Below are 448,511 nucleotides of genomic sequence, written 5' to 3'. Positions count from 1 at the left end.
TACTTTTCATGTATAGGCTCCACTAACTCAACTCTAAGATTCTTTTCGGTACGCTGTAGTCAACTATAAAAAAAAATTGCAGTCACGTGCCGCCGCGCTCCCATAGAAAAGACTAAACGGGCGCGGTTCGCGGGGCGCGGGGCGCTGGGTCGTGGAGTTTATGATGTTGTTGTACTACATTTTTGTCTACTGAGATACCTACATAATTAATAATTTTCATAAATTTAGGTGTTGTAGTAAATTTTAGATAGTGATATAATCAATATTTTAATCTCGTACTTAGGAAACTTAGCAAGCTTCGTTGCCTAAACACGGTACTCGGCTGAAAAGCTCTCTATTATATCATGATCGCAAAAACTATTTGAACATTTAGTCTGCATTTCATAAAAACGTCAATGCCAAGTCTGTGCAAGCTTAGCGTGGTCAAAGTCCAGTATGCGGTGCTTACGTTGTCAACACAAGAATAAGGCCTAAGCAATTGGAATAACACCCCTTTTCTCTTCCGTATCGAGTGGGTTGCGTTCGCAAATGTTTGCATATATATTTGCTCAGCATAATGGGGTCAAGCGTAAATAACGTCAGTTACAATAGACAAAGTTAAATTGAATAGAATCCTGTACTTTACAGGATCGTAATGTTAATTCAGAACGAGAGAGCTAATGCAAATTCTTCATGTGTATATGCACCTAAGTATGTATTATGCCGAATATGTTTACCTTAATATAAAGTGATATTTTCCACATAGTGCTATCAAACCCCTATAAAAACCCCCCTTCTCCTTCGCATTGCACGTAAATGTTGTAGTTATACGATGCTTTGGTTCTCTTATTTTGTAGAATATTTATGAAAGAAATATCAACTGAACTTTAATAATATTCATTTTGACCGGTGTCATTTAAACTTTATTTCAAAGAGCCTTTATTAAAAATTAAAAAAAGGTATCAAAGGAGGCTATGCTATAACGTGTCTATGTCTATAGATAGAAGAAATATTAACGGTTTTGTCAGACAATGTCAATGTGCTAATATACAATACGCCTGTCAACATAATAAAATGTAAGTACTCGTAATATTTCATTTTATCAAGAGTAACTTCTTAAGTTTTTCTTTTCCGCGAGTATAACGAATAAGTATAACTTTTCTAGCCTTATCCAATACTGAACTAGCAAGACAATTTACAGTGTTTGTGAATTTCCTAATTCACCCCAAGCCGGCAGCAGCGTGGCGACTTAGTACTTGGAATTCGTCCATTGCAACCTTTAAGAAATGAATATCAACAAGCATCCGAGACCAGTCAGGACACAGCGACAGCGATTGAAGGTCAGTTTTGTGTCATAATTTATAGGGATCATTAGGGACGTCGTGTTTTCTCTTGGATATACGAGTATATGCATTGTCACTGCCAAGTTAGTGCAAACTTAGCGTGGTTGAAGAGGCTTGTACCGTATTTACTGTGGTTAGGTTCAGTCGCGGACTTAATTGTGGAGCCATTTAAGGTTTACTTTACATTGGACAGTTCATACCGTTAGTGGCTAAATCTGACTGTACTAGTACTAGACGACGGTTTACAAAACTCGTCTATTACAATAGGTAACGAACAATATATTACGAATTGTGGCTTCAGACTTTAACACGCTGGCTTAATAGAACTAGATTTTTAGATTAAGCTATTATAAGATAACACACATTTTCTAGTTAAATGCCTTCCACACAAACTTATGTCAGTTTACCGCATATAACGGCTAGCTTTGCTCGCATTTATTAGACCGATGTCACTTATTTACACGATCAATGAGCGTATAATTCACAACGCATTTTCTAGACATTGAACATGTGTTATAAGAAAAATAATAAATGCCAGTTACATAAAGAAGCATTTGTTAACAAGTTGACGAGATGTCATGTCACTGTCATGTCTTGGATGAAACAGACAGACCAATGAATATGACTCATCTTTTTATTGTTTTTTAAAAGAAACATTGCCTATCGGATGGTATAAGAAACTGCAAGTTAGAATTTTCCCACGTTATGGTGGCGTTTATAAGCTGTAGAATAAATTTATGAGGTGATTCAAGTACTGTATGTACCATATTAATTTTAAAAGGGAAATCACTCAGGCTGAGTTTAGGTTTATTTTAGGAAAATGCACTCAAAATCAGGAGTAGTCATTCCAATTCTGTAATTAGTTGCCAAAACTCAGCGCTCGTTTAGCTTTAAGCTCATTTTGTGAAAAAAGCGGCCAAGTGCGAGTCGGACTCGCCCATGAAGGGTTCCGTACCATTTATGAAGTATTAAAAAAAAACTACTTACTAGATCTTATTTAAACCAATTTTCGGTAAAAGTTTGCATGGTAATGTATATCTTTTTTTTTTTTTTAGTTTTATCATTCTGTTATTTTAAAAGTTACAGTCTCGCGCAAACTATTCAGTTTAGAAAAAAATTATATTAGAAACCTCAATATCATTTTTAAAAGACCTGGGTTTGATGAAAATTTTTTTTTTTCTTAAATTACGACTTGTAAAAAAAACTACTAACTAGATCTCGTTCAAACCAATTTTCAGTGGAAGTTTGCATGGCATCATATATTTTTTTTAGGTTTATCATTCTCTTATTTTAGAAGTTACAGGGGCGGAGGGGACACACATTTTACCACTTTGGAAGTGTCTCTCGCGCAAACTATTCAGTTTAGAAAAAAATATATATTAGAAACCTATCCATTGATACCCCACACGTATGGGTTTGATGAATAATTTTTTTTGAGTTTCAGTTTTAAGTATGGGGAACCCCCAAAATTTATTGTTTTTTTTTCTATTTTTGTGTGAAAATCTTAATGCGGTTATTAGAATACATCTACTTACCAAGTTTGAACAGTATAGTTCATATACTCGTAGTTTCGGAAAAAAGTGGCTGTGACATAAACGGACATGACGAATCTATAAGGGTTCCGTTTTTTGCCATTTGGCTACGGAACCCTAAAAAATCAGTGGGTCATAACTTTCGTTTGACCTTATTATACAGTTTTTTACCGAAACACTAAAGAGATGGGACCGTAGAACAGCAGATTGCTTCGTGATTGCAACAGTTTCTAAAACCAGAAATTAATTTCTCTTTTCATGCCCCGGCCCTAAGCGTGAGGCAAGGAAGCAATACATTTTCGCGCGGTGATCACATCATTCCTGTGGTCCTAATGCAAAATGTAACTTGAACTCTGAGTCGTATGAGATCACGTCCAAAGCGAAGGCCTTAGTGTTTCGGTCTATTGTTAAATGGGATAATTTGGTTCCGTGCCAGGGGTCCGACCCTCAGTTATTGGCATGTCAATGGTAGTGATTGACTTTGGTGGATAAACTGCAGTTTATAGGAACGTAATGGTATGCCATAAATAGTACTTGTCTTAACTTATCCTAATGATACGGTCACGTCTGAAAATATCGATACGGACAGTGCCAAAAACATGTATACACTAACTTAACATATGGGCAATAAGTGTATACATATTTTTGGCACGTTTTTCGTATCGATATTTTCAGACGCGACTGTACCTATATTGTTGTGAAGATAGATGTTCACATTTTTACCAAGGTGATGGTGCCCGTTATCGCTTTCAATTCAGCCACCACGCATATCTCACCAAGCTAAAAGAATATTTGGCCAGGAGAAGGAAACAGTGCAATTCTGTGAATGCCACGCTGTCTCCAGACAAAGAATAAAGTATATACTTTGCTGTGGCGCATGTAGAATTCGAATTAATACCAATAAGCATTATCGTTCTTATATTAAATTGGTGGTACGAGTACAGGGAGGGGACAAATTCACAAAATATGTCATTAAGTCGAAGTGTATCCACGTGGATACAAGGACGTCCTTGTTAGGGATTACAGGTCAAGAATGTCGCTTATGCTGAAAGGTAATTGAAGTGTGCAATAGGGAAGCTATCACGTATAATATGAACTTTTCACGAGTGCGAAAGAGGCAGACGACAAATTAACTAACTAATAAACCTTGAATAGGAAAAGCTAATACATTTAGGAAATACGATGGGTGGTTATATCTTGGAATAATTACATAAGCAAGTAATGTAATTTACACAATTACATATTAATTCTAAATTCAATACTCCTTCCGATTTTCATCGCGTTTTTGATTTTTGTCAGGCTATCTTGTACATTCTACAACTCGAACTGTGTTAAGGGCCCGCAAACAGATAAGATAATTATAGCGCATGAAAGATATTGCGTACTAGTTGTTCAAATATAATTATGTTACAGAGAATATGTTAATTGCCCCATGGCAAAGTTGGTGAATTATAAAATATCAACAGAAAAGGCATCTAGCGTGACGTTATTTAACTTATTTTGAATATTAAACGTTGTCATACCTATAAATTGACATCAATAAAAATGGTCTAAGAAAATAAGATGAAATGGATAAGGAATATCTACCCTAATATGCTATTTATTCATGATAAGAAATAAATGTTAGATAATGTATTAGCTGGCATTCCCAGAGTAGTCGTGGCAGAGGCAGACCGAGGAAGAGATGGCGGGACTACTTGGATACGTTGTAGCGGGATTGGCGGGATCTAGCTCAGCACAGGGAGGATTGGAAAGCGAGAGGGGAAGACTTTGCCCAGCAGTGGGACACACAAATAAGCTTCTTCTTCTTCTTTTCGTGTCGAGGTTCCTTTTTTTTATACGATGGAAGCCCAATAGGCAGCGGTGTTGACAGTCCCGGCTGTCGCGTCCCTCAGATCCAGCTACGAGCAGTGATGCGGGCATACGGGGCACGCCAGTAGATGTGCCATGGTTTGCGTTAAATAAGCTAATAAAAAATAAAAAACTGTACTAGGTTGCCTTATTAAAAAAGTTGATCCAGTCATCATCATAAAAATCTGTTAATTTAGGCAACCATCGACTGCATCAACTTTTTTATAAGGCAACCTATTACAGAGACTATTAGATTATTTATAAAATAAGCTGTCATTTGATATATATTATCATACGATAAAATAACAATAAAAAAAAAGATTATTTTATGTCCGTACGCAATTTTACTAGACAACCTACTTGCAATGTGTCAATGTGAATATTGTCTATAATTTATTTCTTATCACAAATCAATAATATATGAGGGTAGATATTCCTTATATAATGTATCTTAGACCATGCATATTGCTGTCTGCAAAATAAAATTTCATCTTGTTAAGTTAGTTATAAATGACTAAGGCTTCACAAAGTGGCGCGAGTCAGACGCTCATTGTCTGTGTTTTACGATTAGACATTACAGAGGAGAAAAGGACGACTTCATGTTTGTTTAATCCATTAGAAGATTCGAAGGTTATTTGCGAATATCATTAATATCGGTAAAGAACTCTGAAGTTGAGAGCAATTTACCAACTTTACCGTGGCAGGTATTCGTAGGTAGTCCAATCATTGACGTAAAGTTAGCAGCAGAAAAAGCTTCGCAAATAACATGTCGAAATTGATCTTCTTGCTTAATGTCAACAGTGACCACATTATAGTAGAAGTATAGTAAAACACTTTATTGTACAAAGGCAAACTTATCTCTTTCAGGGATCTCTTAAAGTTAACCTTTGAGCAATTGAGGAAGAATTGGAGAACGGTAGACATCAAAACTAAACAGCATAAAAAGAAAATATTTAATTTCCTAAAAGATAGGTACACCTAATATGTAAACAGTCATATATTGTAGTTATAATATATAATACATATATACAATAGTCTAGTAGTCATATAGTCTGTCTTGAACAGGTGTGAGGTTTAAAACTTTGTAGATCGCGTTTGAATGCGGCCGCCAAACCAATCAATTTTTTTTCAGTGTCGTCTTTCCCCAGTACAGCACCCACACCCCCTCCCTCTCCCTCTCTCTGGACCACATACTCGAATCGTCGGCAGCCAGCGTATTTCAGATCATCTTTACTCCTTGTCGCTTCGTAAAGATGTAGGCTCGTTCTGCATTTTCTATCGCATGTATCACGAAGAATCCTCCGAGGAATTGTTCGGATTAATCGCTGCTACTTCTTTCCATCATCACTCTTCGCAACAATAGAGACTGGCCTGCTTCGGAAAGCTAAACTGTGGAATGAACTGTCGCCTGCGGTATTTGACGGGTAAAGGCCGGCAACGCATATTTACAATACAACCCCTCTGGTGTTGCGGGTATCTATGGGCAACGGTAATCGCTTACCATCAGGTGATTCGTCTGCTCTTTTGCCTCCTATTTCATAAAAAAAACGTGCCTTACAATAGTTACAATGATGACAAAAGACAACATACAAAAGTCCTCATTTGTCAATTCAGGCACATTATGAATGTCATAAACACCACCAACACCGACACTATACTGGCGCAAGAGATGCTATACAACATTGCATGTAAAATTAGAAGTGATGATCAATAAAAAAAATACGCTTATATCTACTACTGCAAATGTAATATTGATACAGCCTTTTTTATAGAATAAAAAATGTATACTATTGTATTTACTTTGATCGGACTATTACTGTTATATTGGAATTTAATAAATTTAGTGAACATCCAGTCCACAAATACTTTATTTCTTCAGTAAGAACATGGTGATGGCCAAAGTTTAATATCATAAGGATTCTTACATAATATTTTGTACGTCGCCAAGACAGTTCGGAAAAGGGTTTGTCTTGGACTAGACCTGACTGAAATGATAAAAATAATATATGTATTGATAATTATAGGACTTATTATGAAATAATACTTAATTTGACTTGAATATATCAGTAGGACGTCCGCTTAGTTAATGTAGGTACATATAATATAGATAAGTTCCATGATAAAATAATACACCCTGAGACTATTTCAAAAGGAGACCCGAGGAATGAAAGAGGCCCAAATTAATCTAACCCCAGCGCGGACTCGTTGGTATTTTATTATTCTTGGAGTTTCTTTGACGGCTGCATTAAAATTTATTCGAAAAGGCGAAATGAAAAAAACCGGGTCAAGACTTAATTCCGCAGGAGCTTGGATTTTAGCATTGTGATTTAACTGTATTTATTTCATATGTTTATTAAAAAACCATTTTTTATACTACGTCGGTGGCAAACAAGCATACGATCCGCCCGAAGGTAAGCAGTCTCCGTTGCCTATAGACGCCTGCAACTCCAGAGGTGTTACATGGGCGTTGCCGACCCTAGCACCCCGCACCCTCGTTGAGTTGGTAACCTTACTCACCGGCAGGAACACAACACTACGAGTCTAGTGTTATTTAGTTCCAGTTTTCTGTAAGGTGGTGATACTTCCCCAGTTAGGCTCTGCTCTACATCTGGAATGACATCCGCTGAGCCTTGCCCTACCACACAAAGCAACTGACATTCACGGTGCCCATACCTCTCATACTTTTGGACGTAGTTTAAGGACATACCCTAATTCAAAAAACTTTAAGATTGAACTTGATGATTATTATCTAACACGAGTCACTTGTTAACTTATTATAGGTCTACCCTTTTTACTGATATATTGAAGTAATTGGTAAGATTTTTTTTTTATGGTCAGCTACGGATTGGTTGAAGGCTTGACTGCATAAAACTGATTTGGATTATGTTGAACCAAGTAGGTATGATAGATCCACATGATGCACTCAAGCCAATTCGAACGTAGGTACACTGATATCAGAAATATGTTTGAATCATCACTCGGGGTCTTTCTGAACGATGAAATCACAATTAAGGAGCTTTACAGGAGATTCTAGTGTGGGCATTGTTCGTAGAACCAATCGCCCATGGGGCCGAATGTAGCGACGGAAAGTTCGGAAAAAGCAGTGTGAGAATGGGGAAGAGCTCCAAAAAGGATATGGTAAGGAACTGTAGGGTTAAGTTTGATGAGTGCATGACTAATAGTTGTGGGTAGGCCTCGGGCAGACACACCCTAGTTGACGGAAATCGCTTTTGTGTCTATGTGTGTAAAACATGATAATATCTGTATAATCATCAATATGTGTGTAAGTAGGTACTATAAGGCTTTTCCCTCTTAATTGCCTCGGACGATACCGCCTAGACGTTGCTGATGTACATAGTTATACGTAAGATGAAAAACTGACAGTTTTTAATTGAAAATAGAAAGCAGTAGCCATAATGATCCATTCATGAAGATTATTCAAAACTATCCCATCATTTGTAACGGAGAACAAAAGCCGATTTATTATGAATAACACACAATGGATGTGTGAACACGAATAATGTTCAATAACAACATGAATATATAACTTTTATGTTCATGTGAATAAATGATCGAGTATAACTATTAATTACAGTAAATCAATTTGAGGTACTAAAGTTATACATAATAGTATTGATAACTTGCAACGGATGCCAACCGACTTTTGTTAATTTTACATAACTATTATCTTTTAAATAATATGGTTTCTGTTTTTCCTCCCTTGCTATGTGAATTTCTCACTCAGTATACATATGTTTTCACTAGTTAATATCTTTTGTCAAGGGCTCTAAATAGTGGTTACACCACACGCATACGTATTGTATCATACATTCATAATATGATGCCTTATTGAGGACCGAAAGGTTTCTTAATTCAATTCATGTATAAGCTCAGGTAGTGTTATTATTAGCAATTAGCATATTTACATTTCAGAGGGCGCTAGACGGGTTGATAATTAATTATAATGAAAAGTGAAAACTTGACCTCACGGAAAATTACTTTTTTACATTCTCTAGCATTGGGTTCCGTGAGAAATTGACGTAATTAAATATAACACACGAATATTCTTGCATTATCGGATCGGATCGGACCGAATCTGATCGCTAGAATTTATGAAATAAAAAAGTTCATTAATAGCGCTGTCTGTCTGTACGAATAGCGCTTATTTGAGACTTAGTATACCTACACATTTATATATTTAGACTTCCATGCTACCTAAATTAGTTTTCAATGCTGCCACAAAAACAATTTCTCGAGATCGAAAACACTTCTGTTCTTCACTACTCTCGTGCAATTAATCCTTTCCACATAACATTAATCGTTTTTATTAGGGTAACGGCGGCTATTAACGCGGGTATCAAAATCGACGTCTAACACCGCGGTGTTTACAAATACTCATTTTGCAAGCAAACAGATCTATTCCCTAAGAAATAAAGCATACACAAAACAAGCTCATTCATTGGTCTATCGTGCCCATTAGTGTGCATTTGTGTGAGTGTAACAAAAAACTCGCGATTCGTCAGTTTGTGCGACGGCGGCGCAAGAACCGGTTGTTCCATACAGACGCGTGACACCACAGGTAAGTGCACTCCAATCTTACTTAGTGTTTTACGTAATAGTTATGGCAAATAAACTAGTGCAATGCCTTTTAAGAGGTTGTGTATTGTTTTCTACACGATTTTGAATTACTTTTAACTTAGTTTTTGACCGGGAAATACGTTTAAAATTGAAAATAAAATACAGCGGCGATAGGCGCCAATTATTTCTGTGGTAAATAATTCCGTGGTATGCCACGGTAATAAAAAAAGTGGTAGTTTTGTTATTTACTCTTTAGTTTTGGTACAAATTATCAATTTTATAATTTCTTTTATTTATTCCAATCTTGATCTATTCACGCTATTAAAGAGCTATTTCCGTGGTAGGGAAAGTATTCAACTAACCCTTAATTTTTGACAAAAACTTCAGCACCGATTTCCTTGTTTCTATGGGAACCCTTAATCTGTCAACTTTTTTTTATTTTGAGTTAAAACCAAAAATTTACTTGCTAGTTATGTGATTTTGTCTTTACAAGAAGCTTGTAATATACGTGTTTGATTTGATTTGAAAAACCATCTGTGTTTTATTCTTTTTATGGGTCGGAATTAGGTTTAATTAAACTCCAAATTAAGCCTATTACCGATGGTATGATCAGATTACCCTCGGTAATAGAATGTATAGAAATCTATTACCGACCCAGAGAAATATCGAATGGGTCGGTAATAGGCTCTTAAAGAGTTATCTATTACCGAGTGACTATTTGGTATTGTATTGAAATATCGCATTTAGGGTACCGCAAGTACAGATTTCGTTGATAAAATTTAGACTTCAGTTATCATTATCAGATTTAAATTCTTCTGTTTTCTGATTCAGTTATTACTCTGACAAGGAAGGGTACCCAACTGCCGGACAGTTCCGATTAAATTTTTTTTTATATAATTTTATTTATACAGTAGTCCAAAATCTCAGACATGATTTTTTTAGCTATAAGAATCAGCAATAAGAAAAGTACTGTGATTTGTTAATTATAAACGGGTAAATTATAACACATAATATGTGAGAGACTTTATTTAACTTAATTACCTTATCAAAAATATTAGAATTAAAAATTTTCATGTTTTTACATATAGTCGAAATTTTATGAGGTGGACGTTTACCATTTCACTGTGGTAAACTTTCACTCAGGTAGTAAACGTCCAGCTTATAAAATTTTGACTATAATTTACGCTGTGCCTTATGAGAAAATGTTACTTTCTTGTTTTTTTTGTGCAGCTAATTGTCAGTAAGACACATTCTTATCAATCTTTATAGCATTTAAAAATTACTTTATTTAATAACAGGCAGGCCTATTTGTCATATACGTCCTTAGTAAAACTTTACTAACAATAATTTTTGTTGTTTTACATGTAAAACATTCAACTTATAACTTGTTATACAGGTACTCGTGGGTACTTGGTAAGTTAACTATTTAATAGTATTTGATTGTGCCAAAGTGTAATTATAATCTCTTCGAATATATCTCTTATTTTAAAACATACTCCTATAGTTTTATTTTTTATTTTTGTGTGATTATTAAACTTAATGACACAAAAATAATATACAGAACCCACGTCGTTATTATTGTTTTAACCCTCGGTATTAGGTTTCGAATTTTGAGTTTGGTTTCTATTAACGAGTGCAGAAAAATCATGCCAATTGTACCCTCGGTAATGAAAGCTCAATTCGCGATAATAGAATCACAGCCTGGCCCTTGCCACGGTAATAGAAGATTTGGTCATTTTGGCTTCAAAAAATATTTTAATACATATAATAACCCAAAATGAATCCAAAAACGTGTGAAACGGAAAGTTCATTAAATGCTCTGATGAAAAAAAAATTTTCCTGGCTGTTAGACAGCATTGATACCCTTAATTTTAGGATCTCTTTTGAAAAGTTCCTTAACTACCACGGTAATAGGTGCCTTTACCCTACAATGGACAACCCTGGCGTGCCTCTTATTAGTGTGAATACGATGGAATGAACCTAACACTACAAACAAACTTGAATTATACAAGCAAAAAACACAATTACGTAAATTATCAACCATATTGCTATTGTAATACGAGTCAATGCGACTGGATATTAGTTTTGTGAATGCATCAGATATTTGTCCGAATGGCCTATATTCGGTAAGGGTGGTGAAAAGGCTGAAATTTTCCCTCTACTAAATAATTAATTTATCTGTAGCAAGGGGAAATACGCCGTATTTTGCTTTTTGCAATTTATTGTGCTAGTTACAAATTCTATTTTCGTTTGAATTATATATTGATGAAGTTAGTTTTGTAAACAAGTGTCTGTTCATGATTTGCGATTTGCAGTTAATGCTATGAACAAATTTCAATTCATAGACGTTGGGCAAGGTAAAGCTTATTTAGCCTGTTTATATTCTTCTAGACTTGTGCTCGTATTTATGACTTTTATTTATTTATTAAAAAACTGATCGGTGATTGGCTCTAGTCACACCTGATGGAAAGTGAAGACAGGGCCTAAGATGGAGCTAACTGGTTCAGTAGTAGCCTATTCACTCTTGCTTTAAAGAGACCTAGGTCATATTTATCAGGGATACAGATGGCGGGAGCGCATTCCATGCTTTAGCCGTCCGTACCAAAAAAGAGGAGGCAAACCGTTTCGTGCGAACAAATGGAACGTTTATTACGAACGGGTGCATTCGCACCCCACGCCTGGATGTCCGATGATAGAAAGGGGAAGGTGGGATCAGGTCGTGCAGTTCCTGTGCGCACTCCCCGAAATGTATCCAATAGAACACCGATAGGGCTAGCGACTCGACGGCGATGCTCAAGGCTCTGTAATTTTGAATACGGGTCATCGCCAAAGAGTCTATGAGCCCGGCGCTCTATCGAATCCAGGGCAGCCAGCTGATATTTGGCGGAACCGTCCCATAGGTGGCAGCAGTATTCCATGCACGAGCGGACCTGTGCTCGGTATAGGGAGAGAAGCTGATTCGGCGTGAAATACCGCTTCACCTTAAATAGGAGACCAAGTTTTTTAGCAGCAATTTTAGCCCTGGTCTCAATAGTCAACCCGAAGTTTAAGTTCGATTTTAAACTTAGACCAAGAAGATCTAAAGTGTTATTCACGGGAAGGGACACATTTCGGAAAGTAGGAGCCAAGGTGAACTGACTCCATTTTGCGGTAAAAAGACACGCCTGTGTTTTGGTGGCGTTGAATCCGACCAAGTTGGCTTCGCCCCATTCGGCCACGGCGTCCAAGGACAAATTCAAACGTTCCACCATGGTCTCCCTGAGGGTCTTGGTGTCATCTTCACTGACCCTCGCGTCAGAGAGGTATCTCCCCGTAACCGTGCTGTCATCTGCGTACCCAAAGATGCTTGAGCAGATCGTTGATGTGCAGCAGAAACAGGGTTGCGGAGAGGACTGAGCCCTGAGGTACCCCGGCATTAATAGCCAAAAGATCAGACGAGCACCCGTCTAGGACAACTCGATTTGATCGGTCCCTTAGGAAATCAGTGATCCAGAAGTACAGGCCAGATGAGATCCCATACGCGGAGAGCTTGCTTATTAGGCTGTCGTGCCAGACTCTGTCAAAGGCCTTGGAAATATTGAGGGAACGGCGATAGCCTCACCCTGTCTCTCGATGGCCTCGCGCCATAGGTGGGTGGCATAAATCAAAAGGTCCCCAGTTGACCGGTTTCGGCGAAAGCCGTATTGCCGATCACTGAGGAGATCGTTACCTTCGAGATATTTTTTTTTTAACGCAGGGGTAAATGCATTTATTCATCTCACCCCCGGGCCGGGGAAGCCCATTGGGGGGTGGTATGTGGGACTCGCTCCTCCCGTAACACCCTCTGTTAGCCAGAGGAAGGGAGGAGAATACCCACTGACACCTTAGGGAGAGACGATACAGGCGTGTTAGTACTGGAGACAACTCAGGCGCACACGTTTTCAACACAATCGCTGGAACTTCGCCCGGACCACTTGTAGCCGGCTAACTAAAGCGGTAATAACTAAATGAAAACAGGTTCTTATTAAGTAAGAAATTAGAAAGATTTTTAAATAACAATACAACGTTTAAGCTTTAATAACATTAGATAAATGTAATTTTATTTGTGCGATTCGCCTTCAAATTGTCGAGAAAATTTCACCCGAAGAAAATAAAAGACGAACGAAAAAGGGCATACCGGCCAGTGCGCGCGGTGACTGCACCATGCAGGTTTGCCATGTTCACGTCCAAACAGCGTAGTGCTTTCAATACCTCCTTTTGATGAATTTTTACTTCGGGCATTGAAGCACCAGAGGTAGGTAAAGAGGTAGGCTTAGCGGCGCCAGCATCCAGACGAGAATTTTCAGCAAATAGAGAGGCAAACAAGTTTGCCTTAACTTGTTTTATATTAAGTAGTAAGTATTTACCATCAACATCGCAAAAAGTTGTATAAAATCTTGAAGTAGGTATACATATCGCAAACATCGTCAAAAGTACCAACTATTGACGTGCTTGTTTGCTTATTTGCATGGAATCTGTACTTAAGATGTAAGCGTACTTGCCCTGGGCTCCTACCCAGAACCCACTACTCGCTCCTGCGAGCAGTCTAGAATTGATTTATGTTTAAAAACTATTGAACTTTCACATGCTGTCAAAAACAATGGGGTCATAACATGCTAGTACATCATCACTAACGTCTGACGTCCAACTGGCTGGGCAGAAGCCTCTCATAAACCCAAGGGATTATTGGAAACATATCCGACGCGAGCCCACTACGGATTAGGAACTTACAAAGTTGATATTTTTACAGTTGTATGCAAGTTACGTCAAGATGTTTTCCTCTACTAAAACACTCTTAGTATGAAAGTATACCTAACATAAATCAGTGATCATACAATAAAATAAGGATTCCTTTTGTACCTTTTTGGTAGGGAACCCTAATTATGCCAGGCAAAAATCTGGTGCGGGGGCGATTGACCCGGAACCGATTCTCCCGATACCATTTAGCAAGGTACGCTCAATGCTGTTGGCACGTACAGGGAAACTACACACAGAACACTGGTTGAACCAGACTGGATGCAGACAGTCCAAACAAGCGGACGCTCGCATTAACGGAAAGCTTGTAACGTAAGAGGGCTCTTACAACTAAGGAAGCTCTGATTGAGTATGGTAACTAGTGTCATAACAGGTCATGGACTATTTATATCAGGTGTTATAGACAGTCTCCTATATATACCGAGGATGCATGGAGACAGAAGAGACAGCCTCTCACGTGGTGCTGGAATGCAGCGGAGTGGCCCCATACAGGACAAAACATCTCGAATCCCGGAGAGACCTCCCCGAAGTCCTATTCAACATCAAAGGCTTGATAGGATTCCTCGAAGAGTGGCTGGCAGGAGTAGCCTACCCCCCTATCACGCAAAATAGTCGCAAGTCGTCAAGTTGCGGAAAATCGCCCGAAATACAATACAATAGCTATTTCAAATGTTTTGCTTGGTAATTGATTTCTTATCGACATATTCTATTTCACTTATTCATATTTAGGTACCTATGTCAATCTAAATATCTAAAAATCTATTCTATTTCGCATCAGCTTAGCCGTAAATCCCAGGATTCAAATTGTATAAATTTATTGTTTCATTTCGATATGAATTAGGTACCCACGTAACTTAATCAAATAAAATTAAAACAATTTCAGCACAAAAGGGAGGTTAATTTAATCAAAATGTCGCACCTTTGTTGTATAAAGGAACAAAAGTCCAATTAATAAAAAACATATACTTAAACCACCCTACTACACATTGGTAGCAAATATGAAGTATTTTCTTTGACAGCATGAAATCTAGTTTTCTGAAGTATTTAAAATTGAACCTCATATTCCTGAATTTAAAGTTCCTAATACTATCAAACAAACAGCAATGATAGGAGGTTCTGAAATTAAATTGTCAAAATAAAAGTGAAACTCCGTCACTGTCAGTACGTTCATGTGTTGCGTGAGTTAGAATGAGATGGCATGCCTGTGGTGACATAGTAATTGAGACATTACCACGGTTCGGGCACAAATTGGTGAGTGTAGCGTAAAAACACTGCATGAGGTCGTTGAACTGCGTGGGGTGGCGTTATGAAAATTACTTTTGAGTAGGTGTTACACTAATTGTCTTTTGTTACTTCTTTAAAAAAAAGATTATTTAATACATAACCTTGAGTCTACATGCAGCTCTTAGAGCTGTAATTGAGGCTCTCTAAGACACCCAACATATTAAACCACTTAGGGAGACTCATATCAAGTTTTTTCTATCATTGAGATTCCTAAAACTGATGATTGACACTATAGTTAGTTGTTCTCTTAAAACGTTTGCCGACCCTTAAACTTAATCTATTGAGTTATTTTACGACCAATTTACCGCTAATTACGGTAAATTGTTGTCACATGTCTCAAGACGATTTTTTGCTACAAAGCGAGAAATAGATTTAGCGAGCTACGGCGTAGCGCTACGAGATGGGCTAAACCGCGAGTGATCGTCTGCGTTGCTTGATATATTTTACACACACACAATACAAATCCTCTTTATTGCACTACCTTAAATTAATTACACATACGATCTATATCGTTGTCATAATATCGCTGTTTGTTAGTATTCATGTTCGGCGAGAGGGAAAACAATGAGGGTGTGCATTCTGTGCATTTTGTTATGCGTGTAATATGCATGCAGCATGTAATTCCGCGTGCACTGACTTTGACACTCATTAGAAGTTAACAGTGTATGCAATTAACGGTATCTTGCCTGGAACTGTTTTTTTATTATTTATAGGCCTGAGCGATATCAAAAAAAATGGAAGTAAATTCAATATGAAGGAAAAAGAATAAATAAATAAATATTATAGGACATTATTACACAAATTGTATAAGTCCCACAGTAAGCTCAATAAGGCTTGTGTTGAGGGTACTTAGACAACGATATATATAATATATAAATATTTATAAATACTTAAATACATAGAAAACACCCATGACTCAGGAACAAATATCCATGCTCATCACACGAATACATGCCCTTACCAGGATTTGAACCCGGGACCATCAGCTTCGTAGGCAGGGTAACTACCCACTAGGCCAGACCGGTCGTCAAGAATAGGTACTAGGTAACCCTTTTGGGAAAATATGGTTTTGTTTTATGCTTACTGACATTATGCAAGATACATGAGTTCAGCAATCTTATTTTATATCTTAATTACTTTATGATAAGCTTTAATAGCTCAAACATATTTTATGTTTGGCGACAACATATCCAAACATGCACCCATACTTACATATACCATGCGCCATAGATGAGGAATCTTCCTTGAGATCTTAATTGAGAACTATCATGCTCCCAACAGCTGACATGCAATGGGGTCAGTCCGTGTGAAACCTTATAGCTGAAACAGCTGTTAAGTTCGAGTACAACACATATGCACTTCTGAATTTCTATACTACAAGGGTCATACATAAAATACTGGCCATTAATTACTTATAACATACTCTATTTCTAAGTTTACCAAAATAGTTAAAAATAATCTTTATAATCCCGCAACTTGGTTTTCTTTTCATAAAGTCAAGACATCTTCAAAAAAATTGTTGTAGGTGATACATGCATTGATTACACTGTACTTAGTAATAACATAATGTACAATTAGCTGTAGGTATAAATTTACGTCTCATCACCCGAAGATTCTGCAGCAGGCTGTACCTACATAGATAAAACCAAAAAGTAATGATTATTTCGTATTATGAAATAAAATACTTTATGTAAGTAAACACCAAGTCAGCCATACTGTTGTCGATTAGCCCTTCAAGAAACCAAAACCTCACCTTCATCTATCAATATTCCTAAGAAAACTTGAAGAACAACGATGTCAGTTACAGGGATCTATTGCCTTCTAAAAATCCGTTTGTAGTGTTTAACACAGCTTGACATATAAACAGCTTATCCACTGATAAAAACGTCTATCAAATTCGCGTTCGTAGTTTGCTAGTAACTATTAGGGATGTACCGACTAGTCGGGAAAACCGGCCTCAATTATAGTCCGTGATTAATCGGCGACTATCTTGGATACAACACCGTACGTCAACTCCATACTTAAAGAACTCAAGGTGAGAGACAGGCTCTCAGCTCTGGTCAGAGCGCGTATCCTCAGATACTTCGGACATGTGACGCGACGTGGAGAGCAGGCCATGGAGAGACTTGTTGTTCAGGAACGGGTCAATGGCTGTTGGTCAAAAGGACGTTCCCCAATGCGTTGGACCTGATGAGAACCCTTACCAACACCCCACTCAACACATGTGCCAGAGAAGCATCTGCTCTCTGATCTGGCGTAGAATCGTTTGTCGTTCAACGTGACCACGACTGCTTTGCCAAAAGTAATTCGACGGAGAATATGTAGGCGATTAGTCGGCAATATAGGTCTTATACTTTATAATTGACAGAAAAAAGAAATAAACAGACAATATTATCAGAATTAAATTAAATTAATATCAGACAATATTTTATGTCTATTTTACTCAATTACCTACTACGAAAACAAATAATTAGGGTGCTTACGAAAACTTTTGTTCATATTATTGACTGTGCAAGCGCGAAGCGCCTCCGTTTCAGTAGGGTAGAATCGTTTTCGTATGACCGGGTTCAGCAAGAAAATTAGGTTGTAAAGTTAATTTTATTATGTCCACCAGAAAAAAGTATAACCTTAACTAAATACAAAAAAAATATTTAGGTATCCTTTTGAAGAGTGAACTTCTAAACTCTTCTGCTGAATTAGATACCCACTGGTTCAGTAGTTGGGGCGGCATTCAAATGATCCATGAGTATGTAGTAGATGCCCACCTACAGTCATCTACAATAATATCTGACGAGAGGGACCATAAATATACCTGGCTATTTGCACAGTCATGTGCAAACTCATTAGAGCGTGTTGTTTATTTTTGCGAGCTTTTTGTTTAAGATATTATTGCGACTGTCTAGGTTGATCCACGAAAGCTAGCGTGATGAAATTAATAAGTGGCTGAAAATATGTGTAGGTATTAATATAGTACTATAAATGAATATTTTATACAGTTCAAAAAAACTCGAATATAAGGCCTAATAGTGACTAGAGACGCTCAAACTAGAAAAGATTTGGTTTAGTTCATTTTATTAATTTAATTTATTATTTGGTGATTATTGATTAAACGCAGATTATTTGGTGACTGGTTGTGGTTAAAAAGTGGGTGAAAGTTTGTATTGGGATTAAACTTTTTTGAGTTGTGAACTTGAAACTTTGTAAAAAGCATGTTATTATAATACAAGAAAAGTGATTTAGAATTTTTGAAAATTCATCCCCTAAACGCCTTAAAAAGAGCTTGAAAGTATGTATTAGGTTTGAACATTTGGGACTTGAAATATTGTAAAAAGGCGTGTTATTAGAATACAAGAAAACTAATGTCAGCGTTAATGGGGATACAAGGGGTTGATAGTTTGTATCGGGTACAAATATTTTGAAACTTCGTAGCCACTCACTTGCTTTTGGTAACTGTGCTTACTAGCTGTCACCCTTATTTTATTATAATAATAGAGGTCACTGAAAAATATGAAGCAAGTGAGTGGTTAAGAAGGCATAATTAACTTCGTAGAAACATTTGTAATTTAGTGTTTATATTACCTATAGCTAGCGTGGGGACTATAGCCCGAGCCCTCTTGCACATGAGAGGAGGCCTGTGCCCAGCAGTCCTACGAAGTCGCGGGTAATAGCTAGTCTTATATATTTCTTTCTATTTTCAGAACAGATACGAGACCAGCTTTTCTTTTGTTTGCCGTCTAGCAAAAGTTTATAAATGCATTGAAGTTTGAAACTCATTATTTATTTGGACAATGTGTCTTCTCTGTGGTTAACGGTCTGTAAGGCTTCTGTTGACCCTATTGTAAGTCAGCCGAAGGGAGCGTAATAGTTTTCAGTGAATTCTTTAGCGAAAGATTTATTTTTAAGCTTCTGGACAAAGGCCTTCCTCGAGGATCTGCAGAACAACCGGCCGCTCCTATTGAATGTTCGGTCCGATAATTCTCAAGTAGACCAATTTTTTCAAGCAGTTTAAAGTTTGCCACATGAAATACTGCAATACGATTAAAAACTGGGTGGGTGGGTAATGCCTGTAGAATAACGAACAATACAATTTGGCTTCTTAATTAAATTTGCCAACACTCCACTCATTTTTAATTTTCAAAAGTGATTTCTCTGTTTATTGTAGCTGTGAGTATAGAGCCGTAAGGCTTCGTACAGTCGTCTTCATATATATCGGAGCGGCCGAGGTACTCAAGAATATCTGAACACGCAATCTAGCGCCTTGACAATAGAGACGTGTTCAGATATTTGTGAGCAACTTGGACGCTCCGATATATCTGATGGCGACTGTACATCATGAGCCCAGAAATTGGAACATACATCTTGCTGTCAACATGATGATTTCGTTCGTACTTGTATATGTGTTGGCACGAACGAGACGCACGGGAGAACGATAACTAGATGATATCATTTAGACATCAAAATGTAAGATTAAATACGTCTCCTTGACCCTATTATTAGTCAGCTGAAGGGAGCGTGATAGTTTTCAATGAGGATCGCGGAAGATTCCTTTATAAGCCTCCTATTGATGTTAGATTGGAAGTGTGTTTTGCTCTCAACGGGCCTAACCAACGGACAATCTTTTATAGAAAATGACAGACAACACTTAAATTATGTTTGGGAATGATCACGGAACTATTCCTTGTGTCTGTAATCCTGATACGTTAAAAAAAAACGATTGACGTTTTCAATATACATACGATGTTTCATTTTGTGTTTCTTGTTGTCATTTTGGCTGTACCTCCAGAGACCCCGGTTAACCTGGAGGAGTATGCGAACTTAATATGACATTACTCGTAGTTCATCTCGCGTGCATTCATTTTTGCCAATAGAAACACATCCTCCTACATCTATGTATTTGACGAAGTTTCTGATTTTTTTGAGCTCTTCCCATACAGACGTAGTGTTTGATATAGCAGTAGTGTGTTTTTTGTAAAAATCTATGAAGGTGTAATAATATATGTAATCTCCTTGGACGTTTTGACCTTTGGACATAGTGCCCTGGAAGGGACGCGGATAGTCCGGCGGTTCCTCTCTCTGCGGCCCTGACCACCGGCAGCTTGGGCCCTGCCCCGCTGCTGGCGGCACCCTAGGTTAGGTTTTTTATACTGTGTTTATATCTTTTGTATTGTTTTGTAAGTGTTTTTATATTTTACTTTTATATACATATTGTAAAAAGCCTTTTCTGAGAGAAAAAGATAAATAAAGGAGATAATAATATGTAATCATATGTTATATTATGTATCATATGTTGTTATTACACCTTCATAGATTCTTCATATTTAAATGACTCGTATATCAATGATCATATATCTATGATAATCTAAGTGTGTGGCCTTAGAGTAAGATCAATTTATGTACCATCGTCCTTTGTCACAGTGTGAATAATATGATATCTAGCGGTTTTTATATTGATTTTTGCTGTGTACAAAGTACGAAATGGTGCAACAATCAAATTTCTTGACTGTTCAGTACGCAGTATTTCTTTCTGATTAACGACGAAGTGCGGACGCGCAATCTTTCATTAACTACAATCAGATCGCTATACTGGCGTCGTACTGATTCGTCACTATTAAGTCAGAAAGGGCTAGTTGTAGCAGGTGCGCTCTCTAGGCCCGAAAAGCTCCCATGACCCACTTTGTTTCCTTGGGCATGCCTAAAGATATACAAGAAATAGAAATCCCATGTACCTAATGCACGTAAATACTACAGGCGTTTGACGGATGGCGTTATCCATGTAATAATATTAGGTAAACATCACATGTCAAAGAGACAGACACTGTCATTGTGACGCTGTCCGAACGAACCAACAATTAATTATGTGATGACCATATAATTATGCAATGACACTGATACCTCAGTGTTTTATGAGATGGACAATATTTAAAACATACTAATACCCCAGATATAATATTAATAACTGACTTGTTTCTCTTTAATAAACTTGTTAATCGATTTAATAGTTCTTATTCATTTCCCCTTATTATCAAAAATTTGCTTTAGTTAAACAAACCAGAAAATACTTTACTCGATGAAATCTTGTTATGTCTTTGGGCGCGGTCCTGTATGTAAATATTAAAGTAAAACTAATTCAAATTATAAAATATGTTCAAAAATATTTTTCCAATTTGGTGAAACATGGCATGGCATGGTGACGTCAGTGTGTTGAGTGGTCTAGATACATGTCTGAGGGGATGCCAAAAGCAAAAGTATCTAAGTAATCAATCTCTTTTTTTAGTTCCTATGGGAACGATGCCCTTTGCTGAAAATAATGGTCCATTCATTAGTTTTGCAGCCCGTTAAGCATTGCAGAGGCGTAGTGTTTTTAATCTAATACTGCTTTGCTATTTTCAAAAATATATTTTTTTCAAAGCCATTCCAGTGCAACATTAACCTACCACTAGTTAACATCCGTATTTCGTCGTTCTCGCTAATTTTCGCAACTCATTGAAAGCACTACTGCCAATCACGTCTCTAGCATTTAGACTCAGTGTTGTGTGGACGAAGGACACCAGGCACATCCGCGAAGTGGAAAATCCGAGGTCTAAGTTGGACGACTCAAGGTAACGGTTCTGAGCTTACTTCTAGCTGGCGACAAGGACAGCCAGAATCACCACCAGCGGTCTTCAACGGCGACCAACGATTCAGCCCCACAACTCCCGGACTGAAAGGTAACTTCGCCCTACACTATTTCACATTTTAGTTTTAATTTAATATTCTAATCTTAATATCTCACAACTTTCTTGCTCAACCGGCCCCTAAATTTCATTCCCTATAGCCCCCCTTTTTCGAATTACAGTCCACTCTCTCGCTATTGAACATTTTGGTTACTACGCTATTGATTATTTTATTAAATGCTTCAATATTCACACTTATCTGTACTAAGTACTCTTTTGTTCTTTAGCACAATACCGCTATTGCAATAACCTCGCAGCGGCAATTAAAACTCCAATCATTTCCTCAGCTCGAGAAGACGTTACTTAGTATTACCGTATATGCGTAGTGACGAAAGCGTTTTCCACACTTGGTTGGCTACGGTGCGAACGATTTTCTTCACCACGCTGTGTCAGTTCAGTTGCAAGCGGACTGTGGATGTGAGCGCACGCCTCGCGGTCGCTCGATCCGGACGAGATCGCAAAACATAAACAAACTAAAAGATGAATCAAAAACTGAACGCAGCTAAACAATAACGTGATCCCGGATATTTTTTTTTTTAACTATTGTGTCATTTGTTTTCGTTTGTGATTAGTGTCTGTGACTTAGGACTAGTGGCAAATGTTACCGGTCGTTGACTTCCAGTTTTTCAGGTAGGCAGTTGCATTAAAAATGCCGGTTATGTTTTCCTTATGTGTACGAGTATAAGATTCATTAAAATAGTTTGTATTTGAGGTTTCCGGCAGGCGGGTATTTGGTTGAAATATGATTCTGTACATGCAACAGGTTGTTGCGGAATTCGTATTAAAACTGTTTAGATTTTTTGTCATTTTCAAAGGACGATTGAAATTATTCTTCGATTGTATAAATCTTAATAAATTTCCCGAGAAAGTGTTTACTGAATATTAAAAATACAGCGAAATGAAAGCTTACGGCAAAACCTTTTTCTACGAAATTTAAGAAAACACAGCTTAAAATAAATTTTAGATTATTTGCCTACAAATTTACGTGGAAGTTTTCAGCGCTAGGAGGCAGTTTCAGTTTGCTTCTGGCAGAGCGATAATGATGTTGATGAAACAATACCCTCAGTTTTCTACGAATGAATCGCAGCCCTTTTTCATGGAATAATTTCCCGCTGCCGGATCCTTTCTGTATGCGTACATACTATACCCAATAATATATATACACCTAGGTATCCTACCTACATATAGGTAGGTATAGGTATACCACCTATTGGGAGACTGATCTGTCCAATGTCCATGCATAGGTATACTCGTATTATATAAATAAATAAATATAAATATTATGGGGACATTCTTACACAAATTGACTAAGTCCTACGGTAAACTCAAGAAGGCTTCTTTTGTGGGTACTCAGACAACGATATATATAATATACAAAAACTTAAATACATAGAAAACACAAAATATACACACAAATACATGCCCTTACCGGGATTCGAACCCAGGACCATCGGCTTCATAGGTCCCACTAGGCCAGACCGGTCGTCAAAACTATATAACATATAAAATAATGAGTCCTGTAGGGCTAAGATGGTAGCTCTTTATCATTTGTCACCATGCCTGTCACGTTCTAACGAGTATGTAAGCGCGAAAGTGATGGGCATAGTGACAAGTGATAAAAATGGAACCGCTGACTGATTGACCGAAGGATATACTTATAATAAACGCAGAACCAAAACTATTGTAACTAGTAGCAGGATTTTTTCACGAGACTTGACATCGAACACGTTACCAAACACTGAAAAAGACTTACAAAATCTCTCAGGAAAAGAGAAGGAACAAAAGGGGTTAAACGTTTGTATGAGGAAAAGTTTTTAAAGCCAGTCTTGAAACTTCTCAGAAGGCCTTTTGTAAATTTGTTTCGTTATTTTCGCCTTCCCAATATTACAGGCTTCGTGTATTTGTGTACAAGAAAAAAGTTAGCGTTTAAACAAAAACCTTGGAGGTAGAAACAGCTATACAGTGTGTACCGAAAACATATATTTTTAGGAAGAGTCTGTAATCTATCCGTACTTATAGGTATTATGAATGCGAAAGTGACTCTGTCTGTCTGCCTGTTACCTCTTCACGCTTAGACCGCTGAACCGATTTAGATGAAATTTGGTATGGAGCTAGATTGAAGCCCGAGGAAGGACGTAGAATGGTTTTTATCAATCATCGACAACGACCGGTCTGGCCTAGTAGTGGGTAGTGACCATGCCTATGAAGCGGATGATCCCGGGGTTCAAATCCTGGTAAGGGCATTTATTTGTGTGATGAGCACGAATATTTGTCAATTTGTGTAATAATGTCCTATAATATTTATTTATTTTATCATCATCATCCGACATAGATAAAGTCTCGGGCAGAAACTAGTGTGGCAAGTGTATAGATAAATATTGAGTTTCTTCGCAGCGCTTTGGTTACTGGTGGTTTGGTGGTTTGGTTTTAAGGATATTGAAAAACAACACCAAGAGTGGTCTAAACAGTATTTTTTATACCACGACAGTGGCAAAGAAGCATACGGCCCGCGTGATGGTAAGCAGTCACTCCAGCCTATGGACGCCTGCAACTCCAGAAGTGATACTTAATCTGCAGCCGATTTGATATTAGTTTAAAGAATATACAAAGTTTATTTATCAACAACATCAACGTCAAACATATTCCTACCATAAGCATCCGATCAAAACGTAATTCAGTCAGCTGACTGAATCCTTATCTCACCGAACCGGTGACAAATAATTCGTTGACCAACTTATATAATGTACATACAAGCAAAACTAAACTCTACGCCTCGGAGTTAAGAATATTGTGTATTGTATAAATAAGTTGGTGGTGTGCAGACAGGCATTGGGACCACGCATTATCTCCGCTGAGTATTGATTGACTGTCATAATAATCTTGCTATAAATAATGACTAATGGTTTGTCAATAAAATTCATAGGTAGAAATAAAATTCCTGTCAACGAAATTCTTGTAGGCACATTGAACATTAACGGTAAGTATATTGAAAAACATTGGTATATTGACAAACCTTTAATGAAGTAAATATAATAAATAACTATGTACAGTCAGCGTCAAATACTTAGTAGCAGTCAAAGTGGCCAAATAGTTCGGTACACCGAACTATTTTTTTTTCTATGTTCAATTGAGATAAGTTCCACTATTATGAATTGAAACATGCAATGAAATCGTGAAAAAGCATTTATTATTTGGTCATATAAATGCGAAAGAATATAAATATTTTTCAGGTTCCCGGAAATTATAGCCAGCTTGGTATACGAAAATAAACCTGAGCTTGATTTGCAGTTGATTCGACATAACTATCAGAAGAGTACAGTTGAAAATACCACCTGTACCTATTCGGGTGAAAACTAAGTACATATATCAAATCAAAAATCATTGTCAATACCAATAAAAAAAAAAGATGTTTAAATTGTACCTACGTAAGAAATACATAATAATTAGCATTGATGTAGACATAAGTATAACGGACGCTTCTTACGAAAATGTCGGTCATGGAATTCATTATCTACTACGATAAGGGAAAGTGGCAAGAATCTTTATGAATAAACCTTTGCATTGTATTACGTCTTAGTCAATATACATAACAGTTATCGACTTTACCATTGTAATAATTACCATTTTGACGACCAGTTTGGCCTAGTGGGTAGTGACCCTGCCTACGAAGCCGATGGTCCCGGGTTCAAATCCTGGTAAGGGCATTTATTCGTGTGATGAGCATGGATATTTGTTCCTGAGTCATGGGTGTTTTCTATGTATTTAAGTATTTATAAATATTTATATATTATATATATCGTTGTCTAAGTACCCTCAACACAAGCCTTATTGAGCTTACTGTGGGACTTAGTCAATTTGTGTAATAATGTCCTATAATATATAAAAAAAAAAAAAAAAAAAAAAAAACCGCTCTGACAATGACAGACGTCTCGTTAAAATTTTATTGCTAAAAATATATTTTTATACGTTTTTATTGTTAACCAATTGTGTATTTTACCAACAAGCGGATAATTCACCTACGCATTATGTGGAACCATGAAAAAAATGTGTCTGAAACATGTGGGACGCAAATTAATACGCACGCCACTGACGTGTCATTTGCATGACATAACGCAACACAATATATATACGGTAAATAACGTATAAAACAATGATAACGAGGAGTCGAGCACGTGCAGCGGATTCGAAAAACGCACGACCACCACCCCCGCCCGCCTCGTCCAGTTCCTCGTCCACATCGTCGTCAGGCGACGAGTTTGCAACGGCGCCTGACACAGACGGGTCCAGTGACGAGAGCGGGCCGCCGCCGCCGCCGCCACGACCACCTGCGCGACGAGGGCGGCCACCGCTGCCGGCACGCTTGGGGCCTGCGGGACATCCTGCCCCGCCCACGGCTCCCGCTGCCGGTGGTATAGTGCGTCGCATGAGATGGTCTCCGTCCATTAATGAGAATGTCATGCGCGCCTATTATGGGGCTACAGAGGGGGGAACACAATTATCTGCGTATCGTTCAAGAATACTGCCTCTGTTTCAGGCTCTTGAACCTACCATCACCGTGTCGGAGCAACGACTATCGGATCAGGTGCGCGTCATTCAACGGTTAAAGCGGTTGGACGACGCGACACGTGACCGGCTTCGCCTGGAGGCTCTCTCTGCTCGCGCGGCCTCCACCTCTGTGCGGGATCTGCCCGCCACGACGCCGGATCCGGTGCCCGCACCCGACCTGGCACCGGGGGCGCCGCGGGTCGATTTCAGTACCGACGAGGGGGATTTTGCGAGTCAGAGCATGAGCACCCCTGCTAATGAGCAACTGAGGAGGACTTTGGATGAGGCAATTAAGCAGTATCGCTCCACAACTCACTCTAGGCCACGATTACCACGTCTGCCTATGAATAGACGCAACCTAGCGCTAGTGGGAGCCCTGAACGCTTTACTAGAGCCACACATACGGACTAGTAAAGATTTAGATGATACGCACTCGATCATGTACTGCGGAGCCATCGCGGCGTGCCGTGTTGCTCGAGTCAAGTTTCCGGACGCTGAACGTGCACCTAGGACCGTCGGAGGTGTGCCTGCATGGCAAGCGCGGATCGAGCGACGTATCACCTCGTTTAGGACTCTCATTGCAAAGCTGACCTGCTTCAGGGGGGGCAACAACCGCCCCCGAGTAATGCGCTTTGTGAACCAGGCGTTCGCGGGGACGGATATCAGGCCCCGCGACTACATGGCCAATGTCACAGAGCGCATCGACTTTCTAAAGCAGAAAGTCTATGCATGGGCAAACCGTATTCGCCGCTACAGAGAGCGTGTGGACCGATTCCAGCAGAATCGTCTTTTTCAAAGTGACCAAAGGAAGGTATACAGAAGGTGGGAGGAAACCGACCCTCATGTGTCCGACGTGCGGCTGCCGGATGCTACTGCCATGACTGATTTCTGGCGTAGCATCTGGTCGGTGCCCGTTGAACACACGGAGGGCGAGTGGATAAACGTTGTCGAGCGTGAGTGCGAGAATATCGAACCTATGGGGGCTATCACCATCAGCCCCGATGACGTAAGTTGTGCCATCCGTACGGTCCAGAACTGGAAAAGTCCTGGACCGGACGGATTGCACAACTTCTGGCTAAAATGGTTTCGGTGCTCGCACTCACGGTTGGCAACGCAGTTCCAACAAGCCCTCGAGCTTGGTTCCCTCCCTCCTTCCCTAACAACTGGAGTAACTTTCCTGCTCTACAAGTCCGGTAGTACCACGGAAGCGAAGAACTACAGACCCATCACGTGCTTGCCTACACTTTACAAGCTCCTTACATCCATTTTGAGAGCAAAAATTAACGCGCATATTGTCGCTAATAACATTTTGGCCACTGCTCAAAATGGATGTAGGGTTGGGTCCCGTGGTACTAAAGAGCTCCTCCTCATAGACATGACCATTTGCCAACAAGTCCGGCGGAACAGGAGGGCCCTCTCGGCCGCTTGGATTGACTACAAGAAGGCCTATGATTCGGTGCCTCACTCATGGCTGGGGAGGGTCTTAGAGCTGTATAAAGTTGATACAGCTTTAAGAGCCTTCCTAAGCGCGTGTATGAGGCAGTGGACCACAGTCCTTCGTCAACCAGGAGGCGGGGATGACCACCCTGGCCCGCAGGATTTTATAAGGATTGAGCGAGGAATATTCCAGGGTGATAGTCTGAGTCCCCTGTGGTTCTGCCTAGCTCTGAATCCCCTCAGCACCCTGCTGAAGGATTCGGGACTAGGTTGCCGGCTTCGGAGAGAGGGTGAAGTCGTTTCTCACCTTCTGTACATGGATGACCTCAAATTATTTGCACCAAATAGCCAAGACTTGTTGGAGCTACTGAAAACCACCGAAGTCTTCAGTAGTGCCATCAACATGGAGTTTGGTGTCGATAAATGTGCAGTTATGCATGTACAGCGGGGGAAGGTTGTAAATTCAACAAATTTACAACTTTCTGAGGCAATGGCTTTCAGATCTATCTCTGAATCAGAAACCTACAAATACCTTGGTATGTCACAGTCGTTGGGTATTGAGGATGAGGGTATTAGACAGTCGGTGAAGGAACGCTTTTTCAGTCGGCTCACAAAAGTCCTTAACAGTCTTTTGTCAGGAGGCAACAAAGTGCGAGCCTTCAACGCCTGGGTAATGCCCCTGCTCACATACTCCTTTGGCATACTAAGGTGGACTCAAGCCCAGCTGGACGCCCTGGATCGGAGGGTCCGACTACTGCTAACCACACACCGTATGCTACACCCACGCTCGTCAGTTATGAGATTGTACATCCCACGGAAGTGTGGAGGTCGAGGCTTCCTAAACGCCAAAGATCTCCACAACCGCGAGGTGTGCAATCTCAGGAATTATTTCCTTAACAACGAGTGTGGGATGCATCGTGATGTGGTGGCAGTAGACAGGAACCTCACGCCGCTCTCCTTGGCAAACGAGAACTGGCGCAAACCTGTGGTACTAAGTACTGCGGATCGCAAGGCGGCATGGGAGAGTAAGGTGCTACACGGGCGGTTCTACAAGGCCCTCACGGGACCCGACGTGGACCTGCTCGCGTCGGTGAACTGGTTACGATTCGGGGACCTCTTCGGAGAAACCGAGGGTTTTGCCTGTGCAATTGCGGACGAAGTGATGATGACGAACAACTATCGGAAATATATCCTGAAGGACGGTACGGTCGACATTTGTCGGGCATGCCGCCGTCCCGGAGAGTCACTCAGGCATATAATTTCCGGTTGTTCTCATCTTGCTAACGGCGAGTACTTGCACAGACATAATCTCGTAGCCAGGATTATTCACCAGCAACTTGCTCTTCTATATGGCCTTGTGGACCGCGAAGTACCGTACTACAAGTACTCACCTGCGCCAGTTCTCGAAAATGGTCGTGCCACGCTCTATTGGGATCGATCTATTATCACTGACAGGACTATTGTAGCCAATAAACCTGACATCGTGATAATAGATCGATCGCAACGCCGGGCCGTGCTCGTCGACATCACCATCCCCCATGACGAGAATCTCGTGAAAGCCGAGAAGGACAAATCCAGTAAGTACCTAGACTTGGCTCACGAGATAACCGCCATGTGGGATGTTGATTCGACGATCATTGTCCCGATAGTCGTTTCAGCGAACGGTCTCATAGCGAAGAGTCTCGAACAACACCTTGAGAGACTCTCGCTAGGTGGTTGGATCAAGGGTCAGATACAGAAGGCGGTGATCTTGAGCACGGCGCGGATAGTGCGGCGGTTCCTCTCTCTGCGGCCCTGACCACCGGCAGCTTGGGCCCTGCCCCGCTGCTGGCGGCACCCTAGGTTAGGTTTTTTTATAATGTGTTTATATTTTTTGTATTGTTTTGTAAGTGTTTTTATATTTTACTTTTATATCCATATTATAAAAAATCCTAATCTAAGACATTAAATGAATAAAGAGAATAATAATAATGTATACACTCATATCGTATGTGGAAGAGATGTTACGATTTTTTTCCGACAGTCGGCTGCCGAGTATTCAGCCCTACTGCCGAAAGTGTGGTCGAATATACGGTATTCGGCCAAAATAATTATCCATGGCATCTCAAACTTGTAGTTACTAATTAATTATTGTATATAATAAAGATAATTCTCAAAATGTAGTGACCCCAGATGTTTTGATTGGATACAACTTTTCCTTTTGTCGGTTGTGGTATCACGTATGACCTCAATGGTGCTAAGCGACAGTGAAGCCAAAAATGGGAGTCCTATTGTCTTTGAATACCTATGCCGTTTGAATGAATCGAAGGTCAATTCGTCTTTACACCTACATAATGTTTTTCATTTGAATCTAAAACATGACATCATTTAAAAATAAATATCTTCGGAGCATAGACAGATAGTACTTATACTTCAAGAGTGAAGGGAGAAGCGGCTTGGTCTTATAGAATTCGTATCTACGAGACTAGACATGATAAGTAGTGGTCATTTTCAAATTAAATCATTCTTTTCACAAAAAAACTTGACTGATAATCTTACGCGCTGAAATGGCTAAAATTGAAAAAAAAAAACAATGTGCGTAATATATTTGTATTGTTGAGTGTATGAGATGAAGCCTAACTACCTTATTATTTAGAAATGTAGACTATGAACTCAAACACATATGGTAGTAGTAGTAGTAGTAAAACTCTTTATCGTACACAAATGAAAACAAAACAGGAAATAAAATACTCATCATGGTTTCTTTATTTTGATGATCTTAACTCAAACTCAATTTTGTTCATACTCAGTTTTCTCAGTAGTGTTAGCTACAATTCTTATGCAGTAACAACTATACGGTTACCAAGCACAGTGTGTACTCAATAAAGTAGCTCACTTGAAAACTCTGTAAACACCCCTGGTCAATATCTGGGTCACAGGGTGGGATCTTCTAATTCACAAAACATTCTCTCTTCATCCTTTCCAATATAACTTGATACCTGCATCCCAAAGAACCATTCGTAAATGGGTTTTGGACTTGTATTGGTTTATCTGTGGCTGTTGACTATGCTTGGTGTGTGAGCAATCCTTATATCATATTTCCTCGATCCTTTCCCGCATTCCTGAAATATTCTTTACTTTGCACTTATTGCTAACGATATCTTGCATCTATACGTTGTTAAATTGTATACGTGACACGTGTATCGCTTTTTTTACTTATAAGAAAGGTATACTTACGTGAATTAATAAGTATACAATTTTGTTGACCAAAGTAAATTTTGTATAGTCTAATTGGTCAGTCAAGTAATTGTATCTAAAACCATGTTCAATCCGCTTTATTAACGAGATCATATTTTATCATGTGTATGTGTATGTAATAGAGTTATAATACTATTTAGGTACTTACCTATATAAAAAAAAAGTGTAGGAAAAATGCTTTTGTATGCCCGGCTGTTCCCTTCTACAGATCGCACTTCTCAACTGAGTCTCGTAAAATTTTGTAAGCAGGTTCGATAATTACAATATTTTTGTTGATTTTGTTAAAAATAATAATATTTAATTGGAGGATAGGACTTGCAAGGTCCCTTCTACCGCCCACTACTTTCAGTATTTCCTCTGCCTCTTTACGAGATGAAAGATCATCAGTAACGAATGCATCATACATTACAATGTATCTAACGCGTGTCGGAGAGTGTTTGTTATTGTTATGGTACCAGTTGTGTAATCGTGCCGAATCTCGCGCAGGTGGCAATTATCATTGTCATCATCATTACACGATGTATGTTTAATTGCAGTTTCTTTTTCTTTTGATCGTTTACTTTGTTCGCTACGATAAGAGCGAGATCGTCGGTTCATTTTGTTAAAGTCTTCCATAACCCTTTGCCCTAGCGACCGTAGGTTTGACGATATATTTTTCCCCACTTCTATTCCAGAGGAAACTATCGCTTCTTCATACAAACGTAGTCCCCATTTTCAATTCGACATAATAACATTACTTATACAAAATATTTTTACATAATTTAATGAATATTAACTACAGCTACGTATGGTCCTAACTTTGTATGTTTACAAGAAAAAAGTCAAACGATTGTTAAAATATTATCCATAATCTCAATATCCTGAAGGGGAAATGAGGATTATGTTTGAACGTTAGAGCGATCATCCACTTTCCTCTTAAGTTTGGAAAATATCTTACTCAACTTTGTCGATAACCTTGTTTCTTCTGCGGATCACCTCATCTCTAGCTTGATCTCACAAAAAACACAAAGTTCACAAGCGGCTTTTTCCGTAATATCAACCTATATCTATTGTTGTTACAAGAAGGATACAGTATTGCTAAGTAGAACACGGGAGCTGGTAGTTCCGGCTCACACTGTACTGTGCTCTCACACTTCACTGTATTCATGTGAGAAATTTAATCCGGATAATCGTAGGACCCTCACTTTATAATATAATGTATCGGTTGGGTCGGTTGACTAAATTATGCGGTTTATTATATTTGCGAAATTTATAGTAGCTCAAGAAAATTAATCCGAATAAAGGCAATCAGGGGAAATAATTCGCGTAGTTTTTATAAATTGGTACAATTATACCCTGTGGTGTCCAGATGAACGTACTAAAAGCCCTCGAGTGTGGGGGTTCTGCTGACCACCCCTACCATACCAATTCATTTCATTTATTCAGTCGCAATTTATATTGTATATGAATATAAATTATAATTATTAAACTTCATGTCATGCAACTATAATAATAATTATTTACCAGACTTAATTAATATTAACAAATATGGGTGATCAGAATAATAATTTAATGTCAAATGGCACAATACAATACAAAAATATAAGAGAAGACATTACAAACTAAATTAATATAGGTGTAGTTAATAACGATTATTATCAATAAAGTCCTGTGCAGAATAATAGGACTTCCTTAAAAGAAACGCTTTAAGTCTTGCATTAAAAATACGACAGTCTACTATAGATTTCCAAAACTACACGAATTATTTCTCCTGATTTTGTAAAGTTTCTTGAGCTTGAGGGTTTTTATATGCATGTATGTTCTAAGACCTCGGGTCTTCTGATTTAATTTATAAATTATGAATATTAGTTACTTTACTATTATTAAACTATAACTCTGTATCTTTAGGCATTTAAATAAAAGTAAACAAAATCTACCCTCAAATGGCATTTTAAGCCAGTTGAGGATAGATGAAAACATTACATGATCAAATAATGTAGGTTATAGTCAGGTCGTTCAGTGACAGATCCCGGTGGTTTTGTATTTGGTTGGTTAACCAATAAATCTTATAACTACCCGAAAATGTACAAATTGTTTACTTTTATATAAATACCTAAAGATTCAGAGTTATAGTGCCAATCGATTTTAGCCGCCGATGCAGTTGTCACAATGCATCTCTTTCTGATAAACCCTTCATAAAATGGGACAGATATAGTATCTTTATGGTTCAAAAATATTGAAAAAAAAACGTGGATTAATATACAGTGCAATTACACAAAAAATATTTTTTGAGTTCTATCAAACATAAGTCTAAACATAAATGTACTCTCTGCTCTCTCATTCATGTGCAAAATTTGATTTGAACACAGTTTTGCATTTGCAATTGCATTTTCTAATTAAACTGTTGAATAAAAGAGAATAGAGCAATCAGACTCACAAACAGAAAGTTGGCGTACAAAATTAATCTTCTATTCTTCTATAGCGGAGAAGCAAAGTATATCTTAAAATACTTGCTTCTCCTCTAGGTATGTTTGCTATGGTTTGATACGAATCCAGTAGAAAAAAAAAATACCCATCCGTTAAATATAACATGAGCAAAATAAAATAGGACTATATGTATTTGACAAAGGCGCGCCTTAGGAACGCATTTCCCCTTAATATAAAATATGCCCCAAATAAATTTGCGTTTAAGAAATCGATACGGTCATTCTTTGCTAGTAGTATGTAGGATTCCTAGTTTGTATTATTTAGTTTATATATATATATATATATATATATATATATATATATATATATATATATACTGTATGTATTATTTGTCTTACATTTATATGTATTTTGTTGATTATGTTATGTATGTTGAATCTTAGATAACCTTTTGTGTTATTTTGTTAATAGTACCTAGTAGTAGCTAATAGCACCGCCCACAATATCTCTGCTCTACCTTAAGGTTGACCGGTAAAGAATGTCTTTTGTACGATAAGTTTTCTTTTGTGCGATTATGTTTAAATAAATAAATATATAACAAGTAAAAAGCAGGTAAAAAAATTACAAATTAATACATAAGAATGGTCTGTAAATCTTTATCCGTGATTTTATAATAGGTATAAATGGACGGTTTCACGGTATCCGATTTTAGCATAAGTTAATGTTTACTTATTCATATTGTTCATAGCCTGGCTGTAATATTGGATATCGAGGGCAATTTATTATGATTGTCAATAGAGAACTAGGTATCTTATTCACTTGGATCTGCTACAGAAAAGCAATAGGCTCTTATTATTTCGATTGATAGTTACCTACAATTGGAACTGGAGCGTTTCTAGGACCAATACAGACAATCAGACAATTGTTAGAATTGTATGGTACCAGATAATAGAAAATAATTTTTAAATAAATATTCCTTTATAGCATAGCTCAAGGTATGAAATACTATTATAAAAATTGTATCAACAAAAACTCTTGGAAAATATGGGTTATACCGTACAGTATTGTTATAAAAAAATAGTACAATCTCTCCGGCGGGGAATCGAACCCCGGTCTCCCGCGTGACAGGCGGGGATACTTACCACTATACTACCGAAGATGCTGATGTTACAGCAAAAAATATTACTTATTCTCTAACAAAGTGATAAAAATCACACAACTTTGTAGGTAATTAACAAATTATCAATGATAAATCTGCAAGTTTATTATGGCCACGCTTATTTCGTCCATACCTAACCATAAGTGATGACACTTATCGTTATCAGCGCGGCACCACAGCACGCTTGCAAATGGAAAAATATGTTGTCAATAAAATTCATTATCGCACCGAAAAGTATTTATTTGTAATTAATGTTTCATGTCACATCACAAAAATGTAAGAAAACTGTTACAAAATTTTTTTCTTCAGCGAATCAGATAAGAGCTAGCGTATGTTATTGGTCGCAGTATAAAAAGGTCGTGTTCAATCGGCGGATAAAAGAAGTCAATCAGCCGTGGTTAATAGCGAGTCGCAACGTGCGTGGTCGATGATGTCGGCGTGACACAATACCGTATTTTTTATATACTTTCTTAACAAAATCCTCGCTTTTGGTTGGCAGTAAGCCTTAGCTAAACGAATTTGCAAAACTCAGTATATCACTTCAAGCCAGTATGCCTCTTATCTATTCCCGAAATTTCCTTAAGTCCAATCCAAGTTTCTTATGGAAGCATTGGACACTGGACAACCACATGTTTGATACAAGCCAAGTCTACTAAGAAATACATGATACCTAGTTGTTATGTCAATCCGTCGACTAACGCGGGCGTACAGTGGCGGCACGTTTGCGCCGGAAATTGCCGGAACGAGTGCCATAGGAAGCCCCCGAGTCACGTTCAGATGACGTCCCGAGTCAACCGAACTATATAGACCGAGATTCTGCGACAGTATCTCGAAAATAACCATATTATTTAAAAATAATTGGAGGCAATTAAACTCCGGTCTCCCACATGACAGGCTGATACTTACCACTATACTACTGAAACTACTTACTAACAAAGCGATAAAAATGCAGGATTTTGTAACTAATAATTTATTATAGATGTCTAATATTTCATAGCTCTCTATTTAATCTTATGTCTAACTGGCTAACAGCTTACCTAACTTAAGAACACAGAAGCATTGAGTAACCACATCTTTGATACAAACTGAAACTTACTATGAAATCATATCTTAATAACAAGTGCCATAGGAAGCCCCGGGTCACGTTCAGATCAAACGAAAGATTAGAATGAAACGGCCCGAATCAAAGGAACTAAATAAACCGGGATACTGCGACAACATCGTCCTATGCCAATGGCCCTGTGAGCTTTGTAGACTTCACAGAACCCCAATAGCTTTGCCATTTTGAAAAAATGGAACCTGAATTGACTAAAACTATAGCTGAGACCTGTAAAAGAAAACAGCCGTACATACGAAAGCACTTTTGCCCGGCCTGAAACGGAGACACTTCGCTTATAATTAAGTTCCATATAAATATGCTACTGGAAATATCTTGCAGCTAGATCTCGCACTATCGGCTGGTGACAAAGCCAGCATAAATAAACTGTGGAGTATGTCAACAGATTCGATGCTAACAATTTTTGATCGCTTGGCGATACGGAAAATAATATGCGTATTTATGTTTTATAATGATAGAGCCATATGTATAAAAGAAATGTTATCGTCGTTATCGATTTTAAAGTTTTCTAGTGTAAGTACTATTCTTAGAAGTTTTACGTAACATCTGATAGTACCAATCTGAAGTAACTAAATTTTTGTCTTACAAGTGCCATATGTGCATGGGGCTGGACCACTGTTAAGCTCACAGTTTCCGTGATTTTTCCAAGTCCACTTTCTTTTTCGTATAGGTGTTTTATTGTTATTGTATATTTTAATTTTGAAACTGTATATTTTAATTTTTTCAACAATCTAGTTATTTCTTTTTTGTTCTTTTTGTAATATTTTTATCTTTATTTTTTTTCTAGTTAATTGTACACATAACAATTTCTTAATTTCTAAAAAGTGTTTACGCGGAACAATCTTCATTTCATTATATACTCGTTGTAACACGAGGAACCCGAAAGATTTTACCCACGCACTTCTGAGGCCAAAACAAGGAAAAAATATTATATGAATTTAAGTAAATTTCACAAAAAAAATAAGAATTGTTTTTCTTTTCTATTTTTTCAATGTTTTGTACATAAAAAATAATTTTATGGTAAAAATTGCACTCAAAAAGAAATTTTAACGTTTTTTTTTTGTAAAACCTAGTTTTTGCAGTGTTACTGGTCACTTGTGACATCTATCAATACTAGTTATTTGTACAACAAGAGAGCAAAGTTTGATATTTCTTCGAGTGCTTGTTTTGAGTCCCGTGCAAGCGAAAGATTCTATAATACTCGCTACGCTCGTGAATCTAATTTAGAATCTTGAGCGCAGTAAGGGACTCAAAAGCGCACGAGATGTAAATAACTTTGATCTCGTGTAGTACACAAAAATTTTCACGTCAGTCAGCCATCAAAAAATACAACCTGAAAAAATATAATGCAGACGGACGGATCACTATTTCACTCATGTTTTCTGAAGGTATTCTAACAATTAACTTTAATTACCGCAATAAAACAAAACGAAAGAAATTTCAATAAAATAATACGAAAATAATGAATTAACGAACATCAATTGACAGTTCAATCGACAATTTTTTTTTTGTAAAAAAAAACTTTGTAGGATCCGGTCCGAATTGCGGATACTACTATTTGTCAACTATAGTAGAGATCGTTAAAAGTAGATAAGTAGAATTATTTACTACGTAACAATTGCGTAAATTTGTATAAGTTCATTGTTTTGATTGTATAATAAATTACGTAAAATATGGTGTTTTTATTAAATTTTAAACTTTTATTTCATTAATTAATTATTACGAATGAAGACTCGTAGGGTGTTTTGGAACGATGCGGTCTGACTTATTTCGGGGGTCTATTATAAACCGTCAATATACCGTTGAATTACGTATGCACTTTTTTTGTCTCTTTCTTTTTGCTAATGACGTGAAAGGGATAAAGACAATAGAATCCAAATATTTCGAACTTGTATTAGGCCCCGCACGTTGAAATGACATTCGAATCTAAAGGTCACTTGAATGTTATTTTGTCTCACTCGGTGAGCAAAATGCGATTTTGCTCACTGTTTTTAAGCAGGAAATTACCCTTTTTCGAGCTGCTGACGTGAAAAGATATTTAGACTACGCCCCATAATGGCATCATTGCCATCAAAAACGCGATTTGCACTAAGTTACAATAAGATGTTTTATTTTTATTGGTATTAACTATGAACCTAGGCGAAATCCAGAAAAGTTTATACTTTTACATTTTAGTCTTTAAATGTGATCAGTACCCCTAGTGTAAATATTTTCGACAGCGAAACGTTACGTACGCGTTTGCGTTAAGTGTCATTTTGTATGAGATTTTTGACTTTCCAAAACGTCCCGCTTGGCGCGCTGTTCAAAAACCCATACAAAATGAGACTTAACGCACACGCGTACGTCACGTTTCGCTATACACTAAATTTACACTAGGGGCACAGAAATACACTGTTAAAATCTTTCGGGTTCCTTGTGTTACACCGTGTACAAGTCGTAGTAGTATTAATACCTAGTTAGTTATATACTGGATTCTATAAGTATCTATCCTACCAACTACACAATCTAATCATGCAATCATTTGTATTCAATTTATATTCCCAATGGGGGTTGAAAACGTGATAAGTTATTCTTAAAATAGAATTTAATTTATTCAGAAATAGAAACAAGTGACACGAGTTGATATTCAAGATGAAGAATACGTAGAATTGATCAAACGCAATGCTCTTCGCCGTGATAGGTATTTGTACGGATATAAGTAGCAATATTCCGTGCATTTTTCGTTTACATACTAATTATATTAGAATAATTAACATAGTTGGCGTATGATTTCCTAAATAATCAAGTGAAAAAACCAAGTTGTATGTAAATGTTTAATATGAACCAGATATTAGTAGCGACCAAGGCATTTACAGTGTACACGTCTCATATTTGTCCCTGTGGAGCAAAACAGTGGTAATCTTGCTATTTCTGCTTATTCTTATTACCCTTTTGTGGCACATTTCCAAAACCTTTGTATTGCAATCACGTTTGCGTCCCGGCGTCATTTAGTATCACATCACGTTTACCTTTTACTTTACCATTTAAATATTTAGCTCTTTAATTAATTTTGTGATTTCAACCATTAAATGATAGAAGTTACTTTTATGTATTATAAGTACTGTGAAGTAGTTACTTTGATGTATTAATATTACTGATCTCTGGATGATATACAAAAATGTCATGTGTAAAATAACTTAGTGAGTTATTCAAATAGATATTATATACATTTCGTTTAACGTTCACCATTTTCAGCAATTTTTACCTTTTACAGCTAAAATACTTAAAACTTGTGATTTTAGGGTTATGATTCTGAATGTCAAAAAAATATTTTGAATTGAATTGAATTATTTATTTTTGATATTATACCCATACCTACATGTAAGATTAGTTACAATTTTTCTTTAAGGCGATGTTAGTATCAACAGTATCATTATTTCATACATTTTAAATAAAGAAATTATATTAACCAATAAATAAATTGTTAATCACCTAATCCAATAAATAAATAAATATTTATATCATAATTAAAATCAAATTGAAATTAACATCAAAAAATCTCAGCAGCAGCAGCATGTCATAATTGGATGTATTTATATCACCGATATGAAATTCGTGAGAAAAAAATACCCCTGGCACGTTCCGTCTAATTTGGGCCTTCAAGGTGCCCATTAGATATTTTATTCGTGATTTTGCGGTTAGTCCCACGGGCAATTTCGTTTAGTATGATCATCTTAATTTTGACATTCAGGATCAAGACATTCATGACCCCAAAATCACCCAGTGTAAATGTCGCGTTCTTCACATTCGCATGACCAGGATGCGAATGACCGAATGCGAATACGAATGTTAGAGAATATGGAGTTGTTATTATCATTCCTAGGTAGAAAAAAATCTGTTGGTACATAAAACATGTGTCACCTTAGAACGGGATGTTATAAAGTGTTGAGAACAGCATTTTTGCAGGGCCGAACAGGATACTGGTCCAACGGCATTAGATACAGTCACGTCTGAAAATATTGATACGATAACATACTTTATGCGATGCGCAATAACATACTTTAAGATAGTGTGTACATTTATGTGTGTACAATTTCCTATGGACCATAAAATATTAATTTATATACTATGTAACTTTATTATACTAACAAATATTTATTTTTTTGTTCTTAATTTTTGACACTTTGTCCGTGTCGATATTTAATACCTGACCTCGATTTTACGTAGAATTAACATTCTACGTAAAATCGAGGTAGGTATTAGTAGAAATTTGACTCTTTATAAAATTTCGAAGACTTTTATGCGTATTAGGTAAAACAATATACAGACAGCAATAGAACGTTTATCAATAATTAAACGAAATATTCGTCTCGTCTTCAATAGTTCGTTTGCCAACGCATCCCGACTCCACCTGTACCTGACGGCTTCAAATTTAATAAGTTAGCAAAACTAGGGCACGGCTCCGTCTTCGTACTGTAGGCGAACGTGCATACGGAACCCTAATTTAAGTCAAATCAATGGTTGAGTTGAATGTTATAACTTTGATAATTTCATACTTGGCTTAGTATGAAGTAGTTGAAACTTAGTATACACTCATGTCAAATTATACCCATGTTACGATTGTTATGAGTAGTCAAACTATCGTAATACATTTTCTTACTTTACTTTTTAGTCACTATTGCCTTTTAACGAAGTAGCTAGTAGCGTAAGTCATAATGCAGTAGAAAATAAAATATTTCGATTGATAGATATAAATCGGCTTTTCATAATTATTCGGAACTGATACGGGACAATGGGGTAGGAACGGCGTTACGAGGGGAGGGCGGGGTGCAAATATGTATTCACATAGTAAAGAGGACCTCTAATGAGGAAACAAGATGCTTATATAAGTATTCTGCATGTGCAGCGGGATCTAATATACAGGACAAAAACGGGACGGGACGCTATACTTAAATACGGTGACAGTCTCGTATATACGGGATGTATGGCAACCCTACATATAAATATATATTAAAGTTACCTACGTTTTTATTAATTGCCACTACATTCGTCTAGTGTGTGTTCCAAGTGGTCCAACGGACAAGGCATTATGAAGGCAGTGTACCTAGCGATGTTAACCTACCCGTAAACAAAAATAAGACTTCATTCAGAACATTCCGATGCTGACTGTACAAGTGTAAAAATATGGGTGCATATAACTTACTCAAAAATATATCCCATTGCTCCTAATTGGCCGACATAAGAGCTATGGGACATATTTTTAATAAGATGTGTGTACCCGTATTTTTACCGACTCGACCGACCGTACTATAAAACTGAAATTTCCCCAGACTTTCAAATCCAATACCCTAGACGAATGAAATTAATAATATCTTTTGTATTGACCCCTCATTATCGAGAACGTTCAAGCGGAATGGATCAATCCACAATCTATCTGAGCCTTTGGACCGTGAGTTTTCTTTCAGTATTTAATCACGTCGGATTTATTTCCATTCAACTTTTTTATTCATCTTGGACTATTGCCTGACATTTTTTATTGTTAAAGAATGTTATAAGATTTAATTGATTTTAATAAGAACTACGAGTATCAGATATACGGAATGGAAAAAATTAATAGGCCCTATAGGGAAAATGCCTTAAAATCTTAATTAACTAATTTTATTTAAATGTTTTTTTTAAAAGCAACACTGATCAAATCTGAGGAACAAATTGACCCGACTAAAAATTCCAAAAACTTAACCTTCGCTATTTTATTCCGCTAGTCGATAAAGTTAATGTTAATATTTCTCCAAAAAACATCAGGACTTACACTCGTTTGTCGTACAAAATATACATAAAATCGTATATTTAGTACACATTTAGACACACAAATAAATATTTATATCAAACAAATGAGATATGAACCTGTGTGATTGTGCAGCCATCTTATTTTTCACTTGATGGTCTCATCGGAAGATCAGCGCTGGAAGTCGCCAGTAACATGCTGAGATGAGGCCATTTCGCGACACTTTCTTCTCACTATGTTCTGTTTTATCTATGTTTTAACTGTTTGTGTTTACGAAAAATAAAATTCTCTATTCTTAAATTTTCAAAAAACAATGTGTAACGGCGCCGCCGGACAATCAACAAGCCAATAGGCATTAACTTTTCCCTTTTAATTATTTCTTTACTTGGTTGTTGTATTCAATTAAATTATTAATCAATGTTTATGCAACCTCAATTTGGCGCAGTTTGATAGGTTTTCCTCGTTGGATGAAAATGGAAGCTTTATATTAGGCTGGAAGTGTTGATAATAGTTCGGCCTTTCAGTTATTTTCTGAAACCGTTTTTAAGTTTCAGCGAAAGCGAACGCAGCCAATCGTTGCTTCATTATTGTAACAATAGACGTAACCTTTGAACCAGTGCCGGGTAGTTGCAGAAATAAAAGTTGTTACCTGATTTTATTTTTATATTGGGAAAGATATACATTTATAGTTCGTGTCATCCACGATGACGCTCAGATTTGTCAAATTTAACCTTTAATAACATGACATTAGAAGTCAAGGCACGCGTCGTCGTGAATGACACGATCTATATGTATAAAGAATTAAACATAAACATAATTTAAAGGATGGTTTTTACTGGACTGGTAACTAATAATATTTCATGTATATTTTTGTAATAGGTGGCAAAAATTCGAAAATACCTTATTGTTAATTACGGGCAGCTTGCTATAATTTTCAAGAAAATTAATAATTAACTTGAAAATGATGTAATTTATCAGTGTTTTTACATCTTTGACACTTGATCAAAAGGGGACGGTAATAGTTTTGAGTGCATGTATAATTGTATATTTGTAGTTGTAGGTATGTATATAATTTTCTTTGTATGCTGCAAAGTCCAAACGCAACTTTGTGATACATCTTAATGTGAGGTATAGTGTTTCATGTTAAACGTGGAAGACGGGAGTAATTTATTAATAATTCATCACCTAATTATGCATATTATTTATAAAATCCATAAGGTTATGTTAAAATTATTTTGTTTTTATATATCAACCACTAATTGTAAAAACGCTCTTATTTTGTTCTAGTGTCTCACGTTGTTGCTGCGAATAAGTAGGTTATGTTTTCCCACACGGCTCGCCGCTGGGGCAGTAATTCAATTTGCCGACACATTGTAGCAAGCCTAGTACCTACAGTTGAAACTTCGGTGAGACGAACCTCGTTAAGACGAGCTCATTTATACGAAATAAACTACGCTATTCTTTTAACCCTTTTCCAGGCATAGTACGATTTATCGACCACATACGCGCCATTAAAATTTCAACTTTAGCATTCCGATTTAAGGTTCAAATTAGATTACACTTTCAGGAAATGTTTGTTATTTGACTTCAAATGAATCATCAAAGCTGGATTAATTGGAATATATTTGGATTTTTTGGGAAAACCTTGTTGAATGGCGCGGCCTGGAAAAGGGTTAAAGTTTCTAAACCACCGCAGCCGTGACTATTCGCCCTCGAAAAGCCAAAAGATACTAATTTTACCTACACGGTGTTTCTTTAAATAGTTTCTTTTTTTTTTAAAACTCTTTCTTTAATTTTTACCTAGAAGTGTACCTAATGTCCTGAGAAGTATATTTTTATGTACAAACAATAATAACAGTTCAAAATATGTCCGAACTGGGGACATCTCTCTCGGAATTAGATTTGTTTTTGGAAGATTACTCGACTTGTTTCAAGGGTGTTTCATCGAGAACTATTCGCGTTAGGTGACATACGTAGGCTTTAAAAACGCTCCTCGTTATGGAGCGAACATGTCGTGCCATTTTCGACTTCAAAGTACGTGAGTAACCTAATTCAAATATTCCACATGTCTGAGTCTCACGGAAGTTTTGTAATTAATACTCAAAATTATTTTTGTAAAGTAAATAAGTCAAATATAAAACAAAAACCTCACACGTATCAAAACCTCTAAAAGACGAAGTCTATATCATAAACTTAATAGCACTTCTTCCGATGTCCAGGTTCTACCAATTATCTAGGTTCTACTAATTTTCTAAAATATTTGGGTTTGGTTTCATTGCACTTTACTCGTAATTTCGTTTTACCCAATCTCAAAACGCAATAATGTCAAAGTGCCTGAAACTCAGAATGCAAATTTTTTGCTTGCAGAAAGGCATTTGACAGATCATACTTTTTAAAATTGAATATTTTGGGATTATGAAATTCAGGACTAATAAAGACAATGGTATTATAATATTTAGGTGCAATGAAACCAAAGCTATATTCGAACCACCACACAAAACTCACAGGTGTGTTTACCTATCACAGTCCATGTATTATGACATCGAAACGAACTGTACCCCTAGTGTAATTATTTTCGACAGCGAAACGTGACGTACGCGTTTGCGTTAAGTGTCATCTTGTATGAGATTTTTGACTTTCCAAAACGTCCCGCTTGGCGCGCTGTTCAAAAACCCATACAAAATGAGACTTAACGCAAACGCGTACGTCACGTTTCGCTATCGACTAAATTTACACTAGGGGTACTGATGTACGGACAGCGGAGACAGTAATAAGAAATCCAAGCGCCATTTTGTTAATAATTTGTCCCGATCAATTGTGTCCCATGAGTATTATTGGGCAAAGATTCATTCCAAGTGGAGAAAACATACCTAGTTATTATGAGATTTGAACCCGTGACCTCTGAATTCGGAAGTTCGACGATCGAATACCAATACCACTCGTACACCACGGCTTCAGACCCTAGGCTTCGGGGTATGACTCATGACAGTAATCGGAAACTCGCTGACTCGGAAAACTATCTTGAATGTATACTTGTGCTCCCCCTTATGTAATTACCTTATTAATACGTTGTCTTTCAATTTATCCCCTGTCACACAGCCGTAAAAACACACCTTATCCAAAATCGTACCGCATCCGATAGTACTTCACTTTAGAGGTCCTCAGGACCCTCTGAATAGGCGGGACGTGCTTTATCTACTTGCCTAATTACTTGATTGCGGCAAAAAATTGCAGCTATATTATTATTTAAGGGCAATTTACTTGGCGCAGAAGTCGAGTACTTTGACAATTTATGGGATGACGTAGTCTCTTTGAGAAACGTTTTTATGGTTCATTCACCCTTGCTTTTTTTACTAAGTAATTTGTCGAGTTGAGCGTATGATAATTCTCGGGAGAATACATTGTTGAGTTCTACAGGGTGTAAAAAAATAATAGTAGGGTCCGTTTAAGGGCATGTTAGTATCGTGTTCTGATAGAAAAAAGTAGAAAAAAAATTGACGCGAAAAAAAAAAACTTTTTCTATGGAGTAGGTTGGAATTTGGCTATACAAAAGCGGAAAATTTTTAGCGTTAGAAATAAATCTTCTACTTTTACATAATCAGAACACGATAACTATATAATATGCCCACGAATCCCACTATTTTTGTTACACCTTATATGTATAAGAAAATCATTCCTTGATAATGATCAATATTAAAATAGACATCGCACATATCGCTATTTGTTTCGAAGTTTGTCAATTTATGAGTGACATGTCTTAAGAGGGAAAAATAGCTTTTCTAATGTAACGAAATAACTGTAATTTTTCTATGAAATTCCATTTCGGGAGAAAACGGTTTCCACTAACTAAATCTTAAGAAATCACTTTAATTTTGATGTCGATCGCTTCAGCATAATATATTATAGGTTTTATTGTGTTGCAAATTTTGAAAAAAGGAAAACCTATAAACCTAGTTATATTGTGTCAATAACATACTCAAAAATCATGAAGAATGGAAAAGATTTAGAAGATACTTCCCTCTTTAAAAAATCTAAAGTCAAGCTTCAATAAATCCACAAGGCCCTGAATAACACGCCTATCATTACTTGGGTCTAATAATATATCTGTTTCAATAATATTATTAATGTAGGATACCGATTATATTGCCCACCTTTCCTTCTTATTTATTTTTATATCAGACGTGTTCTGAATACGGCATTAAGGTAAACTAATATACTTGATTATTTATTGTGCTACGAACATTGACTTTAATATTAGATTCACCTTCAGGCAAGGAAAAATATTATAGGGATACCAATATTTTTATGAATTTGATAGAAAAAATAATTATTAGTTATTATTCGTACTAAAATAAAAGTAAAAGTACTAAGATTGTGACCTAATAAAGTGATATAACCCTTTAACGGACAAGACTGAAAAAATCCTCAATTTAAACCTAATCGACAATTTAAGGGCTCCTCTACACGATGGCCCAGCGTAGGCCAGTCCAAGGGACGCAGCTATGCGGTGAAATGAGATAGCAATATCACTTGCTCCCTCTAACGCATAAATGCGTCCCTAGGACTGGCCTACGCTGGGCCATCATGTAGAGGAGCCATAATAGTCCTGAAACTTCTGTACAAGAAAAAAAAACAAAAGAGCTGGTGTTATAGGGTGGTTTTATTGAGACTGTTACAAATACTCCAGCGGTGGCAGCATGGTTCCATTTTTATCGCCTGTCACCATGGCTGTCACTTTCGCACTTACATACGAGTACCTACTTGTTAGAACGTGACAGGCATGGTGACAAATGATAAAGAGCCGACCATCTTAGGCCTACTGCTTTTACACTGTTATTGCATCTGTGTAATCTTTACAGATTTCCTATTATAAAGAAAATTACAGGCACGGTGAGCTGCGTAATTGCATGGAGAAGTTAGAATTCATTGATAACATCATCATGCACTTTTAGGGTGAAGGTACAGTCACGTCTGAAAATATCGATACGAAAAATGTGCCAAAAATATGTATACATTACCTTAATATATGGGCAATTAAGTCGTGTATAGATATTTTTGGCACTTTTTTGTGTCGATATTTTCAGACGTGACCCTACCTACAAAAAAAAACCTGCAGATAACAATAATAAGGTCTGATTGTTCTGTAGAACATATGTACATTTTAACAATGTAATAAAAACATTAAAAGTAGAAAAATTCACTGTCTTGGGGGGGACTCGGACTTAGCCATCCAGTGGTCGTGAGTTTGAGTGAGACAGTGAATTTTCCACTTTTTTTTTTCTATGCTTAATAGGATCGTTCACAGACGTTTCTGCTTGAGACAACATTAATGTCATAAATTTTCCTACTAGAAACGCGTTTTTGAATTGATTCCCTTCTTATCTGCATTATTGAAAAAATATGCATGTAATAGAAAGATTACGTTATATTTATAGTTAGTTAATTGAATTCAACTATCCGGAAAGTAAACGATTTCTACGAAAATCCTATTACGTGCAACATTACGTACCTGATAAATTAGGTTTATACGGACCGCCGCTTACGTTATTTATGTTGCTTCCCAATAGCAATAACTCACATTGGATTATACTCAACAATCGTACAAATTTCAAGTGTGTCAAACATCTATGATCGTAAAGCAAAGTTTAGCAAGTATCGGAAATACGAACATCTAAGTTACGCTTCGCCGACTTACGTCGTATTAGTATCTACCAACTTGAATTTTTCCTTTCAAATCATATATTTGAATCTGGATTCAGAATTTATTTTATCTGCATTTACGGTGATCCAAAAGTATAAAATTATAAATATGTTTTTCAGAAGGTTTATCAAGATGAATAATAATTATGCCAATCAAATTTAAGAGCAATGGAACTTATTAGAGGTCTATAACTTGGTTTATTATAAACGAAACAATTTGGCAGTACTAAAATGTGTGAAAAATAAGAACTCATCCATAATTCTTATTAAATTCCCGAAGTACCTTTATTGATTAAATAAATATAATAAGTAAAGAGACTTCGGAAGAAAAAAGCCACAATAATATATTATACAGGATGATTCAGGAGACGTGAGCAGGATCAAGCCTGCATATTCGGTAAATTATCAGCAACTGTTTCGTACCAGTATTTGTGAGATTAACGTTAATTTAATTTTTACTGTTAAAAAAAGAGTTTTATTTTATTTACGATATTTATGGTCACCCTCTTTGTTTTATCCATAAGAAGTGACAAATTGAATGTCATCGGAGTCTGGTTACTTTTATAAAATCGTATCTCACTCAAGTGTGACATTTTATTTTCTTCATAATCAAAGTGCTGTCATAACGGTTAAAGAGGTTTTATCTTTGTTAATTAAGTGTTGTAGGGTGTCCATGATTGTAGATAATCAAATTTGTCCTTAAGAAAAAGTTAAATAACAGATAAAAAGCGTGATTGTTTTACTTAAATATGATGGTGAACGATTCATTAACATTTACTGATTGTGTAGGCTTAGTCCAGCTCACGTCTCATGAATCACCCTGTATATTAAATTGATAATAAATCCCTCCTCTTATAAATCCCTGTAAAATTTTGTATCTTTCTAACACATAATCAAAATGACGGATATATCAACGTTTTGTTAGATTCGACAAACGTGTATGAAAATATTAAATAAATTAAGCGCACATAAGCGCTAAATCAGATAGGGCTGTAATATACCTAATCCAGCAACAAAAAACAGCCAGAATACGTTTCTCGTTGTTTTTACAATTTACACAAAGAATATAAATAAAGTCCTGCTTTAAAATTCTGGATCGCTGCCGAGTTATCCTAGATGCCTAAGATGGTCACGCTCTCATAGTCTGACATAATGTCAGTAACTTTCCAAGTTAAGAACTGTTGTATAAAATATAAGAGCGACCGTAACGCATGACACAATGAACGATAAAAGTGCAACCATCATAGCGTACAGGAAGTAAGTCTAGCTTTCTCGGCTTCAGCAAACACATTAATACTCCTTATACTTATTTATCGTCTAGTGCGCATTTTTTAAATTACAACTATTTATTTAATAAACAGATAAACAGACGCTTTCCAAATATATTTTCGTACATTGACCCGCCTGTTGCTATATTTATTGCATGCGCATGTTTATATTGCTGTCAAGCTCGTAGTGACATTGGTAACCGGTATCATGGGCGGGACAGCAATACATCAAATAGTTATATTATAACTATGCGCGTGCAATAGAGATAGCAACAAGCAGGTTAATGTACGAAAATCTATCTGGAAAGCGTCTCTGCTTTATAAGTGATAAAGTTTTTAAATTAAGTGTTTTGAGCCCGCACTTACTTAACTAGTAGTAATGTTAGTGGTAAGTACTTATCTTATCAAAATACGCAAGTAAAATTTTCAATAATGCATTATTGCTACTGCCATGCTATAAATATGTTATGAGATAATGTCCTCCCACCCACAAAGTAGGAATTTCCTTTATATTCTTGAACGTCACAATCATAAGTACACTATTTGCGTAAGGCATCGTAAAAATGTTTCTTCTGTATTGTAACCCCAAGGCCTACAGTATCATAAAACCACTAAGTAACCAACATACATATGTGTTGTGAAAGACAGCTGAAGAAACCTACAGTTCGAGCAAAATGCCGTAATGTACTACACATAATACTCAATTATTTTTTGTCAAATATATTTTATGTTAATGCATAATACAACTTTGTAGGTTCAAACCTCGGTTGCAGAAGAAATCGTTATAGAAAAAAAAAATGCAAAGAGAGGACTAAAAATTGGGTCAGGATCCGCATTATATATATATACACATGTCAATTCGAACGTACACAGAAGAGGTCCGCGCCGCAACCCATAACACCGTCGGCGGCGCGCGCCCCACTGCAGCGCACGCTATGTACACGACCCACGTTCCTATACAAAATTTCGTGGGCTTGCCCACGGTTTGTATTAAAACATGGGCCGTGGATGTAGCGTGCGCAGCAGTGGGGCGCCGGCCTTATAATACGCGGCACGGCGCCGGCGTGAAGGTCATTGTTTTAGAGAAATAAAATAATATAGATTTTTCTCAAAATATACGTACAATTATTGTTTTTATTTTCGCAATAATAGGCTGCAAGATACTGATTTGAACGCGCTTGAGAGCCGGCGGTATATTTTCGTACAACATCGATAGCCTAGGCAAACAACGTGACCAAGAACGCGCTTCACGCGCGGCACCGGACACTGAAATTTTCATGTTTAGTTTAAAATTTTGATATTGACGTGACTTTTTTGACGATCCAGCGGCGTAGGCAACGCGCCGGGGCTAGTCGGCGGCGGCGCGCGGGTGTAGTACGGACCTACAATTGTTTATGTAATATCAGAATGAAGTAATTTAGCTATCGTGCGTCTCGCTCGCGGCTATACATGTACGGACAAGTACGGGCGAAGAGCACAATATCTGAATAACATAATTTCGATGTCATTATGATGTCAGTGTACGTTAGATTTGGCCCGACAGGCAAGATATTAACACTTTGCCAGCCGTTTAAAAAAAATAATTACAAGCAGATTAATATGTTACCTATGCTAAAATATAAAAGGAAAATCCATCCATTTTCTTTTGATATTACTTTAACAATGTTGCGGGTGATACTTTCATTTTTAGTGCCAATGTGTTAGACATTATGACAGTATAAAGCTTGTTGAACTACTCATGGGTGCCTTTGTCATAAAATAAAGTTGTATAAAGCTTTACATAAAAGGAGTCACATGTGTATAGTGTTCTAAAAGGGTTCATAGGAGTGGGTTACAATGCATAACACTATATACCTACATAGGTTTTTTCTTCCTCGCGTTTTCCCGGCATTTTGCCACGGCTCATGGGAGCCTGGGGTCCGTTTGACAACGAATCCCAAGATTTGGCGTAGGCACTAGTTTTTACGAAACCGTCTGCCATCTGATCTTCCAACCCAGAGGGTAAACTAGGCCTTGTAGGGATTAGTCCGGTTTCCTCACGATGTTTTCCTTCACCGAAAAGCGACTGGTAAATATCAAATGATATTTCGTACATAAGTTCCTAGTGAGTTTTTACTAGTACGAGCCCGGGTTTGAACCCGCGACCTCCGGATTGCAAGTCGCACGCCCCTACCGCTGGGCCACCAGCGCTTCCATTAGCTTCCATATAGGTACAGACATTATGTAACAGATCACTTTCATTTTGTACTTTTAACGGTCTCGTTGGGCACTTGGGCATGTGTGAAATAATAATTTTCACGACACTTGCTCGAAAACGATCTTATTTCATGCAGGTGTACTAAAGAACAAAGGCCTATATTGTTCCCGTGGGAGTTTTTGGTTAAATTCTGTCACTAATTCATACGAACCATGTCGGTTTACTTTTAAAATACTGATGTTTCTAATTTAATATTTTTGTCTATGTTTAAAAAGATTTAATTTCATTAACTTAATAGCCGTTAAAATATTTTTACACAATTTTCAACGTGGCTGAATGCCAAATAAGTCTGTGCCTTCGATACCTAACCTGTCAAAAAATTACAATGTGACGGACGAATGTTTGAAATTCCACACTATTTAAGAATTGTTTCGTTTAGAATTTAGTTTTTTCTTGATGAGTGTGATGAATAACATTGTGTATAACTCCGGGGATAAGAATATTGCAAATTCGGATCTTTAATTCCCTTGTGTCCAATATTTCACGGCAATCCTTGTTGCACAATGTACTTATTGTTTTTGAAGGAGACAAAGCTGTTGTAGTTAACCGCTCGTGCTAATTCAAGGCACATCTTTTCATTATTACGGTCACAGAGTTAAATTGTTGACCCCAGGGACACGTCCCCCACTTCCAAGAAAAAAACCTTTCAATGGCTTAGCCGTTCATCGAATAGCCCCAACGATTGGCTTTCCCTTTGAATAGTGTTAAAATTGTAACAAAATCATTATTTATAATATGCATTCCATACCAGTGCTGCCATCTGTTAGTGCTAAGTAAAAACTTGTTACTCGATAACGGTGTATTTCGGATGAAATAAAATTAGTCTGCTTGCAACTGTCAACACGAGTTTTATTAGGTTATGTGTCCCAGTGCATTTTTTCACTAAAAGTAACGTAAAAGCGATCAGATTAGTCCAGAATTATTGTTCAGTTGTGCAGTGTTAATTTTGTTAAAATATGGCTTCAAATTTTATCGCGAATGTGCCAAAGTTGAAGGGCCGTGAAAACTACGATGAGTGGGCGTTTGAGGCTGAGAACTTGCTTGTCTTGGAAGGAATGACTGATGTCATTCTAAGCAAAAAAGCGGACGAGGAGAATAAACCGACTACGGCAGCGGCGGCTGCGGCGGCTGAGACGTTGGATGCAAAAGCCAGAGCGAAGCTAGTTTTAACAATAGACCCGACCTTATACGTCCATATTAAAAGTACGAAGACCACAAAGGAATTATGGGACAAGTTAAGATCAATGTTTGATGATCGAGGTTTTTCCAGAAAAATTACCCTTCTTCGTAATTTAATATCAATTAGGCTGGAGAATTGTGATTCAATGACGTCATACGTAACTCAGGTTGTTGAAACATCCCAGCGGTTGAGAGGTACGGGATTTGACATAAACGAACAATGGATTGGATCGTTACTGTTGGCAGGATTGCCGGACAAGTTTTCGCCAATGATAATGGCGATCGAGCACTCGGGAATTCCTATTGACGCAGATGTTATTAAGTCGAAACTGCTCGATATGGAATCGAGTGAACCGCAGTCTAGCGGAGCGTTTGCCGTAAAAGGTTTTCAGAAGCAGAAACCTGGCAACACTAAAAATGAGTCTATGGCTAGAAATGTCAATGTCAAGTCGTCGAACAAGAAAAATATAACCTGTTACTCATGTCATCAGCCGGGCCACTACAGAAATCAATGTAAAATGATCGACAAAACTGAAAAACGAAAGCAATCAAACGCATTTAGTGCAGTATTTTTGAGTGCAAAATTCAGCGCGTCAGATTTCTACGTGGATTCGGGAGCGAGTTGTAATATGAGTCCGAATAAAGAATGGTTGACAAATGTGTCAAACAATCCTCGAGTTAATGAGATCGTGGTTGCCGACAAAACCGTAATACCAGTCGAATGCAGTGGTGATTTGTGCATCACCACAGAAGCTGAGGGTTTTGAATACGAGATTCCAGTCAAGGACGTATTGTATATACCGTGTTTGGCAACAAATTTATTGTCAGTGAGCGAGCTCTTGCGCAAGGGCAATACAGTTTCATTCGAGAAAAACGGATGTCGCATCTTCAACAAAGATAATGTGTTGGTGGCTACAGCGGACTTAGTCGAAGGTGTATATAAGCTGAATGTTCTTAAATCGAACAGCTGTTTTTTGTCTTCGATGACGGCAAGAATTTGGCATCGCAGATATGGTCATATTAATAGTGACGACCTTAAAAAAATGAATGAAGGTGCAGTTACAGGAATGTCAGTGAACAACAAGATAAATATTACCAAAGAAAACTGTGTGGTATGCTGTGAGGCTAAGCAAGCTCGGCTACCATTTTCTCACATTGGTACCAGAAGCACAGAGGTTCTTCAGAGGGTACATATAGACCTATGTGGGCCTATGGAAGCAAAATCTATAGGAGGCTCAAAATACTTTATGCTTTTAGTAGATGACTATAGTAGGATGACTTTTGTTTATTTCTTGAAAACAAAAGATGAAGCTTTTGAACACTTCAAGCAGTTTAAATTGTTGGTTGAAAACCAAACTTCAAAGAAAATTCTGTCCATAAGGACAGACAATGGATTAGAGTTTTGTAATAAAATCTTTGAAAAATATTTACAAGACTCGGGCATAGTATATCAGAAGAGCAACCCATATACAAGTGAACAGAATGGTCTTGTTGAACGACAGAATCGTTCGATCGCAGAGAAGGCTAAAAGTTTGGTGTTTGATGCAGATTTAGACAAAAAGTTTTGGGCAGAGGCCGTTCATACATCTGTGTATTTGAAAAACAGGTCTATAGCATCAGGTTTGAATAACAAAACACCATATGAGATGTGGACGGGGCAGAAGCCAGATGTAAGTAACCTACGTATATTCGGAAGTAAAGTTATGGTTCATGTACCTAAAGAGCGTCGTCTAAAGTGGGACAAGAAAGCAAAGCAGTGTATACTTGTTGGCTATGCTGATAATGTCAAAGGCTATAGAGTGTATGATCCTAACAGCAACAATATTAGTTATAACAATATAAGTTAGCTGGTAGCAGTGTCTCACGGGTGTCGTCGATCCGAGATTTAGGGATTACTCTGGATGCTAAACTCTCCTTTGTTGAACACATAGATAATATTGTGGCGAGAGAATATAAAAAATTAGGTATGATTTTGCGTTTAAGTAAACCATTCAAAAGTACATTCACGTTAAAAATTTTGTATTACTCTTTCGTCCGTAGTATTTTGGAGTTTGGCAGTGTTGTTTGGAGCCCACATTTTGGCATTCATAAGTCACGACTTGAAAGGATTCAGAAAATTTTTTGTAAGTCCCTTGATTACAGAACCGGCCGCTATAACTGTGATTATTTTTCGTCAGCAGCTAGATATAGTCTCCCTCCATTGGAAAAAAGAAGAGCATATCTAGATGTTTTATTTTTATTTAAAATTATTAGAAATCATATAGATTCTAACCTTTTATTAGATAGCGTTTCCTTCAAAATCTCTCGATTCCACTCACGTTCTAAACCCACATTTTCTATTTCCTCCTGTGGCACACAGTATGCTAAAAACTCTTTCTTTAGGCGCACTTGTTATTTGTATAATGAATCTCTTAACGATATAGATATTTTTGTTCATAGTTTGTCCGTGTTCAAGAACAAAGTTCGGCAAATCTTGTTTTTTAGAAATTGATCAATTTGGTTCCAGTCATATTTTTCATACTTTTGTATGTTTTTTTTTTTACCTTACTTGCATGTAGTACACAACTAAACCGGTAATTTATAATTGCGTAATTTACATTTCTATGTAATAGTTTCTTAGTAATGTAGGAAACTTTAGGCCTATTTTTAGTTCATTTATTTTAAATATATTTGTAAAAGGCTGTTTGTTTTCTAAATAAATTAAAAAAAAAAAAAAAATATATAATTACAAGTAGGGATGTAATTATAATTGAAGAAGGAATTGAGAAGGAGAACAGCGTGCAGATTGATATTTCAGGTCCTGAAAAGAAGGTGGATTCTGTAGAAGAAGAAGTTCAAACTGAAAAGGAGCATTTTGTCCAGACCCAAAATCATGGTGGACAAGAACTGAATTCCTCAGTTGAATCTGATGAGGCAGAGTTTTTTGAGGTTCCAGATGACCATGAGCCTAACGCCAGAGAGGGAAGCGTTTCAGTGACTGAAGAAGCACCAGTTTAAACTACATCCAGTGCCACACCTACCAAAAGAATAATAAAGAAACCAGAGAGATATGGATTCACAAATATGTGTGTGAAATCAAGTCAAAGCTCAATTGAAGGAGGTATTAGTCTCCAGGAAGCTCTGAATGGCCCTGAATCTTCATTTTGGAAGGAGGCTATGAGGGAAGAATTAAATTCTTTTGAAGAGAACAGTGCGTGGGAATTAGTGGACTATCCTGAGAATGGCACAGTGGTTCAGTGTAAGTGGGTGTTCAAAAAGAAAATAGATTTAGAAAATAAAGTGAGATACCGTGCGCGTTTAGTTGCAAAGGGCTTCACCCAAAAGGAAGGTGTCGACTTCCATGAGACATTTTCTCCAGTGCTTAGATACTCCACATTAAGACTCTTATTTGCTCTTGCTGTAAAACTTGATTTAGATGTAAGTCACTTGGATGTAACTACTGCTTTTTTAAATGGGTTTTTGGATGAGACAGTGTACATGAATCGGCCTGTTACTCCTGACTGCAGTGATAAAATGAATAATAAAGTTTTAAAATTGAAAAGGGCTATCTATGGGCTCAAGCAGTCGTCTAGGGCTTGGTATCAAAGAGTAGAGGAGTACTTGCATAGTCTTGGCTATAAGAAATCTAAATTTGAGCCATGTTTGTTCACTAAGTTTGAAGGTGATACTAAAATTATCATAGCTCTGTTTGTTGATGATTTTTTTGTTTTCTCCAACAGTAAATCAGCTACTAATCAATTAGTACAGGAGCTAAGTGTTAATTTTAAGATCAAAAACTTAGGTCAATTAAAACAATGTTTAGGCATGAGGGTCAAGGTCCAAAATGGTATGATAACAGTAGATCAGGAACAGTATGTAACTGAATTGCTTCACAGATTTAATATGATTGACAGTAAGTTAGCAGAAACTCCTATGGAAGTTAATCTACAATGTGAAAAATCAGGAAATGTATGTAAAGATAAGAAATATCCTTATCAACAATTGTTAGGTAGTTTAATGTATCTGTCAGTTTTGACCCGACCTGATATTTCATATAGTGTGAGTTATTTAAGCCAATTTAATAATTGTCACAGTGAAAATCATTGGAAACATGCTAAAAGGATTTTAAAATACTTACACAAAACAAAAAATTATGGTCTTGTGTATAAAAAGGACAATTCATCTCTCGAATGTTTTGTAGATGCTGACTGGGGGTCAGATGTCAATGACCGACGGTCATATTCTGGGTTTTGTTTTACATTGTCAAATAGTGTAATATCCTATGAATGCAGAAAACAAAGAACTGTGTCACTTTCTAGTACTGAATCAGAATTTGTAGCCATGTCAGAAGCATGTAAAGAAGCTATCTACTTAAAAAATCTTATTACTGAAATATTAGGTAGCTGTGATACTATTGTTTTATATAACGACAATCAGAGTGCACAAAAATTGGCTATAAATCCCATGTTTCATAGGCGGTCAAAACATATTGACATTCGCTGTCATTTTGTCCGAGAGGCTGTGGCAAATAAGTTTGTTAAAATTAAGTATATGCCAACAGCTGAAATGCCAGCAGATGTTTTAACAAAAAGTTTGTGTTCTGTTAAACACCATAAATTTGTTAAATTATTAGGCGTTACAGCTGTATAATAAATATAAGTTTGTTTTTTGATTTTGTTAGGTGGTGGTGTTAAAATTGTAACAAAATCATTATTTATAATATGCATTCCATACCAGTGCTGCCATCTGTTAGTGCTAAGTAAAAACTTTTTACTCGATAACGGTGTATTTCGGATGAAATAAAATTAGTCTGCTTGCAACTGTCAACACGAGTTTTATTAAATAGCTTACCCGTTCATTTGACTTAGCACTAGGAAGGGGTTTCCCTTTCAGAGATACCACTAAATGAAAGGGTACCCCCTTCTTAATTCAAAAAATGACGCCTGTGCCGTCAACGCGCTAGACACCCCATCCTTCTCTTTAATCATAAATAAGCAATATTGATTATATTTTTACCAAGAAAAAAATTGGAAATGGCATAAGCGTTATAATTTATAATCGATACCCCTTAAAGGGGTTAGCGCTTAGGCACGGGTATCAGCCTACTCGTATTATGAAGCTCTTAAAAAGCCAAATGAAAGGGTTTTAGTTAGCAACGGCTTTGGTAAGCAAAGCCTTACGAAATACCCCTTCAAAAACCCTCGAAGGGGATACCGGACCTGGTTGACCCATCTACGGTTCAAGCTAATTAAGTCGTCAGTACTAACTATGATGTATATCTCTAATGATATTTCTAATGTAAAGTAAACCTTAAATGGAACAACAATTAAAGTCCGTGATTGTACAAGTTGTTTGTGTTATAGGTCTTCACGATTGTAAATAGACACCTCTTTAGCATTGATATTTAATAATCACTTGTTACATTGTAATTTCAATTGATCGCACCGATAAATGCCAATCAGCACCATATTGGAAGTAGCACGACCCGACCACAAAAATGCTGGAAAAAGGATAGAAGAACTTTTCTTATACCCGTATATTATTATGTAGTTTTTTAGTCATGATATATTTTAGTTCCCGTCCGTATCCACTTACAGAGCACTTTGTACCAATTAATACTGTCACATTACCATTTGAACAACCAAAAAACATGTGAAATAAACACTCAAACGAAGCCGCAAGCTACAAGAGATAAGATATATATCAGCTAGTGTGGAGGTCTATATTGTCATTTTATGTTAAATAACTCGAGCAAGAAACATAAGAACACAAGGTAAAGTAATAATGACGTACGGCCTCAGATCACTTGACTCATTAGATGGAACATATAAGGTTAGGTGATCGACATTGTCACTCATTGGCAGTGTCTGAGAATGCAACCGGTCATTTATATACGACTACCTTCATCTCTTTCACAATTACAATAATCGCATGAGAAAAGGTATCGCAATGTATAGATGAGCGTCTCTTTTAAAAAGTGACACTTTCAGTAATTTTATGTTTTTTCATAAATTTTGTGTTATTACTACTCAGAATCACGAGCTCTTTCGACCCTAATGGGATAAAAAAGATGTCCCAGAGTTTTTCCTATGTGTTACCATTTCCCCATATACTTTGTATGGCGGTAACAAAAAGGAAAGTTTGAAAAATGTATGGAAATTTTGGGAAACTTTTTTCTCCTATAAGGATGAAAGGGCTCGCGATTCTGACTAGAAATAACACAAAAGTGGCAAAAAAGGTCACATAAAAAAATTACAGAAAAAAGGAACGCTCAGATACCTAGTATACACCGGTCGCCAGTCGAGTCGCCGCAATGTCACAGCCAATCGTTTACTTTCGAAGCTTATTCTAAGGGCAATCCTAGTAATTATTAGAGCACCTATGGGTGGTGTCTGGTGACCACGGGTCTTCGCTTATGCTTCACAATGCGGACTCTATTGGAAGTAGTCTCTACGTATCTACTGTAGAACGTTACATAAAAAAGTTGATAGACTGAGGCAATTACGTTTGAACTTGGATAAGAAACTTACAGTTTCATGGGAAACTAGAACACGATTTAATTCGCTCGTATTGCAGTAGGAAATGAACTAACTTCGTCTTTTAACGGCCCTTTGACGTGGTTTCAAATTGAAAGATGATTAAGTAACTTCTATTCTGTATGATATTGAGAAAGCAGCAAAAACTTTGTTTTCATAGTTTTTACTTGACAAGATCTCCCAGTGAAGATTATTAATTTATTTAACTTATATTTGTAAACACATTTATTTGTATGATGAACACAGATATTTGTTCCAAGTCATGGGTGTTTTCTATGTATATAAGTCTGTATTTAGCTATATATGTATGTACTTATATCGTCGCCTGGTATCCAATGTACAAGCTTTGCGTAGTTTGGGGCTAGATCGGTCTGTGTCCCCAAATATATACTCTTATTTATTTATTAACGTATTATATACGTACTTTTACAGTACATATGGCGTTACTTTACCGCACTAGTGCGATAGTTAGCACATTACGTAACTATGTCAAAAATTTCAAGAGCCTGTACTGTAAAACATTGTAGGATACATGTGCGAATAGGTAATTCGTAACATAAAAATCTAAGTGATTTGTTAAGATTCAGTAGAAGAAGTACCGTTATTTCGCTAGGATCGTAAAGCTAGTCTTCCCTCTTAAGCTACACGTTCGAAAATACTATGAGTAGTTTAAGATTATCTATTTTAATAACGCAGAATAAACGCCCAATTTCCTTCTAACATACTACAAAAATTTAATCAAACTCTTCACTAAAAACACCCAAAATTTCATCTACGTTAACAAACTGCACTCATTTAATCAACGTACACATTTTTTCACTAAACAAAATTACGATACATTACGAGCGTTCCATTAGCATCAGAACGCAAAAAGAACCCATGGGGCCTAATAGATGGCTGCCGGTCTCATGAAATTTAGATGAGCACACTGTGGACCAATCACTAGGAGCCGATATTCTACGGCATGATCCTGGCCTGTTCTTATTGGTCGCCGAGTACGGGCGAGAGATTTTGGAAGAACCATTGTGATGTGACCAAAAGTTGCAACTAGGGTAAAATCTGGATAGATGCCCGTTTTTTTATTTTATTTACCATGAATTTTAATGAAAGCCATTATTGGAAAGGTATACAAATGTTATACATATTTTATCTTGAGAATTTTTGTCATTACCTTTTTTTACAATTTTGGAGATATATCTGATGGATGGCCATGAAATTGCTGAGACAGATATCTATTCTACGGGCATAAATAAGCATCTGGCTATGACGTAAATAGATGTTCTCTGCTATGTGGAATACAATTATTTACTATATTAATTAGTCTTTTATATTGATATCGATAACATTATTTTTCTATTTATTATTAATTGTTGTTTTGAAAAATGTGATCTTTGATTCCACAAGATTTGTTCATTTCAAAGTTGCGCCAGTCCGGTAAGCGACAAGAATAACAGTACTGAGCTCCGTAATAGATTCTGCTCGGATATTCATACTTATGACAGTTGAATGCATCAATAATTTTGAAGATGCCATGGAAAAGGGTTTTGCAAATTTAATATTTTCATCTCGAATACTTTAAGAAACAAACGTAGTACTGCATAAGTAGGTCCTGCATAGTTTAAGAGGACCTAGAAATAGGTTGACAAATTGTTCTTGATTGTTGCTTTTATTCGACAGTGGCGTGTTCTGTTATCCTTTTATAGGTAGCAGTATGTAAAAGTACGCGGGCGCAGTAGCGGAAAGTGCCGATATTTTGTAACATAATAAATATAAGAGCCTTCAGTAGAGAGTACCATTTTGTACCATTTGACGTTGAAACTCTAGGTCCATGGGGTCCCAGCGCGCTCAAGTTTTTTGCAGAAATTGCGAAACGTCTTGTTGATGTAACTGGTGACCGAAGAGCTGGCGGCTTCCTCGCACAACGTATCAGTATTGCGATACAACGAAGAAATACCGCCAGCATCCTTGGTACAATGCCTCGAGGGCCTATTTTAGATATAAGTTAGTTATAGTAAATAATTAAATTGTAAATAATTAAATAATATTGTTTTTTTTTAAATAAATAAAATTAAATACATATTACTTGGTAGGTACCTATGCTTAGATTTAATTAATTTAGGCGATCATTTATAAAAACGCATAAGTAACAATTAATTAATCAAAACTGCAAACAACTGCAGCAATTTGACCGCAATGATGGTTACTTAATTAAAATGCATCTCACGCTATCGAAAATCCGCCCACAAACTAAATAACATCTGGGCTGGTTGAAATTCATGAAATTATAGTCGGTTAGAATTGGTTCGTCGAAAACACGCGCGGTTTTCGCGCGTTGATTTCCGCCAAATGTGGTTGACCGAGTTATAAGGCAATTATACCTATTTGAAGTATCGATTTTTGTGTTGAAATGTTTATCTGCACAAAACTAATATCAGGCAAAGCTATGTAGATATTTGCTGGTATGCGAACTAAGAGCGCTTGGATATATTTAAGACAATGAAATGAGACTGAAAATAATTACTGTTATTTTTCTATATAACAGTAAAACAAACGTACTATGTAGTTATTTCGATATAGAGTTTCGTGTTACCTCATTTCCACAAGACACACAAATTGAGTATGATTCACTTGCCGACGAGTTTATTCTTCAGAATTTTTAGTCCGCTGCATTTCCAACAAGCGTTGGTTCCTCAAAAACTCTTACGTCTTCATACGATTATTTAACTTTCACATGTGACGTGCTAAATTCTTTTGTTTTCCCCTATAAAGGTTATCTCGGACGATAGGGCTAGTTTGTACGGAAAATGTATTGTTTCTTGCAATCTCGTGACAATATTTGTGTAGCCGTGAGAGTTTCCACGTCCTTGCGACATCAATTCAATTGTTTGTTCCATTAATACGGTTCTAGGAATGTTAGACTTATTTTCCAATAGAAAAAGGAGTTGCATTATCAAGCATTTACTGATTTGTTCACATACTTAAAAATACTATTGACACAGAAATTAAGGTAGAAGTACTAGTGCTCAACACTGCACTAGTCACCGACATGGGCACTTTATTTCATGGAAATATAGGTTAAATTTGAACAACGAAGATTTTTCTGTAATCGAAAATAATCCTTGTCACTTTGACATAAAGTGCACATGTCGAGTACTAGTGCAGCGTCGAGCACTAGTACTTCTACCTTACTATTTATATTTTTTTATGAGATGGAGTACCTTTAGGGTCCCTATTATATTTTAGAATTAGAGAGTGATGACTTTAATAAACCTTGTTAAAGAACTATTACTTAAATAAAACAAATGTTCTTTATTCAGTTATCAACTATCAACCCATTACATTAAAAATGTTAATTACGTTTCGTTGATAAAGAGTACTTATCGAGACGATTCTAATAAACCCAAACTCGATCAGGTTGCGTTCTATTATAACTTAGTTCCTATGGTGCCTTTTGGCGTCCATCATCAAATCAACTCGATGCCATCATCATATTGTTACCTGTCTTTCATTAATTACACCAAATTTAAGCCTAATCAAACGTCAGAAAAGTTTTAATTGAACTTTCAAGATTTGAACCACACATACAAACCAACACGACAGCGGCAACTTTAAAGCTTGTAAAAAATATGTCAAACTGAAAGTATATTACAAGTTAGGTATTTATTATGAATATAAAGCAATGTTACAGCATATGTTAACCTAGCCTAATCTACAGCAATGTAGTTTTTTTAAGCAGCTGTATGTCATGTTGGCGGCAGACCGCAGACGAATGACGCCGGTTGCGTAGGCAATCAATTGTGGCCAGCCCCGCTAATAATTCACATCACCGCACAAATGCGTTTTATAGCATGCTATTGGCCTATATTACTGCCTAATAAAGGCAGGTTTGATATTGTTCAAGACTTGTGGCGACATTAATTCTTTTTTTTGGAAATTAGATAGGCTACTTGTTTTCTAGATTATACCTACATATGAATAAAATATTATAACTACTTAAAATAAATAAATACTTCAGGGACAATCTAACACATATCGACTTAGCCCCAAACTAAGCAAAGCTTGTATTAGATATGTACTTGGCGTAGATATACATACTTATATAGATAAATACATACTTAGATACCCACTATAACATCAATTACTCAGGAAGAAATATTCGTGATGAACACACAAATAAATGCCCTTACCAGGATTCGAACTAGGGACCTCCTGCTTCGTAGGGCAGGGGTGATCCTGCCCTACTGTCGTATGTGCCCTAGTGATACCGACTAGGCTTGTTCTTGATCCAAATGTCGGCCAATAGTAATATTTCTTTAAATGAGAGGAATTCATGTAGCCAAACGTAAGGCAAAGAAATGTAACACACAATTTTTAAGTTATAAATATAATACCTTCTATTCTCAGGTTTTGAAATTGTCCCAATTTCTATATAATAAAGGCATTGAGTTAAAATACAGATGCCTTGAAGACATTATCCAAATATAAATAGACAATTTTCCTTTTAAGTGCTGGCGGGCTAGTCTGTAAAGATAGAACTAAATTAAAATGCTTTTTATAATTATCTTATTTTGTAACAATTCATTGAACTGAGATGGCGGTGTAAAATTAAATAAAACACAGTTATAGTAAAATACGTATTTTTACTATAATATTTATAACCAAAAGCTAACATGTTTAAATTTAAACCGTAACTTCATGCAATACGATTTAATATACATTGCCTGATATTTTTGTGCTACGCCACTGTTACAGATTACTTATCCACTAAATGCAGCATATCAAAACGACTCGGAAAGCATCAGGCTTAATTTACTAATAAATAATAAGAATGCGTTTCGTTTACGTTAATGTATATAACATGTGAGTTTGTAAAAATACTAACAAAACCCAGTTCCAGAGTTACAAACTTTTCGTTAATGCATACAACATGTGAGCTTGTAAGAATACTAACAAAACTCGGTTCCGGAGTTACAAACATGATGATATTAATAGTAGAGAAACTTGCCTAGGACGACTTGTACCTTTAAAAGAAAAGCGAAAATATATAGGTGTGTAAAATATTTATATTTTGGCATTCCCGAATATGTATCGTGAAAGACCTATTATTTTGATTTTGGCTTTTTTTTTTAAACATGGTTCAAGTCTCCCACCTGGGCAAGTCTCCCGGACTCTCCTTAGGTATAAAATGAATGGCACCATTCCCGAAGTACTACGTACCATACGTACATACCCTTTTAGAACCACTGTGGCCATAGATTGCCTTTTACAGACCCCGCATAATATAATCGACAGTAACGATTATTTTGCCGATTTTCTTTTCATATTATATACATAGGTACGTCGTGTTTCATACGTACTACGTATATTATATGAGAAGAAACTCGGCAAAATAATCGTTACTGTCGATTATATTATGCGGGGTCTGTAAGAGGCAATCTATGGCCACAGTGGTTCTAAAAGCGCGCGTAGCGGCAAATTGCGTAGGTATGCGCCGGCGACGCGCAAATGTCACGCACGATGACATCGATTTCATTTTCATTTGCCTAGAGAACCATTTTCATTTCACGGTTTCGGCCTGTTCTGCCAACGAAGGAAAGGCGCCGGTATATTAGTTTAGGACATCGTTGACTATTTATTGTGTTTGTGCACACGTATTAATATTCTCATTTACCATTAAACCGAATCGGTTGATTAAACCGATTTAAGTACTCGCTATTTTCTGTTAAGGGTCTGTAATGTACGTTTAATAACAATCAGATACAAAAAATATTTACAAATAATATAATTAAAAATTACTATCAAAAATTACATTTTCACAGATGTATGTATGGCTCGCCTCCATCACTTTACAGAATCTGAGGCATTCATTTCTCCAGCCGCCCATCGCCACGCAAACTGTGTGAGGGCACGGAGCAGCTGGGAGCTCAGGCACGGTACAGTGAGTCCCACTCGCAGAGCCAACAGATCGCGTCGCTGGGTACATGCAGTCGCACAATTCGACTCACCAATTCTGGACAGTGCTATTCACCGCGCAGGGTCCGACACGCAAACATCAATACCTTAGTTCATCGAGCGTCTCGCGCGGACAACGCCGGCCACGACCATCTTCGGGACCGCCGCACCACAACACCAGACCTCCGGAGAGGTGAGCTCGGGACTTGCCCCGATCCCTCCTACACCAGTAGCAGCATAACACTCATCGGACACAGCCTCACCAGCACGCCGCACACGCCAGCTAAGCTACCAGTCACCTTCACCGCGACCCCGTAACCTGGCCCCGCTCAAACGGTATCACCAGGCTAGGGGTCGTGGGGTTGGGTAACGACCGGTAGCGAAGAGCTGGCCCACACCAGCCACACACACCGTCCCCCAAATGACGGCCAATTGACCTCCCCACCGGTCGGTGGGGAGCGACCTGCGACAGCCGCCGCAGCTGAAAGGCGGAAGCGGCCCCTCATACCCTCCTAACGGGGGGTATCGAACGACGTCCAATCCAACATCAATAAGCTAAGGTTACGTCTCACCTCCAAAGAGTTGTAACCAATGCCCCCAGGAGATACATTGTCGGATAAAGAAACGGGTAAAATCCGAACATTTTCTTGTATAAAACCTTAAAAAGGCTTTTTGTATCTTTTCAAGAAGCAAATTAGGTAGATTCCAAACAATCGATGATGTCTCAAGTATCATATCCATAATAAATACAGATCAAATTCGTTACCTGTTATTACAATTAAACTCTATGAGATAGAGTTTTTAAAAGTAAGTTCGGTTTTGCAAGCCATATCAGAGCTCACGCTCGTAATTAGCCAGGGTCGCCGTTGCCGATTACGGCATGGATGGCTATATATATATATATATTATAATTAGAATACGCCTTGTGTTCGCTGTTATATGTATGTTCAATCATATTTTATTAAAATTAGATTGAGTAGGAATAACAGGGTAAAATAAAGTAAATTAAGAACTAAACAAATTAAACTAAAACTACCTAAAAAATAAAAGTCTACAAATAGAAAATTGGCCCCAGGTCTGTGCCGTTCGGTAGGGTGCCCAGAAGGCAGGCGGCGTTGCCGCGCTCAACGGCAACGCCAATGCGTTGGGCGAGATATGCTTCAGCCTTCCGGTCACCCGTTGCGTCAATTTTCAATCATAGTAATATGTCAGTAGTGTCATTTCCGTATTTGTGAAAAGTAGCTGTTGTAACAGTAACAGATATTGTCAATATCGACACGGGAAGCGTGTTTTTGAAGCGTTTATTTATTCTAATAGTGATGATGGCTTGATACAATTAGTGGAAGATCTAATAGGAACAATATATGTGACCGCAGCCGGCAAAACCCCACACTACCCCACTTTGTCGCTTGCCATAAGGACGAGATTTACTTGTATCTTTATACTAATAACTTGACAAGGCGTCCTTATGGCAAGCGACAAATTGGAATTTTTTGCCGGCCGCGGTCACATATGTACGCTTTTCACGGAAACTGGTGTAGATAATTATATGTACTATTAAATGATATGAATATGAATAAAAACATTTTCTTGGAGACAGATTTTGTAATTTTGTGTCGGAATTCTCTACTTAGTCTACGTCTACACTGCATATCTGAAGAACTTAATTATGTAGGACGCAGCCAAAAACAAATGACAGGACAGGTGTGGTGACTTTGTAGGTGTGTTGACTGTATTTGGTCACCACTTAATGATTTGTCTAAATTACAGAGCTGCATTGTTAGCAGCACGGCACGGCACGATGCCATCTGAATAAAACCTGGACATTACCTTTTTGAAGTGAAAACTTCTTTAGCAGCGCTGTGCACTTTTTGTGACGGGAAAAAAATGTTAAACTCGCGTCAGGACGTCAGGTGTCACATGACCGTCAGATTGAAAATTCGTAAGACGGACACGTGAGATAATGGTGACGTGCAAATTGAATGTCATTGAAGCCTAGTTACTTTTGAAAAATCGTATCTCATTCAAGTGTGACATTTTATTTTCTTCATAATCAAAGTGCTGTCATAACGGTTAAAGAGGTTTAATCTTTGTTAATTGTGTTGTATTGTATATTTGTGTTGTTGGGTGTCCATGATTGTAGATACTCAAATTTTTCCTTACCAAAAAGTTAAATAACAGAAAAGAAGCGTGATTGTTTTACTTAATATGAAGGTGAACGATTCATTAACATTTACTGATTGTGTAGGCTGTAGTCCTGCTCATGTCTCATGAATTACTCTGTATATGTTATATATAACTTAACACTAAAATTCGCATTTCAAAATATCTTCCACACTCAAATTTATTTACGTAGGTATAATAGAATTCTCTTTTTTTATAAAACTGCTACTCAATTTCTCCAAAATATCAAAAATGCACAACGTTAATATTCAAGTTTTCACTTCTGCCGGCACGATGGTGGCAAACAAGCATACGGTCCGCCTGATGGTAAGCAGTCACCGCAACCTATCGACGCCTGCAACTCCAGAGGTGTTACATGCGCGTTGCTGATCCTTTACCTTAAGTAGAATTCTTATGTAGGTAGGTATAGGACTGTTTTCCATCACCATTAATGCCCCGTAAATATCAAATGACATTTTCTTAAGTTCAAAAAATGTGGTGTAATTAATTAGGGTAACTTATACGAGGCACAGTTCTGTAGTACAGTGGAACCCGTTTATTATGACTGTCAATTTTTGACCAACCGGTTATTATGACGTAATTGCAGGGCATATCGCTTACTATGACCTATTAACCCTATTTTCATGGAATTATGATCACACATCTTTGCTGGTTTTCGTGACCCTACCTAACATATTTCCCTGCGAAGAGTTAGATTGGTGCGTGGCACATTCGTAGTTTTAGTTTTGATTCTCAGTGACAGTTGATATTATACAAAAGGATAATAAAACTCATTTTTCGCAAATGAATTTGGGATTAATTGGGAACACGTAACCAAAGTCGAAAGCTGATCAACTATGCTTTGTATGACATCCGCCTAGTAGTATGACATATTTGTCACTTCCTTTCGATGCCATTATAAGCGGATTCTGCTGTAGTAGATAGTCGATAGTAGCCGAATATTAAGACGAGCGACTATCGAGCTGAAAATCTTAAGTTTAACCAAATACTCAAAAGCTGGTAAAAGCAACCGTTACTTTTTTATCTCGCTGTACAAATACATCATAAAATTCATAAACCATTACATAGCCCAGTCTCTCGGTAAGAACTCACTCATTCTCTCTCAAACTTTGTTCACAATATTATCTTTATCGTAATCTTGTGCAGTCAAATAAAAAATCCAATCTATTTGTTTATAAACTTTTATCGTAAACAAGAAAATTGACATTCTTCTGACCTTGTCGTTACTTAACTTTCAGCTTTTATAGTCACAATTTGTGGCTTTCCATCAGAGAAGGGTTCTTATGCTTCTAGCGCAATGAGGACGTTTCCATCTGAAATTCCAATAGAAATACTGATAAAAAAGTCCTTATTCCAATAAAGCATAAGAACCCTTCTTTGATGGGAAGCCACATTTGTACTAAGCCTTCGTAACGTCTGAAAATAAAATGCAGTTAAATATTCTACGACTCCAAATTTTAATGCCAAGTTAACTTGATTAGCGAGCTTCAAAAATTTGAATTTTATTCGGAACGTGCGAACAAATTCATTTAAGAGGCCAATTTGAAAGCGTTTTTTGCAGTAATCAATGACGGGCGCTGAAAAAGTTAATCCAATCAATGCAATTTATTTTCTGTATAATATTTTTTGTCATTTGCATGCTCGTCACGCAGTCTGTTCCGATGTGAAATGTTCCGGCATTTAAGTCACTTAAAGTAGCATGCTTCTATATACACTCCCGGCATTTTTGAATGGAATTAGAATATAATAGAATAATTTTATTCGTAAACACAAACAAGACAAAAAAACATAACAAAATCAAAGTGATTTGTTAAGATTTAGTTGGTGGAAACCGTTTTCTCCCGAAATGGAATTTCATAGAAAAATTATCGTTATTTCGTTAGATTCGATAAGCTATTCTTCCCTCTTAAGATCTTAGTGTCCTCTTAAAACATAGAAAGTATAAAATGCCCTGAAATGGCCTTATCTCAGCATGTCCGATGAAATCATCGAGAAGAATCACGGAAGGTAACAGACAATAAGAAGAAAGACAAAATGACAGATTGAACAAATGGTTCAATAGGAAAAAGTTACACACCAAGAAGATACAACATAACGACTAAATTAAATAGGGATTATTTATATAAATCAAACATCGTACACATACTGTATCGATCCGATCGAACCATACTTTGGTTGAACATTACAGCTGCATACGCAACAACCGCCAACGGCAGCTACACGAACTAAAAGGCAATGACAGACTAGACCAATACCGAGCATTCATTAAATCAATTTTATAAGATTTATTTATTATCAAAACAGCATCAGAGGAAGGCGAATACTAACATAATAATACTCAAATGAGAATGGCGTAATAGGAATGGTGAACTATTGCAATGCAGGAGGAAAAAACTTATATGCTTTTGGAAACAAGCTTAAAGTTCAATAGAAAATTATGATTTTTTTAAGCGATGGCTTTTATACTACTCATTTTAAAATTTAAAAACAAAATGATAATAATAATAGAACATTTTCAAAGTAAATTACTCAAATTTTGGCTATGATAATTGCCAATTCAACATTTTGTAAGACAGTTAAAAAGGTATAATTATCTAACTTATCCTATTTTTTTTTTCTTTTTGACAATATTTTAGGATGTTTTGATGATAAGCGTGTATTTTTAATTTTTTGGGGTTGTCTAATGTAAGTTTTAGGTTACAAATATACAACAAAGATAGAAACATCATATATTAAAGAAAACAACGCTTTCAACAACGTTTCCATACTTTTGGCCTGGGGTGTATACCTGTTGAATTTATTACCTCATTTACTTACCTTGTTTCAATTACATCTCCGCTTTGTTGTTGCCGCTATTTCCAAAACATTTTATTTTTAGAATCATTTACTTTTCTGAGTAAAATTTGAGGGCGCTAAATAGATTCAACACGGAAATCAGTCACTCTAGGGACACTAAGATATAAATCTTAAGAGGGAAGAATAGCTTATCGAATCTAACGAAATAACGGTAACTTTTCTATGAAATTCCATTTCGGGAGAAAACGGTTTCCACCAACTAAATCTTAACAAATCACTTTGATTTTGATGTCGATAGGTTTCGCTTAAAAAAAAAATGTTTTGCAAATTTTGAAATAAACGGAAAGCATATAAACCTAGTTTTTCATTGTGTAAATAACATACAAAAAATCATGGAGAATAGAAAAGATTTAGAAGTGAAAAAACGTTTTCTCTTTTTGTATGGACTATCACGTGGTATAAGTACTTCCCTCTTAATGGAACGGCGAAATTATCAAGAAGGCATCCTATGTTCGACATGTACATTCAAATAGCATGGGTCTGGCTCGCCATAACTAGAAAAGAAATATAAGTGCATAAAAAGGTATCAAAATACTCAAGATGGAGGTAAATGTATGGAGGATGATACACAATACGCTCGCAATGCAGTTAAAACACCAAGGCCGATTGTAATGTAGTTTACAAGGTAATGAACGGAAGATAATAAAAACTTGCGCATTAAAAATTAATGCAGCGGTAAATATTTCATGTAGGTAAATAACAAACAAACAACAAAAAACAAAGCAATCAACTAGTCCTTATTGTTGAATTTAAGTGAATCTTATGCAATATTCACATAGCAAGAGCGATAGAGATGAATATTTTTTGTTTTTACTTGGTAAGTTGTGCTTCATGAAACTCGATTTTCATTCAGTATTATCCACTACTGGCATCTGTCCCTGACTTCTGTGCGGCTACCACCAGTTTTGACATTGACATATTCGCTCACATCTACGTAACTCATTATACATCTCGCTTGCACTAATGTCAGTCCGAGCGAGATGCATAGAAAGAAAGTAGACGTGAGCGAATATGTCAATGTTAAAACTGGTGGTAGCCATACTGATGATGATGATGATAACAATTTTACGTCCTTCCTCGCCCGGGCTTCAAACTGTCTGCATACCAAATTTCATCCAAATCAATTCATTAGTGGACATTTTTCCATACATACGTTCTCGACATTTTTCTCTCTGAATTTTGGTCCTTGCCTAGATTAATATATTTTATAAGAGTTCAATATTACTAGTACCTGTGTGTGTAGTTTTGCTTTTTTTGATATTCTTGTTATTATAAGAACAAGGTTATTTTGAAAAGCACTAAAAGGGTGAATAAATGCGCCGTAAACAGAAGCCTAGCATACAAAATCGGCAACAATAAACGCAAAAATCAAAACGTTATTCTGTTCCTAAAATTTCGTTACGATTGGTTAAGTTTCGGAGGAGGAAAATGTCGAGAAAGAAACCTTGGTTTCTGAATTTTTTTGTCTAAGCTGCAGTTCTCCTTATCGCACTAATTTTAGAAGCCGCTCGCTCCCGTCATCGTCAGCGTGACGGAGATATCCCGGTAAAAAGTAATCCCGGCACACGAGAGGTTAAGTGTGAATAGGGAACAGACAAACAGATAGTAACCTACAATATTAGTAGCGATTAGTCATATAATGGCAAGGTTTTCACTGCGTATTGATGTAGTCTGTTTGGCTGCCCGAGTTCTCGTCATTAGTGTCAGACGGCGCGGCGTGCAGTTAAATTCGTCGTATTTTTCGGACGAATCTTTTAACACTTCATACATCTCTCAGCCCATTAATACAAAAAGTTCCACTGAGCTGCGTCACTGTTACCACGGGTAGAATAGCTAACACCGTTTATTTTAGAAATCACGCCTTTCATATTTGCTCAATAATATAACGCCAAAAAAAACTTTAGTTACCCCAAAGTTCCGTCTGTAAAAGCTTAGCTTAAAAGCTCGTACCTAAATCTGCAGTCAAAAATCCGTTGCGAATCGAAGTGGCTGAAGTATGATAATGCATTCAATGGAGTACCTATGGAGTTTTTCGAAAACAAAACAAAGGTACAAACATACATAGACACCACCAGTTTTAGAGCTTATTTTTGTACCCACGTACATTTATCACGCACATAACTGAATACGAAAGGGCGTCAAGCGTGGAATTGTCACGCGTGCCCCAATTTTAAGAAGGACATATATGCCAATATTTTGCAATCCAGTTACGTCATTTTATCCTACCTAATATGGCAGAATGTTCGTGACATTCCAATCGCTTACGGAGCTCAGGCGAGATATTGCCTAAGGCGAGTGCTGTTTTCGGTTTTGTATCTACTTGTTGAGGTCCTCCAGCTCACGTTACGTTAGTTCGCCGTAGAACTCAATTCTCCCGTCCTCGCTTAATCAATGGGAATAGAGACATCGTCACATCGTATCATAGGTATATAATATACCGTCATTAAAATTGGCACTTTGCGTACCACCGCGCTCGGCCGCGCGCACCGTGCGTAATTGAACCGTTTTTAGGGTTCTGTGAACCATTTTTTCGCACTTATACCCTGTGGGAAATGAGGGATAAAAAGGCTAATGAAAACGGAAAAAGAATCCTTGGGTTCACGGATTTCCAGTGGGAGCGAAGTTAAGCACGTTTATTTATTTGTGAATACTGGATAAAGGCTTATTTTGAATCGCACCTATGAAGACTGGCTAGTTTTTATTTCTTTTCGAGAACAATATAAGAGAAATCCACTTGATTTATCTATTATTTTCTTATTTAGTAGGTCGAAATTATTGCACGTGTCTTGTGCAAAAATCTAATTTTATCGAATATTAATGAATAATTATCATTATAAAAATTGTTTTACTTGTTCCAGGTAACTACTATTGGAACGGAATGGCGATGTTTTTTTTGAATAAGTCACAAAAGTAACTTTATTGACTGTGCGCACTTGGGTGGCGCCCGCCTAGCAGCTATGATACACATTTGTTTGAAGAAACGTCACTTTTGTCACAAACATTTTCCATCCATATTTGACGTATCTTAAAGTTCGAATTGGGTCGTTAGTATATAAAAATGATGACAAACGTGATTTTATCTTACCGTAGCCACTGCAGAACTATGCGCACTGAATCAGAATGGTCAGGTATGAAATGAACTCGAATTTTCTTCACAATAAAACGAACGTAACTTTATAAGAAACGGAACCATACTATATGTTGTCTGTTCGTACTTAACCGTTTTGTTGCTGCATGAGGTTTTCGCTCGGTTAGTCGCCTAACAACACAAAGCAATATTTTGTTTATTACATGGACATATCGCTAATTGGATGCGTGTACGAACATGTTTTGTAATAGGTTCGCAGTGTGAAATTGTCGTTCAGGTTTCCAGAAACAAAATACTTTTATAAAAATATAAGATTAGAAAATGAGTCTGTTATGTACTCTTTAAACTTTACATAGATTCGTAACATAATTCATATTATTTTATGCATATATTATCATGAAAAGTGGTATTAATTCAGAGTGAGTATTTTCATTTCCAGATAATTTGCTATATAAGAGTGACGACTAATTCTGTCCTCGGACAACAATCAACTCGGAATGAAAATTTTAAGTTTGTTTGAAAATTAGTCGAATAAAGAATAAGTGGAATACATTTTCCGTTTTATACTATAATGTTTTTTCATACACAGAATAACAATAAGCCTTTCGTTTACCATTTAATATAGGCCGTATTATTGGTATTGTACCTGTAAAATGTTGTAAAAATATTCAAGACCTAAAATAATATTAGTCCTTTAACTCATAAATTAGAAAAGCTATGCTTGAGCGACATCGATAGAAACTTCTCGAATTGAAACTCGAGTCTAGTCTAGGTAGTGCATAAAACCCCCCAGGGTATCAGATCATTAACCTCGGAGTTTGGGTTAGCCCGGATTACCTAACATAAAACAATAAAGTTGCTTTTATAGAGCTCTGCTACCGCTCCGTCGAATAACGTTCTATGAACAGCTGTTATTTCTCAATGCTTCACTCACTGGTTTAGATGCACCAGTATGATTATTAAATATTTATTTTAAGTATGACCTCTGGGCTCTGGCTATTTTTATGAATATAGATCTCATTGGGGCTCTTAATAGATCCCTACATCCCCTCCGTCCTAAAAAAAAAAACTCGAAAATCTTCAGAAGAAATATAAGAGATTTTCATTTTTAGAATGGAAAATTATGTCATCTAAACAATGTGAAAAGTCTCCACATTTGTAATAGATATGGCTCTTATTTGGTGGCGAGACGTATTGGAATCTTTCTTGAAAGTACTCATAAGTGAATGGAATAGCCCAAAAGACGTAAAGCTACGCTTACATATTTTCAGCCTAAGCACTACTACATAAGGCAGAAGTAATTTAGGTCTTGCTGAGTAATCGATATGGCCCTGTAACACTTCCTTAGACTTTGTTTGCAGTACAAGAGGATTCATAGTTATAAATTAGATCGTTACTCAATTTTCCTACTCCTCTACTGTTATCTGTCATTTATGCATTCATTAACACGAATATAAGAACATATATAAAAGATTTCAAGAAAAGTCTATATTGTCTATTCCTCATAAAAGCTCTTGTGCTTTTATAAGCTATAATGTTACTGCGATTAATGGCTACCAACCTAACAAAACCAAAACGAATACAGTTTTAAACTAAGTGCATTGATGCCAACTTACAAAATATTCATTTGGTTGCATAGTAAAAATAATTACTTCATAAGTCAGAAACACGCATGTGACACCCGTAATATAGCAACACCCATAGACTACGAAGACCGCTTAGCGTTGCTTGTTAGTCTCCGTAGGCTACGGTGGCCAAAATTGAGAAAAAACTGTCCAAAAAATTAATTTAGCAAGTAGCAAGTACCAGGGCCTCATGAGTTACGAGGAGGTGTCGCCGACCGGCCGGCCGCGGCCCGGGGCGGGCCGGGCGCGTAACAAGGTATGCTCGCGCGTCTTGGCTATATACTTTTGTTGTAATTTGTTTACCTAAATTAATTAAGATTTATTTTTGTTGACTCGTAGGAAAAATATTGTATGCAACGTTGTATAAGTTGGTCAAAAAATTCTCGTGGCGTATTCCTTTACAATGTTCGCCTACGCCTTCGGCTCCGGCTCACATTGTAACTCACGCCACTCGCCTTTTTTGACCCTTCTTATACAACTGTTGCATAAAATACTATTATAACACAAACATAAAACAAGAGTGCTAATAAAATTATTTAAATATTAAAATGTTATGATTGATTGTAGAATAATTTGTATAATACGAGTAGTATGCATCAGTACATTAGTAGGTATTTTTGCATTGTTTCAATTGATTACTTAACTTAATAGTGGATGATGCCAATTATATGTATATTACATGTAATATTACAATAATATTATATTTTAAGCTAACATGGTCATTTACATTACGAGTACAAATAATATTGAAAACAAACAAATACTTCTAAACAAATACTTATACATACAGGGTAATTTCAGTAATACTTATATTTAATATTAGGTACATAAATACAATGTTTATTCTGCATTGAAAACGAATATAATAACCGTTTCGTCTGCAAGACGTGCCAAAGAAACATACTGTCGTTTATAAATAGGTAGAAGGATAAAATAAAAACTAGTAGAGAAATTCTAACATTCCTATTTCGCAGAAAATCCGAATAAGTCAAGGGAAAATTGGCTTACAATAGCAATACAAATAGGTACACATAAATGGTCCAATACACGTGTGTCATATTTCACCTCTTTACAAATCTATTGCCTACTACTTTTCTTTTCTAAACTAAACTACTACTTTTTTTTATTAAAGCTAAATGCCTATAAACTATTGAATAGTATTTTATACAATCGTGATATAATGGAGAGAAGCTTGATTATATCACTATTGTATACAATTCTTTTTTTATAAGGCATCCAAAATAATACTTTTTTAGTATAAAACCTAAATAATAAATGAAAATTGGTAAGTATCAAAGTAGACAAAAATGTAGTACAAGACCCTCGTTTTTTTACTCGTCGACTGTTACGGTTGAATTAAGATTTCGTGTACCAAACTGTTATTGGGTACTTTTCAGGTATGGGCTCCCAACTGAACTATAATATTCATTTCGAAACGGTGTAGTCAACTATAATGAAATTGACCAATCACAGCTCGCCTCGGTGAAGAGGACGAAACAAAACGATAGCTCAAATTAATTAATTATTTTAGGTTATATAGTAGAAACAATTGCTTCATAAGTCATAAACACACATAGACTACGAAAACAGCTTAGCGTTGCTTGTTAGCGGTGTCAAAATCAAGAAAAAAACTGTCTAAACATTTAATTTAGCAGGCGCGAGTACCAGGGCCTCATGTAAGGTGTCGTTGCACAACCCGCCGGGTCCCGCCGGCCGGGGCGCGTACGAGTATGAAGGTATCGCGGCTGCTCGTGTATCTTAAATAGCTGTATACTTTTGGTTCGTTTACCTATATGAATCTATCTATTACTTCAAAGTATTATTTTTGTTGACTCGGAGAAAAAGTATTGTATACAATAGTGATATAATCAAGCTTTTCAATCTCGTACCTTACTTAGGCAAGTCAACAAGCTTCGTTGCCTAAACCGGGTACTCGACTGAAAAGCTCTTTATTATATCACGATTGTATAAAATACTCGTACTATTATAGTATTTTATGCAACAGTTGTATAAGAAGGGTCAAAAAAGGCGAGTGGCGTGAGTTACAATGTGAGCCGGAGCCGAAGGCGTAGGCGAACATTGTAAAGGAATACGCCACGAGAATTTTTTGACCTACTTATACAACGTTGCATCCAATATTTTTCCTACGAGTCAACAAAAATAAATCTTAATTTAGGTAAACAAATTACAGCAAAAGTATACATATAGCCAAGACGCGCGAGCATACCTTGTTACGCGCCCGGCCCGCCCCGGGCCGCGGCCGGCCGGTCGGCGACACCTCGTAACTCATGAGGCCCTGGTACTTGCTACTTGCTAAATTAATTTTTTGGACAGTTTTTTCTCAATTTTGGCCACCGTAGCCTATGGAGACTAACAAGCAACGCTAAGCGGTCTTCGTAGTCTATGGGTGTTGCTATATTACGGGTGTCACATGCGTGTTTCTGACTTATGAAGTAATTATTTTTACTATGCAACCAAATGAATATTTTGTAAGTTGGCATCAATGCACTTAGTTCGTTTTGGTTTTGTTAGGTTGGTAGCCATTAATCGCAGTAACGTTATAGCGTATAAAAGCACAAGAGCTTTTATGAGGAATAGACAATATAGACTTTTCTTGAAATCTTTTATGGATGTTCTTATATTCGTGTTAATGAATGCATAAATGACAGATAACAGTAGAGGAGTAGGAAAATAATAATATTCTATGGGAGCGAGGCGGCACGTGATTGGTATTATTTAATAGTTGACTACAGCGTATTGAAATGAATCTTATAGTTGAGCTGGGAGCCCATACATGAATAGTACGCAATTATAATTTGGTATACGAAATCTTAATTCAACTATTACAGTCGACGAGTGGAAAAATATGTTAATACCATTTCCGAATCTAGAGCAGCCATAATAGCATTGCTACTTGCTCTGTAGGTATGTATGTAGTGTTGTGTTCTTGCTTCCACCGTCGTAAAACAAACATAAGGGAACAATGATATTACGAGTATGTAACTATAGACAGGTTATACTCGTACATAAGGAGCATAAAAAATACGTCCATGTTTATTTCTATACCTACGAAGAAACCTGTTATTTTTGATTCATTTTCGCATTCTACTCATCTTTCTCTTTGGGTGAGCGGGAGCTTGTTAGCACGTGCACATCTCTCGCTTGCCTAGATGCAAATAAAGGCAACTTGTACAATTTGTCACAAGGTAAGCGCTTCAATTTTAGGACGCCTATAACCGCGTATTATCTTGAGATCTTGAGTTACAATAAATCATTGTGAGGGAATGAATACTGAAAACAAAGGGACCTTAATTTCTGAAAAGTTTTAGTACATTCACTCTTTATTAATATAATATTATTTAGTGCAATATTCAATAGATAAGGTCAAGGCTTATTAGACTTGGCAAATGTCTTAAAGGTATGTTAGATAAGTATACTTACAAACTACTACGGTGCCAAAAGATTGATTTCGGGCGATATTACGGGTGGAACTTGGAACCAATAATGTTGGTTTACCGCACTCGGTAAACTCGAGCCCTAAACGTGACAGTTACATAAACTTGGATTTGCGGATCTTGTGCTACTTGCTAGTGGTTTAAAAGTAGGTACATTGTGTATCAACGGCGGTAAACAAGAATAGATTTTAAGCCCAAAGCCGAGGGCGAGGGCTAAATTAACAAGAGTTCGTAATTCTTGTAAGTACCCCCCGTGGCACACACAATGTTTTTCATCCCACTTGTGAGAAAAAAACAAAATTTTAAACGAAATAATTCTTATATATGGTGACATTTTATGATTATCGAACCTACATATATATGTCGAAGCTCTGCATTATTTGACGACAGCAATAATACCTAATTAAATCAAATCATTTCAATTTAACCTTTGGTATGCTTAGGAGTAGATCTGCTCTATACATATTCAACCGAACAACTTAAACATGAAGATGTCATGGTTGCTAAATAAATGGCAAATTTTTGACAGGTGCATACGAAAGGTTAATTATCTTAGGTGTGTCGTCTAATGTGAAGGAATTTACATAAAGCATGCGCTAACGTGGCGGAACACAATAGGGAATATCACGTATGACTCTGCATAGGGGGCGCCAGTGGCACAAACAGTAAACAAACCGCTTAAATGCTGATTGATGCATGTCATACTTATCCGTAACAAACAATCGGTGAAAACTTGTCCATAACTATTTATGGCATAGTACCTATATATACGTTACTCTATATGGTTTACAGTGTGTGCTAGTGCTGCTCTCTGGCAGCAGAACATTGTGAACAGTAATTCTCCCTATTCAATAAATTCAACCTTAATTTATGTAAAAATACCATGCAAATAGAGATTTTTCAAACAACTTCACACTATTGTCAACTTCACCGATAATCAGCGATTGTTTTTAGTTTCAGCAATCAAAATGATCTGTAGGGCTAAGATGGTCGGCTCTTTATCATTTGTCACCATGCCTATCACGTTCTTACAAGTATGTACATAAGTGCGAAAGTGACGCATGATATGACAGGTGATAAACATGGAACCATGCTGCCACTGCTAGTGTCTCGATTTACCTAATTACATACATAATATTATATTATATAGATTAGACCTTAGGTATCTGGGTAAATTAAAAGCAATAAAAACCTCGTTAAATAATTCTTGATATAGCAACAATTGAACTAAGTCAAGCTAATATTGCCCTTGTAATAACATCTTAAATACTAGTATTATTTGTTAGTCTTGATTATTTCTCGGCGTAAGCCAATTAATCAAGGCATTTCACCTTAATTCCATAGACATTGAAACTTGCAAATACATCAAATTATTATTAAGCAGCTAAATACTTAGGTATAAAACTGCTCAAACATAATTTACAAGTTAATTAAGTAATCGTGTTATACAACTATTTCGGCTAAAATACGGGTGATTGACTTTACATGTCGGGCGGGACATGAGCGTCATCGTGGGGGGTTCTCCGTCACAGGTCACGCCAATACCAATACATGTCCGGAGAAGGAGGCCAATTCAAAGTTGCATTTTGATGTCAAAATGCTATCTAAATGATACGGCTCGAGTTCCGATCGAAATAACGTGAATCATCCTTAAACAACAATATTGAATAACTGGTACTTGTTCTAGAGGCCATGAAACTATTATTGGAGTTACGTTTCATGACTACCGAAGAAGTTACTTAGCGAAGTACGTATGCTCAAGATTATGAAGTGGGTATTGAATAACATTGTCAAGTGGCTGCGGTACTTATAATAAGCCTTACTTATATACTTAAGGCAAACAATTTATATAGCCAGTTACAAAAATAACTTCAAAGCGGTTGCCACTGTTGCCAGCAATTAGATTCTTTCAATTCATTAATTGGCAATAGATAATGTTAACATGACTTACTTCAAATTAGGTCCGGAAATAATACATATCAGGTGCGATGAGTGAAAATGATATGTAAAGGAATTTCATACAGCCTTACACACCTAGGCCTGTAAGGCAACGTTCTTTTGTTTTTAAACGTCAAATTATGGCGCATCTTGGCATTCAACCATAAAAGCCTATAAGCAAAATCCATTCCTTTTTTTTCTCTTTTTTGTGTTTATTTAATATTATTTCAGGGTCTCCTAAAGGGGATCGAAAATTTGATTATTTTTGCGCTACGACGCACGGTTTAGGAGATACAGCCTTATATTATTATTTTTCAGTCATGCAGAAATTTTTTTAGGGTTGTATCTCCTAAACCGTGCGTCGTAGCGCAAAAATAATCAAATTTTTGTTCCCCTTCCATACCTCACGCACTGAATAATCTATCACATTAGGACATGAAACAATCATCATCCTATTTTTTATTATTATTTCATTGCAAGGTTGAGAAAAGCACTATACAAATCTCGGCGAGAAACGAAGTTGCCGACCGCGTATTCCTTTCGGACCTCGCTCAGCCGTCTATATTTACTTGGCCTGCAACCCTTCGTTTCCCGTCTTCTATAGTAATGTACTATTGTTTAAACAAAGCTGATTTACAAGCATATAAGCATATAGGTAGTCTGAATCTGAATACAAGTGCTTTATCACTTATGACGGACAAAAAAAACAATGTAGTGTAGTTGCATCATTCTTCCCTTCACACCAATTTACTTCCAATGCATAATTTTTACTAATCAACATCGAGTAAATCGAAGTTACAAACCTGACATTGATTAAGAAACTCAACAGAAAAATTAGGTATACTTTAACTACATATATCTCCGTATGAAATTTAGATATTCCTTTTCCCAAGAATCCCCAAGAGATAATAATGACAAAAATGGCTATGTAGTTCAAGGTAGTTAGGACATTTCTCTCCAAGGATTTCGAAAGGGCAGATACTCTGAAGTTCTCAAGGGCAAGAAGTCAACATACTTGGGACATTTATCACTTTTGCGCTGGACACCTTTTGGGACGACGATTTATGTCAATCCATAAATCAGTGGAATTGGAGATTAAAGGTAACGACTAAATAGGATGGAGGAGATCGAACGCCCCTGTCAAGGTTCTCGAAAAAAGTTAAGGTAGAGAAGATTGTTGGCATTGTCTGAGCCCTTAATGTAACTTGTACAATTGCGGCATGCATGCTATTAGAAACGAAATGAGTCAGTTGTCAAATTAAAAAATCGAATAGTTGTACCAAACTATGGTCCAAAATAAATTCTTATTATTTGAATTTTGTGATACTAAAGAAACATATTTTTCTCCAATATGCTCGGAAATGTTCACTTTAAAGAAAAATAGTACGGGAAGTTTTTGTTTATGGTCAAACTCAAATTAAAAAAATCAAACCATTATTGTCGCGAGTGTGCGGACGGGAAGTTCATTACTGTATTGGTTTTTAGTTTTATTTAAATATGTATCTACTAAGATAAAAGCAAACAGCCATTATTATAGCCGCGGGCCTATCATTTTAAGCTATAGGATAGACTGAGATAGTAAAATAAGCAACTTTAAATGTCTCGTTCTTACAAGACCGTCGTGATCGTGCGAATACTGATTAATAAAATCAAAGATTACAAATATTTACATCAGTAGAAAAAAGGGGCAAATTAAATAAATGTAGGTGCGAAGGGTTATCGATCCATTGAAATTTTGAATATCGCGCCTTTTTGTACTGACAAAGTTTTTTGACAGACTATAATTATATTGAATGAACAAATATTGGAATGGAATATTAGAATAAGTTGTACCTTTAACTTTTAAAGCTAATTAAATAGGGAAATTGTTTTTGACGTTTTTGATGTGAAGGTTCGATTTGAGTGAATGCTTAAATAATAATTATATTGAATGAACGAATATTGAATGGTACTGAATGGCAAAATAAGTTGTGCCTTTAAGTTTTTTTTTAATAATTAAAGAGGGAAATTGTTTTTGACGTTTCTGGTGTGAAGGTTTGATTTGATGATTATTTTATCTTATTTCCTTGCATATTTGGAAAAAAGCACTATACAGGACGTCAAGACTATGGACATAACCTAGAAGTTCCTAACTTTTCAGTCAAACATCGAATGTAAAATAATCTGTTTCGGACTTTGCCTAGTCGATTCATACTCAGAAAATCCGCCCGATCGTAAAGGTCCTGTGTAATGTTTTGACACCATTAGTCAAATTAAACCAATAGATACTTGTAGGCAGAATAGGTTCGTTAAGAAGGGCAAACTGTCCAGAATTAGCAGCCCCGCATAGCGCATAGCGGGGCTCCGTCGACACAATAAACATTAAAATTAAAAAATGTCGTTTTATTATACCTAATCTAAACAAACTAATACCTAATCTAAACAAACTAAGACATTCTAAAACTCGAATTGAACTTTGACTGGTCAAACCATGAAATTGAGGTTTGATATAGGCCTGACCAAATTAATCTCTCCTATGATTGACAAAAATGATTGAGTCAAAGGTTAAAACACTTAAACTTATTTGGGCTTTGACTAAGCTACTCTTAGACCTGAGGATTGACTAATCAAACCTAGGAGCGCCGGAGATACGATAAATAAATAAATAAATATATACATATACATGATCAATTTTAAAGTTACTCGCCAAACTGCTTATGCGGTTTGTTGGCAAGACAGCGCAATATATATATATTATAGAACACTATTACACAAATTGACTAAGTCCCACATTAAGCTCAATAAGGCTTGTGTTGAGGGTACTTAGACAACGATGTGTATAATATATAAATATTTATCTTATACCTTTAAACGAGCAATTGTTGTATATATATTTATATATATATATATATTTCTGTGATCTCGGAAACGGCTCTAACGATTTCGCTGAAATTTGGTATATGGGGGTTTTTGGGGGTATACAATCTATCTAGATTATTCTTATGTTTGGGAAAACGCGTGTTTTCGAGTTTTCATGCGTTTTTCTTTCGACGCAGAATATGGTCGCTAATTTCGTGTTGCCGGCCACTGTCCGTCTGGTCCAGCGGGTTAAGACGCGGACTGCTAAACGAGTGTTACGGGTTCGAATCTCGCCCGGTGACTAACTTTTGTTTTTTTTTATATGTTCAAGTTTACATATAATTTTTTAATTTTTATTGTTTTAGACAAGTTTAATTAAGTAAAAAACTTACCTATGTAATAAGAGAAATTGACAATAGATGGCGTTACTCTGTGACAAGTGCTGTAAGGTTAAAATCGATTGTGAATAATAATAATTGTTAGTTCACATTTTCCTTTTTAAGTTTATGTAGATTATCACCTCACCACCATATAATAATACATAGTTATAACCGAGCAAAGCTCGGTCGCCCAGGTACTAAATACTTAAATACATATAAAACACCCATGACTCAGGAACAAATATCCATGCTCATCACACGAATAAATGCCCTTACCAGGATTTGAACCCGGGACCATCGGCTTCATAGGCAGGGTCACTAGCCACTAGGCCAGACCGGTCGTCAAATGTACGATGTTTGACTATTCATTACATATACGTTGCAAGTCTTCCTGTTTTGTTCGTCCATACCATACCACAGCCTTAGTTACGTCATATATAAGTAGGTAACGAGTCCATCTATTTCCGTCTTCCCGTCAGTTATCGGGTTTTGATACATGATGTGTGGCTTTATCTTAATTAACGCGACTAACACCTGATACATTATACTCCTATGTGTTTGTAAATTGTAAGTAGGACGTTGCCAAACAAGCATAATATAATAAGTAGGTCTATGTTACAAATACAAATCTTTATTTATAACGCCAAAGTTACAAGTCACAAAATCAAAAGGTTTAACAATAATAATAGGTACAATAGTAAACCAAATTATTCATACAGATTATTATTCAATGCGATTACTACACTAAACATACATCTGTTATAAGGCTGAGCATACTAACATTTTCTGGAACTAAAGTATAAAAACATATTTTAAAGGTTCTGATAGCCAAGCATACGGAACACATCGAAGGACATTTATTAAATTTTTTCATTGATCTTTGAGCTTGTGTTTTCCACAGATCCAATAAAATAGAGCAAATACAGTAAACCAACACCGGCCATTCATCTTGCGGAGATATAAATCAGGTTTCTCATGAATTCGACCCTAGGATTTAGAGGCCGATTCTCTTTTAATAATAGGATATGGATTTTTATGTTATTTTGATACGGTCTTGACTGTGAGCACCAATCAGCGCTAACGGCTCAAGCTCCTCCTTTTAAGGCCGAGTAAGTTCGTGTTCGTAAGTCGTAACCGTGAGCGATATGGAAGTGCGTGCTCGGGAGTGCGGATGTCATGTCAACTTTGGCGCATAATTTGTTACAATTGTTTCAAGTGCAGTTTAGACCTATGTTCGTGATTTTTTCGACCGAAAGTCAAAAACTCAGGATCCGAATCGATACAGCCCCTCAAAAAAGGCCTCAATAATGCCAATTAAATTCATGGCCGCCATATTGTGATCCAAAAAAGCGCTACGACTTTTTAACAACTCCGTTTCCTGAACCTACTGCACGTTAATTCTTGATTGCATTCCGTTGGTGCTGAAGAGATTCGTCTCATAAGGCATTTTGCGAGCTTATTTCTGCGCTTGAGATGCTTGCTGGTAATACGATTCAAGGTCATATGAAAATGAGATGAAAACCGTATCAAATTATTGGAACAGAATCAGTCACTTATTCTGCTTCTGCCCTACAAGGATAAGACTACGTTTTTACACACTTAACAGTGAATTATATTTACCGGTTGAATGATATTTTAAAAAAGAAATTATCACCGCTAAACAAAAAAACTTGTTAGTACCTAAAGTTAGTGCCCCAACGTACCCACGTCGCTATTTATGTGAGGAAAATAAACCACTTTTTTCTCGTGGCTATTTCATACCTATTTATTTTCATTTAATCCATTGTTATCATGTTAATCAATAGGTACATAAAGGTCTTACATTTCGGTCTTAGTAGGTACATGTACATGATACCCCTTTTTAGGGTTCCGTAGCCAAATGGCATAAAACGGAACCCTTATAGTTTCGCCATGTCCGTCTGTCTGTCTGTCTGTCTGTCTGTCTGTCCGAGGCTTTGCTCCGTGGTCGTTAGTGCTAGAAAGCTGAAATTTGGCATGGATATATAAATCAATAAAGCCAACAAAGTCGTACAATAAAATCTAAAAATGTAATTTTTTTTAGGGTACCTTCCCTACACGTAAAGTGGGGGTGACATTTTTTTTTCGCTTCAACCCTAGAGTGTGGGATATCGTTGGAAAGGTCTTTCAAAACTAATAGGGGTTTTCAGAAATCATTTTTTGATAAAGTGAATATATCCGGAGATAATCGCTCCGAAAGAAAAAAAAAAGTGTCCCCCCCCCCCCTCTAACTTTTAGAAATAGAAATAGAAATAGAAATAGAATTTGTTTTATTCATAAACACACAAACAGAAATAGACAGACATAAAAGAGAACATAGTGAGAGTAAAGTGTCACGAAATGGCCTCATCTCAGCATGTTGCTGGCGACTTCCAGCGCTGATCTTCCGATGAGACCATCGAGTGCGAAGTAATCACGGAAGGTAACAGAAAAAAGGAAAGAAACATAAAATAAACATGACGAACATACTTAACACTAAATAAAATTGCACGGACGAAACGAACGTCCAGTCTGTACCGGTCCGGTCGGATCGTATCGTGGTGCGGCATTAAGCGTGCGCAACTAACCACCATAGGTCCAAAAAATATGAAAAAAATCGTGGAAGTAGAGCTTAAGAAAGACATTAAATGAAAACTATAGCGGACATGATCAGTTTAGCTGTTTTTGGGTTATCGCAAAAAGTTTTCCCTTCATAGTAAAAAGACTTACTTTAATTAGGTACTGATTATGCAAATTTCCCTATTTGTTTAACTCATCCCTTGGTTAACAATTTACTATACTTTAAGCTCCAGTTTAGCTTATTGTGACGGAAAAGTAACTACGGAACCCTACACTGAGCGTGGCCCGACATGCTCTTGGCCGGTTATTATTTATTAGACGAATTTGTGCATTGATTTTATTTTTATTAATCGAAATTATGCAGATTTTATTTTATTTTAAAAAGCTACATTTGTTTTTAGGACGTTTTGCCACATGAAAACTTATCGCTAATAATTAAATAACCATTTGGTCGAGACAGTGCCCATGGTTTATTCGCCGCTCACCGTTTATCTAATATTTGTACAAGATATAGACATTCTAATAAGAGAAATTAATTCATAAGATACAAGGACATGTACAAGGTTACGAAAATTCCTTTCATCCCTTTTCAGGTTACCATACATGGTTGAACTTGGAACGAATTTATATTAAGTAGGTATAGACCGTGTCATACACGAAGACGCGTGCCTTGGTTCGTATTGTCATGCTATTAAAGGATATATTTGTCAAATTCGCCAAATGTCAAATGACACGATCTATAGTAGCCTACGCATACTGCCTTTAAATACTGTCGCTTTACAAATTTGAACTTAAAAGCCAAGCAATAAGATAGTTGTTAGAAGCAAGGTATATTTAGTCACTTATGGTGTTCACTAGATGATACACATGAGCGTAAGCTCATCGCGCATTGGAAGATGGCGTACAATACCGTCACATAATGATTTTAGTACTTATTTCTTGATTGTTACACATACCTACACCTACAAGGCATTTTGTTACAAAAAGTATGTACGTTACTCATTAGTTTTACACAGTATATCGAGCATGACCGCACAATTCAGTAACATTTACGACCTGTGCACATGCGCACGGAAAGTCAAAATGTCTAATATGAAAAAATATTTCTAGGATAAACATGTGTTAATTGTAGATTTGTCCTGTAGTTTGCGTTTATTTAGTAATGGTTTGTGGTAATCCCGAGTCTTATAGTATTTTTCACATCGCTTGGATACGGTGACTGCTGTCATATATTTACATACTATAACCTGAAAAAGCAAAATATTTATTGTGATGACAGCTGCCACCAAACCTAAGCTATGTAAAAAATATAGTATATGCTTTATAATGAGAGATTAGTCTGAGTAGATTTTTTTATTTTATTTATTTATTTATTTATTTATTTATTTATTTATTTATTTATTTATTTATTTATTTATTTATTTATTGAAAACACGTTTACATGACATTACAGTTTGTAACTAATGCGCCATGAAAATTAAGTACATTTACAGAATTATTATACATTTATAGATAGATGATAGTCTGATGGAGGTAATCTATGGTATAAAAGGTCGAAAGTTGAAGTACCTGCTGAGTCATATGCCGGCAGTCGATCACACTCGTTTTCACTCGTAAGTGGATGAGGAGGAAATTGTATGGAAAACGTAGCCAATCACCACTTGGTCTGGCTCGGTGAAGCTTATACAAGTACATAGGCTCCGTGTCCCTTCGGCCTTGGCTGACCTGGATTAGTGTGAAATTCAAGTTCCGAGTAGGGGCTCATTTCAGGTGAGCGTCAAGATGGCGGGTGGGCCGCGGCGAATTTCTACGAAACATTTATGAACATATTGTACCTTCTGTGTAACTCAGTGTACCTTTAATAGAAACCAGTTTACCTCTCCCTAGAACGAGATATTTAAAAAAAAGGTCCACCCGCCATCATGACGTCAGCTTGGTGGACCTCATTGTGATCATAGCTCGTTTTAGGGATAAGTACAATATTTTTTTATTAAAGGTTTACTACCTACTAGACCATCCGTGGCAGCCTCACAGTCCGTGACGTAGCGAAGAAGCTCCAAGAATGTCGCCTCCGGTGGTTCGGCCACGTTTGTCGCAGGCCAGCTGACTACGTAGGGAACATATGCCTTCACCTAGCTCTTGACGGGCCCCGACCCCACGGCAGACGAAACAAGCGATTGGTCGATGTCGTGAAAGCGGATATGAGCGTAAACGGGCTCACACGATAGGACGTCCAGGATCGTGCAAAGTTCAGGAATGGAAGTAGAAAAGCGGACCCTGCAAAGGCCGGGATAGAGCTAGGTAGAAGAAGAAAGGTTTACAGAGGTACACTGAAGGTATAATCCGAGATTTCATTGGTCCACTCGCCATCCTGACGTCAGTCTTTATGCACCCCAGTATTAACGTTTTGTTCAAAACTCAAGGACAAATAATTCATGTTTTTTTTTTAAAAATCTGGATTTAAGTACAATAGATGTATACGAGTAGCATAGAGGAAAGGGGACGAACGTTTATCCATACATACTTAGTCCCCGTTTTCTGCCCTGGATGTTAACAAAATAGAAAGTATTTTTACACGACTTTTATATTAACAGCTATGTCCATACTTTTTTCGATTTTTTATTATTATTATGAGAGGAGCTAAAAAACCATACAAATTTTGGAAGTTTCTAGGAAGGAAGGGTCATAGCTATGAATAATATACATCAAAATGTGTAATTATATTTTCTGTATTTCATGTTAGATTCTCCTAAGTAAGTATTTTAATCAGAATGGTATATATAATAATATCCTTATTCTGACTTATGCCCAGCATTACCTATATATCAGCGGTTCCTAACCTGAGGGTAATTAGGGGTAAAATTGTAGGGGTAAAACTGGTATTTTACGGAGGTAGTAAGCTCAATTAAAGATAACACAAATTAAACCTGAAATAAAGAATATGGATCATTATTGGGAGGAGGGGTAAAATTGGGTTCCCTAGTTATTCATAGGGGTGGCAGAACTGAAAAGGTTAAGAACCACTGCTATATATTCATCCTGCAAAATTTGGTTTGCTAAAGGGTTGAAACAACATGTCGAACGGTAACAGGTAATATTCAGATGTTTACCTGTCTTATTTTCTCGACAATATTTACAACGTAATGATCGGTATTGCAGATATCGCTCGCATGGAACTTTAATTAATCTCGTTTCTATTGAATAATCATAGTGTCTTAATCTATTCTACCGCATAATACAATTCACGTTTCCACGTCAGCCCCAACAACGGACGTTCTGACCTTATTTAACTCTTACTTAACTATTGTTAACTAAGCCCTTATAACCTACACGATAATTGTTCAAGCATGTTGTTCTATTTTCAACCTTTCTCAAAGTTAGTAAAGTAGAAAATTGTACAGCGAGATGTGGCACGTAGGATGGTTTTATTCAAAGTGCACACTGACATAAGTCAATTTTGCGTCTGGGCAAAATTAATTAGTGCCCAGCGGTTCATTATGGATGATGACCGCGTATGAAAATTGTTGAAGAGAATGGCGGAGTACTGTGGTGCAATAGTGGTCTGCCTGTTAATATCGAACTTAAATTTGTACTATAGATGCTTGTCAATGGAGAATAGGCAAAGAGGATCATATCATAATATATGTAATAATAGAATAATAAACTTTATTCCTTCTCTCTTTTGGGATTTCTCATATAATAAGAATACTTTTACTGACAAAATTAGTTTTAGACTATAAAATTAAATTATCTATTCCAAGCCGTTACCGTAAAGACTTTGTATACTTTAAACAGATTAAAAGATATGTAATATTTACTGATATTGAAATACAAGTGCTAATATTGCATACATATTGTAAGACAAGTGTCCAAATCCTCTTTGACAATACACGTATGCAGTATTTTGTTACACATGAACGCACAAACTTTTATTTAAAAGATATAAAGATAAAAAATATGTTTATTGCACAAGAAAGGACACAGAAAAAGTATGCAGCGGTTGTTTTTAAGAGTTGGTGTATAACTAGATTGACAACAGAGTTTCCAGGAGTCCCCGCACTAGGCTAGGCCTGTATCGCGGGAGACCAGAAGTACATATAAATGTCATGCAAGTCAACGAAAAACTAAAATATATTTTTATATATTAAATATGACATACAGGTTTATACCTACCTATTAAGTTGATACATGCAATTTTCAGTATTAAACTATTTATCTATTGCTTCATTATTTATAACTTCGGTTCTATACTAATATTTTAGTCTAAGTAGTTCTTTTTATGATATGATTTGACAAATAAATCAGTTTTGTCCATAATACCGAAAATACACCGTAACCTCGTTATCTTTGACCTAATTGATACATAAGTAAGTGCGTGAAAAATAATGATACACGAGTTTTCTCTTTTAATATCATCTAGTTTTTTTTTTGTGAAAAAGATAAAGTTTTCTCAAAAACCTCTAACTTTGTGGCTAACTACGTAGCCATGGTCCCTACCCCCGCCGGCCCAACCAACGGGCGCCAGTCATAAACTCGACGACCGACAAAGTTAAGTGACCTTTTATTAACCTTATTGCAACGAGATAAGGTCTACGTAAGGAGAACTTAATTCGCCAATTTTTTTCCTTTATACTTTAAACGGGCTTAATACCGTCAAAATGCAAAGACGTCTAAATTAAAAAATAAAATGGCATTTACCGCCAAATTTGTTAACGAGGCGTCTGTGAAAAAAATAAAATTGGCAATTCTCTTTATTGACATTACCTTTTATTTGAGTATTAATTGTGCGAGATGGCATTCTTGGATTAAATCATACAGTCTCTGGGCCCCACGTAAATTTTCACCACAAAGTAACATCGCACCATTTTACAATATTCTCGAATTAATCATCACAGGCCTTTGCGTCTATTGCAGACGATTTAAGCATTGCTGTTTAGACAACGGGTTTGGTGACTGTGGAGGCCGATGCGTGAGCGGCACGACCTCCCACATTTTTGGCAGAAAAAGCTCATGCCACCTGAGGTTCCAGTCCCGATTTGCTTTCTGCGACACCTTCTGCTATCTAACGTAGTAAACCAGGCTTGGTCGCATAGCTTTCTCCCCTCCACAACACGCTTGCGCCATCCATCACGGTCTTCAGCTAAAGTTTCCCAGGCATGGTGGTCGATTTCAAATGCTGACATGTCTCGCTTAACACAGTCTTTAAAGCGCAGCATCGGTCTTCCAACGTTCCTTTTAGCATACGCAACTGCACCAAGCAAGACACGTCGAGGTATTCTAGAGGATTCCATCCGGTGCACATGCCCCAGCCACCGCAAGCGTCTCTGTTTGAGAAGAGCGGCAAGACTGGGCAGCTGCGCTTTTTCTAGAACCCTCTGATTTGTCACTTTGTCCTGCCAAGTTATGCCTAAAATGTTGCGTAGACAGCGCATGTGAAAAGTGTTGAGCCGTCGCTCCTGTTTTGCATACGTCGTCCAGGTTTCTGCTCCGTACAAGAGTATACTTAGAACGCAAGTCTGGTATACTATCATCTTGGTTCTAACAGTGAGGTGTTTGTTACACCATACCCTTGAACGTAGCCTCCCGAACATGGTCGCTGCTTTGCCAATACGAATATCGATCTCTGCATCAAGCGAGAGATTGTTTGACACAGTCGACCCAAGGTAGCAAAACTTATTGACGACTTCCAGAGCGGTGCCATCCACCAGTATTCTGGGTGTTTCCGCACTGCCCTGCACTAATACGACTGTCTTTTTGGCATTGATGGACATGGAGAACAAAGTGCATGCCCGGGAAAACCTGTCCATGATGTTTTGTAAATCAGCTGCAGAGTTTGCCACAAAAGCCGCATCGTCAGCAAACAAGAGACTGTCGACGAAGAAGTCCTCGCGGTGTTTTGCTGATTTGAGGAGAGAGATGTTGTATAACTTCCCGTCGTTTCTTGTATGCAAGTGCACCCCCTGTTGGTTATTACTAAAAGCAGCCTTTAAAAGTAGTGAGAAGAAAATACCAAACAGTGTGGGTGCCAAAACGCAGCCTTGGCGTACACCCCTCCTCATTTCAAATTGCTGGGATATTTTGCTGTCATAAACCACAGTGCCTTTCATGTCATCATGAAAGGATTTGACTAGATGGAAAAGTTTAGGTGGACATCCAATATTCTCAAGTGCCCTATATAGTCCCTCTCTGCTGACAGTGTCAAAAGCCTTATTGAGATCTACGAAGGCGACAAACAGAGGTGTGTTCTGCTCTCTACACTTTTCCTGTAGCTGACGAAGTGAGAAAACCATATCTACAGTGGAACGCTGAGGTCGAATTAATAACCATATTATTTTTATCGACTTACGGTCCGATTCGAACTTTAAGATACGTCAAATATTGGGTCTAGATACGATAAGGATCGGATATAACAGTGTCAAAAGTAAAAAAAAAATTGCATATTTTATTCCGGAAATGGTATAAGTGGTTATAAGTGGTAATTTGGTCAAAGATAATAAAATCAACTTATATTATTACAAAACTCAGACATTCTTTAACATAACTAAAATAAAGGTTACTTACATTTTATTTTAATGTTTTTGAATAGAAAATGAAATAATTTAGATTAGAACATACCTGGCTAACCCGGCTAGAATCTAGTTCGCATGAGTAAAGTAGCCTACTTAAACTCTGCAACTAATTTCAACGTACTAAACTATCACTCTCCTGCAACTTGGTCTGTCAATATGCTGTTAATAGTTATGTTGAACATGTTGTATAAATATAGAAACATGTCATATCAAAGTGCCGAAATACTTTTTAATGACTAAAAAGTTGTCCCTTTTCAAATTGTAATCTGGGGGCACGAAGACCGGCAAAGCGAAGCGCAAGGGCACTACGTACCTTTTCTCGAAGCACTTCGTCGTTTTTTTGAACCCTCATAACTTGGGTTTGGATTATGTGGACTTATTAATCATAAAAAATTTCAATTGCATAGCTCTCATACTTTAGATTTTATTCATAGGTATATAAAAAACCCCGATTTCGTCACTGACTCACTCACTCACTGATGATCTTCAATACCTAGGGTACTTTCTGAAGTCCTAGGAAGCTGAAATTTCGTATTATTTTATTTCGTAAACATTAACTATTCATTATTATACAATACGTTGTGGGCATGGATTCGTGGTCTTAATACTAAAGACTACTGTTTCTTAAACCATGAATGCTATTTGTCATCTATTGACCCTTCTCTATTACAGTTGCATAATCTTGCTTGTCTTTTTCAGGTATTATAAATAACTTAGTCACAATTTACCCTTAGATACCTCAAAATGATTTACAAAGCGTTTTAATTATAACATTAAGTAATACTGATAATAAACAAACAAACAGGCGTATTCATAATTATTACTAACAATTGCAAATAGGAAGCAACGTCGTCTCGCTCATTAATTATTTCCGCCAGCTACGAGTCTAAAACATTTTATTCAAAATTAAATTGCAATTTCGTTACCACGTTTACTGTTTCAACGTGTTTCACTAAAACAAACAATTTCGACAATCGAGAATAATTAGGTGATGAAAATGGTTTGAACTTTGATGTGGTGTGTATAAACAAACAGTTTATATAGTAAAGATCCCATCCTATGTAAATTTTCACTTTCATCTATATTTAAACACAGAAACTTGGTATCGTAACATTCCTAAAGTTTAACACCTCATTCTTCTTCTTCTTTCGTGTCGAGGTTCCCCTAAACAGTGGATGCCCAGAAAGCAGTAGTGCTGACGGCCCTGACCGTCGCGTCCCACCTCAACACCTCATTACTAATAATTGACAACCTTTTCGTTAACTCAATTCAGAACCCCTAGTGTAAATTTATTCGACAGCGTTGGATGGGATTTAGAAACAGCGCGCCAAGCGGGACGTTTTGGAAACTCAAAATCCCATACAAAATTAGACTTAACGCAAACGCGTACGTCACGTCACGCTATCGAATAAATTTACACTAGGGGTACAGATTGATGGAGCTGTGTCGGTATACCGATGAATCTTTAGTAAAAGTCCAAAATATGATTTGTAGCATTTATTATCCCGCACGAAGTATTAATATATACTTTTTCTTTCAAACTAAACTCACATAACTACTTAAACTTATAATCTCGTAAAGTACAAGTAATAACATCACTACAACAACAACAATAACTGAAATGTGATTACCAAAAACTTGTTGAATATCATGGCAATTTTATTCTCATGCTACACCCAAGGGAAATCATTCAGAATGGAATACCCACGTCTACAAACTTACAAAATTGACATGTTAGTGAAGGTATTTCAGAACTAAATGTGTTATTGCAGAAGTTTATGTTATGGTTGGTGATTTACAAACAATTCTGGAGAGAAGAGAGCTCTAGAGAATAATAACGTTATAAGATAACAAGAGAAAGCTGCATTGTTTACTATCTATACTAGTAATTTTACATAGGGCACCAACCGACGACCGGTCTGGCCAAGTGGGTAGTGACCCGCCTATGAAGCCGATGGTCCCGGGTTCGAATCCCGGTAAGGGCATTTATTTGTGTGATGAACACAGATATTTGTTTCTTATTCATGGGTATCGTCGCCTAGTAACCCATAGTACAAGCTTTGCTTAGTTTGGGGCTAGGTCGATTTGTGTAAGATTGACCCCCAAATAAATATTCATATTTATTTATTTAACCAAACCATTTCGTAATAAACAGTAAATGTTGGTTGTATGGTTATTTTGAAATTCGCAGAACCAAGGTCGATGGCACATCTCAGAAAATAACCAAGAACTGTATTTAACTTTAAAAAATATGTTAGGTATTAATAATATATGTTTTTACTCACAGCGCACCTCATTTACACTAATATAATACCGTATATTTAAAAAAAAAAAAAACGAAAATCACCTCGTCGTAGGTTTCAGCGTAATGAAATGATTTTATAAAATATATTTTTAACGTAGCCACAAAATGCAAGTTTTTTTTATAGTTTTGCGAGCGGCAATGTATTGCGTACATAGTCATCAATTGTGACAGTTGTGACGTTGCGTCAGTAAGTGCGACCTTTTGAATAACAAGTTACTGTCATAAATTGTTTTTTCATCCACACTTTTATTGCTGACTTCTTCTCATTTGCACGTCTATGAAGTACTCCTCGAGCCCTTTCTATATTGAAACTAAATTCGATGTGTTTGTGTTTTTCTATCGAGGAGTTCCGTTAGCTGCCTTCCGACTGCGTCATTAGATCAGCTCCATGCCAGCATATTATTGCATTGTCATTTAAATTACCTGCTCTAAATTTCAACTCAATCAGACACAAATAAATGTATTAGCAGTAAAGCTAATTGAAAGTGTGTAAAAACTAAATAACGAGCTAATGATACATTGCGTGCAGAATTACTTTATAAGGAAAAATAAAACTTGTAAATTTTCAGTGAAATGTGTGAAAGTTAATTCATCTGGACCTATATTTAGTATTCTAAGAATATATGGTCGTATTAAAATACACGCTGTATAAGTAAGTGCGCGAGGCAAAGGTGAGTGATGTTAAAATGAGATTGTAATTAATATATGTTGATTGGAATTTTGAATCACCAAGTTTTAATTCGGAAATGATACCTTCATTCAAAAGTTGGGAATAATTATAACTATACATATATTAAAATAATGTAACTCTATATTACTATAAGTACTTATAAATCGTGTATTTCAAGATTTGCAGTGTGCTATACATGCGTGTGCTTCTTATTTTAATTCGAACGGCTCCTTTCTAATTTATTTTAAGGCCTAAGCAATGTTTTTTAGAACAGGATCAAACATTTTATCTACCATCTTAGACCGTAAAAGAACAGCGAGAAAGTTTATCCCCACTTTTACAACTTAACCCTAACAAATACACCGCAAGTAAATCATTCAACATTACGAGTATAGACATAAATCAAAGCCTACATAGGCAGGGTACAGACTTAGTAAAAAAATAAATGCAAAATATATGTCTACAGGTTACTTACTCACTAGATGGAGTAAAAAGGACGCTCGCTCTCACCACAATTACCGCACATTACCCGTAAATCTCATACCAGTAAAGTAGTAGCGCGTCCACACATTTTATTTTCTTAGTTTTAGTGTTTTGCTGACATTCTTTAAATTAAGAACATTTTCACATTGTCCGATCTGATATCAGATGTCGGATGATTCTTGAAAAAAAAGAAGCTCTAATACACATACAATCGAGTGAGTATTAATTTAAGAATGACGACATGACATATTATTGTGGTTGCTTTGAATCTATATGTACAAATATAAATTATTTAAGACCTGTAAGTATATGCAATTGTATGTATAGGATAGGATACAACTAAGATATGCGGCTTGCAACTTAGTACTTTAGAAATACAGGAGGTCTAAGTATGGCGACCGCGAATCTTCGTAGTTATGCAGTAGGTATGTATACCTATTTTATATGATGTAGGAAGCAAACGAGCAGATAAATCGCCTGACAGTAAGCGATGACCGTCGCCCATGGACACCCGCAATACCAAAGGTGGGGTAAGTGCGTTACCGGCCTCAGATGGGAGTAAGTAGTTGGTACGCTCTTTTTTCGAAGGTTGGAGGTCGTATTGGTCCGGAAATACCGCAGACGTTCACAGTTTATTCCAACATATATCAAATTAATTTTAAAGCATTTACTGCACATCTCAGGGAAATAAATAAGCCTGTGGCACGGGAGGCCTTGGTATTTTTTCTTAGTATATGACATTTATTTCAGTTAATAATTTATATAGCTGTTTCTACTCGAAATAAAAACAAACTAAAATATTTTCTAAAAATAATTAAATTTGTTCTAATACAGAAGTAATTAGAAAAAAGAAAAAAAGTAATAAGTAAGCACTTACACTAAGTACAAGCTCTATATTAATAGTAAAACCAGATATTTTACACAATACGCACTCTACGGGATGTAGTCCCAGCATGTTACTTACTGCGGTAGGTAGGATGTAGGCACATTCATCTTCGTCTCGAGACAGACAGGCCTATGAGTCTTAAAACGATACAAAGACATTATAAAATCGTCTATTATAAAAGCATATTGCCTGACATGATAAATACATCATATCTTGAACTTGTTAATCTTTATTGAACGCGTTAACTTACCTAATAAAACAGGTTTGTTTTTCAGGTAAGTAAACCAACGGCCCGATTCTAAAAATGAGATACGATAACGATAAGTTCTGGTTCAGATAAGTTCTCATTTAGATATCTTTTGTATGTCGTATAATTGACAGAAGCAGCTCGCTTCGGGCAACCAATGTCACTTTGCCGTTAGAAATATCGTAGATAGATCTTATTGTGATCACAGCGGAATCTAAATAAACGTCAATTTTGACATATCGTTTAGTTATCGATCTTTCCAAGATCTTAAACGTGTCTTAATAATTCTTCAAATCAGGCTACAAGTCGTGACCAGCCCGGTTAGGGATGCGTTCATAAAGTTAACGTTTTAGGTAAATACTAACTTCATGCAACACATGTTATTTATTATTCTGTTAACTTCCCCGTAAAAACTCTTTTACCTGCTAAATGTTCTCTTTTTTATGTCAATTGTATAATTCGCTAAATAATACCGATACCTCTCCAATTAGCTGGCCAACTGCGGGTTTAAATCCAGCAAGTTGTACCCGCACCTTTTTCATTACTTACACAAACAAATGATTGCACATTGTTGAGATAAATACTTACCTACTCTTTGTACCTAAGATCAACTACTTACCTACCTAATATTTATACCTATGTAATGCTGTAAAAACGAATGAAATAAACGTATTTGCATTAGTAAGTAAATTCAAGCCACGACTAGAACCTACGAGTGAACATAAATCGCTTATAAACCTAAGACCTATTTAACGGGTCTACAACTCATGAATCAAGGTAATCTTAGGATGCATTTGTAGCATTACTAACACCGATGACTTAAAGTCTGAGCATATCGGCTACGTACTACTCGTACTACGTAGTGTGTGTAGACAATTATGAGTAGTCATGCACGAGTGCGTGCGCTAAAACGTTGGACCCGTGTACGCTGTACGCACACGTTCCGCAAGCTGTGTGACGTGTCTTATAAGGATCTGTATATTACAACGCGGAATCTGTATATTGCATCCGGTGTGCACAGGCCTCTCAGGTCCCTGCAATACAAGTGGCAGCTTGCGACGTAGTACTTTACAAGTTTAAGAGTGCCAATGTGCGGAAACAGCGAATTTTCTTATTCATTATAGAAAGTAATAACAAGGAGGTAAAAAACTGTTCAAAAAAGGTCCTATAAATCAAAAAAAAGAAAGGAAGATTATAAAACCAAAGTAATATTTAACAGTCGCAGGCGCAGTCGCAGTCGCTTTTTAGCGATAAAGCCAACTGTTGTTACCTGATTCTATTTTCCTTTAAAATTTATTTGTAGTTTTACATGTATGTTAAATGTATACTTGTTGGTGCAATAATAATTATTTACGATACAAGTGCAGGAAATAGGAAATTTGGAACGAGTGGTGATAAATTAAAATACGACCGAAGGGAGTGTTTTAAATTGACACGAGTTGCGAATTACCTATTCGCACGTGTATCGTACAACGATTTACAGTACATATGGCTCTTTAAAGTTTCGACATATGCACGGAAAGTGCTCATTCCCGCACGCGTGCGTGAAAGTAGCACCATATGTACTGTAAAGAATATTTACTTACTTACTTAACATGATTTTCTTACACAGGTTAATAGAAAAGGTGTGACATTTTATGAGTATAAGGGTCCCATAAGAAAGTTAGGCTTTAAAGCTCTTGTTAAGAATATACAATCGTTCAAACATATCAACTTTATTATTATATATTTAAGTTTTAGTAAATAAATTCATACATTTCTTCTTTGTAAAAATAAAATCTTTCACACCATAAGAAAATTAATTGGCATATATATCATTCAAAGTCAAAAACAGAATTCAAAATCAATACGGCGATCAGCGGCCAGCAACACATGAAGGTAGCACCAAGGAGGCGCTAACAGCTCTAATAGCCCTTAACTTTGGGTATGTCCACAAGAGAGTGTACCTACCCAAGGAGTATTCATATCTAAAATATTATATTAATACGAATTCAATATCATAGCATCGCGAAGGCAAAAAAACCGTCCGTGTGATCGCAAGGCCAGACCAGACTTCTAACACGAAATATTATTGTCCATCGGAATATAAAAATCATAACTAATAATGAATTAAAATTAATAAATACCTAATGAATTCACAACAAGATGTGAGATAATAAGCAATTTCACTGCAGTATTTTCAAAACTATACGCCATAGATTGGATTCACACAATGTTCCGATTTCAGACCTTGCACTTCCTGATCATGACACTTTTTTCAGCTTTATAAGCTGACCTTTACCGAAGCTAACAATTTTTTTTTGGCTTCGGTAAAGTAGCTCGTCCCTAAAACTACAGAAACTATCGACCCGAGTCGCACTTAGCCGATTTTTTAATCTTTTCCCACAGACCATGACTAGCTACGCCATAAAGCTAATATCTTGTCAAGTGTCGCCCGCTAGACAATTCCAAAAGAGCGTAAGTCGCTATGAATTTCGTAGCAAGTTAAGTCATTGTTGAAGCAAGCAAAGGTCGTTGACCGGTCTCGAGTCAGATGTCAGCGCGTCCCGGCGCTGAAGCACTGCACCCTTTCGACACTGCGGTATTGGATAGTGAAGCGAGCTGTGTTTATCGATAATGCATTTCGTACTGCATCCTTATTTGTCGATGACAATAGCTCTACTGCTTAACTAAGGCAGTTGATAAAGGACTTACTTCAGCCTATTTCAGTTTGTTAGGTCGAAGGTTTGGCTGCGTGCGACTGAATTGTAGCGTTGTGTGTTTTTCACACAAAATTTAGTTATCTACCTACTACATAACATAATGTTTTACAATGAATTTACAGTCATTTTTGATTACTGACAGCTTAACGATTTGTCGAAATTGACTCAAATAGTCATCAATTTAAAAGTAAAGTAACCTAAACTTCAAAAGATGCTAAAACTGTTAAAATTGTGTGGGGTAGGTAAGCAATTATCCTATAGGGATTCTTTTACTCAAAAAATTAACTTGAGTACAACACGACATGATATTGATAAATATTGGAGACAATCGTACACAAATCGATCTAGCCCCAAACCAAGCCAAGCTTGTACTATGGGTACTAGGCGACGATATACATGCATATATAGATAAATACATACTTATATATAAAAAAAACATCCATAAATCAGGAAAAAATGTCTGTGTTTATGGTTTATGGTTTAAGAATTTATTTCTCCAAACGAATATTACAATTCACTTACTTTATTACACTTATCATACAAGTAAATGCCCTTACCGGGACTCAGACCCGGGACCATCGGCTTCATAGGTAGGGTCACCCACTAAACCAGACCGGTCGTTAAATAATTGATTATATCACTATAAGTTTCCCTTAACCATCAATATCTATACTTAACATTAAAGGAACGAAAACCTCTCTAAGCTAAAATGCCGCTATTAAACAAATGAAGGTGAATTAATACTTTACAACAGGCCGAACGCAACCTATAAAAAGCATTTAGCTGGGATTATCGTGGCCTAATGCTCATTATCGATATCGATAAAATCAAAGTCTTCCCTAAAAGGCCGCCTTGTTTCATCTCGCGCTATAAATGACCAGATTGTGGCTGAATGGCTACTTTGTACTGTTGATATTGCCTACTTTATGGATTATACAGACGCAGCAAAACCACTTGGCACAATATAAGTATACGCGGTTCTTTGGCTCCTTAATTATCGGCTTTATTAAGTATTTTGATTATGAGTTTTTAAAAATCATGAGAGGCATTTTTTCTAATATTGGTTTGTACTAAGTAGGAACATGCTGTACATTTATTTTAAAAACAATGGACACAGGAAGGGGCTTGCACAGAAATCTGTAAAAGCGGGCGAGATATCGCATCCTCGGGAAAAATATTTAATGATGTTAACATTTTATTTATTTTGGGAGTTGCTATTCTATTGAAGTATTGCGATTATTGCAATCAGTTTCTCAAAGACAGCTCGTAACTGAGATCGTTCGTTTATCCCAATGTATTGTCAACTAGCAACGCTATCCGGCTTTGCACGGGTTACACAAACAAATTATACACCTTCCACGAGATTCCTCTATTGATTGGTGAAAATCGCGGCGTGGGACTTTGTTTTATAAGGTGTAGTGATGATTACCAAGATATTTTAAACATCTACCTATTTTTTACTATTAAAGCACGTTGGTATTCGTCTAGTCTCTCAGGTAGGTGTATGTATGTTGCGTTAACTTCAATAGTTTAATTTTTTTATTCGTTATTTGTAGAATCGTATAATTTCGCCTTTTGATGAATGATAATTTTGCCACCTTCTCCATCCATTAGATTATTAACATTTTTCTTTCTTCAACGTCACATTTAAAATGCTTATATAGCATATTTAAGGGCCCAAGAGTCAAACACTGCTCATGATTGCTAGAACTGTGACTATATAGGACGCGGAAGGATATTAAACATTCCACTCGTTAAGTGGACGTATCTTGTTTTTGCGCTGTTTAAAGGCAGTTTCAAGCCAGTTATGGTGCTGATAACTACGCCTTAATCTATTAAAATGCTGGATCTTGACATAAATTGATGGCATTATCAATTCAGGTCAGGTTGCTCTAATAATTCTATTCTCGGGGTGGTCTGTGGTCAATGGCATAAACTAATGTTAAGTTGTAAAGGCGTGGGTGTAATCTAAATATTGATTATACATGTTTAATTTATCCACTTAGCGGTGTTCTACTTATATTGTTATCATAGATTTTAAAGTCATTTACATAATCGGTTAAAATACCTACTAAGTACAAACAAAACTCGTCGAAACAACCAAATAAAATTCAGATAAGTAATGAAAGTAATGCCTAATTCAAAATATAATCATAAACCATTTATTTGCTTGAAAAGGGTACAGTTATAGATGTTCACATTTGTTGTTGTCCTCCTTATTCAGCTGTCCACAAACAGCATGCAAACATACAATTTTATAAGCAAGAATATTAAAAATATGCCTACTTATATATTATTACACTTACTACTAATAAAAAAGTCCATGCCTATATGAACAAGCCTACAAGAATGTCCACGTGCACACAATTAAAATATATAAGTCAGATTATATTTTCATAATTAATATAAAATCATACAGATAGCTAAATAAATAGGCACTATTAATATTACAAATTATTGTTCGATTATATTTATATTAAATTGGTTTACCTAATGAGTCAATAAAACAAATAGATTTAATTGTCAATATATGTAGTGGTTCCCTAATTTCATTACTTTAATTGTCTAAGAATTATTTTACAGAGTAAAACGTTTCTTGTATGAGCCATTTGTGTAGGGCCTTTTTATATTTATGGTAAGGCATTTGCTTTATATCTTCTAGTATTTGATTGTAAATTTTAATGCACATTACATCATATATTTTTCCCCATATGGCAAATTTTTGTGACTTTCTTGTTTCTTGTTTCTAGATAAGAAGACATTAAGGATTTTCCTAATATTTGTTAGTTTTTCTTGGTTCCCTGATTTATTCAGTCATTTATTCCATTAAAATAATTAATTACAGCTACTTATTAACCTGTGGTATGCTTAGGAGCAGATCTGCTCCATACATATTCAACCAAAATCAACTTAAACATGAAGATGTCATGGTTGCTAAATAAATTAGCAAATTTTTGAAAGGCGCATACGAAAGGTTAAATACCTATTTTTGCTAACTATAGTATAAGTACAAAGATAGATTTTGTTCAGTTCATAGAACTTCCAAGAGACAGATTTTGCTTTTCAGTGTCTTTGAAATGTTAACGACCCAATAAGCAATCTCAAATGGCACTTGAACTGGATTTCAGTAGAATTAGGCTTCATAAAGTGACCTTCCTATTCTAATTCCGTTACTAGTTAAGCCTCCGCTGGGAGAGCGCGGACATTTCCCATTTCCTGAGAGACGTCGTAAGATCGAATGACAAAGACATTTTAATAACTGACTGTCGATATCCATGTATTGTCATATTTGTCATGATTATGGATAGCGCCACAGCTTAGAACTCACTTCTTCCTAATGTGACGCCAACCTCAAAGTCAATAAGAAACTACATTTTAAATAGAAAGTCTTTATTATTTACCTGTGTCTCTCGAATCCTGATTTTCCTCACCACAGTGGAAACAAGTTTCATCTTATTGCAAAAAGCAATTCCGGATGCAGTTTTCTAGCAGCGAATTGACCTCAGCCGCCGAGTTGCCGTTATTTAGATGAGGTTATGTAAATATTGGATCTTGAAGTTTGCTGTATTGTTTTATTGTTATGGGTTTTATGATGAAGTTCGTGGGTCGATTGAGCGCAAATTTTAAAATGGATTTATTTGTATTGGAGCGTTCCTGGATGCCTAATTAAATTATGCTAGTATTACGGAATCGATCAGGGTAAAAAAAGTTAATTTCAATTTGATTCATGAAATGAAGTAACCACAATAGTGTAATTGTTAGTCTTGTTATTTTAAATGCCACTGAATTCCTTTTTCAGAATCGTACGTATTAATAATCAAAAGTCCAGATTTACCCACTTTGTAAGGCATTCACACCGACTCAGTTTTCACATATACTAAAAAAAACTGCTAATAATTTAACAGACAAATTCACTGTGCATATCAGTGCTCCAATTTTCAGCATTCCCAGGCTGACCTACTACGTGGTACTCCAGGGATTTCACACCAAGCTTCCATCTCACGCCAGCTTGGCTTGAATTAAAGTCAAGCCTTGCTCGAGTTCTTATTCATTAAGTGGGATTTGTAACCGAGCAAATGCTCTACTAAAATTTATCATACATTTGATATCTTGAATGCGAAGATACACCTAGAAAGTTTGCTACCACATATCCCTTCAGAATACAGACAGTATTACAAGACAGTAATAATTTTGTATAGTGTCTAATGCCACTGAGCACTATGTGCACTATCATATCGACGGTTTTTTCTCCTACCGCGCCGCACTGCTTCTCGTTCGACTTCGTAAGACACCGTGTAACAGTGCACGATGAGATCTGGTTAGAAAACATTCCAAATATTCGAAATCTTGATTACCAAAAATCAAAATTTAATACTAATTTTAAAGATTTTATTATATTTTGGAGTTTCTTCAACGTTTTGAATCTAAGAACCACTTATCCGAAGGTGCATTTGCATTTTACAAAAATATCCAGCACAGTTTTAATATTCCTGGCTGACCTGGTGGACCACTACTGAAAGATTGCAAAGCTTTCATCACTGTCAACTTTTGTTAGCATTAAGTTCATAAGTCTACCTACTTATTTATTAAGTGCTACCACATGCAAATGTTCCACCCCTAAAATGCGCTACTAAAATTCATCAGACCACTTAATCAAGAGGCAAACAGTGTTTCACTGATATATACCAAGGGATTTGTGTGCTAGTTTCAATTAAACGACGGGTTTCGCTTACATTGAGTGTGACAATATAATAAATCTTCCTCCTTGACTTACTTACTTTAAGTGCTACTATGCGTAATAGAACGCGGTGCTTATATTCTTTTTGTCGCTGGAAATCCACAACAAGAAAATAAGATGCGGTACATTAGTAATCAAGTGGAGATGAAACGAATGATAGAAAATGAAGATTGGCTTGGCTTAATTGCTACTTTTAGTGATCAAGTGTGGAGATCGGACATAAAAATTGAGATTGGCAGGGCAATGTTTCTAGGATGAACTGTGGACGCTCAGCGAGACTAACTCTCGAATGTAGATTCCTTATGTCAACTGCAAACAGATTTCAATGGACAGACAAGAGCGAAGATGGAGAGAAAGTCTTATTTCCTACGATAAACGCAATAGAGCTAGACTAGGCTGTTATAAATAAAATACATGTTTACGTAGATAACGTTTAAATCTTAGTAGTTATATGACATGATGACCTATTTGGTGGAGGAACACATGGTGAACGGGACGTTTACCTACCTGGGGATATTATACCAATCGAAACACTCCCAGGCAGATCCGCCTACAAAATATTATGTACACTTAATTTCCATAAAAATCCATTACAAAACAGGTTTTTTCTTAATGTCCTTTCTCACAAATTGTATCACTAAAAAATATTTGTATTTTCTCACTCACACACTGCGACAACAGTGTTCCAATTCGAACGCGCCCAGGCTGAGTCGGTGCGATATACCTCAGGGATTTCTGTAATCCGAACCTCCATCACACGGCTTTTGCTTACATTAAGTAAGCTAACTTTACGCCTGCCTTGTTTATTATTAAGCTTCACTGGGTATTCTCCGAGTGGAATATTTACCAATAATGGAAGGTCATTCTAATATGTACCTAATACCTATGTGCTGCTCTAGTGCCCCAATTCACTAATTTAATTATTTAATTTGTTCCTGCGCCAACCCGCTCTGGCGTAATTGAAGTGCCTAACTAGTTTTGTAATTCTGTGTTTTTTGCGCTTTTGATTCCGATTAAAACTTTGCCACAATAATAATATAATAATACGTGTTGGATCTATATCCCCATGCAAGCCTATCAAAAGACCGGGATTTATAGACCCGTGAAATCCAAGGAGATATAATAATAATATTACTGTACATTTTTCAACAATTCATTTACCTAAGGACCTACTGCAATGTACCAATTGAACATTGCTTGGGCCGAGGTAGTGCAATATACTCGCCTTGGAATTGAATAAAGTTCCAAATCTCATCAGCTGCCTGAGTTCTGTTTACATTAAGAGAGTTAACTTCACACATACCATCTTTTGTATATTATTTAATTTTACACTCCTGTCAATTTTTGATACTGTTCCAGTTGGAACTTCTGCTTCCATTACTTATTGACTTTCTATTTAATTAAGTTAAGCTCTAATGGTCTTCTCTAAGAATCTACGAATCTAGTTTTAGAGTTTGCCTAGCCAATAATTACACTTACATTTTTACTGGCTTACTCACAAATCATCTTGCTTTATCAGGTTTGAAAAATCGAATAAGAAATAGACAAGTCACTCGTCGCTCCTGTTCCCTCATAGTGAAAAATGTATCTACAGGAAATAAGTTCCCAATCATTTTATATTCGAGCTGTGCGTTACGAGATTATCAAGAACAGGGCCTAAGGCTGACCTGGTACGGTGTACCTGAGAGATTTGTGACACCCACGATTGTTATTACATTTGTCAAGTCCAACTGAACTAGAAGACCTACATCTTGAACAAGTATGCGTATTCGGAGATCTATATGTACTGGTATTATCATTGTTTTTACAAGCTTTTATTTACTTTCACTCTTTCCTCAAGATGTCTTCCTTCAACGAAGAGCGTTGGACCAGTAAATACTACGTTAGCTTAGCAACCATGCATATAAAAATATATGCAGGGGCGCTAAGCTAATACTATTGTTGACTGTACCTAAAAATTTAAAAGTTCCGGAAAACTTATTAGTACGAGCCAGGGTTAGAGCCCGCGACCTCCGGGTTAAGGGCCAGTTTCACCAACCACATTTTGCCCACAGATCAATGTTACTTGGAAGAAACTCATTCTACTACGTTTTATATATATTTATAGGTAAATTAAATAGGTACCTAAGCACACAAGTTTTAAAAATAGTTCGCCTTTCCCACTTCGAGTGTATAGGCGCACACAGAGCGCTACGCATTGCCCAATCGACTTGAGGATGTTTAGTCAAGCCGCCGATTGATTGCGTCCCAAGACGTTTACAAACGTCCACTAGGATCCACTTGGTTCTAGTGTCCTTGAGATCCAAGCAGTTCCCGTGGTACAACGAGAACATCGCGTCAAGCGCGCAAGTTAAGTAAGGGTGGTTTTACTTAACTTCATACATGATACAAAAAGATTGATGATGATTTGATACAAAGTGTATCAAAAATACTGGGGATACGTTTAAATAATTTTTGACGCGAAAAAATAATATTTTTTCAATGGGCCAGGTCGCCTAAGTCGGCCAACCCTCCAGACAAAAGCCAAACATATTTCGCGTAATAAAAAATGTTCTACTTTTTCCTAATCAGAACACGATACCGAATATGCCCTTAAACGGATACCCACTATTTTTGTTACACCTAATATAGTCCTAATTTTTTTTATACCACGACGGTGGCAAACAAGCATACGGCCCCCCTGATGGTAAGCAGTCACCGCAGCCCATGGACGCCTGCAACTCCAGAGGTGTTACAAGCGCGTTGCCGACCCTTTAAAAATTTGTACACTCCTTTTTTGAAGAACCTCATACTGTAGACCCTCGGGAAAACCTCGGCAGGCAGCTCATTCCACAACCGGAGCGTGCGCGGGAGGAAGTTCCTCTTAAACCGCACAGTGCGCGACCATTTAGGTTCTGGGTGTGAGGATGAACACCCTGCCGACGGCAGGCGGTGCGGTGATAGAAAGTAGCCGTGGGCAATTATCAAACAATTCTTTAGAGCACAGCCCATTGTACAAGCGGTAGAACACACATAAGGAGGCAAAGTCTCTCCTTAGACCTAAAGGTTCAATACCGCTTGTGAGTTTGGGATCGTCGACGATTCGTACAGAGACTCTTGAGACTCAAATGAAAACATGATAAGTATATGTACCCACGTGGTATTTTACATTTATTTTATCGTCTTCAGATTGCCTGAGATACTTATTTCAGAATCTTATTTGACCATTTTGCTTGAAATCGTCACATGAAATATTAACTGGTTCGTCTTATAAGTTTCACACTATGCAAACGATGGGAATAACGATCCATAGTATAAATATCTTCGCTTCCAAGTTTAGTCAACTCTAGATCTTATTGCAATGGCATAAGATTGTAAGTAAATAGATATAGTGGCAAGGATCATGGATTTTGTGGCTTCAGTCCGGGATAAAAATAAGCCATAATCTCGTAGAAATAATTATAACAACAAGTTGAATTATATGTAAGTTTATTTCTGTAATAAACATGATGTAATGTTGTATGAGAAATATTTTCGCACCCCCAATAATTGAATTTGCATCCAAACGGATAAACAACATTTAACCGTACTTATTGAATTAATGTCTTTATTACTCGTACAATAATAGCGGGATCATTTCCACTATGTCGCAGTTTTTACAGTAAATGTTCGCATAATATAAAATATTTATTGCATGTATCATGAAACAAAATGGTACCTAAGTGGTTTGCATACCTTTTCACTAATTATAACTTTTACTTTTTGCTAATGACAGTATTATGTAAATTTATGCGAATAAATTTGTAGGTAAGTTTTAAATACCTACTATAATTTTATGGAAACTGAGCTTTTAGGAGTTGTATAAGTAGGTATCGTATCGTATGTAATTAGGACTGTAATGTTGTTTAAACTATTGTGTTAAATATTTCGGCAAATACAAAGGTTTCCTGTAGTTTAATATTATAACAAAACAATATTTGTGTTACAATATCGTAAGTAGGTACTTTAATTGATCCTGCACATATAAGTACTTAGTCTTTCTTCTTAGCCAGGTGCTTGACTGGTAAATAAGTAAAATAACTTTCCTTCGATGTAAGTATCCTTCATCCAACTTACTACCATAAAGATAACTTCGCAAAACGTCATCGCGTTCAAATATATTTTGTCATTAGTATCGTTTTATATTCGTACTTAATCTGCCACTCACATCAGACTCTTTTAATACACCAAGATCTTCTTTTCTAGTAGTTACTGGTTAATTTGCATTACTAAAATATACCATCAAACCGACACATTTGCAGACTCGTAGCATCCACTTTAAATCCCGTTTTCCCTACTGTGTCAGTTCAGCGACAGATATGTCCAGCCCACTGCCATTTCGAATGACTAATCCGTTAAGCTACGTAGAACACATTGGCTCTCTGCGCAATCACGTCATTCCTAATTCTATCCCGTGGTACACCGAAGCTTGTCGTGTCTTTAGATGGACATTCTATTCGTGTCGTCGGTCTCGTAAGATTCGTAAGATCAAGGGGCCTGCCGCGAACATCGAGCCTACGTTATCTACCTCTCTATCACACTTGCAAATTCAAGCGATAGAGAGGCAGATATACAAACGAACGAAGTGGTCCGCGGTAGGCCCTCAGCTCATTCTCATTATACGCTCAGTACCGTTACTTACCAAATGTGTACCACCTGGTACTCAGAACATTATTTACAAAATCAAAAACCATTATAGCATAACTGTTTAAGTGTTTATTTCATATTAAAAAATAGGTAAATAAACGAAATATAAAATTCAAATTAAATTTAATACGCATTTTTTTCCAAGAATAACTTCCAACGTGTTTCGTAAACACTCCCGTCTTATTTGATATATCCCTGTTAATGCAAAAGTATCAACATCAACATTAATTTCACAAAAAATCACAGAGGAAATCTCGTGCCTTACAGAAATTGTTGTATTTTCGAGTGGAGACTCATGTTATTATGACGTTATAATAAATCCATGCCAAGCTTCGGCCATGTCTAGTCTAATGAGATTCCTTCCACTTTTATTCTCAAAACACTTAGCACTTAGATAGAGCATATTGATAATAAACGTGTTTTGATTCTTAAGTCAACGCCTGAAAATCCGTCTTGGCTTTTTGTAAAGCCCAGCTATCATTTTACTAAAAGCAACTACCGAACAACATCATCCCTCTTCGAGCAAAATTTAGACATTGGCGAAATCGTCATAAATTTGATGGAAGCCATTTTTTAAAAGAAGATGAAAAGTCGGGACAGAGGAAACGTCAAAAAAGTTATTTTATAAAGACATGAATGTTATATTTGACGTTTCCTATCAATGATGTTGCAATGTCGCGCCGCAGTACTGCTGCAGTAATGCTGCCGACTGCATTCCTACGGCAAATGTCAAAATCAATATTGATGTCCAGAATGTTTATATTATGTACTACTAAATAATAGCAACCACCTAATTTTAGTTGTATCTTTTGTCCTGGTAACAGTAACCTGATGGACGGTAAGCTCAGCAAGGCTTGTCCCAAGCAGCACATTAGTGAATTTTGCAGCTTATCTTATAGCTTTATGTTCTAAATGAGTGGTTTAACAGTGTTTGATAAAACTTATGCCTTTGAACACAACTCAAAATTGTATATGAGTTCATCCTGTCACTTGTAGTTGCTTAGGAACGCTTATTGTTTCTACTTTATTACTTATGGTTGGGTAAAGTCGATTTTGCTACTTAAAGTTGCATGCAGGTTTTAATTGTCACTGAATAAGAAGCAATAGTGCTATATAAGGCCCTAAAGTCACTTATAAGCAACTTCTACATATAAGTGGGAACATACCCTTATTTGGAACTTTTAATTCCAAATGACTAGTATAATAGAGTAGTATATCACCAATAGTGGCTAAAGAGATAATTTTACGGCCCTTTTGGAACCTAAAGTGATTGCAACTTTAAGGGCTAGAAATACTCTTATTGCCACTCCAACGCATAATTAAGTCTCAATAGGAGGTTCTTGAAAACCAAAAGCAGTTATTTTCACTTATTTCAAACCACTAACGATCTAACAGTTCCAAAATTAGGTCATATACATAATATCCTATCAAAAATATTTTCATGAAAATGTTGCCAAGACGAAACCATAAGGCTCGCACTGTCAAAATGTTATCAGATTTCTCGTAGAGACAAGCTTCTAACTCTACAAGCCCTAACTTCAGAAACTCTACAACAAGAGTCAAAATATGTGGCATGGCCGTTTCGCTACTGTCACATGGGCGTAAGGTGCAAAATTTATTCACTAAGTATACTTGTAGTAACGAAACGGCCAAGCCACATATTTTGACTAAGGTGTAGAGTTTGTGAAGTAAGCGCTTGTAGAGTTAGAAGCTTGGCTCTACAAGAAATCTGATAACTTTTTGACAGTGCCCTTATGGTTTCGTCTAGGCAACATTTTCCATGAAAATGTTTTTGATAGGATTTCACTTCCTTTTGTAAGTGTCTTCTTTGTGTATTGTCATAAGCATGACAATCTTCCATCCCCTAATATAAATGGTAAAGTAAGTAGAGTAAATACACTTTATTGGACCACAGAAGAAAAAATCAGTAACAGATTTACAATGTAAATAAAGGTAGCAATAGGCGTTCTTATCGCTGTGAGCGATCTCTTCCAGACAACCTTAGGGTAGCAGGATATAAAGAACAAAAAGCTTTAGTGACAGGTAGTGCAGGAATACATTACAGGAATAAGAAGATTACACATTACAATGAAATACATACCAATGGGTACAACCAAATAGTCAAATATTTATCAGATACATATATAATGGTTGGGGGAAATTTACTATTAAAAATCCCGAAATACGTATCTGGGGGCATCTTTTATACAATCTTCTTTTTTTACTGATCCCCCCTACAAACATTCCTCTATTCCCCCTAATGCCCTTTTCCTTCCCTTTTCACCTTTACGGGTGATTTTGGGGTTGATAACTATTCTATATCCTTCCCTATAGGAAAAACTATCTACACACTAAATTTCATCTAAATCGGTTCAGCGGTTATTGATTCCCCATACAAAATTCCACCCCCCTTTTCACCCCCTTAAGGGCTATATCTTTCCAATTTTTTTTATTTCTTTTGTTGTTTGTATACTAATACTATGCTACATACCAAATTTTTGCTTCCTAGGACTTCAGGAAGTACCCCAAGGGTTTTGGTGATCATCAGTGAGTGAGTGAAGTGAGTCAGTGACGAAAACGGGGTTTTTCCGATACGAACAAAATCTTAAGTATGAGAGCTATGCATCTGAATTTTTTTATGCTTATAAGTCCACTATTGACATTATATCCCGAGAATTTTGTTTATCTGGTATAATCCAAACCCAAGTTATGAGGGTTCAAAAAAACGACGAAGCGCTTTTAGAAACATGCGCTTCGCTTTGCTCGTCTTGGCGGGGGCACTACCCTGCCCCCAGATTTATTTTTCCTATTGCGGCGCCTCCTCTGTCAATAGCATTCACTGCTTTGCCACTCGCAAGATACAAATAAGTGATTTTCAGACCTGATAGTTCTAAATAGAGAACAAATAAGTGAAAATAAACACTGTAAAATATTTTTTGTTCCGCCATGTTTACAAATGGAGTCCTTGAAAATGAATTATTTTAAACAGAATTTTATCACACTGACGCATAATCACAGACCTTTGATAGTTGTGACGATGTTACTTTAACATTGTACGTAACCTACAATCATTAGGTCAGGTTTTTAACAGTTTTATTTCTTATCAGTATCAATTCCTCATTTGATTTAGCACTCTCCTTTTAAATATTCCTGGATCAAATCAAAGGCGCATCGAAATTTACAAAGAAACCATATTATAGTTTCACAGTAAAAAATCATTCCCAAGGATTTTGTGCTTATTTCAATTCCTGTATAACGTGAAGTTTTCATCATTTTACCAAACAGATATGTACATCCAAAATTAAAATGGCAGATCACATTCACTTTTAAAAAACACAACTTATTGTCTTAATTGTTGCCACGCCACTCAAAGGAAATTGGGCGTCTCATTTATCACTCCTTGACCGAACTGAAATTGTAATACATTCATTCGTTCAATATAAATCGTTCACTGCGCATAACTGTCACCCATAGTTCTAATTGCCACTTAAGGTAATCGAGAGATCTCTTATGGATTCAATTTAGAACCAAAAATAGGCTGCAATTTTTCTCCTTTTTGGTCTATATTGGGTCTATATGGGTTCTTTCCACCTATATAGAACTTAGTCATGGCTATATATTTCACTTAAGTATCTAAATAGATATGATATACGAGCTATTTCCCACCCCGTGTGCTACTTGGGGTATTATGGGTACTGTTTAAAAACACTTAAAACATAGAAAACATCTATGATAAGCACACAAACAAAAAAAAAACACATTACAATTTATTCTATTAAAACCTTAAGATTAAATAAAAAATACAATCATTAAAATACTTAAGGACTAACAAATAAACTTAACTATAAATAAAACTAAACCTAAACTAACCTCTAAAAAACTAGTCAAACAGCCCACCCCGCATCGCTCCCAACGCAAAGGTGCCCATCACGCTTGCTGCGTTTCCGCGTTGAACCGCGATGGACAACCTTTGCGCTAGGAATGACCCGGAGCGGGGGTCGAGACCCCTTACCTGCAAGCGCCGCCCCAGTTCCCCAAGAAAAGATTTCGCCTCCGCGTCACCAGCACCCTGACGTCTCCACGGCAAGGGGAACGAACAAATAGCTTGCCAGCCCCGAGTACTTGTTCCTCTTTAGGGACGCCGCCTGCTCAGCACACAAATAAATAAACTTAACGAGATTCAAACCCTTGACCTCCAACTTCGTAGACAGAGACACTATCGACTCGGATTAGGTAATTAGTATCTGTAAAAAGAAATAAAGTTTTATAGTAAATTCTTGTTTAAGTTTTAACATAGCCGTTGGGTTGAAGTAAAACAGTTGAATGTAGCAGAGTGGTGCGACTCTCTATTCTACTTTACAAACATAAGAACTGTTGTTTGGTATCTGTGAGTCTTCACAAGGTTAAATAATTTTTAATAACTAGCTTGAGATGATGTTTGTCTGATGTGGTTATTCGAAAATTCTTGTAAGGAGGTCTATTCAGTTCTTGTTACGAAACGAATGAATATAAAGTTCAAATTGCCCTCTATTAGGCCTACTTGAATCAAAAAAAGTGAGTTCGAGTTTAAATTTCATAATCCATAGTCTATTGGAGGTTGTCTATGTTCATATTAGATTACGTTGAGTAGCTTGTCTGAAACAATGAGGAATTTGCGAGTTGTAACATTGTTGACAGCTTCAGGACATTAGGTGATTTGAAACTCCTTACAAATATTTTAGAAAGTTTGTAATTAGGTACGATGATTTATAACAGGAATTCTCAATTTTGTTGTCGTCTACAGTTTATAAACTTATTATTTATATTGTATCTAATCAACTTTGCGCGACAGTAGAAGAGTACCTTGCCGTGTTGCCTGAATAAAATTTTAAATAAATAAATAAATATATAATAGGTATGCATTTTAAATATGGGTGAGTCATACTAAACATAACCGCGCGTCCCTGACAGACTGACAGTGTATGCTAGTTTTAAGATATTGATTTGTCCACCACTAGTTGCCTCGTTGCCTGAAGTTAAAAAAAATTCGTCGTTCGTTTAAAATAAGTTCGTCATATTGGTTGATATTAGGTATAACGATTAAAAAATAAGCTATGGTCCGTAAAATGACTGTATTACAGCGGTTGGTCGGTTAGTTTCAGCGCACGACAAATTTATCAAATAGTTTTGTGTATCTTCAGAGAATTTTCTGACTTAATAAGGACAATAAAATTAAATTTTCACGCTCATCTGAGCTCGCTTTGCTTGGAAATGTTAAATTTTCCTTTAGTGTAAATTTAATTTAATTTGTACTGGATTGTTGGTATTTCAAATTTGAATATAAGCTAAATTAACTTATACTACCTCTTTTGATTCAAAATAAATAAATATATCGTAATTCCATGACCGAGTAAAGGCAAAAACTGACAGACAAACAGACTTGACTAATTTATAGAGTAAACAACGGAATCCTAAAAATGACTCGTTGTATGTTCTAAAAAGTCCTCGTCTGTTTATAAATCACCAGTACCTTTAATATTTTGGTCCTTTCATGAATATAATATATATTTCGCAGTATGAATTTTTTTATGCTTATAAGTCCACTATTGACATTATATCCCGAGAATTTTGTTTATCTGGTATAATCCAAACCCAAGTTATGAGGGTTCAAAAAAACGACGAAGCGCTTTTAGAAACATGCGCTTCGCTTTGCTCGTCTTGGCGGGGGCACTACCCTGCCCCCAGATTTATTTTTCCTATTGCGGCGCCTCCTCTGTCAATAGCATTCACTGCTTTGCCACTCGCAAGATACAAATAAGTGATTTTCAGACCTGATAGTTCTAAATAGAGAACAAATAAGTGAAAATAAACACTGTAAAATATTTTTTGTTCCGCCATGTTTACAAATGGAGTCCTTGAAAATGAATTATTTTAAACAGAATTTTATCACACTGACGCATAATCACAGACCTTTGATAGTTGTGACGATGTTACTTTAACATTGTACGTAACCTACAATCATTAGGTCAGGTTTTTAACAGTTTGTCTGATGTGGTTATTCGAAAATTCTTGTAAGGAGGTCTATTCAGTTCTTGTTACGAAACGAATGAATATAAAGTTCAAATTGCCCTCTATTAGGCCTACTTGAATCAAAAAAAGTGAGTTCGAGTTTAAATTTCATAATCCATAGTCTATTGGAGGTTGTCTATGTTCATATTAGATTACGTTGAGTAGCTTGTCTGAAACAATGAGGAATTTGCGAGTTGTAACATTGTTGACAGCTTCAGGACATTAGGTGATTTGAAACTCCTTACAAATATTTTAGAAAGTTTGTAATTAGGTACGATGATTTATAACAGGAATTCTCAATTTTGTTGTCGGCTACAGTTTATAAACTTATTATTTATATTGTATCTAATCAACTTTGCGCGACAGTAGAAGAGTACCTTGCCGTGTTGCCTGAATAAAATTTTAAATAAATAAATAAATATATAATAGGTATGCATTTTAAATATGGGTGAGTCATACTAAACATAACCGCGCGTCCCTGACAGACTGACAGTGTATGCTAGTTTTAAGATATTGATTTGTCCACCACTAGTTGCCTCGTTGCCTGAAGTTAAAAAAAATTCGTCGTTCGTTTAAAATAAGTTCGTCATATTGGTTGATATTAGGTATAACGATTAAAAAATAAGCTATGGTCCGTAAAATGACTGTATTACAGCGGTTGGTCGGTTAGTTTCAGCGCACGACAAATTTATCAAATAGTTTTGTGTATCTTCAGAGAATTTTCTGACTTAATAAGGACAATAAAATTAAATTTTCACGCTCATCTGAGCTCGCTTTGCTTGGAAATGTTAAATTTTCCTTTAGTGTAAATTTAATTTAATTTGTACTGGATTGTTGGTATTTCAAATTTGAATATAAGCTAAATTAACTTATACTACCTCTTTTGATTCAAAATAAATAAATATATCGTAATTCCATGACCGAGTAAAGGCAAAAACTGACAGACAAACAGACTTGACTAATTTATAGAGTAAACAACGGAATCCTAAAAATGACTCGTTGTATGTTCTAAAAAGTCCTCGTCTGTTTATAAATCACCAGTACCTTTAATATTTTGGTCCTTTCATGAATATAATATATATTTCGCAGTATGAACTTCAATAGTACAGTCGGATCACCTTTCATATAGAACTGCGTCGAAACTTTTAATAATGAAAATGCACTATTTACTGTAGGCAAATACCCCAAATATTACCTTCCATTAGTAGATTATTTTCAGAGCTTTGAAAGCAGAAAATGTTGCGAGTTGGGGTACCGATACCTATCGGTGAAAGGTTTTAGGGTTCCGTATCCAAAGTTAAAGCGAGACCCTATTACTAAGATTCCGCTGTCCATCCGTCTGTCAGTATGTATGGAACTCACGGTGGGCGAATCCGACTCGCGCTTGTGCGGTTTGTTTCATTGATTTTTGTACATTCGATGGCTGTAAACCAAATATTGTCAAAAACCATACAATTCTGTTAAATCGAATGTTGATGTGATTTTAATTGGACTTTAAATTACAAATTTATACAAAATGGCCATAATTACGAGTAACAAAATGATTTCTTATCGAGTCAATGAAGAAGATTTTATAAGCACAGTTTCAAATGTGTCTCTGTTTTTATTTAAATTAGAAATCCGTTGGACACTAACATTATTATATTTTGATATCAAGTCGCTTGTTAGCTGAGCATAGGCGGAGAGAATCATACCGTCTTTTTCTGTGTTATAGTAGAACATGTATTTTTTTATTCTAGTACCTATTACTAACAATACTTGTTTACCAGAAAATATGTACTTAAGTGTCACGGTAGTATCACATAAGTAACCGTGAGAATATGTTCTCGGACTGCATGATGCTAACGTATGCTGTTCATCACTTTAAAATCGGAACCATACACGTGGAGCCTACGAAGGTTCTCGTAGACAAATATTAGTACATCCCACACAGCTACCCAACTTTAAACGGGTAAAGTATAGAAATATGCCTACGAAAATAACAAAGATCGAATTGAAAGGTGCTTAGCTTCCTCCTTTCATTGTCAAAAGGATCAACTTGTATATTGCATAATTAATTAATTCCCAAAACAAATTGAAATTAAAATTTTCTAAAAGTATAAACACTCCATTTTCTTGCACAACTTTTTAATGAAAAAATAAAGCTTCTTTTTGTTTTATGCATTGCCGAGCCTTATGATTGCTTGGCAATGTTACAGAATTTAGATTTATGCGTGTTATGTCTACTAAGTAATACTTATACTTATATAATAAGTATTGTTTATTGTTGTTAGCAATAAAAAGACAATAATAAGTATACACCCCTTCCTACGCACAGGTCAAGTTGAAGAAAGAATAATCCAACAAAAATATTTTTTAATGATACAAGAGGCAAACGAGCAGACGGATCACCTGATGGTAACGACGCCTGCAACACCGGGGTTGTAAGTGCGTTGCCGGAATTTAAGATGGGAGTACGCTCATTTCTTGAAGAAATTGGTGTAACCATATTAATAACTAGACACATAGTAAATACTCATTTAAATGTGTCGATGCATCATAATAATGCGTTTTCAAGTTGTCTTTACTTTTCTGTATACTGTGACTAATGCCTAGAAGAATCGAGAAGGGTGCGAAGGGTCCAAGTGGTACATGGACAAACAAAATGCTTTTAAGAATATACTCGAATTAACATAAAATTCCCAAACCACTTTAGTATGTGACTAGTGACTGCTCGTGGCTTTGTCCGTGTAAAATAAGTACAATATGTGTAAATCTTATTTTTTTGTAATATATATACTTCTGTATGTAAATTAAGTTCTACAATATATATAGTACAATATACCTATAAACTTTACTTCAAACGTGATCCAAACAAACGTTCAATACAATGCTGTTTTTTAACTACCGGCCATATTTTGCGGAAACTTTTAATACGGGACCGGGTTAAAATTCTTTTCATTGTCTTAACCACTCTGTCACACTTGTATTTATTTTTTCTATCAAATAAAAAAAAACGAGTAAAATTGTGTCTTTTTAGCTGTAGCTGTAGTTATGAGAAAATTAAAAGCTCAATTTCATCAATTTCATCATGCAAAAAGCTCCACTCCGTCACATTTTTGAGGATAAAAAACAAGACAATGAAAAAATTTGACCCGATCAACCCAAAAATACGCAAAAAAATTTGGAACTGCTGTAAAAAAATATCATCTGACAAGCCAAAATGAATGAAACAGCAATTGTGTCTGTGGTTTCGGGGTAGGTCCCTTAGTAGAATCTCTCTCATATCTCGCAAAATATTTCCAATAATTAAAAAAAACATCGTGTATATTAGTAGGATGGTAAAAATATGAACTCACAGCCAAGAACAGGGCTCGGGAAACTTTTGAATAAAAGAGTCAGCCACAGTACCTAGCTAGACCATAAACACAGTGGATACTCTGGCAGGCAAACTTTGTCAGTAGAAAACCTACCATGCTTCTTCCTAGCGTTGTCCCGGCATTCTTGCCACGGCTCATGGGAGTACGCTGGGGTCCGCTTGGCAACTAATCCCGAGCATTGGCGTAGGCACTAGTTTTTGTGAAAGCGACTGCCATCTGACCTTTCAACCCAGAGGATAAACTAGGCCTTATTGGGATTAACCCGGTTTCCTCACGATGTTTTCCTTCACCGAAAAGCGACTGGTGAATATCAAATGATATTTCGTACATAAGTTCCGAAAAACTCATTGGTACGAGCCGGGGTTTGAACCCGCGGCCTCCGGATTGCAAGTCGCACACTCTTACCGCTAGGCCACCAGTGTTTGTCCGCTTGACAAATAATCTCAAGAATTGACGTAGGCACAAGTTTTTACGAAAACTACTGCCATCTGACCATCCTACCCAGAGGTTAAACTAGGCCTTATTGTAATTAGTCCGGTTTCAAATGATATTTCGTACATACGTTCCGAAAAACTAATTGGTACGTACTATTAGTTCAAACCCTGGCTGGGTTTGAACTCGCAACCTCCTAATTGAAAGTCGCACGCTTTTTACCGCTAAGCCACAAGCGCTCAGAGTAGAAAACCTACCATGATGTAGAAAGAAGACCGGTACCTATACATAGTAAACGTTAAATCTTATGTACGAGTAGGTATATAATAGTTAGCTTTTGTTAACATGAATAAAAATACAATATTATCATATGAAATTTAGTTCATAAATTCATCTACCGCTCATAAAAAGTTTATAAAAACTACTTAAATTTTGAATTACGAGTTAACAATATTTTAATAACCGCTTTCTGAGACACGAGTGTAATAAAAAACTTAATATTGGTAATCTTGCATAACGAGTATAACCTACATGTTTTGCTTTATTCACTTTTCATAACATTTCTTAATAATAGTGAATGTAATAGTACTAATTAATTTTACTCTGTTCACAGGTAAGCTCAAGAAATTTATATTTCCATGAAGACTTCTTTCCTTCTAAGGTAAATTGTAAGTATAATTAACTAGATTAAAATACGTTTTTATCATCTGATATTATAACTGACCAACTTCTGATGTTATTTTCAATAAATCGTATTTCATTGCAAGAAGCAATAAATCTTACGTAGTTATAAATAAAGTATAATTCTGCATACTCGTTGATTGTTTCCATGTGTAATAAACGTCATAGCAAGTTAATTAAAACTGAATTACATAACAGTACTGCGTACATCAGTCTCTTTATGTACGTCATTTTATTACATAAAATATGGAAACTAGTGTTACTCTACGTTGCGTTAACGGTAGGAGAGTCCAACGATAAATTAAAAATAAATTTTAGCATATTCTATTTAAACGAAAACTAAATGAAACACATTTTCATACTAGTGATATAACTGATATATCATTTTAATTAAACTAAGTATTTAAGTTTTAGCGCTAAGAGCGTGCGTTTTGCAATCCGGAGGTCGTGGGTTTCTAACCTCGGCTCGTACCAATGAGTTTTTTGAAACTTATGTACGATATATTATAGGTATTTGATATTTATCAGTCACTTTTCGGTGAAGGAAAATATCCTGAGGAAGCCGGACTAATCCCAATAAGGCCTAGTTTCCCCTCTGGGTTGGCAGTCGCTTTCGTAAAAACGCGCTCTTGGGATTAGTGTCCAAGCGGACCCCAGGCTCCCATGAGCCGTGGCAATAAGCACTAGCAAGGAAGAAGAAGAAGAAGAAGAAGATTTAAGCATTTTTTCTTAGTCAGTACTGTTTCTGTACCGGTCAAATGATTGGCTGGGACAAAATACCCCTCTCTCCCTTATTCAAACAGAAAATTTCCCAAGTTATTTTTTACCAGGTAAAGGAATAAGCGACTAGAAAATACAAATTGCAAGAAAGCCATGTTTTAAAAGCTAAAATAATCACGAAATAGGTAATTTACTCTATCTCAAATAGTATTTCAAACGCTTGGGCACCCGTTACGTGCCCAAACATAGATGGTACATAGATGGCATCGCGCCGGGCCTGCGCATGACAGTTTAATTTTGTTCCAATAGGTTGGCTATTCCTGGCGCCATATTAGCCAGGTGCTGCCGACCGTGAGGCTATTTTAAGGACACCTCCAAACCCTTTTAGAGTTTGAAGGCTTTTGCGGTTGATTTCCTTATTAATTTTTTCTTAGTATAATCTATTTCTATTTTAGGAATTTTCGTATCCTTATCCTCAAGAGACTGCGTACAAAGTTTTGTACATATTCCATCATATATTGTCTTAGGTCTAGTACCTGTAAATAGTTGTAAGTATGAAAATAAATAAATATTTTGAAATTGACTGACAACTGAGAGTTCCTAATTCAAATACAAAATAACTGCTTCTGGGTCTCACGAGGCTATTCCTAACATAATCAACCCTTTATTGTTTCGTTCTTTAATTACCTTTTTTTTTTTTAATTTGACTGTTACGAGTAAACATGTACCTACTTTGTATAAAACACTTTATTTCAGTAACTTAAACCACTATGGGCTACATTGTTTTTGTAATTTGATACCAGCATTAAAATATTTGGCGTGCTCGCTAGAGATGGTGCTCCTGTTGAGGATTCTCAAAACGGATCGAAACATGTCGAGCAATATTCGAGTAAAATTGCTCGAGTAACCCGATAGAATAATTTTAGCATAGGTACCCAACTACTCAATAACTACCTTATATTCCTGCATTAAAATCTAATATTATAAAATGCAATTAGACGAATTTTTTTAGTGACTACATAAACATAAATAAAACCTTCCTATTTCGGCTTAAATTATGTATACTAATACAACTCTGTACCTACTGCGCAACTGATTACTTGATTAGACACAACAATTCCTATTATTTAGTTACACAGATTGTATCGTGTCGTTACCGTTAATTCGATAACATTGGAAAGCGATATCATCGCCATATAGGTACAGATCGACCTTCGACAATGGCTCATTTCTTCTAGAACGTGGGAACTCTTCAACAAATCAAACAAAGACGGGAATGTACAACCGGTGTTTTCTTAAAACGTTACTGCTACTGTTACCACAGTTTTAGAAACGTATTAATGCGTTAATAAGGTTCTTAGCTTAATTACATTATGGTTTATTTTTGCTTATCTTCACGGACGGAGTTGGATGTGTTGTGCAATTGTCTTGTATTAAAATTTAATGTGAATGTAATAAGTAACGTGTGCAATAATATTGCGCTAGAAGGTTAATTATAGCGTGAAAATTGCGAGTATTTAGAAGACGACGCGTTTCACGGGTAGTAGGTAAATATATAAGTCAAAAAGCTGACGGTATAATGTAATATTGTCGCTCTATTATTAAAACTTACTTTTCTTAACTACTTACTTACAGTGAATTTCCGTTAACTGCTTACTTATTATTATTATTAGTAACTACGAAAATATATAATAAATGAAGTTACTCCTACAATTTCTGTCCTAGTACACAATTTATCGAGGTTAGGTAGGTACCTATGTTTGTCCATTTTCTTATGTCGCCTCCTGCCGCTAGACCGCCTTTTAGAGAGCTATATTATGTACGGAATTTAGGACATAGCGAAATAATGTCTCTTGGACAATAGCCAAAGATATTTGAGCTTATAGCGATGTCATATTATCTTCCATTTTTAGGGTTCCGTAGTCAACTAGGAACCCTTATAGTTTCGCCATGTCGGTCTGTCTGTCTGTCCAAGGCTTTGCTCCGTGGTCGTTAGTGCTAGAAAGCTGAAATTCGGCATGGATAAATGTAACAATAAAGCCGACAAAGTCGTACAAAAAAATCTAAAAATTAAATTTTTTTGAGGGTACCTCCCCTACACGTAAAGTGGGGGTGTTTTTTTTTTGCTTCAACCCTACAGTGTGAGGTATCGTTGGAAAGGTCTTTGAAAACTAATAGGGGTCTTCAACAAACATTTTTTGATAAAGTGAATATATTCGGAGATAATCGCTCCGAAAGAAAAAGAAACCCCCCCCCCCCTCTAACTTTTGAACCGTAGGTCCAAAAAATATGAAAAAAATCGTGGAAGTAGAGCTTAAGAATGACATTAAATGAAAACTATAGCGGATATGATCAGTTTAGCTGTTTTTAAGTTATCGCAAAAAGTTTCCCCTTCATAGTAAAAAGACTTACTTTAATTAGGTACTGATTATGCAAAATTGCCTATTTGTTTAACTCGCGTGAAAGGTACCGTTTCATCCCTTGGTTAACAATTTACTATACTTTAAGCTCCAGTTTAGCTTATTATGACGGAAGAGTAACTACGGAACCCTACACTGAGCGTGGCCCGACATGCTCTTGGCCGGTTTTTTCTGAAGCTTCAGTTTATATCACTTATTTCACATTATATGACCCACATAGTTCAAGCTTTTAATAGCCCATAGTTTTGTAGGAAATTATTACCCGAAATATCTCAACTGTTTATAAAACATTAATATGATCCAAGTTCGCCTGTTTAAAACTTTTCTAACATTAGGATGCACGTAATTGAGCTTTATTTATGATCGTAAATTCGAAACCATGTCCAAATCCTGTTTATTTACGGCCCTTTTACGACCACAGACAAAACGAAAACAGTGTAATGTTTATGTTCACACGTCACCGACAAACCCGTGGAGACTTTCTAACAAAATATTCAGTGCGCTTGCGCATAGAATATTCATTATAGGAATGAATGGGCTTGGACTATGTTTTAGGTTAGATATACGTGGTCTCCATATTTAGGAGCGTAACAATACAATTGTATTTTTTGTTTTAAGTATCACTCGTAGCGGCCTTGAGGACCAATTTATTATATGTTAGTACGTATTTACGGCCCGTTTCGAACTTTAACATACGTCAAATATTAGATCTAGATACGATATGTATTGGATATATCGATATGTCAGTGTAAAAAGTGACGTTTCTTCAAACAGTAACGTATCTTAAAGGTCGATTATTAAAATTATTGTTGATACCTACTAGATTAGGTTACTACAGTATTTTTATTTGACTATAATAACGTGGGATTTGATAATCACTATAAGTTCGAAGATATAAGATATTTATTTATAATAGGTACTTGCTTACACCTCTATAAAAATGTATTTAAGTAATTTCTAGAATAGGTATACGAAAAGAGGGTCTCCACTTACTCTAAACTTAAAGTAAACTACTTACCTATTATTTAGTCAAGCAAAAGGACCTAAATTACGTTATATTTGATTTAATTGTTTGAAAGGGGTTGTATCAACTGAACAATACGCTGATAGGGCAGAACAAAAGAATATAGTGACTATTTTAGTTCTGTACATTATAATAATAGATGCTTCAAGTTAATCTTAAAATAGAAAGCAAAAGGATAAGCCACAGTAAACAACCAACAGAAATACTAAAATATAAATGGCAAAAAAAAAAACATTTTTGGTAAAAGCTTTTATCGCTGTGTCCTTTTCTTTCCACAGGCACCTAATACTAATCGAGACAATTATAAAAACCCCACACACAACTAGGTTGCGTTATTTTATCACAGAGTTCCTATGGCCACCTTCTGTCTCCCGACTTACATAATTATGTATGCAAAATTTTCAGCTCAATCGGAAACCGGGAAGTGGGTCAAATTTAGCTGACAAAATTTTACCCACACAATCATACATACATACTAACTGGGCAAGTTAAATAAAAGCTTGTAATTAAATTAAAGACTAGTCTGACCAATGGTAGATCTTATCAACCACGTTGTAATACGTTCTACCATTGGGTAAGTTACTGTGACGAGGATGTTATTTAGATAATTCTTAAAAGAAATACTTCTTTTTATATTGCCTCTATTGTAATACTATAATAAAATATATTAATACATTAAAATGGTAATTCCGACCCCTATATAAACTCAAGTATGCGAAATAAATCATAAACAAGGTCTAGGCCCGTTTTATTGTCATAGGATTCTCTGATATTGGGTAGCCGCATAATATTGGCCATGTAATAATAGGATGTTGGATAAAATTGTCACTTTTCCCATATTATTGTGACATAGGCGTGATATTGGAATCTTTTATGAGATAATATGGGACGTCGAAGTGAAAAAAGTTATAAAGGAAATATTTCTAATAAAATATAGCTCCTTGCAGTTTGATTTATAAACGATTTGGGGGAACCAATAATTGCAAAGTAACAATGTAACAAAAGCAATATAGTAGATTGTTAACAAAGGAATGAAAGACACTCATGACTCATACTCATTTGACGACCGGTCTGGCCTAGTGGGTAGTGACTAGTGACCCTGCCTATTAAGCCGATGGTCCCGGGTTCAAATCCTGGTAATGCCATTTTTTCGTGTGATGTGCAGGGATATTTGTACCTGAGTCATGGGTGTTTTCTATGTATTTAAGTATTTATAAATATTTACATATTATATATATCGTTGTCTAAGTACCCTCAACACAAGCCTTATTGAGCTTACTGTGGGACTTAGTCGATTTGTGTAATAATGTCCTATAATATTTAAATATTTATTTTACTTATTACTCATTTCTGTCGAGGTAGTCTGGCACTCGAACGCAGTGAGAACATCAATAGTCCGAGACAGAAATGGCGGCCTACCGCGAAAATCGAAATTCGCAAAATGCGGGGATCTTTCTCTTTTACTCTCATCAAGACTTAATTAGAGTGACAGAGAAAAATTGCCCGCAATTGACGAACTTCGCGGTTATAGCCATGGTGCCTTTCACCAGAGTTAAACATTCTAATTTTAATTTCGAATAGGTACGAGGAATGTAAAATACATGTTTATTTAAAAAAAAACATGACTAATTATAAAATTTTATATTAATTCTCGAGGGTACTTTCAATTAAAAATTTCGGTGAAAGTATCGTGATTTATGGAATGGGGAGTTCAATATTTAAATGGAAATTATATTACAGATCTATTTAATATGTAATTTAAATTTCTGACCGTAATATAAAATAAAAATGCTCTAGTGCAGAAACGTATCATTTTCTGCACAATTTTTAGAACAACAACAACCCACTTTCAGAGCAGGGGAAATTAAAATATTATGTACTTACATAAAACGAAATAATAACAAAAAATTGGATTTGCTTAGTAGCAACATTGAAATGATTTTACCTCTGGAAATTTCGTTTAATATGTTATGATCATTCAAGTTAAAATTCGAATTAGTTATATTTATCAAATAAACCGACAGAATTTTTATCAACCTACTAAAATTACATAGCATAAGTTTACTTTAATAAATCCTTCTCTTAAAATTCTATCTCTGAAGGGCCAATTGCGGCCGGTCTGAAGGACTCTAGAGAAATTGCGGGATCTTTTCCACCGCCACATCAATGGACACTTACGCTCACCGTATTCAGTCCCGCGAAGTAGAGGTAGGGCAGGGTGAACATGGGTAATTACGTAAAAATAAAATTTTCTAGGAAAACAAGTACTTAATTTCCTAAAGTTTAATTTATTTTAACACGTTCACTGTCCCAATCTGAATTTTTAGTCCTAGGTACGGCTTTGTAATAGAAAATGATCGTGACTCATACACGGGGCTAGGACAGTGTTTTGTTAAATTGTAATTTATCAAAGAAATAAATCAGGCTTTAAATATTCAAAAAGCTATTTGTTAGCATTTAAAAAATATATTTTGTACCTATTTACTTGCTAAAATGAACTAAGGTTGTTTTTTTTCATAATGACTTACATTACATCCAACCATTTTAAGAGGAAAAATTAGTGGTCATTTTTCCGTACAAACGTCTCGATATTTTCCCCTCTGGATTTTGGCACCAGATGTTTTTTTTATATATTTATAAGCTCAATATTACAATTACCTTCAAACTTCAAAATTTTATTTGCTAAAAATGCACGTACATAATAGATGTTACTGTCAGACATAATCAATATTGGTATCAGCGCATTCAGCCAGAAGGCATGCAAATCATATCATATAGAACATATTTCCAAAATATTTAGAAATATTAACTTAAAACTAATAATAGATGTTATTATTTAACTTAAAACTAAATTTAAAACATGTCAAAACGAAAATACGGCTATCTCTGGTTATTTCTGGTAGATTTAAAAAAGCTAGCAAGAAAAACACTATCGAAATACATTAAATGTCAAAAAGAAATAATTTATTTTAAAGATGAAATTGTTAAATATGTCAATTAATTGAGTATAAGAACTAGGTTTCTTCAAAAAGCGCGATAAACAGCCAATAAAAGGCGCCGTAAACAGACGCGTACCATACAAAATCAGCAACAATAAACGCAAAAATCAAAACGGTCAGACACAGACAATTTCGTTCTCATTCCGTATCTAAAATTTCGTTTTGATTGGTAAAGTTATGGAGGAGGAAAATATCCAAAACGAAACCTCGATTTATGACCAAGATATTTACGCAGGGTTTTGCGCCTAAGCTGCAGTTGTCCTTATTCGCACAAATTTTAGGAGCAGTCTCCATCAGCGCGACGTAGATATTTAACTAAAATTCTCAAATCTCAGAAGGGGCTCAACTGGTACGTATTTCCTCTTAACATTTTAGACTTCACCTACTCGTCACCAGGCGCTACAAGACTTTTTCAAACGGATGATACTCATCAAATCTAACCCCATACTACTTTAAGGCATTTAAGTGATTGAAAAGTTCCACAACCTAAAGTAGTTTCACAACATTTATACAAATCACGTAACTGCCCGAGTTTACCCTTCATGTTACTTGAATATGGAGCGCGGTGCAGATTTTTGGGTCTGTATACATTTTATATGCGTAGAAACCCTGCTTTTGGGGCTTGGAGAGGTTTGCCCTTTGAACGGTGGCATGTGGTTTTACAAAGCTTACCTAGCTTCTCATATTTTATCCAAAGTGTATATCGTGCCGGTTTAATATGTTATGTTTCATTCCCTGTAATGTCCTTTTACATACATACATAATTGCATATGTACCTACAGCAAATATTCTTCAAAAAGTTCTAGGTACTGATCAGACGAAAAACCTATTTACCAACAATCGATTAAATTTAATATCAGCTGATTTGTAATGTAACTGGTAACGAATAATGCTGGCTCATATTTGTTTTATTTAGATAAATATGCTAGCCTCTACCCGAGATTTCGTTCGCGTAGTAGGTATATAAAGGAAGGTAAAACATCCACATTAACGGACAAATACGAAACACTTAATGAAATTATTCAAAATGGAGTGCAAACGAAATTTCTAAAGAATGCGATTGAATATAAACTATTCGATTTGACCTCAACCTTCACAACTTACGTCGACAATGCATACAATTGAATAAACGTCCATCCTGCCGAGTACTTCCAGTCTATCCCTAGTTGATCAGTCTTTCTGATTTGTGAAATAATGTTCACTGTTTTTTTCGTTTATTATTAAATTTTTCCTAAGTATAATTAATTAACTTATATAAAGACCCAATTTTTTTTTGAATACTACGTCGGTGGCAAACAAGCATACGGCCCGCCTGATGGTAAGCAGTTTCCGTAGCCTATGTATGCCTGCAAATCCAGAGCTACATGCGCGTTGCCGACCCTAACCCCCCATCCTCGTTGAGCTCTGGCAACCTTACTCACCGGCAAGAACACAACACTATGAGTAGGGTCTAGTGTTATTTGGCTGCGGTTTTCTGTAAGGTGGAGGTACTTCCCCAGTTGGGCTCTGCTCTAGATTTGGAATGACATCCGCTGTGCTGTGCCCTGTGGCTGTGCCCTACCACATAAAGCGAAATGACATTCACAATGCCCATACCTCTCTTTTGGATGGACGTACCCGGGTCCTAATAAAACGTGAAATATCGAAACTTAAGGAAACTCCAATAAACTTCAATTACCCTCCTCAAAACTAACAATAGTCACATCCAGCCCTCACTATATGCTAATTAAGAGGAAAAGGGACGGCCGTACAAACGTAATCCCCATTTTTCTCTCTGGATATTGACATAATAGAAAACATTTTTACATAGTTAATTTGTATGTAAAAATGTTTTCTATTATGTCAATAGCCAGAGAGAAAAATGGGGATTACGTTTGTATGAAGAAACGTTATGCCCCTACGTTTGAGTTATTTCGATTTTTTTATTATTGTAAAAACTAGGAGCGAAAAACAGATATCATAAAAAAAATTAAATGCTCCTAACTCTTATGATAATAAAAAAAACCGGCCAAGAGCATGTCGGGCCACGCTCAGTGTAGGGTTCCGTATTTACTCTTCGGTCACAATAAGCTAAACTGGAGCTTAAAGTATAGTAAATTGTTAACCAAGGGATAAAACGGTACCTTTCACGCGAGTTAAACAAATAGGTAAATTTGCATAATCAGTACCTAATTAAAGTAAGTCTTTGTACTATGAAGGGGAAACTTTTTGCGATAACTCAAAAACAGCTAAACTGATCATGTTCGCTATAGTTTTCATTTAATGTCTTTCTTAAGCTCTACTTCCACGATTTTTTTCATATTTTTTGGACCTATGGTTCAAATTTGTCATAAAATATAAGTACAACCATCTACCCAACTCCTTAAAAAATATTGAAAAGGTGCCGATGTTTAATGAACATTTAAAAACATTTTACTCAATAAATGTTATTACAATGTACATGATATTTTAACAATAGTAAATATGATTGCTGTGCCCTTGCAGGGTGTCACATGTAAACTCACCTACTTATGAGCTCCACCTAGTACTCGTAATGCGTATGTGATATGCAATAAACATATTGAATTTTGAATAAAGTCTAAATATTGCTGACATGTTTCAATGAAGAGTTCCGGATCGGCATTAATAACGGCTTCTGATCTAAAATGCCAATTTTGTAACCTCGAAATCAAATTGTAAGTTTTGGACAGATCCCGAAGTTGTCAGCTCAGATATCTACTTCAGGCGAATTTCGAGACTAATCGAAAAGAGATTAAAAGCCTAAGTAAATCTCTGATGTTCGTTCTTCTCTGAGACTTTTCACTTCTGAGGGCTCCATAAATAGACTGATTGCGGATTTATTTTGTATGGTCACGTCTTCGTGTGCGAAATGTCAGCTGCTAAAGAAATAAGTAATACTTTTTGTTGTTGAACTAAGCAACACAAGAATCTAGACGGAAATGTTGTAAACTCTCGTAAAATTTTATTAAAAACACGTATTTTAGGTCCTGTTCAATTTAATTAAGTTTAAATAACAATTGTTCAAAAATAACACTCTTTTACAGTCATGGTAATCTCAAGTAGAGGCGTTTGAATATAGAGTTGGACGTAATTGAATTTGGAAACCTAGTTAACCTAATTTGCAAATTCATAAATTCTGCGATCGTCTGGACAATTTAAAGGTCAAATTTTCTAAATGCGAACTTCCTAATGTAATTTAAGTAGAAACACATACAGTGAATTTGAATGTAAAATAAATTAATCCGCTTAGTTAAATTTAACATTCCTTGTTCGTGTGTATAAATTTCGATTTGTTTTTTTTTTACATTTTTTATTAAACTAAATATTTTTCCTCAGTTTGTTGTTAGTGTTGTTACCTATGAACCTTATGATTAGGCTTCAGAGTTTTAATCGCACGGTAAGACGTTACCGAGCTATGGAGTCGACATTATCAATAAAATTCGACTCATTTTACAAACTCCTCAATATTCTTGTCCAATATGAGTTGAATTTTATTGCTAATGTCGACTTCCGTGCGATAAAAACTCCGATGGTTATGATTTAAAAAAAGCTCTAGCTATGCAACATACGGTACAAATTTTAATAAAAAAAAGTGTACGGACGATACAAGTAAGTAGGTAATTGAAAACATGAAATACGCGAAGCGGGAAAGACGACGACCAAAATTATGCTAACATCGTTTCCATTACGCACGTCTTCAAATCACGAATGTCTAGATGTGAATACGAAATCATCAATAAACATTCTGTTCTCAGTGAGAATTTCTGATGACGTTGACATTCAGGATTGACATATTTTGGTTTAAGAAGGAAGAATAGCTTTGCGATCCTAACGAAATTCCATTTCAGGATTTTGATGTCGATCGCTTCAGCAATTTTTTTTTGGTGTTGCAAATCAAAATCAAAAATCAAAAAATCAAAATATTCTTTATTCAAATAGGCCTAGCAACAAGCACTTTTAAATCGTCAAATTTTACAAATATCATCTTAATCTAAATATCAGAGCAATTTATTGATGCAGTTATTATTGTTCTAAAAAAAACATTGAACTATTATAGATATGGTAAACTTAATAATAAGAATTTCATAAAAAGATCGTCATACATCAAAATTGTATAAAAATACTAGTCTAGAACCTTTCTAGAATAAAATCTAAATGTCAAAAAATACGGTATATATATACATTGAATTATCAATTTCATCATTAATAACATAACAATAAATAATTCATTCTTTACAATCACACTTAATCCCACGGTGTTTCATCATTCATGTAGTCTTGTGTGCTATAATAGGCTTTAGAGATAAGCTTACGTTTTACATAATTTTTAAATTTACTAACAGACAATTCAGTTATAATATTAGGAAGTTTATTGTAAAATCTTACACAATTACCCATGAATGATTTCTTAATTTTATGGAGCCTAGTGAAGGGCACTGCGAGCTTATGCTTATTTCTAGTATTAATATTATGTATTTCACAGTTTTTCTTAAAACTGGCAATGTTTTTATGTACATACAGAATATTCTCATAAATATATTGACAGTGCACTGTCATTATGTTAATGTCCTTAAACTTATCTCTAAGTGTGTCTCTATGGTACATTTTATATATTCCACGAATAGCCCTCTTCTGCAGAACAAAAATGGTATTTATCTCTGAAGCACTACCCCATAGTAAAATACCATATGACATAATGCTATGAAAGTAACTAAAGTAAACTAATCGAGCTGTTTTCACGTCTGTTAACTGACGGATCTTGCTCACTGCAAAAGCTGCAGAACTCAGTCTATTCGAGAGATTAGCAATATGGGGACCCCATTGTAGTTTAGAATCTAAAGTTATACCAAGAAAAACTGTGCTATCTACTAGTTCCAATTCCTCATCCTTGACAATGACACCTGTTTGCTCATTCCTTATGTGACTTGTAACAAACTTAATACACTTAGTCTTTTTCTCATTTAACAATAAATTATTAACATTAAACCAATTTACTACTTTAGAAATAGCATTGTTTACATCACTGCAAGCTTGTTGCTGTCGTTTGACTTTGAAAATAAGTGAAGTATCGTCTGCAAACAATACTATGTCATGGTGGGTCTTTACTAGGTAAGGCAGGTCATTAATGTAGATAAGGAACAGGAACGGCCCCAATATTGATCCCTGCGGTACACCCATAGAGACCAATGACCCCGGTGATCGCTGTCCACTCACATCAACCCTTTGTATTCTACCGTGTAAGTAAGACTTTATTAAATTCAGTGCCGAGCCTCTTACTCCATAATAGTGCAGTTTTCTGATCAATGTTTCATGACAGACGCAATCGAAAATTTTGAAAAATAAATGAAAACCTATAAACCTAATTTTTTATTGTGTCAATAACATACTAAGAAAAACATGGAGAATGGAAAATATTTAGAAGTGAAAAAACATTTTCTCTTTTCGTATGGACGAGCACGTGGTATACTTCCCTCTTAATAGAATAAAAAGTTCCGGAGACACACAGTTTCTAGGTAATAGTGGTAATACGGGAATATTTAATATCAGCTGTTTAAAAAAAAAGTGAATCGACAGAAAAACACAATTATTGAACCTACCCCCAAGAGATTCGGGTAACAAATGTTAGGTACCTGTAGATGAGAACCATGCAGCTGGACGTAAGAAAGCATTTTTGTCCAAGCTGAAACGGAGATGCCTCGCGCTCGCTTGATCAATTTATTTTCATGTAAAGATTACAAATATTCCTCAGTTATCGTTTGTTGCTTGCCACCGAGATCCTATGTTGCCAAGATAGCCTAAAAAGCAGATCAAATCAAAGAACGTTTAAAATAGTGATATCGGGAAGTATATACCTCTTATCCATTCATGAACTGACAACTAGAGCCGGATCCATTCTTAAATTGACATCCAGAGCTCGATCCATTCTTAAATTGACAACCAGAGCCCGATTCGGACTTAATAATTTGTTACGATTTTGATACGACATTAAATATCGTTTTGGTGATTGACGTGTATCTCATGCACGACTTTCACTTCACTTCGCACGCTCCAGTCCAGCGTGAGCGATCTTCTAGATCGAATCAAAATAAGATCAAACTAGTAACAAGTTGATAAATCTAAATCACGCTCCCTGCTCGTTAGTCAAAAACTTTATTCGTTAGGAACCTGAACGTAACTACGCGTAGTCTACTTTTCTTAAGCGCAGATTCACAGCGTGCGACGTAGCTTACGACGCCTTATTTTGCATAATCTGGTACTACCTCTATTTTATCATGGCGCTAGTAAAGTATGTGTACGCTAGTAAAAACGTAATGTGTGAGTCTCAATACCGTAAGCGGTTAGAGCTAAGTTTAGTAATTTTACTGCAAGAGCAATATTAATATAAGACTAAATCTGTGATACTTACACAAAATGAATAGAACAACAACTTGGTATTTAAACACCAGTCCATCAAAAGTGTATCATTTGACATTGGAGAAGAATAGAGATAGTTTACCAATTATTATTTCTGGGTTCCTAGCGTAGGTACTTTGTCATGTCACAAGGACTATTACCTAATATGAATACCATAAAAGATTATATAATATTTTCTTTGTGACAGTCATAAAGTGGCCCTATCCAAATTTATTCACTATCCACAGTAACAAACCCTGTAACATGAGCTTCGAAGTATCTATCCAATTACTCAAAGATAGTTTTCCACATCATTACACTTGAAGGTCTCACTTTAGTCCTTTAGTCTAGTACATACGTAGAGGGGATCTAACTGGTATCTAACTATAAATAAATAAATAAATATTATAGGACATTATTACACAAATTGACTAAATCCCACAGTAAGCTCAATAAGGCTTGTGTTGAGGGTACTTAGACAACGATATATATAATATAATAAATATTTATAAACACTTAAATACATAGAAAACACCCATGACTCAGGAACAAATATCCATGCTCATCACACGAATAAATGCCCTTACCAGGATTTGAACCCGGGACCATCGGCTTCGTAGGCAGGGTCACTACCCACTAGGCCAAACTGGTCGTCAACTATACTCTGTATCTTTAGGTATTTAAATAAATATAAACAAAATCTACCCTCAAATGGGTCCTTAAGCCAGTTGAGGGTAGATGAAAACATTGCATTATAATGCAGGTTAAAGTCAGGTCGTTCAGCGACAGATCCAGGCGGAGTATTTGGTTGGTTAACCAATAAATGTTAGAAATACCCGAAATTTTATAAATTATTTGTTTACTTTTATTTTAATACCTAAAGATACAGAGTATAGTGTCGATAAAAGCTCGATATTTGAGACTATTATTTATTATTTTGACTCAAATAAATTGCATTATACCATACTAAGTATTTACACTAGTAACTAAAAAGCGCTGTCGGTAGATGACATCGTAAGCAGAAGAAAAATAAGAAGCAGTAACCTTCTTCAGTTTTCTATAGAGACTCAATCCTTTTTAGAGAAGATTAAAACAGTTACAATCTATGCACAATGTATGTCCATAACGCCTTGGCTTGTATAAAACAGATAGACACATAAAAACTCGTGTTCCATCTACTATATACCCTAGATGTAGCTAAATACAAAATGCCTTGCCCTTAGTATATTGGCCATGGCTGGAAGGGCAAGTAACCTGTTCCGAGCGTATAAACTTAATTTTAAGGGAGCCCTTAAGGAAAGGTCGGCGTAAGTACTTAAACCCATTCCTACTGAACAAATTAACAAAGGTACAGTCGTTAAATATAACCTTGACCTTTATTTCATAGAAATCTAATAATAAATATGGTTACACTATAATTTTCGTCAGCATAGATTATTTTCTACAGAAGTTATTGAATACCTAGGTATTATTTTATTTTGCATCTTTGAATTTATTCTGTTTTCTCCCAATGAATTAAAAAAAATGCCATAAGATGTAAAATACGCAATTTGTGCAATAAAAATGAACAAATAAATAAATATCGTTCCGATAAAAGACTGGGCTACGAACTTACTTAAAACTTTTTTGTTTACCCTACGACAACATTACCTGTAACGTTTTCAGCTAGGCTATCACTCAGTGGCGATGTTAGCATACGGCAGACATAACCAGCCTAGTCTCACAATTATCAATAAAAAGTGCGATTTGATGAAGTGTAGACCAGAATGGAACTCCTCAACGACACGTATTCACGTATGGCGATTTGTCTTCTAAGTTGGTAAATAGTGTAGTAAATCTAGCAAGTTGTTGTATGGAGACCCATGCAATAATTTCTCAGTCCATGAAATTTTGCTTGGTTATTGTATAGTATGAGCCGAAACTAACATATAAATATCAAAAAAAAAAAAAAACCTAAGTTAGGTATTTATACGTAAAAATATAAATCTGTTTATATGTTTAACCGAGTAATTCCTCTGTCCAAAATTATTTTACCAAATAAGTTATTTGTATCAGTATGTAATACTAGAAAAAAATCAAAAATTTTTGTCAAACATGAGATTTTTTTTTTAATGATAATTCCTTTTTTGACGCTCATTTTCATCGGAAAATTGCTCTGTCATTTTTTTCTTCTTATATGATCTTAGAATATAATTTGGCGTAGTGGGTAAGAATATCCAAAAAAAATACATACCCAAATGTATGTATTTTACAACTATTAAAAACTGAGAGTGGAAAATTTCTCAGCCTGTATTCTTTTAAATATATACTAAATATATACGTATACACTTAAATTCAAAATATCCAAAAGAAATATCATTCAGAACACCGAAATTTTTGAAGCGAAGATAAATCCATCCCGCGGTTACGCAATAATGTACCGTCTTCCTTTAGCAGTTAAGTGCAGATTAGTGTCCTTGTGCTACTAGTACGACCCGACCGCGTGACCCGCAGTCCACACTTAAGAAGGGAGTTGTCGTTGTCACTGATGTGTAAGTCTTTACACTACATTTAGTGATTTTTGCGTTTTCTTTGTACCGAATAATATATACTTACGCAGTTTTATATAACATTGATTAGAATAATATCACGCTAAAGACGTTAATAACAACCGACGTCAAAAACAACTAGGTTCTAGAATTTTTGCCACGTAATAAAGATTACCTACTTATTGTATGCTTATCGTTAATAAATTGCGATATCTTAAAACTTAACCATCGAGATCTTTAAAACTACTGAACCAGTTTTGATGAAACTTGTACTATAAGCTGAAAGATACTTCATCATCATTATCGTCAGCCTGTTGCAGTCCACTGCTGGACATAGGCCTCCCCCAGATGCGCCACAAAGCACGTTTTCCCGTTTTCTGCATCCAGTCCCTGCCAGCTACCTTCTTTAGACGCCCACATAGACTGACTGAGTTTAAAGGTCCCTTTTTTTCAGTTTTTCTTAAATAACTCGCAAACGGTGGCCCATAGTAAAAAATGTTCTTTAACGTAAATAATATACATATATAAAATTGCCGAATCGAAAGATTCAGTGCACTTTTTCGCTAGGATCAACATTTAAGAAATATTAAAGCGGGAAAGTTAATTAAAATCAATTTTATGGTCCATTTTACTATATTTTCGTGAATAACCCGTAAATAGCAAAAACCTTATTAAACGTAAATAATTTACACATTTTTTTTACAAAAAAGATTCAGTAAACTTTTTGAGAGTATCAATATTTAAAAAGATATTAAAGGGGGAAAGTCAATTAAAATCAATTCTAAGGTTCCTTTTCTTTCGTTTTTCGTAAATAATTTGTAAAGTATGATCCATAGCAAAAAATCTCTCATACATAAATATTAACCATAATTTTTACTACAAGAAAGATATATGAAACTTTTCGCTAGGATCAACATTTAAAAAGATACTAAAGCGGGAATATTAATACTAATCAATTTTAAAGTCACTTCTTAATTTTTCGTAAATAACTCTTAAACGGCAGCTCATAACAAAACAGGTTCTTAACATAAATAATTAACATAATATTTCCTACAAAAAACATACAGACCACTTTTCTCCAGGATCAATATTTAAAACAATATTAAAGGGGGAAAGTAAATCACAAACAATTTACAAGTCCCTAATTTTTTTGTTTTTCGTAAATAACTCGTAAACAGTGGCCCAATGCAAAAAGTTCTTTATACATTAATAATAGAAATGTAATTTTACACAACAAAAGTTCCGTAATTTTTTTCGCTAGGATCAATATTTAATGAGATATTAAAATTCATTATAATCAGTTTCCAGGTCCTTTTTAGGGTTCCGTACCCAAAGGCTAAAACGGGACCCTATTAATAATACTCCGCTGTCCGTCCGTCCGTCTGTCACCAGGCTGTATCTCATGAACCGTGATATACAGTTGAAATTTTCAAAGATGATGTACTTCTATTGCCGCTATAACAACAAATACTAAAAAGTACGGAACCCTCGGTGGGCGAGTCTGACTCGCACTTGTTGGGTTTTTTTTAGTCAGAGGGGCAAAGTTACTTACAATGAATCCTCAGATCTCTTTTTTAGTTTTTCGTAAATAATGTGTAAAGTATTATGACCTATAGCAAAATATATATATAAACAATTATAATAAAATTTTCTACAAAAGACATGCGGAACATTTTTCCCTAAGATCAATATTTATTAAGGTTTTAAAGCGAGAAACACAAATAATGTGCAGAATTGATTAAAATTAACTTTCGCGGTTTAATATCTCAATAATATTGATCCTAAAGAAAAAGAATAGAAATCTTTTTTCTAGAAAATTTTATGTTAAGTATTTATGTTTGAACGTGTTTTGCTACGGGCTACCGTTTACGAGTTACTTACGAAAACTAAAAAGGGTTTTTAAAATTGATTATTATTAACATTCCCGCTTTAGTATCTTTTTAAATATTCATCCTAGCTAAAAGTGTGCTACATATTTCTTACAGAAAATTTTATGTTACTTATTTATGTATGAGACATTTTTTTGCTATGGGTAATACTTTAGAAATTATTTACGAAAACTAAAGAAAAGGAACCTTAGAATTGGTTTTATTAACTATCCCTCTTTAATATATTTTTAAATATTGATCCTTTCACAAAGGGTATTGAATCTTTTTTGTAGAAAGTTTTATGTAGATCATTTACATTTTACAGCGTTTTTTGCTAATTGCCACCGTTTACGAAAATATAGAAAAATGGACCATAAAATTGATTTTATTTAACTTTCCCGCCTAATCTTTAAATAACAAAGTGGACTGAATTTTTCTTGTTCGAAATTTTATTTAGATGATTTGCGTGAAAGAACATTTTTTGATATGGGCCATCGTTTAAGAGTTATTTAAGATAAACTAAAAAAGGGCTATTTAGAGCTAGCAGCCGCGTCGATGCAATTGTCTCACGTGCGCTCCGAGCGATATCATTGTCGCTGGTTACGTTTAGAATTATAGTTTGGCATGCTATGACAGAAATATTTATATTTATATGTATTTCTGTTGCCGCTATAACAACAAATACTAAAAAGTACGGAACCCTCAGTGGGCGAGTCCGACTCGCACTTGTCCGGTTTTTTAGTCAAAGAGGAGCAAAGTTACTTACAATGAATCCTCAGGTCTCTTTTTTTAGTTTTTCGTAAATAATTTGTAAAGTATGACCTATAGCAAAAAATATAAATGTGTATATAAACAATTATAATATTTTTTTTACAAAAGACATGCGGAACACTTTTCCCTAAGATCAATATTTATTAAGCTTTTAAAGCGAGAAACACAAATAATGTGCAGAATTGATTAAAATTAACTTTCGCCGTTTAATATCTCAATAATATTGATCCTAAAGAAAAAGTGTAATAAATCTTTTTTCCAGAAAATTTTATGTTAAGTATTTATGTTTAACATTCTTATTGCACTGGAGCACCGTTTAATAGTTATTTACGAACAACTAAAAAAAGTACCTATGAATTGATTTACCCCCTCTAATATCTTCTTAAATATTGATCCTAGAGAAAAGTGATCGAATTATTTTTTGTAGGAAATATTATGTGCATTCTTTATGTATAAGAACGTGTTTTTCTACGGGCTACCGTTTACGAGTTACTTATGAAAACTAAAAAGGGTTTTTAAAATTGATTATTATTAACATTCCCGCTTTAGTATCTTTTTAAATATTCATCCTAGCGAAAAGTGTGCTAGATATTTCTTATAGAAAATTTTATGTATAAGACATTTTTTTTTTTGCTATGGGTCATACTTTACAAATTATTTACGAAAATAAAGAAAATGAACCTTAGAATTGGTTTTATTAACTTTCCCTATTTAATATCTTTTTAAATATTGATCCTTTCACAAAGGGTACTGAATCTTTTTTGTAGAAGTTTTGTGTAGATTATTTACATTTTACAGCGTTTTTTGCTAATTGCCACCGTTTACGAAAATATAGAAAAATGTACCAGAAAATTGATTTTAATTAATTTTCCCGCTTTAATATCTTTCTAAATATTGATCCTAGTAAAAAGTGTACTGAATTTTTCTTGTAGGAAATGTTACATAGATGATTTGCGTGATAGATCATTTTTTGATATGGGCCACCGTTCACGAGTTATTTAAGATAAACTAAAAAAGGGACATTTAAACCCTCCCTCCCCCGTACACAATAGCGCCACCCCCCTCTATCAGTACTTTCAGTATGTTATGTAAGGTACCTTTATCTACAACTATGCCAAAATTCGCTTATACACGAATTATTTCCCCGTTTTTTCCTTCGTTTGATGGCCTAATACGTACGACTCGAATTGAATAAATTGAATTTAAGAATATAAATATTTAAATTAGACACATCGCATAACCTACCTACTTCATTTGTAGGTACGGTAGAGACTATACTTACGGTAGGTACTACACAGATAGGCAGGCATTAGGCAGGTCAAAAAAGAAACAAGTAGAAATATTTTTAACAACAGTAACCTATGCACCTAGGCGATACGCGAATGAATAGAGAAGTAGCAAGCTGCCACCGCCAGGCAGGCGCGGCGCGCGCGCTTGCGGCGGCCGGTACCGCTCCCGCACCCCGCTTGTACACCCCGCTCCCTACACACTGCTCCCGATATGTTAAGTTTTTAATACGCTCGTTATTTTTTTGGATGTTTTTATAGTTGGATGGAAATAAAACTGTGATCTTAATTCAATAAATAAAATGGATAGAGAAATTTTTCACAGCGAGTAAAAAGGCAATTTCTGAAAATAGTATAGTTACATGGATTTTTTTTAGATTTTCATTTTGTAGCTATAAAACGGCAATAAAATGGCATTCCAGTGAAAAAATTAGACGGAGTAATTTTCCGGTCCAAGACACGTCCAAAAATTATATTTTATTAATATTGGTATTTCTACTGGGATATTTTTTTGGATATTTCATATATTGTTATAATACGTTACATGAATATGTCTGGTGAAGAAAGTTTGAACGGAGCATTTTTCCGTAAAAAGATATTAACGATTTAATACTTTAGGTATTTACTTAAATCCTATTATTATTATTCTTTGGAAATTAAGACAATACTTTTTATTTATTGATACTTTATCATACTGTAAAGTTTTTTCTGGCAGAGGAATTACTGCGGGGTCCACTACCTTTATTTCCTACACTAAAAGCAAATATGTGTTCTCTTTCATTGAGCGTGTATCAATACCAAAATAACACTTAAGTTTATAAATTTGTTGTTCCGCCAACATGGATCTCACGTTATATGTACTGGACTTTCATTTTTCCACTAATCAAATATAATTTGCAAGTAGTGTATAAAATTAATTATTTAAATTACATACTCATGTTAATGCCATATAAATATGTATTTTGAATTCAGATAAAAATAGCCGGCCAAGAGCAAGTCTGGCCATGCTCAGTGTAGTGTTCCGTATTTACCCTTCCGTCATAATTGGCTAAACGGAAGGTATTACTAATACTCGTTTTAGTATAGTATAGTATTTAGATTGTTAACCAAGGGATAAAATGGTGCCGTTCATCCGAGTTAAACACTCTACTTTTCATATCGAATGCGAGGGAACCAAATAGGTCAGGGCAAATTTGCATAATCAGTAATTAAAGTAATACTTGGGAAACTACGGAACCCTACACTGAGCAAGGCTCAACATACTCTTGGCCAATTTTTTATTATTAAAAAGAAGTGCAAAGGCAATTATAAGTTAAAAATCAAGTAATGTCTGCAAATTACATAAATAATAATAAGTTAAATAATAATGCAGACATATCTGCTTGATTTTCAACTTTCATTTGCCTTTGCACTACTAACAAACCTAAATTGCTCGTCTCTCCGGGGTATGAATATATATGGCTGTAACAAATGTAACAATCCGTTTCACGTCTCTCTACAAAGAAGCTAAGTAAAAATTAAACAACATCAAACTGCGCTCACGTATAAGATAATCAAAGCTCGCTTCAGGTAGATTTAAAAGAGATTTGATGTCTCCCGCAGTCTTAGAGGTGACTTTCAATCTAGGTTTAAGAAAATTCGATCTAAAATTGTATCAATGAACACATAAATATTAAAAAGTTCCTTTTGTGTGAGATGCCACACAAGTGCTGGAACATTTATTTTTCAAATACAACATAACACATTGTGATGCAAACATGAAACCTTTTCTTGTAGTTCGTTCGAGTTGGAGGGTGATACAGTTATACCTATTGATGTTTTTTTTCTGTGTGGATGAATATACATTTCAAATAAATAGGAATTGGTTTAATAACTCTATGTAATAGAAAGTGTATTACCGTTTATGTTTAGTTCAACGCTAAAGACAAAGCTAATCTGGCCCTACTATTTCTTCTACAGTATGTAAAGTGCTTAACTGTTTCCAAATAGGAAAACCGAAAGGGATAGATGCGGCAATGATATACGTATGACACATGAAGTATTCACTATTACCTACTTGTATCAAGCACAGTTCTTTCATACATCTTATCATCTATGAACCCAACTTTAAGGAATAATTACTTTGACCTGTATCAAATGAAAGAGTAGCTGAACCCACCTGTATATATAACTTGCACGTAAAATCAATTCTGGCTATCTTTATTTACTTTCTGGGTGATTCCCTTGCATAGGTAATTAAGCTTATTATTACGTATACCAAGGAATTATCCTGAATGAAGAGTATTTGCGTGCCGTAATCCAAGGTCATATGTGTTTTCCTCAAATGTTTCCAACCTTATTGTTTTGTAAGGTTTTTTGGCTCAACCTTGCCAAAGGTACGCATGCCATCTAGGACGCGCTTTAAGATCAAAGAGCCTCAACTTACCCGCGTGGAATCGCGGGCGGTCCCAGTGGTTACACGAGCGCCAGGGACCATTCAAGGTATCGAGCAAACCTGTGTAGTGTGACCTTGAGAACCATCAGAATCATAATCATATAATCACAATAAAACCGGCTAAGAAGATTCTGAAGAGACCACGACAAATACGAAATTTAAGCAGGAAAGCTTATTAACAGTGAAAAAATGTTTGAAACATGTAAAATCGCGTACTTACTAAGCGGGAATTCGTATTAAGCAGGTTTACTGTGTTTATGATGACTCCAACGCACTATGATACCTACCTACTCAAAATATTTTGGATCCAATACCTAGTGAACACCTAAACATGGATCTAAAAATTCTAAAAACTTGATTCTAAAAATTCATGAAAAGTCTGAGATCAGTCTGCCATACGGTCCGTAAGGCAAAGTTGCCCGTTATCATTGTTAATAACAGAGGGTTTACTGCGAAAATCGAAAATTTAAATTGAATATGCAAGACCGATAAAAAGGCAGCTAACTAAATTTTGATTTTTATTTTTCGCAGTAGGCCCTTAGGACAGCCTTCGCAGTCATTCCAGTGAATTAGTTTCAGCGGCAATCATAATGCTTGCATATGCAGTGCCCACCTATGTTATTTCGAGTATTAACTGCCCAAGCTTATCCTATCCCTCAACCCAAAACACTTATTGCTATTAAACTTAGACATACCAATACCAACGGGTATGTCATTATGAAAATATGTGACCTTTAGATATAAAAAAAATGCATTAATAACTCCTGCGCACGTATAAATGCAATTAACAATAACGTATATTGAAAACGAAAGCATACTAAAGATAGTAAAACCAATAATGTTACAGGTAAAAAGCCCTTTTTCTACTTTCAATTATTACTTCTATTCTATTGTATTAGTACGTACTAAGTAATTTATTAAGACAGACTTAACAATTTATATAGGTATGTATATAAAACAGGTTACAGAAAATTAAAATAAAAGAGTACTTGAAAAGCTAAACTATGTTAGAAATTCCGTTTCAGTGGAAGTAAACGTTAGAACAAAGAAACCACACCTGCGAATGTGCTTTGCCAGAAATAAAAGCTGTTTCTGCGACATAATGTGAGGAACCAACGAATTCCGTTGGGTTTAAATACAAAGCGACATACATGGAATTCTGCGAATTAGGTAAGTTTATCCCCTAGTAAAAATGTTGATGTGCTTGCGCCAACACTTTGAACGATAAGATGAGTTCTTTGGTTGACCGCTGTAACATGACCTCCAGATCTATGAACAACTATGCAAAATCTAATAGAAAGTAAGCTATTAACTACCAAACAGAATAAAATATTTTATCAAATTACTACAACAAATGGCCACAAAAGTTACGATGGTCACAAACAGTAGGTACGAGTACTTCTGCCTTAAAGTATTGCGATTAAAAATATCGTTAAAATGTATGTCAATTAATTACGGCCGTAAACTAACACTATCTTGTTCTGATAACCTACCTCTGTCTAGACTCCCATAACATTGAATACCTGTCTATAAAGTTTTATACCTGCAAGATTAAAACTTATTTTAAGTAGGTTATAACAAAGTAACTAGACTTTGCACGAAGAATCTAGGGATAATACACGAAGAAGTTCCCCTAACTTATTTATCGGATAAACTTCTTCGCAAAAGTGAAAAGGCGGCGGTTAACTTCTCGCACTGAATTTTTCATGATCACGCTCCGGAATTTTCGAGTGTTACTTAAGAGTTCATGTTAATCGAGCAAGTTTTAATTGGACTGGAATCGGTCAGTTTTCAGAGCTCGTTGGAAAACTATCAGGTGGTTATTATTATAAACACACACAACAGAATATTTTCTGTGCAGCGGATAGTTGAACTGAAAATGTGGTATTTTTAAGCTGAATACTTCTAAGCAGAATTTTTAAAGGAACTACTTATACACTACAGCACAGTACAGTCAGCATCAAAAGTAGCGGATGAAACAACGCGCCAAAAGTATCTGATATTCCGGATAACTTTTCCAAATATAGATAAATTTCTAAAATTCGCGCTCAAAAGTATATCTTTTACAGTCTTAGTTGTTCTGTATTAAAGACATCACTTTTTGTTTAGCTGTTACGGAATGGTAGAGATACTTATGAAACGTTATTTGATCCGCTACTTTTGATGCTGACTGTACCTAGTCCGACTTGTAATTTGTAATCTGAAAGTCCCAAACGGAGGAAAGCGTGAAACTTGGCACGTTTATAACTTATGTACATAAAAAAAATCGGCCAATTGCGAGTCGGACTCGCACAAGAAGGGTTCTGTACCATTATCTATAAAACGGTCACCCATCCAAGTACTGACCCCGCCCGACGTTGCTTAACTTCGATGATTGGATGAGAACCTCGAGATTGGAAAGAAATATTTATTTTATTCTGTTTTTAGTATTTGTTGTTATAGCGGTAACAGAAATACATAATCTGTAGAAATTTCAACTGGCTAACTACTAACGGGACCCCGTTTGACCCTTTGGGTACGGAAACCTAAAAATGGCAATGGTGGGAAAAAAAATCCTATTTTTTCGTCATATTTTTCAGTATTCAATTGTTATTATAATAACGGTTGAAACTGCAAAATTAAAGAATACTTTACATAATTATATAAACCTAAAAGTTTAAGTTTACTTATAGTAGTTGTTTTAATACTTATATAAGTAGTATGTGTGTTTGTGTTTAATAGTCTCCATATTTAGCTCCTTGCACTACCTGTTGACTTTTGTATGAGTTCTAAATTTCCTGCTACCTAAAGGTTGTCTGGAAGAGATCGCTTTTTAGCGATAAGACTTTTTAGATATATATTTTCCTTTAAAATTCATTTGTAGTTTTACATGTATGTAAAATGTATAATTGTTGGTGCAATAAAGAATATTTACTTACTTACTTACTTATATATAGTTTTATAATATTCGTTTAATAATTATCCTCAATATAACTTATCTTATACCTGTTTAAGATGAAATGGATTCAACCCGTAAAGGGTAAAACTGTTGATACTCCTTGTACAGTCGCCATCAGATATATCGGAGTGGCCAACGTGCTCACAAATATCTGAACACGCCTTTATTGTCAAGGCGTAAGAGTGCATTTGTGATAACATCGGCTGCTTTGATATATCTGATGGCGACTAAACTTACACAGTTTAAACAATAAATATTTCTGATTCATATTCTGATTATATACCGATAGCAAGATGGATGAAAACAGGCAATATCTTTTATCCACCTATATAGAGATTGACACGAAAAGATTGTGAAGCCCTGCAGGCGTATTAGGCCGGCGCCCCACTGCTGCGCACGCTACATCCACGGCCCACGTTTTAATACAAACCGTGGGCAAGCCCACGAAATTTTGTATAGGAACGTGGGTCGTGTACATAGCGTGCGCTGCAGTGGGGCGCCGGCCTTATTATGGATAGCTTTATCCACGTGACAAAATAACCGTCACTTTTTAACACAGCGCGATTGAAAGTGACGGACAAAGTTTTATCACGCTGTCACGTAGATAAGGACGACCATCATACCTGTACTGATCCAGATATTAATTAAATACATTTTTCGCAAAGACTCAATTTAGAACCAGCGATATATAAGATAAATATTTTCTCATTCTTTTACGCCAAAAGAAAAAAAAAGGAGCGTACAAAGTAGGTAATTTAACGTTCAAGCACAATCGAGGCGTGACTCGGGCTAAGCAATAACCCTCATACAAATCGATCCTGCGCTAATAAATAACCCAGATGTTGATAACGAACCCCAAGACAAATGAATCGGTAATTCAATATAGTACTCGTAAGATGGATTCGGTATGTGCACAGCGCAGAAAACAGCGGGGCCGGAACAACAATTCCTCAAAATTCAATCTTCTTCTTCTTCACGTGCCATCTCCGTCCAGGAGGTTGGCTACCATATGTCTATATGTCTCTCTATGTTCAGTCATGCGAATTAGTCCATCTATGCTCTTCACTTTTAACCAGTCTCTTATATTTTTAGTCCATGATGTGCGCCTTGTGCCAATTCAATCGGTCGGTCGGTAATTGATCGGTTACCTATTGCCAATATAAATAGGAAGATACGGTTTCTCGTATCTCAACAACCGGGCTAGCACACGATTGGCGAGACAGTATTACCCGTCCCTCTAACGTAGAAAAAGACAGGTAGTCTATCTCGCCGCGAGATACTGTCGCGCCAATCATGTGCTAGGCCTAGTGTTACGATAATCGTTTTTCTGGGCGAGGAACTCGAAACGTCTACGTACATAATAAGTACCTACCTATATTTTGTCAATCAAATTAGTAATACCTGCTATTTTACATGTAATTTTAGTAAATTGCGGGCATTTTTCTCTGTCACTCTAATTACGTCTTAGTGAGAGTAAAAGAGAAAGATCCCCGCAATTTGCGAATTTCGGTTTTCGCGGTAGGCCCCCAGACGCCGTCCGTGGACTACTGCCAGCCACCAGCGATCGACAACATCTGAATGTTATTTTCGGCATTTTATGATGTCACGGCGCGCTATCCATCGGGAGTTGTATATAAGCAGACCGTAGCCTAAGTAGGAATGCACGCGAGCAATCAGCCGCAGCTTTACCCCTCGCCCTCAAGATAATTAACGGTTTGATTAATTTGCATAATTTCTTCAATGTAGTATTTCATTGTTTTGTTTTTTCCTTGAAGGAACAAAAGGCACAGCTGTTCTAAGCTTAGTAATGCGTTGCGTTTTAATGCTGTTGATATAATCTTTGCGCTTTAACAGTTGCCAGAAACTGTTTGTCTTGTTAATAAACGTGTAATTGAATGCGTCCTTGGAATAAAATGCAGGAATACATCTACAGAGCTTTCTTCCGGGTTATCAATCATTATTACCATCCGTCTTATTTCTGGAAATGAAAAGGTTTTCATTAGTTCAAACATTGCTCGATTGTACTGTATGAATACATTTTTGAAACAAATTCCGAAATATAGCATGACTCGGTGCTCACACGCAATTTGTAAAACAAAAAAATAGTCGATTGTATTTTTTTAGGGCGAGGATGAATTTATACTAACATTACACATTTTAGAGATTGTTCACACCTAGTAGTAAGTAGGTAGGTAGATACCCACTTTTTTGTCAAAGATATCCTGTTGTGAAAGCTGTTTTGAAAGCCAATTTTTAAGAATATTAATAGAAGCATAATATTTGGTATACTTTAGGCTTCCGACGTTTTATGGCAGAGCTTACAGTTTTAAGTTAATCTCGCGAGCCACAAAGCCACTAGTATTTCATTTAGTTTCTAAGTGTGATAAATTCTGTAATGAGTTTGAGTTTGAAATTAACGATTTATAACTATAAAATTTTCTTTTTTATGCTTACGAGGACACTGTTTTAAAGGTACATTTTTCCCTCCTTTTTTGGATAGGATGAAGCCTTTTTTGCAGACACATTCATTTTTTATACAGATTAGTGAAATACAAGGTCTGGGATTAGGATCAGCACAAGTTGCCCGACATTGAGCTGCCTGCGCACACTCCACTCTCTCCGCATTTGGGTCACTACACTGGTTATTAGCTGAAAAATAATCTTTAATTGAAAATATGTAGGCCATACAAATATAAAAATATAATTAAACGGTTAAACCCGAAGAGAAGAAGAAATATTGTAGCGCGAATTTTAACTTCAATATGTGTGTCTTATTTTATTTTAATAACTTTTTGTTAATACTGATTGCATTAACACCTTGAGATGCGAGGTAAGATCTCTTTAAAAGCTGGATCATGGCTGGATCGATAATAACACAAAAAAGGATATTTTAAAACTTAGGATATAAGAAACGATAAGAACGTATGGATATCATAACAATCACTGGTTATATGGCCTATGCTCCCAAAATTATGTTACTACTAGTTGTAGTACCATTAAAGTAAAATATTATTAAGAGTTCAATATGTACCAGATTTAATTTTTTAGACTATGATTTGAATAGTCAAACCATAGTTATATCTTTAAATACCCTATTATAGCTTGGAAGTACGGCTGGCTAGACAAACCATCGCAGTCCGGAGATTACTCCGAGCTAAAAGCACATTAGCTGTATTGATTGACCCGTAACTAAACTAATGCCTGAGTGTCGACAAATCAACATCACAGGTGACGTCAAATATATGTTTCACTTGATGAAAACGGAATAAGATGTCGAAATCATACATGTGGCATCCAAAAATTTTAAAGGTAAAGGAGGAGGAGTGGGTTTAATCTGATGTTATTTTATGCAGCCAGGTTTATTGATTTTATGTAGGTACATATTTACTTATTTTATAGAATGACTTACATTTCCATGTCATGACCAGACACCAAGGTAAAAGGTAAGATGGCTGTAAGCTGTAAGACATGAATGACATTTTAATGCATTAAACCCTGTAAAAAGTATTAAAACTACAAAAAAGTTTTGCAAATGTAGTGTTTATTTGTTTTGGCTAGTGTACTGTTTTTAGTTGTTGGTAAGTATATGCAAATTGAGGACTACTGAAACTCCAACGATATTAGCTACGGATTTAACGATTTTGGCATTTAGTTAGATTACCTACTGTTATTGGATTATTAGTCATTAGAGCCTTAAGAGCTTAATATGAAATACGTCGAATTTGATGTTAATATGCTTAATTTGATTTGTATTTACGCATATTTACGTATTTACTCTTAAGGGTCCCCGTACGGTAAGGGTAAGCAAGCTTGGTTCTCCATACAAACGTAGTTACGCTCTCATTTTAAAACGACTAGCTAGATTACTCTGAAACTTTGTACTTACTGTAATTAGTTTATGTAGCTTCATACAAAACTTGTTTTTGATCTATTTCGTTTATTTTATAAGCTGGAGCTATATAAACTAATTACAGGACAAGATATATCGAATGTCATTCTATGTGCAAAATTTCATTGTATGTGTAAAATGAGAACGAAACTCCGTTTGTATGGGAAGGTGAAATTCCACCGGGCTTGCCGGAGACGTTTAAGTATTTACTTATTACAATTGTTAAAATATATATTTACGACGTTGTGGTTAAATTTGAAATAGACTTCTTGAAGATTTGCGCTTCAAAGTATAAGCTTATAATTGCGTATAAAATTGAATTATGCATTTACTTACATGATTTTACACAGAAAAGGTTCTAGACTAATTCCTCTAGCGTTTTTGTTATCAAGTGTGGTATATTTTATCTTATTTTATTCAAATATTTGCAGTTCAAGTTATGGTTCCAATTTTTGGGCGGTCAATTTTTGGGCAAGGGCTTGTTTCTTCAAATGCTTGTACAAAATCGATTAGAAAAGGTAGACGCATAATTTATGTTTTAAACTGATAGCTGGCTAGGCCTTGATTTTTTGACCAAAAGATGAACAAAGATTTCTTTTATTTAACCCAGTTATTTCAAGGTTTATTTTAGTATGGGCTGTTCAACTAAAAATCTTATCCCTAAAAGATGAACTATGATAATTTACTAGTTCATGTTTTGGACTCAATTCCAATACATGAATTTCGCGTTAATTTTGATAGTTCATTTGTTCAAAAAATTAACAAAGTAATTTGTTTGTTCATGTTTTGGGTAGCATTTTCAACACAGAACAATTTTAATTGTAAAAATAGTGAATTTTATATCTTTAATCGGTAGATTAATTACTTTTTTATATTATTTACAAATACAAATTTAAAAAGTGTAGAAGTTAATTTATTTAGTCGTTTTAATTTATTTGAGGATCATATTTTCTTCTTAGAGCAAAATTCCACCTAGGGCATTTTTTTTCTCTCTCTGGCACAAATAATTTAAATTGCGATTTTATAGAACATTTTTTTCGCTACCCATTATAATTGCTCAGTGGTCAGAATTTAACAAAAGGGGCAAAGTTACACTCTATCTATATTAGTTCATCTATTGGCATCATGTCGTTCAATATTAGGGTACTTGATTTTGGTTTTATACTGGTTCATCTTTTGGGGTCAAAACGTTCAGAGATACGAGTAGGGCACCGTATTCATCTTTTGGGCATTTTGTTTCATAACATAATTATTTTTTATAAAAATACCGAATTACAATATGAGCATTTGGAATAATTAATTCTAATCTAGATTATAAATATGCTGAAACATATTAAAAAAATAAAGTTGTTAAAAATAAGTTACAACATATGTAAAAAAAAAAACTAAAGTTGGGGTAGTCGCTTAACTGGTCATCTTTTGGTGATTTCACCCTAATCTTAATCCATCATTTATCCATCATTGTAATTTCAAAAGGAGTGTCAAAATATCTTCAAGTTGGTTTTGAGACCGGCCTAGCATGCACTCGGTGCCATATACTAGGTCGACCTTCACAAGAGGTAGTAATTGGGATGTTTAGGTCACCAGGGATAGGCCAGGGACCTACGATAAGAGGACTTCGACCAGCTCCCACACACTGGTGTAACACGAAGAAATGGACACCCCCATTTTAGACTCCCAAAAACGGTATATATGGGAAGAAGTTTAAAAATGTTGAAAGCGTGATGTAGAACATCTACCTGTGTCTATTTGTCTAGTTTAAGCACAATAGATCGAAGGGTCCTCTATTGTGCCCGTTTTTAGGGTTCGTTACCCGATAGGCGCTGTTAAGAACTACGCCTTCCTTCCTTGCTATAAGCTTTCCCGCTACACGGAACGTCTGTCTCGCCTATAAAAAAGGCTTTAAATAAGTAATATGTAGTACTTATTTTGTAAGTAATGTATAGGTATTATTCATCGTTATCGTAAAGTTCTAATCAGGCTGTAACTTAAACATTAAAGTACTATAAACTGCGAAATGTCCTATCTTACTAATATTATTGATATAAACACCAAAACGTGTGAGATAGGCTCGTATAAATGTTTGTTATATTTTCTTACAAAAAACAGCTCAAAAGACCTTCATCAAATATCGTACCCAGAATATTGTACCCAGTTTGGATTATTATTCCTGAAAAGAATGGATACATGAGTTGGAAGTTCATATGGTAGTTCATATGGTATTAATTAGTTCTATGCGGACGAAGTCTCGGTCAAATAGTTAGTAGGATAAAACCTACTAGGATGAAGAAGAATGCATAACCTGGACACAGTTCCGAACCAACGTCTCAATTCTCCAAGAACTTATTAAACAGCGACTTTTTTCCATCATCGAGTGTCGTATTCTCACTTTCTTTGGAAATATTACACGTCGAAACTATACATCTAAGGAGCGACTTGTAGTTCAAGGAAAAGTCGAAGGCTCAAGGCGCGGTAGGTCACTAATGCGTAGATCAGACCTAGTCAAAAATGCACTCAATGGATCACTCCACGAATGTACAGTTCGTGAAGAATGGCGACGGATTATGTGGCAAGCCACCGGCACTGATATTATGACCATGACCACTCTGACAAGTGTGATGACAAAGAAGAAGGATAAAACCGGAGTTTTACAATTCCATAATATTTACATACCTTCGCGCCTATTTTGAAACAATTGTATTTTTTTTATAAGGTAGCCATATTAACCCGAGTTGCCCCAACGCTTAGTTTCGAACTCCAACTATATCTACATTCATTGTTTTTGAGAAAAGTAATATGAAATAATTTTTCAAAATTATGTGATGGTACAGAACCCTCGTAATGTGAGTCCGACTCCTACCTGGCCAAGGTTTTTTATAGTTTTGTATTGTTGCTGCGTTGGGCTTGAAAGCGTTTGCCGAAAAATGAATGATTTGAGAGTGCGGGTCATTACTATTCATTCTTGCAGGGAAGAAACATCAATTTAGGTACCTTTTATGTTGGTGGTGAGATGGCCAAGCCGTAGTTTGGAAAAACATTGGTAATTATGAGTCTGTTCAATACATAAGTAAGTAGATAAGTATAATAATATCGGGCAGACCGACCTTTGCTCGGAAAACATATTGAAACTCAAAAATGCGTGTTTTCCTAGAGATAAGACATAGCTAGGTCGATTTTTCGCCCCCGAAAACTCCCATATAGCAAATTTCATCGAAATCGTTGGAGCATATATTTCGGGGATCTCGGAAACGGCCGTTTCCGAGATCCCCGAAATATATACCTATATATATATATATATATATATATATATATATATACAAGAATTGCTCATTTACAGGTATAAGATATTTATTTGTCTACATTATTCTTCGAATCAAACAATTATGTTCAACAAATGAAAGTATCACCTGTTTAGGTATTTGAAAAATCCATTATATATTTGCTGACATTATTTAGTACAGGCAGTAACGCCAGTAACAGTATAGATAATAGATATCAGTTTTAGTTTAGGATGCTCAAAGAGTTACAACTATTGATTAAAATCTTATTTTTTGGGTAGGTATCTTGAAGAGCCGCATATTATCTTCTTCTAAAAAACTGTAATTTGCCTCTGCATTAGACAAAGTGGCCATGGGCTATATGTAACATTTGGATACGAAACACAAAACAAAGAAATAAACAGCCCGTCATAAATACAGGTTGCCTGATTAAATATTTCACGCCACCTTCCTTATCTGACGCTGTTGTTATCACAGCCTTTTGTATTTTATTCTACGCAATTTCCCCGGTTACTTAATATACTGAGAGAAAAGATTTTCCCGTGTTTCTTAATGTTGTGTTGAATAAATATTAAAGCTACGTGATTTACGCTACAGGTCATTTATGGTGCAAAAGCGGTATTATATTATTTTTACTCGGCTGTTTATGACTGAGTCATAATTTTAGCACAGTGGGATGTTGGGGCGTATGTTCAGTCGTGGTGTATATTTAACCGACTGCTATAGAGAAGGAAGTTATATACGACAGAATTATTTACAGTTTTTCAAACGTTTTAATTGTTTACGACTTAAAATAATCAATCTCTCTGCTTTGCCTTAAGCTTGAATTGTGAAGAATGCCTTATGGCGTTACGTCCGACTTTCGTTCTGTTAGGTTTTCTTTTGGGCAATAAAGGAATAAATATAACGTTGCAAACTTAATACATTTCAAACTACAAAACTTAGCTGAAAAAGGCAATGAGAATTTGCTTTTGTTGCTTACAATTAATCATACATTTTACAATTTTTTATATTCGCATACATAGTGTATCTAAAAAATTAATCTTCATATGCGATTTGGATGTCTTTATGGTCCAGTCACTAAACTTTCGTTCATACTGTACACACTTGCTGTAACTTCTCTTCAATCTTGCTCATATAATAGTTCAACCGGCCCTTAATTCAACTTTAAACAGAAAGTGAACCTTGTTGTGAAATATTACCCCATAACGGTGTTATTGCAGAGGGATAAGAAATAAAAGTCGTTTATGGCCCGAGCGTCGTCCAGGACGTGTACAAGTAACCGATATAACTGACCATTTGTAGGTCTTATCTCGTTGCAATATGGTTTAGTAATGATCATTTTACTGTTAAGACGTTATTATTACCAAAGCGAGCGAGTCTCGGTCTTATGTGCCATAGTAACGTGATCTCGTGATATGTTAGAAATAAAATAGGTGTAATCACAGACCACTTTATACCAGTTCTTCTGAGCGATCGAAACAACTATAGTACTATTCTTGTAGATTACTCGCCTCATCAAGTAAACCAAATTAAATCTGACCTTTATGTTTGTAATAACTATGAGTTTTCAGAGATCTTATTTATTCTGGAATAAATATATCTGAAGCTTGCGCTCGGATAAAGTTGTGAAATAGTTTAAGCTATATTGCGCTGAAATTTTTATGTTGACATAGGACGTAGGGGTAAAATTTACAGTGTAAGGCTGAAAAAGACTGTAATGAAAGGGCAATAATTTAGCGTATTTTTTTTACTCTATATAGTTTTCTTAAGCATGCCGCTATACCTACATATATTTCCGTAAACCTAAAGAAAGATAATGAATATCCAAAACATGTTTATATATGTCTGCGGTGGCAACATGGTTCCAATTTTTTATCACTTGTCACGATACCCGTCACTTTCGCGCTTACATACTTGGTAGAACGTGACAGCCATGGTGACAAATGATAAAGAGCCGACCTTCTTAGCCCTACTGATAATACATATTTAATAGGCTGATAAAAGTTCAATAGAACTCGATCCTCACCTGTCTTAGCACTATTATTTATTAAGTAGTTGAATAAAAGTTCGATTTGTTTTTTATTAGGTACTCTTTTGGTAGATAATCCTTGATAGAAAAAAACCGACTACACAAAACATTTTTGAAATGCCATTAATTTTTTTTTACAATAATAGTGCATCTCGTAATAATTACAATTAGCCGAAAAATGTTTATCGCGGAAGAGTTCCACTCTGGTCTTTATGAGCAGTCTCATTTCAGTCGGTTAAAAATAGCTAGCTAGGTATTTAATAACTTTTAACAATAAAACTAAAACCGTGCTTGGTTTTCGCTCTTTACCTGTTATTCTTCTTCAAGTTTAATTTATTTAGGTAAGTAACTCTGTAGAAGCCAAAAAGGGCAATAAATTGGTATCCAAAAAATGAAGACTCAGATAATAATATTGTGATTTTATTAAAACATTATATATAACTCAAGTTAGCTGGACGTTTTTTGGTTATTTTTAGACGTAAGACCGTTTACCTTTTCTAATAATAAATAGATAGTCGTTTCAGCGAACGGGCTCACAGCGAAGGGTCTCGACCAACATCTTGGGAGAATCTCGCTAGGTGGTTGGATTAAAGGTCAGATGCAGAAGGCGGTGATCTTGGACACGGCACGGATAGTCCGGCGGTTCCTCTCTCTCCGGCCCTAACCACCGGCAGCTTGGCCCCTGCCCCGCTGCTAGCTGGCGGCCTAACCTAGGGTGTTAGGTTTTTTATAATATTTTGTATTGTTTTTGTATGATTTTTGTATTTTAGTTTTATAACCATATAATAAAATGCCTAACCCGAGATGAGAAATAAATAAATAAAAATAAATAAATAAGCATTAGTACGCAATATTTTATTATTTAAATTCTATTTATATTTCAATTCATTGACAGGGTAAGGAGTAAAAAAAATGTGAGTTGAGGCTTCGTAGATAACTCAGTTACCCGAACGCCGGCGGCGGCGAGGCAAATTGAAAATTTCAACTCGCCCATAATTGGAGGTAATTTTGTACAAGGGTCAAAAGTATATTCCGATTCGTTTTCTAACGATTCACGCTATGTACCTACCTTCTTTGTGTTCTGAATAGGATGAGCGACGTAAAATAAAAAAATTACCTAGCTGAATGCTATACATATCTAAAAATAAATTACATTGATGTTTACATTTATGAACCTGCAGGTCTTTTTTATCTTTATTAAAGAGCTTTATCGCTTAGCGATAATGTCGCTCCATATAATCAGCATGAAATCACACTCAGTTACGATTACTAAGGCCCATATTTACTAGCTTGAACAGTGATCTGGCCTTGTACGACAATGGAACAGCCAGGGCACTATTACAGCCACCGACATTGTGAAAAGGTCCTGTTTTTATATATTTTGTAAGTTTTATCTATTTTTTTATGTGTGACTGTATGTGTTATGGACAACAAAAAAAAATGTTATTAGGCGGTTATCATTATCCTGCGACTGCATGCGGCACCAGTGTGAAAACCACCTTAGCTTATATCTCTTCTCTAGCAAACTCATCCTAATCGATAGAATGTCATATGCTCCTCGCTGTTAGTTTTCAACTGTTATTAGGTTATTAGGTACCATAACACGATCAACACGTTACGAAATAGTTATTTTCCTGAAAAAACTACTAGATTTAAAAATGAAAAGTTAGACATAAGTTGATAATGTACTTTCAACTCGTAGTACAATACAGTAAGTGCCCCAACGTCGAAAAGTGGATACTTATGTTAGAGCACCCCCTGTACCATTTATAAAGTTGGTTAAAGTTTTATACGCACACCAGAACTGCTAGCATGAATTGTTCTCGCGCGCGAGTACTTGAAGTCGCGCTAGGCTAGATGGAGTCGCGCGCGAGAACGCAAGTAACGCAACTCATGCTAGCCGGTCAGGCGGCCCGTTTTGCAAGTTGCAATCCATGGATATATTCTGAATGAAATCTATCTTTTGTTTCTTTATGATGACAGTCTCATTCTGATCTAAAATGACAGTTTGATTGCCATCCATCAAAACCAGACATATCATGTAATAAAAAAAATAACCGGCCAAGAGCATGTCGGGCCACGCTCAGTGTAGGGTTCCGTAGTTACTCTTCCGACACATTAAGCTAAACTGGAGCTTAAAGTATAGTAAATTGTTAACCAAGGGATGAAACGGTACCTTTCACCCGAGTTAAACAAATAGGCAAATTTGCATAATCAGTACCTAATTAAAGTAAGTCTTTTTACTATGAAGGGAAAACTTTTTGCGATAACTCAAAAACAGCTAAACTGATCATATCCGCTATAGTTTTCATTTAATGTATTTCTTAAGCTCTACTTCCACGATTTTTTTCATATTTTTTGGACCTATGGTTCAAAAGTTAGAGGGGGGGGGACACATTTTTTTATTCTTTCGGAGCGATTATCTCCGAATATATTCACTTTATCAAAAAATGTTTCTTGAAAACCCCTATTAGTTTTGAAAGACCTTTCCAACGATACCCCACACTCTAGGGTTGAAGCGAAAAAAATAATTCACCCCCACTTTACGTGTAGGGGAGGTACCCTAAAAAAAAAAAAAATTTTTAGATTTTATTGTACGACTTTGTCGGCTTTATTGATTTATATATCCATGCCAAATTTCAGCTTTCTAGCACTAACGACCACGGAGCAAAGCCTCGGACAGACAGACAGACAGACAGACAGACAGACAGACAGACAGACAGACAGACAGACAGACAGACAGACAGACAGACAGACGGACATGGCGAAACTATAAGGGTTCCGTTTTATGCCATTTGGCTACGGAACCCTAAAAAGGGATTAGTTGCCGAGCGGACCCCAGGCTCCTGTCAGCCGTGACAAAAAGCCGGAAATACGCAAATAAGGTTATGATATAACTTAATATCAAAGGTGGGACAATACAAAAAATAAACTGCATACCGACCATCATCAATGTGAACTATATACCTATGCTTTTAACCTTCATTAAACACTACTAAAAGTTATCAAGACTAAGTACCTTGGGTGGTCCGTAAAAACGTACTTAAATGTTGGTCTGGTCAACGCCAAATACTTAGTTGTCGGATAAAATGCAGTTTAGTAGCCACGGGCTGTAAATACTCTAAATGGAGTTTGCTTGTAGTTTACAACTCCCGCGGTGGCTGTGACATTATCGATGTACGGATACGGCACTACAAAATATAGGACACTGTTTTCCTAGTACAGACAGCATCAAATAGATAGCGACAACCAAAAGTGGCCAAAATAGCCACACACCATAAGAGCTGTAATGATGTTATTTGGTCACTTTGGTCGCTTTGTATTTGGCGACTTAGGTACACCTAGGTGCATACATAATTGCATGGATACCTTAGGAATGAATTTAGGTATTTATTATTGCGTCCATTGACATGCTTACGTTACGTTAGGAGAATATCGGCAAAGTTGTCAACGTCATCAACTCATTTAGCCATTAGCCAAAAGACATTGGTTTTCTGAATATAGTTAAGATTTTTTTATACTATGTCGGTCGCAAATATGCATTCGGCCCGCCCGATGGTAAGCAGTCTCCGTAGCCTATGTACCTACGCCTGCAACTCCAGAGGAGTTACATGCGCGTTGCCGACCCTAGCACTCCGCACCCTCGATGTGACATAATAAGCCTTCTTCTACGATCCCTTCAATACTAACCTTGCTGCCACATTAGTATCGAAAACATCATCATAAACAACAGAATAAAGACATGTAAATGTCTGAATACATTGTAAAAAAGTTTGTAATATCGATTTAATAGACATGTCTCGATTATTGTTATGACTTTGCAAAAAAAAAAGTACTTAAATTTATGCCTGCATATTCAGTTAACCTAGCTAAATCTGATGCATTGTACAATTTATTCTCACAAATGCTGATTGAAATTAATGGAGCTGAATATAACTCACTCAGGCAACGAATGAAAACATTAACTATTGAATGACGTCGTATGTGAATGAACTTATCGATCCATTACGAAGCTATGAAACAGGCTATGGATACTATCAGCTATGAAACTATGCGACAAAAAATATCTGCCCAGTTTGGAATGACGAGATCGGACCGATCGAATATGGTTTCAGACCTTTTGCTTTTAGATTAGATCTCTAAACGCTTCATCTTATCGATAGAATTTTAAATGAATACTGCCGGCTCTTTATAGGGAAATGGAACATAAATAGTCATAAAATAGTCAGCTACAGGAGTATCTAAGATCTCTTAAAAGTTAATTCTATGTTGAGTGCAGGAAATGAAGTGGCTTTTGCGGTATTCAATTCAGTAGCGCATTGATAACGAAATGTACCTATTATTTAACGGTTTTTGTATTTTATAACGTCAAGATCGTATAATGTTTTTGATAAGAACAAGATTGGGTTGTGCACAACAGTATGCGACCGCAACACAATTATAGGTCTACCTAATATTTCAGGTTGGTAAAGAAAATGTGCAGTGATTTTCTAGTAGAAAGTAACTAAGTAAAGGGACTAAATCTAATTTATTCATTACATTTTTTTACTTACTCAATATAAAATCTAAATTTTGACAAACAATAGGCGTCACGCGACATAAATCACTGCTGTTTTCTTTTATTTAAATGCTCCTAGCGCAATGATAACACATGCGATATATTTCACTGCCGCTTTCTTTTATATAAGTATGTGGCAAAAGTACTAACAGTTTTCATAACCTTATCAATGAAGTAAAGGATTTACAAATGTTTCAATCGCTGAAGGATACGTTGGCATGCATGGCATTAGAAAACACTATCATCTGATCAGCCAAATTGATGAAACAACCAATTGTTTTTTCACGATTTCGTGGTTGGTCCCATAGTAAAATTTGCTTAGTATGACCTAATGTTATTCACAAAAGATGACTAAGATTTGAAAAAACAACGAGTATATAAATAGTATCTACATACATTTAACACAAACTAGATCTTTTCAACTTGTTTTCGCTAACAATGACAGACGAAAAAAAAATTAATAACTGTTTTGCTAATTAGTCAAAAAATATGAATGATTGTTACTGATTGTTCATTGTTGCGTGTTTCTAATTCACGGTCGGTCGGTATCGATGATTAAAAATGAAAATCGGACGCACCGGCGCGAGGCCGTACGGATCGGGTCACCCACACAGTGCTACCGATAGCACGTACTTATAATAATATACGTGTGATACATGAACTTTCGACTAGGGTATATTATTAACTTTGTAATCAATCAGTCATAGTGGCAATTTTTTGCGTTAAATGTCCTAAGGGACAATCTCAATATCACGGGCGTTTCGAACGCTTAATCTATTTGGACATATTTCGACAATGTGTCTTTTGATTTTTTTATGATATTTCTGGTTGTTTGACAGTAAAAATTAAAACTAACAACAAAACTGTGCCCAAGAAATTAGGCAGACAAAAATCCTTTGATATTGACCCAAAAGCGCCTCAATACGGGGATGTGATATCGGAACAAAAAATAATGTATTGTAATGTAATAAATATCTTTATGCCATTCTCAACGTTGTTACCACTTCAGTTTATAAGTATCTAATCGATTTATTTAGTTATGTGTGTACATCTTTGCTGGATTTTTTTATGTTAAAGCAATTTCGTGACATGAATGCAGAATCAATGTAGATACATTGGCATTGATTCTGCACTTACCTATATCTCAACACATTAGACCTTCCCTTACGACACCCATGGGAAAGCGTGACGTCACCCGGCTGAGAGGTTGAGAGGCCCTTTTGTCAAATCCCATTAATCTTCCTAAGTCTTTCGAGTCACTCGGATTCTTATTTTCTTAAAAAACACGTGCCATTTTTGCTTTTCTGTAAGTCGCTAATCTCGAATAAAATATGTTAACGTCGACCTTTGACTTCCTTCAGTAGCCGGCAGTTAATCCTGTCAATTTAGTACATTTTGGTACGATGTAAAGAAATTATAAAAGGACAGATTTCGAGATTGAGTATAAATCCAACAAGTAGGTATAGAACGTGTCATTCACGAAAACACGTGCCTTGACTCGTAATGTCATATTTGTATTCGTATTGCCATAGGTTAGATTTGACAAATCTGCGCGTCATCGTGGATGACACGAACTATATTAATTGTTTACATAGATAATGGTGGACTTTATATGGATTCCGTATCAAGAATACCAAAATTCAAATATTATAGGATAGGAAGATAGTAAGTATATAGGATATATAGGATAAACAATACAGGAACTAATAACTACCCACATAAAAACACACAATAATATCTAGTCTAGCATAGATTGCACACTTTCATTCCTAAAATAAAGTTTAAACTGTTAAAAGGGCACATTTTCTAAAATAGCGAACAAATTGGCGCAGAAATAACTCTTCTATTGTTTCAGTCAATTCCAAAGTTTTTTTAACCGAACTAAGTGAAACTAAGTTTCGAAACCTTAAGTTTGAATGGTTTCTGTGATTACTTGAACGTATTTTTACTTAAATTGTTATTTTAAGCTTTCTCGTCGCAAAACTCCATTTTACGGAGAATTCCAAATCTGTAATATAGAACTTCAAGTTAAAAAGTTTTGTACATTAGACCTTAATTTTAAAAAGTTTACTTGGTTTGGATGGAGTTTTTAGTTTTAAGTGTAAAAGAATAGTATATTGTGCAACAAGGGGGGTTAGTGAAATTTTGGATACGAACCCTCGTAATAATTAAATTTTAATTCCCGACAGCCGCAGGCTGGAGAGAATTAAAGACCCGAGTTTGCAATATTCTTACCCCCGGAGTTACACACAATGTTATTTTTCATCACATTTGCGAAGAAAAAACTAAATTTTAAGCGAAATAATTCTTAAATACGGTGACATATCAAATATTCGTCCGCCATTTTGTAATTTCTTGGCAGGTGAGGCATCGAAGGCACAGACCTATTCGGCATTCAGCCCCGATTGCATATTATGTAAAAATATTTTAAACGGCTGTTAAATTAATCAAACTATTTTTTTTTAACATAAACAAAAATATTAAATTATAAACGTCATGTATTTTAAAAGTAAAACTCAATTATGCTACTTGGTTTGTATGAATAAGTGACATAATTTTTTTCACAATCCATAACTCCCGCGGGAACTAGGCCTTTGTTCTTCAGCACACCTGCATGAAATAAGATCTTTTTCGAGCAAGTGTGATGAAAACGATTTATAAAAAGCTTAAAACATTATGTATTTTTTACTTAAAGTTGTAAAGTAAACATTGAATAATCATAAATATAACTTCTTAACATATACATTCTTAGCTTCTACCAGTTACATTTTATTGTATTATACGGGTAATATTTACAAACTAACCAGTAAAAATACTTACACTATTCATTGGAATTCTTTAGACATTTCAACATCACGCATTACGGGTCGATTAGGGTATAAGTTGAGAATGAATAAGACACAGACATATTAAACATACATGGAACATGTCGTGCGATTTTCGACTACGTGAGTGAAAATAAACCGAATCACTTCAAAAGTAGTACTTAGCGCTGGTGGCCTAGCGGTAAGAGCGTGCAACTTGCAATCCGAAGGTCGCGGGTTCAAACCCCGGCTCGTACCAATGAGTTTTTAGAACTTATGTACGAAATATGATTTGATATTTACCAGTCACTTTTCGGTGAAGGAAAACATCGTGAGGAAACCGGACTAATCCCAATAAGGCCTAGTTTACCCTCTGGGTTGGAAGGTCAGGTGGCAGTCGCTTTCGTAAAAACTAGTGCCCACGCCAGTTCTCGGGATTAGTTGCCAAGCGGACCCCAGGCTCCCATGAGCCGTGGCAAAATGCCGGGACAACGCGAGGAAGAAGCAAAACTTCTAAGTACTACTTACTTATTAAGATAAGTAAAGATATTTATTTATATATATTTTATAGTATGATTAGTATGTAATAATATATAGGTAATTACTTTAGGTATAGTTTTTAATTACTCTTTTAGGCATAGGTTAACTGGAAGAGATCCCTCTTAGGGATAAGTTCGCCTTTGTACTACCCAATTATTTTCTATCTGATGTAATCAATATTTATTTTTCTTGTACAATAAAGTATTTACTTACTTACTAATTTTACTTTCAAAAAATATAATACCTACCCAAAAAACAAAATAAATCGCATTTTATAATAATTTGTTATGCGATACTTATACATATAAAAGAAAAAAAATACACGTGGCGCAAGTTATATAATAATAGAATACTTCGCCTCGAATATTGTTTTGCGTGAACCGATTTCAATGCACCAGAAATATATAGGTAATAAGCACGAGTATATTGGAAATGTAAACATGTAATCGTGTAAGGGAGGTGAGTCAAAATAAGTTAGCTCAGAGGTACTACAAAAATGCGACTAAAAGCTATCAATTACGTACTATTGGTAAACGATCTGGATCATAGTAAAGGTGTTAATGGCAATTCGATTGAAAAGGACATCGATATTTGGTAAAACGCCAAGTTTCTAAGGACGATGATTGGTGTCAACATTTTATTTCGCTTCTAAAACGGAAAGGAATGCGATCTAGAATGCTTGAAACTAGATTTTACTTGGATGTTTTTGTATGTAATTTATTTATTTACCTTATTTGTTAACACAGCACTTTGAAAAGATACCACCAAAATTACTTCTAATACGAGAAGGTACACATTATTTAATTTCCAAGTATGATAAGTAGCTCATTAAAAGTAATACCTATTAAAATCGATATAACACCACACATAGCATCCATTTAGACAAAGACACGAGTTGCGTCATTATCAATAAAGAATCGTAATTCACTGGACCGCTGCTTCTACCCACCATACCTTAAAAATTAAATGTGTTTGTTGTGATTCGGTCTGTTAATAATTTATAACATTTTTCCTTGTAGATATTCAAATGTATTAGATTAATTTGCAAGGTGTTATAAAAAAACAAACATATTTATTTTAATTTCAAGTTTGCATCCTGTTACTTCGATAATTTTAAAAGATCCTTTAACCAACGGGCTGCATCGCGCTATTGAAATGTTTTAATACGCCAAAACAGATAGAACCTCACAAATATCGCAGTCGGTGTCCAGTTCTCCTCGGGAAGTCACCTAGTGACCTGAGATGTGAAAAATGATTGCTAACCTTTCCGAAATTTAACTGTGCCTTTCGAGCGCGGTTCCAAATTCAATGAGCTGCTGAAAGGCAGATTTCGTGGGCCTGAGGGAGAAGTGAGCGCCGTACTTTCTCCCTCACTCCTGTGGTCGATGTTCAGTCTACTGTTCTCGCCCTCACCGAAGGAGAGCTAATTTGACACCCTTTTTTTAATACATTTTAAAAAAGTTTATATTTAGAGAGTTTATTATAAAGGTTTTTAAAATGTTAGAGAAAACAGGTTAAACCTACAGTTTTGCAGGAAACTAATTTACAAGCACTTACCGAACTAATATATGTGTACCTTTTTTCGGGAATTGTATTAATTAGATATTTATAGTAGGTTTAACGAAACAAACTCGAAAATAAGTTGGACAGCAAAACATTATTATTGGAGTATTCCTTCAATCATTTAGTTTATTGAAACGTTCAATGAAATTCTATTAAGACCTTTATAATAGTAGAATATCGTTCACGTTGACAGGTAAATTAAATTTTTATTCTTTCCTTCAGGTAACGTCATAGCGCCTATTACGTTCTGCACGCTCCAGCTGCTCTGCGTCATTGCTATTAAATTGCATCAAGGCGTTAATTAATCTTGTCGCGTACACGTTTCCCTGTGCTCTAAACTTTAAACCGAAATGCATGTATACCTAAGATTTCTCTAGCATAACTTGACAATTTCAAAATGTAGTTCTGTCATGATATAGATTGGAACAAGTTCGTGCGCGTTGGTTTAAGAGTTTTCATTTAAGGGCACGCTTGCAAGTAAAACTTTTTCTCATTGATTTGAAAACTTTGCGATACGATAGTAAATTATTCTGGGAAAACCTGGGTTTTATTATGATTTAACGGGTTAGCTCAGGATTTAGTTTACTCTGTGCAGGTATTATAAATATATTTAACCTAAGATCACGTTTACACATCAACAAACTAAGGGAACACGTATTTCATCTACACTATTGCAACTATGTTATATAGAAGTTACAATGCATTTTTCCTAAAATTAATTCATGTAAATACTAAGATATATTTAAAACGTGATGATATCTTTAAGCAAGTTCATGATTTATCGCAAGTAAGTTGAAGTTTACTTCCAAATGTCAAATTATTAGGTAGGTACATACAAACTACAAATAGATCAGCCATCTTCTTAATACATAACACATATGTACAAAATATTATTTTCATTAAGACAACGTACGCAACGTATTATACCAACGATCAAACACGCAAAGCCAAACCGCGATAATACTAAACAAGCAAGCAAGCCTTAGCCACCTGCGCCACACAAACTTTCTGATTTATCCTACAAACTCCGAGATATTTATATTGTAATACAACCACAGTCGAGCTTGTTAATGTCCGTGTCCTCGTGGTTCGTGCAAAAAGTTAAATGTACTCGAAGCATCGTCTATAGAACGAAGTTGCCTGGCTTTCCTGAGCCCAAGATTGTGGAAATCAATCGCACTGTCGTTTTGAATTTTTCGAAGTATACAATTATAAGATCTAATGGCCGGTGTTTTTTTTTAGTTAATTCTGTTGATGTTGATAAAACATTTATATTGCAAAAAAAGATGCTTAAAAACTGTTTTTAGAATGTACATGGATGAATCGCTACGTGACGTGTTTAGGGAGAAGCCCTTTTTGACACTTACCGGCATTTATATATTAGAATTAAGCCTATTTGCAAAAAACCACCCTGAATATTTCACAAAGCGTTCATGAAAAGAAAATATCAGATCACAATATAAGTACAATATGGTACTTCCGAGAACTAGCACCTTAACATATAAAAAAGTACGTTCATATCTGCTATTAATGTCTTCAATCATCTGCCTAACGGAATAAAAATCCTCGAAGGAAATATGTACTTTTAAAAATGCTTAAAAACTTTTTAAGAAACATAGTCTTCTATAACTTACAAGAATTTTATAACTATGTAAACCTAAATGTATATTAAAATATAGTTTAAGATAAAATATTAAAACCTAGTTTAAGATAAAAATAATTGTATGCCCGAAAAAGGTAAAACTGTTGATACTCATCAAAAAATGTACACAATAAATATTTCTGATTTCTGATTTAGATTACAATTTATACCATGTCTTCATATCAATTATTAGTTTTGTGCTAAACTCCCATTCATGTATAATGTTCAATGAGAAGTACCTGTGTGTACAATGAGCTACAGTAATTTTCAAGGTAAAATTGTTACAAGCTGGCATGCGTATAACTTTAGTCATTAATTACATACGCAGATATTAAACTTACTGTGCATGTATCATAACATTAAGCCTCTGCTCGTTTCAATCTTGCGGTAAGCGTATCCAACTCGCATGAGCTATAAATATCAGGTAGGTAATGTGTGCGTTTGAGCGATCCAACAAAGTGTAGAATTTTATTTAGGCTTTAACTTAGAAAACCGTTCTAAATAGGAAAAAAATCGAACAGTTTCTGAAATTAAGATGTCTTATTAGTGTATATCAATCAAAAACCTTTTCCTTGCTCTGATTGGCCGGGATCAATTTGATGCATCATTTTTATTTGGTAAAGTTTGGTATGCCGATTTGATGGCACTAGATTTCTAGGGAGGATTTCGAATATGAACTATGCTTAAAAAGGAGTCAAAATTTCTACGTCAGTGGTGTTGAGTGCTAAGCACATCCCTTTCTCATCAAGTAGCAACATGCCCTCCGATGTACGCTCCATACTTCCAAGTACTTCACGCCCTAGCCAATAAGATATGCAACTGATAAATGCTCAGTCTACACTTCCAGCGTAGAAACGGACTCCCTCAACCAAAAACAACCCAATTCGTATATATGGATAGAAATTTAAAAATTCCGAAAGTGCGATGCAGGAATCATAGAGAAAAAATAACTATTTCTATGACGTCAAGGGACCCAGGTAGTCGGACAAAAAAAGTGCAGTTTGGGTGATGTTTAGAAAAACCGTGATGCACAAATGTATTTGTGCGCGCGCGCTACCCTTACAAATACGACAGATCTTTTCTAAGCTGCGTTAAATTTTTGAACATTCATAAAAAAATTAGGTGTAATATTCGTTTTACGTATATATGCTTAGCGAAAAAGTTGCTTGACATATTTTATGGGTAATTTGTGGTATTTAAACAAACAACATGAAACGACAAACAATTTAAACTTCTAACTCTAAGTCTAACTCTAGTCAAATGCTACACTGTTTTGAATTGAGATTTATAAACAATGGGAAAACAATTTCATTAGCCCCAAACTAGCCAAAATGGCATAATGAAAATTGTCTCTAACTGAAACAATGGAAACTATTCTATAGCAATCCATTTTAGAGATGTTGAGATCAAAAGGTTTTAAAGTTCATGATTCGCTTTATACCAAAGTTCCCCGAGTTGATTAATTGCTCATTCATCAAATTTGCTAATTATTATGATCGCGAAATCAGTTCAAAGAGGTTGCTTATAATGTATGACATAATTATAGAAACGCGCCATAAATTTCCTATGCCACATAAACTCACTTTTTATTGTTTTGTATCAAGGTTCAGTGCTATCCCAAGTTAAATAAACTATGGTATCTGACAAGTCAAGATCAATATTTTTTCATCATAAGTATGTCTATATATGTAACGTAGGTATTAAATTAATAATACTAGTTCGACGTAAGCTACAATAATTATTTCAATTTGTAATTTTTTTAGAACGTAAAAATTATGCAAGTGCGTTTTACTTTTCATACAATTCGTACACACATTAACTTAGCCATTATATTGTTTCAGGTCATTCACCAAAGGAAGAACTCTCCAGTTTTATAAGTGTATTTAAAATAGAAAAATATTGCTCAGTGTGGTGCGTACTCAATTAAAAGTGCAAATGTGCCTGTGCCAGTGCCAAAGGGAAAAGTTGTTGTCATGTGACGATCTAAAATGTTGAAGATACAAATGCTAGATTCCATCGTCAGTAATGAGGCCGATGAAAACCAAGAGCCGCAGCAAAACGGGTAAGTACACGGCGTAAGCGTCTTTTGGTTTTTAAATTTTTTTTGATGATAAACGAGCGGACTAATCGCCTGATGGTGGATTAATTACCGTCGCCTTTGGACAGCTGCTATACCAGAGGTGTTGCAAGTGCGTTGCAGTACAATCTTTTCGTCAAGGCTTAAAGCGTATCAGCTGTACGAGGCAGGAATTTTCTGGAGAAACGCACCGGGTCAGGAACCAAATATATATTTGATTGGAAGTAGGTTGTCACGCGTAATTTTCACCCCTGACCATATAAATTCATCACATCTGAGATCCGATTATTCTTAAATCGTCAATTTTTCCGCGAATGTTGTTCCAGTGTCATAATAGTTCGTATATACGTTATTCAGAAATTCACTAATCAGCGTTTAGGACATTCAAGATTGCCAAGGGCTAGAGACACGCTGTATGTTATCGCAATGTACCTAACAAGCTAATACGACACGCAAGTATATATAATTTCAAGTTAATTAATGCCACTCAAAAAGTTCACCACAAGCTTTCAATGCAACCTGAGATATCATAATTAAAGTTGATTTTGAGATAATAATCTACACCGCATAATTATCGCTATCAAGGCAGTTAAAAGTGTAGCGGCTATTACGAGTGAAGTCGGTTGAGATAGTTTAATGGCTGGTTAGCAATTAATTTGCGAGTTCTGTTCAAATGTTGCCTCATTTCGGGCTAATGGCTACGCGAATTTCAACTGTTTTAATGTTAGTCAGACACTGAAAATAATGTTTAACTGCTTTGTCATACTAACTTAATGGCCTTTAATCGTACAGTGGATCGAAAATGGGCTCTGCATAAGCTAAGGGTTTTGGTTTCTGCCCATTAAAGCCTGTATTGGAATCATGGCAGAGTCATCAATTAAAATTTCAACTAACCTCATAAAAATGTGAATCAAATATAACTTTGCTGTAAATCAAAGCGGAGTGTTGGACTAAAATGAATACTGTATAATCAATGCATGTTGTCTCTCTTTCTACACCTGTCAACTGTGGGTCAGGTACACCAGGAAATCGTACGGCAGCGGCACCATCCGTGCGCAGTATAATAATATATTCCGGACACTGATGGGGCTGCCGCGTTCCTGCAGTGCCTCCACCGTGTTCGCGGAAGCCAGAATCCCTGACTTCTTCACAGTGGTACGCGCGCGCATTGCTTCTTTCTGGGAGGGGATGCGCCGCTCGCATAACACCATCCTCATGTCGGTGTACCGCAAGTACCGCAACATGCATGTAAATGGGAACAAAAAATAGTAATAATTTATTATTTTACTTGTTTTACTTTTATTTTAGTTTTAACCAATTCTCTTTAGTGTGATATGGGTGTAGTAAGTGATGCCTGAAAATAAAACTTTATTTATTTTATTTTATTCTTATTTATTAATTGTACACTTAGATACTTACATTCGGGGGGCAGTATTCGCATAACGTTATGATATCCTTGTGGCCTCAATATGTAGCATAGCATAAACAAAGGAATACTAAAGGCAAGTAAAACAGTGTAAAATATTGTATAGGCAATGTTTACAGCTAAAGTCGGTACCTATAGCTCTGTAGTGTACAACCCCTATTATGAGGTAACTAAGTTGTCAAGCGCTGACATTTGACAGTCGAGTTACCACAGATAATTTATGGCGTCGTACAACAATATTGGAAAGACGAGTATTTCTATTTTATGTTACTCCTAACTTGCATTTAAGATTTAGGATTTTTTAACATATATTACGAGCTTTCGATCCGTATACGAGAAAAAAAGTGTCCTCAAAATTTAATTAATTTTTGTTTGTCTGTTTTATTATCAGAATACTATATTCTCTTGTTTCTTACGGTCATAGAAGGTTGATGTTGGTACCTATTGAAAACATAAAAGTTGGGGGTACAGTCAGCAACAAAAGTAGCTGATCAAACTACGCGTCAAAAGTGTTCTGTAGCTTATCAAATAGAGACGACTCGATATGTAGAATAATTAGACTATAGAAAATAATATTGTACGATAACTAGAAATTTATCTTTATTTAGAAATAATAGTTTCTTACGCTACTATTACCCTAGCGTATGGGAAGATGGTCAAAATGCAGGTACTAGTGTAGTAACGTATGAGTATATATATATTATTAGGGCTCCTCTACACGATGGCCCAGCGTAGGCCATTCTAAGAGACGCAGCTATGCGGTGGAATGAGATAGCAATATCACTTGCTCCCTCTAACGCATAAATGCGTCCCTTGGACTGGCCAACGCTGGGCCATCGTGTATTGTATTGTATTGTATTGTATATCTTTATTTGCTAAAAAATGTAGAGGAGCCATTACATGTAACTGGCCATCAGATGGTTACTTAATGAAGTTAATAAAACAGAAGCAAGTCATTCTTCTGTTCCTTTTATCATATCCATTAAACATAAATAAAACCTGGGTAATTTTAATCACAAAATCGTTTCAATAAGTATTAATACAAAAGTAGACAAGGCTAAGGCCGAACACAGTTTGATAAAAACGTTAGCCGTCGACAAATACAAAGACATAAGAAACCATTAAAGAAATATATTGGCCATTAAACAAAGAAGGTCCGTGGTCCAAAATAGGTAATTAAGTTCCTCGGGGCGCTTAAATATCACTTAGGGAGACATCAGTGGAAGAGAACACACGGAGCAAAAATATCTACGACCGGAGAAGCCTGAAATTTAATGTTTAGGCATGAGACATAGGTTGGTACACATCTTATTCAGTCTTAGTTTGATCTGATCTATTCGTTCACCATCTTCCTGATACTGTTCCAACTTTTTTGTCCTTAGAGATCACAATCCCAATCTTAATCCCATGAATTAGCGCAGGCACTAGTTTTTATAAAAAAAAAAATTATTTGACCTGAATTCTTTATAGAGAGGATATTGGGATTACTTCGGTTTCCTCACGGTGTAATTTTTGTAAAATAGATTCTAAGAGACTCAAACTAGCTTCAAACGCACCACTTCTGTTTTGGAAATCGCACACATTACAGCAAAGCTTGGTAAACCGTGACTAAAGACAAGAACCGCATGCAGTTCTTTCGAGGTGTAATCCCGGTTCTTCTAGTACCTACTCTAAAATTTAATATGAAGATTGAAGTTACACTGAACACATAAAATTTATATCAATGGTTTTAACACTCACAATGCTTACGAAATGTCTACTGCAGTAGACTCTTCTTCTGATGTGTCTGTTGTCTACCAAATTTTGCACCTGTCTCTCAGAATTTTTTTCTTATGGCGTTATTCATAAACGCCTTTTAAGTCTATAATCGTTTGTCCTTATCCGTTATTATATCATTTGTGTTAGTTAGAAAGGGGCAGAATTTAACAAAGTGTTGGAAAATTGTATGAATAGGGGGTTTTTATTTAATTTATGCCTCTGACTGCTAACATGCTGATATGCTATAATGCTAGCATCTCCGCTTGATTCCATACAGCATGCAAACGTAACCTGAATTCACCTACATTGTATTTCCTATCCTATCGATTGCCCGCAAAATAACAGACGCCACGTCGCCATTGCCGTACCTATAACTTTTTATGGACTACCATTTGTACTATGTATAAGTTTTTATAGAAGTTTAGCAATGTCAGTCGGGCTGAAATAGTCTTGTTTACCAAAATCTTGTCCTTTTTTCTATTAGAAAGTTTGTTGGGGTCGGTCTGTTCATTTTGTTAGGATATTGTTGGAATTGTAGTTATCTTAATCAGATGCTTATTTACTTGTGTCTGTATTTATTTACCTACACACCTAATTTCTAGTGTCAAAAAGTGGCATATGCTCATGTCATAATGTCATATCACGCGTGAGATACGCAATAAAAACACACCTACTAAAATCGGGTTCCACTCAACAAATCTCAACCCAGACACACACATAACTCTCGGTCTGTCCAACCACATAATCGGCGTTAGCATATATTGCTTCCTGGCCTTCCACACATCACAAGACACCGGCACAGGAATAGTAAAACCAAACCGAAAAACACAGCGTCACACTCTACAACCGTGTAAGAGAACACACCATAAGTAGTAAGTACTATTATTTAATCTATGATTTTAGTGATTTCAATTCGTCAGCATGACGTGTGATATTTATTAACACTTTTGCTGCGGCAATTAGTCACACACTTGCAAATCGAGCCTAGCCTAGTCCGCCTAATCGACCCAATGATGGACGAACGTATTTAATATAACTTTTTATGTGAATAAATACAGTAATAGGCATATCCTCTACCCGCACACAAACCAAAACCCAAGAAATATGGAGACACTTTCTGGCTTTATTTGGAAACAACGTAGGTGCAATAACAATGACAACATAAATTAAAAATTAAATAAATAAATATTATAGGACAATACTCGTATTACACAAATTGACTAAGTCCCACAGTAAGCACAATAAGGCTTGTTTTGTGAGTACTCAGACAACGATATATATAATATATAAATATTTATAAAGACTTAAATACATGGAAAAAACACAAGAATAAATGCCCTTTACCAGGATTTGAATCCGGGACCATCGGCTTCATAGGCAGGGTCGCTTCCCACTAGGCCAGACAAGTTGTCAAAACACACGGATAGAGTAGAATTAAAACTAAACTGTAATAGATCTTAAAAAAAAACTTATAATTAAAAAATGCTCGCCAAGTCGCCTTAACGCGTTATGGTTCCCAAAAGGTTGGCAGCGGCTAGCTGGCGGAAGATGGCTGGCTCTTTGGATAACCAGGCTTATGCTCTGGCCGAGGTAGCTGCCAGTCCTGAACCTGAAGTCAATGCAATTTTGATTTGTATTAAGTAAAATTCGAAATATAATGCAATAGAAGCCTTTTCTTAGGCCTCTGGGTGTCTTAAGGATATAAATATCTAACTCTGTTTTGTTCCATTATTCCTGTGACACCTGCTACCGTTCCTATTTTACACCTGGATCGTACGTCTCCATATAATGTAAATATATTATATGTATATGCTTATATTATATGTATATGCTGACTTAAAATATTTCCGCAGTTAAATCTAGACATTATCTATTTATTTTTCTCTGTATCTATTGTAGTTAATAAATAGTTGTTAAATGTAGTACCTACCGAGGGCCTCGAGTTAGATTTACTTTATCAAAAAACACTTTTATTATTATGAAATCTTTTGACGATCAAAAGTGACGTTATAGTTTGATGAAACGTCATTTTTGACACTAAGATATCCGATCCATATCGTATCTAGACCTAATATTTGACGTATAAAGTGCTAATCGGGCTGCATATTTGACCGTATTTACGTTACTCAAAAGATTTCATATCGTATCTAGACCTAATATTTGACGTATCTTAAAGTTCGGATCGGGCCGATGGAATTGCTTGTGATCGTAAAATGAATGAAATGACTTACGACGACGACGCTCCCGCCGAGACGACGCCGCCGGCAAAACAAATGCGAAAAACCGTCCACGGTGCGTAGCCAACGTGCCAATTGTTAACGCTCCGTAGCAAACGAAACGCAACTGTCACTGTTGCACTAATATGGAAGAGTGATAGAGAGAGATTACTACGCTACGTTACGGAGCGTTAACGATTGGCACGTTGGCTACGCATCCAGGGGACCATTCCGTTTGCTTACTAACAAATTTATAGGTCAAACCAGTCCAAGGGCGCTCTAATGTTACGAATATTTTGAATAGATTTCCAAGTAACGTTATTTATCTAGAACTGGCTAAGCGCGTGTTGAGCCACGCATAATAAAGGCTAGGCACGGTAAGAGTAAGATTTCGCGGCTACAGGCCCACATATTTTTTTTTTACCTTAGGAACAATCATGCCAAATGGCATCGCCTGACACAAAAGTGCATACTCATTGCAGTTACTTAACCTACGAATACAAGTTCGAAAAAAATATAAATTTTCAAAGGCTTTATCTCGGAAACTATTACTTCTATAGAGACGATTAATAATTGGGTATTGTAGCAAATTTAGTCTACTTTAAAAACGGCCTGAGAAGGTACTATCAAAAACTAGTCCTTTAAGGTTATAATCACCCAAATAAAATATAAAAACGTAATATTCGTGGTTTTCTTGATTTTTGACAAAGTTGCGTTCGGCGCTCGAGGTCAAGACTTGGATTATTCATTGACTTCATTGTGCCAACATCATAAACAAGTCTGCAGAAAATCACAACTACCGGATTCGACGCAAACGAACCTCGTATTTTCAGGCGACAAAGTTACTGGATTATTGTTCGAAGTTTCAGGCTTCTTCAACTTTTTTTTGAACAAAATTTGACCTACTTTGAATAAAAGTGATATAAAAAATAAAAAATATTTAGATTTTATGTAATAATTTTTTTCTTATGATATAAAAACAGATAAACAAGTTATATGCAATTGATTTTTTTTTTTAATACGAAAAGGTAAGCATTTGACCACAATTTCATCTGATGGAAAGTGCCGATGCAGTCTAGGATGAAACATGCTTACCTAAAAGATGTCTATTTGATGTTTTATAACTTGTTTAAGAGTAGTGATCCAGGGGACAGAGCGGTCCCACACTTTCGTATGAAGATATAAGGGTTCGTCCACTGGGTCATCCAATTTTTTTAATAAAAATTTGACGTAATTTTATTTCTGCCGGATATGGCATATACCTATATTAAGGATTTTGTTTCATTATGACCATGTTAAAAATTACAAAAGTTTAACTAATAATGATTAAGGGCAATTCTTGCAAAAGACAAGAAAAAGTTGATTCACCCATAACTTTAATTACCATAATCCTAGTCATGAAGCATTTGACTCGCGCATGGGCTCGGGGAGCGATTGGATTAATAATTCTAGGGCTGATATTTCCATTTCCTACCATGTCCTGGCGAGCCTTGGTCTCAGGCCGCTAGTTAAAATTCATATGTATTTATGGATTTATGGATTGTTGTTTTTAAGGTCAAGTTCTTAATGGTTTTCCCAAAGCCAAGTTTGTTGATCGCGATCGGAATTACGGCCACTAGTACGAGAACATCGAAGTGAATAGTTAATCATTCTGGTGCATAAAACGAAGTTTCATTACCCAAGTCATTTTATACATAATCAGAAGTATATACCTACCCAGTCAGTCCGACTTAGTTCAGTTGGATTCACTAAACCGATTTAAATATAAATGATATTTACTTTAAAAAATGTATTTACTCTTGTGTACACTCGTTCCGGTTTAACAGTAAACTCAATACTGTTCCGGGAATGTATTCGGATCCGGACGGACGGATGCGTTAATGAAAACACTGTGTTATTTTGCAATTGGTTAGTGTACAAATGGACGAAGGAACGGACATGGAAATGTTCTGGAAAATTGGTAAAACAAACATGCAACGTACAGGTCATTTTCCGAAAGCTGGCGCGGATTTTCTATAAAAATGTTGACAGTTCAGTACCTACTAATCTCGCGCCAGCTCTTTTGAATTTATCTAAGATACCATGAAATTGTATTTTATACAATCGTGATATAATAGAGACCTTTTCAGTCGAGTACCCGGTTTAGGCGACAGCTTGCTGATTTGCCTAAGAAAGTATACACTATTGTATACAATACTTTTTCTACGAGTCATATAAAATATATATTTTTACTATGAAACCTAAATAATTAATGGAAATTGGTAAGTATCTCAGAAGACCCCGCGCCCCGCGCTCGTTTAGACTTTTCTATGGGAGCGCGGCGGCACGTGACTGGTAATTTTTTTTATAGTTGACTACAGCATATCGAAATGTAAGCAATGAAAACTAAGCAATTATAGATTGGTATACGAAATCTTAATTCAACCATTACAGTCGACGATGAGTAGAAAAATAGATCTTTCAAGCGATAACAAAGGCTTTATTACCTTGTAATATAATAGCAGTTAGCAAAGTATGTATACTCGTTGTTAATTAACGAGTTGTTACTAACTTATTTCTATCTTGTCACGACACTTCAAATAATGAATTAAAATAGGATACTGGCATATTTTGGGTATAGGCGAGATAGAATTCAGCTGTCTCCTTTGTTTGAAATGCATATGTGTACGTATACCAAAAGCTTATGCTCAGCAGTTGGATGGCAGTATATATATATGTATGGCTTATGAATATGAATAGCGGTAGTTAGCTAGTTATTTTGCTCATAACATACTTAAGAGTAAACTCCTCAGCAACCACATTTTTATACATGCATAGTTATAAGATTAATTTCCGTAGATATGTTACTGTTTATCCATAGAACATGAGCTTACGTGACGTTTGACGTGACCTAGGCTTAAGTAATGACCCGATTCGAACAATGCTTATAGACGTCACAGCGATACGATACCAATCTGTCAGTGTCAACCGTGAGGTTTTTGGTTTACACTGACAGATCGGTATTGTATCGCTGAGACATTTTATAACCATTGTTCGAATTGGGCCGTAAATATATTTTGTCCAAAATACCCTTACTAACGTGTCAACGACAAGCCCTTTCAGAGATATTCTTAAGATATTAATGCAAATGTATCGACACCTATAATTTTCCCCCGTCATCCGTGACAAAGGTATAACCTGTCAAAGGCATCGTCTCGTTACAACGTCACTTTATCCCCGAAGGCCGTAAGAAAATATTGTGTAGAAGAAAATGTACCTTTAAAACGACTAGAGTAAAACGAACTCTGTTGCGTTTTCTAGTTGATTCTTTGGGAACGAGCGAATTCTTTTCTAGGACTACCTAATGTAACTTATTGTTCTCAAGTTTTGTATCAACTATGATGTGTAATCCTACACACCTACAACTAACTTATCTACACCCTGCACTAGTACTTTGTTTACATATGCTCCTAACTACTTATTCGATTTTTTTTGACGTGACGCACGAAGATTTACTCAAATATTTTTATATGTGTATGTAGCGGGTACTAGTGGCTATCCATGCATATTTTGGTGGTGTACCTCCGCGAAAAGTAAAAAAATAAAATGTTATTTTACACAATGAAGTATAAGTACATGACGAGGGTTAAAAATATGTATTTTGAAGCCTATTTTATTATTGTCAAATATAATTTTGTTTCGTTAATCTAACTTGAACAGTTTACAAAATATGCCACTTTCAATGATACGCTGATTATTTTACATTATCTTGAATAACTCGAAAACAAAAGAAGATCGAGGACTGATATTAAGCATAGAGTGTTCTTAGGACTTGCCAGTACACCACCTGAAAGAATGACCAAATCCGTCGTTGGGGGCACCTCTAGTTCGCTTAGCCTGCTAGACCCTTTAACCAATTCTCTTTACTTCAAAAAATTTTCAAAATATTATCAACATGCTCATTTTCAGGTTTTTGCTTAATAATTCTAAAACGTATTTAAAAAATCACTCATAATTCAACACCCATATGCTTTGTAAGCGTTTGGATGAAAACCCAGTGTCCAAGGCCGGATTTAGGGGAGGGCAACCGGGGCTACAGCGCCGGGACCTCCACAAAAGAGGGGCCGCCCACAATAGAGACTACGGAAAATTTAATATTTTATTTGGAAAATAATTTGGGGCCCACGGGGCCTCCACTCCTTTATTGCCCGAGGCCTCCAGAAATCTAAATCCGGCATTGCCAGTGTCGAAAGATTCCATCGATTTCCGTACATAGTTGCCAGTTGTAGCAGGTGGGACGCGGAGGTCTTGTCAAAGTGGGTGCGTGTAACGACCTAACTTTGAGTATTTGATACTGATATGTGGGCTAGTTATCTGCGTAGCCTTGTTATTAGGCTGAAAGTGTAGTTTACCTTTTAAATAGAAACTTGCAATATGTGTTCACTTAAGTAGATGCTGGTTTAAAGAAATTCAAAACATGTTGCTAGTTATTAGAATCAATGATGGTACCATCAAGCATGGTAAACAAGATGCCTTTTTTTCGATAGCGTAATAACGGCAACTAGAAAAAGGAGTTCCTTATTATCGTCTCATTGAGTTAATTGAGACTATAAAAACTACTTACTTATTCATATGCAGGAGCATGTAAATCCAAATTATCTTGAACTTTCTCTGGCGGTGCCGCTCCTTACCTGCCTTCTTAATTATTCTTAATTCTGTGGTAATAAAAGTCGGATTCAAGGATTAAAAATAGAAAATTTTGAGCTTTATTTTTTCCTGTTGTTAAATTCCTATGCATCACGAGATTTTGAACAAATCAAAATACCTTCATAAATTTTGGAGTTTTAATTAAAAGTTCAGAAAGGGGACGCTATTTTTGTTTCCAATTAAAAGTATAGATTTCGTTCGTTATTAATTTTGTTTTTCAAAAGTTTGAGCAGAATATCTTCTTTTTAAGTAAGAAGGTATTCTGCTCAAACTCGCAATCTTCCTATAAAGTTTGTACCCACGCAAGGACATCATTTTCGGTAACTCTGCATGTCCAATAAGAGAATTAAAATTTCTTACAACAATTTTACTTTTTCGTTTAAGTTTAACAATCTAAAAATACGGTTGCGTCGAACATTAAATTATAAAAGCCTGATGATTTTTTTAATTTATTTCATTCATACGTACTTATTCGATAATTTTAGATAATATATGCAAGAATCTTCCAAACTTACCACAAGTAAATTTATAGGCAATTTTTTGCACTAAGTATACGAGCCGATTTTTTTCTATTTTAGTTTCTAAACATTTTTAGTAGTGCAAAGTTTTTTGTATGATAACGAAATTTTAGTCTGCAATCAGTAGACAATGAAATCGACCAAAATATTTTTACACAGTACACAGGGCCACAAAATAAACTAAGTTATATATGGTGGATATGATGGATAGAATGTCCTAATCCTAATGTACCCAGCTATTATTTATTAATATAAATAGTATGAACGGACAGTAAAATAACCGGAGTGAAAACCCATTTTAATATGTAATGAATACAGCTCGATGTTCAAATAAACTTCTTAATCTTATGTATTTACCCTTATTTTAGGGCCAATTCACGGTTCTAAAAATAAACAAACAGCCAAAACGGTAGTGTTTACCTAGGACCGATCGACCGAGCCTAGATTTTATTCCAAATTCTTCACGATTTGAGGCTTATACGTAGGCCTAAGGCGCCATTTCCAAAATCAATTGGACGGGAAGAGTGTGCTGAGAAGTATTTTTAGGACAGGTTTGTACCTTCGCTAAGAGAATTCAATCACGGCTCTCTTATAGCTCGCTAAGAGGGCCTACCGCGAAACCGAAATTCGCAAATTGCGGTAATCTTTCTTTTTTACTCCAATGAAGGCGTAACAAGAGTAACACAGAAAGACGCCCGAAATTTGCGAATGTCGATTTTCGCGGTTATAACCCAGATTCTAAATGACCTCGTCCGTCAAAAGGTTTATACATAGTTCCACATGTATGATTTAATAGAATGCGGCTTAAATGCAAAAAGTCAACCTGCCACCAAACGAAAGTAGCCACAAAACATAATTAGAATGTCATGGACTATACTTTACCGAACAACCGAACTATCTTAATTGTAACTGCAGCAATTTAGGAGCTTTTGATTATAGAGATGGCTCTCACCCCAGCGACACTACTCCGAAACCACGAAATTCGACGCTGGAAAGTTTGAGCGCTATCAAATCCCCGATTTAGGTATGTAATTCATTTTGCTTACTGATTATATTGATAAAGTCTAACCAGTTCGAGCCTGACCCCTGATTACGTATGGTTTCCACGTATGTTAGATCATGTTTATGCTGGCACACTCTCGCTGTCAAGTACCTACAAGTGTTGCGAATAGACAATTCAAAATTAATCCTCTGGTTCCTGGGATTAAACAACGCGTCCCGCTTATGTACCTAAACCGGGGATAATTACTAAAAGTATAGTGTTTACTATTATTAGTATAGTGTATAAAATATAATAGCACCTATTGATAATAATCAATTATTAAGAATTTTATGATTACCATTCTAGTAAAAATACAGTGTAAAAAGTATTTTTCATAAAAACATAAGTTATATATATATATATATCTATCGATATACCCTTCGGAAACTTTTAGATATCGGTAACAGTTGTTGTATTGTTACAGTATGCAGGATTATCTAACGAAAATTTAATATTTGACAGATATAAAAAAAAATTGTTACTTGTTTACAATCACAATAAAATGAAAATTTTTAGATGAACCATGAATAAAAAGTGGTTGTAATGCCATCTGTCGTAATTGTACAGAACCGGTTTGATTATGAACGGATTGAGTTCAATAATAATCTAGTCAGTAACTAGATGGCGTATCAATCGACATCAGTTTAATTTATTACATATTAAATTATTATTATATTGTCCAAAATACAAAAAAAAAGCGGCCAAGTGCGAGTCGGACTCGCGCATGAAGGGTTCCGTACAATTTAAGACGTATTAAAAAAAATCTTCTTACTAGATCTTGTTCAACATTTTACCACTTTGGATACACATTTTACCACTTTGGAAGTGTCTCTCGCGCAAACTATTCAGTTTAGAAAAAAATGATATTAGGAACCTAACTATCATTTTTGAAGACCTATCCATACATACCTTACACGTATATGTTTGATGAAAAAATTTTTTTTTAAATTTTATGACGTATTAAAAAAAAAACTACTCACTAGATCTCGTTCAAAACAATTTTCGGTGGAAGTTTGCATGGTAATGTATATCATATATTTTTTTTAGATTTTTCATTCTGTTATTTTAGAAGTTACAGGGGGGGGGACACACTTTTTTTCACTTTGGAAGGTTCTCTCGCGCAAACTATTCAGTTTAGAAAAAAATGATATTAGAAACATTAATATCATTTTTGAAGACCTATCCATAGATACCCCACACGTATGGGTATGATGAAAAATTTTTTTTTTTTTAATTTCATGACGTATTAAAAAAAAACTACTTACTAGATCTCGTTCAAACCAATTTTCGGTGGAAGTTTACATAGCAATGTATATCATATATTTTTTTTAGATTTTTCATTCTGTTATTTTAGAAGTTACGGGGGGGGGGGACACACTTTTTTTCACTTTGGAAGGTTCTCTCGCGCAAACTATTCAGTTTAGAAAAAAATGATATTAGAAACATTAATATCATTTTTGAAGACCTATCCATAGATACCCCACACGTATGGGTATGATGAAAAAAATTTTTTTTTTTTAATTTCATGACGTATTAAAAAAAAACTACTTACTAGATCTCGTTCAAACCAATTTTCGGTGGAAGTTTACATGGCAATGTATATCATATATTTTTTTTAGATTTTTCATTCTGTTATTTTAGAAGTTACGGGGGGGGGGACACACATTTTACCACTTTGGAAGTGTCTCTCGCGCAAACTATTCATTTTAGAAAAAAATGATATTAGAAACCTCAATATCATTTTTGAAGACCTATCCATAGATACCCCACACGTATGGGTTTGATGAAAAAAGATTTTTTGAGTTTCAGTTCTAAGTATGGGGAACCCCCAAAATTTATTGTTTTTTTTATATTTTTGTGTAAACATCCTAATGCGGTTCATAGAATACATCTACTTACCAAGTTTGAACAGTACAGCTCTTATAGTTTCGGAAAAAAGTGGCTGTGACAGAATCGGACAGACAGACGGACATGACGAATCTATAAGGGTTCCGTTTTTTGCCATTTGGCTACGGAACCCTAAAAACTGGTTAAAACTTTTATTTTTTTCGAATGGCTTTAGACGCATAAAACCACAAACGCGAATCACCAACTCTACGCAAAAAACCACTTAAGCGAAACACCAACTACGCACAACACTAACTACGCATAACGCCAACATGAAATTACGCAAAACACAAATCACGCTAAATACCATGTATGCGGAATACCACCTATCACAGTACGCGAAATGCCAACTAACACGATACGCGAAATACCAACTAGATGCATGTCCGCCTTGCCGTCTGTAGACTACAGTTTCAAAATAAGTCGGCCGTTTTGGAAACCATACCCAAGTAGCATTTAAGTGTCGGTAAAATCAATATACCAGCCAATTTAGAACTTAGGGTGGTTTAAGGGACTTATAAGAGTGTCAGAGAAAACTAACCTGAGCTCAAGCTGTATAAAATCATTATAAAGGAATCTGCGTACGCATGGGGTGTTATATCAGAAAATAAAAAATCTACTATAAAACTTTAAGTGTTGTGTGACACTTCGACCTAATTCTATCGTTAAAGCTGTATACAGGCTGTATTGTAGTATCAATTGGCACTTGTTGCTGTAAAAAAGTATCTGTAAACTCCGTTATAAAACTTTAAGTGTTGTGTGACGCTACTAGCTTATTCTATCATTTAAGCTGTATAGAGGCTGTAGTGTAGGATCACCTGGCACTTGTTGCTGTATAAAAGTATTTGTCAACTCCGATTTAAAACTAATTCTTATGGCGTAATTTTACACTATTATAAGTATAATGGTGTTATAACTTCTGTCTGTAAGGTTATTATAGAACTAAAATACTAAATCAGTTGCTGTTTTGCATGTACGTGTATGTATGAAAAGAAGGCACTTTCTATATACAATTGGTACAACGTATTTACAATACAGACCATTAAGCTCTTAAGGTTTTTTTATTTATAATACGGATCTCTAACGGGAATTATAACTTATGTACAGAAAGCCGAAATACAGTCAAATGTATAAAAATATTCTATTACAAAGCTGATTTAAATCCAAAAGCTGTAGAAGTGACTCCATTAATTACATAGTACAGCTACTAAGATTATGATGCTCTCCAACTATCCTATAGGCTGTTTAAATACTGTCGCCATTTTACTATGAATAAAAACATATTTGAAAATATAATTAAAGATAAACTTGCAAATATTTAACAAAAACTTGTCATATTATGATAACCAGCTAAAATAAATTGACTTTAACCTTAGAATTAACATTAAAAGAAAAAAAAAACCTTAACCTTAAAAACAAAAACTAAACTTATGTACCACTTTTAGATATTTTTGTTATGTTTTTCTTGATTATTAAGCAGGGGCGTGAATATTTTGCCAGAAAAGATACACATGTTCACAATAAATAATAATCGGCACTTACCAATAGTAATATAACTGCTCTCAAGATCCTGTATCTTAACTGCACTTTATTACTTTCCACTTATATTTGTCATTTGTCGCCATTACAAATATAACGAATGAACAGAAGACATTTTTAGACTTGAATATTTTTTATTCTATTGTAATTCTTCTTAAAAACCTATTTAAAACTGATATTCTTAAATCATATTTATAAGAGATAATCTGTAGTGCTAAGGTTTCCATTTACACCGAATTACAGCTATTATACAGCTTATCTATTGCTTGTACAGCTACTGTACAGCTACTGTACAGCTCTAATAACGCGAAAAGCTGTATAATTGGGACCCTTTTTTAACTTATAAGGGCTGTATAAGCGCTTATACAGCTGTAGTACAGCCTAAATGTACAGCTTATAGTATTCAAATAAACTGATATACAGCTCTTATACAGCTAACAATGCTACTTGGGTAGGTTCTAAATCTTATGTATTAAAACTATTTACACATCTTTTTGAAAGGTTTGTTTATATACTGACATATCTTCCTTGCAATCAAATCATAGACATTAGTTTTAATTATCTAGACAAGTAGGTCCTTATAAAATGAAACCTCTTTAGATAACGAATGGCTGTTGTTGATGAAAGGTATTATACTTCGATTGTAAATATTATATTTTACAAGTTCCAGTTGGTATTTCGCGTTTGTGGTATTGTAAGTGTTTGGTATATTGCGTAATAAATAAAATCGCCAAACACCACAACACGTCAGGTTGGTATTTCGCGTTTGTGGTATTATGCGTAGTTGGCGTTTTGCGTAATATTTTTTAGAAGTCCGCAAAATACCAAAAAACCTGGGATTCGTCTTTCGCGTTTGTGGTTTTGTGCGTCTAAAGGGACGAGTTATTATTGAATGTGATTGTCATTAATAATGTCAAGTGTATTCCTTTTTAGGGTTCCGTACCCAATGGATCAAACGGGACCCTATTCCGTCCGTCCGTCCGTCCGTCCGTCTGTCACCAGGCTGTATCTCATGAACCGTGATAGTTAGCAAGTTGAAATTTCTACATTTTATGTATTTCTGTTGCCGCTATAACAACAAATACTTAAAAACCGAATAAAATAAATATTTAAGGGGGCTCCCATACAACAAATATATTTAAATAATGGTACGGAACCCTTTGTGCGCGAGTCCAACTCGCACTTGGCCGATTTTTATAATATGTAAAATATCGCGTTTCGTGTCATTATACCCTATCAATCTTATGTCTTAGGGTTTTTTACGATAATAGGAACAAAAGAAAATACTCTTTTTTAATAAATTAGTAAAGAATATGAACGTCATAACATAACATTGTTAACGTTCCACATCACAGGTATGCACACCTCATTAAGTTGCAGTGAAATATTTGAACACGTGTCTTATTTTCTAAGAAAGTAATAAAATAATCGTCGGGGATAGTGCAATACCGCGCAACTAACAAAGTCGTAAGAGTTCGAAATTCAAACAATGTACAAGGTAATTGGACCTTAATGCATTTATTAGTTACGCGGTATTGCACTATCCCCTTACATTAAATGTCTTTGGAACATAAAAACATCAATTTTGTACGTAAGTACGTATTACCTTACAACTTACATACTCGTACTAGCAGTCGTATGTACAGTCAGCATCAAAAGTAACGCATTAGACTTCGCGTCAAAAGTATCTAATTGTTCGACATGTAGATGTATCTACATGTCGAATAACTAGACTGTAACAATAGTGAATAACATTCAAGCATGCTAGATGTTCAAAATTATCTATCCTTTTGATTCTGTTCCTTGATGCTTCGCTTTTTGTACTTTTTACTTCTTTTTGTGCATGAAACTTTAAAATAAATATGTTCTGACTATTTAGATTATTTTGATCACAACCACGTAGCTGCTGTTTCTGACTGTACCTATTAATGGTTCGTTTTCAGTCTCACATGTAGGTAAGTAGTATAAAGGTTGTACTGTACTGCACCCCGTCAAAAATCCTTCGTACTGTTTGCTTAAAATAATAAACACGATAGAAACAATAAACAAGCTAATGAATACATAAAGCGATAATTTGTAACAGCCGAGTATTTTTATAATTAATAATTATGTAAATAAAGTAGAACTGATTTAATAAAGTAGGGCCCACCTTGTCATAATGCAGCAACAAACAGCAACACCATCTGCACGTGAAAGTCGCAAAGTTAAACAAACATAGAAATAAAGTAATTTCGCCCTCGCCGCAAAAAAACCCACATCTGGAACGGCACGTGGCAATCAAAGAGCTTCCTTCCGGTGCAATCCCCTCGCAAAACCCTTCGCTCAAAACAATTCTACACACTCTTTAAAAGGACCTTAGTTTAATGGACATACGTGTGAATTTTGCATAACGAAGTACAAAGGGCCTACTGCGAATACCGAAGACGCAAACAGCGGGCTTCTTTCTCTGTCGCTCTAATAAACGGCTTAATTGGATTAAAAGAGAAAGATGCCCGCAATTTGCGAACTTGGTGTTCGCAGTAGGCCCTTTGATATCGACTACGGACGAAGACAGTAATGCGACCGCATTCCGATTTGCCCTTAGGTGTAAGTTTTTGCCAGTCATTTATCAGTTTTATTCTGAATGCAGTAAAGTTGATTTTTGTATATATGTTGTCAGAAAAATTTGATCATGAAATTGGGACGGAGGTTATAAATGTTATAGAGTCACCTAAGTGACGTTTTTATTGGTTTCTTATGGCGATGGAGTGTAGGGGTTTTTACTCGTTAGTGGCCCGTAAAAGCTGGGACACTGGCATCTGGGCTTAAACAAACTTGTATAGTGTGATCTGATACAGCGAGCTGCAAAATTACATCACACATTATGAATGGAATTCATTCATTGCATTGATAGCCATTGTAACATCATACCTACATATACGTAAATAAACATTAACACGGAGCCCAATTCTGAAATAACGATTTTGATCATATTTTGATACGACTTTAAAGACCGCTCACGCTGATTGGACATGATCGAATCGGCCGATTGGAACTTTAATATACGTCAAAAAACTAGCACTAGATACGATATGGATCGGCTATGTCAGTGTCTAAAGTGAAGTTTCCTTTGAAGAAACGTCACTTTTGAAACCGCATATCCGATCCATATCGTATTTAGAGCTAATTTTGAGGATATTTAAGTTCATATTGGGCCGATAGTCATGTAGGTTTATCAGGTAATCCAAATAGATCCATAATCTATGCCAATTCTAATAAATATAGTAGAGAAAGTTTTTTCATCTATTTTCACGAGAATATTATAAATATTTTTTTTTTCAATTAGCTTTATTAGCAGTTCCTTAATATTTCAGGATGTTCAAACGGCTATTTGCTTCTAATTTTCTGTAGGCTTCGAAGCAATTTGTTAATTAAGTAGGTAAGGGGAGTAAGGGCTAACTTCTAACTAAAATACTTGTTTCCCAAGAAGTGTTTGCAATACGGGCACGCCTTAACAAAATTCGTCTTACAAGAATATTAAACGAAAGAATAGCAAAGAATACTAATTCGTAAATGGAGTAAAGGCAGTGTCGATTAGATTTACATTATTTTATTTCTCAATAATATTAATTTAAAAGAAATGTCACTCGAAAGCTCTTCGTCTGAAAAAGAAATTGGTATTTGAATGACGATCTATCAATGTCAAATACATTGATAAATAGGAATAATAAGTAAGGTTAATCGTAAAAACTGTACATCAGTTTTGCGACACAACATTTTTTTTTAGTTTATACGTCACCTGTTCTGGTGTAGAATACGGTAGATTCCTGCGAAACCACCGAAATACCACTTCCTTCGGCCAGATGTCCGTGCTCGCGATGGTTTCTAGCAGTGGCCGCGGTATGCGCAACACGAGAGAGTTGAAGTGCACATAATGGCAGGCACCAACCAGTAAGTACCAACAGGCTAGTCACAGAATAATAGTACTTCCGCACAGAAAGGAAACTTCCTACAAAACCGAAGTTTGACAGCCGAATTCAGGGCCGAATCATGTTGTACCTTTCTAATGTATAGAAGTATCTCTTTCGGCTATTTAGGGTTATCAAAATTCATGTAATTAGCTTATCTATGGTGTTACTAGGTTTGGGGTAAGATGAGTGTATCTAGTACGCAGTTACGCACTAACATACCAAGCAGGATTCACGGCTGGTCGGTTTCCAATTTAATAAGGCGCAGGAAGCGGCGGGTTGTCGGAGGCGTTGTTAGGCTACGCAGTCGCGTGTGGCTTATTGTTCCTTTTTTAAAAATACTGGCTTATAAAAATAGTGTGAAGTAAACCAGTCGGGTGATGTCTTTTTGAATTTTGAAGTGTCTATGAGCATAGTTTCGAAGCTACGGCTCACGCCATTTAAACATATAGGTATTGCAGGTCGTCGACTTGTCATAGTTGGTTAAAAATGGCTACTTGCTACCAACAGACGACACGTCACTCAAGTGATTACTAATAGCACTGCAATGACCAAACTCTTTCAAACGCAAAACCTTGAAGAAATCTTAATATTTAGATTTTAGGTTTAGTAGGTCGATGGTTGAACTGTAATTATTCCAGCATAAATTACATTTTATAATAATCATCATTATATCATCCTACATAAATTACACTTAGCATATTATACTCAATCACGCACATTCTTAAGTACATAATTTTTATTATAATCATTATTCACAATTAATTATGCTTACTCCTTCCTACACATGGAGTTAGAGTTTTTTAAAAATCAGGCAAATATTCAACCACTCAACATTATATTATTCAAGATTTTTATTCGATATCCAACGTACGGAATCGTAACCGCGTAAACCCACTATACAATTATTAAAAAAATATCGGAAATATCGAAACATAGCCACTCCACAATAGAACTGATAACAATGGGTCCCGTCCGAGGATTTATCGTGGTGGCAAAAACCTACGCGCCAAATATTTTTTATTGCCGTGATACCAATAACTCCCCTTTATAACTGGTATGTTTCTTATTGTACCGGAAATTCAACAACAAAACACGACCACGCGACGAATAAATTAATGAATATAATTTTTTTAAATACGGAATCCTAAAGCTATGACTAGTGTCTTACATTGGCCGACCTAGATCGTGGTTTTATATAAACGCACCTGAGATTCGTAATTAGGTAGTTAACTTCTATTGAAGTTGAACTCTAAATTAATAACAACAAGACTAAAACTTCTAATACAGTTTAACAATATAATAAGTTAACAGTTTTTAACCTAACCTTTCCATAAAAAAAATAAAGCAATGGTTTATTATTTTTCACTTTTAAGTATATCTAAGTTCAAAAATTACAAGAGTTTGCTATTTGTAAAATTAACATAAATTAATTCACACGGGTGGTAGGGTATAGGTTTAAATTTTAATACGCCAAGTCGGCGCAATGTGGAACACATCGGCCTATAGGATAGTACGTGTGCCTGCAAATCAAATAGAGCTTTGTTTCAGTGCCCTTTTATTTATAGCTGGAGTATTACCATCATTGACATAGACCTATAACTCATCAGATACGATGTGCTTTTAATTACATATAAAAGGTCGCCTTGCTTTAAGTATATTTTTTAACAACCGGATGATAATAAAAAATGTTTGATATATTTGAGCTATCCCATGTGAACATTACTAGCTTATGAACTGAAGTTTAAATTAAATATAGTTTTATGAATGAGAGTTACCTAGTTTCCTATATCTTCATGCTTCTACATATTTTACTTTAGTTTTTTTTTTAATTTATTTAGAAATCAAACAGCCTTTTACAAATATATCCAAAGTAAACGAACTAAAAATAGGCCTAAAGTCTCCTACGTTACTATGAAAACTATTACATAGAAATGTAAATTACGCAATTATAAATTACCGGTTTAGTTGTGTACTACTTGCAAGTAAGGTAAGAAAACATACAAAACTATGAAAAATATTACTGGAACCAAATTGATCAATTTCTAGAAAAAAAAAATTGCCGAACTTTGTTCTTGAACACGGACAAACTATATGAACAAAAATATCTATATCGTTAAGAGATTCATTATACAAATAACAAGTGCACCTAAAGAAAGAGTTTTTAGCATACTGTGTGCCACAAGAGGAAATAGAAAATGTGGGTTTAGAACGTGAGTGGAACCGAGAGATTTTGAAGGAAACGCTATCTAATAAAAGGTTAGAATCTATGTGATTTCTAATAATTTTAAATAAAAATAAAACATCTAGATATGCTCTTCTTTTCTCCAACGGAGGGAGACTATGTCTAGCTGCTGACGAAAAATAATCACAGTTATAGCGGCCGGTTCTGTAATTGAATAATAATAAAATGTAATAAAAAAAAATTCTGAATCCTTACAAGTCGTGACTTATGTATGAATGCCAAAATGTGGCAAACACATTGGTGTGTGTTTTACAGCAAAGTATCTGAAGCATAATATTCAGGGCCCGTACTTTTCATGCCGTTGACGCAAAAATGACGTAATTTAACATACAGGGAGTTACTACAAATTTAGATAACTTACTTATTGATGGGTATCATAATAAATACTTGTTACGTGAAGTTACCAAAAGAGGTTGACAAATGATTAATTAGTACGAAAATACTAATTGGAATCATACTATATGTAGCGTGACGTCATTTTTCTGTCAACGGCATGAAATGTACGGGATCTGATAATAGTTATTTGTGCAACAAGAGAGGAAAGTTGGTTTTTCTTGCGAGTGTTGATTTTGAGTCCCGAGTAAGCGAAAGACTATAATTGAATCACGAGCGAATCGAGTGATTCTAAGTTAGAATCTAGAGCGTACCGCGGGACTCAAAAACACGAGATGTAAAATAACTTTACTCTTGTGTGACACATACAACTTTTCACCTCAGTAGTGAGAACATATTAAAGGTTAAAAAAATTCAACATCACATTCTTGTATTTATGGCCTTCACTAAATTAAAAAGCTACTTTGTCTCACTCCCTGGAGTGACGAAAGTAGGCTTGTTTGACCTGCTGAGGGAAAAAATAATTTTATGTACTCATACTACTATAATATAAGTCATATTTTCTTTAATATTGACTTCAAATGAAATACAGACTAAAATATATCTACTTAAACATGAAACTAATTAAAACCTCTAAATGTATCTGATCTTAAATTTAATCATAAACTAAATATGTATACTGACTACCGGGCTGCCCCCGATGCAAAGGTGCCTATCACGCTCGCTGTGTTGTCACGTTGGATTGCGATGGATAGCTTTTGCATCAGGAAAAACCCAGAGAGGGGCCTCTTTCTAGCAGGCGACGACCTAGATCCCGGAGAAAGGACTTTAGTCATATTGAAAACACACTTTTATAGTAAGTAGGTAACTGTATAATAGAATAAAGTTTGTTCTTAATCACGTTAATGATGGATACGCAAATAAATTACTGTAAGTTAATTACGATTAATGTTAGCAAAACTAAGTTTTGTAAGTTGCTAACACAAGTAATAAATCACGCCGTAGTTCGGTGTTGTTGAATTTTGTTTGAATTTACAACAACAAGTGCTTAGCCTACCCAAATCAGCAACTACATAATTATATTGCCCCTTGAAAACTACAAACAACAAGGCATTAATTTAATTCGTGTAAATTCGAATTTAAGTAAATTACTAATACCTATGGTTAGATTATGAAGAGAAGAGTTATTTATTTATTTATAAAAAGAACTCAAACAACTACGAAAGATACATTAAACTTTTTAGATAATAATACAGAGCCAATTATAGGTACTCGCAAATAGAAACTGGATATACAATTACATAGTAGGGCCTACGCTAGCTGACGCGGACGCCCGCCGCGTGCGCACGCACGCGGGTGCTATTTGTAGGTAAAATCCGTCGCACGCGTCCGCTTCAGTTAGCGTTGCTAATACTATTTTTCGTTAACCCGCTCGTCCGCTCCGTGCACCCGTGTCAGCTAGCGTAGGCCCGTACACCTAGATTCCAAAGCCCATGTGATAAAGAAGTTGACTACCCTATTCTATGCCACATTATAATGTGACACAATCTTACTCAAGCGTTTTATATTATTGATTATTTGAGCGAAAACCTTAAATGAATATAGATTTTAAAGTACGAGCATTATCGATTTTCTAATACGGTATAAGAAAATATGAATGTGCTAATTACTTTTTATTCAACTGATTACATTAGTAGAACAGTATTATATTTCTAGATATTTTTCAAAAAAACATAAATTTAAGTTTAAGGAATATTGACAAAAGTATAATAGGATTTTTTGACATACTCAAATGAAACCAATACAATATTTAAAGTGAGATAAATTTCCTGCCATTCTTAGCTCTACTTTTACGCCCATAAAATGCATATTTGCACAAGTTTGCCTATACGCGGACCACTATTTGCACATTTTATCCTGTAGTGTGTTTTGCGGTTCATAATAAACACTAGTTAAATTTACGGTTCACTAATGTTTAACCAAAACAATGTTGGCAAATTTTCATTTTACAAAAAACGTTTCACCAAAGTATTATTTGGCAAATATGTTATTCCGCAAATGTATCATTTTACAAAAAGTCACTTGACAAATAATCATTTAGTAAATAATACATTATTACAATATGTCAAAATACAAAGTATCAATTTTATATTTTTCATGTCACCTAGTAATATGTTTAGCAAATTTATACATTCACCAAACTTTGAGGGAATAATTCTGCATGGTTGCAATTTTCATTTGGGCCAGATTATTTTGAGGTAAGTTACTTAGTTGCAAGACAAGCAAGCAATCGTTGCTTACATTTTTCGCGTAGTTAAAAAAAAAAAAAACCTCGAAGCCTAAGGCGGGAGCAAAGCTCCCGCCTTAGGCTTCTAACCTAACCTATCCGAGTCGGATTGCCCCGACAGGTCTGGATCGCTTACAGTTTATTAGTACAGAAACACATGTCAAATAATACATTATAGCAAACATTTTTTGACCAATGATAGATTTATTTGTTAACTTTGTTGTTAAATAATCATTTGTCAAAAAGATCTGTTATGAAATGAAATTTTATTAGTTGATTATTTGGTAATAAGAATAATTTGTCAAAAATATTGTTGTAAAAAAATGATTTGCTAAAATATAATTTTGCCAGTAGTTGGTTGCCAAGTGTCAATTTGCTAAACATCTTTTGGCCAAACGACAGGACACCTAAATTTACACACCCTTTGTTTGCTGACGTTTTTGCAACATCACAAAGTGGTAACAAGAAGCTTCTTTTATAAACTGCTAATTCATTCGGACAGGTTTATTGTAACAGCAAAGTAAAAAAAATGGATCGTATTATTAATAAAGTTGATCCTGATCATAAAAAGAAAAATGTACTGTTTATTTTTAACAACACTGTTTCAAAAGTAATACGCATTGTTGATCTAATAGGACACAAACAGAAAAACGGGACACAAATGCAGCGACAGACGGCCAGATTCTAACTTGAAGATATGTCAAACATTTTTTTTATACCACATCGGTGGCAAACAAGCATTCGGCCCGCCTGAATTGCTGAAGATACGATGTGGATTCGATATGTCAGTGTCAAAACTGTCAAAAGTGACGTTTCTTCATTAAAAAACCGTCACTTTTGACACTGACATATCCAATCCATATCGTATCTTTAGCAAATGTTTGACGTAACTTAAAGTTCGAATCGGGCCGAGAGGCAATATGAGAAAGAACAACCAACGTAGCCAGCATGAAAATCGTTAATTCTCCGTAGCGTAGTCATCTCTCTCTCTATCACTCTTCCATATTAGTGCGACAGTGACAGTTGCGTGTTGTTCGCTACGGAGCGTTAACTATTGGCATGTTGGTTCGCGGGCTAGGGGGCTTGGCCAAGATGGCTGTCATTAATAGAAAACGCCAATCGAAACTATGGAAATTAGACACGTGCAGACTGTTCATAACATCAGGGGCCCTACCGCGAAAATCTAAATTCGCAAATTGCGGGGATCTTTCTCTTTTACTCTCATTAAGACGTAATTAGAGTGACAGAGAAAATGCCCGCAATTGACGAACTTCGATTATCGCGGTTATAGCCCTGTCGTCCTGATAAATATTTACTTTTCGTTTGGCGCTTGTCAATATACGATTGTCATCTTGGCTAGGTTCCTATCTTGTCACATGTATGAGTAAACACGTAAGTCTGTTAGCAAAAATATTATTCATGTAAGGATCTACGACAGCGACAAACACTGAAATTAATGTTCAAAAAACTATTTTTTGGAAACAAAAGCCGCATACTAGTATATTCGTAAATATATAGTATGCGGCTCACGAGTTCCGATTTGCGGCCACCTTATACCATTACCTCGGCTGCCTTAATATTGTCAAACTGACATATTAGCTAACTCCTGCGTAAATTACTTTCTATACATCTCGCTCGCACCAATATGCCAGTACGAGCGAGTTGCATAAAAAGTAAGCTACCCTCACGCTATCAAATATGTCAGTGCCAAATCTTATATCTACATTCGGGTATTACGGGCCGATTTAATATATGTATATATAGGACACGATGGCGACGAAAATACAAAATTGAATGTAAAATTGTGCACAAACGGATTGGAATATGTTCGGGTACGCAATAGCAATTAGCCTGGGATGTTAGGCAAGATTGCACGCTAGGCTAATCCGCGGTCAATAAATTAATCCCAAGACTTTAAGTGAACATAAACAGTTACGATGTAATCTTTACTTTGTAACTACAATAATGTTTTTATTTCCATAAGGTGTTTTTTCGTTTTTCGCTTTAGCTTATATTCTCTTAGAGCCTCGTAACTGTATAGAGACTTGGACCTCTCATTTAAAAAGAAAAATTTCATTAAAGAGTTTTCGTAGACGCACGACTGGAGTGGCTAATTTTTGCTTCAAGTAATATACGGCTACTTCTGTTATGTCACACGATTAGATAAAAAATGCAAATTCAACTCACGACAATGTTGCTGCTCTCACCACAACATTAAATTTGCAATTGCCTTTTTTCATAAGTGCCACCATTCAGTTTTTCTTGTTTATTCAAACAATATGCTCATCATACTACATGAGAATGAATAAATGAACAGTAACAAATCTGTAGAAGTACGATATGGTGCTCAACGCATTGAATATTTATTTTAGGCTTTTAGGTGTTTGGCTGTTGTGATGTTTTCAGTCAAAAGGAATCACAATGAGGATTCCGGATATGGTAAATTTCTATCTAATTGAATTTTTATGCCTGTTGCGCCATTTTCACAATACAGCCAACGCAAGATAAATTACATCTTGCTTTATACATAAAGCACTACTAGTAATATAATAGCATTTATCTTGCTTTATAGTATATAAGTAAATGAAAACACGAATAGTTATTTGAGCATAATATAAGGTTTGAATTGCCAGTTTAACTATGCGAGACGAGGTGGAGTTCTTACATTCGGCTATAAAATATCTATTTAATCATGCATTTTATCTCTGATCGAATAAAAACTTTCAACCCTGCACGCGTGGCTGAAAAAATAAAGATATCTAGAATGTTATTATAAGTGCAACATAGCCGTGCATATACCACTTCTTCTTATAAATACGGACGCAAAAAAATTAAATGGCCTGTGAAAATTCAGCATTATCGTAAATAAACTGATCGCATTGTGTCACACAATGAGATCGGAAGAGTCAACAATGACGAACATTTTGAAATCACACCCTTTGCCCTCTGAACTAAATGTAATAAATTTTATAGCAAGCAGACGCGTGGCGTTCCAGTGTTTTTGAAATGGACCGTGTCAAAGTTTTTAAATGGATTCCAGGAAGTGAGTATGGAAAAAATGCCATTTAAGGGTAGTGTGTTAGTATAATAGTTGATCATGTTTAAATGATAAGGGTGTGACAATAAAACAATCAAGAAGGTAACTATGCAAATGTTGAGATATTTTACTGTACCTCGAAATCGACTTTGAAAATGGTTATTTACACTATATCTCTAAAGTTTCTATGATTAGATCCTTTGGGCCGCATTCTCACAAGTTCTTGTAAGTTAATAGTGGCATATAAAAACGGTTTCCCCCAATGAGTGTGAGAGTCCTTGTATTGTCGAGAAGAGAGAAATGGTACAAATATATTAACATATCATTTAAAAATAACTTACTTATGTATCTAATGTATAACGAAACACCAATAAAAACTGCATAAATTAAAACTAGTTCTTATGTATAGTAAAAAAATTGCTCCGCTATTGTCGTTCAGAGTAATGAAAAAATAACAATTTCGAAAAATTTCACAAAGTTTGCACTGTTTTTGGAGCGTCCATTATACTCTTATACATATATAGAACTTTTATCTTTTTAATTATGACTCATGCAGTTTTTATTTCAATGTATTTAAAAGTAAAGAATCAGACGGTTTAAAATGTAACCTGTTTTGTTAGTTTTAACTTGTTATAATAAAACAAGCTGCAGGCAAATTTACAATAACCATGTCCTTCATAATTTAGGGTTATTTTTTCTCACAATCTAAACAAAAGTTAACTGACTCTTTGTTTGAGAGTCCATTTATTTTTCTTTTAACTGCTGCCGTTAGTGGTTTTCATACAATTAGTAAAGTCGATTGTTAACTGCTCATAATGAACAGGTCGCTAATTGGTGAAGTCAAAGAAATGGTGTGATTCTTATGCAAATAGGTAGTTTTAGGTGAACGTAACGTTGATGCAATTTGCTTCTAGGGGTTTTGTTGATGTAAAATAATGTTAGATTAACTATGACAATACAAGGTAGGTATATTTTTATAGTTCTACTAACTCATTTAATTATATTATACTAATCAGATTATTTCGCTTTTTCTTTTTAAATTTACGTTACCACACTTATCTTATTTTATAGATTAAAGACTTTAAAGATGTAGGCCTATGAAGCGTTGGCTGGACGTCGTGATAGCGGAATGGAAGAAAACAATCTCACACCTGAGGATGCTGAAGATCGGGCAAAGTGGAGAAGATTAAGTAGGAAAGCGGACCCTGGCACTAGACCGGGAAAACGCTAGGTTGAAGAAGAAGAAGATTTTAAAGACCTCACAAAAATCTTTTGCAACTATGGCAGTTTGTTTAAAAAAAAATCTTCTTATACTATTATCAAGGGATAATAGTATAAGAAGATAATAATATAAGAAGATAATAGTATAGAGGGAAGGCCCTGAATTAAAAAAGTACTAGCACTTTGCAATTTGTTAGCGAATTAAACATAACCATTTATTGCTGTAGACAGCCGGCAAAACGACATGCAAATTTTCATTTTTTTTAATGGACATGTAAATTTACAAACATTTTTTAATAAGAAGATGCGCAGGGACATATTGTTATGCCAAATGACAAAAATCCGAGTGACAATACGTCACACCCCCCGATTCAGTTTGTTAATGATGTAACTGCAAAATGATGATGAAAATAAATAATAAATCGCTCATATATTCTATATTTGCATATGAATTCTCTAAGACGAGGGGACAAAGAAATTTTGTGATAATGTAATATTTTTGACTACAAACAAATGCCAATAGTGATATTCCAGAAATTCTATACAAACAGGAAACGATAACAAACATTGAATAACAGCTTACACACCATACCATCCATAAAGTTACTTAAGTAAAAAAAAATGCAAAATTAAATGTCTGTAACGAAAACAGTTTTTCAACGAAGTATTTTTTTCGATATAATGGGTTTTATCTTGACAAATTCTACACCAGACCTGATATAAAAATAAGGGGTTAAATTACTTTAGATTTGTCTAATGTTTCGTAGATTAAAAACTGGCCGAGTTCTGAAATATCGAGTGCATAATGCAACACAGCGACCGAAAGCGCTTTTACTAAATAATAAATTACTTTCCCGCCAGTGGAAATATCGGCTATCTGTAAATTAATTAAATCTCATTTACGTCATAGCGGTCAACGCGATTGCTGATTATTGTGGCTTGATTGATTATATTCCAATCATTTATCCAATAAATGCAGTTACGAGTACGTAATATCTACGTATCTACAAATTGTAGGTAAATCGGTAAATGCAAGCTTGGGGCTTTAGTTAAATATTTTTGTCCGCTGTTTGTATTTTATAGGCTATTCAAAACAGGTTTAATTATTAAATGAATGTGGTTTTGCGAGGTAAAATAATGTTATTCTTATAATGAAATATCGTGAGAAACATGTATATGCATGTTTCATTATTGTTTTATATATCCATCATCTGTGAGTTCTGCGAGTTAAAAAGGTGCGTTCAAATTCTACAAACTAACTACTACTACTACTACTAACTAAGTGAGTCACTGTCTGCCGGAAATAAAATATTCCATACCATATAGATATTCTACATTTTAGTTTCCATCAACTCTCAATAGTCCTTACACCCTGGCGGAGCGTCCCATGACACGGGCAAGGACTGCATCAGCTCGCCGTACCCCTTAGGGCCTCGACGTGCTGGCTTCGGCTCCGCGCACGCCTCCCAAAGGTCCGGAACACCATGCAAGACCTGGAGATTAGTAATTTGATTTGCTGTTTTACTCAACAGTTATTTATTATATTTCGTCGTTGTGTCGAAATGTGTCAGTTATTCGTACTGCTGAGACCACGGAGAAAACCGAAATTCGCAAATTGCGAGGATCTTTCTGTTTTACTCTCACTAAGACGCAATTAGAGTGACAAAGAAAAATGCCCGCAATCAAACATCGATTTTTGGCGGTTATAGCCCACTCTTCTGACCGTGGGTGAACCCTAAATCCATGCAATAAGGTTCCCGACCTGTCAGTTAACCCGAACGATGGCACTACTGTCAGTCTTTTAAAAAAGATACCTTTCGTTATAAGGGGGCACGCGCTTATTGTCACCGTATGATAGATTGCTGTCATATTCAAAGTATTGCCTATAGTTATGTAAATTTTTCTACGTTTGTGATGAATGTCTGTGCGACTCGTCATGTGTTAATGTCAACAAAAAAAGTCTAAGGGGGCCGTGGCGCTTGTATTGTCAGTTAGTGTTTTGTCCGTTTAGTATTGCGACTTTTTTGATAAAATACTCTTTTTGACATAATCTCGCAATTTGAAAATTCCGCAAAATTAAAATATTAATAAGTAGGGACCCGCGCCCGGCTTCGCACGGGTATGGAATCTTAACTAATTAGGTATACCTTCCTTAAAATACACTCTATTGATTTTGTTTTTCTTAGATTTAAATTGACATAGATAGTCCGCTTTATAAAGGTCAGTTTCCTGCAATTTTAATGTCAGTAATACCTATTTCTTAATCAAAGATAGATTAAAAACCTTCGCCTTTAAGGAGCGCAGCCATTAAAACGAAATACGGTTCCAAATTTACTATTTAACTTTATGCCCTAGCCCTCATAATAATAGGCTTCAGATTCTATGGTAATAAACGTCGAAGTGGATTCGGTACATTTTATCTTTTATTAACACCGCGTGTAAATTCTTCGCACCAATTAATTTGCGTATCCACAACAACGTTGAAATTCAAAAAGCCACAATTTACACAAGGGCCTATGTGTTGTTAATTATTATTGCACATGTGGCCTTTTAGTATTAAGTTAGCAAATGAACCCGTAAATCTTCACTTATCACATCGCAGCGTATTCAAAATATTGTCGCCATATTTCTCCGCCCAAACGTTACACGCCCGGGCGCTATCGACGTAGTTGACGGTCGTATTCAAATCCATTTCGACTTTAAAACGAACATGTCTTCTCTGTCCATCGTCCATAATTCATAAAAGTGTGAGTGAGAAAGGTAACGGTAACAACCTTGCTGGAACTTGAATAGGCCGATGCATTTTGACGCTTTATCAACTTTTTAATAAAGGAAGGGTTGGTACACAATACACGAATCACGTTACATTTATTTTTTGACAGCATTGTCTGGTATTTGGTCTTTTTCAAACGCAGTGGGCCGGCGTTCGAACTGACACCATTCATGTCATGATTGATGTGACTAATTAATTTTGTCGTACGCGTGTTCCGAACTACTTGAATTTGAAATTAAAAAACTATGTTTTTGTAAAGGATTGCGTCAACAATGGATTGCTTTTTTAAAATTTCGATGCGCATACGTTTCGATTTTGATGCAAAATGTTCTGGATGATGTCCATTGTTGTTTACGTCGATTGCATTTCGAACAGCATCTGCCTTCATCTGTGTTCGAGTAGATGCGCATTAGATTACTAGTTTATTAGGGATTTTGTTAAATATGTATTTTAGTCAAGTAACGAATGGTGTTAATTTATATTTGGTAAAGAAATGTTAATATTAATATATATATATATATATATATTTGTGTATGTTACGTATTTAGTCCGTCAAAAGTGTTAAGAGCCTTTTTTACACATTATGATAGTTTAATAAAATATTACTAGTACGATATTGTGTAATTACCTAAAAAAATAGAATTTGAAATAGAGGTGGATTGTCAAAGAAAACTTTGTAACCGCAGTAAATTTACTGCCATCTTGGCGCTAATTTTTGATATTTAACACATATAGGTAAGGATCAAAGTCAAATGGCGTTCTAAAAGTTTTAATCATGTGTCGAAAGACGGCAGTAAATTTACAGTGGCTACAAAGTTTTCTTTGACAGTCCACCTCTATTTCAAATTCTCTTTGCTAAAATGAAAGCTACAAAAATCAAGGTGCTAAAACAACGCATTAGTAACCTTCCTCGTCGCTAAAGTCAAGTCAGTAGGGCGTCGGAATGAGGGTCATCTTTTTAGGGCGTTCCAGACGACGACACAATATGTCACCATTTGTGCTACTTCTTATGGAAAAAAAATACTCGCAACGTTCAAGATGCCACTGCTGAAATGGTTCCTGTATTTTTATAGATTAAACATTAGACATACAAATTTTATTGTTTTTTACGAGTTGACCTGTGATTGCGTAGCTGAATATAAAAATAAAATAAATACTCGGGGACAATCTTCTTGTACTATGGGTACTAGGGGACGATATACATACGTATATACACAGAAAACCACCTATGACTCAGGAACACAGATAAAGACAGGTTCATCACACAAATAAATTCCCTTACCGGAATTCGAAACCGGGATCATCGGCTTCATAGGCACTAGGGCAGACCGGTCGTAATAACTATGTATTTTAAATGTTAAATTCAATTTGATGATCATTTCATCGTGCTCAATCTCACTGAATCAAAATAATTCCCTGTTTCATTCTAAGTACACAATAATTGGTACGCTATATTAAAAGTAATAGATATAAAAATCAATTAAATCAGTCTATCTTCCAGAAAATAATCATTATCCTTATGAAAAAACTTCGTGACATTCCGCTAAAGCGCCAGTCGAGATAGAAAGTTGAAATGAATGATTGCAAAAGTTCGGAGATGCACTTGTCTTCAGGTTCGCTGTCATGAGAGAAAACTCGCATTTGTGAAAAAAAGTAAAAACAAATTTAATGTGTTGAAACAAGACACAACAAGAAGGGTTAAAATGTCTATCCGAACCGCAATATAACTAAGGAAAAAATAATTATATTAGTTATTTAATTTATGTTGGTTTTTTTTAAGTACCTAGGTCACACTGCTGTTTAAATTATAAACTGAAATATAAACGAAAGAAAAACTGATCAAGGCCTTCAATGCACAGGAGGCATTATACTCGTATACTATTTGAAAAATTGAAAATATGTCTTCCTTGATTTTAAATATTTATAGATTTTGTATCTCCAAATTACATCATCCTAATTAAATATTTAATCAGAAAACATGATCCTTTACACTCCTACTGTAATTTCAATCCACCTCTCTCTGCAAAAGTGATCGTGCGTTTTCATTCATATAAAGTGACTTATTAGCATTTTAGCTCTGATCGTTGTTACCGGCGCTTACGCGAATATCAGACAGTCAAATTCTCTCTAGAACCAATGTAACATGACTTCAATTTGTATTAAAAATCTTTGTAATCGAAGAAAGCTTTTACAGTGGTCCGTTGGGAAGTTGAAGTATCGCCGGCTTGGATACAGGAATTACATTGCATTTACATAAAAGCACTTTCGGGATCATAATATATGTAATGTACCTACATTTTATGGTGATATAATGACCTTGTGACAATCCCTACTAATGCTCTTAATTCGTTGTTGAGAATATTAACTTCATTTTGGGTGGTTTCATAATTATTATGCAAAATTTGGCTACTAAAGTTATTATTTAAAATGTTATATTTTATTTATTTTTATTAAGAAATGTAAAAAATACTTTAAAATATATAGTGTGTATATTTGATATAGCCACATTTGATAGTGCTATAAAACGATTCTGGAACATTTTTTTATTTAATCTTAACAACCAGAGCATAATTAATTTTAGATTTTTTTCGATGTATTTCGTACATTATGGTCACTTGTGACAGTTGTGACCTCGCGTCAATCGCGTCATTAAATGCGACGTTTTGAGTTAAAACAAAGTAGTGATACATTGCTTGCTGAATTATTTTATATGAGAAAATAAAAGACGTCCATTTTTTATAAAACCTATGAAAGTGTGTTCATTAAAGCCTAAACTAACTGCCTTTTGATAATGTGGTCGTATAACTTTACTGATACAACGTTGACGCGGGCACTGATTCTGTCAATTTACTTGATAATTGCGTTGCCGTCATTGCCGCAGTGCTGCCGCGATTAAAACGTTCAGTTCAATCCGTCACTTTTATCAAGTAGATTGACATTGGCAATATTGGCATCGCACGCGTCAACGTTGCACTGCAGAAGTAACGCCACAGCAGTAGGTACCTAATGCTGCTGCAGGAGTAATCCGGACGTCACCTGAACTTGATATTCGAATGTCAACTGCAGCTGCATTAAGAAAAAACATGATTAGTGGTCATTTTTCCATACAAACCTTCTCGACGTATTCCTCTCTTAACGGCCATAGTAACTAGGGCCATAGTAAATATTTTTTTATTCAAAATCGGCACCAATAAACGCAAAAATCAATCGATCAGACGCATATAATTTCTTTCTCATTCCGTTTCCAAAACTTTGTTACGATTTGTTAAGTTTTGGAGGATGAAAATGACGAGAACGAAACCTAGATTTCTGAGATTATTACGCGGGATTTTTCACCTAAACTGCAGTTGTCTTTATCGCACTCATTTTAAGAGCCGCCCCGTCAGCGTGACGGAGATATTTACCTAAAATTCTCAAATCTGACAAGAGGCTCAGCTGGCCCATCGTTATTGCTGCCGCTGTACCTATTTGCTAAATGCCGTGAAGTTAAGTGATATAATGAGTAACGTTCGCCGCCGCATTACTGCCACGATTATGACGTTCAATCTGTCATTAATTTTATAAAAGAGATTGACCAATACAGCGTTCGAACCAAGACCACAGAAGTAATACAGTAATACACCTACATCAGTTGCCATTTAAATTTCACCTTTATTCTACTTGCCCGGTACAAAATAGAAATACATGGAAGTCAAGTTTTTTATTTCGAAATTTACTTTAACTCATATGTTTTTATTTCCTTCTTTTGGCCTCAGAAGTGCGTGGTTAAAATCTTGCGGTTTCCTCATGTTACACTGTGTATAGTATCGTACTAATTATATCAAATAAATAGCATAACTTTCGTAGTATTGTACACGCAGACGTACAGAGGGCGAGCGACGCGTGACTTACACGGTTCGTTATGCTTTGCCTCTGATTTAATTAACGCCAACGACTTTTTCAATATTCTTAATTGTTTCCGACGGAAGAAGAAGACATGCGTTAATTACTTCTTGAGAATTTCGGACAAGTTTTATCTTATGCAATAAAATTATGTCACTTGTTATAATTAGTACAACACGTGCGAGTCGTATCCAATCCATTTCATATTAAGTTAAAAGTTTATACTCGCTGCTTTTTTACTGGTCAAAGTTTCTTAGGCAGAAAGTTGTCAAAGCTTTCTTATGATGATATGATTACGCAGGAACCTGCGAGCAACCAATGGCAATACAATTAGACTTTCGTGCTACGCAAAAAGCGCTTGTCCAAAAGTTGCCATACGTAAGCAGATGGTCGACACTCAAGAATCTCATTCTGCTTCCGCCCTTCTTCGTCATCTTTCAAGAAAGAGAAGAATACGTCGACTCCGTATTGAACAACATTCAAACGAAGCGATCAGCGAGAGAAAGGAGCACTACCTCAACAACGCTCAACAGTCTTCGTATAACCTGTCTCTCCTCATTTCCAAAATTGGCTTGAGGCTGCATAGCATAGGGTCGATTGTAATCATCCCCTCCCGTCCCAGAGCGTGTCACTCCTCACAAATTGTGTCCCCTGGTATGCCGGCTAGTCCGGAGCAAGCATGTACTTGGCCAGGTGGCACCGTCTTGTCTTGTCTTGTAAATGAAAACTATAGCGAACCTGATCGGTCCAGTCGTTTTTGAGTTATTGCAAAAAATCTTCACTTCTTAGTAAAAAGACGTACAAAGCGGGCAAAGCGCCGCAAAGGTACTTATGCTTCTAATGGACATTATACTTACTACTTACTACTAGCCCCAGATTGGCCTATTTTGACAGAGTAGTAACTACGAAAAGTACGAAACCCTACACTGAGCATGGCCCGACATGATCTTGGCCGCTTTTTTGTATAAATAGTTCGAAGGTATTCTTGTCTCCTATAGGTACATGTACTTTGTTCCTGTCAAAATCGATTTATAACTACCGTTAGCTTCGGAACTAATACTTACATATTACAGAGGATTCTTAAGTCGCCCTATTATTATGTTCCTAATGAAAAAACGTTTCTTCTCGCCTCATTTATCTTAAGAAACAAGGGTTGGACCTTGACTTTATTAGTAGTTAGTCGTTATTTATGGCTTTTTACTAATTTACTTTATTGGTTATTTGGGCGTTATGGTATTCTGCGTTCTGAGTGGGATGCACACATGTCTAAAATTATTTGCTTCAGTCGGCAAAGAAATTAGTTTCTTTAAGCGGAACTAAGTTTCAGTTATGGTGTGATAAATTACATTTTTTTTATACTATGCCGGTGGCAAACAAGCATACGGCCCGCCTGATGGTAAGCAGTCTCCGTAGCCTATGTACGCCTGCAACTCCTGAGGAGTTACATGCTCCTTGCCGACCCTAACCCCCTCCCTCCCCTCGTTGAGCTCTGGCAACCTTACTCACCGGCAGGAACACAACACTATGAGTAGGGTCTAGTGTTATTTGGCTGCGGTTTTCTGTAAGGTGGAGGTACTTCCCCAGTTGGGCTCTGCTCTAGATCTAGAATGACATCCGCTGTGCTGTGCCCTACCACACAAAGCGAGATGACATTCACAATGCCCATACCTCTCTTGTGGACGTAGTTTAAGGACGTACCCGGGTCCCAAATTCTCTATTAAAGTTTTGACTTGTCTGGAAGGTTATAAGTTCAACTAGTTAACGTTAAAACGTGTTTTATTGAAGAGGTTTACTAACCACAGTCACACAATTGACAAGTGGCTTTGCAATCTAGTAACAAACTCAATCAGTTTCCACCAAACCTATGTTTTCTTGAGACAATATTGTAAAACTAAATCATGTGACCGTAAAGCTGTCGTATCGTTAGTATTTTCATTAAATAATTACATTAATTACGATAATGGACTAAGTAATAATTTCACATTAATCTATTATTATCTCATATTATCTACCTCTTTACCCTTACATCGTATGTTGTTTGTATTTATTCATTTATATGAAGTTCTTACTTACTTACTGTTTTGCGAGAGGTAACCCGAAGTGGACCAAAGACCGCCATGCTTCTCTGTCCAAAGCCGTTTCTGTCCAGTCAACGGCATCGAGTTCGCTAAGGTCTTTTTGCACTTCGTCTCTCGAGCGGTACCGGTAAGGTGTCCAGACGGACGGACGGACGTGACGAAGATCGTGTAGTCTGGAGGGCGTACTCTGGAGTTCCAATTGGCAGAAGATTTATATGAAGTATGAAATAAAATACATATAAATAATTAATTGTAAAGTCACAATTTAATATTGATATTCGCTGTAAAAAAATATATAAATTTAAACTTGTTACATAGCTGGATAAGCGTCTAGGCATTAGGTTTTCAAGTTTGACAAGAAATCGTATAATTATAACTCCATGATACGATTCATCCGGTCAATCCGGTCATTCGTTCATTCAGTGAACTAGTTTGCGGCAACTTAGATTACGTTTTGATATTTATTTGCATTCAGTGCAAGGAAGCAGCTGGTATTAATTGCGTCAAACTGGTACAGAACGACGTAAGTCAATACGTATTAGTAATTTATGTTGTTCTTTATGTCTGTTCATGTATAAATGATTGTGAAGGCGTTATTGAACTCAATATAGATGGAGCGATAATTATTACAAAGAATAGTGAAATTAAAATACCTCTCAACACGAATTTCAACACTCACTTCAACCATATTATTAAGTGCTGCGTAGAGTGGTGTCAAATCCATAACACTTAAACAGGCTGGTTAAGCTTTAAAATCTTTAAATGAATGGGACATTATTATTATCTCTATTTTAAAATTATGAATGGACAGTTCAAAATCAATTAACACCATTAATGTCAGCAAGCTTTTAAATATAGTATTGATTAGTAAAAATAATCCATTAGGTAAGTCTATTTCCTCTATCGCGTTATCTACTCTGTTAAAAGAACTGGACATTTATGTCGATATCAATTAGAACAGAGAACCATTTATTGATAAGGGACTCGTTAATAGTGATTAGATAAATTATCCTGCTGGGCACCATCTGTTCTCAAGGGGTGTCGATTTTGTTAGTTCTGTTATAGATATGACCCATAACTAACAGTGCACAAAAATAAAACTAAAATAACAAACATTGCCTCGTAATAAACTATCTTTAAGTTTTGCTGTATAAGGTTCATAATGTAAATTGCGTTTTTTGCGATACCGGTTTACAGCTGGTTGCAAACGCATAAACTACAAAAGTTTGTTTTTATAAGCGTAAAAAAAGGTTAAACACAATAGAGTTTGCGATTGAAGTGGGGCACTCGTGTTACAGATCCACGTTTAGTTTGTGGGCTCGTGACTTATATCCCTTTGTAATAAAAAAAACATTAGGTAGGATAATAAAGATGATTTGGTTTAATTCTTACGTACATATTTCTGTACTGGTTTACTTCCATAGAACATTATTTTTATTACCTCCGTTTTTTATTTCACACTCATCTTCATGTGCTAACTCCAGGCACGTTCTAGGGATTTGATATCGATAAATAAGACTCGTTACCTAAATACTTAAACACGTGCTTATTGAAAATCCTCTATTAAGTACCTAGAAATTAATATGTAGGTAAATTAAACTTTTTTTTTCAATAACTTTTAAAACGCATGGATTTTATTATTTTTCAAACAGGAAGGACACGCTGCCATATTTTATTTCAATACAATTTTGTGAGATAGAGCGTTTTTAGATTATAAATTATATGAAAATGACACCTATCACCGCACTCATCGAGTTTGTTATATATTCGGGCAATATGCTAGTCTAAGGCAGTGTCTTACGTGAGCGAAAAGAGTGGCCGCCGCGCCGCGCCGCGTCGCATTCGCGAGTCATCGCTCACGTAAGCCGCTGCGTTATTTCGCAACCTGTGTCTATAAAACAACGTACTCCCGCAAATATTAATGTCAAAAGTGCCTTGTTGAGACCATATTGAACGAATTTAACTAAACTGAAGTCCAATATCATTAAGCAAACAATGAAGTCTGTTCGGAAAGAGAAGAGTCGTAGAATGTATTGGTTGCCATACATTCCGCGACTCTTCTCCTTCCACACAGACTCTAAACAAATGTGACAGCTTTTGTTGGCATTTGACATCTATAACCTAAGAAATTTATGGAGGTTTTTAACTAACATATATTTTAACAAATAAAATATTTAAGTAGTTACTTATATAAATTGTTGATAATCATCATTATTGTCGTCAAACAGTGCGTGAGTAAGAAGTATTGAAAGTAAATTGGTTTCTTTACATTATTTGCAATTTCTATTGGACCCCACTTTAGATGTTAAACTTATTCTCGATACAGTAGGCTTAAAACAACTTTCCTACTGTATTTCTGCTTCTATTGCACCACGATTGTCGTTTTATTGCCAAAATTATGGCTCATTTTATGACTTGCACTCGCCATTTTAGGACATCATTTTTATTGCCGACTATGGCTTAACGATTTCAGTTTTTTTTGACATGCGTCAATAACTTCTAGCTTTAGGCAGTTAATTTGGAGAACGTTATAAAATTATAAAGATGGTTTATTTGATGTTTTGTAATATGGACTTGTTATTGTGCGCATGAAACGATCATAAAATATTTTGAGGATAAAATAGTGGCACTTATTACTATTAGTTGTTGTTGTTGTAGATGTTCTTTTTTACTGATAGTCTTTCGATCCTCTACGTTGTATTTACATACATTAATAATTAAGATAATTAGTATTTTTCTTACGGTATACTACCCATATTAAGTAAATGCCCAACAATACATTTGTCCTAAAATATATGTAACTTGCTTTTCACCAGCAGAAACTTAAATAATCACCCGCGTGGGGCATTCCAGTACAAACTCTACAAACCTTTATAAGGTACGATTCCCACCGACCGGGAGGAGTCGGTACATTTGCTCCAGCCGGTCAGTGGGAATCGTAAATAAATAAGCCTTTATTTTATCCATTTGGGCAATAATTTTGGAAATAAGAAGTTATTATTTTTCCAACTTTTATATTTTTATTCGGTATATTACCTGGATAAGATCGGATGGAGGATAAGATCGTATCATCACTAGTAATACAATGTGTGACGCTATTCCACCCCGCCCCTCTTGACATATTGTACTAACCGCTCAGTCGTGTCTGTCGTGTCGTGTTTAACGAACGTTTAAAAAAAGTGTGAAAAAGTTGAAATTTAATGGAAAACCGGATTTTACTTGCATTAGAGTTCGAATTAGCAATTAGTCCGATCTTAGTCCAAACAGGTTTTTCGGTTTAGTGTCTTGAAAAAAATTTACTTAATTCAAGTTTGAGTGAAGATTACTCCTAAACTATGTATTTTATTAAAGGGTATCAAGTGACTTATAATAATAAATATTTATTTCTTCTTTATTATTTGCAAACATTCGGAGGTAAAAGTTAGTGAGAAATACTTAAGTAATATTTTTTTATGACGCCCTTCCAACTCGCCGAAAATTAGTCCGGTCTTAGCCGGGTTACCCGGGTATACCTTAGTAATTATATCAAAAAATAACTTCTGTTTAAGTTTTCCAATAATTATCTGGTGCTCGTATTTTGTGCATGGTGTGAAATAATATATTTTAAATACAGGAAACATCCCTATTCTGGGGATCAGATTGATGAACGAACCCTGGGCTCAGAAAGTAAGTCGTAGCAAAAACATCGAGTCAGTACTATATAGTATATAGGAAAGTGATGATAATAGGGATTTCATGAACATACTTATTCTTTTCTTTTGAATTCGTGTTTGGCCTTTAAAAATGTAATTAACTAAAACATGTATCAATTTAGTTTGTTTACTCCTTTGTTTGTTTTTTACATTAAATTTGTCTAACATCATCCCACTCTGCACTCGCCAATTTTAATATTAATATATCTCATTTGAAATTTCCCAAGTCAATATAAATTTGCATATTTATTAGGCTGTCAATCATACGTGCCGGCGGGCTCCTTGCGAGAATTAGGTCTACGGTCTAAGTGACGTTCACGTTGTTATCGCCAACGTAATTATCGACGTGAACGTAAACAAAGTTGTGCGTGACCTGATTCAAAGTTTGCTCGATTGCTGGATAATGAAGGGTTATATTTAAATGTTTTCATGTACATTAGCAGTTTACTGCTGTATGTAATTCCTTTTTCTTAACTTAACTCCAAACATATTTTTATAATTAAACTTAACGTGATATGATGTTTAGGGTTAAGTAAGACTTCGCCAATGTTTAAAGGTACTACAGAAAATACAATCATCCGTGAAACTTGACTTTGATCAAAACTAGGTACTGATAAAATTGATCCCATGAGGTACATTTAATTTAATCGCGATATGGGGGCATTGACCTTAGGAACATACATCTTTTTGACACATTAACTTAATATTATTTAACGGAAATTATACTTTATATATTAACAACATAAGGGTGAATTTCGTAAATATTCATTTTTTTGGTTGAATGGGCAGTTACCCCATTTAATTGCAGCACCCTACGATGTCCTTCACAATGTTTTTATGGTTGGTTGCTTCGATTATGTAAATTTTTATACGCACATCTTAAATTAATACATCTAAATTATTAAGTATTCAATGACCACGAGGACTTTAAGTCCATTCCATAAGTACTATATTCAATTGAGTTTCGAATCGATAATGTTTGATTAAGCCCCTGAAATGCGTTAAATCGCAACAAAGAAACATAGTAAGTTAGTAACCATTAGTGAATTTAGGCGTTTTAATAAAAGAATAAGATTTTTTTGCATTAGAACTGACCCATTATTGTATAAATTAAACATTCGTCGCAGAACGGATATCCGATTTCGAATTAATGTGGATACAAAAAATACAGAAAGATAAATGAAACCCATGTAATGCTAGTGTGCCGCATCACGTATACAGAGAAAGGCGGCTAATGAATTACTAGCTCGCCGGAAAAAAACGGGTAAGTATTTATTTTATAGGAAACGAATTTATACAGTGTTTTGTTGAATGTAAGTTCCTTTTTTGGCGTCTTTTTTAATTATAAAATATAATAATTATTAATAACAATACGTGGAGCGCAGGAAGCGAGAAGATGCCTTTGGCCAAGCAGTGAAACACTAAAATAGGCTAATAAAAACAACCACTGTGTTCTAATTAAGTATCATCATAGTTAAAGCACAAAATGACAAATTAGGATATTTGTCATTTTGTGATTTATATCTATATCTATGATAATTCAATCAAAATCAACAATATCTCGCAATATGCCAATATGGTCGTTCTTATTAATAGCCAATTATGATTGAGTGTATTCTGGTTTCTGCTACAAACCTTCTCTTTCTCATATTTTAGTCCTTTTTAGGGTTCCGTAGTCAACTAGGAACCCTTATAGTTTCACCATGTCCGTCTGTCTGTCTGTCTGTCTGTCTGTCCGAGGCTTTGCTCCGTGGTCGTTAGTGCTAGAAAGCTGAAATTTGGCATGGATATATAAATTAATATAGCCGACAAAGTCGTAGAATAAAATCTAAAATATTTTTACAGTACATATGGGGCTACTTTATAGCACTAGTGCGAGAAGTAGCATATTACGTTACTGTGTCGAACATTTAAAGGGCCATATGTACCTACTGTAAAACGTTGTACGATACATGTGCGAATAGGTAATTCGCAACTCGTGTCGATTTAAAACACTCCCTTCGGTCGTGTTTTAATTTATCGCCACTCGTTTCGAATTTCCTATTTTTCGCACTTGTATCGTAATGTACTATTTTAGGGTACCTCCCCTACACGTAAAGTGGGAGTGAATTTTTTTTCTTCAACCCTACAGTGTGGGACTTCGCTACAGTGTGGGACATCGTTTGAAAGGTCTTTCAAAACTAAGAGGGGGCTTCAACAAACATTTTTTGATAAAGTGAATGTATTCGGAGATAATCGCTCCGAAAGAAAAAAAAATGTCCCCCCCCCCTCTAACTTTTGAATCATAGGTCAAAAAAATATGAAAAAACTTGTGGAAGTAGAGCTTAAGAAAGACATTAAATGAAAACTATAGCAGACATGGTCAGTTTAGCTGTTTTTGAGTTATCGCAAAAAAAACCCTTTCATAGTAAAAAGACGTACTATCCACAGTTCATCCTTTGGTTAATAATCTACTATACTTTAAGCTCCAGTTTAGCATATTGTGACGGAAGAGTAACTCCGGAACCCTACTCTGAGCATGGCCCGATATGCTCTTGGCCGATTTTTTAACACTGGCTTTACATTTATTAGTAACACTAACTAATTGTTATTTAAACCAAAAGCTCTCGATATTAAGGATTAATAGAGATACTATTTTTTATTAACTAACAGCGACTTATGACAAATCCGAAAACAGATGTAACATAGTTCTAAGGCAGTGGTAATAAGAATAAAAACAGAATATATTACGAACTACCATATCGTTCTTTGGTTCTAACGGTGTTTTATTCAAATGAGGCAGTGCAAATCAACATTGCATTTATTACTTACGCTGTTTCTAGTTATTCCTTTAAAGTTTATTGTAAATTCGTGTAATCCCCTTTTGGTGCATTGTAATGCAACACTGTAAAGCTACGTCACAATGAAAGGGGTGAATTTGAATTTTAATTCCAAATTTGAATGAAGGGCCCTCAAAATTAGAAGTAACGGTGGTCAGCGTAACTTGACACTTCACTGTTCATCTATGAAACTATACTTTACTCTGTGATTTAGAAACATGTTCTATTCAATATAGTCTGTAAATAGCCACCGTTATTTTACACATGAGTAGATAATGTAGGTATTTTGAGTCCAGGTCCGCGGAAATCAGAAGATTTATATATCGTGAAGTAATGCTGATGTAATGAATATTTTTCTATAAAGACATATTTTTAATTAATTACAGGGAAACATATTGACGCTTTTAATTGCGTATAAATCAGTAAATAAATAATATTAAAGGACAATTTTACACAGCTCTACCTAGTCCCACAGAAAGTTCAATAAGGATAATAGGTATATAGTTTTAAACATAAAAAAAACTCCCATAACTCGGGGACATAATTATATTTGTGATAACCGGGTCGAAATAATCCTTTACATTATCTTGTTTCGGACCACTCTGTCACGCTTGTATTTGTTTTTTTCTATCAAATACATAAAAAAACCGGCCAAGAGCATGTCGGGCCACGCTCAGTGTAGGGTTCCGTAGTTACTCTTCCGTCACAATAAGCTAAACTGGAGCTTAAAGTATAGTAAATTGTTAACCAAGGGATGAAACGGTACCTTTCACGCGAGTTAAACAAATAGGCAAATTTGCATAATCAGTACCTAATTAAAGTAAGTCTTTTTACTATGAGGGGGAAACTTTTTACGATAACTCAAAAACAGCTAAACTGATCATGTCCGCTATACTTTTCATTTAATGTCTTTCTTAAGCTCTACTTCCACGATTTTTTTCATGTGGGGGGGGGGGGGGTCAAAAGTTATTCACTTTATCAAAAAATGTTTTTTGAATACCCCTATTAGTTTTGAAAGACCTTTCCAACGATACCCTACACAGTAGGGTTTAAGCAAAAAAAAAATCACCCCCACTTTACGTGTAGGGGAGGTACCCTCAAATTTTTTTTATTGATTTATATATCCATGCCGAATTTCAGCTTTCTAGCACTAACGACCACGGAGCAAAGCCTCGGACAGACAGACAGACAGACAGACGGACATGGCGAAACTATAAGGGTTCCTAGTTGACTACGGAACCCTAAAAACGAGAGGTATTGCATGTTTTTCTAGATGTAAATTATAATTTATATAAGAAATATTATAGTATTTTATGCAACAGTTGTATAAGAAGGGTCAAAAAAGGCGAGTGGCGTGAGTTACAATATGAGCCGGAGCCGAAGGCGTAGGCGAACTTTGTAAAGGAATACGCCACGAGAATTTTTTGACCTACTTATACAACGTTGCATACAATATTTTTCCTACGAGTCAACAAAAATAAATCTTAAGTTAGGTAAACAAATTACAGCAAAAGTATATAGCCAAGACGCGCGAGCATACCTTGTTACGCGCCCGGCCCGCCACGGGCCGCGGCCGGCCGGTCAGCGACACCTCCTCGTAATTCATGAGGCCCTGGTACTTGCTACTTGCTAAATTAATTTTTTAGACAGTTTTTTTCTCATGTTTGGCCACCGTAGCCTACGGAGATTAACAAGCAACGCTAAGCGGTCTTCGTAGTCTATGGGTGTTGCTATATTACGGGTGTCACATGCGTGATTCTGACTTATGAAGTAATTAATTTTACTATGCAACCAAATGAATATTTTGTAAGTTGGCAGCAATGCACTCAGTTTAAAACTGTATTCGTTTTGGTTTTGTTATGTTGGTAGCCATTAATCGCAGTAACGTTATAGCTTATAAAAGCACAAGAGCTTTTATGAGGAATAGACAATATAGACTTTTCTTGAAATCTTTTATGTATGTTCTTATATTCGTGTTAATTAATACATAAATGACAGATAACAATAGAGGAGTAGGAAAAAAAAAAATCACCTCATACTTTTGTACGCTAGCCACACTCCGTCACATTTTTTGGGGACAAAAAACAAGACAACGAAAATAAATGCCCTTATCAGGATTCGAACCCGGGACCTACTGCTTCGTAGGCAGTAGGTAGGTATGTAGTATCAGTAAAACTTGAGTACACAGATGATTAGTACAATCAATTTGTTGCTGACTGTACCTAAAAAAAATGCTAAAGGGATGTTTAGATAGGTATTATTGTTTAGTCAGCATCCACGAAACAAATGAGACTTAACGTAAACGCGTGCGTCACGTCACGAAATCAAATAAATTTACACTCGGGGCTCTGTTCCCTGAGCAACTGTTTTGGCGAAAGTTTCCTCTTCGCTCTCTATTAAAGTATATAATGCAAAAGTAAAACATTTTTAAAATTAGCTTCAAAGCCAAGAAAACCTGTAAAGCTTCCGCATTAACCCTGAGTGCATTCAACAAGTGACCTTGAAATAAACTCCCCCTGACATTCAATTTTTCTGACCCAGTTAAACCTCGCAGCAGGAAAACCCATTTAAGAGTCAACTGTTAAGCTTAATGCAAATATGTTGGGGCAAGGTGAGCGAAATACGGAATTGCAGGAAAGCGTTTTGCACGATTTGAAAATATTATATTCCTCTCTTGTACTTTAACTTCAGAAGATTATTTTTGTGAGGCACCTACTTTCGTCTAAAATCTTTCGATTTCCTTGGGCAGAAGCTTGTAAAGATACAGCATATATACTATACAAATACTCATTCTGGTTCCGCGCGAGTATAATAGAAACTTATAAGGCAAAAAAACTCAATTTTTGAAAGAATAGGATTATATTCCCATTTATATTTACTCGTAATTCTTTTTTCAGAATTAAATTACCAATCAAATTAAACCCCATTCAAACCTACATCCTAGTTTCTCTCATAAGTAACAACAAGCGCCACGACACCTTTTTATGACCATTTTAAAGAAGTGACATACTTAACTAACAGGTCATTTAGAAGGAATGTGTCACATTAAAGCAGCGGACAAAGAGTTAAAAGAGCCATTGTAAAATCGCCCTGAATGCTCTTTTCATCTTCTTTTGTCGCTAAGATCGTCAGGAATTTAAAGGTTCAATTAGAATTCAAAGTTTCGATGCTTTCTTTTGACAAATTTTATTGACAACTGTATGTATATAGTTCAACTACCACTTTTCCTATGGATTACAAAAAGGGTAAATTTGAGTCATTAAATAGTTGGAGTTCTTTTGGCTGTAAAAAAACCGTCCTTTATTGTAGTTTGCAAAGTGTAGGTAAGTCCTACTTTATTTTAAGAACTTGCCAGAGCAGAACACATTGAGATATGCAATTTAAACGCGTAAGATAAATTTAACATTTTTCAAGTCAAAGAAAATCCTCGATCAAATGCAAAGATTGTGATTTCTATTGGCGTTTGAATCCGTTTCTTTCAGATTCATTTCCGATACCTATTGATTTTGTCCAACGCTTTAGAACCTCTTTATACAAGTATTTTGATTTATAACTTATAATGGTAGGTATTGAATACGGTTCATAGTAATCTGAATGACATGATATTGTTTTAAGTTATCTTAACATCATTAGATGCAGATGTGGAATGACTTAAATCGACCGGGATATGGACCGAGATTACATTTTGTATTTTTTTCTAGCTCCCGATATCGATATTTCGACGCAGTTACCGTGAATCATTCAAAATTACACCCACCGTTGGCCGTCAGCAAATCGTGGATCTCTTGGCGGAACTCGCGGATATGTGGTGGCGATGACGTCACCGAAATATTTTTATCGCTTATTTTACACGAAACGTTTGCTACATTTACCGTAAAAACAACAAAACATATTCATTTTATACTTAAAACTAATTAAAAGAACTGAACTGTACGTCAAATGGCGGTAAATGAAAACTTTTTTCACGCATGTAGTTTTTTAAATTCAGAAACAAACTAGAGTCGGGGGCCTATTTCCGTATCATTCGATACAAACTAACATGCGAGATATGTCAAAATTGTATGCAATTGACATATCATTTCAAACAAAAAGGCATCTCGACTGATATTAGAATAGAGGTCAAATCGAACTGCTTTTTTTCTTCGGAGATGTCCCAAATTTGAATGCATAACCAAATCGATTTTGATGTAGTTATGAAGCTATAACAACATTATCACAGATAAGATTTTTTTGTAACGAAACAGTTTATCGTAATGTTGCCCATTATTTACAGATTTTGAAGGCATCATAGAGGGTTTATGATATGTGTGTAGAAAAAAAATATGTACCTACTTTACGCAGTTTCTATACCTGTAGAAATTTGTAAGTGGCTTGCTGTTTCTATTTCGCAACCTATTTTGTTACTCTAGCTGTAAAGTTTTCCTAAGAAACAAAATAAAATAAAATACTGGAAAACGAAAATGATTTTGTTGCTACCATCAGTACCATCATTGAATTTATTTATTATTTAAGCAAATCACAAAAAAGTGCCCTAATCAACGGTAAAACGTGTAATGAAATCTAAATATTAGTGATCAATATTCAAATTCAAACCACAATGCTGACAATAAGATTCTTTCACAGGGGATGAAGAAAGGTCGTCGCCCTTTGGAGAATAAGGGTGCATGGTCCGTTGTTTTCGTATTGTACTCTTTGTTGCTATTGTTAAACACTTGTCTTCGCCTCACCTTGCGTTGTGAGACGTTAGAAGATACAGGGTGTCGATGAACGTTTAAATGATAATTATGGTAAATTTGGTGGAATAGATACATTGATAGAATACTCTTTATTGACACATCTCAGTAAAAGATACAAGAAAAGAAAAGAAACAATTGATAAAATTTAGAGGCAGACAACAGGCGGTCTTCTCGCAAGAATATTGAAATATTACCTTTTTATGTGACAAAAAGTACAGAACAGAAGTACAGAACAGATAGATAGAATTTGAAATAAGAATATAATATGTCGTATGTTAATAAATAAATACAATAATCAATTTTTAGTTAACCTTGTCTTCCCACCGCGGTACCCACCGCGATAATTACTCATAAAATAAAACTAAACGAATTATACTCGTATCGCGTATAATGTATTTAAAATGCATCCCGACGTCTCGAATACTTAAATGTTTAGTTACTGGATTGAATTAATATTTAGTCGTGAAAGCACTTGGATGGCAAACAAGTACACAGTCTGCCTGTAAGTAAGCGGCTATCGTAGTCTAGGTACATATGTTTTTCTTGAAAAGTTTTTCATTATTTAATTTATTTATGTAGTCGGATATTTTGTACAAATGATGAAACGAGATCCCACATATTGCTTGTAATTTTTATGTGACGCATAATACATTTTGCATAAAATAACACGAACGCATGTCTGACACCCTGTAGGTACATCATTTAATACTGTCCATCCAAACCTGCATCGAGATTAACTAGAGTAATATAATAAAGAGTTAACTGTGTGAATAACAGCATCCCTTTATTCTCCATTGTGGCCTGGGAACATCTAAGACTGGGTCACTATGTGAGATAAAGACCTATTGTCCATATTGTCCGAGATTCAACCCGCTATGAGAAGCGTATAAATGACAAACATTATGTGTTTATGTTACTTTGAGAAAGAATATCTTCAGTACTTTGTTTAAAATATTCATGGTTTATTGAGCACACTCTGATCTAATAGGATCATGGATTAATCTTTAAATTGAACCGTTTTTTCCACTGTAATTGATACTTTACATAAACAATCCTACAATATTCGTTTCTTATTTTAACATTTTAATCTAGATTACAATTTAGGTTAATCCTGTTTTCTAGCCCATCAAAAACATAAATGTGAAATGAAAGCCATGTTCAATATTAAGTGCGTCGTTGTTGAGTTCGCCGGCAAAAGAATTAGGATCTATATGGGTGCCAAGTTCGATTCTAGTTCACTTGGGATGTAAATAAAGTTCAGGATATGACTTGGCTAGTTTTTACGTACAGGCTATATTATATTTGTCTGTCACTTTTCTAAACTTTATATTACTTTAATTAAGTACATCCCAAATGAACTAGAACTTGGTACCCATATATAATCTGTCTATATAATCTCTAAACAGTCAGGAAATTTGGTACGTATATAAATTAAAGGCCCCTCTTTCATGCCCACACCATTGGACATTTGGGGACCTCGATGAATCGCAGTCATCTTGGAAAATGTGTACCATCCAGAGTTTTACTCAAAATCTGCGTTCTCTACGAAAATATCGTGTAAAGCAACCATCAAGCTTATTAAATTCTATACAAAATAGTCCTAGACATCCTTGCGAAAAAAAAAAACATCTTGCTATTAAAATTACTTGTTGAACCCAGATTTAGTGCCCTATTAGGGGATATTCTCTTAAGAGTTTCCTATTAAAACGCGAATTTCTCCTGGATGGTACACATTTTCCAAGATGGCTGCGATTCCTCGATGTCTTTAAATGTCAAATGGTGTTGGCATGAAAAAGGGGCCTTTAATTTATATACATGCCAAATTTCATGACTGTTCCAGAGATTTCGAGGTTGGTTGTGTTATATAACAATTACCTGCCTGCCAAAAACAAGTTTCAGTATTTCAATCAAATACAGAAACTTGTCTTCATTGAGTTCTTTGTAATCAAAGCTTTTGTGATAAGTCTTTGTTTTCAAGGCACGTGTAATAAAAAGTACATTGACTTGAGAAATTTTACTCTTTGCAGGAATTGAAACCCACTCAAAGAATTTTAGAACAGGTACTTCGGAAAATTGGCCATTCATTCGCAATTGTATAGGGTATGCTGTATGAAAGAAAAAGGAAAGGGAGGTACAAATTCCCTGGAAATATTGTAATGTATGTGTAAAAGTCAATTTAGTTTTTAGTACCAAAACAGTGTTCATTAAAGTGTTCCATATAAAGATTTGTACTTCGTAGGTTGGTAGTAGAAATGAAAGTGAATAAAATACTTTCGGACACACGCGGCAAAACTGGCCAAGTAAACAAATTAAATATGACATTTTTTTAATAAATAAAATATTTTTCATTTTACAATCCTTCATAAAACTTCCTAACGTTATACCAATCATCTCAAAAAGATTAACGAGAAAGCAGTATATCAAAGAGTTGTTTCCTAACAAAACTAAAATTTAATTAGTAATGTGAAACAACATTACAAGGTATTTACACTAAAATTACCAATATTTTAATGAAATTGACGTGTGTTCAACCTAAATTTACATTGATGATTAATTAAGGCATGTACTTAATAAAATCATTCGAGAAATCGAAATTTAAGTTATGGAAAGAATTTAATTTAAACACGATAAAAACGATCAGCTCTGAAGAACGCTTTGTTGACACCGGCAACCAGTGAAATAAAACGCCGTCTTTGAGACATGAACTTGCGACTTTTTCAAAGCTTTAATGATATGTACCGAAATAAATTTATAGAATTAAGTAGTTTTAAATACATATTAGGCTCAATCTGTCATATTTGTCGAGTCGACTATGTTGCAACAATTAGTGCTAGCCATTTATCTAACACACACCTCCACAGTTTCGTCGATCTAAATGCCTGCTGACCTGTGTAACTCTGGGGAAAAAGAAAACGAAAATATACTAGTTATTATTAGTTAACCGAGTTCACTCACCGCGTATTCATTTCTTAATTCTCATTCTTAATAATAACTCTATTAATTTCTTTCACTGTAAAATGATGCGCAGACGATTCTCATTTTGGGCAAAACGTTATTCCTTTAGCCTTACTCGGGCGGGTCAGGCCGAAACAAGAAGACGCGTTGGTTAAGCACAGCGAAATTAGCGAAAAAATCAATCAGGTAAACGAGAAATCGCAATTTCCAAGCCTACGAGCTTGTGATCATCTGCGCCGTGCTTTAAAATTGATTAAATCCTTATTTATAATATTAGAAATCAGCCTATAAAAAAAGGTCATATATACAATAACCTGCATTTTTCTCGGGCGTAATAAAATGTGTTCATACTCATTTTTGACACAAACGTTTTCTTGGTCATAAACATAAAATCCTATACTCTATAGAAAAGCGTGAGCATCGACTTGAAGCTATTATCAATAGGTTTACCTTACGGCTCAGCCATAACTTCAAATTAAGTAAGTCGACACAAGCATAGTGCTGTCACGATAACCATAAGCATTCGTTACCTTTCCCAGGGGGGAACCAAATGAGCCCATTTTGGCGATAGGTACTAAATTAAATACTGTTCCATTCGTGCAATATTGTTATCAGTAAGAAACGTCAAATAAAATCACAATATTGATATTTTTCGCTTTACTGTAATCGTGTACCTAAAAACATATTACAAATGTAGTCTAATATAGTATCTTTGGTTTCAAAAATAGTACATATTTAAATGTTTGAAAGCCGCACAAAACCCAATTACTGAGATATACAACTGAAATAGCTCATGCATTAAAAACAAATTTCAAAGAGTTTTAAAATAGCATCAGAACAAAACATTAATGTTTTTACAGCGCTAATACCTTGTGATAACTCAATTGATGAATACCCTAATTGCCTACCAGAATTTTACATTTGTAAAAATTATATGCCAAAGCATTTTTTCAAATCCATTCAACCAATAAAACTCGAGCTGAGAGAGATCGAAGCGATTACAGATCTAATCCGCAATCAAGTCAAGTATCAACTTGACTGTATAAATTTATTCAATTTAAAATACAATTTCGTATTCAAAAACTTCCACTGCAAATGAAATCAAGCTTTCCGAAATGACAAATGGCCGGTGCAAATATTTGGTCAAGCAGGTCAGACTTGATGACGCTCTCATCGGAAAGGTTAATCCTAAACAGGATTGAAAAAAAACTAGTTACTGAGCTAACAATTGGGTTGGTGAGATGACAGCGAATCGCGAAAACCGGTCAGAGAATTTCTAATGGCATCTTGAAAACAATGTTTAATATTAGAATCTAATAACCTGTAAATCTTGTTTTTATTCTTGCTTAAAATATTCCTTTCTCATTACAGGTAAGGTCCCAGCCGAATTCCCAGACCGTTTAGAGGAACATACCTATCATTAAACGGGCAAGTATAACGGCGTAATCGTTAGAGAGATTTCCCAACTGAAAACCCTCTAAACGGTCACTTGAACAATTATTTCTTTGTACGGTTCAAAATGTTAGAAGTTTCATGTGTAGTTAATTATAGGTCAAACTGGACTGTAGGACTGTGACCCTTTTTATCACTCAAAATTATAAGGTCATATGTATATTTAAGCTTCACACGCGCTTACTACTTTACTCCTTTGAGCGTGAATTCTGTGGATAAGTAAGGCCTTTTGTAATGAAACAGCCAAAGTTGTTTAAGTAATATAATACAGAGGACTTCGCCCTTTCTCCGTAGGGAAAGAAACTACGTGTTTTGAAAGTATTTTTATGTTAAACGTGCGTAGAATATTTTTTGTCTTTGACAAAATATTTTATACAGATGACATTTATTTGACTTAAATACAATAAAATGCTTATTTTTGGTAAAATTGGTGGATAACGCCTTTTCTGCTATGTGTTTGTTCTATGTACATATGTTACCGTCGTAATTTCGTTACTGGGATATATTTGAAAATGAAAAGACGTCTAATACAGACCTCTGAAAAGAAATAAGTACATCTCTAATGAAATCTGCATGGTGGGATGTAACAGCAAAATATGTATGGTCCAACGACTTGGTCATGACTGTAGGGAACCGTTGAATGTGGGCAACGCCGACCGGTCGTTGTGAAAAACCTTCAGAGAGGAATACTTGGATTTATAGACATATTTCGGCTGAAATGATGTTAGTGAATGTTTTATATGAAACAGCATTGAACTCGTTCTGAACCCATGAACTAGTTCAATTCAAAATGAGGTTGTGTTTTGACTTTGACCTAAGTACATATGATTATCATTTACCGAATATTACCGCAGGTAGCAGTGTTTAGAGTTTGTCCCGAACTAACTTATTTCAGAAGACGGTTTTTAATTGACATCCGACTTTGTAACTGTCAATAAATATGAATTGGAAACCATTGCCACTATGTTAGTATTTCAAACTAGGGGTCCTTTTGAAGTGTTCATTGACAGTCTTCCGGAGCAGGTGCTTAATTCAACAAGCTTATGAACACATCCAAGTCCAATATAGTGGGATCTAAAATAACGCACAGTTAGCATGAGAATAGGGTCCAGATTGAAGTTACAATGAAACTAGTACAAGATGTCTTGAGAAGGTCTGTGCGAGGTTTGAATCTGGAATCAGCACGTAGCTGCATGTCTGATAACGTGTGACTCAGAGATGCGTACACGCATAGCAATGTGCAGATTGTGCACTTGTGCAGCTACAGTGACATAAAGTGCCTATGTCGAGTACTAGTGCAGCGTCGAGCACTAGTACTTTTACCTTACATAACTTAAATCACTTGAACGTATTCGCTGCAAGCCAACTTAATCTATTCTTATTCTTATAGATTCGAATCTGCCAAAATAGACGCAAATCACAATTTATTAAACATTATATGCATTTTATTAAACTGCTAAACGTTCGTACTTAGCATTAGGAACTCGTTTATTTAATAAATTTATTAAATTAACTTCTTCAATAGAATAAAATATCGTCTGACATCCAAATGTATCAGTAAGATGTCAAAACAAGATTGCAGGTCCAACATTAATCCTATTGCTTACAGAAATTCGACTCTCAGGCAAACCAGGATAATAAAAACCTATACTATCCGAAATCGCAATTTCGTGATTTGGTGATCATTACGAACCTAATAGCGGATCAAAAGATTAGCCAAATTTTGAGATCTAGTTTTTGATGGAAAATATGATCTAAAGCTAGATCAAAGTGCTGATTTACCATTAACAAGTCCGCTAAGCACTTAACATTGAATAGGAATAGGTGGCGGAACATCGTACGGGAGAAAAAGACACGGATTCCCGAGGCAACTGGGACAGTCCATATCAAAAGGGTCTTTATGGCAGTCCGCGCTTACGTCACGTCACGTAGTATTGGCGCGCCGCTAATAATCGCCATAAGGTCCCGAATATCTTGAAAACATTAAGTTTGAAATTTTGAACGGTGAACAACAGCTATTTTGGAACTCTTGGATTGTAAATCCTTGGATGTGTTAGTTTATATATTGTTATTATTTATTTATTTATTTTGTAAGTATGGTTTGCTTTTTTTTTTATTCATTCAATATATTTCTTTCTCTGCACCAATTCTAGGTAACTCTGTTTGGCCATATGGTTGACTGGTAGAGAAAGCAAATAAACAAATTATCCTCCAACCGAAATTTCTACGATCAATAATTCTCACTATGTTTTCCGACTTCCCTACTGGCGGTCGTAAGAAAAAATGTTCGCTGGTTCATCAAGACGTTCATTTGCGATACTGTGGGAATATCAATCCAGCAGCCACTTCTAAAACACAGGTGTCTGCGTACCAGCACAGTGACCCCGTTGTATCACCGCGGGACGTCGCCACCCCTAGCGATTGCCGATAATCACGCCATCTCGGTCCCAATTAGGAGGCTGGCTGATCTTGATAACGCTAGGGCTGCCATCGATGTAATAAATACGATGTTGCGTTAGCTTTTGTTCGGCGAGGTGTAAGTAATAAGGTGTGATGGCGTAATAACGGTTGTTTTAGATTTAAAGGGGCACGGTATTGGGTTATGTATTATATGCAGGTTAAATCTCACCGTTACGTATAAATAGAAGTGATTGATATTTGGGTCATAATCTTATTAAAGTGCAATTTTTTGGCTTTCCTTTTTTAATACGTATGGACATGGGAGCATTAATTTAGATACATGTGTGTTACGTTGATTTTGATTTGTTTAGAACTTAAGTGAGCCTTTAATACCGCTATATGTCAAAGCTCAGTTCAGTTGCTACAACACCAAGAACGGCAAGAATTCGTCGTTAAATGAAGACATTAGAATGTATGCCTGAAATTCATATAAATAAATGATGATAATTAAACACAACGTCAAGAGTACACGCTGCGCCATTTAACCTAAAGCACATTTCATGGACGAACGATGACGATTCTTCAACATTAGGCCAAGAATACCGCTGTAATTTATGCTTCTACGTTCAAAGGCGAAATTATCTTTGAAACTTCAAGGCAAAAACGACTGTACGGTCCTTATGGTAAAGGCCAAAATGGAAGGGTAGATTGTAGTCAAAACAGCAGAAGTGATTGCGGCCGGTATACTGTGATGCATTTGTTTCGTTCGGTCGGAGTGATAAGGGGGCATTAGTATGCGTCGCGAAACTGAGTGAGGAGGCGTGTAGTGCTCAGGTAAGTTGCTCGTGAATTCCCATTGCTTGGGCGAGTTGCTTAGGAAAGCTAGTGTAATGTGAGTTAGAGATCTGTAACAACTATGCATGATTCCAATACACTACAAACTGGCTTGCGCGCGCACTGTTTGGAATAAAATCCTTGCTAGGGTCGCTGCAAAAATAAGGAAATATTGGGGACGGTGATAGAACAAACGTAGAATATTTAGGAAAGGCGGAACAAATATGGTTTACTTTTTATTTAATAAAATTATGAGTACTATAATAGTATTGTACAGTTGTATATGACAGGTCAACAAAGAAGAGCGGCATTGGTAAAAATTCGAGCCAGAGAAGAAGTTAAAAAATAAGGCGCCACTAGTATTTTTGTTTTAGTTACATAATACTTTTCCTACGACTATGTACCTATTTAGTTTTAAATAAGTAAGAATTTTCAGTCACCTAATCGAGTGCCGTGGATATCTGGTCTGGTGTATCAAAAATGTTTATAATTTACTGGTACCAGTGATAATACCTACATTTTTTTTCTTGTTAGTAGCGCAAGAGGTTTTTTCTTAAATAAAAAAATCACTGATGATTTCACTGGTTTGTTACGAGTATTGAAGTTAGTAGTAATTTATTTTGTAGTAAAGTTGTGTTTACATGCAATATCGTAATGGCGATTTTACAACACTAGTACTTACCTACTTTTATGTTTGAGGAATATAATGTATCCTTAACTTCAAGCCTATTATGATTATTTATGTCCTTATATCAGTTTTCAGAGAAGTATAATAGACAAAAGCATAGGAGTAGGAAAAGAGTAAATATTGTATTGTATTTGTCCTATTTTGTGTGTTACTCTCATCCCTGATGTACAGTGAGCTAAGAAAATGCATGGAGAAATAATGAATGAATTTATTGATAAAGTCGCCATGCACTTTTACGGCTGATGGTAGAATTGTTGATGTTTGTAGTTTTGGTGGCACGTAGCTATAATTTAGAACTTATATTTTACACAATTTAATATTTTACTTTAGTTCTGCGTGATTAAGTGCTTATCGAAATACATGAAGAATAACATACTTCTCAACCGCTGGCGCGTCAGTCAGCATTAATCTCATTTGTCTGTCATTGTTCGGTTTGTGGTCCACGTTGATCGTTGACGCACATTGTTGTGACATGTTGGTAAACGAATTTAAACAAAGTAGACTTGATCTACGCAACGCAAAGTTTTTGTCGTAGTCCTTACTAGTAGAATTTTCAAGCAACAGAATAGGTAAATTAAGTAGTCGATTATATTAAGTTACCTAAGTATCTATCTTTTTGATAGCTAACCATTTGGCCTGAGTACCGCGTAATTATTTATAGCAGGTATGTATTTTGGTAGTAACACACACTAATATCAAGGTTGAAATTAGCCGTAGAAGAACCAGCGCGTGTACCTATAAATACTTGAGGCAGAAATCTAGCAAATCCTAAAAGCATACTCGTACCTTGGTAGCAAAGTGGGTATAGCTCCATGGGATCTTAAATCTATTGCGTTGTTCCGTCAGCAACAGTAGTAGCTGAGGAAATGATTTATTTCTGTTGTCAAAAAAATAAAGTCTTGCCAAGATAATTTTGAACAAACACTCCCACTTTCGTGTCATCCACGATGACGCGCAGTTTTGTCAAATCTAACCTTTAATAACATGACATTACGAGTCATTGGCACGCGCCTTCGTGAATGCCACGATCTATACTGTGCTGACTGTAACCGTGTGTCGTCTGGTATGTAAGCTCCTTAAAGTATATCAGCCCGCGTAGCCAACGTGCCTATCGTTCACGCTCCGAGGCGAACGAAACGCAACTGTCACAGTCACACTAATGTGGAAGAGTGATAGAGAGAGACGACTACGCTACGCTGCGGAGCGTTAACGATTGTAACGTTGGCTACACGGCCAGTATCCAAAATTCAAAACTTATTACCTAATACTTTTGTTTCAATGGTAGTGGGTATTCACAGTCGTTGTGGCTGAAATCGATCAGGAAAACATCATCCAAGTTCTCGTTAACAATGCAAATGTAAAGTAAAACTCATTTGTTTTATAAATAAGAGACCGTACGTTATTCAAATGGGATCTCGTATGAAATGAACTCGTATTTCATCGCATGACGGACCTGCGAATGCTTTCGATGCTATTGCTCTCGTCGCACGAATGCAGTCCGCATGACGCCAATAAACCTATTGGAGTTCAGTGATACAATGTTTTATTTGTTCAGGGTTGTAAGAAAACCGTGTGTCTTTATCATGTCAGGATGTGATGTTATAATCCTGATTAAATCAAGGGATCTCTTCGAACATAATACTCAATTTATAACAGGCGAGGCGTGTAAATTGAGTATTTTTATAGTGACTATTTTTGCTTTTGGATACCATCATTTGATAAAGTGGAACTCCCGGGAGTCCTGAGGAAGGCTATCAAATGATGGCATGTTATTGTTTTGAGATAATGTTTTATTTTAAATGATTAGCTATCTTAGTTCCATTATGCCATCAAACAAATTTTGGATAAAATTATTCGTTATTAAGTTTCCCATACTTACTTGGTTATCACGCTGATGTGAATTCGCACGTTGCTCCAGTGTTTGAGCGTGATAATGCTATATTAGGTGTGTATATAGCTATATCCCGCTCGCACACCGGAGTGGTTTGGGAACTGCATCCAATGTGAAAACCACCGTAAAATTTCATCATTTTGAAAGTTAACTGACCATTTTGTAAACCTTATTTCATACAAATCAGCGATTAATCCCCGGGCCAAGGATATCTATCTCACCAAGTAGTTCAGATGCATCCTTCTTGACCCAGTTCGTAGGTAATAGTGTTCCGTTCTGGGAGGCGCAAATGTTACGACGTTCCAGTCGCAGTCATGTTCCAGTATGCTAAAGATACAGGGTTAGATTCCCTCACTGAGACCTTAACCGACTTTTCCATAGGTAAAGTACCTGTTTGTTTAACACAAACAAGATTATAAACAGAATTCAAGCACCGATTGCTCGATTTACACTTAACAGATATTTCTCTTGTTTGCGTGAGCTAATTATGAATATGATTTACATTTCAGACAGGAATCGTCGTCTGAAATATGAGGTATATAATCTACTTTAGTTGTTTACACTTTACGAATCGCTAATGTTTTACTGTTATATTTAATTTAATTTAATTAATGAGGTTTCGCGACAAAGTTTTAATAAAAATTTTGGTAAGTTCAGTTATTGTCCAGTGTTCAGGATTATTTGAGCTTATCATTTTCGCCCAGACTCGCTCTCTTCAGTTGTCGACAGGTAAAATAATGTGTGACGTTCCAAGAAAAAGGTACCTTATACCAATTACTAAGGTCCGACCGAGAACGCTTTTTTTGTCTCGGCCGAGACCGAGACCGAGACCGAGATTCAATTGGATTCTCGGCCGAGACCGAGACCGAGACCGAGAATTTATAAAATAGAAAAAAGACGAATTTTGCACTAAAAATGTTTTATAATTGAAATTCAACGATTTATCGGAAAAAAGTTATCATAATCAATCTGTAGCGCTATTAAATAGTATTTTTAGGGTTCCGTAGCCAAAATGGCAAAATGTAACCCTTCTAGTTCCGTCATGTCCTTATGTCTGTCGGTCTGTTCGTACGTCACAGCCATTGTAGGAACGTAGGTGTACATGTATTATGTAAGTCGCTTCTTAGTTTCGAAAAAAAAATCAAATATATACTCCATATAAATGTAACTAAAAGTTTTAAAAAATCATGTGGCTCATCATTAGATAGGTATTTAAAAATACATAAAGGTTGCTAATAACGTTTTTTTGATTAAGTAAATACTTTTGGAAATAATCGCTCCAAAAAATTTTAAAAAAAATTGTGTGATCCCCTCTAACTTTTGAACTGGGAGAGCAAAACCATTTAAAAATATCTAAATAATAAAGCTTAATAGGCAAATATTTATTCAAGAAAATTATTTTGAATATGGTCGGTTAAGACATTTAAGAGTTATAAAAAAACTGATCTGCTTATTAAAACGACGAAAGTGCCACTTAAGACTTTTTTGTAATTGTATGAAGGTACGGAACCTTCCATTATGCGTGGTCCGACACACACTTGGCCGGTTTTTTTCAGTACGGATGTGGACGAAGAGAGGTACAATAACAATAATCAAAATAAAGAGTTCTATATAGTAAACCAAAATATCCGCCACAGGTGTCGTTTTGTACTTATTTATATACTGCTTTGCGTTTTCCCGTTAACATAAATATATTTAGTATCAAAATATCCAGTGTCATCTTCTACTCACAACAAGTTAATCTAAGTTACATCCCGATAACAATATACACTTATTTATTCATCAATAACAATAACCACAAAACGAAAAGACCCAAATGAACTAGTCATTACTTGCAATCGCGCCTATCGGATCCCAACACTTAGTATTTGATAAGTAATTGGCTTAAAATGTGGGTACGACACCAATCAAAAGCACAAAAAACGTCACACCAACCGGGCGATGCAACCAACGGGTGGCTAAGAAACGGGCGCTCGTGCGGGGAAAATTCAAATTCACCAATGATAACTCATTGCCTATTCTCGGTCTCGGCAAGAATCTCGGCCCATTTTGGCCGAGAGCCGAGACCGAGATCTCGGCTCGATTTTTGGCCGAGAATGCCGAGACCGAGACCGAGACCGAGATCTCGGTCGGACCTTACCAATTACCCGTGGAACGACACATAGGTATATGAGAATCTGACCTAACTTTTAGGACCCCATACCTACTTACAAAGTATAACATTTATGTCCCAAAACTATTACTGCTTGCTTTAAATTAAACATAATAACCATCATTATATATTGGGTAGCCCTAAGATCAATTAAGTACCTAATTACAATTAGAATAAATACGTAATCTGAAGGGGTTTATATTAAATTGCATTAGTGTTTTTTCACAGTTATTCAAATCAGGACTTACGATGTAACCATCTGACAATACACATTGATAACAAAAGCTCACGACGACGTTCACTCAGACCTCTCACTAAAATTCCGTTTTATATTTTAGTAGGTAGGTAACTGTTATTCAAATAATTCATATAGATAAGTAGCAATGTGCAATCATTGGACTGATAATATTATGGGTTTAGGCCCGGACGCTCCATACGTGCCAGGATCTATAGAAACGGAAAAGGGATGGGGCAAATTAGTACCCAGGGTGCCTAGGGCTGTGCTTATTGCTAAGTATGTCGCGTCCGGATTGCGGTTTTGAACTGTGGACGGTTCGGTTATTAAGTATCTACCTACCGAAGTACCTACCTGCCCATGTCCCAGTGCTAAATACACATTTAAATTTTGCCTAGGTACTCACTTAGGTACGTAACAAAAGGCGTCGCAAGCCGTAGAAGCAGCCCCCCCCCCCCCCCCCTCCTCTCCCCCTGGACACAAAAAATTAGGTACATACAATGTATGCCCCTCCCCTCCGCTAGGCCTTCTGTGATAACAACTTGCAGCACTGCAGCGCAGGGCAACCTGGTCCATCGATTGGCGACGCTCTTGGTAATACCTACCCACAATAGCACCACCCCATCTCGTCCCGTGGGTGTCGTAAAAGGCGACTAAGGGAAAACCGACGGACGGGCAGCAGCGTCCGTCGAGTACCTTTATTTATCTCTACTGCGGTCCCTCCAACCACAACCAATTTCATCAATTTAAAAATCTCAACCATCTCTCCACCACCATCTTAAACCCCTATCTTAAACACAATTAAACATAACTGTCAACAACTCAAATCAATCCCTCTTCTATAAATTAAACCCCCTATCTTAAAAATCAACCTCAACCTCACAAAACTCAACCTGGGCCCATGGCCGCCCGTACTCAATGCGGGGACCATGGGTCCATCAAAGCTCACACACATAAACAACGCCGGGTCTCAAAAACTGAGCATCACCATTGTTTGACTGATGGTGATGCCGGACCCGGCATCGCATAAAACATGAATATCATTCGCATATGTCACCTCGGGCACAGGGTCGCCCGTATCAATAGCGACCCTGTGTCTACAACTGACACTAAAAACCTTTAAAAAAAAAAAATAATAATACCTAGGTACCCACATTCTTCATAGACTGCACAAGTGTAAGTACTCTAAGTACATACCCACCTATTATACAGGATACCTACATGTAGGTTTGTAAAGCGTAACATACCTAATTATGTATACTGCCCTGCTAAGCCGAAAGGCGGTAAGTCTGAGATACGCCTTTTTGCTTTTTTATACCATTCGATAGATATGAAAATTTTGCGTCTAATGGTATAAGCCAAATAGGGCTATCTTACTTGAAACATTAAATAAAACCACTAACAAAAAATTTCATATCTCAATTTTTCCTTAAATTACTAAGAGATTCGGCGGCATGACGAATTTATGAAGCCAAATAGTCGTATCTCTTGACATGGGCTAGAAATGCTTAGAAATGGTCTACAGCATTTACTAAAGAATTTCGTAAGCAACAAGCGCTAAGTCCATCATTTGAACTCGTTCTAACTGTCGAATATTAAGTATATACATATTTTATTGTATATGTAATGAAAACAGTATACCGACTTAACCCTTAAATACTCATAGGTACTCACTCACACCATGAGCATGATCGTGATATACAGAGTGTAACAGAAATATTAGGGATCCGTTTAAGACGAAAGTGGAGGACCCGTACGAAATCGCCTTTTCATACGAGCGTAGTCCTCATTTTCCTCTCTGGATATTAACATTATTGAACATTTTCGACACAATTTGATGTGTATTAACCGCAACTATGCCCCTTCGTTTGTTTTTTTTGGGGCTTTCGGTAGGGGCGTAGGTATGGTTAATATATATCAAATTATGTAAAAATATTTACCACAATGTCAATATCCAGACGGGAAAATGGGGACTACGTTTGTATGGAGATACGGCCGTCCTCTTTCCTCTTAAGGGCATATTCGGTATCGTACTGTGATTAGGAAATTATATAAAACAGTATAGTTGGAATTGAAATGTGCCACCTCCAACTAATAAAACAGTCCCAGCGGGGATTCATCATACAAAAAAAACAAAATATTTTAAAATTGCTATCTAGTTAGTTAGTCTGCTAATAGGCTGTTTTTTAGGCGGGGACTGCCAACATTTGAATAATTTTTTCATAGAAAGCGAAATAATTTTTGAAGTTTTTTTTTGCACTTTGCTACTATAACTAATAAAATTGTTAAAAAATAACTTGATTTTTTATTTTTTACCAATTATCAAGGTATTTATATCGAATAATATGTATATATTTAATGTATGGAGCGGTCTATGACTAAATTAAGGCTTAAAGCAGTATCTTAATGTTTAAGTTCCTCTTTTTTAATCAAAATAGCCGCATCGCACAAAACTCACTATACGTGTTATAGTGAATTTAATGTAAAATCTGGATACCTATGTAAATAATTTCTATGAACAAAATTATGCATATATTTACTTATACGTTTAAACATCTTTAAGAAAGTTTGTTTTTGATGGTGAAAATATAATTTACAAAATCTTGATTTTCTCAAAATTTACTCGGATTGGGATACCGCCTTTCGGCGTAGCAGGGCGTAGTATATAGGAATCATAGGAATAAAGTCCTTTTGTGCGGCAATCAATAGGGTTGTGTCCATCTACAAATCTTAGGGCAGAATTGTATCCCAATAAATTCTTTTGGATTATAAAAACAGTTAAACTACTTTTAGGCGACTGTAATGACCATATTTTTGTAAATATTGTATTTAAAATATCTTTTTGCACACGTCACGTGACCAAACTCGAAACGTCATTGAAGATTCTGATGACGTCACAACTCTCGGATTGACACTGTTGACAGCTAGGCGATAAACAAAAAATGACAAATGTCAGTTGACAGTTTGTATCTTCTACGTATGTATGTAGTTATGTGTCAAACCGTAAACTGTGACGTCACACAATTTTGAAAGAGCGTTTTGGGCGCAAAAGCATCTGTCAAAATATATTTTGTTAATTTAACATATTTAAAGCCGTTTTTAAATTGATTCTGATTTTAAGTTATTTAAATGTAAGGTTGGTATATACTAACTACTGGACAAAGTTATTTAATAACGAAGCTATTGTAAAATATGTACTTAATTCTACAACGATGATACAAGTAAATAAGGTAGGCAGGTAATATACTTTAACAAACGTTGGTACCTACGTAACTATGATTCGATATACCTATGTTTAACATTGATAAGTTCACTCACCCCGCCTTGTCAATACAATTATTTACAAAGCCTACAGCTACAATCAATTCAATTATCATTATCGCATTCAAATGAATTCATTATGCGATCCCTTGTCAGTTTTTGATTTGGACGCGCGTTGCATCTTCGCGAGACGCGAGCGCAACCGGCGGGACACGGCTCGAATCGACCAATCAGAGCCCCAGTAACGTTTCAACCGTCGTCGAGTGCGCATGTGTTGGTCGCGGACTCGCGATGTTCGAACATCGTACGCGCGGACATTCCGAATTTGAATTACGAATCGATTAGTGACAATGTGAATGCTTGTGGGATTGTTGTTTATCATCTCTGTATGGTGATAACGGATTTTTGATAAATGACGTTTGTGTTGCCTGTATAAACTCGAATTATTTGGATTTCACTACCATGGTGATTGTTGGCGTTTTCAACAGGTATTGTTTGTTTGTATATTTGCATGTGATTTTTGTTTATTTATGTAATGCACCTATGTATTGCCTAATTTAATATGATATCCAATCGAAATATGTACAACAATAACCTAAACTCGCTAAATATAATGAACAATCATGTTTTGTGTTTTGATAGTTAACGTCTTCTGCGTTATTCTTTGCATTTATCATATTTTAGGGATACAGGAACCTAAAATAGGTAGCTGAATTCATTAAATTTACTGCATATGTTTATAACACTATTAACGTAAAACACGCAATAATTGGCACCCTGTAAACCTATACTCTGCTTTGATTAAAGGATGAACGTGTAGGTACCCAATCATTATTGGTTACCACAGAAGTGGTTACATACATGTGAATCATGCAATAAAAGCCTACAAAAATAGTGATTTTGGGCAAGTCCCTGAACCGATTTTGGCGAAATGATGAAATCGGTTCACTTCGAATTATGATGCCAGTTTGTCATTTCAATACCTAGGCTTAGACAACTTGACGATTTGCAGGTTGGTACCTAACCTATAATAACAACAGTTTATTAGTCATTACATAGAAATCATAAAATAATTATGTGCCTAAGCTATGCCTACGCGCTGTATGTGAGGCAAGATTTTCTCGAAACATCTCAAACATTTGACAACAAAATATAGGTCCTTACGTGAATCTATCACAGCATAATGACTATTTATTTTATGTTCAAGTATTGTACCTAGGGTTGTCACTTGAAAAAATGCAATATCCTGACAAAAGTCCGGACCCTAAAAATCCTGACATTTCCTAGACGATAATTTCTGCAAAACTTAGTCTTTCCTTTTCCTGTTAGTTGAGGCATCTAAATCCCTAAGGTATCCTCTCGTCTTTCGTCAAGTAGTTCCCCGCAATCCTGACAGAAAACCGAAAATCCTGATATGTCAGAGAAAATCCTGACGAATGGCAACCCTGAAGTGTACCAGGTACCAGAATCAGAATTCTTATGTTAAGTGTAGAGTCCGCTTAAAAGATTATCTAATAAGATATAACGCATTCTGTACCAGCCCATCGGTGTAATCGTTCCGTCTGATCAGTCCCTGTGGATAACTATGTAATGTGTTACGATTCTGCCCACATAATATAGGTGGCTAATAAGGCAACATTGCCTCGTCATCTACCTATATAACTATATATATAAATGACCTGTGCCAGAAGATGTTAGGTTTCTAGATTGTAAACGTTCAATTTAATTTTCAGCTTTAATAAAGCTGTATCAATCGATGACATTACTATGACATTGAAAACTTAGTCGAAAACTCCTACCTAAATAATTGATAATGATAATGATGAATTTTGCTAGATGCTTATTTATAGCAGTATTATGAGAACTTCGCAACTAATTTCTGGCAGTTAATTAAGTATGTACCTATAATACTTTTTATTAATTTAATAACAAACCTTCCTATTCCTTCATACATACACGAAACCCAAAAGTCTTAATTTTCTTCATAAAGGTCACAAGGGCACTTTTACCCGGCAAGTGACTTTATTTATTAACAACAAAAATAAGTCATCAACAATTATAAACCTATACAATTAGTTATATCAAACCATATATTCTTTAGTACAAAAAAAAACAGACAAATACCTTGGTACCTAGGTACATATAAATCTAAAATCTTTAGAAGTATAACGTGTAACAGCTACCTATCCTTATAATAATGACCGCGGCTGGTAAATCGTTCCACTATGTTCCTTACCATAAGGACGCCTTGTCAGCTTATTCGTATAAAGATACAAGCAAATATCGCCCTTATGGCAAGCGACAAAGTAGGACGTTTTGGCGGTCACCGTCACAAATGTCACAATAGACATGCATAGGGTCTCCAAGACTCGAAATCCTACATAGTTAAAAGATTAACGAATTAATTAATTTTCTAAATAAATAGACTATAAACTAATATCCACTGCACCTGCTGTTTTTTGCAGTAAAAAATGTGGGTGTCCCAATAAATTAATTAGGATGCGCCTAATTAGACACTTTTCTTAATTTCTTACCATGTGACAGTTTTACGGCGAAGTAGTTAAATTAATTTGTTTTCAGATCCTCTGCAACGGCTTTCTCTCAGTGTTAGTTTCTATTGTTTCAAAAGTAGGTGCCTACCCAACTTTTTTTTTTAAAACCGTTAATTTTTAGTTAGCATACATTCTCACTTCAGTTGTTTTTTCTTATGTGTTACATTAAACTTATACGTATATATACCTACCTACAAATATTAATATTCAGCACACCAACGGCAACAAAAAAAAATTGCTTTTATAGTAAATTTGTGACCTTGTTTTAAGTAGGTAACTAGCATCCATAGGTTCAACGTTCAACACTATAGTATCGTGATCATGCAACAGGAGAAAGTTAACGACAATGCAAGTTGCCTTTGCAAATTTCATCAGAATCAAAATAAGTACATACGTATTGAAAGTAATCGATAGATTCCTTGCCCCTTTCTTCCCGGTTCCCATGACTAATCATAATCAACGACTTCCTTCCCACCAATTTGACACGGTAGCTCAGTAACCAACATTTCGTACCACCTGTCAATACGTTCGTGACGAGCACCCATCACTTTCTTCCGTTAAGCAATCGGCATATCGCCGTCACACTTTGCCGCGTACGATGTACGATACTGTTTCGTTTTTTCTGTCCCTTTTTTCATCCGCTAACTCTTCCTCTTTGGAGTAATTTAGAAATGAATAAATCATTATCAAGGTAATTAAATGGTAATTACGTATTTACACTAGCATTAGGGTTGTTATTTGCTCAGCAACTTTTGTTTCCGATTACGCGCGCGAAATGGAAACCGACTGATCTTTGAATATGCATGTGCACGCATGACGCTCTGCAGCTGCGAACTTCCAAAGAGGTGTTGCACACGGTCCGAAAACAGGAACCGAATCGCAAAAACATCAAACAAATGTAGATGGAACGTAAACTGTAGCTTTTTCTCATTTCTACAAACCCATTTTGCACAGGCACGTGCCAAAACTTACTTCGTTTTTTCTGTTGCGTTTTTTGTAGATAAATAAAATTCTAAAATTCCTGTTAGGAATGCATTTATCTCATTCATAATCGCATTGCAGCAAGGCAAATACAGTAAGCAATTAGATGATCCGATGTTTCTTTTTTATTACTGAGACTTCGCTGTCCGTCCGTCCGTCTGTCACCAGGCTGTATCTCATGAACCGTGATAGCTAGACTATAACAACAAATACTAAAAACAGAATAAAATAAATATTTAAGGGGGGCTACCATACAACAAACATATTTTTTTGCCGTTTTTATAAATAATGCTACAGAACCCTTCGTGCGCGAGTCCGACTCGCACTTGCCCGGTTTTTACAGTATATGCGCTGGTAATACCGTAGGTATTAGGAACGAAACACCTGTTTTTCAAATATTAAGCATTTATTCAGCAAATAAGGTATATATTATTTCATATACCAATAAAGTATATATTATTTCATCGATTCCATATTTTTACATCTGTATAGTATATACTGTCTCTAAATGTCAAATTACACAAAAAAACTGTGATAAAAAAATTAAACCAACAAGTTTAGGATTAGGAATTTTGTGTTTAAAACCTCACTACCATCTCCAGTATGAGCTCGAGGCCTGTCTACCTATAACCGCACCGTTGCTTCTAATGCCTCTTGCATCAAATACCGAGCTAATCTAACTCTACTCGCTTGACTAGGCTAACGCTGCCCCCTGGCTGCCCACAAACCGAACTAATGCCTCAAGACGCAAACATGAACTCATTCGGCCGACACAGACTGTTTAGATAGCCCGACACCGTTCCCAACCTTATCAAAATTTCAAGTACCTCAGCTCATTAAATGATAAATATACAATCAGAGAATGATTGATTGCTCGTTCTGGGTCAATTTCAATTACCTATTTAATTTCATATTGCGCTATCTAGTTCCGTTCCGTTCGTATTTAGTAGGTCGTGTAACTCTATATCTGAGGAAATTTAGAAATTGTGGTTAATATATAGAGGGATATCCTGGCAAATGGAACGAAATTGCTCCTAATTCAGACTCATTCATTACCGTTTCAGCTAGACTTTCAATGGCGTTACTTAATCGCTATTTAAATTCAACTCCCGCAGCCGATAATCTCTATTGGGTAATTTGCAATTGCTAAATTGATTGTGCTCGTACTAATGTATGAAGGCAATTTATGAGACAACGGTTATACGGGTTAATTTTACACCTTGTCTAGCATAATACCTACAACCTATCTTTACTTATGGGCCTTATGGCTCATATTTTGTAGTAAGAAGATACGGTCTTCTATTGTTCGATACTGTCCCAGTGGTTGGCATATTTAACTTTAATTCCAAAATAAAAAGGCCAAACAGAACCTCATTTATTTTATTCCATTTTTTTTTAAATATTTGATACGGTGTCAAATATTGGGACTTTTACCTTACCTATGTTATTTCGAGAACTTATTATTTTAAATGGTTACGCAGTTAAATTAATATAATCTAGGGAGGCTGCTTGTATGGTTAATAACTGTTACGTGATTCAAAGTTCTCTGTAAACGGGTAGAACGCTGCACTTATTAATTACGCGAGTGTAACATCAAAAGAATCCTTTAATTACCAATTATATGTTAAGCACGTTTAGACTGAAATTTACCATAATATTGTTGTTGAAAGTTAACTATAAATTTTAATATAATATAGGATGATACATTTAGTAGGTAAACTTTATCCAATTAGAGCTTGAGTTTGAGACGTACATACATTCTTACAGGTACTCATAATTATAATGGATTTTTCAATATTAAATTATCAAAATATCCTTTTGATGTTTACTCACTGCAAATCTTTCGTGCCTGTCCAATATGCCTTACGAAATTACACATGTATTCTTACATAATTAACTACACGATTCTACTTAAATAGTGCATCTGCCGACATATTTTTGGGAGCTTCCGTCAATCTACTACTGTTTGGCATTATACATCTACCAGGGATTTTATTTTTATTATTACAAATTGTGCTGTGCAGCATAAATGCACGAATACGTCAGATACTTTCTAAAAGATCTAACGAAAATTTATTGTCGATATATTATTATTTTATGTTCCTCTTTCTTAAAAGTATCAAATCCATGTAAGTAGTGTAAACCCTCTGATGATTATAGTCCAGATCTGACGAGGATATTAATTTGCACATATGTACTTGATCTTATTAAAGCAGGTGTGTAAAATATGCATGCGAAATTACGTATATTGTACACTCAGCTTAACACATAAGGAGTGCCGCCTCGTCTACATGTTTCCTCTGAATCATAAAGAGGAAACCAATGTTCCTAGACGTAATTTGGCGTGAAGCAAAAAACGCTTTGCATTGCATTAAAATACCACCGATTAATGGAAGAGAAACGGTTCTCAATCGTTAATTTATTCTGATTAATTATATTCGCAATACCTAGCTATGCTAAGTATTGTAAATTTATTGGAAGACTCATTAATGTTACTAGGGTAAACTTAGCTATTCCCGACATATGTCCAAATACTAAATTACTAACGTCTTATTATTATATGACCATCTCGTACTTAGTGCTAATTAATAGGTGTGTTACCCTACTCTATGAATTCCATAGTTAAGCTGACATGACAGGTTAAAAACAAATAAAGATATAATTCAAATCCTCTCAATTAAAACAAAAAATACGGACGCGAGTTTCCCATGATTAAAGCATTAACATTAACAAGGTTTGCTTACGGTATTCAGAACTTAGGCTATTTATCAAATTTTAATCTCAAAAGATTTAGTTGTGAAGAACAGAAACACAAAAATATATCGAACAAAAGATAATACGTAGGTACATATTTTTTTAAACAGGATTTGGGAAACTAGAAATGCTAATGTAATTATGTAGTAACTATTTCAATTATTCACTTGTAACAATTGGTGCTATCATGTGAATATTTCTTGGTTTGAATGGATAGGAGTTGGATAACAATGACAGTGCCGATCATAGTACCTAGTGTACCTACCTACTACTGGGGGCCTAGGCAAGAAGACAATCGTGGACAGAAAACGGCAATCGAACTTAAATAATGAATGGAAATATATACGTGATGACTGATAACCAGAGGGCCTTCCCGAGCCACGTTCGACGTGTTGCCTCTCTGTAGTACTAGTAAATTCGTACGTCAGTGTGACAGGGAGGCAACACATTGAACGTGGTTCGCGGTAGGCACTCTGGGCCCGTACATTTCACGCCATTGACGGAAAAATAACGTTACGTTATATAGAGTAATTAGAGTAAGATTCCAATTAGTATTCATTAATCATTTGTGTAAGTATACTATCATAGTAGTCTCGACTTGTGTCTATTTCCATATCAACTCTTTACAATCCTGCACCAAACTAACTGTTTCTGTTTAGCCCAATGGTTGACTGGTAGAGAATGCCTCAAGGCGTTAAGTCCTCCATTTGTACTCTTTTTGTAAATTTGTGCAATAAAGTTTAAACAAACAAACAAACAAACAATGCCTCAAGGGCCTATTTTAGATATAAGCTAGTTTATTAAATAATTACATATTTTTGATTTTTAACAGTGTATTTTACGGTGATTTTACGTAACAAGTATTTTTCTATGCGTAGGTAATTTATCTTCTAGAATTGTAGTGTTGTAAACAAACTACCCGTATTTAAAACCTCACTTTAATTTTATTGACAAAATCTTTGTTCATCGATATCTCAGAGCTACCTGCAGAAAGAAATGAATGCAGTCTAACTTTTCTAGCCTTCTTGGGTTAGTATAAACAAAAACGTCAAAGTAGCCGACCTACCTGGAAAGGGGGCAGCGAAAGTGAACTTACCCTACAAGTTCTCTCGTGGCGTGCTACGGTGAACGTTATTCAAATGGGCTATTGAACGAGTGGACTTCATCATTGGGCTATTCTTCACAGCCTAATTGCTGTGCAGATTGTGTTTAATGCTCGATGTAAAGAAACCGACTGCCATTCCATGTAAACGCAGATTGGTGGGAAAATCTTTTGCTCCGTCATCATATTACGGCCGGCGATAGTAGTTGATGTCCAATCTAAGTCGTATTTGATCTTTGGAACGATCAATAAAAGTATTTCAATATTGCTGGTGAAGACAGGCACCTAATGGCAACGACGGACGTAGCTCCATTACTGAACCTGGTTTTACCCTATTCGTTTGTCCAATTACGCTGCACCTAAACGAAGTAATGGGTTTAGAACTTCATAAATCCAAAAGCGCCGTCCATCCGCAATGAATCACCACGTCTTCGCCCACAGGCGTATTTACCTCTCAAACTGCTCTTGATTTACAAGGCCAGTTGCCATTCAACTATTAACCTTTTTATCTTCGTAACAAGGTGCACGCGCACGCACAGGTAATCTGCAGGATCGTATTTACTTCGAGGTCGTTCACTGCACCCACTTAAAAGACTTTGATTCATGATGTCTTGATAGAGAGACAATATTTGTCGCTTGCATGGAGTTCATTATTATCACAAATCGATTATTCAAATTTACTTTTTATGTAAACATCTGAGCAAAGGATTTGGCGAACAAAGCAATTTCTTTCGTCATTTCATTTGACATTATACCGTCATAATAACCATATTGTTTGCCACTCTTGCAGATTGAATAAACATTGAATGATTCAATAATCGCTATCGCTGCACGTACAATTAAACTCTTGAAAGTATACTTTCTGCACGATTGATCCGCCGTACTGCACAATAATATTTTCCGTCGTCGCACACTCTAGGTATACTTTTGTTAATCATTCACGTAGAAATCGGGGCCAATTAGGTCACATGCTTAATGAGTGAAGTCTTATTCATAAGCATCCACGGGGACTCACACCTCGAACAAGAAAGTCACCTCTGTTCTACTTTGCGAATTGTCTCCAATTAGAAATAACATGGCCTTGAATCGCTTTGAGAGGCCACAATAACAACTCCAGGCGTCTTTCCCCAAAGTTATTTCAAATACTATATTCCATGGAAAACCCTGGAGCAATTTCGCTAACAGTGTACCCCAATTATGTTAAAAATGCGTTCTCAGAAATGCGCTCGTTATAGGCGCCTCTACCTCTGGCTACCGACTTTAAGATTGATAACTAATTCGAAATTAATGGAGGTTCCTCCAAATTTCTCCGCTCGTCTCGTTTTATTTTCAATAGTGCAGTACGCAAATTAAAGAGAAATGGATGGACGCAATTATTTTCCTTTTAAAAATTTGTTCGCTTTTATTAGAATTTCACCTGCGACAATTGTGCAATTTGTCGCAACCTACCACAAAGCGGTTCGATACTTACCTACTACTATAACCGCAGAACATTATGGTGACGGAGTTTGACTGTTCTCGCTTATCCACTTTCATCCGCATACGTAATGAGGGACATTTACGCCGCCAGAGGTACCGAGAGCCGTCGCAACACAGTCGATACAGCTGCAATGCAGTTGCCAATTTAACTCAGTGCAGCACATCCTTCTTTACGCTCGGTTGAAATCTTGGCATGACAGGCATTGTCCTAACTGAAGCAACAGACCTGACAACGCAACAGACATAAAAAGATAGCTGGCACTGTGATGTATGGCTGGTGGTCACTGATACTGTTCGTACATATTTTAGAGGGGCAATGTCAGGGGGTTTAGTGGTCGGTAATGTCAGGATGTATCTATTGAAAGACGAAACGTTTTTGTAACGCTTTGTTGTATGTATTGTACCATTTCAAAATGTGACCGTACGTGGATGGCTCGGAGTGTCGTTTACTAGTAGAGTTCATATCTTAAATTACCTACCTAAACAAGTTGATTTAATAAAGTTGATAATAGTTAACTAACTTGGTATATTTTTATGGCGCATGACGTACCTATCTAATAAAAAGATACGTGGTGAAAGCAGCACATCTTTACTGAAGTAAAAAGTCTGATTGTCTAATTGGTCGTTAGCTAAACACTAATTAGATTGAATCTATTGCGTGATACTGGAGATAATGGCCGGGCCGTCAAGTCATTAATGATTTGGAAATCAAAATCAAGTATAAAATTTTAATGCCTGGTAATGAGCTAATGAGGACTAAAATCAGGCTGTTGCTAATATTATTGAAATCAATGACCTCAGATATGTATACGTTATGTACCAATTTTGGAAACTAAACTGAAAACGTTGTTTAACTGTTCATTTGTGAGATATAACACCACATGTATACCTACTGGAATATTATACCCGCACGCCGCGTCGTGTCGTGCCGTCAACTGCTCCAGTTGGTGTATCAGCGACTCCACATCGCGATTACGCTGCTGCTGCAAAACTGAGAAATGCACCTTTGGGTGCCTGAACACACTGACCTATCACACATAGACAGTTAGTCCTCATAAGGCTAATCTGCCAAAAGTGAAGCCGAAACACGATCGATGTGTGCGTGCGACGCTCGTGTCTTACGCTCAGCGACACACACATATATACAAAAACGGGTTGCCAGAGTTCATTTATTCCCCTTAAAGTAGATGGATTTTAACCACATCCTTATACTTGGCTATCAATCATTTGGGAGTGTGTATGTAGATATTAAATTTATAGCAAAAGCTTTCAAGGTTTCTTTTAAGGATTTTGCATTTCTGTACTTTGTGAAATAATGTTTAAATAAAAAACGTTTATTTTTTTATTTTACAAATGTGCACAAATAATAGCTGGTAGAATTGACTTTGGAATAATGATTTTAAATGATAAATATTTAATGACGATCATTTGGATTCGATTTGGTTTGATTTTATTTGATATCTTACATTTAATATTTTCTTCGGGTTGGTATGGTGAAAAGTTTTGTGTTTCACTTGGGGCAAAATTTGTTTAACTCTCGTAACTTGAAACCCTCGCAACGCTCAAGATTCCATTTTTAGAAATTTTGGGATCTTTATCTACTTAGCTCGATAATATTGCTAATTAGCACGAGCGGTTAAACAACAACTTTCCCTCTTGTAAAACAAATAACTATTTATCGTCAGTACTAGTAATTGTACCTGCCGGCCTAGCCAAGGTTGCAATCGCTATTGCTTCGACAACGAAACGCTTTGTGTCTCTCTATCAGTCTTCCATATAAGTGCGACAGTGACAGTTGCGTTTCGTTTTTACAGACCTTAACTGTAACACCTGTGTTCCACAAATAAAAATTACTTTACTTGCTCATCAAAATGGCGAGAGCATATTCGACTATGTTTAGTCGGTTTCCATATTGCATCGTTCCTATTTAATCTAATTTTTTCCATCCATCTCGCAGACAGTAGCGGATCAGTCGGAAATCTAAAACGAATATCACACAAAATAAAAATATGAATTTAAACTGTAATTTTATAAAAGACAAAACATAATTTGAAATAAAAGAATGAAAAACTAAAAAAGAATATTTTCTATAGTCATACAAGGAACTTAAAGTAAGCATATTAATTTTATCAATGTAATCGTCATGCCTCATTTGGAGGAAAAAAGATTCATATCACCTGGCAACATTTATAAGTAATGGCGGCTGACGAAAATTTGGATTTTTGTATTTACAATTACGTAAAAATATCACATTAAACTGGATACTTACGCGTGAAATGTTATATCAGGCGGTTTGTTTTTATTCACTGATGTGTTTTGACACCAATTCACCGCACAAACAACCATCTTTCTTGTATTTTTTAATTTATAACCGGGAGGTGTACACAAACCAACTCGACCTTGAGTACTGCGAGGGCCGTTCGGATACGATGACACGAGGGCGACATAATGTCGCCCTCGAAATGGCTTCACTAGGGATGTACAGACTAGGCATCTAGGCTAGTTATAAATCTATGCCTGAACATGTTTCTCGTGATGAGAAGCCACCCCGCGCCGAGAAAGGATTCACACAGGCGTCGAAGGAGAGGAGGCCGCGCAAGGCGCCTCGCAAGAGCCAGTGTGGCACGGCAGAGCCGGATATTGCTTCTGGCCTGAGGGTTGCCACACCGAACACGGCGCTATATGTTTCGCGCCTGCATGTTTCCGCCACGGCAGAAGATGTCGTGGAATATGTCCGCAATAAGATTCGTTACGAGCTGAAAGTATTCCAGCTGCGATCGCGGCATTACGTGCACTTCAGCTCGTTTGTGGTGCGCGTCCCGCGGCCGCTGCTGGAAACCATCGCGAGCGCAGACTTCTGGCCGAAAGGTGTGATATTTCGGCGGTTTCGTGGGAATCTGCCGAATCCCGCACCAGAACAGGCGGCGCAACCGAAAACTGCGTCGTCAAAATGATATTTATATTTTAAGATTTTTATTATTGTATGTATGTTAGTCTGTAAGGTATGTATATATGGGCCATAGTTGCCTGAAAATAAATGATATTTAATTTAATTTAATTAAGAAACGATTGCACCATAATATTTAATTGCCGACACTGAGAAATTGTGAAAAATAGTTCAGGTACAGAGTAACATCTGTGCCTATACTCGTATTATAGCGGACATATTAAATACATTTTGTGTTATTCATAAACTTTCTACCAGAAGACAACGCCATTTTTGTCCGAGAGATCTAAGTTCACATATTTGACAGTTGTGTATAGAAGTTTGTAATCGATTTTACAGCCGATTTTAATGTTAATTAAAAATTTTTTTCACATTGTAATTAATTTTATTGTCATTTTGTTTTAGTGAATGTGTCGTCGTGTGTATTATATAATCGATTTTTATTAACTTACTGAAATGTCAGATTAATCTAAATGACAGACGACCAGAACACTTAAAAAAAAGAAAAGACATAATATGTAACTGCTTGTGTGATCAATTATTATCGTCAAATATTCAATAATTAAGATGTAAAAAAATTAAACATATGTTAAGATATGTTTCAGAAAAGTGAAATATTGTTTTTAAGTACTTGACAAACCCTTATATTCTTACGGGATTTTATTTATAATTTCCATGGGTCATGCGGGTTTACGTTCTGCTGTTACGGCCCTTGTCATGTGTGAACTTAGATCTCTCAGACAATACAAAAAATAGAACGATTAAGAATGTTTTTTTAGCAGCTCTTGGTGCTGATGCGTGTATATCGCAGCACTTGTGTTTATATTTAGAATGATTTACATAAGCATATCCCCGGCTCAATCTGTATACTCTGGTGTAGTAAACAGCACGCGTCTATTATTTACACTTGACAGCTGCATGCTCACTTAGTTTCACCTTAAGAACAGGTAGTAAATTTTCCACATCATTTAACACATCCAATATATCCATGCGCTAACTAGAATAGATTTATTTTACTTGATAGGCTATATTTACACATGATTATATATATTTTATATGACTCCTTACCACGCAAACTCATAAATACAAATTTCTAAAAGACGTTGCACGGAAAATTACAGCTACGCAATCATTTTGTTTGCAACTTGCTAAGTAACAAATTGTTAGAGGCTTGTTAGATAAAAGTAAAATTTTCAACGTATATCAACTAATCACACCGATGACTATGCAAAAATCAATACACTTCATCATAATTCCGTTCCGAAATGTCAATTTTTCAACAACCACCAATTTAGACACCATTGTGCAACCAATATGAACGTAATCCGAAACTGTCATCATTAGGCGATGAAAAATCGATTTTAAGCCGATCGATCTCAGCATGAATACGCAGAATTGCCCCTAAAACTAGAATCAATCGGAATTGCCTTAACAATGGCACATTCTACTGTCTCCATTGTGTATGCCATCTGTCATTGGGGTTCGATCGTACTCGATAATCGCATTTAGGCCTGACGGCGGTCGGTTGTACTAATATCGGATGGAAGGGACTGATCGCAATTGGCAATCATCTAAATCCCTTGCATTAACTCCTTTCAAACCGACTTGTTCGTTAAATAAGCGTCTTGGTGTCAAAACAAGGTAGGTAAATTAAGCACACTGTTTGCTTATTGTCTTGGATTTGATATTTCGTATACATTTCCATTTCCCCAGACACTGTTTGCTTGAAACGTAAAGATTTGAATACCGTTTATATCAATACAAACTTACACCGGCAACCCGTTTCGAGTAAACAATATTGGTGTGGGTGGGTACCTAATTAATTAATTACAAAGAAATATTTTAGAAAGAAATTTCTTTTAATCATAAAAACATGGCCTAAAACCCATTGTGTTGTTACCGCTGTTTGAATACTGCTTTATATTTTTACGATTTACATTCAACTCCATTCAACTACATCCAAGCTCATAGTTACAACGATAAGAATTAATAATAAAAACTATAAGTAAACTAAAACTAAAATAATACTAAGTTAAATCTAAAAATAAAATAAAAATAAATCTAAAAATGGCCGCTGCGGCATAGTACCGTAAACGCTGGCAGCATTTCCTCGCTAGATTGTCAGACTGATGCGTTGAGCGAGGAAGCTGCCAGCTCTTCGATCTCATGGGGCGTCTCTGAGTCTCTTCAACAGATCTTTAAAAATACTGAGAGCGCCAGGGCCCCATGGACCAAGGGTCTCGACACCGAATAGAACAAAATTATACTCGGTGCCGAGACCCCTGTATTTTCCTACCTTGGCTTTCTCCGCCGCCTCTGCCGCTGTCGCTGCTCTCACGGAGCTTCGGGGGAGATGTGATGGGGCCAGTGTGTCTACACACGTTGCATCCCAAACCAGCACCCGTCCCATATTCCACGGAACCAGGGACATCCTATCCGGTCTCATGCCGTCAGTTCTGGATATGCCGGTCGGCTCTAAAAGAACGGCGGATGAGGTCATTGAGGGCAGCATGTCTCGCGTTTCGTTGGTAGGAAAGTTTATGGTGCCCTAGGCGGTCAACCTGACTTCCGCAGGGGCAGCGATGGAGGGCGCAGACCGGGACCCAGAGACGGAGGCAAACTGAAATATGAAGTGTGTCGGGATTTAAAAACGTGCCTACATTTGGGGAGGGGTACGCATGGAGCCAGTATCCGGCTTCCCTGGTTCCTGCAGATAGGAGTCTGACTCGTCCCTCAGTGTCGGATTGGTTTAGTAAGGAAGATCAATTTACATGCAATGCCATCCCAGCACCTTTTCTTGTGTTTGGATACATTTTGACCGGGGCAAGTAACTGATCAAGAATTTTTGGCGTCAGTCAAGCCCGCAGCCTCACAGTTTGTTAGTAGATTTTTTTCCTATGAGACTGGATAAGCTATGGCTGACAACAAAAATGCTGGTAACGCCACATGGGAAATTTTGAGAATCCCTAACCTTGCCGCATGGGAAGGGATCCTTGGGTCCAAGACTGCTTGCTTAGCTGAATATTGACGTCGGATTCTAGATTACTTTTAATTAAATAGTCTATCTGTGACAGAAGATTTCGATTTTTCGAAAGGGGACAGCAGCGAAGCACATAAGTTAATTTAGGGAAAAATAGGCATATTGAGTCATATTGGAGAATAAAATTAGTTGATTCGTAAAGAGCGTTTCTGTAGCACCCCGAAATTGAAAATACTTTGTTCCTATTTTTATCCGGTCCAATAATAGAAAGATTATTTATTGACCAAGTAATAAAATCATTGTTGGGGTCCGCAATGTATTCAATTTATTTTGTTAGAAATCTGTCTCTTGTCAGTCAATGTCGTTGTTGGATGCTTGTTAACTTGGATTTGCGAACGATTTGCAATAGATTTAAATATATTTTGGTATAGACAAACCAATACCTAACTGGCTGTTCAATCTGTATTTCGTCTTAAAATGCTTAGCATCGCTGTATTACTAAAATTTCGTAATTTTAATTTAATTTAGTATATTTTTACTGAACCGTTTTAAACTAGATAATCTTTTCAAAAGCTGCGTTTTTGCCTATCCAGTTTTTTGTTATCTAAACCCTAAGTTTTGATCTAAATTACGGTGTTAGTTGATACCATTGACCACACAAATATGAATAATACCAGTTATCACGTGCATTAAATATATTCGAGGGCTATGCTTTTGACAATACTTAACGCATTTTTTTTATGCAGGGGGTATTGATTCGTGTGATTTCATTGTTATGAATTATGAATATTAAATGGCTTAGCCGCTAGTAATATGAATGTGTATTGTTAGATTAGGCGAGGGCAGGGTGTGTCCGGTCATCTGAACTCGATAGCTTGTTAGTCGAATGATTTCCTACACAGAGTAAATTGCCCATCATATTTTTGACCACTTTGGCAAGTGATTCATTAGGTACTGGTAGGTTTGTTATCCTGATCGTTGAACAATTAATTAGTGCTGGAAGTATTTTATTTATTTAGTAATGTTAGATGAAATACAACGTAGCTTGAAATCTTATGTAGGTAGTCCGGTTCTACTACCGGGTAGAAATCGATATCAAAGTTATCGTTCTCTCATAATAAATGAACAGTAAATGTAAAACAGTAAAATGTCGTGACTACCAATAAATCGAACAAAACGAGTTCTTTCAGACTTTATGCTACGGTCATTTAAAAAGACATTCGTTAACAATCAACAAGACATAATGGGCCCTATAAAAAGCCTTTATATTGATAAGATGAATTCGTAACTGTACTTGACGCTGATTTAGAAATCGGATAAATCGAAATTCCTTCGTCTTACGGTATATTCTGTTCGATAATCGGATTGCGATAAACCTCTGTAAAAAATCGGGAGCTACACTGGCTTGACTCGATTCGACTCGGGTCGTAAGTACTTACAGAAACATAGGGGAATACCCCGGTTAGACGTTCGATTAAACGTCAATCCCTCAATAAGTAGATATGCGTGCAGAAATTAGATCTTGATATATCTCTTCGTGCTCTGCAAATCAGGAGTTCTTAAACTATCATGACTAATCCGTTTGCTGCTAATACCGCCCTGGAAGGAAAAAATATAACAATATAATATTTTTTATAGATTTCTTTATCCTAAAACATTTAAAAGTGGTCATAATGTTCACCATAATTAACTTTTATTAGGCAAAATATCCGATAGTAAATTAAACTTAAATTTACTTATCGCGATACTTGGTCGCGCAATGTAAATTGATGGAACGCGATTTATCGTGGTTTAATATAAATTGATAACTCAATCAATTGAAATCCATGATTGCTTATTTACATTTTATAAGGTACCTAAGTTAGTAGAGTTTATGACATAATCGTTCCAAACAAAGTACTTAGATTGTTTGTATTTTGGTCAATTCTGCTTTTCCTTCCCTGTTCGTGTTATCCACGATTACGCTCAGATTTGTGAAATCTAACCTTTAATAACATGACAATAAGATTCAAGGCACGCGTCTTTGTGTCTTACGTACTTACTCCGATTTTGGTACTAATTATTATTCCTGTTGTAAAATGAAAGAACATCATTATAATGCATATCATTGCTATTATCATTTAAGTAGTAATAAAAATACAGTCAGAAACGGTTATTTTGGAATACTTTACCAATACCAGCCTGTAGAATATTTGTAAATTACATGACTGTGTGGTCCATTGGAACCGTCAACTCTAGCGTGACCGCATATAAATATTGTACCGCTTAATTCGTAAGCGGGCACCTTTTCATGTGGAACCCTAATTCTGTTTAACGATTGTTTTGTAAAAATCGGAAGCGTATTTGCGGTCATTGAATTAGTATTCGAATGAACATGTTCAAGTAGATTTGTATTGTGTGATTTGTGTGGTTTATATACGCTTCATCGGATTGTTTTGTGCAGTAATCGAATAAAAATTCGTTCTTTATGAAGTTTGGTTAGAGCACGGCTAAATAATAGATGCCCGTTTATTAAAAAGATACCATAATCATAAACATCGTTGCGAGGGGCTGTTATTTAAGCTACCACTGACAAAAAAAGACCGGGTAAAATGTATCAATGGACTTTCTAGAGAATATGTCTGTATCATGATATTTGGTGTAAAAATAGATATAAAATAGAGAGAAACGTGAAAGCTAAACAGTTAAAATTTATACGTTTTGCGCAACAAAATTTGTTACAAAAACGCAAACAAAATTTGTTCAGGACTAAAACTCTATTTGTCACTAAATATGTAATTGCGTAATGCTGTTATCTTATCAAAACGGAAAGGTCAGCACGAATCGCGGTGTCAAGCTTCCGAGTAATAAATAATAACCAGACCAAAGTAACTTGAGCCCTTCCAAGTACACAGGTAGGTACAGTCGCCATCAGATATATCGGAGCGGCCAAGGTGTCCAAATATTTCTGAGCAAGACTAAATTTCTATAAATTCTGCACTCTCCAAATGCCATTTATATCGCAACTACTGCAATGCCATAAACATCTGAGCATGCTGTTTTTCAATAATTTCTTTGCATACGTCCAGTCAAAAATATCTGATCGAACAAAATACCAAACGTATCTAAGCAACAAAGGCGTTCACAAATATCTGTTCATTTGAGAAGAATATACTGTATATTATATGCCTTACGTCGTATAATTGTTAGATTTATGTTTTTAGATTTTTATACGTTTAGTAATGAATAAACTTAAAAACTGCTGTGCCGATTTCAAAAACTCTTTCACCATTGGAAAGCTACGATCCGTGCGACGCCGGGACGGGCCGCTAGTACAGTCGCCATCAGATACATCTGAGCTATCAGGGTGCTCATAAATATCTGAACATGGACTCTAACGCTTTGGAAATAGAGACGTGTTCAGATATTTATGAGTACTTCTAAAAAAAGCTCACATATATCTAATGGCGACTGTACTATATATACTAATATTAGAAAGAAGAAAGATTTGTTTGTTTGTATTGAATAGGCTCCGAAAATACTGGACTAACTGTAGCAAGAATACTTGCCATACCTTACCAGGGTGCCATGTGATTCTATTTTTTATATTTGTAACTACTGTATGTACCATGGTTTGCAATAAATGTTTCTATTTCTATTTCAATTTGAAAAATTCTTTCACCGTTGGTAAGCTACACTCTTTGCGAGTATCATAGGCTATACATATTAGGGCTTTTTCACTTTCAGGGTCACCCAATTAGCTTAGCTGTCAAAAAAAGTTAAATCGGTGGTCAGTGTTGTGACGACAATTAAGCTTTAAATTTAAACTTAAACTACTTTTTTGTGCTTAATTCATAAACATTATGCGTTATTGTACTATAAATTCGTGAATAAAGTTGACCCTCATAAAGATTTCATGCTTAATTGTCGTCACACACCTGACCACCGATTTAACTTTTATTTGACAATTAAGTTGTGTGCACCTAAAATTGAAACTAATTAGAGAAATATTAGGGATCCGTACTAAAAATTGCCGTGAACCCTGCGAAGCGGGACGGGCTGCTCGTAAATAATATTTGCATTGTATGTATTCGTTTGGTTATTTTTTTATCACTCGAATGCAGTGGACAGGCATCTTTATAAGGTAGTTAGTATTTAAGTAAGAGTGGTTTCGCACTAAATTCGATACCGCTCTACATTTTGAAACTCCTAAGCCAAGGGTTAAGGGTTGGTCAAGACCAACTAACATTGGAATAAAACTATCAATTAATTTATTGTATTAATTTTATTTATTATAATTTCTAAGTACCGAGTACTAAAACTTAATGTATACATACTCGTATTTTATTAAAATTGTCTTCAGTATTTAGTGTAACCACCATCAACATTCCTCACCGCCCTCAGCCGGTGTTGCATGGAGCCCACAAGTTTCCCACAGTAATCGAGGCCCCTGAAAGACTCCCACACAGCGAGTGCATGTCGTCTTAATTGTTCTTTCGTCCTACACTGGTCAGTATCCCACTCCTGGACCATTTTCCCCCACAAATTCTCTATTGGGTTGAGATCTGGACTTTTCGCGGGCATTTTGATTCGTGTAAGTGTCTCTCTGTGTTCATGAAGCCATGCTTGCACTAGCCGAGAGTTGTGAACAGAGCTATTGTCTTGCATAAATGTCACACGACGGTTCGGATAACATATGTCTACACTGGGCAGGAATGAATCTTCGAGTATTTCCACATAATCCTTGGCATTCATCCGCCCAGTTATTTCGACAAGCTCTCCGGGTCCTTCCTTCGACATCCAACCCCAGAAGCCAATAGTTATCCGTCCGCTACGTCTATCAGGTACTACATGTCGTGCATGGTATCGAGTATTATCTGGCCTCCATAGTGTTAACCTGCCATTGTCAGACGAACAAAACACCTTTTCGTCCATAAAAAGGACATCATCGAAGTTTTTATTACGATTGGAGACTGCAAACTGCAGCCTTTCATCCATATGTCTTTGGGTAAGAGCTGGCTTCCGCGCAGGCACTCTGTTTTGTAAACCTCCTTCTTTGAGCCGTCTTCGTATTGTACTACTTGAGACATTGAATTCACCAGAAAACTGGGTGGTATTAATGAAACGTTCGTTCCGGGCCTTTTCTAATATTTAGTCACCGTAGTCTAAGTATACACAGAAAAATATTTTGATCTGTGATCAGTGATTAAAAACACATTTTTCTAACTTTATGTAAAGTAATTTAATGTCCCGGCCCTCAGTAAAATCACGCCACTTTTTCTTTATTATTTTACCTTGGTTTGGTTTAACTTGCCTCCCTCGACCTCTCCTTCACCCCAATCAGCTATTTCACATCCTAATTTTCTAAATTGGCTTCCTAAATCGGAAATGCGAAATAGTGGCTTAAGGGACTGTAGACCGGAGAGCAGGCAGCAGCACACTTCGTGGAACAAAAGCCATCTGACTGCGATTGCCAACCCGCCTGCCAAACGCGGCGATTATGCCATTTCCCTCCATAAAACTGCATGGAGGAGGCCTGTATCCATCAGTTCACGTTATTTGGCTCATGATGATGATGATAACTTTGTAGTATTTAATATTGAACCCATTTATTCGTAAATCATTTATTAATTATTTATTATTCATTAAATAATACTCGTAGTTTATCTAAACCGTTCAATACATTTCGATTATGACAAGTTTGACAACGATTGGCGGAATCACGCATATTTATCAAGTATCAATCAAAACTACTTTGCCACGCTCATAACACCCTTATGTCCACTCGATAACGAAGTGAAAACGCATAATTTCGATTTCCAAACTCTGAACAAATTTTGTATTTATAGGTGTCAAAAATTTCATTTATTGTTCTAATATTTAACCTTAACACAAAGGCTAAAGGCATGTTTTGCTTTAATGCGCAGATCTTTGTGAACGTTCTTATTGAGTTATTGCTTAGATACAATTGACATTTTACATGATCAGATATTTTTGACTGGAAGTATGCTAAGAATTTATTGAAAAAATACATGCTCAAATTTTTTTTCCATTCCAACAGTTCAGATGAATATGGCATTTGCAGTGTGCAGAATTTATTGAAATTTAGTATTGCTCAGATATATTTGGGCACCTTGGATGCATAGAAATATCTGATGGCGACTGTACTAACTGGCATATTAAGGGATAGGTCTAGATAAAATGGGAAAATAGCACAGTACATTCTACAATGTCGCGGTACATGAATGATTCCTTGTTTCTGTGCAGATTATAGTTTTTAATGTAATTTCAATGTCGTTATGTTAAATAATTCTATGTTATTATTTAATATTTACAGTGTGCTCTTGAAACAGGCACAACTCCGATAATATTATTAAACTATTACGCTAACTTAATTTAACTTGCTCTATTATTACCCCGTAACTTGACGAAGAAGGTTTTAAGCGTCAACTTTTATATCATCTTTAATTATTCGACCGTTAAAATTAATTAATGTAATATGAAATTACCACGACATTTAAGATGTTTGACATTGCCTGAGACCACTTGAAGTAACAGTATTTTCTTAACAGTTGCAATGTCCATTCCAGTTATTTTTATGTTTCAATTTCAGATAACAGGTTAAAAAATTAACCTCTCGATTCTACTCATATATACTGTTACAGAAACGATATTGTACATGGAATTTAGGTTTTATATTGAGCACATGGAATAAGTACCCGTTTCTTATTCAGAATTTTAAAACGACTATATCGGTATTAATGCAGGTTAATGTCTTTATTTGCCTCCAATACTTTGCTATTAACGAACAAAAACACAGGCGTGATAACTTTTTAATTTCCATGTCTCATAAGATCTTATACATTTGGATTGGTAGTAACAGTTAAATAAATATGTATTTGCTTGAACTTTGTGACTTTATTTTATTACACTTGATAACTTTGGAAAGTTTAAAAGACATCTTTGCGATAGCTTCATAAGCACTAAAAGTGGGCTTAACGACGTAAAAAATATTATTATAAAAATACTCTCCCATAGAAAATATCAAGGTCAGACAGCCAAAATGTATAAAAAAGCCAATTTAATTTTCGCGATTTCGGGGTAGGTCCCAAAGTAAAAGTTGCTCAGCATGACCTAAATAAACAGCCTGTGTTTGCATCAATTCTTTATCAATGTACAGCGAGCTGCAAAACAGCATGGAGAAATTATGAATGAATTCATTGAAAAAAATCGCCATGCACTTTTACGGCTGATGATGATGATTATAAACCTAACAACAGTCACTTAAGTAAAAACACAATTTTGAAGACAGTAAGTAAATCCGAGATAATATAGAAAGTTATAAATAACAGTTACTTGTTGCATTCACTTGGGAAAATGAGATTCTATGCTAGAATTACCTTATGTCCCACATACCATCTACCGTACACATTCTACATCCTGTTCTTGGCTAGTCTTGCGTTGAAAACAGTCATACCACCTAAGAAATTTAAGGATTTCGATTTTTTTTTACTAAGCATGGTTGCATAATGCGATCCTGTATTAAAACATGCTACCATGATTAGTGAGGAGATAGAACTTTTTGATTCAGCAGACTATAATGCGTAGTTAGCAACGTATCCGTCAAGACTCACCGGCCAGCCCACCTGACCGTTTGACCCGGCTAATCTCAGTGCTGGTACCGGAGACGTGGGCTCGGGAACGGGAATGTTGGCATGTACGGCTACAGACGGATAAAGACAGGAGTTTCGTTAAAAAAAATGTTGATATGAAATATGTAGGTGCTTATACAAAGTAGAACGTATTAGAGTCATTGCGTTCGGAAAATTCTGCATGCATTATCAGAACCAAACCTGCATGCATTTAATGGTAAGTAAATGGTAGTATTGGTTTTGTATTTGTATTATCAAAGGCGGATAGTCAGAAAGATAAAATTTCTAAGTGTGCGTAAGTAGCACTCTATCTACTATGTTAAATTATAAATTGGCTTTATAGATTAACCCTTGACTAAAGCCCTACTCCAATAAAATTGGCCCTTTACAATCATTTGGGAAGTGATTGAACAAGAATTATTGAAATGATTTTATTCAGCAATCTGAAATAGCGCTAATGTTCAATAAAACTATTAGATTAATTATATACAATACTACCTACACCAGTTGAACCTACTATTTCGTCTACAACTAAATTGATGCAAAGCAACCAAGTTTTACATACAAAATGAAACGCTGCCTGCTACCCGTCTAGTGTGTAGGCTCTTACAGTCGAAAGCCTTAAAGCAGAAATACAAACAAACGAGTAATTATAACCATAACTAATTTCTATACAAACAGATTGCTCTTACTTGAAAATTAATTTCAACTTGAGACGGAAGAAATAATTCAAGGTGTACTCAGACAAGAAGCGTTATTGTTCATTGCATTGAACAATTAAATTTGCAATAGCTTTTTTAATTGACAATATTTACAACCTAGTTTAATAAGCTGTAAATGTTATTTACAGCTGACAAATAATAGCGAATACAGCCAAAAGAAAACTAAAATATAAAGCAACGGGCTTATTCTGTCTAAACCTGATGTGAGTCAGAGTTTTATATCTTTTATTTTAACGTTCCTCGCTTTTTATATGCACTTACTTACTCTAATTTTATAAATTATAAAAAATCTGTCGTCCATATCACATTTTTGTGTTAGAATGGTGTTATCCCTTACTGATTAATTTGAATTCTTTACAATATCATTCCCTATATTTGGAATCACCTAGTTTACCTTTATCGAAGGAGACAACACTTCTCAGAAGATAAAGATAACGCTTTTACACCAATCACACACACATTTCACATCAATCATTAAAGAGAAAATTAAATAACAAATAACGCAACATCTAGTCACCATTAAAAGGGGACGTAAAACCAGGAAATTGGACAGAACAAAAGATATTGTGCACCGCGGCAATCTTGCGACGAAAGATATGGCCATCCGCGAGTTTTAACATTCTCACTCTCAATTACTCTTATTCAAAACTCTTACTCAAATATTGCTCGTCTCGTACCTCGGCTCTACAATACTAAAAGTGTACTGCTGTGGTATAGTGTTAGCTCCCTCTTAACACTATCCAATCTTGTAGCATCTTACTCGACTACTTTACGACCTAACATATCGTTTTACGACTTTTATGAGTTGATCTTGTCCTGGCTTTGCTTACATAGTATGAGATAAGGGCACAATGCGGTGCAGCGTGGGTGTCACCGATGCCAGACGGATAGAACCGGGGGAAACCTTGACTGTTCACATAGTCGTATAACAGTTGTAATAGGGTGGAATTGATTGGATGTTTGTGTGCGTTCATTAATTTACGGCAAAATTTTATGGTGCGCTTTATTAGAGGCGATTTCTATATGTCTAGCTATAAAATACATAACTTATCTACGCTGTTGTTTTTATCTGAGTGTTGACCAGGTCCAGAATTTGTAGGGATACTTTTAGAATAATATATGAGAGCCTACAAAACTATGTGCCTGCCTACAACAAGTATGCGGTAATTATCATATTTTAGGAATGTTCCAAAGTTGTACGGTCTTAGTGATTTATTAAATGTATTAGGAATCAACTTCCAATTGGCTCTAATTCTGGTTTCAAAAACGTTCGAAGAACGGTGTAACTTCACAAAGATTTATCTTTTATGTTCATTAGAATGTATTGTAATTTCCAGGAGAATATTGTGATTATCGAATACGCTTCCTCGATTCCTTCCGTATTGTGAGGATGAGCGTTTCAAATTCCAATACTTAAAGAACGATTGTCATTGAAAGCAGCCAGGTTTTGGCACGTCGAGTATTCCTCTTGCCTCCAAAACGAGCACAATAGCAATAGATACAACTCATATTATGGTCGCGAACTCGTATGTTACACTCGCTTCGTTCAAATATAAACTTTTTTTCCTTAGGTTAGAGATCGAATCAGTGATTTCGTTGAACAAATACGAGCTCGCTAAGGTTACCATTAAGAAAGATTCGTGCAACTTTGTATGCAATGAATTTCCTGGCTATGTCAAAGAGGTCAATTCGAGGCGCGAAAATCAAAGGTACTTATGAGCGCATCATTCCGTCTCCTTCGACCGATTCTGCAACATTGTACAGCGAAAAGGACGACGAAATTGTTTCTATATTTCTATAGACCTCTGGATGTTATCATTTTGACAGTTAGTTACTCGTAGTAAGACATGCGCGATTTATTGTTATGTTATGGGAATAGCGACACGCTCTGCGCCATCATGTTTCGTTTTAAAACGTGTACAACTCAAAATCTTGTACCACACTTTCCCTCTTAATTGAAAATGGAATGGAAAGAGATTCAGGCAACTCGAAAAAGACGTACAAAAGAAAATAATTAATTATTTAAAAAAAAACGTGATTTGATTAAGACGATGATGATGATAAAAATTATCCTATGTCGATTGACAAATTATCGAGAAGGCTCGAGGTCTAAACTATCTGCATACCAAATTTTAATGATATACACCGCATATTAAGTGTCGCTCATATTAAGGTTCAGAGAGCGGAGTTTTTTTTTAAATCGTTTACAGGTAATAATACGGTTACCAAAAATATAATTAGCAATCTTGAGGATTTTTCTTTAGGGACATTCGAATCCAAATTATTTGACTTTGGCTCGATTTAAAACAATAGGTCTAAAACGTGACACGCGCATCGTAAACTCACTTTAAAAATGTGTGACATACATTTTTAAAGTGCGTTTTGGATGCACAAAGTCTTAAATTATGAAAATTGCTTCCCAAAAAATGCGTAATATTATTTTTTTAAAGAACTCAGCGATTACTTTTTCTTTTTTTTTAAACTTACTACAAATTAAAATTCAAAAACATAATATCCACGGTCCCGAGCACGCACATCCATCTCGCTCACGTGTACGCTCAGTGAGGGTGAGAGAAGAACACGAATCTACGGGTCCATTAAACAGCATAGCTAAATGCTTAAATATCTATTATATTAGTGTTGGTATTTGAACTACCTAATGGTTTGTAATAAATAATAGGTGTCGCCACTGAATTCATTACAGCTTAATTTAGATTCGGTTTGAATATTCTGGATTCTCGGGCCTTCCTAAAAGCTTTCAGTTTAATGGCAGTGCTGTTAGTAATTTACCTAAATGCTTCATGTAAAGGCTCCTCTACATGATGGCCCAGCGCTGGACCAGCAGCGAGATGGCCATGCGATGTTTATTGCTCCTCTGCACGATGGCCCAGCGCTGGACCAGCGAGATGGCCATGGCGATGGACAGGGAGTACAGTCTTGCAACATAATCATTGATCTCGGTATTTGCATGATTCAAGAGATCCAACATTGCAAGATCTCGGTATTTTGCGAGATCTCGCAAATGTACATATGCCTACTAAACTTATTTTGAATATTCTATTGAAACTGAGTTAAGTATTGTTCCAGGGACGAAATAATGCATATTACATATAACATGGTTGATATGTGGCACTAGACTTGAAATTCCGTCAGGATTGACGCATTAATGCTGCGCGCTGTCCATGAAATCCCTAACATCTTGCGCCGACACCACATCTCAAATGCGTCAATTTTACTGCGAGTAGTCGCCTCCAGGTTTTCTAACCATACAGAAATATAGAAAAGGGTGCGCATTAGCACCGTTTGGGTTGCTTTGGGTGTTTCCTCTGTTTCGCCATATCTTCTTTTGCTGCTTTATCGCGGCTTTTGCGAGCTGAACTCTTCTAATCACCTCCCGGTCACAGTCGTCGTCTGCGGTATTCACAATCAGCGATCCGAGGTAAATGAAGTCTGGTACCGTATCCCGATCTGATAGTTTTTCAGTTCAGTTTAATGGGCCTGTCCTTTGCAGAAATATAAGCTTGGTCTTGGAGGTATAATTAAGGAGAAAAGTTAAGATTAAGTTCTAAATTTACCTTCAAACTGACATATTCGTTAACGTCTGCGTAACTTCTTCTTTTCTTCTTCAGTCGGTCCCTCAATGCTGAGGATCGTGACATGTCCTTCTGTTGAAGACAACCACCCAACCACCACACGCACACCAGCACATAACCACCTAATAACTGCCGTATATTTATGAATACCGATTTTCGTATTTTTTAGTTAGCCCGCTCATCGTTTTGGTGTATTCAAGTGGCCACTAAATGCCGATAAGCTCAATTGGTCACATTTTTCTATTTGTTGACTCATTTAATGTTCATATACGTGATGGCTTTCCTTTTGCACATTTCTATAATTTATCTTTAATTTAATATAATTTAGTGCCTGTGCGCTCATATCCATATTATTATAATCTTTTCATTATTAATGTTTTATCTCGTGCAAGTGAATTGTAAAAATTCTTAATGAGATTAAATGATTTTAAACCTTAAACCTATCTTTAAGCGTAAGCGTCCTTCTAGATCTGTATCTTCTTCCTCGCGTTATCCTGATATTTTTGCCACGGCTCATGGGATCCTGGGCTCCGATTGAGAACTAATACCAAGAATTGGCGTAGGCACTAGTTGTTACGAAAGCTACTACCAAACTAGGCCTTATCGGGATTAGTCTGGTTTTCTCACGATGTTTTCCTTCAGTGAAAAGCGAATGGTACGAGTAAGTATCATTCTAAATCTGTATACAGTCCAAACGCAATGACAACTGCTCACAGGGCGTGTGCACAAATCACGCGAGATTTTTTCGGCTATTTTTTGATCCCCCCTCCCACTTGGTGATATTTGGTGAGGTTCTTGCCCCCCCCCCCCCTCACACATAACCTCACGTGTATTTTTTTTCTGTACTGGCATTCGACCTTATTTTAAGATAAATAGTATTGTATAGAGTAAATCTTGTTTAGACTGGCTATCTTGAAGTGCCAAGTGAAGATTTATCGGTTTAAAGAAATTTATTTTCTCATAAGAATATTTACAATTCACTTACATGAGAAATTAACACTAATTTAACTATGATATGGTGAGCGTATGCATGCGTATGTTTAGATTTACAAAAATCGCCTTAAATTATCTACACTATATTATTTTACAGTACTAGAAAATTATCCATTTATAAATAACAGTATACAAAAAAAAAAGTTGGTAAAAAAGAAGTTGGTAGGTACGTGTTCGATGGGTAGCCTTTAATTTAGTAGGTATTTATGTTTATTTTGAACAAAACCGAGAAAAAAGTATGTGGTAGATATTTTTTTTATAGTTTCGTTGACTATACAAGTGTGGTTTCTTATAACCCCCTCCCCCAACGTGATCTGTCGTGATTTTTCGTGACCCCCCTCCCCCCCCCCCTGTCGAACCTCGCGTGATTTGTGCACAAGCCCTTACAGGAGAAGGATTCGGATTTAACAACTTCCAAAGGTTTTGATACGGCCTTGACGATAGCTCGCGCTGATTGGTGTTCGCGAAATACGCGTTTAATCAGCGAGAACGCAACTGATGAATGACGGTCAGAAAAACCCTCGTGTGTTCACATTTTGGCTACATCCAGTGCGGCCATCGCTTTTATTTTCCCACGCTCTTAGCATATATGGGCTAGGTTTTATTTTATTGGCTATAGCTAATAAAACCTTTCTACCCAATCCAAGCGCAAAAGCCTATAATCAGATACATCTATTTAGAACTTATTACCGTAATGCCATAAGGAGTTATGGTCGATTAGATCCGGAAGAAGTTAAGCAGTTTTGCAATTTCACAGTGAGCCTACGCACATACCTAATCGATGTGATGTGAATAATCGATCATTTATAATCTCTTCACGGATCGATTTTATTTTATTGCCCAGTGAGTCGATAATGTTTACAAATATGGCTCGGCATGTTTGGATGACGGAAATGGGATTTCACGGGGAGTCAAATCTTGACAAAAAACAGGCGACCGATTTTTTTTTTGGTTAATTTATTAAAATTGCGAGGGATATGCCTGATGACTGGACCTCCAGTGGATTTCGGGCGCATCAATAAACAAGATCAAAACCTTAACAATTTTTAAAATTGGAATCGCCCTCGGGGAGCCGCATCCGAAATTTAAAATATAATCGGTCTAATTTTGACTGCATTCGCTGCGCTCCTAATATATGTACGAGCATGATGTACTACGACTGATGTGGATGTCAAACAAATCCAAATAAAACTAATTAGTCATCAATTAAGAAAATGTCGAATTCGGCAACAACTATGGACGCAATTTTTTGCGATGTTTATTTACGGATTGAAGATAGACATATCACCGTTTTATCTCGGTATGTCCAACGCGTGGGGTAACCTTTCCTAGTAATATTCTTTGTCGTCTTTTCCAATAGGTAACATTATGAAATATGAAACAACATCTCGAATAAGAATAGAATAAGAGAAACGAGCACTTCCGTGTTCTAAACGAGCGAGCAGGATTATCGTCAAATGACAAACATGCAAACAAAGGCTCGTTTTGTCATATGTCACGGTATTCCCGTTATTTCGTGACCTGGGAGTGTATTTGACTTTCCAGATGTGAGACTACAATATAGGTGTTACATTACTATATTCCTAGTGGATTTCTATTATACGTCTGAGTTTACAAACAGGGTTGTGTCCAGTAGAATTTGAAAGATTTTCTGGCCAGCACACTACGCAAGCTGATTTTTAGGGTTCCGTAGCCAAATGGCAAAAAACGGAACCCTTATAGATTCGTCATGTCCGTCTGTCTGTCCGATTATGTCACAGCCACTTTTTTCCGAAACTATAAGAGCTATACTGTTCAAACTTGGTAAGTAGATTTAACCTCGTAAGGCCCAAGGTCCTACCTATAGGACTTATTCAGTTCGATGAAATTTAAACCATATTCAATTAGGACAGCGTTGCATTTGTTTTGTTTCGTGCAATTTTCAAACAAAATAAAATCTACTGTATTCCGTGCACTATAGGTTCAAATTCCAGTGGCAAATTTTGGATTTTTCATTTCTATGGCTGGGCCTTAAGAGGGTATTCTATGAACCGCATTAAGATTTTTGCACAAAAATAGAAAAAAAAAACAATAAATTTTGGGGGTTCCTCATACTTAGAACTAAAACTCAAAAAATCTTTTTCCATCAAACCCATACGTGTGGGGTATCTATGGATAGGTCTTTAAAAATGATATTGAGGTTTCTAATATCATTTTTTTCTAAACAAAAATTCTACTAAAAAAATTTATGATATACATTGCCATGCAAACTTCCACCGAAAATTGGTTTGAACGAGATCTAGTAAGTAGTTTTTTTTAATACGTCATAATTGGTACGGAACCCTTCATGGGCGAGTCCGACTCGCACTTGGCCGCTTTTTTTACCAGCTGTGTAGCTCATATAGGTATTGCATGGTACAATTTTCTTATTTCCAACCAACCAACCCAACCAACCAACTTTCGGTCAAAGTAATTTAATTAAGGGCGCCCTGTGCACCAAATTAGTTGTAGGTGAGAGTTCCTTAATAAAATAATAAGATACCTACCTTATCAAGTCGAATTCAAAATGTGTTCAAGAAGTCGCAACAGTGCCGCTGAGTGTCTTAAAACCTTTGTGAACTTGTCGTGTAGAGTCACCAGGTTGAGTGATTCGTTTACATAGGTGCCATAGACAAATAATGGCAACCTTATTTTTTCCGATTGACCTGTTTCCTCGATCCCTTTTGTCCGATCGTAATTGGAACATGGTAAACAAAATCTTTCCAATTATTCTGACGTTCGTCTGTTTACGAATAACACTTATATAACGCTGGAGAGGTCTCCAGAGTAAGGGTCAGCCAGGGTCATTCTAATAAATAGAATGTCTTAGAACTGCAACCTTTTAAGTGCCAATTGGACTAGTCAGGAACAGATTTAGATATATATGAATATCAGGGTGCCTGTAATATCTAAGTGTTTTAGTCATTTCAGTCAAAACAGCGGCTGTAGCACGGTCACATTTTTATCATCTGTCACCATGTCACGTTCTATTAAGTATGTAAGTGCGAAAGTGACAGGCATAGTGACAAGTGGTATAAATGCAACCATGCTGCCACCGCAGGCCTTAATACTTTGAACGCCAAGAACCCCTAAAGGCGTCGTTGCCAGTCGTGCCCACAGCGCCAAGGACAACTATACATTATGTAGGTGTCATGTCACGCTGTAACCTTCACACTTTCCAGTAAGGTTTACATTAGCTCGCTTGCGTCCGGGAGCTTAACGTTTGAGTGATGTTTGTGTTTATGACACGAAGCGTTCAAAAGGTTAATGCAGTCGCAAGACAACTATAAATAGTTCTGAGAGCACATATTCAGATCTTGTATATGACGTACATCGCGTCGATACTTACAGAATAGAGCGTTCATCCCCTACTATCGCACGGTGTCCGAGAGCAGATTTTGCCACCTATTGACTTTTACTTGTGGATTTGGACTGATAAAAAAAGAAAAGTCGATCAATTGATCAAAATTGACCTCAATTCTAAAAATTCTAATGCTTCTCTTGTAGGTGTAATGTCACCTCTTGAGGCGTATTTTGATGTAATATCAGGATATTAATATGATCTAGATTTGTTATGGATATGATCTGTCAGTGTCAAAAGTGACATTTCTTCAACGAGAAACGACAGATCATAATAGGGTAGCTTGTTATGCAGTAAACTAATGTGGATGTGTGCGGATAATAAAGGATTAATCTTGATAAAAGAGTTTAACCACCATTCTGAATCTAATGCCAGGTTACCCACGTGGCCAATTGTAAAGTCCAGCTATCACTTTACAAGAGCTAATAATCGCTCACTGTCTTGTACTAACCGTACAATATTCGTCGTATATAGTTCTCAATACCTTGACACTCCCTAAATAGCCCCACTGGACTGAAGCCATTTAATAAAGAAAACTGAACTGAACTAAATATCTATAACAGATCCAGATTAAATTAATTATCTGTTAATAAGATCAGAATACGCCTCCTTGTCTCACGACTACAACCGTAGGGTTAAATTACTCTAAGATTAGTTTTCACGGGAAACGGGAATAAAATAATAGAGAATACTTAAAAATTCAAATTGTTCTGAAGTGAACACGGTTCGGAGCATTGTAAAGAGTTAATACGATGGGAGAACTGTTAAGAAACGAATCCAGTTTAAGGGCGGTACCCTAAGTTTGATTTCTAAGCAGAGAATTTCTTTATAGGTACATTTATTGGTTATGGCATTTGGTTATTAAGATTAGGGGCTAGCATAGTAAGTAGATTTCACCAAACTATTAGGGGATAGTTCGTACTAAAATTAAGATAACATTTATAGCTTGATAAAATCATGACATAGCATTCGTTACTTTCTAGTATCACTTGATAGAAAAAGCGGAATTCTTATTTTATTTAATAATATAAACCCAACCCACACTTTACTATTTCCGAACACCGTGCGTCAAAGCAATTTTACTGAATTTGGGATGAAAATAGTTTGAATTATAGGTGATAGCTACTTTCCCCCCGAAACTTGAAGCGTGATATAAGATATAACCCAATTCCAGACCTAAGCCGCTGGCAAAATTTGTTGTGTTTGTAATATGTGTAGATATACTAAACAGCCCACACCTGAGGTTGAGCGATGGCGCCCGTGTAAGGAAACTTGTAATGTTAGTAGCTCCATTTGTACTCCATTAGATAATACTAATAAGTAACGTTTTTTGTTGCACGACGCCGTAAAAGGCTATGATTGTGTTTTATTGCTAAATGCTCAATTATATGACTATAGTTCATTAAGAGAATGCTACTTGGCTTCGCTTCCATACAAAGCGGCATCTAGGTTTTTGTTGTGTAAAAAGTGTAAAAACGACAATTCTGATGGCGGTAATACGACAGCCAGATAAAATATATTTTTATTACTTATTTATAATCAAATGAAAGTTAAATTAAATAATGATCATTCATGCTTAAGAAATGATGTATACTCGTAAATGACAACTGCAATGATTTTTATTTAAGATAATGATGATAATGAGATCTCCGCTGTCATGCGCAACTACGATGAAAATTCTAGTATACAACACGAAACAAATTTAAAGATGTTAACGATAAAAATAATCTGTAATATTATTTTTTTATATAATCATTATCAAAGTTTCAATTTGAATTTCCAATATCACTTGGAACTCCGGTAATAGCCGTTTCAGAAGTACTTTTACTGTGGATGTCGCTATAGCCTTCCTATGGCTCATATATGGTGGAAATATTGGGTGTATTGGGTTCAGTTTTCGTAGCTCAGATGGCAAACCACTGTACTAGTGATCCAGTGGTCGTGGTTTCAAGTCCCGTCCAAGACAGTGCATTTTTCGACTTAATTTATTTCTAAGCTTAATAGCATCGTTCGCAGACGTTTCTGTCTGATACTAAATTAAAGTTTAAATTACCATTACTAACTCCTGTTGGTTTTCAATTTCAATAATATTTACTCATAAAAGTCAATTTGCTCTTCAGCCGTAAACAAGGAAGTCTGTAAAACGTGCATGTTAGTACAAAAGCAATTAGTCTACTTCGCCGTTTGTCCATATTTGGCACCTATCGTTTTAAAACCGGTCGCTTGGCGCCGTTGTTCCGCATCTTATTATGATCTAAATCAAAATTTACATATAATTGTCTTTGTATGCGCTAAACGATTAGCCCACGCGGTTTGTCGAGGACATAATGGCAATGATGTCGACTAACTCGTGAAATTATGCTCTGTTGGTAAATATCATGTGTTATATGAGTTTCTAATTTTTAGGATCACGAACTCTGAGTATTTTGGCCTCTAATAATTGAAATTGCTACTTAGCCCTTTTTGCGCTATTTCACGCCAGTTGGGTATCCGATTATCATCATTGTATCTATAAATAAAGGCTACTATAACTTGTAGTATAATGCTAAAATTAATTATCTTAATAAATTCTCCAAAAGTCTAGCGAAGAACTCATAACGAACAATCAAGTTTTCGCTTAAATAAATTATCCAAGCCGTTTTCAATCTAGCTCTAATATCTATCCCAACATTGGGTTTTTTTATGTCTTCATTTTAAGTTAAAAATTAATCTTTAATAAAACACGAATTCATTCAATAGTTGTTAAATAACTCTTTGATGACTGGTCTTTGTTGATTTATTTTTTATGCATCATCATATATATCATCACATACATATACACACCACGAGTCAAACGATTCAAAATAACATTTCCATAAATGTTATCTTACTACATACAAGATCTACATTGTATACACCATGTAGAAATAAATATTACTAAGTTATCAGTAAAAATAGTTTGTTCTTGTATGCGTAAAAATAAACCCTACAGAAATCGAACTAGTCCCTAAAGTAACACTTTATTCATGGGCCACGCATATAATAACTGCGTCGAAATAACGGAAGCTGAAAAACAATATAATATACGTGAATTATTTAAAAATGTTATGTGATGCTGACTGTACCATGTAATGTACATGTTTAACCTTCTAAAGCTGCCGTTTTTTTGAAACCTAGCTATACTCTATGTAAATTCTATCGAAAAGTCTAAACAATAAAAAAAAATTCTTTAAAACATTTCCCAAGCCTATCCAGGTAAGCTTTAACTAAGAAAATAAAGATAAAATGTTACACGACTAATGTTTATCCAGGCAGTAGTTTAGTACTAATCGTTGCAAAACAAATAGTAACTGCAATCAAAAGTAGATTAACGGGGAGGTAATTGCTCCTACATAAACGCCCCGAGCCCGGCTTTGATCCAGGTGGAATGCATTTGTTAGCCACCAGGTTACCTAGTGTTGTTCCTAGCACTTAGGCCACTTAGAATCACAGTAACCGCGTCTTTTATCCCCTTTTTTTATTCTCTTAAGAAAAAAACATATTTTTATCTATGAACAGGAAATGATTTTGCCAATTAGTCTTTATCTTGTATCAATAGAAGAGGCTCTACTTAGCTATCGTTAAATTATTACCTACTCATCAATACGATTAATCCTCCTATATTCTATTCATTAATATTTGGAAAAAGAACTAGTTTCTGTTGAAAAAAATACGTTAGAATATTGCTTATTGATATTACGGTAATCAATATTAAATACACATGAATCGCGACAACTGAAGACGCAAGCGTAGATCAGGATTGCGTTGTTTTCTTACAGTATTAAAATTTTCTGCTTTCGACCTATATCAACATTAGACCTATAATAATAGTGGATTGTCATCTTACTAATCATCCACCTTTAACTTCCAAGATTCAATTTCTCACCAACTTATATTTACCTACCAAATAAATCTCATAACGTTAAGTCATATTCAACATTATTCAACGTGGCTCAGTCACAACATTTCAGCATCCCGGTGGGTAGACAGCTGAAAAACCTGTTTTACATGTGTAAAAGTTACGTGTCGGACTTCAAAGGCAACATGCAAGCATTCTCGAACAGCCAACTGAGCAAGATAAGCGGGGGATTTACTCTCACGCTGTCACACATTCCTCACGCGAGCTGCTCTGACCTTGCCCCTGTTAGAATAATAACTTAAAATGGACGTCCGAGCAGATAAAAGCAAACCCTGCTGCTATACAAACAAGCAATTGAAACAGAATTAATAGTCAATATTACCTTAAATTTACAATACTGCTTGATAACACTAAGTTAGCTGTATAAATTCGGCATAACTTGTCATCAAGTTATTTATTTACCGATTCAGAATTATTAGAAACTGCCAAAACTATCACTAGATGCTATTTGGATTACTAGTATGATAAATTAAATAATGAATAAATATAATTGAAAATAAGACCTTTTTATTATAGTTAATAAACCAATTTATTAACCTTATCACCAACAACTAATAAATACAATCACTAATACTTTATAATTCACCAATACATTATTTAATAATTAATTCATCAAATTAATCAAGTAAGCACAAAAACATTAACATAATGATCAACATAGTATTTACTTAACTTTCAATATTCCTGTGGCGACGATTAACTCAGTGCTGCAGCGCAACGAAGAATCACAATGAGAATGATCCAAAATGAAACAGGTCGGGCCCTTTTATATCCACTGCTAACCAGCCACTCACAACTGGTTAATCATGCCATTTGTCGTTCGAGAAGTGACGTCACAAACGTATCTTCTCATTTATCGAATAATGCAGAATAAAATTATTTTCAATAAACTCCGTTATACATAATTACTAATAAGTAATGTTAATACATAATATAATCACTTTAAAATAGTTTACGAATCTTATTAGTAGGTTAACTACCGTCTCAAAGTTACCACTATCCATGTTTCTCTAAACAACCGTGGTTTCGTATCGTACCCACATAAATCACAAATTGTGTAAACTTCGCGTGATATTGAGTTAAGTGTTTAAATAATGAATATTTATCAACATTGGAAGTCAGAGAAACAGGTCAGTTTCATACATAATACAATTTATAAATAATAATCTAACACGGCCATACTGACGTGTACTTCGTTCCCGAAGTACCAAAAGCATAATTAGACAATCAATAATCCTATTCTACAAATTTCGTATAATCAATATCATGATCTGCTTGAATATACATGTTAGCCCAATTCAAATCGACCAGCGAATATGTGTGGGTATTGCCAAATACCTAGACATGCCAATTACATTCACCCGCTGCTAATGAGAACAATTGACACCAAGTATATGACCGACCAGCGGATACCAAATTAAGTGTATCAAAAATGTGGGTATTGCCAAATACCTCGGCATGCCAATTACATTCACCCGCTGCTAGTGAGACAATTGACACCAAGTAAATGACCGACCAGCGGATACCTAAATAGTGTATGAAAAATGCCAAACCATACCTAGACATACCGATCACATTCACACTCTGCCAGTGAGACCAATCGGTATCAAGTATGTGGCCGACCAGCGTATTTTTTTTTAACCAATCTACAGCAGATAATAATGTTATCTTGTACAAAATACTATTTCACAAAATGTATATTTACCAGCATTACATTATTAGTAAATTGCACCTTCAACATTTATTCAGCGAACAGGCCACCAGGGCACTTTTACACGTCAACGTGGGAAATACCAATGAAAACGTCAAATTAAAAAAAGTAAATAAAAATATTTAAAAAAAATAACACAAAAAAAAATATCAAATTATTGAGGTGTAAAAGTCTCCAAGTGTCAAAACTAAAAAATTATACAGTTTATCATTCAAAATTCTGTATAATTAAAAGATCCATTAAGGTTCGTGTACATAAATACATAATGAAATGAAAAGGTGAATATCCTGTAGATTTTCCGACGGTGCAGGTATTTACTGTTTGTTAAACTCTCTAAAAACCGTTCGGCCAATCTGACAATTCATTTCACATTATGTGCAGTTTTATAGTACAGCAAATTATTTGTAATATATAGGCGATTCTGATGTTGAGGTAACGTTACTATAAAAAATACAATTTTAACATTTACATCATTATAGATATACCAGGACTCTGCTCCACTGTCGCTTGTAGCAGGGTCGAAAGTAGGCAAAGCAATGTCCACGTCTTTTCCGAGAGCACCGGAGACAGCATCCTTGATCGCTTTCAGAAGGCCTTGCACAGCTTCCAAATCTCTCTGAAATCACATAAGCATTTTTTAAAGTAAGGCTGAATACTATCCCAACTTCTGATGTTAGAATAATAAATTAAAATGGACGTCCGAGCAGATAAAAGCAAACCCTGCTGCTATACAAACAAGCAATTGAAACAGAATTAATAGTCAATATTACCTTAAATTTACAATACTGCTTGATAACACTAAGTTAGCTGTATAAATTCGGCATAACTTGTCATCAAGTTATTTATTTACCGATTCAGAATTATTAGAAACTGCCAAAACTATCACTAGATGCTATTTGGATTACTAGTATGATAAATTAAATAATGAATAAATATAATTGAAAATAAGACCTTTTTATTATAGTTAATAAACCAATTTATTAACCTTATCACCAACAACTAATAAATACAATCACTAATACTTTATAATTCACCAATACATTATTTAATAATTAATTCATCAAATTAATCAAGTAAGCACAAAAACATTAACATAATGATCAACATAGTATTTACTTAACTTTCAATATTCCTGTGGCGACGATTAACTCAGTGCTGCAGCGCAACGAAGAATCACAATGAGAATGATCCAAAATGAAACAGGTCGGGCCCTTTTATATCCACTGCTAACCAGCCACTCACAACTGGTTAATCATGCCATTTGTCGTTCGAGAAGTGACGTCACAAACGTATCTTCTCATTTATCGAATAATGCAGAATAAAATTATTTTCAATAAACTCCGTTATACATAATTACTAATAAGTAATGTTAATACATAATATAATCACTTTAAAATAGTTTACGAATCTTATTAGTAGGTTAACTACCGTCTCAAAGTTACCACTATCCATGTTTCTCTAAACAACCGTGGTTTCGTATCGTACCCACATAAATCACAAATTGTGTAAACTTCGCGTGATATTGAGTTAAGTGTTTAAATAATGAATATTTATCAACATTGGAAGTCAGAGAAACAGGTCAGTTTCATACATAATACAATTTATAAATAATAATCTAACACCCCCGTATGCTGTAAAACATTGTATTCTTACATGATAGATTCATAGGACTGAAAATGTTGAATTGCGTTGGCGTTTTCTCAGCAACGCTCACTTTTATATTCCCTTATCAGGTAGACTTAGGTATTATGTTAAAAGCCTGATTAAGTCGGAATGAAAGTTACTAGAATAGCCAGGAGTTATAAAATTCGTTAGAATTATTAAATGGAGTATAACAGCGTTATTGGAACAAGTATTTTCTTGCAAGTCTTGAGTGATTACATCTATTTAGAATGTTATAATTATATTTTTTTTTTCATAAATGGATAATATACTCTACTTAATTAGACATACTATCTTTCTTCAAATCTGTCAGAATTTCCAGAAACGAGACTTAAAGCTTTTTGACACCTTGCCTAAAGTTTACTTTATTTACTATTTTCTGAGTAACAATTACAATGTAATTGTGTTCTTACTGTTACAGCTCTAGACCCAGGTAGGTAATAGATTGGACGTCCGGGCTTAGTTGGATTTATCGACACAGAAATCCTATGGCAACAGTAAGTTTCTGTTAAGTGCGATCGCCAGGAAGACGTATGTTTCTTTGTTATTGCGCTACTAAGATTACCGGCTTATGTGCAGAGTTTTCAGAAAAATGCGATAACATATCTCAGGTTGTAATGTAAGACAGTTTTAGCCTTTAGGGCGGTTTCAGATAAGCGTTTCATACGAGCGTATAAGCTCGTTTTCAGAAGCGCGCGTATTAGGAGGCTAGGAGCATATACATTCGCTAGCCATATTCTTACGAGCATTGTCGCGTTAATAAGCTCGTACAAGCTCGTGCCGTGTGACTGCGAGATGACACGTACCGGTTCGACCGCACACGCTCCGACTATAGTGGCATGATTTTTTATACCGGCGGCGTATACAATCTGAATAAATACTCGTAATTTGCAAATTTGCTTAAATATATATTGATTGAAATATGAATATTTTGCAGATTTCAAATTTGTTTGATATCTATCATCATGGCAAACTTTCTTCACAGTATTAATGTTTGTTTACAATATAACATTGGCCGGTTAATATGCGAAAAGAATGTAACGAAAGTCCAAGAATTACAACTAAAACAAATGTGATTTAAAGTTGGCTATAAAATTACCATAACAGGCTTATAATTCTCTCTTAACGTCCCTTTTGTATGTAAAAAAATCTTACAGAGTAATTTAAGAGGTCCGATTAATAATAATTAAGAATTATGGACGTCCTTGCACCTTAATAAAGCCAAGCGGTATTTGGTGTTACATACATACATACAATATTTATAAGTAGATATTGATAGTTGTTATGGGTGTATTCTATGTGTATGTTTATATATAACTATATAGTATATATACTGGGTAATATCTAGGGTTTCTGGTTTCTCCGCCTATTTTATTTCTCGAGGCACAGGAATTCTCGGCCAGGATTTCTCGAGTTTCTCGAGTATCTCGAGAAATTTGGAAGTTTAAGAAAACACCATAATATTTTATTTTTTTGGCTTTATTGGTAATAAAGCAGTCGGTAAAGCATAGGTGAAATCAATAATTTAAAAAATGGTAAATTTTTATTTACCATAAACTGCACTTAATAATATATGTATAATTGTTGGTGCAATAAAGATTATTTACTTACTTAATAATTAAAAATTCAACAACAATAAAGAAATAATCTACCTATAGGTGCAAGCGTGTGCACCGGCGATGTGATATTATGAACTTAGTGTATTTTATCTTTACGTATTTATGAAAATGTAAACAAACCACAAGATTGTATTTTATTAGGCAAGAATATTCAAGTCAATCAATTTAACTCGATGTGACAAATTTACAGAAGTTTTACTACGTAATATTAATACTTAACGTAACAATGAAACTGCTGAAATTGTGCTATTTTGCTAATAGGAATATATCGGGATGATTTGATTTATCAATAGAAATTTAGTTTTGTAATATTTGTTATTATATGACTCTATAATTCTTTTTTAGTATTAGAAAGAAGATAAGTGATCTTGCATATCTTTTTATTGAAAAACACTCTTAAAAAGAAGTCACGGCCATTACAAAACATATATCGTATATTTACATTATTGTGCTTTCATAAGTCATAGTGGCTAATTTTTTAACGCGTTTTTCAATAAAAAGGTATGTCAAGATTGTTTACCTTTTTTGAATGCAAAAAAAAACGAAGTATAGTAATGAATATAAAACGAGACAAATTCTTTAGACATTCGAGGGTAGTAGTAGTAGTTCAAAAGTTTCAAAACATCGGTTGAAGCCAGAACGCCCAGAACGATAGCGGTTGGATCAAAGCAGTTTTTTATTTGGTTGGTTAATTAATAAAAATAATAAATGTTTTAAATCCCTGAAAATGTAAATAAAAAAACATTGCTTACATTAATTGAACTACCTAAAGAAATACACTAGAGACAAGTCACGTGTTATACGCGTATTTTCATTTTACTTTCACAAGAGATTTATTTCTCGAGTTCTCGAGGCGTTGAGATTTTTTTTCCCGCCTCGACTACGTACAAATTTCTCGAGATTTCTCGCCTCGAGAATTCTCGAGCAGAAACCCTAACGATATCGGTGTCGTGAATTCGTGATCTTGAATGTGAAAAATGTGTTAAGATGGTCATACTAAACAAATTTCCTCATGGGACTAACCACCAAATCGCGAAATAATATCTAATGCACACTTTGAGGGCCTGAAGTAGACAATATGTACGGGCCTAGGGGTCTTAATGCGTTTTTGACATTCGGGATTACGACCCCAAAATCACCCAGTATTATCGTTATCTAGTACCCGCAATTCAAGCCTTATTGAGCTTACTGTGTGACTTGGTAGATCTGTGGAAAATTGTTCTATAATATTTATTTATACAAAAGCTCTTTTGGTAAATTGTAACTAAAAAGACGTATAAGCGACTTACTCAATATATCTACGAAGAGATGTCATACCGGATTGTGGTTTACTAATATGGTAGTCACCCTATATGTCATCACGGATTAAGTTCACTAAAAACTTAAGCAAAAACTTGTCTTATATTTGGCTTTGGGCTTGTCAACAGATTTGCGAACTAATATGACATGGAATGCTTTGAAACATTAGTATTGAGGTTTCATATAATATTATGAAGAAATGATTTGCGTAACTTGCGCAGTAAGAGATCGTATGTCTTTACATAAAAGATTAATAACGCTTGTTGATCGCGTATCAAATTTACTTTAATATAATTATGTAAAATAACTGGTCTGCAAAAACAAAACAACAACACGATATTAAACCAAAGTAGGTATGTGGTGTGAAATTATCAAATTAAACTGACACTTTTAGATACCTACCTACAGTAGTTACTTACTCAATTTGACAAGTTCCACTTATTGTTTATTTGGACAAAAGATAACCGTTGAAATCTTACTGCTTAACGTAGCGATTTTTGGCCACATACATTTTGTAGGATTCCATTGACAAAATGTCTGTTTACTACGTGTTATGCTCTTAACAATTTGAAATGAGCCCATTACATTGGCTGTTGGCGCTTTAAGTGGTGTTCTAGCGCGTCGTAATTAATTTCCACTTCAAATATTCATAACCATGAAATTTCATGTCAAACTGAATATTAATCGGGCAATTACTCCCAAGCAATATAACTATATTTCACACTTCTGTTAATGAGCAGAGCCATCGAAACGTCAGAATTCTATTTTTATCGCTCGTAAAATGGCAGTGAAGTGTTGGAAATTTTACAGCTGTTTAAGGAAATGTTTGAACGTGGTGTTAATTCTATTTCCCCTTTATTGCTCAACGTGCTTTTATTATTTATAGGGGGTTATTCTATTGAGTGGAAGTAATATTGAATTTATTTTGATTCGGAAGTGTTGGGACACTTGAAGGCCTCCCTTTCACGCTTCCCGTCCATTACCAGTTTCCCATCAGTTTATATTATGATAGGTGACAAGCTCATCTGGTAATTTTAGGCGAGCTCCACCGGGACCCCTGATTTCATTTTGCTGGCAGCATTTGTGGCTGTTTTAGCCCTCGAGTGTTAAGCAAATTGTTTAAGCAGCAACCAAAATAAGTACTTAGTTATTTTTAAACTTAGGTACTAGCAAAAAGAACACTGCATGTTCTGACGTCATACCATTTTATTTTTCTAATTTCATAGCAAATCATTATGAATTTCATTATTATTGGTTCCTTTTACTTTCCTTGTTAAGAAAAAGTTCTGTCTCTGCTTTGTCACTACATGTCAGTGTGAGTTTTTCTATAGGTTTACGAGTTTTTGTCTCACGGTTAAGATCGGGGCTGGTGCTTTACTGCTTTCTATCACTTTTGCCTAGAACCGGCAGGTTGACTTTCACAGGAAGCTCGGATGAGATAAAACCGTGATCTGGTTTTTCTTGATACTTTGTGACATACATATTGTGCCGTACCTTTTTATAGTGGGTTAATTATTTATATTACGGTCTGATATCCGGTGCAATTTATGGGCTTATCATGGTCGCGTTTTTTTACAGTATTTGTCTGCTTTATTTGACCAAATTGGGATAACGACTCATTTTGAGTTTAAGTCGAATAAATTCTGTTTTTAATTGCACGGATAAACCTTATTACGCCGAACAAAACAACATTGATTTCAAGGTATGGACAAACTAATTTTCTTTCTGTCCTAAAGCAATATTCCTTGCTTTTTTAATTTTTGCTCAACGATTTCAAAAACATCCTTTCGTTATAACTTTAAATGAATGCAAAATAGTTTTATCAACTGCCCATTTTGCTACAGAAATGCGCAATAGAAATTTTCCAGCGTTGGAGTTTTAGCTGTGCCGGTTTGGCGAAAGGATTAAAACGTCTGTTCATATATTTGTGCCTCTACTTACCCTATTTCCTGCGTCTTCGTCTTTCTTTAGATCCTTAAGGTTTCCTTTAACTTTGTACTTTTGCATTGTTCCTGCTATTTGTTGTGCTTTCCAGTCAATAAATGGTTCGGTGCGCGACTTTAAATTTTTTTTTTATACTACGTCGGTGGCAAACAAGCATACGGCCCGCCTGATGGTAAGCAGTCTCCGTAGCCTATGTACGCCTGCAACTCCAGTTACATGCGCGTTGCCGACCCTAAACCCCCCCCGTTGAGCTCTGGCAACCTTACTTACCGGCAGGAACACAACACTATGAGTAGGGTCTAGTGTTATTTGGCTGCGGTTTTCTGTAAGGTGGAGGTACTTCCCCAGTTGGGCTCTGCTCTAGATCTGGAATGACATCCACTGGCTGTGCCCTACCACACAAAGCGAGATGAAATTCACAATGCCCATACCTCTCTTTTGGACGTAGTTTAAGGACGTACCCGGGTCCAAAATTAGAACATTAGATACATATTTTTTTTACGTGTATTATAAATAATTTAAATGGGACTACGTTTAAAGCCTAGCTGGGTAATGTAGCCGCTTTGACAAACCTTTGTGAGATGAAATATACTTAGAGCAAGAAAAAAACAAGTCACTTTTCATGGACACCATTTTTATTGCTATCAAGCAAGAAATAACAGTCAGCAAGAGCATTTTTACGCGTTGCTCTGGCACGCAACAAAAAACCACAATTAATTAACGCAGTTAGTCAGCAATGTCAGCATAATTGCTTGTCTAATCACACTTAGTTGATGATTGATCGTTTTTATTCTTTCGTGCGCACTGTGAGGCAAACCGGTTCTAATTTGGCAATTGGATCAGATCAGCTCGATAATTCCGTCTAGACCTAGACTGTAGGCTACCAGATTTATGACATTCAGGCCACGTGGGAGCCGTTTACCTTAGAGATAACTAAATAATAAAGATTGGCGCTACTAATATAATGGCGCGTTTCTCATCATTGTTGTAGATGAGGTGATATTACCGCGACATCAGTCCTATTTTTACCTATTATAGTGTGCGAGAGCGTCTGACAGCATCTACATGAGAAAATGTAGTGTTCAAATTGATCGTCTATAGGTATATTATTTACTTGTCTCTGTATTTACCTAAACACTTCCCACTTGAATTCTAAATTAGCCTATAAAGGCTACAAGTGGCGTTTTTGACAAATGATTTCCATTGTCCGAGCGATTTAAGTTTAACGTATTGGAAAATTACTTATTAGTCTAAATTATGTATCTAAATACTAACAATATTGTGACTTGTTGATTTGCAGTGTGAAATAAATCACCAACAACAATTTATGTATATTTAATAATACATTACCGTTTCTTGAAGAATAAGTATAGCTTTTATATAAATTGTATAGGAGGTGGACAATTTTGTACCAAATACTAAACTGCAACGCGTACATTTACATAAGACCTAAACCGCGTCTAACCTAGAAACCTAGCAAATCTATTGTCATTGATTTCTGCGGGTGGCATATCTGGGTGTCATAAAATTGAGCCAACACGACTGCTTAGAATATTCAATAATCAGATATTTCTCAAGGAGAATAATTTTGATTTTGTATTGAAATGTACGAGCAAATTTTTCTGCGTATTTGATAAAAAGAATCAACGCTAGCGAATACACAACAAACAGATAGTTAGTTAGTTGTCCAGAAAATGGGTATATAATAAAATTAAAATTACTCAATCCCTATTAACGCTCACCGAATTCAATAAATAACAAATATTTCAACGCAAATCTTACTCATGCTGAATGTGTGCTTTCTAAATGATCCGGCGTCAGTTTTATTCTATTACGTGATGTAAGTAATATAAATAACTATCTACACGTAGTATTAAATTTTTTCCCTAGTTTATCAATTTAAAATTGTAATTTCGAGATGCCTGCACAACTAAATAAATGTGGTTTGATGGTAAATTAAATACGAAATTTTGGTCCTATCTACTTATCAGGCATTGCCATAAACCTGAAAAATCCCCAATAGCAATCATTGATTTTAAAGTTGACGATTAACTACGGGGCACAATTCGCATATAATCCCGCGGGCGTATGAAACAAACTAGACCGAGCTGAATTATAGCCAAAGGCCGATTATCAGTGAAACCTGCGCGGGCGTCGGTCGGTAAATAATTGCACCAATGAAACCTAATAAATACATCTAATGTGCTCTTTTATGCTGACATAAGAGCGGCAGTTAACCCAGCGGTAATATCACAGTTATAATTAATTTATAGCGAGAAAACCGGTTAATTTGGCTTGTGAGATGCTTACATTTTATGAGATTAATATAAACATGCGAGAAGATTAATTTATTGATCAAAATATAGCGTCGTAAAATTTACCACTCGACTGTTATGTTTGTTTAGTCTTCAATTCCATTAGTTTTTATAACGACTTTGATCTTGATCTTTGATCATACGTCAGTAACTTATGTATGTATATAATGAAGCTCGTACTCTGACAACGTCGCGTTTATCCAACCTCGCATCAAAAACTTGTTTTTAATTAAAACTTTTCGTTCCTCCACCTACAATTCAAAAGTTCATTCGTTTCTGTTCCATATACTAATAAATTATCACGCTAAACGCGTGTTTATGTGTCCATATCTTAATACAGTCTCATAGTTTCAGTAAAACATTTTCATTTACGTTCTTTAAAGCATCTTGCAAAATAAACGAGAGCAGAAACGGCCATTAAGTAAGTACATAATTTAAAGTTTTAAGTGTAGTACCTAGTGTTAGCTAGGGTTGTCCTCAAAGGAAAGAGTATCTTATACCAAAATCTTACATTTCAGAGATTAACATTCAACTTCATTCCAAATGTTTTTAATGTTTTTACACCCTAAAATATAGTATGTAACATGTTATCGATTTGCCACAAGCGTTTGTGTAAAAATAGTTAAGGAAAAAATACTGCAACAAACTAGTAGCTGTATTTATTTTGGTACCGAAACCGTGGTTCGAGCGAAACTAAATTTTAAGCCGATGTTTGTCCAACATTTGCATCAGCAATGTTTGTTGTGCAAAGTTTGCAAGTGCTTTTTGGGAAAGCTTGCACAAAATGCGCTTTATGAAATATGCAACGTGCTCTGAGGAGCTTTTAATGAGTCTTCGATAGTGCTGTAATTAGAAAAGCTTTTGCGGCGAGTCCAATTTTCAAGTATCAAGTAATTTGGGAAAACCTTGTTAGGAATATGTGTTTTTACTTATTTAGAAAGAAAATTAAGTAGAAGTTGTATTTAAATATTTTTTTAATAATATTTAGCGCTTATTCATTAAGTGCAAACATCAAAATAAACTCTTGTAAAACTTTACAATCGTAACTATCTGTTGGTATGTAAATACATATTTGGTTAGAATACTTCTTATAAGTTATTTAAGCGTTATTTATATTATTTATATGGTTGGTCGAACAAATGACCCGCTCGACCCGTCTGTTTAATGCTGCGACATCCATCACTTGTCATTGTGGTTTAATTTGATCGAATAGGGCTCATGCTCATTCTTAAAAAAGGAGTTTTTGTGCTAGATGCCTTTTTCAAAAGCAAATGTCTGTGAGTTTGATCGAGTGGTGCCCTCGGTGTCTCGTCTACTTAATCCTATGTCATTTGTTAATACTCTTAATCTTCGTTATGGTACTTCGGATCACTAAGGTCCTTGTTGTGTAATTTTAGTCCTCACATTTTTAAACAAAGTTCTATGAATAGTTACTTATATTTATGATCTTGTATCTAATTAGCGCGATAATAATAGGTTAATACGAGTAACTCATCTCGTTTTTTGTTTAGTATTTTTAACTTAATTTACCTAGTTGTAAAATTATGTAAGTAATTCATATATCAATCTTCTACTTCGCGACATATTTATAACTAATAAAAAAGAGTTTAGTGCCATTGACAAAGTGTTTAGTGCTCAAGTGAGACCTTAATCTCACCTTGCTCGTGCAAGACTGTTCTTAGCTTGAGTGATATTTGATTCAATAATTAATCACTCTTTTTCTGTCAGTTCGTTGCGTTGCGTTATGTGTGGGTGCGATTAATTTGATCGATAACTGAGTCCGGCTTATGGTTTCTATATTGCAACAACAACGTAAGTCACCATATGTTCTTTAGTGTAATATGTTGTTTTTGAACTGACTGATGCATTTGATTGAGACGTCGAAATTCGGCATTGCAACACGAACAATAGCGAATGTTTGGACCATAATAGTGCCTTACGGCATAGTTTATTATGTGAATACTGCATGATAAATACATTTACGTAATTTGAAAGAAATTTGAGACAAAGAGTTAGAAAGCCGAAAAGGGATATTACATTGTATGTAGTGAAAATTAAATGACGGGAAAATTACAAAATCTTCGTAACAAGTGTCCACATAACAATATAAACACAAATGTGTTGAGATACAGTTGTTATAGTTTTTAATGCTGTTAAGTAATTCTGATTTGAAAATGTTTGACATAGACTGGGCATAAAATAAGAAAATAATTCAGCAAGTATAATAAAAAGTTTTTAAAGCCAAAAGTTTTATATTTGTCTGGTACGGTACTTTGTAGCTTTGACGTAGCATTATATTTCCTCCTCTGATAAGATTTTATGTCACCAAAGTTTCACAAACAAACTCGCGAGAGCGAAATTGCGTGTGAACGTGCGCTAAAGTTTAGCTGCACATAGTGCACATGCATGCTCCCGGTTTTACGTCGTGTTTATGACACGCGGCGTGTCAGCTACGTGTGAACAAGTTGCCCGCAGACGTCGCTCGCTGCATTTTACGTCTAGTTAAACTGAGATAAGCAAAAGCAACTTAAATAAATCCTGTAGAATGCTGGAATCTCCTCGTTGTGTTGATAATGTTGTATTCGTACGTTACGTTAGTATAGTTTTGTTCCTAATATAACCAAATTAACCAAAATCGATAAACATTAATACTCGTACTTAATCATGACTTCATGATAAACCTCACGAATCCAAAATAAATTGCATGTTTAGTGAAACTATTAAAAAAAATGAAAATGCATTCCAAGAAGTCGAGATGTCACGATAACCTATTTATTTTCAAGACTTGATTTCAATTTTGAAGTGTACCTGCCAGTTGTTATGTTTCATTTCATAAATATAAAGCAATATTTATGCTTATCATTTTAATTTTATTAAAAATACAACTCTAGGAAAGTGGAGATAACGGTCACCTCTGCAAGATTATGATGAAACCTCGCCGAGTTTTCTATGCCTTTTGTCGAGAAGCCCATAAAACGCCTCATGGCTATCTCAGAGAAAATTGTGTTTCCGTGAGCCGGCCACTTCATCAGCTCTTATTCAATTTAATCCGTTGTTTAGGTAAAATTTTGTCTAACACAATGCAGTCGCTCCCACGTTTTCAATTATCTTTTTGTTTATGGTAACGGTGGGGTTTAAGTGCCACGCCTCATTCGCATGCTAAGTTTCATGTTTTAATAGCGGTATCTATCTCATCACAATAGCAGACTACTAAATTGCTTTCAACAATTCAACATTGCCTTCGAGTATTTTGGAGCTTCTCTTATATTTACACAACGGCATCTAACACACTGTTAGGTTATATCTCATGTTGTTTTAGTATCTTTTTTTGTATAGATTCTAATGCTTCTGCAAGAATAATACCGATTTCTAGGTGGTCTGCTCACAATAATTGTATTACTTCTTTTTTATCTCACGAACACAAGATCTAACAGATAAGCCTCTTACTTCCGTTGACCGCTGTATGTTAATTTTAGCTCATTATCTATGTTTTATGATTGTTACTTAAGTATATCAGATTTGAATACAAATTTAACATCTTAAGATAACATTTTATTATTAGTTGGAACCGTCGCCACCTTCTACCTACATGATCTAAATTTTGAGATTTGTGTGCGATATCCGCTCTTAATTAAGATTATATTTAAATTAGAACTTAATTGGCGTAGTGAACTAGGAAAGCTGCTCTAAATTACACTGTTTATTAAAGAAATTCTCGGAAAGCCTATTCGAATCCGAGATGGAAAGTTAATTATTAGGAACCTACTTCGACGTCTATAATTTCGTTGTAACAGCATTGATTTGACGAGGCCCTGATAAGTTTCGTACTTCGATATCGACTATTGTTTTATAATGAAAAGTACCGTTACGAAATAATATGGGCCGTGGGTACTGACGAACTGGGCTAGTGATAATCTGCGAGTATAAAATCAATAATTTTTTTAGTGACCGATTGGATATCCGTTACTAAAGATAGCCGTTAAAAACTATGTGATTATTTTAGCGCATCATGAATAAACACCAATTTATGTAAATCGGTCTCAAAAATAATTTGAACTATTTCGTAATTCAATAAAAACAGTCAAGAGCAAAAAAATGGTAACTATTGATGGAAATTCCCTACGAAATGGCCCGTCTAAATTGCTCTTGGGTGTAAATAAAATGTGATTTCAAGTTTACTTTTTTTATTAGGTTCCGTAGCCAAATGGCAAAAAACGGAACCCTTACAGATTCGTCATGTCCGTCTGTCTGTCCGATTATGTCACCGCCACTTTTTTCCGAAACTATAAGAGCTATACTGTTCAAACTTGGTAAGTAGATGTATTCTATGAACCGCATTAGGATTTTTACACAAAAATAGAAAAAACAAAACAATAAATTTTGGGGGTTCCCCATACTTAGAACTGAAACTCAAAAAATCTTTTTTCATCAAACCCATACGTGTGGGGTATCTATGGATAGGTCTTCAAAAATGATATTTAGGTTTCTAATATATTTTTTTTTCTAAACTGAATAGTTTGCGCGAGAGACACTTCCAAAGTGAAAAAATGTGTCTCTAAAATAACCGAATGAAAAATCTAAAAAAAATATATGATATACATTACCATGCAAACTTCCACCGAAAATTGGTTTGAACGAGATCTAGTAAGTAGTTTTTTTTAATACGTCATAAATGGTACGGAACCCTTCATGGGCGAGTCCGACTCGCACTTGGCCGCTTTTTGCATGGTGTCAGGACTGCCAGGGTTAACATCATGTAAAGGCGGCTCCTTTAGAAGATCAATCGCGATTGTCAATCACGTGATATTGACCGTTTACAACTCTGATTGAAGCGGTCACATTAACGTGATGCCACCGATCAAAATATAATTGTTTCGTTTTTTACTGTTTTTGAATTTGATAGTATTGTAGAAAAAAAATAACTTGAAAAAAAAAACAAATTACGATTGATGTGATAGGTATACATATATGTTGGTAATAGGTATATATAATGTGCATTTGTGTGGTACTTGTTGAGACAGATTTCGCTCGTTATAATTAATGGCATGTAACATATTTTAATACAATTACCTTATTACGAGGAAGTTTATAGCTTATTACTAACCGTTTGCATGACTAACTCATTTTTCGTATTTATTTCTCGCTTGCCTGTTAGTTAGTTTCCAATCTTCCTATCGTGTAGTCCTGTCTGTATATACCTTCAACTTCCATTCTCTTCATTTGTAGGAGCCGCAACGGACCGAAGACATTTCGAGAGTAAAAAAGTGATAACGAGGATATTGGTTTGATTTTCCAGTAAATCGAAAAGTTGAAGTGACTGTGAGGGGATCGCCGAATGAAGTCGAAAGTTGGAAAAAAGTACTTGCCCACGGGCGGGCAAAAGGAATCGTATGTGTTAGTCACGGCGAGAAGGAGATATATGAAGAAATTAATGTACGTATTTCTTTTACTATATTGCATGCACCTTTTGATCCTTTCCACTGGTATCATGTTCCGTAATAATCATTTATTTTAGTAGATACTTGGTCATCGTCTTCCGACATCTACAATACAGCTGGTTTAATTTGTGTAAGACTTACTCAAATATATATTTCCTTGCAACCACTGGAAGATTAGGAAATTTATTTATGGCCAAACAGGGCAACTCGCTGGTTTTTCTGGCCGACTAAAGGTTTTCAAAAGTGTGAAATCATTCGTTTTACTTATACGAGGTGTTTTAGTCCAAGTGGGAAACCCCATTATGTCCTTACTGAAACAAACAGAGACATCATAATTAATATGTGAGTTTTAGCTTGGTTTTCCGTTAGGTTAGCTGATTGCAAAATAACTGGTGATTTTAACAAACCGAATTTTTTGATTGACTCATGACCCACCAGTCCATCAACAGTAGGTCAAATCATATGATTTCTGGACGAGCCCTATACCATATTATTGCTTCTATATAATAACTTACCTGACAAAAACCTCATAATGAACTTGATGATTGAGCGTTCCTTAAGTTTCTAATAAAGATATATTGTAGGAGATATATTTTTTAACTATTTAACGGATTCTTGTTCACTTTTATGTCGTAATCAGATTTAGGTCCTTTTTAGGGTTCCGTAGCCAAATGGCAAAAAACGGAACCCTTATGGATTCGTCATGTCCGTCTGTCTGTCCGTTTATGTCACAGCCACTTTTTTCCGAAACTATAAGAACTATACTGTTCCAACTTGGTAAGTCGATGTATTCTATGAACCGCATTAAGATTTTCACACAAAAAATAGAAAAAAAAAACAATAAATTTTGGGGGTTCCCCATACTTATAACTGAAACTCAATTTTTTTTTTTCATTAAACCCATACGTGTGGGGTATCTATGGACAGGTCTTCAAAAATGATATTGAGGTTTCTAATATAATTTTTTTATAAACTGAATAGTTTGTGCGAGAGACACTTCCAAAGTGGTAAAATGTCCCCCCCCCCCCCTCTGTAACATCTAAAATAAGAGAATTATAAAAGTAAAAAAATATATGATGTACATTACCATGCAAACTTCCACCGAAAATTGGTTAGTACGAGATCTAGTAAGCAGTTTTTTTAATACGTCATAAAATTAAAAAAAAAAAAACATCAAACCCATACGTGTGGGGTATCTATGGATAGGTCTTCAAAAATGATATTGTGGTTTCTAATATTATTATTTTCCAAACTGAATAGTTTGGGCGACAGACACTTCTAAAGTGGTAAAATGTCCCCCCCCCCCCGTCCCCCCTGTAACTTCTAAAATAACAGAATGATAAAACTAAAAAAAAAACATATGATATACATTACCATGCAAACTTCCACCGAAAATTGGTTAGAACGAGATCTAGTAAGCAGTTTTTTTTAATACGTCATAAATGGTACGGAACCCTTCATGGGCGAGTCCGGCTCGCACTTGGCCGCTTTTTTATTTATTTGGGTTTTGTTTTTATAAACGTAAAAGTGGGTAGTTTTGTTCCAAGGTTTTAATTAAAGTCAAAAATACATTATTTTACCACTAGTTACGCCCTAGCACTAATCGAGGATAAGTATCTGCATATTCTGCGCTTAGTATCTAATACGTACTTCAATGCAAAAAAAGGTATGCACAAGTATACACATACACATATGGCTTTTATTGTTTAGTTTACACACGACCCGTTTATATTCTTATTTAAAATGTTTGTTAACTGAAGTTTAATTAATGTAATACCAATTAATTTACCTTATTTGTAAGCATAGCTTTAATTATGTTTACTTTGTTATTCAGGAAAATGTAGCTAATATACCTACATATGATAAGACATATTTATTGACATAACAGGATACTTCGATGAATATCAATATTTTAACTACATGGCATATAATTACCGACCTTATAAAAACTCCTAATCGTTTCATTTGCGTGTAGCTCACTCCTGAATGGATATCCCTTAATTTGGCACATAAAAAAAATCTTGATTTTATACCTTTTTAGTACCTTGGTACTGAGTTCAAAGCTCCTTGAGGCTCAATAGTTTCAATGATTCTGATTACGAAAAAAAAAATACAAAAAGTCGGTAAAAGGATTGTATGTTCTGACATATACCGCACAAATTGAGGGATAAGTATAGTCTATACTTACAGTGTAGTGGTTTCAAAATTTTCCATATATATATAGTAAGTACTGTATAGGGCAGGGGTTCCCAATCTTTTTCAACATGCGGCGCAGTTACAAGTTTAGTATTTTGCAGCGGCGCCCTTGTAAATTTAAAATCACGGTCGAAAAAGAGTGACACGACGCTATATTATTTACCGATGCGAGCGCTCAAATAGGTACCCGCGAATATTTGTGGTTTCGGATAATGATAGAACTCACGGCGCCCCTCTTTACTTTCTACGGCGCACCAGGGCGCCGCGGCGCACACTTTGGGAACCCCTGGTATAGGGATATCACATTATTAACATGTAGTATATGATTTAATCATCCAATCTTGGTCAAATTAAAGTCACCTTATTGCCGAAACTTTCACGAAATACATATTCCTGTATAAACTTTTATACGACCTTCAATATAATGTTGCTTATTTTACAATTTCATGCAAAATACGTAACGTGTAAGATATTTATATTAATTATGTAAGAGATCTTCTTTAGCGTCAATATCGCCTGATATATAATTTAATTTTGTTTTTAATTTTTCTCATGTAAAATATAATCTACCTACAATTTTCCTTCAAATATTAAATTTGTACATTACAGCAGTGGGTTTGACATTGCTATTACAGTGACCATCCGGACCGATTCCACTCGGGTCAAAACCTACAAAGCTTGTTATTTATATAACGGTAGTCGCATTACGTCTTAACACGAGAGCTATTGTATTTCCCCGTACAGCTTGATCAATAGAACTGTTTCAACCGTATTTCAACTGATTATCGTTTTGCTACAGCACAATACTAACATTACAATAGCCGAAGCTAATAAATTATCGATATCAAAAATCAATTCTATTTCTGTGGCGTAAGATAGAGAATTCAAGTTTACGAGGATTGTAAAAGTTGGCTACCGTTATTGCGAGATGTCTAATCATGACAGATGATTCCTGGTTGTTTGTAGATCGAATGATGCAGTCGTACTGTATGTTATGTCTTGTAAGACGACATTAGCTTAACCAAATACTTGAGCATTTGAGACTTATCTTCAGTCTAATCTGTTTGATTTCTGCCTGGATCTGTTGATAATAACAGTATAAATATTTTCAAAAGTAATGTTTCATTTCCGTGATTGTTGAAACCGAACTAGTTCCAATAAGGCCTGATTTGCCTTATGGGTTGAAAGGTCAGATTTTAGTCGCTTTTGAATAAAATGTTGCTTGCGCCAATTCTTAGGATTATGGTTGTCAAAGCATATACCGAGCTCCTTTTTAAAACGCTGAACGCTTTTATTATTGTGTATTTTCATCTGTGCCCGCCCCATGTGACCACCACCATCAAGAGGCAGGCACAGATGGAAATGTAGCGCCTATTTCCATCAGATGGGAATACACCTTTATTAAGGTGACGTTTGAAACAGGGATCGGAACCGGTTTTTTGCAAAAACATCGAAATAACCATATATTTCGGTTCATTTTATACTCAAAATGTAGGACTCAGTTGTGTTTTTAGATAACAACTTCGTATTATTAGATTGCCCGATTAGGAATGAAATAATTAACAAAGAACGAAAAAATACCGTTTTCGTTCCCATACAAAAAATACCGGTTTCCGATCCCTGGTTTGAAATATGTACGGCCGATTGCATTACTGCCAAAAATATCAAAATCCGGGCATCATCATCAATGTTGACATTTTCGGCAGTAATGCAGTCGCCAGTAATGTCGCGCTGCAATACTGTTGCAGCGCACCGAAATGTCAATAAGATTATTTTATCGTCAATTTTATATTAAATTTGTTTTTTATTTAATATTACTGCATTATGTTTGATGCATTGAATTGAAATGTAGATTAGTAAAAGTTACAATATGGTTAGCGAATATTGAGCAATACTTATATTATACTGGTAGTTTGTAATTAGATACTGTTCCTAGTTAAATAAAAAAAGAAATCTGAGCATTTTTATACATATTACCAACACGACTGGGCTTAGATATATAGCAATTAACTAGCAAATATGAATAAATTTAATTAGAACTGTATGATCAACAAATCATGCAACACCAATCCAGAAATAACAAGAAATTAAAATCAATATTAGCAAATGAGGAATGAAATAATAGTAGATTTTTAACCAAGGGATGAAAGGCACGCATTTCTGACGAGGTAGTTATTCCCAGAGGTGAAATATTCCCAGACTGAAATGGTGGCTTTCACCCGAGTTAAACACTCTAAGTACTTTTCATTTCGAATACGAGGACTGTAAAATACATGAGCATTTAAAAAAAACCTGGCTATAATTATAAACTTCAGTAGCATTTCTTGACGGTACTTGCAATTAACAATTTAGGTAAAAATATTGTTATTTATGGAATGGGGAGTTAATTATCAGAATGAAAATTGTACAAAAAATCCATTTTAAAGCAAAATTGTAATAAGTTATCTTAATTTTTTTTAAATAACTTATAGAGCAGAAACGCATCATTTTCTGCACACTTTTTAGAACGACTGCGACTAATTTTCACAGCATGAGAAATGAAAAGTTATTTAGTACGATTTACGGAGCTTATATTCATATTAAAATAGACTCTTGGCAAAATGATCTTAATTTATATGTTATAAAATATAAAAATAATATTTATGATATTTCGTGCCTTAGGCCAAAATATTTAAAGTAAATTATGACACCATCTTTGGTAGCTAAGTATGACCGCTTCGGTAATTGCGGCTCTTAAGAGCCTTGGGCATCCATTATAGCACATTTTGTACTACTTTGATAGATCTTGGCAGTGAAAGCATTAATAATACCCGTGATATTGTTGATTGATACTCTATTGGTAACGTTCGTGAGTAATTTTACAATGTGCTTTTCTTAGTAGTAGTTCCTAGGCGATGATTTTCAGATTTTTTGTTTGAATATCTAAAAGATACCAGGTGGCATAATACAAAAATTAATTGATGCAGTAAAAAGCGTAGAGCTTTAGAAAAAATAATATTTTAAAGGGTTATTTAACGTTCGAAAATGACAGAATTATGAACGTATAGTTCCAATCTATTCTATTATTAGAAGGGCTATAACACCTTTAATTTACCCCTAGGGTTACGATAAATAATTACAATTAAATGCAGGTCATAGGAAACCATCAATTAGCAATATGCTTGCATCGAAATGGCATCGCGCGCGTGGGTTGTGGGCCACCTGCGATTATTGCCGATTATACGCGATTATTCACGATTATGCGCGATCATAATCGCATAGTTCAAGGTGTTTGTTGGCGGATGGTAATTACACATTCTTCGTACGTGTGACCGATTATTGTTTTTTATGTAATCCATCTGCCACCCTTTGCACAAATACTTTGTTAATTGCAATCATTCATCGATGATGTATTGCATAATTTTATGGACGTTTATAGCATTATGTAGGGTTATATATAAAAAATGTGTTTACATGGCTCCGTACAGTCAGAATATAGTAGATAGTGATGACCAAAATGACCAAATATATCGTAACACACCTTTGTTACAATAGAAAAAAGGATATGTTCCGATATATGGCTTTTTTGGCCGTCACTATATTTATGTGGACTGTACCTATTATCGGCCAATGTTTTAAACGAGCTCTAAAGCTATTTCAAAACTTTCTTTTATGTTATTCTCAAAACTAATTTTGTTTCGCAAAAATGCATAAAGCGAAGATATAAGTGCATTTTCCGAGCATACCTTTACCTATTTTTACCACTAATGAATGCTTGAAAAACTCCAGCCTTTTTGGGGTTCCGTAGCCAAATGGCAAAAAACGGAACCCTTATAGATTCGTCATGTCCGTCTGTCTGTCCGATTATGTTTACTGAATAAGCCAAGCCTTTGAGCACGAACACTAGTTTGTTTAGATATTTAATTTAATGTTACCTTCCATTGCAATTCGTTTGAATTTCCGATTGAGCGACGACGTTGAGGAGACTATTATTGTTTGTGTCTTTTTGCAATTGAAATTGTGTTCTGATTTTCTTTAACTATAGGCATAGATAAAAAATAATGAAAAATAAATTTTAGGACATTATTACACTAATAAAATTGACTAAGTCCCACAGTAAGCTTGATAGGGCTTGCGTTGGGGGTACTTAGACAACGATATATATAATATATAAATATTTATAAATACTTAAATACATAGAAAACACCCATGACTCAGGCACAAAATATCCGTGCTTATCACACGAAAATGCTCTTCATAGGCTGGGTCACTACCCACTAGGCCAGACCGGTCGTCAAAGTTATTTATTTATGTGACGAAAATAATAAACATAACCTCTAAAATGGAAATACAAATCACGGGATAATTTTCTTTTATTAGCACCGAAAGACCGAAAGGGGTTTACGCTCGTAATTCTAAGTAAAAATAAAATAAAAATGTCCAAAATGTCCCATTCACCATCGCCTTCCTTTCATTGTCACGGTGTCTATTTAGTTCTACCACAAGTCAAACAGTCGTGGGGCTTCCACTCGTGGTCATCTTTACCCGCAGTTCACCATAAATTACAGAGTTTTATTATTATTATAGGTGGTGCACGAACTCCGTTACAGGCTTCTCTAGACCAGCGGTTGAACAAAAATGGGTTTCGATAATATTAAAGTTTTTTCTTTTTTGATATGTCATTGGGAGTATGTTAAATAATACTTTGGTAAAAAGTTAGAAATTTTAAGGTTGAGCTTTCGGTTATATTTAAATATTTTAATTTTTGCTAATAACTAAGTAAATATAGAATTAAAGTTACAGAAAACTTTAGCATATCGAATAACACTTCAATTTATGTACAATTTTCAGTTTTTAGAAATCTAGAACAGCTGCTTTCTGGTAAACGTAAAAACACGAGTTATTTTGTAAATATAGAATTAGAGTTGCTGATATTGCAAAATTACGATATTATCGATCAACTTAGTATTCTAGTAAAAAGTTAGACATGTAGACAATGTGCTTGTCTAGATATTGATTTCAGGTTAAGCAGTATAGCTGATATTGAATTAAAGTTTGTAGAGTTAATAATAATCGATCATCAACAATGATCTCAGTTACTAAACAAAAATTTAGAAATATAAAATCACCGCGACACTCATTACTGATATGTATGCATTCCTTGCTTATATAAATACGTTACGTTTCAAACGCGCGGCAAGTTTGCGCGCGCCGCGCGCTGTGGCAGGAGGCAGCGAACAACGGTAGTGGGGAGCGGGGTGCCCTTGACTGCGTCTACGGTCCATCAAAAAAATTCCTAAAGCGTGTTTTAAATTAATAGCAATAGAAAATTGTTATTTTGTTGTTACTATAATAGGTATTGCCCGCGGTTTCGTTCACGTAGAATTCGTTATCGCGTTACATGAATATTATTTATTTATTTAAACTTTATTGCACAAACAAAAAAAAACACAAATGGCGGACTTAATGCCAAAAGGCATTCTCTACCAGTCAACCATTGGGTCAAATAGAGACAAAAAAAAACACATTCTCATACAGATGACCACCCTTCCTTGTACCATTTTAAAAGCCAGTTGCAGCTTTTCTTTCCCGATTTTTTTCAGATGTTTGGACTTGGTATTTTCCTCGCGATAGTTATTTGTTTTAAGGGGAATGTTGTTGTTAACCGCTAATGCTAATATTGATAACCGATAGTTATATAGAGATACGTTATAAGGTATATGCACCCTCATGTTATTTATTTCTGATAAGAAATAAATGTAAGACAAAATTCACAGTGATACATTTCAAGTAGGTTGCCTTGTAAGATTGCGTACGGATAGTTTTTTTGTTTGTTATTTCATCGTATGATATATCTAATGAAAGCTTATTTGAAAGTTGCCGTATTAAAAAAGTTGGTCCAGTTAATGGTCGCCTAGATTAACCGATTTTTATATAAAATGTAGGCAACCATGGACTGGACCAACTTGTTAAAAAGGCAACCTAGTACAGTTAGTAATATAGTACCTGGGCGACCGAGCTTCGCTCGGTTATAACTATTTATTGTAATATGGTGGTGATAATCTACATAAACTTATAAAGTAAAATGTGAACTGACAATTATTATTATTTACAATCGATTTTAACCTTACAGCACTTGTCACAGAGTAACGCCATCTATTGTCGATTTCTCTTATTACATAGGTCATTTTTTTTTTACTAAATTAAACTTGTGTAAAACAATAAAAATTAAAAAATTATATATAAACTTGAACATATAAAAAAAAACAAAAGTTAGTCACCGGGCGAGATTCGAACCCGTAACACTCGTTTAGCAGTCCGCGTCTTAACCCGCTGGACCAGACGGACAGTGGCCGGCAACACGAAATTAGTCACCATATTCCCAAACATAAGACTAATCTAGATAGATTGTATACCCCCAAAAACCCCCATATACCAAATTTCAGCGAAATCGTTAGAGCCGTTTCCGAGATCACAGAAATATATATATATATATATATATATATATACATATATATATATACAAGAATTGCTCGTTTAAAGGTATAAGATAAAATAACTTTTCTTTTGATATATCATGTGACGTTTTCGTTTACACAGTAAAAGCACAGTGTAAAAACTAAAAAGTAACAGTGGGCCGACGCCTTTGATGTTTGCGTAAATGCCGACACCGCTCAAGGTCTCCGTACCTACCTAGGGTTATCACAGACTTACACAACTGCCCAAAAGAGGATGGAAATGTTTTTAGTTTTCATGTTGTATGATGTATGTGTACTAATTTTACAAATGACGTCCATTTTGGAAATAAAGATGGCGGACGTCACTTTTTTGAAAAAGTCGTCATGGGTGTTGTTTTCTGGGTTTTTAGGGGTGTGGATTTCAAAAATGGCATCTATTTTGAAAATAAATATGGCGGTCGCTACTTTTTGAAATGGGTGTCGATGTGTGTAGCCGTGATATCAACCACCTTTAATTCTAAAATGGTCTCTATTTTTGAAATCTGCACCAACAAGAACCGCCAAAATTGACGTCATTTTTGTAATTGGAACCCCGAGGAACCTCGGAGATGACACCCATATCGATTTTTAAGAAAAATTAATGTCCGCCATCTTGGATTTCAAAATAGACGTCATTTTCGTAATCGGAATCCCGAGGAACCTCGGATATGACACCCATATCGACTTTTAAGAAAAAATAATTTCCGCCATCTTGGATTTCAAAATGAACGTCATTGTCGTAATTGGATCCCCGAGGAACCTCGGAGATGACACCCATATCGATTTTTAAGAAAAATTAATGTCCGCCATCTTGGATTTCAAAATGAACGTCATTTTCGTAATCGGAACCCCGAGGAACCTCGGAGATGACACCCATATCGACTTAAGAAAAAATAATTTCCGCCATCTTGGATTTCAAAATGAACGTCATTTTCATAATCGGATCCCCGAGGAACCTCGGAGATGACACCCATATCGATTTTTAAGAAAAAATAATGTTCGCCATCTTGGATTGCAAAATGGACGTCATTTTCGTAATCGGAACCTGGAAGAACCTCGGAGATGACACCCATACCGATTTTTAAGAAAAATGAATGTCCGTCCTCTTGGGTTCCATAATGGATGTCATTTTCGTAATCGGCACCCTGAGGACTTTCAAAAATAATGAAAACATCAAATACTACATGATACATATACAAACAGAAGCAAGAAACAATTTCTTGCTTTTTAAAGTCTTAAACTACTCATAATTTCTTAAAATAAGTTATAAAACATGTCCGCCATTTTGAATTTGAAAATTAATATCATAATTATGATATATTTTTGTTTACACTGAGACAAATTATTAGCACATGTCGTATGAAATATTTTAATTGTGTGTTTTTTATTTTTATTTTTATATTACGTCGGTGGCAAACAAGCATACGGCCTGCCTGATGGTAAGCAGTATCCGTAGCCTATGTACGCCTGCAACTCCAGAGGAGTTACATGCGCGTTGCCGACCCTAACACCCTCCCACCCCTCGTTGAGCTCTGGCAACCTTACTCACCGGCAGGAACACAACACTATGAGTAGGGTCTAGTGTTATTTGGCTGCGATTTTCTGTAAGGTGGAGGTACTTCCCCAGTTGGGTTCTGCTCTAGATCTGGAATGACATCCGCTGTGCTGTGCCCTACCACACAGAGCCAGATGACATTTACAATGCCCATACCTCTCTTATAATGCCTGTGCTAAAAATGTGATTGCGAACTACCTGCAATAACTATACAGTACCTGGGCGACCGAGCTTTGCTCGGTTATAACTATTTATTGTAATATGGTGGTGTATAGGTGATAATCTTAACTACATTCTTTTACTAAATTAAACTTGTCTAAAACAATAAAAATTAAAAAATTATATATAAAATTGAACATATAAAAAAAAACAAAAGTTAGTCACCATGCGAGATTCGAACCCGTAACACTCGTTTAGCAGTCCGCGTCTTAACCCGCTGGACCAGACGGACAGTGGCTGGCAAAACGAAATTAGCGACCATATTCTGCGTCGAAAGAAAAACGCATGAAAACTCGAAAACACGCGTTTTCCCAAACATAAGACTAATCTAGATCGATTGTTTACCCCCAAAAACCCCCATATACCAAATTTCAGCAAAATCGTTAGAGCCGTTTCCGAGATCCCGGAAATATATATATACAAGAATTGCTCGTTTAAAGGTATAAGATAATTAGGCATTAAAACACTCGTGTGATCTTTTTAAGAAACTCACTTCGTTCGTTTCCTAAGCCCACACTCGTGTATTTTAATGCCTTTTATTATGTAGCAGTAACATAAACTACTAATATATGTTGAAAGTAAGTACAGGCGGCTAACACAATGGTAACAAAAGACAAAAGTTTTGAAAATTTAATTTTCATCATCGTCACTTGGCTGTACATTTGAGGGCCTATCGCGAACCACGTTCGACGTGTTACCTCTCTGTCGCACTTGTAAATTCGTACGTAAGTATGACAGGGAGGCAACACGTCGAACGTGGTTCGCGGTAAGCCCTCTGATCCCACCTCCATTAGTCTTCTGTACGCCGGTATAGCCTTCGACTCAATGTATAATCTACACTTTTTATGGAAACGTAGTTCCTCCTTCCCGTAGAAATATTTAACTTTCCCATCACCAAGAAAGATTATTTGCTCGCAGTTATTAGCTGCTCAATTCCTCGTTTTTTCTTTGTTACTAAGTCAGTACAGTACACATATCAAACATTTTTCACTCATTTGGAAGTCATAATAACTTTTATTCTATAATTAAATTCATGTAATGTCCGCATCTAATTTATGTGCACGATAAACAAACAAATGAATGATTTGAAAGAAAAGAGAAACAGCGCTTGCGAAGCTGAGCGGGGGGCGCGGGCGGGGCGAGGTATCTATCGCTCACTAGGTCGGCTACGATAGGCTCCCGCGCGCCGAGCCGACATGTTGACGGACCAGCGCGGCGTGGTTATGAATTTCGCGCCTTTTTAAGTTGATTTTACTATTACAATGCAAGCTACACACAGATATTTCTTACTTTCCATAAAATGGCTGCATATATTATTTTATAGTAATAGACTTATCTCTACGGACTTTAATTCAATATTAGATCTTACAGGACAAAAAACGCATATTCATTGTAAAGCACATATCCTATTCTTCTAATTTTTTGCCTTGCCTATTAACTTAAGAATTTAGATATGATATCGTGGATTTTTCAAACTTTAATTCAATATTGACAAAATAATAAGCTAATTTGAGTTTGACAAAGTAGCACGTTGATTTTTTTTCTAAAAATTTGATAGCATAAAGCCTCATACATATTATAAAAGACGATGCTTAAATTTTGTACTTTAATTCAATATTCAAAATTCATCAATAAAAATACATAAATACCTTATTTATATCTAACGCTCGTTCTAAATTTTCTTCATATATTACAAATATGCTTAAAAATATGTCCCATACCAGATAAACATCACTTTTCACTCTTTAGAATTATCGAAACTTATAGGGCAAAAATCCGGTCCCACTATTGGTCTATCTCAGTCAGTATTTATAGACGTTTTAAATATTTGTAAGGTGACTTAACACGGGTTATAGGTATTAAAGTCGTGATTAGATCATTTTACGTTAAGTTCACGATTATTGTTACTTGTGTATTAGATCTGCGATTCAGAGCCAGTCAATTCAATTCAATTTTCTAACAAGCTAATCCCCAAACTTTGCTAAAAATATTTTTAGAACCTGCATAGGTTCATACCTGTGAATCGCATAAAGTAAAATAATTTTCAATCCTAAATCTAGGGCAAAATATTTTTCCTCGTAACATCTCGGAAATTCTTTCAAAAGGTAATGGGCAATGGTGCATGTCATAAGTTATGTGTACGGTCACATCAATAATTCTATTAAATTTCGAGTTTAATACTAGGGAATAAGGTTCAAAATTATACTAGCAGTAGATGTGTCACAATACAAATTCTTGAAGGAACTTTCCTGCAAAGCACGCAGGGAATAGTTTGTGTCATAAGCTATGTAAAATAGTGTTAGTTGACGCATGCGAGCAATTATGCTAAAGATAGTTTGTGAATAATTAATACAGTGAAAACTATTCAAAACGCCGTATAAAGTCAAGTTCAAGATCACACAGACTCACCGCTCTTGTGAGTTTGTCAGGCAATATTATTTTGTATGAATTTTCTTATAATCATAGAAACAGATATTGTTGAATGAGGACGCTCGTATAGTAAAGATTAATAAGGAAAGTATATTGAAGCACCATTCAAATACCTTTTTGGTGCGGAACCCTAAAAAGAAATAAAAACGTTATTTTGTAACACATGTAACAATAACTTGCACTTGCCTGTGGCTTCGTTCGCTTGCAACTTGTGAATCATAATATTCCAAATTTTTACCCTCTTTTTTACTCCATTATAAGTTATATTCGGTCGGGTCTTGCGTATGTTCATATACAATTTTACAAAGTTTCACATTCAAAATATAATAATTAGTAGAATAAAACCCGTACATTACTGAAGCGAAATATTTAGATTTAATAACAAATTAAGGGCTCAGAACACGCAATGCCAGTGTCACGAGGAAGTATTCACTGTGACCTTTGATCTCTGAACTGGTGATGTTTTTCGCCGCACAGCCTTCTCAAGGTATTTAAATTTACCTCGCTAATTCCAATTACGAGACCTTTCCATTTTAATTACATGTGGTAAGGACTTTAGATTCTATCCTTTGACAGTAATTTGAAAATAACACAAGTGTTTTAAGATTTCACGAAAGGGCAATGAAAATCGTGTAATTGGTCATAGAAATTTTTAATTGCTCTTAAGTGTATTCAGACGAGACGTAGAAGACTTCAGTGTTTGGCTACTTTTATAATGCTTTTAACGGATGTTCCCTCTTAGACGCTTTTTTGTATGCTGTTTGGAACAGCACTTACAAAAGATGGTGTTATAAATATCTGAACGACTGGCCTTAGGCTCGAAATAGCGGCTATATTAGACCGACTAGCTTTCACCTCGGAACGTAAAAGAAAAAGCTGAATGGAAGATTTTACTTATCTTCAATTTAGCTTCGCTTACACTCTTTGGGTCTAAACATGATTACAAAGTATTGTTTTAGGTTTCCATAGTTTAACGCTCTAGAACTAAGTTAGTTAAAATCTAAATCTATAATAGGTACGGATTTACGTTGTGGCATATAATTGTCACTGGTAAAACCACCCGCGTCATATGTTAGCTAGATAATAATATAAATTATCCTCAACTGTTAAGAACCTATAAAAAAATTACAATATACAATATACTGTTATAATTAAAAGTTAAGTAGGTATAATGTATATTGTGTATATTGTCTATATAAACTGTTTAACAAAATTCCCAGTTACTCAGGATGCGCAATTTCCTGCTCTAAGTAGAAATAGCACACCTAGAGTCCATTAAAGAGATAAAGTTAGTGTGTTCCTCTCTGAACCCGGCGCTCCTGACATTTCAACAGGTCTCGAAAAGAATTTCTGAAGAATAGCCACGACTTGCTCCTTGCCCTCTATATGTCGTTCCAATCGCTTGCTGAGTTAGAGCAAGTTTATTGCTCGACATGACCATTATAAGAGCTTATTAGGAGTATGCATATTTGTTTATATATATGTGATTATGAGGTCATACTGTTAACTTGATATACTTAAATTGGTTTGACGATAATGAGTATTAAATTATAAACAATTTTAAAATACAACGTAGGTGAAGGAAGTAACTTTTTTCTAAGTAGGTTTTTATTAGGCTGTGTATCATGCTAGTTAACTACATACTTATATATTACACATCTAAAGCTCAGTAAGTACCTATTTAATTTCAAGGAATAGTCGCGTTACTTATAGTCGCTATTCCCTGAATACTTGCATGTAAACAATAACAAAAACACAAGATATTATAGGTTTTCGTTACAAGTAATAAATAAGTTATTGTGTTTATTTACGTAAATATGACTACATAGTACTTTTATGCTATGTAATAACGGAGCCGTCCTTTCGTGTTGCAAATAAATAAAACTACATTTTATTGAACTCTTAGAAAGTTGTGTTTTTTATTTGGCCAGAACCTGGAGTACGTACCCTTCCTGACCCCGTAGCCCAGTCGAGCCGGCGCGTTTTCAGACGCGTGAAGGCACCTGGAGTACGTACCCCTTCCCGATTCCTTATCCCGGTTGTGCCGGCGTGTTTACAGACGCGTGAGGGCACCCGGGGTATCCACCCCTATACTATCTCGCTCCCGTCAAGACCGCCCCTTCACTCTTAGGGGATACCGATCCCAAAACTCGCGAGTAGCTTAGGGTCCGCGCCGTCCCGTAATCCCGTTGATATAAATTAGAAGCATCCCCCGCGTCGTACCTAGCCTAGGACATCTAGATTTAAGGAACCTTTATTTAGAATAAACCGGCATAAAAGCCCGCCGATTTGTGTTACAGCATTAACTTTGGTTTCTTTGTCTCACCCTGCACCCTCTCTCTCCTCTGAGCTAACTAGGAAACCCTTGCTCCCGTCTGGAACAAGACAAACTGAAAGTTAAAACTGTAGTAACGTCACTCTTTATGTTAATTCGTGCGATAAATCTTTCTAACGAAGTGTATGTGTATATTTAATTAGGATAGGATCACACTGAATCGAACTCGGCTCATTCTCCCAAAGCTCTTTTAGTGTGGCGATTTTTGGTCCCTAATTTATAAACATTTAGTTTTTCATAAACTTTATGCCTCTTGCTGCTATTTGATCTCTATGTATATAGGTAGTGGTATTTTCTAAGAACTTTCAGTATTGCCCATGTTTATTAGATTCGACTTGTTTTAGTTTGCGCTCTAATGATTGCCTGATATAGGAATTATTGATTATACTTATAATTTCTATATCTTCTAAAAATAATATCAAAAAAATCCTGGAAATACTTTCTCTAGAGAATAATATGAGAGAAAAGTAGGCCAAAGAACTAAGTAATTTCGAATTCAGTGTACTTTCTATAAATTTTAATAATTAAGTAGCTTTTAGTCGTCTTTTTAGTTTAAAACGACAGCTTGCGAAGTTTCCAGTCTTGACAATACGCCGGTAAATTGGTCTCAAGTGAAACTTAACCGCTGTCGCAAAACTTGGAAACTGTTGGGAACTCAGCTCAGCCGGCTACCTGTCGGTGCCGAATGGCGCCGTATTCAATCCATATGTAACAGTATGATCATTGCTAAGGCCATCCACGTTCAATTAGTATTTTTGTCCGATTTCCCCCTCCGAATACAAAATGACAACCGAACGACAAGTACTTCAAATATTTTTAAAGCGTTACTATTTCCTAAATCATGCCTTTTTTACAAGCTGTTACTTAACTTGTCCTGATAGTATGTATGTTAAGTTAGAAGCTAAATTTGAAGCACTTCCTGGTTTCCGATTGAGGTGAAATTTTGCATACTCGTACATGTGTAAGTCGGGTGACATAGCAATATTATGGTACCATCGAGCTGATCTGATGATGGGACAAGAGGTGGCAATGTGAACTCTGTGATAGAACAACGCAACCTAATTGGGTTTGGGGGTTTTCTCGATGAGTATTAGTTGCCCGTGGTAAGAAAAGTACAGTCAGCGACAAAAATTTGTAATGAAATTTTTGACAAAAATGTATTTGTTATATGATCTTTCTAAATGAAGGCCCTTTCCAATAACTTTCAACGTTACCTATGTATAGTCTAAAATCAACGTTGCAGTTAGTGTTTAAGTTTAGAAAATAAACAAATTAAACCGCTATAGTTATATATGTATACTCTCAATATTGTACAAAACACAAAACATAAATATGGCACAGGATAAGCAGTACAAAGCCTAACTTATCCCTTTAAGAGATTTCTTCCAGTTAACCTCAATTCAGTTTCAGTTTCTTTTAGTTAATTATATCGACTTCGTCAACTAATAGCGTCCTATATTGAAATTAGGCTGTAACCACTGATAACCGAACATAGTTAATATTGTTTGAAACTTTAACCGTATTTTGAATTCCCAACTTTTTTATATTTATAGGTAAATGCTTACACGTTAATAAACAACGTCTGTCACATTTGACGCTCTCGGTGGTTATCAAGCTGTCTATCTTTTAGTTTCTAAAAAGTTTTAGGGGTTTAGGGGTTTTAGACAGGACGGCAGTATTGTACCCATTCGGCAGTGCTGTATTTAATCTGTTCACTGTGTGTTTTTGGCAGAGCTCTCGGTTCAACGATCACTAATTTACTGCTGCAAGCTTGCCCAGCTTCCAGATACTTTAAAATGTACACTTTGAGTACATATTAAAATGTAATGACAGACCTTCTGTCCTTGTCGCTTAAAATGTTGGTCGCATCTGGAAAAGTCTTATATAAATCGTCACTAAATTGAGTATCGTTGACTTTGTAAAGTAAGGTCATTTTAAATAGGTTAAGAAATGAGTTTAACTGACGAGAGAGTGAATTATAAATTTCATATCGCATACTCATAGTAATAAACACACTTTCATAGTTTCTATAAAAAAGGTACTTTTTCCTTATAGAATAATTCAGCAAGCAATGTATGACTACTTTGCTTTAACTTAAATCGTCGCATTTACTGACGAGATGTCACAACTGTCACAAGTGATCACGATGAAAGAAATACATTTCCGCTCAAAAAAAAAAGATCTTATTATGCTCTGGTGGTTAAAAATATATTTAAAAATCTTTTATAATTGTTTCATAGCATTAAACCATACGTCTCGTTTAAGTTTACGGTTATTTCAAAAATACACACTTTATGTATTAAAGTTCATTGCCTTCTGCTTGATTATTTTGGACTGTTAATTATATTTTACCAGGTAAACTCTATGTTTACTTAATTTAGGCTTATATTCCCAGGTGGCTCCGAATCAAAATTAGTGGCATCCCCTATAGAGTCAAAGTTATATTATGTTGGAGTATTTTGGATGATGTATCTCCGAAATAAACAAATCTTCATTCAAGGTTACGAAACTTCACGTGACGTAATACTGGTCTTAAGATCTGCACTCGACTGGTCATCGTGATTCATACACAGAAATAAATTCTTTAGCCTTTTTCTTGGCAATGTATCTTAGAAGACACCGTTTTTGTATATCTTTCGTAGAAATTTTTTTTGCTCTTATTGTTTTGTCAAGAAAAGTGGTGATGATGGAATCTGTTAAGTGTATCCATAAGTTTTCACAAGTTCCCTGTACCACGATACCCAGGCCCAGGAGTTCATATATCCAAAAGGATACGGGATTACCAAATTCTAGGGAATCCAATAAATCAATCTAAATTTGTACATAAGCAAGATTTCTCATGAGGTGTCTAATGTATTTTGAGCAATGTGATTTGATGAATTCACGGCCGCACATGTTGACGTTTTACGGTCTTCAGTGCCTTCGTAGGCACTATCAATTATTATACGCGAGTATAATGTAGCCTAAATCCATGTATCCACTCGGATTCATGCATAAGCGGCAATTACTTTATTAATTGATGTATTCAAAGTTATGTATCAAAATTGATACACATATTCAGCCTCAAGTCAATGTATCCTTTTGAATACACGAAAAATAACGTACAAAATCATATCAGAATTACTAAAAATAGGGATAAACCCAATAACTAAATCCAATAAACAAAATACAATAAATATTGACGTGGTCTTGAGTAGCAAATGTCATTTGTATGGGGGACAGAAAACGTGTTAAGACATTTGACATTCTTCGATATTGTGTAGAACTGTGGTAATAATTTCAGTGACCTCCTGGAAATAACAAATTGTTGTGTAACACATAATAGTTATTTGTTTTAGAAGTTGTTGTTTAACTGCTCGCGCTAATATTGCAAGGCACGCACGAGGGTTAAACAAATTTTGCCATCAAGTGAAACAAAATTTTTCACCACACCAACGCAAGGAAAATACTAATTTTTCATCAGTTTTTGTGGTGAAAAAATAATGTCTACGTGTAAGCATATTACTTTTTTCCATTATTCTTTTTCACCTAGATAATAGGTACGATATTTTTGAGTCTACTTACCTGCTTGTTTTCCTATCTGTACATTGCACTCTTGCATACCACTTTTAGTAGGTATTTTCTTAACATTGTGCCTTACTGCCTATCTAATTTTTGTACGAAATTTGTTATTCTTCGCGTTACTCCAATTAATAAATATTTTATCTGATTTATTACCAACAATAATAAAGTTATGCAAATTGGGAAATCATGTGATTAAAATTATACACAAATGCTATGTACGTCTCTTTGGTTTGATTATGCATAAATTTACACAACACAATTGGTATGATTCAATTCAATGTGACCTATAGAAATGAAATTATGCGGTATATAGGTCAATGTATAAGTAGTTGTTGACGTCACTGCTCATATTGAACGAGTCCGGGTAAATGAGTCACTCAAATTAAGATTTCTCTCTTACTAACCTTGACTCATCCAAAAAAGACCTACTATATTTAAGAGGGGGACTTTCTCTGATGCCAGTTGTACCATAGATAAATGAGAAGTAAACATAGAGTGCTGGCTCCATACATCAGTTTTGGTACCAAAACGACATCAACAACATCTATCGTCGATCGAGCCATCGAGTAGCGGAATTATCTGTATCATATAATTAGCGTTTTAGTATCAAAACTGATGTATGGAGTGAGCACTATTTGCTGCCTTCTTTTTTTTTTTCTATGGTCGTACTCACCATCAGACGGGTATTGCGCTCGTAAAATAAGATTTCCAACTTAATTCTGCAAATAGGCTTTTAAATGACTTTTAAAAGTCTACGTTTACTCAAAGTTTAAATGAAGTTTAGAATAAAATTAGTTAAATTACCCAAGGGTTAGTGTAGGTTATATACTATAAATAAATAAAGGCGGGCCTATATGCCTGCCTGCCCCTTTAGCCCTAGATTTAAACAGAAATCCAGTGTTAACTGGTTATTCTCCCATTGTACGTCACGTACTGTAGGGACTGCGTCCTACATTTTCCGCAGATAATATTATTATAATTTGTTTGTTTAGTTTCGGAGTTGTGCTAGTAGTTTACTAGGAGCGGAGTTTTATTCCCAACACCTTACTACATGTACCGAACCCCACTGCCAAAGTACAAATAGCCATGTCAGGTAAACGTCAGTCCATACAATAGATATGACCATTTGCCGAGGTTTTCGACAGAGGGGTAAGCTCTTAAAGGCGACTCCGGTTGTTAAATAGATTAAATATTGTACCTAATCAATAGGAAGAAAAAATCACTCTAAATTGAAAGGCTAATCAAATCACCGTGAAATTTGTGAAATAAACGCGCAAAAGTGTTAGTGTACGTCAAAACGCTTTTATCTTCAAATTGATGTGACATAACGTCAGTCACATAACTCATCGTTCAGTTATTTCACTTATTATTCACGCCAATTTTGGTACATCCATCATGGGGTCTACTGTGAACATCGAAATTCGAAGTACCTGTGCGTCTGTCTATCAGTCTTGTGTAATTGGGGTGACAGAGATGGATCTACATAAAATTCAAATATCGAACATGAGATAAGTTAACGCTCTCTATGCCAACTCGACACTTTCTTGACGTGATGCATCTAACATTGTGCCATAACGTTTTGTGTTTCCTTGTGCACCGGCTAACAGTGCAAGACATTTCAGGTGAGGTAGGTTCAGAACACGGATAAAAAGTGGCCAAGTGCGAGTCGGACTCGCCCATGAAGGGTCCCGTACCATTTATGACGTATTAAAAAAACTACTTACTAGATCTCGTTCAAACCAATTTTCGGTGGAAGTTTGCATGGTAATGTATATCTATATTTTTTTTAGTTTTATCATTCTGTTATTTTAGAAGTTACAGGGAGGGGGACACACACACATTTTACCACTTCGGAAGTGTCTCTCGCGCAAACCTCAATAGTTTGCGCGAGAGACACTTCCTAGAAAAAAATATATATTAGAAACCTCAATATCATTTTTGAAGACCTATCCATAGATACGCCACACGTATGGGTTTGATGAAAAAAAAAATTTGAGTTTCAGTTCTAAGTATGGGGAGCCCCCAAAATTTATTGTTTTTTTTTTCTATTTTTGTATGACAATCTTGATGCGGTTCATAGAATACATCTATTTACCAAGTTTAAACAGTATATAGTTCTTATAGTTTCGGAAAAAAGTGGCTGTGACATAAACGGACAGACAGACGGACATGACGAATCTATAAGGGTTCCGTTTTTTGCCATTTGGCTACGGAACCCTAAAAAGGCGTAGCGCTATTTTGAATCACTACATACAGCTGCCATAAATTTAATTATGGGACTTTAGCAATTCGTATCCTGGGTTTTTGACTTTCGCTCAATAGAAAAAAATATATAATAACTTATGCACAAAAGCTAAACATATTAAAATGATGCTTGAGGGAACTCGGCGATTACTTTTTTATAATTAAAACACACAAAAAATTTCAAAATAAAACATGATATCCACGCTTCTGCAGGGACAGAGAGTGAGAGATAAACACGAACTTACTTAGTGCATCTTAAATTTAAAAATAAAATATGTTTAGCTAGTGTGTTGAATATAGATGTAATGTCAAAGGGTTACATCTTTATTCAATGTGCTTTATTGGTACCGTGTTCTTGTATAGATTTCCATTCATGGGTTCAAGATCACTGATGTCATTAGGTTCGTCCTTAATAAATGAGTCACCATCAAATAATTTCTCTAAAGTAAACTTCACGTCATGTTACACTAACTCACACGTAGATAAACTTTCCTTTTTGTTGGATGTCATATTAATAATAATCAATGATGAAACACGATTTTTTTGACCGTTCGTCTTTATGAAAATGATTCGAAGATTGCTCATTGAGGCAAGCTTGAATTAGTAAAATATCTACCTATAGTGAAATAACGAAAGCTACAACGGAATAAAGGAAGAGTTTTGCTTAGTTTCGGTCAAAGCGATTTGTATTATAGTTACACTAAATATTTACTATGGTTTGAGGTGTAACTTAATTGTTAAAAAAAAAAAAAATTAAAGGAGGGTGGGCTAATTCACCTATATGACCAATAAGGACAAGCCGCATGTCACCGGACAGTTTATTATAATTTGTAAAACTTTTACTATGGCAGGTAGTCCCAAATTTTTGTGTGAAAAAAGTTATTGCCGCAAAAAGTAGTGTGAGTTGAAACGTGACTATATATAGTTTTCTTTTTTCGATATTAAGTTCCTATGTTGCAGATCATGAAGGTTTTGCTATTGTCGATGATTTTGTGTCACGATATTTTAGTTTTTTATTCGTTTTCTTCTTCGTCTTTTTTAACATATTTTTTTTTAAACAGAGATTTCATAAGCCTCGCCTTAAAAAAAAATGGAGTATATAAAAAAACCATTCCGATGATATGTCGCTTATTCTTATTTGTTCATGGGCAGTGTCCATTCAAATCTGCCCATCCTTCTTTGTTTATGTCATTCTAATTTAATGGATTGAAAGGAAGATTGAAGCAAATCAGGATGGGTTTAACGTTTTAATAGCAAAAACAACATCGTGGATGTTATTACCGGTGTTTAGTAGAAACAACGTTTGTGGTGAAGGGATTTGTTTTGTTTACACGGTAATTACGTATTACTGGAATTTGTTTTAATACCCAATTATTACTTAATACAATAACTGGAAATACAAGTGTTTTCAAAGAGGAAAATGTCCAACAACAAACATTTAAATACAATGAGACATATATAGATCGTGTCGTTCACGAAGACGCGTGCTTTGAATCCTATTTTCATATTATCAAAGGTTAAATTATACAAATCTGCGCGTCATCGTGGATGACACAAACTATATGTAGGTAAGTTCAGACATATTTTATGAAAAAGTGGCAATCGAGCAGACAAGTCATCTAATGGAAAGATATAATGATGAAAATAAGTAACATCAGTTGACCAACTTGTATGTAGCGCTCCTTGGAGATACCTTAATATTACGTGAATTTCTATACAATAGAAACGATAATTAATGATTTTCTATACATTAGAAACGAGAATGTATAGAAATTCATGTAATAGTGCAAAATTCTCGGATGTATTTCTGCGTAATTTATCTATAGGTATGTTATAGTTTGAGCGTTAAGTTGGCAGTCGTTTTGAGTGTCTGCGGTCGCTGCTGTACGAGTAATTATTAACTACTTGCCCTGTAATTACCGAACAAAGGGATATACGTATTCCGTTTTAAACGCGACTCGACGTTAAAGGTAAAATTGCCTTTGTAATGATACTGGTTTTTTGTTTGCACTTGACTCTAGCTGATATCGGAACTCCTGCAAAATAAATGCTGTTTTGCGATACTGTGACCTACATTTATTGGCTAATAAATATGTAAAGTTATAGCGTGTATTTTCTATATTTATTATTAACATGAAAACATTGTAGTAAATGTCGTGAAAGAGAAACAAAATAATAAATTGTCACACTTTGTGAAGATTACGAGTTTATACATGGTAATATTAGTAGAAAAACGTGAATATACAGTGAAACCAGGGAAACTTCCAATTGAATTTACAACGATGAGCATAATTTATCGCACATTTAAATGATTGATTGGCTATCTTTTGTTATTGCTTTATTATTATTATTATTCATAAAGTAAGTGTTACATTCACATTTACCACTATCTGCCAAACTGTAAATCAGTTTGTTGGCAGAAAGCTTATTTTTCACCACCCCAACTGGTAAAGGCCCTCATGATTGTTCAAAAACTAATGAGAAAATTGCATTTTATCCACATGTGGGGCAAAGTAACCAAATGCAAATTTTGAGTCGTTTCCTTATGTTAGCTGGTAGAATTGTCTTTTAAAAGATGATTTTGGATGACAAATATTTAATTACGTTCATTTGGATTTGATTTGATTTGTTTTTTTTTTTTTTTTGGTATTTCATAGTTATTATTTTCCTCGCGTTGGTGTATTGAATAAAATTTTGTGTTTCACTCGGAGGCAAAGTTTGTTTAACCCTCGTGCCTTGAAACCCTCGCAACGCTCAAGATTCCAAGACTCGCTACGCTTGTGGTTCAATTTTGGAATCTTTCGATTGCTCGGGTATCAATATTAGCACGAGCGGTTAAACAACAACTTTGCCCCCTTGTAAAACAAATAACTATTACCCTTATATTTTATCTTACGTAACTGAAAACATTTAGGTATATGTATATTTTGCCTTACAAGTGTCTGCTTGCCCGTTTTTTGTTTAATTATACTTTTAGTGATATTATTTTAATTTAGTATCTACTTGTCTAAACATTATCTTACTCTATACATCTTCCTAATTACACTTCAGATATTTGCATAATCATACTTGTAACAACATTGTTTCTTTGTCTTGCCCATGTCATTAAAGATATCGAGATCTCAGAATCACCCGCTACGATCGAAGAATAATTTGATTTCAACATAATTAAATTTTGCTTACGATTGCTCTTAATAAAAGTTTTTGCAATTAAGTTTGAATAATTAAAGACCTTGATTTTTCTATCTTAAGATCAATGTTCTCCTAATTACAGTGTGGCCCCTTTAAAGGTGCTTCAAGTCTTTGTAGTCTGTATTAAAAAAGGTTGGATTGCTATAATTTTAGAGTTGTAATTAATAATGGTAAAAAAAATATTTTCCTGTATAAAAACCTGGCAGTGATATTTTATATTTCATTCTCAAGCAGTAATTTAGCTCTTTTTAAGACCTAAATTATGCTGACATAAAGCCCTAATACGGACTTGCAGTCATAAAATTCCAGAAAATTTTACTCCGAACTCAAATATCTTTTGCCACTGCATTGTAGTTTCTATCACCACAGCCTAAGATCCAGGTGGTACATCTCTACCTAGAAGCGAAACATCGTAAGTCAACAAACTTTGCATATGATTTTAACCCTTTAAAGTTTCTGTAGTAACCAGGAAGCGAGTCTTTGTTGTGATTCACACGTTCGCTAGACACTTTTTAAAAGGCTTTTGTGGCACGTCAAGTGCGACTGTCACTGTCATAATGTAGTGTCCCAAAATGTCGTATGTAGATACGGCTTTAATATGCAGATACGTCCGTTTAGAAGTATGACAATAGTGATATACGCACGGTAATGTTAGTGCGTTTTAAGTGTTTCCTTTTGTTTTTTCTTACGCTAGATTTACTACTATCTATGTCTATTACTTATATTCTGCCTATGTCTCTGTCTGAGAGCATTTAGTTCCGGTGATATACTAGTTATTTTTTTTATAGTGAACTTAGTTTTACGAGTACGCCTACTGTTTCGTTTCTGACGTTTTTAGGGACTGGAACTTGAACTAAAGATTAATGGAAATCTATTTCTTATAATTAAGTAAAATTGCTTGAGATGTTGGAAAAATCTTTAATACAAATTCGAAGAATCTGAAAGTACATACAAATATTTCATTAAATCAAAATATTGTGTTAAGTCAATCTTCGGTGTAGACTGAATTCTTTAATTTAAAGGCGGGATTCCACCAGTGTGCGGCACTGAGCGGCACAAGCATATTTATTATTCAGTACAAAAATGCTTGTGCCGCACACTGGTGGAATCCCGCCTTAAAACTAACAAAGCTCACAATTTCACATTACAAATCTAGACCTGTAGGTAGTCTACCTCGCGGGTAAGATACTGTCTCGTCGCTCCAGTGCAAGACCTTCTGATGTAAATCATAATTATACTAATGATTTTAATTAAAATCATGTAGGCGACTGATTAATATATTATTTTATCTTTCTGCTACATATCTGATTGATTATACAAACATGTCATCAATGCATGCAGATCTTGAGAGCCGCATCCCAGAGATCCGGTTGCGGGATCGATGTCGGACACACGCGCGCGCGCATGACTGACATTTGATATCCGACCGGCCTCCACTGCGTTACAGAACAAGTTCTTCCTTCCGAGCTAAGAAAGCTGATGTTTCACAAGAAAAGTTATATTTTGAAGCACGAACTAGTTTTCATGTAAACATGAAGAGCCCGGTAACGATTTTAGAGCAAAAATGTAAAATTGATTGATTTCGTCGTTGAAATTGTACACCTTTTGTTACGTAATATCTTAATAACAAGTATTGGTTTCTATTAGCACGTTTTTTCATCTTGCCTTTTAATAATTAGGTCGCAAGCGTGCGTCCCCGGTAATATGTGACGAGAAAGGACAGTTTTTAAAAAATCGTCAAAAAATTATGGTAGTAAATTATACAAAATGATGTATAAGAACAGTCTCAGCAAATGTTGTAGATTGTTTAAGTATCAAAATTACGTTGAAATTAAGTCGATTTTGAGAGAAATTCTCACTTGTTGTGAAGTAATTTCTGGAGAAAATTGATTTCATCTAACTTTCATTTACACAACTTCATATTTATAATAGCAAAAATGTAGTTTATTAAAGTTAAAGTACAGGATATGTGTAATACAAAATTACCATTTTCAGCAGTCCAAACTTTACGAAATTTACAAATAAGCTGCGCTGCTGCACTGCTTTACGCGCGTTTACCTAAACGTCCATCAGAAAAAAAAAACATTAAGTACTTATTAACAGAGTCTGTTTTCAAAAAATTGATTTATTAAAATGAAAGATAATAAGACATGCTAATAGAAACCGGTACTTATTTATTGTTATTTCTAATAAAAGGTGTAAAATTTCATGCGCTAAATCTATCAATTTGACATTTTTGCGACTAAAATCGATAACGGCCTCTTAATGAACAATATGCGCTTGGGCCCTAGGGAAGACCAGTGCTCATATGAAAGCAAAGCATCTAGCATTATGCTGAGTGGGTTCCATTTTGTGTAATGCACGCAGAATTTTTGTTTTCTGCCTTTTTTGTTTTATTTTGATGTATCAAAATTGTATTTTTTGTAATTACAATTTTAATACATAAAAATATTTCGTATCCCTAAAGTAACTTATTATGAATGTAGGCAAAGTTAGAGACTTCATTAATCACTATTAATGTATTAGTATAAGAGGGAGGATATTAATGTAGCAAGTGAGTTGTTTTATTTATTTTAAATATGATTTAAGATGTTTGAAAAGAAAATGATCTCAATGGTTCATTATTGAAATTGAAAGTAATTATCACACCGCCTATGAAAAGATATAAGGTACAAGTTACAGACGATATTATTTTCGCTTCAGAAATTATTCAGTACAATGATCAACGGAAATTCCGTCTAAAACATACTGTCGGGACCTTTAAATTCATCTGGACGGACGGTTTTCTGTATTAAAAGGAATGTATTATTACAATTTTCGAACAAATTCTTGTCATATTCCTTTTAATCAACAATTTTGTATTTTGTAAAAGGTATTTAGTCGAAAAGAAAATAATTATCTGAAGGAACGAGTAAGGGAGCAGTTAAGTTTTACCATGTTTTACAGATTAATTTGGGAACAATGAAACACTGTAGTCATTATTCCCAGTCCGTATTTGTCAGGGACGTCTGTGTTTTTGTACTTTCAGAGTATCTTTTTGTTCTGCGAGGCGGATGCCACATGTGAACCAGTATCATTACCCAGACAAATGTACGTGGGGGTTGGTCTGACATGTTTTATCGTGAGAAACTGCTTTACTTCTGCCAAAGTTTGATTGGCAATTGAAATGTTTTACATGGGTAGGAAGCTACTGCGCCACTTCGTTTTTGAGAGAGGTTTTTCAAAGGGTTTTGTTTCATGTCTTTGGTTGTTTTGAGCTATTCTAAGCGACTTTGTGAAATGTAACCGTTTTCGATTCGGTTGCTGTGCAAGGGTAACCCCTAGTTTTTTCACTAGACTAGATTTCACCCTGTATCTAACCAGTTACGAAGACGATCATCTCATTGATGAGATTTGATGATCAATTCGTCACCCGAAAATTCTGTGACGACTCATTTTAGGTAATAGGGTTATTTCATATAAGTACCTAGATAAATTCATGAAATAAAATTAGGTGCATTCATTGTGACGTCCCAGGTTTGCTATACTAACTTCATAACAACAAATCGTTCAGACGTTTCATGAATAAAGAGATTTAACTGGTTAGTACTACCCTTTTGTGAATCTTCCGTTATGTGGTCATCTATAGTCTGTATCTTTAGGTTAAATAAATGTAGACAATGTGCGTTTACATTGTCTACATTTATCAGTTAACCAACCAAATACAAAACTGCCTAGATCTGTTCCTACCAATTTCATTTAATCGTATAATGTTTTTATCTACCTTCAAATGGCTAAATATTCGATCTCGTTTTAGGTTTTTTACTAGGGTGAAGTAATAGCAAATATTACAAAACTAAATTACTGTTGATGAATCAAATCATCCCGATATGTACCTATTAACAAAATAGCCCAATTACAGCAGCGTTGTTGTTACGTTGAGTAAGTTCTATATCGTAGTAAAACTTCTGTAGGTTTTGGCACATCGAGTTTAATTAATTGACGTGAAGAATTTTCATGCCCAATAAAATACCAAATTGTGGTTTGTTTACATTCTTTAAAATACCTAAAGATACAAACTATAGTTACAATACAACTAACTCAGTAGCGGTAAACCTGCTTCAAATATGCCGTCTGTCGAGCAACGTTTAAGTACTATTTTGACTATCACAATAATTTAAATCTCATTTTTCTTAAAAACTATTAACATGAATGTCCTACCTCTCACCACTCTCTAATGCGGTTAATATCACACGAAACGTAAGCCCATTAGTACAGCGACCTATCCCAATGTGCCCGCGCATCAAGCGATAAGATAACCATTCTTCGTAAAACATAATGCTGAATATAAACAACTTTATCTCGATCCAATAAGGCTTATAATCCCTTGAGGATGCTCAAAGTTTCACAGCAATGCCTCAAGCCAGTGGTATGTGCAGGTGTACCGTGATAAAATGGTTTCGAACTCGTTAAAACGTCAGAACGTTTAGTACTTGTAATGATACGGCGGAGGACTAATAGTTGGACATTAAGGCCGTGTGATGGGTTCTGCCCGTGGGTCTGAACTGGGATCGATCTGACTAGCTAGGTTCGCAGTCATACATTTCTGCATAACTGGATTCAGGGAAATAGGTGAATCGTAAATATCGTAATGTCTCATTGTTCACAATTTGCCCTTGTATAATTGCATAAGCTAACGATATCCATATGGTATTGTATTCCGTATTTGAAAAACAGTGTAATCTTACTGAATAAACGCAAGGATAAAATGATTTATTCACTTTTTTTTAAGTTTTTGTAGTTGTTTTCTACGCTCGTTCAATCTTTTTATCCCGTTGGTCATTTGTTTGAGTATAATTCAATCCTAACATAATTTCACGGTGTTTAACTAAGATGTAGCACCACTAATCATGATTTAAGGTCGTTTAATAAGCTGGCCACGCTTTCTTATTGTAAGTACAGATCTATAGTTGTACTAAGCGGATTATGCGTGGTATTCAAAAGAAAAAGACAAGCTAAGTTTGATAAATATTGACGGGTTATGAAAAACGTACACAAGTGTTATGGTTATATACGTATACGTATTATGTTAATATTCTCATTGGTCGAAATACAATATCTAAATTACGAATCAAACCATCATACAATACGTTTTAAGCAAAAGTTATAGTTACATATACAATTTCTGTAATTTATTGTGTAAGTAAATAATAATAATAAATATTATAGGACATTATTACACAAATTGACTAAGTCCCACAGTAAGCTCAATAAGGCTTGTGTTGAGGGTACTTAGACAACGATATATATAATATATAAATACTTAAATAGATAGAAAACACCCATGACTCAGGAACAAATATTCATGCTCATCACACGAATAAATGCCCTTACCAGGATTTGAACCCGGGACCATCAGCTTCGTAGGCAGGGTCACTACCAACTAGGCCGAACCGGTATGTAGTAAAATATGTTTATAACCTGTTTAACCATTTATAGATTTCTTGTCTCCTAATATTTAAAAAAAGTTGTCTCTAGTATAACCGATCTGTAATACTATTCAGAGGTCACACTTTTACTTAACGTATGGTAAGTTCTAGTGAAAATGTTAGCAGGTAATTTTGAACACAGTATAGAGGGCCTAGCCAAGATGACTATCGTACCTACTTCGACAAACACCAAACGACAAAAAATGTCTCGTGATGACAGACGTTACGTGACCATTTAATTATTTGAAATGAAATGAATGAAATGCATTTATTTCAAGCATAGTTGCTCATACAGGAGAAAAATCAATAATCATCATACAATTACAAAATAATATACAATAGAATAAATAATAATCATAATAGTAACCAAACTTATATCTAAATAACTTACTAATAGTATTTACATAATAAACTAGCCTACGCCAGTTTTTACATGTCTGTCGCAGCAGTCCATGATATAGGGACAGTCCAACCTGTCCGCGATCATCGCCAGGACGGTGTTGAAGGTTCAGTTAGAGGAACTAGGTTCAGGAATTTAGGTTCGATTGTCGTTTTATATCAACAAATTTCATCTTGACTAGGCCCCCACTATGACGACTCGTCTATGCAAAACGACATTCAGCAAAGTGCGTACCCTTACCCCTAGATTCCTAAAAGCCATGTGTGATCCACGATAAGTTACAATGGTCTGCCCGCGCAACGCTAAATTAGTTTGTGAATTGGTATGCAGGGCGCAAAATGTGACGGATTACGCTCTTAATAGTGTAGACTAATTGGGGATTCCAACTCAGTCTACTATTTTAGGAAAGCTAAAATGTATTAGGCCTATAATCAGGACACCAGTTCGTTAGTAGGCTTAAAAGTCAGCAATTTCAGTTAGAGGAACTAACGAATGCAGGAAAATTTTAAAAAGAGAGGTGAAAAGAGCGAGCTGGTTCGACTGATTGAGATTCATAATTGGATTACTTTTTATGTAGTCCCTAACAATATGAACGTGACGTGTTATCGACACCTGCATAGCAGAGAACAAAACAATCAAAACATATGAGATTACGTCATCGTCCATACAAAAAGAGAAAACGTTTTTCCACTTCTAAATATTTTCCATTCTCCATGATTATTAGTATGTTATTGACACAATGAAAAACTAGGTTTATAGGTTTTCCTTTTTTTTCAAAATTGGCAATACAATTTTTTTTAAGCTAACCCTATAAACCTAGTATATATTATGCTGAAGCGATCGACATCGCGACAGGGATTTGTTAAGATTTAGTTAGTGGATAACGTTTTCCCCCGAAATGGAATTTGATAGAAAAAGTGCCTACCGTTAATTCGCTAGGATCGCAAACCTATTAGCACAATCGGATTAGGACCAACCTCGAAATCTCTGGAACAGTCATGAAATTTGGTATGTATATAAATTAAATGCCCCTTTTTTATGCCCACACCATTTGACATTTGGGGACCTCGAGGAATCGCAGCCATCTTGGAAAATGTGTATCATCTATAAGAAATTCGCGTTTTACTCAAAATCTACATTCTTTATGAAAATATGGTGTAAGGCAACATTAAAGCTTATTAAATTCTACACTAAAAAGTCCTTAATATCTTTGCGGAAAAATACATCTTGTTATAGAAAATACTTGCTGAATCCATATTTAGCATTTTATACACTTCCAGGGGACATTCTCTTAATAGGAAACTCGGAGGAATATGAATTCAACTTTTAGCTATACATTTGTACTTGATCTACCCTTATATTAACATTTTACTCGACTGCGACTTAACCAGAAAGTAGGGTTATGGGTTTAAGTACTGATGATTCAGTACACCCTGTAGCGTAGGATACTGGACGGATTTTTTTAAGTCGCAGTCATGTAAAATATTGATATTGGGGTAGATCATGTACAAATGTATAGTTAAAAGTGGAATTCATATTCTTCCACGTTTCCTATTAAGAGAATATGCCCTGAAAGGGTATATGTGCTAAATCTGGGTTCAGCAAGTCGTATTTGTATATAGCAAGATGTATTTTTTCGCAAAGCTGTCTAGGGCTATTTTGTGTAGAATTTAATAAGCTTGAATGTTGCCTTAGGGTCTCCCCAAACTAGTCGACGCCGTTTCGGCAAATCGCGTACGGAAAAAGCTTTATGTCAACGCAATAAGAGCGAATAAGTCGTAAATCGGCTCGGCCCACGCGAAACGACGTCTTTCGACGGGAAAACGGCGTTTTGCCGTAAAGCTGTTCGCATTCGTACGACGCTGTTTGCAGCCTACCGCACACGTTCGCATTCATAAATCTCCTTATACCGCCGTACGGTGCCGGAAAGAGTTGAACGGCTCCGATCACGGCCGAGTACCTACGATAAGGACCGGTCAGAGCTGGCGGAAGCCGTTCAGCGTCTTCGACGGCCGAACATAGCTGACGACGGCCGAACAGAGCCGATAACGGTAAAAATGCTGGTAAGCCTTTTTTTCCATGCCCGTCTACGTAAAATATCCACCATCACAGGTTATTATATAATATGTAACAATTACCAAGGAAAATAATCTTACAGGTCTGTTCAATTTCAAACTCAGGTTGTTACTAACAACCAATATTTATTATTTCATAGATTCGATATTTGTAATTGTTTTTTTTTTTTTTTTATTATTGTTTGTAAAAATGGACATGTAAAAGTGCCCCTGTGGCCTATTTGCTGAATAAATGTTTGATATTTGTTTGATTGAACCAGTCTCCAAAAATGAGATTTACGAATGCCGATCACCCGCTGTCCTACATCTGTTCGTCGGACTCAACGGCTGTACGTGTGCTGTCTGACGTCTCGACAGCAGGACGGAGCACGGGAGAGTCGACCGTCGCTTTACAACTGTTGCGATAGCAAGTCGCAGGCGATCGGGCGTCTCTACGGCCGCAAGGAGGATGAGACTGCTAAACGCAGGTGTCCAACCGCGGAGACGGTCGATCGGCTAGATGCGAATAGTGTGGTGTAAAACACTCGGCGAAAGCCGACTCCGCGTCGACTGGTTTGGGGAGACCCTTACTCGATATTTTCGTAAAGAACGTAGATTTTGAGTAACACGCGAATTTCTCCTGGATGGTACACATTTTCAAGGTGAATGCGATTCCTCAAGGTCCCCAAATGTCAAATGGCGTGGGCATGAAAAAGGGGCCTTTAATTTATATACATACCAAATTTCATGACTGTTCTAGAGATTCCGAGTTTGATCCTAATCCGACTGTGCTATATTCTTGACCGAATTGATTAAATTAGAATAAGGACTGAATCTTAAATTAGACATTAAAACTTTATAGACTAATTTTAGAATACACTAAAACGGAGACAGGATTATAAAATCTTTTAACACTTTATTTAGTCTCGATCATGCTGGTAGTAAATCGCAGCAGAAGATAAAGATTGGGAGTGTTGATTCAAGATATACTACATAAAACGATTATTTTATATCATACAGATCTTACTGCTTTACACTGTCTATCTATCCCTTAGTACCAACAAGTATACGCCACTTCACTAGAAAACAAAACAGATAAACACAAAGGAACATAATAACAAAAACCGGCCAAGAGCATGTCAAGCCAAAACAGACTTTTTGCAAAAACTCAAAAGCGGCTGAACCGATCAGGTTCGCTATAATTTTCCTTCGAAGTGTTTACAAAACTTTCGCGATTTTGTTCATATTTTTGGAGCCATGGTTCAAAAGTTTGAGGGAGTAATGACACACATTTTTTTTCTTTCAAAGCAATTATTTCCGAAAATTTTACTTTTATCAAAAAATTCTTGAAGACCCATTCCTTTTGAAAGACCTATCCTATGACTATGACACCCCATACCATAGGGTTGAAGTGAAAAAAAAAAAAAACATCCCATTTTTCGTTTTATATTACGGTTATGTCGGCTTAACTGATTTATATATTCGTGCGAAATTTAGGCTTTCTATCACTAAAGATCACGGAGCAAAGCCGCGAAAGCACAGACAGACAGACGGACTTGGCTAAACTATAATGATTCCTAGTTGACTATTACGAAACCCTAAAAAGGTCCCAGTAATAGCATACTATTGACACATCATCTTAATGAAATGCTTTAAACAATAGAGTTACATTCGCCATTTCTCGTTTCCGCACAAATATTTGACGTCCTTGTCCTATTTTGCGCGATCCTTTATTCCAGTATAGTTGATACAGGACAGTGGGCGAGGGCAGTAAAATATTCAGCGTCGCACGCTATTGCAATCTCGCAAGCGACATCTGGCCTGGCCTGCTGAATTATGACATTCATGAGATGACGGACAAAGACGAATCGCCCACATACTTATTATATTAGTCTTTGACTTGGGAACCCATTATAAACTTTAAACTTAAAAGCAGACACTAAGGTCCGGTTTGAAAAAAACTGTTTATTTAGTTTAAAAGTTTAAATCTTTGATAACAAGGATATTAATAAAAACGATCAGATTTATTTAAAATACTAAATATAGTCTGGATATAAAACACAACTTGTCACTCAGTAAGAACCTGGAAAATGATACCTACTCATCCCTTTCTTTTGGGTGCTAGTACTAGCGTAAGACAAAGACAGTATGATTTTCTTCCTCTCTGTCTATCTTTGAAATGAGACAGTTCTGGCTGGGCCAACTATTAAACAGGTTCGTTGAATCCTCAAAATCGCAAATTTCGCGAGATTCATAGAACTTTGTATGGAGGGCCGATTACTTACTACTTTAAAACTGAGGTCGGTCGTAAGTTTCGATTTTGATATCATCGGGCGTAATAACTTTGATATTTATTCACGCGAACGAATATAGAACAATTCTTTGTAACTGTGAATTTTGCTACATGCCGGTTAGCCGGTCTGTCTCTCCTATAATCTAGTTCTAGCAGATGAAATTTTAATGCGAGGTCAGTTGAGCTAAAACTACTGGTTATAAAGGATTTATTTTTATTTAGCTTTCAGAGCTACCTGAAGTAATTAAGCCGTCTGCTTTTAGGGTTTATCTGCCAGTCATGTCCGATATTTGTGTTCACTCAACAATGGATTCACGACATGATAGCTTGTAGCCCCGGAGATTATCATAATTGAAACACAACAAACAGGCTCAGTAACATCTGCTATCAAATTTACAAGCAATCACAAAGGAATCCCTTCGACACAAGTAAATTAACCTTATCCGTAAAACAAACAAACCTTGATTGAGTAAATTGAGTTGCTGAAAACCGGTTAGAGGAACAATTTGGTTCCCCCTTTAATTCGAAAACCTATTAAACGTGGTCATAGCGTTTAGGGCTGAGGGACCGAAGAATGGTCAGTTAATTGACTCATAAATCACAGCATGAGCTATTATTCAAGTTCTTATTTTAGTGGAAGAAGAGTGTATGTGTCTATGAAGTGCAGATTCGCATCCGACATTATTCATTTATGTCGTTTTTAGGAAAAAGAGGTTTTATTGCGGCTAGCGCTTACGTCATTATTAATAATATTTGAATACAAAAATGAAGCTTTGCGATTTGCGATTCAAGCGTATCGCACTAAAGTCCCTTTTCCGTAAGCAAATCACAATTGTGCAAATTTTATGCATCTAGTGTCCGGTCGTTTAGGGTCACGCGTTTTTGTTCACAATTTCCATAGTTATCGAGATGAAAACCGGTTTTTGATGTTTTGTTGATTATAACCCATTGAGTTTTGATTTCGTAAAATATTTTCATCTCATGCTGTTAAATGGCTGCAATCAGAGTATTGTTCGATTTGAATACACGTGCCGGTTATTTATTAGTTTGACTCGGAATAGTCCGAATTTTATTGTAAATTTCTACCTTTGTTGAATGGAGTAGTGGAGTAGTAGTGGAGATTACAAAATACGGATGTGATACGGATAAAACACACCAAGGCTTCTATCCAAATTCGATGCGTCGAATCAATTGGTTACCCATACAAAGTTCGATCTATTGATGTGTGACATCTTTACTCTTTTCCTTTTATTCTGAAAAATTTATTGACAATAACAATATACATAATGGATATATACAGATGATTACTATAACTAGCTTATATCTAAAATAGGCCCTTGAGGCATTGTACCAAGGATGCTGGCGGCATTTCCTCGTTGTATCGCAATACTGATACGTTGTGCGAGGAAGCCGCCAGCTCTTCGGTCACCAGATCCTATCTATCTAGAAAGTACCTGTTGTACATTCTGTAATAGGAAAAAAAAAAACTAGACACGTCGTAAATGTCGTAATCAACTTCATAAAAAAATATATCTTAAGAACTCTTTTAGAAAAATAAATATAAAAGCTCTATCTGGACTTGTGCAATGTCCAGTAACGAGGCCTATTGTGCTTCTTACGGTCTTTACGGCTCAGACCTATTCATAAAACACTTTTTTACTCATTTATAAAGCAAGAGCAAGAATCTACCATAACATGACCCTTAGATTCGTAACAACTAGTACAACTACACGTTATCGGGGTTCACATTATAATGCTGTATTTATTTTGAAGAGGTTTGAATAGCAAACAACAAACTTAAAGGAAATATTTATCGAGAGGTGACTTATGCAGGTGTATTGTTCCATTGGCGCTCCTGTCAACTTTAAAAATAAGTAAATAAAATATATTTTTTTTACATAGGTAGCCGTCTAGTTTGGACATTTTTCATTATGATACCTATATGTCATTTAGGCAGATATAGTAAACATCCCTATAATGGAACAGGCACCAGTAATGGAATGGTATAGACAAATGCTGTAAAACACGTATTTACCATCCGTTTTTAATCGCTGGCAACATTTTATCATAAAAAAGATCCAAAGAGCTGTTTCAGTTTAATTTTTCATTGATATTTGTTATTTTGAAATCGGATGCCGCCATATATTCCATGACTGGAGCAAAAAACCACAGTTTTAATTGGTTAATAATATTTAAACAAATTGCAGTAGCTTTCATTAAATACATAGAAAACATAAAGGACGAATTGGACATTCATCTTTTAAAGCGTAAAGCGGTAGAAATTTTACATGTGTCGGTGAAATATCAAAAACACTCCTAATTTTTTCTTAAATGTTCCAAGATTGGTGCCGTTAACATATCTATTTCCTCGTCAATTTGGTTATGCAACTTATAAGACATGTACTTTGATTGGCTTCTTTTGGTTAACAACTTTAGTTAAATAAACTAGAAACTACTACTGCAATTAATGTAATATCTTATGTTTTATTATATATTTTAAAGACAATTTTTAATTTTATGTAAACAAACTTTCAAGTTTATTACGAAACTACAATAAATTTCTGTGCTGCCATCTAACGTCAGACTCGTAAACTACCAACCGTACAAGTTTACAACGCCACCTATTGACATTTTTCCGTACCGCTTCCCTACACGCTACGCTACGCTCACGTACAGCGCAATCTTGATTAACTGGTTTCTCTACTTGCCAACAGGCGGCAGCACGTGGCGGCGCCATGGAGCTCGACAACAACAGGGGGCGCTCGTGCTCAACACGAGCTATTCGAACTGCTAGAACGAGTGCAATGTTCGCGTTTGGACGACCAGAGGGCGGTGCTTCCACCGTACTTTTCTCAGGTAAGTTTTTTGTTTAAGAAGAGTAAGAGTTTATTCAAAATTTATAAGTGGAATTGAACGTCGATTTGTTTTGAAAATGTAGAAAAGGCAATCTTTTGGATTCTTTTGTATTAGGGTCGAAATTCTTTTCGTTGTCTTGTTTTGGACCCCGCCCAGCCCAGCTGAACGCTTGTATTTGTATTGTATTGTAATCGTATTCTTTATTTATTAATCAAATAAATAAAGAATACGAGTGCTATTGCATGTCTTATTAGCTCTAGATTAAATATAAGTAGGTACGAAACAATTAAATACAGTAGGTAAGTGGAAGTGCTCAGTTTCATCTAGATTTTAATATTCCAATATTTCCAATGATATAGAGGTGGGCGTCTGTTCGGTACTCGTTGACTCCTGTCAGTCGGGTCAGTTCTGTCGTTTGAATTGAGTCCATGTAACTACTAGAGCAAATCGCCTTAAAATGTATTCATACTTACAAGATGTTTTTAATAATTAGCATTGTTTTATTTAATTTTCTTTTGTTCTCTCTTTTTAGGGTTCCGTAGCCAAATGGCAAAAAACGGAACCCTTATAGATTCGTCATGTCCGTTTATGTCACAGCCACTTTTTTCCGAAACTATAAGAACTATACTGTCCAAACTTGGTAAGTAGATGTATTCTATGAACCGCATTAAGATTTTTACACAAAAATAGAAAAAACAAAACAATAAATTTTGGGGGTTCCCCATTCAATTTTTTTTTTTCATCAAACCCATACGTCTGGGGTATCTATGGATAGGTCTTCAAAAATGATATTGAGGTTTCTAATATCATTGTTTTGTAAACGGACTAGTTTGCGCGAGAGATACTTCCAAAGTGGTAAAATGTGTCCCCCCCCCCCCCCTGTAACTTCTAAAATAACAGAATGACAAAACTAAAAAAAATATATTATATACATTACCATGCAAACTTCCACCGAAAATTGGTTTGAACGAGATCTAGTAAGTAGTTTTTTTTAATACCTCATCGTCATAAATGGTACGGAACCCTTCATTGGCGAGTCCGACTCGCACTTGGCCGCTTTTTTTAACTATCTATTGTGTCTAATATTGTCTCGATTGCTAAACGAAACGTCGGGATCTATTTTAAATTCTTTACACGCGATTAAATTCATTAAATAAGTTTTATTTTACTTGTGTGTTGATAGTTTATTACTGCATAATTAGTGTGAGTAAGCAAGAAAAGTACAAATAAAACGTTAACAGGATATTTCGGAGTGTAGTCTCACTAATCGAAGATAATGATAATATACCCATTTCGTTTAGATAGCCTTTAAATTTGGTAAGCAGATCCTAGTGAACAACGCTCGACGACAATGCCATTTATGACATTAAGTTTCTTTATTATAATGGCTTAAATATATAAATATTTTATTGGAAAAAAACGTACATGATACATATATACGGGGTTTCGAGCTAAGATTTCCTGTGCTACAGAACCCAAAATCCAAAAGGCCAAGGACGCATTAAAAACACAATGTTCGCAATTTATAAATTTAAAAGTTGAAACTCATTTATATTTACTTTCAAATGATTTCAAGGGTCACCAACCACGAAGTTCGTTAACACTTAGAAGACAAGTGCGGATGCGGGGTGGCAAGCCAAGCATGGCGTCACGGTTGGAGGCCTACCTATCCGAAATTGCTTTTTAGAACGACTTTTGGTGCATGTTTATGCATCTTCTAGATAGAGTTGGACCAAGCTGACCCTGCACAGACTTTGCGGACTGAGTGTGTTGCAATCATAGTGTCACAATTACTTACTATAAAATATGACGTATTTAAAGTCTTACCTATAGTATTATGGTCATAATAGTTTAGACGGACTGAGTATTCACATTTATTGATTCGGACGGTTTTATTATTAGTTATCGCAGAGAAGAGAAGTAAGACTAAAATTCTTCATGACTTGCCCAATTGCCCATGACATCTGTTATGGAGTAATATTTCATAGAAAAAACTAAAACCACAATTATTTTTTCACTTCCATAGTTACGTCATTTATTTCTCTAGCAGTTTTACTGTTATTAGTGTTATTATATAATGTTGCTCATTCATTGTTACATGTAGGTAATATTGGCATCTAATTTAAGTTTCCATGATTTAGTATTTTAATAATAAACTGCTTGGTCATAAGTGTCTCCATTTTTAAAAGGCTTTTAGAGATAAATTCCCCGCGCTAGCCTAACTCAGATTCAGGGCAGAATTTAAATATAAACTAAAGGTGGATCAAATGTGTGGTGCACAAAGTCAAAGATACTTTCTTTTCTTTTTCCAGAACAATCTACTTTAGTTTATAGTATTAACCTATAAATCTAAATCTAGTAGTAAAAACAGATTAAACAATCTCAGTAATCACCACCGTATTTATAAAACTTTACAAGCCTCAATTAGTTAATTAATGTGTTATCCTTTTCTCAAAACACGTTTAAGAGTTACATAATGAGAGAATTTATTATTTTATTTCGTAGCCCTAGAATATTCTGAACCCCTTTTAAATTATTTTGTTCTGTAAGTAACAAGACGACTTCAAGAAATTACGTCGCCAAAAGCCTCCCTTGAATAATTTAAGCTAGGTATTGTAATTTTCATTCGATGCTCTCCTGAATTTCCATTCGGATTCTTCTTGTCTACATAAATCCTAATATTCTGAGTGTATACACAGAATTTTATATACTTATGTATTATTAAAATATAAGTATGTATATATGTTAAACAAAACGTATGCCTTTTATCAGACTTATGGCTTTCACTAACTCAATTTATCGTAGAAGTAGAAGAAATTTACATACTTAAGTATAATCTATTTGGAATAGCATGCTAAATTCAATAGTCTTAGATCTCGTTACTCGTACAATATGCTCTATAAGAGCATTAAAAGCAAAGAAAAAAATTATGTTATTATACTTATTATCATTGTTGCAAGTTAAGAGTGCATCAATAGTTATCAGATTTTTTTATCAATTTAAGTTCAATTTTTAGACTTGAGAAAACAGTCGCTTAAGAATATTGCATAACTTTATCCATTTTACTATCGAATGCGGTTACAAGTACTTAAACTTTTAACGAAGTAGGTTTATACACACATTTGAACTCAGCCCTGGTTTTTATTGCTATTTAATTAAAAGTAAATGGCGAGATGCTCCGATGACTTTTTTGGAATTGTATAATCGTATTAAAATATTGAATTTGCTTAATCTCTGTTCCTTATGTGATATTACGATTATGGGTTTGGCATTCATATCCATTTTTACAATCACGAAACATTTTTTTTTAAACTGAAATTCATCCTTCATTAGAATCCACTACCTATCTACCTTAATTTTTGTATTGTAAAGTGTTTTGTATCGTTAGTTTTATGAGGTGTCCAGTAAAGAGTTTTCTATTGTATGGGTATATTGACAGATCCATCTTTATACGATTGATTGGTGATAGCCATTACCAGAAATTATCAGTAATTAGAATTCTTTATTGCTTTAACTCTTCTTTTTGTGTTAATGTGAGTGTCAATTATTATAGTCGTGATCGAGAAAGTCCGAATCATAATACTAAGTAAGTAGGTAAATTATTCTCTTTACAAGATTTTTCGTAACCTATGAAAATTATACCCTGACTTATACTTTCATAAGGGACAATCAGGGTACGACATTTTCTTTAATTAAATTATCTCAATTATGATAAAATTAACCTCGACAAGAAGCTATTCAGCGTAATCTGTTGATGCGTTCACCCGTTTAATTCTGAATTAAACGGGTGAATTTCATTATATTAATATCATTAGCCTTGGTAAATCGATTTTATGTTATAAAAATAACGCAATCATCTACATAAAAAGAGGTAAAATAACGTAATTATCATAAATTAATTTATAAACCATTGTATTGTGTAAGCTCATGTTCCGCCTCGATTGAAACGAGATTGTTATTACAGTAGAAAGCTCGCTTTATTTCTTCTTTTAGGATCGAGTAAAAACAATAAGGTTAAAAGGTTACACTATAAAATGAAATGAAAGACATTAATCCCAATTTTTTTCGAATTTGAAAAGTAAACTTGTCCATAATAATCGCGTTTCAAGCTAGGTAACATTCGCTCTTCTATCTTTGTGGTCGCATAAAGAGATACGGCCTTCAAATAGAGGTTAGGTCAATAAGCCCGGTTTACAACTCTGTAATGATAACCCAACACCTATAATGTAACAAGGATATCGATTTCAAGCTCTATGTCTGTAGCGTAGAGTCCAAAATACATGACCGTGACTTACTTGTCGTGATTTTCGATTTCTTACCTCTTTTTTATGGCCGTGTATTACCCAGTGCTTTTAATTAATTAGAGTGACCATTTTGTAGTCCAATACCTATTTTTATTAATAATACTTTTAAGAAAATCCTCTAATTTTTCCAGATCAATCTACTTTATTTTTATACAAGTAAAGCAAGATATTTATACATACCTACAATTAACATTTTAAATCTAGGAAACAATATGCAGTAGAAAATAAGAAACCAAGATATGGAAATAAATTAAAAATACGCCTATTATTAGTTTTTAATGTTTTTAACTTTTTACACTTATAATATTTACTTCTTCTTTTCGTGTCGAGGTTCATTTTTCATACGATGGATGCCCAATAGGCAGCGGTGTTGACAGCCGTGGCTGTCGCGGCTCTCGCGCAAATTATTCAGTTAAGAAAAAAAATTATATTAGAAACCTCAATATCATTTTTGAAGACCTATCCATAGACGTATGTGTTTGATGAAAAAAAAAATTTGAGTTTCAGTTCTAAGTATGGGGAACCCCCAAAATGTTTTTTTTTTTTTTTTGTGAAAATCTTAATGCGGTTCATAAAATACATCAACTTACCAAGTTTTAGCAGTATAGTTCTTTTAGTTTCGGAAAAAAGTGCCTGTGACATAAACGGACAGACGGACATGACGAATCTATAAGGGTTCCGTTTATTGCCATTTGGCTACGGAACCCTAAAAACAGCTAATAAGTTTTTTTTTAATAACCATCACTATTATTATAGGTGTTCTCATCGAAATGGGACTTGAAAATTTACTTACACGGGTTTACGATGTACTATGTACATAATACAATTAAAGTGTATAAGAATTATAAGTAAAAGCTCGTAAAAATTTGAAATTTAGTTGTAACGGATTGCTTGGTACTTGTTTATTGGCGATGGGCAGACAGACAATGTGCGAATCATTATCCTTATGTGGATTACATACCTGAATTTACAATGTTTATATAAATAAATATGGCGGAATACATTTTCCAAGAAATTACATAGGTATCTATTATTGACAGGATGATACTTTCCTCATAATTATGGCTTATGTCAAACAAATAACGAACTTGTTAATTCAACAAGGCTTATCTTTTATTATAGGGGGAAATTTAGAGGTGTTGAGAGGGGTATATGCAATTTATTTTGTTACGTAACCACCCTAACAGTGGCTCTGTGAACTGTAGACGTCGCAAAAAACCTGAATAGCCAAAAAAAATACATAATTAATAGAACCTACTCATCAAATTTCACGACAATCTGTTCAAAAATGCGATCTGTAGACGAGAACAGCAGGACATGCGAAAGCATTTCGCCCAAACTGAAACTCTTTAATCGCGAAAGAAATCCAAAACGTAGTTAAAGTATTCCTGGAGACATAGTATTAATAGGAGCAATGGAAATATTTATCAATACTATACTACTACTATTTCTTGAATCTGCAATATCTGCTTGGGTAGGACCCACATTGTATGTGCGCGCGGCAAACGTGACTGATTGGGCGCCCCAGCGTGGGGCGCGGGATGCAATTTTGCATACTCAAGATCACGTTCGACTAGTGATTAGTATGTTCCGGTATATCGATGGTTATAAGCAATTGATTTTGAAAATATACTTGTTTAGGTACCTACCCTTAGTACCCAACATACCTGTACCGAAGTAGGTACATTCTGAATGTGTTGCTATTCTAGCACTACCTTCCTTAGCATTTTAAAATGTAATTATTTCTACGTATAGTCTTTAATACCTTAACTATTTGGGTGTCCTTCGAACTCCAAATCTCATATCGATCTACTTAATACTTATATTGCAATGCGTATCGCGATTTACACTGCAAATATTGTCTTAATCATTTCAGTATATGTAGCACTTTGTCGCTGGAATATAATAATATTGCAGGTACTTAAGCATGTAACATTAATAGTAAAAATTATAAAGTACTCATATCCCGTTATTGAAAGTCTTACTGCATTTTTATCGATACCTCCTTAAAAAGCAGTTAAATCCTCATTAAAACGTCAACACCTAACAGTAACAAGCCTTATGGAATGCAGTGATAATGTAATACCCGTTAACAAAAGCCATTCAAAATAAAAAATGAATGAACACGAGGTCGTACGTTATCGGTCGCATCGTAGCGTAGTGATTACGTAATCACTGCATTGCTTATGCAACTGCGGGTGCCAAATTTTGCTGCTTAGCGTGATGACGGCAGCAGTAATGAAAAAAAAAACTATAACGAACATTACTTCTAATTATTTTAAATAGTGTTATGCATTTATTTTATAACAATCTCTTTGAAACAGTATGATTTCTTAATTTAGTTTGGAATTAAGTGTTGACACACGCGTACGCACGTGTCAAACGTACTAAGGTACCATCACTGGTACGTTTTAATTATTTATTACTATTTGTTTACTAGCCTGTTGTGTCCCACTGCTGGGCTAATGCCTCCCTCTCTTCCACGCGTCTTGGTCTATGGCAATATTAGGACAATTTTTCCGAAAGCCGTCAAGATCGTGCCGCCACCTCCTTCGAGGTCTGTCGTTTTAATAAGACCGATATTTTTTTTGAAGAAATGTGTTTTTTCGAAGTGACATTTAAACGAAGTAACATATATGACAATCAATATATCACATTAAACCAACCTTTAGTCGAAATATGAAAATTTTGCATGGGTAGGCCTCCACTGGATGGACCGATGATATACGATCTGATTTAAAATTGCAGGACTACAGTCGATAAGGGTGACAAGAAATAAATCAAGTATTGTGGCTATTTTTGGATTTAGGCGGTGATGAGATGTAACCAATAGCATTGTTTGTATTCCAACGGAGAGGAGAAGATATGTGGATTACAACCAATGCTATTGGTCCCGCACTTCTCCTCTCATCTCCGCCTCAGTTGTTTGTCTCAAATATAATGACGACCTATGGAAGGACAAGACAAAAACATTCGTTGAGACACAACACATCACGTAATGAACAACATAATATCCCTTTTGATTTGTGTCGCAAGGTTTTCAGCAGGCTTAAGTGTGAACATCAAAAAGAATCGCGAATGTGTCTGCATGAGTCCCTCACTAGCGCAGTCATTACGTAGGCGGTGCATCGCTTATGCAACTGCAGCCTCATTTGGCGGTGGTAATGCAGGGGTTGCTTGTTCGGTTCAGTTTCGTTTTAACATGATTCACGTATAGGTGCTACGGTGATATTCAGAAAGGAATAAACTGACTGCCCTTTGCAAATTAATTTTGTCTTTCAGGATTTTTTGTTGTTGAGATATCGTATTTATGAGTTGTGGAAATAAATAGTAATTATAACTCATAATAACGCAGTCATCTCGTTAAATGTACACCCTACGTCGTATTATTATTTTTTATGTTGAATTGCTTAATTAAAACTTATCTGTCTTTTTGTATGTGTTTTGCCTATGTGTTATTGAATAAACGATTCGTAAAGGCTCTCTTAAAACTTCAAAAACTGACGAGAAATTTTCATTTTATCCACAAGAGTGGCAAAGTTATCGATACGAGACACAGTTTGAGTTGTTTCCGTATGGTAGTTGGTAGAATTGACTTTGAATTTATTTTATAGCGCTCATTTGGATGTGATTTGTGATGTATTACAGTTATTAATTTCTTCGCGTTGGCGTGGTGAACATTTTTGTGTTTCACTCGTTAGCAAAGTTTGTTTAACCCACATTTAACCTTTGTGTCTTGATTCCCTCGCAACGCTTAAGATTCCAGTTTTTCAACCAATCGCTACGCTCGCAATTGTGATATATTTCGCTTGCTCGACTTTTGCCCCTTGCCCCCTTGTAAAACACATTACTATTATTGTTTCGCTACAAGCTACAAGGAAATGTAAAATATTGCATCCTGTACCTGTTTTTTACTTGTTACCTTTGAAATCCCTATCTTGTAAATAAATAAATTAAATCAAATGTATTTTTGTAACCTTTATAAATCTCTGCAACAGAAATATTTCAGCTATATTGCATTACGAGCCATTCTCAAAATCGGCAATCTTCCCTGACCTCCGCAATCGCTATTGAATCCTGGAGATATTGTATGCAGTGAAGACGAAAAGGGAAAGGTAACTAAATTGTTATCTCGGTAGATTCGATAAGGTCCTCATTTATTATGTCAAAATAAATACGGGGCGTACCGATTACGTAACGAGTCCTAACGATGATGGTGATGTTTACAATTACATTTAATCTTGTTTTGAACACAATAACAGTAACAGTATCTATGAATATAAACATGCGTACATCTGCGAAAAGGTTTTCATTTTGAGAGAATTACAAGTAAATAATGTACACAGAGTAACTAGAGTCGGACCACGCTATAAAATGACAAAGTGTGTCAATGTCATCATTAATGTCAAATTTCTATGAAAATATATCGTTTATAATGATAGTCCTTCACTTTGTTCTGTTCAAATCGTTGCAAAAGATACATAAAGCATACACATAACTTTAATAATTTGTCTAAATCCTCAAATAAAGGGTAAAATCAATAACGATTTTTCTACCATTGTTTTAAAGTGCATCAAAGTTACCCTAATGCACCGTATACACTCTGTAGAACGACTATTGATTACTGCTAATAATAATGTAAGCAATAAGTCAAGCTCAAAACTTGCTCAAATGGATTTCATGTCTTAGTTAGTCTTGAAGACCGGTCTGGCCTAGTGGGTTCCAATCCCGGTAAGTGCATTTATTTGTGTGATAAACAGATATTTGTTCCTAAGTCATGGTTTTCTATGTATATAAGTATGTATTTATCTATGTACGTCTGTATATCGTCGCCAAGTATTACCCATAGTACAAGCTTTACTTAATTTGAGGCTAGGTTGATCTGTGTAAGATGCGCCCTAATATTTTTTCATTTATTTAGTTTTATTTGTAATCCCTAATAAGTATAATGCATTTAACCTTTCTTCAGAAACTATAATTAATATCACCTCTTTTCACAGTTCCATTGTAAATTATTCCTTTTTTGCTCAAGTATCTGTGGAAACAAATCCATAGATCTCATTAAGTTTGTTAATTGTGGCAATAATCAAATAAACGGTGGCTATTTAACTTCTAATTGTAAAACGTTATCTCTTTGATTTTGACGTGGGTGGTTTAAAGTTCATTTATTAATGATACAGAAGCTAGAGGGCCGAGTTTTGTTTTGATGTCGAATTATTTTTCGTCGTTAGATTTGGAAAATTTGTCTTGTATTTATTAATGTACCGATGTAATTCTCCTTTGAATTATGAAAATATCATACGCTTTCGTAACTCGGAGGAAGATTTTTTAGGACGGTGGAAATGTACTTATATTGTAAGTACACTATAGGGAAATCTATTTATCCACCAAATTTTATGGAAATCTGACACAAATTAACAACAGTAAAAAATCGACCGTAAAATTTATAAAAAATACAACTCTTTCGCAAAACGAGTAAAAATTGCAAAGCAAAGCAATATATATATATTGAAGATATTACATTTGATTATCGAGATTGAAATCGAGTATTGTTATTATCTGACGGGAGGGCAGTGAACTTATCTTATCAGTCAAAGTCCTATTTATTAGTGTTATTGTTTATGCATCAGTACACAATACAATCTTAAACAGTGGTATGGTGCAATTCTAAGTCGTTAGTTTGTTTGATGAAAATAAATCAATCGGTATTACAATTTGTGAAAACCTTTTCTAATGTTAGGTTTTGTTTTCGATGTTTTTGATGTATATAAAGGTGTAATCGGGTGATTCAGAAGGTTATTCCTAAAATCAAATAATTCTGTATGGTTAAAGTTAATTTTCGGAATTACCCGACTTTCCGACGTAGGTAATGTATTAGATATTAATGATAATGACTATCGGTTTCCGTCCATTTCATATTCGTCTTTTGAATAATTTCTACTTTTTCCTGATGATTAATCCTCCGGAGAAAATAATAACGTGGTACGGAAATACTTTAATTAGGTCCTATCAAGTGGCAAAAGATAACGTCATAATTTTAAATACGGTCGCAAAATGCCCGATAAAACCCTGCCCTTTGCCTTCTCGGATTATACGGGGGTCAGCTTGAATATTCCTTACCTAATACTCGTATTTTTAACCTTTGATTGGTAAATTGAACCACTGGGTGTGTGAAATAAGGTTTATTTTGCAATGGTATGTGACAGCGCAGAATTTTAACAAGTGCGGGTAAACAGTAGATTTGCGAGTGCACGACCTCCCACATGAAAGCGACTCATGTTTACCGACAAAAGTTCTTTTTTGTGTACGCTCATTGTAATTTGATATTAAATTGGGACCCGTATTTAGGGACGGCGCCCCGCTGTGTCGAACTCCAAGATTGCTTTTTGACAGTTATATAGCATTCATAATAATCATAATTTACCTATGTAGTAGTGACATGATCGTCATATGTTACTATATCATAGGCCTATTTAAAGAACAATAGCAGATGAATTTAATCGAATGTTTGTGTAACGTTTTGTTGACTGTTGGGCTGTTGGCAAATGCAGCTGTATTACTGTTGCGACTTTACTGATGCGACCTTGACGCGAGCGCTGTATCTGTCAATTTGCTTGATAAAATGAATGACGGTCACCGCCGCATTACTGCCGCGATTGTGACGTATGATTCAAATTGACAAAAATAGCGGCAGCATCAACGTCGGAGAAGTATGTTGCGACAGTAATGCAATTGAAACCTTAAGTGATTGAAACTACAATATCTATGAGTGTGTTCAGCGATGTCACAACTCGTCATTGTACCATATTGAATCATCCCCCCGCTGTTTCGCTGAAACGACACGGATATGCAATTTGCGGCGTTTGTTTGAGGTTGCACAACTGCGATGTTTGTAATTGGTACATGTCATTTGGGTCGCTCATAAAGGGCTCAATACATGTATTTGTGTGGCTTTGTTTGGGAAGCTTTTTCTGTTGTTCCGGGAACTATTGTTCATGACGAACGTCCTGTCCTACGGTCCTTTTTGCTTAAAAAATCACAACGAAAACAATATTAATGTCTTTGTTATGTTATGGAAGTACAAATTTTTATACTGGCTTTTGTATTGTGTACCTATGTTTGTATATTTTTTCTACGCTACGTTTCTTTGGTACGCCCAAAGTGACTAAAACGGCTTTACGGATTTTAACTTGTGTGGTTGAGGTGTCATTAGATTCGTCTCCGCTGTGAGAGACCACCGTCTTCAGTACAGACGAGCAATTCTTGAGCTTTATTGTAAAGATTAGTCAGGTTGGTCAGTTAAGAATGCTGTTAAAAGTCAATTTTGTTATAAACAAAGTTGCTTTTGTTTTTTTTTATTTGTTTAAACTTTTTGATTTAGATTGACTAATATGGAGCCCAATATCGAAGTTTTCTCTCGTTTTATCTAAAAGAACCTGTAGAATTCTGTAATGTTTATAATATGTATGAGTAGGATGACTTAATCTTCAAGGCTTTTTAATATAACGAATATATTGTAAAATGTACCTACTTATACTAAATACCCGCGCAAATTTTGTTAGTTCCAGGTAATCAATACCTCAAAGATCTCACACTTTCAAACCGCATCCTTACGTATTAACCTTGCAGTTTTCGGCTTCTTACATTTTCTACGAATTCCCAAATATCCTATTCAAGTGCTTCTTTCGGCTTCGGAAGCAGCTGCGTTCAAGGGCACCTGTGCATTGTCCTGTGGGAAGTGCAGACTGCCAGTATTCTCGAGTGTTATGCCGATAGCTTAGCGATCGCTTACGCCAGGTGACCAGCGTAATGCGGACTTGCACACTCAGGCGAAACCGTATGTTTATGTATGATCCATAACATTTGTTGTGGATATGGTATAATGGTATATGGCAATAAAAACAACCACTTACCTAAATATGTTACGCTGTCGGTAAGCTTCTGAAAGTTATTTTACAATTTGGCTGTCATAATGTCAACAACTAAAATACAAACAATCTAGCTACTTAAGAATTTTTTTGATATTGCGAGAGAATGCGATGTGAAGACATGGTTGAAACATCAGGTATGATAGAGAGCGCGGCCCTTCTGTACCTACGTTACTAACAACTGTAATTGCAGTATCCTATGAAGAGTGGTGGAAAGAATAGGTATATTGTAAATTTGACTGAACTTGTCACTATACCTGAACCTTGTCTAGTAGCCATTGGACTGGTTCCGCAGAGGCGAACTCACCAAGGGAAACAATATAGGATAGGATCAGAAAGACAGTATGTTTATACTAAATTGGAACACTCTTAGTTCCCTTTTCTTTGCAACTGCTGTACCGATATGGTCGGGTGGAGCCGGATGTTCCCACGATGCACTACGCCTCTGCATTCGGGGCAGTGCTCGCGAAATTGTATGGTAGACATTGTCCTTTCTTTGTAATGTACTGCAAATAATCCTAATTATGGTTGGCCTGACTTCGTCGCCCTTAAAAAGTAGTAATGCCAGCGTATATGTAAATTTTCTAAATAGACGTCTACCTATATTTTCTTAGGTACTTATAAAATAGTTGACAACGAATTGAAATGCTCCGATTGTAAATCAAATAATTATAAATTAGACAAAAATATTTTTAATACCACGGTTGAAATTCGACCTCTGAAAACGTTTCTCGGACATGGGCGCACATAAATACAAGGTATTAGACTGAAGCTCTCCATATTTCCTAAGGAAATGTCTTTTTTTGAAAACGATATGGACACAAACTGATACGAATAGCAGAGCAATAAAAATATAGGTAATTGTTATTTCTCAGGCAATAAGAAAATTTACATGTATTCAAGATATCCCTATGAATTTATAGGAAACTCATAACCAGCAACGTATGTGTCATCTACAACTGCAGCAGTCCCATATCAGGACAACGTTTGTTTTTACTCGAAGTTTCCTTTCCATGACGTAATTTGTTGACACTGTGTTTCTATAATGATGATAATTGTATATGACCTTTGACATTTTCCTAGATTTGTACTGTTGAGCATACAGTAGAGCATACATTTATACTGTATGCTCGGCATATCCAAAGAAAAGTACATATTTACTTACCTAATTTCTGAGGGCTTGCCGATTGTCCCAGTGGGTGGTCCATAGAACAATAAATGTTTTTAATGAGTTTAGCAAATTAGTGTGCTTTCATTACGTTATGCACGTATTTAGAATATTTTTTTATAACAATACGATGAAATCAGTGTTGTCAATCGCGATATAGAAGAAATCGGCATTGACATTAACTGACAATTTGTCTGACCAAAATTTATTATCTTCTCAATGTATATAATTTCCATTTATGTTAAATTACATGCATTTGTACTTAAAAGTCTTTTAACTTTCTTTCTATCTATACATATATGCAAAGTACCTATATTTATTATACTAACCAAGACTGAAAGAAACGAAAGTGTTTAAATTGAATTACTTATCTTGAATTAACACCATTGAGAAACCCAATTTAAATTTTATCGGCATTCCTGTCGTTTCATTATTAACATAATTATTTTCTTGTCGGTTAGCTACCATTCAACTGTATCAATCTTGCTCTGACAATGGAATCGCACTAGAAACGGTTGGAAAACTTTTTTGTTGTCTTCTCCATCAGTTACATTCACCTGTCTTGTAACCATTGCTTCTGTTTGTGAACATTGCAACGTCTACTTGTCCTTATCTGTCTCGTATCAAGATAAAGGCAAAGAAAGGGACAAGAGTTCGGTGTTCCAAGCGTGGAAGCATGTGGCACGCGACGCGCCTCCACTGCATTCGGTTTCCGAACGTAAACCGGCGTAGACGTTGCGTCGTCGTCAATTTTCGCGCTGCGATCGTGTTTTGATTACTCCGATCTCTTGTCAAATATCTAAATTATGACAGAGATTATCTCCAGCTGAATAAACAAAGTGCGTTGACTGTGTTAAAAAGTGCGACGAAGTTTTTGAACTCTTTGAGAAAAAGTGTGAATTAAGTCGTAAAGACTACCGGTGTTGACGTTTTCGTGAATAACTCGGAACGAAAGAAATTTGTCTAACCTACTTTGACGGAGCGACGCTGGTGCTAAGTGAAAGTTTAAAAACTTAATAGTTGGATTTAACAAAAGCCATTTAGAACCGCCTTTTGTCGCGCAAACGGCTATTGGGGAGAATTTCTTTTAAGGACTGAAAAATAATTGGAAAAGTTCCGGTACACTTATGGGAAAATTCGCAGCTGTGTGACCCGAAAACTGTAATAAAAATAAACGATTCCGCAAGATTTATCTTCAGGTTGGAGATCGATATCTTAGGATGATTAATAACTTGTATGACGAGGGATCTGTGAGGATGCTTTTTTGCCGCTGAACAAGTTTTTTTGGCGTTGAAAAGTTTTTGGCGTTCTTTATGAGGGAAAGGAGGTCTTTTCCGATAAGCAGCGACGTGGCGTTGAAGAGTGATAAGAATGGAACCGGGAAAGGGTTGGTGGTGAACTCGGTGATCTGTGGTGTGGTGGATGAACTGTCCAACGGGAGGAGCAGGCGGGGCTCGTGGGTGCGGCACGCAGTCATGGGGGTGCTGCGGTGGAAGGATTTGACAGGCGTCAGGACCAGTACGCCAACTGAACAGAAAGAGGTAGGTGCCATTTATTTACTATAGAAATATGTCAAGAAATATACATAAGTTTCACTGACACCCTGAAAACAGTGAAATAAAATTTAGTATTACTCAACCTACTCATAAGGATACCGGCTTACTCTGATCACTGCTGCAGTTGTTAGACAATATGCCGTCCATGACTTGTTTAGACTTGTCTAAGAAGTTTCTACATTATGGCATACTGGCGGTACATACATCGGTCTTGCACGTATATAAATGCGAGCGCAAGACGTGGAGAATGATAAGTATTCGATTAGTACCTACCTACCATAATTAATATAGCTGACGTTATACACTTCCTTGTTCATAAAACCATCATCTGTTGTAACTGTCATTATTCTGGCTCGGTTTAGCTAAACAGTTTGACCAAATTATTAATTCATGAGGTCGTTCCGATATCATTCCAGTTACCGGACATCGATGTTGTCGGTTACGTCATTGATGATCGTATCATTAAGTGGGCTAGACGCTAAGACGCTGTAATATGAATCAGAGGTAGTAAACATAAATCCTTGATTGTGCGCGTGCGCTGTTTACTAACAACTACCTACACTAATGAGGCCAGAAGCGTATGATTGACAGGGGTACAAAACCTTATTGTTATTAGACAACTCGTGACGTGACATAAAGACTTTGATATTATATTTGATAGTTACTGAATTCTGTAGCGGATATATGACTTTCATGACACATCTGCCGTGAGATAAGATTTGAAGTCGCGATTTATCAAAAGACGATATTATGAAGCATAATATTTAAATGATATTTTTCATAACGAAAAGCTTTTTTCAAATTACAGAATATGAAAATGAAGACAGGAGGAATGCTTTTGGCCTATAACGCAATTTATCTGGCTGTAGATAAATACGCTTTTACGAAAATATACGATTATGACATTATATTTCCGGCTCAGTTTAGTCTTCATTGCGACATCGACATCGGAGTCGCGAAAGTGTTCGACCCTGAATCTTATGAATCATATTGTGTACAGAGAAAACTGTAGTCATGTCACAAACTTATTGACACTTTAGAAAATTTTGTTTCCGCGTAACGGATACCCTATTTTAACATTAATAACGATTATTTAAACATTTAATCGTATTTACGTATTTTTATCAGCATCGGTAAATAATGCCACATTGAGTAATAAATGATTGGAAGAAACAATAATGTTAAATATTGTTTACAACAAGAATCACACCACGGAATGATGTCAATGTCCTAAGTTATAATCAATACCATAATATAGTAAACCTACTTTTAAATTTTCTTATGTTCTATTTAGATTTATTATAAAAAAATACGGACTGTATTAGCCGCACGCTGCGCGGGCTAAATTCCAACCACCCATTACTCAAAAGTTTTCACATTACGTTTCGGATTCAAAACAAAATTGCCACTTTCGATTATTCCGATACTCGTTCCACAGACGCAAATTCTTGCTCTTAACGAAATTGAAATCTTAATCCTTCTTTTTGCAAGGAAAGTTTGCGTATTTTTCATAAACTTTGTATATTTACTCCAGAAAGAAATCAGGGCGGACGATACTGATCCTCTCGGGCAATCTCGGCTCTGTTCGGCTCAGCATTGCCACGAGCAATTATTAAGGCTGGTATAGTTTCTATTTTCCTCCGTGAGCTTCTACGGATTATCGTCTTATCTATTGTTTAAAAACCGCAAAGGCGCGTGCCACTATGAAAAAATGGTCAAGCCGCATAGGTAGCGTTTATTGAATTACTACTCTATTGAGCACGGAATAAGATTCATTATGAACTAATACAGAATTCTAACAGAATAGCTGTCTGATCTCTATTGGTGCGTCTAAGGTAGGCGACTAAATGCTCTCAAACCAGCTTAACTTGTGACACTGCGATCCGAAACAAAGATACGTATTCGAAAACCTCGCTTGCACTGGTAATGCGAGCGCACGGCTAGCTAGCGCCAAGGAAGCAATGTTATGTTTCTCGAGGAGCAGGTAAAAAACAGGGCCGGATTTTCACACAAATATATTTGGGTGGTTTTACGAAATAACGCTAACCTCTCAGACTTCTAACAAACTGACACTGTTTGTATGGTTTGCTTGAAAGAGTTAGCGTGATTTGACTCTAAACGATATGCATACACTGATATGTATATGTTACTTATTTTTTTGTTGACTCATAATAATATAAATTTGTATAAATGTTTTACTAAATGTGTACTCTATTGTAAATAATATCTTTATTTTAGTGTACATAATTATAACATATAGGTCTATTTTAACATTAGTAGTACGGGATTGTTAAATGGATATACATATTTATTACTATTTTACCATTGTTTTATTGTTTATTTAAAATTAGCCTGTTTAAAGTTAAAAATTAGCAAACAACTGTTTAAACAGTTGATTATAAAAATGAGTATATCTCGTTATTATTGTAATTACACAAACCCATTCTGTTAGATGTGTACCTACTATTTAAATAGTGTTATGTTTTATCTCTTTAAATTAAAGAACGTAAAACCACCCAAATATATTTGTGTGAAAATCCGGCCCTGTTTTTTACCTGCTCCTCGAGAAACATAACATTGCTTCCTTGGCGCTAGCTAGCCGTGCGCTCGCATTACCAGTGCAAGCGAGGTCTTCGAATACGTATCTTTGTTTCGGATCGCAGTGTCACAAGTTAAGCTGGTTTGAGAGCGTTTAGTCGCCTACCTTAGACGCACCAATAGAGATCAGACAGCTATTCTGTTAGAATTCTGTATTAGTTCATAATGAATCTTATTCCGTGCTCAATAGAGTAGTAATTCAATAAACGCTACCTATGCGGCTTGACCATTTTTTCATAGTGGCACGCGCCTTTGCCGTTTTTAAACAATAGATAAGACGGAGGAAAATAGAAACTATACAAGTTGACGTAATGACGTTCCTTTGCTTGCAAAACCATAGATAAGATAATAACTTGAATTTTGACAACCCTAAATAGTCGAAAGGAATAGTGCCATACATTAAAAAGGGACAGCATGATTCGTTTCTGAATCGCTGTCAAAATTCGGTTTTGTATGAAGTTTCTTTTCTGTACGGTAGTACTATTATTCTGTGACTAAATATAGTATAACATTTATCGCGGGCGGTCGGAACAGAAGTTGCGCGATGATTTTCTAATCAAACGTACCTTGTTGAATTTAGGGACTAAAACTAGTCTGTAAATCATATTTTTACTTACTTAGTAAAGTGCCGAGTGAAGTGATACAAGAATCAATTTCATGCTGTCTGGCCTTCAACTAGTTTGTAGTCGACCATATTAATTTTTTACTAACCGCCCCCGTTAATTTGTAGACCTATATAGTGCGTGTCAGCCACGATGACGTGCAGATTTGTCAAATCTCACCTTTAATAACATGACATTACAAGACAAGGCACGCGTCTTCGTGAATGACACGATCTATAACGTTTCTTACCATACTTGTTCTCATTGTACATAACAAAAATTAATGAATTAATGTAGTAGATTACCGAATTACAAGTGTTCTATACCAGTTGCAACTGGGCAGGCACTCAGTGGTACAAGGGGTTGGATAACAATTACATGATGTAGTTTCTACTATTAATGAGTGAATTAACTACTACTTAAATGTACTTACTAAAATGTACTTACCTTAATGCCAATAAATTTTTTATTTATTATTTATAATTGCAAATTAACGCGGTGTTTACGAATTAGCTTGGAAGGTAAGCCAACACTAAATAAAAGAATCGTTGCCATAACTACCATTCCTGCTATTTTTGTTATTTTTTTAAATCTATAATTACCTTTGTAAGGTTTTAGAAGCCGATTAAACCTTTGTTTTAAGTATTTATTTCACTTAAATAATAATATTAACACATCCTGTTTACAGTGCCTCTATATGATTATTTTATATTAATTATTTCTTGTCAATGATGTCAGTATTTCAAGTTTTAATTAGTTACTAGCGATTATATGTCGTGGAAACCAATATTTATAACTATAGGTAACCTTATTTGATATATATTCTTGTTATATTTGTGTGATATATGTTTATAAGGTATGTTCCATCGTACCGTGAAATCTATTCCGCCAATTTTGCTGATTGAGATGCCGATCGATTTGTTTTTGTAGCTTAAGATGGCTAAGATTTCAATTTCAACCGACTTCTAAAAATAACTGTTGTTGGGATTAAGTTTATTTATTTATTTAATGTTCATACGTAATTACCTCATTATTTATATTTACACATACATATTCAAAATATGCATCTAAAATCTGTGGTCATGACATGACTAATTCTACCGAGCCAGGTAAAAACCTGTAAACGCAAAACGACTGACGCATCATAGATTGTTGTTGCAAGGTTAAAATCCTATGATAATACCTACATTATGTCTCGTTGACCCCTCGCGTGCCGTTGTCGCGAAGATTTGCTGATGAAATCAACAAATTAAAATGTGTAATCATGCAACTCAAGATAAATTCAGACCATAGTGTAATAAAAAAAAGATAATTGTCCTAAGACTAAGATAATAGCAGGTAATCAACTTTCATCAAGACGACGGTGACATAATACGGTTTCATTTCGATTGAATCTTTATCAAACAAGTTATCTATTGATGTGTTGATAAAAACAAACATATGCGTTATCAAACTGCTTCGGAAATAATTGAGTTGCATCAACTCTTTGAAAAAAAAAAAACTACATACCTATATGAAATATAAGCTAACGAAATGAACTCATACTTTCACGTGTGTGTCTGATCAGTACCCCTAGTGTAAATATTTTCGACAGCGAAACGTTACGCACGCGTTTGCGTTAAGTGTCATTTTGTATGAGATTTTTGACTTTCCAAAACGCCCCGCTTGGCGCGCTGTTCAAAAACCCATACAAAATGAGACTTAACGCAAACGCGTACGTCACGTTTCGCTATCGACAAAATTTACACTAGGGGCACTGGGGCCCATTTCTCGAACGGTAGGTATTAGACTAATATTATTAGTCCACGAACTGTCCAGTTGCATGGGTTACCATGGTAACACACTAATGTATGTTGCCATGGTAATGTTGGTAACCCATAGGGTTGACTGTTCTTGGACTAATAATATTAGTCTAATACCGTTCGAGAAATGGGCCCCTGAACTAACTGATATTATATCTTGAAATATGATATTAGCATAGAAGAAATAGTGGAAAGTTTTACTTAATTAGTTAAGAACACTTACCTCTTCGGTACCTATCGTGTAATATTGTTTTAACTCAATGTATAAGTACAGTCTGCTATGTATTAGTTTCTATCTGATATCACTTGATATCTGCTTATCCTGTTGCTTAACAGAAAATCATTAGTAAGATTATTCGCATCTCAAATTAGTCTCAATGAATTACATCGTAAACCTTATCGCAATTACTTTATACTTACTAGTTGTACTGTGCTGAATTCACTTCTTTGGCAACATATCGTCTTATCTACCTTTGGGCTTTATAGTAATACACGCCGTTATGCTTCCGAGTGTGCTGAGTTCTCAGTTTCACGCAGACCATATATCTTTGTTTGTAGATTTATTGCGCGCGGAAAGCACATTAACCCATTAAAGATTCGCCGACAACTTCGCAGAATCTGCGTTATATTTATATTGTCATTGTATTGCGCAATCACTGCTTCCATCCTCTCTTATTCCCGATTTCGAACTTCTGTACTTGACAAAGCCCCCGAATCTTAGATTAACAGAAAAATACTTAAACTAAAGACAGGTTATAATATGTTTATCGTTTTGTGCCATTCGCCGCTTAAATCATCGGTAATTTTAGACACTAAATCAGGGTGAAACTACGTCTGAATGTGAATATATAACTACCATTATGATGTTTAAACGAATATTAAACACGTTATACTGGAGGATTAATATTATGTTATAATCACGTTTTTTTCATTTAGTCTACTAGCGAGTTGTGGTTGATTTTATGATACTGGATATATTAGTGATCGACCGCAAGGTCGTTTTACTCCTATTCGACCTTAGATTGCCAAACATTACACAGACGGATTTTTCAAACTGGTATCTAACACAATCGAATGAATCAGATTTTAAATTTGTTCTCTCTACAGCTGTCATATAATACAAACTAAGTTATATCGAAGATCAAGGATAGGTAGCAGTACCTTCGCAACGCGTATATGCGGGTAGTAGGAACTTGGACGAAGTTCGTCTGCATCGTTAGCATGATCATCCGCTGATCTTGCCTTCTAACTTTGTATTTTTTAGTTCCGGTACTGTGTTTAGCTTTTTGCAAAATGAGATTCTTTAGTATAAATTTAGCTGCAGGTGTTGAAACATTTTCTGAATTGTCTCGGCTCTGTCGTCAAAACATAAGAAAATTCGAAGTACCTAATTTCAAATGTAATATTTTATTTTTTATTTAAATAAAATAGTATTTATACCGCATTATGTTACTGGCAGTTTGCTAACTGGGTCAATCGATGCACTACAATTTCGCCGACGCAGTGTAAGCGATGCAAGTTGGCATTTTGACAAGTATCCGCGGCATTTTGCTAGTGTCAACGCGGTCGCTGACTCGCGCTGTTTTTTCGTTTTGCGTCATTTAGGGTCGGCGCACACGCATCGTATGCGCTGGTTATGATTTACACGTGCTGCAGCTTTTATTACTGCACAAAAGAAATGGCAGTGGCAATTTTACACTTTGTAATATTTTATTGATGTAATTGCTTTTAAAACACCAAATCTTCAAGATGAAATTGGAGAGATACATTTATTAGGTTCATAATAATATACAGGAGTGCAGCAGCCGAAGTTTTTACGGTAGCGAGCAATCATTTATCGATTTTATTAGTCTCCACCCGCTTCTCTGTCCACGAAGTCGTTAAAGAATTTCAAAAGTCCTTAATGGGGTTCTACAGCATTTCAAGAACCTATATTCAATCAAATTTAACCTTTATAAAGCTGTTTATATATATGTACAGAGAGAGAACAAGGGATCCCGCTTTATGTCCGAGACGATCTTTAGCAGAAGAGTTATGTGACCAAGCCGGCCGGCAGCGCACGCGTTCTCAATAAGAATGGGGCCATGTTTTGCCTACACCACGAGATCAGATATATTTTGAAGTAGGTAAATCTGTTAGCCGGTAGTGTACACGTTGTATATTTTTGGTTAAGTACTTACAATAAATAGACCATGAAATAAACAGTAATTATTCTAATTATGAATGGCGATTGTTGCCATTAGGGGCAAAAGACATGTAATCTTATTAAATGTTTTGATTAGGTAAATAGAATTTAACACTACTTTAATTGCGTTTTCGTGAGCCATTCAGATATTGTGGGTTCAGATCCCGTGGCATAGCCGAACGGAATCTTCGATCACAGGTACCTAATTAAAGAAAAATAATTATTTTGACTAATTTAACTTATTGTTTTATATTTCTTGTGTATTATTATGTATCAACAATGGAATATTAGGAAGAAGAGCATAAATAAACTCTTAGTTAAGGAACAATAAATCGTGATTAGCTGACCATAAAATTATGACAAAGTCAAACCGTTTTTATTTCTGTAATTGTTTAATTACCTAAATGACTGTACAATTAGTCAATTGTATCGCAAAAAGTGAATACACGTAATAGAAACGTAACCTTTTTCTAAACGACGTGCTTATTATCTAAACCCTTTAAGGTTGACCACTAAACCGTAACACTTTGTGGTCACTTTCGATGTTGTGTGTCCAAAAACGTTAATGCAAGTAACGCAACTATTAGGCTAAGTGTACCATATAACAACACTGTCAGAGACGTGATTAATGTTAACGTAGAACAACACAAAATTACTCGTAATGTGGGCTAAGGTAACGTAACAGTTACGGATTTGAGTAATAACGAATACACCGCAGAGGAACCATAAGACCATTTGATATTATTGAAATCATATTTTGTATTATTTTTAGACATGAAAGTTGGGATTATTATTACAAACCGTTCAATAGCGTTTTTTCTAACGATAACTTTTCTTAAAACGCTTAAATTAACAATACCTTCCATTTCCTAACGTTAAATTCAGTAGTTAAATATTAATTGTTTGGATTTGTGAATATGAATATTTAAACCGAATTGAAAATCCTTTCCAGAAAACTTCGTACGAAATGAAAGCACTTTTAAATGTGAATTGTCGCGAATGAAGTTCCGTCCTGCCGCTAAAGTGGAACAAATTCATTTCTACGCTTGTAGAACACAGCGCATCCCCATTGTGACACTCGTGATTGGGTAAAATGGGAACTTTACCACAAACAGTTCTTTTTAAAAGGTTTTGTTTATCACGTTTCACTTAACGGTCGCTAATGGTGTTTTTAAACTGACCTATCGATATCTCACGTCAGTCATACCTCAAAAAATATGTCACGCCACTATGTGTATTCTAAAACTATTTTTAACAAAAAGTGTTATCTAAAGAAATGAGAAAAAATGTAAACTTTTTTTTTTGTTTACCACTCATTCCGTAAATGTGGCCACCATTTACGCTCGAATGCTTTTCGCTTCATTAATTAAAAACGATATAACTCTTCGGAAGAGAAGATTCCGTTTCCATTTCAGTTTGATAATGTAAAAGCATTTTACATATGTACGAATCCTTGGTTACCAAGATTTAAACTTGCAAATTGCCCAGGTAAATCCTGGTTCGATATACGCGTGGTACTTATTTCCATTTAATTGACCTCATGAGACAACATGCATGTCCAGCTTGCTACCTTAAGTATGCCGTGCACGCCCTACTCTGAAAACATGCTCTGATATTCGCCGTCACGATTTTCGTGCCCGCACTCCCGTGTTAAGGAATTACAAGACAAGACAACGATTAGCATTGCATCAGCGTATTTGATTCAAACGAATGTTATCGCATTGAGATGCAAAGAGTCTATATGGTTATTGATAATTTTATAATAGATAGCAATCATCGCTTTCATTCAGAATAATGACGCCCTTGACAAATCAAACTTTTTCAAGTAAGCTTTTAACAGACAAGTCCGCACTATTGATTTTGTCCCATCACCTACCATTCAGTTGGCGCTTTACTTACAGACCAACTCTACTTACGGATTACCGAACCGGTAACCGAGGAACGTGTTTATATTTTACCAAACGTCTGCCTAAACTTGTGTTAATGTACCTACTTTTATATAGACTTCCTCCATCTACGTGCCATTACAATTGTAAGAAATGTCGCGGGCAGATGGTAATATTAAACATACGTAAAACAAAAAGCTGTTTTTGGTTCTGCTATCCCATATTAAACTCCACCGTAAAAAAAAATTGCATCAATATTATAAGAATCTGCCATGAGCTAGCAACCTATTGACACTGACATCTTAAAGTTTAGAATGGTGTTTGAACTTGGAAATCGCTTGGAGTGAAATTTTAAACTAAAAGCAATACAAGTTTTAGATCTCCAATTCGCTAAGTCTTTTGTACTGTCACAAAGCGACGCTTTCCGAGGGTATTAGACAACTTTTGACGTTCCCTGATTGTTGCAAAAGTTTCCCTTCGAAGATAACTTTGGTAATGCCCCAACGAAATGTAGGCAATTAGGAAGCATTTGTTTTTACGATTTGTACTACTCTTCTTGAGGTGGAAAGATAAAGAATATTAATTTTATTGGTTTTTATATTGAATTCCATTAACATTTTGACTATGTAGGTATTCGTAACAGATTTTAATGGTGTGTTTGATTCAAGTTTTAACATTGTATTCAACTGTGATTAAATTGTCATTCCGATACATAAATACAATACAACATTATTATTATTATTATGGACAAATTGAATGAGATTTTCTACCGTATTAATGATACGCAATATTGTTAACAGTTATGTAATGATATAACAAGCCTTTGAGAATATAATTGGTTCCAATTAAAAATTCAGCTGTATGTGTGTTTTATTATTTTCACACAATACGTGGTGCAATGTATGTTTTGGAACGGATTGCTTGCGGCGACAGTGTGGGCGTTGCATGATATTCGTATTCAATTTTATATTGTTTTTTTTGAAAACGTACCCAATTAATGTCTGTATTTTATTCGTGTGCAGTCGGCATTCAATTTTACGAAATATCCGTAGTGTACAGTCCAATGTTATGGTAACCGGGGTATCTCATGTATTGCAGTCTCGGGTACTTTGAATGGTTCAATAACTTTCCTTCATTAAAGCCTTTTTAACGGGTACTTTATCGCCTCAATAGTAATTAATAACCGTTGAAACATGCTACGTAATGAACATTTTAACGCTAGAAAGCATACATTAATTATTTATTTGTCCAGTGAAATGATGATTAATATCGCATTAAATTAAATACTTGCAGTCTTTAATCCGTCCAGTACTTAATTATAATCATGTTTTTCTCTAATTATTTTGTAAAATTACTTGTCTGTTTAAATAAAACAGCAGCGTAAGGTACGGTTGTTGATATATTTCCTCATAAAGTTTTCCTTACGCGCGGAATATTGTAAAACTGCGTTTTCACACTGGCCATTACTGTCACACCTCACACCTGTACATGCCAGCCCACTTTCCAATGTGAAACTAAAATGCTTTTTATTCTCTATCCACTATCTTAGTCATGCAAAACTAATTACGGAATACGCTAATGACGAGTGCCGTGTTGTGAAAACTATCGTGGGATAGTAAAAATTATCTTTTCAATTCATCTTATACAGCACACACACACGGTCATATGATGTGGATATATAAACATTAAACAAGTCATAAGTAGTGACATGGTACATACTAGTTATGTACAGAATGTAGCATTAGTTTATGAGACTGCTAGTTTAACAGTCCAGACGCGGTTTATTTATTTAGTATAAATTTTATTTTGACACTTGGAGAGACTACACCTCCAAATTTTATTAGTATTAGTACTCTGATATTGGGGACCTTTTACATCTCCAAATTTAATGTGTTTTTAACCATAGAGACTATACATCTCTATTGTATTGTAGTAATTATTTATTTTAAGATTATTATAATGTAATGTTTACCCAGGTATTGGCTGTTGTATTTATAAATGTTGTTATGTATTTTTCATGTCACTACATGATGTTACTATAAATGTTGTATTGACTTGTAAAAGAGCCCTTGAGGCCTACTTGCAGAATAAATTTTTGAATTTTTAAAGAAATCTGTGGAATGGTAATGAAACCACTTGTCCGTAGATGTTTGTAGAGATTTACAATTTCTTTTCTTGTTTAACATTAAAACACTCAATGAAATGGGACTGTTTCTTTTGAATTAACAACTCATAAAATTGTGGTTTTTGTGATATATTTAATACATTTCCGCCAACGACATTGCCGAAATAGCGCTTATCTTGGCCCTTAAAGCACGTCTCCATACATAAAATTACCGTTTACTTTTAAACTGCTCAGATAAAGCTGGAGATTATACCTTAACCTTTAATGTGGATTTTTTTTACCTAATACCTAATAGTAAAATCCTTTATTGTATTTAGGAATCATTGACTTTTCATGTTGACTTGCTAAATTTAACTGAGGCAGTAGTAAAATAATTTGGTTAGCGATTTATACATCTTATACACCGTGTTTTTTTTGATTTGCGTTAATTTCGAGGGTGCATTCCTGAGCTTAAATTAAGTAACTTTCTCAAAGATACCGATATTCTAACTAACTCCATTTCGGGGATAATCAATCATAAATTTTTATATTATAAGGCCCTTACGAGCGTGTACACTCGCCTTAGGGCCGGTTTACTTATTGATTAGTGTTTAGTGCGAGTTCATACATTTGCTACTAAATGTACGTACTATCTCGGACGATCGATGTTAGAAATGACATTGATATATCACAGTTTTCAATTGTTTGCTTAAATTAAATGTAATGCCCGTGTTACAACAACGCAATATGCAACATTTAGTTACTTTTTATAAAAATAAAAATAGTAAAAAAACAACAAAAAAAATTTTTTTTTTTTGAAAATTAACTATGCCATTTAGTTTCCTTAAACGTACTTACCGAAACCCCGGAGTTAACGCAATTGAATAAAAACACGGTGTATATCTTCCATACTATCTAAATGAAGCAATTTGGTTATCCTCCATTTGATTAAGCCATTTCTACACATACCACATGCATTAAAATGGGAGATCGATACACATTCGATCCACTATTACCTACAGTTAATAACTTATTCAAGCCCTTATTCATTACCATTTGTACAACTAAGACGTGTTTGAATATATATGACATGTATTATTAGTTAATAGTTTTCATCAAGCAGTATCTATTGAAAACAATTATACGAAAATGGGAAGAAATTATGAATATTATTACATATTCTGAATTCCAATGATGTTTTATTTTATTTTATTACCTATGTAATCTTAATTGTATGATGTGTAAAAATGTATATGGAAATCATTTTCTGGATTAAATTAATTTCATTCATTCATTCTAGTCATTATGATTTTAAAGAACGTGGTATAAAAAGTATAATGGCTACTGTGTTATAAATATTTGAACGGGTCTTATGTAAAATTTAAGGTAGCATTTCTATGTGTGCGTAAGCCGATCTTCCAGCTTTCATTTAGAGATTTGCTTGACCATATTTATGTTTATCTACCAGAAATTAAACCATTGACTTATTTCGTGACATTTGAAACCGACTGTTAAAGTTACCCCTAACCTCCCCTTCAATTCCTACATACCTACATATGATCGTTCGGGTAGACGTCAGATACTAGCACGGTGGATGCACTTGCTTAGTCAGCTAATGCTAATAAAACCGCTAGGGTGCGCACCGGTGCGTGGCGGGGAAGAAATCAAGGCGAAATGTCGGCTCTAACGACAAAAAGTGTCGGTAAAAATGCACTTGCTCTTTCGAAATAGGTGGGTAAGTATAGGATTGAATACGGCGATCCATTGGCTTAATTTTATTGTTTTTATTTGCAAATCAGCCCATGCAAGGTGTTATCCAGTAGGATATTACCTTTGATGGGCTTATTGGATGGTTCCATTGCTTTTTAGTTTAAATTTTTATTTTGAAAATGTTCGTCCTCATTGCGTATTTAATATAATAAATGTGGTCAAGACATTTTTCTTAATAATGACATTAACAGTTATTTTGTTTTATTCCAGTCAGTTAGTGACAGTCAATATGACTGTAAGTACTTATACTTACTGACAGTGTTTGGTCGCCAATAGTGTTATTATGGGAAAGTCTGCAAACTTCCAGTTTATTAAATAGCGCGTCGTTTCTTCAAAATGTAATATTAAGTCACCGTAAAAAATTGCCTAAATATTATAATCCCAACTTCAAAGTAACGAAAACAAATTTAATAAAACAGGCGGCGAGGAACACTTTCGTTATCCATCACGATAGAAGCCTGTGCGGTGTTTACTGAAACTTCACTTTGGAGTAGTTTACATGGTCCTAAAATATAGTTTATTTTGAAGAATGCACTTGGAGCGACGATAAAAAGTTTAAAAGTGCTGTTTTGGTCATATTTTAAATTTATAGGATGTTTGAAAAAGAAATAACGGGAAGACTTAATACGACCGAAAAAAATTATTATAGATTCTAGGAAAAAAATGAAAACTTATTTTTTCAATCGTTGTGTGAAAATCATTTATAGAATATTTTCAAAGATTTGGTTCATGCAGCTGTCCAACTACTCGCAGGTTTTACGAACACCTACCTTCCGAGTGACTTGAAAAAAATGTATATATCCATTACACATACATACATGCCATAAAATATGTATACCTACGCTTTTTTAATGAAAATATGTTACGATGAAAACTATTCACAATTTCATTTTTAGGCTTATCATCTAACCCAGGGTTCATTTGTTTGTTACAGGTATTAGTGACTGCTTGCTCGACCTCAATATACATATGTAGTTGGAGCCACACAAGGTATGAAGTAAATAAAAATAAAATAAATCAAAATATTTTAAAGCTTTTCTATATCGTTCGTTTTCATACCTCATGTAATAAATTAGCAAATGTACAAAGCCTTAAAATTAATAAATTGAATACTGTTTTTTTTTTTTAAGAAATGTTTTGTAGAAAACTGAAACTAAATTAAGGTAGTAATTTAATAATTTCTGTAACACGGTCACTACATCACGCGAACTGACGTGCCACCGTCTTCCATAATTCTGTACAAAATTACTCACATCAAGATATTGCCAAGTTAATTTCATAATAGCCATAGAGTTTCTATTAGAATAATTTGTATCTTCCGTGCAAAATTATGAAACTTTTCTAAAATATGATTTATATTTTATTATTTTCTTAACACTTTTAATTTTAGGAATCTGCGTTAAAGTTATAAAATAGGCACTAAAAAAATTGCAATAAGTATGCAATTCTTCTTTTACACCTTAAAGCGTTATAGTTTAAATAAAATTTATATTAAGTTCAAGTATTAAAGTTGAATTGGCTAAATACATCTAAAATTATGTTTTTATTTCTCTTTGATAACATAAAAAACGATATCTGTTCGTGCGTGAAAAAATCATTAATGGAACCCAGAATGATTATTTTCAATAAAAATGAAAAAGCCAAATCACGCCACTCATTAATCCTTATCATTCCATACATTGCATAAACGCGTGTAGAAAGAAATGACCAGTAATAATGTTTCGATTATAAAAGCACGTGTTGTGAACCTGCATGTACTTTGTAGTTAATATATGTAAGAAATTCTTGAACTAACTCACGCAAGCTAGGTGAAGGTCGCTTAGCGTCAGTGGTAATTAAACTAGGTTTTTTGTTTTACTTGATCCTGAGCTTCTAATTGATGAGGATGTTGCTGTACAAAGACGCAAAACCTGAACGCGAATAACACTAATCCTGCTGTTGATTAATTGAATGTTGTTAAAACTTATAGTTGAGTGATGTGACTTTAGTCCCCAAAACTAGGTATAACTGGGTTGAGTACCCGCTCAGGTCTTTTCTAACCTTAAGTATTGCTAAGAAAAGTATACCTAATTGTATTAGCCCACTTACCTAGATTTGCTACTTCGGTCTCTCCATTTCACTACTTGCCTTTAGGTACTACTGTTAAGTACGACGTGATTAATTTGAGTTATATTATTAAAAAAAAATTCACTGTGTCTATACTCGTAAGTGATCATGGTATTTAGAGACCATCGTTAGCGCTTGGTAAAGTAGGGATCAAATGTCAGTACATCAATTCCACTAAGGCTAATAATCTATCATCGTAGAAAGATAATTTACTATTCGAAACGACCGACGTAGAAAGTGACCATCAATGACCTGTCACCGGAAAACAATCAACAATTCAATCGTTTTGCGTCAGAATAGGTGCAAAACGTGCTTTTATAACGCAGAGACAAATATAACATTTCACTTTTACAAAGGGCTTAAAAGAGCGATAAATAAATTTCGCTAAAAGGGCTCATTCCCAGCGGGCCGACATTGTTTCGATGCTTTACGGTGACAGTCTTAATTCTACGGGCGCTTGTGTACAATCCGGCTATATTTTACGAAGTCAGGTGATATTCATGACAATCATGACATATATATATATATATGGAACGTTAATTAACGGTAACTATGTATGCCAATATTTTATTATTTACTCACAACGGTTGTCCATTTTTACTGTTAGGGTTTATAAGGGTTACAAGTCAGTTTTGGTTGCTTATGCTAGATATCACTTTTTATTATTTGCTGAATCAGATCTTATCCGCATCATCACCCATTTTTGTCTTTTAAGCCATACACTAGCGTACCTTCTTCAAAGATTCGGTGTTTAAAATACCTCTTTAAACTGTGCCTGTTAAACAGTCTGGTCCAGAAATGTCTCCATCCCATTATAACGTCAAGATTCTTGATAGGTGACGATGATTCGATCTGACGCTCGAGCTCGCGATAAACGTGTTACATTTTCTAAGTTTTCACTCTGCATTATGTACTGAGTCTGAGCCGTTAAAGCGAAAGTGTAGATTATTAGAAAGTAGACTAAAGTATAGCTATCGTATCTAAAGCACGGATAATGACGCGTAATGTTCAATGTTATACCGAACTTACGCGAGAATCTGAATGAAAGTGAACGCATGATTCACGTTTAATTGTCTGGAAGTTATTACGTCGAAATTCGTGATGTCCAACATCGAGCTGATTATGTCTTAAGATGACACAAGACAGACATGGATAATAAAATGTGACACAAATTACATAGGTGTTTGTTTATGCGTAAGAAATTTTAAATTGCAACAAAATAATTTATTGAAGTTAAATTCAGTAAAGCCTGTTATCTGGAATATTTTAAAACGTTTTATTCAAATCATTTTTCCGGAAGGATGGTTTTGGGTTTCTGCAGGCTATGCCTTTTGTCCTTCGGTAGACATTCACTGAAGCATTGCATCTTTTGTGCGAATAGCGCGTATCTCGCAGAATGCAATAAAGTGAGGCTGACTTTTATACATATTTTCCTGAATTCATAGAGAAAACAAAATATTCACAATACACTAAAAACAATAAATGACGGGTTAAGACCAAATGGCATTCTTAACATATCTGTATAGACAGATATGTTAAGGAATGTGGTGTAAGTATGCTGATGCTCAAGTTCAGACACAACCTTTACAACATTTTTATCCTCATACCTACAATGGTTAAGCAGTGGATGAGTGTTCAAGCATGACATAAGAAATTGATATCAATACGAATAAGTAACTGTAATGATAATGTATCTGTACGGTAATAGCGTAATCATATCAAGAAAGATGTCGGTCGTCAGACATGCTCTGTTTACAATATCTTCATCCGTCTTACAAGTATTCAAAGTTTTAGCTTATCTGTCTGTCGACTGATTTAATTTATAAGGACGAACCACACCAGCTATCATTCTTCCATTACTTTTACATGTATTCATCTTGATCACGCATAAACTAAACATTGAGATGTTCTATCCAATTCTTGTAGTTTGCCGGACGCGTGCCCCTTATAAATATGTATAAGACAAGCAAGATGTGAAGTCAGACGGACGCCGCGATTTGTTTGCTATAACAGCTGACCCTTGTCAGCAAATGGCGTCCCAGGAAATACAGATGGCGCTCAGTTCAATTTTTTTACACATCAGGCTTGTACCCAAACATAAATTCTGAGACCCTAGTTAGGTCTCTGGAGGTGTGTTTACGAAAGGCGAGAAGCTTATTAATATTTATGAGGTAAGACAAAAGAAGGAACGGACCTGCGGTCTAGCTATTTATAGGCGTTGTGACAGTTCGGAAAACCCGGGGGATTGAATTGTTGAAATATTACGAGGAAAATTGAAATATGCCTTAGTATTCATTAACAATTGTCCAGTTTTCTAAAATAACTTGGTTATTTATTTTGAACATAATATTTACCAGATTTTATTAGAAATAATTGGTAAATGACGTGTCACAAATTTTAGGTTAGTACTCTTGACACGAGCGGTAAACCTGAACGTTGTGCCAGACTTTAGATGTATGCAACATAAATTATAAGACTTAGCGATAAGCACAATGTACCTGACATGTAAAATTTTATTTTATCAATCAAGTATTGAATTGAATTAGATTAACACAGATGTTTGCATTTATGAAATTAAAAATAAAGGGGTAAAATTTAAGATGGACTCAGTTTCAATAAAGTTAATTATGCAATTCGCGTGACTTGAGTGGGAATGTTAATCTTGTTTTTAAATCAGGTCAGATCAAAATACTGACCTATATTTGAGGATCGATCATTACCATAAACCGCTGAATCCTCTCGAATTCCCTTTCCTTATATATATGTAAGGTCTAAAAATTAGAGAAGCACCTCACGCACGCCGGTGTAATATTTCAGGGGTCAGAACACGAGCGTAAACATCGCACGATATTGAGGTGCTGTCTGCCAAGACTAGTGCGAATTCATTTAGGAGATATGTAATATCTAACCTACCAATATCAGGCTCTTAGTTCATGAACATAATTAATATCTTGTAAACTGACAATTTGTTGTACATTTACGAGTATAAGTCGATAAGTAATAACGCGCCTTTATTTGTTGACCCAGGTGCACTTACTTTACTTTTAGATGTACTTGTAGATATACGAAATATAATTAACGTTAGCAATTGTCATGCTGCCAGAGGTCGGGACAAGTGTTGTCAGTACGATGACTTGAAATCGTAGACAAGCGTGAAAATCGTGATATTAATCGAGTATCGCTCTTTTGCCAAGATTATTGAAGCAGAACTTATTGTGAAGTAATCTCTGGGCACGGTTCGGTATCTAGAAAATAAAGGCGAAGTAAAAGTCTTCCCAGACAATTCAACTTCATTTTTTTTTCTAATTTTTGTGCCCTTTTGTAATACATATTTTTCTACAAAATACTTTATGCATCTTTATAATGCAAGTTGAGTAAAATAGCTCAGTTTTCTTACGGCAAGTTTTCCGATACAATTAAAAAACTAATAAAACATGCTTAGACGTTGGACAAAGAGTGCGGTTGAGCGTTCGCTAATACCATTCCCTCCTGTCTCCATTTTACCGGAACTGTAAAGAACATAAGTGCAATGTAGCCAACTTCACGGCCATAAGGGCTTCCGCTCTGCAAACTTTTCAATCGGACCACTTTGCCGAGGAGCAACTTTATCCTTTGAGTCTTTGTACTCGCCCCTATTTTGGTAACCAAATTCAACGAAACATAGTATGGTTTTACAAAGCTTTGACCCATAGAAGCAATATTTGTTATTGTACAATTATATTTATAATGAGACTTTGTAGAGTCAGACCAAGACAAGTCTGCAACGATTTTGATAACACACGCAATGCAAGTATTATTTTAAACTTCAAACTTCTATAACATTATGACGTATAAATAACACTTGCACTGCGTGTGCTATCAAAATCCTTGCAGACTTGTCTTGTTCTTACTCTATTTATTAGAACTGTTGACTTGGTAACTTTTCTTTAGTGTATGAAATCTTCTTCAGTTTATTATTGTGACTGTTAGTCATTTTTTGTATTTATTAAATATTCGATCAAGTCTACTTTGATTTCTGGACATAATCAAATCTGGCTTTTGATTTAATAATCTTTCAAGGATGAAACTTTTAAGAGGCGTGAAATTTCGGAAACTTTGTTAATTCTTCGCAGCCGCTATGTAATTCAGCCACGAAACTCCCATATGGATGTTGCTAATATAATATTCAGCGAGCTACCTCAAGTTCGATCTATTACTCAGGAACCCGTGGGGACTGTAATTTAGGTGAAAATAATGAAACGGTGTAACTTTCGTAAATATATTCAGCGATCCTGCTTGACGCAATTGTGTAGTATGAATTTTAAAGGTTCTCCTTGATTCTATAGATAAAATTATGTTATCTTTCGTTACTTTTTGACGGAATAACATAGTTTTTATGACAACTTTTGTATGATCCATCTGTTCTGAATCAAAATTAGAGGTCACTGGCATTGTAATTGAAGTTGCACAAACCCTTGGTATTCAATGTTTACTCTTTACGTTCGAATTTAGGTTAGCAGCCATGAATCGCTTCCCTGTTTACACATACTACAGATATTTTCCGGCTACAAATTTTCTTCTTCAACCAAACACTTAGGTTTATTTTTTGCCCTCGCTCGGGCACTCTCCGGGAGGTCATTCCGCATTACTTTGTTGTTTGTTTTTTAACGCTGAACATTAGTCTTTTGTTTCAAATAACCTCGTGGTCTCGGACTTTTCCCCTATTCATTAACTTTCCTTGCGGAGACAAGTGGAAATCCGTGTGTAGACTTTGCTTTGCTTTTAAATTCGAGACGGCTAACTAAACTCAAGCAATTTTGAGCTTTGTACCGATATAATTGTGTTCTATTTTTATATCCTTCCCGGTTTTACTTAAACCTTTTAATTTTAGTTAGATGTCGGGAATGTTTAGATACTTTAGATTAGATAGATAATGAGTGTGGGGTTCCCTTTGCATTTCATTTATATAAACTTATTTAGATCAGTGGGATATTTCTAGAGTTTCGTTGCTTTGTATTTATTTTTGCTGCGTTATTTAAAACGACCTAATTTCGCTGTTACTAAATATCAAATTTCTCACTGTTCTGTTGATGCTTATCGCGTTTTCACGATTGTGCAGTTATTCTGTTATTACTCAAATCACTAAAATATAGATCAAATACCTATAAGAAACAATAGTGTTGAAAACTTTAATTTGATCACTTAGGTAATATTATTTAATATCGACATAAAAAAATCCAAAAAAAAACCTAATGTAGTTAAATTCTTAAGTAAATTTAGCTCCTTGACACCGTAGTTCAGCAATAAATATGTAAATTTCCTGTTATCATCACCTCTTTTCCTGTTGGTATATCTGCTTTGGCAGCTGGCGAGCGAGCACATTGCTGTTTTCAGCCCATCATTTCCTTTTGACTAACCGACCTGAACACACGTATGGCAATGTATTATTTTTATTGATAACAACAGTGTAGTGCATTGATAAGCTAGTGATGGTGGTTGATTGAGCGGGCCGGACGTTTGGCGCTGAAATGGACGGAGGGAATTATCCACGGAGGCAGTCCTTGCCGACGATTGTCGAGGGTATAATGAAGAAGTTACAGAAGAAGAAAAGGAATTCAACTACTTCATCTACTGATTCCCCTCTTTCACCTCCTTTATCAGGAAGTTCAGGTTCGAAAGAAGATGTAAGTTTATTTTTATTTTATTAATTTTCCATAACTGGTTGAATGTTTCTATTATATTCTTTTTTCATTTTGATTAAATGGAAAAGTGTGATAGTACCGTTCGTAGTAGTAAAATGACGCGCAAAAACAGTGTCCGCGCGCCCTTGATTTTGATCGAATCTTATCTGTGGACTAACTGATAACAGCATTTATTTTGGTTGGGATTGAGTGATCTGATCGGACAATCCCTCCGTTCGGGTTCTTCCTTATTCTAATCTTGTCGTGTGTGTACCTTTACCATGAGCAACATCCTTAAAAAAACATTTATTACAGAAAACAGGTTCCATAATATGGTTAGTAACCATTAACAGCTATCGAATTTTTGTAAAAAATATTCGTAAACATTTTAATACTTATTAATGTATAACTGTTCTGTTCCTTTACACAATTGAAATAAGATTCATTCGATAACTTTGTTGTTTGTACAGATACATGTGACATGTAGCACTTAAAAATAAGAATTTCTGACTTTAGAACTAATAATTGTAAAACACTTTGTTTTTCCTAGATAAATCACGGATATACAGTTTAGTAACAAAATATAGCTTAATTTTATAGGAGCAGCTTCACTTAGTGCCGTGTATGGATCGTATCTTTCACGACGGCGCGGTCCTTGACTCGTATTGTCATGTTATTAAAGGTTAGGTTTGACAAATCTGCGCGTCATCGTGGATGGCACGAACTATACGTAATAACATTCTAGGGTTGACGACGCATTTTCCTCAAATAACGAATATGTTTTCGCAGGCAAAATGTAGGTACGGAGTTTTTTAATAAGTGCGTGAGAACCCAGTGGAAACTGGTTACAATTGCGTGCCTTATCGCTCTTTGAGTGCATTTTTACGGCAATGTAATTAACGCGTACCGTAACTTAGGTGTGAAATTTCCAATTTCACTTACAAGTGAAAATATTAGTATTTTCTTTTTTACCCGTCCTAAATGAATATAGGCCGTTTAAAATTCTAACATTTAAATCTTTCGCATTTTGAACACGTATTAAAACATACCGGGTCCGGCTCTATCTCGACCTGGGGCCTGCCTCTAAATGCCTGAAATAAAGATAACAATATGAATTCACAACAAAAATATGAAAATTACGATGAAATTCTGTCTCCTCTTATTTATTAAACTCTTAAAAACTAAGGGCACTCTCAATCCTCGTTGGTCCGATTTGGATAATATAATTATGTGCCTAAATATTGTAAATATTAATAGGATACCTAAGTATTCTTTAGTACACCTGCGGAATAAATAAAGTATGAATTTGACGTCAATGAAATCTGACCGCATATGGAAATATATTTAGGTATGGTAACAATGCCTATTCGGAACACAGGAAATCCCCTCACCTCTGAAAACCATAAGCCCTGAAGGATTTAATTTTCACCATGCATACAATATAAGAGGCCTGTGATTCAGCTACATAACAATTATTATTTTTTATCCTATTGTTCCAGGTCCAAACTCGATATAAGTATAAAAAAACACAATGTAGAATACCTACGTATTCAACTGCAAGTTACAACTTGAACGTTTGAAATTGTAATATGTCGAACGCGCCTTTTATGTACTAGCAGAATTCGCCTGCACCCGTATCTACAGTTCATCTTAGTTCTCCTGACAAGGATCAGTGCTTCGCTCCTTTCATCTAAGTCTGACGCTATAACCATTTTAATAGGCGTGTGTAGTAGATAGTACCAAGGTGCGATCGATAAGAGCTGACAAAACGGGGAGTTCATCGGGCTGATATGGTTCAAGTGGTACAAGGTTGTATGACCTTCGTTTTATACGATAAAAGGAACTTTCTTGCCCGTTTATGGCAACGATTACTGGTAGCTAGGTAGAAAGAAGTGTACGTGATGTAAGAAGATATGTACAGTGAGCACCAACTTGTTATCGCATAATGTTGATTATGTTATTTAATATTCTGTTTCTCATTAATACATCCAAAAGCTAATTTCGCACGACACGACCATATGGCCCGTCAAAAGGTATGTTTTGTATTTGGTTGCTATAACGACAGTTGCGCGCGCAGGTGTTTCGACAGCTGTTCTGCCCAACAGTCCCAACTGACAGTCAAAATTGTACAAATTCTGCGTGGGTGCCCTGGCAAAGCTTAATGAATAAACTACCTGTCTCTTTCTACACTGTATAGGTATAACGGGAAAAAGAAATAATAGTAATAAACGCGATTGCGTCACAGCTTCAGGGTTTAAAGTAACAAAAATAATAATTATTATTCCGGATTATATAAATCATTTCAGCCAATTAAGGACGCAATATATAGTTAAGTCCGTAGGTAATTTAATTACCGACAATACTTTAGAATAATAATAATGATATTACGTTTCGATTTTAGTGGGTCGCAACGCTAAGTAAATAAATATATTCCTTAATGATGTTTTGCTCAATTAGCTATTGATTACTTCATATTTGTCTTGCAGATTTATTTTACCTTATTTATTTCCGGAAAATACATGATTTATTTATTATTAATGCTACCTGCATGTAATCACGTACCTATGTAAAATCGAAAAAATTGATTCTTTAGCAGTTTACGGTTCACTTTACATTGGACAGTTCTTAACATAAGTATGTAGAACCAAACTTACTAGAACCGCAATTTTCTAAATAATTTATATCCTCGACCTTACCTATTATACATGCTATGAAAAATAGAGCGATAGGATTGTTAGATTATAAATTTCTCTTCGAAAAAAAAAATTAAATGCATTGCGCTAGGATCCTCAGGCCTCAACACAAAATCATTGATTTATTTAGAATTTCCTTTTGCGATAAACGCACCACCTGGTCGTTCTTACTATTCAATTAATTCAATTGTCCAATAATATTGGCCTATTGCTTGCTAAATTGGCCTTTATGATAATGACACATATAATAGGTCAGCCAAAGGCCAAACTGTTGTCTGTCCATTATTCACGATACTGAACCAATTTTACCATCAATATCTGCCTCAACAATCATATTTCATAGCCCACTTACTTGGCTTTGTTTTTGACGATGAAGTTTTACCGTTTGACTTTGTAACGCAATATGAACACGAGTTAAATATTGCTTTGTGGAAACCTCCACTGACTGAATATAAATCACTTACAAGTAATTCAAATAGCGATACCTCGTTTTTTGATTATTAGACATGTTTAAACTTTATTTATGGTATTAGTAACCCAACAAAAATATGAACATAGCTGGATAACATTTTTTTATTTGTATCTGATGGGTCTTATATTCATACGTACATAGGTACGTATCAGAAAACCGAAGTGCATGTGCATTCGGCCTATTGCATATTTTTATGACGACCATGTCCCGTACGGATAAAAAATAGATTAGGAGTCTTGTGACATCAACTGTTGTTTGCACCTTGTCATCTATTTGTGTCAATAACTCTTCGTTAATATTGACATCGCGTGCGTATACGCTTATAACAACCTAAAAACGAAGATGCGTTCGTGTCGATAATTGTGTCTCGGACTCAAAATTGGCCGTTTTTGTTGATCTTTTTAACATTTAATGGTTTTGATCGTAAGAGATCCATTGTGTTTGTTTTAGTTATGACGTGAGAAACGCAAGTATGGTAAACGCTTAATTTACTCACTTAATGTTATTTAATCTGCCTATTAAGGTGAATTACAATCGAATTAAATACTTTGTAATGCTTAATTGCATGCAATATGCATTTTACACGATGCAACCTAGGTAAATGAAACCTCAATGGGCAAAATTTTTGTTATAATGTTTATTTAACCCAATATTCCTAATATTCAGAATCAAGAAAAGTTTTTATTCACAGAGGCAACACATACTTTTTTTTCCTATAGATGACAGTAATGGTTAATATGTACAAAATATACAACCCGTCGTATTGTATCTCAGATTATATGAATTTGTTTGATTGTATGAAATTACTTTCTGCTCTCGTTATTAACCTCCTCGTTCGTTCCTATTTATTATGAATCTCCTTATCAGGAAAAACTTTATATATTTATCCACAACACGACGGCCAGAAATGAACAAGTAGCAAATTAGGCCACTATTACAATCAACACTCAACCTAATCGGCATGCAAATTGACGTATGGTAATCGCACCCTTATTACAATGTACCTACAATGGTGTCGAAGACATTAATGGACACATTAATGCAACAATGCACCAGGAACTTTGCTAACTATTGTTCGACACCACACATGACGAATCACGCAAGGCGATGGAGGACATTTTGATCTATTATAGTAATATTAATAGACATAAATATTTACTATTACTTTTCAATGAAGTTGATGTAACATTTTAAGCCTCACAACACTATTTTCGCATAAATACTTCATTGACGCCGTAGTTCTATATACGTAAACATTAGATACATCATAGTTCAAAATATTTTAATATTTACATTGAACTATGATAAAGCAGGTACATAGAAATAATGTTATTTATTTTATACTTGAGATCTCCAACTTTTAGTCATGCACCAGGGCCATACTGACCTCTTAATATATACCATCAAAATTAGAGGTTTAATAATGGGTTTCTATGCTTAATGTTAAAACAATGGCCACTTTAGATTTCATTACCACACTCAAGATAAATCCACGACCTTAACTTAATTGTTCTCACATACATTCTTAACACAATACCATGGCAATACTCTTAACGTGCAAGCTCATCAATAGGTTAGTTTTTGCCTGGGAATCTAACCGTTACATGACAAAACAATGGATGGCGAAACCTTGATGAAACTTAGCGTTCGGTGTCATTGAAATGTGCTACATACCGGGCTAATAAACATAAATAAACATGCTACGGCCAGTTTGATTAAGTAAATATGAGTAAATTTATGTAATAACTGAATGACACTAATTTTAAACATACAATTTTGAAACTAAAAATGTAGATGCAATGCACTTTTCATGTATGGGCTCTCAACTCAGCTATAATATTCATAAGCAAACGCTGTAGTCAACTATAATGAAATTGACCAATCACGTGGCGCCGCGGTCTAGTGGAAAAGACATTAACGCGCGAATATTTTCATAAGTAATATTCATATATTATGCATGCGTTGATGTCTTTTGTACTACTACTGAGATACTTACGTATTTTTCTTCAATTATTTAGTTTGTATAGTAGAAAAAGTATTATTATAGATGACTCGCAGAGAAAGTATTGTATAATAGTGGTATATATTATTATATCACGATTGTATAAAGTACTATTTTGCACGGCTCAATTTGATAAAGTAAGGCTTCCCAAATACTGGCACTATGATCAATGTATTTTGTCGTTTCACAATATATACAATTCTTGCTAGTTAATTTAATCCTACAATACTTCCGTTCTGCGTGCAACAGACGTTGATAATTTTAATAAGCGAACCAGCACCCGATGATTAACGAGTAGCACTTATGTTATTATAAAATCACCACAATATGCCACTGATTGGTCTGATTAGTTCATTGGCACTGGCAGCCAGTGGAACCAATTTGTTCGGATAATGAAAGAGTGACGCGAAATCGGTGCAGTGCAATGTACCCCGATCGAAAATACTTTATAATAAAGCTTGAAGCTTTTCCGCATAAAGACATTTCTTATAGGTACCAAAAATATCTCGCTTTTTTATCCGATCAACGAAGGACGGGCTAACTTTTATTTTGCAACCCGAATGGCTTAACAAATTTAAATTACTGCGTTAGGTTTCGTTAGATTTGTCTGCGTACAAGTGACCATGAAAATATTTTAACAGGGAAGAAATGTTCACTTCACAGTTTCAGTGGCATATCAGCAAATCAGTCGTGAATAAATCTGTCTAGAGATATCTGTACAGCAGCCACGAGATAAGTCGATGATATTCCGACGTGGCTTACATCTCCGCTGCACCAGAGGCGCTTTTCGAAACGGGAATCGACTTTACTTGCCCTGTACGGCTTATGCCAATTCGTGTTCCTTTAAGGGAGAAATAAAACGATATATGCAGTTTTATGATGTAGGGGAATACGGAATCAGTCTGGAGCCAGTAATACTGGCGGGTGATGGCTTGAACCGTACTAAGGTTATACGGCTTTCATTTATGACCGTATGGCGTGACGTATGTTTGTTTGGTAACATGTGTAACCTTTAAAATTGCGCTGCCGCTGACATCATAAGACGTCAATAGTACTGTTTTGAATAACTTTGTCCGAGATCCTATCAAATTATCAATTGGAGGCATTTTATGAGCGGGTGTCAAGGTTCAAATTTCTATATAAGTATAGAAAAAATTTAAGGTAGCATATAGTTGTCTTTCACGCCAAAATCTTTTTATCTGCCTCCTAGATATATCCTATACAGAAAATTAGTTTTAAATGATAATAATAAAATTGAAAGCATGTAACCAGAAATTATCTTAGTACGTATCTTAGCCTGAGAAACTCACGTTCACGCATAAAATATGCATATTATGTCATCAAATCATACACTATTCAGATACGCTACCGCACAAGCCTGCGTTTCTACTAGTATTACGCAGACAAGTCTATTAATTTACAAACAAATGTTCCTCAATTAACAGCGCGTAATTAACATCTTCCAACACTCGTTAGCTTCAGTTTACGATTGACGTCTATACGAATCCACAAATTCGGTGAGTCAAATTGTGAGTCACATTACGGGATCCCTTACTAATGGACCAGATCTCTCAGTTTGATAAAATTCAAATCTACCCTGATGAAATGATCCTGCGGTAAAATTACTGATTCGTTCTTTACTGTTCCGTACTTTGTTTGTACTTAGTAAGCTTTTAGTAGCAGTAGTACTGCACTCTGTATTTTTTTTTGTACCACGACGGTGGCAAATAAGCATACGGCCCGCCTGATGGTAAGCAGTCACCGTAGCCTATGGACGCCTACAACACCAGAGGTATTACATGCGCGTTGCCGACCCTCTAAAAACCTGTACACTCCTTTTTTGAAGAACCGAGCGGTATCGGCAGGGTGTTCATCCTCACACCCTAGAACCTACATGACATGACATTTAACAAAAATACAAAAGACAACTTATCCCTTTGAGGGATCTCTTCTAGTTAACCTTTGAGTAGATGAGAGGAGAGAGTGAAAAGATTGTGACTAATGCAGAAAATGTACTTACAACAAGAAAAAGGATATAAGCACATACATAATTTATTAAAAACCTAAACATGTACTTCCCAAAAAGGAATAGGGAAATAACACTAAAAATTTAAAATAAGTAGAAAAATATGAAACAACTATACAATAGAAATGTAGGCAAATTAATCAGTCAGATAACCATAGCATCTTTAACTTTCCCTTGAGCGAGCTTTTTATCAGCTTATCTATCACCCAAGCTAAAGTGGGATTGTGTTAGTATCCACATTTATGCTTGCCTTACACGTCTGCTTTAATATTATACTCTTTTAAATTTAGCGAATTATGTTTAGTGAATTATGTAGTATTTAGTCACAGGTATAAAATCAGAAATAGCAAAATTATATCACAATAACGACTTTGTTTTAGTAATTGAGAGCATAGTGGAATGGTTCAAACCATGAAACCAGGTACAGTTGGGACCACTCACTGGCTCGTGCTGACTCATAGATGTCTTTTTGTATCAATGCCAACATTGAAACCAAAACAATGCACTTTGCACATACCCCATCATCTGCAGTACCCTATTTCCATTGCTATAAGATGCAGATTCCAGTGGCAAATTGTTTCCGAACTGAATTATTAGTGTCCGCAACGTAATCGTCTTGCGTTCGGAATAATCGCATGTTGTAACAGCTTTAGACAGGCGTGAACGTTGTGTGTAAATAGAATATGCAATGAAACGTGCAGTACACGGTTAGGGTTCGTTGAAACGAAAACCTTGAGAATTTGATGCAGCGTGCGTCTAAATGGGTACAGGCGACGTCAATGACACATACAGTTAGCTGCGAAACTATCCCCATAGTAGCATCTTAGTAGAATCTGCACAAGTAATGTCGATTTAAGTTAGTACTCCTTGAAATTCGATACAAAATCGCTTATAGTTTTTTTGTAATTTAGGATCGGAAAATAGAAAATTTCATCATTCTTTTATGTTATGTGATTTATTTGTTATTTTTCTATGCGTTATTGTGCAACTATGGCAGCTAGACTCGTTATAAGGGTACATGTTACGATGAGTAAGATGCAAATGTACTTACCTTTTATGTTTTATGTTTGACATTGATAATCCGAAACCTGAGTGACATCGGTGGGAATAAGGTGGGACTAATTTGACATGACACGTAACAATAATTATGATAATAATACAATTATAATAGGGTAATTATTCCAGTAACTAGTACAAACGTCACATCGTCAAACCATAATTATAATTGCTTGTTTACGTTAACGTGCGGACGCGAACACTAAATAAATTAAGTTGCAAACATAATGTTCCACAGTTAACCGTAAATAACTTTGTTGTCGTATAGGGAGGGTACACACATTCTGTAATTTAATTACTATGTTAATATTGCTGTTCTTGTATAAAGCGATAACTATTTAATTAATCAAAACCATCCAGCAAATGTTTTCTAGACATTATGTTAGAATCTTACAATATGATCCGTTGATAAATCATCCTGAAATGTCGTTTTTGTACTCTTTTTCGGGTATAGAAATATTATTATTATTATTTTTTTTAATATATTTTTATTTTACGAATACTAGTGCCAATTAGTAGTACTGACGAAGTCTGCGTTGCGGATAACATACAAATTGGATTATTTTTTAAAGTTATGGTAATCGAACCTTTTCCGTGGACCGTAAATTAGTCAAAACACATATTCGTTGAATGCATTAAATAATTTAAAGAAATACAGATAATTGTCACGGAACCCGGCACCTTAAAAATCATCTTTTTTTTTGCTACTGTTTTTACAGCGGTGCAATTTGCCGCCGTATCCGCTATTCCTATTGAATTTCAATAGGATTTCCAAGTATCTTGAGGTGTTAAATGTTTTTAGCAATAACATTTTGTTATTTTATCTTAAAATTACACGTCCTGTGATTAAATGAATTATTTACTTGAACTTTATTTCACAATTTAACAAAAAAGTGTACAAATGGTAGATTACGCCTTAAGGGATTCCCTACCAGTCAACCATTTATCTGCTCCCTTTTTCTTCACTAAAGGAAAGTGTGCAAATATTAGTTGGGTGTGTATTTTTATAAGAACATTGAAGCAATACATACTAACTAGACAGAACGCTATCAATACATTTGAATTTACAATGTATGTAGAAAGGGTAAGTAATTGATTTATTCTACTAAACTTGAGTTTATTGTCATAATTTTCTGGGTCGAGACGACCCAGGTTAGGAACCCAGTTTGACCCAGAAATGTACGACGTATTGTCAATGTCAGATGACAATAATTACGTTGGGGAAAATGGGCCAGACGTTACACAATATGTGACCTAGTTATTTGCGCCCCAAGAAAATCAACTTTTAGGTACAGATGATATTCTTAAGTACATTGTACCTGAGTTTCTGACTACATGCTGTTTCCATACAAAGTACACTAAGTCGCTGACCTTATGTTAGCATTTACTGTTCCCTTTACGATTGACATTTATTCTCGTATGCACAATAGACAACCTTGAGACGGGCCGTAACTTGGTTATGGTTACGTCACGGCCGATAAGGTTGAATCATGCGTGAGAAATTTCTAGATCTGATTATTATTTAAGATTTTTCATTGTTGGTGTGTCTTTCAATCGTTTCACGCACATAATGGTATGGTACGAGAGAAATAGCCTCCCACCGCACCCATTATTGATCTTGTCGCTTTCAATTTTTAGAATTCTAATACATATTAGAAGGGTAGTTTTTCTCTTATCACCTTTACGGCAGACTTTATTAAGCAGCATGCAAGTTGCCTTTATGTGAAATGGTCACTATCCCGATGATGACCTGATTTCCTATCATGACCCAGCATGTATGATTACATATTGTGCGTTTAGTACTTCGCAAACCTCACTGCAGCTGGTTATTTTCGTTATCACATATCATTAAGAACTCCAAAGTATTTCCGGACGATTTTCGCAGGAACATCTTAAAATATCCACTAACATCGGTTCGATTTATTTGAAATGTCATGTTATTTCGTTCTTCATTTAATTTCTTACCTTTTATCCAAACATTAGCCCGTAAAATATTATTTTAAGGATGACAAGTTAAAGAAATATACATAAATATCGTATTTGCCCAATACATTTCATACACTAAGAACAAATTAAGTTACTTTCTTATGATAACATTTTTATTTGTGTTCTTTACAAGTAGTCACATTACTATTTAAACAATATAAACGGAGGACGCTGATTGGAGGCGTTGGTATTTTTTCCCTGTATATACGACATTTATTTCGTTTAATAAATTTCATATGAGCAATTCCAAAGACGAGTGGACTGATATTCCACATCTCTGGCGAAACTCAGGAATTGTATTACATACAACATTACAAGTTTTGTCTGTTGCCAATCCGTTTGGTAGTTTGGCCGTCTGCCAAGTTGAGGCTTGTAAAGTTGTAGTTGGGTCAAAAGTTGTGTAAATGTTTTCCGCATGTTAGTCTCGCGCCTATTCGTTTATATTTGATGTAAATGTGAAGCAACTAATAAATAGAAAATGTTCTAGAGAAATGTACAAGAAACTTTACAATATTTATTTTAAGCGTTCTGGGAAATCTGCACTTGAATCAGATTCCTGAAACTTCGCCAACATACTTTGTCTAGTTGGTAATTATTATTCAGATAATTTAGTAATGTGAATGAACTATGATTTATCTTATGGGATTATTAACTGAGTTAAAGTAAGTATAAGTACAATGAATAATCATATAAGTCATTGTAATGTCAATTAATGTTGATTACAACTACTGGTTCTAGTTGATTTTTTAGAAGAATGGGTCATACACTTTTTATTGTACAAGTATAAAAGTAATTCGTTCACGTCTTTTCTATAGACATCGCAAAGAGAATCAAATTCTAATTTTAAGCTGCTCTCTTACATGCGGGATATACTTTTTCTCAGTACTTTCGACTAAATAAAAATAACTTTATTATATTGTATATTTATTAGTATATTAGGTATTGTTTTAATACTTATATAAGTAGTATGTGTGTTTGTATTTAATAGTCTCCATATTTAGCTCCTTGCACTACCTGTTGACTTTTGTATGAGTTCGAAATTTCCTGCTACCTAAAGGTTGTCTGGAAGAGATCGCTTTTTAGCGATAAGACCGCCTGTTGTTACCTGGTTCTATTTTCCTTTAAAATTCATTTGTAGTTTTACATGTATGTAAAATGTATAATTGTTGGTGCAATAAAGAATATTTACTTACTTACTTACTTACTTACTTTATATTATGTAATGAATGTACCTGGGTCGTTAACATTTATTATATTGTCCACAGAAGAGACCTTTATATCAAATGTATTTGACCCGTATAGTCAGTATTATATGTTTAAACTTTTGTACCATAATATGTTGTAATCAGGCAAAGATTCGTTCGAATCTCTGACGTCCACTGCACTAGAATTAGAACCGTTCTTTGATCCGTTCCGAATGCAAAGTTTACACTTTCCAAGAAGTAAACTGTTTTCTACGCTATCTAGTCTCGTTTGTAAATAAATGGGGATATTAGTGCACCTGTTAATACACTGATGTGTATACGTAGTCGACCTTGTCAGGAGTTTTTACAAGAAATACTTCGCTTGCAGTAGTAGCTAATTGCGTAATGTACAAGCTAATACACATAAAATTCAAGGTAAGGTAGGTATTATTTTGAACATTATAGCACATAACACGTAAAAGTACAAAAAGGGGACTCAATGCCTCATGCAATTCTCTACCCATCTAACGTAACATGTATACTTTATCATTCTTTCATACAATTTTTACATAGATCCATAGTCAGTAGTTTTAACATAGTCTTTTTAAATCCATAATTTTTCCATATGCTTCAGGAATACAAGCTTGTTTAGATACCCTGTATTAGGTAGGTACCTATGTATTGTCCTATGAGACTGTTTTCAAACGTTTTCCTCCCGTTTGCTATGTTATGCCGTTTTAGCAAGTGAATTATATTTTGATCTATGAAAGCGGTTTGGCTTTGTATTAATTAAGCCTGTATCTACAAATACAATATTTTAAAAACTTTTCATGTTTTGAGTACTTGATACAATTCTAGCCACATAGGTACTTTACGGATCTAGTCCCGGGGTGTACATCTGCACCTACATGCGAAGTATGATGAAGTTTATTTCCAAACCTTTAAAACCTCAACAAAATGAAATCTATGGTTCAGTCGCAATATTAACTATTAATCTTATGACATGTCTTCTTCTCATGTATTTCACTTATTCGCCAAGTTTATGGTAGTATTTAGGTAAAATAAAAATTAAACTTTTAATAATATGTATGGCTGTCTGAATATTGATATTTATTTTCCTTTAATTAATATTATTGTTAGAGGAAAACCACATTGTTATAACCATTCGAACAAAACAAGTGCTGATACTGCCCTGTTAATCAATTATTCCGTGTTTGAACATCCTACTGGACACAATTCACTTGAAATTATTAGCTGTGTTTTAATGAAAACGTATTTAAAGCACGAAACTACCATATACACCGAACTACACAATTTCGTTCAAGTAACCACGTAGTTATTGACATAATAATTGTAATACAAAAACTGCGAGTAAGAATGCGCAAGATTCAGTGACGCGACAACTGCCGAACGATTGCTATGTTCGTGTTGAAATTTAATATTTATGGTTTCTTATTTTAGTGCTGTGAAGTTTTGTGATATTCGGAATGATCGTGTAAAGTACTTATGGAAGCTCAAGAATTAATCGTGTTTCGAGATTTTAGTGTAAGTTTAGTTTATTTCGTTTCAAAATACATATATAATAGCTAGAATAACGTCGAGTTGAATTTCTTATATTTACGTCTTAAATCTGGTTTTACATAAATCTGAAACATGAGCGTTTTTTTTTTTCAATGAGTGTTGCTAAAAATGTCTAGTTCATAAATCCCATTGTTTGAAAATGTATGACGAAAACAAAACGCATGACGTGTTTCTGTCTGCGTAATTTAAGGCACCTCTCCGACCTGTCACAGTGTTCTAAGAGAAAACTGTAGCTCGCAAAGAAAGCCAGTCATTGCTTCTCGAGTATTGACAGCGGTGGAACAGTTGCATAGATATTACAATCTTTATCTAATGCAAATAACTCATACGTTTGGCCACCTGAAGCGGTACTACTCTTACTATGAAATTGTGTCATTGGAGTCTCGACCATAATTTTATTTTCCAGTAGGATAAACCGTAAAAGCCACAATTTCCTTGCTCAGCTAAACTGTCTATCTAGAGCAAATGTCATAAAACTTATTCGTGCCGCACAAAGACTTAAGTTTATTTTCGTAACTGCATCCTATGGATCGATCGGCTGAGACTACGCTAAAAATATAGGCCTTTCGTGACCCAGTAAAGACGATTAGAATATTCTATTTTCTACTTATACGATAATCTAATCAAGGAGACGATGTAATCCAATCAAAATCAATAATGAAGATACACGTACAAATTCTTATGCTTTCATTTATTAAACATTTTGGAGTTTGCTTTGTCGAGATTTTCTCCATTGTTCGAGTTGTGGGAAAGTCATAAAAAGGACGTCAGTACCTTATGAAGTTAGTCTACACAATTAGACAGATTTATCTTAATGCCTATACATGTGATGCAGTGGTTTTTACTCAATTTATAATAAAAAAACTGCGCGTGAAATTTACTTTCTTGTGGCATAAAACTTTCCAATGCGTTTATTGCATGTGCGCTATTATGCAAGGCGATCATTTTGATTATTAGAGTTTTGCATATAATGAAGTTGTAATTGTAGTGCAATCTGGTGTTCGTTGTGTATAGAAAGTTGTGTGGGCATAATAGTCGAACTCATAATAGGCGTTATCTTAAACAGATCATAATTTGTGACCGCGGCCGGCAAAACGTACCACTTTGTCGCTTGCCATAAGGACAAGATTTGCTAGTATCTTAATACGAATAACCTGTCAAGGCGTCCTTATGGCAAGCGACAAAATGCGACTTTTTGCCAGCCGCGGTCTCATTTTATTCTAGTCTCAAGAATACATCGGTTATAACCCAAAATACCTACATTTGCATCTAGTGTTTTCTTCATTATTTCATTCAAATAAGTCTGAGCTTCTTCATAATGAGCTGCTGATCATAAGATAAGTAAGTAGTTTATTCTACGTTCTTAGCCTTCGCCGTTTTCCGAATCAATTTAATTGAACAAGCAGTAAAAAATACACAAACACATACTTGAACAGAGTAGAAATTTGGGGAAAACAAAACAAATCAGCTTAGAATAAATTTAAAAGTGGAAAAATTACTGGTGAGACTTGAACTCACGGCCTCTGGATCGATATTCCAGCGCTCTGCCATCTGAGCCACCAAGACCTCATCCATAGGCAGCAAACTTTCAGATGGCAGAGGGCTGGAGTATCGATCCAGAGGCCGTGAGTTCAAGTCTTAGTCAGTAATTTTTACACTTTTAAATTTATTCTAAGCTTAATAGCATCGTTCGCAGACGTTTCTGCTTGTTAAAAATTAAAACAAATCAGCTCAAATCAGCGGTATGTATTAACCGCAAATAACGTCGTACTAATCGGTTCTCTGGAAACGAGACGGTCGGACAAAAGATTGACATCATCGCACGCGATGGCCACTCGAGCGCACTTCAGATTGCACAACAGCTAATAAAGAAATTATAATTACGACTGTGGCTAGGTTAGCTAACAGCAATCTGGACGAGTGTGGATTCTGAAGTAAATGTTCATGGAAATATACAACTTTTCGTACTTCCTACAACTTTTATTTTGCAAGGTTTCTAAAGTAAACAACTCATGGGCGGACCCGTACTTAATACTGCGTAAAATTTGACTAAAGCGAAATATTCGAATGTCGGATCTTTTAAGATAAAAATCATTTTTTTACATGTCATTTAATAAAAATATTTTACTTTGATAAAACCTTAGTAACTTGTATATGTAAGAATGATTTTCATTAAATTTCTGAGTTTTTGATAGTGAAATATTTCTTATTATAGTACAAAATATTTTCAACATCTGTATTTTTATGACTGTACTACCTATTGTCTTGTTACTTTTTGTAAAATGTCTTTTATAAACAACTGCTTGATCTCAAACAAGTCTTACTTCAATTTTATTTTACTAAGGTCGCACGTCAGTGTGTTTTTGCTTGAAAACGTGGGACCATATTGTTTAAGATTCATCTAAGGTGAAATTGTATGAACAATGACGATGTTCATTGTGATAATCAGTGAAATTTGATGTACTGTCAAAAGAAAAAGTCCCTTATTATGAAGATAACATTTTCACATATCATACCAACACAACACATAAGTAGTATAAAGTAAAACGCCTACCTTCTTACGGGTATCTTAAATTAAGTATTGATTGAGATCTTCTAGAAATTACACGTTACAAACAGATCACTAAATGAAGTGAAGAGAATTGTAAATTCTTCAAATAAATTCAAGCGCAAAGCGATTGCTGCAGTGAGTCCCCATAGACCCGCTCCGTTCAGGAGTCGCAGGACGGCAATTGAAGTTACCTTAGCTATGCGCAAGGTATTAAGGTAATTGGGACACGTCAATTAACTATATGCTTTATTCCTTTGACCTACAAACTCAAGGTTTGTTCCCGGATTGTCTTAAACATGCATAGGTAAAGTATAACGCCTTATAAATTCTCACACACATATTTCAAAGTTCCTAATTATTACTAAAATTAACTTAAGAAAAATATTTAAACAAAGCAATTGCAAATCTAAAATTGGAAAGCACTTGCCATACTTTGTGTTAACGCTATGAAAAATGTTTTAGCATTGATTCTTTGCCTAGTTTGTTTTTTTAATTACTCTTGTTTGACTTTCACTTGTTACGAATTAAAATTAGCTAAGAACAAACAGTAGCGTTGCAATTCAAGCAAACCGTTAAACTAATCCAGAGTAACAACCTTCCACGGAGGTATTTCTCCCGAAGTCGATTAGTGTAATTATTTTATCCCAAGTTTGATTAAATAGAGTACCAACGTAATCAAGGCCCAATCAGAGCCGAATTCATTAGCGTTATCTGGAGTGAGGCTCGACAAACAGCGGCGGGTGTAAAATCGACACGTTCTTTTGTTATTGACGTGTCAATTGTCACGTAACTAAAGTTTGTTCGATGTATATCGAAATTCCGCAAGTCCATGCAGAAATCTAAACGAGTTTGACTTTTTTTACAAGGGAACAAATGTCACATTGCTATATCCAATTTTGACTCGAGTTTTGATACATATCGACATAGTTGTGACAAGTGTGACTAGTGACGCGATGCTCAGATAACAAGTTCATTACGAGTTTTAATTTCCGTGTTCATATGAAACATTGCGTGTTTGTATAAAGCTTTTTAAATGTATTTGATTTGTTTATCTATTTTTAAACCTCCCAAATTTGACGTTTGATATTACCGAGGAAAGTGAAAAAGTTTTCTTGGCTTAATGAGTTCATAACATACGAATTTTGCAATGCAATTTTCGATTGTAGCGAGTTATCAAAGTATAAAATGTTTCAAAGTATAAATCTTTAGGCATTATTCAGATAAACTAATATGTATGACTATACAATATAGTAATCAATGTAATCATTATTGACATTGACTAATGTCAATAATGATTACATTGATTACTCTTATAAGATTTGTAAGTATGAAACTTTCGTTAAAGCCTAAAATACTCTTGTAAGTTTTACTTACAGTGACAAAGCTATTTGTTAGAATAAGATAATGATATTCATCTCTCGTTCTGTAGTATAGCTGTGTCCCTACTTACCTAAGTTATCTTAGGCTTAACGAAAGTTTTGTAAGTTCTATTTAAATATAAAACCTAGGTTTCTACTTCTAAGTTTGTTATCACCAAGTAAATACTGAATGCGGTCGAGTGAAACTGCTCGCTTTCGAGACGGAGTTAACTGAGCTACTGAACGACGCGATTCATTGCTATCGGCGAATGAATGAGCGGTTCTTGGACGAGAACCGTTCTGATTTGCAGCTGTTTCCGGGATCAATCCTTTAAATATAGCGACAATATATTTAGGAGACTTTACGAGCGATATTTTTGGTTCATACCCCAAATATAAAGCAGATTGTTAATTTTCTTAGGTATTTCATGAAATTCTTTCGTTAGGGATTTTCCCTGAACTGTATGAAGGAAATCATAAGCTATTATTTTAACTCTATGAACTATTTTCAGCGGCATGTAGCGTACGCACAAATCGAGGTTCATTATACAACAATATTAAACCGGTTTACTTTAAACTCTATAGAACTCTGTAAATTCGATATGTTACTTAAAGTTTGTGTCATGAAAGCAAAAAAGGGGTGAAAAATAAATTATGGTTTATTACGCGCCAGCATTTTTCCGGGCTGAATGTTCAGGCTTGCGGGCGACCTTAATGAATGCACTCGTGTGCCTATGCATTTCGAATGCTATAATTGCACTACCTCGTATATCGTTTTGTAGTGTTATCGAAAAAACAACCTTATCTTGTACGAAATAACGTTCACTTGTAATTGCCGCGTAACTTTTTTTTTACAGTTTCAGTAAGTACGCAAAGGGTACGCTTTCGTATTTACCTGTGCCACCAAACATTTTTACGCCTTTAAAGTTGGCAGCACTCGTAAAATACTGCTAACTTCTGATTTGTTTACAGTTTTTTTTTTCAAAGACCTGCAAATCTGTTTTAGTTTTGTATGGGCGTGTTCTTGTAATTTTTTTGAGTGACGCAGAATATAAAGGCTTTTTGTTTAATTGTATTGTACTGACTTTTATGCTCGTTCATTGCAACATACTCGTAAACACGTTTACCATTTAACTCGGTATTAGGATTCTTAGTCGAATTGATGCAGTTTTGATTATTTCAAAAATATAAAAATAACTCTAATTGTTATTGGCTATGTATATGAGATATAATTTAAAATCTCTGCAACCATTCACTTAATTGTAGTTTAAACATAAACCCATTGTAAACGTATTAAAAATGTCCCTACAATAAGATTACCGAGAATTAATGAAAGATTCTTTCCAAGACCAAGCTATATCTTATTTACCGCACGGCCGAATATAAGCCGGCTTACTCCAAAGCCTGCTAAGATTTTCCTATTTTCTCGTCTCCAGGTGCAGCCTTGGAAATAGAAAAGTTTTATTTCATTTTTCTGAAGCCGAGTTCGCCGATCTGGTTAAGCGGTTCAAGTTTTAGAATGAAGCGTGATTGGTTTTATTTGGTTCAACTTCGTTTTTAGAACCGCAACGAAAACTTCTAAGTTTCAACTTGCCATATTAAAATTTTAAATTCCACTTTGATCGTAATTATTCCTGATTATCCGTCAATCACCCCTTTTCAGATTTGCTTAAAGCAATTAATTTTCCATCACATTCAAATACATAACTATGTCAAGATAAAATCATTTTTACAATGTGGTTTTGCTTTTTTATATTTGCCTCAGCTATTTGATCCAATTGCAATATATACACTGAATGCTAATGTATAGGTACATAAAGTAGGTAAGTCAAAAGTTTATTGTCTACTAGCGACCCGCCCCGGATTCGCGCGGGTTACACAAACAAATTATACACCTAAACCTTCCTCAAGAATCATTCTATTTATTGGTGAAAACCGCATGAAAATCCGTTCCGTAGTTTTTGAGTTTATCGCGAACACACATACACGCGGCGGGGACTTTGTTTTACAAGGTGTAGTGATGCTACGAAATAATTTAATTTTTAGAATGCTTTATACTTTTCGATTCTTCCTCTATGTTCCTATGCCTTCAACTCGCCTGAAAGTTGTTTGTATGTTCCATAATGAGAACAGTTATGTCTGCCGCATTATGGTTATCATTATCAATGTTTGCTTCTTGCAATGTAAGATATTGCTCGTTTAAACTTAGATCAGATAACATAGTTTCACACTTTCGCAACAAAGGCTTTGTTTGGTCTTCGTATTTGTAGCACTTTTGAATTCTACTATTGTTGTTTTCCACGCATTTAAGAGTGTTTTGTGACAAAACTTTCATTCCAAACATTGAGTCTAAAGTGATTTTGGTTACTTTGTATGTAAAAAGTTTGATTAAGTTTTGTGTGTTAGATACATATAAGGTACATTCGCTCGTACTTGAAGGTTGTAAGGGTTCCTAACATTGTATATCTTTCACATTGTAGTTTAATATTGTCTTTTTTAGTGTCTATGTGCAGCTTTGAATTGATTATTAACCAAGCAAACATTACTGAATTCGTAGTCCATCCTGCCATGTTTACATGCACTATGCAGTCACAGCGTTAATTTTAATTCAACCTGGCTGTTTGTGTGTGCCTGGTTGTTTCTCCGTTTTGGCTCACCATTGTCATTTTATTTCGGATGTGACGTGATGCGAATTCTTTATGGCCTCTATCCAGGCACAAAAGGAACAGAGTCGTTTGAGGCGTTATAACTGGCGTAACATTACCTAATTTCACTTTCATTGTCGCTTTTCAATACAGGAAAATCGTTACTTTCGCTAGTTTTTATGTAAACGTCTGCATATTACTAAAGTTTTCGGAAAGTATCAACTTTCCGAGTTGTAATTTTTTTTTGTTTTACTTTAATACTTGCTCTTAATATTACCTTCATTGCGACATAACAATCAGTTTCCTTCTGCCTGTTAGGTACCTAATTTCCAATATAGCTTTATGTTTCGTATGAGTTATATTTTATCTCATGGCTTTAGAATAATATCCTTTTGGCAACCTTTACTGTTATTAATATATTCAATAGGATCCCTCACAACTTCGGTATTAAAGTCAATGATCAAAACAACGCTAAGAAAAATCAAGCGAATTACGAACGAATTGGCATTGGTGTTCTGTTTGGCATAATTGCCAGCCCTTGTTATCTTAATGGTGGATCCGATCTGCCTTTGGGAGCGTTTTCAATACCAACAATCGATTGTTTAGCGACTTTAGCGATTACTGGGATAGGCCCATTGATGTAAGTAAAAGGGGTAGATATGTGACGTTAATAGTTGACAAGACTAAAATCTGGTCCAGCACTCACTCATTTGCAAATACTACACACCATTATAATGTACATGTGCACAACGAGCAACAGGGATAACCAAATATAGTTAACAGTGCTGCGCAAGCGAGACCCCTATATTTTGCGTATTCCTCGAGGTGCAACAGAGAAAAACTAATAACATTATACAAATGTGTAGGCGAGACGTACATACTTCTTACATTGTCGTCTTAAAGTGATATTAAGTCATTTCGATTTTTAAAAAATACAATGATTTGATATTACCTAATCTTAGACCGTCTCTCACTTCAAGCAAATATCTGAGCGAGCGAGTTACACTGAGATTAATATCAAATGATTGACTATCATATTTTTAAAGCATGAAATTGACCCTCGTTTTTTACTTCTGAAACCCTGGTCGACTATTCACTATGTTCAACTAACGTGTCGCCTCGAGAAAACCAGTATAACGATATGATCTCAGTTGATAGGGATCTCGAGGTTTCACTTCTGATGGTTTTTCGGAAAAGACAAGTACGCTTGACAAGAGATAATGTAATCACTGGTAATTCGTAGTTACTCCTGGTATTTATATATTCCAATCGTTCACCGAGCGCACGACTCAAGATAACCAATATAAAAGTGTGAACCTTGTTTATTCATAGTTACGATACGTATACGGATTCACTTATATTGGACAAGTTGTAAGTCATGGGAATAAGCGCCTTCAACGGCGGTCTTTATTAGGTAGCGTCAGGAAACAAATATTTATAAAATATATACGAAATTAAAATAAATAGGCACTTTATTTATTTTATGGAAAACAATTTTTTTTTCGCTAACACAAATAAAATATGTAAAACTGTATGTATTTTATATGTAAAACCGATAGTTTATCTATACAATTAAAAAAAAATATGCGGAGAGGGCGGTATAAAAAGGAAAATTATAATGTATGGAGAAAAAAAAATTGTATCAAAAACGAAACCGAGCATCATTTTTAATTTTCACAATTCAATCGCTAGGCATTTCCACAGCTGCAGCTCGTTTTAAAATAGAAATAAGTGAAAGTTTTTTCTCTAAACATTATAGTTTTCATTTTTTTAACGTTAATACTGATTTTGAAGTTATATTTTTTTTAATCATTCCCTATCGAAGGCGAAATTAGCAATGTCCCACTTTTCTCGATTTGAGACGGCAGCGTGCCCTTACATTAGAATGTTCAATTTAAAGTATTCGTTCTGATTTTCATCACCTTAGTTGCTCTACAAAGAGGACAAATTAAAACAAATACTCAAACGGTAAATACGTAGTTAGGGAGTTTCGTTCTGTTTATAATCAGCAGTTCCACTACACTAATTGCCAGTTTTTGGATGAAAATGCTTAATTTGTAAACAAAAACCACAAAAATCACTATATGTGTACCTATAAGACTTTAAGTGTTCCCTCAATTCTTCATGGATTCCATCATTAGAACTTTGAACCCGGGACGGGACCATCGGCTTTATAGGCAGGGTCACTGCCCACTAGGCCAGACCAGTCATCATACATTTTACTTGACAAATAGAGATGATTATTATTTATTTCTTTTGTTTATGATAAAAGGTTAAATTTGATTGATCTAATATCTGTTCTAAATATTTTTACACAGTTTTCAACATACATAAATACATCTTAAAACTACACTATAACTCGCATATTAAAATTGTAAATCGAGCTCTCGTTAAAAATGTTGTCCATAGTTTTCCTATTGTTGTACAAGTACTATTTAGTAATTTTTGATGGACTATTCCCGATATTTGGATTTCAAGTTAATGCAAGATATTGTTTTAACAATACTATCAGAAAAATTGAATTTTTGGTTAACAACCGGAAATAAAAACCGGTTACATTCTATAGTTTCAAGGAATAGGAGCACATGATTTAAAAAGTTGCATTATTTATAAAAAAAATTGCTGACTCTACAATGCATGAAGTGGGCAGGCCTACTTGACACTCGGATAAACGTGTTACTCACATGGGTAATGCATTATTTAGCTGTCGCGCTCACTCAATAACAAGGAAATTTTTAATTTTATTTAGAAAAAATTATGTTTTCAAATGTTATAACAGTACTTACGAATGAAAAGTGATACCGTGAGCTTTGTTTTTGTGCTTGGAGCTATTGAAGCACTGGAAAAAGGCGCAACACGGCATTCTTTGGCAATATTTTATCGAATTTGATGACAATGTTGACACTTCAGCGTCACCCGTACGACTAATTCAATATAGGTCCCGGAACCTATATTTTGTGGCTCATGATCGAGCGCCTGGTACCTCATCTACCCCTATTACGTACATCAATGGATAGGCCTGCGATTGGTGTGGTGCCCGCTTTATTGTCAGTCGGTTAAGAAAGCGATGTCCTAATAAGAATTCTACCCACATAAAACTAAACAGTGTTAAAAAGGAACACAAGATTGTCTGTTGGTAAAAGTCTACGTAAGATTAAGTTATTATTTTATGGACCCATAAAACACTTCTTCAAGATTTTCCAGTTTCACTCATAAATAGTGGCATTTCATGAGCATTGATTACATTCCTGACACAATAAGTTTTTCGATTATTAGATTAGTAAGTGTTGTAACACATTCGTAGACCGCTGACCCACGTCTACTACTAATCACTTTACTACGCTAATCACTTTATATCACTTTGTATTAAGAAGGAAGTGCTAATATGATTGCAAAAGTCTCTACAAATCAAATATGTTTTCGGTGAATTAAAAACTTCCCGAACCAAAAGCCGACTCGGTGATTAGTCACTAAATCATGATTCGAATTTCCTATAAAACAGTTATTTGAAATATATTTTTCTAATTTTCTACAGAATTGCTTCATAAAGCTCTCATCGGCACCTGTGCTGGACGTTTCAGGATTTTTCTGAATATGTTAAATCTATTTTCTTGGCGAGAACAGGCTTTTGAACGGATTCCAAATACAGTCCACTGAATTCGATGTTTATTGTCCTATTCCGAAACTGAATATATTACGGGTACTATTCCATTTTTGAAGTAAGTTGGAAATAGGTTCGAATATTCTATACTAGCTTTGTATTTTAGGATAAACCCCATCTGTTAAAATCAGAATTAAGTAAGAGTTCGCATGAATAAATGCAGAAAATTTCTTTACCTCTTCGATGTACATTTTAACATTAATTAATAATTATTTCTATCATAAATTCTTCTTCTTTGGACCTGTGATGTAATCTAGTCTTCAAAATGCTTTTGCTGTCGACCCACTTGTACTTTCTGGACAACTTTCCTAATCCTAAAGTTGGAAAGCACTTGCCATAATGTTATTATAAATAAATATTTAATCTCGGCGAAATTTACTACTAGTATTCCACTATAAATAGCTGCTAATCTTCAGAAGTGGGTATATATTACTTTTTATACCCAGCGCAATAAAATAAACGTAAAGATTTTTTTCACTTATCTTCAAACAGAACTGCCGCGAACGCGCTTTAGGTGTTTTATAGTACCAATATCTCGCCAGATAAGCTCCCCAACACCTTTATTTTCTTCGATTTATTCATGTCTTGGTATAAATTAGGTAACGATAAAGGTTCTACGTGAAATAACATTTTCCTTAGCTCTACTACTTGAAAGAGTAACCTACACATAGTTTTCATGATTACTGAGATTACAATCATGATTTTCTGTATTACTTTTTAGTCTTTCTTAAATTCACATAATAAATTCCTTGGTAATTCACAGTTTTTCAAGTTAAATATTTTTAACTACATGTTTTAAAACATACAAGATTTGCCTTCTTAACTCATGGTCGTGTCGGGACACATGCATAATAAGTTTTCGGGCAACCATGCTTAGATATAGACCTTAATACCTTAAGTAGTAGTCGATTGACCGGATAGCTACATTGCAGTTTTAGTTACAGTATAGTTGCTGTGAGATAAACGTTACAAATAAATTAACATTTAAACTGGCTGCTTTTAAACCTCGAGTCCCAGTCTGCGGTTCCGCATAATCCGGATAGATTCCCCGCCGTCCGCGGATTTAAAATGCTTTATTGTGTCCATCAAAATTATTCATTGCACTAGTTTCTTTTGTATTCTTTGGAATATTGTTACAGTTCTATTATGAAAGTTCTTATGAGAGGATTTAAAATTTTATTTCTTAATGGGCATTGGGCAATCTCAAATCGCACTTAAAACAAGGTTCAAGTCCGACCCAAGATTGAATTTCTCCACTTGTTATTTGTTTCTAAGCTTAATAGCATCGTTCGCAGACGTTTCTGCTAGATGCATTTTTTAAATGCTTTAGTGAGCAGAATGACATAATTTTGCAAGTGCTATTATTATTTTGAGCTTGATTTTATTTTGTGTATATTGTATTAATAAAGTGATACGCATGTTTTAAACTAAATGTTACAATTTATTTGTTACAGGTATTTTTCACGTGCCACGAGACGGTGAAAGAGGTAACTTTAAGCCAGAACCAAATTCAAAATTATCATAAAAGGCTCGTTGAATTTAAAACGACCGTTGAAATTCAAATGGAATTGTAGATTTAACTCGCGCTCGAAGTCGCAGCTTGCACAAGTTAAATACTTATATTAAACAAATTTTAATACACTGAAACAACCAAGTTTACGTTAACACAATATTCTCTTTATGTCTGCTGCATTAACTTGTTGAATACAAGGTGTAACAAAAATAGTGGGGCTCCGGATAAGGGTGCATTCGGTATCGTATATTGATTAGGAAAAAGTAGAAGAAAAAAATGTTTGATTTAAAGTTTTTGGCCTTTGTATAGGATTGGCTAACTTGGACGGCCTGCCCCATAGAAAAAGAGTTCCTAATTATAACACGATACCGTATATGCCCTTAATGGATCCCACTATTTTTGTTACACTCTGTATGTATACATATGATGATGCCTTTAAAAATATATAATAAATCCGATATTTCTTAAAGGTGTTTCGGAGCAATACTCCTAAATACCTGTTTATACAAATTATTTTTTGCGCTTAAATGTTTTATGGTTAGATTATTTGTTTCTCTCCAAACGATCCAATTTTGTTCGTAATAAGTACCTACCGAGGTCTCATTGAACACCGCGCATTGCATTTTTCATCGAAAACCTGAAACCACGGAAAGGCGCGGGGTATTCATGTGATGGCGTCTATTCGAACGCGTCAAATCGAACGCATTTTATTGGAACGCATTATTTTAATATATACAAAGCGCGATTCATTTATTTTCCGTGTCATAATATAAATGCTCGATATTTTTTGTTGACAAAAATTGGGCCTCTTCTAAATATTTTTATATTGGAAGCATTAAAATGACGATCTGTTTTGTTGTTGTTTGTAGCCAGACGCTTTTTATAGGTGTTATTTATAATTTCGTGAGGATCCCCTTAATATAGCTTTAAACTAACTAATTCACGTGTCTATTTATTTTCAGAACTTTATAATGAGAATTAAACAATAGAAACCTTATTAACTATACTCTCACTCATTCAAAGTTACGTCATTATAATATTATTATTATTACAACTGCTCAAGCACAAGCCTTTAAATTTGGTAATCTAATAATTTTCAGTTGTTAAGCGTCACCAATTTTATTCTGAATCCTTTATAAAATAAAGAGCCGTGTATACCATCCAAAGATAAAGGGTATATCAACGTACATTTTCATTATAATCTTACGATTTTCTCCAGGCAGTAGGGCACCTTTGTATCTAAAATTATGTGTACAATTTTCGCCGTATTCCTAAAGAAATAAGGTGCAAAAGCGTGCACATCATTTTGACATCGACACTACGTTATCTCAGATTATACAGCACAGCGGGGGCGGGCGTGATATTGCGGTAAAAACGACGCCGATTTTTATTCCTATTTTATAACACCCATTCATTCATTTTTCGGCTCGCTTTCCCATTCATTCGAAGGCCGCTTGTTTTAACAACATGAGCAATATGAGCGTGTAATGCGGGTAAATAAACTTTAGTCCTCATATTTTTAGGACTCCTCTACATGATGGCCCAGCGTAGGCCAGTCTAAGGGACGCAGCTATGAGGTGGAATGAGATAGAAATATCACTTACTTCCTCTAACGCATAAATGCGTCCCTTGGACTGGCCTGCGCTGGGCCATCGTGTAGAGGAGCCATTAGAGCCCTGAACAGGAAAGTAAACCACGTGATCGTCCATACAAAAAGAGAAAACGTTTTTTCAAGCTTCTAAATATTTTCCATTCTCCATGATTTTTTTAGTTTGTTATTGACACAATGAAAAACTAGGTTTATAGGTATTCCTTTTTTTTCAAAATTGCAAAACATTTTTTTTAAATCGAAACATACACCTAGAATGCTGAAGCGATCGACATCAAAATCAAAGTGATTTGTTATGATTTAAAACGTTTTTTCGCGAAATGGAATTTCATAGAAAAAGCACCGTTATTTCGCTAGGATCACAAATCTATTCTTCCCTCTTAAGGTATCTTCATAACTTCATATATCCTATCCGTAGCATCGTCCACACTGGTACCTGAAAGTTTGTAATTATTATTCCAAAAACAAAGTTCGCCAATAAACAGTATATCAAGCGTATTTATGTAGCTAAACGGTATGTTCCTATTAACTGTATAGGTATTTACTAATAGCAACACTTTTAAAAGACCATCGGTGTACTTTATTAATAAAAATGAGTTGTCAATGGTACGTCTTCTTTATGACGTTAATAATTCAAACGAACCCGAATTCATTTACGTTTATTCTCTTACCCCCTTATTCATAAACGTTACTAAAGATAATCGTTTGTCCCTTTCCGACGTATTAGTATGATGGAATGGGATAAATGATTATTAGCGGCATCGTAACTTTAGTAAGTACACGTTTATGAATAAGGGGCTTAATGTTTAACTGTAGATCCGGACCCACCTATATCCGTATAAGAAATTCTTATTCTATTTTATTCAAGCGGATGTCTTGTGAATGAATTATTAAAATGCTCTGACGTACGAGTATAAGCCAAAGTAAGCAGGAACTTCAAGCATATTAGGTCTACTTGTAATGTGCGGTCTTTAAATACCTGATTTATCTTATATTGTTAAAGTCAGACCTAGCTAACTCGGCAGCGATTTTTATAGTACACACTGTGCAAGTGTTATTTTAAACGTCATAATTTCATAATTGTTTCACTTTTACAGGGACCGTAATATTTCACATTTGTTTTTAATTATTGTTTATAGAGTGCTTAAAAGTATTGGTCACAGACAGAACAAGGGTTTCGTACTTATATTAAGTAGCAGCTCTATTTAGAAACCTACTCTCTGAAATGACATGTCTAGAATTATTTAATTTTGTTCGTCTAGAATTATTTGATATGAATTTGACATTATTTGCAGTGTAGCTTGCTTGCAATATACTTATGCCTATGTTAAATCAGTGTACCTAATATCAAATGAAGTTAGTATGTTTTAATATAGGAGCCGCAGAACTGTTGTTTTTTTGTCACGACACCTACTGGCGCCTGTTTACCGGTCCTATTTTCAATTTCCAACAACTGACACCAAACAGCTTCTGTGAATTCCACAAAAAGTGTCCCGATCAATCAAGGCCGCCCTATTGTTCTACAACGCATTGTGACGCACTTCCTTGGCTTGTGCTACTAGCCTCTATATTATAACCTTTCCCTTCTAAAAGCTATTTTACTAAAGGTCGCGGGATAAGAAGTTTGCCAGCCGTACCTAGTCTAATCGATGGAGTATGAACTTAATGCGGAATGGATTCGAAAATTTTGAGGTTATTTCACTGACGGCATTCGAAGTTCTGTTGTTCTTGATTTGTGATTATTTATTCGATTTGGCATCTTTGTTTATAAGGTACTAGGTTGCATAATGCATTATTAAATATCACTCAATGGGTACAATCAGCATCAAAAGTAGCGGATCCAATAACGCTTCATAAGTATCTACCATTCTGTAACAGCTTAATAAAAAGTGATGTCTTTTATATTTAACAACTAAGACTGTAAAAGATATACTTTTGAATGCGAATTTTATAAATGTACCTATATTTGGAAAAGTTATCCGGAATATCAGATATTTTTGGCGCGTTGTTTCATCCGCTACTTTTGATGCTGACTGTACAACATTAATTTGTACTTCGGTATTTCGAGAATAGAATTCCGTTCCGCTGTCTCAATGTTCAGCATTTTGGCGGCCGCTTCATTGATTTGACTGTTCAACAAACATTACGTTTTATGTTATTATCGGTTACATCACTATTTGATAAGTCTATTATTCAATAGCAAGAACATTTGCTGCCAAGTATTAGTCAGCTACAAAAAAAAACATTTAATAACATACGTAAATTGAACATCTTTGTTACAAGGCATTTGATTTTGCAAATATGACTGCCAACAGGACTAATCCATTCAAAAACACATGAGGGACATTGCGTTCCATTAGGTCACCCGAACAGCTTCCGAGGGTCGTCCAGAGTAAATCGCAGGTCTGTGGCCAGCCTAATGAGGTCATAAATAAACTAGTTAGCCGAAACACGCAATTTGACCCTGCTGACCTAAATCCCCGGGCTGCATAATTGCACTATCATGTGGGTCATATAAATTACGCAATTTAGGTAAATTAGAGTTTGCTTTTGCTATAATGGAGAATTAAACGTATTAAAACAAGCTTAGAATGCTGGTAGTCATTAAACCTATTCGTGTACAAACATATAAGTAAGGTTTGGCGTGCCCAAAAATGTTTAGAAAACGATACTTTCTTTTATAATTCGTACATATGACTTCAGTATCTTTATTAGCAGCGGGGAACGTCGTCTGTTCACGTTTTGTTAACTTTATAATAAACAAATAAATATCGCTAGGTTTTTATTGACAAAAGAAAATTTCATTAGTTTCTAAAGCCGTATGAGTTCAAATACCAGCACAATTTGAATAAACATTCACGTAGGAACCTTATATTATGAAACTTCGCAACGCCTATGGCGCTTCTAGTTTAAAATTGGAATTTGAAAGCCTAAAGTTCGCTCCGGCTCGAAACTTGAGGGCTCGATAACGTCGTCAATTAGTGCGGTGCTCGAGAAAAGCCTGAGTTGGCCCGAGTTCTCACGTGCTCGAGCTCGGGCAACTTAATATTTGCGCTGTTAACTCTACGATGTGTGTGCGTTAAGGATAAGCTCTAACGTTTAATTTGTAATCTAGATGTAAGTTGTCGTTGAAATTTAGACGTGTATGTGTACGTGTATCAGCATCTTAGACCCGCATTATTAATGCATTTGATGCAGTTCAGTAGCTCTTCTGATAGGATGAAGCTATGTGCCTCAATAGACTTTATACATATTATGTATAACCGACCATATTATTATATTATGTATAATCCACGAGTTACATGTCGTCCTTGAGATCCATGAGTGTTTTTTCCGCTACAGAACGAAGACTGTAGATAATGAGACATATATGTATATGTTTTTAAGAACTTTAGGGAAATAATGATGACCGATGTGAAATTAATAAATACCCATAACACGTATATTTAATCCTTTTAATCTGCAAATATTGCACTAATTGCGTCTTTAATGTAAAGGATTTTAAAATAAATGTGGGAACTTTTTAAACTTTTCCTTAATCGTTTAGATTTTTAAAGGAAGGCAATAAATAAAGGCGAGTAGTTGTTTGGGCGGCGCTTGGGCGGGCGGGGTCGGCGAACCCGCTAATAACTTCCGGTTACCTGCAATCGAGTCGTTAGCCTAGACTAGTCCGCCTTGCACCACAGAGAAAGTTATAATCAAATACGTATAAAAAAGAATAATAAAAACAGTTTTTTTTTTCTTACGAGGGAAGAATAGCTTTGCGATCCTAACGAAATAACGGTACTTTTTCTATGAAATTTCGGGAGAAAACGGTTTCCACTAACTAAATCTTAACAAATCACTTTGATTTTGATGGCGATCGCTTCAGCATAATATATTCTAGATCAGCGGTTCCTTACCTTTACAGTCCTGTCACCCCTAAGACTAAATAGGGATCCTGATTTTACCCCTCCTCCCAATATTCATCAATAGTCTTATAGGTCTAATCTTTGTAATCTTTAATTAAGCTTATTACACGGGGGTAATTATTGAAATATTATGTTAATGTGATATTTGTAGAATCTGGTTACGCCTATTTTAAGGGGACACAGTACTGGCAGTAGACGGAACCCTGTCAAATTTGTATTTGTATAGCAACGGTTCTATGATTTTTTTTTACTTTTCTGTACGTCAGTAACAGTTCTCATGTAAACACAATAAATTTCTAGTATACACTTTCTTGGTTTAACTGTGCTATAGATCTCTGCTAAATAGTGATAGGTTTATTCCTTACAGTAATTACCCCCAGGTTAGGAACCACTGTTCTAGATTTATAGGTTTCCCTTTTTTGAAAAAAAAAAAAAAAAACTTTTGTTTAGCAAATTTTGAAAAAAAAAAGTAATACCTTTAAACCTAGTTTTTCATTTTGTCAATAACACTAAAACATGGAGTATGGGAAATATTTAGAAGTGGAAAAACATTTTCCCTTTTTGTATTGATGATTACGTGTATACTTCCCTCTTAAAACTACGCCTATGCCTATGTGGTAAAGTTTTAAAACAAGAAATTCATATAAAAATATAACATAATATACATTATTACGTATAAGATTTATGATGATGAAGCATTTTTTCAACAATATCATCAAGTACATTAATACTGCACGTTTCACAGTTTTCTTTTGCATTCATAACAATATTTTCTTAGTAAAATATTGTCTTTTCATTTCTCCATCTTATTAACTGTAATGTTTATGAAACTTTCTTAAACGCTTCTAAGCATTGTATGCTTATTCTCATTGCCATAATGACCTTATCCGTGTAGCAAGCGCCGTAGACTGGGCGTTTCTCGCCGGTAACTTGATAATCGCTAGACGGCGACATTCTGCGGCACCTTCCGCTGGTAATTTAAAAACCATCGTAATTTATTGAGTTTAGGGTTACTAACTGAGTAGACATATCTTTCCTGCGTACTAAATTAAGAATCTAAGAGAGTCTGGGTAGGAGAATTTTATTAGAAGAAATTTATTTTCTGGAATTTTGTTTGAGTACCTACTCTTTAAAGCAAGAGTGTATAAGCTAATAGTGAACCGGTGAGCTCCATCTTAGGCTGTCTTCACTTTCCATCATTCAGTGTAGTGCTAATCGACGATCAGTTTATTATGAAGAAAAAAAAAACCGTTTTTATTTGTTACATTTTACAGGATAGTATTTTATTTATATATATATATTTTAAATATTTTATTTGTGTTGTGACTTCTGATGCTGACTATACGCACAGTATCTTACGGACCCATTCATGATCCCTATCCGAAGCTCAAAGCCTCGATGTCTGCTGTCAAAACGCTTTGTAACTCCAACCTGTCGAATTTTTGCACACAGCCCCAGGACTAGCTATGATACCGCTATTATATAAGAAGTTTGCTTTGAAGTATTTTCAACAGTTTAGTAGCTAAACAGTTGACGGCAAATTGCAAAAAGTACAGACACATTCGATAGGATATATGAGAAACTTGGTCAAAGGAAAGATAAGTCAATAAGTCTTTCGGGTTTACTAAAACAGCTTAGATGTCTCGATAGTTGTTAACATAATTGCCGGAAAGATATTTATTTTTGATAAATAGAATCAAGCTAAATTTAATGTTGGATAAGTAATTACTGATGACCGATTTACATACGTGGCTTTTGCGAGCGCAGCAGTACGGTCGATGCTGCAGATGGTCACATCAATAGCGTAGCCTGCATTGACTGATGAGCATCGCCGCCATTGCCTGTATCGTAGTGTAGTTACCCAAATTATGTCTTTCTTCCGTGTTTTAATGTTAAATACTTTATTTGATGATGATTGGTGTATTTAGCTTAACATTACTTGCGTTGGATTCTCCTTGCAGTTTTTGTTCACAATATTATTACCTACCTATACATTATCATAATCATCTTTGGTGTAAACTTCTTTTTTACTTTGTATCTCACGAGTATTTGTGATATTATATCATACTACATTGTGCGCATTCCATCAGTGCCATGAATTTTAGAAGCGCTAGGTAAGCGACACTTTGGTAGAAGTTAATCTTTATGCACCGCTTTCCATATTAGCCAGCTACCAGAAGACGCCGTTCCGTCTCGATGAATAATCGAGAGCTTAATGAAACTGCGCTAAACGTGCTCCTTAAACTCCATTGAGAACAGTTGCCCTAGAGATTCATTCGAACTTAACCTATTAATTTCGTGTGGACACCACTTGCATCTCGCTTGCACCAATATGTATGAGCGAGATGCACTGCGAGCGATGCCAATAGAATTTATACTAACTTGCGTTGAATGCCGCTTCGGGGTACCACACTTGCATAATGAATCGGGGCTCGGATTGAACCTATTGTCGGGATTGAAAACGTACGGAATGGTTTTGAATACACACTTTTATACACCCTCATAAAAATTTCTATTTCGTGGTTTTTGTATAGCAATAGAAATGGATTAGATAAAAATAGATTTTCAAAGTAACGAGTAGCTCACAGAAACAAATATAAATACACACTTAGCTTCTTTGTTTGAAAACTAAACAAAATAAGTACCTACGCTACTATTATTTACGTGTAGTCATTTTTGTTACTGTTCTCTTTAACCAAGTTCCCTACAGCTATTACCTGTTACATTTTACAAAATGAATGCTTCCATTTCAAAACTATTTAAAAAGCTGCACAAAATTTTTACTGGACTCGTGTGAGAGTAGGTTTCTTTATTCGCATGTCTCAATTAGAAATAATAAGCATAATGGACACGCACCCATTAGAGCATGGCGTAAAACATGGCGGGAACAATCCCATACATTTGCATGTCTCGCGAGGCCGAGCCGTGTGTCTCCGAGATCCAATACCACGTCCTAGATATCCGCAATCAGAGTTTCTGTTGATCAAAACCCGGTAACTGGCGTTAGTTTTGTAGTCTTGAAAGGGGTTTAATTCCTGTGTCGCAGTAGGATATTAAAAGTAAATTAACATGCATTCGTACAAAGAGAATGATAGGAATTCAATTTATCTTACTTATCTAAATAGTAGGTATTTATGTAATTAGCAATAAAGTATGGACAATGTAGTCTGGAATTTGTGACACAATATTAATTGGGCAGTCATCTCATTTTTATTAGACAGAAAATTAGGTGAATATTTAAAATAGGTATATATTAAAATTGCCATTTATATTAGGAAGTAACTATCACGTTACACCAAGGATCAGTTCGGTTTTTTGATAGGAGTGTTTACTCGATTCTCAATTACGAAACTTTTAAGCTTTTTTTGATTAATGGTACCTAGCAAATTATTACCATAAATATTAACTTGGTACCTATGATGATCGTTGGCTTTGTCACTTTCCAGGTTTTGATATGGCATAGGTAGTCAGCAATTCGATCCCAATACTTCCCTGCCCCGAGCAATGCACAATTATTTCCACTCTGTTTACGCAATCTTAGTTATTATCCCGCTTGGTTTAAAGATCAGATCTACGTGAAGCATAGCACTGCGCTTCCTACTGTCGAGTGAAGATAAAATAATATATTTAGTTATAAATGATTTAAAGTTTATCTCTGGACAAATACGAGATATCTGTTATTAAATTTTAAGCACTAATTTCTATATGAAAGTTTTCCAACTTTTGCTTCTGCTTTTAGCTGCTTCTTTTAACTATAAGTAGTTTTTTTAGAATTGAAAGTCCTTAAGAATCTAAAATAACCAATATAAAACTATGATCAACCACGTTCGCGGAAAAACTGAAGGTAAGGAAGGATGCCAGTATGAATTATTTTCCAGCAGATTAACTCGTCTTACATAATAATTGCACCACATTAAATAATATGTTAAATTATGGTTATTAAAGAACAGAAGGTAACAAAAACCATGGGAACAATTCAGCCCATTAGGGTTTAGAAATTTGAAATGTAAATGAGTTGGACGAACGGCGATTCCACACTACTGTGAAAAGCATTTGTTTCTCACGCAAACGCCTCTGGCACTCTAAGCCAATTTGTATGGTCGATTCCGAAGCAAAATCAGGAGACCACTAGAGCAATGTCCGGTGTTACTAACGGCGGCAATGTCAGAAACGACGTTTTTGTTGTTTTGAGCGTGGAAATGCAGCGCGTAAAAGCGTGCGATTGTTGAGAATTTTGACAAATCGACAGCATTATGCGCACAGGCAGCAGTTTAACGGTGGTTTAATGTACGATAAAGTAAATTAAGTAAATATTCATGTTTTGCTACTCGTGCAATTTGCATGCCCATGAAATCCAGCGTTAAATCGTACATTTTTTACTTACAACGGTATTTATTGTAATTTATTTCTGTCGTACATAATAAGACTTTCGACTCGATTTGCTTGAAAGTTTGCAATTTGCGAAAATATTTAGTGGCTGATTACAAAATGGTCAGAATTTTTAAAAATGTGTGTAAGTACACTTGTTTCGTTTTAAGCTAAACGAACGGCGACATTTTCAACAGACATCCGACATGCTAAGAGAGAAAGCACGCGCCGGTATTTAAAATACTTAACGCTAATGTTGTTGTTTTCTATTGTCTTCGGAATTTCTCTTTTCCATTGGCTTTATTTTATTTTGTAATAAATACCGAAATTAGAAACTGGGTCTCTAGACAAAACAATCGATTCAATTAAGTTTTACTGCTGAATTCTATTATTGAGCGAACTGTTAATTTGAGAGACGAAAACCAGACAACATTCGATTTTTGATTTAGTCTGTTAAGTTTTAGATTGAGTTTGAACAATTTCAGCGGCAGATTGATATCGGCTGATTGCCATGCTTTTGTTTTTATATACCAGACCACCAATTTTCCATTTCAATATTGGAAATGGAACCGCTTGATAATACTCGCGTTCAAATTCGATGTAGAAACAAAAACAAGAGTGTGTGTGTCAGCTCCGGCGCCTGACTGGAGTTTACTTCTCACAAACGATTATAAAATACTTTTATTGTGATTGACAGTTGCTATTTGTTGACAGTGAATAAATAAAGTGTTTCGATGCGCAAGATAAGTTGCGCACGAAACATAACGTAACGTACGTTTGATATTACTCCCTCTAAATTATCATCCCCCGGGCTTATATATGAAAATCTACAGTAAACTCCAAAAACTCTTCAAAACATCAAAAGAATTTTCATAATAGAAATAACAAGATACGAATAGAATTAGGTCATAATGTGCATTTCCTCTTTCAAGATGATCCTTATCCTGTTGCGGAGTTTTCGAGTACAGTTATGCGAGATTCTGCAAAATGTTTCGCTTCACAATTGCCTACTCGTTTTGTTTTACCCTGTACAAAAGTAAATACATCCTACAAACAGAAATGTTTTTCAGGATTGTAATATTCAGGAAAACATGTACGGGGATTTTCCCGTCATTATTTTACATGTTTGTTTATAATTAGTTCAGAAATGCCGACATGTTACGTCATGCAATGAACCACTTTCGAGACACGTCTACAGGCAAATATGGCTTTATTCAAAAAGTTCCCAACTGTGAATGAGGGTGCCTACACAAAGCCCGACTCCGGGATTGCATCATTGTGCTGCACAAAAATGCAGCGGTGCTAATTTCGCATGCACCGTGCTTCTCGTAAATACCATTATGAATGTACAGAAGTCTAGGGATGTACGATTTAGTATGCCTGAGTTAAAGATGTACTACGTGTATCCCAAAAGAGATCGCTGATCGGTTTACATTTAGAATGACTAAAACCCGTTTAATATGAAACCGACAGGTGTCAATTTGTAATGTATTAAATTTGTTAAATGGTTTTTAGAGCTCTACAGACAAATATTATGCGTGATTAACATAATGTAATAATGTAACTGTTAGTAACAGAAAAAGCCACAGCAACAGGTTGTCCACGACAGATACAGTTATGTGACACACATTGTTGACCGAGTAGATGAAATATTTTAAATTCATGTAGTAAAGTAAAGTAAATATTCTTTATTGCGCCACAAAGAAAACAAATTTAAAAACAGATTTACAATGTAAAGAAAGGTAGCAACAGGCGGTCTCTACGAAACATTATGATCTTTAGTAGCGAGGTGTTACGTTTATATTACTAACATTGCGTTACAATTGCGATTATATGTAATATCCATTATCTTTTCGATAAAACTTTCTTAAATAATCATTGGATTGGCTTATTCTCAAATAGCCTCGAATCGTATGTTAAATATAACACGCATCATCGTTACTGTTACCTTTTTCCTTTTTGTGATCTCAAGTTTAACTGCAGCTTAGCAAGATTACAGGCATGGCACAAAGTAGGTATCTATTATAGATATTAGATACTAATCATGTAGTTACCTACATAGATACTCTATTTTATTTTTTGTAATAATAAGTAAAGGGTATGTAAATGTTTAGCTTGCAGCTTTTATACAAATTGAATACAAGTAACACGTGCGACGTCTTGCAACTTTCATGCACATTATGCAAACGAAATACGAGGCCTACGCAAGGCAGATGCTCATGCTCACTTTGATACCACTTGAATGCAGGGCGCAGTTGCAACACCGTTTTGTTTTGCTCTTAGCCTTATGCAACAAATATGTATATCGTGATAAAGGGGATAATGGGAGCATGTGCTGAGAACGTAAGGAAATGCGGTAGATTCCGATCTAAATAAGTTTTTATTCCTTTTTAATAGCTTTGTTGAAATTTTCTTGGGTTTCCTTAAGTTTTATTCATACAGATTTTAATATAAAAATAACTTGGTAAACGTCTTGAACGAATTCATTAAAAGTCTTGAATGAACCCCAGTAGTTCAATAGAGCTAACCATTTCATAAGGTTTTCATTTCTCTGGGACTAATTCGAAGCACTCCTTGAAACGAAACAATAAGTGGAAACTCGATGAAATTGATGGTGGCTCATTTAGACTTCCGTAAATTGTAAAGTACATTTCTTATTTAATTTGTCTAGCCTTAAGACGTTAGACAATAGTGTTTATAAGATGCTTTACAAATGATCATTACATGCTAAATGAAATGGATGCGGGAAAGCGACCACTGCGAACGTGCCAGGTATCCTACGAGTAAGCAAATGGTAATGGTGCGTAGAAAGTACGGGTACGTAAGAAATGATGCGTCTAATTCGGCCATGTCCGCGTACAATGTGGTGCAAAGCGTAGTAATTAGGAAATAATAAGCACTGAGAGCAAACGTGTGTTGTGGCTCCATTCAACGCATAATGAGGTTGATGCGCCTTTGTTGGCACGAGCTAATCAAGCCGTAACATTTGCTTATGATATTGTTGGCTTACCCGTAATCTAGGCAAGAAATTGCACTTGTTACGAAATAGCGCATAAAACAAATTAAAAGAATGATTCTAATCTGATTTTAATGCAAATACGATAAAAAAATATCAAGCGCTTAATAACTGTCTGTCAACCTGTTACTGTTAATGCAAATATTCAGGAGTAGGTACTTATAAACTAAAATAACGCAATATTATATCTACGTACCTATAGGTATAATACCGCGCGATTGAAGCTTATAAGTACTGGGGGGTTACCGTCGACGTTATGAATTAATAAACCCACCAGAACGATCTAGTATCTTGGCAGAATTACTGTAATATGAAGTCTAGCTTGTTAAAGCATTCCACGTTTATACTATCAACTTGTATATTACAGGCAATATATTTTTGGCGATAAGGTATTAAATTCGCCTCTGTGGTTTGAATCGCTTGCTAAGGTACTTGAGTGTTCTGACTACAATCGATATAGTAAAGGCTTTAATGAGTATGCATTCGATCAACATGATAACGCACTTGCACCACGAACGAGTACGCTAGTTTGATGATGAAACGTGTACGAGTACGAGGGAATTTTTTAATGAATTTAATGCGGATTCTTTGTATTGGTCGGCGATATGTTTAATTAACCTCGTATTCGTCGGCCAACTTACGGGACTCGGCCTGGATACACAGGCCAATTCGAATGTGCGCCTGTGATCAAAACGATATTTGAATGATATTGGAATTATATCAGTTAGCTGTCATTCACGCGTTCATTTCGCTCTGACTTTTTACACGTGCGAGCGAGCGAGACGCCCGCGCGAAAAAGAGCTAACTGATATGTTTTGTATTCAAATATCGTTTTGATGTCAGGTGCACGTTCGAATTGGCCTGTCAGGCCTTATTCAAAAAGGAGCTAACCCCACGCGATGTCCAGCTCGAGTGGGAGACTAGACATGTCCTTGTCCGAGAAGTTACAGAAGTTGTGAAATTCACCAGATCAAACCAGGATGACCTCAACCTCCGGTTTTAAAGTCGCACACCGGAACCACACGGCCACCACCATTTAATATTTAATCACGTTGCTGAATCCCCTTGCTACCCATATGGTGCCTTTGTTTTGGAAGTTTCGTAAACGTTTACTGCTCTGTAACATTGGAGCCGAAGTTCGTAGAAAACAAACAAACAAAGATCACACGGTACATTGCGCTAAGGATACTCTGACGCAAGTGCGTAATGCGAACGCATTTGTTGCGTTGCGCAAGCATTCGTTAAAGACTTTTCATGGGAATTTTCATAACTGCTGTTTGACTTTGACGTCGACTGATTCAGACTTGAGATTCGATTATTGTTTTAAAGTCAGTTGCCAATTTACCATCATGTTAGGCCGGTCAATGATTACCTACAAAACATCGGATTTTCTATTCTGAAGAGTTTAAGAGGAATTCCTAGTTGCGATTTTTCCATACAAACGCTCTCGACTGATTCCTCCCTGGATTTTCAACCTAGAGCAGTGATTTTTTCAAATAAGATCAATATCATCAATATCTGTGCCGCTATGTTTTGCTTTTTTGGATTATTTTATTTTGAAGAAAGATACAGCGCCTCGAAAATCGCAAAAACGGCTCAATTGAATTGGCTGTAAAAAAAGGCACAGTATACAAATATGACAAAAAATATCCAAAAAATCAAAACATAGCGGCATAGATTATTTTTTCCTCTTGCTGTTTCCAAAATTTCATAAAGATTGATTGCGTTTTGGAGGAGGAAACAGTCGAGAGCGAAACCTCGATTTTTGAGTTTTTTGCATGTGAATTTTAGTCCGAGCTGCAGTTGTCCTTATCGCACGAATTAGAGGCGGAGACAGTTTCTAAATATACGTACACAGAAGGAATGGCGATGGGCATAACATGTTAATGGATAAAATGAGAAAAAATACACCAACAACCAACAGTCGATCGCCGTAATATAACCAAAATACCACGTAGTTCTAAGAAAAGGGTGCCATGTGTTTCACACTCTTTAATGTAACAACTATTATGTACCATGGTTTCGTAATAAATATTTATATTCTATTCTAAAATGTACCCGTAATGGCCTGTCACTTCAAACCGTTTTTTTGTATTTTTTTACATTGCAGGTCATGTAGTGCTTATGTTTAGTTATGTTTACTATTAAAGGCCTGTAAACAAAGCTAAGTAGGATAATAGGTACAACCTGCTTATTTTGATTAAAACATCATAAATACCCATTAACAATTAGATTGTCTTGCATTGCTTACACTTGTGCGTCACAAGAAAACCACTAGATAGCAAATTTACATTACGGCTAGCCGATATCAAAATAAGGGCCATTTTGAAATGCGGCGGTTCAACGATTAAGGTATGTTAGGTTAATACCGGATGTGGGTGAAGAACGTAGCAAATTCATTTCTCTCTAATTTGGCTTTATTTTTTAATTTTGGCAACATTGTGTAAGACGCCATTTCATTGCCTCGACTGCCAGTGTCCCAGCGCCACTCAGGGATATCGGGCTTGTGCTATGCGCAATCACATAGAGCAAGGTAAATTTCGTGTATCCGACCTTCGCCCTGTAATTTATTTTGTGTATTGTGATGAAAATGTGTTTGTTTTTGTAATTGTGTTAATGTCTAATTTCGTTTAAGATGTTTATTTATAAAACAATCCAATCAAAAACAGACCTAGGATTGCTGTAGACCAATATCCGATTTTGACCCTTCCAGGTAAAGATCGGAAAGAAACAATACGATCTTTACCTATTTAAAAACAGCAGTGTATGTCAAATTTTAAATTTTCTTCAATTTACCTACTTAATTATCACATTTATTGTTTTCTTGATCACACTTTCGTAAATCAAAAGGAAAAGATTTAGGTAGTCTATTTTGTATGTATGTGTATGTACACCTACTTCCCAAAGGTTGCCTGGAGATTGCGTTTTAGCGATTAGACCGCATGTTGTTTACCTGTGCTTATGTTTCTGTTTTCTTTTGTATTGTTTTCTTTTATTGATTATACATGTTAAATTGTATAACAAAATCTAGCAAATTAGCAAATTTTTCGCAATAAAATGAATATTTAAATACTATATGGAAATGATTAAAAATACAGGACCTAAAAGTTTCAATTTTTTTTTTCAACTTTCAAAAAGGAATTAAGTAATAGTAACATACGATCAGGAGGGCAACACTCAGAAATGTAGTTAACATTAGTAAAGATGGCGGCGACTTCTATTAATGGGATCCGATAACATACTTTTGCGTAAAGCTGAAGCTGCCGATTATGCAAACTACATCACCAGATATCACTATAAGATTGACAAAATTTAAAGGCATGAATACAACATTAAGAAGGTTGCATATACCTCGTATGTCAAGAGCAAGACTTATCTTCATTCATAATGTTGTTACCTAGCAACTGTTGTTTACTGTAAAAAAAAAATTAAACAGATATGATTGATATGAACTTATTATTCCTCTAACGAACGACGACGAAATTACCAGGAATTATCCTAACATACACTATACCTGTCCTTACTTTACCTCCGGAATATCTTGAATTCACGTCCAGTTGGATATTAAGGTCAAAGAAGAAACGCTCAGTTGAGGACTAGGCAAGTCAGTTATGAGCACATGAAAGAGTTCTAGATCAGACTGAGACACAAGTCACAGAAGACGAAGCTAATGCAGCTTTGTACACAAAGATGAACATAGGTAAAAAAAAGAACAATTCCAAACAAAATCAGAAGCTGAAGTACTTACAACACCTAGTCTATTACTATCTTGTATACCAAATTGAAAGCAATAAACATATCTTGCATTACTATAAAGTATGTTTTTTTATTCCATTCTTTTTAAAACTTTTCTACATAACATTAGGTCTACTTGGGTGGCTTACAAGTTAGTATTTTGTTTAATATCTTGTAAACAGAAAAACTATGAAAGTTACAAGAAATCAAACAAAAAACTAACATGTATACCGCCGAAGTAGACCTAATATTATGTAGTACGAAAGTACCTACACATACGGATGCATATGTAGATGTGAACGCACACATGTATAGTTAGTTTCGGATACAAAATAGAGATAGCACTTCGAAATTAGTTTCCTTAAAATGCTTCAAGAGGGCTCTCTTTTCCTATATATTTTATTCTATTACTTAACTCTTTGCATACGATCCTTACATTTTATCAAAAAAAAAGATTGTATATCAACTATATATATATAATTGCAATATTTTACCGTCAAAATCGCAATTGTTAACACATTGTTTACTTATCAAATTGCCTTATAATATAAGTATCAAAGTTTGAGAGCCACAATTTTACCAAATTTTTGTATCAGGGTTAAGATCGGATACAAAAATACGAAAAATAGAACATTCGATGACAACTTTTAAATTTTTATTGTTGGCTGCAATTTATATACGTAGGAGAAGGCTAAACACCGGACCTATTCTTTGTGATACCTTATTCTCTTTCCATTTAAACCAACTTTTATTCACCATCCGATGTTACCCCTTGATGGCAAAACACTCGTTACCCTAAAAAAGTATGTTTCATCTTTACACGTGAACAAAACTAAAACCTTTATATATTGAAGATTACCAAATTTCAGGCTGAATCTACGGTTATTATTTAATGATTTGCTCCGTACTTCAAGAATCTGACACGATCTAGAAAAAAAATAATCGGGAGTTCTCTCAATTGGTCCCAAAATTGTCCGGCATTATCCTAACATACCTTACCCAGATTGTCATTGCGATACGTTCTTCAATAAGGCGGCACAAGTTTAGCCCCATCGTACTACTACTACTATTTAGATTGTAGGTTAACCATACCTACTTACAAAATTTCACAACACACCATGATCACACCCAACTTATTGTCACGGATAGGTACGACGACCGAAGCAAGGACATCATTCTTTTTTGTTGTCTTTATCTGAATTAATTAATAGATACAGTATAATATAATAAATAAGTAATCAATTATAGGACATTATTACTCAAATTGACAAGTACCACAGTAAGCTCAATAAAACTTGTGTTGAGGGTACTTAGACAACGATATATATAATATATAAATATTTATAAATACTTAAATACACAGAAAACACCCATGACTCGGGAACAAAAATCCATGCTCATCACACGAATATATGCCCTTACCAGGATTTGAACCCGGGACCATCAGCTTCGTAGGCAGGGTCACTACCCACTAGGCCAAACTGGTCGTCAAAATAATAATTAAAAACAATATTATGTGATAACATCAAAAACAACTTATGTCGGGCAGCGCAGGATGAATTCCGGCCGGCGAGCCGGCAATGTCAACGGAACGGCGCGCAATGAGCGGGCGCTCGCGTCTCGCATCTGTGTGCGCGCACTCACACTTAAATAGCTCCCGCTCCCGCCCACCGCAGCGCGACAGAAACATAGCTTCAAAAATTCGAGATTTGAAAAGTTGCTCAGCTAGGAATTGCTCTTAACGGTTCTTTCCCACAGCACATGTATTTTTAACACCACGTCGGTGTCGAACAAGCCTACAGCCCGCCTCATGGTAAGGGTAATTACATGCGCGTTACCGACTCTTTAAAAACCTGCAGGATGTCTTGTTGAACATCCCTACAGCATATGGACAAATAAATTTTATCGTTTATACTTCGTAGCGAACGAAACGCAACTGTCACTCTCGCACTAATATTGAAGAGTGATAATATAATACAGTGTATACAACAGTAAGCTGCAGTGTAACCCACGCGTTGAAATTTGTTTGCACATATTCTTATTATTTATGTCTATATGGTGTATTTGAATATTGCATTAATAAAAAAACCATCATGTTAAAAACAAATGGTACGGGTATATACAAGTATGTCAATGTAATTCCTATTAAACCACTAGTCCGTAACTACATATAGTCGATATTTCATGCATCCGCTCGCGTGCTTCCCTCAATTTCAGTGACGATTTTAACTTCAACTTGGCCTTGTTTTGCACTCATACTTATTAAATACAGCAGTACCAACAAATACACTTGAGACCAAAGAAAACTGATATATTATGAATATGACTTCAGTAAAATAGTACTCTGTTTGTTTCTCTACTATTAATATATACGGCTTCCTGTTTTGTAGTAAACGGGCATATATATATATATATATATAGCAAGTACCAAAGTAAGTACAAGTACAAAATATTAAATAAGGGCATCGACTGTACTAGTATACCACCAACACGTGTATCGTTGAATATTTCGATAGCATCTTGAGGAGGAGTGGCTTCAGTATAGAGAATAGAACATATTTTCACGTCGGCGCCAAACAATAGCCAATTTCCTCCTAACTACTAATTAGCCTGGTTTGTAAACAATGACTTTTTGTTAATAATAACACACCGAGATAAAACACATTACAATATTTGTACAGATCAAGTATTTTGAAACTTGATATATGATCTTGTAAGTGTTGAAATAATAACGTTTGTGAATTTAAAGAATTTTACGCTGAGAATGAATGTTTCACTGTACATAAAGATTTGTTTGATAAGCAAGTAAACAGTGATACTGGAGTGGAATTTAAAAAAAGAGAGCAAGCTGATTAAGGTTGCAACGCTCATTTAACGCTCCGATAAACGCAATCACGGCGGGATCTAGGAAAAGCTCGAATGCTCGTATTTACAACACCTTTGGAAATTGTACTTCAATCAAATCCGACGCCGGGATAAAATGTATTTCCAGTAAATATGTTAAGGAATATGAATCATACAGGGTTTAGATGCTAATTTATTTTTCACGTCAGCAGCTGGAACAAGGGTAATTTGCTGCTTAAAAACAGTGAGCAAAATCGCATTTTGCTCACTGAGTGAGACAAAATAACATTCAAGTGACCTTCATATTCGAATGTCATTTCAACGTGCGGGGCCTAATACAAGTTCGAAGTATTTGGATTCTATTGTCTTTGTCCCTTTCACGTCATTAGCAAAAAGAAAGAGACAAAAAAGTGCATACGTAATTCAACGATATATTGACGGTTTATAATAGACCCCCGAAATAAGTCAAACCGCATCGTTCCAAAACACCCTACGAGTCTTCATTCGTAATAATTAATTATTGAAATAAAAGTTTAAAATTTAATAAAAACACCATATTTTACGTATTTTATTATACAATCAAAACAATATACTTATACAAATTTACGCAATTGTTACGCAGTAAATAATTCTACTTAACGACTTTTAACGATCTCTACTATAGTTGACAAATAGTAGTATCCGCAATTCGGACCGTATCTTACAAAGTTTTTTTTAACCAAAAAAAAGTTGACGATTGAACTGTTAATTGATGTTCGTTAATTCATTATTTTCGTATCATTTTATTGAAATTTCTTTCGTTTTGTTTTATTGCGGTAATTCAAGTTAATTGTTAGAATACCTTCAGAAAACATGAGTGAAATAGTGATGAAGACGAATTACATTTTTTCAGGTTGTATTTTTTGATGGCTGGCTGACGTGAAAATTTTTGTGTACTACACGAGATCAAAGTTATTTACATCTCGTGCGCTTTTGAGTCCCTTACTGCGCTCAAAACAAGCACTCGAAGAAATATCAAACTTTGCTCTCTTGTTGTACAAGTAACTATTTCCTGTTTCGAATACACATAAAAGATGATACATACCAAAATAAATTTTTATTGATGTTTCAAAAAATATTTATATATACTCTGCTATTGGTCTTGGTGTCCTTAACCGTGCCATTTTAAAGTAGGTAATACTAAAACAACATTTTCTTAAATTTATCTCATTCACAGCGGGTAATATTAGACAATATTGAGTGAATTAATAACAATTCCCCGACAAAACGTTAAGATAATCCTAATTTGAAGACAAACAAACGAGCCCAAATAAATCCGGAATGTTGCTTCAACGGCTCCCTTCATTCAGTCTTTGTTGCTGAAATAAATGTTACAATTCCAACTAGAAGTCGCTGCCGAGGAGACTGGAAAATTAAGCACATTTATGGTAAATCTTAATACAACCAAGATTTTTGAAATTTTATTTTGACAACATGTAAATTGTAAGCATTTTTAGGTATCTGGTTTTATAAAATAAAATTATTTTGAATATTAATTCTGATTCTCTGAATAAAATGCGAATTGTCGTAAAATTACAGATAGTTATATAACTATTGATTTTGATCATATAATCAAAATCAATTCGTGATTGTGAGCAGCAAAATTTGAAACTTCTAAATGTTCAAGGCAAACAAAACTACGCTTAAAAAGGGTCACGGAACAAAGTTACCAGTGACTGACACTATCAGCAACCAGTAAACGTTTTCACTGTACCTTATGCTAATAATGCCCCGCTGTCAACAGCCTCACCTAGTTTCAGGACGTTCAAAACCGAAAGGTTTACGCGCGTGCCAACCGATGACAGATGAAAGCGACCTTTGTTTTACTTCGTTTGAATGCTTCGCGACTTCATTTGCATGTCTTTTGAAAGCTCGAGTTTATTAAATGCTATTCTCTATATTGGTTAAAGCACAGTCCCTTGAAATATTTTAACCACTTTCTAACTTTAGGAATATGTCGCAACCGTTTTATGATCGTTGCCATTTGTCAGTGTGGTGGCGTAATTCTTTAGTTTAATTTATGAATAGCATTTACTTGTTTGTAGCCTAATTTGGGTAAACTTGTAAATAGTGTACAACAAATAAGAACGTTTATCAAATTATCAACAATCCATTCATAAGTGTTGAAATTCTCAATACATTAATGTACTTCTAAATATCACTATTTGCAAAATTGTAATAATAGTGGTAATAAAATAGTCCCTATTACATAAAAGTTTGGTACTGTCCCATAAGAGACAGCAATTATTAAAATTAAGATGTGAAAAACTAGTACATATAACTTACCTAAAGACTCAAAACATTGAATTTTTGTATGCAGATGATCTGCGTAGCCTTCCGAGGCTTTGTGACATACGCGTCTTTGCGATTGTACATATAGATAAAGCTTATCTCTTATCCCATATTGTTCGTAAGCAGATAATGCTTTTACAATACAGTTGTCAGGGCTAAAGTGTACTTACATAGCGGGATACCGGTGTTCAGACTATTAATCTTCATTTTGTCTTGCATTGTTAATCGTATACCTAATGTTGGCTTTATGCATGGATATGGAGATAAATAAGTACTAAAAATCATTTTTTCGCAGTAAAGCCTCCTTGTAAATAAAATAAATATGTTGTTACTTTTAACATGTAGTTAATCAATACACCACAAATTGTTTAAACTAACCGGTGTCAACCGTAGATATAACAATGAAGATGGCAGCATTTCTAAACAACTCGCAATTTATCATTTTTAACTTTAACTTAAATATAAATTAAGTCAGAGATTCGCTTGCGATAGTGCAATATGACCGCCTTGCTGTACGTCGATGCAATTTACTTTCCATCACAAACTAATCACCGGTGCAGCTTCGACCCCTCCACATTCGATAGCTTGCCAAATATTTGATCAAATAAAACTCGAATCACCTCAAGATTTATATATATGCTACAAGCTACAAGATGCTATGTAATCTATACATCAATTCAATATTATTATGGAATAGAGTCTGTTCGGGTAATGTATTGGGCCACATACATTCCACGACTCGTCTTCTCTTTCCGCACAGACTTTAATAATGACATCAATAAATTGCTCTTATAATTAGCTTAAGATAATATATATGTAAACGACCATTCGAAAGAGCTTGTTGCTAGGCCTAACTGAATAAAGCATATTTGAAGTTAAGCAAGTTTTAATTATAATTGCAGAAAATCAAAGTTCAATACAGAAATGATTAAACCTTCACAAAGAGCAATTCATTATTTTAGAATCAAATGTTATTTATCAAACCTATAAATAAATCTCTTTGAATGGACTCGATAAATTCAAAAACCATTCATCCGGCACATCGTAATTTCGCTTTGATGTGACCATTCATTTTCCGATATTTATTTAAAAACGGCCCGATGCTTTGTGTAAACGTTACATTGTAATAATAAACTTAGAATAGATATCCGTTGGGCCAAATATACATTTCCTGAAATTCTCGTGTTGTGTGCATCCATGTGCATTAAGAGACAAAATAGAGCATTGTTCTCAATAGGATACAGACTATAAGGATAAGTTCGTCGAACATATCTTATACCTTTAAACGAGTAATTCTTGTATATATATATATATATATATATATATATATTTCTGTGATCTCGGAAACTGCTCTAACGATTACTTTGAAATTTGGTATATGGGGTTTTTTGGGGGTATACAATCGATCTAGATTAGTCTTATGTTTGGGAAAACGCGTGTTTTCGAGTTTTCATGCGTTTTTCTTTCGACGCAGAATATGGTCGCTAATTTCATGATGCCGGCCACTGTCCGTCTGGTCCAGCGGGTTAAGACGCGGTCGGCTAGAAACGAATGTTATGGGTTCGAATCTCGCCCGGTGATTAACTTTTTTTTTTTTTTTTGTATGTTCAAGTTTATATATAATTTTTTAATTTTTATTCTTTTAGACAAGTTTAATTTAGTAAAAAAATGTAGTTAACATTATCACCTATACACCACCATATTACAATAAATAGTTATAACCGAGCAAAGCTCGGTCGCCCAGGTATGCAAACTTAAAGTGCCTTGGTGTGGATGTGAGCTTGGTTATTTAAAATCTAATCGTAGTTTTACTCCGCATAAAAGCGAACATCGGTCGTTGTAGAATAAAATCATATTGTAAAGTAATATTAATAAATATCTGCCATTATTTAATTTTGTTTACGCATAAAAATAACAATATTAAAGCTCTCTACACAAAGTATAAATTTCAAAATGTATCACAAAACAGTCTGGTTTGATATAACAAAATCAAATTTATCTTTCATAAGCAATTTAGATCAAATTAAGAATCTAAAGTTTACCATCCAATCAACTGGCACTAATTCCATCTAATTGCAAATGGAAGTGTTTACTCGGTAAATGTTTCCTTTCTGGAAGCATGTGAAAAGAGGTGAAAACGCTCGAAAAGGTATTTGAACTTTGACGTCAATAGTTTTTCACGCGCGCGTTATGTAACATTTACGTGACATTTGTGTTTGTTTTAACGGTACTATTGATCCATTGTAATGAGGACGCAGGGAAATAATTTCGTGTCGCTTACAGCAGCCATTAAAAGTTGTGGTGTCTTGATGAGCCGTTAATGCGAGAGGCGTGTTTTGGGACTGTATTTATAGAACCGTGATTTGACGGATCGATTCGATTGCTTGTGTTTTCAGTTACAAAAATGAGGGGGTTATGCTTAAATTAGAATTTCTAAGATAAACTAATGGGGCTTTGTATTTACCGACGCATCTGATACCAGTATATATAATCAATTGGGACCCGGGTACGTCCTTAAACTACGTCCGAAAGAGAGGTATGGGCATTGTGAATGTCATCTCGCTATGTGTGGTAGGGCACAGCCAGTGGATGTCATTCCAGATCTAGAGCAGAGCCCAACTGGGGAAGTACCTCCACCTTACAGAAAACAGCAGCCAAATAACACTAGACCCTACTCATAGTGTTGTGTTCCTGCCGGTGAGTAAGGTTGCCAGAGCTCAACGAGGGGGGCGGGTTTAGGGTCGGCAACGCGCATGTAACTCCTCTGGAGTTGCAGACGTACGTAGGCTACGGATACTGCTTACCATCAGGCGGGCCGTATGCTTGTTTGCCACCGACGTAGTATAAAAAAAGACCTTAATCCGTTTTCTAGGGTAATAACTTTTTCTTCTTATATCCTTTAATTTGTAAGTGAATAATTCCTAGCAAGCCAGCATTTATCAAAAATTACTGCGTTTCATTTTTCGCTAGCAAACGCAATGTTGATTTTATTTCCTGTATTTAAACAACAACTAAGCAGTGGAATCAGATTAATGCTGTACGCACAAGTATTACTGAAGCCGCACAAACAACTGACACTCGATAGGTGTTTAAGAATTTTACTTTACGGATGTGTGTACTTCGTAATGATTTAAGTAATCAGTTTTGCGTAACCTCAATTAATTTATTGCTCGTTTGAATAAATGAATATTTTATAGACCGTATTTGGTTACTGAAATTAGACTTGTTTTATGAGTTAGCGGTTTATTGATAAACATGAGCTAGCGAAATATCAAAACATAATTACATTATTTCGTAGATTCCATTCTACACATGAACAAATTTAAAATTAAATACATTTATGAGACATGTTTGCAATTGTTATTCTGCTATATTCATTAGACACAAAATTATTTATGTATTTTTCATTTTTAGGAATATTAAATTAAAACTTAAGTTTAGCTAAAGTCGTAGGAACACGTTTTATAAATGAATTCGATTGCAACGTAAAATCGCCCAGATAGATCAAGGAAATATAAATGTTATCAAAACGGTCATATATGAAATATATGGACATTTGACAGGCTTCTGTGTTCTGTATAAATTAGTTTTATGTCATCATTATGCCATGCAGTGATCAAACAGCCCTCGTTTTAGTTCGACAACATTTTTGCTTTCAAAAGTTTATTAGAGCAGAAAGCAGAACGAACTAGTCCCCGTCAGAGTTTTATTTTTTCTATTGGTGTGATATTTCCGTTCAGAATGGTGTCTCGCTTGAAGCCTATCGAGCTTCTTTTCATCGTTCGATGAATACTACCCTACTGCGAAATAGACGTAAAATCTACCGTTATGACTGGCCGTTACGCCTTCTGAACCTATCTAAATACAACACGTACCAAGAATCGATCACTGTCCTATTTGATTCTTTGAACTCTCGATAATTTTCCGTAAAACATCGATTGTCATTCGAACCGTTGAAAAGTTCTTTCAACTCTATCGATCCGGAATCAATCGATCCATTTCCTCAGTAATGAAAATGTATTGCTTTTAAAACATTTTTAAATTAACTTCCAAGCTCTAATGTTTACGAGACTTATGTTTACGTGAGATATTTGATTTCAGTGGTTCCGTGGGAGGGGTAAACATGCTTCTAACATCAGATTAATTCGAAAGTTAAAACGGCTTGAGCGCTTTCGACGGCACTTGTTTCGGCACGCTGTCAACAGCTCGACTAATGCTTCCGTCGGATTCCAATTTTGAACTTTTGATGGTGTTTATGGGCGCGTTAAATTTATCGATTTATGGAAGTCAATATAGCACTCGATTTTAGCTATATGACTACTTTTAGAGTTCATTTACTCCACCTGTTCGTTTGCCCACTCAAGCGGGAAATGACTCGAAAATTTGAAACAATTTTGTGGGCCGACTGATAAAAATTGTATTGTTTTCGAATTACATGAATGAAACTGCGACGAATTTCAATTTACTTGTGGCTTCGCGATCGTTTTGAACGCTATCGAATGGTTGTATCCAATTCTCGTACAAATTGAAGTATGGCGGCAGTTTCGCGGTAGTTTTCAATGGCCCGGTACAGTTAGAATGAAAAGCAACAATAATGGGATCCCACGGTTTGAGGTCAACGGACGATGCGTCGTCACGGTTACTTGCGTCGCCGACTGTACATTTAGATTAGAATTATTGCTTCCTCTTCTTCCTACACAACGAGACGTTGGAACAATGTGAGAGATTCACGTTACGATTTATTCTTTCGATAGCTACATGCGATTCACACTCGCTGCTTATGCGAAACGAGGCAACTTTGTACATAATGTGCGAAGAATAATGGGGCAAGTCATTATTTATTTCGTTAACTGTACGATGGTGATAAAAGTAGGCTAAGACGAACAATTTTAAGAACACCACCCTTTTGGGGCCATCAGTCAAATAAAAATGCGCAAGGAACGTATGATATAAGTGATCGACGTATTGAAAACCCACTAATAAGCTTGGCTGATTTTATCTTCCTCGTCTATAGGTAATATTTTGATGACTAAGGTCCTAATTCGTTATTCTCACACTTATTGCCAGTTCGTCTAATGATGTTTTCCACCATCGCCGTTATTCTCAAAAGCCTTCCCCATACTTGCAAGTTTCATGACATGTTCTAAATCGTATTTCCTTCTTCCCCAGGTGTCGCGGATCGAGAACCGCCGTACCGTGTCGCTCGGCGACCGGCTGCCGTACGGCGCGGACCCGCGCGTGCCGCCGGCGCACGGCACGGTGGCGCCCGCGTCGCCCGGCGCGGCGGCGGCGCAGCGGAAGGTCGCCCTCGCATGTCAAGCCAGCAGGAGGTTGCTGGAGGATACGCTCGCTAAGCCTGGTAAGGATTGTCTTGTCTTCGATTGGTTAGTGGAATACAATTCTCGATAAAGAACTCCTAAAATCAAGTGGGAAAACCAGTCATTCAAATGCTACCTAAATCAAACAAAAGCATTTATTACGCATTTAATCGGCTTTCTACGAATGCTATGTTATCCAACCTGTGCCTGATGACATGGTAGTTGAAGAAAATATATCTTAATTTTTAACTACATATTGCTAATTTAGAAATTATTGTAGTCAAATCACAGTCAAACAGTTTAAGTTCGTAACAAAATTGTAATATTCGCATAGGTACTTAAGTTTCCTTTCAATTTTCTCAGGATTTATTATAGTTTTCGTCTTCCTAATTTATCTTTATTATATGTATCTCAATTCTTCTAGTATTTTTACTTAGCTTTCGCATTTTGTCTACCACTCCTTAAATTATAATTTGAAACTTTTCTCAAATTTTTTATTGACTTTTAGAACAATATACAAAATCATGGATTTATATGACATTTAAATAACTTAGAATTGCCAATTTGGAAAATTATTTAAAAATAAACATAATTAACTTCCACTTAACTAACTCGTAATAACAACGAGAAGTGTCTTATTTAAATTCTTTGAAAACTTATTACACATAAAGGGAGCCTTGACCCAGGTGAGCAACCATTTTGAAAAGGTTTTAAGTCTTATACAAATAACTCTGGACTTCGCCCTTTTTAATTTAAACCACGACATTTGGCTACTAATGGTATTCCAAGTAAAACGTGGTAAAACGCTTGTTATGAGATATTGCGCTCATTTCGCAATTCTCTCGTGAGAGGTTTTGTCCGAGCAAATGAAGAAAATGTATAGCTGCTCTTATAAAAGAATTTGTTCTTTCAACATATTAAAAGTGTTAGTTTGTATATTATTCCCGTTTAAGTTTGTTTGACATATTAGGTATCTGTAATATGCACAATTATTTGTTAACTACATATTTATATCATCCACGACATACTTATTCGTTTTATACCTACTTTAGCCATTATGTAATAGATGATAGGATTTAAATAATAAAAATATATCATAAGTGCCATAATTAAAAGGCACCTATAATATTTATAAAATGATCCGACTAGATTTTATTCATGAAATCTGATGTCCTTAGCAAATGTAGATATCATTTCGAGGTAAGGCGCTTATCACACTGCTTCGCACTTTGAAGCGACGTCCGGTGCTGCGATTTTTAACTTTGTACCTACTGTAGAATCTTGATTTATATGCAAAAACCGCATGGTATTATAACACATTGGCCCCACCTCTCCGTGCGAAGGTGCGAATCGCACGAATATTTGTGCTTTCGGACAGAGATGCGGTGGCTGTGCCACACTGATCTCCATAGTACCGTACGGATTTTTGTTTGTAAACGCGATTCGTCGAGCACCGCAGCTTCGGACGAAGATACGGAGAAAACCGTCGTTGCCGCACGCGAATTCGTCGCTTCACTCTTCGTAACCACATGAAACGGCAGTGTGATAAGCGCCTAAATAAACCTTGCTCAAACATGACTGTAGATATCATTACAGTAAGGAGCAGGTAGATGACTAATCTCAGAGTCAAGGCTAACTGTAATGCCAAGTCAAAGTTTTTTTTAACGACAAATTGTTGGTAGCTACACTTGTCTAGTCTTTGTTGCTATGTTTTCTAAAGGGTATTTTTAAACTTAATATACGCAATATAGCTAATGTAGTTTTCTGATACAAGGTTATTAAGAATATAAAACACCTGGAATTTAAATCCAGCTGCATGCTATATTAAATATTAAATTAACATAATATCTAGAGATTGATCTATAAGGGAATAATTATGATTAGAATCATTTATTTTAACTTTTAACGAATAACTGCCTGGGTATGACGTCCACTACTTGAATAAAGATGAGATCTAATTAAAATTCATGGAATAAACGTCCAGAGCAAAGCGCCGAAATAATGAAATAACTATACCTGCCGAGCGCCCTTGTTCCAAAAGGCTAATTAATATAAAAGTCCTAATTTTAGCACTATTTTTTTCATCAAAACCTTTTAACGATAACCTAATAGAAGTAGTGTCCAAACCATTCACTAAGAGGTCGTGCCTACAATACGTAATTAAAGTTGTGAAATATTGATATTTAACTCATAAGTTACGTTTATTATGATGATATGACAAATCGAAACCGTAATTCATTCAAAAGAGTCATAGTTCAAGTGTTACCAATTATGTTTGTTTGATGTAGCATCATAGAGTTGAACAAACTTAATATATCCAAATATAGAATACCTCCAATGCGTTCTTGGGAGTTATTTTCACTCGCCGCAAAAAGAATCCGACGTCAAAGATGAAAACAAATCTCCAGTGGCATTGCCTCCGTCAGAGACAAAGTAAATGCTAATTTAGTAGATGTTTAAAAAGAACTAGTCCCAAGCTAGCGACGCTAGTTAGCTGATTAAAACATTAATTTAATTAAGAGGGGCTGCATATCTTGGGAAATCATGGTGTGGTTTTACTCTCGAATTCGAGCTAGCCTCACCACTGACAGTGTAGCCTAGACATGCATGGCTAAGTTTTAACCGTAGTTTACATTCAGAAGCTTATTTGATACTGTTGAAACTGTATTTTAGAATAAACATAGGTGCACTAAAGAGTCGGTGCGGCAGGGAATTCAATTTAAAAATGGGCCGCTTAGGAGCGAACCCGCGAATACAATGCTTTTGAGACGTCTAAGCATTTAAGAATGCCCGGAACAAATGCAAACGTTTGTCTTGTTTTGTTTGAGTGTCTTACCGTTTGTTTATCTACATCTTAGTGTTGTATCACGCTAGGCTAGACTAAAGTGCAGACGGAGTTTAGATACCCACACCTATACTATTTTTTATGCTGAATCCTTGCTTACATTTTGCATTTATAGCTAAATGTGTTTTCCGGAGGCACTTCTTTCACCTAGTAATACTTTCTATAGAGGCTTTAAAATAAAAGTTATAAAAGAACATTGATAAAGAAATCTTTATTTTGAAGGAAAATCCTCATGAGTTTAGACTTTGTGAACAGATTTTCTCTAACTTGATATTACCTAGGCAAAAAGTTATGGTTCTACCCTAATACATAATTCCTACATCTCGTCTAGGCTGAACAATAGCTTCGTCATACAAAATAACAAACATTTAGCTTTAGAAACTCTTGCTGCGAGGCTATGCATCCCCTTTATGAAAGTGGACATCGAACAATGGCCGGGGCGGACCATTATGGAGAGCCTGTAAAAATATCCTGGACAATGAGACTGTTTGAGCCGTCTCCCTAGTTTTAACATACCTACCTTTTTTTACATAACGCATTTTTTTTATATGATTCAGTTTCAAGGTCCTAATTTTATTGGCTATCTTGATCAGGATAATATATAAGAAATTTAAATAAAGAAAAAATGGTCTTCCTTGTACTTTTCAATACACTTTGTTCCGTACTTTTAGTACAAAATAAATGCAAATCTTAAGGGACATTCTTCTCAAAACTTATGATTGTGTTTAGATAAATAATGTTTACATACATCAATAATGGGTAGATAATTAAAAATTCAACCTTCGTTTATACGATTAGAACCTATAAAGTTACTTAATAACATCAAATTTGCTTCTTCTAAAAAGACGCAGTGGCAATGGCAACCTTGCTCAGAGAACTTAGTTTGTTTTCTGACGTTTGCGCCTACAAAGATGCAAAAAAAGAATAGTCATCGTAACTTCCTCGTTGAGAAGGACCTTTTTTGACTATAAACCCTACTTAATACGTATTTTATGAGCATTTGTAATAAATACCTATACGAGTAGGTAGGAAATAATATTTTGTTAAGTTACTCGGCAACTTGACTTCCATACCTACTTAGTTAATGCTGATGGATTGGGGCCGAATTATGGATGGTATACTTACTTTGGCTTTTTATAAACCACAAAAGTTTTGTTAGTACCTACCTAAGTTGCCAGTAGGCCAAGGCGACGAATATTTATTTTGTTCACAGCGATTTCACCAAACATTTTTTACGTGGATCTATAATTACCTACGTCTAAAGTGCTTGATCTATGACTGTCGATAGATAGGTTGTTAATTAACCAATCGCTCTTCCTCCAGGAACCCCACCGACGATAGTCCAGCCTCCCAATGGAGGGTACTGGGTGGACGGCGTGGACGAGACGCCGGACGAGGACCACGAGCCGCGCTCGCAGCCCGGTACGCCGCGGCAGGCCGGCCGTCGCCACAACATCGACACCGATGACATCGCCAAGTACTACAGGCGATTCTTCTTAGGCAAGGTAAGGACGAACTCTAGTAACCAGTGGAGGTTCTGAGAGGTGTGGACAAGTTGTCAAGCCTGAGCCTCGCAAGCCTGAGCGTCGAATGAAATCCCAGTCTTTCCTTCCGTAATAGTCACTTGTCATGCCGCTTTTTAGGGTTCCGTACCAAAAAGGTACAAAAGGAACCCTTATGGTGCGACTCTGTCCGTCCGTCCGTCTGTCTGTCTGTCTGTCACATCGCTAAATATCTCGAGAACCTCTTAAGTTATCGATTTGAAATTTGAAATAGTTATGAAAAACATTAATCCGGACACATTAAAAGTATATTTTTTAAATTTATTTTTTACTAAAAATGGAAAATGCCCAATATAAAGAGGGGACAAAATTTCAGTCTAGTAACTAGGTCAAGTGGGGTATCATTTGAAAGAGCTCAAATTGTACATTTCAAAACATTGTTTTTATAGAGAAAAAAAAATGGATTTATGAAGGAAAATGTGAAAAAAATACAGTTCCCCCCTTATCTCCGAAGTTTACCGACGATAAATTATGAAATGTTTACATAATATTAACATTACTATAAATTTTACAGGAAAAATATAATCAGATTTGGTAACTTTTTTTTAATTCACAAAAAACCTTTCCGATTTCAGTTTGCAATTTAACCAAATTTACGTGCGTTTATTACATCTAAAATTTCTATGAGATTACATAAATACACGTTTTTTTTTATTCAAATAAAATATCAATTTTTGAAATCGGTCCACATGATAGAGAATTATCCTAGAAAAACAAACATAGGTACGTGTATTACATCGCGCAAATTAGTTAGACAATTTGCCGATAGATGGCGCTGTGTACATTAATACTTAGTATAGGTACTTCTGTTGAATAGTCTTGCGCCTTTATAGTTACACGAGATAATTCAAAGTTTGTACGGAACCCTCGGTGCGCGAGTAAAACGAATTCGCTCTTGACCGTTTTTTTTTTATTTTCTTTTACGTAACAATGTACAGTATGATCAAATTCGTATTAGCAAACTGTGATAACTTTTGAGGTGCTGTGGAATGTAAGAAATAAGTAAAAACCAGACGGAAACATCGTGCGTCTAATCACGTTTCAGAAAAGGTTCAATCTTTTGACAAAACGCCGCAATTGCATCAGATAAAGAGTACGGAAAATCACGATTTAATTGCTTTCGTGACTAACAACGCGCACTTTCTTCGAGTGGTCAGGCGGGAGAATAAAAAGACGCATTACGAAATGGCCGTCGAACCAGGTTATGATGGAACTGGTTATGTTTGCGCATCAATGTCGTTTAACGTTCAAGATAATTTGGTAGTGTTTTACGCGGACCATCTGCCTTGACATTTGCGCGCCAAGCAGTCTGCGGGGAGCAAATAAAACAGACTGTTGCCAACTGTTCACCATGCCAAGTTCGAGCAAGCTTTTTTGGCTTTGTGTTATGTGGTATTTCATAATTTCGCACGGCAAAACGTACGGAAACAATGTGGTAATACTTGTACGGAAGAACCCATGTAATGCTTACGCGAAAGGAAATAAATCAGTAGATATCAGTAGGTATCTCTTAGTTGTGTTTGTGATAATTGTTGGTTCGCACGAACAGAAAGTAATCAAACCGTAAATCTACGTTAATGTTCATGAATTATTGAGATAGTTAGGTAAGTAATCATTAAGAAAAGGATTATCAAATTACAGGTGGTTTCGTTTCGTTATCAACAGGAAATCAATACTGTCTCAGTTAATTACGAGTAAGACGGAAAATACTAATGTAAAGTTATGACCTTTATTCAGTTTCTCTTGACATTAAGACGAAAGTGGAGGACCCGCGCAAAATCACCTTTTCATACAAACGTAGTCCTCATTTTCCTCTCTAGATGTGAATCTTAACATTATTGAAAATATTTTTCGAATTTTCAATTATTATTTAAGTAAAAATTTGTTTTAAATCTGCCGCTCATATTTTTTACAATAATAAAAAAATCGAAGTAAATCAATCGTAGGGGCATAGCTATGGTTAATAGTTACGTATACACCAAATTATGTCAAAATATTTTCCAAAATGTCAATATACAGAGAGAAAAATGGGGACTACGTTTGTATGGAGAAGCGGTCGTCCCCTTTCCTCTTAAATTGTCATTACCGATTATGATTTACTTATTAAACGCACTATCTTACTCTCCTAAGATTATCTCAGTATAAAGGCTTGATGTTTTAAAATAATTTTGAAGTTCTTATGTTCGGCAAGACACGAGACACACAGTTGTCCTTTAAAATATGAATTTTATACACTAGTCTAGTATGTAAGTTTAGTTCAGGCATACCTGTATTTTTGCGTGTGAATAATACAGCTAAGAACCCAAGGGACACTGGCAGTTAGCGTTAAGGGTCAATGTCGTTTCGTCAATGTCACTCTGTCAGTCTGATCGGTGTATTCCCAGAGGTAACTACCATGTTGCTTCACTTGCTTCTACTAGTATCTATATACTGAGGCTTTAACTATAGGCTTTTTCTATAGGTAGTTAGGCAAGCACCGACTTTTGCGTCACCTTAACCATAGGAATTTGACGAGTATGGTGACATGGCCACACTTTGACATTATACATTCTGTGCAAAATTTGCTGGTCTGACTCTCCCATCATACGTACTTTAGACCAAGTACATAGTAGTAATTTCCGATTGCATCTTTATGGTACAAACGTCCACATTGTTAACTGTCAATTCGGAACGGTGCTCCCACATTGGCTCATGTCGGTTACAAAATGTTATATCATTATGTGACAGGAACAGCTTGATAGTATTAATAGTATGATAGTGTTTTATTATGCTGTCCTTGTCACACAATGTTATATAACATTTGTGGCTTTTCATCACAGAAGAGTCCTTATGCTTCAAATGCCACACACATGGACATTTCCATATGTAATTTCAACATAAATTCTGATAGAAACGTCCTTATTGCAGATGAAGCATGGAAAGCCACATTTTATAACAGTCCATGTGGGAAAGCCATAAACCTTATTGCGAAAATATAACGTCAGGTCAAAAGTCGAAGGTCAATTCAGAGTGTTGAGGTTAGGAACTGAATTGGAACTGGAAAAATTGCACCGTCTTAGTACTAACGGATCCAACTTATATAAAATTCAGTTTTCAATTTCGTTTGAATGTTACTGAGACTTGTTGCTAAGTTATGTTCATTTTTTTAAGTTTATGTGTTCTAAGTAATTTATAGAATGTCTTCGTTTACTGCAAAAAACCGTCTCGGTGCACATTAAATTCGCAGGAATTATATGGCTGTAAGTAATTTGGATTATTTTAGTATGTTATAAGTATAGATAGATATATTTGTTGTTTTTACAGATACACGTAATGTCATACAGCAGAATCTTTGTGTACGAGTGGTTCAAACCATAATAACACAAAAAACGCATAAGAAAATAAACTTAGAATTTTATCGTATAGATTTTTGTGGTATCAACATTTTGAACCAAACAGTCTTCCATTAAAAAATAAAAATTATATACGCTATCATAATATATTACTTTATGCGTGTAGTTTTTAAATGTCACAAGACAGGCTTATTATATTATGCCACATGTAAGATGCGTTGGGATAACTTCGAAAGCGGGATAATTTTGAATATTGATTGATATTTATCGAGATACAATTTTACAGCATAACAGCTAAGGGGCGCCAATGCGCTGTAAATTTAAGTAATGATAAAGCTATAAGCTATGGCAAATATCTACTAGAAGCACTTTCTATAACAGTACAAGAGATGCATTGCTATTTAGGCATTGCAGTAGCGTAAGTGTCGTTAAAGTACGAACTTCTTCTGGTTTTATACATATTTGCCATTCACTAAATTAACCCGCGTTTGAAGTTAGCCCAATGCACCTCACATCAATGTAACGAGTATGAATTGATATTAATTAGTGCGTATTCCTTATAAGTTCCTGCGACCTGTCACGTCGATAGTTTCCTTATAAGCCGGGGCCTTGTGTCAAAGGTCTGCAAGTACCGCTACGATATATCACTGCTCTAGATTTATCGTTTCTGTATGTCTTGGTTCAATTAATTAAATACGATAGTCATGTTTATTACATGTGCTTGTACTTAAACTTGTTAGACGGCTATGAGACAAAATTACGTGAAATTACACCGATATTAAATACAATAGAATTATAATGAGCTGTTTAAAACTATGTATATATAATGTATATATTTTTTTGGGAACAATCTTTGTCAACAACAAAATAAATTATCAATATTATAACCTTAATGCTTTGGCACATCGAAATAGAATCCTGAGTATAAATAACATCCAGCAACTTTCGAGACTAGCAAGTAATATTTACTATCTCCGCTTTCTGCCTTTCAACGAACCTATAAGCATGTTCAATATTTCTGCTCCACCGTCATTCACAGAAAATTTCATCGAGTCTGCAAATACACCGATATGTACCTAAAATATAGGGATAGTTTACACTATTGGCGTGAATAGACCCGGCGTCTCGGTTGCGGTAACAACTTCCTCGGCCAAACATTATGCATCGGCACGAATTTTACCGTAAATTGTGCATGCATACACATAAAGTACGGCGGTGTTACAAAACATTTTGGGACGCATTTTGTTTATGCAATATGTTTATAATTATAATTATTTATTTTGTACTAGCCACTGCTATAAACATGCACGGTATTTCTGTTCCACCGTCATTTAGCAGAAAAGTCTCATTTTGTGATGTATTTAGGTTATGCATTATTTAAATTACAACTACTTTTTTTTCATTGCTTTAACAAACAAACAAAATTCATTTACTATGTATTTATTTTGTGCCAGCCACAACCCGGGACTTAGTATGCAAAGAAGATGGTTAACTTTGATCACATCGTACTTCAAGCTGAGTAACTTAAACCATTTATTTTAATTTTGATAGTTTATAATTATAATCGTTATTAAAGACGAACAAGTCTTAAAATATCTACCACGACAATCGAAAAAAAAATGTAAAAAAAAAATCGAACATTATCGCTAGAGTAGAGTAACTTTTATAAATATTCTAGGTATTATAATGCGTTCATAAAAATCATATGAAATGGTCCCATGTTTACTAGCTATTATATTTACTATCTATTTGGAATGACACGAAAAAAGCAGAAAAAGTAAGACTGGTCGTGGGTATGGGAAAGTTCACACGTGTTGGTTGAGCACCGATGTCGTTATAAAGCTTAGATTACATTATTCACGTCTTATTGCGTACTTTTACCCGCAGAGAACTTTACCGCCATGTGTTTTATATAAAATACTATCTCATTCTGAACTGGCGATAGGTAGATCTTAATGTCATTGCTACAAGGTTCACGAAGATTCCGTTCATAATGTCGACGGTACATACAAATAAGCGGGTGTTATTTCATTCGGTAAAGCCTAATGGTCTCACATAGGCGGCGCCTATGGTCTTTCCTTATTAGGTAATGGGTTTATTTTGAGCTTTATGTGGTTTCCTTTATTGCCATGGGCAAGGTTAATGTACGTTTGATATGTAATAAAATCGCACTGAATGTAACAAAGCAATTCCCTTAATTTGACATTGTCCTCCAATAAAACTTCTAATTTGTTGTATTGCTTAAATTCTCCAAGCTACTTATTTTATGAATATAACTTATAATTGTATAATGTTAAAATATTTATGGAAAACTTACTATCAGAAAAAGAAAATGCCACGTACGTAATTGTAATCAATTAAATTAGTAACGTGGTAGATAAATAGCACAAAAACAACACAATTTTAGTATGAATGTGGATTATTCATGACTATTATAATATTTTTTCACACCTGTAACAACTGCGTGCTTGCTTGCAAGTTTCATGCTTTCTAGTTTGAGCTCAGAACCCGTTCCAACATAGATATTATTCCAATATATAGATGACATTGAAATTGATTGTACGGAGTGCATATTAATAATGCAGGACAGACTCAAATATCTGCTGCGAATCACGACCGGCTTCTATTTCCCCCGAGGCTCAGCCGTGTGTCCGCCGCCTTATGAGTTGAGTATTCTCAATGGTTTCGCGAACGTGGGCGAATCGAGCTCTTTGTCTATCTACTGTAAGGTATCCTCGACATCAGTAACAGTATACATAATTAAAAGCGCATTTTACACTGGTTCTTCGGAGCCATCAGCTTAATCGGGCTCGGCGAGCGCTTGGAATGATACCGCGGAGCTGACATTGCGCCGACTTCGCTGAGAAATACAATGTACAATGCATTGAAGACAGTGTGAATACATTAGAAGCTTTCATTTTATACGACATTAGACGAAATTAAATGAAAGAGATATGGATCTTAAACTACAAATTATTATTTTCGAAGTGAAAACTTCTTTAGACGCGTTGAGCATTTTTTGAGATGGGAAAAAACATTGAACTGGCGACACTGTTACCGTTAACGTAACCGACGCATAATAAAGCTTAAAATATTTCCTGGCGATTCAAAAAAAAAACACGTAATTGTTCAAGTTTTCACATCATTCGGCACTCCTGGAGTGCTTTGTTTTTTTTTTTTTTATCTCATGGTGGTCTTATTCTTATCAACACCAGTGTGATACAACGTATGTTTTATTTTCAATTATAATTTAAAAAATCTTTAGTAGGTATGACTATTTTATCAGGTTAACAAATCCTTTGACCATTACTCAAACCATTTTTAGCGTGACTTAACATACAAAAAAATGGGTTGTGGGTATACGACCGATAAATTAATTAAAACTAAAACTCACCAATTAAAACGTACGCAGCCAAGCACCTGGTAAGGGTCCAACTACACTCATTAAATAAAATAAAATACACAGTGGGAAAAATTGTGCCCATCAACGCGGAACGGACTTCATGCTGCCAGAAACTTCGCGCCGCGTAGATTGGCCCGATTACGACAGTCATTTCACAAGTAAAGTGCATGATATCGAGAATCAAATGCAGACTAAAATAAATCATAACTCAACGCAGCAGAATCGAAAATTAAATAAGCATATATTGATATTAGTGCTATTTTTGTCTATATGTGGAACATATCGAGTAATTCGAAACCTCGCGTGGGTACCATGCTTTATCGCGTATATGCATCTTTTAGATTTCATAAGGATCTTTAAAATATATATCTCACTTTTCACAATATGATATACAGGCCGATTTAAAAAGATGTGCAAATGTTTTTGTAAATTGAACGTTATTCAGTCTTTGAACTTTTAATTAGGTATACTTAAGTAACGATTATATATGCCCATGCATTGTTGTTTCATAATTACACCATATACATATACATTGGTATATTATGTAAATGAACAGTCATTTAACCATAAGAAACTTATTTTATAATTTGTTACATTTTCGTGAAGTTATCTACGTGGGTTGATAAATACGTGAATATTTTTATGGTATAAATAATAGCAGACCTAATTATTACACACTTATTTACCTTAAATTGTAAATATTGCTACTCTGCAATAACTCAAACTATATGCGAGTACCTTTCATCAAAACCTCATAAATATTGGTCTTATGAGCACAAAGATAAGATCCAAAATGGTTAATGTCATCACCGAAAATGTCGCGTATCTATTTACATAAAATATTACGACCGTTTCGTGCCAGCCCTGGAGGTCGATGGGTCATTGCGGTGACAAGAGTTAGGCTAGATGAATACAGCTGATCGCTAAGCCGAGATAGCTGGAGGGTTGACGTGCAAATACATTAGGGTTGGCACGTAAGGGATTTCGGACGTTGTCAATTTGTTACCTTGAAAAGGGGATTTTCATTACACCTCTCTACAGTATCAGATTTCAGATTACCATATTGTTGTGAAAATATTACAACACAATCAAGCAAAACTTGATTATAGAGCAAAATTTAAAAGAACAAAGATTAATTTCACTTCAAGCAACTTCATATCACAATTAATGTTAAAAGTGGAATTATAATAACATCAATCACTGCACCAAATAAATTCATTTTTCAATTCGCGCAGATTAAATCTCTGACGCAGCCGCAACTGACAAAAGAGAAATGGGAGCAATAAGCAAATGCCTTCTTTCATAACGCGAAATTGGTTCGAGAGCTTCGAGGACAATTCGTTGCAGAGAAATGATGGGCCCTCAGAAATGATTGCCCCTTTAGGTGCCGCTGCCCGTACCGACTAAGTCGAGGTCTCGAACAAATAAATCGAACGAAGATTTTATGGCCAGTATGGAGATTTCTCTTCTGTAGAATATAAAAACACAACAGTGTAGACAATGGAGCTTTTAATTCGGCATCAATCTCCTTAATATAATTAAAATATGTGAAAATGAATTGAAATCGTCGAGATCCGTGAGTAAATAAAAATAAATTGTTTTGGTAGTGTATAATAAAGAATGTAATTATTGTGCGGAAGTTTATCTTAAAACCTTTACTGCTCTAAGGATCACTTAAGCATAATTTGATAGTCTGTAAACAATAACATTACATTAATTACTGACGTGGATTATCCCATGCCCAGGCCCATACTCGTAGATAATAACGATTATTTGAAGAGTTTGGTCGGGTCGAATGATCCAAGTTGTTTCGGGCCTCAACTTTGCCTCTAATCTACAAAATTATGGCTTGTAATGAACACCGTTGTATTTTTAGTATAATCGTTACAGTACCTGTCATATTTTTATACACCCTTTGTCGTTCTATTGTTATAAATGTGAAGGTTATATAGCTAGAGTTCAATAGAAATTGCAAATAATGTAAATAAATCAATATAAGTACCTTCATTGCTTCATAAGCTCTCATTTTGACGGACAACCATTGCCTATCCACAAAACACATACTTGACTGATTTATATCATTTTTTAGTTAATATTCAACTTAATTATACTGTTAGCTTAAAGGTTATATGCCAAATGCAAATGAAATCTGTCTTATTTTTGTACATTATTTGTAATTTGTATTAGCCTTCACTTTACAAATGTTTAAGATGCATAATATCTCTAGAACGTAACGTTGACGCACATAAAATTGATAATCAAAACAAATGTAGGAACACACATTTGCGCTTATGTGCCATAAAACAGGAAGTATCAGTTACTAACTGGATGAATGTTGCCGCCATCATGACATTTATGGGATGACACATATTTCTAAGCAATGGAACCATTTATCATCATGAAGATAGATGTCCCGTAAATACAATATCTACAGCCGAAGCCGAAGCGATGAATAGAGAAATTTTCACTCAACCAACTTGCAAAAAATCACTCAATCGCTCAGATTCTATCACAGATGACGTCATCCATCAGTGAGCGAGTTCGAAAAGGGGCATTAACCCCTCGTCCCTTCAATTACCATCTTTAGCTTTCAATTTGCCGTTTTGTGGTAAAGATGAAGGGAAAATTCTAAAATCGGTAAATAGAGTGAAGTGGTAATGGGAGGTAATTTCTGTGTCGTCATCCGACGTAATGAACTGAAATGCTCTAAACAGTCTACCTTTGTTATTGATTTTGCTCTACGTTAACATTTATGATACCTAGTTCGCTGCCGTTAGTAAATTGTAGTTTATTTAGGATACTTTTTATCCCAAGAGATTTTGATTGTAGTCGTTGCGTTGAGGTTAGTTCCTGCTACAGTTGCTACACCAAGTAATTATTCAGTCTATGCATGACTGTGACGCCGCCCTGCGAGTATGGGACACATTATTATCTTCCGATTTACAACTGTCAGCTAGTAAAAATATGTTGTCCCATGAAATCCCATTATTTTTGCGCCTCACAACACCACTGACAATAGGCATTTCCTAAGTGCAATAATGGTTTCCTGGCAGCACACCCAACTACTAGAGGAAGTGGACTGCAATTATTAGAGATTGCGACACATTGCATATGCCGATCACGTACGCTTCTTAAGGATCTGGCTTTGCTTTGGCTTCAGATTGCGGAGTCTAAAGACTTGAGAATTCCTTGCCGTTGTGTAAATAAAATTCGACTTGGACACAATTCGGTGCCGTGATAAGGATTGTTAAATCCTGGGTGTGTAGCCAACATGCCAATCGTTTACGCTCCGTAGCGAACGAAACGCAACTGTCACTGTCACTGTCGCATTAATGTGGAAGAGAGAGAGAGAGAGATGACTACGTTACGCTACGGAGCGTTAACGATTGGCATGTTGGCTAAGCACCCAGCGTTAACGATTGGTAGTGTTATATAAAGGTCAACTTCGAACTAAAGTGATATTATTATGCAGACGCACATGAAAATTTCCTTACCAAGTACCTGTTAACTTTAGTCCATATTAATTAAGGTTTGATAGCTCAATATCAACGAATATCGTAAATTTTTAGCATTTTCGTTTTATTGGTCGATTTAAATATATTTCTCAAAATAATATCAAAAACGGTAGCATTAAGATTCGTATTAAAAGAATAATAACTCCTTACATGTTTTCTTGAAATCGGCCATAATAATTTCTTAATTTATGATAAGTTACGCTGCAACGAATGTGCTGCAAAATGTACAATGTTTGGTCGTCAGTAGTCATCACCACTAAATCACTATTGCATAATATATCTGTTTAGTAAACAACACGCTACTTTATGTTGTAACGAGCTGTAACACGCTCCTGATTGGCGTTACCCGTATTACCATAAACCTTCATGATTTAAGTTATCAGAGCACAGCGAGCACAGTTATTTGTTGTCGTTGAACTTTTATTTGATATGCCTTCGGGTTTACTTTAACGGGAAAAGTTATTCTTTATGTATTTATAATACGTTAGTATTGAATAATATTTGCATTAAATATAGCTAGTTTTTTTTCTTTGTCGTCATATCAGGGCCGTTGGCAAGCTTCACAATCCGTCGCCATTCTTCACGTACTGGGGGCTGATTTTTGAACTTCGAGCGCTCGAATTCGTCACTCGAAAATCTGTGGAAAACGGCGAATTTATATCTTAGAAATACGAGCTATAAATTGGGAATCTAGTGGTATTGACCACTCGTTTTCAATTATATTAGTAGAATTTAAATGCCTAGTAGTGGAGATAAATTGAAGGGAATTACACGAAATCGAGCACTCGAAATTCAAAAATCGGCCCCCTGTTACATTCGTGGAGTAGTCCATTAAGTGCATTTTTGGCTAGGTCTGACCAACGCATTAGTGACCTACCGCGCCTTGTGCCTTCGACTTTTCCTTGCACTACAAGTCGTTCTACAGATTATCATCTCTACGTGTAATATGTCCAACGTTATTTTGACATGTGAATTTATGACTGTAACTAAATCAATAGTTATTAAGGTACTAGGGGAACATTTTGAATATCCATTTGATTCCATTATGCTCCACAAATAGGCCATTTCAAGTTGACGTCATTACAACGTCTAGCTCTAACCAGTGAATGATCTCATTGTCTATAAAATGGTCTGATTCATACCGTAATGACATCGCTTTAATCAACTAAGTGTTAAGTACCAGAGCCATCACGATCAGATTTTTGATGGAACGAAACCTTAGTAGCGGCTTTATGTCATTTCACCTACATACCTAATTGTTAAATCGACCTTCACTTGTTAGAATAGACGTCGTCATGGGACTGACCTATAAAGTCACAGGTCACTTGCCCTAGATGAAACAATCAGAAATATCAACTAACTTGTGTGAAGATGGGCTGTAATGTTTGAGTATTTAGTTGTACCTATAGTACGAGTATAAAATCGTGAAGGTTTGTAACTGATGAGTGCGTCGAGTAGATATCGTAGTGGCCGCAAGTTCTACAAAATGGTTCATAATAAGAAGACTCTATTGTGAGGTAGTCTATGAAAGTGAATAAGTCCATTAGTGAATCGAATGGCGTCCAGACATTTTTGCCGCTATAAATATGGTCCATCATATCCCGCTTTATAGACATTGAGGCGTGTCTGATGGACATTTTACGGCCGTTTGACAGTAAATATTAGCTTTTGTTATTTACATTCCTAATTAGGCCGATATTTTCTGTTTGCATACATGTTATCAAATGTTCTGCGTTGCGACCTTCATTCTGGCGTCGGCCATGCGTTAGGTAATATTATGACAATTACGTGTTGGGTTTGTATATGTTATTAGTATAAAGTAATTACCCAAATTAGAGTTGGTCGTTATTAGTTATTACCAAACCTGTGATAATTCGGGGCACATTCTAGGGATTTGATATCGATAAAAAAGGTGTCGATGTCATATAATAATACATGTGCTCATTCAAAATTCTCGATTACTATAAAAAGGTTCGATATCACACCTGATATCAAGCCTCTTCAGATAATAAATGTATGCGGATGTCATTTCAAACAAAATTACAATTTACAAATATACAAATGTTTATACAAATGTTTTATTTCAGAAATAAAATAATAACAGTATTACATATCTCCCTTTTCATGTACTTTTAGCAATAAATGAAGATGGAGTAATATTTAAGAAATAATAAATAACGATATAAAATGATTCGAATAAAACATTTAGTGCCAATGTGGAAATACTGATCTGGTTAAAAATAAAATAAATTCTTCGAAAAGACACCTTTTTTAAAATTTAAGAAGCAGTATACAAAGCGATTTTGTATAAATATATTTATTTTGTAGAACATTTAGAGGTTGACAGTAACATCGATATATTTAATTGTCGATAAAATATTTTGTTACGTCACTTTAGTATAAATGTCCCGAGTTATCTCAGGTTTGGTTATTACGCTCGTGTAAGAATTTGATCTAAATAACGATAAGGTCAATAGTAGACAATATAGTTACTTAAATCAAGATCTGCTTGTTGTTAAGGCGTGGTCTGCATTGTTTTAGTATGGTGCCGAAGATAATTGATTTGTTTTTTAATTAACCTCCTAAGACCATGAGTACAAATTTTTGTACTTATTCCAAAATCTATTTTGAACTTTTATTGCGTAGCTAAGGATTCCAAATTCAAAAACAAAACAATTGCTTCTGGGTCTCAGGAGGTTAAGTATTTGTAGCACTTTAACAAAAGTCAAGTGAAATTAGACATACGTAAACGCAATATGAGATGATGATGGCTTTGCTCCGTGGTCGTTAGTGCTAGAAAGCTGAAATTTGGCATGGATATATAAATCAATAAAGCCGACAAAGTCGTACAATAAAACCAAAATTTTTTTTTTATGTTACCTCCCCTACACGTAAAGTGGGGGTGAATTTTTTTTTTCGCTTCAACCCTAGATTGTGGGGTATCGTTGGAAAGGTCTTTCAAAACTAATAGGGGTTTTCAAGAAACATTTTTTGATAAAGTGAATATATTCGGAGATAATCGCTCCGAAAGAAAAAAAAATGTGTCCCCCCCCCCCCTCTAACTTTTGAACCATAGGTCCAAAAAATATGAAAAAAATCGTGGAAAGAGAGCTTAAGAAAGACATTTAATTAAAACTATAGCGGGCATGATCAGTTTAGCTGTTTTTGAGTTATCGCAAAAAGTTTTCCCCTCATAGTAAAAAGACTTACTTTAACTAGGTACTGATTATGCAAATTTGCCTATTTGTTTAACTCGGGTGAAAGGTACCGTTTCATCCCTTGGTTAACAATTTACTATACTTTAAGCTCCATTTTAGCTTATTGTGACGGAAGAGTAACTACGGAACCCTACACTGAGCGTGGCCCGACATGCTCTTGGCCGGTTTTTTTTTTCATGGATAGGCGAATTGTGTGAAAGAGGATATGAGAAAGAAAGGAGTGAGTGCTGAGGTGACGAAAGATAGAGGAGAATGGAAGAGAAGAACATGTTGTGCCGACCCCACATAACGTGGGATAAGGGCAGGAGGAAGAAGAAGAAGAGGATAGGCGAATCGAAGCGACGGTTTTTGAGTGTGGCGTCATTTTATATTTGCTTCGTCGAATTCGAATGAACGTGGTGGCTTTTCGAATTCGTTCATTTAGTTTCTCTAGATTTTTCATTTTATATTGTGCCTTCTCTACCTATCTACATAGTTACCTAGTAAACATCAACAATATATGATGCATTTTTGCTCGACTGTAGTTAGTATATCTGTATAATTATTTAGCACGATCTACAACCCACACCATTTGACGGATTACTTACAAAGTAAATATGTGTGGTGATTCAATTCGTTTCAGTTCTGGGTGGGACGTAGGGTGTACAAATTTCTTGCCACACCCTACACAGTTGGTATTTTTAATTTATTTAGTAGACGTTACTACTCTTGTATACTAAAGGCAGTTGAATCTCCATGAATAATGTTTTCGTATATTTTTGTTGCAGGAGCATATAAACCTGGTCGGCACGGACGAGAATTTGGGGCCTGTCGTGATGTCCCTCAAGAACGAACATATGGCGGGGCACGACCACACCAGGATACTCCTCAGATTACGCACAGAGACCATGCACGGACTCATCCCCACCACTAGTAAGTTATCAATTACGTTCTTATAATAATTCAGTTGTAAGTACTAGGTACGCGTTTTTCAAAAACTGCTTATTATCTAAAAGCGCGTTTATAGATGGCCTTACAGTAGTTACGCTTAATGCATTGTTGTTGCCCTTTTCATTATCAAGGTGACATTTGTCTATAGTAAATTAGCCCTATAGGAACAAACACACCATTGAAACGCGATATACTATCAACACGCGATAGCATCACAATCGTAACACATCTATGCTGCGTCGAGTAAAACCACTGGTGGGGTATATCGGTCGATGTAGATTAATTTCGTTGAGTAGGATGTAGTCACAGATTTATTCGAGTATTCATTCGACTTGACAGACGTAGCAATTTGTCTGGTTGCATGGTGTTCCAATAATGTAACGCGCATGTAACTCCTCTGGAGTTGCAGGTGTACATAGGCTACGGAGACTGCTTACCATCAGGCAGGCCGTATGCTTGTTTGCCACCGACGTAGTATAAAAAAAAAAAAAAAAAAAAAAAAAAAATGTTTCCGCCAGAAACATCGCACACCGCATGTTTTACAGTGAATTGATGTACTCGCGAGTTAGTAGCGATATAGCATATATAAAAATACTCGTTAATAGTTGGGATACAAAAGTCATTCTGAATCGCTTGACAAAGTGCAGCAGTGCAGAAAGTAGTCGTGTAAAAATATTGTATGTATACATATGTAACATTTCGAATGAGTCAGCAGATTCCAGTAAATATGGACTTGTTTAGAAATTTAATTGTCTCAGGGAAGTTGAATCAAATAAAGTACCGCCGAGAGCAAAGGAAAATCCCCACCGGAAAATCCATAAGCAATTTTACAAAAGGAAGTAAATAATGCTTAATGTTTTCAGGATCAGGCGCACTGCCATCGCCGTTAAAAATGGCGAAGATGCTTAACGACCAAGTGAACGTCGACAACTTCATGGCGGTGATGTGTCTCAACGCGTCTTCACTGATCTCAACCTACGACGAGCACGTACTGGTCGCCACTTTCAAGTTCGGAGTTCTGTACCAGAAGTACGGACAGACGACGGAGGAAGAACTCTTCGGGAACAACGAGACGTCACCTGCTTTCGATGAGTTTCTAGAAATGCTCGGACAGAGAATCAAGTTGAAAGACCATAAAGGTACGGTTTAGATGTCTGATAAGAAAGTTTAATCGTTTTTTCTGGGTACGCAGAGATAGCTAATGGATGGTAATTACACAAGTTCTGGTTGTAATAGTGGAATATAAAAGTTTTAGTTTGTGAATAATTACGGGCGTTTAAAAGAACGAACATGGTGGCTTTTTATTAATGGTCGCCTTATCTTTGCTAGCAGTATTTAGCTTCAACTTTTATGAATGTTCTTTAATTGTTACAATACTTCCAATTATTTCCAACTTATAATAGTAATTAATAATAGTAATTCTAGGTGCAAATGTAATTTTTTTTTTCTTAGTGATTGTTATTTCCTTTATGTTGAAAGGAGTTTTAAAGTATAGGCTTTACAAATAAATGTGTCATCTGTTTTCTTTTTTTAAATTGTAATATCTCATATACCTCTTTTATTTCTCAGGCTACCGCGGCGGTCTGGACATCATGAACGGGCACACCGGCACCGAGGCGGTATACGAGCGATTTTTCGACCGTGAGATCATGTTCCACGTCGCTCCCCTCCTACCACATACGGCTGGCGACGCGCAGCAGCTGCAGAGGAAGAGGCACGTCGGGAACGACATTGTGGCGATTGTTTTTCAGGTAAGCCTTTTGAAGCTCTGGTAAAGGTAGCAGTTAAAATGGAAAACTGTCAGCCGCAGGAATATGGAGTAGGATGGGTGTAACGATAGCGAGGTCATGTTCCACGTGGCACTCTACTACCGCACAGCACAGCACGGCAGTTGCAGAGGAAAACGTAGACTAGAAACGAGATTGTGGCGATTGTTTTTCAAGTAACCCTTCTTCGTGAAGTTAACATAAAAAAGAATCAGTTGGATTACCTTGATACTCTACGTGATTATTTTATATGCAAGCCAAATTATGGCGTTGTAGAACAAATGAAGACAGATGGACATGTCGTGCTTGTTGACTATGGAATTCTGAAAACCGACAATTTGATTTATGTTAGGCTTCTTAGTTTTTAAGTACATAATATGTCGAGGTCAATGTTGGTCTATTTATACCGCTTTGTGCTTCTCTTGTAGAGTCCTGCACAAACTTGTTAATGTGCACATGCTGGATCACAGCAGCAAGGTTATTAAGCTAGCATTATGCTATCAATCCAATCTAATACCAACAAGTAATTATAAACGGTATCTAGTATGTGTACGTTGTCTAACGATAACGATATGATGATTCCAGGAAAAGGCAACTCCGTTCACGCCAGACATGATTGCGTCCCATTTCCTGCACGCCTTCATCGTCGTCACGCCCGTGGAGACTACCGGCGGGGAGACCAGGTAACATTCCTCACCCGAAAATACAGTTTATAGCTAAGAAAACAGGGGAGCCAATTCAAACGTACTTTCTCGTTTCTTCCATTTTCTTTTTTAATTGTGACATAGAATTATATCTAAATGATTTCAGTCGCGCGTGCATTTCGGTCGTACTTAACCTTACATGTTTTGGTGCGAGTGAGACGCACGGTCACCAGACATCATTTAGACAATACTTTGATGTCACGATGTAAGTTTGAATTGGCTTTCGTGACTTAACACAAAATATACAGATATTTTAAAAAATCTTGCTGGATAAAAATCAACCTTATTTTAATATCAGAAAGACTGACACAGGAATGTTTTTCTGATGAATTTGATGCACTTTGGGATAAAAGTATTATCCAGAAAAATCTACATGAACAAAAAGAAAAAAAAAGCTAAGACGCTCTTGTTTGTATTTATGAGTAAACTTCTCGATACTGAGATACGTTTTGGAGTGCCATAAGTGTCAGGCATGTACAATTTGCATATACATTTATACGAGTATATGTACTTACGTTATTACCCCGACCCTTCAGATGGAAAGTTTTGCCTTCGTTGCTCCATACTTCAAATATTTTTCCGTATAAGTTATTCACCTCGCAAAAGTAAAATATGTACATCATCTTTCTTCTCGGAATCATCCTTCAACTTTTGTTTGTACGAAATTCAATTACCAACATTATACTAACAGGTCCCTTGATCTCCATTGTTGTTATTATTTTCTAATAGCTTCGCATTAAGTATTCCCTGAGTTAGTCGCAATCTCTTTTCCATTTCACTTGGTGGAAGTTTCTCTTATTCTTGTTACGTTACATTTGTCGCTTCTCAAGTGACTTGTTTAACATAAAGTTTGCGTTGCGTCGCAACAACGCACAGACATTATTTGCATGAAGAAGTCGTGAAAATGGCTCGGAAAAGGGGAATGGAAATTTTCTTTGTAATTTATATGCAAACGAATCTTCTGTTGTAATTAGAAAGCTTTTTACTCAGAGTTATACCGCTAGGTGTGCTATTAGTAACATTTCCAGATTTTATGATTTAACGAATTTGAAGGAACGCCATTAAACGAGAAAATGCGAAAATGCCCTTTCAGATGTTGCAGGGTAACTCGTTACCGGAGCTCAAGTGTTGTTATAAAAGTTTCTCATATTTACTGAAAAATATACGCGAAAAGGTAGCGTCTAAAGGTTGTTTTAGTAAATATGTAAGCCGTGACTACCGCGAATTTCAATAATAGGTACGTTTCTGTTGAAATCTAATTAGTAGCAGTTGTCTTCCGTTATTTGTTACATTGTGTTTGCAAATGTATGCTCGTAAAGGACACCAATAGACAATAGTATTAGACAGTTCTAACTTTGTATTAACACTTAAACCTAAAACAATGCGATTTAAGTAAATACCAACTTATACCTAAATGATAAAAATGAATAGCTACATAGTTCGTAAAGTCACTCGTAAATACGTTTGCCTTAATTTATGATTTTTTCTTTCCATCATCGCTTTGATTAAAACCTACTTATACTAAAATGTCATCTGACTACTTAAGGTACCTATTACGTCAGGTAATCACGTATCCATATTATTCAGGGAATTGGTAAGTAACCTTTCCTTTTCTACTTCCAGGTACAAGGTGGCCGTCACCGCTCGTGGAGACGTACCATTTTTCGGGCCGACTCTCCCCCAGCCGGCGTACTTCCGCAAGGGGCGCGAGTTCAAAGAGTTCCTCCTCACCAAGCTCATAAACGCCGAAAACGCGTGCTACAAAGCCGAGAAGTTCGCGCAACTCGAGCTGAGAACACGAGCGTCACTGCTTCAGAATTTGGCCGATGAACTGAAGAACAAAACGGTGGAGTTCCTTGGTACGGGGGCGCGGATGGAGCCCGGGGCGGTGTCGCCGCAGCCGGAGGGCACGCCGCGGCAGGAGGGGCCCAGTACGAGGTTTATTGATACTGTGAAGAAGGCGTTCATATCGAAAGTCAGGTATGTATATCTGCAGCAACACTTATTTAATTACGTTAATTAAGCGTTTAAAAGATCCACAACAGCGTAGTTTAACGCCTGAATAAACCTACCTACGGTTACCACCCAACGTACGTACGTATTAGATACGTCGCTCACATGTTGTCGATTTTACGCAAATTCCACATTTAACGAATTTTAAATTACATCTATGGTTATTTCGCATTTTTCCTTGACTAAATTCGTAGCTGATTGCTTCAAAGCTAACTTTTTGGTTTCTAGAAACTTTCCAGACTTTTCCAGACTATTACGCAATCAAATAACGCTGTTGTATGGTTGTTACTTATTATAAATTTTATTTGTTACAGATCACCGAGCGTAGACACGAATCTCTCTGGCGACAGTAGCAAGAATGTTTTGAATAAGAAAATGAGCAGTATGCAAGATACACCAACCCCTAATGTAAGCCTTAGATTCCAAATATTAATATATAGTATATTTTTAAATTCTTCATATAAGTATGAAAAAAAGGAGATATTGAGTTTCGAATATAGTAGTAGTAAATAAGAACAAAGTCTTTACGAAAAACTCCAGTTGGCTAAAACTTGTTGGTCATTGTTAGCTTTCAAGTTAGTTGAAGAGCCTAGTGCTTTCAAAAATACCTATTATTTTAATTGGTGTGTAAATTAATCTCAAATTTTTGAAATCAACTTGTTATTAAGGAGGATCTATTTCCAGAGCGGGCGTTCCAAGACGTCGGTGGCGTCGTCGTCGGCGAGCGCGGTGTCGGTGCGCTCGGCGGGCGGCTCGGACGCGTCCAGCCCCGACGTCACGTCGCGCGCCGCCGGCCCGCGCCCGCCCCTGCACGACCACAGCGACGACTCCAGTCTCAACTCGGTGGATTTGGATCCTCTTGGTGAGTTATGACCTCCTGGTACTTTTATGATGATACAGCTGTTTTTTAATAAGACCGCTACAATCTGTTCAAAACCATCTTCTTATTCTAGAATAGAAGGTTTCTTGTTACATATTAGTATAATTATACTAAAAAACATTTATATTATTTAAATCGTGGACGAATAAAACAAGAAGTCAGTCATTCTCTTTACAAAGTCGCATTCCTTCCATATTCAGCGTCATCTTGTCGTGTCATTCAGAGTCGCCATTTTGCATAGAGGTTGTGTCGGTCTTCTTGTTTTTTCTTCCAAGTTAAAATGAGAGATAAAAGAGTAAGTAAAATTCCCTATGCCGAAAATCATTGCTTTGGCCATCACAATCCTTAAGTCATAATAAATCATTAGACATGTTCAATAGTAATTATTTGGGATTACTCCGTATTTTATGATTGAATTGAATTTTTCTTCAATTAGACGACAAGGACTGGCTGAGTTGTGGTAAAAGTGCAACAGGTTAGTCCTGTAGAAGGTGTATAGACATCGTAGAGTAGTCACTGTTGTCCACAAGCATGATTGTAGTACACTGCATTATATATTAAAAAAAATATATAAATAAAAATTAATAATGTCTTGAATTTTCATTGTCTGCTTTTAAGTAGGTGACTTAGGATCGCATGAATAAGAAATACTTTCTTCCAGGAAATTCTACCAATGAAAATCTACCTACAACTTGTGTTGTACTTGGTGTCTATTTTTGTTTTAATTCAAATAAAACGTGCCATCTGTAAATTAATATTTAAGAATTATTTGTAGTCGGTGTTAGAGCCTTTACACAATGCGTTTTACGTAATAATGAAGCATGTGTCGTGAAAGTGTCACAAAGTTACGCAAAGTGTAATTACCGATAGTTTTGATGTTGTTATGCCTGTTGTTAAATATGTCGTTAGACAAACTAACGCCATTTTTGAAATAATTTAAATAAATAAACCTCTGACTTTGATACTTCTCGTAGATGTCGCTATGAACACCTACTGAAGGCACAGTTTTAAGGTATTCAAAGATTCGATTGCCATAGTTGGTAAGTAGGGCGCTCGGTAAAATAAGTTGGTGAAACCCACGGTGGTAAGACTATGGTTGCGGGTTCAAGACCCCGCCGGGCTGTATAGCTATTTAAACTGTTCACTCTAACATATTGTTTTAACCAGTTTCCACCACGGCGACTGTTTTGTACTTTCAGGTAGCCGACATAACCTATTTTAGCAGTAAATGTCAGCCACATTCACTCTATACATATATGTAGAAGACGATTCTATTCAACATTAAGTACCGAAATCTCATTATGTGTCCATAATAACTAATTTTCAATGTTCTACAGGTGGCGTGTACGTAGACAGCGACACAGGCCTAGAGTCCATGTCATCAGCGGAAGCGGGAGCGAATCCGCGCGGAGAGCCGCCCGCCGCTCCGCGCGCCGACGCCGAGCTACTCAGACAGGAGGTCTGCAAGCTCAAGAACGATAAGCTGGATCTGTTGAAGCAGAATATTGTAAGTTTGTTACTTGAACTAGTTACCCTTTACTTCATACTTTATCCTTAATGGATGTAAAAAAGACTAAACAATTTTGGTTAAAAAAAAAATTTTTGTTAGTGGACGGCTCTGCTCAAAAAAAAAACAATATATTAGATCAGATTATAAGTAATTCCATGAACTAAATTTATAATAAGTACTTTTAAATAATAATCTGTCCACGTCGGATACACTGTTGATCGATTAAGTGTTATCAAAATGTTAAAATTATGTCTTCTTTTTTCAGAGTTGGCAGAACGAAATAAAATGCCTACGCGAGAAAGAGATGACCCTACAAGCTAAACTAGACGCCGCGGCGCGCGAACTGCGGCGGCTCCGCGACCAGCAAGGCTCCGCCATTATCCCTAACCCATCGACGCACGACTCCACCGCCTAGACACATCAAGTCAACGAAAATGCACCCTATCATTTACGGAATAAAAAACGTGGCGGTTGCAATTTGTAACTTTGTTTTACATGTTATACCAACTTATTTTTAAGGTTGATAAAATGTTAACCAGATACAAAAGTTGCGAGCTCTCGAATTTATGATCCGCAAAAATAAGTTGGTGAAGATGGGAAGGATAGCATTAGTTTAAAGCAGTTTTAAATGTTTTGGTGGGCTTCATTAAACTCAATGTGTAGTTGATGTTTGTCTTCATGCAAGAATATAGATTCTATACCTACTTGCTCTCTAGGACGAATTATATCTCAAAAATAGATATAACAATTGTCTTAAATGGATCTTAATGTGAATGTAGGTAGGTATACATTTACCTAATTTTCTACTTGTGCAATATTATTTCTGCTGCAATATATAGTACTTATACTACAAACACCATGCTCTTGCTATCCAGATACGAGTAACGATTGGGATTTAAAACATTTTCTGTGCATATTTTCTGGGTATTAACCCCGCCATGTTTAAAAAAATGTTTAGGATTCTGGTCGCTATTTGTACAACTCTAGATATACGTATTTAAAACATGGCTATATGTCGTTTGATATATAATATACAGCACGTATTGTAAGGTTTCTATGACTAATTTAGAGAGAATATGATTCTAATCTTTTATATGTTGTTATACCAGAACTATCTATGCGATCTTATTTCCAAGGTTCAGTCGTACGTATATTTTGTATCGACTTTTGACCTCTGGTCTCTAAATGTTCGCATGATAGACTTCGCTTTTGTAAATGTTGTGATAAAGTAGTTTATTTGGGACAATTAATCTAACGATTACTTGCTAGTTTTCGAGAAATATGTAATTGATTTGTATGCACACACAAAGAATCTCATTAAAAGGAATATAGTTTAATATTCCTTTGATTAGGAAAGCATGTATTTGACATAGGAAACGCATAATAACTACATTACTGTATCGTTGAATCTGTAATTCTTTTAAATATTTTGTATTGTACAACAAGTCTTGCATTAGATGCCAGGTACAACTGAGGTCATAAATAATGTACATGTGTTTACCCTATTCTAAAGAAATGTGGTAAAAAAACTATATGCCACAGTTAGTTATGCCATATTTTATGACTGTACCCAAACTGTATGTTACGTGCATAGTGCCCTTAATCTTTTTCCAACGTGTATATATTTTATACATAGGTATATAGAATACAAAATGTATTCCGTTTACGAATTACTTTACGCGCAAAAAGTATATTTACACGTTAGCGAAATATTCTATAGAGAAATTGAATATTCATTTATATCTGTTGTAGCGTATGCCTTCCAACAATTTTCGTTATTTAGTGACGAAATAGATAAATGTAATGCAGTTTTTGAGTAATTTGAATATTTTTCAAACCTAATTTCATTCAATGTTAGGGATCTATCACACCAATGCTTCGGATGAATACTTAAACGGATGTATATGTTGCGTATTAAGCGGCGTTATAATAGGGTGTGGAAGTTCCTTAATTTTGTACGTTGCGCATAGATCTGAGCATGGTATTCCATCTGTTCAACTTCTTTGTCCAATGTGTATTTGCATCTCACATTCACGTTTAATGAGAGAGTGAGACGCAATCCAAATTGGACAAAGAAACTGGACAGGATTCACCTTAGAAGCTTCGATTTTTGTTTTTTTTTTAATAGCGGGTACTTATCTCAATTCTTTATTTATTCGTAATGATGGTGCGTTAGTAACATCTTATTGAAAATTATAACATATAGATACAAATGATTTGTGAGAGATCGTCATAGATCCCAGTTTATCCGTATTTGCATATTCAGCATAGTGCAATGTTAATTTCTAAACTTATTTCTATTAGATTTATAGTTCTTTGTACTTTAAGTTAACCAGTTATTGTACATATTTAGGAACTGGACCACTATTGATACAGTATTTTCTTAATTTATGCTTGATAGGCGTAAGTCTCGTTTCGTATGTCTTTGAGTTGATTATGTTTTGTTGATTATCATTAATATTTTATACCAAAGTTAACATTCCCCACTAAATAGTATAGATTATTATTTTGTATAATTATTGCTTTTATAAATGATACACCAGTATTCTTTATGTTATAGATAATTTAACTGACGGAGCACGCTAACAATAATTTTCTGGGTTTACATTAAAATTAGTTTAACTAAGTATGGTGGCACTTTCACTGAAATAATGCAGATAGTTGCATTTTTTGAGCATCGAGAATTATTTTAACACCTATGTCGCCATATAATTAATGTAATCTTTTGATATTTTTGTTTGATTGTTGATTATAAAAGTAATTGACAAAATGTTGATTCGTCTTCTGACTACTGTCGTTAATAAACCAAATATCGCGAGTGTGGAGAGTTAGAAGAAATAGTTTAATATAAGAGATACTATTGAATTATATGAATAGTTAATACTAAATATTAATATTGTTGTTTTATTCCCCAATTGAACAATTATAAAAATGCGCATTTTCTGCTACTTCTTCTTTTAGGAGCCAACAAACGACCAGCGGTGCCAGCATGGTTGCATTTTTATCACCCTATCACTATGCGTATGCCTGTCACTTTCGCACTTACGTACTTGTTAGAACGTGACAGGCGATAAAAATGAGACCGTGCTTGGCCGGCTGGGGGATTTAAATTAATATATATATATATTTTTTTTATTTCGGATGCCATATCGCCCGGAGCAAAGAGAAACACATCAGTGAAAAAATAAGGATCAAAGTCGAATGTTCTAAAAGTTTTGATCATGTGTAAAGATGGCAGTAAATTTCCTGTGGCTATAAAATGTTATTTGGCAATCCACCTCTATTTCAAATTGTCCTTGGTGGGAGTTGGGACTTGACCTTTGGTATGCTTATGCCTTGATCACACGTACCGAGTAAACGGGCGAGACAGTAAAATGTTTCTCGGCCGAGACAGTGATGTAAGCGAGTAATTGTTCACACATGTTTTGAAATTAGGACAGTCAGTTATATGACGCGCGCGGCGATGTGCCCATGTGACGACCGAGTGGCGAGTCAGTGCGCGTTCAGACCTGCCGAGCGAGCGAGCGAGACAGTGCGGGGAAGCGGGAGGGTGGGCACTCGGCCTAGCAGATAGAACGTCCACCGAGCTACTGACTCGCCGCTTCGTTCGCCCGAGTGCTCGGCCGAGTACTCGGCGCTATGTTTATACGCACCGAGTACTCGGCCGAGAGCACTGTCTCGCCCGTTTACTCGGTACGTGTGATCAAGGCATTAGGAGCAGATCTGCTCCATATTCAGGTCGTCCTTATCGTAGATACGATATTTTGCTGAAAGAAGACGTTATTTTTAAAAGTCAGTAATCCTGTATTTAAAGATTTTCTAAGAATTACTTGCTTCGTCTGGGATTCGAACCGACTTAATAATTTTCTTGAAATTTGACTCAAACATTTTACGTTGTTCCTTTCTTTTAAAATACTATGTTGTCCATTCTTTCGATTGGCATCATAAAAATAGGGGTGATTTTTTTTTCACATTTTGTCGGTTCGATTCCCAGGCGAAGCAAGTAATTCTTAGAAACCCTTTACATGCAGAATTACTGACTTATAAAAATAACATATAGTCTTCTTTCAGCAAAATATCCTATCTACGATATTTAAGGTACTTTCCCTTGATGTCCCGTAGTCTTGGGACGCCCTGTATATTCAACCAAATTCAACTTAAACATGATGATGTCATCATAGTTACTAAACAAATCGCAAATTTTTGACAGGCGCATACGAAAGGTTAAGGGTGAAAGGACTGTTTAACATTTCAACGCCATCTAGGTATAATTACTTGATTCTACAACAAAACATTTCGTCCCAGGACTGGGTTTACCTTACAGCCTTTCTCACAATTTACATTAAAATTACATAGATGGCATTAAAATCAATTATAAAAAAGATTTGTGCTCTGTTTCTAGATGGCGCTGATATTAAAGGCATTGACTTCTAATAGAGGGCGTTAGTGTTGTGTTTCTTGGTTGAATCACCGACGCCGAATCCCTATATAATAAGAAGCAAAACAAGTGAATGTGTCAAACTTTAGGTAGGTAAGGAAAAAGGTTGACAGTTTTGTCACGGTGCAAAATTCATCAGCGAAGTGGGCAAAGTAACTGGTCATCGTAGGTAACAAAGAGTAAAGTAAGTACTTATGTAGGTAATTAGCCTATATTTTGCGACACTAAGTGCATCTATTCTATTTAATATGCACTGAAATTTCCTGCTACATGTCAGTTGTCAGTTCTGTAGCGAATGTCTGTATTAGGTATTCTTGGTAACCTATAGTCGCAATAATGAAATGATAAAATATATTGATGGGTAGGTATATAGGTACTGATCAATTTATTTTATCATTTCATTATTGCCTCGGTGGTTAAGAGTTCAATAAAATGGCCCACCTATCTACGAACTTTAGTAAGTACCTGTTTGTTAGGTAAGTAGGAAAATAACATGTTTAGTTTTTTTAAGTTACATGTACCTAATTAGTGAAAAGATTGACTGTTGGGTGACTGTTGGTTTGTTGGCCATTGGGAATGTTAGTGAATGTCACTGCCGTTCAATGTTGTGTAGTGATAAATAAAAACATACTAATTAGGTTACAGAAATAGACAAATAATTATTTGAATACCTAAGGGAAGATCGCTAAATTAAATTATCATGTATTTCTACCAACTAGGATCATACAAAAAAATACATTACAACAAAACACGAAAATTTTCGTACATTGACCTGCCTGTAATAGTACCTATCTCTATCGCACGCACGTAATTATACGAATTGTAATTATACAAAAACAGTGGGAATCCTTTTACGGGCATATTCTGTATCGAGTTCTGATTAAGAAAAAGTCGAAGAAAAAAACTTCGCGGCCAAAAGCCAAACATTTTTCACGTCAAAATATTTTTTCTTATACCAAATATGCCCTTAAACAGATCCCCATTTTTTACACCTGGTATTGATGTTTTCCAACATGCAGTGCGTGTCCCATATGGCTTATGACCGCACAATATGGAGACGGAGCGTACATGGTCGCGATCCTCAGCAATGAGGGACCGAGGAAGAAGAAGAAGATTGATGATGATGCCGACGGTGAATGCCACAATATAATTATACTTTACCTAAAGACTGAATTGCAAAAAAAGTGTACTTTCCACAACCATGAAATGTCCTCAACATTAAATTATCTGTAAAAAAAATATTATTGCATGTATACACATTTTATGCACTTTCAAATATAGTGCCACTTATATGCTAACAGGAATTTCACACAATTTCCTTCGGTCGTGTTTTAATTTATCGCCACTCGTTTCGAATTTCCTATTTTTCGCACTTGTATCGTAATGTACTATTGTTAAACTGTATGTGTAATGACATGCTGTTTGTTTCCCGTTGAAATAAAAATAATAATAATAATAATAATGAATAGACGCAATCTAGCGCTAATGGGAGCCCTAAACGCTTTACTAGAGCCACATTTACGGACTAGTAAAGATTTAGATGATACGCACTCGATCATGTACTGCGGTGCCATCGCGGCGTGCCGTGTTGCTCGAGTCAAGTTCCCGGACGCTGAACGTGCACCTAGGACCGCCGGAGGTGTCCCTGCATGGCAAGCACGGATCGAGCGACGTATCAGCTCGTTTAGGACTCTCATTGCAAAGCTGACCTGCTTCAGGGGGGGCAACAATCGCCCCCGAGTAATGCGCTTTGTGAACCAGGCGTTCGCGGGGACGGATATCAGGCCCCGTGACTACATGGCCAATGTCACGGAGCGCATCGACTTTCTGAAGCAGAAAGTCTATGCATGGGCTAACCGTATTCGCCGCTACAGAGAGCGTGTGGATCGATTCCAGCAGAATCGTCTTTTTCAGAGTGACCAAAGGAAGGTGTTCCGGAAGTGGGAGGAAACCAACCCTCGTGCGTCCGATACGCAGCCGCCGGATGCTACTGCCATGACTGACTTTTGGCGTAGCATCTGGTCGGTGCCTGTCGGACACACCGAGGGGAGTTGGATGAGTGTTGTCGAGCGTGAGTGCGAGTCCATCGAACCTATGGGGGCAGTCACCATCAGCCCCGATGACGTAAGTTGTGCCATTCGCACGGCCCAGAACTGGAAAAGCCCTGGGCCGGATGGATTGCACAACTTCTGGCTAAAATGGTTTCGATGCTCGCACTCGCGCTTGGCAGCACAATTTCAACAAGCCCTCGAGCTTGGTTCTCTCCCATCTTCCTTAACAACTGGTGTCACCTTCCTGCTCTATAAGTCCGGTAGTACCACGGAAGCGAAGAACTACAGACCCATCACGTGCTTGCCTACACTTTACAAGCTCCTTACATCCATTTTGAGATCAAAAATCAACGCGCATGTTGTCGCTAATAACATTTTGGCCACTGCTCAAAATGGATGTAGGGTTGGGTCCCGTGGTACTAAAGAGCTCCTCCTCATAGACATGACCATCTGCCAACAAATCCGTCGGAACAGGGGGGCCCTCTCTGCCGCTTGGATTGACTACAAGAAGGCCTATGATTCGGTGCCTCACTCATGGCTGGGGAGGGTCTTAGAGCTGTATAAAGTTGATACAGCTTTAAGAACCTTTCTAAGCGCGTGTATGAGGCAGTGGACCACAGTCCTTCGTCAACCAGGAGGCGGGGATGACCGCCCTGGCCCGCAGGATTTTATAAGGATTGAGCGAGGAATATTCCAGGGTGATAGTCTGAGTCCCCTGTGGTTCTGCCTAGCTCTGAATCCCCTCAGCACCCTGCTGAAGGATTTGGGACTAGGTTGCCGGCTTCGGAGAGAGGGTGAAGTCATTTCTCACCTTCTTTACATGGATGACCTCAAATTATTTGCACCAAATAGCCAAGATTTGTTGGAGCTACTGAAAACCACCGAAGTCTTCAGTAATGCCATCAACATGGAGTTTGGTGTCGATAAATGTGCGGTTATGCATGTACAGCGGGGGAAGGTTGTAAATTCAACAAATTTACAACTTTCTGAGACAATGTCTTTCAGATCTATCTCTGAATCAGAAACCTACAAATACCTTGGTATGTCACAGTCGTTGGGTATTGAGGATGAGGATATTAGACAGTCGGTGAAGGAGCGCTTTTTCAGTCGGCTCACAAAAGTCCTTAACAGTCTTTTGTCAGGAGGCAACAAAGTGCGCGCCTTCAACGCCTGGGTAATGCCCCTACTCACATACTCCTTTGGCATACTAAGGTGGACTCAGACCGAGCTGGACGCCCTGGATCGGAGGGTCCGACTACTGCTCACCACACACCGTATGCTACACCCACGCTCGTCTGTTATGAGATTGTACATCCCACGGAAGTGTGGAGGTCGAGGCTTCCTAAACGCCAAAGATCTCCACAACCGCGAGATGTGCAATCTCAGGGATTATTTCCTTAACAACGAGTATGGGATGCATCGTGATGTGGTGGCAGTAGACAGGAACCTCACGCCGCTCTCCTTGGCAAACGAGAACTGGCGCAAACCTGTGGTACTAAGTACTGCGGATCGCAAGGCGGCATGGGAGAGTAAGGTGCTACACGGGCGGTTCTACAAGGCCCTCACGGGACCTGACGTGGACCTGCTCGCGTCGGTGAACTGGTTACGATTCGGGGACCTCTTCGGAGAAACCGAGGGTTTTGCCTGTGCAATTGCGGACGAAGTTATGATGACGAACAACTATCGGAAATATATCCTGAGGGACGGTACGGTCGACATTTGTCGGGCATGCCGCCGTCCCGGAGAGTCACTCAGGCATATCATCTCCGGTTGTTCTCATCTTGCTAACGGCGAGTACTTGCACAGACATAATCTCGTAGCTAGAATTATTCACCAGCAACTTGCTCTTCTATACTGCCTTGTGGACCGCGAAGTACCGTACTACAAGTACTCACCTGCGCCAGTTCTCGAAAATGGTCGTGCGACGCTTTATTGGGATCGATCTATTATCACTGACAGGACTATTGTAGCCAATAAGCCTGACATCGTGATAATAGATCGATCGCAACGCCGGGCCGTGCTCGTCGATATCACCATCCCCCATGATGAGAATCTCGTGAAAGCTGAGAAGGACAAGTCCAGCAAGTACCTAGACTTGGCCCACGAGATAACCGCCATGTGGGATGTTGATTCGACGATCATTGTCCCAATAGTCGTTTCAGCGAACGGTCTCATAGCGAAGAGTCTCGACCAACACCTTGAGAGACTCTCGCTAGGTGGTTGGATCAAGGGTCAGATGCAGAAGGCGGTGATCTTGGACACGGCGCGGATAGTCCGACGGTTCCTCTCTCTGCGGCCCTGACCACCGGCAGCTTGGGCCCTGCCCCGCTGCTGGCGGCACCCTAGGTTAGGTTTTTTATAATGTGTTTGTATCTTTTGTATTGTTTTTGAAGTGTTTTTATATTTTACTTTTATATTCATATTATAAATGACCTAGCCTAAGACGAAAAATAAATAAAGGAGATAATAATAACACAAGTGAAGTAGGTACATAGAGATTACGTCATGAACATAATGCACGCAGGAAAACCACTAGTTTTCACTTCTGGACTAAGGTAACCCGGTAGAGATCGAAATGCAATGGTTCAAATTAACAACTTAGAATCGACCCTTCTCACATCGTTAATTCATGAAATTGAAAGCCTTGTCAGTCAACTATAGTTTACATGTGGTTTACATATAGGTTCAGTTGGGTCGGTACCTAATTAATAAATCCTTAAATCAGTCTTTCATTCCATTGAGCTCTGTTTCTGACGGGCTTGTACCTAAATTAAGGTAGCAAATAAATATTATAAAATATATTGTAACATGTTTAACCAACTACAACTGACGACTAACGGCATTATTTTAAAGTATACGTATGCCAAAATTTTCAATAATTAAAACGCCCAAGTACCAACACTTTTTAGTACATAAGTACTAACACTTTTTAGTACACTGAGTTCATGCGCCATGAGTTTTCCCTGTGGACGTCATAAAGTAAATGGACTTTAAAGTCTACTTTTATTTCAGGATCCTCATAAGCATGTTAAATCCTACTTCTTAATGAAAATATACCTATAAATATAGGAAAACGCCCGATCCGAATGTTTTGACCCGCGCGGGACTTGCAATATGGTGGCAGTACCTACTGGCAGTATACTGAGTATACATTTTATTATTTTAACATTTTAGATATCGGTTTCTTTTTATCACATTTTTTTTAACTCTGTTGGTAAGTAATAAACACTTTGTATACATAGTGCAATAACGCGCCAAATCCGAGGACTTTGGGACTACTCAAGGAGATGGATAGACAATTGTAAATTTTTAGGATTTAATATTGACAAGTATTTAAATTGGAAACATCAAGTAAACCACATTTGTAAGAAGTTGAACAAGTTTGTCTTTGCTCTAAAACAACTGAGACAAACAGTCTCATTAGAAGCGGCGATGTTGGCGTATCATGGATACGTATCATCAGTGCTAGGCTATGGTTTAGTTCTTTGGGGAAATTCTACAGATACATTACCTTTATATACAAAAAAGGTGTATCCGAGCTTTAGAAAATACTTGGTTAATGGAAAGTTGCCCTAAGGAGAACCCTAACTATTTTACATACCATTGTGAGACAAGTACGAAACATGAGGGCACAATACAAAAATCTAGTGCATCGTCCTCCTTGCCGCTGTCACATTTATAAGAAAAACTGCTATAACATAGGCATAACCCTGTAAACAATTTACCTGATGAAATGAAATCGTTTAAAATTAAGTTGACAAACTGGTTGCAAGAAAAATGTTTTTATAGTATTAAGGAGTATGTTAACGGCACCAATCATGGGATGAGTCTTTTTGATATTTCACCGACATCTGTAAAAATGTTACCACTTTATGCTTTAAAAGTTGAATGTCCAATTCGTCCTTTATGTTTTCTATATATTTAATCAAAACTACTGCAATTGGTTTCAATATTATTAACCAATTAAAACAACGGTTTTTTGCTCCAGTTATGGGATCTATGGCGCCATTAATTTTCAAACCAACAAATATCAATGAAAAATTAAACCGAAGCAGCTCTTTCAAGCAGCAAGCTAGACTTACAAAAAACAAAAATATTAACATATGCAGACGACACTGTACTTTTATTTGCTGAAAAATCCTGGAAAGATGCTTTTGCTACAGCTCAGGAGAGTTTCGATAAGGTGAAATTGTGGCTAGATCAAAATTGTCTTACCCTTAATGTCGATAAGACCAAATTCATAACCCATTCCATAAGAAGTTCTACCCAACCACCAGAAGTATTACAACTAGTGGCTCATCAATGTCAAACGCCTGGTACGATGCCTTGTCCTTGTCAAGCTCTTACGAAAACTACTACCATAAGATACCTGGGAGTTGTTATTGACTCTAACTTAAATTTTAGAGCTCACATATCGCAACTCAGTGGTCGGGTTCGAAAACTAATTTATGTTTTTAAAAAATTAAGACATGTTGCGGACAGTTCTTTGATTAAACGTGTTTACCAGGCCCTCTGTCAGTCACTTCTCACATATTGCATATCATCTTGGGGAGGCGCGTCTAAGTCTAGTCTTATAAATCTAGAAAGGGCTCAGCGAGCAGTGTTAAAAGTCATGCACTTCTTACCATTCTTGACCCCCACTATAAATGTATACTCTACGGCAAAAGTCCTGACGGTTAGACAACTCTTTATATTACATTCAGTCCTAAAATATCATTCGACTCTAACTTATAACAATCAACACCTATCAAGTACCCGGAGACCATATGTAGTCGGAATAAGGACCACAAAGTTTTATACTTCTTTCAGTAGAAAATTCTTTACATTCAATGGTTCATATGTGTACAATAAAGTCAATAAGGAATTAAACGTTTATCATATGACTAAAAGGCAATGCAAGCATACTGTAACAGACTGGCTTTTAACAAAAAATTACGAAGAGACAGAGAATATTCTCAACATAATAACATGACACAACTCGGACACACACACACACACACGCACACTCACACACGCACACATACACGCACACACACACACACACACAATCAAAGCTGTAAGCTTTGTCAGCATGCTAACTTAATTTAATAGCTTGATTTAAACTTTATCTTATTCTTGAAATATCTATTGTTGTTCCTTTTTCTAAATTGTATGCTGTTTTACTTTGTTATAACATAACCTCATTATCTTTGATCATGAATCTCTTACCTTGTTATTGTAATTAATAATTATATTTAAGGGGAGGGGCACTGTTTATCCTAAATCACAGGTTCGCCTACTTAGGAAACAGACCTTCTGGTTTACTTTTAAGAATCCTTTTGTACAAGTTTTTGCTTATGAAATTAGTTTTTTTTTAAGAATTCTTTTGTACAAGTTTGTTTATGAATTAAATTGTTGTTATTATATCTTTGTCTCTTGTTTATGGTGAAACGTTGCCAGTGACTAAAAACTGATCGTAAATACTTAATTTACAGGATTTGTCTATACGATCCCATTACTGATGCCTGTTCCATTATAGGGGTGTTAACTATACTTGGATAAATATAATTAGGTATAATAAGTACCTATTGTAAATATTGTATTTAGTAAGTAAGTAAGCGATGCTCTCAGCAGCACATTGCATATTGCACTAGTTGCATGTACTATTTCCACACCTGCATGCTTGTTGAATACGATGGACCTATTAAAAATTATAAGATCTGTAAATTGTACAGTGTTCATGCAAATATATTTTTTTTAGGTTATTTAATTATTTAAACATTGTATGTAAATATGCAAGGAGAACCTAACTAGCCACAGACTGGATCCCACAGGATGAATCTCGGGGCAGAGGAAGACCAAAACTTGATACATTTTGTAAAGAGTGGCGGGAGTGTGCATTGGATTGGATAGGGCCAAATGGCGAGAAAAAAAGAAAGAGGCCTTTGCCCAGCAGTGGGACATTCCTACGGGCAAAAAAAATGTAAGGAGGTATCTCTAAGTGTAAAATTGCTTTGCATCGTTTTGTCAAACATCGCTGCAAAGAAACTAAATTGATTTCTAATCAAGCCACCAAAAAAGTAAAAGCCAATCTAATTCCAAATTATTTATTTAAAAATGCTCAAGTGTTCCGCAGGGAACGGGAGGTTATTAGGATTGTGGGTTGGCGTGGTCTCCCTAGAATTAATTAAATGTAGCTCTTTACGTAATTCAAGATAAGTGGATGTTTTCTTTTCAGATTAAAAACAGCTTAGGAAGAAGCACGGGTGCATTCCTATTTTATTGATTTTTTTGTTAATTCACATCGTACCCGCGCCATGGTTTAGAAGGGAGGTATTAGGTATTAGGTTTATTTTAAGTTAGGTTTAGTTTTAGTTGTTTTATTTTTTTAGTACCCAGTAATTCTTTATAATTTTACTTTGTTGTAATGTAACCTAACTCTGTAATTTAAACAGTGTAAACATAGATATGTATTATTATGTAAATAAAAAAATCTAAGATGTGTCGCATATTTAATTAATCACTAGCAAATGTACATACAAAAAAATAAGCTTTTTCCAGTTATAGAAAAAATATGTACCTAAGTAGTATTTTTGATATAAGTAATACCATCGTTGCGTGATAAATGCATGATATTCTACAAAAATAATGAGGCATTTAAACCTTTCAAAAACACACTTTCGTATAAATATACCTCAATATAACGTATCCAAAGGCTTAATCAATCACATTACAGAAAAAAAGCTGTTGCACGTTGAAATTGCAACTAGTGATTTTGCAAAAGAGGAAGTTACCAATTCGGTTGTATGTTTTTTTCTTTTTTTTTAAATTTTGTTACTCCATAATAGGGTGGATCAAAAATTTTTTTTTTAATTTTGATTTTGGCTACCTCAAGAAACTTGTTACCCACTAACATTATATCAGATAAGTAATTTTTTTTAATTTATTCCAATATTTTATACTGCCCCAGGGCTGTTAAAGTTTTCTAAAAAAAGCCATAAACAGCCACCTGTAAATTGAACTTGTGGGTAAACAAAAAGCAGAAAATCACTGTATATTATACTCTAATTGTTGATAAGGATTACAAAAACAATATGAAATGAAAATAAAACATTTACTCAATAGTCCATATAAAAAAAAACACTCATGAAAAAACGTTAATTTTAGGTTTTCACTGTAATTTAAAATCTTTTTTGGAGTTGAAAAATGGCATAATTTTTCGAGATTCCAACCTCGTTTTGATGAATCCATCCCTTCTGAATGGGCCACAAACTGCTGCAGATGCCTCAGTGACTAATTTGATGCACCTTTCTGTGGCTTGAGTGTGGCAGGGATAGTTTTTGATACGAGGTATAATCTTCGTTTCGACTAACTGTGGGTTTTGAATGCAGTCAAGAATCAAATCTTTGATTATATTTTTGGTTAGTGGTGGTTCTGTCAAAGTAGCTTGGTTCCAATTTATGATTTCCGTGTAGTTTTCAGCTTCAAAATTAATCTTTGGCAGCACGAAAACTCGGGGAGATGTTGTGACCGATTCTCGTGCTTTTACAACACTTTGTAAAGCTGAAACTCTCACTTGCTCTCTTTCATCAGCTAACATGGCCAATAAAATATTTTCGGGGTGCCCAAAGTAGCCATTCCGTTGGATAACACGGTCCACGATGACTCTCATGTGCTGGGAAAGGTATCGCGATAGCATCATGGTTTTATGTAAATGTTTGGCTCCATGAATGCAAAGTGGTTCAGTTTTAATAGAAAACCACATAGGGGCATAGACTTTAATTACAAAATTTACTAATAATAGCAAATTTTCTGTCGGTGCAGACGTAGAAATATACAACCGCAGAATCCGGTTTCCTGTTGTAAGCCATCTTGAATGTACTATCTTGCCCGGGTTTTTCTAAACAAGACTTTCACTACAAGATCCCAAACTGATAGCTTCGCAAATGTCAAACAAATAAAGCTGATCCGTGCTTAAATCACTTTTATTTGTAATTATAGGCAGAGTACACTCGATTGCCTGAAAGGGCTTCAGTGGAAGTGTCTCACAATCTTTCATCCAACACATTTTAATATGATAACTCCCACGTCATATTCTAAAGTGAAGTTAATAAACTAGTACGGCAAAATCTATAATAATGACATTTATATTAATAAAAATAGTAGCATCCTTGTTTATTTGTGGCAACAATGATAACATTTATTCAATTATGTAATTGTAAAGAAAGAAAAGGACTATTAAGGTCTCCCTCGAGCCATTTTTCTAGACGCGTTTTTTGGAAGCGAGAGTGCAGTCTACTTTCGTGTATGTTTCTGGCCAAAGAGACTTGATTGTATCATTGCTCTGACCATTGGCCACGTAGTTTACGCAATATACAACAGATGACGCTGTGTTTTGCTTAACGGGACTGTTCGGTCGGAATTGTATGCATGGGCTTATCTTTACTTTAGATCTATGGAGAAAACCGTCTACAAGCTTTATCATAGCTTTTAAATCTTGCGTTTTTACACGTACTCTACTTACAGATTAGAAGGTCGGTAAAGCAGAAGGAGTCAAGCTCTTTATTTCTCACTGTGTCTTAGTAGAGTATGTAGTCACTGATTGTTGAGCCATTTAGGGTTTACTTTACATTGGAGATGTCATAGCGTTTAGTATGGACAACCAAACTAGCTTGAACCGTAGTTATGGGTTAAAAAGTAAAGTCTGTGACTGTACGTAAAAAATAAGAGAGTTCTGGCCTATGACGGTCATACGAGCAATAAATTTTATATGCCGGTCTTCTCCACCTTACCTTTCCTTATTCAAAGAAATATTTATCTGTGGAAGTAAATAATAAATTATTATTATCTTTATTCATTTAATATCTTAGATTAGGATTTTTTATAATATGGATATAAAAGTAAAATATAAAAAATATAAATTATTATTATTATTATTTCATTTATAACCCAAAACATTTTTTCTTACACCATGTTAAAGCTTTCACAAACTGCACCTTAACGCCCAATATTGATATAAATAATAATAAAAAGGATAAGCATAGGTAATGATTGCGGAAACCCTTGCTCGTATCCGTTTACGCTGCTTTTTCCTCATTTTGCGTATTGCGGAGATTATTTCGATAAATGGGAGTCTTTTATCTTTTTGGGCCAGGTCCCGTTACCTTTAGAGTATAACATAATTTATAAGCAACATTATACAAAAATGTATTTGCATATTGTGAAAGGACGAAACTAAAAGGGTTCCATTTTGGTCTTTTTGGCTACGGGATGACGAAGTGTTCAAATGAGAATGTTAGAATAAACTTCTTTAAACTTAAGGACACCGAGTACCAAGACCATGATTATACCGGGTGTTTCCTGTAACACGAGCAAATAATTAAACCATATATTGTACTCCTAAACCGATATAACTTTTGATTAACAACTTTTAAAAATTATGAAATC

The 448,511-nt window shown here is 35.5% G+C and overlaps 1 protein-coding gene and 1 non-coding gene across 10 annotated transcripts; one reads left to right on the top strand and one right to left on the bottom strand.

Moving 5' to 3' along the window:
- The first annotated feature begins 22,456 nt into the window (after positions 1 to 22,456).
- Positions 22,457 to 435,490, top strand: LOC133526667 (rap1 GTPase-activating protein 1). 9 transcript variants are annotated; one of them, XM_061863365.1, is made up of 16 exons: positions 22,457 to 22,683; positions 166,844 to 167,064; positions 319,248 to 319,389; positions 379,728 to 379,760; positions 406,770 to 406,959; positions 411,087 to 411,268; positions 425,561 to 425,705; positions 426,587 to 426,862; positions 427,293 to 427,474; positions 428,075 to 428,172; positions 429,817 to 430,173; positions 430,521 to 430,614; positions 430,891 to 431,068; positions 431,523 to 431,561; positions 432,424 to 432,593; positions 432,862 to 435,490. In XM_061863365.1, the coding sequence occupies exons 2-16, from the start codon at positions 166,991 to 166,993 to the stop codon at positions 433,009 to 433,011; spliced, it is 2,310 nt and encodes a 769-aa protein (XP_061719349.1). In that variant the 5' UTR covers positions 22,457 to 22,683; positions 166,844 to 166,990; the 3' UTR covers positions 433,012 to 435,490. The 9 variants fall into 9 exon arrangements, with proteins under 9 accessions (XP_061719349.1, XP_061719348.1, XP_061719355.1 ...); XM_061863364.1 differs by lacking the exons at positions 22,457 to 22,683; positions 166,844 to 167,064 and adding exons at positions 231,325 to 231,557; positions 281,896 to 282,102; XM_061863371.1 differs by lacking the exons at positions 22,457 to 22,683; positions 166,844 to 167,064 and adding an exon at positions 231,325 to 231,557.
- Trnad-guc (transfer RNA aspartic acid (anticodon GUC)) lies at positions 34,766 to 34,837 on the bottom strand. The gene has a single exon. It is a non-coding gene; the product is annotated as a tRNA-Asp (tRNA).
- Positions 435,491 to 448,511: the final 13,021 nt, after the last annotated feature.

The sequence above is a fragment of the Cydia pomonella genome, chromosome 16 (assembly GCF_033807575.1).
Source record: "Cydia pomonella isolate Wapato2018A chromosome 16, ilCydPomo1, whole genome shotgun sequence".
Classification (NCBI taxonomy): Eukaryota; Metazoa; Arthropoda; class Insecta; order Lepidoptera; family Tortricidae; genus Cydia; species Cydia pomonella.
The sequence above is the reverse complement of the archived record's forward strand: the minus strand, read 5'-3'. Positions and strand labels throughout refer to the sequence as shown.

What these genes read in the sequence shown, in the direction of transcription:
- LOC133526667 (XM_061863364.1), top strand. Translation starts at nt 282,005, where the DNA reads ATGAAGTCGAAAGTTGGAAAAAAGTACTTGCCCACGGGCGGGCAAAAG. An exon ending in GGATACGCTCGCTAAGCCTG is followed by an intron (nt 406,960 to 411,086) that starts GTAAGGATTGTC and finishes CTCTTCCTCCAG; the next exon opens with GAACCCCACCGACGATAGTC. An exon ending in GGTGGATTTGGATCCTCTTG is followed by an intron (nt 431,069 to 431,522) that starts GTGAGTTATGAC and finishes TTCTTCAATTAG; the next exon opens with ACGACAAGGACTGGCTGAGT.